This window comes from Anopheles funestus, chromosome 2RL, assembly GCF_943734845.2.
Source record: "Anopheles funestus chromosome 2RL, idAnoFuneDA-416_04, whole genome shotgun sequence".
In the NCBI taxonomy this organism is placed as follows: domain Eukaryota; kingdom Metazoa; phylum Arthropoda; class Insecta; order Diptera; family Culicidae; genus Anopheles; species Anopheles funestus.
In genome coordinates, this window is record NC_064598.1 from 41842395 (window position 1) to 42303165 (window position 460771).

General features: G+C 41.2%; 28 protein-coding genes and 1 long non-coding RNA gene across 52 annotated transcripts; 19 read left to right on the plus strand and 10 right to left on the minus strand.

Annotated features, from left to right (window-relative positions):
* Positions 1 to 12378: 12378 nt before the first annotated feature.
* On the plus strand, positions 12379 to 21520 carry LOC125765884 (A disintegrin and metalloproteinase with thrombospondin motifs 9-like). The gene is made up of 6 exons (XM_049431381.1): positions 12379 to 12524; positions 19548 to 19871; positions 19956 to 20575; positions 20661 to 21225; positions 21299 to 21364; positions 21478 to 21520. Exons 1-6 carry the CDS (start codon positions 12379 to 12381, stop codon positions 21518 to 21520), a joined length of 1764 nt encoding a protein of 587 aa, XP_049287338.1.
* A 1345-nt stretch (positions 21521 to 22865) lies between these two features.
* LOC125763673 (A disintegrin and metalloproteinase with thrombospondin motifs 9-like) lies at positions 22866 to 32460 on the plus strand. Its single transcript, XM_049427031.1, has 7 exons — positions 22866 to 23601; positions 24754 to 24885; positions 25641 to 25856; positions 27218 to 27379; positions 28280 to 28583; positions 28642 to 28991; positions 29088 to 32460. Exons 1-7 carry the CDS (start codon positions 23302 to 23304, stop codon positions 29184 to 29186), a joined length of 1563 nt encoding a protein of 520 aa, XP_049282988.1. The 5' UTR covers positions 22866 to 23301; the 3' UTR covers positions 29187 to 32460.
* A 2173-nt stretch (positions 32461 to 34633) lies between these two features.
* Positions 34634 to 37287, plus strand: LOC125765534 (alpha-tocopherol transfer protein-like). Its single transcript, XM_049430780.1, has 4 exons — positions 34634 to 35990; positions 36069 to 36176; positions 36247 to 36605; positions 36685 to 37287. The coding sequence occupies exons 1-4, from the start codon at positions 35707 to 35709 to the stop codon at positions 36810 to 36812; spliced, it is 879 nt and encodes a 292-aa protein (XP_049286737.1). The 5' UTR covers positions 34634 to 35706; the 3' UTR covers positions 36813 to 37287.
* A 118-nt stretch (positions 37288 to 37405) lies between these two features.
* Positions 37406 to 47106, plus strand: LOC125765531 (putative sodium-dependent multivitamin transporter). 4 transcript variants are annotated; one of them, XM_049430775.1, is made up of 8 exons: positions 37406 to 37709; positions 37955 to 38565; positions 43644 to 43837; positions 44220 to 44441; positions 44528 to 44868; positions 44952 to 45594; positions 45671 to 46087; positions 46260 to 47106. In XM_049430775.1, exons 3-8 carry the CDS (start codon positions 43724 to 43726, stop codon positions 46335 to 46337), a joined length of 1815 nt encoding a protein of 604 aa, XP_049286732.1. In that variant the 5' UTR covers positions 37406 to 37709; positions 37955 to 38565; positions 43644 to 43723; the 3' UTR covers positions 46338 to 47106. The 4 variants fall into 4 exon arrangements, with proteins under 4 accessions (XP_049286732.1, XP_049286733.1, XP_049286731.1 ...); XM_049430776.1 differs by having other exon boundaries at positions 37406 to 37682; XM_049430774.1 differs by having other exon boundaries at positions 37406 to 38565.
* Positions 47107 to 47109: 3 nt separating this feature from the next.
* LOC125765532 (uncharacterized) lies at positions 47110 to 49703 on the minus strand. Of its 2 annotated transcripts, none has more exons than XM_049430778.1 (4): positions 48939 to 49703; positions 47826 to 48837; positions 47612 to 47747; positions 47110 to 47346 (listed from the first exon to the last, which is right to left on the minus strand). In XM_049430778.1, exons 1-4 carry the CDS (start codon positions 49430 to 49432, stop codon positions 47210 to 47212), a joined length of 1779 nt encoding a protein of 592 aa, XP_049286735.1. In that variant the 5' UTR covers positions 49433 to 49703; the 3' UTR covers positions 47110 to 47209. The 2 variants fall into 2 exon arrangements, with proteins under 2 accessions (XP_049286735.1, XP_049286736.1); XM_049430779.1 differs by having other exon boundaries at positions 47604 to 47747.
* Positions 49704 to 52814: 3111 nt separating this feature from the next.
* On the minus strand, positions 52815 to 79235 carry LOC125765535 (uncharacterized). The gene is made up of 4 exons (XR_007418563.1): positions 78888 to 79235; positions 61129 to 61843; positions 58298 to 58677; positions 52815 to 53233 (listed from the first exon to the last, which is right to left on the minus strand). It is a non-coding gene; the product is annotated as an uncharacterized LOC125765535 (long non-coding RNA).
* A 1104-nt stretch (positions 79236 to 80339) lies between these two features.
* Positions 80340 to 88036, plus strand: LOC125761256 (dynactin subunit 1). 5 transcript variants are annotated; one of them, XM_049422210.1, is made up of 10 exons: positions 80340 to 80605; positions 80701 to 80962; positions 81038 to 81156; positions 81384 to 81410; positions 82095 to 82163; positions 82879 to 82953; positions 83589 to 85513; positions 85584 to 85747; positions 85903 to 86621; positions 86702 to 88036. In XM_049422210.1, the coding sequence occupies exons 2-10, from the start codon at positions 80786 to 80788 to the stop codon at positions 87300 to 87302; spliced, it is 3876 nt and encodes a 1291-aa protein (XP_049278167.1). In that variant the 5' UTR covers positions 80340 to 80605; positions 80701 to 80785; the 3' UTR covers positions 87303 to 88036. The 5 variants fall into 5 exon arrangements, with proteins under 5 accessions (XP_049278167.1, XP_049278168.1, XP_049278169.1 ...); XM_049422211.1 differs by lacking the exon at positions 81384 to 81410; XM_049422212.1 differs by lacking the exon at positions 82879 to 82953 and having other exon boundaries at positions 80341 to 80605.
* A 134-nt stretch (positions 88037 to 88170) lies between these two features.
* Positions 88171 to 92991, minus strand: LOC125761266 (endoplasmic reticulum chaperone BiP). 2 transcript variants are annotated; one of them, XM_049422237.1, is made up of 2 exons: positions 92797 to 92991; positions 88171 to 91619 (listed from the first exon to the last, which is right to left on the minus strand). In XM_049422237.1, exon 2 carries the CDS (start codon positions 91607 to 91609, stop codon positions 89627 to 89629), a length of 1983 nt encoding a protein of 660 aa, XP_049278194.1. In that variant the 5' UTR covers positions 91610 to 91619; positions 92797 to 92991; the 3' UTR covers positions 88171 to 89626. The 2 variants fall into 2 exon arrangements, with proteins under 2 accessions (XP_049278194.1, XP_049278195.1); XM_049422238.1 differs by lacking the exon at positions 92797 to 92991 and adding an exon at positions 92237 to 92790.
* Positions 92992 to 93311: 320 nt separating this feature from the next.
* LOC125761322 (mediator of RNA polymerase II transcription subunit 22) lies at positions 93312 to 94027 on the plus strand. Its single transcript, XM_049422328.1, has 2 exons — positions 93312 to 93588; positions 93651 to 94027. Exons 1-2 carry the CDS (start codon positions 93492 to 93494, stop codon positions 93968 to 93970), a joined length of 417 nt encoding a protein of 138 aa, XP_049278285.1. The 5' UTR covers positions 93312 to 93491; the 3' UTR covers positions 93971 to 94027.
* On the minus strand, positions 93962 to 95984 carry LOC125761269 (WD repeat-containing protein 46). The gene is made up of 2 exons (XM_049422242.1): positions 95868 to 95984; positions 93962 to 95803 (listed from the first exon to the last, which is right to left on the minus strand). The coding sequence occupies exons 1-2, from the start codon at positions 95868 to 95870 to the stop codon at positions 94025 to 94027; spliced, it is 1782 nt and encodes a 593-aa protein (XP_049278199.1). The 5' UTR covers positions 95871 to 95984; the 3' UTR covers positions 93962 to 94024.
* Positions 95985 to 96081: 97 nt separating this feature from the next.
* Positions 96082 to 100324, plus strand: LOC125761284 (DNA-binding protein K10). Of its 3 annotated transcripts, none has more exons than XM_049422275.1 (3): positions 96082 to 96166; positions 96413 to 97548; positions 97802 to 100324. In XM_049422275.1, exons 2-3 carry the CDS (start codon positions 96505 to 96507, stop codon positions 98159 to 98161), a joined length of 1404 nt encoding a protein of 467 aa, XP_049278232.1. In that variant the 5' UTR covers positions 96082 to 96166; positions 96413 to 96504; the 3' UTR covers positions 98162 to 100324. The 3 variants fall into 3 exon arrangements, with proteins under 3 accessions (XP_049278232.1, XP_049278231.1, XP_049278233.1); XM_049422274.1 differs by lacking the exon at positions 96082 to 96166 and adding an exon at positions 96231 to 96322; XM_049422276.1 differs by lacking the exon at positions 96082 to 96166 and adding an exon at positions 96242 to 96259.
* A 607-nt stretch (positions 100325 to 100931) lies between these two features.
* LOC125761282 (6-phosphogluconate dehydrogenase, decarboxylating) lies at positions 100932 to 104980 on the plus strand. Its single transcript, XM_049422273.1, has 5 exons — positions 100932 to 101129; positions 102015 to 102123; positions 102762 to 102876; positions 103460 to 103704; positions 103773 to 104980. Exons 1-5 carry the CDS (start codon positions 101119 to 101121, stop codon positions 104739 to 104741), a joined length of 1449 nt encoding a protein of 482 aa, XP_049278230.1. The 5' UTR covers positions 100932 to 101118; the 3' UTR covers positions 104742 to 104980.
* A 356-nt stretch (positions 104981 to 105336) lies between these two features.
* On the plus strand, positions 105337 to 106420 carry LOC125761326 (protein bcn92). Its single transcript, XM_049422331.1, has 3 exons — positions 105337 to 105537; positions 105605 to 105725; positions 106013 to 106420. Exons 1-3 carry the CDS (start codon positions 105449 to 105451, stop codon positions 106064 to 106066), a joined length of 264 nt encoding a protein of 87 aa, XP_049278288.1. The 5' UTR covers positions 105337 to 105448; the 3' UTR covers positions 106067 to 106420.
* Positions 106421 to 106851: 431 nt separating this feature from the next.
* On the minus strand, positions 106852 to 131822 carry LOC125761278 (D-2-hydroxyglutarate dehydrogenase, mitochondrial). Its single transcript, XM_049422267.1, has 5 exons — positions 131375 to 131822; positions 108628 to 109324; positions 108257 to 108555; positions 108007 to 108163; positions 106852 to 107483 (listed from the first exon to the last, which is right to left on the minus strand). Exons 2-5 carry the CDS (start codon positions 109282 to 109284, stop codon positions 107043 to 107045), a joined length of 1554 nt encoding a protein of 517 aa, XP_049278224.1. The 5' UTR covers positions 109285 to 109324; positions 131375 to 131822; the 3' UTR covers positions 106852 to 107042.
* An 11369-nt stretch (positions 131823 to 143191) lies between these two features.
* Positions 143192 to 169541, plus strand: LOC125761254 (polyhomeotic-proximal chromatin protein-like). The gene is made up of 7 exons (XM_049422207.1): positions 143192 to 143670; positions 158872 to 160733; positions 160810 to 161317; positions 161405 to 161585; positions 161659 to 163060; positions 166738 to 167496; positions 167601 to 169541. Exons 1-7 carry the CDS (start codon positions 143633 to 143635, stop codon positions 168524 to 168526), a joined length of 5676 nt encoding a protein of 1891 aa, XP_049278164.1. The 5' UTR covers positions 143192 to 143632; the 3' UTR covers positions 168527 to 169541.
* Positions 169542 to 178180: 8639 nt separating this feature from the next.
* On the plus strand, positions 178181 to 243502 carry LOC125761250 (uncharacterized). Of its 4 annotated transcripts, XM_049422199.1 has the most exons (11): positions 178181 to 178456; positions 180189 to 180466; positions 199117 to 204637; positions 218460 to 218865; positions 228759 to 228956; positions 230841 to 231487; positions 236453 to 237138; positions 237224 to 237572; positions 237673 to 238236; positions 238986 to 239627; positions 239729 to 243502. In XM_049422199.1, exons 3-11 carry the CDS (start codon positions 199208 to 199210, stop codon positions 240260 to 240262), a joined length of 9456 nt encoding a protein of 3151 aa, XP_049278156.1. In that variant the 5' UTR covers positions 178181 to 178456; positions 180189 to 180466; positions 199117 to 199207; the 3' UTR covers positions 240263 to 243502. The 4 variants fall into 4 exon arrangements, with proteins under 4 accessions (XP_049278156.1, XP_049278157.1, XP_049278158.1 ...); XM_049422200.1 differs by having other exon boundaries at positions 178446 to 180466; positions 237724 to 238236; XM_049422201.1 differs by having other exon boundaries at positions 178447 to 180466; positions 231084 to 231487.
* A 683-nt stretch (positions 243503 to 244185) lies between these two features.
* LOC125761288 (uncharacterized) lies at positions 244186 to 249332 on the plus strand. The gene is made up of 3 exons (XM_049422282.1): positions 244186 to 246808; positions 247943 to 249019; positions 249080 to 249332. Exons 1-3 carry the CDS (start codon positions 246791 to 246793, stop codon positions 249233 to 249235), a joined length of 1251 nt encoding a protein of 416 aa, XP_049278239.1. The 5' UTR covers positions 244186 to 246790; the 3' UTR covers positions 249236 to 249332.
* A 1303-nt stretch (positions 249333 to 250635) lies between these two features.
* Positions 250636 to 251402, plus strand: LOC125761320 (uncharacterized). Its single transcript, XM_049422326.1, has one exon. It carries the CDS (start codon positions 250735 to 250737, stop codon positions 251242 to 251244), a length of 510 nt encoding a protein of 169 aa, XP_049278283.1. The 5' UTR covers positions 250636 to 250734; the 3' UTR covers positions 251245 to 251402.
* Positions 251403 to 259141: 7739 nt separating this feature from the next.
* On the plus strand, positions 259142 to 319887 carry LOC125761262 (uncharacterized). 5 transcript variants are annotated; one of them, XM_049422227.1, is made up of 6 exons: positions 259142 to 261721; positions 265793 to 267316; positions 294193 to 294296; positions 312991 to 314281; positions 315962 to 316153; positions 316361 to 316457. In XM_049422227.1, exons 2-5 carry the CDS (start codon positions 266383 to 266385, stop codon positions 316105 to 316107), a joined length of 2475 nt encoding a protein of 824 aa, XP_049278184.1. In that variant the 5' UTR covers positions 259142 to 261721; positions 265793 to 266382; the 3' UTR covers positions 316108 to 316153; positions 316361 to 316457. The 5 variants fall into 5 exon arrangements, with proteins under 5 accessions (XP_049278184.1, XP_049278183.1, XP_049278180.1 ...); XM_049422223.1 differs by lacking the exon at positions 315962 to 316153 and having other exon boundaries at positions 259144 to 259563; positions 261408 to 261721; positions 316361 to 319887; XM_049422222.1 differs by lacking the exon at positions 315962 to 316153 and having other exon boundaries at positions 259144 to 259543; positions 261408 to 261721; positions 316361 to 319887.
* Positions 319888 to 324677: 4790 nt separating this feature from the next.
* On the plus strand, positions 324678 to 370829 carry LOC125761274 (calcium uptake protein 2, mitochondrial). 5 transcript variants are annotated; one of them, XM_049422258.1, is made up of 12 exons: positions 324682 to 324925; positions 362537 to 362675; positions 363090 to 363200; positions 364578 to 364625; positions 364693 to 364775; positions 365476 to 365538; positions 366296 to 366484; positions 367791 to 367868; positions 367945 to 368181; positions 368240 to 368408; positions 368486 to 368643; positions 369724 to 370829. In XM_049422258.1, exons 1-12 carry the CDS (start codon positions 324713 to 324715, stop codon positions 369793 to 369795), a joined length of 1560 nt encoding a protein of 519 aa, XP_049278215.1. In that variant the 5' UTR covers positions 324682 to 324712; the 3' UTR covers positions 369796 to 370829. The 5 variants fall into 5 exon arrangements, with proteins under 5 accessions (XP_049278216.1, XP_049278213.1, XP_049278217.1 ...); XM_049422255.1 differs by lacking the exon at positions 369724 to 370829 and having other exon boundaries at positions 324680 to 324925; positions 368486 to 369161; XM_049422259.1 differs by lacking the exons at positions 366296 to 366484; positions 369724 to 370829 and having other exon boundaries at positions 324678 to 324925; positions 368486 to 369161.
* A 110-nt stretch (positions 370830 to 370939) lies between these two features.
* On the minus strand, positions 370940 to 379609 carry LOC125761275 (zinc finger and SCAN domain-containing protein 25). The gene is made up of 4 exons (XM_049422261.1): positions 378418 to 379609; positions 375713 to 376761; positions 375532 to 375628; positions 370940 to 375450 (listed from the first exon to the last, which is right to left on the minus strand). The coding sequence occupies exons 1-4, from the start codon at positions 378680 to 378682 to the stop codon at positions 375254 to 375256; spliced, it is 1608 nt and encodes a 535-aa protein (XP_049278218.1). The 5' UTR covers positions 378683 to 379609; the 3' UTR covers positions 370940 to 375253.
* Positions 379610 to 379852: 243 nt separating this feature from the next.
* Positions 379853 to 380914, minus strand: LOC125761309 (rRNA methyltransferase 2, mitochondrial). Its single transcript, XM_049422305.1, has 3 exons — positions 380665 to 380914; positions 380402 to 380603; positions 379853 to 380335 (listed from the first exon to the last, which is right to left on the minus strand). The coding sequence occupies exons 1-3, from the start codon at positions 380820 to 380822 to the stop codon at positions 379967 to 379969; spliced, it is 729 nt and encodes a 242-aa protein (XP_049278262.1). The 5' UTR covers positions 380823 to 380914; the 3' UTR covers positions 379853 to 379966.
* A 233-nt stretch (positions 380915 to 381147) lies between these two features.
* Positions 381148 to 388568, plus strand: LOC125761258 (serine/threonine-protein kinase/endoribonuclease IRE1). Its single transcript, XM_049422218.1, has 5 exons — positions 381148 to 381942; positions 382631 to 383198; positions 384295 to 384517; positions 384585 to 386394; positions 386462 to 388568. The coding sequence occupies exons 1-5, from the start codon at positions 381835 to 381837 to the stop codon at positions 387185 to 387187; spliced, it is 3435 nt and encodes a 1144-aa protein (XP_049278175.1). The 5' UTR covers positions 381148 to 381834; the 3' UTR covers positions 387188 to 388568.
* An 858-nt stretch (positions 388569 to 389426) lies between these two features.
* On the plus strand, positions 389427 to 391755 carry LOC125761280 (uridine 5'-monophosphate synthase). The gene is made up of 3 exons (XM_049422269.1): positions 389427 to 389944; positions 390088 to 390370; positions 390474 to 391755. Exons 1-3 carry the CDS (start codon positions 389798 to 389800, stop codon positions 391532 to 391534), a joined length of 1491 nt encoding a protein of 496 aa, XP_049278226.1. The 5' UTR covers positions 389427 to 389797; the 3' UTR covers positions 391535 to 391755.
* Positions 391756 to 392133: 378 nt separating this feature from the next.
* LOC125761295 (uncharacterized) lies at positions 392134 to 394614 on the minus strand. Its single transcript, XM_049422290.1, has 2 exons — positions 393946 to 394614; positions 392134 to 393873 (listed from the first exon to the last, which is right to left on the minus strand). The coding sequence occupies exon 2, from the start codon at positions 393643 to 393645 to the stop codon at positions 392668 to 392670; it is 978 nt and encodes a 325-aa protein (XP_049278247.1). The 5' UTR covers positions 393646 to 393873; positions 393946 to 394614; the 3' UTR covers positions 392134 to 392667.
* Positions 394615 to 394977: 363 nt separating this feature from the next.
* On the minus strand, positions 394978 to 396123 carry LOC125761316 (glutathione S-transferase 4-like). Its single transcript, XM_049422317.1, has 2 exons — positions 395608 to 396123; positions 394978 to 395540 (listed from the first exon to the last, which is right to left on the minus strand). The coding sequence occupies exons 1-2, from the start codon at positions 395737 to 395739 to the stop codon at positions 395025 to 395027; spliced, it is 648 nt and encodes a 215-aa protein (XP_049278274.1). The 5' UTR covers positions 395740 to 396123; the 3' UTR covers positions 394978 to 395024.
* Positions 396124 to 396819: 696 nt separating this feature from the next.
* Positions 396820 to 397549, plus strand: LOC125761315 (glutathione S-transferase D1-like). The gene has a single exon (XM_049422316.1). It carries the CDS (start codon positions 396894 to 396896, stop codon positions 397542 to 397544), a length of 651 nt encoding a protein of 216 aa, XP_049278273.1. The 5' UTR covers positions 396820 to 396893; the 3' UTR covers positions 397545 to 397549.
* Positions 397550 to 397590: 41 nt separating this feature from the next.
* LOC125761303 (glutathione S-transferase 1-like) lies at positions 397591 to 398653 on the plus strand. Its single transcript, XM_049422299.1, has 2 exons — positions 397591 to 397964; positions 398038 to 398653. The coding sequence occupies exons 1-2, from the start codon at positions 397731 to 397733 to the stop codon at positions 398557 to 398559; spliced, it is 756 nt and encodes a 251-aa protein (XP_049278256.1). The 5' UTR covers positions 397591 to 397730; the 3' UTR covers positions 398560 to 398653.
* Positions 398620 to 437008, minus strand: LOC125761264 (uncharacterized). 2 transcript variants are annotated; one of them, XM_049422235.1, is made up of 6 exons: positions 435351 to 437008; positions 401212 to 401571; positions 400616 to 401126; positions 400367 to 400528; positions 399476 to 399792; positions 398620 to 399396 (listed from the first exon to the last, which is right to left on the minus strand). In XM_049422235.1, the coding sequence occupies exons 1-6, from the start codon at positions 435463 to 435465 to the stop codon at positions 398726 to 398728; spliced, it is 2136 nt and encodes a 711-aa protein (XP_049278192.1). In that variant the 5' UTR covers positions 435466 to 437008; the 3' UTR covers positions 398620 to 398725. The 2 variants fall into 2 exon arrangements, with proteins under 2 accessions (XP_049278192.1, XP_049278190.1); XM_049422233.1 differs by lacking the exon at positions 435351 to 437008 and having other exon boundaries at positions 401212 to 402151.
* Positions 437009 to 460771: the final 23763 nt, after the last annotated feature.

A 460771-nucleotide genomic window follows, 5' to 3' on the forward strand; every position in this document is an offset into this window, starting at 1 on the left:
ACGCAGCTGACTCACGGATTGCAAGTTCGATTGCTAACCGGCGCAGGTGTTTTGAAAATCAATCTTGATAACATCGAACCACTTTGTCAATTGTAATGTAATGTTTTGTAAAAATTAAGAAAAATATTATTAAAATCTTTCATTGGATTTCATAGCATAGAATAGAACAAGTTTTTTTTTCTTATTATGAAATATTCATTCAGAAGCTTGCAAACGTTTTTTTTTTCAAAAAAGACAAATGTTTCACATATTTATTTTGTGGCATTTTAAAGTAGTTTATCACATATGTAAAGCATATACATTCAAGAGAACATTAGTACATAAATATTTTACTTAACGAATCAAATTTAGAAAATATAAATTATCGATTTACAAAATATTGATTTGATCAAAACACGTCTGAACTATTGTAAAATATGTTCCTTTACATAAGAATGAGTTAAGTCGTTAGAATTCGTCTTCATTATTTCTCGGAATATTGATTTCAATTTTTCATCATATATTCCAAAAGCCTGAAGCTTTATGAAAATATATTAAAAAAAGGACATTCAATTCAATGTTTTTCGATCATACATTTCGACCTTCCTTTAGAGTACAAGTTTTAGTACACAAAAAATTTACTTTTACACGAGTGTACATAAACCTTAAAACATCCTTCACACCTCCGACGCAACAAGTTTAAGTGCAATCTTCGGGATGTGGTACACTCTTCCAAAAACCATTAAACATACCGACTTGCGACTTGGATAGGGTTGCACTAACAACTTTACATAAATTACAGCTCTGCACATAAAAGAGATCAGGGCGCAAACACAAATCATCGCGAGTCTTCCTACTCACCTTCATCATGTTATGTAAAGTAGCACCCTCAGGCATAAATGACATCGCCCTACGAATGGAGGCTTCAACCTCCCATCAAAACGCTAGCGAACTGCATTGCGCTGAAGATGAAATGCACATAACGAATGGGTACAGAAACACAATTTACCACCCGTCAATGGTTGCATCCTACGCCCTCGTGTATTTAATATTGCACATCGTTTACTAGTTTCGGTTTAACTCGTACGTTTACCGAACCCAGTCCCGTGTGTGACATGGCGACACAATTTCCACGCTTCACAAAAAAAGCTGAACTTTTGGTGACATAGTTTTTTGGCTTAGGGTTAGAAGCAACAAACACCTCCCGTCACGTGAATATGTACATGAATGGTGGCATTGAATAATGATCTTTACCAGAATGGTTCAGAACACAAAACCACAGCACTGTCTAGAACATTGGAACATGGAAAACATTGTTCCTCCAAAATGCTACTTACAAGAACTGCGGGACGAAAGTGAATTTTTGTGAGGTGGGAAAAAACAAGGTGACTATGTTTACACCTCATCTCATGTTGGCAATAACTTCCCTTGAATGACCTACCAATGCCCACTCATTCCGATGGCTCAATAAAATCACTCTTTTACGACTGCACTTTATGTGATATTTTGTGTTATTTATTTTATCGTACTGTTTGTAAACTGTAAGCACTTCCCTTTTTTTTTTGGTTGCTCCTACTTTATAATGTTCGTAATGTGTCCCTTTTTTCCTTCACATCGTTTGCGTGCTTTATGTGAGGTGATCGTGTGTAACATGATGCCAAACCACTACCGCACCCATTTTGCACGAATCGTGTGCGGGTTTTCTTTGGTTTTTATTGTTGTTTTTGTGTATCGTTGTCACAATCGACTTCCAAAACATTGTTCACTATCATTCTCACTCGCGCACATTCATTTCCCACTTCGAATGGTGCTCTTCCGCGACTGAGTCAGACAGCGAACGGGAAAAGAAGTCGACGTCGTGTCTGCAAAATCCAGTAAGCAATACACTCTACGGATGGATGCTGCCGCGATTTCAAGGATGGTTTTGCTGTACTGTTGTTTGATGTGACTGATTTGCATAAAAAAAAATCTCCACCGAAACAAAACCGGCCCAACTTGTTCTCGCTGCCGGAAACTGATCGGTTTTGGAATGAAAAAACGACGGTTATATGTTTAGGATAATATTGAAGCCGCGCATATTGAAATAAATAAACGATACTATTTTATTGATCAATTTCAATCGTAGATAATGATTTCGTTGTGGCACAATTTATGTTTCACGACAGTTGCGACAAAGACCCACCCTTAGTGTTCATCTTCATAAGAACTCACGAAAGAACTTGTGAGACGATTGATAATAAGAGCGTTAAAGTAGCGAAGCATTTCTCATTAGCATAATATTTTTATGTATCAAAAAATGTTATCAAGAATCGTTTAGTGATTAAAAAAACCGGTATTCATTCACCAGTTTTTTTTTCAATCGATGATCGTCGCTTAGCTTTGCATACATTTTCCTCGCTTTACCATTACGTTTGAATCATCCACAGCGATGTGCTAAAATTTCAAATATCTTCGTTTAAGAGAAAAAAAAATCATCACAACTCGTAAAACTTAAAACTAAAACTAATACTCAGATCAAGTGTTATCGGATGGGACAAAATCAAAAGAGCTGAGATTGGTTCCCAAAATTCACAATCACATATATAAAAAAAGCAGATACCATACGATCACAAATAAAATAGTGGGGCCTTCTTACCAGTTAGTCTTGATTTGTCGTAAAAACTTCAGACATAATTTATGTGCGGCATTAGACGATGAGCTATTAAGCCTTAACGAGCGTTAGGAAGCGTTATCGTCAGCTTTTAACGTGTCTCGCGTACCATTGATCCAGATGTAACTAAACGTAGGTTCGATGGTGATTTATGGAGTATATTTGTTAACAAATTTCCTGCTTTTAATTAGCATCGTTCAGCCGTTTGTCTACACTTTCATAATCAATCGATGTCAAGGTAGATCTACTTCATAACATAATATAGATAGGTTTCCTCCTACTCATCCTCTACTCATGATGTTTTGCTTCTCCCTTCGTAAGGATACTGGCATGTTTTCCTTTCTTGACTCACCCTCCAAAACTAGAATCGTGAGAAACGGAAGGTTTACTGCAACACGACTTAAGCGCAAGTGCCGCGTGTTGATCGATACCATATGCTTCGCTAACACGGCAATGCAATTTTTAGCCGTGCTAGCAACATGCTTTCCACCACCTGGGTTTTTGTGTCGATCCCCACAGCAAAATATCCGCGTCGTAAACTATTGTCGATACACACACACCCGGGAATGGATTAATTTATTTCGAACAGATTGCTTTTGCCAGTTTTACAGTATCCGATAGGAAAGTAATTGTTGACCTAGTGGGTTTTTCACATCGAACAGCATGTCTTTGGAGCACCCAGCAAGCAGTCTGCCTGCAAGCATGCTTTAATTAATTTCAACATCGTAAAACAATTGTACGAACGAAAATGCTTTCCGTTCATAGTGAGCTTCCCTCCCTCGGTGCCACACCGCGCCACGATGCCGTTTTGTGTAGCTGCGGCGCTTATCGCAATCGAATATCTTCAACAAAGGTGTTTTACAAGCGTTGTGTTTTTTTTCCTTCCCCATTTTTATTAATACTGTCCCTTTTTGCTTGGTTGGTTGAAAGCTTTTTTTTTGTCTTGTTGCATTCAAACGTGCTACACCAACTAACCGCTGCTGAGGAAAATTACTCCTGTGGGAACGCTAGTACATGCGGCTGATCTGCTAGGGGGTAATGGATTAACTTCTTGTGATTAATTAAACTGTCGATAAGCCGATCTCGTTTCCATTACCCGCCAATGTTGGTTTTAAAAGCCAATCATACCATTTTACAAGACACTGTTGCATGGGACCTGGTAGGAAACAGGTTCGTGTCTTATGCGCGCGCTTGAGTTTTTCGTATGGTGCAGTCAGCTGGTGTCGTAAACAGTGTGTTTACTGCTTGGCAAACATCTTTTTTTTGTATATTTAGTTAGTTTTCTATCTTTTTTTTTATACAATTTGTTTTTAAATTACTATTGGTATATATTTTTATAAATTTTGAAGAAAAAAGGGTCATTGAACATTTGTCTGAAAAGAGATAATTGGGTACTAATTGGATGGAATTGGAGAGAAGCTCTCAGAGCGTTATGTGTTCACAGCGAAGATCATTGAGTGTTCAACAATGTTATCGTATGCTAATAAGAAAAGGATATACTTCCATTCTACCCAGTGATCACGTTGCGATCGTGTATCATGCCTTGCCTGATACACTTACGATAATCGTCGTTCCTGTTACTTGCTGATTTCACTCTATCATTTCAATTACTTCCCAAAATGGCCATTTAATTCTATAAACGCCTGTCAATACCACTTTAGGTCCATTTATACCTTCAACCATTCAACACATTACCTTGCGCCTTCATCCCTTTCGCTCCTCTTGATTTGTCAAGATGGAGTACAGCAATTTGCACGTACACAAAACTGAATCCGTTCAACATGAGACAATGTCCACACAAAATCCGTTCTCCGTGGTGCATCTTAATTATATGCTGCATCAGGTGCTGGACGAGCTGAGCAGAGGAAAACAATGGTTGGGCACATGCATAAGGAGACGTTGACATGAAAAGTCCATTTTCAAGGGCAGCCAAATTGACACACTGCACCATCGGAAAACTGGTGTTGCCAGTCACCCCGGTTAACGTTGCAAAATAACCTTTTTTTTTAAACAAACGTAGATAAAATCTGATCTCGCGAACCTGTGCCTTGTGTTACAACGGATAAATGGTTGAGGTGTGAACATTATTTTCAAAAGAGCTTGCAAATCTTCAACCCATGTTCCGCATTGAGTAGGATGATGTTCAAACATCTTACATCGTTCGACGAACATTTCCAGTATGAGGTCAAACATGTAGGAAGGTTCAACGTATCAGCAAAAAAATCGTTTTAAACATTATAACGTTTCGGTTTAATGTGTTACTAAAACCGACCACAAGAACTCGTTATAAGCTTCAGGTGCGCGTGTGCTATCTTCTGCAATCGACACACGACACCAGTTGGTGTGTTGATGGGCACCATCTGTACAGCAACAGCGACAAGCGTGTGATAGCATGCAAAAAGAAGGTCTTTAAGTTGCGTGGCACATAAATGATAAATTACCATCGGCGCCTCCACACAGCAAATAGTCAGCTTCCTGGATCTGTCTACTTGATCGCCGAGGAACGGCTTGCACTTTTTATCTTTACGACACGAAGACGTGCTCGTGGTACAATCATGTATACCTCCGGCCATCTCTTACACCCCGTTCGATAAGACGCACGTACCAATTAGCTTAATCGCCAATTAAAACCTAATCAATTTCTCCAGCCAGACAAGAAACAACGCAGGCGTGAGCAATGCGTATCAACGACTGTGTTACCAATTAGCGCGATTTATCATAACACCCAGCTAGCCGCCATCACTTCATGTACGGCCTAATCGTTTGACAACGGCCTAAAAACGTAATATTAAAGTGATGTTGGTTTATCTCATCCATAGTGAAAGGGACATTTTCTAATGGTGTCTTGGAAAGCTACATGAACTGAAGGATCATAATTAACATAATATTGTTATTAATATTATCTTTTTTTTTAACTCACTAAACTCAAACAGCCTTTAAATTCTAAATTCATGAAGACGTAGCTGGTTGCGTTTCATCATCACCAATCGTGAGTGATGATCATACCTAACACCTGCATCCGTAGTCATTTTTGTTCGAATTCATCGTCCAATCGATGCACCTACTGACCCAAAGTACTAAACTGCGGGTCTCTATAACAAGGCACAGTTGTGCCGCAGTTGTACGACGGCAGGTGACTAATCGTTTACCTGAACAACTCTTCACTTCGCTTGCGCAACGCATTCATGCCCAAAGCGCGCCACAGGATTCCAAACCCGGGACGCGTTCCAGCGTGGAATGCCTAAAAGCATCGCCGGCACGGTAGACTCCCTGGCGCACAAGCAACGAACCTCAAAGTCACAGTCCGCTACGGTCGCCCTCCGAACCAAACTGATTGACAAGCCGGTTTGGCAAATTGACCGACTGGTTGACAGTGAGTTAGTTGGTACAGTTCGTCCGTACAGGGCGCCTCCACCATTCACCTAACGCCAACGCCACCGGGCAAACAGACGCGGTGTGCAGGTGTGTGCAAGTGACAAAATCAACACGCACTCATAAATATCTATCAAAACGCGCCAGCTGAATGGCTGGAACAAATCGGCACTCCAGTACAGCTGACAACGGTGCACACCGCCATCGTAAGTGGCATCGAACGATCGGCAAATGGTCGCCTTGCTGCACTTCTGGGTGCCTAGCCTCACTGCAGGACGCGCTTCTTGGGGTTTTTTTTTTGTTTTTTTTTTTTGCTTGCTGGCTGGCAAACACTGACCCCACACTCTTTCACTCAACCGACAGCCAACAACAAATTATCTAACAAAATAAGGCGAGCCACAGTCAACGAGACTAATCGTCGGTGACTAGAGCGACGGGCTAGCTTACTTGTTTGGGGGGCGAAAAAAAAGATCAACCAGTGGACAGGTTGTTTGTCTGGCCGGTAAAAGCTATGCTTCTCGCTTGATGTTGTTCCAAATCACCGGGACAGGAGGCGGACAGCTCGTCATAGCATTTAGCTTTTTTTTCTTCTCCTTTTACCAACCACCACTTTTCTACAACCTGATGTTACGCTGGGTGAATAGGTGGAAATGCAAGTGTCGGAGGTGCTAAGCATTAGAAATCATTAATTTGATTAGCATAATATTTTAATTTTAAAGAGTGCCACTTGACTCGTGTTGAGACGCATAAATAGTAAAAAAGGGTGTAAAACAAAGCACGTGTGCGAAAGGAACCCGAGAGGGAGGATAAAGGAGAGCACAAACAAAAGAGGTGAAAAGTAGTAAGCTGTAAAAGGAGTGAAGTAAAGTTGTTATTTTTAACTGTACCACCTTGTTCGAGCCAACAAGCACGTGCTGAAGAGGTCCAACGCAATTGATCGGACAGAACCGTAAGCAAATTGACGTGACTAAGAGGCTGCTAAAAATAAACAATTTGACAGTGTGCGCAAACATCGACTAACGGAGATACATAATTTCCAAGGCTGGAGTTTAGTATTAGTAGCTACAATAATCTCTTAATCGTAATAAATTACGTCAATCAATTTTAATATAATTAATAATTTATAATAATATAAAGTTTATGACTTTTTTATCACAAAACAAATGTTCGTTACACTTTGCCAATTTCACGATTTTAACGTGTTTTCTTATCATTGTTTTTATTTATTTCAGCTGAACGATTACTAAACATAGAACCGATGGATTTTTATTATCATGGTCGACATAGTCGAAAACGGCGCAGCCCCGAACACTTGGCCAACAACGATTACACGCTCGAGGTGCTGGTTGCGGTCGATAATAAAATGCAGCGATACCACGGCAATGATCTCAAATCCTATGTTCTAACGCTGATGTCCATTGTAAGTACCGATTGGAAACGATAGGAACATTCATTCTTGGGGTTGTTCACCCTAAAATTGCGAAGATATTTTTTATAATTTTATAGCAAATGTTGCTATTAGGGAGAAACCATAACTAACTTCGTTACGATACAGCACAGGCTCTGTAACATTTCTAAAAAAAAAATTGATTTTAATGCTTCGTTGCTAACATAAACTCCGACACATTTCCCCTATAATTGTACGACACCGATACTTATCAGCAAAAGCACGCTGCAGCTCTTTACACATCGTGCTACACGCAAAACCAAAAGACGTAGCTTCAATGCATGATCGTGTATCGATCAGTTTTCATGTAGATAATTTATCGCAATCGAAACACGCTGTACCGAGTGGGTAGCAAAAGGTATTTCTTAACCATAGCCTATTCAATTACGCACTGCAGAAGCTTCGGCACAATTTACTACCATGCCAGTCGAGTAAAATCCCTTCAGTTTACGAACAAGAACTTCGAACGAAAGAAAATCCATACCTCCATTGCGCCCTCAGGCCTGACCGTCCGATTCAATACGCCGTCGAAGCATTTGCTTATCGCTCGGAAATTGAATTGTTCTACCGGAATGCGCCACGAACTAAGCGCTACCGCATGTTGCCCGATCCCGTTGCAGAAGCACGCAACAACAGAAAAAAATTCACACACAAAATGGCTCCCTTGCAGCTGCAAGACGCTGTACACTGTTCGATCGTTTTGCCTATCGGAATTGCTTAATCTTGCGCGTCATAAATTATGCTACGGTTATTTGCGGGTGCAATTTGTGGCGAGATGGTGTTTTCTATTTTGTTTTATTAATGTGTTATTTCACTTAGCTCACGATTTGCCGCCGCCGGGTTTACCGGTGTTTACTGCTCGTAACTCGTTGCTCACGTGCACTTTCTACCTTCTGTTTGTGTTCCATCCCCAACCCAGGTTTCCAGTGTGTACGCCGATGCTAGCATAGGGAGTTCAATGAAGATAGCTGTGTCGCATATATCCTACATTCATCACGACCTTAATGCGCAAACCAACGCCATCGAGAAGGGATTAGAAGGTAAGAACCGGTAACGCATCTACAGTTGAACATTATTTTAAACATGTTTTATCATAACTTAACTTTTTTTTTGACATTAACATCTTTCTTTTTGAAACATTTCGGAACTACTCGTCTTACCCATTTGATAGCATTGTTCATCTGAATATTGTTGCCAAATACTAAGCTTTGTAAAACGCAACGAACAACCATAACCAGCATGTTTTACAATGGCGTTGAAACCTTTTGCGCCAATCCACAACCATTGCAACCGCTTTTTTGTTGTTGTTGCGAAACAACGGTTTCCAAGATGAGGCCAGCACGTGGGAGTTTACATCGTGACAACGTCGCAAAAAAATGGTAGAGAACGTGGCAGAACCGCCATGTGAAAACTCTATTACCGGTCCCGATGACAAATGGGACAACTCTCGTAAACATTTGTCTAGACTCCGTTAGAATGTTTATGCTGCATTGCCCAGCATCGGCAGCTGCAGCATACCCGACTGTTCGAATGTCCGATGAACATTTTTTTGATGTTGGTTTGCAAAAATTTATCTTTGCACGCCACTGCGTAAAACAAACTATCCTGCTGGCAGCGAGATCCCTGCGCCGCACCTTTCCCAGTCGGTGGCGTGTGAAAATTTGATCAATGCATCACCCCCGGGTCTGTGCCAAACGATGGTCGGCTCTTTCGGTATTTAGTTGCTCATGTTCACGGCGGAATATTTGTTTGCAGGAAAGCGTGAGTTAATAAAGCGGTTGCGAATGCGTTTGTGTTACCCTGCTGGGGATAACTTAGTAACTAAACAAGCTTGTTGCAAACCTAATCGTCTCCTAGACAGTAATGCTGGCTATACGTTATCGAAGGGATAGTTACTGTGCTGGCAATGACACACACAAAGCGTCGTTTAGTTAATATACTGAACTGCTTGTAACTGCAGCTTGTAATTAATGAAGCTATTATAGTTAATATAATGAATTGACACTTCGGAACATTTTCCAAACTAGCGTTTATTGTTTAGCTGAATGATATACTCATAAGCTGTATCATATTTAGTACAATGTTTTCAAATACAGTGGAGCGCCGATTATCCGGGTATCTTTTTTCCGAAAGTCCCGTTATCCGTCCAGCTCGGAAATGACAGTTCCAAAAGCGAATTGACATATTAACTGCAAAATCAATGATAACAAGAAATAAAAGCCTCGATAGGCAATGATACTATGTGCTCAATTTTGACCAAACAGAGCAGATTTATTTTGCAAACTGCAACTAAGAAAATTAACATCTTCCTTCATTAACATCTTAACAATTAGAAAAAAAGTCCACCTATTAAACACATTAAACACTAATGTTTATCAATAAAAAGAGTTGTGTCTATTATCCGTGATATTCGCTCATCCGACAAGGGCTGAGTTCCGATGAGCACGGATAATGGGCGTTCCACTGTAATACAAAAGCATAAGATGAAACTCAGAAGGAAAGATTTAAAAAAATGAATGAATGAGATTTTTTATATAGAAACACAAAATTGGTGTCTGTATTAGACCTATAAAATGAAAAAAGCCATCAGCGAGTACTACAAAATATTATTACTAGCCAGAACAGTTTAAAGCAATCGGTTCTAAGGCTTTTGAAAAATTCTAGATACCGATTTGCTAAATTTTTTTTTCAAAAGAAGATTTTCGCATTGAACATATGCTTTTTTCATGAATTTACTCTTAAGGTTTCAACTTCTTAATCTACCGGGATACAAACTTAAGATTTTTACCAATTATTCCAATGATTTTAGGATTTGATAAATTGCTGAAAAAATGATTCCATATCAACACCTAAATGAATTACAAGCTAAACAATACGTGATCGTTTAGGCCTGTTTTACGCTACACAAATCATTAGAATTAGAACATAGAAAAAAACAAAATTTAATTAACAATTATTTATTTCCTTTTTCTTAATCCCAGGTGTGTCGGCTTCCGATATGTTGCAAGATTTTTGCCGGTTCAAACAATCGACCAACATCCACCACGACGTTGCGCTACTGCTAACGCGCGAGCAAATCTGTCGCAACCCGGTCGAAAACAACTGCGACACGCTTGGGCTAGCGGAACTTGGTACGATCTGTCGGGAGACGGCATGCGCCATCGTGCAGGATAATGGCCTGTCGGCATCCTTTACCATCGCTCATGAACTCGGCCACGTGTAAGTATCTTTGGGTAGAGCAACTGGTTGGTTTACTTCCTTCTTATTATTTACCCTACGACTTGCCCGATATAAAAAGTTCGCGGAAGAAAGCAAAAAAATACACCGGACAATCCGCCTAACACGAACCAATTACTCATCGCACGTACCCGGGCTAGGTACTGGCCCGCAGTGGATGCGCAGTAATCCGATTTTATGCACGGCATGCACAGATATGGTCAGCAACGAAGATTGCACATTACTTACTTCCTAGACACGGACATGATAAATGGTTTTTGGTTTAAGGCGCATTGCTGAGTGGTTAAACCATTTGCCCAGACTTACCTTCACTCACTGTAAGCTCCCACATTGCTCGTATTAATCAACAGACAACGAACAACAAACAAGAAAGAGAAAAAAAAACACACGGATGAAAAATGATAAATAGGATGCACAATAAAATTTATTAAATACGACACGAATGAGGCTCGCACGGATCGGACCAAGCGCCACAACAGAACAACAGAACCACCATTAAGTTCGCCTACAAATTGGATCGGTCCAGCAGCCCAGTAACCGTGCGCTACCCGTTCCGACACTTAATGCCACAATGACCAATTGTGGTGTGTCGTGCTGATGTTCAAAGTGTTTCGAGACAAATGAATGAATTGCAGCGTCTGGCGGGGTTTACACGATTAGCGGGAACACGTTTTACGGAAGATCAACATTTTATGGCCTTTTGTTCTGCTACTGTCATCCGTTGGGTAGTTTATGAAGGTGAGGTGAAGCTCCTGTACACTTCAAACGGGGCGTTAGTGTCAGCCAGTGCCAGTATCCACAACTGCTCCGTCATCAGACAGAAGCTCGTCATTAATTAAGCGCCGGAGCGTGCGTACATTGTAACACGCGAGTGTTATAAACTCACCGATTTACCCGATCTGGTGATCTTTTTTTGTGTGTCATGATCAAGAGTGGTTCCTAGGCAAAGAGTTTACACAGTGGTGCTTAGGAATATGTGTCAGTTAAATATTAGTAAATAGAGAATAGATAAAATATGATTAACAAAATGTCATATTAATCGATCAGAGTTTTCAATAGCACTGTTATACGACTGTTATACTGTTATAGCAAAGGCAAAAGTGCAGTGCAGCAAACGAAGAACAATAGCAGCATTTAGTACAGCCTTCGTGCTAACAACATCGTACGTGAGAATGGTTACCAATTCTTCTAATATAGCACCCATCCATCATGGTGATGGTATGTCCAATTTGTTCAAAAACAATCTCATCTGTATGCATAATACGACTCCAAAAAGACATGTTCCATATCTACAAAACAGCACCCGATTTGGTAGTACCGCTCCTCACAACAATCAACAAAATGAACGCAACATACTCTTCCTCAGCGACAAAACTAGTCACATTTGTGTCACTTTGCCTCTTGACAACAGTTTGTAATAATTTGGATAGATATGGTATCTTGGTGTAATTTAGCCAAAGGGGAACATGGCAGTGTTGCACAATGTAAATGCTGACGGTAAATTACCCTTCAATGGGTTTTGCAATGTGACCAACCTAGCAACACTATCAACTCCCTGCTCCAAGTTCGGACACGAAACTATTTGAATGATTTTAAACAACGCCTTCATTTGGATTGAAATCGATTTATTGTTCTTTCACTATAATTCACTGTCTGTTTTTCGTTTACCACACTCGCTCTTCACAGATTAGGAATGCCCCACGATGATGACAGCCGGTGTCAGCGATATCGAGGCGATTCGTCCGGAAACAATCGAATCATGTCACGCACGATCGACCATAACACGCATCCCTGGCAGTGGTCCAATTGTTCAAAACAAATTCTGAGCGAATACTTTGAGTAAGTACATTTTTGAACCATTTTAAACCCAAATTGGTTGCATTTTCGCTTCATTTCCATGACGAATTATAAATGTGTCTAAATATTTCCAAAAAGCTAATTAATGTTGTCTTACGACATGTTATTTCTTCAACCATCAACTCCCACGTATGCCTTTATAGACACACTTAAATTATATTAATGCATAAGACTATGCTCCTATCGTTACTTATGTGCATGTATTGTATTATAAATTATTATATCGACAAATTTATTGACGATCAAACGCCACATGCCGTGGGCTATCGCCACCAGGCACGATTGAGTGTCTGTTCATGTTGAACCATTAATCGTTTATCCCACATACGTTGTTGGCTAACCTCACCTAAAAACAGTTTGAAATTTTCTTCACATTTAGGAGTTGGGTTTTCAGAACAACGCCACACGCACTATTACAATTTTTATGCAATCCTCGCGTTGTAGTTCCCTTTCGTTTGACCAAAACTCCACACGCACTTGGCGACGGTTGCGTCAGTCGTAGAAGAAGGATCCAAAAACCTACACACAAAAAACCACGCGTGCTGGGTAGATTTATGATCGTTAGATAATTAATGAAATTAATTTGCTGTTGAAATCGATGACCACCCGGGATCGATTGAAGAAAAAAGCAAATATAACAGCATGATTTTTATCCTTACAACTTCCATTCTCTTTCTGAGACTTGGGAGTAGTGCGCCGCATATAGGAATGTAGCACTAGCTGTTCATTGACTATTCACTTTACGATTCACTATTTAAGAAATGTTACATTGTTACGTTAATGTTGATGATTGATACATACTTAGGCAAATTCAAATTTCTACTTAAACCTTTTTTAGATTCTATTTCAGTTGAACTAGAATGTGACACATACAGAGTTTGCGATTTCAAAGGATACAATAAAAGATTTTTTCCCCCAATTCTTTTCAAATTCGAAGTGAAGAATAGGTAGAGGAAGTTGTGGATATTGCTCCATTTGCACATTTCCTAAACGTTCCAACATGATAGGATACGGTGAGCCTACTTTAGAGAATCGTGCAAGCGAATATGAAATACGAGCAAATTCATATGGAAACTACCAATACGCTAGCGAATCACCCAGAATTGTTATGGAATCGCGTGCCTTTTTTTATAGAAAGTTACATTAACAGGTTGTTTACATATGTGATGATTGAAGAGTTGAGATCTATTTTTGTTAACTAAATTTTAAATATTTTTTCCCAAATTGGGACTACAAATTGTTAGTAACAAAACACAAATAGCTTAATTTTCATCCAATTTTACCTGAAAATTTAAAAAAACCAATCCTGTAGCGAGCAAAGGAACACACGAACACAACAACAACAATCGTATGCATCTGACATTCCATATCAATGGCACGCGATTCTGTACCAACTTTGGGTGATTCGCTAGCATTTTGGGTCTTTTCCGACTTTCATATGCGTTTGCGCGATTCCCTAAAGTGGGCTCTCCGCATTTTATCATTTGCATTTTTCTACAACACATGTGCCATTTGATCAAATTTGGTTATATTTGATTACATTTTGGACAAATTCCTGAAATTCGAGGAAGCACCCCAAATATTACAAACATTGAAATCGAGACTCCCATAAATGCAATTTAAAAAATACTTTATTTATTCTGTACAGATGTAACTTTGCACATAGAAGTTTTGTGCTTACCTGGACCACCCAACGCATTACAAAGATAACAATAAAACACAACGAATACATTGAATAGATCGTTAGCATGAACATACATGAATATTGATCATCTGTGTATCGAAGGGTATGTGTGATTTGTTATTGTGTTTCATTGTAATCATTTGTGACTCGCCCATCATTTACTAAACTCCAGTTCTCTTCTCTTCACACACCTGCACATGTTTGACTTATCGATAAGCTCCTTCAGCAATTTGCTTTCACCAGCATTATGTTGGCCAAAGACAAACGACAATAACCATAGCCCGATCATACGCTTCTTCCTGGGCGGTCAAACATGCACTTTCATGAATACGCAACATAATGTAACCGTGTCGTACGGAGAAGCTTAATATTCTTTACTTTTTTTTGTGTTCCGCCCGTTCAGTGAAAGTCACAAACCGCTCAAGAATGAAGGAAAGGAAATCAATATAATTCTACCCAAAAAAACAAAAGCAGTAACAATGCTTACATTACTTTGCTGGGTGGTCCCGGGATGGTTCGGCCCTATTAAGATTCTGACGAAAGAAAGGTTGCAGAAGCAGCTTGATTTATACCTTTTCTCTTTTGGGGTTCGTTTTACTACAAGCCATTCCAATCTCCAAGTGCATTTTGCCGACCCCAAGCAAAGTGCACTATTGTTGGCCATGCTGACGATACCAATCAAAGTTTACCTTATTCTGTAAGAATATGCCTCGATTTATGAAAAAACAACGACATGATTTATGTTACTTGGAGCCTATTTAAAATTCATGACATCGATTTAGATCGTTGTCAATTGGTCAATTAAAAGAACGTTTCTTTTGCATACTTTTTTTACTTTTTTCGTATGTTGAAGAACATTTTTTAATTTGCTTATGCAATTAATACAATATGATTATTATAGAAATAATAAAGATGGCCAGCGTTGTTTCATTTAAAATATTCAAACTACACACTTTCTCTTAACACGATGTGACAATTAATTTGCGGCATCTCCATCTGAAATATAATATTACAAATAATACATACTTTCCGCCTGCTGAAACACGGCCTCATATTTTACAACTAATCAAATAATTGATCAGCACCGATCAAAACAATCACGGTGCAATCCTTTTACGGCAAAACAGGGAAAACATTCCCCGCATCAAAGCAAAAGGGTAAAACATGTCCCGACACCGGACGCCGACAACCCGCCGAAATTGATTGAAGCGGTTTGTTTTTGCTTCGTTTTTTGCCGCAGGATGAAATATCGGTATGCAATTGCATTCGGTCGGTTGTACGGTGCAATCAACAGATTGCAAATGCAAGAAGCAAAAACAAAGCAAAACATCCTGCTGTGGAATGCTAAAGGCCGGCAGCCCCAAACCAGGAAAGATAAATCACCTTTCCTTACGCAATTCGCAACGTGTTTACCAAAAGATGGCTACGCCGAAACGGACAAAATAGCAGACGGAACACGAAAGGGACACAGAACCGTAAAAAAAGCAAGTCATCTTTATCCAATGAAGATCTTCATCGCGGCAGTTGGCGTGGAAAGAGAGTTTGATTTACGCCCGTACACGGTGTACCTTTCGCACATATTTTTAACACATTAATATGCAGTTCGAGCTTGTGTAAATGGATCTTGCTTTTTTTTCGTTTTATAAACACTTGCCTCCGGAAGGCTTACGGACCAGCATTCAGAACGATGAATGCTGTCACAACGATGAAGTTTCAAATAAAATATAACTCTTTTTTACGTGTCATTTTTGGTTTCCGTGTCTGGTCTCGTTTGATCATTTACAATTGCTCTTACATTTCCGGACAAAGAACAGAAATTCGGATATTCAGACATTAGCGCTACCTTGCGCAAGTGACTCACTTCCACAATACCAAATGTCTTGTTAATTGCGAACAAAATGCATATCAATTATCATAAAAAGGTAGGTGCCGGCGCCCGCCTAAGGGCAACCAGAGTGAGGATTAAATGAACCGATCTTTACGCACCGTGACGGAATGTTTTGGGTCATGTTACCCCCTTTTGATTGTTTCCTTCTTTCATTGCCCGGGTGGGAAGCTGAAGAGTGGGAAAGCTTAGATAAAAAAGGTATTACATCGTGATGACAGATAAAGGTGGTCCTTTCCACCGGTGAAACGATACGTACAATCCGCTTACTGCGCACTGTACGGACGCAGGATTACCTGACGTGAAGAAAAAAAAAGCGTCGTTGAAACGGTTTTTTGTAAGCTTTCTTTCCTTCAACCAGTCGTCGACCCGACCCGAATCGTACTGTGATTTCGGCACGGACACGGAGGGTACAGCAGCGTGCGATGGGTGGGATGTTAAATCCTGCCAAAAATGTTGCTATCATGGCCGCAAAACTGGTCCACATGGCACCACCAAACCCTTATTTTCTTGTATCGTTCACCCAATTAGTGAGCCAAGCTCGTTGACGGTTGGAGGTCAAGCCGAAACATTTCTTCTGCTCGGCACCATCCGATCGCTGCAGTACGATCGCGCATACATGGTCAGACCATCACACTTTGCAGGATTTTTGGACAGTTATTTTAACAACTTTAAAGTGCATCACAAAGCTTGTACCACCCTGGAAGTGCCGGTTCGGAGCTGTCCGTACTCATCGCTCGTGCCTTTATCAACCTGAGCCGAAGCATGTCACGCCTGTCCGTTGTTTCGTATCCCACAGTTAGACTAAATCACGAACTGCAACCACAAAAGTTGCATACAAACGCAACACACATACCATGCTTCGGGTTTTTGGCAAAATAAACCGCTGCCTCATTGTCGGAATACTTTCATCTCAAAGCATAATGCCGGCACGGGTATGGATGGGTAGCTGGTACGCACCATCGCCTCTAGGTTTATGGGGAGGAGAAAAACCAAAAAAAAAGCATCAACTTACATCCCAATTTGGTGCGCTGCTGTTCACGGTGAAAGAGAGATGAAGAGAGGGAGCAAAGGAAAGAGGGTAGAAGCGGTGGAATCAGAACAGTCACGCGGTACTTTTAATTTCCGTGACCATTTTTTTTTGCTTCCGCGCACCTCGAAACAACACTCGAATTAATTTGGCTTATTTTCCAATCCTTCTCATCGTCTAGTACTAGCCTGAGGAAATCGATCGATCCCGAAACCGAGCTCCATATTAGGCTGACCTGGAATGACTTAATCAACCATATTGTAATATGGCCAGATATCCCTCGGGACAATCGGGGACATACTAGTCATTACTGATCAGAGAGTAGTATTTTACACGTTGTTTTTTACTCACATACGATGCAGGGTTTTCGAATTCAAGAGGTAAAATTCGAGCCATTTCTGAAGTCATTTCAAATTTTGAAATGGAATGGACAGAGGTAGTTGTGGAAACCTTTTTTTCTCTTTATGAATCTTGTTCTTTATTAATCTTGATTGATTTTTTTGAATCTGCACAAAGATTTGCAACTGATTTCCAAACATCTACGTCAATTTGCAAAAGTTTGAGTCAGAAGAGAAGAGTCAACAACTAGGTACTTTAAGATTGTTCAGAAATGCCTGCAAATTTACCACCTGTAACTCAAAACTCCTTCTTCTTCTTCTTCTTTTTTTAATCTCTAAAATAAAAAGGTTAGTCTAAAGGTTACATCTCTAAAGTAACGCCTCCCATTTCTGGCTTACTAGACTTATTTTTACCACTTAGCCGGATAGTCAGTCCTTATTGCACGGGGACGGTCCGAATACATGGTGAGATGAATTGATGCGAGGCCAAATATGTAGTTTTTGTTATTAATTTTACTGAATTCAGGATAAGATCCTGACTATACAAACGTTTTGCGAATACTAAAATACATGTGAACAGATTTCGAAAATACAACCCAAACTATGTTCCAATTTAGCATCATTTTATTCCAACGAAAAACCATTTTCTGATATGTGAAAATGTGTAGGAAAATTGATATTTGATATGCTTGTTAACGTTCCGGTGAGTTTACCTTTTTTCTTTCCTTCCTCACACATATGCAAGACGCGTTCATTAATCTTCAGGTCAGCTTCAGGCTTCACGATAGTGGCGAGTCATTTTTCATAGCTCCTTTCGAATGCCACTTGTTGATTATTTCGCGGGGTAATTTTTCATGTTAATTCCTTACGATGTGCAATCAACACTTTCTAATCCTTTCCATAACCGCATAACTCCGGACCGATGTGCGTTTCGCAATATCGTCTATTAAACCGTTTAGCATTCATCGCCTTCGAACCATCTCAGAGGCCCCCATACGACGAGATATCAGCCCTTCACCAGTAGGTAATCTTATCGCTACTTCATCACGTCTTGTCATCTTAGTGTCTCGTCTGGTCAACGGCCTACCACAGTAACACAGCCATGATGACCCACTATCCCTATCCGAGACACAGACACGGTGCGAGAGAGGGAAAAAGATTTAATTTACCGGCCGGCAAGTGTCAACTGCAATTATTTTGCCATGCATTCTTCCCAGCTCACAACCGATTCGAACGCAAAGACACCCTAGGCCTGGTCGAACTGATCGTGATCGTTTGCGGTCAATCACATTTAAACGATTTCCTTCCTCGTGAGTCGCATGCACAATTGGCCAGTCCCCGACCTAGGACACGGCCGTTTTATGTGTCCGGGGCCAGGATGTTTATCGGTTGCACAATCCGCGTCCATAATACCATAAATATTCCAAATCCCAACCCCCCCCCCCCCAAAACACAACCAAGGAGATGTATTTTTATGACCGCAATCAAATATTCGCAATGTCTGCTGGGGCTTGGGAAGGTTTGCTGGGATACATACCGATTACGGTGAGGAACGGCAACAAGATGGCCGTAATAAAATAAAAGGCTGCTCACATCCGTACGGCTCAGAATGATATTACTTTCAGTGATAGTGATCTTGTCCGTTCGAATCCGCATACCAGCACGGTTATTGGTTTTATGACTCGCTACTACTTACAGTTTTGGGGAACGAGCGCCTGTTTCTGCCCAAGAACATCAGAAAATATTATAATATCCATCTTGCTTCTTGTAAATTGCATATTTATCGGTTCTTTCGCTCGTTCTGTATCAATTTAAATATTTGTTCGGTGCGTTGCAACGCACAGTTGCACCGACATATAGCTGCAACGAATGATCAATCGATCAATTCACTCGCGAACTGATCGACAAAGGTCAAAATTAGCATAAAATCGCCACCGTGCAGTATTTTGCATTTTCTGTTTTGCTCTTGTTTTACATACAAAAAACATGGATCCGTTACGCTCATCATACTGATAAGTAATTGTTGTTATATGTTTTTTTTTTGTTTCATTCTACTATCCACGTGCAGAAAAAATCCAGAAAACTGCTTGCTGAACCACCCATCGACGGATCTGATGTCGCCAGATACTACGCTGGCTGGGGAAAAGTTTACCAACAACAAACAGTGCGAGCTGGTGTTCGGCAATGGTTCGAAAATCTGTTCCTACATGCCGACCTGCGCCCGGCTTTGGTGCAGCTGGGAGAATGAAATGTCCGGCTGCAAAACGCAACATATGCCGTGGGCTGATGGAACCGAATGCCAGGAGGGACACTGGTGCCAGAAAGGTCAGTGTGTCCCAATCGATCGGACAGCACTAAAGCCACAGAACGGAGGATGGAGTGGGTGGAGTGCGTAAGTAGCCACTGCAAGGATCTGCCATGCAGGGTTTTCGTAGTATGCAAACTGATCGCACGGTTGTGTTCTTTCTTTCTGCAGCTTCAACGTCTGTTCACGAACTTGTGGTGGAGGTGTTCAGAAACGTACCCGTGAATGCGACTCTCCAAAGCCGAAAAATGGTGGCAAGTTCTGCACGGGATTACGCATTGAGTATCGTGCCTGCAATACAGACGCTTGTCCGAACTCACGGTACAACTTCCGCGAGGAGCAGTGCCACGAGATGGACGGTCAGAACTTTGATGTGCCAACGCTCGAATCGAATGTCCGATGGATCCCAAAGTATGGTACACCGCTGGCAGATCAGTGCAAGTTGTTCTGCCGTGCGCAGAACAAGAGCCTGTACTTCATGCTGCGCGAGAAAGTGATCGACGGTACACCGTGCACGTTTCCGGAGGATAGTTTCGATATGTGCATTAACGGGCAGTGCCGCAAGGCGGGATGCGATTATGTGCTAAATTCCGACTCCAAGCTCGATCAGTGCGGTGTATGCAACGGGAACAATGACACCTGCAAGGAAGTGAAGAGAACGTTTTACTACGGCAATCAAAACAGCGTTTACAAGGTGTCGCCCGACAAATCGATCGAGTTTCATATACAGGATGGTGCCACCAACATTAACATCGCACACACGGGCTACATGAAAGATGCATCCTTTTTGAGTAAGGACTTTTTAGCTCTAAACACCTTGATTTTGAGATGTTGTTAAATGTCCTTATCTACCATTGTTTCCTTCTGTTTCGATAGGTTTGATGAGTGGAAATGAGATCATCTTCAATGACCCAAAACATCCCACACCGCACACAAGCAAACATCGACTGTTTGCCGGAGTGCGGCTAGAGTATACGGTGCACGGGTCTCACGAACGCATTACATCCACCTACGGACGTCCGCTGAAGGAAAAGCTTACCGTACGGCATGTACGCAAAGGGAACAGCGATAAAACATTCAACGGTGAGGTGATGTACAGCTACATGCTGCCGATTCCTTCGCCCTTGGAGGACAGGCTCTCCAATTCGATACATTCACAGCATGAACACGAGCCTTACAAACACACGCATTATACGCACTATCCGCACCACAACGCTAACAGTGTGCAGCGGCTTCAGCACACGGTATTTGCACCCGAGTCACCGTACCGGTGGGAAAATTCCGACTGGATGGATTGTGATCAGCAGTGTACGGGCAGGCGAAGGCGTACATCCATCTGCAAAAACACCAACACATGGCAGGAAGCATCGCCGGATAATTGTAATCAATCGGCCAAACCGCAAGATTCATACGAGCCCTGCAACACGGATTGCAAGTTCGAGTAAGCATTCTCTATTCCCCCTGGCAATGCCAATTGTCAACTCACTGATGGGCTTTACCGTTCCTTCATACAGATGGGAGTCCGGTCCGATCGAGTGTTCGAGTGCCTGTGGCGAAGGATACAAACAGATCGACTATTTGTGCGTCAAATCGTACCCACATCAGAACAAACGCCAGGAATATGTCAATGCGACATTGTGCTCGGGTATTCCAAAACCTATCAGCAAACGTGATCCCCAATCGGCGTGTACAGGCCCGTGCAAGAACGCAACATGGAACTATTCGTCATGGAATAAGGTTACAAGCAAGCTCTACAACATACCGGTTATTATCGAACCCCAACGATGCGGCATTACTTATCGGGTTTTTGTTTCTCTTTTTCTATTTCTTTCTTTCTTCTGCTATTTTGTGTAATGTCTACTACCCGCACTGTCAACCTTCAACACTGGTACCGGCCATGATCTCCACCAACGCTTGGGATATTTCTTGTTCAACGTACTTTCATGTTGTAACGAATCGTTTGATTTTTATGTTTTGTGACGTATCCCGCCATACTTTATATGTACTGTCCCGTCCCGTCTGTCTGTCCATTGGTTCACTGTATATCGTCCTTCCGCGGTGCGTTATCAATGATGTTCTTGGTGTACTACAAAACAGTGCTCCTGCTCTGACGGTACGCAGAATCGTACCGCAACATGTCTCTCCGACCGGAACGGTTTCCCGATCGATGATGAATACTGCGAGGTTAAGGAGCGCAAAATTGTTGTACAATCTTGCGATGCAGATGATCAAGAGTGTGCAAAATGGTTTGCAGGAGAACTCACACCGGTAGCTACACATATTACACTTTATCATCCTACATTTTACGTTCATCCCCTTTTCAGTTCTCTCATAAAAAATTGCCTACCTTCAGGCGTTTTGATTCGAAACAAATAGCGCAAAACCCTAGCAAGATAGGACCGGCGTGTTTTTTTTTTATTATATTTTTGTTTTTTTTTCTTGTAAATATTTCTTCAACCAACCCCAATAGTTGTGTAGTAATGTGTGTGTTTGTGATACATTTTGTTGTTTCTCTTTTTGTTTAGTCTGTTGCATTACTTTTAATGCCACAGATCAGTAAATTGTACTCATAGTTGTATGATTATTTTATTGCCCTTTTGATAATAATTCTGATAATGATAATTGAATTAGTCTTTTTGCATACTCTTGCCAAAGAATTTATATAATGAAAAATCATCAAACTCATACATTGCAATTTGTAGCTTTTGTCAAAATTGATTTTGCTTTTGTGGCAAGAATATTTTAATCACCTTATAAGCATTATATATTTGATGATCATGTAGATAAGCGTTAAATGCATGTGCCTAAAAATGTCTTGCTCATATGATTGTACTTTCCGTTAGAGCGTACGTACAATGATATTTCTATGTTCCCAATTTTATCCTTGCTATTATCCTTCAAACTACCCCACCGCCTGTCCGTCAGTGTTCCGTTACCTGTGGCGAAGGTCAGCGAGCGTACGCGCTACAATGTATGCTAAAAAATGTGAGCGTAAATGCTGCCTTATGTGGTGCCCGTCCAGTGCCTGTCATTTTGAACTGCACCATGCCGCCCTGCGATCAAAAGGTTTGTGTGTTTTTTGTAGCTTCCTTCTAACCATTGCGACCGTTCCTTTCTCTTCCCGCTCATCTTTATGTTACATGTTCGGACTAAATCGTTTGTCGGCTGGTTCTCCCGCAACTTTATGTCGTTAATGAGTTTCTTATGCTTTCATATTTTTTTCTATATGTATTCATGTTATATGTTTATTTGTTTTATCATTGTTTACAATTCGTCTATTTGCTTTTGTTTCAATCGATTCGATTGTTTTGTCAATTTTTCTTTCCTTAATATAATACTGTTTTTATAATTTTCCATCAAATATTTAACTTCTGTTTTTATTGCTCACACCACCGTACAATAACAGAACCACCGAAGTACAGTATTTTCTATAGCATTCGACTCAAAATTCTCCCCATCCTTTATCTATGTATCTTCCCCAAAACAAAAACCGGTGCCAACTATAATTTTGTAGCACATGCCTAACACCCAATACTCATCCTTTCGGAACGACGTACAGCCAAACCAGAGCATGAAAAATGGCAACTACCAACCAAACACGGAAACGAGCCCTGTTCTGCGTGGACAGTGGCGCACCTACAATTATTCCAACTGCAGTGCGGAATGTAAAGGCGGGTTTAAGAAGCGCATGGTTCGCTGCATGTCCAAAAACGATCAGGTGCTGGAGGACCGTTACTGCCCCCATCCAAAACCTGCGACACAGATCAATTGTGCCAACTTTCGCTGTCCCACCTGGACGTTTGGCCAATGGAGCAAGGTAAGTGCATATGATCAGCCGGATAACATTCGGAACATCGCCGTGACCGTGACCATAATGCCACTCATATGTGGAACCAATGTTTTCCGTCCTACGCAAGATCGATGTTTGGAAGGAGTTAGAAGTGAAGGAACATACACTCACACGCACACGTACACCACAATATACAGACGCAATAGACAAACATCTTGTCTGGTAGGAAGTCAATCTACGAAAACATAAATCCTTATAGCGATCAGTCGGAAAATCGTTGGAGTGCTGTAGCGATAAGTTTGGATGCTTACATACGGAAATTGTATCTGCTTAACACTGTGCTTTGCATTTACCGACCGAACTATATGCTATCATATACTTGTATCACATGTAATAATTGATAAAAACAAAATATGCAAATAGCCTTTTAGATGTCCTGTTTTTTTTTCACGTAAAAATCTTGCGACAATTGTTTCCCAGGGCACTGTATATATTACTAGCTATATTTGTTCAAATCAAGCTTTCATCCGGCTTAGGCAATTTTTATAATGTTGCGCTTACAATCACAATCACATTCATTCAATCATACCACACAATTCAACGACATCCTAGAAACACACTATTGAATATAAAGATCAATTGCAAACACCACACATTGCAACATGTTTTTTTTTTTGGTACATGTTTCCTCCTTTCTACGATGAGCATGGTGATGATCCATGATCCATGCAAACCCTACACAACAACACAGGCGAATATCGTAACAATTATATACTCCAACCTTAAGATCGATTGTGATCAGATATCTCAAATGATCTAGTTGCATGCCATATGATTCGTGAAACCTGATTTTTATTAACTTAAATTTCTTATCCATATTATGGTGCATACGGATGCACTTGATAATAAAACACGTCTGGTACCCCTTTTTGGGACATCGTTTTTTATATCCTTCACCAAATCAATCATTTGAATTATACGCTCACTCTGTCCCCAAATTGCATTTTATTTTGTTTTTGGCATATCGTGAAAAGTGCCTCATTAGCAATCCATTTACTTTTTGCATTTCCCCAACAATGTTTACATTGTGTCATTTTCCACACTTGTGCGATCCTTGATCCCTTACCAAACAACCTCACGAGTGGGTCAATCATTTTAAGACTGTGTTTTCTCTTTTAGTGTAATAACGAATGCAAACGCTCCCGTCAGGTCCTGTGCCAGGACCATCGTGGCAATGAAAGCAACCAATGCGCGAAGGAAATGAAACCGCCCGACGAGGAATCGTGTTGTAATTTTAAATGGCGAATTACCGTAAATATCGTTCTGGTGACATTTTGTTCTATTCTTCAATTATTTTTCTTACTATTTTATATTCTATTTTTTTTAAGTTTGTTTGTTTATTTGTTTTTTTTTTTTTGCTTTAGTTTTATGTTTACTATTGTTCTTTTTCGGTCGAAATGATCTTTTATTTAGTTTTGATATATTTTTATTTTAAATATATTTGGTCTAAACTCTCTTTTCTTACTGTATCGTGTTCTATCGATACGGTAACCGATTGGCAAACGGTTTTAACCATCACGTGTTTTCTGATGTACAATTTTTTTTCTCATATCGTCTTTGTAACGATGCGATTGATTCTTTTTTTCTTTCTTGTTTCTCTCTCTCTCTCTCTATTTCTTCCTTTTTTCTTACAATATGTTACACCATATCATCATGGATCGTGTTCTTTTTCTTTTATTTATTTCATACGCATATCAATAACATCGATTACAACAACAAAACATTAAACCAACCCACCCTGCCATTTGCTCTCATCGCTGTGCCAATACGCGATTCATACACAACAACAAAAAACCAACAACAATACCCAACTCTGCATATACATAAATACCGTGTACCGTCCATAACTTCAATGTCAATACTTCAACAACTTCACCACCACCACCACCACTGACTGACGATCCATCTCCTCGCCATCACCATCTGTCGCTGCCAACGCTTATGGTCCGTGTGCTGCCGTGGACGCTCGTCTTTGTCGCGTACCCTCCCATGCATCCCGTGTGCAGTGCTCCGGAACGTGTGATGCTGAGGGACGCCGCAAGCCCAATCTCATCTGCAAGAAGATATTTCCCAAATCGATCGATAATCCGCATCCGTTCAGAACCGGCAAACGTGTTGAGGAGAAGTATTGTACCAATGCAAAAAAACCGTCGCCTATCAAGCAGAAGAAAAAATGTAGCAAACCATGTCCAACCCGCTGGGAGACCTCGCCCTGGTCCAAGGTGTGCTGCGTAACTATGATGTGTTTTGTTTGTTTTTTCTCCACTGCCCAGAACTTCCAACATCCCTCACTGTTGTTGATAAGCTTCCCTTTCTCACTATTCTCCATCAAGCTGTACCCCTTTCAGCCCTTGGAACTTGGAACCCGTCCACCTCTATCTATCGCATTGTAACGTATTAGGTTGAGGAAAAAGAAATTCAGATCTTTTCAGATTTTCAGACAGAAATAATTCGAATTGACAAGCTTGGTAACTTCAAACCCAAGTGGTAACTTCAAATCAAAAGTTAAAGATTGATCGTAAAACTAATCTCAATGATTTTCACGTTATTGATATAAAAAAAAGCTTGATGTTTGAGTGTCACATCACTTAACACCAAAAAACATTATTCAAAAAAGGATAATATTGTGCGAAAACCGCACTGACGAAATCAGGACTAATTATCAGAAATGTTCTAATGTGTTTTTTGGGGGGAGTAAAAGGAAATCATTTATTATGAGTTACTTCCATATGGTCAAAGACTTTTTTTAACCCAAACTCATATTTGATCCAAATCCGATAATACAAAACTTGTTATAAAAAGTCATAAATTTGACACAAAAAATGGATTTCTTATTCATCAGCCTAATACCTATTACGTTTATGAAAAATGATTTTGTTTTGTGTAAAAATGGTTAAAAATTAACCATACGATTTTTTTACAACTAGTTTATCGTGTATAAACCGCGATCTCTGGACGATCTCCAACCAACCAACCAAGCTATCCATGGCAAGCTGAACATGTTCCATTTGCTATATGTTTCCCATTTTAGCTTACCTTACCTTTCCTTTTTTAAATGTACTCTAACTTTAACTCTAACTTTCTTAGCGATTCCATTGCAGTAATTCTCTATCTTTCTAACGATCACATTGTTTTGTCTTCCTACTCGTTTTTATCTGTTCATGTTTCACATCTCTGTGCATATCAACACCCGAAACCAACCAACCCGACCACACACCGTACTCACTGCCATTCTACGTTGTCCGGGATGTTACCAACCAAATGTGGTAAATCGATTGGTCACACTTTACGCAACCCCTACGCCCACCAATTGGCACGCTTGTTATTTGTGCTTTCGGTTCTTTGCCCATCTCACACACCTATCTGTATACCTTCCCATCCCATGTTATGCTCAATCATCCATCAATTGAACGCGTAACACATTGTCCCAAAAAATTTAAAAAAATACTGCACCCCCCCAAAAAAATTTCCCTACGCATTTTCCCACGTTCAAAAAAAAACACATCCTCTCTCGAAACGAAATCTTTTCCCACACACAACGAACCGGCATTGAATCGGCGGTAAACGACACGTGCGTGTGCAGTGTTCGGTTGGGTGCGGTTCCGGCAGAACAGTGCGAAACGTGACCTGCACCGATGGCCGTACGATCTTACCGAAAGCCTGCAACATGACGACGAAACCGCCGAACACGAAGGTCTGCGAAGAATTCAGTGGCTGTCGATGGAAAATAATGAAGTTTGGCAAAGTATGTGTCGATTACATTTAGCTACTTTTCTGAACAAACTGATTTCTAAGTACAGCTTTTGGTAAATTTTATTTCGTTTGAAATATTTTTTCTATTATATATCATAATAAATTATTTCCAAGCAAAAGGAAATATTATTTTCCCTCAGTATAAAGCCCCTGTCAAAGGGAAACGTATACAGAGCGTACATTCGTTGTATGTCCTGAAGAAGGATGAAATCTTGAAGAATTTTAATGTCCTGTGGGTAATTTTGTTTATTTTTTAATTATGTAGTCTCGAAATTTGGTGATCTAAATATACTGCAGATATATCTCATTTGAGAATTGACACCAGAAATTGGATGTCAATGAACGAGCAGGCACGTTGTAACAATCATACACATTCCAAAACAAATTGCTTCCGCTAGTGGTACTAACAACATTCATCCTCATCCTTAGCAGCTGCTTATGAAAGTGTACGCTGGTTTAGGCTGAGGATCAAAAGCCAAGTGCAAGGATGCTTTTGCTTCCTACGTGAAACAAAGCGATTGAAGAGTGCAGCACTGGCTAAATTCATGTAACTGAAACACAGCAAGCGAGATAGACAGGGATCGAATAGACGAATCACGTGCCTCTGCAGCCTCTTCAAAATACTTGAAGATGTATACTACTTCAAGCGATGCTACAAACAACCAACCCATTAAGCTGACTTGTGTACTTCAATTCACAACTCTCTGTTTTCTACCTATCACTGTGTTTGTGTTTGATAAGCAAATTCTGGACAGTCAGATCCGGCAAGGAATGGGTGTAGCACCGGAGCTCACCTTTCTTCCGTGTCTCACTAAACTCTTGCTCTGACGATCACGCACTCACTCACCTACATCTACCTATCTTGCATTCACCCTCCTCATTCGTGTTATAGTGCAACTGTAAGGGTAGGCAGAGTCGCACCGTCAAGTGTTTCGATGAAATGCTGAACACCGAATCGAATCGCTGCTCGGAGAACGAACGTCCTCCGAAGACGATCGCTTGCCAAAAGCCATCGGGATGCCGTACGCCTTCGCGCAATCGACACCATCAGTCGGCCTACAGAAATTGCAAGGATGCTCAGCGTAAGCATCGCATCGATGGCGAATATACGATGAACTTGAATGGGACCAAAACCAAGATTTACTGTCACAAAATGGCGACTAGATCACCGGTGGAATATCTTAGTCTCCCAGCAGGTAAGCATGGAAAAGTCCTCGAACAGACACTCTATTAACTAAGCTCCCTCTTCACTAGGTGCAACGGAAAACTATGCGATCTACATTAAGCGACGAGCGGCTGATGCAAACAGGTGTCAAATGTCACCGCGTGATTGGGAGGATGAAAGCATTAGCTACGGTGCGACACATTATCAAAAGATTCGTATCAATATCAGTACACTCCAGGTGTATACGAACGACTTTGAATTTACCACCAGCTCCGGTACGAAGCAATCGTTCGGTTCCGCTGGTGACTGCTACAGCAATACCGGCCATTGTCCGCAGGGCGACTTTGCCATCAACCTGGAGGGCACCCCGTTTCGCATTAGGCCACGCACCACGTGGGAAACGGCCGGTGTGAATTCCGTGATCAAGTTCCTCGTACCGGTAAGGACCTTAATGACGGCTGCATTAAAATGACGATACAATCGTCTACAACTTCAACTAACACCCGTATATCCTTCTGTGCTTTCTGTTCCGTAGCTTAAAACGCCTTATAAAAAGGTGCGGGCACTTTGTGGCGGCTACTGTGGCAGTTGCTCCGTGTCACGAAATACCAACCTATACCTACAGCTAGCATAGTACACGATCAGCGGGCACTGATCACTAATAAGGAGCTAGTCCGACTCAACCACGAGGACGAGATGTGAAACCCATGACCTTACAGTGTTAGTGTTCAAGGACTGGTGTTTTCAGCGATCACGATCAACCCCGCAAGACTACTTTTGGCTTATTAACATCTACTACTACTACTACTACTACCGGTCTACTCTTAATAGACGTGAATGCGCTAGGTACATTACTAGCGGCATAACACTTCATCTCTTCCCGTCCGTATCGTGAATAGTGTACAATTTTGTTTCTCGATTCGTGTGTTTGTGTAACTGTGTGGACGTGTGTGTTTGTGTGTGTGTGTGCGTGTGTATTTCCACGTTTTCTTCCTAAACGTTAAAAAAAGAAAATCTCGAATTAGTGTAGCCTTCAAAATGTGCCAAAACTGATCAAGAAACTGCTGCAGCAAAACACAAAACACGTAATTGGTCAATGGTCATGGTTTGTGAGACAAGAAGAAGTGCTCATAACGATCGCCGTATTGCCGGATCTTGGGATGTAACCGGAACAACTGACGACTACATGGCGCAGCAACGATCGCGACAGCGAATTTAAGTTCTGTTTTAAGGACCTAGGCTGTCCATTGATTAACGCATGCCGTTAAAAGAGAGTTGATGTTAACGCTAGTACGAATCCACTACAACGGAACGATCGGTTCATTACCGCTTAGCTTATTGGTTAGTTCCATTTCATCATATCCAACGATTTCATGTAACTGTCTGGCTTGTCACTGCCTCGTACTGCTATGCCATACGATAATACGGCCCGTAAGGGTCTTTTTGGCTAAAAATGTGTTGCCGTATATTTTTCCTTTGCCCATTGTCGTATTGTCATACCTCGATTGCTTCGGTGTAGCGGTGCATGCCAAAAAAAAACAACAAAAACATAAAAAAGAAATGAACAAAACATCTCAAAAGTACAAACACTTTGTAGTAGACCCATCCTAAACGTTTCGTTCCTTTCCATTCCTAACTAAATTTATAACATAATGGAAATTGTTATACAAAAGAGAAAAAAACTCAAAAAAAAAGATAAAAAGTTAAAATTGTACAGAAAAATAGAAAGATGAACGAACAACAGATGAAAGTAAGGAAAGCCATTAAAAATTATCTAGCCAACTCGCAATATGTTCGATATTCCGTACAATTAATCTGGAAAATGACATGCAAAACAAAATCGGTTGTAAAAAACGCAAAAAAAAAATCGCATGCAATGTTGTTGGTTTTTTTTTTGTTATTTTTAATTATAATTTAAAATTATCGTGTATTCTGCCAAATGTACAAGCCAGAATCATGTTATATACAAATTTGTGTTTTGTTTCTTAAAATTATCACTGGCTCTGCGAGTTGGCTTGAAACGTACTCCACATGCGAAACACCGAACGAATCGAACCGTTAAGCAATGATACCCGAAAATACTCAATAGTGATAAAAGCAATTCTGTATAATCTAAACCGCTAAAGAAAAAGTAAAAAAAGTAAACCTATCGATGTAAAATGAAAAGAAGAAAAAGGAAACCAACAAAAAAAAGCACTCAACGAGGAAAGAACACAATTCAGTCGTGAAAGCAAACCTAATAGCATGTACAATAAGGCTTTTGCTGCGAACACCGGTGCGGAACTGGACAAATGAATCTCAAATGGCTGATGGCTTTCCGTTCTAGTATTACGAAACCTCACCACCCGCAACCAAACTTTCGAGGACAGTTATGTACATCTTGCTCCATCTTGGCAATAACTTCATACTTACCAAACTGCCCTTACTCTAAAGCTTATTCTAAATTGCGCCGTTCACAGCACGACGTGTGTTTTGTTTGTGTGTGTGTGTGTGTTTGTGTAATAGTAACAAATTAAAGAATTTGTTTTTTTTTCGTTAAAAGGAAGATAATGGATGAAAACTGCCATATTATTGTTAACCGTAGCGTTCCCTTTGTTTTGCTAATATGGAACCCTGCACAAATCGTTCAAGCATCATAAATCGCAGCGCGAGGCGTGAAGTTACGAAATACGAAGCGAACGTGAAATTAACGCACAGATCTGTAGGACGGATCCGCTCGCTTGTAGTAGCTGTTAGGGAAATTATGTGTATTTTTTCTGCTTAATAACGAACTTAAAGTAATTTTCTCTTCTATTATCAAATTAAATAATAGATTTCATAAACAACTACTAATAAGCGCTAGTAAGGTAAATTTTTACGCTCGTTGACTCTTTGTACGTTCGATCGTGCGATCCTTGTCCTTGATGTTGGACATTGTTTTGCGTGTGAAATGAAAGCTTAGTTGCATCACCTTGGGAAGCAAAAACTATTTTTTGATAGTCGCAACGAATGCTGTTTGTGCAAGTATTAACTAAGAAAGGCAAAAATAATAATGATGAAACGGTGACATGCAATAAGGGGGATGTGAAGAATTTCACAACCTACGCTAGAAAACACTCAGACGTGAGAGAGTAACTTGTTATGTGACTTTTACTATGTACGTTGAATTAATCCTATACGGATAAAATGTTTAGAATAGAATTGCGCCAACTAAACCAACCGACCTTATTTATTTACACTGCCACAAAAAAAACACTTAAATAATGCAACACGGAAGAATATTAACTGTAGGACAATACAAACGATCGAAACTACCGGTAAAGCGACGAGCGCACAATAATTTCATCTGTTGTTTCGATAGTGGCGCTTAGGAAATTCTTCTGCAAGAGTGGCTGATGGTGGTTCTTTATGCTGATGCTCTCATTTCTTTTTTTTTTTGTTTCTTCACTTTAACTGTTTCATCTTTTCACTTTACACTATATAATACCACGATACCACTCACACGGTTGAATTTTATAAACCGTGTAAATAAATCAGCAATTACCTTCAACAACAACAACAAAAAACGCGCGTCAGCCGCCAGCAAAAAGGCACTTAAAGTGATAATGGCAGCTAGCATTTTAATTCATTACATCATTATATCAGCTAATAGGTCTTATATTAAACTGCCAACGGAACACACACAACGGTGCACTTTACAAGCCTGCGTTATTGTAATCATGATCGTTTCTCTTGATTATTTGGATAAAACAATTATGTTAGTGCTAGATTTTATTCTACCTGTGTAACTTTGTAATCGTATCATTTGCCACATTATGTATGAACGCATAATAAACAGCGAACGCCTTTAAACTATTTGCCCGCGAAAAGGGAACGTACGATGTATAGTGAACGTACGATGATTTGCAGTATCATCGAACGCTTTTAAATGAACGTTTGTTTTATTGCACCATGTCCGAAAGTCAAAATATTTTATACGTTTACATTGTTGTTCGGTAGGCGGAACAGAAAGTTTAAGATGTTTTACTATTCATAATCGATAGTATGAGTATATCGGATGATGGGAAATTAATTGTTCATATTTTCCAATCCATTCGACCAACTTTCTAAGACCTTCTTTTTCTTCTTTGTCTGTTCATGGTCGAGTACGTCGCGAAGACATGGCTAGGTCTCCAATCCGTTTCCAGGAAACTCGGTCCAAGGCTGCAGTCCCCCATCTACGGCTGCATCCGATCTCCGACAGGTTCGACTCTACCTGATCCAGCCAACGAGTCAACGGATCGCTGACGAGCACCTTCCTGGTGGGGCATGAGTCCGGCATCCTCATCACGTGCCCCAGCCATCGTATCCTTCCGGCTTTGACAACTCGACTCAGGATAACTACACCGCCAAACAGTTTAGCTAGGTCGTGGTTCATTCTCCTTCTCCACACGCCCTGCTCGCACACTGCTCCAAAGATAGTCCTTAGACGTAGAAAGACAGTCCTTAGATTGGCGTTATCCGTTAGCATAGTCCAAGACTCGTACCCGTAGAGGACTACCGGACGTATCAGTTTGCGATATATCATGCATTTCGTGTGTTGTTGGAGTCTTCTAGATCGCAGGAGTTTGTGGAGCCTGTAGTAGACACGATTTCCCTGAACAATGCGCCTTCGGATTTCGCTGCTCATGTTGTTGTCCGAAATTACGATAGTACCAAGGTAGCAGAACTCCTCTACCAGATCGTCGCCGTCAACTGATACTCTGCTCCCGAGTCGGGCTCTATCACGGTCAGAACCTCCGGCAAGCAGGTACTTTGACTTCGTCGCATTGATCCTCTATACAATTCTGTGGGCCTCGCGTTTCTGTCGGGTGTACGCGTTGCACACCGCCGCAGATGTCCGTCCGATGATGTCGATGTCACCGGCGAAGCCGAGAAATTGGACAGAACGGGTGAAAATCGTGCCGCGGATATCGAAACCCGCACTTCGCATGACACCTTCCAGAGCGATGTTAAACAGAAGAGTCAGTCACCTTGCCTCAAATCCCGGTGAGATTCGAACGATTCCGACAACATGTTCGATACTCTCACCTTGCACTGCATCTCGTCCATAGTGGCCTTCAACAGCCGTACCAGCTTCCCTGGAAATCCGCACTGTTTCATGATGTTCCATAATTCGGTCCTAGTTTCATCATTTCAAATTACAAGAGAGCACCTCACAAAAAGGCAATATTAACTACCGTTCGTTTTGCCGCAAGCTACCGGTAAAAACCTTCAAAAATGATTCTTCGACACCAAGAGAACATCCACGGAAAAGGTTACACTCACTTCTATCCTCAAGCGGCCCTTCTAGTGCTCGTATCGTATAAGTTATGCTCTTTTTTCGCATGATCATGTTACTACTGATCATGATGCAAGATCGATAGTGTGAGCATATTGGATGAAGGGGAAATAATCCTTAATCTTTTTCAATTCATTCGACCTATAGTAAAGCATCTCTCTCCTGTTATTTTGGTTGATAAAGCTGGACGTTTTCTAAGGCAAAATCACTCACCCACCATTCAAAACCCATCATCCACCACCCACTCCTGCCAACTAGTGATGGGTAAATCCGACAAAAAAACGGAATCGCCTCCGAATGACTCCATAAATTTTGGAAGCGGCTCCGGAAGGTAGGTGCAGTACTCCAAATTCGGAACCGTCAGGAACCGCACGGAGCCGTCCGGAACCGTCCGGAGCCGCCTAGTCGGCAGCCGGAGCCGTCGGAATCGTCGGAGCCGTCCGGAATCGTCGGAATCGTCCGGAACCGTCCGGAGCCGTCCGGAACCGCCTAGTCGGCAGCCGGAGCCGTCGGAATCGTCGGAGCCGTCCGGAGCCGTCCGGAGCCGTCGGAGCCGCTAGTTGGCAATGATATAACCTAGATTATTGCACTATCAGCAAATTTTATACAATCTGGTAAAAATAAAAAAAAATTAAGCAATCTTTATTTAAAAAAATAAAAAAATAAAGCGCTAGCAATAACTAGCGGCTCCGGACGGCTCCGACGATTCCGGACGGCTCCGGCGATTCCGACGGCTCCGGACGGTTCCGAACGGTTCCGACGATTCCGACGGCTCCGGCTGCCGACTAGGCGGCTCCGGACGGTTCCGGACGGTTCCGGACGGTTCCGGACGATTCCAACGATTCCGGACGGCTCCGGACGGCTCCGGGCGGAATCGTGGTTTTAACCTAGCCGGAATCGGAGCCGGAGTTGCTATGCTCGGAAGCGGTTCGGAGCCGTGGGTGCGATTCCGAGAACCCATCACTACTGCCAACACCTCACCTACTTTTCTCTAGCTTCCTTTCGAGTTCGTGGTTTAACCTTCGTTTATGTCTCTTAATGTTACTTATTTTATCGTTTTCCTTCACTCCTGCTTTATGCTAATGATATGATTTTATTAAAGTAATTGTTACGCATTAGTGTTAGACATATAATATAGAGTAGGGATCATTGTTAAGACATTGTTAAGGCAGATTAAAGAATTAAGTAATAAATAAAAAAAATAAATAATTATCTCCCAGTCTCGCAAAATAAAGATTTCTCTCCCGGTATATTGCAGAGCAAAACAACCCCAAAGATACTTCATCCGACGCGTCCATGTTCACGCTGTAGGTACACTTCATAAGGTTAATGCATAAAGAGCCATGGACGTGCGTCACTAAACGGCTTGCTCTTTTTATACGCAACCATCTTAACCGACGACCACTTTAATCGTCCTTCTAAGTGACATAAAACAAGAAATCTAAATGACTGCTCTAATCACAAACTACCCTGTAGAACATGATCTCACACAGAACGTGTAAAACCATGATGCCAGTCTACGTCTGATGCATGTTGTACTAAAGTTCCCTTTGATGTTTCCATTGCTATTTTATCTCGCCTGACTTATTCCTCCTATCCAATGCGTAAATGCGATCATTCCAAGTCCTTCACGTGTATGTTTGCGTTAATGGATTAGGAAGTCGAACAAAAAAAAAACATTCGCTACAAGTTGAAAATATTCTTAATGGCGTTCTCTTCCACGAACGTGCTGTAATGCTGTTCCACGAATGTGTCCGTATTAGAGAAGATTGCGGTTCCAGTCGACAGCAGTGCTGCAGTGAATGTGGATGTACAACCGTCTCGTATCAGTTCCGTGCCAAACAATCTGCCAACGATGAAATCCATCCAGTTTGCAAACGTTGACGATCAGTATCGAAAGTATGCAGGTGAGCTGCTTGCTTCCGATGTACAAAAATTACGCGAATGGGTCAGCAGTCAACCGCATTTACCACCGGTCACCGAGTTAGAGTTGATCCTATTTCTCCACTCAAACTACTACAATCTGGAAGCGGCACAGCGTACGATCGAGTGCTACTATACCTTCCGATCGAGCTGTAAGAATCTGTTCGGGAACAGAAATCTGGAAACAAGTGCGATACAGATGGCCATGGATGTACTGTAAGTTTGGACACAATGGAACATGAATTGATCAGAATTGGCACGATTTACTGACGCAAAATTACAAATTAATTCCAGAGACCTTGCCATCCTCCCGGAGTTGACGCCCGAAGGTTATAGAGTCATGCTGGCAAAGATCGTTGATCCGGATGCAAGCAAATTTTCTCTCAGCTCATTGCTGACCTTGTAGGTGTTATGAATTACTTATTATTTTTTTATTATGTGTAATTAACTTTTTCCCTCTTGCCTTGTTTAGTGCGATCATGTGTGTGGATATACAACTTTGGGAGGAAGGATGCAACAATGGTTCAATTCTCATCATCGACATGGACGGTATTCACTTAGGCCACCTGCCCAAGCTCGGCATATTTACGCTGAAAGATCTGCTGTACTTCATCCAGGAGGGGCTACCAATACGACTGAAAGGATTACATCTGGTCAACGTGGTACCTTTCATCGATCGCATCATGACCATGATCAGACCGTTCATGAAGAAGGAATTGCTTGAGATCTTTCATTTACACACCAGCATGCAGACACTTTATCCGTATATTCCACAGCATCTCCTGCCGTCCGATTATGGTGGTGTGGCACGGTCACGGAAAATACTAAGAGGTAGGTTGAAGAGAGTAGACGTTTGAGCAGGTGCAATACCGCTGTTATTTTAATTATTCACAATTGCTGTTTTATTTAGATAACTTGTACAACCATACTACCGAATGTGGAGACTTTCTGGCCAATTACGATACGTTAAAGCGCGTGGATGAAAGCAAACGTATTGCCAAACAGCGTACAATGGCTAATTTGTTCGGGTTGTTCTGATCTGCAATTTCTATCTACGCGCTGTTATTAAGCCGTTTTGTTTTTTTGTTTTATTACCTTTACTAAATCTTTTATCAAAAATTTTACTTTTTCGTTTCATATTACCTTTTGGCTTTAGTTTTCATTTTTGTTTGAAGGATTTCTTTTTTAATGTTATTATATTAGATATTATGTTTATCATATATTTTGAGCATTGATAGCGTCGTTTAATAGCGGTTATTCAAAAGAAAGAAATTATTTTCTTATCAGCCCAACAAAACGGTTTGCCGCCAAATCGACACGTTCGCCTGAAGGTATGCAATAAAATGTTATATCGGTGATACCCATAAAAGAAACTCCACTTTTGGTCGGATATGTCTCTGTACAATTTTCTTAAGCATTAAATAACCATCAAGAGCCCTACATCTTTCTATTTGATAAATTCTTAATCCTGTAATAACATTAAATTCTAAATATTAATTAGTTAAATTCCCTTCACGCATTACTTTATGACATACACTGTATGACACACAGCGTTGTAAACATTCCCGATAAACCGTGCCGCTTAAATATTCGTGTTTGTCTTCATCACGAATAAACGGACGAACCTTTGTTATTCGAGACTTCACAGCTGACGGACGCATCGATGTTCGCTAGCACAGTCTCTTGAAGATTTTCCGGCGAGAATTTTCCCACCGCCAGGAAAAGTTGAGTGAATTGTGGTGAAACGATCAGTTAACTGTAGTAACTACATCGTTTTACTGCTGTTAAGTTTATACGTTTTGCGGTTAGTGAGTGAAAGTGGAAAGTGCCGAATTGTGTTCATGTGGAAAGTATGTTTTTTCGGGGTGAAATTTTGATACTCGCGATACACTCTCCGCCTGTGTGCATGTGCGTCTTTCGTCCAGCATTTAATGGGTAGAAATTTGGCCTCAAAAGTGTACGCCTGTGTATACAAACGCGCCCATACCTTGACGGTGTTGACCCTCAACCGCAAGGACGGCGAGTGGTGTTCTGTGTGGTGTAGCTGAGTTAAATTTGTTATTTTTAATTCCCGGTCTTTCGTGCTACTTCGCAATGTTGCACATTTCATTTTTTCGCACATTGCACACGAACTGACAGGTGCAACATCTTGCATGTTTACGAACCGTCTCTTTCCACAGTTAATCACCGGTGCGATAAACAACGGAAACCGTTCGTTTCGTTAGTGGTCAATGTTTTTGGGGCGAGTGGTGTGCGTTAAATTGTGTTGGCTTGTGTCACCCGCCAGCAAGGAATCGGTAAAAACCGTCCAAATTGTGATTAGTAATCGTTTATCAGTGCGTCGTGCGAGTTCGAAGGGCGAACCTGCGCAGTGATTGGGCGAAAGGGAGTGATTGGGTTTTGCTGGGCAGTAGCAATAAACATGCAGTGATTAAAGCAAGAAGAACAAGACCCACCGTCCGTTTCAGTTCGGTTTCGTGAAGCCCAATTCGCGATGGTTGTAATATAGAAGGGTTTTGCTTCTGGTTGCAGTCTGATGTTCATCGCAATGTTTGGCTGTGCGACGGGACCGTTCCAAAGGTCACACCAACAAGAGCAGCGCTAGTCAGTGTGCCCCTCCGCCTAGCGTGGTTTGCTAGTTTGCTCACTGCACGTGTGAGGCAAAAACACCTCAAGACAGTGTAATCAAGACAGTAGTGCATGTGTGTGCGCGGTAACAACTTCAAACGTCATACCAGCGGTGCCTGCTTATATAATTTTGTCCCGTCTACCAAAGAAAAGGGATTTGCATGTAAGTAAACAAAGTAACCACCGTCTCCTTCAACAGCTCTTAACCAGCGTTAACTCACACGGTGGTGTTATTTGGTCAAAATTCGACCCATCTAGTTAACTGTTTTGTGACACGTGACGTCATTCCCTGACAATTTGTTCAATATAGAACAGCAGGCTTGTGTGGTGGAAAAGTGACAATGAAAAGGGGAATCGTATTTCACGGAGCACGCGGTTTATTTCGTCACTCAGCTCAACAACAACAAAAATGCGTTGAGAATTTGGAATGGCTCTCTATTCTCACGCAACCGTTTCTTATCGTTTGCGGGCATGTGTAGCGCCGATAGCTCTTTCTCATTGCAATCAATGAAGCCGGCGCCACGAGCTGTCATATGACAACCTCCCATAACAACGTGTTGTTGCTGCTTGTTGACCCGTCGTACGCGGAGCATGCGTAAATTCAAGGTCGATTTCCGTTCAGTTTACTCTCCTATTTTCAGTTTGATAAGCGATATGGTGGGGTTTTGGCTAGGAAGGAAGAGAGGAATGAAGTAAATAAATGTGTAAACAGTATTTAGACGAGAGTTAGAAGGGCTGGAAAATGTCTGGAAAATTACCTACAAATAAACAGTTACTTCGTCATTTATCGTGCACCATTGAGATAAGGAGTATTTATTTTATTTTATTTTGTTTCGAGATAGTTGTAGCGATTGTTTGCCACCTGAAAGTGTTCTAATTTGTATGAAATTTCCTGAAAAAAAACATTAAACACAACAAAATGGAACATCATGGTCGCTCTTTTCTTCTTTTCAATTTCCTAGACCATAGACAGAACTTAAATTATTCAAAGAATCTTTATTAACACATCGCACTTTGGCAGAGGCAAAATTACATTCTTAGACAGTGATTTATGTTAGCCTGCCGAAATTAACTTCTTCCAAGATTGCTCTTGTTGTGTCATACCACGGAAAGCATCGGTTAAAATAGAAGCCAAACGATCGTGTGAATAAACACGCGCCAAAAACCGTACAACGGCCGAGCGAAATGGTTTGCAACAATGTTGCTAAATTGCCAACAGTATTGTGTCATAGATACGGGCCTGAAGATGATGCTCTTGGCACAGGGGAAACGCACCATTAGACCGGTAGACGGGAGGGAGAATAAAAAGGCAACGTGCTAAAGAATGTGAAAAAATATTTACATGTGTGCCAAATTGGTCGGAAAAAGGAAAGTATACTTTCTGCTTGAGTTGGTTATATACGTAAATGTTTTATAATTATTGTTATATTAGTGAAAGATATGAGTGGATTAAGTGGGTATATACACTAAATAAACAGTTAGTTTTTGAGATATTTTTTCTAATCCAAAAAACTCCTGGATAAGTAGTGTTTTCTATTGAAAAAAGCCACATTTATCAGTACGATTGTTTAAAGCAAAAATGCAGGTGCTTTAAAAATTCGAAGTTTACAGTATTCATTTCGTGTTTTAAAAATAAAAACATTTTATTTTTAAACTTATTTCAACAAATTCGCAAATACATCAATTTATAAATTTTGTTTAATGTCCTTAAAAAAAGCTAAGGCTAAAAGCTAAGATTGGAATATTTATTGAATTTCTTTTTATTTTTTTATTATTTTTTAATCTTTTTTTTATTTAAAGCATTATTTGAGTAAAAAGTTACTTTTTCAACAAATTCGCATTAAAATACATCAATTTATAAATTTTGCTAAATATCCCCAAAAAAAAGCTAAGGCTATAGCCTTAGGAGATTGGCAAATTTGTAGAATTTTTTGGGAAATGTTAACGAGATGAGATTTTTTTTCGAATTAACAGCCATTCTTCTGTTTTAAAAATAATATTTACATTCACAATAATGCTATACAACACGTACGTACTTTAAACGGCACTCGATTTTTCTAAACTTTACAATATTTAACCACATTCAACCGATCTAATTTTTGAATTTGTATTTGTTTACCTGCCAGCAAAAATCGAGCTATACTGGCTAACTAACTAATCCTTAATTAACCACAAGAGATCTAAAAGTTCATGTACTTTTAAAGAAATTCGCTCGATTCACTGTTGATGAAAAAAGCTATTTAAGAGTTCCTGCAGAAGTTGATGAAAAAAGCTATAAAAGACTTCTTACAGATGGAGATAAAACACATGCTAAATCAACAAAAAATCATCTAAAGGTGTTGAACAATATATCATATGTTACCAAACATCATGCCGAGCATAGACTGTCTCTACAAATGCTATTTCTCTTCTTCGGTTAATATTTATACACCGACAAAAGACAATTGAATATTCGGTCGAGATGAAAGTAAATTTATTACAACGATCACGCATTATTTTTCTAATAGTTTTTTTTTTATAAAATTCATTAAACTAAAATTTATATTCATGATTTATTTTATCTCTTTAATGAAAAAATATATGCGCTATTTAAATATAATCGGTATTTAGGTGTGGAAAGATTTTTTTCCCATTTCAATTGTATGAAAAGATGCTCTTTTTTCTATAAAGACTAAAATACTGACATAGAACATGCATACGAATAATGACGTTCGATCCGACTTTTAACGCATTTTGTAAAACCCATTCCCAGCAAATATTGGAGACGTAGTCGTTCTCTTTAAATTAACCACGCCACGTGTAAATTTACTATTCCCGATTCGCACTGCCAAGAACAACAAACGATCTAAGCATTTACTAGTAACCCAAGTTGCTTACAATAACAAGTTACAATTTGCATACGTGTCGCATGCTGCTTCAGCTTTACAGCAAAACAATGTGTGCACAATGTTATTAAAATGTAAGCAAATGTACAATCAAATCGTTTCGTTCATCTAACCTACCGGACCTTTCGATTTCTCCGCTCGGAATCCATTTAGTAGTAATAAGTTTTGTTTCATTGAAACAAGTGTAAACGGCTGCCGATTATCTTCACCGATTGACGGTTAACCACAGCGGAGAACAAAACAAACAATTAAATCGCGTGGCTTTTGTGGCTTCCTTATCCTTGCCATCCTTGTCAGGGAAGCGAGTTGAACGTACGTAGAATAGCAATAGCTCTTCCAATACAACAAAACCGCACAATTATTATATCTGCAAACCACAGTGCATCGGCTTACACGGGTCTATTCATTGGTGGAAGGAGAGAGAGGTGGTCGCTTATCAGCACTAATATTCATCCTGCGGTGTGTCCGTGCGGTACAAATTCGTACAATGCGAAAGATACGCAGATGATCATCATCTTGATGTGCGGTCCCATGTATGATGGGTCTTATCGGTGTGTCATAATGACACTCGATTAGAGGTTTTATAATACGCAGCTTCATCGTGTTGATAGCAACGCAACATACAATGTTGCCACACTTCAAGAGCATCCGTCTAGCGTGTGATCGATCGTTTGTTTTGCTGCTTCCCTAAGCTAGCTCTGGTCGCGTTGGAATTGGGACACAAGGTCAACGTTTCAAACTTCCAATCGACCTATCCCAATTTTCACTGCAAGACACCTTAATTGGGTAAAATGTTGAGGGGAGAATTATGTGCCGAAAAACGATCCAAAGATCAAAGTCTAGCCACTGGACGCATGCTAATTGAGGCAATAACCGAACTCTGGGTCGTCTCCCAGACATTGAGTGTGTTTCACAAGTGGGACAAGTATGGACTGCAGATGAACTGCATCGGCCTCATTTGTAGTTTAAGTGCCTTTAATTGTTCTGAAGATGACATGACAGTGGTCTTCCAAAACACCAACAAGAAACAATAAAGTCACATCCAACATAGATAGCTTGGTTGTTATTTTTTTTTAAACGAAATTTTCTGATTTATTTCGGCAATGAGTTGCATATAAGAAGGGTTTAATTTTCTTTGTGAGTCATAATAAATGACAAGACAATATGATCAGCTGTTGGGTTCGTGTCTTCCCCAGGAGTGGCGTATATCAGTTGTGTCAATTCAAATGAAAGATACGGTAACATCCAGGATTAACTTAATTAGGACTGTTGTAATGACTGTCAATTGCATCTTGTTGAAGTGAGGGTGTGTGTTGGTGTTTAAGCATCTCTTATCTTTTTTATTGTTCAAGAGCACTGATAATTGTTGAAGGCTCAGTTATACCACCATTGAAACTGCACCTTTATCGCAACAGAAAAAGGAACCCGGCATTGTGAAACAGACGGAGAAATCATTTCCAATGCGTACCTTTAGTACACTTTCATCGAAGTCATTAATTACGACAATAAAAACTCAAAGCTCAAAAAATTTCTCTTCATAAAAAACTCCCAGTTCCCTCACCTTCTCTTGATACGCATGGAATGTTTTGGAATGTATAAAACACTAGCGTATCCAGCTGTGGTTCTACTTTCAAAATTAGCCTTCGACACAGTTCCCCTGTGGAAAGGTTCCACATAATAGCTACTTCAAAAAATCCATTACGATGGGGGGGCGTTCCGACGTTACTACCGGGCGCATACACTCTTCGCTTTAATTCCACTCGAAACAACACTAACACGGATCACACAAAAATTGCCGGCTTGCCTGGTTGGTCACCAAACAAAACAAACATTCCATAGGGACACGATCTCGCCGAACTTAGCTCGCGAGACCCATCAACGGTCCCGTCCTGTGGGTGATTTCTTTGAGCACGTGCAATTACTCGAACGATATCTCTGCGTCGCCGTTACACGCCGTTAGCGTGCGCATGTTTGTGTGAGACTGTCGGGTTGCGCTTTCCTCGGATTTCCGTACGGTTAGCATATAATGAGACTGATGGCGTTCGCCGCCTGGCAGTCGTTCAAATCGGAACCGAGCGTGAAGGAGGGCCCGACCAGAGCGCAGAAGAAGTGAACCGCCGGACTAGAATGTGATAAGTTGAGCATTTAACGAAGCGTGGTTGAATCTTAGCGCGAACGCAAAGGAGGTGATAATTAATTTGGCTTGTTGCTTACAAATCGCCAACGAAAGCGCAACAATGTAGCTTACGAATTGCCCACAATTAAGCTGTTAAGCAAACCGTACTTTACCCAAAAAAACCCCGCAGATGAGATTTGCTTTCTAATCAGTGTGTTTGTGTCTTTCCCGCTTTTACAGGTGTCGCAGCCCAGTTTATGGACTAGAGTGGCAGTGTAACGTATGATAATTGATAAGCATCCGACACCATATCAATCATCATGGCTTCATCGTTCGGTGTGTGGGACTATGTTGTGTTCATCGCCATGCTGCTCGTGTCCGCCGGAATCGGAGTGTATTATCGGTTTTCCGGTGGCAAGCAGAAAACAAATACGGTACGTATCACAAAAACAAGGTGAAACAATGTGAAAAGCGAATGAAAATGTGAAACCCGAATCGATGTGGAGCCGAAGTTTGAACACACCGTAAGAAATGTAGATTATAGTTTAATTTTCTAAAATGCAAAACATTTCAAGCACACCCCAAGAGCAGCTAAAACATTTAACAAAAGCAAAAAAAGTGGACCAAACGAAAAAAAAGAACTTCACACTAGCAATTGTACCACCAACAAATTTGAAAGCACATACCTGTGTAGGGCGTACGATCGTGCGATCTTCCACTGGACTTTGGACCCTCGAAACACCGGCGAAACACCCGATACTTATCGCGTTCTCTTTCACATGATTCCCTGCCTTCGGTCGGTCTCTTCCCGCACAGGAGTACCTGCTGGCTGATCGTAACATGTCGATCTGGCCGGTGTCATTCAGCTTGATGGCCAGCTTCATGTCCGCGATCACGCTGTTGGGTGTGTCGAACGAAAACTACCAGTTCGGCACACAGTTCGTGGCCATCAACCTTTCGTACGGGCTTGCCACCCCGATTGCGGCCTACCTTTTCCTGCCAGTATTCTTCCGTCTGCAAGCCTGCAGTGCGTACGAGGTAAGGGAGACGTCCCTAACTGAGCTGATAGTTATTAACGGTTTCTTCTCGAATTTCTCTTCTTTTCGTTTTGCTGCTGCCCTTAGTATCTAGAGAAACGTTTCGGCAAAAAAACACGGCTAGCTGCCTCTTTAGCGTACACACTGCAGATGATTCTGTACATGGGAATTGCGGTTTACGCACCGGCGTTAGCGTTACAGGCCGTTACCGGGCTGGACCAGGCGTATTCGATCCTCGCGATCGGTGGCATCTGCACGTTCTACTCGACGATCGGTGGCATGAAAGCGGTCCTGTTTACCGACGTGTTTCAGTCGGTGCTAATGTTTGCCGCCATTTACGCGGTCATTATTTGTGCCGCCGTAAAAGCCGGCGGACTGGGACCAATATGGGACGCCGCGTCCGAAGGTGGACGGTTGGAAATTTGGAAGTAAGTGTTATTACCATTGCTCTCTGTCATTTCATTATCTTGCGGGGTTTAAACTTTGTGTTTTCTTGTTTATTTGCTTCCAGTTTCGATCCGAACCCAACTACGCGCCATACCTGGTGGACATTGACAATCGGTGGTATGTTTACCTATCTGTCGCTCTATGCCGTCAACCAGACGCAAGTGCAACGGCTTAAAACGGTGAAGAACCTAAAGTCCGCCCAGAAAGCGCTTTGGCTAAACTGGCCCATTCTGTCGCTGCTCAGTCTCAGCACCTCCTTCAGTGGGCTGGCGATCTACTACTTCTATCGAAACTGTGACCCACTGCGGCAGGGCCGCATAAAGGTGCGCGATCAAACTATGCCACTGTTTGTGGTCGATGCTATGGGTGATTTGCCCGGTTTGCCGGGCCTGTTCGTGTCCGGTATCTTCTCCGCCAGTCTATCAACCGTATCGGCGGCCCTTAACTCGTTGGCGGCGGTCACGCTCGAAGACTATCTGAAACCACTGTACCTGAAGGTAAAGCGGAAACCATTGCCCGACCTCCAATCTAGCTTCCCGAGCAAGGTGATGGCGTTCCTGTACGGTGTGATCTGCATTGCAGTAGCGTTTCTCGCACAAAAGATGGGCGGTGTGCTGCAGGCATCGCTCACGATTTTTGGTGTTGTCGGTGGACCACTGTTTGCGCTCTTTACCATGGGGATGTTTACCACACGTGCCAATCAACGGGTAAGTTAACAGGTTCGATCGATACTCTCTTTATCTTTCTTACACATTCCGTTTTGTTTTGTATTGTATATTGCAGGGTGTGATTACGGGACTGCTCGTGGGACTATCATTTTCACTCTGGATAGGCTTTGGACAACCAAGGCCGCCGGTAAAAACGCTCGACTTTTCCGTGGAAGATTGTTCGGACTTCGGGGGCTACAATCAGACGAGCTTACCGCTGGCGATGGCACAGCGAGCCGCAGAACCGCGTGACGATTCCGACTACTTCTACCTTTACCGGGTGTCTTATCTATGGTTTAGCGTGCTCGGGTATCTTGTAACGTTCATCGTTGGTTACGGTACCAGCTTATTATTGCGCTGGCGTGGTGCTCAGGGTACCGAGCGGATCTATCTGGACGAGCAGCAAACCTATATCAATACCGACCTGTTTTCGCCTCCGGTTGCCCGCGCTATGAAGCAGCGAATGGCAAAGATTATCGAGAACGGTGGAGATGTGCGTATGACTTCGCTGGAATGTACGAAATGATGCGAAAACATCCAGCGACCATTCCTATCATTCCCGCTAACCATCCTGCCACGAATACTAATTGCTTCTGTTTTTCTTTCTCGCATCTCTCCTCACTAACGGCCTGCTTCCCGATTTTGGTTTGGTTTTTGCGCCCCAGATTGACGCTTCCGCTAGGCAGCATCCGAGTAGTGTGGACATTTCTACGGCTGCTAAGCAAAGTGCAAATCCACTCTAATGCCAACCAGATTCCAATATTCCCTCGTATCCCACCTACCCCATTATCCAACGGCTGTGGTGGATAAAAGTAATGATCCACTCATCAACAACATAAAAAGCGCACAGTTCATATTCAAAATGTGCCAGCTCTGTATCGCGGCAGCAGCAGCTTTGCGTTTCTTTGCGATCCTTCAGAAGGATCGAGACTTAAACTAAACAGATAAACTGGCACGACGTATAAACCCCGCCACCCGATCAGTTTGGGTGCATGCGTTTTAAGCTGAAAGTGCAACAAAAATTTACAAAGTAATCAAGTCTTCCAGTAGCGCGACGCACTACACCTAAAAAACCAAATAGAACTCAAGAACAAAGTGTGAACAGAGTGTGAGGAAATTGTTGTGTCGTGCTTGTGTGTTTGAATGCGGAATATTTCCAGCAGCTAACGTAAAACAACGACGTGAGACAAATAAATTAGTTAGTAAATTAGACAGCGCGTAACAGTAGCAGAAGGAAAGGTGCAGCCCAAGTAAACGTACTTCATTTTTTGTTTTGTCGATCGTCAGTTTGAGCTGCCGATGCAAAAGTATACATATATGGTAGAGGTCTAATTTATGTACCCGTTTGCATGTGATCGTTTGATGTATATAATAGAGGCAACAGAGTTGCTAGCATAGCGATGTAAAAGCAGGAAAGATCACTAAAGGAAACTAGGCAAGCTAGGCAGTAGTAGTAAAAATAAATCAATATACAGAGATCGACCGTATTTGGTAAGACAACAACAAAACGAACCATTCGTGATTGAAGCTTTATTAAAACCGGTAAGAGAATATTCAGAACAAACTTGTATAATGCACTTGGTGCTCCGGAAACCAGGTCCGACTCTATCACGCGTTAGTGTATACGTGCGTTTAGTGGATTCAGTATTCTTCCCACCATCAGTGCCAGATCTAGCTCGTTATCTAAGATGCAGAACAGAAACGGATAGTTAACGGCAAGCTCGACCGGATTTTTGTAAAGCGATGTAAACCCTGCAAAAGAGAGATAGATCGGTTTGAAAAAGCACACGCATACAGCTGGCAAACGCGCACGGAAACGAATGGCACATCTCCACCAATGGCACAAATGATTAAATAATGCAAAAGATGCCCTATGCAAGCATTATTGGGCGACCCATCGCACCAACGCCCTCATCATTCGGCAGCGCAATTATAGCCATCGGTCATGCAGAAACATACAATGATACAAATGTGCATCGTTGCAGTGGCAATTCGTTGCGTCGTGTTACATAATTACGCTTTAGCTGCTGTAGCGAATGCGTCCGGATGTTAACGTTGATCGATTGTTCGATGTGCTTCGCGTAGACCGACGGATCTTCCGTCATGAGGGAGAAGTCAGCCCGGGACGGTTCAAAGATATCGTTTACACCGAGCTGGGGAAGAAAGCCAACGAAGGAAAGTAGGCCATAAATCGTCATAAATCATCGCACCGCTCGCACAAACAGTCTTACGTTTTGCAGATCGCTCGTTAGAATGATGTTTCCCTTGAGATTAAACTTCGGCACGATCGTTTTCACCCAGGTCGGGCTCATCTGGTCCGTTACTTCTCGCAGGCTCGGTACGTTTTCAGCTATCTGCAGTAACTTCATCACGTTGCCCAGCCCAAACTCGTAGTCCGGTAGTATGATAAGCAGCTTGTAATCGTCAGAATCCAGCTCCAGCTCGATAACGGTCGATTGTAGCTTTTCGATATAGGCATACTTCAAGATCGTATTGTACACCTTGTACGGTACCTTCACGATATCCGTTTCGGTCAGATAGAAGTTATGCTCGATCGTATCATCCAACAGCCGATACGCATCCGGTTGCTGAAGGAAGGGATTTTTGCGTACCGTGTTATCGCCCACAGCGGGAAGGAATGCGGCTGTAGCCAATATTGGTGGGCCACTAGTCGTTACGTCTTGTAGCAGAAAGTTTTGCAAGAAACGTTGATGGCTAATGATATCGATCTCTTCCGGCTGTCGCTTCAAACGAAGCGATCGACGGCGTTGGGATGAGTTTGGATTCCTTCGCTGGAGCAAACGCTGTCCACGTTTGCGCAGATTTCGACGACGTTTTTCACCACCTGTTTCTTCGGTGGCTTCATCGCCTTCCACTGTTGAAGTTTCGGAAGTTTCTTCCGTTGTTTCCGTGATCATAGTGGTTTCATCCACTGGTTCCGATTGCGTAGTAGTACCGGTATCTACGTCGACAGTTTCATCCGTAGTCTCAGCTGGTTCCGTTGTTGTTACTACATCAACCGTACTCTCCGTAATTGACTCATCAGGAGACGGCATCATAGTGGTGGAAGAATCCATCGATTCCGTTGAATTTCCCATTTCCGTCGTTGCATCGCTGGTCGTATCATCCGTTTCCAATTCCGTCATGGTGGACGGCAATGGAGTTGTAGTAGTTGGCATTCGCATTTCGGGTATATTTTCCAAATCGTACCCATAAAACTTAAGTACCGATTCATACTCCGGCCTAATGAACAGTGGAATTGCAATGAAGCACAAACAAAAAATTCGACCAATTTCAAAGTACCCGATCGAACGATCATATCGCACATGCATATCGATACTTACCTTATCGTTATATTTTCACTACTCAAACTAAGCCCATTTAACAGGTTTTCCCTTTGGTAGAAATAACTTCGCAATCTGCGATGAATGTCCCTGTATCCGACACGCAGCACATCCTTATCGTACGGCACTACCAGCTGTTCGTGCAACTCGGCCGCACTCTGTCCAGCCGAACCTTCGTACAACGCAACCAGAATGCTAGCCAAAGCACACGGCGAGAACGCTATATTGTTTCTGTTGCCTTTCGAATGTTGGTGAAGCACACGAAACCCGAGGTGATTTGTCTTGTCGATCATTGCCTCGAGTGGAGTCACCTTTTGAATTCGGATTTCCTGCTGAGTGGGTCCACTTGGGGCCGGCTGTACCGGTGCAGTGTTGTAGCTTTCATCCGTCCCAAAGCTTAAGCTATAGAACTGAGCTTTTACCGTTCTTTGACACAAGATCGCAACCACCGCGATCACGATCGTGGCAATAATCGATTTTTTATACTGCCTCATTCTTAACAGATAGAACGTTTGCGAAACAACTGGAGATCAATGACCACGTTCACGGCATAAAATTATCGTTCGCTCGATTAATCCACCTTAATCACAGCACTAGGTGATCGCCCATTATTACTGCGATTCATCAATCTCACACATCTCGAACAAGTTTTTTATTATGTTAACAAGACGGAACCACACAGCACAACAGACGCTTCGGAACGCCTTCTACAAACGACTAACTTGTTTGGCGCCCAGATGATCTTCTTTTATAATTCATCGCAAAATAAAGAACGACCGAAAAGAATCCCGATGCTCACTGGCTGTGGCTGCCGAAGTAGCCGAGCGCGGAATCCCGCCTTTTTCGTACCATCCGATGGGGAGCGTATTATGTACGAAGACGCGCACCTTTACACGTTCTCATACCTTCCAGATTTCTCTCCGTTTCGTTCCTGTGTCTATGCTCTTCATGGAAGTTGCTTTTGTTGCCACGGCGTTGGAGTGTGTTAAGTCCAGTAGAAAAAGAATCAACAACAACTGAGGCTCGCGACTAAAACTTCACGAATCACATTAAATGTAGGAAGAGAGAATCGATGGTGAGGCTCTTGTCGAAGGATTCGAGGGATTCGTATTGATGGGATTTCGTGGAGTCATTCCATAATACAGTGGGAATTCGACACAGAACACCCTGAAAGAATATCTTTACATTTTCCTTTTGTAATATGTATCGATTAGCAGATAAGGTATTGCCATACACGCGATGGTCATGTGGATAGACAAGTGATAGAAATGATCAAATTTGTTGAATCATTGCAAATCAAGTACTATGTCCCACATTTTACATGACCTACATTTTACCAATCAATAATGTTGTGATACTATGCATGGTAATAATGCAATCATAATGAAATTTCTCAAGGATATTTCTATGAAAAAGGGCTAATGGTGTCATCGTTTAGTGTTTGATCTAAAATATTGAAGGTCGTGGATTTAATTTCCTCTGATCTGAACCCTCTTCAAAAGAACTTTTCTACCCGGCTACGTGGTGAATATTATTGTTTATTTGCATTTGTTTATTGTTGTAGTATAAGAGATTGGACCTTAAAAATTAGAAGCATATTTACTACACATAAAAACACATTGTTGTAATTTTTTACATTACCGGTGTGACATAATCGATCGTTAATCATAGAATTAGTGGAACGCCAATATGGTAATAAACTATCAAAGACTTCTTTTAGAAGCTTAAATGAGATTGTAAGCGACGAACTCCACTGGATAAGCACGCTAAAAAGAACACACACATATGCCATCGTTAGTTCAAGATATCCTAAAGAAGGTAAAGGAGGATGCTCGGCGTCGAGATAAATACAACGAAGTTTTTAGTTCAAATCTCACCTGAACCGGCCTAACGGTAACGCGCTAAAATAAGCTATCAATTGATAGTATTATAACCTAGAATGTTGGATAGCCTTCAAGTTAGCCTTCATGTAGGCCTTCGATTTCAAAACGAATCGCCATGCTAGTTGAACAGTACATTCAAAAGTTACAAGAACCTTTACAATTGATTTATTTTGAGCAGCTTCAATGAAGTGCTAGGACAGGATGTGCTCGTATCAATATGTATTATATATTAACTAGCTTACCCGGCAAATCTAGCTTTGCCCTTAAACATGCGTTTTGTAATTAAAGTTTTCTAGCAAATAGTGTTGGGTCAAGAGCGAACGAGGTACCTTAATCGCTCCGCTCATCTTGTATTGTGCGCGCTCCCGCACAGCCCACGGGAAAAAGAGGTAGCTCCGTACGGAGCGCTACACACAGGAACGATTATGCGACGCGCCCATTAGAAAATTTCACAAGGCCATACCATTTTTTTGAGCAATTTTTTATTGTGATTGTGACAAATGACAAAAAATGTGATATATTTTAATGCGAATTTGTTGCAATTAGTTCCTTTTCGCTCAAATAATGCTTTAAAAGAAGAATAGAATAAAAAATAACAAAAAAATTTAAAAAAAATTAATGCCAATTGGTTGCAATAAGTTTCTTTTCACTCAAATATTGTTTTAAATTGAAAAAAGAATAAAAAAATTGAAAAAAATAAAACAATTATAAAAATTTGAAAATTTCATAAGGCTCATTTTTGCACCAAGTTTTGCCTATAACTCGGTCGGTATCCAACGGATCTCCAATCTTTAACCTGTGGTCGATAGATGGCACCAATGGCTACATTTTCTTCTTGGACAGCCATGCCCTCAGATGTCTGTGCCAGAAGTTATTCGAGGAACCAAGTTCCATACCCTGTTTGAGAAAATATAAAATTTTCTTCATTTTTGCACCAAATTTTGCCTATAACTCGGTCGGTATCCAACAAATCGCCTATCTTTAACCTGTGGTCGATAGATGGCACCAATGGCTACATTTTCTTCTTGGACAGCCATGCCCTTAGATGTCTGTGCCAGAAGTTATTCGAGGAACCAAGTTCCTTACCCTGTTTGAGAAAATGTAAATTTTCCTCATTTTTGCACCAAGTTTTGTCTATAACTCGGTCGGTATCCAACGAATCGCCAATCTTTAACCTGTGGTCGATAGATGGCACCAATGGCTACATTTTCTTCTTGGACAGCCATGCCCTCAGATGTCTGTGCCAGAAGTTATTCGAGGAACCAAGTTCCTTACCCTGTTTGAGAAAATGTAAAATTTTCCTCATTTTTGAGCAATGTAGCAAGAATTTGAAATGTGATATATTTTGATGGGAATTTGTTGCAATAAGTTTCTTTTCACTGAAATAGTGCTTTAAATTAAAAAAAGAATAAAAAATCAGAAAAAAAATTCAAAAAAATTTTACACTCGAAAATTTTATAAGGCTTACCCCTTACGATTTTTTGGGGAAATTTTGCAAAAAAAATTAAATTGTTTTATTTTAATGCCAATGGGTTGCAATGAGTTTCTTTTCACTCTAATAATGCTTGAAATAAAAAAAAGAGTGAAAAATAATAAAAAAATTAAAAAAATTCAAAAAAAATAATGAAATTTTCCTCATTTTTGCACCAAATTTTGCCTATAACTCGGTCGGTATCCAACGGATCGCCAAACTTTAACCTGTGGTCGATAGATGGCACCAATGGCTACATTTTCTTCTTGAATAGCCATGCCCTTAGATGTATGTGCCAGAAGTTATTCGAGGAACCAAGTGCCATACCCTGTTTGAGAAAATGTAAAATTTTCCTCATTTTTGAGCAATGTAGCAAACATTTTAAATGTGATATATTTTGATGGGAATTTGTTGCAATAAGTTTCTTTTCACTGAAATAGTGCTTTAAATTAAAAAAAGAATAAAAAATCAGAAAAAAAATTCAAAAAAATTTTACACTCGAAAATTTTATAAGGCTTACCCCTTACGATTTTTTTGGGAAATTTTGCAAAAAAAAATTAAATTGTTTTATTTTAATGCCAATGGGTTGCAATGAGTTTCTTTTCACTCTAATAATGCTTGAAATAAAAAAAAGACTGAAAAATAATAAAAAAATCAAAAAATTCAAAAAAAATAATGAAAATTTTCCTCATTTTTGCACCAAATTTTGCCTATAACTCGGTCGGTATCCAACGAATCGCTAATCTTTAACCTGTGGTCGATAGATGGCACCAATGGCTACATTTTCTTCTTGGACAGCCATGCCCTCAGATGTCTGTGCCAGAAGTTATTCGAGGAACCAAGTTCCTTACCCTGTTTGAGAAAATGTAAAATTTTCCTCATTTTTGCACCAAGTTTTGCCTATAACTCGGTCGGTATCCAACGGATCGCCAAACTTTAACCTGTGGTCGATAGATGGCACCAATGGCTACATTTTCTTCTTGGACAGCCATGCCCTCAGATGTCTGTGCCAGAAGTTATTCGAGGAACCAAGTTCCTTACCCTGTTTGAGAAAATGTAAAATTTTCCTCATTTTTGAGCAATGTAGCAAGAATTTTAAATGTGATATATTTTGATGGGAATTTGTTGCAATAAGTTTCTTTTCACTTAAATAGTGCTTTAAATTAAAAAAAGAATAAAAAATCAGAAAAAAATTTTCCACTCGAAAATTTCGTAAGGCTTACCCCTTACGATTTTTTTGGGAAATTTTGCAAAAAAAATTAAATTGTTTTATTTTAATGCCAATGGGTTGCAATGAGTTTCTTTTCACTCTAATAATGCTTGAAATAAAAAAAAGAGTGAAAAATAATAAAAAAAATCAAAAAATTCAAAAAAAAGTAATGAAAATTTTCCTCATTTTTGCACCAAATTTTGCCTATAACTCGGTCGGTATCCAACGAATCGTCTATCTTTAACCTGTGGTCGATAGATGGCACCAATGGCTACATTTTCTTCTTGGACAGCCATGCCCTCAGATGTCTGTGCCAGAAGTTATTCGAGGAACCAAGTTCCTTACCCTGTTTGAGAAAATGTAAAATTTTCCTCATTTTTGAGCAATGTAGCAAGAATTTTAAATGTGATATATTTTGATGGGAATTTGTTGCAATAAGTTTCTTTTCACTTAAATAGTGCTTTAAATTAAAAAAAGAATAAAAAATCAGAAAAAAATTTTCCACTCGAAAATTTCGTAAGGCTTACCCCTTACGATTTTTTTTGGGAAATTTTGCAAAAAAAATTAAATTGTTTTATTTTAATGCCAATGGGTTGCAATGAGTTTCTTTTCACTCTAATAATGCTTGAAATAAAAAAAAAGAGTGAAAAATAATAAAAAAAATCAAAAAATTCAAAAAAAAGTAATGAAAATTTTCCTCATTTTTGCACCAAATTTTGCCTATAACTCGGTCGGTATCCAACGAATCGTCTATCTTTAACCTGTGGTCGATAGATGGCACCAATGGCTACATTTTCTTCTTGGACAGCCATGCCCTCAGATGTCTGTGCCAGAAGTTATTCGAGGAACCAAGTTCCTTACCCTGTTTGAGAAAATGTAAAATTTTCCTCATTTTTGCACCAAGTTTTGCCTATAACTCGGTCGGTATCCAACGGATCGCCAAACTTTAACCTGTGGTCGATAGATGGCACCAATGGCTACATTTTCTTCTTGGACAGCCATGCCCTCAGATGTCTGTGCCAGAAGTTATTCGAGGAACCAAGTTCCTTACCCTGTTTGAGAAAATGTAAAATTTTCCTCATTTTTGAGCAATGTAGCAAGAATTTTAAATGTGATATATTTTGATGGGAATTTGTTGCAATAAGTTTCTTTTCACTTAAATAGTGCTTTAAATTAAAAAAAGAATAAAAAATCAGAAAAAAATTTTCCACTCGAAAATTTCGTAAGGCTTACCCCTTACGATTTTTTTGGGAAATTTTGCAAAAAAAATTAAATTGTTTTATTTTAATGCCAATGGGTTGCAATGAGTTTCTTTTCACTCTAATAATGCTTGAAATAAAAAAAAGAGTGAAAAATAATAAAAAAAATCAAAAAATTCAAAAAAAAGTAATGAAAATTTTCCTCATTTTTGCACCAAATTTTGCCTATAACTCGGTCGGTATCCAACGAATCGTCTATCTTTAACCTGTGGTCGATAGATGGCACCAATGGCTACATTTTCTTCTTGGACAGCCATGCCCTCAGATGTCTGTGCCAGAAGTTATTCGAGGAACCAAGTTCCTTACCCTGTTTGAGAAAATGTAAAATTTTCCTCATTTTTGAGCAATGTAGCAAGAATTTTAAATGTGATATATTTTGATGGGAATTTGTTGCAATAAGTTTCTTTTCACTTAAATAGTGCTTTAAATTAAAAAAAGAATAAAAAATCAGAAAAAAATTTTCCACTCGAAAATTTCATAAGGCTTACCCTTTACGATTTTTTTGGGAAATTTTGCAAAAAAAATTAAATTGTTTTATTTTAATGCCAATGGGTTGCAATGAGTTTCTTTTCACTCTAATAATGCTTGAAATAAAAAAAAGAGTGAAAAATAATAAAAAAATCAAAAAATTCAAAAAAAAGTAATGAAAATTTTCCTCATTTTTGCACCAAATTTTGCCTATAACTCGGTCGGTATCCAACGAATCGTCTATCTTTAACCTGTGGTCGATAGATGGCACCAATGGCTACATTTTCTTCTTGGACAGCCATGCCCTCAGATGTCTGTGCCAGAAGTTATTCGAGGAACCAAGTTCCTTACCCTGTTTGAGAAAATGTAAAATTTTCCTCATTTTTGCACCAATTTTTGCCTATAACTCGGTCGGTATCCAACGGATCGCCAAACTTTAACCTGTGGTCGATAGATGGCACCAATGGCTACATTTTCTTCTTGGACAGCCATGCCCTCAGATGTCTGTGCCAGAAGTTATTCGAGGAACCAAGTTCCTTACCCTGTTTGAGAAAATGTAAAATTTTCCTCATTTTTGAGCAATGTAGCAAGAATTTTAAATGTGATATATTTTGATGGGAATTTGTTGCAATAAGTTTCTTTTCACTTAAATAGTGCTTTAAATTAAAAAAAGAATAAAAAATCAGAAAAAAATTTTCCACTCGAAAATTTCATAAGGCTTACCCCTTACGATTTTTTTGGGAAATTTTGCAAAAAAAATTAAATTGTTTTATTTTAATGCCAATGGGTTGCAATGAGTTTCTTTTCACTCTAATAATGCTTGAAATAAAAAAAAAGAGTGAAAAATAATAAAAAAAATCAAAAAATTCAAAAAAAAGTAATGAAAATTTTCCTCATTTTTGCACCAAATTTTGCCTATAACTCGGTCGGTATCCAACGAATCGTCTATCTTTAACCTGTGGTCGATAGATGGCACCAATGGCTACATTTTCTTCTTGGACAGCCATGCCCTCAGATGTCTGTGCCAGAAGTTATTCGAGGAACCAAGTTCCTTACCCTGTTTGAGAAAATGTAAAATTTTCCTCATTTTTGCACCAAGTTTTGCCTATAACTCGGTCGGTATCCAACGGATCGCCAAACTTTAACCTGTGGTCGATAGATGGCACCAATGGCTACATTTTCTTCTTGGACAGCCATGCCCTCAGATGTCTGTGCCAGAAGTTATTCGAGGAACCAAGTTCCTTACCCTGTTTGAGAAAATGTAAAATTTTCCTCATTTTTGAGCAATGTAGCAAGAATTTTAAATGTGATATATTTTGATGGGAATTTGTTGCAATAAGTTTCTTTTCACTTAAATAGTGCTTTAAATTAAAAAAAGAATAAAAAATCAGAAAAAAATTTTCCACTCGAAAATTTCGTAAGGCTTACCCCTTACGATTTTTTTGGGAAATTTTGCAAAAAAAATTAAATTGTTTTATTTTAATGCCAATGGGTTGCAATGAGTTTCTTTTCACTCTAATAATGCTTGAAATAAAAAAAAGAGTGAAAAATAATAAAAAAAATCAAAAAATTCAAAAAAAAGTAATGAAAATTTTCCTCATTTTTGCACCAAATTTTGCCTATAACTCGGTCGGTATCCAACGAATCGTCTATCTTTAACCTGTGGTCGATAGATGGCACCAATGGCTACATTTTCTTCTTGGACAGCCATGCCCTCAGATGTCTGTGCCAGAAGTTATTCGAGGAACCAAGTTCCTTACCCTGTTTGAGAAAATGTAAAATTTTCCTCATTTTTGAGCAATGTAGCAAGAATTTTAAATGTGATATATTTTGATGGGAATTTGTTGCAATAAGTTTCTTTTCACTTAAATAGTGCTTTAAATTAAAAAAAGAATAAAAAATCAGAAAAAAATTTTCCACTCGAAAATTTCATAAGGCTTACCCTTTACGATTTTTTTGGGAAATTTTGCAAAAAAAATTAAATTGTTTTATTTTAATGCCAATGGGTTGCAATGAGTTTCTTTTCACTCTAATAATGCTTGAAATAAAAAAAAGAGTGAAAAATAATAAAAAAATCAAAAAATTCAAAAAAAAGTAATGAAAATTTTCCTCATTTTTGCACCAAATTTTGCCTATAACTCGGTCGGTATCCAACGAATCGTCTATCTTTAACCTGTGGTCGATAGATGGCACCAATGGCTACATTTTCTTCTTGGACAGCCATGCCCTCAGATGTCTGTGCCAGAAGTTATTCGAGGAACCAAGTTCCTTACCCTGTTTGAGAAAATGTAAAATTTTCCTCATTTTTGCACCAATTTTTGCCTATAACTCGGTCGGTATCCAACGGATCGCCAAACTTTAACCTGTGGTCGATAGATGGCACCAATGGCTACATTTTCTTCTTGGACAGCCATGCCCTCAGATGTCTGTGCCAGAAGTTATTCGAGGAACCAAGTTCCTTACCCTGTTTGAGAAAATGTAAAATTTTCCTCATTTTTGAGCAATGTAGCAAGAATTTTAAATGTGATATATTTTGATGGGAATTTGTTGCAATAAGTTTCTTTTCACTTAAATAGTGCTTTAAATTAAAAAAAGAATAAAAAATCAGAAAAAAATTTTCCACTCGAAAATTTCATAAGGCTTACCCCTTACGATTTTTTTGGGAAATTTTGCAAAAAAAATTAAATTGTTTTATTTTAATGCCAATGGGTTGCAATGAGTTTCTTTTCACTCTAATAATGCTTGAAATAAAAAAAAAGAGTGAAAAATAATAAAAAAAATCAAAAAATTCAAAAAAAAGTAATGAAAATTTTCCTCATTTTTGCACCAAATTTTGCCTATAACTCAGTCGGTATCCAACGAATCGTCTATCTTTAACCTGTGGTCGATAGATGGCACCAATGGCTACATTTTCTTCTTGGACAGCCATGCCCTCAGATGTCTGTGCCAGAAGTTATTCGAGGAACCAAGTTCCTTACCCTGTTTGAGAAAATGTAAAATTTTCCTCATTTTTGCACCAAGTTTTGCCTATAACTCGGTCGGTATCCAACGGATCGCCTATCTTTAACCTGTGGTCGATAGATGGCACCAATGGCTACATTTTCTTCTTGGACAGCCATGCTCTCAGATGTCTGTGCCAGAAGTTATTCGAGGAACCAAGTTCCTTACCCTGTTTGAGAAAATGTAAAATTTTCCTCATTTTTGCACCAAGTTTTGCCTATAACTCGGTCGGTATCCAACGGATCGCCAAACTTTAACTTGTGGTCGATAGATGGCACCAATGGCTACATTTTCTTCTTGGACAGCCATGCCCTCAGATGTCTGTGCCAGAAGTTATTCGAGGAACCAAGTTCCTTACCCTGTTTGAGAAAATGTAAAATTTTCCTCATTTTTGCACCAAGTTTTGCCTATAACTCGGTCGGTATCCAACGGATCGCCAAACTTTAACCTGTGGTCGATAGATGGCACCAATGGCTACATTTTCTTCTTGGACAGCCATGCCCTCAGATGTCTGTGCCAGAAGTTATTCGAGGAACCAAGTTCCTTACCCTGTTTGAGAAAATGTAAAATTTTCCTCATTTTTGAGCAATGTAGCAAGAATTTTAAATGTGATATATTTTGATGGGAATTTGTTGCAATAAGTTTCTTTTCACTTAAATAGTGCTTTAAATTAAAAAAAGAATAAAAAATCAGAAAAAAATTTCCACTCGAAAATTTCATAAGGCTTACCCCTTACGATTTTTTTTGGGAAATTTTGCAAAAAAAATTAAATTGTTTTATTTTAATGCCAATGGGTTGCAATGAGTTTCTTTTCACTCTAATAATGCTTGAAATAAAAAAAAGAGTGAAAAATAATAAAAAAAATCAAAAAATTCAAAAAAAAGTAATGAAAATTTTCCTCATTTTTGCACCAAATTTTGCCTATAACTCGGTCGGTATCCAACGAATCGTCTATCTTTAACCTGTGGTCGATAGATGGCACCAATGGCTACATTTTCTTCTTGGACAGCCATGCCCTCAGATGTCTGTGCCAGAAGTTATTCGAGGAACCAAGTTCCTTACCCTGTTTGAGAAAATGTAAAATTTTCCTCATTTTTGAGCAATGTAGCAAGAATTTTAAATGTGATATATTTTGATGGGAATTTGTTGCAATAAGTTTCTTTTCACTTAAATAGTGCTTTAAATTAAAAAAAGAATAAAAAATCAGAAAAAAAATTCAAAAAAAATTTCCACTCGAAAATTTCATAAGGCTTACCCCTTACGATTTTTTTGGGAAATTTTGCAAAAAAAATTAAATTGTTTTATTTTAATGCCAATGGGTTGCAATGAGTTTCTTTTCACTCTAATAATGCTTGAAATAAAAAAAAAAGAGTGAAAAATAATAAAAAAAATCAAAAAATTAAAAAAAAAGTAATGAAAATTTTCCTCATTTTTGCACCAAATTTTGCCTATAACTCGGTCGGTATCCAACGAATCGTCTATCTTTAACCTGTGGTCGATAGATGGCACCAATGGCTACATTTTCTTCTTGGACAGCCATGCCCTCAGATGTCTGTGCCAGAAGTTATTCGAGGAACCAAGTTCCTTACCCTGTTTGAGAAAATGTAAAATTTTCCTCATTTTTGCACCAAGTTTTGCCTATAACTCGGTCGGTATCCAACGGATCGCCAAACTTTAACCTGTGGTCGATAGATGGCACCAATGGCTACATTTTCTTCTTGGACAGCCATGCCCTCAGATGTCTGTGCCAGAAGTTATTCGAGGAACCAAGTTCCTTACCCTGTTTGAGAAAATGTAAAATTTTCCTCATTTTTGAGCAATGTAGCAAGAATTTTAAATGTGATATATTTTGATGGGAATTTGTTGCAATAAGTTTCTTTTCACTTAAATAGTGCTTTAAATTAAAAAAAGAATAAAAAATCAGAAAAAAATTTTCCACTCGAAAATTTCATAAGGCTTACCCCTTACGATTTTTTTGGGAAATTTTGCAAAAAAAATTAAATTGTTTTATTTTAATGCCAATGGGTTGCAATGAGTTTCTTTTCACTCTAATAATGCTTGAAATAAAAAAAAAGAGTGAAAAATAATAAAAAAAATCAAAAAATTCAAAAAAAAGTAATGAAAATTTTCCTCATTTTTGCACCAAATTTTGCCTATAACTCGGTCGGTATCCAACGAATCGTCTATCTTTAACCTGTGGTCGATAGATGGCACCAATGGCTACATTTTCTTCTTGGACAGCCATGCCCTCAGATGTCTGTGCCAGAAGTTATTCGAGGAACCAAGTTCCTTACCCTGTTTGAGAAAATGTAAAATTTTCCTCATTTTTGAGCAATGTAGCAAGAATTTTAAATGTGATATATTTTGATGGGAATTTGTTGCAATAAGTTTCTTTTCACTTAAATAGTGCTTTAAATTAAAAAAAGAATAAAAAATCAGAAAAAAATTTTTCACTCGAAAATTTCATAAGGCTTACCCCTTACGATTTTTTTGGGAAATTTTGCAAAAAAAATTAAATTGTTTTATTTTAATGCCAATGGGTTGCAATGAGTTTCTTTTCACTCTAATAATGCTTGAAATAAAAAAAAAGAGTGAAAAATAATAAAAAAAATCAAAAAATTCAAAAAAAAGTAATGAAAATTTTCCTCATTTTTGCACCAAATTTTGCCTATAACTCGGTCGGTATCCAACGAATCGTCTATCTTTAACCTGTGGTCGATAGATGGCACCAATGGCTACATTTTCTTCTTGGACAGCCATGCCCTCAGATGTCTGTGCCAGAAGTTATTCGAGGAACCAAGTTCCTTACCCTGTTTGAGAAAATGTAAAATTTTCCTCATTTTTGCACCAATTTTTGCCTATAACTCGGTCGGTATCCAACGGATCGCCAAACTTTAACTTGTGGTCGATAGATGGCACCAATGGCTACATTTTCTTCTTGGACAGCCATGCCCTTAGATGTCTGTGCCAGAAGTTATTCGAGGAACCAAGTTCCTTACCCTGTTTGAGAAAATGTAAAATTTTCCTCATTTTTGAGCAATGTAGCAAGAATTTTAAATGTGATATATTTTGATGGGAATTTGTTGCAATAAGTTTCTTTTCACTTAAATAGTGCTTTAAATTAAAAAAAGAATAAAAAATCAGAAAAAAAATTCAAAAAAATTTTCCACTCGAAAATTTCATAAGGCTTACCCCTTACGATTTTTTTGGGAAATTTTGCAAAAAAAATTAAATTGTTTTATTTTAATGCCAATGGGTTGCAATGAGTTTCTTTTCACTCTAATAATGCTTGAAATAAAAAAAAAGAGTGAAAAATAATAAAAAAAATCAAAAAATTCAAAAAAAGTAATGAAAATTTTCCTCATTTTTGCACCAAATTTTGCCTATAACTCGGTCGGTATCCAACGAATCGCCTATCTTTAACCTGTGGTCGATAGATGGCACCAATGGCTACATTTTCTTCTTGGACAGCCATGCCCTCAGATGTCTGTGCCAGAAGTTATTCGAGAAACCAAGTTCCTTACCCTGTTTGAGAAAATGTAAAATTTTCCTCATTTTTGCACCAAATTTTGCCTATAACTCGGTCGGTATCCAACGAATCGCCTATCTTTAACCTGTGGTCGATAGATGGCACCAATGGCTACATTTTCTTCTTGGACAGCCATGCCCTCAGATGTCTGTGCCAGAAGTTATTCGAGGAACCAAGTTCCTTACCCTGTTTGAGAAAATGTAAAATTTTCCTCATTTTTGAGCAATGTAGCAAAAATTTTAAATGTGATATATTTTGATGGGAATTTGTTGCAAAAAGGTTCTTTTCACTTAAATAGTGCTTTAAATTAGAAAAAGAATAAAAAATCAGAAAAAAATTTCAAAAAAATTTTCCACTCGAAAATTTCATATGGCTTACCCCTTACGATTTTTTTGGGAAATTTTGCAAAAAAAATTAAATTGTTTTATTTTAATGCCAATGGGTTGCAATGAGTTTCTTTTCACTCTAATAATGCTTGAAATAAAAAAAAAAGAGTGAAAAATAATAAAAAAATCAAAAAATTCAAAAAAAAGTAATGAAAATTTTCCTCATTTTTGCACCAAATTTTGCCTATAACTCGGTCGGTATCCAACGAATCGCCTATCTTTAACCTGTGGTCGATAGATGGCACCAATGGCTACATTTTCTTCTTGGACAGCCATGCCCTCAGATGTCTGTGCCAGAAGTTATTCGAGGAACCAAATTCCATACCCTGTTTGAGAAAATGTAAAATTTTCCTCATTTTTGAGCAATGTAGAAAAAATTTTAAATGTGATATATTTTGATGGGAATTTGTTGCAAAAAGGTTCTTTTCACTTAAATAGTGCTTTAAATTAAAAAAAGAATAAAAAATCAGAAAAAAATTTCAAAAAAATTTTCCACTCGAAAATTTCATATGGCTTACCCCTTACGATTTTTTTGGGAAATTTTGCAAAAAAAATTAAATTGTTTTATTTTAATGCCAATGGGTTGCAATGAGTTTCTTTTCACTCTAATAATGCTTGAAATAAAAAAAAAGAGTGAAAAATAATAAAAAAATCAAAAAATTCAAAAAAAAGTAATGAAAATTTTCCTCATTTTTGCACCAAATTTTGCCTATAACTCGGTCGGTATCCAACGAATCGTCTATCTTTAACCTGTGGTCGATAGATGGCACCAATGGCTACATTTTCTTCTTGGACAGCCATGCCCTCAGATGTCTGTGCCAGAAGTTATTCGAGGAACCAAGTTCCTTACCCTGTTTGAGAAAATGTAAAATTTTCCTCATTTTTGCACCAAGTTTTGCCTATAACTCGGTCGGTATCCAACGGATCGCCAAACTTTAACCTGTGGTCGATAGATGGCACCAATGGCTACATTTTCTTCTTGGACAGCCATGCCCTCAGATGTCTGTGCCAGAAGTTATTCGAGGAACCAAGTTCCTTACCCTGTTTGAGAAAATGTAAAATTTTCCTCATTTTTGAGCAATGTAGCAAGAATTTGAAATGTGATATATTTTGATGGGAATTTGTTGCAATAAGTTTCTTTTCACTTAAATAGTGCTTTAAATTAAAAAAAGAATAAAAAATCAGAAAAAAATTTTCCACTCGAAAATTTCATAAGGCTTACCCCTTACGATTTTTTTGGGAAATTTTGCAAAAAAAATTAAATTGTTTTATTTTAATGCCAATGGGTTGCAATGAGTTTCTTTTCACTCTAATAATGCTTGAAATAAAAAAAAAGAGTGAAAAATAATAAAAAAAATCAAAAAATTCAAAAAAAAGTAATGAAAATTTTCCTCATTTTTGCACCAAATTTTGCCTATAACTCGGTCGGTATCCAACGAATCGTCTATCTTTAACCTGTGGTCGATAGATGGCACCAATGGCTACATTTTCTTCTTGGACAGCCATGCCCTCAGATGTCTGTGCCAGAAGTTATTCGAGGAACCAAGTTCCTTACCCTGTTTGAGAAAATGTAAAATTTTCCTCATTTTTGAGCAATGTAGCAAGAATTTTAAATGTGATATATTTTGATGGGAATTTGTTGCAATAAGTTTCTTTTCACTTAAATAGTGCTTTAAATTAAAAAAAGAATAAAAAATCAGAAAAAAATTTTTCACTCGAAAATTTCATAAGGCTTACCCCTTACGATTTTTTTGGGAAATTTTGCAAAAAAAATTAAATTGTTTTATTTTAATGCCAATGGGTTGCAATGAGTTTCTTTTCACTCTAATAATGCTTGAAATAAAAAAAAGAGTGAAAAATAATAAAAAAAATCAAAAAATTCAAAAAAAAGTAATGAAAATTTTCCTCATTTTTGCACCAAATTTTGCCTATAACTCGGTCGGTATCCAACGAATCGTCTATCTTTAACCTGTGGTCGATAGATGGCACCAATGTTATTCGAGGAACCAAGTTCCTTACCCTGTTTGAGAAAATGTAAAATTTTCCTCATTTTTGCACCAAATTTTGCCTATAACTCGGTCGGTATCCAACGAATCGCCTATGTTTAACCTGTGGTCGATAGATGGCACCAATGGCTACATTTTCTTCTTGGGCAGCCATGCCCTCAGATGTCTGTGCCAGAAGTTATTCGAGAAACCAAGTTCCTTACCCTGTTTGAGAAAATGTAAAATTTTCCTCATTTTTGCACCAAGTTTTGCCTATAACTCGGTCGGTATCCAACGAATCGCCTATCTTTAACCTGTGGTCGATAGATGGCACCAATGGCTACATTTTCTTCTTGGACAGCCATGCCCTCAGATGTCTGTGCCAGAAGTTATTCGAGGAACCAAATTCCATACCCTGTTTGAGAAAATGTAAAATTTTCCTCATTTTTGAGCAATGTAGAAAAAATTTTAAATGTGATATATTTTGATGGGAATTTGTTGCAAAAAGGTTCTTTTCACTTAAATAGTGCTTTAAATTAAAAAAAGAATAAAAAATCAGAAAAAAATTTCAAAAAAATTTTCCACTCGAAAATTTCATATGGCTTACCCCTTACGATTTTTTTGGGAAATTTTGCAAAAAAAATTAAATTGTTTTATTTTAATGCCAATGGGTTGCAATGAGTTTCTTTTCACTCTAATAATGCTTGAAATAAAAAAAAAGAGTGAAAAATAATAAAAAAATCAAAAAATTCAAAAAAAAGTAATGAAAATTTTCCTCATTTTTGCACCAAATTTTGCCTATAACTCGGTCGGTATCCAACGAATCGTCTATCTTTAACCTGTGGTCGATAGATGGCACCAATGGCTACATTTTCTTCTTGGACAGCCATGCCCTCAGATGTCTGTGCCAGAAGTTATTCGAGGAACCAAGTTCCTTACCCTGTTTGAGAAAATGTAAAATTTTCCTCATTTTTGCACCAAGTTTTGCCTATAACTCGGTCGGTATCCAACGGATCGCCAAACTTTAACCTGTGGTCGATAGATGGCACCAATGGCTACATTTTCTTCTTGGACAGCCATGCCCTCAGATGTCTGTGCCAGAAGTTATTCGAGGAACCAAGTTCCTTACCCTGTTTGAGAAAATGTAAAATTTTCCTCATTTTTGAGCAATGTAGCAAGAATTTTAAATGTGATATATTTTGATGGGAATTTGTTGCAATAAGTTTCTTTTCACTTAAATAGTGCTTTAAATTAAAAAAAGAATAAAAAATCAGAAAAAAATTTTCCACTCGAAAATTTCATAAGGCTTACCCCTTACGATTTTTTTGGGAAATTTTGCAAAAAAAATTAAATTGTTTTATTTTAATGCCAATGGGTTGCAATGAGTTTCTTTTCACTCTAATAATGCTTGAAATAAAAAAAAAGAGTGAAAAATAATAAAAAAAATCAAAAAATTCAAAAAAAAGTAATGAAAATTTTCCTCATTTTTGCACCAAATTTTGCCTATAACTCGGTCGGTATCCAACGAATCGTCTATCTTTAACCTGTGGTCGATAGATGGCACCAATGGCTACATTTTCTTCTTGGACAGCCATGCCCTCAGATGTCTGTGCCAGAAGTTATTCGAGGAACCAAGTTCCTTACCCTGTTTGAGAAAATGTAAAATTTTCCTCATTTTTGAGCAATGTAGCAAGAATTTTAAATGTGATATATTTTGATGGGAATTTGTTGCAATAAGTTTCTTTTCACTTAAATAGTGCTTTAAATTAAAAAAAGAATAAAAAATCAGAAAAAAATTTTTCACTCGAAAATTTCATAAGGCTTACCCCTTACGATTTTTTTGGGAAATTTTGCAAAAAAAATTAAATTGTTTTATTTTAATGCCAATGGGTTGCAATGAGTTTCTTTTCACTCTAATAATGCTTGAAATAAAAAAAAAAGAGTGAAAAATAATAAAAAAAATCAAAAAATTCAAAAAAAAGTAATGAAAATTTTCCTCATTTTTGCACCAAATTTTGCCTATAACTCGGTCGGTATCCAACGAATCGTCTATCTTTAACCTGTGGTCGATAGATGGCACCAATGGCTACATTTTCTTCTTGGACAGCCATGCCCTCAGATGTCTGTGCCAGAAGTTATTCGAGGAACCAAGTTCCTTACCCTGTTTGAGAAAATGTAAAATTTTCCTCATTTTTGCACCAATTTTTGCCTATAACTCGGTCGGTATCCAACGGATCGCCAAACTTTAACTTGTGGTCGATAGATGGCACCAATGGCTACATTTTCTTCTTGGACAGCCATGCCCTTAGATGTCTGTGCCAGAAGTTATTCGAGGAACCAAGTTCCTTACCCTGTTTGAGAAAATGTAAAATTTTCCTCATTTTTGAGCAATGTAGCAAGAATTTTAAATGTGATATATTTTGATGGGAATTTGTTGCAATAAGTTTCTTTTCACTTAAATAGTGCTTTAAATTAAAAAAAGAATAAAAAATCAGAAAAAAAATTCAAAAAAATTTTCCACTCGAAAATTTCATAAGGCTTACCCCTTACGATTTTTTTGGGAAATTTTGCAAAAAAAATTAAATTGTTTTATTTTAATGCCAATGGGTTGCAATGAGTTTCTTTTCACTCTAATAATGCTTGAAATAAAAAAAAAGAGTGAAAAATAATAAAAAAAATTAAAAAATTCAAAAAAAGTAATGAAAATTTTCCTCATTTTTGCACCAAATTTTGCCTATAACTCGGTCGGTATCCAACGAATCGCCTATCTTTAACCTGTGGTCGATAGATGGCACCAATGGCTACATTTTCTTCTTGGACAGCCATGCCCTCAGATGTCTGTGCCAGAAGTTATTCGAGAAACCAAGTTCCTTACCCTGTTTGAGAAAATGTAAAATTTTCCTCATTTTTGCACCAAATTTTGCCTATAACTCGGTCGGTATCCAACGAATCGCCTATCTTTAACCTGTGGTCGATAGATGGCACCAATGGCTACATTTTCTTCTTGGACAGCCATGCCCTCAGATGTCTGTGCCAGAAGTTATTCGAGGAACCAAGTTCCTTACCCTGTTTGAGAAAATGTAAAATTTTCCTCATTTTTGAGCAATGTAGCAAAAATTTTAAATGTGATATATTTTGATGGGAATTTGTTGCAAAAAGGTTATTTTCACTTAAATAGTGCTTTAAATTAGAAAAAGAATAAAAAATCAGAAAAAAATTTCAAAAAAATTTTCCACTCGAAAATTTCATATGGCTTACCCCTTACGATTTTTTTGGGAAATTTTGCAAAAAAAATTAAATTGTTTTATTTTAATGCCAATGGGTTGCAATGAGTTTCTTTTCACTCTAATAATGCTTGAAATAAAAAAAAAAGAGTGAAAAATAATAAAAAAATCAAAAAATTCAAAAAAAAGTAATGAAAATTTTCCTCATTTTTGCACCAAATTTTGCCTATAACTCGGTCGGTATCCAACGAATCGCCTATCTTTAACCTGTGGTCGATAGATGGCACCAATGGCTACATTTTCTTCTTGGACAGCCATGCCCTCAGATGTCTGTGCCAGAAGTTATTCGAGGAACCAAGTTCCTTACCCTGTTTGAGAAAATGTAAAATTTTCCTCATTTTTGAGCAATGTAGCAAGAATTTTAAATGTGATATATTTTGATGGGAATTTGTTGCAATAAGTTTCTTTTCACTTAAATAGTGCTTTAAATTAAAAAAAGAATAAAAAATCAGAAAAAAATTTTTCACTCGAAAATTTCATAAGGCTTACCCCTTACGATTTTTTTGGGAAATTTTGCAAAAAAAATTAAATTGTTTTATTTTAATGCCAATGGGTTGCAATGAGTTTCTTTTCACTCTAATAATGCTTGAAATAAAAAAAAAGAGTGAAAAATAATAAAAAAAATTAAAAAATTCAAAAAAAGTAATGAAAATTTTCCTCATTTTTGCACCAAATTTTGCCTATAACTCGGTCGGTATCCAACGAATCGCCTATCTTTAACCTGTGGTCGATAGATGGCACCAATGGCTACATTTTCTTCTTGGACAGCCATGCCCTCAGATGTCTGTGCCAGAAGTTATTCGAGAAACCAAGTTCCTTACCCTGTTTGAGAAAATGTAAAATTTTCCTCATTTTTGCACCAAATTTTGCCTATAACTCGGTCGGTATCCAACGAATCGCCTATCTTTAACCTGTGGTCGATAGATGGCACCAATGGCTACATTTTCTTCTTGGACAGCCATGCCCTCAGATGTCTGTGCCAGAAGTTATTCGAGGAACCAAGTTCCTTACCCTGTTTGAGAAAATGTAAAATTTTCCTCATTTTTGAGCAATGTAGCAAAAATTTTAAATGTGATATATTTTGATGGGAATTTGTTGCAAAAAGGTTCTTTTCACTTAAATAGTGCTTTAAATTAAAAAAAGAATAAAAAATCTGAAAAAAAATTCAAAAAAATTTTCCACTCGAAAATTTCATATGGCTTACCCCTTACGATTTTTTTGGGAAATTTTGCAAAAAAAATTAAATTGTTTTATTTTAATGCCAATGGGTTGCAATGAGTTTCTTTTCACTCTAATAATGCTTGAAATAAAAAAAAAAGAGTGAAAAATAATAAAAAAATCAAAAAATTCAAAAAAAAGTAATGAAAATTTTCCTCATTTTTGCACCAAATTTTGCCTATAACTCGGTCGGTATCCAACGAATCGCCTATCTTTAACCTGTGGTCGATAGATGGCACCAATGGCTACATTTTCTTCTTGGACAGCCATGCCCTCAGATGTCTGTGCCAGAAGTTATTCGAGGAACCAAGTTCCTTACCCTGTTTGAGAAAATGTAAAATTTTCCTCATTTTTGAGCAATGTAGCAAGAATTTTAAATGTGATATATTTTGATGGGAATTTGTTGCAATAAGTTTCTTTTCACTTAAATAGTGCTTTAAATTAAAAAAAGAATAAAAAATCAGAAAAAAATTTTTCACTCGAAAATTTCATAAGGCTTACCCCTTACGATTTTTTTGGGAAATTTTGCAAAAAAAATTAAATTGTTTTATTTTAATGCCAATGGGTTGCAATGAGTTTCTTTTCACTCTAATAATGCTTGAAATAAAAAAAAAGAGTGAAAAATAATAAAAAAAATTAAAAAATTCAAAAAAAGTAATGAAAATTTTCCTCATTTTTGCACCAAATTTTGCCTATAACTCGGTCGGTATCCAACGAATCGCCTATCTTTAACCTGTGGTCGATAGATGGCACCAATGGCTACATTTTCTTCTTGGACAGCCATGCCCTCAGATGTCTGTGCCAGAAGTTATTCGAGAAACCAAGTTCCTTACCCTGTTTGAGAAAATGTAAAATTTTCCTCATTTTTGCACCAAATTTTGCCTATAACTCGGTCGGTATCCAACGAATCGCCTATCTTTAACCTGTGGTCGATAGATGGCACCAATGGCTACATTTTCTTCTTGGACAGCCATGCCCTCAGATGTCTGTGCCAGAAGTTATTCGAGGAACCAAGTTCCTTACCCTGTTTGAGAAAATGTAAAATTTTCCTCATTTTTGAGCAATGTAGCAAAAATTTTAAATGTGATATATTTTGATGGGAATTTGTTGCAAAAAGGTTCTTTTCACTTAAATAGTGCTTTAAATTAAAAAAAGAATAAAAAATCTGAAAAAAAATTCAAAAAAATTTTCCACTCGAAAATTTCATATGGCTTACCCCTTACGATTTTTTTGGGAAATTTTGCAAAAAAAATTAAATTGTTTTATTTTAATGCCAATGGGTTGCAATGAGTTTCTTTTCACTCTAATAATGCTTGAAATAAAAAAAAAGAGTGAAAAATAATAAAAAAATCAAAAAATTCAAAAAAAAGTAATGAAAATTTTCCTCATTTTTGCACCAAATTTTGCCTATAACTCGGTCGGTATCCAACGAATCGTCTATCTTTAACCTGTGGTCGATAGATGGCACCAATGTTATTCGAGGAACCAAGTTCCTTACCCTGTTTGAGAAAATGTAAAATTTTCCTCATTTTTGCACCAAATTTTGCCTATAACTCGGTCGGTATCCAACGAATCGCCTATGTTTAACCTGTGGTCGATAGATGGCACCAATGGCTACATTTTCTTCTTGGGCAGCCATGCCCTCAGATGTCTGTGCCAGAAGTTATTCGAGAAACCAAGTTCCTTACCCTGTTTGAGAAAATGTAAAATTTTCCTCATTTTTGCACCAAGTTTTGCCTATAACTCGGTCGGTATCCAACGAATCGCCTATCTTTAACCTGTGGTCGATAGATGGCACCAATGGCTACATTTTCTTCTTGGACAGCCATGCCCTCAGATGTCTGTGCCAGAAGTTATTCGAGGAACCAAATTCCATACCCTGTTTGAGAAAATGTAAAATTTTCCTCATTTTTGAGCAATGTAGAAAAAATTTTAAATGTGATATATTTTGATGGGAATTTGTTGCAAAAAGGTTCTTTTCACTTAAATAGTGCTTTAAATTAAAAAAAGAATAAAAAATCAGAAAAAAATTTCAAAAAAATTTTCCACTCGAAAATTTCATATGGCTTACCCCTTACGATTTTTTTGGGAAATTTTGCAAAAAAAATTAAATTGTTTTATTTTAATGCCAATGGGTTGCAATGAGTTTCTTTTCACTCTAATAATGCTTGAAATAAAAAAAAGAGTGAAAAATAATAAAAAAATCAAAAAATTCAAAAAAAAGTAATGAAAATTTTCCTCATTTTTGCACCAAATTTTGCCTATAACTCGGTCGGTATCCAACGAATCGTCTATCTTTAACCTGTGGTCGATAGATGGCACCAATGGCTACATTTTCTTCTTGGACAGCCATGCCCTCAGATGTCTGTGCCAGAAGTTATTCGAGGAACCAAGTTCCTTACCCTGTTTGAGAAAATGTAAAATTTTCCTCATTTTTGCACCAAGTTTTGCCTATAACTCGGTCGGTATCCAACGGATCGCCAAACTTTAACCTGTGGTCGATAGATGGCACCAATGGCTACATTTTCTTCTTGGACAGCCATGCCCTCAGATGTCTGTGCCAGAAGTTATTCGAGGAACCAAGTTCCTTACCCTGTTTGAGAAAATGTAAAATTTTCCTCATTTTTGAGCAATGTAGCAAGAATTTTAAATGTGATATATTTTGATGGGAATTTGTTGCAATAAGTTTCTTTTCACTTAAATAGTGCTTTAAATTAAAAAAGAATAAAAAATCAGAAAAAAAATTCAAAAAAATTTTCCACTCGAAAATTTCATAAGGCTTACCCCTTACGATTTTTTTGGGAAATTTTGCAAAAAAAATTAAATTGTTTTATTTTAATGCCAATGGGTTGCAATGAGTTTCTTTTCACTCTAATAATGCTTGAAATAAAAAAAAAGAGTGAAAAATAATAAAAAAATCAAAAAATTCAAAAAAAATAATGAAAATTTTCCTCATTTTTGCACCAAATTTTGCCTATAACTCGGTCGGTATCCAACGAATCGTCTATCTTTAACCTGTGGTCGATAGATGGCACCAATGGCTACATTTTCTTCTTGGACAGCCATGCCCTCAGATGTCTGTGCCAGAAGTTATTCGAGGAACCAAGTTCCTTACCCTGTTTGAGAAAATGTAAAATTTTCCTCATTTTTGCACCAAGTTTTGCCTATAACTCGGTCGGTATCCAACGGATCGCCAAACTTTAACCTGTGGTCGATAGATGGCACCAATGGCTACATTTTCTTCTTGGACAGCCATGCCCTCAGATGTCTGTGCCAGAAGTTATTCGAGGAACCAAGTTCCTTACCCTGTTTGAGAAAATGTAAAATTTTCCTCATTTTTGAGCAATGTAGCAAGAATTTTAAATGTGATATATTTTGATGGGAATTTGTTGCAATAAGTTTCTTTTCACTTAAATAGTGCTTTAAATTAAAAAAAGAATAAAAAATCAGAAAAAAATTTTCCACTCGAAAATTTCATAAGGCTTACCCCTTACGATTTTTTTGGGAAATTTTGCAAAAAAAATTAAATTGTTTTATTTTAATGCCAATGGGTTGCAATGAGTTTCTTTTCACTCTAATAATGCTTGAAATAAAAAAAAAGAGTGAAAAATAATAAAAAAATCAAAAAATTCAAAAAAAATAATGAAAATTTTCCTCATTTTTGCACCAAATTTTGCCTATAACTCGGTCGGTATCCAACGAATCGCCTATCTTTAACCTGTGGTCGATAGATGACACCAATGGCTACATTTTCTTCTTGGACAGCCATGCCCTCAGATGTCTGTGCCAGAAGTTATTCGAGGAACCAAGTTCCTTACCCTGTTTGAGAAAATGTAAAATTTTCCTCATTTTTGCACCAAGTTTTGCCTATAACTCGGTCGGTATCCAACGGATCGCCAAACTTTAACCTGTGGTCGATAGATGGCACGAATGGCTACATTTTCTTCTTGGACAGCCATGCCCTCAGATGTCTGTGCCAGAAGTTATTCGAGGAACCAAGTTCCTTACCCTGTTTGAGAAAATGTAAAATTTTCCTCATTTTTGCACCAAATTTTGCCTATAACTCGGTCGGTATCCAACGAATCGCCTATCTTTAACCTGTGGTCGATAGATGACACCAATGGCTACATTTTCTTCTTGGACAGCCATGCCCTCAGATGTCTGTGCCAGAAGTTATTCGAGGAACCAAGTTCCTTACCCTGTTTGAGAAAATGTAAAATTTTCCTCATTTTTGCACCAAGTTTTGCCTATAACTCGGTCGGTATCCAACGGATCGCCAAACTTTAACCTGTGGTCGATAGATGGCACGAATGGCTACATTTTCTTCTTGGACAGCCATGCCCTCAGATGTCTGTGCCAGAAGTTATTCGAGGAACCAAGTTCCTTACCCTGTTTGAGAAAATGTAAAATTTTCCTCATTTTTGAGCAATGTAGCAAGAATTTTAAATGTGATATATTTTGATGGGAATTTGTTGCAATAAGTTTCTTTTCACTTAAATAGTGCTTTAAATTAAAAAAGAATAAAAAATCAGAAAAAAAATTCAAAAAAATTTTCCACTCGAAAATTTCATAAGGCTTACCCCTTACGATTTTTTTGGGAAATTTTGCAAAAAAAATTAAATTGTTTTATTTTAATGCCAATGGGTTGCAATGAGTTTCTTTTCACTCTAATAATGCTTGAAATAAAAAAAAAAGAGTGAAAAATAATAAAAAAATCAAAAAATTCAAAAAAAATAATGAAAATTTTCCTCATTTTTGCACCAAATTTTGCCTATAACTCGGTCGGTATCCAACGAATCGTCTATCTTTAACCTGTGGTCGATAGATGGCACCAATGGCTACATTTTCTTCTTGGACAGCCATGCCCTCAGATGTCTGTGCCAGAAGTTATTCGAGGAACCAAGTTCCTTACCCTGTTTGAGAAAATGTAAAATTTTCCTCATTTTTGCACCAAGTTTTGCCTATAACTCGGTCGGTATCCAACGGATCGCCAAACTTTAACCTGTGGTCGATAGATGGCACCAATGGCTACATTTTCTTCTTGGACAGCCATGCCCTCAGATGTCTGTGCCAGAAGTTATTCGAGGAACCAAGTTCCTTACCCTGTTTGAGAAAATATAAATTTTTCCTCATTTTTCTTTTCACTTAAATAGTGCTTTAAATTAAAAAAAGAATAAAAAATCAGAAAAAAATTTCAAAAAAATTTTCCACTCGAAAATTTCATAAGGCTTACCCCTTACGATTTTTTTGGGAAATATTGCAAAAAAAATTAAATTGTTTTATTTTAATGCCAATGGGTTGCAATGAGTTTCTTTTCACTCTAATAATGCTTGAAATAAAAAAAAAGAGTGAAAAATAATAAAAAAATCAAAAAATTCAAAAAAAATAATGAAAATTTTCCTCATTTTTGCACCAAATTTTGCCTATAACTCGGTCGGTATCCAACGAATCGCCTATCTTTAACCTGTGGTCGATAGATGACACCAATGGCTACATTTTCTTCTTGGACAGCCATGCCCTCAGATGTCTGTGCCAGAAGTTATTCGAGGAACCAAGTTCCTTACCCTGTTTGAGAAAATGTAAAATTTTCCTCATTTTTGCACCAAGTTTTGCCTATAACTCGGTCGGTATCCAACGGATCGCCAAACTTTAACCTGTGGTCGATAGATGGCACCAATGGCTACATTTTCTTCTTGGACAGCCATGCCCTCAGATGTCTGTGCCAGAAGTTATTCGAGGAACCAAGTTCCTTACCCTGTTTGAGAAAATGTAAAATTTTCCTCATTTTTGCACCAAATTTTGCCTATAACTCGGTCGGTATCCAACGAATCGCCTATCTTTAACCTGTGGTCGATAGATGGCACCAATGGCTACATTTTCTTCTTGGACAGCCATGCCCTCAGATGTCTGTGCCAGAAGTTATTCGAGGAACCAAGTTCCTTACCCTGTTTGAGAAAATGTAAAATTTTCCTCATTTTTGCACCAATTTTTGCCTATAACTCGGTCGGTATCCAACGGATCGCCAAACTTTAACCTGTGGTCGATAGATGGCACCAATGGCTACATTTTCTTCTTGGACAGCCATGCCCTCAGATGTCTGTGCCAGAAGTTATTCGAGGAACCAAGTTCCTTACCCTGTTTGAGAAAATGTAAAATTTTCCTCATTTTTGAGCAATGTAGCAAGAATTTTAAATGTGATATATTTTGATGGGAATTTGTTGCAATAAGTTTCTTTTCACTTAAATAGTGCTTTAAATTAAAAAAGAATAAAAAATCAGAAAAAAAAATTCAAAAAAATTTTCCACTCGAAAATTTCATAAGGCTTACCCCTTACGATTTTTTTGGGAAATTTTGCAAAAAAAATTAAATTGTTTTATTTTAATGCCAATGGGTTGCAATGAGTTTCTTTTCACTCTAATAATGCTTGAAATAAAAAAAAGAGTGAAAAATAATAAAAAAATCAAAAATTTCAAAAAAAATAATGAAAATTTTCCTCATTTTTGCACCAAATTTTGCCTATAACTCGGTCGGTATCCAACGAATCGCCTATCTTTAACCTGTGGTCGATAGATGACACCAATGGCTACATTTTCTTCTTGGACAGCCATGCCCTCAGATGTCTGTGCCAGAAGTTATTCGAGGAACCAAGTTCCTTACCCTGTTTGAGAAAATGTAAAATTTTCCTCATTTTTGCACCAAGTTTTGCCTATAACTCGGTCGGTATCCAACGGATCGCCAAACTTTAACCTGTGGTCGATAGATGGCACGAATGGCTACATTTTCTTCTTGGACAGCCATGCCCTCAGATGTCTGTGCCAGAAGTTATTCGAGGAACCAAGTTCCTTACCCTGTTTGAGAAAATGTAAAATTTTCCTCATTTTTGAGCAATGTAGCAATAATTTTAAATGTGATATATTTTGATGGGAATTTGTTGCAATAAGTTTCTTTTCACTTAAATAGTGCTTTAAATTAAAAAAAGAATAAAAAATCAGAAAAAAATTTCCACTCGAAAATTTCATAAGGCTTACCCCTTACGATTTTTTTTGGGAAATTTTGCAAAAAAAAATAATTGTTTTATTTTAATGCCAATGGGTTGCAATGAGTTTCTTTTCACTCTAATAATGCTTGAAATAAAAAAAAGAGTGAAAAATAATAAAAAAATCAAAAAATTAAAAAAAAAATAATGAAAATTTTCCTCATTTTTTGCACCAAATTTTGCCTATAACTCGGTCGGTATCCAACGAATCGCCTATCTTTAACCTGTGGTCAATAGATGGCACCAATGGCTACATTTTCTTCTTGGACAGCCATGCCCTCAGATGTCTGTGCCAGAAGTTATTCGAGGAACCAAGTTCCTTACCCTGTTTGAGAAAATGTAAAATTTTCTTCATTTTTGCACCAAGTTTTGCCTATAACTCGGTCGGTATCCAACGGATCGCCAAACTTTAACTTGTGGTCGATAGATGGCACCAATGGCTACATTTTCTTCTTGGACAGCCATGCCCTCAGATGTCTGTGCCAGAAGTTATTCGAGGAACCAAGTTCCTTACCCTGTTTGAGAAAATGTAAAATTTTCCTCATTTTTGAGCAATGTAGCAAAAATTTTAAATGTGATATATTTAGATGGGAATTTGTTGCAATAAGTTTCTTTTCACTTAAATAGTGCTTTAAATTAAAAAAAGAATAAAAAATCAGAAAAATATTTCAAAAAAATTTTCCACTCGAAAATTTCATAAGGCTTACCCCTTACGATTTTTTTGGGAAATTTTGCAAAAAAAATTAAATTGTTTTATTTTAATGCCAATGGGTTGCAATAAGTTTCTTTTCACTCTAATAATGCTTGAAATAAAAAAAAGAGTGAAAAATAATAAAAAATTCAAAACATTCAAAAAAAATAATGAAAATTTTCCTCATTTTTGCACCAAATTTTGCCTATAACTCGGTCGGTATCCAACGGATCGCCAAACTTTAACCTGTGGTCGATAGATGGCACCAATGGCTACATTTTCTTCTTGGACAGCCATGCCCTCAGATGTCTGTGCCAGAAGTTATTCGAGGAACCAAGTTCCTTACCCTGTTTGAGAAAATGTAAAATTTTCCTCATTTTTGAGCAATGTAGCAAAAATTTTAAATGTGATATATTTAGATGGGAATTTGTTGCAATAAGTTTCTTTTCACTTAAATAGTGCTTTAAATTAAAAAAAGAATAAAAAATCAGAAAAATATTTCAAAAAAATTTTCCACTCGAAAATTTCATAAGGCTTACCCCTTACGATTTTTTTGGGAAATTTTGCAAAAAAAAATAATTGTTTTATTTTAATGCCAATGGGTTGCAATGAGTTTCTTTTCACTCTAATAATGCTTGAAATAAAAAAAAGAGTGAAAAATAATAAAAAATTCAAAACATTCAAAAAAAATAATGAAAATTTTCCTCATTTTTGCACCAAATTTTGCCTATAACTCGGTCGGTATCCAACGGATCGCCAAACTTTAACCTGTGGTCGATAGATGGCACCAATGGCTACATTTTCTTCTTGGACAGCCATGCCCTCAGATGTCTGTACCAGAAGTTATTCGAGGAACCAAGTTCCTTACCCTGTTTGAGAAAATGTAAAATTTTCCTCATTTTTGAGCAATGTAGCAAGAATTTTAAATGTGATATATTTTGATGGGAATTTGTTGCAATAAGTTTCTTTTCACTTAAATAGTGCTTTAAATTAAAAAAAGAATAAAAAATCAGAAAAATATTTCAAAAAAATTTTCCACTCGAAAATTTCATAAGGCTTACCCCTTACGATTTTTTTTGGGAAATTTTGCAAAAAAAAATAATTGTTTTATTTTAATGCCAATGGGTTGCAATGAGTTTCTTTTCACTCTAATAATGCTTGAAATAAAAAAAAGAGTGAAAAATAATAAAAAAATCAAAAAATTAAAAAAAAAATAATGAAAATTTTCCTCATTTTTTGCACCAAATTTTGCCTATAACTCGGTCGGTATCCAACGAATCGCCTATCTTTAACCTGTGGTCAATAGATGGCACCAATGGCTACATTTTCTTCTTGGACAGCCATGCCCTCAGATGTCTGTGCCAGAAGTTATTCGAGGAACCAAGTTCCTTACCCTGTTTGAGAAAATGTAAAATTTTCTTCATTTTTGCACCAAGTTTTGCCTATAACTCGGTCGGTATCCAACGGATCGCCAAACTTTAACTTGTGGTCGATAGATGGCACCAATGGCTACATTTTCTTCTTGGACAGCCATGCCCTCAGATGTCTGTGCCAGAAGTTATTCGAGGAACCAAGTTCCTTACCCTGTTTGAGAAAATGTAAAATTTTCCTCATTTTTGAGCAATGTAGCAAAAATTTTAAATGTGATATATTTAGATGGGAATTTGTTGCAATAAGTTTCTTTTCACTTAAATAGTGCTTTAAATTAAAAAAAGAATAAAAAATCAGAAAAATATTTCAAAAAAATTTTCCACTCGAAAATTTCATAAGGCTTACCCCTTACGATTTTTTTGGGAAATTTTGCAAAAAAAATTAAATTGTTTTATTTTAATGCCAATGGGTTGCAATAAGTTTCTTTTCACTCTAATAATGCTTGAAATAAAAAAAAGAGTGAAAAATAATAAAAAATTCAAAACATTCAAAAAAAATAATGAAAATTTTCCTCATTTTTGCACCAAATTTTGCCTATAACTCGGTCGGTATCCAACGGATCGCCAAACTTTAACCTGTGGTCGATAGATGGCACCAATGGCTACATTTTCTTCTTGGACAGCCATGCCCTCAGATGTCTGTACCAGAAGTTATTCGAGGAACCAAGTTCCTTACCCTGTTTGAGAAAATGTAAAATTTTCCTCATTTTTGAGCAATGTAGCAAGAATTTTAAATGTGATATATTTTGATGGGAATTTGTTGCAATAAGTTTCTTTTCACTTAAATAGTGCTTTAAATTAAAAAAAGAATAAAAAATCAGAAAAATATTTCAAAAAAATTTTCCACTCGAAAATGTCATAAGGCTTACCCCTTACGATTTTTTTGGGAAATTTTGCAAAAAAAATTAAATTGTTTTATTTTAATGCCAATGGGTTGCAATAAGTTTCTTTTCACTCTAATAATGCTTGAAATAAAAAAAAGAGTGAAAAATAATAAAAAATTCAAAACATTCAAAAAAAATAATGAAAATTTTCCTCATTTTTGCACCAAATTTTGCCTATAACTCGGTCGGTATCCAACGGATCGCCAAACTTTAACCTGTGGTCGATAGATGGCACCAATGGCTACATTTTCTTCTTGGACAGCCATGCCCTTAGATGTCTGTGCCAGAAGTTATTCGAGGAACCAAGTTCCTTACCCTGTTTGAGAAAATGTAAAATTTTCTTCATTTTTGCACCAAGTTTTGCCTATAACTCGGTCGGTATCCAACGGATCGCCAAACTTTAACTTGTGGTCGATAGATGGCACCAATGGCTACATTTTCTTCTTGGACAGCCATGCCCTCAGATGTCTGTACCAGAAGTTATTCGAGGAACCAAGTTCCTTACCCTGTTTGAGAAAATGTAAAATTTTCCTCATTTTTGAGCAATGTAGGAAGAATTTTAAATGTGATATATTTTGATGGGAATTTGTTGCAATAAGTTTCTTTTCACTTAAATAGTGCTTTAAATTAAAAAAAAGAATAAAAAATCAGAAAAATATTTCAAAAAAATTTTCCACTCGAAAATTTCATAAGGCTTACCCCTTACGATTTTTTTGGGAAATTTTGCAAAAAAAATTAAATTGTTTTATTTTAATGTCAATGGGTTGCAATGAGTTTCTTTTCACTCTAATAATGCTTGAAATAAAAAAAAGAGTGAAAAATAATAAAAAAATCAAAAAATTCAAAAAAAATAATGAAAATTTTCCTCATTTTTGCACCAAGTTTTGCCTATAACTCGGTCGGTATCCAACGAATCGCCAATCTTTAACCTGTGGTCGATAGATGGCACCAATGGCTACATTTTCTTCTTGGACAGCCATGCCCTCAGATGTCTGTGCCAGAAGTTATTCGAGGAACCAAGTTCCTTACCCTGTTTGAGAAAATGTAAAATTTTCCTCATTTTTGAGCAATGTAGCAAGAATTTGAAATGTGATATATTTTAATGCGGATTTGTTGCAATAAATTTCTTTTCATTCAAATAATGCTTTAAATTAAAAAAAGAACAAAAAAATATAAAATAAAAAACATAGTTTCAATTTAAAAATTTCATAAGGATATAGCCTTCCCATTTTTTGGAGGAATTGATCAAAATTTATGAATTTGATATATTTTAATGCGAAAGCGCTTCAATAAGTTTCTTTTCACTCCAATAATGCTTTAAATTAAAGGAAGAACAAAAAAACTAAAAAAAATAAAAAAATACTTTCAATTCGAAAATTTTATAAGGCTATAGCCTTACCATTTTTTTGAACAATTTGAGCAAAATTTATAAATTCGATATAATTTAATGCGAAAGCGTTGCAATAAGTTTCTTGTCACTCTTTAAATCACGCTTTTCACGCTTTAAATTAAAAAAAAATCAATTTGAAAATTTCATAAGGCTTTACCGCGACACGAGAATTGCATATATATAGATATAATATGGATATACACTAAAACGTTATTTTTACTAACGCAATTTCCCGCTTTTGCTCTAGTCGAGGAAGATCTTCATGCATGCACCCGGGGAAGTTATTGGTCGATATATTTTTCCACTGGTGGAAAGATTGCTTCGCGATGTGTCAGACTGCTCGACTCAGCTGTCAGTCGGTGGAATGTCAAATTGCTACGGTGATTTTTTTTCTATTGCCAAAAATTCCTCCTTTACGAGTGCATAGAAAGGTGATCAAAATGTACACAACTATTCTTTATTTATTGTGAACGTAAAACTGCAAAAGTTGTATCACTCAATCACGCTTGCAGAGCAATAGTTGTATCGCGCACAAAACGACAGGTAAATTGTATTTGCTGCTAGCCTGCTTCCACGGACCTGCAGCACCTGTGGTTAAGCAATGGAATCACTGATGTCATCAACGCTGTCCTCCACAGTGAAAGCAGCAACAGCAACAAACTTACCCGGACGTCGAGGCACAACAGGCACGGTAACACCCGAACCACACAATAAGCTTCCGATATGGCCGAAAAGTATCTTAAAATTGGTCAACGAGTCGAGCTGACCGGCAAGGAAGTACGTGGCACGATCGCGTACGTCGGTATGACCTCTTTTGCGGTCGGTAAATGGGTTGGCGTAATATTGGATGAAGCTAAAGGGAAGAACAATGGATCGATAAAAGGACATCAATATTTTTCGGTAACGTTGGCAATCGCCCATAGGAATAAGACGCGTTGCGAAAGTGTTCCACTAATATATCTCCAATCGTTTTAGTGTGAGGAAAACTATGGCATGTTCGTACGGCCAACCCAGCTGGTATTTATCGATGACGCTGGTAATGCAATCGAGGATGCACAAACGCCAGACGAGAAGCCACGGTCCCGATTGAGCAGGTTAGTAGCGAGAGCAGGAATTGCTCACAATCCATGGCTAGGGACGGTTAAATCCATTATACCTAATGCCCATTTGTCAACAATCGAACACATTTGCGTTTCAATCACGCCTTGGAACCATTTTGCCGTCCAGCTTATGGTGCCACCGTACTATCTATCTCTTCCGTCTTTCTCTTCCATCTACATACTCCTGTGTAACTTTTGTCGTTGTTAAAAACGCCCGCTAGTGCTAAGCGTGCAACCGGCAGAGTACCGTAAGTGCTTAACAAACACCAAACAAACAAAAAAAAAAAAAACAAATCACACACCCATTTTTTATTCCTTTTTAAAATGCTGTTTTAAAGCGAAATGCAACATTATTTCTCATCCCCGAACCACCATACCCATTCGTGTAGGTCACCTTTACTTTTAGTACTACATATTCTTAGGCATTTAGTTTCACATTTTGTCCCCCCATTTCGTTCGATGGTTGTTTGCAGAAGACGCTTATAGCTCACCACACGAATGATAGCGCGTATAAAACAGATTCCGTTCTGAATGTTTGTTATGCATTAGCACAGAATTCATCATCGATCGGATGTGTTTGGGTTCGATGAATGGTTTGTTGTAATTAGTACTAGGTGTATTAGATGTTTCGAACACAATGTTTTACTTTCATCTCATTTACGCAATCGGGTAAGACAGCTAAAAGGGGCAGGGGGAGGGCTTTTTGCCGCAAGCCAAAAAATCGAATCGAGAAATTTGCTTCACCCAAAATGGTTCTCATCTCATCATCTAACAAATGTGTCTCCTAAACCATTCCGATACAGCTATTGTTGCGCTGTTGCTGCTGCAATTATCCAAAGCAAAACGCTTTAGCCATAGCGGGTAGCGGGAAGCAATCTAACTAAACTTATTTCTTATGTATTTCAATGCTCTCACGTCATCTGTCGCCTTAGTGCGGGTTCAGTTCGATCACTCGCCTCAATGCCTGGATCGACACAAACGTTTACGGCCAAGCCAACAGCGTAAGTGAACGAAAGTCACAACAAAACCTGTAGTTTTTTTTGCTTATAAATCTTGTAGCGTATATACGTACGCCACACGAAAACCCGCTATCCTTCTAGAGATCCCGTAACAAGCATTATTCATACCATTTTGTGTTAAGTTTTGGTTATCATTAAACTTTTTTCTTTCCTGTAAGCAATGGCTTACAATAAACGTTTATCTTGATATATAAGTTGAGCATTCCAAATTTGTATCAATGTTTGATTTACGTTTGTATTACTGTTCCGCCCGTTAGTAGTTTAGTGATAAACGTAACTAGACTTCCTTAAAGATCCATAATTGCAAAATTTAACCATTATCTTTCTCTTTTTCTTTCATTTGCCCTCTTCTGTAAAACATCTGTACCATCGTCGTAACCTAATTGTAATAATAATAATTCATCCCTGCCCGATGTCGTTTTATCTTGTGCGATGATTCTTGTGTGGACAAACACACACACACACTCACTACTAACAACCTCGATGCGTTCGGGATCGGGATTATATTGGCGCCCCATAACAAATCCAATACAAATCCCACCATATTCGTCCGTTCCCATTCATCACTGACTAACTGATATGTCCGCATCGGCGGAATAAACCATTACGCATACGCCCATCATCCTATTTTGAATCGTCCCTGTGATACGATCGTCCTTTGCATACCTTCTTCTACACCCGACAACAACAACGACAGGGTACGCCGAAAGTCTCCGGTCAAGCAGCCGCAAACGAAGCGTGCCTCCATGACAATGACACTGTCAACATCCAGGTTATTTTTATATCATCCATTTACTTAGCAATAATACTTTTTATTTGTTCGGCCTGTTGCATCATCTCTGTATAGTCACTTAATGTTTCTTCTTGCATCTTTTTTTTAATGCATGATCCTTCCTCACAATCGCACCATACACCATGAAAGGTTCTTCCCGTACAATTTATACGCGACAACAAGCAACAAAAACCCGAAACGCTATTGTTTGTCTGTTTTCATTTGCATCCACAGTTTGTCTGCTATTCGAAATTATTCTTCCTTGTGTTTTATTTTTTTGGCTATGAAATTTCGCTTGCATATCTCGGAAGTGTTTCTCTACAAGAAATTATGCGCACATGTCTCTGGTTGATCTTCTTTTTTTTGTACGAATCCGTTTACTGTTGCTGCACCCTGTGGTTTGTATTTTTTTTTTGGTTCTTCTTGCGATTTTATGCCGTATCACTACGCTTGTTCTGTTGTACAAACCAATGATGTTCCTTATGTAGATATGTAACTTGAGGAGTTTATGTGTCATCACGGCGCTCTATTCCATCTGCAATGTGTCTTCTGTGTTTCGGTGATGCTATTGTGTTTGTAGAAGGTGTTTCAAATCAAAACGCATGGCTTATAAAATTTTCCATTCTCTCATTTAGCTCTAGGATGTCGCTCAACCGAAGCACGAGTTCGCTCGGTTCGAAAACGCAACTAACCTCACCGGGCAGCGAACGGGCATCGGGACAATCGTCCATCCCGACACCGGTATCGTCCATTCCGACGATGGTGAAGCCCGACCGACACGAACCCCTGCAACGATCGCACATGAGCCCACCGGAATCGCTCCAAACCTCCAAGCGTGCATCATTCGTCGAAACCGGCTTTGTGGAAACACTTAAACCACAGTTCACCCCGGGACAGTCGCTCATCTCCCCATCACCAGCTCCAACGCCCGCACCCGGCTCGTCGACCGAGGATCGCATTCACATCCTTCAGTTGCAACAGGAGCTGGAAGAGATGCGAAAGCTCAACAGCGATCTTAGCGAAAAACTGGAAACGCTCAAACAACGCCGAGCGGAAGATCGCGAACGGTTGCGCGAGTTCGACAAGATGAAAACGCAGTACGAGCAGCTGGTGGAGTTTAAAAGCAAAATCATGGACGCTCACTCGCAACTTCAGCGCGAGCTGCAGCGTGCGAAACAGGAAGCCAAGGATGCAATCGAGGCACGAGATTTACACAGCGAAGAAATGTCCGAGCTGGCGGAGAATGTCGAACTGATCACGCTCGACAAGGAGATGGCGGAGGAGAAGGCCGACACGCTAGCGCTCGAGCTTGAAACGGCAAAGGAGCGCATCGAAGAGCTGACATTAGATTTGGAAATTTTGAAAACGGAAATGCAAGAAAAGTTAGGCTCGACCGGTACAGCAGCCGGTGCCGGTGTAATCGGTGGTGACGGTTCAGCCGTTGCTTCAACCTACGAGTTCAAGCAACTGGAGCAACAAAACGCACGCCTACGGGAAACGCTAGTACGCTTACGCGATCTTTCCGCGCACGAAAAGCACGAAATCCAAAAGCTGGAAAAGGAACTGGACACGAAAAAATCGGAAGTTACCGAGCTGCAGCGCACGAAGGAAAAGTTTTCCGCCAAGATTGACGAGCTGGAGGCACAGCTGAGCGATCTACAGGAGCAGGTCGATGCAGCGCTCGGTGCGGAAGAGATGGTCGAGCAGCTAGCCGAAAAGAAGATGGAACTCGAAGACAAGGTAAAATCACTCGAAGAAGAGGTGGCCGAACTGGAAGCGCTCGAGGAAGTACATGAACAGCTGGTCGAAAGTAACCACGAGCTGGAGATGGATATGCGCGAGGAGCTTGACCTGGCGCACGCTGCAAAACGCGAAGCAATGCGTGAAAAAGATGCCGCCCTGGAGACGATCGTTGATCGCGATCAGACGATACTGAAATTCCGCGAACTTGTCCAGCGGCTGAACGAACAGTGTCAGGAGTTGCGCGAACGTTTAAGCCACGAATCGACCAAGCAGCAGCAGCAACAGCAGTCTAAGGATACGGCCCTTATTACTGAAACGATCGACTTCAAGCAAATGTTTGCCGAATCGAAGGCGTTCACGCGTGCGATCGATCTCCAGCTGCGCCAGATCGAGCTGACACAGGCGAACGAACACGTGCGCTACCTGACCGCGTTCATGCCGGATGTGTTCATGGCACGGGGTGGTGATCACGATGCCATTCTTGTGATACTGCTCGTTTCGCGCATCGTCTTCAAGTCCGGCATCATTGTCAGCCAAGCGCGGGAACGGTTTTCCAATGTGCCACAGATGGATCGGGCCGCCATTCTGACAGGGCACGAGGTGGCACAGTTTGGGTTCCGGTCGCGTTTGCTACACCACGTACACAATCTGCAGAGCATTATGCATCAGTTCCTGTTTAGCATGACGGGCTGCAAGGCAGACACGCTGCTCAAGATCGGTGCGGCCCTGCCAGAGATGCAGGCACAAGAAAAGATGGTGGACGAAATTGTCGATCTGCTGAAGGCGAACCAGCTGGATGAAAATTCCTCCACGGATAGTAAGTTCGGAAACGAGGGAAACCCTTCAAGAGCGGGATTAACATATTATGTTTGTTTCATTTCGTTTAGATCTTGAAAAGTGTGTAACATTCTTCAATGCAATGTACGTGGTACTGCTAACTGGAGAGGATCTCGTCAACGAAACGCAAATAGTGCGCGATTGTACTGCATCGATCGGTGCGGCATGTGATTCGATCGCGAATGATTCTACCATCGTTAAGATATTGATTAAGGTTTGTTGGAATTTAAAAGTTTAATTTTAAGGATTTATGGGTGTATTCGATTCAGATTCCTAAATCTAAATGAGTTTTTAAATCGAACGAATGACTTTGAATAGCTATTATGATGATTCATGAATGGTTTGTTTATTGTATTTATTCCACCACAGCCCGGAGATGAAACCAGCGACTCTGGACTGCTTCTGCAGTACATTCTACAGAACGTGGAGAACATACGGCAGCAACTAAAGCTCGTCAAACGTCGCCTGCCGCAGGATGTCGCTATCACCAAGTGCAACCTTTCGATGAACACGCTGCGCAATCTGAAACGCACCGCCGAAGCACTGAACAAGGTGATGAGTGTACTGTTCTACGCTACCCGCCAATGTCTCCAGCTGGTGACGGTGGATCCCGAAACGGAAACGTCCGTACCGCAAGACAAGCTGTGGGAAATCCTTTCGAACGGTTGCGAGAAAGTGTACGAACAGGATGATCTCGGTCCGTCACAAAACGTGCGCAATGTGCTCTCCGCGGCCAGTACTGATATGGGCCAGCTGGCACAGTATCTGCTGGATCATGAGTACGAAATCATTTCGGCAACGAACACCGCCAAACCGGAGGAGAAACCGGTCGCACCGATTATTCTGCGTGCGCAGGCAGTGAAGAAACAGCTGGAAGAAACCAAGACACTGACGGCAACGCTCGAAAACCGTGAGGCGGAAATACGACAGCTGAAGCTGGCCGCTAAGCTGAAGCAGAACGAACTGTCCGAGATGCAGATACGGAAGGATTTGGCCGAGAAGAAGCTGTCCGTGTTGCAGCAGGATCACGAAACGAACACTACGCGGTTGCAGAAACAGTACGACGAAGTGTGCGGCAAGTTGAAACAGTACGTAATCGGAATGCATTTTTTTTATTCGTTTTGATGCTTGATTAATTTTCTAACATTTCTCCATCCAAAAACCCCAGGAAAGAGAAAGAGTTTGAAGAAACGATGGACCACTTGCAGAGTGATATCGATTCATTGGAGAGCGAAAAGAGCAGCTTGCGCGATAAGTTGAAATCGTTCAGCTCGCGTAAGGTGGACCTTAAGACGACGACTGCACTGGATATTTCGGCCAGCTCGCCTTACATCGCCCAGGAATTGTCGCTGCTGAAGCGTGCGTTCAAGGACGAACGAACCGAACGGTTGAAGGTACAGGCGAACGAGTACCGAAAGATCCTTTCCGGGCTGGAACCGTTGCACGTACCGCAGCCAAAGGATGATCGTATCCAGGAGCTGGAACAGAAGATAACGCGCGTCAAGCATGATCTGATCATGTCGCTGGTGAAGGGTGCAGAAATACCGTCCACCCATACGGTGCACGGTAGCGTCTCCAAATCGATCCTCGACCACGAGAATCATCAGAAGCAGCAACAAACGCAGATACGCGCGAAAGCGGAACAGTTGGCATGTGATGTGATGCAGGAATATCTCAACAGAAAACCACACCGTGCGGCTAAGGCCGATTTTGCTTCCTTCCCATCGAATGAACTGTCGGCGGCATTTCGTGTAAACGTGCGGGTGTAAAAGCGATAGTTTTTATTAAGCTTAAAAGTGATTTACTCAGGATTGACGGAGGTTGGCTTAATTCGCTTACTTTTTGGTCAGTTCGAATGCGCGCGCAATGCTCACGGGAAAATCAGTCCTGGATTTTTTTGTTGTTATTCTTATTTATTTGAAAGTTTTGCGAGCTTAGGCGCGTTTCGATGTACGTAATATTGATATAGTCCCATTAAATCAAAACACATTGTGCAGCAACCATGAAAAGACACCGTGCAACTAGTGCTAATCGGTCACGGAAGTCACAATCACTAGCTCTGGTGGTGGGGAAGTTCAAACCGCAACAGACCAGCTGTGTGCCTTCCCTAGCGCACCATAGGACTGACTATTCAGTTATAGGTAAACAATTTAAAGAAAGGCGCAGACCAACATTATAAAACCGAAACAAGTAAAGAAAGCTTTCTTAGTTAGTTTTAGTTTTCTAAGTAAAAGGAGTTAAGCTAAAGCCGATTTGTTTCATTTTTGTGTGTTTGTATTTAGTTAGTTTTCAGTTTTTAAAATCGTGGAAGCTTAAAAATTGTGAATTATTTAACGTGTAGCTTACTTACATTCATAAGGGTCAATCGTGAAGCAGAGCAAAACAGTTGCGCGTAACAAAATTATAATGGAATCCCCCTCTCATGTACACCATTCCTTTCTGCTTCCCTGCTGTGGCAGCAACATGTTAATAAACCCGTCGTGATATGAATACTAACAAAAAAGGGAATTACTTTTTGTATCATAACCATCAACCTGTCCGAAGAAGAATAATCCAATGATCTCTACTCACGGTTAGAGGCTCAATATTTTCTTTCATTCACTCACGATCATCTCACACTCACAACCAAAACGATCATTTTAGTATCATCTTGTTTCTTTTATTTTTCTCTTCCTTACATTAGGTTCAGTCGATGGACGAGAAATAATGAAACGAACTGAAACGGAATTGTAGCACGTCGACGTCTTATGAACAACGTGCCGCGCGATAGGTACACGATATTATCGAAATTAAAGCATCTTGAAATCGCACATGTGTATCCCTTTCTATTCCACCGCAGAGTCCTTAGTTAGGGAATTCCTTTCTCTCACTATCTGGCAGTTAGAGGACAGGCTTTGTTTGTTTTATACATAACAAAATAACAGAAGTATCTCAGGAATGGTAAAAAAAACAAACAAACGAAACAAAGATTCTTTTTTAAGGTAAAACTGATAAGGATTAAAGTCGATTTAAGGATGTTTCCGTGGTTTGCATTCGTTTGCATCATTTCTCGCTCTGGGTAAGGGAACACGAAAAAGGACGGTGCCGAAGATAATAGTGGAGAAGGGGTGGGGGAGAATGTTTTACACCACCCAACATCATATCACCGCCAACACCGTCCTCTTCACGTTCCACCTATTACTGCACACATCTAGTGCACACGAATGGAACGAATTAGAACTAACGTAATAAGAAACACGATCTCTGGTCTCGGTACGAGAATATATATCCTTACGCACACCATCCCTCATATTCTCATCACCCTCGGCCCTATTGACCTATTCCTTTGTTTTACTAACTCGAGCCGCTTCTGGTCTTCTGCTATTGTTGTAAGTATTATATCTTTACGGTTTCTGCACTTCTCTTGCTCAATAAATAATAAAAGTCTGCAAACGATTCATTTTTACCAACACACACACACACACACCTACACTACTACATCATATCTGCTGTTGCTGCACGGACGTAATTGAGAAACAAAAACAAACAAAAAACTAACGAAAAAAAAACCCGCGTAATTCTACCGTGTGCTTTTCTATCTTCTATTTAACTTGAACCACAAACTCTCTGGACATCTTCCGTTTTATATATGTGTGTGTGTATGTGTGGTGTGTTTGTGTATCTTTTTCCTTTTTGTGGGGTGAGTATCACTCATCTAGAAAATAAGATGAGACTCCGAAAATGTAACGTTCCACCAACGCCTTCACGTAACGCACTGCGTCCGGAAAAGTGCGCACACAACTTCACCACTTCCTTCACTGTGACGACAAGAGTTTTGTAATGGAGCGGTCGTTTTGACGACTACTTAGATTGTTTGACATTAATCCTCCCAACGAGGTACACAATGATCTCGCGTATGATCAGCGGGCTTTTCCTCAATGCATAATCACAAAACCATCCCTCCTCCCAAAAAAGGACAATGAGTGAAAGGCGACTTAATTTGCATTTCTCTCCGTCGAATGCTTTGTTTGTTGTTGTTGTTGTTGTTGTATGACATTATGGAAGGTGGCGCCCTTTTCCAAGGGTCGGGAAACAAAAAAACCAAAACATTCACTTACAGCTCATCCTTCAGCTCATCGTCATCGTCTCCGCCGGCCGTCGGTGGTGGAGCACCGCCACTGCTGGCGTACAGCTTGGCAATGATCGGCTGCACAATGTCTTCCAGCTCCTTCTTCTGCTTCTTGTACTCTTCCGCTTCCGTATCCTGGTTTTCGTCCAGCCACTTGATCTTCTCATCGATCGCTTCCTCCATCTTAGCCTTATCGTCGTCCGACACGCTTGCACCAAGCTTATCCTTCGAGCTAAGCTGATTCTTCAAGCTGTACGCGTAGCTTTCCAATTCGTTGCGCGCCTCCACGCGTTCCTTCAGCTTCTTGTCGTCATCGGCAAACCGCTCGGCATCCTTAATCATGCGCTCAATATCGTCCGGCGTCAGACGGTTCTGATCGTTGGTGATGACAATCTTCTCCCGGTTGCCCGTACCCTTATCCTCGGCCGACACTTGCAGAATACCGTTCGCGTCGATTTCGAACGACACTTCGATCTGCGGTATGCCTCGCGGTGCCGGCGGAATGCCGGTCAGATCGAATTTACCGAGCAGATGGTTATCCTTCGTCATCGGACGTTCGCCCTCGTACACCTGGATCGTTACGGTGTGCTGGTTGTCCGATGCGGTCGAGAAGATTTGCGATTTCTTCGTCGGGATGACAGTGTTGCGCGGGATCAGCTTCGTCATCACACCACCGACCGTCTCAATTCCCATGGTCAGTGGATTAACGTCGAGCAGCACGATCGCATCGGTGTCCTGTTCGCCCGAAAGCACGCCAGCCTGTACAGCCGCACCGTAAGCCACGGCTTCGTCCGGATTGATGCCTCGGGAAGGTTCCTTGCCATTGAAGAATTCCTTCACCAGCTGCTGCACCTTGGGGATACGGGTCGATCCACCGACCAGCACGATCTCGTCGACGTCATTCTTCGTCATGTCGGCATCCTCCAGCACCTTGTGCACCGGTTTCATCGTCGAGCGGAACAGATCCATGTTCAGCTCCTCGAACTTGGCACGCGTGAGCGTCTCACTGAAATCGTCACCCTCGAAGAACGATTCAATTTCAATGCGCACCTGATGGCTAGCCGAAAGGGCACGCTTCGCCTTCTCCACCTCACGACGCAGCTTCTGCACAGCACGGTTATCCTTGCGAATGTCCTTGCCCTTCTTCTTCTTGTACATCTTGATGAAGTGATCCATGACGCGCTGATCGAAATCTTCACCGCCCAGATGGGTGTCACCGTTCGTTGCCACCACCTCGAACACACCGTTGTCAATCGTCAACAGCGACACATCGAACGTACCGCCGCCAAGATCGAACACAAGCACATTCTTTTCACCATCCTTCTTGTCCAGACCGTACGCAATGGCGGCCGCGGTCGGTTCGTTAATGATACGCATCACCACCAGCCCAGCGATCGTTCCCGCATCCTTCGTCGCCTGACGCTGGGCATCGTTAAAGTAGGCCGGCACCGTGACGACAGCGTGCGTAACCTTCTTGCCCAGATATGCTTCAGCCGTTTCCTTCATCTTGCCCAGCACCATGGCGGAGATTTCTTCCGGCGCGAACACCTTATCACCCTGGCCGGTCGATACCCGGATGTGCGGTTTCGAGTTCTTTTCAATCACCTTGAACGGCAACAGTTTAATGTCGTGCTGCACAGTATGGTCGGTGAACTCGCGGCCGATCAAACGTTTTGCATCGAACACGGTATTTTCAGGGTTCGTCGTCAGCTGATTTTTGGCGGCATCACCGATGAGACGTTCGCCATCGGCGGTAAATGCCACGTAGGAGGGAGTAATGCGGTTACCTTGATCGTTGGCAATAATTTCTACACGTCCGTTCTTGTACACACCGACGCAGGAGTACGTCGTGCCGAGATCAATACCGACCACCGTGCCGATATCCTTGTCCTTCTCTTTCTTTTCATCCGCCGAACAGGTCATCACGACCAGTGCGACCACAAGGGCCGATAATGTTAATAACTTCATTGTTGTTATACTGTGGATGAGCAAAGAAAAACACACCACAAAGAAAGAACTTAGATTAGCAACCATTGTTTTTAACCAATAAAGTGTAAAAGAAGCAAAATCGGTGCACAATTTCATAGCGTACTAGAAAAATCTCCGAAACACGTGAGAAGATAGTTTAAATGCGCGAAAAGCGATGAATAAATTGCACAGTTGCAAAAATTGAATTAAAAAACACACTGAAGAACTTAGGCCACATGGATAATTCATCCCATGCGCCACATAATCAATCCAACATCCGCCATAAGGCCACGTCAGTTCGAACAGAATCATTGAAGCTGAGCGACCGAAAGTAACAAGTAGGCGGTTTTCATTGAAATGTTAATTCCTGGTGAGTGAGCAAAGGCATGTTGGGCCATTCTATGCTGTTTAATATAAAACTCACGTCATTTTCCTTCGACAAACTCGAATCAAACTCGGAAAACAACCGTTATGTCTGTTGACCTCATTAAGCTAGAAGCAAGCGTATCCCGAGACACCGGTTTAAGCATTACTTAGTTCCACTAGCAGTGTCCACCGAAAGGTGTTTAATATACCGAAACATTTCAGCTTACGCACTAAACGCGAACAATTTCTAGTAAAACTCACTTAATTCCCCGTGAGAGATGACTTTCCTGCAAAAACGATACCCAACTTTCTACACCAACGATTGAAATAGAACTATACCAAAAGCTTCTTCCTATCCCCAAGAGCCAGTCCTGCTCCAATGCAAAAAGAACACGTCAACCTTTCCGTGCGTACTATCTTTCCTTTTCCCGCTTGCTGACTGTTACTGACGAACGGGGATTTCCATCTCAGTCTGAACGTTGTCTCGCTGCGCCCGAGCCATTGAAACGGACGACGGAACGCACGGAAAATGGCCCCCTTGCTGCCATTTTTTGCCGATTCTGCTTCTTTCTACTTTTTCTGTGACACCACGCATTCTAGAATATTCTGTTTCGCCCGGCAACGGCACCGAGTGTCCTGTTTTTTAGGGGGCCACGCACAAAACGATTCAAATCGGTATTATCTGTTCCGGCAATTGGATAACCTACAAAAGCGCACTCTTTTCTCTACCATTATACACCTTCGTGTGTTCGTCGGTTTCATTGCTACCGGCACCTTCTTTATCAATTTTGTTAGCAGCTAGAACGCAACTTTTAACTTACTTTGTGTATTACTTCTTCGGTTTACAATGCACGGAGTTAATCACCAAACTAACGCGACTTTTACACCCTGTAACAACTAGTAATCACAGTTTGCGAGACGTTCAACCAAATTTTCGCTTGTCTTTTCTCTATTGCTGAACTGGAAATGATCGACCTGTGCTACCATTCGCCCAGGCTTTATTGTTCCTAAAGTACACGTCAACCGTAGAGCCGACGGGCTTCACGCACACCATCAAAGCGGCATTGCATGACGTGTTTCGTCAAGCTGGGGAGGGAGGTGATTTTGACATTTTCGTTTCTGAACAGAATTTTCGTTAAAAAACCAAAATATCACATAAAAAATAAAGACAATCTAAAAAAACTTTTCATTAAATGCTTTTTACAAGAAAAGATGCTCTGAATTCAGTTTGTTCCAACCAATTTCTCAGTTTCAAATAGTAATTGTTCAATTCCTTCAATATTTTCCCGTTGTGCCATCTCAACAAGCAGCAGAATTGCCCATGCAGCAAATATTTTGACAGCTTTTCATTCATGGCTTTGTGGTGCTGTTTTATTGCTTTTTTGTAACAAACGTAAACAACTGACGAAACAAAAAGGGTTTTTACCACATCGCATAAAATTGGCGTAGCATTTGGGCACATTGATATTACATCCTTCGAAAAACAGATACACGTTACCGTTGCAAATTATCTAAAATGCAGCGCAACCTAACCCAATCCAAAGAAGCCCTCTTGAAATCCTACAATTCCCGGCTGAAGGAAGACATTCGGAGCATGCGAGAAAATTTCGAGGGTACGTGTTCTTCAATCGTAGCTTTCGTCCATTGGTTGCATTTAGGCGCTTTTTTCTTGCAGAAATAATTCGGCTTGCTAAAGGAGAAAATGATACACAACTATCAAAGATAACGCAATGCGAACAGGACACGTATGAAACCCAAGTTCGGGCGGCAAACATTGTGCGGGCTGGCGAGTCGCTGATGAAACTCGTGTCAGACATTAAACAATACCTCATCCTAAACGATTTCCATTCGGTCAATGAAGCTATCTGCAGCAACTCCACGCTCTACCGTACCACACAAATAGATCGCGACAACAAGTTGATGGCCGTCCGGGACGACATGGCGGCCGATCTGTACGATCTCGAGGAAGAATACTATACGAGCATATACAAGTGAAATGATAGGTTTATTTTCTTTAATAATATATAACACTGCACGATCGATGCGATATTATTGAGTAGCTTTCTTTTTCTTCTTCGTGTTGAAACGATCCAGTACACTTTTCGGTTCCAGTGGAATAAAGTCGGTTGATTCCGTTGTCGCTTCCTCTTCCGCCAACAATTTTTCCTTTATCTCGCGCAACTCATTGGCTGCCTCGCGGAAACGAGCTTCCTTTACGTTGTGTTTAATCTGGACAAGTTTCGCTTTCGACACGCGGTTACGCTTACGTGGTTCAAAGTTTATCCTCGGCGGTTTCATGGTCAATAGCTCCACTTTCCGTTGCAGTCGTGCTTTGGCGGAAGGTACGTCCACCTCATCGATTTGCGTTGGATTAAGAGAAATGAATTCGGCAGGAATCTTCTCGAGCAATTTATGCACCTCTTCTTCACGTCGTTGCGAGCGCGATTGGTAAGGGTTAGCTTCAAACGTGTCGAAGTTTGGTTCGCCCGAGCCTGGAACAATCAATGAGACAAATCCTTTTGACGTTCCTACACCAAGGATGTCCTCGAACGGACAAAATCTGATGCTGGCTATAGAACCATTCGTTCGATGCCTAATGTAAGGTTTCATTTTGTCTGCGTTGGAATTGTTACCCCTGCGGTAAACCTCACACATATCGCCCATCGACAATGCCAACAGTCCTCGTTGGGACAGTTCGATCTCGGAGACAGCCGTATTTGTGTAATAAGTTTCGAGCGGACCTTCCAGTTGCCGTACGTCCCATATTTTTATCTGGCGATCCAATCCTGCCGTTGCCATGTGCAATCCTTTCGGATCGATCGTGATTGCAGTCAACGGTACCGGATGGCACAGCATCTTAGCAAGCGGATCTCGTACCATCGGTGACCACATTGACACTACACCCTTCGAACCACCGATACACGTTACCGCGTTCCAAGGATTGTGTGTCATTGCTGCTATTTTTCCCATTTTGGTATTGTAGTTGCCTACCGATTGGCCTACTGATACGTCCATCCACGAAAGGAAACCATTTTCACCGGCACTGTTCAGCAAAAAATGATAAGGCAGATACTCCAACCGTACGCTTCTATGCATTGTCTTAATGCAATGTAACTCCGTTCCTTTTTGATCATACACATGTACCCAGTTTTTCTGCGCAACAGCGTACATTGTTTGATTCATCAACCACGTAATATCGTGCACGGATTCCAGTACATTCATCTCGCACAACAGCTTCTTTTGCACCCAATCGAATGCTCCGACGTGGCCACGTTTTCCGCCCAGTAGCAAATACCGACCGTTCTTCGTATAACGCGTACGATACGGCCCAAAGTCCAGGGCTAAGTTGAAATGTTTAGTGGCAGTCGTTATGTCCACATTATCCACTATTTCCTTCTGCGTAATATTGGTTGTGAGTTCACCTTCATCCGCCTCAAGATAACCTTCCTCTTCATGCAATAAAATTTCTGCTCGAGCAGCTTGTTGTACAGCAAACTCAATATTGATATCCTTTCGTTTTTCATTGATTTTATGAAATCTTGATTTCACGCCACCCATACGCATGGATTCGCCCCTCGAATGACGCAGCAGGGCGGCCGGATCAATTGGAATATTGAGAGGGGTTTTTTGCTTCGATCTGGTGGATGGTTTTTGGCGGGGAAAATTACGACGATTTCTTTTCCCTAAATCCGGTTGTTTATATTTCGGTTTTGATACCATCTTCTCTTCAATTTTTGGCTCTGGAGGTGCAGAGACTGTCGGTTCCCTGTCTTCTTTTGATGCATTGCTTGCATTTTTCTCGGTGAAATAACGAGGCGTTTTCTTGACCTGAAATCATCAATCAAGGGTTTCACGTATTCAGTATAGCAACATTTAGAGATTTATTAGTTACCATGTTGTATTCGGCAAATTTAAGGGATTCCAATCCTTTTACAATCCACTCAACAGTATACAAACGACACAGCTCTGCAGCATGCTTTCAGTTGTACAATATCAAACGTCAACAATTCACAAACGTCTTGACATTACAGCAAAATAAACATGTCATTTTTTAGTACAACAAAAACTTTTACTTTATTTTACAAAGAAAAGTAGATAAAATAACTAGGTTATTGGACTAACTAAACATTAGTGAATGTCTGTTTGATTTTTTTATTGTTCAATTAAAAAGGGAGGGAATTCAGAAACACGGTAAGCTTCGTTCAGTGGATTGTTATTGGCTATTTCTAGAATTGTCATTAGTTTAGAACAACCATTTGTCAAAAGAAAAAACGCAGATAAAAGGTATCAAAGCAAGCAGGCCATACAATTAAGATTTTCCGGAAAAGAGCAAGGAAGTTTTATTTGGTGAATAGTGAAAATCGGACGATTGTCGCAATAGAAGATCAAACTTACGAAAATATAATAGAGCGGATCAGAAAAATCTAACCTCTGCAGGCAACCCGTTACCGCAGTTATTGGCGTTTACGATCGACAACAACTGGTGGTACCGAGCGAAGGAAAATAGTGCAGGAAAAGCGATGTAAATAATGGTCTCGAACAAGGCCTCGACTAACGAAGGAAACAAACGCATAGGCAATCAAATGGCTAATCGGCAGCGATTCAAACCGGGCATGAACAAACAGTACAACCCAATGGGAAACATGCGAAGCATGAGTGCAATGTTCAACGCTAATCAACTTGGCGATGATCCCGGCTTTGTGGATTTCAATGATGATACAGTTACATCCACCACAAACGGAACGGGTAACAATGTCGGTGGACCAAAACCATCGGTCTCGAATGTATCGGATGGTGTAAACAAAAACCTTTCCTTCGCCAATGGTAATCGACGAATGAATCCCCCAATGAAGCGTCCTATGAAGAATGGAGCACCAGGTATGAGAAATCGCATGAACGGTGGAGCGAACGGAATGTCTAACTGGGGCCATCCAATGCCACCGCCAAATATGTTCCCCGGTCCACCATCGGCCGGTCGGCGTGGTCATATGAATCCACCCCCGATACCACCACCTATTCCGCCAGCTCATTTCCGCAATGGTCCGGGTATGCGCATGAGAGGACCACATAGGTACGGTGCGGGTCATCCTGGCCCAATGTCGCTGTTGTCGATGAACAGACCACTACCTCCTCCAATACCACCGATGCCAGGTCGGTCGATGCCACCACCACCTGGTGGAATGGGTCGAATGATGCCTCCACCTCTACGGCATGGCTTAGATGGACCAATGCGTCGCCATATGAATGGTAATATGCATGCACGTGGTATGGGTGGAAAGATAGGCCCATTTCCACGGAACGGAATGGCACCAAATGGTGGTGCGATAGGTCCGAATGGAAAGCGCACTCGTGCGAAAGCGACACAACACCAGAACAGGGAAGAATACCCGCTGGACAAACCATGGGTCACACAGGATATTAAAGCCGAGCATGATAAGAAAGCGGAGCTCGCGAATCGTCTGAAAGGTCACCGGGATGACGCGCTGTTTGCGCAGTTCAAAGAACAGCGGGATAAGTTCGTTAAAATGTATGAAGCAGCTCGCCTTGAATACATTGGAAAGCACCCGGAACAGGTAAGTTACTCGCCTTATATTATATTATTTATGTTGTTGGTTCTATAAAAAAAGTACTTTTCTGTATGCATTCACTTTTGTGCTTCGATGTGAAGGTTAAATTTTCATTGATAGAGCAGTTTAATTTAGCTGCGAATATATTACAATAGCAAATAGCAGTTGTGAGACGTATAGATTACAAAATAAATTAAACTAGCATATGTATCGATACGCACAAAAATTGAAAACACATTTTACCCACGATTCATTACAGGATGTAGATAAAATATTAACTGCGTCGGCTTGTAAAAAGGCCCGTATCGAAAATGTAGAAAAACCAAACGTTGCTGCTGATAATACCGCTAAAACCGAAGCAACCACCATCAGCAGCGCTCAGGTTACTACCGACGCAACTGTGCTTTCTTCTAATCCTACGGAACCGACGAAATGTGACACGAACGGTAGTACCGTTGGCATCGTCGGTGATACGAATGCATCCCCTACTAATGCTACTACTATCGATACCAATGATACCACTGAAATCACATCTACTTCTGCTAACGAGGAACAATTACCAGCAGAAACAGAGACAAGCCCTATTGCCACTACAATCGAAAGTACCGTTCCCGTTTAGTAAGCCAATGTGTATTTTTTTGTTTTTAGCGAATAGTGCAGATAGATGTTAATGATCCGTTTTTGCGATTCATGGATACAATGCAGCATGGTCCTAGTAAATACATTACTAAAAAACTTATCAAACTCATAATAAAACCGCTTTCCATCTTTGATGATGAATCGCCAAGTATAGCATCATACTGTAGTAGAGTAGTACATGCGGAGTATGTAAGTGAACAGAGCAGAGTTTGTGTTTGATGATCGTTTGCACAATTTTTATTTACTCTTAAACTCGTTAGACTGACAGCAAAAAACCAAACGAAGCATGAAAAATGATCATTGTAATGAAACAGTAATGGTTCAGCAAATTCGTTTTTGTTTCCAGCGTAACTTTACTGCAGAGATAATCTTTTAATCATATATATTGTTATGCGCGTTGCACCGTTTAGCACCAAAACACGAAAACAAGCAACAAATACGAAATCTATTAAACCAACGCCTGTGTGCAATAACAGTATATCGTATAGAATAATAGATCCCACCAAAAAAAAAAAAAACAAAAATGTCTAAGGATTTACAGATGCCAGATGTCTATGAAATTTACTGTAATACAATAGCTAGCTTCAGTTAACCGGAACGTTGCACGCATGCAATATAATCGAGTACTGCTGTATAGATATATCCTTACGACTCTATTACCAAGTAATACGAATTTTAATCAGAAGGAATAGTTACGCTACGTAAAGCGTGGAACAGGCCAGTCTTTAAAGCGACAGTAGTATTCAACGTCGTCGGAATCGCTTGGAAATGGAATTGGAAATTTAAATATGAAAACTCTATCGCACGGTGTGGAAACGGATGTCGATGAAACCGATGTGGAATATTTCCAACTTTCATAGTCTGCTGATTGGTAACGGATTTGTAGTAGTAAATATAATATATCAGCAAAATTACACCGTTCATATACCACTGGTCGTGGTTTTGTAATAAAGGTTGGTGATAAGCGATCGCCAAGTATCGAGATAGTAAAATTTCACGTGCGTACGATATACATGATCATCACCAAACCAACCGCTAGCCAATACATAAGAGAAGTACAGATCCATGTACCCGACTGAACTGAAAACAGAAACTCTGTAGCTCTGTTGTTTATATAATGTTGCTGCTGCTGCTACTACTGCTGCTACATACTATCCTACAATGTACGGTAAATCGTAGCAGCAATAATACGTGTACGGATCATGCATTTCATTCGAACGGTCCATTGACGTGCGCAAAAATCATCACAGAAAGGCTAACGATTTAGTAAAGTTTCATTCACTCATGCAGCAGCTACACGAGACAGCTAAAAACGCGGATTAATAATTCAAATGTTGTAACAATTGATTATTTAAAGATAAACTAATTGGAACCTTAAACGTTGTTTTACATGAAATTTTGATTTAATTTTAAATGAAGACGCATTCGGGCGTGTTTTTCGTACACATGTTTTTATATAAGGTATCGATTTGATTGAAAGAGTGTATATTGGGTCTAAATATGTAATCCTGATGGGATCAGTGGGGTAGGTTTTCAATTTGTTGCAAGCTGTCGTCGGTACAGCCTCGCGTTATAATTTTTGGGTCTTTATCATGTTTCTTACTTGTGTCTATTTGTTTGTCTTACAATTACATACATTGTATTAAATGTGTGTGGAAGATATGGCATTTTAGGGTGAATTAAAATTATAGATTTGATTGGTGGTAAATGCGCAATCATATCATGTTGTTACAGGCTATGTAATACTTGATAAAAAATATCGTATTTTGTATATTCTTTTTTTCATTAAAGAACGATCGTTTTGATAATTTTTTTTCTTTATTATAGGCGTTTTTTATCTCTCGTTTAGTTTATTTTAATTTAGTATAGTTTTCCATCATGTTTTGCACCATGGTCTATATTTATATGGAGAAAACAATATGCACGAAGCCACACACACTGCTGCAGCTGCCTTTTCTCAGGATTGCATTACGTTACTTATTTATGATACATTACTATTATTAAATATCAGACCACAAAGTAATGATGTAAAGTATTTGAACTAACAATTCAGCGTGATATTGTTCTACTAACATCCCTACACATATAATCATCGTTTACGTTGAACATTAAATAAATGGAGTACACTCTACCAACCGATAAATGCTGCTGTTCAGTTCTTGTTAGATTAACATTAGTTCAGCATCCGGAAATGGGTTTTGTTGACGTTGCTAAAATTACGACACGCACTGTACGTAACTCACGTGCTTGCATCCACCTCAAGGACTCATTCCGCGCCAACCGTCGATGCGTTGTCGCGTTTTTTTGCGCCGGTCGCAATGGGCAAGATTCAGTGTATGCGTGCGTACGCGACTTATATCGTACGATTCGCGTTTTTTACGCATGATGCCACTACTACCGCTGTGTTGAATGAAACCGGTGCTGGACAACCACATCTAACAGCACAGTCCACAGTGGAGGAATGTTATGATATTAGCAGCATAATATGATTTGTATCTAAATTATACAGCGCATCAGATGTGGTAAGCTATTGATAATTTGTTGTTTTTTGTTGTGGAATCTAACTTAAAAAATAATGTTGAAATATTTCCTCAAACAAATGATCTTTTTACAGCTATACTTAATAATTTTGCAATACATTTTAGGACATAAGAATTGGAAAATAAACTCAACGCACATTCCATGTGATCCGTAGCAACTTGCGCCCACTGTGCCATGGAACCGCATCGTCTCGGTTCGTCCAAGACCGGTGGACCGATCGAATAGCATTCGGCTGTGTGCACAGTGTATGAAGTAACGTGTGTTCCGTCTGTCGTCTCCTAACTTCATCATCAATTACTAAACGCCTGTTCAACAGTTCCTCGCAAAAGTGCCAACCGAAGTGAAGTCAAAATTAAATCCCTACGCCGTTTACTCTGCACCCTGACATCGTACAAAATGTCCAGCCCGTAAGTTGTAGCAGCGCGCCATGTTCGATTCATGGTCGAGCCCCAGAGGGCACCTTCGCTTGCCCTGTGCAAGTCATCGTTTGACGCGTCGATCTTCCAACACAGCCAGCTGGTACGCACTGTGCTTTCCCTTCACCGTTCTTCCTGGCAATGGTTTGTCTTTTTGGTTGAATTGTTTGCCAAAGTTCTACAGACGAGACACGTTTTGCTAAAGTGTCGGTCCCTTCCCCCGGTGACCCCACAGTAAACAAACACAAGGCTCATTACAGAACCTGTGCGAATCATTGATGATCGACGGAAATTATCCGTTTTCCCATTTCGATGACTTTTGTGACGTATTTTGCCCGGTGGCCTACAGTCGACGGAAGTTGCCTGAATGTTTGTTAAAGGTTTTTTGTTTGCCGTTTTACCGATACTCGATGGAAACAAACAGCATGGTATGTTCATAGAGGCCTTATCTCGCTTCCGTGACAAGTGTCACGGAAACGATTGTGCTTGATGTTAACTTCAGTGGATGGGTTTTTAACGATCAAACGATGCAACAAATTTCGCGCACAGTGATTAGAAAGCGCGCAGCTTTGATATAATTGCACCGCGTTTCTCTCCATAAGAATGATTCATCCATTATAGCGCGATGATCATCTATGCCATGCCTAAGCAAGGTCACCTTAAGCGTGACTACGACAAGCCGCTCAACCATTAGAAAACCTTACGAATGGTAACACAAAATCTAGGGCTAAAACATTGGAAGACGAAAAATTCGTGCGATCAGCGATGATCGTGCGTCCGGTGACCTCTGGCAGTGCACTCGACTGGATTAAGTGCACAATATTAATGAATGATGCCCACAATGCTCTGTTGCGTGTGTTGATTTGTTCTTTCCAGGAAAGCTGATATTGCACTGATCGGTTTGGCCGTGATGGGACAAAATTTGATCCTCAACATGGATTCGAAGGGTTTTGTCGTTTGCGCCTACAATCGTACCGTCGACAAGGTGAGTGTAGAAATTAAAGTTTTTTGGGGAGTTTCAAAAACATCAGCCATGATTGTTACTTTCAACTCGTGGTTGCTTTCGTTGTTTATGCAATAAAAGCTATATACAAGTTATTATGTAATATACACAGTTTTAACTTTCACCGGCACCGGTTTGCTGGATTAACTGAAGCGTACAGGGAGCATGATCTCTTCATTGCATTTCATTGATAATTACGATTATCATTTTATTATATTTTTTATTGTATAACATTCGGCAAGACTTAATATATATTTCATTCGAAGCGAAACTGCAAGGGAGATTAAATCGTTTAAATCGTTCAATACGAGACCCTTTTTGCCAGACCAGAGTAACGTTTAAAACTAAATGTTGAGGCTTTGCTCCGTTGGTGTCCTTCTCATAACTTTGAAATGACCTCACGAGTGTTACTGTGTAGCACAATTTAATGCAAAACGCGCTAGCAGTGACCCTTCACCGCGCGGAAACGATCGACCACCATTGTCGTGGATTAACATAAATGGGTCGATTGCGTTCTCTAGCATTGATCCCGTACGAATAGCACACCTGCAGCTTAGTTTCGTATCTTGATGTATGATGTCCTCTCATTGCATTTTGGGTTTTCACTTTTCTCTTGTTAGGTTACCCATTTTCTGGAGAATGAAGCCAAAGGTACCAACATTATTGGGGCAACCTCGCTGCAAGATATGGTGAACAAGTTGAAGACACCACGCAAGATTATGATGCTAGTTAAAGGTAAGCGGGAGGAAATCAAGCTGTGGGTAGTGACTGACCTCGGGTCAGTAATGTCATTTGTAGGTTGTACTACCAGGTCCATCCGAAATTCGCAACCGAAGAAGTCTATCCAAGCGATAAGCTGCACGCTTAATTTAACGTTGAGTTTTCGCACTGGTTCAAACGGCCCTGTGTTGGTCATCGAAGCGATGGATTGCAGTGCAAGGCGATAAGTGAAAGCTATCTGCTCGGTGTTGACCTTTTTGCTTTAGGCTTGTCTCTCACGCGTTCTTGCTCGTCGATGATGTCCCTGAGCATTGATCTTGAAATCTTATAAAGTGTCGCGGTTAACGAAGCAGGAAACAATCGTACCTTAGGCCGGTAAATAGTGGGAGCTAAAAAGAGACCGATTGTGTACTAGTTAGTGAGATAGAGAGGATCGTACGTTCTAGATCCAAGCGCCATGTGACCTGTTTGTTGGTCGATCAGCACTTTTCGGACCAAAACAATTTTCAATAGCCATAAGTTTAATATTTCCTTTTATTAATTTTATTTAATTAATTAATTTAATTAATTTAAATTAATTTTATATATTCTTTTTTAGCCGGCAGTGCAGTAGATGATTTCATTAACCAACTGCTTCCGCTGATCGAGAAGGGCGATGTGATAATTGATGGAGGTAACTCGGAACACCAGGACTCGGCTCGTCGCTACGAAGAGCTAAAGGCAAAGGGTATTCTGTACGTTGGTTCGGGTGTAAGCGGTGGAGAGGAAGGTGCCCGCTATGGACCATCCCTCATGCCCGGTGGACATCCTGACGCATGGCCCCTAATTAAAGACATCTTCCAGGTATGTAGAGTCTCCGAAGCGAAGTTTGAAAGGCTTTTGGATTATATTTCCCTACTTCCACGTTTTAGGCAATTTGCGCGAAATCGAATGGTGATCCATGCTGCGAATGGGTCGGCGAAGGAGGTGCTGGTCACTTCGTGAAGATGGTCCACAATGGTATCGAGTACGGTGATATGCAGCTTATCTGTGAAGCGTACCATCTGATGTTGGCCCTGGGCATGACGCAGAAGGAGATGGCACAGGAATTCGACGAATGGAACAAGGGCGTGCTGGATTCGTTCCTAATTGAAATCACACGCGACATTCTTAACTACCGTGACGATGAGGGCTATCTGCTGGAACGCATTCGTGATACGGCTGGACAGAAAGGTACGGGCAAGTGGACAGCGATCGCTGCACTCCATCATGGCGTACCGGTTACGTTGATTGGTGAGGCGGTCTTCTCACGCTGCTTGTCCGCACTGAAGGAGGAACGTGCTCGTGCTAGCAAACAACTGGCAGGACCCAGCACGAAAGCGTCCGTGGCTGATCGCAAAAAATTCCTTACCCACATTCGCAACGCACTGTACTGCGCAAAGATCGTATCGTACGCTCAAGGATTTATGCTTCTGCGGGAAGCTGCCAACGAGTACAAGTGGAACCTTAACTACGGTGGTATTGCGCTGATGTGGCGTGGCGGTTGCATCATTCGTAGCGTGTTCCTTGGCAACATTCGTGATGCGTTTGTGCGCAATCCGCAGCTGTCGAATTTGTTGCTGGATGATTTCTTCAAGAAAGCCATGATGGATAACCAGCAGTCATGGCGCGAAGTGGTCAGTCAAGCTGTTCTATGGGGCGTGCCAGTGCCTGCCCTATCGGCTGCACTCGCATTCTTTGACGGGTACCGTTCGGAGCGATTGCCCGCCAACTTGCTGCAGGCTCAGCGTGACTATTTCGGTGCTCACACGTACGAACTGCTGGGTAAAGAGGGCAAGTTTGTTCACACGAACTGGACTGGCAAGGGTGGTAACGTTTCCGCCAGTACCTATTTGGCTTAAGCGAAAACATTTGCTGAACGAGATGGACCGACGATACTTAGTGGCTTTCGTGCGTCAGAAAGCGCTCCATTCCATCATCATAAAATTAAAGCTCTTACCCGTGGACAGTGCGATGTTTGGCATTGTTTGGCTTTGGCTCATCAATTTCGTTGCCCATTCGTATTGGGTGCATCAGTTTATTTATTGTTGATATTTTTGTACTCTGTTTTCCTTGTAATAAAAAAGTGTTGAAACCCGAATACCTATTTTGTAGTCTTGTAATTATGGCATTTGAGAAAAAATATCTAGAAATCAAATCTAGAAGAAATGTGCAACTGTACGTTTGAATATGATGCGCACAGCGCGATCTAGCGGCAATACAAAAAAGTATATTTGAATGAAATAATCAACCCAAAGATAGAATTCATGTTTACGATTGAATGTTTCCGAAATGCAATGTTGGTTTTACTTCTCTTGTTCAATATATTATAGTAAAAGTTCAATAACAACGAATGTAAAATTAAATATTCTCATTTATTTTTGACATAAAGTGTTGTCAAATTTGACACACGTTCAATCAATGTCAAATGTGCGCGCTGGGCCGTACGAAACGGTTTGTTGTGATTTGCTTTGCGTGAAAGACACCGCATATTGTCAACACAAACATTTCACCGCCAGGCGAAAGTTATTCCTGATTTCATTCCACTCTGATAACAATTTTGCCGTGTATGGCCGGACCAGGACACAAGATGAAGGTGCTATCGCTCTATAAACAGTTACTGCGTGCGTCACAGAAGTTTGATTCGTACAACTATCGGTAAGTAGTCGGACGGTGTATGATATCACGTTACCTTGTAATCGATAACGTTCCGTTCATTTTACAGTATGTACGCGCTGCGCCGGATTCGAGATGCATTTAGAGCAAATAAGGCACTGACGGATGGTACCACCATTGCCAGTGAGCTATCGTACGCACAGAAAAATCTCGAAATCATCAAACGACAGGTGAGTGCGATAGGGGAACCAACTTGTTTATCTGCTAGTGTTTGAGGTTAGGGAAGATTTGAGCCGGAAACAATATGATGTAATAATAGTATAATGGGAAATATCTCGAAATATATGTTTCGAGTTCCTGAAGGACGATTATCATTTTGAAAAAATAATTAAACCTTTATACAAAACAACTGGGTGATTGGTTTAGAAGCTTCATATTAATAGTACTTTTTCCTTTCCTTCTTTACATGGTGCTGCGATATAATTGGCTTGTGCTGTCGGTCAACCACATCTTGCAGACCATTGTTGGACAGCTGTATGGAGCACCGGATAAGCTAGTGATAGAGAAATAAATCCATTCGACCTTTAACACACCCGAACCAGACCCCGCTGTATTTCCAGCAACACTCTGGTTAGAAAAAAGGCCAGATAGGTTTAACAATATCAAAGAACCAAAGGCAAACATTCAACCGGAGGGGGGAAAGTGTTGCAAAATTTTGTATTTTGTTCAGAAATGTGTTCGTCGCATTTAAAAAAATATAGCCGTTTTACATCGAAACGATGGTTTAGTTCGAAAGCCATAATCCGTAGCAACAAGAGCGAAGGGACAAATGTAGCAAAAGACACAAAAACCTACAAATACATGTTGTGTAACTAATTACAATCGTTAAATATAGTTGCTTTTGAATATAATGAAATTTAACAAACAGTAAATCGGGTTTCTTAATTTGTACTTAGTAGTAGATAGTTCCCGTAGAGATGTTCTAAGTAATTAATTATAGTTTTTTAGTTGTATGAATAGTTGGATAACGTATATTGGTTAGATATAAGTTTTATTTTATAAAAAATACAAGTTTTTCCCACCAGCAGAGACAACCTTCCTTTAGCAGCTGCAACGGAATGATTTCGGTTTTCGTTAACACGTTGTGCGCAATGTCGGTCCTTAGGGATTGACAGTGAACTTCCCGTTCAAGTCTTTAGTCTCTAGCGACAGACATCGAACGAAAATTTAGCCGGGGTGGTGTGAACTGAATGCGTCTCAAAATAGGTTCGCCAGTAAACGTGTTAAGAACGGCCAGGAATTGATATTACTTCTATTTCTAAGTGATACACGTTTTGAAATTTCTGTAACAAAATATTGATTTCTTTGTACTAGTTTGTACACCATGCTAAGTATATCTTTATTTTACAAACATAATGAAAATTCATTCAAAATATGATAACAACCTGTACACCCATCTATTAAATAGCATCATCAGTCTACAATCGTTTTAAAATTGACACCCTTTTCAGAACAAATGTTTAGCAATTAGCTTATTAAACCATGTTCTACCGCGACTGGTCCGGTGATTCTGGTGGCAACACTTTGTACGGGTTCAGGATACCGTTCGGGTCTAGCAGTTGCTTCATCTGACGCATCAATTTTAGCGGTTCGGACTGTTTCGAGTAGTGTAGGTATTTGCGCTTGAGGAATCCTATCCCATGCTCCGCACTGACGCTTCCCCGCAGCTTAGAAGTGTATTCGTACACGAACGGTTCTAGCAGAGCGTAAATTTCCGGCGTAAAACGGGCACAGGATACGTTGAGATGTAGATTCGAGTCTCCTACATGGCCATAACCGGTAACGTTGATCGCCAGATCACCGACACGCTCTCGCACCGCCAGCACAATATCGTAAAACTGATCCAACGGGAGTGAAATATCGTACTTGAAGCAATACCCATCACTTAACAGACTGTCCGCTATCTGTTCACGAAGCATCCAAATATTCTGCGACAAAAAAAAGTACAAACGCGTGAAGTTATTAAGTCAATATTGCAAAAACTTCAAGCCGCTCGACACCCTATATTTATTAACGGGAAGCACAAAATGGAGAGCGATTGTGTTATCATCTGCGATAAGACACTATCATCTGTCTCGTTATACATTTGGCAAATATTTGCATATGCATACGTCTAGAAAATGGCGTCTATTCTTGGTTGTTATCGATGCTCTCGATAAAAAAGTGCAAATATTTTTATATTTACTGATCTATAATATAGTGTTTAAATTGTTATAGTAGTGACATTAAACAAAAACATGAGCTACATGTTCTTCATTCAATTACAATGATCTAAATAATTAATATTCTAACCCGTTCTTAAATATGAATTTTGTGAGGATAATATTATTAAATTAAATTTATTGTTGAGGCTTTTAAAAGCCTTTATGTATATTAGAGCTTTAGAAAGCTATTTAAATAATTGGTAAATTACAACAAAAAATCAAATTTCGATTTTCACAAAAATAGTACCTTCATCTTGGTGGAATCGTTCGTAACCGTACCATCCTGTACCAGGCCCTGTTCCATCGTTTGTTCCAGGAAGCGCGTAAGCTTCTCCTCGTCATGTCCCGCATCGCTACCGGACGTTTCGATTAGCATGTAGAAGGGATACTTCTCGATCGGTGATCTACGTTGGAGGAGTTATGCATGAAATTCTAAAGTTAATTTCACATTCCGATAGTCTTTTGTGCCTTGAACGTAGCACCAGTCTAGTGCTTACTTTAACTTATGGAATCGAGTGCAACTATCCAACGATGGAGCATCGATCATTTCGCAAGAGGACAATACCTCTCCGAGACCACGTTTTGCGGCGAGGAACGTTCGCTTTACGTCATCGTAACTGTTTAGTCCGAGAAATGCAACGTTAACAGAACGGGAAGCAGTGGGACAAAACATGGACAGACGAGTAATGATGCCGAGAGTACCCTCGGAACCGATGAAGAGATGTTTCAGATGATAGCCCGTATTATCCTTCTTAAAGTTAGACATCAGATCAAGCACGCGTCCTTCAGCCGTTACCTTTTAAACAAATCAAAAATGTAAATTTATGTCCTTTAAAATCAAACACAATTCATCAGAAAACAGCCTTACAGCTTCAACACCAAGGACAGAACCATGCAAATTGCCATATCGCACCAACCGCAAACCACCTGCATTCGTAGATACATTGCCACCGATATGGCAGGAACCTTTGGCACCGAGATCCAGTGGCATAACCAAGCCACGGGCACCGACCTGCTCCTCCAGCGTTGCAAGCACACATCCTGCCTGACACACCACAATACCCGCGTACTCATCGATACGCTCGATCGTGTCCATCAGCTGCAGCGACAGAACGACCTCATCGAACACCGGCACCGAGCCACCAACCAGACCCGTATTTCCACCCTGTGGACATACGGCCAACCGGCGCTCGTTACAGTAACGCATCAGTTCGGCCACTTCGACGGTAGTTTTCGGTTTGAGGACCACCCTACCAAAGCCGCGCACGCTTCGCAAATAGTCGATATTGTAGTTCTGAACTTCGTCCTCCGTTGTTAGCACGCGGCTCGTGCCGGCTCCACCAAGAATGCCACGAAAGATGGCCACATCATCATCGGTTAGCTCAGCGTACGATCCACGCTGGACCGGGTAACGGTCGCATGTGAGTGCCGGCACTTCACGATGGCTCGTGGCAAAGGAACGTAACACCGTTGACGGAAAGGTTCGTTGGAAATGAATGCGTTGTAACGCATAACGCAGTAACATTGCGAATTAGTGTACTAAAAGGAGGAGGTTGGCGTTGATCCTAAACGTGATAAGAAGAAGGTAAAAACATGTGTTAAATTAAATTGGAACATTCTTTTTATGTTAGATGATTAGACGGAATTATAGAAAGGCGAAAGACTTATATGCTCGCTCGGAAATGGAACTTAATTTTTCATCTCGAACGATTTAACACAAACCCTTAGTACTCGCGGGATAGGCTTCCGTTTTCAGGAATAGGGAAAAGGTTCATACTTTTGGCGAATGTTTTGCCTTTTATAAATTCAATACAGTGTGTACTTTATTGCAAACTTTGTCTGTAGTTAATGAAAATCTCTATTCACCAAGCTGTACTTGGTGTTGCGAATGAAGGAACTGTCCAATGTAGGCAAAATAAATACATTTGTAGTTGGAAAATGGCAAATGAAACATCCTTCTTCCGTTTTTGCCTTGCACTTATAGGTTTTTTAGGTTTGCTTTAAGAACGTCCAGGTCGTAGGTAGGCTTATTTTTACCATTTAGCCGAATAGTCAGTCCTTGCTACGGGGAAACGCTCCCAGTGGCGGATTAACCTTTGGCGGAGTGGGCGTCCGCCAGGGACCTCACCGTTTTGCGGGGAATCGTCGGTCTGAGATAGCTGCCCTGTCGGTCTGAAATATATGTATATGCCCCCAAAGTGGCGCCTTCGAATAAATGTCGGAATGTCCCGGCTAGCAGTTTTAAAATTGGTAACCATACATGTAATTGTTAGACATCTGTCCACGACTTCAACCCTCCGTCTTCCCACCTTCCTCCCCCCAACACCTCCCACCTCCGCTCACTTATTCCAGCTTATGCTTAAACGCAGCTGGGATTCAGCACTTTAGAATGTGTCCGTGACCATCGCCCACACAACCTTAGTGTGACATTCCGTACAGTTCAGGAAAGCTATAGCCTCAACTTTTTTTTGGAAATTTAGCAAAATTTATAAATTGATGTATTTTAATTCGAATTTGTTGAAATAAGTTTTTTTTCATTCAAATAATGCTTTCAATAAAAAATAATAAAAAAATAAAAAATTGTATAAATTTGCCAATCTCATAAGGCTGTAGTCTTTTTTTTGAGTATTTTAGCAACATTTATAAATTGATGTATTTTAATGCGAATTTGTTGAAAAAAATTTCTTTTTATAGGCCCAAACTACCATTCCGCTTAGACTCTTAAGAAGCTCTATCCGCCACGATCTGGGAGGGATTTGATATCCGATCCGGCCGTGTAGAACCTGGGCCGTTATCACATACATCCCCAGGCCGTCCTATTTCCTATCTCTGCTGTCGAGGGTAGACCTCGATAATTTTGGAAAAGAATAAACTGGAGTATGGAGCTTTACTGTTCTCGCTGCGAGGTCCTTGGGACACAGCGACTTGGAAGGATTCTAACTTTTCCTGGTTAAAGACACGGGATCTCCAATCGGCCCCTTCGGCAATGGGTTCATCCGCCATTAACTACACATACTATTTGACCAGGTACCGGCAATTGATAAAATAATAAATCTAAACAATAGTTTAGAGTTCGATCAATATATGTAGATAAGGTTAAATGTCACGACGTATCGTGTGGTACTTAGCATAACACGATTGTACTGCAGAATGTTAAAGTACTTTCATTTATAGTATGGTTGGTAAAATAAGAAGAGACTTAAGTTCCAAAAATTGTTCGAAAAATTAGAAAAAAATAATTTAACAATAATCATAAACTACGCTTTCCTTGATAAAAGAGCGATAAATTAAGAAGAATGTTATCATTATATCGAATACAAAGTAAATAAATAAAGAGAAATGCATTTTAATTTTGAATCGCAATTATAATAACAACAACCAAAGAGATGCAAAGAAACATCTTCATCTTTGAAAACGTGTTGTGCTTCATATATATGGCGTCATACATACACAAATCCGCGAATTGATACAAAATTATCGCGAGAAAGCATAATGAATCATGCGAAAAAAACACATTTGGCTGTATAAAACATAAGCAAACGCGGTCACAACGCATTCGCAGAATGCCTGTGGTCCTGTTTTGGCTTTTTGACACATTCCAAGCATTCAAATATGTCGCGATGTTCGTTCTCATTCTGTCACCCTTGCATTTTAATATGCCACCGCGCGGTATGCTGCTCATTAGCGTGTTATCGGCCAAAAAGCATTCCCACCAAGCATGCGCACTGATGCGTAAGATATGCACGCGAGCTCATCATTTGTGCACGAAGTTGCACTCGAAGGCAAGGCGTTGATAAGCAAACCAGCTTCGTGTACGAAAGCTTTATAAATGGATTAAACAAGTTTACGAATTGATGATGCCGAACTTGATCTTTTGAAGCAAATTAGTAAATCAAAGGTTTTTCTTTTTGATTACATTTTTCCAATACGAAGCTTTAGATGTGGAAATGTTATAAAATTTATCATTTTTCTTTTATTGATCTCTTTTTTCACCTAACATATTTCGATCCAGGAATAAAAGTAAACGAAAAAATAAAAAGGAATGATCAAAAGCAATCATAACGTGTTTCGATGCTGCTAGAAAGATTCGCAAAACGATCAATAGGAAGCAAACAGCACAATAATCGAAGAATATAACTTTTTTTCTTCTCTTAACACACGCCGTGTGCCTTTTGCCCATGTTTCATTCCTGTTTGCTGAAAGAGTCCAAAACGTGACCGTGACCGAAAACCGGTTCGTTTTGTTTTGTGCCAACGGGAACAACAAGTGAGGAAAAGAAAGAAAGAGAGAGAGAGACAAAGAGAAATAAGGGAAGAAATGTTGTTAAAAGCATGCAAACCAGAAAACAAACGAATAACGAACCAAAGGAAAAAGAATTTGGTCCACACAAAAAGCAGCAACCATCTTTTAAAGGAATGCGAAAATATGAAATTGGAAATATTTATTTGCTTCAGGCACACCAAATTGATCAAACACCAACGCATTTTCATTTTTGCATGAATCTAAGGATCGCTCACGAACTATGTAACGATCAGAACAGTCATTTCTATCTAATCCAAATTAAACTAAAACTGAAGTGTAATCCAAACTTCCATGCGACTGTTTGAGAGATTGCAGAGAGCTAAGCTGTGGCGGATTAACCTGTGGACGGAGTGGGCGGCATCCATTGTCCTTTGGAAACAACCCCCAACCCTTTCCCGAGTTATTTGTTCTACATGCGACATTCCGTAGACATTCCGCCCCATTGCGTTTATGCTTCAATGGAGCCAATAAGCAGTCCTTGATGAGGCTTTTAGAATAGCTTTAAAATCAGGTTACGGTTCGTTATGATTATTTCGTTTTTAAATACCGGTCCAGAAGAAATTTGGGTATACTTTACGCCACATGAATACATCCCCAAATGCTTGATGTCAAAATATCGTTTGAATTGGCCTACTCCCTAACCAGATTTGACTTCAACTAAGATTTTTCTGTAAACTAATCACTTTTAAACAAATTAAGCCAGCATGATTTTTAAATAATTCGGAAAACTGTCTGGTAATCTTTGTTATACAATTGTGTCAGCTTCTCGTGTGAAAATTATATTTTGATTTATAATATTTTGATATCATGTACTTTTTTTATTGTTGTGACATATAATCTTTCACTATTTGCGTTAGATGTAATATATTTCATTGAACATACAATAGATTGCTGATATAATGGGCCAAATGTAACAAAAAACACTCTATTCGAACATAACTCTTAACCTAATTGTGCTAATTGTGCCGTACATTTTCCAACTTTTTACACACTACGTCTAACAAGCGAAGACAACGCTAATACAACAAGTTATATTACTTTTAAATGATAGTTCTGTGATTCGTGTGCACGGCTGATGTCGTTAGTCTGTTATCCTTTTCTTAATAGATTCAGGAAAATATGCTATGAAATCAAAGAAGGTTTTAATCATTTCAAAAGCTTATCAACCATTTTATGTGCTAATCCATGATATTGAACACACTGTCAGGTTATAAACAATAACCCAAGCACAACAAAAAACTATCATATCCCTTTAGAAGTACATCATAGTCCATACGAAAAAAGATAACTGCTGAAAAGAAATAATTTCCAAACCTAATTATTGCAGCGAATTCTATAAAGCAATTTAAGAAAGTTGGATAATACATCAATTATATTTTTAAATGGTATGTTAATTTACACAATCCATAATGAAGTATTAATTGAAAGCTTTTATTATAACTACTTGGTAGTGGTCGATTGAACAAAACATTCGCCCTGCGATTCTACTTTGGATTCAAATGTACTTTTAATTAAATGTGCAATACTATGTACATAGAATTAGATGACATTATTGCTCGTAGAACTAGATAACAAGAACATTTTGTGGTCGGAAGTATTTTTCAAACCCTAATAATTAACGAATATGAAATACCGCCGTACTTTATACGTATCTGGATAACCTTCTAACTTCTCTTCCAAAAAGAATCTAAATTAAAATTAAAATTAAAACTTCTCTTCAGGTTTCTAACAGGATTCCCCTTAGTGTTGATAAAAGTGTTTAATGTATAATAAAGTAACACTTTCTACAAAACATTTCCTTCCAGTGTTCTTTCTTGAAGGACCGTTAAATGAATTTAAAATATGCATTCCAAATCTAAAGAGTGCTGTGCAAAAATAATGCCTTTTTTGCTTTTAAAACCTGCCTTAATTATTATACAAAATGTTTATCAGATACGGAAAGATGCAAACCTTTCTAAAGGAAGTTGTTGATTATAAAACATAAATGATGGAAGTGATCTACAAACTAAAAGCATCATCAAATAAACAATGAAACTGTTAAAAAAAGCTGCCAATGAAATAAACTGCATTTTTTTCGTTGTAAAGGTTGGCCAGGACGTATTTTAGGTTTATTTGTACCACAAAGCGGGATAGTCAGTCCTTGCTGGTATTTGACACCGGTACTGTCGCGCTGAAGCGGCACCACATACTCCATAGGGAAGCCCAAAGGGCAGTAAGATAAAATAACTTAGCAGAACATTAAAGATTTCAATACAGCCATGAACGAACGAATTCGATTGAGAAAGATTTAAAGACCCAGACAACAAACTGGTAAACTCATTACATTGGTTTGTGAACATTTAACATTTAACATTTTTTAACATTGGTTTATGACTTTCCATATTTATCCAATTTTCTATAATGTTTTAATATTAATATTAGGATAACAGAGAACATCCAAATTTTCCGTAGCAACAACAACATTGTGGTTAAATTAGGGATGAGTCAGTACAACTAACCAGTAACTTGACTTATCAACTATACCACGATGTTTTATAACTCACCGAAATGAACAAAACCTAAAATGTCACTCGAAGCCAGTCTCCCTTTTTCTTCGCCCAATGTCGGACTAGCCATATCTTGAAAGACTTTCTGTGAATTGTACTTTAATATTCCACTTGGTGTCAAAGTGGCTGGAGAATTGCATTCCCAAAACTTATGACTGAAGAGTCATAAGTCTCACAATCCACTGTAGGCAGTAGCAATCAGTGGTGCGTTCAAAAAACAACTTACACCCGTCATCAAGCTACTGCCTGCAACTCGAACATCAGTGGCCATTTTAAACCGAGAACGAACGTTTTCCAAGGAATCATATAGACAGTCGGGGCCGTAGTTTTAGGGGTCCCGAAGAGTGGCAGTTAGGGACTCCAACAATGGCCCCCAAAAGCACAACCCACCAACACCACCACATCAACTCCCCCCCCGCACCCGTACTTTCAAAACTCTACTTCCTCGGATTGGTTACCGGTGTATCAATGCAAAATAGACCTCGGAGCGATCATCTTTAGTTTTGCGGCCCCAATTAGCATTCCGCTTAGGGCCTCAGAGAAACTTAATCCGCCACTGACAGTTGGTGTCAAAGGTGGACTTTTTATTTATTTTCTTACGTGCTAAGGTCAAAGAGAGAGAACAGTAGAAAAAATAACAATTATACAACTACGCTTACGAATGAAGGGATGAGGATTCGTGAAAAAGTGAACGGAAAAGGAAAAAACATATTACAGTCAAACAAGTGATATGAGTTGCTGAAGACTTAAAGCGTTCGTTCATACTGTATCGGGTATGGCAGGATAGGATATACAAGGGAGGTCTATCGCTAAGACGGTGAGATGGCGCATAAAGAGGTTTAGTTGATCGCGGTCGATCTTGGAGGAGACCAGCTAAAGGCGGAGTAATATAAAGTGGATCGGAGGCAAAAGAAAGCTATCTTTGAGATCAACAGATAGCTAAACAATCAGACCCAAAGATTTGTTAGCCTTTTATATGACATGCTAAATATGAACATTGGAAGAGAGCGTTTCATCCAACCACACTTTTAGCCGCCAGTCTGTTTTGTTAGGATTTTTGATACAGATGGCTATATATAATATTGGCAATATAAGTACATTTACACCCTAAATCAGGGATGAGCAACCTTTCAGAGCTTCGGGTCACATTCAAAATCAAAAACAGGTTGGCGGGCCACATTGCAGGATGCATTGATATAATAAAGAATGTAGTAAAGCTGCTTTTATCCGGACTTTCTCGGACTAGATGCATTGCTGTATTTTTGAAAAACGAATTAGGATTAAAAACCTTTTTTTTATTTTTGAGTGTTGTACTAACCGGGTAATTTGCACTTTTAATTCTTAATAGAATTTGATATAAAATTTACTATTGGCTATTCGCGGGCCGCATAAAACCACTTCGAGGTCCGCATGCGGCCCACGGGACCCAGGTTGCTCATGCATGCCTTAAATGAAACATTGGCGCATGAAACAAACAAAGTTAATCTCGCCAAGGAAAAAAGTGCAAAATGAATCAATATTGTAGAACCAAAATTGTAAATATTTGATATTTATTACAAAGCTATACTGTTGTTTTTTTTTTATTTCATTATTTTACAAACAGTTACATAAAAACATTTTGCCTTTTTTGCGTGTATCATGTAAAAAAGAGCAAAATGTGGCAAGTATAATCGCTGAAAATCGCTCCTTACGACGTGTAATTTTTTACGAACGATTTTTGTTATCATAGCAATTATATGGCACACAAACGATTGATAAAAAAGAATCACAAACTTAATGCTGAGGAATAGCAAATTAGGGATATAAATCTCCTTCTAGGCCTAACGACGTTACAGGTTATGCCACAGCCATTTCTGGCTTACTAGATTTATTTTAATCCACGTAGCCTCATAGTCAGTCCTTACGTACGGGGGTGCGGTCCAAATCTAAAATATTTGTTTTATATAATTTTAGGAATTTAAATATTTCAAGTGAATTGGTTAACAAGTCAACATAGTGAACCAACTTGAAAAGTAAAAACATTCTTAAAAAGAAATTAGGTTTTCTTATCGAGTGTAATATGATGGGTAATATTTGCTCAGAAGTTTGAAAATTAGCCATATTTTAGATTGATAAAATCTGAAGTGAATTTAGGTGACAAAAATTAATTAAATTAAAGATAAAAACCTACAAAAAGTACTAAGAAATTGTGGAAAGAACATCTGACGAATTAAACGATCTCCGAGAAATTCTGGGTACTGAATTAATAAACACTGAATACATCCGTTTGATGCTATTAAGGCGATTGATTTGAATTTTTACAAAATATTCCTGAACTTTAAAACTTCGAGTAAATGTGATTTTTTTCAATGGCTGCCTCAAATCTGAACCATCTTTACAGTGGGCAATATTTCAATGTTTCTATAGGTCATAAACAACAACTGTAGCACATCAAACCGGCACGCCATTCAGACGTTTGGAACAGCAAAAATGGCGCCATACGCTTTCGACCTGAACACGGAAATGGTTAACGCTTGCGCCATCGCTATTTAAGCGTCACGGGGAAAGAGTGGGGGAGAAGAACACAGTTGTTGAATGGAGGGAAAAAACGAAAACTATAAGCAAATAAGATATGACGAGAGTAGTTTGAATTTTGAAGAAAAAATAAAGATGGTCCTCGTGTTCAGTTGGTCACGTAGTAGCTTTCTATTTAATCTGATGCATCTTAAATGTTACTCTTAAATTTTAAAAAAGGTAGTAAACTCCAACCGAAGTCATTTCATTGTTAATGATATTCCAATTATACATTCTGCCGCTAGCGAATTTGAATCATTGGGTGATCTTGTCCTTGATGATGTAAATTGAATTAAGCAGATTAAATGCAGATCAACGATCAATAGAGGAGATTTCTGTATCTTTTAACTGTTTTTAAATTAATTTATCCTTTTCAATGCATTTTTTTCTTCTTTGTTTTTGACTATTTTTCTTTACGTTAAACTATGAAATGATTGTTATTATCATTGCAAACGAAGAAACGATCATGCACGACGTACAATACGTTTACAATAAATGATTTTCAACTTGTTTCTGAACTCGGAAACTAAGATTGTGGAAACCTAGCACTAAGGCGCTAAAAATAACGCTTCCATACCACTCAACACTCAGCACAAAAAAACAACAAACCAGCACAAAGAGAGGCGAGGTTTGGTATTCATAAGGCCGCAACGTTCGTGCAAGACGTGCGAAATATTTAACAACAACAAAAAAACCTCCGCGCTCCGATTCCGATGTAAAGAATTGCTGACCTGTTTGCTTTGTACACACGGTGGCAGCTCGCCGAGATCGCGCGCCCCGTGTGCCAGTGTCGGTGCAGTTGCGCATATGTGCCATTTTTGTACGCCCAAGTACCAAGCGAGCAGACGAACAAGCGAGTAACGCTCTCCCGCGTCGGCCACGCGAGTTCTGTTACGCTGCGGCAATGGATGTGTACGAATGTGTTTACCGAGCCGCGGGAATGGAAACTGTGCGAAGCAAATGCGCAATGGCCGCATACCGTCGCCGTTGCGGCAAGCGAACAAATGCAATGCAATTTATCCGATGGGTTGCGCTTCTGAGGACTCCATCGCAAAAGTTATGTGCATTTTTAAACACCTTTTTGTCTATTGTACTTGTTTCCAACCCAACAATTTTTATAGTGGTCATATCCATTTTGAAGTCGATTTGTATACAATCCACGACCTCGCTGGGGGAGGGTATTGGTGGAATAATTCACTGTAATGAAGAAAAATGTTTTACAGCTTTTTTCTCCATTACTCATTCTATTGTCGAAGAGCGACGACCATTAAAAAAAAACAAATAAAAAAATCTAAAAAACGCGCGATTGTATGCTGGTGTGTGTGTGTGTGCGTGTATTGTTTCCGCTTTATAACGGACATGCCACATACACACGCACATAAGTACACATTACGGTAAGGAGGAAGAAACTCACGAAAAAAACACAATGAAGTCTGCGTAAATGAGATAGCAAAAGCATCTAAACCATTTCTTTCGCTCTCTCTCTCTTTAGGTGAACAATTTTGCTGTATATAGCAAACTTTCCCCTGCATTTTACGACGTTTTGCTAATGGTGGGAGATTCCCGTTATATCGCTACAACATGGTCCATAGCCACGCCTTTTGAAATAACTTCGAAATTCTCTCTCTGGTTCGCTCTCGCATGCAGCACGCACGACTGAGCGTTTTCTTCCTTCTCATCTTTCGATGACCGCTGTCGATGTATTGCGTTCCTACATGCGGAACGAATTTGTGCAGGGTAAAAATACCGAATGTAATGTGCGGCCGTTTTCCCGACTGTGAAGAAGTTCGAAACGACCAATACCATTTGCTAGGTGCGCAAGCGTTCACGTACCCTGCAAGCTGGCAGCTAGTGAAGTTCACCAACGCTCTCACATTCACGCACCCCATTCTCGAGGATGCGTTCGCGTACGTGCTGTAGGGCAGAACAGTGCTAACGGTTCGGTGGTGTGAACGAGAGACAAACAAAGGTAAAGCGACATCTCGCTCATTCATACGGAGGAAGAGAAAGAAGAAGACCAAGCGCCAGTGCCAAGCATTCAACCAATTTCGTAAACATCCAATACGCCAGTTCAGTAGCATACACGTCGATACACGGCAACACGAGTTTGCTGGGACAGGTTTACGAACCCGCACGACGATGCCAATCAGCAACGGAAGCTGCTGCCTCAGCACGTAGCGCTCGGTTTTTCGACAAACATTACGGAACGCAAGGTAAGCAACACAGGGGGGGGGGATTATTGGGGGCTTTTTTTTGTCTTATACCCATTAGCATTCAAGCGATAGAAATAGAGCAGGGATGTAGTTTACGCTTTTTTGTTGGATGTTTTGTTTTTTTTTTTTTGCTCAATCGTTTCGATCGTAGCAGTCCATCTGTCAGTTGTCAAATCGTTCCTGCATGGGAGTAAACGAGACAACGTTATCTTTCGCTTACTCAGCGGTAACTGATGTGAGAGTGAAATAGCTACTACTACACTCGGTCGTGTGTACAAAGGCTGGCATTCATTAGATAGAGTGTGTGGAAGAAAACAAGAGGTACCATTTATAATAGCCATCTTCAGCAGAATGCACCCCTTTCTTCCGCTTTCTACCCTGTTTCCTCTTCAACATACACCCAAAAGTGCGCAAGTGCCAGTCAGTAAGCAATGAAAAAACGCGCTTGCTGCCTAAAAAAAACACACACAAGCGTGAGAAAGAGAGCATCGTGAAAAGGTGGGCTCTCGCTTTCGCAAAGGTAAACACACAGCACACTATTACTGCTTGCACACTAACACAGGAACGCGTTGCAAACGTTATGCTCGCGCTCCGTACACGGTAGCAATGCTTAACGCATCTCCCTTGAGCGCGCCTCTACGCAGCGCACCACAGCTGCACACGTCCGCGCCAACATTTATTCGTTCGTCCGTCGCCGGTGTGTTCCCAACCGAGCCCAGCGCGATTTTTCCACTCTGCGCCACAGAGAGCGTGCTTTTCCACCAAGGTGGGGGAGTACAACAGCAGGAAGGGATAGTGTGCGCACGCACGTCAAGTCAGTGTCACGCGGGTGTCTGGCGAGGAGGTTTGGTGCAGTGATGTGGTAGCGACGAAGAAAGTAACCGAAACTAGCGAATGCGAAACGAAGCCGTCTGGTCCCGGGGCGGCCACACACACACACAGTAGGGGACGACGCATCTTTGTCACCGTGTTGTTCGTCCCATCGGATTGGTTGGTAGCGCGGTGTTGATAGTGGAGCGGCTGATAACAAAGGGACCGGTGTAGACGGACAAGCAATGGATGGGAAGTTTGTGATGGAAAAAGACAAACAGAAGGAAAGGGCGAACGTGTACGCACACATCGTTTTTGTGGCAATTTGAATAAGAGAGTGTGTGGTGGCGGTCATTATTAAAATCCTTACTCGCATCAATTGTAACATCGGTCCGTACATGTGCGTGTGCAACTGTGTGTGTATGTGTGTGTTATCATTGCAGAAAAAAAAACAAGATAAGTGAACGCGTGGCGATAGGCCCTTTACACCGCGATATAGTGCAGAATGCAAGAAATGTGAAGCAAAAAAAAACGAAAATCGAGGGCAACTTTTTCATTGTTCAACCGCGAGTAAGAGGAAGAAAACACACACACATACAGCGTGGAAAGCAATTGTTTCCCAGCCGTGCTATAGAAGAAGACGAAGGTAAAAAACCGGACAAGAATACCACGAATCGTGAAGAAACCCGTAGTGTAATAAATGGCAAAAAGCAACGCTTGCCATGTTAATTTTTTTAACCGTCCAAATATCGTGAAACGTGAGTGAGAAAAAACGTCAACATGATGTTTGTGGTGTTGCGATGGAAACGCATCCCATCCACCGCGCAGTGATTCCGTTTGTATCGCCGGAAAGTGTGTGCGTGTGTGTGTGTGCGTATTATTGAGGCTGCACGAAAGTGTGAGTGAAACCATCACCGACCGATCCGTATAGAGTGCTGCTACATCGTGCTAAAGCGCTCTTCGCCAGTAGCTGGCAAAAAATTGCGTTAGTGTTGGTGCAGTTTCGACAAACTCGCTCGCACACTACCATCGCAACGAAGAAAAGTGCGTTTAGGTGCGTTTTTATTGTGTGTGTGTGTGCGCGTGTGTGTGTGTATGTTTCTTACGCTCTGTGATCCGACTGTCGTCGCTTTTGGTTTGCGCTGAAGAGTGTGCGGAAAAGAATACGGAAAGCGTACGAAAGGTTGGTATAATTCGTGCGCCCGTTTGGATTAATGATTTCCCTTACCTTTTTTTGATGTTGAAGTTTGTCGAACAAATAAAAAATTTGTGCGTTGTAGGAACTGTGTCGGTCTTCTAGAAAGTTGAATGATTATTGTTGAATTTTCAAAAATATTTGTAGCTTAATGTGGTTTACACTAAACTTTTTTTTCTAAGTTAAGATTTCTATACAATTTATAATATATTACATGACATCCCTATTCATCAATCTTAGAATTGTTTTTTTTTTATTTTGAAATTACTGATTAAAACCCACTACAGGCAATAACAAAAAAAACTAAGGCAAATACTGAAGGCAGGACGTTAACTTTGCTGTACCATTTGTTATTCCTCAGCAAAAAGAGAAAATGATTAAAAACTTAGAACACAAAAGAAAAAAAAATCACCATTTTTCACTAAAAATACAACATGGAAGATACACCACTTGGGACGATCTTAAGTAAACGAAATTAGAGATTGATCGTAGCTAATGATTAAGAAACGAACATAGAAAAAGGGAAACGAAAACACCATCGATATGTTAACGGGTAATGCGCCTTTCCTGATTGATCCGATCAAGCAACAACATCCTGGCTGCGCAGTGAGGATCGAGATCTTTTCCTTTGCTTCAATTAAATGTCTCCTTCCTTTTTTTCTTTGCTGTTGCTGTTTCCTTCTCTCTTGGTTTCCTTTTTTGTTTTCTTTTTTTGCTGTTCTGCTTCGAATAAGGACCTTTTTCAGATAGACGCCAATGCGACGAGCGCACGATGTTTTACCTTTTGCCACTGTGTTCCGGTATCTTTCCTTTCCCTTCTATCAATTAAAATTAACACGAACACATACACACGTTGCCGTCTGGATATGGTTTCCGAGTTGTGCTTCGAAGAACGAATTAACTCGAGCATCGACACAAACGCAACGCGGATGGTTCAAACATTAGAAACCAGGAACCAGCGGAAGAAAAGGAAATATGTCCTGCCGCCTGTGGGACCTTTAATCATCAATGTCCCTATGCGAGAAAGGCCGTGAGAAAGTACAGGATGGCACATTTGTCTTTGAAATTTGTTGTCTTTTTCTTTCAAATACTGTCGTCAGATGTGTGCTTGATAATAAATGTCATGCCACATGCTGAAGTCTTAACTATTCTAGTGCCCTTCGCCAGCCTATTGGATAGGTTTTCAGCAATTATTGCTTAATGATGAACTCTATAAACTTTAAACAAGTCCTTATAAAAAAAGGGCAGAAGGATATAAACTCTTCATTGAAAATGCGTTTATTGGTCCTATTTATAGACCTTTAGCTGTAAAAAATGTATCAGCAGAAGGCTTCTCCGATTCCATCACTCCACTCATCATATTAAACGCGAGACAACCGAAGCACACACACACACACACACACGCGGGCAGAATTTCTCGTGCCTTTGGGCAACAATTTGATTAATGACAGGTCATTATCGGATCCACGCTCTGCCGTTTTTCCAAACTGCATACGAACACCAGCGTCAATAATAGCGCAAGTCTGACTGACCGCAAATCGCGTCCAAACGTCCAACCGCACATACGCACCGAGAGATTAACGATGGCCGTGATTTAACGATCCTTCTTGTTTGACGCTTCTACGCGGTAGCTACGCGACTATTTGACATGATAATGGCTCGGTGTCGTTGAGTGGGTTACAGGAGCAGGGTTGAAATAACCTGTCAAAATCAGCTGCTACTACGATCGGAGGGGTTTTTGATTTATCGACTACCGGTGTTTGGGATGCGTTGCATTTGGAAGATGATTGACAGGTTGAATGGGTTTTGGACTGATGAATGAAACCACGTGACCAAGATCATGCAGCATCATCCAACACGATCGTTTGACGATTGTGCTCGCTTTTCATGGCGATCTCTTCGTTTGGAATATCTCATTTTATAAATTAATTCTCATCCTCATAAAATGTAAAGCAGTTTTTTAATTCATTTCTACGATGATATAAATGCACACATTTCGCATTTCAGAGGACTCCAAATTTCCAGAGGCTGAAGTCAGGATATTGTGAGTGAAAAGCTTTTTCTTGGTTCATAAAAACAGAAAAGTAAAATTGTAGTAAAATTGGATCTGTTGGAGTTTAGATATGTCTAACATTTATTCTCAAACTGAGGTGAGGATTTTTTAATATTTAGTTGTTGTGGTTGGGTCTTCACATAAATTAAATCTCATTACGATTGCTCCTCCAAACATAGGACAGCTATGAGTAAGCCATCGATAGAGAGGAAAGCAAAATGTTGAAATAGTCCAAAAAAAGGCAAGTTTGTTGTCCAATTCTTGAAGGTAGCGCTTGCTGCTGTTCTGTGGACTTCGTTATATAATTCTCAACTCGATCGGGGAGTTCGTATCGAGGTTCACGCCGCAGCCATGATTGCCAAACACATTGGACATTCCCAAGTACATAAAAACGGTAGACCTCAGGCTATTAAAATGTGAACATCACAAAATGAAATGGATAGTATTTTCTACATACATTCTACGGTATATAAGGAATGTTGCTCGAATCAGGATCCGGGGAGAAAAAATGCAATACATACATGTTGTTTAAAGAAGCAGACGAGTTGTGATTTGTGTTTTCGGTAGAAAGGTAACGGCCTGCTGGCGCCTGTTACTGCCCGGTACTGCGAAACCGTACAACGATTGAAGCCAGTCAAGGTCGTTACACCGACCGGTGACGAGTGCGAAAACGTCACCTCACGCGACAGTTACCATGGCGCGCGTCCGTCCGATCCACCAATGCTCCACGCTTCTCACCTCACCGTTGCTTTGAAAGTCTCGTGCACGGCGAGACAGAACCGTCATCCCGATGAGCACGAATGCAACTACGAACGACCACGGTTGCGTAGTGGCGTATCGGGACGCGGGAACCGCAAACCTTGCACCAGGTACGCCAGTCACTTGTGTGCGCGCCTGTTCTCTCCGTTTTCCCTGGTTTTGCAAATGAACCGGTTTCACACTGATATGGCATATTGGTGAACCATACCGGTGGAACGGACGTGGGTTGAGAGAAGCAGCTTCTTCACCGGTACCGGTATATGCTGGACGCGGTTAGAAAGTGGTCGTAATAGTAATAACAATAATTATCGTCATCATCGGATTGTATAACCTGTACGCCCACTCTGCTTACTCTGTCCCACGAATCCCTACTTGGTGGGATGGGTCGTGTCAGCATCTTTTTCTTACTCGAACCAGGTTACGAATTCTTCTTTTTTTTTTGTTAGACGAATCACTTTGATCAGAACTTCAGCATTAAATCAGTTCTAGCTGCAGGGACTAATGGGTAAAAGATCCTCTTACAAAACGATTTTTTTATGATTTGCAATTTGTTCAATTGATTTGCAAGTTGAAGCTGATTTTTTATATAAAATTTTCATAGAACGGTACATGATACAATTTACTAAAAACATCCTTAGCAAATTTTCGGCTGTATCTGATTGCAGACGAAAAAGTTTTAATTGCAATCAGCAGCATCATTCTGTTGATTGTTGTGCTCATCTCACAGCTTATACATTGAAGTGCTTTTATGTCTATTTTGGTAAGGAATAGGATAATCCACTGACGATTAACTATTCATTGACATTCCATATTAATTATGGATAATGAAAACCTTTGTGAGCTATTTCTGATTTAGATAGTATCATTGTTATTAGCGTCATGAAGGAAATGGTTGTTCAGTTCAGCAATGGTTTCGTATGCTAGAATAAAGTTTATTTTCGTATATTAATTTGAAGTTCTTGTAGAGTTTGGGAAATATTTGAATTAGCTATAATGACATAATACTATGATAAGAAATATCCAAAAATAATTCTGTGGATCAAATGTGCAAACATAACCACAATTTGCCAATAAATTTCGTCTTCCAAACATGTCATTGTGGACATTGTGGATGCATCACTAGTGATGGCTAAACACGACAGGTTCGATATCAAATCCAGTGACTGGACACTTCATCCCCTATATCAAATCCCATCCTTATTGTTTATCTGATATTCCAACTAGTGGTTTATAAAGTCAAGGAAATCTAAAAATGATGGACAGAGAACTTCGTTAAGTTATTAAACAAAGAAAAAAACACATAAAGTTAATTCCTGTCAAGTTATTTCCAATGTTCTTGATTTGGAGGTAGATAACGTATCGCAATAGAAAATTGCGAATCAAACATGACTTCAAAAACATCCAAACTTAGTTAATGAGTTGAATGCGAATTGTATACGAAAAACTCTAGCGCCATAGCTTGAAGATTGTAGGAAAATTTCGCAAAAAAAGGTCTAATGGAGTACTCTGGAGTATCCAAGAGGAGAGCGTATCAAAGTGTTATTAAAGTGTCATCTTTTGTTTGACTTTTGGCCTAGGGTTTGTGGCTGACTCTACCTGACTGACGGTTATCTTTGATTTGTGTAACTCTATAGCTCAATAAATAGTTCTGCGCGTATGAGGGTGCGCACCTGATCCATGTCTGATGAGGAACTCTGGATGAGACACGCACTATCTTCGTAAGATAAATTTGCTGCTACACAAAATATTATCCAACGAATATTAGAAGCACGTTACTCTTTTAACTCGTTGGTTCATGTATCTTTCATTTTTCATTCTTTTAATAAAATCTTTCTACACAACCATCCATCATAGTAAGCTACTTTGCACAACAAGATGGAACCAAATGTTCCGAAAGCATGCGAGGAATGTTTTTGGGAACTCCTTCTTCATTTTGCTCCCCAGAAAAAATAAGGAACAAAGACCCCTTTTTTGAGCCCCATTTCGTTTCTCCCCAAAAAAAAAGACTAGCAGTCCATAAAGAACAGGTACTATATTCCCCCGTAGGTCAGAGCCTTACAGACTCTTTCTAACCTCACCCCTCCCCACAATAACAAAAAGGAAGGGAAAAATCCACTCGACTCCTTCATTTGGAGAAATGAATGGGAACACAACGAGCAGAAGTTTTTTTTTGCGCTGGAAGGTGTAAAGAGAAGAAACACAAAACCGCGTGACTACGGAGATTGGTAGACATCTGGATATTTCTTTCCCACTGGCAAAAAAAAGAACTGCTGGTGTTGCTGTGCGTCTCACGAATTAGGGATGTTCGGGTGCTGCTGCTGTTGCGTCCATCGCGACTCCGCATCGCGTAGAGAGAAATGTGCGAGGGCAACACACACAAAAAAAGCTTCACCAAAAACTCCAGACCGAATTAAAGAGGAACTACCGTAGCAAAACAAAAATGGGGTCTAGTCTCTGAATGTGTGGAGGAACTGGGATGGTAGATTTGTGCGTGTATATGTTTATTTTTAACTATTGTTGACAGTCATTTAATACAATGAATAAAATGGAATGAACGAACAGAAAGGTGCGTAACACAGGGTTCTTTCTTAGTTTTTAAATATAGTAGAAGATGTTGAGATAAAAATAAAAGAAATAAAAAACAAAAATTCAACATCATTGACGTGCTTAATATAATTAAAAAAAAAGAAATAATCATTTCAAAACAGAAATATCGCAACACAATAATGATGGAGTAAAATAAAGGTGTAAAATACAGCTGAACTTGAAAGGACAACAAAATCATTTAAAAAATATGTCAAAATATATAGACCAACAACATATTTTTTAAAAAAATGCTGGTTGCGTGAATCTATCCCCGCTCGTTAAAGATTTGTATAAATTTTCACAATAATCTAAAATCAGCTTAAAGTCGATATACTTAAAAACACTGTCTGCTTTCAGCGCACGTTCCCATTTGCTCAGAACTGCACGAGGCTTGTTAGTGAGACATTTTTTGTGTTTGTTATAAAATCCCCTCCAATACTATGTCCCTTATCCTTATAGTATGTTTCTAGCGATTCCGTGCTTTTGCCGCTTCTACAAACAAGCATCAGATTTACGAGAATGTATAAAGTTTTGGAAATAAATCCACCACCTCCCCCCTTCAAAGATGTTAAAAGTGTGTTGGTACATGTCCCAAGGCTGGGAAGGACTGTTGGGAAATGAATCGAGAGATTTATTATGCTGAACCAAAGACGTCTAATCTCCAAACGTTGCCTCCACTAGCGAAATGAATAAAATATCACGAGAGAAATGGAAAGCTTTTCGACGCACTTGTAAATAGAGTGTCGAAAGAAATTTCTTTTACTTTGCATGGAATTTGAAGCGATTGTGATCAAACAGCTTGATTCTGGATCGGAAATTATGGGAAGAATGGTAGCCACAATTAATCGTTATGATGAGAGCAATAGTAGAAGACATGTACTTCGCTCTGTCTACTACTAGAAATCGTATTTAAAAAACCATAACGAATCAAACAAAAAGGCAAAAGGAAATGGGATTGGTATTTACTAAGCTTGATGTCCTTTTTTCCTCTTCGTTATGCTTACTACTTTACGTTCCATTATGCGTGTGAAACTTTTCCACGAACAGGTGAACAGTAAACTGCACTACACGGAAACACATAATTCATTGCACATATAAAATTCACACCCCCAGACCAGGCGACATGGTCCAACAGCAGCAGACAGTGCCAATCTATACTCCACAAGTCGAAGCACAAACGAAAGACAAAAACGAGGATCTAACGGCGACAACACGAGCGGAGATAAGAGAGATTGAGATTCTTCCCATTCGGTTTCATGAAGAAAAGGGAACAAATTCACATCGCGGTTGGAATTCTCCCCGAAAACCCCCCACAAATGACAAGACAAAATGAAGAGTATATAAAAAAAGAAGAAACGTTCTCTTTCTCCTTAAAATAAGACTCAGGTGGATTCGGCACTTTTCCTCCCCTTTTACGATGGCTTTATTTAGTAATTTCCTTTTGCGGCTGTGAAATTGAGGAAGTGTTTTAAAAGCGAAAAAAAAGAAATAAAAACAATCCACTCACACAAGAAGCTATCTTTTATCATCAGAAAGCAGCAACTGGTGGTAATTGTAATGATGGAAAAGCTCGTGCAAGGAAGAAAAGCCAACCAGAGAGAAAAAAAAAACATGAGCCTATAAATAAGACACTCTGAACACTATCTTGATCTTTTGTTAGTGGATATTTTATGACGTGTCCTTTCGATTGTCTGTAGTGGCCAATCCTACTAGCCCGAAAGGATTAGGAATCCTCCTATCCTAAAATACAGCCTGTCCCCCTCCCACACGTTGTGTCCAATATCCATCCATTCCCCGAAATATATGGATCTTTGTCATTGTTCCATGTTCAGTACGATAAGTGCAAATAAATATCAGTTTCTTTCGAGGTCATTCTATCATTTTGGCAACATTCCAGTTGTGGAGTTTACGTCTGCCAAATGTGAAATGGTTCTCTGGTCTATGTCGGGTTTGTGCTGCCCAAAAGGTCGGCGTCGCTAAATCCTTTTACTTTGGAAAGCAATCCCTGAAGGACACGCATACAAGTCTACATTCTTTACCATCCGTAAATTCCATTGTTACTGATCTCTTTTCTTATTTTCGATAACATCCACAGCATACTATCACTTTCACCGGTATTTTGGTTTACCGAAAGAAATAATGCGTAGCAAAAGAAGGGAGCACGTGCACCGAACTGAATAAAGCATTGAGAGCCTTCCTGGAACGTATCTAAACTATTTTACATTCCATGCGCTCTTTCTGTGTTAGTCCCTGAGAACTGAGACCGATGACCTTTTTCGATGATAGAGTAGCGAAATAGAGGCAAACACAACAAGAAAGCCTTAAAGCCATGTACACCATGTGGACGTTTTGCATTCATTGCTAAAACACTTCTAAGCGCCCCCTACCTCGAAGGGCCCTTGGGTAGGGCGACAAGACAAGGAAGCAGTAGAAAGGTTCAACCATTGGGAAGTGGAGGAAGGTCACAGAAGTGTTTCCTTGTCTCCTCTTGTCTGTCTCTACGTGTTGTTCTATACATTCGAACTCTTTAAATTATTTTGTTTAATTAGGTAATTATTATTCAAACGATTGAAAACATAAAACAGCATAAATCATAGCTGATCGTGGGGTTTTAATTTGATGGTGGTTAATGTCGATCACAAGATATTGTGAATAAATATGATTCCGCTTTTGGGTTGATTATTTTGTATGGATTTGAGTCATCAATCAAAGGTTAAAAATATTAATTTTCTGATATTTATTTTTTCCGTTACAGTTTGTGATGGTGACATCAACGATATCAAGGAGGAAACAGTATACACGTGGTTATCTTCTCAATTTATTTTCTTGTGTGATCGCGATTTATATCTTTCTTGGATTCTAATTGCCTTGGTAAGTCAGATCAAATTAAATTATATAGCCCAAACTATTGATTTTCAGGATATTCTAAGTTAATTATTTACCAATTGTTCTGTGATTTCTCGGATATGTCCGAGATATATCTCTGGCACTTGACGTGACGGATCTAACAGAGCAGGATGCATTAAGTGCATCTCCCGTTGCACTGTGAATATTTAATTTATGCAGCAAACATGGCTACTTTTTGCTCGCCATTAGTTTTAGGCATTTGACGATGCATTTTTCATGCATCATTTTTCATTCTTCCGATGTGCTCATCCCACTCGGTATGAGAGGAAACATGTAAATGGTTGACGTGGTCGTCGCGGTGATGGTAGGTTGATGGCCTATTGCTTTTATATCGAGTGATGACGGATGTAGTGTCCGTACCGGGTAACACACATGATGGTGATGAGCGCGAATATAGCACTGGGAGGAACTGGATCAAGGTTACCAAGGCATAGGATCATATGGTTTCGAGTTGCCCTTTCGTGTGCGTTTGAAGAACTGGGAAGGGTTGAATGAACGAGAGCTGGAGGCATTGATTATCCGGGCCAAAAAGGACGAATAACGAAGGGTGGTGTGTATTGGGAGAAAAATTGATCCCTTCCGCTTTTCGGGGGAAATTCAGACAAGAAAGGGGTTTTTTAATGGACGGTGTGCACTGGGTGTGAAATGGCCAATATTGGAAGGGATAGGGGTTTGAATAGGAGGCCACGTTACTGCGAATTAGGTGAAGTACGCTCAATCCCAAATTGTGTCATTTATCAATCCTCGGTTTAAGATATTTTTTGCTATACACTGCATATCAAAAATTAAAAAAAAATGTTTTGTTTTTCCAACAACTTAATTTTGTTAATCAATTTATCGTTAAATTGTTTAACGTTTTAAAAAATTGACAATTATTTGTACTAAATTATTTTCATTTCATATTTCAATCAAACAATTATCAACTTCGTTGTGGAAACAATCTAAATTATTAAAAAAACACATGAAAATTTCAACTTTCTTTGATGAAGTTGTTCATTGATGAAGATGTCACTTTTCGCTGATGCCGACGGTCGATGCTCTCTACTTTACCCCTGCATCATACAGATTAATGTTTAAAGGTTTTCGATTAACCCATGCTCATCACCAGTGCAAATAAATTAATCAGCTTGAATAAATAAAGTTTGGTTGGAAGAGTAAATGCTGCCCCACACAGGTTAGGATAAAGTTTGTGATGTTTAATTGCCTAACTTTAACCAAACTGAGCTGTCCGCAGTACACAAGTGCGTGCGGTTCCGATCTGGCAACGTTGCACTGTTTTGCCTCCCGGCCGGTAAAAAGATAGCTTGACTTGCTCTCACTCACACGCGCACACATCCATAAACGCACTCTTCGCTTTGTGGTGTGCCGTTCCTCGCAATACCATGATCGTAACCAAGGGTTACACGAGCGAGCAGGTGTGCGTGCTATGATGTTGTTTTTTGCGTGTATTCGCACTTTGACAGTTGTACAGTGTTATGCTGATGTGCCCTTCAAGAATTTTTTGACAATTTCTTTTTCATTCACCCGACGTGCTTGGTCAAGGTCACTTTCCCGCACCGTAGAATATGTGGTTGACAATTACGATTCACATGTTTATGCATTTTAGCAAATCATGACAAAATTACACTTAGGAGGCGATGGAATGAATACATTAATACATCACACTATTGCAATACACACTGTAAACTTACCGGAAGGAATTGGATATACGAAAGATGAATTATCACAGCTGATCAATACGGAAACAAAATAAACCCTAAAAAAAAACTCTGCAACTCGTATGTTGTACGTTCTTCGTTGAATGTTGCTCACGAACTGATTAGTTGTATCAACCAAACAGCACCTCTACGCGGTTTCAATCTATTGCGCGCTCTCTGTTATCATTCGCCGCACGGTACGAATTTTCTGCACACAATAATCACACATATCGCTGCGTCATCGGGAAGCAGAAGGTAAACACCTTAAATTAAAAGGCACCGTTCTGCAATGATTGCTTTGTTTGCCAGTGGGGGTTATTTATGTTTACACTGTTTTTTTTATAGTTGTATCTTATCGCCGCGAGGAAACCGTGTGCTGCTGCGTACTTATGCTACACACAAAACCACCCGCAAACAATGCGTTTGACGTTTATTAACTGATGCTGTCAGATGCTGACGGAACCATACGTCACACTGACAGCATCGCAGTCCGTCATTTGAAAGGTTGCTGTAAGCTGAGCATGTGTGCGTGTTGTGATTGGAAGAGGAAAGAATGTGTATGCGTGTACAGCAGGCGTTGTAAACAAATGGGAAATGGGTAAAAGCAAGACAAACTTTTGCTTTTAATATCTTTAGATTCGTGCGTTATAAAGCTATCACGCGATCTAATCCATATCGCAAAATTTCATTCGAATGTTTCATTTCTTGCTTTGATATTCCATTTCAATGTGGTTCTTCTTGCAACCTCCGATACGTATCGGGTTGCTTTGAAGCATTACTTCACTCACACCAGTGTGTGAAAAAACGACGGCTACCAATCAACACTTGGTATGGTTCCTCCTGCGTACACCGCATTGTTTGTGCTCCTGTTACTTTCTCTCGCCGTTGGTCGAAATACCCAAGCCACAATAGTTCGCTGCTGCCATCTTTTTCGCCATAATCGTCTCCGGTTCACAGTATCGATGCAGGGGTGCGATGGCTTGTTAATAATTTCTCCGTTCAAACCACCATATCGGGTGGTGGCAATGGTGTTGATGGCGAAGCGGTCCCCTATCTGGTCCGGCATTGTGAGGTTCCGAATGGCTTGCTTGCTTGCTTTCCCACTCACAGTTTTCCTTTTCTTTGTTCGCCTTCTCAGCTTCTCGCTGTCTTTGTTGCTCGCACACACATTCCGGCGTTGGAAGATTTTCGCTTCCAATTGAGCAAACGTACTTCTGGCGGGAGTTACTATCTCATAGCTGGTCTCCTGTTACTTTGGCAGCGTTGCTGCCGACGGAACTTTTTTCCGATATTTCGGTTTCAACCACTATGGTACCGGTTCCGTAACGAGTAAGGCACCTTTTTTGCTTTATTTAAATGCTGTCCAACAATTAGGAAAAACAAAAAATATATTTTCCATGATAATGACGCATTGTTCTCGATGGGTTTTGACAAAAAGAACTAGCGCGTGAGACAAAAATCATTGCCCGAACTGATTCCACACCCGACGTTAGTAAGGTTTGTGAGGGTGTAATAGAATTATTTAAAGTATAAATACACTAAAATTTAAGTTTAGACATTATTTCTAATCAGAACTTAGACTTAGACTAACGACACTCACACGACTCCGTGGTATAATCGAACATCTGATGTATCCTTTTTGTGCAGTAATTGTTCCAAAATAGCAGCAAACGCCAAATAAATCCCTTAAAATTAGAAAACTTTTTGTACATCGCTTCATTTTATTTCATCATTCTCGCATGGAAGAAAATGCTCGGAATCAATATAATGCAATTACCATCTCATGTATCTGGTGTAATTTTTTTTGTGTAGAACCAACGAAAGAATAGATGTATCATGTTGGTCCCTCTCTTTATCGCTTATTCGCTCTCTGTCTTTCGTTCTAATACACTGATGATGCAATTGTTCATTTCATTTCATTTTCAAACATTACGAAAATATTGCAAGAAAATACATTAAATTCCAATTTACTTACTTGTAATGTTGTTCCGGCATTTAAACTAGAAAATTTGAATACCACAAAGATTCATATGATACCCAGTTATGTCCTATATTACCGTTTTGTCGATATTTGCTATGAACAGCTTTGTTAAGCTTGTATCTTTTTACCTTTTTAGCTTGTTAAAGTTAACCCATGAACCAAATAAAGCAAAATATACGAACGAATGTAAAGTATGCTTTTTATCGCTTTTCCACTGCTTTATCTGTCGTCAAATAGTTTTATTTAAACTTTTTCCGTAAACAATTTTCCCTTCTCTTGTGTTTCAATAGTTGTGGGCTTAAACAGTAATTCCTTTACTTACTTTATTCTCCCATTTGGAATAACATTTTGTAATGAATTTTGTACAAAATACATCATTCTTTTCGCTGGTATGAGCGAATAAAACATCCATTTCACGTTAGCAAAGAAAGTCGACGGCCGACAGAGCTGGTACTGAGCAGCAGTGGAGGAAACCACAATGCTTTTTTTTGCTGCCGTTGTTACTTTACCAACCATCCCATTAGCACTCTTGGATGCCTTCGACAGTCATTTTTCATCTTGCGCACTCTTTCTCCGCTTCACGGTGAAATCCCAAGGGTAGAAGTGAGCAATACAGCAAAACACCATCCCATTCGCCCTAGGGTTGGAAATGATGTTTTCTTGTGTTTCTTCGCTTCTGCTGCGTACTCTTCCTACAGGCTCACGTAGCTAATGGACTGGGAGGAACAAAAAAAGCCATTATTCGAATACCGTCTCATTCCGATCGCGATGATTCAACTTTGGCTGTGATAAGAGCAGATGGTATTTCTGAGATATTGCATCTCTCTTTTTCTCTTTTCCCTGTGCAATGAAGCCTCGATTGTGCTCTGCCGCCGTCCGAGTGGAAAGGGTAATTGTTTTCTTTTTTCCCTGTCATTCGTGTAGTCTCCCCTCCATAGAAAATGGCCTATCTACGGGGTGGATTGTTAAAAAAATTCCCCTCCAATACATACTGCGATCATTGACGTCACACAAAATCATATAAAATCCCTTTTTTTCGGTAGGAAGGGCAAGCTAGCTATCGTACAAGGGAGATATCCATTCGTTAGAAAGAGAACACTAGCGCTTCTAGCGCTTGCAAGCGTCCATTCGCTTGGTAGGAGAGGGAAGCTGTTTGTGTAGCAGAGCGTGTGTGTGTGTGTTGGTGAGCTGTATGTAAAGGTGTGAGTGGGGTGTTTTATTTCTTTTTCTTTATGTTCTTCAGCGCAACTGCGGTTGCCTCCACCATCGCCAACATGCTACTCGCTGCTGTAAAATCAACATTCAATCAAAAAGCGAGATGGCGTTATACGCACAGCACTATCGGTGTGAAAGAGATACGCGCTTACAAGTGATTTGCTGCCTCTCGCTAAAGTGGTGTCGTTGTTAGTTTTTGTTCTGCTGCAAAGAATAAATTTAGCCGAGCGTGGGTTTTTATGAGTTTTACCATCTTTCATACCTTTACTCATTTGCTGCACAGGCGAATAGTTTTCTGATGATCTCATGCCGAGAGTTGTGGTTTACTTGTTGTAAAGAATGTGCGTGTTTTTCTTTAACCAAAGATCGCTGATACGATCACTTGCTTTGTGTAACGCTTACACTGGAACTCTCAGATTAGAAATTTTGACTGACATTCTTCCTCATAATCACATACATTTTTTGGGATTAACACTAGAACTACCAAGCGTTTAAAGCGTTTTTCGTTTGTGGTTAATTTTTAAACAATTTCGAAGAGTTGGAATATATTTTATTGTTTATTGGAGATCGTACGATCGAATATGTATGTGAAACTCATGTTTCACCTACCTTGGAATTGTTTAACCCTAAAAAATTATGTGATGAAAATGAAGCGTTCCAGTCAAAATGACTGGTCCGGTAGTTCTAGTGTTAAAAAGGGTTTGGTAGTTTGCTGAAGGACTTTTAGATAGCGTTTCTGTAGTAAGAGTTGCAAAAAACGGTGAGACACAATTCAGTTCTTTAAAATTATCTTTAAGGCAATCATCCGTAAAAAACAACCTTGTCACTTAATGTTAAATTTAATCAAATGTTTTGCAATTTGCAACATATTAACATGTTATTGCTTTTCTCTTATTTTTCAGAGTTCTGTGGAGAAACATAACATAAAATTGCTTATCAGGAACGCTTCACGGAAGTTTATTTTCTTTGAGAAAATAAATAGAACAAATGGTAAGTGTCACATGTTTGATAGGAACTAATTATTAATAATCTTAAGCACTCGATCGTGGTTTATTAAAAGAATTGTGATGAATGTTACGTTTTTCAATTTTAAATCTAAAGAACCTGTATTGGTGAATTATCTGCTTTCTGATTAAAAATTTAATGTTGTTCACACATTGTTGTTGATAGTTGTGGTTTGAATGTTGAAGTTGTTATGCCCATAAACAAGTATGATAATAGATCTTTTGATCATTGTATTTTCTTGTTGCATTACAACCTCAAGAGAAGTATGCCATTAAGCAATGGCATGACTTGACTTCATTTATCCATAACGGAATTGGCAGTTCTGTGTGAGGATGGGATTTGACCATGTCCTGCCGTGTGAAGACCGATACACCACTAACCTCGTTGGTTTTTTTTATCGCAATTTTAGATTTTTGAGATCTTTTGACCAAGAAACTTTATTTTTTATGTGTTCCCAATTATATCTCAATAAAGGTATTCTTAAGATACCTGGAAAAGTTCCGATCTAAAATCAACGGTGTACTTACTAGGCAAAGATCTCCTTTGATTTGGAGCAATTTTATGTTTGATACTAATTCTCTTCTATTCTTCGTGTCACTATAACTTTGGAGGTCTTGGTATGTCCAATTCTGGTTTACTTTACTTGTATTTGCCGGTAGTAGCTAGCAGTTAGTCCTGCCTACTGGGGAACAGATCACGCAAGATGGGATTTAATAGCGGTAACAAATTACCAGTGGCACTTACATGACCGGTACACCCGGCAGGTATATCTGCCGGTCATCTTAACAATTCATATAGAGCGAGCATCCCATATTATATTATTTAATACAATTTACCTTTGTGGGGGATATTCCTTCTTCTTGTTGGATTAACGATCTCTGAGGTGATGCCGGTCATTTCTGGCATACTAGATTTATTTTTTCCACGTAGCCGGATAGTCAATCCTTCCTACAAAGGGACGGTCCGGATGAGATTTGAACCCGGTCCTGCCGTGTGGACCGCCGCCGTTTATCACATACGGCCCCGTTCTCCGATATTAACCTTCTTCGAACTTTGAAAAGCCACCTGCTTCCTTATTGTAGTCGGTCAGATAGTTTTATTTTATTCATAATAAAAAGATTTAAATTGCTTATCATCACAGTACACAAAGAACAGATCATGAAAGAGTACAACTCTATACGTGATAAAAAATAAAATACTCCATTTTGTTAGTAAGCAATCTCGAGAAAGGAAAAGTTACGCCACCGGTTTCTTGATTAAAACATTTTTGATGTCGTATTTAAATTTGTTTGCCGCCCTGCTGTACAAAATGGCGTACGTGGCGTTGTTGTTTTATTTCAATGTGTGTTGTTCTTGCTTAGCTTCGAATACAATACAGCGTCCATGGTAGATATTCCTACCTTCCCCTTACCTTTTGACGAAACCGTTCCATTCCATTCTCACCAATCCATTCTTTTCGTTTGTCCCTTTGAAAAAAAACCGAGGGTTCGTTACAATAAGCGATGCAGCGTTTAAATTGAGTGCTTCATATGTATCAGAATTGTAATGGCGGAACACATGGTACGGACAGTTTACGTTCTTTCTACATTACCAATTCTAGTTTCCCAAGGGTGCAGAGTAAGTTCAACACTAACAATTGTTCACGTATCCTGCATAAAATATCCTTCGCATGTGTGTGTGTTTACACGTGAAGAAGAAAGAGAAAACATCCTTCCCCTATTTCATTCATTCATTTTAGTCCGGTTTGTAGAAGAGTTCGGAAAAAAGAATGCAGTATAGGACACGGGACTTCGAAAATGAATACCCTATTCGTACCCCTAGATTCCAGTTGAATTCTTTTGTCGAAAAATGTTGTGTTCAATACGAAGGGTAGAAAGGCTTCACATTTGCGTTCCCTGTTTTGTCGAAGTAGGCTGGGATTTGCCCTTGTTTTTAAGCGCTACTATGATTGAATCATTTGAAGATAAAAAAGAAAGAAAAATATCCTTAAATCAAACAAAACCGTGGAAAGAGAAGATCGCTTGATATGAAGCATGTAAGAACAAGCGTACTCGATCGTTTCTCTCATAAAGCGAATAATCTTTTACATTTTAGAAGGATGTATTCTTGCTTTTGCTAAGGGAAACATCTCTATCGACTAAACAAATTGCTTAGTTTATTGCGGTTTAATCACCGAACCATAAATGCATGTGTGTGTGTGTGTGTTTTTTTTTAAATATTCTGCAGCTTGATCAACACACGAAACAAAGGTACAGTCGTAAGAAAGGCAACAAAAAAAACGATCAGAAGATTAATTTCCGTTTTCCGTTTGCATCAACGTTCGTATTAGGCGCGATCGCCGCGTATATGACCGTGTATAACGTGTGTAGCGAAAAGAGGAACGATAACAGGCAGTAAAAAAATAATCTCTTTTCAAAAGGACAAAGCGGTCAGAGAGCGTAAAACGCTGAAAACGCTTCCATGGTGCGCAGGATGCAGGATCAGGTGACGGGGTGGTGGGATGCCGAAGCAGGTCGGTCCGTGTTTAATGAAGGAAGCAGACACGAAAGAATGACGAAAAAGGCATAAATTATGTTGTCGTCGTTTTCGTGTTGTTCATTTTACTTTTTTCCTCCTTCGCTTATCTCTCTCTCGCGCTGGTTTGTTGCTTCGTCTGATGGTGTGTGTTTTACCCCCAAGGGGTTTGTACTTAAACACCGGGATAGGCAGAATTTGCTGCCTCGAACGGGAATGATTAAAGCAAGGGAACGCTTGGCCGGGCCGGAACGGTTGATGATTTCGAAGTGGAAAATGGCAGAACCGGAGAACCGAAAAGAAGGGTGGAGATCCTTTTCTTCTTTTTTCCTTTAGGGTATTTTTTGTTGGGTGCTTGTTAAATTCCTTCCCTTCTATCCATTATTGTGTACCACCGTGTTTCGCTCGGTTAGCAGGGATACAGGAAGCATTCTACTGGATGTTTGAAAAATGTAATTTGTTTGAATTTATAAATATTAAACTTTCCTGAACTAAAATTTCCTTTGTACATGAGTAACAGAAATGTATCTTATTTGATGTTTAGTCAATTTACCCAGCAATACGGGGTTTGATTTGAACCATTAATATTAATTATTTTATCAATGTAAAATAAGTAATTTAGATTTTTACTTAATTTTGTTTTGTTTTTCTGTTTAAGTTTTGCTTCTATTGAAATTTTAAAGAATACAAAAGAAATAATATCAGGATTCATTGAATGAATTTAAATTGTGTTCATTGGATAAAAGGAATTAATTGTGTTTACCAATGTAGAGCGATTTTTTTCCTGTTGTGGGAGTCTTTGATAGCTTTAGTTAAAAAAAGCTGCACTGGAGCTGTTTTTCTGCTTAATAAATACAGGCGTCCCCCGATCCCCTCGAGATACGACTATTCGCAGATACGACGATTTTGATCATGACAGTTAACAGTTGTTATTTTGCTCAAATTGTCAATTTTTTTAATTTTCACCGGCAAACGCTTAAAAATCATGGTATTCCCTGAATATAAAAATTAAATAGTTGGAATAAACTTATACATTCTCGATAAATATATTTAAACGAAATATTGAACAGATATTGAAAAGATTAATTAATATACTCTTCAAAACGATTTTTAGATTATTTTATTCCTCTAGAATATTTTAATAAAGCTTTCGATTCTCTATGTATGGTTATAAACGATGTATTTTCGACTTACGACGATTTTGATGTAACTCGGAGACGCATGTACTGTGTAATAAAACAACGTGTGAAAATAAAATGGGGTTTACTTTATCAAATTGAATGTTTACTTAAAACAAATTACATGTTTGTTTACATTTTCATTATATAGGAAACATGAGCTTCCCATGTCTTCGAATATTTTCGGATATCTTCGAAAAATCCTCTGTTTTTGAGCATCTCGACGGAACTCGATTTTTTTATGAAATCGATTGTATTGTAGTTTGTATGGAAAGCTAGCAGTATTTGAGCCTCCAAGCGTCAAAATGCATACAAAAAAAACTAGTTCAAAAAAGCATCATATAATATTTGATCATTATTAGTGTATAGTGTTGTATTAAATTTTAACATGAAGAAGTTTAAATTGTGTTAAACTGAAAAAAAAATTACAACATCAAATTCGTTTAAAATATACAAAACAATACCTAAGTTACAGTATCCAAAAAAGTTAAAGAAACGTTTCCACGTCACAGTACCATGTAATGTACCCAAACCCATTACCGTTAACGTTAAACTACCTCAAATTTTGTATTGAGAATATTTTCGCAAGCGAATACAAAAATACAAGAATACGTAAAAAAAATTATAGAAAAATTTCGATATTTTCCATTCTTTTCTGAACAATCCAAACTGTCTATCGTCCATGAAATCAAAAAACTCATACTTTCATTAAACGCATATCCGTACATCGAGTAGAACACTCCCTTTGCCGGTAACGATACCAAACAATGCATGTCGTCGTCAACAGTAGGGTGCGGAGGACACGCAATGACTTAGGTCAAAATGGAACAGATGATAAATTTAGGGAACAACACCGATGGCCAACAGTGTGAGGGAAAAAATCGAAAATGGACATTAATAATAATAATGGCTTACTTGGCCGAGCTGCTGTTGCACACACCCAGGGAAGATCCTGCAGGGATAATAGTTTTCTCAGTGCAGGCGAACCCCGAAGAGCTGTCACGTGGTAGATTGAAGGAAGCACAGAGAATGAAAAATTTCATGGTTGCTTTGATCATGGGTTTTTGTTCTCATGGCTCGCGAGATGTCCAGAACTATCGATTTGTCGATTTTGCGTTGATTGGATTTCGAGAATGCAGACGAGAGCGTTGAAATTAATAATATTTTACTGTTGTTTTTTTTAATAAAAAAGAAAAAATAAACAATAATAGAATTTATTATTTTAATATTTTTTTTAATTTAAAACTTAATTTCAATATTTCAACCATTTCTCTATGTTCTTTACCAAAAAGGCATTATAAAAATGCTCACTCCCATCTATTGGCAAGACAAAAAGAAGTAATATATTTTAAAATTATCAAACTTTTGTACCATTGAACGCCCCCTGTAATCGTCATCTTGTTCTACCACACTTATCGCTTATTAACCCTTGCATGTGTTTGCATACGTTTGATCTTTTCGCGCTGCGTCCAAGGGTTGACGCGGTGTAGAAATCACTGCACATGCGGCAAACGTTTCGCAATTGTACTTTGTTCTTCTTTTTCTAGAAAACGTACCATGCCACAAGGCTAAGGAAAGGAAGCTGCAAGGGTGGATTATTCCCAGTAATCGCTGCTTCCCTTGTATTCTAACGTATTCCTGGAATATTGAGCGTTTCTTCCGTTCCTTCGATAGGCAAACGCATACATAGGCAGCGTTAACAAAAAAAACACATACACCGATGTGTACGTACCTTTGTACAGTGCGTGTTGGACGTCTCTCCCCTTCTCCAGATTGTATAGCGGCGAATGAATGTTGTTTTTTTTTTATTACTTTCCTCATTCCCCTAGAATTAGAATGTTTTCCACCCCACTCCGAGCAGCTTAAAAATAACTGATGGGCTAAATGGGAAACATCGACGCCAGTCGTAATTTCATATTTTTTTCTTCGACTCCGCAATGATAGAGGGAAGTTCTCGAGTACAGGAAATGCTTACTTCTCTTTCTATCCCATTGAAAAGTGTTCATATTGCGCGCCTACTTCCTCTCGTTTGGCTGTGTGCGCTTGCTGAGATAAAACGAGAGAATAGTATTAAGAATGGCAGTTGGAGTAAGTGATAGGGTAAAACAGGGAGGGTTTGACAGGAATGGTGCCACTATTGTTCGCCGTGTTCCCTTTCTCATCCCATCCCTTTTTGAACTCATGCGCAGTCGCCATCGCGCTACGAGAGTCGTAGAGTCGTGGTGGTCCATTTTTATATTTTTTTTCTCTCCCTTTGTTCAATAGCGCCCTGTTGGAGTGGGTCGTTGAAATTACCTTTCCCTTTGCCTCGAGGGCTTCTCCTATTTCGTCTCTGACATCTTTCATTCCATTTCATTCGTTCATATGGCTCGGTGTAGCATTGGGAAAGATACAGCCTACTCTTTCTCGCTACCCATTTCGAAGCTTTTTTTTTCTTTTTGAAGCAACGAACACACACACACACTCGCTCGCTTGCTACATCACGTATACGCATGCGCACAATACATCGTTTGAATGTGTGCGCGAATGGTTGGAAAACGAAAAACGATGGAGGGGACTTATGTAGGATATTTTCTTATTCACACACTTTTTCGTTGACTCTTTTGCCGGGTTTGTGCGCTGATAAGGGTAAAGTAATTCAACATGCATGCCAGAACGAGACGCGAGCAATGGTGTATTTAATTTTACTGGTCCACTGAACTGTGGATATGCAGTGTTATGAGGGTGCGCGCGCACACAATCCAAACCGTTCTTCTTGGCAGTGTGCGTATATGTGTCGTATAATATTTTTTTTTGTTATGTGCGTTGACTTTCTTTTTTTATTGACAACCTTGTGTAATGAACGTGTGGAGAGCCCAATGTGCGATAGCAAAACGTGGAAGAATGCGAAAGAAGCAAAAGACTTGAATAGAAAGGTCTGTTACAGCGTGATACGAAACAAAGAATTGTTGAGTGAGCGAGAGAGCACACTCTCGTCGACTGTAGGTGGGAAAGAGATACCATAGGGGTGGTTGTGTGTTGTGTGTGGGTGCTTGAAAATTTAGTTAACGCTTCAATGGAAAAAGAGAGAGAGAGAAAATACATTCTCACCACCAGCACGTGTGGACTGCACTAACACACATACACCCGTGAGAGAGGGTAAGCGGGCGCGCACATATACACATACACACACCGTTACAGATGTATCCGGGGGTTTCGTCGAAGTAGCGCATTCATAGCAAGTGAAGGCTGGTAAGCACAATGGACGAGCCGAATGAATCAGTCAGTTTGTTTCGTTCCTTGCGGTGTCACGAAATCTTTCGCTCCGTGTGAGACAGCATCGCATTAATGTCGGGTGTCCGGTGTGTTAAACTGTGTTTGTTCTTTTAACTGTGGAGAGGGTTAAATTAGGCAACGCAAATCTCACTGACTGTGGGTCGCTGCTAGTGAATTATCGTCCTTTAGGACGGTTAGTAAAAGCGGGTCAATCTACTATCCGGTGTGTTCGTGCGCGCGCGTGTGAGTGTGTGTCTATGGTAATTGCCATTTCCCTGCCCACTGATTCATACGATCAATGGTATCTTGGACCACCACCCCCAAAAAGGGATCGTCTTTCGGGTTTTGGGTGTTTTGTGTTTCACACTGTGATTAGCGTAGAACTTGATGACTGTCCGTTACTTCGGGCACAACGGTTGTAACGCTGCTACACAACTAATAATCATCGATCATCACACACGCCCCCCAAAAGGATGCGCTAAATTGTGAGCACCGACACAACGGCACACACAGTTCCGCTTGGCCCCGTTCAACTGTCAACAACATTGCACGCATCGAAAAAAAAAACAGGAATAATGCATGAGAGAAATGTCAACCGGTCTCACTCTCGCCCTCATCAGCCGCTTGCTGTGTGAGGATAAGGATACAAAAGGTACCAAAACCTTCCTTCTTCCCTGTTATGTATTGCGATTGCGTTGATGGATATATGCTTCGGGGTGGAACCGTTTACAGCTGCGTGCTTTGTTTCGTTACCGTGCGCTTGATCTTATGCCTTGTGCATTTTATTGTACATTTTATTAAGCATTAAGCTATACTAAACTCATCCGTTGCTTCTGTGTATTTTGAATGTGTTACTGCTCAGTGTGGCGTTTTCGATCATCGTGATCAACTATATCGCATAATTCGCAGTGTGTATGTTTCGGTGTGCGTGTTTTTTTCTATCAAGATCCCCATCCCAGCTGTGTATCACGATGCAATGCGCAAACTGTATCCTAACGAGCTTGTGAGCATCGTGCCGCTTTAGTTTTTCTTCAATTTAACTCCCTCCACCCTTCATCACACCCACCCTGGGACAGGTGCGGTAACCTAAAAAGTCCCACTAAAATGGATCGACCCCGCGGTTCGATGTTTTTTACTAAAAGGTATTTATTGTTTTGTTTTATTTTGTTATTTATATAGTTTAACTTACTTTTGTATGTATTGTATATGCTTTCTTTTACCTTTCCTTACTTTCGATCGATTGTTTTCATCAGTTACGTTTGATTCCGTACATTTTTACGTTTCTTTTACTTTGGTTCTCATTCGTGCCCCGCTATCCCCTTTTTTGACAGCGTCGTCAACGCACACTTGGACCATGCAGTGTTGCGGTGTGTATCTCGCATCTCGTTTTATGTTGTTTTTTTGTCTCTCATCTGTACGTTCTCGTCTAGGGGTATATACTGTCCTGCTCTTAACAATGTAATTTCATGAATTGAAGCATGTTAAAAAAAGGATATTCTATGTATTGAATTTAGCCATTTTTGACATTAGAGAGTTAATTTTTCTGGTGGTTGATGTTGTTATACAAATTGACCAGCCATAAATTATCTTAAGCATTGTTTGAAATCATGTTCGATTCTGTCAGTCAGAACATGCAAGAAAAATACAAATGCTCTGCAGCTATACAGGATCGTATGTGAAGTCCGTGGACCAAGTGCTATAAACCCCCGGTCCCCAAGTCTGTTTGCTTACCTACCACTGCCCCATCCTGTTAAGAGGACACAGCGGGCGTGTTATCTTTACATGTGTGTGTGTGTATGGTTTATGTTCCTACCAATACACTTTCATCTATACTTCTCCTCTTCGAAGCGATGGTTCAGAGCTAGTTCAAGAGGCGAAACCTGATCCCTGTCGGGGATAGATTTTGTAGTTGGATATTTAGGGGTGGGTGATTGGGGTTTGGGAAGGTTGATGAGAAGAGACCGCCAACCAACCCGTCTAACCAGTTTTGTCCCGTGCTCGCTCACACAAAGTAGGGCTTCAATCGTGTATTCCCTCATCCTGTTTGTCTGGGCAACATGTGCATATTTCGCCCAGGCCTTCCATCTCCCTTCTGCGCATAATAAAAAAAACCCTCTCTGTTTGCCGCATAAACGAGTTATTTTTGTTATGCCCTGTGTACAGTATCCGGCGCGTAGTAGGCGACGATGTCGACGAAGAGGCAAAGACCATTTTTATTGCTTTGCTTCCCGTGGATCCTCTCCATAGTGAGCTCTCCCCTAGTGCAGTTCGTGCTGTTTCGTTCGTTCGTTTTGCTATTTTTGCTTCCAATGTTTTTCTGTCTTTCACCGGCAAATATTCGCGATTCAAGATCTCGTCCATTTTTCCGCGACAAGAGGACAACGGAACAAAAAAAAACACATCGACATTCGTTGCTTCATTTCTAACGGTCAAGTTCTGCATTGTCTGGAGGCTCCCCTTTCCGTTGCTTACTCACTCTACTGATTCTCGTTCGTTATTTTTGGAAGAATACTTCTCATTTTTTATGCTTGTGCCCTTCGGGGGTGATGGATTTACAAAGCTGAAGCTGTAGCAGACTTCTTACCGTGTCTCTGTGTGCGTAATGCCTCACACGATGGGCACATGCAAAATCCCCACAGCATAAATGGGGGTAGAAAGTTCGTAAGGGAGAGAGGGAGAGAGAAAGAGAGTGAGAGAGACAAAGCACAAAAGTAAACAGCATGCACGGAAATACCATCTTCCTGCTCCATCTCATCCTACACGCTTCGAAACTGCATGGGGGTCAGAGAGCCGTTCGCTCCACGCTCCAGGAGCTGCTGCTGCCTACCCAAGAAGAAGGCCAGCCAGAAAACCGGTTTCGGACAATGCTGCTGCCTGCTTGTCACTTTATCGCATGTTGGTTGACCTCGTGCCATCGCGATGGTGAAGCCGAACTGCCTTTTTGGCCCAGCGTATGGAGCATGTTTTGGGTGTCTTCAAGTCTTCTGAGAGCGTGCACCTAACTCTCAGCAAGAAGTGCGTTTCTTGCCCCGTTTCTTTAAACGCAGCAAGCCGGGCTGTTTGGATCTGTCAAAGCATCGTTCGGCCTCTATGTTGGCTGCTATGTGAAAGAAGCGTGAGCATAAAACAGAGAAACTCTCTTGCACTTTTCTCACTTTTGTTTTCTGTACCATGGTTGCTTGTATCCGAAGCGCGTGTTACTTCTTCGCACTCGATGCAATCCCCCCCCCCCACCCGGGTTTGTTGTTTATCGAATCGCTGGCGTATGTCAAATTGCACCGGTTGATCCGGCGTTTTTGAAGCATACAGGACAGGATGAGAAGTTAAACCAAACAAGAAGAAAAATAAGAAAAGAATGGAAATCTTTGTTTTGTAGTTTCTCTCTGTTTTTTCGTATCCGAAGCATACAATGTCATGCTGTTGCTTTTTTAACATTGCTGAACCAAAATTTATGATTGCTGGTTCTGATCTAGAACCACATATTTATCCTTACGAACCAAAAACGTGATTAAAATCAGAAAAAATATATTTTTTGTTTCATAGTTTTAAAATTCTTTTCTTATGTTATGGTTTTTGAAAAAAAAGGAAAAAATTTTTCAAATTGTATGGCAAATCACGTTTTGTTACCAAATCTTGTTGTGATTCTTGCATGCTGGAGAGAAAATTTACATCGGGGGAAATAGGACAGTTGACAGACTGGTAAAAACACATGCTACACAACATCAGACATCACACTTGAACGAAAAAAAAAAATATCAGTGATGATGATCGTCATGTCTGTTGGTATTTCTTGTTCACCGATTTCACCGATACTTGTGCAACGATATTAAATGGCAAATAAGAAGAGGTATCTTCCGACATGTGCACAACATTTACGATAGGACTATGAATGAAACAACACAAATGAAATATGATTTGGTTATTTATGTTTTTTTATGTTATTTGCGCAAGAAGAATTAGTGCGAAAGAGATCGCGAAGCATGAAACGATGATTGGAAGCATGTTTCAGCGAGTGCGGAAGAGAGACAGCAAGAGCTTAGCTCGCAAAACATTAGCGGGGGAAAAGAGAAAAGCGAAAGAAAGAGAGAGAGATAGTGATATCTAACGATGGGATGCTGAATCTGTCAGCAGAAAGGAAAAGGGAACGGACAGGGAGAAACAACATGCAAAAGGAGCAAAACAAAACCCGCACAGACGGTGGTCCCCACGCAAAAGGACATCGAACCTTTTTGCAAGCCTCTTTTGAGGGTATGATGGCAGGGTGTTTTTGGGTGTTTTTGCTTCTCCTAGCAGCAGCGAGCAAAGGATCGTTTAAGGTAGACATTGTTCGTGTTTTAGGATATTTTGTGAACAGCAAAGTCATATTAATTGTATGTTTAATTTGCACGCTGTTGTTTGTATTTGATGTGTTTTGTAAATAAATGTAAATAAAAAAATGTAAATAAAAAATCTAAATGTTTTTTATATGTTAAGCATTTTTAAACTTTTGTTTTTAAGTGATAGTGAAACGGCTGCATTGCATTACAAATCTTGCATCCAATTCCTTTAACAAATATTATATTATTATATTATATTATTCTAGAACATAAATGGGAATTGGGATATATTTATAAATGAAAATGGATCCAAAAATCCTTGCAATCCATTGAAAAAATAGAACGGTTTCTATGAAATTTAGCTGCAGATTCGATGTTTGGGGTTGTTAGAAATCTTTATCAAAAAATTATATTTATTCACTTCACATCTTACAGTCCTTACACAAAACTTGTTTCCATTGTTTAAATAAGTTTGTTGATATTTTGAACACTATTGCAAATAGATCTATATTGAAGTTTGAACACTACTTCAAATAGAGCAACAAAATTTATCCATTCATGATAATAAATTTCTCCATGTTTTTGGAACGAATTTGCAAAAAAAAGTTTTGTATAAAAACTCCATTACTAGCCTTACTAACAGGATAATGTATCTTTTTTATTTATTTGGTGGTAAGCATAAAAAACCCACCCTGTCTTCCAAGAGAAGGCAAGACTGTGTCGGAAAGACAGGGAGAGCTATTTCTCCGTTTATAAACCAAGCAAATACTTTCAAATGATAGTTACTAGCTTTCTCCATCGAGCCATTGTGGTGCACACGCTTTTTTTTCGCATTCGTTTGCCGCTAAATGGCACATGCGCCCTTTGCATTCGTTCGCACACTGTCGAAATAGTTACTCGTTCTAATAGCTCCCAAGTACCACCCCATCGAGCCACGAGCTCCCCCCTTTTGTGAATGTGCATGAACCATGTGTTCGGATACGTTTCGATATACGAATTGCTGGTAGGTACATCCATCGAAAGGATGAAGGAGAGAAAAAGTGGGAAATTGCTAAATCCTCTATCCCACCCTTTAAACGCATTATGTGCTTTCTTCTTTCACTATGGTTACGGGATTCGCACACTAAATGCGTGCGTATGTACTACGTCGGCTCTATGTACACAACACTCTAGCCGGTGATGGCCGGGTGGTGGGAGTTGATAGCATAAAAGCATTTTCCTCCCTTTGCGTTTTGCTTTTCTCAGGGTTGCTGTAAGATTTATGAAGCCAACACAAAACTTTGTTCAATAGGTGAACCAAAAAAAAACAGTTTTCTGAAAGTTATGCGAGCGTGTAAAAAGGACGCAGGACAAAATCTCTCCCCGAATGTTGTTAGTGTTGTGGATGTGGAAAGCAATAGGAAAAGTCAAAGGAAGTTAGTTACTGAAAACGGAAATGAAATGCTTTTTTCCCTGTTTTGTTTTGGGGGGAAAACTCCCCCCTTTGGATGAGATAGTGACCAAAGTGGAAAGGATGTAAATTGCATTATTCTTCTCAAGCACACTGGCCGGATAATCTCCCGTTGCACAGACAGTGCACCAGTGTGTGGTGGACTTGATGCTTGAGACGACCATTCCTTGGTGGTAGTGGTTCTAGCTTTCGATGAAAACGAAAGCTGGAAAACCGGAGACTTGGATGCGTCGTTTACGGATGCTCTGTTTAGAAATTGAAATTGGATGAGAGAAAAAAAAAACGAGATCGAGAGTGAGAGATTTTCGAATGAACAGGAGACAAGCAGTTTCTGAAGGATGTTTCTTCATGAAGTTATGGAGTTGTGGAATTGATCGTAGAACTATACCCATGTACCTTATTGACGACTCTCTGATGACGTTGATATTGACGGAGTTCCTCCGTGACGTTGTGGAGCTATCACACAGGGAGAAGGATTTCTTCAACTATTTCATGTTTTAGTACATAATCGAAGTCAGACAGACAATGTCAGGTACATAAGAGTGGCAAACCTATTGATCACGTTTTTTGGGGAAGAAAATCTGAAATCTCTGTCTATCTATTCTTGGAGTTCTTCAAACTAAACTTCGCGTCTTTCTAAGAGGCACCAATGCAATAGTCGATTATTAATTATTTCCCAAACATATTATCATTTCGATCTTTTGTGGTGTTTGCCATACATCCAAAACATTCAAAGAACAACATTAGAAAAACGTAACGTGAGACAGCCCTTTGAAGTCTCCTTTCAAACAAAAAGAGATATCATTTTTATGTAAAATAAATTCTTGCTTAAAAGAGTTCATTTTTCGTGCCGAATGGGACACAGACGGACTTGTGTTTTATTAATCTTGCTCACGTTTTCCAATTTCATCTCGTTTGGAATTTTGTTTTCCATTTTTCCGTATGCTTTCCATTTTATGTCACATCGTGTTATCGTTGATGTTTCATTTCACAAATGGCTGAACATGCGCTTCCGGGTATTGGGAGATCGATGAGCGAATAGTAGTTGAAGAAACGAGGGAAAAGATCATGTCGGTAGGGAGCATAATTAGCATACTAACTTTCGTAACCAAACTCAATTTAGGCATCCTCCAGCAGTCCTTTGTTTGTCAATGTGTAAAAGACAGTTTTGTTCATCCATCTCACCAAGAAAGAGTCGTGGATTTAGTTGGTAAATACATAAAAATCTCTCAAAAAAAGAGGTTAATAAAGCCATTCTCCATAAAAATGAAGCAAAGAAGAAATAGGAAAAGAACGCTGGCCGGAGACCCTTGACGGAGCATTTGTTATTGGTTGCTTTTGTGATGATGTTCGTTCAGAGTGTGAAATCCGATTAAATAAGAGGTGTTTGTGGGCATTTGAGAGTATCATTGGAGATATTGATTATGTTTTCTTCTGTTTTCTGTTCTTTTTAAGTGCGAGAAAAGGTTGACTACCTGTCCAATTGGTTTATTGGTAGAACTAGTTTGGTTGGGTGAATAGTTTCAATGTGGACATTTAAGTCTCTAAAGGTCTTGTGTGTAGCCCCGGATAGATCTCATACTTCTGGACGATCGTACCATTTGTTAGTAACTGTATTTTTTATTACCTTTTCTCGAACTACGTCGAACTCCCGTATTGGCTGAAAGAAGGAAAGAAAAGTTTATAAATTTTGAGTAAATAATCCATTAACAACCAATATGTTCTACAATTTTAAGTGACAGACAAATAATGCTTTTAACGTAAATATTGACATTTTCTTTTTGCTTTTTTACTTCTTTTCTTCATCCGTTGGCATGAGAAAAAGAATAATGGTTTACATTTTGAAAAATATGTGTCGAATGTTGTGTTTTTGCATGGTTTGGTACAGGAAAGAATGTTAACATACATAGACAAAGGCAACAGCCACACGCATGTGCTGGAAAGCAACGTGGATGCTGTCTATCAAACAGTTCAACAATAATTGAAAAACAACAGTAAAAACAAATACCTTTTTTATCATTTTTTTGTTCGTCTTTTATGATTTACTTGACTATTTTTATAACTAAAAATGCCAATGTGTGTTTTATTTGCACTTTAATTGCTGATTAGCGAGAGATAATAGGTAATCAATCACAAAAAAAAACATAAACGTTTAAAGAACCAATCATACTTCCCACACATTTTAGCATCACCAACCGAATAATCGAAGCATGAAGTATGGCCCTTTTCTATCATCGTTTTTTCTTCTTCCTCATGTGTGCAATAAATTGAAAATTCCTGTTTCTATCCATCAATCGAGCAAACTCTTCTTCAGCCCTGCCGATAACACACATTCTACCCTCTCCACCGTCATGTGTTTTAGGGGTGGTTTTTTATGTTGTTCTTGTTTCCCAAAAAATTAGGGAAAAGAGCACCAAAAAAAGGAAAGGCGTTTATGTTCACTTATGGATGATTTCAAAGTAATTTATCAAATTTTTCTCAATCACACACCGAACAAGGATGGGAAAAGAGAAAGAGAGAAAGAGAGGAGAGAGGGAATTCATGCCCATTTTATATCTTCGCGGCACATAAGTGGTCTCTTGAACGCCTCATGATGCACGAATTTTTTCCCTACTTTTATCTATTCGAAGGGATTTTCTCCCCGTCCCCATAACCGTTTATCGTGTGTGCAATTTTTGTGTGAAAATTTGGCACAGAGCAAAAAAAACCATCGCTACCACCCCACGAAGGAAGAAAGTACAGGAAAGCATAAAACTCTTAAAGAGCGTAGGAAAGCGGAGGGAAGAGACCAAGCTATATGGGGTGGGGTGGTAGTAAGGGCATCAGATTGTGCAAAGCTATAAACCGGAAGTAACGCATCATCATCGCAGCTGGCTGGCTCGTCGGTGTGTAGACTCGGCACGCGAATGCAACGAAAATGGGTGAAAAAAACGGGGAACAAACGGAAAGTACAAAACAAATGCCCGCACAAAGTTAGGAAGCGAAAGGGTTCATATGAAAAAACGTAGAAGAAAGAAAGAACCAATAGCATGATGAAAAACGACGATTTCATGTACGCCATCGTAGTGGAAAAAGGGGACTTCCCCTATTCTTCCTCGTCCCTTCTCCTCCTTCAATATGTTCCGATGATCTGTTAAAAGAACATACATCAACATTCTCTGAATGCAACACACGCAAAAAAATGATATGAAAGTAACAGCATTGGCAAATAAAAAAAAAATTAGGAAAAATGCATTTTTCCAACAATTTTCGTTTACCTTCTTTATGAAGGGGGGATTCTGTTGTTTTTTTTATTTGTTTGCATTTTTTTCTGTTTTTTTTGTTGCTGTTAGAAAAGAGAAGGCGTCCCCATGCGTTCTCCCCCTTTTGCGAAACATTCTAAGGGATGAAAAACAGAGAGAGATAGAGAGAGAGAGAGAGAGAGAAAATTCTTCTTAATTTTTGTCTAAACGAATATTTCGGTGTGTGTTTGTTCGAAAACCAGGTTTGTTCGCTACCGTTTTGTATTCGTTGATGTTACCGGGTGGAAAGGAATTAGAGAAAGGGAGGTGTGGGGTGGGATGGCATGCGTGTTTGGTGTATTTTTTTTCGTTGTTGCTTCTATGGCGTCCCGGTGATGGATGTGTCCGAGGAAAATGTGTGCAGATTTCCCGTTGTTTCATTCATTTTACATCCTGCAGCGGGAACTCGGTGAGAACAAGAGAGAAAGAGTATGAAAGAAAGGCCAAACACACACACACATACATGCTACATGTGTGGCGAAGGGACCAAAAAGCTGCAACAGCAAAATCATGCAGCATGCCGCTATTGTCCCGGGGTGGATTTGTTCGTTTGAGTTTTATCTCAGGGGCTCTTGCATTACTACGGGGTAGTTTTTTTTTGAACACAAAAATCAAATACATTCACCAAGAAGAGAGGTTATTTCGCTAGGGGAAACAGAAGAAAGTTAGTCGAAGTAGGCTATTTGGACGCGCGTTTAAAGGGTTGCTATATGTATGTTTTGAAATGTCAAAAAGGACTACGGATAAGATGCAGGGTTCGTCGAGTCTCCATTCTCGAGGTGAAAGCGCCCAGCGTGCCATGGCAGATGCTTTGGCGTTGCGAGGGTAATTATACACCACCCTCTTGACATATTCATCAACACCGTATGTATACAGTGTGACCAGATTGTTTTCCTCGTTATCGGTAGGAAAGCAAAAAATTTATCGGTAGTTGTCGGTATGATCCTAATTCTGTTCGCCTCATGTTCTTTTCAGCTAATACGTGTGAGCGGGGGGGGGGGGGGGGGGGGGGTCGCAGGGTAAATGGAAATGTTGAAATGTTGTGAATTTTGTCGTTCTCAGCGACACAAAAAGAGCCAAACCTTGGGAGAAACATTCAGTGTTTCATTGTCTGTAGACAATTTATTCATGACATTAATGACTTCTTCACCCATATTAAGAAAAATCTGTGATTTTCGGTAGGATTCTTCAAAAATCGGTAGTTTCAGGGTGCTTGTCTGTGAATCGGTAGGCTAATCAAAAATCGGTAGGAATACAGATAAATCGGTAGTTCTGGTCACACTGTATGTATATAGGTGCAATTAAGCGGAATGTTATTTTAAAACTGTACAACTGACCAATGAACAATAAAGTCATCATTCCTTTAATTGCACCTTCCACTGCATGGGTGTAATAGAAAGAGAAAATTAAAAAAAAAATGTGCGAAGAAAACTGCATTCCTGCAAGGTCTCCTATAAACGTTAACTTTCACCATGTCTGCTCGTATGTCCTTAAAGTTTTATTACATGACCAGTTTTATTACACCAACCGTCGTATATCCGCCTTTTGCTGAGTTTCTCTCTTTTAATATCGCATACATATTTGGTAATATCTTAATTTAATAAAAACAGGACACTAGTAAAGGGCGCTGACTGATTGACCTCTCAGGGTCTCCTGGATTCCTGGATTTATTTCCAGTAAATCTGGAATATGTCAAGGTAGATCTGAAATCCTTCCCACTTTTTGGGACTTTTTGTAAGGTGAAATCGATTCTGTTCGTAGTTTCCTCAATTTGTACATTTCGTACAATTCGTGCTTCAGAATCGATTTCAGCTTCCAAAAAGACCCAAAAAGTGGGAAGGATTTCAGATCTACCTGAACATATTTGAGTTCGAGAAATAGCTCCAACTCAAAAACCCTGTTACTTTGATTGCGAAAACCCTGCAAACCTGTAACCCTGTACCGGTAGACTGAATCTGGTACATTTTTTGCATTTTTCGGGAGATTTCTTCTTCTTCTTCTTGGCATAACGACCTCCACGGTCACCACCACGGATTTTACCACGTAGCTGGATAGTCAGTCCTTGCTACGGGAGGACGGTTCGGATGGGATTTGATCCCCGGTCCTGCCGTGTGGAGCCGTGCCGTTTATTACATACACCATCGAGTCACCCCAAGAGATTGGGATCGGGATTCGGGAGATAACCAAATAAATTAAAAAAAAATAAGTATGTGATCACTAGTGGATGTACTATTTGTATTTGTAATGTATTATTTGGTTCTAAGTTACAAATTCCGTATTAGACACGTGTTAGATAAGAAGAGTAGCGATAAGGTTTTACACATAAACGTCAATTAAGTCCTTCTATTTTTTTTGCATTCCCACAAATGTAAATTGTGTCCTGTGCACCAATAACCATTTCGTGTGTGGTATGTTATACCGTTCTATAAATTTAACAACTGCATCCATGCATTCGGAGGTAGTATTTGTGCCCTCGGTTCAGCAAGAGGATGTCTATCGCAAAAGCGATTTACGGTTCTCTCAAAACGGCATCAACGTTCGGGTGGGGCAACCCTTTCCAATTGGTCGATTGTGTCTAAAATTGTTCTCACCCGGAAACCGTAGCATGTGATATTCTACGGAACAGGCATGAAATATAACATGGGTTTGGTACCTTTGCTTCATGCTCGCCGGCCGGTACATTGCGCGCGGTGCCTTAAATGGGTAACGGATGGCCACCACTGAATGATGCTGTCCATTGCCCATTGTTGTTGTCCGATCGTGCATCGTGGTGTGTCTGCTTATTGATGACCAGAAGGTGTTTCGGGCAATTTTACGGCTTTGAAACCAGTTTTCGAATTCGTTCTTCATTGGAAGATGTGCTTCTCCCAGTTCCTTGCGAAGAAGCGTTAGAGAGCAGATTTTTTTTGCACAAGGGACAAGATGAAATCATTGGATCCTCTGACCGAGGATCACAAACAATGAAGTAACATGCACCGTAGTGAGGCTGCTGTAGAGAAGAAAGGCAAGTGAAGAATGGTGCAACTGATGGAGAGGATCAGTCAGTACGAGGGTGTTGCGAAATAAGACCCATGGAAGGTTTCGTTTGCGACGGAATCCTATATCCGTCATGGTCGTAATCTGTTATTGCTGTTCGCTTACACATCGCCACAACACTCGTGCTCTGTACCGTGTCACTCTCAGGCGCGATCTTCAACGATTCATCAGAAAATCATTCCACCCAGGTAGTCATAAATTTAATATTGAAGGTTAATTTGCACCGGTAGGAATCGCCCGCTTAAAGTCCTCCTACTCCAATGATGAGTTCCCCCCAAATGTATTGTGGCCTACAGCACTGGGTAAGATTTTACTGTCCCGAATCGTAGCTGCTGGCCGGCCGGCTTCGTCACCGGTAGAGATATTGCACACGGGCTTGGAGCCTATTTCCATAATTGCAAGGTTTAAGCCAGGAATGCATCGTACTTTTATTGCAGAATGAGATGATGTTTTGTCGTTGCCGAGATGCTTACTGCTGCCGGGCAGATGTGGTGTACGTAAACAATTTTAGTATCTCCAGGGCAAGGCTATGGAGACACAAGGGGTCAGCCATAAGCAATTAACCAGTAACGAAGTGAGAGAACTAAAAACTCGGCTCGATCTTCATACTTCTCGCGGGAGTAAGCTCTCTTTTAGAATCGTATTTCAAACTTCAAACAAAAAAAACCCCAAAAGAAACACACAAATGATGAAGTTTTTTTTACCCTTCATACCTACCAAAAAAAAAAACCGTGAACGAATGTTACAAATCGTTGTCGTTTGATGGTGATGAACTAACTGTGTGGTTGATGTTACTTGCCCGGACATGCTAAAAGTGGAGGTGTAGTAATATCCTTTTTGTGCAGAGGCTGTCTGATACATATGCAACATTCTGTGGAAGTTTGTTTTGTTTTTGTTTCCCATCTCAATCATCGCCAAAGAGTCAATCACAATCGGGAAGTTTGGACTTGGCTGTCACAGGTTTCCAACAAATAGAGGAAACTTTTATTAGGGTTGAAAGATGTGATGATGTTGGACATTGGATAGAGTGGTTTGATGTTGACATCTGGTGCGTGGACGTGTTGTAAGAATAATGTCCGCATGTGTGTTATTTGAGGTATTTTGCTACCTTTAACCCTGAATAATCGGTTTCTTTGAGAAGAACCTTTGATGTACTTAATAAAGGTTATATTTTTGTTTTAGGAACGGCCAGGCCAGACAAATTATCTCAATATACAGTGGTGGTCATTGAAATATGGTCGTCTTTGATTGTATTATGATATATGATTTAATCATATGTTTTTTAATTTGACTTGTTTTATTGACTTAATTGACGCAATTGAAGGCAATTTTATTGACTCAATTTAAATCTAATTAACAACATTGACAATTAACAACAAAATAAAATAATTAATTGCTTCTTTAAAGTTATATTATGAAGGATATTTATTTCCTTGAACTGAATATGTTGAATTGCTCATTTGTCTTTATTTCATTAAGCACCACTGTACCTTTTTAGGTCTTTTGTCAGCTTCTTAGAAGTCCCCTGGACCAAAACACACTCCTCAGTACAACTTCAATTTCCATTTGGGATAAATTCTGGATGTCCACTTTATTGCTTCCCTGCGATTGCCATGAATGCGTCTGGCTTTGTTTTCCAATGTGCTCTTCCCCTCATGTGCTTTAATAAACATAGTGGGAACGGTTCTGGTACGGTTTGCAGCAACGCAGACACTAGAATCAATCATCCTGACCATCGACATGTGTGCACATCTTCGATTCATCGTATGATATACCCATTCTAGAAGTACCCATTTGCTCCACTACGTTCTAGTTGTGGCACACGGTACGACTCTGGTACATGACATTCAAAGATACGCAAATGTTGTGCTAGTGGCAGGTTATGGGATAACGCTTTTTGCGGAATGTTTCCAGCAAACAGGAAAGGTACACATGCTGGGTTTCGTATGTTTAATACACGTAGGCTTTACGAGTGCTGCCGGTCACCATTCGGTGGTTTATTGTGGTAAATCGCTTCTGAACTAGATGGTCCAGGGTTGATTTTGGATCAGTTTTAACTTGTGAAATGAAAGTTTATTATTTTAGTAAAGTACTATTTCACCAACCAAGGAAATTAAGCGTCAATCTTTTGTTGATAAAAAACAACTTTTACTACAATTAAAAAATTAATTTATAGGTTCAAAATGAACCGGACAACTCTGTAAGTTTATCAGATTGTCCTAAGTCCTTTGCATTTGTTGCTCCAAGCCTGGAGGTTTTGCTTTATTATTTTTGGCGAAGGTTTTGTGTTATTTACACACGATATTTGGTACATTTTCCAGTGTAAAGGAACACGTTGTTTGAACTGATATTTGTACTAAATATAATTCATTTGATGGATTTCATCTCACTGTGTTAATAGACGTTCTAATTTATGTTTCACACACTTTATGTTCAACACACTTTTACGTGTGTTGAAAAAAAGAAATGTTTGTTATTTAAATTAAAATTAATCAACATTGTCGTTAACTCATGAAACCACTACACCGGACCCATATTGACTATAAGAAAGAACTAAAGATACAGAAAGCTCATTTTAAGGTCAAAAAGAAAAACGAGCAATAGATTTTAAATCCTTGTCCTCTTCGTCATGATTTTCTACATTTCCTTCCAAACACACGATTGTCCTGTTTCTGTCTGGTACGAATAGGTTAACTTGTCTAGCACGACTAAACGATGCTTATTGTTGTTTCTTTTTAGTACCATTCTATGGACATGAAAATTAAGCAATAAACCAAAATGAACAAAATGTTCCTAGTACGGGTTTGAAGCTAAACGAACTGCAGTCTGGAAAGTTATGTTTGCTTTTCAGTTGTTTGCATCGTTGTGCTTCTGTCTGTCTCTTCCTTAAATCCTGTGGGCTGCTGGAATTTCGAAAGAGATTCACCGTTCGATTGTTACGTTTCCTCTACCCATCTCTCTAACAAAGTGATCAAAAACGATGAACCTGAGGGAAAGGCTTACACAAAACAAAATTTGTTCGACACTTGTATGCTTTCCTCATTTGTCGGTTTTATTTGTGACTAATGAAAGAATTGTCCCGACTTTGTTTACAGTCTATCCAGTATAAAAAATAATAGAATTGAATATGCGTTTCTGGTCGATCCAGAAGTCAATTTTGTTTTCGATTTTCTGCTATTGTTCTTAAAATTCCATCTACCAACCTGTTGAATAGTTATTACTGTGGATTGACAATGCAGACAAACGGAGTAATTCGATTGCTGTACTCCGAAAGCATGTTGTCCAATTAAATTTTCCCCACATCAAGTTCTATGTTTCCATCTTTGCACTTTCCATCAATATTGATGGGTGGTCAAAATGTTTGAGTTATTAAGGTTGGGAATATTCGGTTTTGTTGGAGAGTGGAGGTAATATTCGATTCGATTTAATGCCTTTTAATGGTATTATGATACATTTATATCTGAGCCCTCGATCTGTTATTCTACATATCTTATAGTATAATTATATTTATGCACTCTTTGGTGCTTTCTGAAAGTGCTTCTTCCTCCCGAACATTTCCACCTCGGAACGTAAACGGTTTTGCCAATACATTGAGCACAACACCGATACTGTTATAAGGTTAGCTATTTCTCTTCTCTTTAGTCCTTGATTCCAATCGGGAAACTCTTCGTAAACGTGTGTAGGTCGGAACCGAATGTCTGAAACGTGTTTTCCTACTCGTCTTCACTTGTCCCCTGAACGCACTATGTTCTACTCTGTCCTGTCTAGTGCTACTTCGGGTGGTTAAATATATGGATGCTCCGAATAACTTCGTTTCATTAAAATGAGATGAGCCGCAATCCGATTACGGAATGCTTCCTGTTTTTGCGATAGAAAGGGAAAAAATATTCCTTTCGTTTGAAGGAACTCGTTGGACCAAAGTGCACGAATAACAACGATGTGCATTGGTTATGAATATAAAATAATATTTATATTGATTTTATATTTTGGTTATTGAACTTACTAGTTTTTTTGCTTATTATTATTAGATTCAAAATATCGTAAAGATAATTTCGTCCTTCTCAAACCTGTGTAGGGGTAAGAGGTGGAGCTTATCATCATCAACAACTTCTTGAAGGAACTTTTGTCTATCCCATTGGGTTTTTTGAATCCTTTCAAATGCGATTAAATAACTTTTTTGCATCTACAATGTAAAATGTCCCTTTTGTAAAATGCGTACAACTTACAATTTCTTTTTATTATCTCGTATTTCCTTCACAGATCTGAACACTACGACAATCTTAAAAGGCAGCAGCAGCAAAAGCAACAGCAACAGAATCAATCGCAAAAGCAGCAGCTACTGTTACAAAAGCTACAGCCAATAAAGCCCCAAAATCAAACCACCAACGAAGACAACAGCCTCGTACGGGTTGGGTACGTAAACAGCCCGAGCTCAGGTGCTGCCAGCGGTACAAGACAACAGGTTGTGAGCGACTCGAGTAATACGGCAACCATTGTCACTATAGAACTGCCGTGGAATCCAATTATAAAGGCCGGAGCGCAATCGCCTGCAGCTGCTTGTACGGCACCGAGTGCCCTTTCGCCTCATCAAACGATAACGTCCGTTGGATCGGGTACGGGTGCTGGTAGTGAACCGAACAGTTCTCAGTTGCCAGTGCTACGGTTACAAACCGTACCGTCTTCCCAGTCGACAGGATCGTCTACCCTTCGTACCATCAACGGGACGACAACGATCGTCCTAACGGGTAGTGGAACCGTTCCACCCGCCGATAGTAACGATCGATCGTCGCTGAAGTGTTTGGAAACGCTTGCCGAGAAGGCGGGTATCACGTTTGACGAACCGTACGACTTTCTTCCCGACACGCTGGAGAAATCCCAGAGTCCGGCGCAGGTGGCGCAGCAGGCCCCGGTGCCACTGCAGCTATCGCAAGACCAAATATTCCAGTACCAGCAAATTCAAGCGTACGGTGGCACGATCCAGGTGAAGCAGGAGTACACACCAACACCGACCGGACAGCCCGGTTCGGCCGGTGTTGATCATCAGCAGCAACAGCAGCAACAAATTCAGCAGCAACAGCAGCAACAACAGCAAGCCCAGCAGCAGCAAGCACAGCAGCAACAGATGCAGGTCCTGGCGGAAGCAAGCGGTGTGGCACCGTCCCAAAGCCCACATCATGCCCAAACACTACAGCAGCAGGCCGCCCAACAGCAGCAACAGCAACAACAGCAGCAGTCTGCAGCGGCGGCCGCAGCAGCCCTTAACACCATGTCACCGCTGCAAGCGATGACGACAGGGCAACAGCTATCGTCCACCGATTGGCCTCACGGCCGTATGGTCGTGCAGCAGCCAATCTCGAACGCACAATACCTCCAGCAACTGTACGGCACGCAACCGATTGTATTCCCACCGCTGGGCGGCCAGCAACAGTTTCAACTGATCACGGCTTCCAAACCGTTCCAAGGCACCCCACAAATGCTGACGACGACAACCGGCAAGCAGGTGATTGGGACGACCGGAGCGGGCAATTTTAACGGTCCCTTCACGTTCTTTTCACCCGTCAGTGTGGTCAACTCGCAGCCACAAGCACAAGCGCAAAATTTACTTCCCGCGCTTAGTGCGACCGCTGCACAGTCTGCCGTGGCTGCTGCAACCGGTGCAACTGGCAACAAAGCTGGCTCCACCCACCAGCAGGATATGCAAAAAGCGCTCCAAAACGCTGTCGCCGCAGCCTCAGTTGCCGGAGCCACATCGGGCCAAAAAGTGCAGCTACAGAAGCTTGGGACGGCGACGGGATTAACCGGTGCGGCTGGTACTGCGCAGCAACAGAATTTGGCTGCACTTACACAACAGCAAGCGGCAGCCGCAGCCGGACAGCAATGCGTACAGGTGTCCCAAACACCAATGCAAACAGCACAGCTGCTCAGTCCGCTGCAGCAGCAAGGCCCACAACAGATGCAATTCTCAACCCAGTGGCCCCTGCCGGGGCAGATTTGGTCCACACCGAACGGTCTTGTGGCATCGAATCCGATCATCATACGCGGCACTAATCCGGACGGCACGCCGAATGTGTTCTTTCCGAGTACGCAACAAACGCTTCAGCAAGCGCCACAGACTCATAATCGTAAGTTTTACTGTTTAACGTTGTTTTAAAGAAAATTCGGTTTTAATTATGGTCTTTTTCTACCCTTACTTTTTAGCAACTCTTGCACTGCCCTGCACGATCACTCAATCACCGCAACAGGTTACGCAGCAGCAACAACAAGTGCAACAGCAACAGCAGCAACAATCAGGCGGGCAAGGAAATGTTAATCAAAACACAGGAGCGTCCGTTGGACAGGGCGGACCACTCGGTGCTGCAAACGCTGGAACCGCACAATCCATCGGACCGGGTGGTACATTGCAGACGCAAAAGACGCTCACTGGACCGCTTGGTACGAAGCAAGGCCAAAGGCCCCAGATACTGCCGCAGGGCACATCACCCATTCGTCCGTCCGTGTCAACACAGACGGCCCAAGCGCAACAGAGCCTGCTAAACAAAGCGGGTAACAAGATGCGTACGAAGCAACCGATGGTTCGTCCATCGGCACCGATTATTAAGACGGAGCTAGGAACCGGTACAACGACACCACAAAAGCTTGGCCAAACTACTAGCCAACCGACGACACCTCAGCAGCAACTGCAACAAGTTGTTACTAGTAGTGGAAAGTGAGTACAACCATCCGTCCCTTCGTCGTAACTTAATTAAATACGAGCTTAAGTAAACAAACGAATCAATTTTCTTCTCCTTTTTAGAATGGTGTTAATGAACGCAGGTACTGCACTCAGTCCCGCTGTGCTCAATATGCCCCTTTTGGGCGACAGCAAGCAGCAGCAACAGCAGCAACTACAGCTCCAGCAACACATCAAATCAGCTCAGCAACAACAGCAGCAGCAGCAGCAGACGAACAATCAACACATTTTGCTACAACAGCAGGTACGATACAGCTGTTTAAAAGTTCCAAAGAACCGTTGCTAACTCTTTGCTTCCTTTTCTTTTCCTCCCGTAGGCTATTTATCAACAACAAATGATGCAACAGCAGCACCAACAGCATCAGGCACAGCATCAACAAGCACAGCAACAAGCCGCTGCCCAACAGCAGCAGATACAACAGTTGCAGCAGCAAATTCTCCAACAAGCCGTAGTGGGACAAGCAAATCAAGCGCAGATGCTTACGAATGCGGCACAGCAGGGCCAACTGGTTCAGGCGGCAACGGCTGGTAGTACGCAGCAGGGCAACATTGTGCACCAGCTCGTGTTCCAGCAGGGGCAACCGAATCAACCCGGCATGATGATCAATGTTTCCTCCGACGCTTTGCTGCAACAACAGCAAGTGCAACAAGCACAGCAGCAGCAACAGGCTCAGCAGCAACAACAGCAGCAGCAGGTGCAACAGCAGCAGGCACAACAAAATGCACTTCAAGCACTGGCCAGTCAACAGACGGTTGGTGGTCAGGCTGGAAAGGGTGGTGCAACGGTTGCCACCACCACGCAGATGATTATGGCCACCTCTCTGGGGCAACCCGGTGGTGCTGATCGTACCACTATCGTATCGCAGGGTGGTCAGGCGTTGCAGATCGATCGTAATTTGCTGCCAGTGTCCATCACCAGCATGGCGGGTAATCCGATTGTTGTCACGAGCAATGGTGCCACCATTTCGCCCATCCATCAAACGGCCAATCATGCGAATGCTGCCACAACCAATGTTGTCGCTGCCGGTACACTGCAGTCCACCCAGCAGCATCATTCACAGATTCTGGTTTCCTCGATGCCCAGCTCGGTGCACCAGTCCGGACCGAATCCAATCGTTGCGATGACATCCCTTTCCGCCGCTCCGATGTCAGTTGCGTCGATCATCAGTTCGGGCACGATACCTTCGATTTCATCCGGTGCCATAACGACAACCGCTTCACTCGGACAGCAGCAGGCAACACTGGTGGCGGCATCGACCGGTGCTACTACCAACGCACTGCTTAACGCCGGCAAGGAACAGGACCCGAAAGCAATCAGTGTAGCGATGCATCAGTTGCAGCAGCTTTCGACACCTCAGAAACAGATCCAGCAGCAGCAGCTGCTGGACAATATGAATGCTATTGCTGCGGCGGCCACTAGTAGCATGCTTGTTGGTTCACCCATTGTTGCGGGAAGTGTGGCAGGCATGACCTCCCTTCCTGGCTCACCGGTCACTTCAACGGCGATGAGTATCATGAGCGCGGGAGGCAAGATACCGACCTCAATGGCACAGGGTGGTGGTCTGATGGGTTCACCGCAGGCAACAGTTGGTGGTGTCAAGTTGGGCATGTTCCAAACGCAAGGCAGTCAACAGCTTCAATCTGGAATCATCGGTGCATCGATCGACGGTTCGGGGAAGGAAAAGTTGCCCGCCGCATCTGGCGGTACGGAAGCGAAAGGTAGGTTTGGAAGTAAATATTGGCACACATGCCTTTCGAAAGCTTGCTTTTTCTAGTTGTAAGATAAGAAATGGCTATTTCACGAAGATGCGAGAGTTGGATGTAATTGAAACGGACGTCATAAAGGGATAGGTTTAGGGTCATATTGTCGCACAAGGTAGTGTGAATAATTGTTTCGTAATGTGGGTACGTCAGGTACGTGTTGGAATACTGGTGAATGTATACGACAACGATAGTTTTTGTCTTTGCCAAGGAGAAACGGTGAATCTTTCACATTTATAGGAATGTTTTATTTTCCCGTACCTCATTTTACTGCCCGAGAGCACTATTCTACGCATTAGCTTTTCATGAGCGTTAAGCGTTTCGCTGACTAGGAACCCGCGGGGGATAAATTTCGCACAACCGTTTTCTTCTAATTCGCAAAAACCTCCCCCTCTCTCGAGGGGGCTGGGGTGTATTGGTGTATGAGTTGGTGCTTTGTATTGCGATTTAGTTCACCGTGCGATGAACTCTTTCGGTCTCCGTTCCCGGGGAAAGCTTCCATCGAACGAAATGCGTTCGCATCGCATTAAGTAGAAGGGTACACAACAATCAACCGCCGCTGTGTACGCCAGTGTGTTGGTCCAAGCGGTCTAAAAGCGGCTTTCGAGTGTGAATAATTATTCGCTGTGTCTCCCCTATATTCCACCTTCATTGCGAAAAAAAACGCACACACACACGTGCTAGTCGTGGCAAGCGGATTGATGGGTACGCGTCACAGACAATGAGGAATATATCGTTTCGAAATCATCAACCAATTTCATGTGGAAACTTGGGTTGTCTCGTTGCTATTTAAAATTGCTGGCAATATTCGGGTCTCATGTTTCGTAGTCCGGTAAAATGTTTGCTGCTAATTGTTTTGAACATGCATCAAACAAATTCCGAAATGATCTTCCGATAGAAATAAATCGATAATATAGTTACGATCATGCGATGCCATTTCAAACCGCACGATCAAAAGCGGCTGTAATGAAGAGATTATTCTTCGCATCTCGTGTCAGCGGCATCATTTGTTGTGGCCCGGTTTTTTGGGTGGAGGGTGGGGAGCAATAAAAATGACGAATCTGTTTGGTGTTGGTGGTCGGTCACGCGGATTAGACAAACGTGCAAATGCGAAAACATTGACGATGAAGTGTGTGCGAATTTTGTAAGGGTTTGAGACGGTGGGGTGGATAGAGTCCCCATTAGAAAGGGGAAGGGTGGATGTGCGTTGTCAGCGCACACATTCATAAGCACACAAACACATACACACACACACTCCGGAACGTCAATACCGGTGAGCAGAGTCAGTAAGGGCAAATTTACGCGCGCGTGTGTGTGTGTTAGTTCCGTTTGTTGGCGCTATGTTGAACTTGACATTCGCTGGAATCGGCCAGAGAGCGTCAGTAGTACGCGAGTGGCCAGTGTTGTTTCGTGTCTAGTCGCGTTGTAGTCGGGCAACACATTTTTATCTGTTGTTTTTTTGGTGCATCTTGATTGTTTTGTTTTTTGTTGTTGTGTCTGTTTGATTGGGAAGGATTTAGATAGCAAACCTCGAATATCAGCCGGTGGGTGGTGTGTTATCATTTAGACGAAAAGTGCACAGCACGCCCGGAGACGATTGATAAGCGATAAGAGCGTACACGGGCGCAAAAAGTGTGTTTTGGTTTTTGATTCAGTGTATCCTTTTTGTTGATGGTAACGTGTGCGATTAATTATTAGTTCCGTGGCTTCAACTCCACCGTGTTTTGGCGTGTGCCGATGTTTCAAGGCCACTCTACTACTCCCGTTGTGTGTAGTCGACCGGTCGATGTTGCATCGAATGACACAGTGATCGATATAATATATTGAGCATTAGCGCACAAGGGTGGAAAGGTGTCCCTGCATACGGTGTTTGTGAGGTGGAGTGGAGTGAGTGTTTGTATGTGTGCGTCGCGTGTAATAGTAGGAGCATGGAAAATGTGGTAGTGCATCACGCTACTACTACCATACTACCCATCGTTGCTGTATGCGTGAGTGTTTTGTACATTTTTAAAAGCGAAGGGGGTTGAGTGTTGTGTTGTTTGTGGTGGAGAAAACCCCACCACCACAGCACGTGTCCGTTTGGAAAGGGGGTGGTTCGGGTAGTTTAAAGGGAAAGGAAGATGAATCATGGTAGCATTGCCGCTGACAGTTGATTGCAATTTGCTTCCGAGTTAGGCGCTCTACCCACACCTGCTTTGAATGTGGAGCATTAAGGGTATTTTTTCCTCCATTTTTTTTTTGCAAAACTCAACAACACGAGAAGAGTATGACGTCACGTGTAAAGGTGCATTTTTCTTTCTAGTGTGTAGTAGTAGTTGCATTTGCAGCTGACATTTGGATCGAAGTTTTTGGACGAACGCGCACAGGTGGTGATGAGTGAGTGAGTGAGTGCTATTTAGTGTACTCTTGGTGTGTACACGTGTAGGTGAAATGTTTTGATTTTTTAAAGTATAAAAGTTTTGTGTTTTTGCTACATAAGCTTTCATTCATCACTCGAATTTAGCCTTTCAGCTCAACTTCTTGCTTTTCCGGTGTTGAAGTTTTAATTCTTCACTTAAAAGGCAAATGTACAGGTTTATTGATGTCACATTGACGATGAATTTCTCTTTATTTAACACTGTACTGTTTGCTCTTTAACAGTTTAACAAATACTTTTCGGCATTCGCGAATTCTAGAAATATAATTATCGCATAAGGGCCATCTCTTCACTCTTTTTATGTTTCTCTCGATCTTTCGATTTCTCTCTCCCATGAAGTTTCTCTCCTTCGGGCTCTTATTCTAAAAGCTTGGATGAATGATCGTTCACATTAAATTCACCCAAGGCACAAGTGGTTTTAAACCAGTTATGTCAAAATACTTTTAAAACTCTACGGCGGGATGCGCATACAAAATGTTACATTTAAATTTCTAATTCCATGATCACCGTATTAGTGATAAGTCAATAGATAAAACTATGTTATGTAGAACTAACGGTTTTATGGAGCGAACCACCAAAAAACCGTTGTGTCAACAGTGAGTTTTGATCAAAGTGTTAATTGACCTAAAATCACTTCACTTTCCACAGTGAGCTTTGTGTTGTCCGCGTGTAGCGATTTTGTAGATGATGAAGCTCAGCTCATTTAAATGTTACAAGTAGAGTGAGCAGCACTACTTATGATGGAGGAACTCCGATTTCTCGGGGCATTGTTTGACTGCTTGTGGTCTTGGCTGTCGGATTATCCGTGTAGCTCGAAAACGGTGCATCCAAACGGGATTTGGCATATTTATTGTAAAGCAATCATGGCCAAAAATGAATGGTTCAACAGTGTAAACAAGAAATATATTTTTTTTTGTTAAAACAAAGCTAATAATTCCAATAAATATTTAAGTAAAATAACATCTAAAGCGTAAAGTACACACAAATATCCTTCCTCTAAACTGGATGTACCTATTAGTCGTGTTATTCGCTTATATGATAAGCCCCGAGATCCGATGAGCACGGATAATTGGGGTTTTGAATGAATCAATCAACACCCATAAACTTAGCATCGTTTTATTCAAAATCATTTTAAATCGCGGCTAGAGCTTTATCTTTTAATCGTGTATTTAACAAAATAATTAGTTACTAATTTTGTTTCATATTTCCCTTTGCACAGATTTGGATCAATCAACATCGACTGCTGGTACACTTGCCACGGATAGCGCATCCGATGGCCAAATGAACGGTATCGCTAGTACTCCGATGGATACAACGCCTGCACCCGGTACCGGCACAACGGTGACCAATTCCAACGGATCCACTACCGATGCGTCAACTTCTTTGTCATCGCTCACCTCAACCACGACCGTACCTTCAGTACAGTCTGCCTCAGTATCTCCCACCTCTGTTACAACCGTGAGTAGCGGTGTAACCACAACCCAGAATTCATCAGCGACAGCCACTGCACCAACCACCGGGTCAGCTGATGATGCGTCAAAAGATTTCAATGCAGCAACGTCGACGGTGTCATCGGGTGCTTCTACCACCGCTACCACAACGATGACGACCGGTGCCGCTACATCTACTACTTCGTCATCCCCAATGCCTACGACAGCGATCGCAACGGTTACGGGCACGTCAGCAATACCGGTTAGTAACATTGGCCCCAATGGATTGCTCTCAACGAACGGAAGTGTGTCTACCGCCGGGTCGATTGCAACGTCTTGTGTTACGACTCCATCCACCGGTGGATCGACCGGTGGTTTGCCACCGAAGACAGGCAGTAGCGCAGATAAGGGTGGAATTCCAAAGGCGACAATCAAACCGAATGTGCTGACGCACGTTATCGAGGGGTTCGTGATACAGGAAGCGAATGAACCATTTGCCGTACAGCGGCAAAGATATCCGGAACGGGACAGCTCCGATGAACCACCGAGTAAGTGTACATTGTTTTGAAAAGAGACATATGGATCTCACTCTCACAGTTATCTGCTAAATATTGTTTACTAATCGATCTTTTCTTATCTCGCACTCCCATAGAAAAACGATCTACGAATGATGGAAATAGTCCTCTTTCACCATCGAATCAAACAGGCGATACGGGCAACTGTGAGGTATGCGGCAAGGCGGAAATGCGCAGCAAGATGAAGCGGAAACGATTCTGCAGCGCATCCTGTGCACGTTCAGCCAAGCAAGGCTCTCCGGATCAGATATCATCGTCGGTACAAAATGGTGGAACCGGAGTAGCGATTTCAACAGCACCTCCAACAACACCAACAACGGTAGCAACGACGGTAGATCCTTCGATCGTTGGTTCCATGAACGGTATGCTCGGTACCGCATCCAACCCATCCGGTGTTGTAGTGCCAGGTGTCGATCCTTCACTCGGTGCCCTTCCGCTTGCGGCGCTAGCCGCTTCGCCGATGTTAAATCCTGCCATTGGAGGAGTTCTGCCCAACATTAAGCTGGATTTGGATCAGCAACAGCAGATGCAGGCCGCCGGAGTACTTCAACCGGGTACACTCGCACAACAGCAGCAGCTGTTGCAGCTTCAACAGCAACAGGGTCTACTACAACCGGCGGCGAGCGGTATGGCACAAGGACAACCAACGTCGGCCATGCTGATTGCGGACGTTCCGGCATCACCAGTGACACCAGTGGCAGTAGCGGCTGCTGCTGCGGCCGCTGCCGCTGCTGCTGCCAATAGCGATGAAGGATCCTCCATACTGCGATGGTCGGTACAGGATGTGTACGACTTCATTCGGGGCCTTCCGGGTTGTGCAGATTATGCGGAAGATTTCGTCAACCAAGAGATCGATGGTCAGGCGTTGCTGCTGCTAAAAGAAAACCATCTCGTCAGTACGATGGACATGAAGCTTGGGCCGGCATTAAAAATTGTGGCGAGAGTCAACCTCATGAAGGCAACCGTCGCTCCAACGGAAGGACAACCGCAGCCCGCACCGTAAGCTCTCTTGGGGTGCAATTTTGTTGCATCTTTACAAAAGTGTAAATACAGGTTGTAAAATTAAAAATACGTTAGAGTATTGTTCTTAGCACATGTCAGTAGGGGATAGAGGAGGAATCGTACACAAAAAGAGTCACTGGAGAAAAAGAAGGTATCGTCAGCATAACAAAGATTGGAAAATCAAAACGATTAATTTATTACATCTTTCTTACATATTCGTTCCAACCTATTTTGCTGTACATCTTCCACCATTAATAGAACTGATTAGAATTTTCTGTAAGAAATATTACACACAAGAAATGTAGCCACTAAGCTAGGGTGTCATTGAAATGTTTTAGCATTTAATGTAGCAGCAACGTACGAAATAGAATAGCAGCAATGTCATTAACATTATTTAGATTTCTCTCGGTAAACTGAATTTCAAAGAAAATCTGCATACTATAATGTAAATACCTAGGTAGACTAAAGAACTATACAGATTACTGTATTAATATTATAAAAAGAACCCCAAAAAACGCCCGCTCGTATCATATTTTATAATGATTTGTGTGAAGGAGCTTTCAAAATTACAACTATGTAAAGAAATTTCTTTTTCTTCAGTATGTTACGTTTACGTTGAAACTTGACCAATATGAAAAGCTCTAAATCAAGCAATGAAATTGAAAATGAAACAATTGTGGATAGGAGATTAGAAATCGGTGAACACAAAGCCTTGAGACACAGGCAAACATATTTGCTTTTAGAGCGAATTTTAGCGAGCAAGTGTGCATGTTCATGTTGAGAGAAAGGCAGCAAAGTAGTTCCGCCATTATTTATCACTATTGGGCGATGTAATTTTCTAAACGAAACTACTTCCGTGTAGAAGTAAGGGCGCTTAGCAACGCTTGTAACTGACGTGTGACTGTATAGCGCTAATAAGGAGTAAAAAAGTATATTCTTTTTTGCAAAATGTACATGTTATTTGATAAAGTGGGGGTAAAAATATACATATGCAAGCAAATTTTTAAACAAACTGATCTATCCTTTGTATTATATTAATTCTATCGAAAGAAAATGCTGTTGTGCAATTGTTAGGATCTTGTTCCGCCAAATATGATACAAGAATGATTTATTTATTCTATTTTTTAGACGAAATTGACCGGCATGCTAATAACCGTAAGATCGTCCAGGAGGTAAACATCGAATTTAATCGACCCATTTCTTATGGTACACATACAACTATGTTGTACGAAAACGATCGTGTGTTAGAAGCGCGGTGAAACAACTCAAACGGTGGTTAAACCAAGACTAATTTTCAGACAGGTTATACGGTGTCTGTGGTGGGACTGCAAAACAAATCGTATAATATGAGTTGCTTTCATATGGTCAAACACTTAATTCAGATCACCCCTATCTACAACTGGGCTGTTTGAAGCTAGCAATTGACTAGAAACGGACGAAATTGATCAATTTTGGAATTTTTTTTGCAAATAAGAACCAAGATTTTTATGAGAGAATATTATTATTAGTTATGAATCAATATACAGACCGTCCTCCTCATCACAAAAGATTGACTATCTGGATACGTTTTAAAAATAAATCTAGTAAGCCAGCAATGGCCGGCATGGCTTTATAGATCGTTAAGCCAAGAATTATGAAGCTATCTTCAAAAAGGCAATAATTTATACAACAAAACAGCGCATATTTGACTCATTTCCTTGAACAGTTCTGGCCTGTTTATGAGCCTTTTCATGACAGCGGAGGAAAGTGATATGAACCTTTTCGATTACATGAACCCATTTTTCAAATGCTATAACTTTTGATCGATTTCTGGATCTCTTTTTTATATAACCTGCCGCATAATGTCCTAAATACTCAGTGTGCAGACGCTAACAACGGATTACAATGTATTAAAATTGCCCCAAAATGCTTTGCATTGGCTAAACTATAACGAAACATAGAAGAACATGTTATCCAGAAGAGCTTTTGTGGCAATACAATCTGGGATTCCCAATTTTGGCTTTCTTCTACTTTATATACCCGTAAGCAGGATAGTTAGTGCTGCGTTTTGGAGTACGATCCGGATATGATTCGATGCCGGGTACTGTTGTGTAAGACCGGAACAGTTGCTATCTGTACAACTGGGATGCCCTGGTCTAAGGAGTTATGTATTACTCACAAATTCGACCTGGGCGAATTCCCTTATCTCTCTTTCCGTAATCTTCAAAAGAGTCTAATCGTATCGTATTTCACAAATGGTTCCAAATACAATGAGCTCATGCTAAACAAATCGTTGTTGCACAGTAACACCGTTCAGTTTTGTGACACATAATTCAACGTTCCCAGTACGCACCTGTACGCATTGCTTTAATGTTCCCCCAAACAATGTTACCCATCATCATCTGTGACATATTCGGTTTGAAATGTTTTGCAAAACCAACACTAACTACACCTGGTAATGTTTTCCCGCACGTCCGCACTAATGACCCGTTGATTACGCAAATATTGTACCGGCGGGTTTTTGGTGTCGGTGCCTGGAACGGACAGCAGGCGGGTAGAGAGAGAGAGAGAGTCGTAAACGCCACCGCCGTAACCATTAACATGTGAGAACTGTGTGTTTTTGCTGTGGTAACAAAAACAGCCAGTGATGAACTAAGTCTTCTAGGCTTAAGGTAGCACATCTCCCTAGCATTATGTTCAGGCATGCAACAGGCGAGAGGGTCATCGTAGGGTCACTGCAAAACTATGCCGACCAGCCGACCAAACAGTGCGAAGAAGCAGCGCGGCAAATGAACCTGCTGCTGTGGTGAAGCTTGAAGCCCGTCGAGTCCAAAGACCCTCTTGTCCCCGGGGTTGGTAGGGGTGAGAATTGTGCAACCAGCCGGAACGCAGTGAATCGTTAATGTGTGTGGGGTGCAATCGACACCGACCATAGTTCTGGCTTCTTCGGTAGGATCCGTTGACTGGTGGACATCTTGCGGACGCGAAACAGTGGGACCAAGTTCCAGGCAATCCAAAACCTTGTGGTTGTTCTGGTAATAATTGGTGGTGCGCTAGGGTAAGCCGAAGCACCCGGTGATAGGCACCGGGCAAATATGTCTTGATTAGCATCGAATAGCGAGTCTAAGCTGTAGGAGTTCTGGGAAGATCTGCCTTTCTAATCTCGGTTGGTTTGCCCGGGAGAACCGATAGTGAGAATTTAAAAAAGAAGTGGTCAAAGACTTTATTCTAGTTCGAATCATGAGGTTTTCTAGCGGTAGATTTATTCCAGAAAGTTGTTCAGCAAAAAAAAACAAACAAAACCTTTAAGATCGGAAAAAGGGACTTCAAACATGACCCATTCAAACATGCCTTGTTTAACGAATCCTTTTTCGACCAAAAAAAAAAAAGGTCCATAATGCAGCAGCAATCTCAAGGCATGGGATTTAGCAAGTTCGCTTGCTCACAAACCCTATCCTTCACCAATTTAAACGATCACTAATCGTGTGACTTACAAATATTGCTGAAATCCGACAACCGTTTCCAAGCGAGCGGCTGTTAAACGATTCCTTTTTCCGTTGTTCCCAGTGGACGCTGCCGTTGGCTGTGTGAGAATCAGTGCCACAGTTCGTTAATTTGTAGCACTTTCTGTTTTAGGACTTTGGGACTGCAAACGGATGCTAACGGACGGGGGGGTGTTTTTTGGGGCCTGAAAATTGGCACTAAAACAAGTGCCTTCAGGATTGAACGCGTCGTACCCGATAGGAAGCGGACATTTATTTCCTTCCCTTCGTTTTGCGGTTTTTGTGGTACCAGCAAGGGATCACGTACGATTTGTGGAACCTTTTGTTGTTTTTTTTTTGCATGCGGGGAGAAAACTGAAACCCAACACGTGGTGTTTTCGTGGAGGGTAAAGGAAGGAGACCGGGATGCGTTCGTTCGGCCGGGTAGTTCCTGTGTGAATTTGTCCAAATCTTAAATCCCATGCCGAGATTGTAGCCGGCTTGAATGGTGTGCTTTTTTGTTTAAGAACAACTCTCCCTGCCATGGGGGTGGGAGAATTTTTCTGCCTGGTTTCGTGTTTCTACGGGATGCGATTGAACGCAGCATGAGATGATTGATTGCTCGGGATGATAAGTGTCCAGCAGTTGGTCGGAAGACACGAGCCATTTCTTGCACCCCAAAAAAAAGTAGATCAATGACCCCCCCCCGGGGGGAGGTGGGTGTAGTGCATACATGAAACCACCGAATGTGGTAAAAATATGCAGAAAGTTGTCCGGAACTTGACGAGGGTAGATGAGGAAACGTATATTGAAGATGGATTGTGTGAGGTGCCTTTGTTTTGCGCATGAAGTGAATAATTTCTACGAATACAAAACACTAGGTTTTGTACGTAATCATCTAGTATAGTAAAATCATAGATGATTACGATTTTGGGTATTTCTTTGGAGACTACTGTTATCTTGTATTTAGTTATATTTCTAAAACAAGACGCTGCAGATATTTATCCGGGAGGTATTGAAGAATCTTTCATAGTTCTGGTAGCAGCATTTTACAATGCTTTATCAGTTGTACCAACATGTCCTTGCACAACAACGTGTAAGGACACTGAATGCTTCATAAGCTTAGACTATGAACACTTAATGATATGGTTATATCCTTCAACATTACTGAGATGAAGGTTTGGTAGACGATAGCTTTAGGTTCAGTCCAATGTGTGACTCCACTCTCGTCTGAACCACACTGCTTTCCTCACACAAATCTGTTTGTTCAGCTATGGATCCCTCAAGTCACAAATAACCTTTGTGATCTAAAGGTAAACCTAGACTAAAAAAGGTTTTTCTTCTAAGCTTAATGTCCTACTAGTTTATGACTGACATTTTTGGCCTTTTTTACCATGTAGACCAATAGTTAGTCTTAGAAAGTAAACATGTGGAAAGGTTCTCGTATGGCATTTGCACCGATCCTGTCTTAGGATATTTTACACAACAAATATATTGGATATCTTTAAAAAATACATAATAATACAATACCATGAAGTGAGGAGGAAAAAAAGGTTATAAGGATATTTATAATCTATAGCGGAAATCATAACAATGCATTATTAGAAACTTTGTATCCGGTGGGATTAATTAGGCGTTGTTTATTATGAGTTCTTGAATCCCGACAATACTCCGTTAAAGGATTAATACAAATCAAGCATTAGCATTGGAGTATAAAAGGTCTCCATTATACGCAAAAGTATAACAAGGCCGTTTTGCTTCATGGTTTCGGATTTTTTAAACTCTCCTTATTTATTTTCATTTCTAGTTTTACAAATAGGATTGATAAGAAATAATTAATAGGATCGTTGCAAAACCCAAAAAGAGGACACAATTTGTAAGCTGCCACAGTGATGATAGACTATTGCAGCCAACATTTCGAAATGTAAAATTTCTTTTATTTTTATATACTGATAATTATTCAATAAAAAAAAATTTAAAGTTTACGTTTTGTCTAACATTTTGAATTTTAAATATTCGCTGGTACTATAGCAAAATAATATTATTTATTACTTTATTTTTTATTTGTATATAATTTTTACGGCAAATATTAATTAAATACGGCCATAATGTCAGCCTCGAAAGGTTGAAATGAGTCCAATTTTCACAAGGCATTTCCTCCTTGTACTTTGCCTTATCCCGGGCATACTCGGTTTATAGCTAAATAACCTTTCTCTCTCTCTCTTGTTGGCTTTAACGACCTCTAAGGTCACGCCAACCATTTCTGGCTTACTAGAGTTATTTTGACAGCGATAGTCAGCCCTTAAGCCCTTAACAATTGTTACGGGGGAGCGGTCCAGATGAGATTTGATCCCCTGTCCTGCCGTGCGGAACTGGCGCCATTTAACATATTCTCCACCGGGTCGCTCCGGGGTAGCTAAATAATGTTATACATAATTTTGAAATCAATATAAAAAAAACAAACAAAACCTGTTTAACCTGGAGTCAAATTTATCACTGTATTATCAAACGGTGTAATGAAGAATATCCATAACATGTTGCAATGAAACATGTTAAAGCTTTGGAATGCAACAAACTTGTGCTTGAAAGGTACATCCATCGATTAATATCCCACGAATATGCCCCACCAGCAACATTTCCGTAGGTATATTAAAAATGAATTAAAAACAACTTTAATAATCCTGACATTTGATGGACGTTGGCATGCTGTTCGGTATCATCATGTTCCATATTTGAATGTGTACAAAAAAAATCCCGCACATTTTTACATACACACACATAGAACACGGGTGCATTATTGAACAATTGGGAACGGATCGTGTTTGCATTCCGGTCAGTATTCTCCCAGTACCAGTCAGTGAAATGCACCACAGGCCTAAAACGTGACCGTGCACTACTGAACTGCTGGAGAAAGCATTGGATGGTTGATGTATCGTTAAATATACAGGATTGTGTGTCAAGAGTCTGGTCAAGTACTAATGCATGAACGGACGGGGATGTTGTTGCGATGCCTAAAGCATGTTTATGTTGCTGTACTGGATAAGTTAAAATTACGCACTTTTTTTTGCTGCAAAACAACAAACACAAAAAAACGCACCGTCCATGGGTATGAAGCTCAGTAATGGATCTGGTACAGGATCACGTTTTTATTTCACTTTTGGGTCGTAAAATGTTCGTGTGCAGTCGTTGTGGTTTATTTTCGGTGCCCGGATTGCGTGCCACAAGAGGAGCTGAACATGTAAACATGGCTTAAAACTCAATTATGCTGGCGAGACAGATTCGTCGAATGGGGAGAGAGGGAAGGAGTTCAAATTCGCACGCTTAATGAGCCGGGTGCCTGGTCGAAAGAACGGCGATGAACGATAGTGCACACTATCAACTACACCTCTGAGACTCAGAGATCGAGATTTCGATTCCGTTCGTTTGTGCTATTCTTCTGCTTAAATATCAAACAAAACAGCGCCAAAAAAAAAACCTGTTGAACGGCTGTATGTTGATTAGGATCTTGTACTCACTTGCTCATGCTGTGAATGGTGAGAAAACATTGAAAACCGAAAACTGCTAGCATTAGAGGCCTGGCGACGTGATTATTGAGGCTTTCGGTTTAGAGGAAACAAACATAAAACCCGCGCACAACGAACGCGGTTTAATGTTTCTATGGTTTGGTTTGTCAAATTTTCACATCATTCTGTACAATTCGTCAAAACGATGATACCCTTGAGAAGGTGGTGACGGCTAAACCCATCAGAGTGCCCGCGGAAGGTCTAACAATAATTGTTGGTTTTACACAAAATGCACACCACCACCAACCCGGGTGGGAGGTCAGTTTTAATACCTGGGGGCTAGTGATGCTTGCCCAGCGTTGTTTAAATGTAAAAATAATAATTATTTTTCGCTTTACCAAGGGAAATGTGTGCGTGTTCTCTGCTTTGTGGCGAATGAAGAAGAAAACCCATTGGAACGATGCTGTTTACACCCACTCAAAAAAAAAAATACTGCGATCTTTGGCGAGATTACCCTAACAGCAAAAAAAAAAGAAGATAAAACTAAAAACTGTCTTATCTGTTGCAGCGGCACAGATAGCAAGCAGTGAAAGCGTTGTGAATGATGGCAAACGGATTTAAAATTTATTCCAATAACACATTTTTCTGTCTTTCTTCCGTGTGCAGATCTGGGGGGCGATAAATTTCAGTTTAAAGAATTATGAGCTTTCACTCCGACATGACAGTTTACAGTGCTTTTCTCCCTGCCGTTGGTTGAGTTTTTACGTTGCTTTACGCGTTTGATACGGATTTATAGCAAATATTACCTTTTAAAGGTGTTCAGTTCCGTACCGTTAAAATTGTTGTTCCACAAGAATGTTTGTACGGTTGCTTTAAAAATGTACAATACGTGAGCAAGTTTTAAAAAAAAACATCGATCAAATAAGATTTCAAATCAAGTTAAATTATTAAAAGTAGAAATAGAAAATTATTCGATAAATAATGGAAAACAAACATCACAAAGAACAATCCTAATATGTACAAGTAAATTTCAAATTTTTTTTTACAAAAAAAAAAACTTTTTATTATGCAAAATAATTACGTAATTCTTAATCAAGATATTGTTGAACCGAAACTTAAAAATTTTTATCATCTTTCTGAAAAATTAACAAATTTAGTATAAAACATTTTTTTGTCTTTGAAGCCCAAGAACATATCGAGCCATTTTTTTTATTTTCACGCCTAAAATGAGGCATTTTGCGATAACTTGTTACTTGTTTTCGCGTTCTGCGTTGATCGAAACAAGTAATAGTCGAATGGTGCCGAGGCTAAGTTCTAAGGCCGGCGAGGTAGAATTGCTTATACGTAATTTTCGAATGAAGCTGAAATTACCAAAGTTTCTAATAATTAAATGATAAAAAAATCCAACGTCTAACTGCTTTTTCAAATGACGCTATAATTTTGGTTGTCCGTTTTGAACAAAAACAATTATGAAAAAGATTGATCTCATTTCACACTGGCACGATCACCTGAATAGCGGTTCTTTTGTCCAGATCGGAAGTGATGATGCTACTGTGACATTACCTCGAATGGCCACCCAGAAGAAGATGAGTGTGTGGAATGGAACGTAAAATCAACGGTTAGAAGGTTTTTTGTTTTTGAAGGGATGAAACGGAGAACGTACAATCTATTAAGAACTGCGATCGTCGGGGTTGAAAAGCGCATTAAGAGAGAGAGACGGTAGAGACGGAAAGAGAGGGTGAGAGGGAAAGAAAGATACAGCCAAAAAAATGCGCCCCTAGCGGAGTGTCAAGTGCACGCTAGATGGGGTCAGGTGCTGCAGGTTGAAAGAACCCACCCTACTAGAGCACAGTAACAACGATCACTAGTTGCCGGTGAATGGTGGTGGTTGGTGCATGTTTATATTGAAATTACAGTGCAAACACATAAACTCACAAATCTAGGAAGGAAGGGGGTGTAAAGTGAGGTATGAAAAAAAAACAAAACAAAACTGCATATGTTGCTAACATTATCATGCTAACAGATAGTGGAAGGCAAAGAAAGGGAAGTTGGTGTGGAAGTTGGGCATAATAAAGATCACAACGCATGTAATGTATACGAGCTCGTTTGTCGAGCATGAACGCAGTAGTACGCAAGTACCAAATAAACGAAGAAGCAAAAGTGTAATGGAAGAAAGTGTATGAGGATAAGAAAGAAATAAGAAATTTGATGATGTGATGTAAATAACACGATGAAGCAGAACGGATCGGAAGGAAAAGATAAGAACGGTAGAAGGAAAAGCTAAAAACAGAACAGTAAAAGTAAGCGAGAAAAAAAAACGATGAGTTGCGAAAGAAGAGAAAACCTCTGCTGAAGTAGAAGGGAGTGAGAAAACGGAAAAATAAGTTAGAAAAGAAAATAAGATAAGAAAAAGTAGAAGAAGAGAAAGAGAAAAAGAGAGAGAGAGAGGGAGAGAGAAAGAGAGAGAGAGAAAGAGAATGCGAAAAGCAAACGAAGGTGATGGAGGAGAAAGAGAGCAAAACGAAAAACAAACGCCGCCGGAACAGCAACGAACCCCCATTACACAAGGCGCAGACGTAAGATTCGAATGCAAGAGGGCTTTACAGGGGGGGGTTCGCGCAACGTTTTTAGCCCACGACGGACGGGCGACAAAGGGCATAGGGCGCTGTCTGGGTAAGGTGGGAAGGGGAATTAAAAACACAGAGACAGAGACGCACCAAAAGCAAGCAACAACAGCCACTTGCGCACACACCGAAGCGTATTGTTTTTAGCAGGCGCATGAGAAGGAAACGAATGAAGCGGCGTAGCCTCTTGTTGGGGCATGTTTGGGCCCGGTACATTCGACCGTCAGTTTCAAATCAACACTGTTCCGAGGCAGTTCAGAAAGACGCACCCAGCGTGCTTGTCCGCGAATCTGTTACGTTGTCCGAGTGTGGTGTACGTTCGGTGTGTGTGACCAGAGTTTAGGTGGGAAAATTTATGGCAAAGCTGTCGCAGGTGTCGGTGAATTTTAGTGGCGCAGGTTAAAGGTTAATAGTGGGGGAATGGAAGTGTTATTTAGCTGCTTAATTGACCATCCACTGCCAAGTGAAGAGCTGCATTAATACAAAATCAATCAACGACGTCTAGTGTCTTACCCTTAAGAGCGTTACTATGGTAACGCATCATTTCTTGGATGAAAGTGCATGGTGTTACAGCGTTCAGGATTCTCATTGCTGTTGGGCAGTGATTTCTTAATTACCTTCAAGAGGCGAAAGAAAAGAAGCTTTGTTTTTTGTTTCAGCTCTCCGGATGTGTGTGTGTGTGTCTGTAGGAAGCCGTGCTACAAACGGAAGGAAATAATAGTTGAGTGCATTTCGGAATATCTAACGCGTGTGTGCGCATCTTGCTCAAAGTTGTTTGAAGGGAGAGTTTTTAAGCTATGCCATAACGGTGGGCAGTTGTATCGTATCGCTTTGTAAGGATTCCGGACCCTTTTTGGTTCGTTACGTTTTCTTACCATGTTCGTGCATGCATGCAGGAAGAATTCACCTGTGCCCAACAGACGTACCTCTCATCCTCTTTCTAACCTCAATAATTTTTGTTCTTCCCCCGGTTGGGTTCCACGTTGGTAACTGCTGGAAGTTTTGAATTGTTTATCGCCTCCCCGCGTTTGCATCCCTTTCCCTAAACTTACCCAATATCCTTCCTTTAGTCACACTGCCCTTTGAGTCTTCCACAAAATTCGGAGGGTTCGTTGCTTTCCGCTAGTTTTGCAAGCGAGAATGGGCGTGAAGTTTGTTTACGAATGGTGAGGTTGTACCGTGTCAGGATACGGCAACACACCCGCAATAGTAAACGATGCGTTGCCGTAGTAACTGTCAAATGTCAAAACGACACCGGCGGTTCAACAACGATACCCCGTTGGGATAATAACCACCTTTGGGAAAAATAGTTCGTTACGATTCTTCAGTAGCGTACAAATCGTTTAGCATTCCGCATTCGCAATCGAAGTGTGTGCGGGCTGTGTTCGATCGTGTCAGATTTACGGTTGATTCGGGATTGCTGGTTCTTCCTGAACGGATTCTCAAGCGCTCAAGGATAACCGAGCCGCATGCAGGATGGTGTTTCTTGTATTACTATGCTTTGCGCTGTTTAGTGCCGTGTTGATTTACATCATCTTTTCGTTCGGTATATGGGTTTGTTGTGAATAGTTTGCCGAAAGGTGATGTGGAGATGTGTGGAAGAAATAAATCAAACGCAACAAACGGCATCAACCTCTGCCAGGCAATACCCCGCCAGATGATGCGCTAATGAGGTACGAAGCAAATCCAGTGATCGAATTCATACGCTGATCGAGTGTGGTAAAGGAAAAAGTATAAGATCAAGTAAGAACGCATCCCCGGCACACAGTGTATATCCAGGAAGCTCCGATGATCTGAGCAGTGACGGGAGAGGAGTAAAATTCGTTGAGCTGTGTGGCCTGCCTTCATGGGCATCTTCATTGGGAGATAACGAGTAAACTGGCCAGTTGGTGCTGTGGCTATTTCTACACTTTCGTAGCTGAACCTTACGTGCAATTTTGTTAATAATCGAAGAAAAGAAGTGTTTCGGGTGCGAGCATACACGATCGATGAAGAGGAGTGCATAACAGATTGGAAGAAAATCTTGCGATTTGGCTAGAAGATATGTTTAATGCGTTTAATTTATGATGTTATAGTACCACCACATGTGCTGTGAGCTGTCAATGATCTCTTGCTCTTGTTAGGGGAGATTAGATTTAACTTGTTTAGCCACTGAAGTGACACGGTACAGCGAAATTGTTGAAGAGTGAGTGAATTTTTGGAAAATAATGTTTTGTTATGATATTGAAGAAGATCGTGTAACAAAAGTTAGTGACAGAATAACTAAAAAAGAGTGTAAATCATTAAAAGAAACAATGATGATATCATCCATTATCGAGCAGAAATAATTAAATTGAAACAACTTCAAAAAAAGGTAAGCAACTGAAGCGTATATTTTATCTTTCTGTCTTTTTCTATTAAATGAAATGTTTTCTTCTGCGTCTAGTTCTCTTGAAGTAATTGAATTATTTGTTTTTTTTGTATTGTTAAATTCGTTACCAGTCATTAGGCTAACAATCTGATTCATAGTTTATAGCTGTACTGCATCGAAACACACGCACACACCCCTTTTGCTGTGTGATTATGACAGCATAAACAAAGCTATTTGCCTGTCTGCTTAGTTACAAACGCCCCTAATGGTCGTGAATAATCGATCAGGCATTAATATATACTTACTACAGATATGTTACGTGGTATAAACTATTTCGTTTTCCCCTCTTCCTTCCGGAGGTATCTCTTCGGGGTATAAAAGCTGCGTCAATTGATTTACAATGAGTTCCGTATGCTTTGCCGGTCACGAAAATGTTCTCTTCCTTTGTCCCCTGTTTGACGGAAGAATATGCATGAACGATGTTCTACCATTCCTGTCACAGATACTCCCTCTTTGCCAAGGAATTTATAGTCCTTTCATGCGGAAAGCTATCAAACTGTGTCCCCCTCTTGCCACGGATACAGCAAGTTGTAGCTAGCTAAGGGTAGAATGGTAAGAAATGGCACAGTTTTTGGGTGGAAAAATATGAACAGGAAAGGTTTACAACTTTTTTGACATGGTTTGTTAAGTCTGGTGACCTGAAGCATGCAGCAATTGGTGTGTGTGTGTTTTTTTTTTCTTGGTTTGTTGTGGTTTGTTGGTTTGTTTGATATGATAGGGAGTAAGTTTTGGGAAAGTTTTTTCTTCTTCTTTCCTATACCCAAAAGGATTCACCAGCGAATCCTTTCGCTTTGTATTTATTTGATGATGTCGCGTGAAGAAAGCGCACAAAACCTTCTTCGGTTTTTTTTTTTGGGTAATTTCTTGCCTTGTACCAATTACGCTTGCCTTGCGTGTTGAGATGCTATCCGTCGAGAAGGAGAGTAAAGTTTTTATTTTTAGCCAAAAAGTTTTTCTTTTAACCAAAACCAGAAAATAAAACAAAAACGGTAGACACTTTTGACATGACACGAAACGAGGGAAAATTATTATACTTGTATGAATTTTGTATGAGAAAATATTGTTTGTCTTATTTTGTATATGTTATTTCCTTACTCTTATTCTATTTTTTATTATTATACTTATGAATTTTGTAAGAGAAAATATTGTTTGTTTTATGGTGTATTATTTTCTTATTCTCTGGAGATAAAAATTTATTTCAGTATAAATGATTCACTTCATTTCATTCATTTAGAAAATGAATTCTTTTACCAAAAAAGCATCACATTACAGAGACATACATCTGCAGGAGGTTATGCATTAAAATTAAGTGAAATTATTTCTGCACCACTTATTAAACATTGAGAAATACAGCTGGTAGTAATAATTGTACCCCTAGCGAGCGTAAATGGCATTTAAAGCGTAATGCGTAGCGTTAAAGCGAGCGTAAATGGCATTCTACAATTTAAGAAAACAAAAATTGAAATAACCTTAATGTACGTTTTGTTTCTACACTTGCAAACCGTACACCCATGCCAATGTTCAATAAAATGGTAATTGCTTGCAGTTCGTTAGTCTGCTGTTTTTTTTTTTGCTTTTTCTTTCGACAATAAATGATTTCGCCTTCTTTAAACTGTTTCGAACAGGCTCCTTCAGCACCTCCAATAGCCACATGTTACGGGGGCGTGAAAAGTTTTTTGGCCCATTTTAATTGTCCATCATCCAATGGCATTCTGTTTTTTGGGGAGCCTTCGAGGCGTATGATTGTGTTTTTTTGTCTTTCTTTTTGATGGACATTAATTTTCAACACAGAATTTCTCTATGTAAGCGTTACGGGTTTTTCGCAAGGATTTTGGGTACTTTGCTCGAGAATGTACATATAAACACTTGTTCATAAAAAGTGGATTTAGAGGGAAAGGTTCTTCGGACCATCAATCCCAACGAGCACAATAAAGTCATAGCCGCTAAGTAAACAGTTTGAAATTGAAACGAGCGAAGAGAACTATTAGAGACGAAAACAGTGGAATTCGTCTCATCGCATTGAAATGCTTCAATTTGCAACAATTACGTGCTAGAGCGGTCCACTTGAAGCTGGAACTGGTTGCTAATTGCTCACTTTCCCGTTGAGTTTCAATTTTCCGTCCGCATCAGACGCCCCTTCGGTTCATTTGCTTGTGCGTCTTTCTTGGCTCTCTCTCTCTCTCTCCCTATCTCAACCATCAACTCCCTCAAATTGACAACCATCAATGCGTGGGAGGTCGTTTTTTCTTTAAAACTTCTTTATGTAAAGAGATGTCAGAAGAAATGAATCTAAATCCAGAACATTATGGTAAGGTGATTATTTTACGATTGACTAACCGCAGAAGCTGCTATTAAAATATTCGCACAAGAATCTGTTTGAAACATGACTCATGCAGTAGATAAAAAGTAGCTCACTAACACGGTACCTATCGTGTGATTCATTTATCGTAAGTCAGTTCAAGCAAAACTCCCTACTTCCTGTCATAAAAAACATGTACAGAAGGGTATGTAATGGCGTGTCACAAATTATGCACATATTTACTCAAAAATGAAATAGGGACAGGATAGCATTTGATATTTAAAAAAACAATTGTTACATCATGATTTATTAGAGGTTTAGAGCACGTATACAGGGGTGGCCCGGTGGTATATCTGAAAAACGGCACCGGCCCACACGACAGGACTGGGGATCAAATCCCATCCAGACCGTCTCCCGTAGCAAGGACTGACTATCCGGCTATGCGGCAAAAAAAGTTTTGTAAGTCCGAAATGACAGGCATGCCCTTAAAGGAGACAAAGAGAGACACAGAGAGAGAGAGAGAGAGAGAGAGAGAGAGAGAGAGAGAGAGAGAGAAAGCACGTAAATAAACAGAAAAGTTTTAGAAAATTATTACAGCACAAACAACAGAAAAATTTTAGAAAACTTATGATAAAAGTGTTGGTAATCATGTACAAGAATAGTTTTTATTTTATTCGTTTTAGTGTTACTGTTGTGATCCAAAGATGTCAGTTAATTTGAATATATTAAACTCAGTTTTACTGCATTTCATGCAGTATTTCGTATTTAAGATACAGACATATATTAAGTTTTTTTTTCATTAACTTTCCGTAGATAACTGACGTAACTCGTATAATCTTTTTGGATCCAACGAATTTCTATTTGAGTGTGCTTATACTTTCGTCTGGCAGTCTGGCAATGTGTATGGTCCCTGAGTTTAAATTGAAACTGTTTTTTTTGTACTATTCTATCTGACGAATGACGACCCGTCTGTATATGTACATTAGAACTGTCTGTTGTCTACTTGCTTTATTCCTGTCTGCTAGTCAAAAGCCGTCAAGTGTATGGCAATATTCAAAAGATAACCAGCAGCCAACATTTGATTGAGAATGTGAAGAGGGCATCATGAGTGACCACCGTCTAGCATTCTAGCCCCCGTGGCATTTTCCCAACCCAACTGCATTCACCCCTCCTCCACCCACCCAGGATGCCGGCACGATATTGCAACATCGCAATTTTATGTTGCACACTTTAGTACAGCCGTAGTGCCGTGCGGTCACTTCCACGAACGACGGAGCCCTTTAATTTTTCTCACGTGAAAAAACGCACTCGTGCATCACCTTCGCATGGGAATAGTTTTGCAGAAGCGCAAAAAGACAAAACCAAACCGAAAGAGAATTGGTGTGCGTGTGTCCGGTCTTAGTTTGCGGTTTTTGCAGCTCGTCCGTCCGTTCATGGATGAGTTCTTTCCTGTGTACGGTTATTTGCCTTACATGGTTTCCGCTCCGGATGGAACGGGGAAACAGGAATTTAAAGCACCTCAGAACATTCCATCGACTGCTTGTTCAACGTGTAATACGTGTCGCGCGTCTGGTACGAGATTTTAAAGCATTCTGTTTGAGGATTAAAGTCCCTTTGGTGTGTGTTTGTGTTTTGTGGAATAGATAGTGTTCAAGAGCCGTGCGAAGTGGCATTTGCCAATTTTGTGGCAAGGAAATGACGTCACAAATGACATTGAGGGTTTCTTCCGTGATGGTGAAAAAGTTTTTCCCGCTCTCTCGACATTCCTCTTTTGGATGGTTGGCTAATTGGTTCGGGTGGGAAAATTGCAGTCTGCTGAGAACCAACGCTAGTGGAGATATCGAATCAGGCAAGGGTTCATTCATAAAAGTTTTTCCACTGTCGATTCGAAAGTCGCTCGGTTCTTGGTTGTGGAAACGTACAGCAAGGCATGAGGGGTAGAAAGACTTAAATCATTAGTTAGAAAAAATGTTCTATATTTTGCTAGCGCGCACGACATAAAGATGGCAATTATCATTAACTCAAAAGCAAAATACAGTTGCGGATTCTTTGACCGGTGTGGGACAGTTGTGCAAAAATGAATCGGTATACACTCATTTCATAATGAGTGGTTTAGAGTTTTCTTTTGCCTCCTACAAGCTAGTACTTATGAGAAAGAAAAATTATATTATTTATATATTATTGTTGTCTCATAGATTCAATCTTTTTGTCTACTTTTAAAGTAAAAGAAAGCAAAAAAACCATTTAACGATAGGAGAAAAAAATGAGGAGACAGATGAGATCCGTCGCTCAAGGACATAATTTTTGCTTTCCATGAGGAAAAGCAATCGCCAAAGAGTGCTAAAAAAAAAATGTTTCCTGTGTGCCCGGTAGCCACCCTAACCGGCTCATCCTTTCCAGACCATATACAGCGGCTGGCGCAATTGTGTATTATCATAATCTTCCTCAGATAATCGCCATCACTGTCGTTGACAGGCGCACCATGCTGAAGGCAGCAATATCTTTTCTCACTTCTTACTTCCGTTTCCGAAGGCGACAGTAAGCTGGATTTTTTGTTTTGTGTTTTTGTTCCTTTCCTGTACGAAACCCCTTTTTGCCTGCAGTTTGTACTTTTCCGCGCTCCAGTTTCCGGTCACTTTTGTCGCGAGCTTTGACGCTTAAGTCTCCCCGACCGTTTGTGGCCAGTGTGGTGTTTGATTTTTGTAATGAAAAACACCACCACAGCCCTCCAAGAGTTTTGGTAGGCCGATTGCTCCCGCTCCCCTGGGGTGTTGGGAAAAAAAGCTCTTTTCTCTTTTCGACAGCTTACATTCGCAACATTGTTAAACATATTTACACTGTCGATCAGATAACCGATGTTTTATAGGATCGAGTTTTTTTTGTGCACATTCTTCGTTGAGTTAATTTTGTACCTCTCGGTTGCCTTTGTTATCGCCAAACGAACTGCCAGCTGATCATGTTTAGATGGGTTGTGCTTTTGCTTTTTTTCTTGCTCTTTACTCTTGCGGAGCTTCCATTTAGGGGTTTTTGTTTCGGGCTTTTTTCTTTCTTTTCTTCCGATGATTACGTTGTGTGCAGTGTGTGGCGCTACGATGCAAAAATATTGTACCTATTTTCCCAGCATCATCGCCGGTTCCTGGTTATGCTAATGAGCCTCTCGAAGCTCTCGAAGCCATTAGGGCGCTTCTCGGGCGATTTTTGCTCCAAGCCGTCCGCATCCGCTCTTTGCGGTCCTTCGCTGGGGAGGGTTTTTTTTGTGGAAGAAAAAAGCTTCGACAGTCCGTCTCACCTATAATGGTTGCCGGTTCCGATTCATTTTCCGGCTTGCTTGCGGCCGGTTAGAAATGGTGTACTAAACACACAAGAAGGGGGCAAAAAAATTGTTTGAATGACGAAACGGGATGATGAAGATGATGATGCTAATGCTGATGTTTGATGCTGTTAGTAGTTGGAAGAAGCGGGTTTTTATTTGTTAAAGTTGTGTGTACGGTTTCACTTACTTATTCCATTTCTAAGCCATTGGTGGAGTTTTTTACGAATGTTGATTTTGACCCGTTTCGCGGCTCAAACTCGATGGCGTGCAGGAACCTGACCTAGTTGCTTAAAATGCGCCACATTTTTCTCTATATGGGGTAGTAGTGGGTGAAATAAAATTCAGATTTGAAGGGAAAAATCAAATCAATGTAACACACACGCACAGTGCGTACTGATTAAATCAATTGAAACGTAAATGTAAGTCGTTGCTCAGATTTGGACCATCATTAGCGGGCATTTTTTAAACGTTTCTGGAAGCATTAGCAGTTTGTTATTTAAATGGCCTTATATAAGCCTGCATGCAAATTAAAAGCAAATAAATGCAATGCACCGACAAATAATGAAGTTACGTTCCAACGAGTAAACTTAGCACCAAATGTAAATTTGTAGTTCGTTTTTCTGGACTTCTGGAATTTCTAGTAGAGATGGGAACTCTGGGGCGGAATTATGAATCTAGTCCGTTTCCGGAGTCGAAGAACCGGAAGCGACTCCACAAAAATCTGGTTTTAACTCCGAAGTCAACTCCGTATAATTTCAGAATATCTCCGGATTTTACTCCGTGATCAACTCCGTATTACTCCAGATTCGAAGCTGACTGTTAATTTCGACATTGTGTCCGAAGTCGACATCGCAATAAACGGAATTTTTCTTATAATTTCGTCATATTTTGTGATGTTTTTTCACATTTTTTCGTATTGTTTTTTAAAGATTTCCATAAATATTTGAATAAATTGTTTGGGTTATTTTTAGAATTCCACAGTTTTCTTCAATGTTTCGATTATGTTTTTTTACATTTTTCGTTGGTATTGTTCGTAGTTTTCAATTGATGTTGGTATTGAATAGCTGTGTTCCAAAAAGCTCCATCATCATTTCTAACATTTTTTATGAGTTTAGAATAGTTTGTATTCCTTAGTTTAGTTAGTTCTCGCTGTATCATCTTGTTATTATCCTCTAAATTTAGGAACGGGAACGGGATAATTGGAAGACGACCCCGGAATGTCCTCCTGGAGTTGGAATACTCCGATTCTGGATAAAATTGGATTTTTTTCTTCACTACTTTTCCTAGCACTTGACGAAAGCTTTTAGTGGAAAACCGATATCATATAGAATTTCAGTAGTTTGAATTTAAATATACGCCACATGGTTGTCAATTAATTTTTTGAAAAATTTTGTATCGCAAGTAGTAGATGATACTGCAAATCTAAGTACAATTTTAATGAATCAAGTCGGTTAACTCGATTTTTATCGCAATAGAGAGAGACTTCAAAATCTGAAATCTATGTTTTTCCCATACTCTTCAATGTGTATAATTTCTCTAAAAACACTCCCTGGTCAATATTTGAGGGAAATTGCAATTGAATTGAGGAACACAAAAATACAAGGTGATCTTCATTTAAAGCTTTATCATGTAATACATACTAGAAAACATATGATTTTTTGTTGTTGTTGAAAAAATTGATCCTACCGATAACAAATAAACAAACAAATAAAACAATTAACTATGAATGAAATATCCGTATTGTTCGAATGCACCCATTATCGATTGGATTACAGAAAAGGAGTATTGAAAATATTGACACAATTAAAATTAAACTCAATTATGTTTCATTTCGCTGCGAGGGCATTTTCCACGCGAACGGTAGAAGCGGACGAGCACAAAAGATTGATCTGATTGATGTTTCCAATAGTTCGGCACAAATCGGCACAAATCGAATCGCGAACCATTTATTTGCACGTTTTATAAATGTGAGGAAAGAACTGACAAATTCTGTGTTCCGTGCTGAACACTAATGAGTGCTTCGCAACACAAATAGCAAGTGTTTTGCTGTATGCATAGGACGGATACAGATGGAACCAGCGCTTGTTGGAGCATGAAATTTGCTATGATTGACTTCCTGATTGAATGCTGTTTTGCAAGAATGTTTTAAATGAAGTGTTGAAGTGATGACCATTTCCATTGGCGCTTTAAATTAAATGCAGAATTGTACTGACGATTTCCTAGACAGGTAGAATTACCTTATAGTAAGTGAGATTAAAGATGAAAATTTTTATCATCCTTATCCAAAAATTTTAATACAAAACAATAAATCGCTCTTCGGTGCATCTTCTTTACCCAGTTTCAAATGTTTTGGCACTGGACCCTAGTCATAAGCTTTTCGCCCCCCCCCCCCCTTACTGATCCGGAAAAGGTTTTGCGTGGCATCGAGCTGCGTAAGATGTTACGGCTATTCCGTACGGTGTTTCTGGTGGTGAACGCTTTTTTTCTCTTCTTGTTTTGCTCTCTGCCTCCAATTAATATCATTTCCCATCTTCAAGTTTTTCCTCATACTAACCGACGGTATGTGGGAAGCAAAACGAAGCGGGAACCCGAACTACACGTCGGGTGATGGCAAAAAGTGATCTCTTAGCGCTGATGAATGTTTTAAAAGCGGATTGAAGTAAAAAACTGCAAGCAAAGAGAAAAAAATAGGAAAAACAAAAGAAAAATGACACGACACGGCCGCGTGGTAAGAATTCACGCGCTGGTGTTGCGGAGGGTTGACGACTATAGGCCGAGCGTAAAATTTCTCCATGATTTATGGATTTTCTCACACATTAATTATATAATGTTTTTTTTTGTTTTTGCTTCTCTTCTTTACGATTGTGCTGCGGGTATAAATGTTCCATCTTTTCCATCGCTACTTACCACCGTGAAGATAGCTTTCTTCTCTAAAAATCTTCGTTCGTTTTGCTGCGACGGGAATGGAGTTGGAAAATTGGCGTGAAAAATAAGATGTCGTGAGGGTGCCAGCCAATGGTCGCTGTTCCCCATGAGTTTGGGAACGATAGACGACCAGAATGCATTTTCCTTTTCAGCAGCAAGACATTCGTTCACCTACATCGCACCTGACAATAGTTATCGAGAGTATCTCGTGGTACCTTGATTCGCTCAATCTCCATCCATCTCTTACCGTGATCTTCGTTCGTCAGCTTCTGTGTGATTATACATCCAGCCAGGTACACTTTTCTCCGGAATTGGGTTTAATTCTGGGAGGGCGTATGTATAATAAGCTAGCATGCCCACTTCTATCATGCTGTGAGGTCAACTGTTTGGCCTAAATCAGGGCTACGGTATGGGGTATGAGAGTGTGAATTCGTAGCTTAGTGTTACTTTTGAACCAAATGTTCTTCAACACAGCTTTCCCTATTGTGTAACTGGATTTCGTATTTCTAGTGCGTATTGTGTGTATGGCACTTGTTCTCGAAAAAAGTTTTGTTAGAAAAGCTACCGCTGGGTATGGTATATTTTTTTTCTTCTTCTCCCTCAGCGATCATTCCATCGAAAAAAAAATGATTGATCTGAATTTGAGTTGGTAACATAATACAGACTTTCGGTACACCTGGAAACTGGAAATGCACCTCCGCAAAACACACATGTGGATTATTACGTTTTCATTTCAAACATTTCGCCCTTGATGTGTCTGTTTGCGTTAAGACCGTACTTGATAAAGCTATTTGAAGCAGAGTGCATGTACCGGTTTGCGACGCCAACGGGCACGCAACGCAACACGGGGCCCGTTTCGTAACATGAATGTGTGGCAAGAAACCTTTTTCGGTTGCTGCTGCTTATCAACGTAGAAAACATATGTCTAGATGTGTTATTTTTTTATCTATTCAATTAATATTATTAATTTCATTCTTCATAGATACAACATAATCAGTTTTAGAGTACTGATTGTTTAAAAAATTTGAGAATTTTTTCCGGCTTTTTCATGAAAAATTAAAATAATAAAAATACACTTTTTATGAAATTTATTATTGTAGATTATTCAAATGAATCTATGCAACAATGTACGGTCATTTTGTATAAGTGTTAGGAGGAAAAACATGTTTCATATTTGTTTATGCTTGTGCTCTTTGATTTGGTTTGAAGTTTAGATGTTCTTTAGCTAAAAACTAGTTTTGATTGTGAAACTGTGTCAGAAAAACTAAAATGTTTTGTGGTTTAATTTTTTTGTGTTTAGAAATACAACTGTTTCAAATATTCGGTTTAGAATACTTGTACGAAAAAGTACACACAGCACAAAAAGTATTTAGAAATTAAAAATAATAACGATTTTATATGTCTTCTTTGGAGTGTAGTATAATAAGTCGAATTTGCAATACCTACTGGCCTTCTGTGTAAAGCCATCGGAATGGAAGCATTTTAATATTTTAATATTTAAAAAAAAAAATATTTTAATATTTTAATATTAAAAAAAAAAGAATTTTAGATTGAAAATTTCACAGTAATTTTTCTACAATTTAGTTGCATAAACCTTCTGAAGTGAATTGTGTAAAGAAGATCGGATACACATTTGAGCTAACATGGATTATTGGTGTTTTTTCTTAAGTTTTCATGCAAAACTTAAAATCCTAAATCCATACTTGACACATACTTAACAGCATTATCTTGATGTTAATATTATAAGATAAACTTCAAACAAAAGACAGAAGAAAAAATAATCAAATCTTAAAGCTAAAATGAAGAAATATATGAACAACAGATTCATTCTTAATTCTTAATTTAACTGATATGTTGTAGAGTACGAACTCCAAATATATTAAAACATGACCCAGCTCTTCGAAATTATGTATTAAGTAACTAATTACATTAGTAGTAGAAGTAGTAGTAGTAGTGGTAGTAGTGGTAGTAGTGCATATTTATTGATAGTATTTGATTAACAATTTAGTATTTACTATTGGTACCGCTCTTTAGACCTGAACTCAATATGTTGGAGAACAGCGCGCATTAAGAATTTTAGTGTGTTTTGATGCAGTTTAGTGAAGTGTAGTAGTGAAAAATTGAAAAAAAACTCCCTCTTTTATGCTTTTTGGGCATGTTTGGCTTACTAGACTTATTTCTACCACGTAGTCGGATAGTCAGTCCTTGCTACGGGGGGACGGTCCGGATGGGATTTGCCCTCCGGTTAAAAAAACTCTTAGATTTATTACTTATATTTTTTTAATTACTTATAACTATCTTACATCCTAAGTTCTTAATCCTATTTAATAAACCTAACTATAGACAAATACGTCTAATGGCACCGTAAAGATTTATATGTCTCGAGAAATTCTTTAACTTTCAGCATTCCGGTAATCTTATGAATATCATATGTACTGTGCCATGGGGGCAGGTTAAGAATTCTTTTTAATATTCTGTTCTGAAAAATTAGCAGTTTTTTAAAGCGAATATTAGCACAACCTGCCTAAACTTGCGCAGAATGAAGTATTGATGATCTAATAACAGTTCTATACAACAATAATTTGTTTTTCAAATCTAGCTTAGAGTTCCCATTTATGCGACTATATAGCGTGTGAATAATTTTTGAACCGATTAGGATTTTTCCTTTCACATATTTCTTATAGGTTAACCTGTTGTCTAGAAATACACAAGATACTTAACATCAACTTTCCAAGGAATATCCAAATCACCTATCTTAAGCATTGTCTCTGGGAGCCTTGCAGTACTCGTACACCGGCTGAAGAATATGGCTTCACATTTCATATTCTGATCAATTTTTCATTTCAAGTTTCTGCAAAAAATTTCATACGTTTTGATTTCATCATTTAGATTTTTTATAATTATTTAATCCAGTTTATAATTGGATTCTTGTCGGAGCTACTCATAGCAAAATCAACTGGACGGCATAGGATGGAAACACGAGCGCGATAAAAGATTTAGAAGAAAGTATTGTAATCAAAATGGTTGTAAAATCGATTAAGCGATCCGAAAAAAGTGAGAAGCAAATTTGGTATTTAATTTCCCTTTTTATCTCAACACACTTTTTCATAGCACAGACGTTACTAATGATCGTTTAATGAAGTGTGGAAGTGTCGGAAAAGGTATTTTTTGACACCTGGGTACACTTTGCTTTGGAACTTTTTTTCCAAAAAAGGAAAAGCTTCACCAAAGTTGTAAACTTGTCCTTAATTATCTGCACAAAAACCGATGAGTGTTGTAGTATGAGTGGGGAAATTCGAATCCACGATGGTGTGTACTTCATATAAATTAGTTATTAAAGCACAACACCGCTGTTGATTAGACGCTTCATCAGATTCGATGATGTAATGGCCATGTTGGGAAGGCAATGGTTTCTTAAAGCATTCATAACTAGCGAAATGTGCAGTGTATGAGGTGAGAAAATTATGATGCGTCTTCGCGCCCTGTCCGACAGTCCGATCTTTTTTCAGGTGAGGACGAAAACACAATTTTCCTCATCATAATCATAACGAATCATTTTACACTGGTTGCGCATTGCACGCTCGTTGTATGCTTGTCTGCCTACAATGGAAAGGTCGCGCGTGGAAAGTGTGCCTTTTATTTGATTTTCCTCACAACCGAAGCGCCCACGGATATTGCAACGGCACTGATTGATGTGTGAAGGAAGAGGCAAGCATCTTCTGGTTGTGTAAGCAAGCTTGCCCGTTGATTTGGTATTTTTTAAAGGGCTGATCATTATCTGACGCTCATTGGCTATCCCACTTCATCAGCGAATCGGGTGAAATCTTCACAACGAACGCTTTTCCGGTAAAGGTAAACATTAAAACGTAAGGTTTATCTGCTGCATGTCGTGAAACTCTCGATCATTGGGTTTCGATTGGTGAAGTGGAATGGTAAGAAACTACTTTGAAGGTTGCGAAAATTCGTCTTTCCGTTTCGAATCGAAACATCTTTTACGACGAAAAGCCTTCATTTGTCCGGAGGCTGAAACCGTGAAGAAAGACGTTTGTTTGTAAAAAAAAGTGTAAATAAAAGTTAAGCGACGAACCCGGGGAAAGTTTACCTTGTGATCCATCGTACTACAAACAATTTTATCGACTTTTGAGTTGGATTCGATTGTGTTAGTTATTTTATTTCAACTAATCAGGATTTGTTAATATGAAAGCAAACATATGTTTATTTTAAAATCATAAAATATAAAAAGGTTGTTTTCCAAAAAAAATTAAAAATGAAAAGAAGCGACATTTTAAGAAGAAAACCAATGTAGTCAAAACTTCGCTATACAACTTACGTGTATACCTCCAGTTGAAGAATCGCTGCTTGAACATACAACGACATACTGCTTTTTCTTAGTTGGTAGCGTGGGAATGTGCAGTCTTGCAGAACGTGCGCATCGGAAGTACGCTGGCACCCACAACACACATGCAGGTTGTGATAAGCGAACCGTTAAGCTAGCGCAAAGGTGTCTGCTTTATTCCTTTGCTACCCCCCGAACGAGCTAGTAACAATGTGACGCAACGTTGCATTAGTTAATGTAACATTTATGGAAAATTATGTACCCTTCGGGATGTGTTTTTTTTTCTTGTGGTAATAATTGCAAAACGGGGAAAATTTGTATGTTGGATTATACCTTTGTCAGGGTGCAAAAGTGGAGCAAATGGGAAGGTATTCATTATTTTCTCTTTACATTGATTTGTAAGTAATTGAAGTAAATTGAAAAAATCTCTTCGAATATACAATATTGATGTTGAACAAAAGAAGTAAAAAAATGAACTTTTTTCCTAAAATGTAGTTTTTCAAATTTTGTTTTCATATAAAACTCGCTATTAAATAAAATATTAGACAATACGACTAAAACTGCAGTCCATATGATAAGACCGATGTTATATAGCACCTGCATGGATGGTTGATATAGCAGGAAAAGCTAACAACAGATGTAAACAAGTGCAAAACAAAAAAAAACGGTAACAATGCACATATAAAAAGTAATGCACATTCAATGGTGTTTCTCAGGCAAAACCCCAAAAGCCAAAAGATAAGACAGGCTTCGTTTGTACTGCACACAACCAACTGTTGAAGCAAGTATGGGAAATATCACGAACACGATGGGAAACGTGGTGCTGAATTTAAACCATTCGAACGTAAACATGGAAAAACATGAAATGAAAAACGAACGAAGAGAAGAATGATCGGTACGGTTTGGAACAGGAAAATCCCACCCGGGAAGAGATGAGGTTGTTATTTATTTGTTATTATTGGATTGTGCGGGAGAGTTTTATGTAAGCGGTTTATCATCCAGCGTTGATCTATGCTTGCGGTAATGATCCATATGTTCAGCGAACATAGCGCACGGGACTGATGGAATGATGAGCACGGGGCATGAGCTTTTTTGAATGGTTGAAAGTATATGTACACTTTTCGAAACCTTGTGTGTATGAAAACGGGTGAACTTTTTTGGTTTGCTCGTTTGATTTTATTTTTCATTTTATTGGTCGCACTGTGATGAGTTCTGTTTAAGTAAGAGGAATAAAAAGCAGCCCTGGCAATGAAGCTGGAAAAAGCTACAAAGAGTCAAAAGGGCCGTGTGCGAAAGTTGCATGTTTATTTCCATAATGACTGTTTGTTAAACTTTGCCGAAACGAAATGGGCATGTAACTGGTAACCGACTCGTTTGGCCGTTTTTATTCCAGGCACATATTTTTGCCTTACACAGTGTGTGGTTTAAGGCAAAAATATTTGGTGAAGTAAATTGTTTTGCCCACCGAAACTGGTGCGTTATGTTTGTTAAGTTTTACTTTAGAAACATTGCATTAAAAAATTTTATTCGTAAGATTTTGATTATAATTTTTAAGGGTCAAGGTTTGCAGTTAAAAAATATTAAATTGTAATTTTCCTTCGTTTACGATTTGCGGATACCATGATGAGCAGGTTACCCTGACGAGAGACAGATGTTGGAAATGAAGTTTATGAATAAAACATTGGTACGACATGTTTCGGAATATTTAAAAAACGAAAAAAACACAAACACGAGCTCGTCTAAGAAGGAGGCCAGCTTCCAGCATCCTTGTCGCAAACGTTCCTGTGTGGAGGGTTCACAAAGCCATAAAAGTAACCAGCAATTACTAACCACAGCAGGGTTGTAGAAGCGGGGGGCCCCTGAAGCGAAAGAGCAAAACTTTATGCAAATTAATTTGGGTAGAATCATTGCATACGGTGGGTGAAATGGAATCTCAGAACCAAACTCCAAACCTGGGGAAGCTTTCTGTGGCAAACGACACCCAAGGTTTATACTTCTTTTTTTCTGCAAGTTTCTTTCGTCTTCAACATTGAACAGGTCGTGACGAAATAGTTGAGGGTTACGATTTTCCACAACCTTGAGTTTTCAGACTCAAGTGTGTGTGTGTGTGAGAGTGATAGCGAGTCATTGACCATGCACGTGTGGTAGAGTTTTGTGGAATGAAAGCCCCAACTAACATATGATTGAATTACTCCTTCCTAGCCTCAAGGAGTTGGATGTGAATGATCGAATTATACGTGACTTGATTGATAAGGGTAATGATATAAATTTGTCACCTTTCTTCTAGTATTGAAGCATTTTCAACGTATGCAATTTTATTTAAAAAAAAATTTAGGACATTTTTTAATTTACGTAAAGATGCCTTTTATTAAATTTAATTAAGTTGATTTTAACCACAAATTCCACTGTTCAATATTGTAAAAGTTTATTTAGGTTAATTTAAATTCTGGTAACGAGATAACTGATAGAGCAGAATTATATTCAACTTTCCCGTTTTCCCGAGCAGATGAACTACGAACTCGTTCAATATTTACCAAGCCTGTTTAAGCGTATGTGCTCGGCTTAACAATTGTAGCTGGAAATTTGAATCATTCGTCGGATTATACCGGTTCGTACACCATCACAGCTCGGCTCGGCAACTATCAAGTGCTTTACTTACTGTCTGTTAGTTGGTACGAATTTCCGCACCGGATTTTCTGCGCCCAGATTTTCCATCGGGGAAGCGCAGGGACACCGTTGAACTGTTGATAGTTGAAAAGTTAATTTGAATACACGCGGCCGGTGTACGGCTGGAGGTGCAATTTAAATTTTTAATTAAACGAGGACATTCCAACCCACGGAATGATTCGCACATTGGAACCATTCCATTTGGACTGGCTTTGTGTCGGGTTTTTGGTTGCGTAGAGTTGTTTTAGGACTCCGATAAGATGGTGAAGGTTCGTCCTTCGCGCTTTGCCGATTTGTTGCAGGGATTTACCTTCGGATCTCTGCCCGGTAACTGCTGTGCAGGTGATTGTGATGCGAAAATTAACCTCTTGACTGGAAGATTATCATTATCACGGTTAAAATACAGTTCCCCCGGGGGGGCCGGGCCGGACAAATTAAGCATCGTGAAGAGCTTGAACGTTTAATGGTTTCAGATAGCGTTTTGATAGGCTATGAAATAAGTTTTAAGGTAGTCCTGCGCTCGGGGAGGACGAGCTACGCTGGTAGCTACGGTGGTCGTGGATAACTTTGAAGGTAACAGCGTTTGAACGCGGTGGTAGATTGCCAAAGTTCGTGGCAAACTCATTCTCAATATCAAGGTCGTGAGGGCAGCAAGACAGAGCGGGCTGGTCTGTTTTGATTCCATTAGTTAGGCAAGCATGGCTAGGAAACGTAGCACAAAAACACATTGCAGACGTGAATGTTCTGCAGGGTATTATGATGTACAGTAGATGATTCGTGCTGTTTTTCTGCGATGAAAACATCTTTTAAGATATCAAATATAAAGAATCCTGTCTGAGCGGCTGTCTGTCTTGTAATTTTTGCGAATTTTTGTTGAGCCTTCCACGAAAATGAAGATATTTTTTGTGTCCTTCTTTTTGTATTAATTAAAGTAAATGTTGATTATTAGAAGTAATACCCTAAATTTATTTATTCATTGATTAAATTTGTTCAGAAGTCTCCTTTCAGAAATATACTTTTCTGTATTAGCTACACAAACTTTTTGGGCAAATTATCATTCTTCATTCGTTTTATTCTTCAAATTCAAATGTAAATGTCAATTATACCTTTATCACATTTACCGTTGATTTTAATTGGTATTTGTTCTACCGGCACACTGTTATCTTTGTTAAACTTTGCTTTGTTCGTCCTTTATTGTAGAACTGCTTTCTTTTCTCACCATCACACATGGTGAGCTGCTGCTACCGAATCCTTTCATTGGAAGAATCTAATTTAATAAAAGTCCAGATTCACAAACAAAATCTAAATCTCGCTCACACACACATACACATATCGGTTTTTTGTAACATCCCTAATGCACACTAACGTAAACCGGTGGGAAAAATCAAGATAAGAATAAAAAAACGTAAATGCCCTCCATTGCTCTTTTGGTGCAGTTTGACGAACTTTTGCTCCCTTTCCACTGTCCTAGTCGGGCGTGTAGTGAGCGACACGGGCTATGTCGTCCTGGGTCAAGGATTTGTCGATTGTGCATTGTTTTCTGGCACACGGAGCAGCTGGGCGGTAATATCGCTGAGGCTGGTATGATGATAACGTGAGGTGGATTGACCTCATCTCCCAGCGCTGTAAGGATGGTGTGTTAAAATGATGATGCCAAGAATGAGCTTACGGTCGTTGGTCCCGTTTGGTAGTGGCAGAATCCCTATCTTCGAAGCACCGTACGAGCGCACAGCAGCGAAGGTCATAGTGTAGATTGGAGAAAGGTGTAAAATTTCATTAGATCGACTAAAGTCAGTGTCCCTGTGAAGATTGTACGAGCACACGACCGGGACTCCATTGCTTTTGCCACGAAGAATTTGAACTTTCTTTTTTTGTCATGCAATGATTCCTTTTTGGCGTGGAGCTTGCATACTGACGTGCCACGGTTTTTATGCTCCAAATCACGTTGCCATATTCTTTGTGCTTTGTCCTACCAGCAGCTGCAGGGCGTCAAGATTAGTAGGTTAACTTATGTCGAACTGCAGAGTTCATGGTTAAAGTAAAACGCTGAGAAAGGATCAATCTTTTTCTTTTTTCTTTAAATATATTTTTGAGTATGTGAAAAAAAAGGATCTGGACTTTTGTTCACTATTCTGCAATGCGACGCAGACAGAAATATACGATATAACCACACCTTGCGGTGAAACAGCTAGGTCAAGATCAGGACGTTCACTTTTGCACGTGAACGGTAACGTTGGGGCTACAGCTTACAGTTCAATAATCGTGCTATTGAACCAAGGCACCATTAAGGGAAATTTTGTGAGCTTTTTGACCGATTGCGAATGGGTTTGGAGTGTTCCCAGCGCAGAAGAATTTAGATACGTGTTTGTTTGTGGTTTGTGGTATGAATATTAATTTTTCACCTGTCGTTTATGTTCAAGTTCGTTCAGAGCAAGTTTGGGTTTTTATTACGGTGAATTCGTCATCGTAAAATTGTAATGACTGACCGCTTGCTATCTTTATCAATGAGTTAAAAAAATGTTTCTCTTAAAATGTTAACGTTGGTGTTCTTGATGAAGCTATGTTATTTATGGCTCAACATTTTATAATTCTTAAAAGCCTAATTGAACATATTTACTCGTTATCTCATTCTCCAATTGAGAAAGTTTCTGCTAACTAGTGAATATTTTTGAACATTCTTTAGCGTGGTGCAATGGTAGAAATTGAAAAATGTAATGCAAAAGTTAGTCGAACGTTTCAGACACGGAATCCTCAAACTTGTTTACCCTTCTTTTTTCCATACTCTGTAACTTTCTACCGAGGTGGAAATAACTTCTGGTATAGTAGCGAGATAAAGAAAATGACATATTTTCTTTCTTACACCGATGAAGTAAACTTTGCAGCAAGTCGTCTCCAAAACTCTAGGGTCGATAAAGGGTAGCGTTTGGTCGCTGTGGAACAAATAATAATAAACGAAATCATCTAAAGAGATTACAGAAGCATCAGCATCGTAATGTTTATACTCTTTTTTAACATCTCGTCCCTTTGTTTTACTTTTTGCGATATCATTTCAGCTGCGCAGTTTGTGTGGTACAGTTCAAAAACCAAAGACGAAAACCTTTACCGCACGATTCGGGCTGACGGGAAAGGGATGTAACGAAAACGATGGAAACGATCAAAAGTCTGTTGCTACAAACGTCACCCGGTGCCGGTACTACTATCAGCACGAAGTCGGATTATGCGGTACCACACAGGAAAGCAATTCAGGATCCTTTCGGAAGTCCTGCCCACGCAGCGCTTGGACCCATGCTGTCACCGATCGTGTCGGCAGTTAGCAGTATTTGTGAATCAGATGATATTTCCAACCAAGCTGTGATAGACGACGCTAGCATGACACTGGTCGAGACGCACAAAGAAGAATCGTGCATGATGCGTACTGCGGGTAGCACAGCAGATTTCATCCATCCAAAACTATCGAAACTTAAGCAGCCGCCGGTCATTGTGGGGATGGCCGTAAAACGAAGTTTGCGAAAGCCTCCGGAAATAATAACGTCGAGAGCGGGCGAATTGACGAAAGAACCGACACTTAAATCGAGTACGTTAGAGCAGTGGCATAAGGATATTTTTGAAACACCGCCGCTGGCATTGGAATATGATGATCTGGTAATGGAGCAGCCGGAAGAAGCTTTTGTGAGGCACAGCGTTGATGGTGCAAACAATAAGACAAACGAGCACATAAAATTATTGGAAGTTAGTAATCAAGAGCAATGCGAAGCGGTGGTAGCTGTGGTACGTAATGCTGAAGATAATAGTCCGAAAGCAAGTGGCAGTGACAACGATTTGATCGATTTGATCGATTTCAGCAGTGATCAAGAGGAAGCTATGAGTGTTTCAAGCGAAGCTAAAGTACAGGAAAAGTTAATGAAAGTGGCACAAGCTGCTTTGCTTGCGACTAAAACTGAACCCGTGATTTGTACTGGTCGAGTGAAAAAGGTGACATTTCTGTTAGACGATGATCCATTTCGAAATTGCGACAGCGATAACGATTCAGATATCGTGAAGGATCCTCATGGTGAGCGAGATCTGCCAGATAGCGAGGAAGAGGAAGATGAAACGGTGCGAATTGATGGAGAGGCACTAGATATCGATACCAAGAGCTTTAGCGTCCGGTGCGGGGCATCTGTCGATGAAAGTGATCCTACCATCAATGGCAGGAAGGCAACGCTAAAGCACCATCCTCACTTCCAGCTTCGTAATGAAATATCAACAGAGACTAGGCAAACAGATGACAATGTTTTCCATCCGGTGGGCGATGCAAGGGGAAACGAATGGCATGCTGTCAATGGTAGGAAGAGTACTGCTGAGAGTAGTCACGTTGACAGCGAAGCTGGTGGAAGATGGAGTCCCCAACGGATACTGGAGATGACGGACGTGACTGAAGCATCGGAGAACGGGTGGTCGGAAACGGAAATGGTTCAGCGCGCATGCTCCTCTCCATTACATGCCGAGAGTGAGAGTCATCGCCATCATCAGCGGCATCATCAGCGGTATGAGCGTGAGGAGAATTCAACCATTGCCATCGGTCCCGTAGCCGTGTCAGCAAATTCCGATGGTGGAGCAGTCACGCAGAGAATCGACGAAACTCTCGCGTGCACTTTCCGACCGTCGGGTATGGCTAGACGTGCGGCACGGGACCAGCGTGCGGATGTTTGCCTGGCGAACGCATGCGCCGGAACCGAATCGATCAACGGCGAACGGCGAAGGAAACACCAACACCAGGGCAGCACAGTGAAACACGACCCTCACGACGGTAGGCCGGGAGCCAAAGGACGGCCCAAGGCAGCCCCCGTGCTGCTGGATGATGGTGGTAGTAGTGACGAGCGCTCGGTAGTAGCGTTGAGTAATGTGAAGCTCTCCTCAGCACCGATCGATGAACGGCACCAGCACGCTGGTAGTGACATTGAGGTTTGTTGCATCGATGGACGTGAATTGAAGGAACGCGAACGAAAGATTCAGCGTGAATCGACACCAGCCAGCCATCGGACGTGTACAGAATTGGACCGGACACTTCCTGCTCCTTCGGCAGAGCGGAGCTACACGGGTGAGCGTGAGAGAATCGATGAACGATGTTACGTCGATGACGGTAACGAGGCAAAACAGCGACCAGCAAGTGACTTCACTTGCGAGCATGGTAGTCTGTTACGAGGATTAGAGTACGTCAGTACCAGCAGCTTTCCGACGGCTGTTGGTCCTAACGGTGAGGACGAAGAAGGAAAAGGGCGGTACAAAGGCCTAGGGCAGCAGCAGCAGCATCAGCAGCTACAGCTGACCCCAAACGGTACCGTTGCACGCACGGTACAAACCTGCACGACCGAGTGTGAAGAAAAATCTACCCAAGTGTCAGCGAAGGGACACACGCGAACGGCAGGACCGCTGTCCTCGGATAGTGAGAGTGAAAATTATTACGGCACCTGCTCGCCACCGACAGTCGAACGGTCCGACCACCAGAACTGTGCGAATCATCGCAGTTTTCATCCGGAAGGGAGGGAGTGTCCTTCCTGCACGCAGACCGATCCTGCATCATCATCCGTGCTGGTGGAGGTAACGCTCAGTGCGCACATCTGTGTTCACCAGCAGCAGGTTCCGTTTTCTTTCCGTGAAGCGGGCAGTAACTCTTGCCACTGCAGTGAAAACTCGCGAGTGCTTAGGGACAGTGCAACCAACACCCAGGGGGAAGATTCGGACGGTGGTGCTTCCGTCGCGTCTGAGGGTGCACGGGCGGAGGGTATACAGTCGCGGACAGGGCACCGTAACAACCCGTCCAGTGCGGACAGTGGTATTATTATTATCGACGATGACGTCGATGGTGCAACGGTGGACGACGGAACATATCCGTGTCGGTCACGGGCAGACGACGAACGAGGTAGCGTGAACATTGTGAAAGGTCCTGGCGTGCGAACGGACCACCATCAGAACACACAAACGGAACCATTCGATGTGAACTTTATTGACAGTGAAATCCGTCCCCAAGGATCATTACCGGACCACCACATCGTCCTACCAGCGAATCTCAGCCAGGAGCAAGTTCTCGAAGGTGCGAGAGTGAGTGAACGCGTGCAAAGTGAACCGAGAAGCGAATGTCCCACCACAGTTTCCGTACCGTTGGAAGGATACCTTGCGCAGGACAACACAGACGCAGGCGGAGCAACTGAGGCGAACGAAAATTCCAGCAGTACCAGTGGGGTTGAGTGTTTTGAGGCCAGTCAACGCCTGAAGCGGCTGGAGGAGCGTTTCCGTGGATTTGCATATACGAAAAAGTTTTTCCGTGAGTCATATTCCCACGGCTTATCAGAACTCGGTGCAAGAGATTCGCCCCAGTACGGTGGAGCATCACAATCGGTGGGGGGATCTTTGCCCTCGTTGCTAGTGTGCGCAGGCCATCCTGACGCTCGTTCATCGTCGACGGACTATGCCAACACCAATACTTTTGCAGCAGGTTCTCCATCGTTGCGCCCGTCCGCGGAAGATGACGCGAGAGGTTACGGTGGTAGCGATGCGAACGTGACGCTCTTGCGTTCACCAACACAACGCAACCGGAGAGGATTATTGTCGTTCGTGTCGACATCGTCATTGGGATCATCATCGCCATCATCAGCACGGGGTTTTGAAGCTGTAACAGCAGCAGCAGCATCCTCAGCGTCCGCAGCATCCGAAAGAAGTGAACGAAAGCCTGGCAGAAGTAGCCGCGGTAGCAGTAGTACGCTGCTGGCGTCTAGGAAAACATCCTCGCTCAATTGTTTACAGCAGGACGCGACACGGGACGAGGATGATACGGAAAGCTATCTGCTGAGTAACAGAAAAAACCATAACAATAATCGGTCTTCACGCGACGCAACCTTCCAACCAACGCCATCTCTCAACCGTACGCCGAGAGCATCCTGGACGAGACCTATCCTACCACCGCTCTCCTCATCGCTGCTATCACTTTCGGCGTCATCGTTACTTTCGCTATCCTGCCTGGATCTCGAGCGTCAGAATAGACAAAGAACAGCGAGCCAAGTGTCGTCCTCCAAGAATCAGGAAACGGAGATTGTCGCCGAGGGTAAACGGCAAGATAAGAATAATAACGGCCCTGGGGAAGAAAACGGGTTGTCGAAGGCTGTCTCATTACCCTCGTTACTTTCGCCGGCAGTGCATCAGCAAAGCGCGGACGAGTATCTCGGCGCTGCTAGCACTAAAGCAAGCCCAGTTAACTCCAGCCAAACAGTAGCACCCGTAAACCCGAACCAATTGCGGTATCAGCGGCAACCACGTGCCGTTGAGGAATTGCGACGAAATACCGACACACCGGAGAGCAGTGGTGCTGAGTCGGAAGAAATCTGTAAAATCTTTCCCGGCGGAAAGGCCCGCATTGATGACCCGCTCGAGGTGGTAGAGACGGTAATTGTCGGTGGATCTACCGAGGAAGAGGATAACGACGACGACGAGGAGGAGGAAGAAGAGGACGACGAGGAAGATATAACCGGGGACCATATTGTGCTCGGTGCGGTTGGTGAGGACATTCTCAACAACAATCACAGCGCCTATCTCGGCAGCGAAGTAGACGAAGAGGCTCAGCAGGACGAGTTTGTTCAGCTCGAGAAGCTGCTTGCAGCGGATCCGCATACGAACTGCGAGTTCGACACGCGCCATCTGCAGGACTACGAACCGGAAGTGTATCGGATAAAATATTGCTACGATGAGCTCGAGGAGGAGCTAGAGGAGCAGCAAGAGCAGGAGGCGGCCAACGATCTGCTGGTAGTGTTGCGTGGAACTCGTCCACTACCCGTGGGTCCTCCACCGGCGGTGCCTCCTCCGCCACCGCCTCCACCAAAAGCGGTAAGAGTGTCGGTCGGTGAGCCAAAGGGCAGTGTAATCTATTCGACTCCACGGTTCAGTGCAGTTGTACCAGCGGGAGGGCAGTGCAGTGTACCCAACAATCGGGCGCTAGTGAGTGGAAGTGTGAAGGAAGCATATTCCGGCGCGTGTGGTGCAGTGTTGCCCTCCGAGTCAGCCAAAATTGCTGACGACGATAGGGAAAGTGCAATAAAACAAACCACACCGAGCGGTGTGGTGGTGGCATTGGGCAAACACAAGTGTCCCACCAGTGTTGTTAGTGGTTCCAGTATTAGTATTACTGCGAGTGAAGTTAGTGATCGTGATATACCGCCTCCACCGCCACCACCGAAAGCGCGACGCTTAGGAGCGCTCGGCTACGACGGTTGTGGGTGTGTGATCGAGGCGATCCCACTTTATCGTAGCGAATCGGAAGCATTTGCTACGGGTGGCGACGCGATGCGTGAAACGGCGACCGGAACCCTACGCGGGTTGCTGAAGAAACCAAATCGGCCACCACCGGTGCGTAAGAACCGGGTGGTATTCGACGAGACGCGTAATGAATTCTTCGAAGCGGATTACATCATACTCATACGGGAGGATTGTCCGTACGATGAGGAGGACGAGGAACCATGCACCTGCGGTGAACACGAGCTCGTTCGAATATGTTGTGACGAAGGCTGTAACTGTGGCTACACGGACGATGGACGTACGCCACCGGTAAGTGTCATGTGTCCTTTGTGAGCAGCAAACAGAAACAATTTCCAAGCCCAATTTCGATGCATCACTGAACGGAGAGAATCACATTGTTTTTGTTCGCAATGAACGTCCAGGCCCTATTGCTTGTAAATAGAAAAGACTTAAACCAGGATTCAAATCACTTTGGTTGGGATACATATTTGTGATAGAATTGCTTAACTTTAAAATAACCTGGAGCTGAAATATTTTACATTAGTCTCAAGATTTTGTGGTTCGATAATATTTTGTTTATATTAGAGGCTTTTTATTTCAATTACAGTAAAGGTTTTAAACCTTGGGTAAAGTTCTAAAAGCATAGATCAAAATATCTTTTAAAATACTCATGGAATGAGCTTTTAAAGTGTACCAATGCGTGAAATTTGGTGCTTGAATTTAAACAATGTGTTGAAATTACAGAGGATGTTGTATGTTTCATTTGACTCCTATCCTATATAAATGAAATTATTCAGTTATTCATCATACCAGGCTGGTGAGGCTGTTTTCCTTTTTATTTTAATAATAACATTTTTAATAAAACATTAATACACTTGCTGGAAATTGAATAAAACTTTCTAAAATCATCATTCCTATGTGAACGAAATTTTAAACTTTTATGAGAAATTGGACATTTGAAATCCTCATTTGATTACGATGTGGGAATTTTTGCCACAAATTGACCTAAGTCGATTTTTTGATTACTGGCCGCAGAGCATAGTCGTTGCGTACCCTTTGATTGTCTGTAATGCTAAGTAAGCTAATATTGTTACTAGTTGTTTTAGCTTTTGTAGTATGTTATCGAATTTATAGTATTACTAACCCTACGATTACTAAGACAAGCAATCGCAAACGGATTTCCAAAGATCTTAGTTCTCAAGGAAATTTTTGAAAAATGTTCAAAATTTTTTCGACTATTCACAAGCACCAACAATATACTTAGTTTAAATGCAACTACGACTTAAAGTTATACTTTTGCCAGGATAGTATACGATGGATCGTTTTCGACGAAGAGCCACAGCGCAGTATTTTGTCGATCACTGAGTTAAGCTTTATACTCGTTATATAAAATTAGAAAGCGATTGTAAAACATCAATCGACAAACAATAAAATGTTTTATTTAATGAAAATTCCAACGGCTCGAAAGGAGTTGTATTTGTGCTTTAGAAATACAAGAGCTCGAACAAAAAACAAAACAGTACAAACGTTTCTTCCATAGAATGCATTCATCAGCAATTTCTCTATAGCAGAGCACTAGAGCTGCTTTGTTGTGCAACATGTCGATGGGGGAAAAGTAGCACCTGTTGTTTAAAAATAACGAAATACAGCAGCATTTTTCGCATTGTTCTCTCTTCAAAAAAAGAACACTGCAAGTGAGTAGTACTTCAGTGCCATACAGATGGATCGAAATTTGGAAGGATCAAGTGTGGGATGACCTTGGTGCTCGTGACCTCGTTTCCATTCTCGGAATCAAAGAAAGCTCCTTGCTCCTTGGAACGATGACGGTTCGTTTGATGAAGAAGAAACGATTCTGCTGTTCGTGTTTGGATGCCTTTATCCATTTGCTTTGCGATCCCTTCCAGCGGTCGTCGCCGTAGGAAAACGAGGCCACGACACGATGGCAAGAAGACCGCCTGCGCAGCACCCCGATGGGCATGGGGTGATGGGCAGAACGAAAATACAAGCATATATACACCGGGGATAGCGTGAAGGTGGTACACGCCTCGTTGCTGCACTGGGTCCGTTCATTTTCTCATTTATTTCGCAACAACACCTTGACAATTGATTCGTCTTGGTCGTTTTTTGCCACCGTTGAGTCGATGAAATATCTTCACCAAGATACCTCTTGAAGGGACGTAAGGTGTAATGGGGTTAGGCAGGTGACAAAAGGATCCCAATGAACCATCGGTTTGCTACAAGCTCTGTGTGTATTGTAACATCCCAAGACCGCCTTGCTCATCAGTACCCAAATTATCATCCATGAGGGATGAGAAGACGAAGATGTGGATGTCCCTTGATGAACACATTCTGATGTTTCAGTACTGTGACGAAACGCAAGATTCTGGGCAGGATGTTCTTCTTGTACCGAGTAATAACAATTACCGACAAACGTTCCCGGTTCTTGGTGGTTTGACATCTGTGCGGTACAGTTTCATTCGGTCGAATGATGTTCTTCACGAACGTTACAGTTGATGAGTTTCTTTGACGTCATTCATTTACCAAGGGAATACAGTGTTCTACACCCTGAGGAGTGTAAGAAGGAATAGGTAAAGGTTTAGTGGAAGTACACGGTCTTGTTCTTGGGACTTTACCCGATGATATGGCACGTTCTATACACGCACCTCACAATTCAGTAGCGCGCTGATGATCATGGCGAATGACAAACGATTCGCCTGCGGATTTTCGATTTTCTTCCCACTAACAATCAACGACTCTTCAGACAGTAGACGAGTAGTAGTTTTCGGTTGACCTCGGGGTGTCTTGGCTGTGGTTCGATGCCACAAGTTTGTTGTTCCAATTACGCTCGGTGAACGTACTTTCAGCGTGTTTTTGGTACCAACGGCGATAGATTAAAATGAGACGATAGGACGAGAAATGGTTTGTCATTGAAAAACAGAGCACAGAAAACAAGCTTCTCAAGGTCGATAACTCGAGCGATGGTTAAACTTTGCTGTAGAGAGGGTCAAAAATAGGTTCACCAGGTTTGGGGAGTAGTCATTCGTTGAATAAGGGTTCACGAAACAACAAAACGATTGGAAGACATGTTGGCAAGGGAGAGATGAGTTGAGGTGAAATGAAATATAGTAAATGTTTTTTTTCTTGGGACTGATAAAAAGGTCAGCAACTTGTTTGAGATGGGGTAGGGCATAGGAAGATGGAAAATTTTGTTGTTATACATGCAATTTGGGAATTTGATTTATGGAATATTACGACCAACCAACGCGGTACGGTACGGAGAATATTTCTTTCTAATGGATAGTAGTTTGTATAAAGTTGGTCCCATTGTTTCTCCAAATAAATATGTGGGCGAACCAATTGCTTTTTCCTTTCATAAATATGAAGGACAAAATTTGCGCTTTCTTTAATAAGTTATTTTTTTATTTGATTGCAAACAGCAGTAGTTTGCTACTGGTATTCCTTCATAACACTAAACAGGACGGACTGTTCCGTGTCGTTAATTTCGTTCGGTCTTCAATGAACCACTCACGTCAGAAACTGCACACCAATGAGCAAATAACGCACGTGGGCTTTTAATGCTCCGGGGCTCGAGAATTTATATTTAGTGCGTAGCTCGTAAATCCAATAAATCAACCGCCGGTTCAGCCTATTCCAGCACGGTCGATTGTTTGTGAGCGTAGGACATTAGGGAGGCGTATTCCATTTGCATGAAGTATAATTCAATGGCACTTTAACCTAACGAGCTTTTATGTATATACTGCTAAGCATTGTGTGTTTGGTTGTTTGGTCAAAAACGAAAAAAAAGGTGACGTTGTGCTATTTTGAGGCAGGAGTCTTAAGAAACCCGATTGATATGTCGTCTTGTTTGGTGTATTGGTGTTTCACAAACATTCAAGTTGGGTTTCTTTCTCACTGAGTGAGTCTTTGCTAAGGTTCATTGAAGTCTCATGACTGTGGTAGATTCAGCGGCACTACTAGTGCTTACTACGTATCATCACCATCGTATCGGTTGTTCATTTCATGAAAGGTCACATTATGGTCCTGCATTCAATTTGTTCTTCGCCTTGAATAGGAGGCACCTGTATTGGCATACTGCAGGATCTTCCTTTTTTGGCAATGCACTGTCAGAAAAATAAATCTAATTATTTGGACGGCCGCTTTAGAACCCTTTTTCTAGCCGATGGTACCCTTAAGGCCTTTTATCCCGATCACGAAGAAAGATGTGTGCGGACATTCTGCTGCAGAATGCAGGAAAATGTTCTTTACCACACGGATCCTTTACCAAGACTCATAGTCGTTTGTGTGTATGTGTGTGTGTGTGCAGTGCTGTTGTCGCAAATTGGAATTGGGACATGTTTATTGAATTCGGCCTGCCAATAGCACGGTCTACCATGGTAACGGTGTTTGAACGTAAAAAAAGATGGTAACCCCACCCACCCATACCGTACGAAAAACCGCAGCCCAGCTAGACACGATGGAGCCGCCTGGTGCTTGATTGCTATCTTTTTGGCTGCGTCCGTTGTGGCGTTGTGAGTAAGCGCAGCGTGTGTTTCCATTCTTTGTCGCTTGTACCTGATCGATTTATTCCTTTATTTCATATGCCCAAGAGACCACCAGTACAACGATGTGGTAAATTCACTTGCTATGGTAAGCAAACATATGCAGTGGGTATCCTAGGCGCATACATGAAACATGGAAATAAACGTGGAACAAATCGAACAATTCAACATGCAGCCACTTTCGAAGCGAAATGTTTGGGAATTGGTAAAGCAATGAAATCACCATTTATCGTGAAGCATTTTTCACCGTCATGTTCACGTTGTCGAACCTACGGTTCTGTTTGTCCCTTATGGGGGAGGAAAATGCTGCGACGCGTTGATGCTCACGGTTCAACACATCTCTATGCCCTTTTTTCTCTAACGCTTCGGATGATATGGGAGGTCCTTCATAGTGTTTATTTCCCTAGGTATAGCTACTAAGCCAAAACGGAAACCTAGAGATCCATCTAGAAAGTGGCTCCGAACGCCTTCGACATAATGGCTAGTCGCCTTGTCAGCATAAATGAATGTTTTCGCCATTGATGTATAGGAGCGATCGGTACGGAAATGGAACCTTTCATACGAAGAGTTTATAAGCCGACTCATTTGGTTGTTGCAGAAGGCAATAGTTGTCTCAAGTTTTGACAAACATTTTATTTTGTTTTTGTGATAGCGAAATTTATCTCTCACCACGGTGGCCATAAAAACTGCTTAGTTCACTTCCACTTCGTTGTGGTTCCATCCGCATGCTTGCTCGTTCTGCATGTTGAATTTTCTGCTGCCAAAATGGAACTTCTTGGTGAAAAATGAAAAAGAAAAAATACAACCAAAAACATACCGAAAAATGTTTGGCAACTCGCTGTCGCCATAACCATGCGAATCGATCCTGTTTTCGGTGTGGTTGTTTTGTCTAGTATTTCATGTTTTTTTTCTTCCGTCATAGAAAGGAAACGAAAATCAATATGCTTTTTTCCAGAATGTTCACACCCTCTGCTTTATCCGTTTATGTACAACACTCGGAGGATCTTTCGCAATAACTCGCTTTGCTATGCTGTTTCGCGAGTTTTTTTGTGTAGTTCTGCTTTCATTCGACGTAAAGAAAGTACGGAGTGTTGTACAGTGCACCCACAACATCGTTACACTATTTCTCCAATGGGAACACTTATTACCCAGGTGCCGTGCTGGGAGCATTTTGTTGTAGGAAATAAATTTGGGGGAAAAAATACTGCCTTTCGAACCAGAAATCTGTATCGGTATGTAGTCGACAGACGATTTTTTTTGGCCATATCGCGTTCTGTCAGTTCACTGCCCTCGGGTAAAGTGCATTGTCGTACGGGAAAGCTCGGAAGAGTTCAGTTGAAAACACTAAACCAAACACACACACACAGACAGGTGCAAAGCGGACAGGAGATAACAGTTGGCAAAGGTACAAAATGGTATTTATGGCGAAATACGGTGCATTTTTTTTGTTTGGTTAAAACTTTGGCAACGTTGTGCTGTAGGACAGCTGGTTGTAATTGATATTTTCTACAAAACTGGTTGATTGATAAATGGAATGTGATCCATCCGGGATATGGAAGCTTAAGGGAAATGTTGAAATTTCATTATTTATACACGTTCGAGTGGTATGTCTATATTTTTCAATGTAAATAAATCGATCGGATTGTTGGCTTAAAAATATAATAGAATTGATGTAATGGTTTGAGCTAAGTTATTGAGAAGCGCTATTGTGCGGTATGAAAATAGTATGAAAATATTTTTATAAATTTTAAAAATGTTTTACTTTTTCTGGTATTTAAATCTTTTGTAGATTTATTATTTTAGCGTAAAAAATAAATCTTGTGCACAGATGTCGACATGGGGAAATTGAAGATCATCATAGTCACGTACATTGAAAAACAAAATTTGAGAAAAGCTGTACTGATGCCAATAATAATATTATATTAAAATCCAGAAACGCCACTTTTATTAATTTATTGTAATAAAAAGCCAGATAGTAGATGAGTCATATTTTTTCTCTGGTTAGGATTTTAATGCTTTGTAGTATCGGAGATATTTAATGTATCGTCGAATACGTCATAATATGTTCTTGCTTTGCTCGATTTAAAACAATGTGTTTTTCATGGTAAGAATACCGGAGAAGCTTACATATTTACACTTGACATCGTTATTTGACTTCCACCACCCAGTCGTTTCACAGTAAGCATAAATGACACACATTCTCGTATCAAATTTGCGCTATCGTTAGCTTTTTGTCACCAAGGTAAAACCTTGCCAAGCACATACCGTTGGATGTGCTTCCCTTAAAGGATTTTCTTCATTTTTCTTCCTTTGTGTTTATGTATGTTTGAGTAGCTAGACTAGGAGACTGACTGGTGACGCAAACAACATAAAAAAGGTTGGGCAAATTCGTCCCGTTTATTTAGTCGACCGAATTATTTCCCATTCAGCCTCCGCTTTATGGTTTGCTCTTTTTGGCCGGCAGGACCGTTTATTGCCAAACAACATCCAGGAATATGACGGAACGCAGTGCAAGTCCATTTGACCTGGACAGGGGAACACATACGGTAGATTTTTGTTTTTGCCACCTCTTTGTTAACCATCGTGAGTTAAAACGGCGAACATACTGCTTCCCGTTTCATAATACGGCAAACGCGTTTAAATGTGGCCACTTTGTGCACAGTGGATTGCATAGGTATGGTGCGAGTTAGCAAGAAGCTGCCAGCTGTAGGATTAAACCACGCTGCTGACACCGTCCGAGCGGACGATAAAGATGAGGATGAGTGAGGGTGGTTGCTCTAAGATCCCTCGGAAATGGTGCTGTAACTGGGTCAAACTGCTGAACGTTTTAGCCGTTCGTCCTTGCTTTGGTGGTCGCTTTTTTTACGATGCCAAACTGCAAAAAGGACACCATCTGCTACAGCAAAGTGTAAGTGAAGGTTTTCGCTGCACGTCCCTGTGGCAGAGGGATGGAAATAACACGCAAAGTTATGACTCATGACCCACCGGGCGGGATCGGTAGCTTATGCCTCCATGCAGCATTCCGTGACTTTGTAATCCCACAATGAATTCGGGAATAACCTGGGGATCGGTTGTGTTCTCCAAAAAAAAAAAACTTTTTAAAAATTAAGAATGTAAACATTATTGTAGATCATAATGGAATGCAGATTGTTTTTTCTTTTGTTTCACAGCAACATGCTGTTTTCCTTATCTGTATGCTATTTAACAGCAACAGTTTAACGACAACGATTATGTTTATGTTAGTAAGCGTTATTAAAATTGAACATTTTTTCTACGGTTAGTTGAATAACACTTTAAAGAATATGTTGATTTACTTGCTTTATCTGTTATGCTTCCTATTTAATTTCTTAGCTGATGCTTTTCCTATTTTTTTAACAGCTTTTGCTTGTTTTGTGATAGTGTATAATCGCATTAAAAAATTCAGCAACAATTAATTAATGGATTAATTGTTGGAGAATGTTTTGTGAACTATTTGTTTGTTATTCGGGATTTTATTTCCGGTTGCATTCATCTGTCTAACCGAAAAGATTACTATTTGGATGACATTGCTAGGCATTACAACATTTCAGAGATTCTTTAAAATTTAATAGAAGGTAGCGTTGCCGTCTAGCGACATTTCAATAGACATTTAAACCTCAAATTCAAAAAATCAAACCTAGTCAAAGTTTATGGATCGGTAAACTACTAGTGAAAGATATCTTAAATTTTTATACTAATCATTAATACTGTTAGAGATAAATAAAATTTGTCATAAGTTGTCCAACCATTCAAACATTTATCTTTCTTCTGTCTTTTTGAGCTCTTTAACTATTGTTAGTCTTAGCCCGGAGTTGTGTCACTAGAATTTTCAAAAGCTGGATAATTGCCTTGCAGCAAAGCCTTTGCATTATTCCAACAAACCCTTAAAAAAGTTTTTATTCATTATTACCGCGATGGTTTCTGCTCTTCCTTTCGCAACCAGGTGAGCATGAGGCGTAAATAGGTTAATGAGCGGATTCCATAGACTAGAACGTAGAAAACTGAGTCACATCCTATTCCTCGGAGGCATCCCAGACATGAGTAGATCGTACTCAAACTCAACATTTTGTGCTGGTGTGCGCCAACTGCATGATATGGTCGTGCGGCTCTTGTACATTTTACTACTGGAAAAAAGTTCTTCCGACAAATTTGTGGCCTTAGAGAGGCCGATATCATAGTGCCGTGATAAATTGATGTGAGATAAAGTGGTTGCAGGTAGAATTATAAAGTCTTGCGCAAAAGCTTTTAATCTTCATCGTAAGCTTAATTGCTGTGTCGGAATATAGCTGCAAGGATGTTAAAATTTGGAAATAATAAACATAATGTGCGGTTCATAACTCTTAGATAGTTAGAAATCCAGCAAACTTGTGAAGATTAAAAAAAGCCTATTAATTGAGAATTTTTCACTCAGTGTTACTTTACCAATTTTATTCTCGCTAAATATCTACATGAGTTTAGAGATGGTATCAACGATTGTGTTGTGTTTACCTTGGCAAAGTTCCGAGCGGTATGCTGAAAATAGATGTGCCACTTACACTCGAACAAAACCGGCAGTAATATAATCTTAGCTGGAGGCTATGGCACCATCTGTGGGATTGCACACGGTGTCCTGATATTCATAAACACCCAAAACCACCCAAAAACCAGCCTCCAGTGTGAGCGAATACCGGTCGGCGAGGATGATCTCCGGTTTGAGAATATGCTGAACGGAGCGGCACTTTCATCAACAAGGGAGAGATTTGAAGCGAATGTGTGCTATTTTGGGTACCATAGCGGTCCTTTGCATCGTCCTATCGCAGGTGAAAATGGATGTGACTTTTTGTCACCTTTACATGTGGATTTAGGTGGTAAAGTAGACACATGAGGTAAAGTAATGGAGTTTCCAGGAGATAACTGCTATCGTATGTTTGTGGGCGTAGTGTTGATAGGCTTTCGTTTTTGTGCGATTTATGCTACGGGCAAATGGAATAGAATGAAGTTTTTTTTTGTACACAAGAAAAATGGTTGAGGTGCCGAGGAAGATGTTAAGTATTTATTCCTGGAAAAAGTGAGGTTGGTTCGGTTGTTTTTGTTTCCAATGCTAATGGTAGTCAAAAATGGTTTTATTGTTTGTGTGTCTTCAGTGTATCAAATATCCTGAACATCAGAAGATATGTTGAAGCTTTAAAACAAATATAAAAAATAATTGTTAATATGTTCTTCAATGAACAGCAGCATTTGTAGGCTGCTGCGTAGATGTTGATGTTGAAGCAAAGGTTACCACCTCGAGTAAACATATGGCGCAAGGTAAAACGTTCGACGTTTCTTTATCGACCGACACTTTTCTTCACATTTCGCTCCTATGTGGGGACCTTGTCAAAACTTTCTGGGACAATGATTCATGTGCGTCTTTTCAATATCGCTTTGGCAAACCTTAAACTGTCGCGAAGCAGCACAGAATATTTACACAGGACATGTGGTTTGATTTTGTACTGCAATATTGAAAGTCGACGCAACGACACCAATCCAAAGATGTTTGACCTTTTTACCAAGTTGACAACGGTTGACACGAATAAATTGACGGTATACTCAGCGACATAACCTTCGCACACATGGTGGCAAACCGGCTCGGGGTGAGTTCGTTGATGAAATTTTCGATCCTGCTGCTTTCTGACATGGCGGAAATGAAGTGAAATTTTTGAATGTTGTCTCTTGCTACCGTTTGCCAGTTTTGTGTTCCGTTTCATAAGGATGAAAATTTCTATGGAAAAATCTCAAATATACGGAAATGTTATGAAGATTTTTTCGACGTGGGTTGGATGATTTTTTAGACCAAAGAATCTATAATGTGCGATCCTTTGCAAATCGATATAGTATAATCAATCTTAAAGTTTTTATTTTCTTTTTTCTTAGTAAGTTTGTTTACAATATTACAAGGTTATAAAAAGATTTAAAAAAAGAGTAATTGAATATTGCCGCAAAAATATCAATTTACTTGAAGTTTCTTGAAGAACTTAAAATTGTTTTGCCCGCCAAATAATGACATAACTGTGGCCACCGTTCGTGTCAAATACTTCCAGCAGCAAAACTTCATCCGAATATAGACCAAAATCTTTTAATCTTTGAATAATTTGATCATGTACTCTGTTTCTGCTTGTTTTTGAAGGTCACGAAACGAACCAGTATTTGCAGCGGTTAAAGCTCAGCTTAACATTCTGAATGGCCTGATGAAAGGGCAAGCTCATTTCCATAGAAAGCACGAATGAGATTCCCGGCAATGGTTGTTGTTGGTTTGTGTGGGCAGGTTATTGAAAGCACCAAGCAATCGAAAAGAAAGCAATCCATTCGAGCGGTGGAAGCTTTCGTTCAAAAATTAGGTAGAGGCACTTTTGGGAAAATGTTCATTTTTGCACGCCTTCGGGATGATTTAGGGGTCAGGCTTTGGAATTAGGTTGATTTGATGATCGTATTGGTGGAAAGTTTTTGTCTGCACACTTCCACGAAGGTAGCGTAAAACATGCATTTTCATGAAGTTTTAAAGAGCAAATGCTATGAAAGAAATTTGAATAACATAACATAACAACACAGAGATTTGTTGATCAAACGTCTTGTTGAACACGATGCTGAACATACTCCTTGCTTTACCCCATCCGGGAAGTTTCAAGAACAAGTTGACTTACAGGGAAAAGCTTCTTATTGTGATGTTAATTAATAGTAGCGGAGGTAAAAGTTTTGACTGAACATCATATTGGACATTTAATTAATCGTTCGTTACAAGTTAATAGCCTAAGCCTAAGTTAGTGTTAACATTGCCATAGAAGTAAGATAACAACTTTCATTAAAGAAGACATTATTACACCTGGTTCTGGTGCACAGTTTTTGCAAGAATTAAACTTCCAGTGTTTAATATCTCCCCAAAAATTTACGGAAAACAATTCTTGTTTCCAATGTAGATACTTCCACCGCTTTAGTTGCTTTCTACTGAATGGGATATTGTAGCTTGACGTTTCCACTTAATTTTCATTGTTCCACTTATTGTAGTTATTAAATCATAACGAATGAGAACAATCTTTCAACGACGTGATTACGGGAGATTGTTTCGATGGGAAAGAATGAACAGATAAAGTGAAAACTGAAGAGATTTGCTAGATTTTGACTTCATTTTCGATTACATTCTTCCAACTATTGGATCGTTTCGACAAGAGCTTTGTCGTTCAATTATCCTCCAACCAAGAACTTCCCGCTTTACCTGCAGGTACTCCACAGGCTTTCTGGCACGTTTTATGTCACCTTTCTTTAGGATTTCTGATGGAATGGAGCTTTTTCATTCATCGTATGGTTTCGTTGACTTAGTCTAGGTTGACTTTTCTCCCTTTGCTGGTTTGTATGGTGGTAAAAATAGTCCTATCACGGGGCAATGGTTATACCCTTCATCTTCTTGTGCCACTTCATATGGAGCAGCACGGGTGGAGCCAAAAAAAAGAACGTCTCGTCGCGTAAGTTCCTGGAAGGGGAAAGATCCTAGCCTGAGCAACCATTTGTTAGCAAGCCGCGTTACGATAGGCTCCATTCGAAAGGCATACCGTATCAATGGCCAGGCACTGAAACGAAAGGATCCTTACAGCAGCGGTTTGCATGAAACCGCTTCAGACGAACCGCAAACACAACGGGTCGCACATAAATACATATATGAGGCATAATACGGCACACACACTAAAGGTAGAACGGGAAGCTTCCAGAACGTCTTCTACATCTCCACAGGGATAGACGTTTTTGGACGTGAAGCTCTTTCGGGGGCAAGTGCTGTAACGTCTACTTGTGCTCGGTGCTGGATAACAATAGCATGCCAAAGTACTCGGAGGGTTGACGATGATGGTGGGCCGAACGGGTTCACGTTAGTATAATGCTTTAGTTCGAAAACGAGGCATTGTTGCTAAACGTGCCACCGACCCTGGACGGAATGCCGGGAGCGTAAATAGTGGTAAAGTATTTTCAGGGGCATCTAAGACACATTATCATTCTTGAGAAAGTTGACGACCGGTAGATGGAAAAGTGTGACAAAAGGATGTAAAATATCTTATCCTAATACACGGTGGAGGGTTATGCGTTCAAAGTCAACAGCTCTATGCGGTCGCCATGCGCTTTTTGGACGGAGTCACCGGCACGATTAGCCGCGGGGGCCATTATGTTAGATGGTTTCAATATTTTCATAGGTTAAACATGCTTTTGGTTTAGGTTAGGAATGATTTTGTCCATTGAGGTTTAACCCTGGATTATGTTGGTATGTTGCTATTTATAGAAGCAATGGGCTGAGAGGGTAATATGTAAGCCTTAAAGAAGTCTTCGGGTTTATTATTATCTGTTTAGCTTCAATGAATGAGCAGTTGCGAATTAATTTATATAGTGCGTGACATTGGTACAGAGCGAAACTGCAAAAGATGTGATTAGGTATATGATCTCACATAGGAATGTATTTTTCTATAGATAACAAGCTTCCTTCTAACGAGGTCTGTGAAATGTAGCTTGCAATCAAATAAAATCTTCGACAAGATTTCGCTATGAGATATTAAAAGCTATAATAGAAAATGGTGAGGCACAATAGATGAAAACCTTGCAAGAGGGCCCAACTAAAGGGAAAAATGGTCAGATATTTCAGAATCCTGAAGTCAGATATTTCAGTCAAATAAGTCTTAACTAATAGAACTTCTCGAATCCTCAAAAAATCCTTGAGTTTATCGTTTTTATTCTTCAAGGAAATAGATGTAAATTCATCTCCTCAGTCGAGACCTTTTCCGACAGAAGTGCCAATGCCTTTCACATACCGTATGATATTTGCTGATCCGGTTTCGATTGCATCCGTCTGCGTGAATAGATGATATTTTATTCAGCTGAATTGTAATGGAACTCTGCTCTCCATACAGAACTGGTTCTGCCGTAGCTATCGCTTTCTATTATTTACGTACGATGAAAAAAAAAATGGAACGAATCTTCGTGAAGGTATGCGGAACTGGAAGTCACCGCATTGCATGTTTGCTTAGCTTTTCGACATGAAATTTGCTACCTTCCTGGTGGAATTTTCAAATCGGCTGTGATTTATCGCATGACAAGTTGTAAGCTATTTATCGAAAGTCTTACAGTTTCGTCTATAGACGTATTTTGCCTGGGAGTGGCCCGTTCCGGGCATCGATTCCGGCCCATAACAAAAGACAAGCGGTAGACAGGCCAAAAAGAAAAAAAAAGGGGAGCGAGATAGCAATTCAAAGAAAGCAACAATTCAATCTTCCGGCCGAACAATTACACGCTTCGTCAGTCTACTCTACCGTCGTCGATTGTTGCGTTTCGCGCTAAGAAAAATTGATTGGCAGATTGAGTGAACTAACGATCCATACTGCACCTTGATTGGAAATTGTACATGCACACGAATAAGTAATGTGTGATCGATTCACAACAAAAAACAGAGGAAAGGGCTTGGAACATTGTAATGTGAAGGACATACCTTCATACAACGGAAGAAAAATGCTCGATACCCACACAATACTAACATTGTTTCGTTCTGTCGCTTTTCCCTTTCGCAGAGTCCGAAGTTTGCTCCTCCGATCGAGTTTGTCGACCAGGCCACGCTGAGCCCCCCGGAGGGCTACAAAGACGGCAGTGGACTGCTTGACAATGCACTCGGTGGAGCACTCGGTGGGCATGTCTTCGGTGCACAACATATTCAGCAGCTCCAGGTTATCCAGCGGCTACAGCAGCAACGGGCTGCCATGTTGGCAGCCAGAGCTGCTGCTGGCCAGCAGGGACAACAAACGGGCACCGCAGGCCAAGGCCAGGCTGGTTCCCAAACCGTCTCCACTAGTCAACAACAGCAGCAACAGCAACAGCAGCAACAGCAGCAGCAGCAACAACAGCAAGTCCAGCAAACTGCTGTATGCACAGAATGTGCCGAATGTGCGGAATGTGCTGCCAAACAAATGCATGATGAAGGTGAGTTCTCTTGATGCTTAAATGATTTCTTTAGGTTCTTGAGAGGTGCATTTCGTCACTGATTTTGAATCAACTAACTATAAAAATTCATGTAAGCTCAAATCGTTCATCATTCAGCATTTGTTGATTGTTATATTTCATGTTTAATCTTCTTATTTTTAAATTTAGTCATTTGCCACGAAAGACGTAGATCGGTTGTTAGATATAAATCGATTTCTACTTCATGAAAGGAAAGGTTTCTTTGACCTTTACCGGTGTCAGGGTGTTTTGGATGCTAACGCTCCCTACTACGAAACTGAGGACCTATTTTCGTCAAACATTAAACGTCGGATCCATTAACAGCTTCAGGAAATGGACAATATTGTGGATGATTTTCTACCTTCTACCTTGACAGCTGTAACTTGACGATTCCATTTTGCTGCCCCGTAGTGGTTCCTTTCGATCGGTGGAAGATGAGAACTATTCAATTTCTACAATTCCCTTCGCAACAGGGAGGTGCTTCCGTGAATGAATGAAGCTCATTTATTGTGCTAATTCTGTTGTATCTAATAATATCGCCAACCTTAGACCGCTCGGATCGTTTCTACTATCTGAGCTGGAGGATGTGTGAGGCTTTCGCGATACACATATTGACAAGAGAACTAATTTGTTCCATTATCTCTGAGTCTATAACAGTGCGACTGATGGTTGGAATGGAATGTGCCGGAACTTATTACACAATGAATTTCACGGAACAGGAAGGATGGTTTAGTTGGCGTAAATATTCATGACACGGTCGGTTGGACGAGTTGACCATCTATTCCTGTTTCGGTTGTTTTGTGATGAGATTTGTTAGTCGTTTTTTTTTTTATAAATACAAAACTAGAGCTTTGGATGTTAGTTCATGATGTAAGCTTTGATGTACAACTGCAGGATGTTGTCACGATGGCCGGAAGTAAACAACCTGAGCGATGCAACAAGTTCTTAACGTCCAATCGTTCACTCACCTTGTTCTGATCCATCGAAAGGTTCCCAGCGGAAATTGGAGTTTCAATGCGCTACCTTCCGTTTCGCTTCCGGTTATGTGCACGTGGTCGATCGAAGGGAAGTTCAAACTATCGTCGAATCGTAAAGCGGAAAGGGATAGGATGAGCTTTCGTGAACCGTGACCTACGAGTCCCCCTCGACTAGAGGCCCCTTTCGTGCAGTCGGAACCGCTCTCCGTCACGCGTGACTGCAGCTTTTGCTAAGCTTATGAGGGCACACAGCCACATCGCGATATAGAGTTTCACCCATCCTAGGCATGGGTAGGTGATAGTTGGATCCTCGGCAGCAAATTACCACCATGCCGGGTAAATAGGCTCCGCATCATGTTTGCGCACGGCAAGCCCGAATGGCATTTCCCCTTTTTGTCAGGCGAAAAACGTTAGGAGGAAATGGTCGGGTGGATGAATATATCGGGTACACCGTGGGCGGAAGCACGGTTCGATAGTTGTTGCAGGCATTTGACATTTATCGCCAACCGTAACACAACACTCCCGGTACTCCAAATGCTCGTACCACCCTCGCTGTTCATCGCCAATTATTAAGCGCAAAGCTTTCGTTGATTGTGCGTTATCTGGAACAAGGGACGCAAAGGGAGCGTCGGCCGCACCCTCGGAAAAGCAGGGGAACAAAATGTGAGCCCCATTTTGGGGTGGGTTGTGACAAATCCGGGAAATATGTGTAGCATTCCTAAGTCAACCCGCGTTGGCAAGATGTTCGTCTTTAATGAGCTTCACCCAATTGCTGTCCAAGAATGATATTGATATATTTCGGTCTGCGCTAGTGAGAAGGGCCTAAGATGCCTCAGGAGACACGAAATTAGTAACGCATGAAGTTACATATTTGTCGTTTGTTTGGCGAAATTCTGCACTGATGATGTTTGCGTTAGCGACTGTTCAATAGTTTAGTGGAGATATATCTTCATCAGCATTGGCTAGACAATCACAAATCATTTAACCTTTGGTTTGTTGTGAAAGATGGGAATTTAAGCATTTTATAGTAAACTGCGAAAACTTCTACACAACGTAAGTACAAACACAGCGATTGTAAAAGGTGCAATTTGAACAAGTGTTGTAGTAGTGCGCTTCAATCCGGTTCAATAAGTTCAAAAGCACAGTTTCCAATGTATCCTGACAGCAAATATCCAGCGGCACAACTCCTGCCGTCTGTCAGCAACTCCAGAAAGCAAGGATTATGTGAAAAGGTCTCGTTTTTTCATTTCCTCATTCCCATTGCATGGTTGAACTTTGCAAAAGGTTATGCAATGGAAACTGTTTGAACATAATTTCCAGAAAATTATACTAGTTCACAGGAAATGCGGTTTGCGAACATTGTTTTTTTTTTTAGTCGATTAGTTTGCAGTTGTTGAATGTTTGCTCACGTGTGGATTTATTAATTAGAAAAGTTTATTTTGTGTTCAGTTTTTCAAGCTTCTTTCTGGGCTTAATTACGTCTAAGGTCTCACCGGCATTCATGGTTAACTAGACATGTTTTACCACGAAACGCGGAAAGTCAGTCATTGCTACGGCGAGACACGATCGGGATGGGATTTGATCCCCGGTCCTGTCCTGTGGAACTGGCGCCGTTTACTACATACACTACTGGGCCGCCCTCAGCTGCTTAAATAAATTAAAGCAGTTTCAAGCTTAAATAAATTTAATAATTTTAACATGTAATGAAAGGAAGTTGTGAAGAGTAATGGTATCATATATTTAAGAATTAATAGGACAAAGCAAAAAAAACCAATTGTTGATTGTAAAGTATTACTTATATAACCAGGAACATGATTTCCACTTATTAAGCCGAAAACAAGTTTCAAGTTTCTTTTGAAGAAAATCGAAGAAAAACATTTTGTTGTTGGAAAAGACTTTCCACACGCGACTCATGTTTTGCGAAAGCATCAAACCTGTACTTGTTTAAAGTTTTGTAATTCGATGCTTTTCGTTGTTGCCTAATCACAGTCTGAACCCCATCTAAGGCTTCACACTCTAGTAAGAATAGTTTCCGCATACATGCTGTGCATTGTCTAGTTCTGTAGGAAAAGATATTAGTGTTGGACCGAAATTTTTCCAGTGTAATAAACTATTAACATACCAGCTTTAGTTTTATGTTTTCAAGCTATTTAAGTTTGCAATATGTTTGCATCGTTTCATCGATCAAAACATTCCGGAAGTCGAGCTGTTCGGGCAAATGAATGAACCTCCGTTGTATGTTTTTGTCTTGCACGCTGGCCGTGGGTCGTTCTGGTCATTGCATTTCTCCTGCATCAAACCGGTGCCGGTCGAACGTGGTGGAACCACACAAAGGAGTGGTTTATTTATGCTACACTATGTTTAGATACATACAGGGCGGGGACTACATAGGCCGGGTGGGAACGCGTGTTCCACATATAAATATTATTTCTGTTTGTCTCATGTTATGCTTTGATTTCGTTTATGCTACACCAACCGGGTTCGTAGAAGTTTGGGGAGGGGGTGTCGGATGGTCGGATGACGGATCCGACCGTGTCATGTGGTTTCGATAAATAGAAAGAAAACTGGAGCTGGGAGTTGGTACGATCAGGCAGACATTAAATGCGGCTCGAGTAAGCGGTTTTGTTTTTGCCTCGTACTCGTTCTCGCGGTCATCCAAAATTTCCCTGTCAGGAAAAAAAGGGAGAACCCTTATTGTGCTCCGACTGTTTAGCGAGAGTCCGCGCGTTCACGGTGCGTTCCATCACGGTCAGCAGCCATCCGGCAGCAGTCGGTTCAATTTATTCCGCAAAGTTAACCGATCGCGATTGGACGCAATCAATTTTGGCTAGTGCTAGTGAGACACTGTTATACAGGTTCGAACTATCTACCGGACGAGCTGGTGGTGAATAACGAAGTTTGTTAGGAGCAGTGATTATTCAGAACTAGCGACGACAGAGTTATGTCCCCAAAAAGGGGACAAATCATTTCTAACATTCGTTTGAGCTCTGGTGGATTTTTTGCATTTGCAGAAACATCCTTAAATTCAGTGGGCGAAAAATCAATTTCCGGTTGTGTGACTCTCGGTGTATGACAGTAAAAGCAGCCTTAATCAACGAAAACCAACTCATGTCCCTTATGCCCGAAAATTATTGTGAAATAATAATCAAGTGCCATCAGAGCAGTAGGTGGTGCGCAAAATGTGAAAACGAGAGGAAAATTGGTGACAAATTGGGGAATGAAATTAATTGGTGTTGCGTGTTTCGTAGGGTCCGTGCGTTGCTGTTTATAAAGTTCTCTTTTTTTCGTTTGACTCTACCGTCCTTTACCGAACATTCTGCAACAGGAAAGTGAGGGTGAGCGAAAAGCCGTTTTTCATCGCCGCGCAAGATATCACGCAACTGTAAAGGTTCGTGTGCGTGTGTGTGGCTGGAAAGTGAATGATTTTTGTCCACCAAGGCACAAGTGAAATAAAAATAAACTTACACCATTACGCGAAACCATTCCCATCGGAACCGGCTCACACAATGCGGTGGCGATAAGAGTTGAGGTACTGATTTGTTGAGCTTTACACTTATCGTTCCGCCGCCGTTACGATGTGTTTATGGCTTGAGGACTGAAAGATGGTGAGATGGTTGGTTTCTTTTTTTTTTGGTTTGCGACCAACCCAGATTGTTCATTAATTCTGTGAGCAGCATACCGGAGTGTACAGTGTAATAAATGAGTGGCCCTAAAGAGGACGAAGAAACCACACGCTCAAATAATGATTCGTATATCCCAAAGGGTTAATTTAGGTGCTTTTCTATGTTTGCTCGGGTGAGGCTGGGTACTTTTGGGACACCGTCTGTATGTGATGTCGAATAAATTAGACAACAAAGTCGAAAGTCAGTTTTTGTTGCTTTCGGTACTCGGATATTGTCGGATATTCAATTATGTTAAGAGAAGTGAAGAAATTTAAAGCAAAATAATAAAGAAAGTGTATAGAGAAACAAAACAGTATATATAAAATAAGACAGCAAAGGATACATTCTTAGGTGGAAAAATGAACTTGTTACGATTGCACACGTGTCCATCGTTACTGTCCTTTGGATCGCGAACTCTTAAGGAGCCGTTCAGCACTACCAGCAATGAAGGTAAAACGTCTTAGAAATTGTCACTGATATATCTTCCATAGTTTTCCAGCTAAATTGCTGTAACTGAACGAGAGCTTGAGATTTAGCAATTACAAATAACAAATCCTGGCCCAAGATTTCTAGCGTGCTGCAAATATGCCACAGAAAATATGGCACACTTCACCATTCTTATGGTACCATCAAATGTAATTACGCCATTCTGCCTAATGTCCTTTCCGCTGGTACCATTTCGTGGCGCTTTGGTACTGATCGCAATGGATTCGAGTAATTTCGACAACCGAGAGCTGCTCGGATGGTTTTAACTTCTTCGGGGACTTGTGCTAACGGGAGGCTTGTGCCGCTCAAATGCTTTACGTAAGACATTCAAAACAGTGGGAGTTTCTTTAGTGTAAAAAAACATGGATTAAAGCTCCAAAAATAGGAAATATTCTCCATCTTGTCGCAGGGTGTAAATTATGACGGCGCCAGTACGAAAACTCGATAAAAGAGCTTTATCGACAGTTTAATAGGCTTTTCGAACGTTTCACTTTACAGTGCCAGCTGTTGAGCTGGTTGATTTGGGTTTTCCAATGTACCGTGACAGTTGACGTTACATTGATTTGAAATTTGCAAACGATGTTTGAAACATTGATTGATCTCAGTGTTTCTCAAATGATTTTTTTTCTTGAGGAATAATTTTCATACTTAAACAAAGGCTTTAAAAGTTGGATCATTTCTCATATAAGTTTCGTTGAGGATTTTGAAAGTAACCATAAAGTAGGTAAACGATAAATTGTTGCGATAGTTACGAAAAACCCTTCGAGGGTATCCTGTGTCGGGGAATTTCTCGCCCAAGAATGTCTACAATGTTGGATCGGTACGATGTTTAACCATGTGCCTAATAGACATCCAATTACGAAGAAAGAAGTTGGGATGGTACTTTCTACATCGCTTACGACCACAAACCAACAGCGGTGAAATTGTCAATTGACCGGCATTCGGGAAGCTGTTCGTAGTACAAGTGGAAGTTAATCGCTTGTTTTGGGCATGTAATAGAATGTTTTTGGGTGTGGTAAAAGTGATTCTCCGGTAATCGATTCATGGTACGATTGCCGTTCGTTTTGTGTGCTAATGTTGTATATTCTCAACACCGCTCAGTATGTTTCGATTTTATTCGGAACGCTACACAGTCGTTCGGGTGCGCTTTCGCTACGAATGTGTGTTGGAGTAGGTTTCTGAGAACGTGGATAAAATCCTGACAAGTGCTTCCAATATATTGGATGTTCACGCTAATGTACTTTAACATTTCGTGCAACTTTTTGTAGTTTTTTGCCAATGTAGAAAAAAAGACTACAACTTCATATGTTCTTTGTAAGTTGATCGACTCAACTATTAGGATTTTTAATTAAAAAGGTTTTAGTAATAACTTATGCGTGTGGTGATGTCATTGAAAAATTGAGTGAAAGCGTGAATCGGTTAACTCTGATAAAGCATGTGAAAATTGAATTGATTCGAAGAAATGGCAATCAATCCTATTACCAACTAAATAAGCGAAGGCTTCAACCTAGAACTTGGCGAAACTTTGATCGTGATGGTAATTGATTCCGTGAATCCGCTGAGTACCGTCATGTTGGTTTAAATGTTAAGTACAATTTCATCGCCGAAGAGCAAACATTAGGGTGGATAATAAACGGGTTCTTCCAACCAACACGCGAATGGACACCTACTTCATTCGGTATACTTTTTTCATACAGCTATATGACGTGGAAGTAGCAATCCGACTTCCTACAAACAGTAAGAATACGTCGAAAAGGTAAAGGCAAGCAGCGTTTTCCATTTTTCTCTCTCGCCACTCGTGATGGATGAGTCGAGTTTTGCCAGCATTCTATTAATCTCAATCATGGGAACGCTCCTTCCACGACAATAGGTACTGAGGTTCAATTCTCCACCAGGAAGGTTTGATGAACTATAAACTTGACCGAAGCCACCCTTGTGCGCTGGTGAGAAGTGCAGATCAGTGTCGTGTGTGAGCTACGAAGAAACCCCGGTTTCGCCCTTAAGCTCAACCTTTCTGGAACGTTTCTAGGTACGAAAGGACAATGCTAGTAGCGCAAGAGCAAATTTGTTCTGCAGTAAGACGTTGCAGACGATTCATTGAATTTATGATGGCAGATAACAGTGGGTGGGAGTCATTTGTTGATAATTGTGGAAAATCTGGCCCGACATGAGAGCGACGGTGCTTTAGACGTGGTAATGAAATGTAAGTTCAACCACCGGAACGTTCTTATGCTGTCTTCATCATCAGCGATAGATGCTTGGGAACGAAAGCTTTTAGTGATGGAGGATTGTAAAAAAACTTACCGGTTGAGTAATTTTTCCCATGCGATAGAGCGAATTTATAAGCACGAAACTCGATGTCGCAGGCTGAGTGTAAAATGTTCTGACATATTTTCTGCGAACAGTCTTGCTGCTAAAATACCGACATATTTCCAACACTCAGCTTTGCTATAAAAAAAAGAAAAAAAAATGTTTAAGCTTTTTAATTTTTCAAAGAAAAAAGAAGAAATATAAAGAATTTGTAAAATTTTGTCTAACTATTTACGTTTACAGTGCTGCGAATGTTTACAATCAATTTTCAAATTCCTGATACTTTATTACATGCGACAAAATTAATGACGTTCTCGGAACCCATCAACAATGTATGTACGTAGGCCATTGTATAACTATAACGGGGATGTAATGCGTACCGAAACTTTGCGCTTTCTGATGCGCAAATTGAATTTATCGCACAAAATTCAGAACAATTGTGCAAATTGGAACAATGAGACCACACCCGAATCGGGGTGCAGAAATCGGATGGTTAGATTAATGAGTTATTCAATTGCAATATATTTGCATTTCAGTAGCTCCACAGTTTCTGACTCTTCTGTGCGACTATTTTCGTGGAAATGCATCTATTTGTGCCTGGTATATTCACCCTATCGGTTGGTGTCATATTGAATTCCTGGAATTGTTGGTGTCTTTATCGCTGCATCTTTTTTCAGCCCCTATCGCACTTGTGTGCCGTTCTATTGCATTCGGAATATTCAAAGCTTTTTACTTTTTTTTTTGAGATGTAATGAAATCGCTTAAATGAAATGGACCCAGTCTAAATTGCATATTGGTGCAAATATTGAAGTAAATGTTCTTGGAAATGTGTGTCTAGATTTCATTCGCCTCTTTATCAGGACTGCAAAGCTATCCTCTGGATATTTTTTTCTCAGAAATAAAACAATTTTAAATTGGTTTAAACACATTCTCATGTTTGTTAACTACAGTTTCCAGTTCACTCTAAATTCTTAAAAGTGACACGGTTAGTGTTATCTACATTTTTTAAACGTTACGTTGACTTGTGACGCTGTTTCGGGATTAAATGGATGCCATTTTTCCAATCATCCACCGCTAGTTTGTGGGTTTTGTGAAATCGGTTGTGGTTTATGGATGTTAGTTAGTGGAAAGGAATGATTAAATATTCTGCTCATTGCATTAGGGTGTGAGAGGCTTTTAAATAGATTTATGGGTCCGTTGGGTAATTTGGCTAAGTCTCTCGGTACCAAGTGTTGGCAACTGTATCGAACATAAAGTATCATTTGGATGATAGCCTTCGGTCGCTAAGGAAATCGGTACCGTATGGTAATATATTATTCGTCCATATTTTTTTTGTTTGAGTACCGAATTATAAGCGCAAGTTTTCATGCGGCTTGTAAGATGATTTTCTCACCGTCGGGGGACCACGGTGCGACAAAACATCGCACATCCCAATACCGTTGTTTTAGCGTCATCGACAGCCAGCATTATCATCCCATTCGGTTATGGCTATAGCTTCGCGGTTGGTTTCTCTTTCGGTAACATTTTTGTGGCACGGTAAGCAGGCTCAATTCTTGAATCGTGACAAGAATTAGGTCGTGCTGACCAACAGAAGCGCTACAGAAGCAACAGCGCACACTGGATGACTGGAATAATCATTCACCGGTTTTACGAGATCCGTAGCCGATACATTATAAGCCGTCCTTGCTGCGTGAATCGCATAAATGCACAAGTCACGCCAGAACGCGGGTGCGTGCGTGTTTGGAATGTTATTTGTCACGATGGCAGTTTTAGGGAGGGTTTTATTTTTGTTGTTGCTGTTGTGAGTTTCCAATTCGCGTGTTACACACACACACACACACAAAAAAGGTTAAAATTGGTTCGTTACTTGTTGTGTTTTTTTAACCACAATTTTCTCACGCATTTTACCCACAATATATCCGCCTCAATAAGTGGTGCTCGATTTATTCATATCCGATGTCAACATGTGGTAAGATTAGTGTCTTTATAATAATTTAACCTTAATAGTAAGTGAATCTACGTCAGTAAAGTGTTCTGAATTTACTTTTTCAATGAAAAATATCTTAGTTTATAGCAAATAAACTAGTCAACTTTATAGTAAATAAACTACTTCAACTGTTTAGTAAATAGCTACTTGTTTTAAGGAATTTAATAAGCACAATTAAAATTATGACTTTATGGAACTTTACTTATTTGAAATTTTATTCAAGCTTCATTTCTTTAATGAAAAATTGAAAGATATGTGAAGTGTATTTTAAACAGTTATTTAATTTTACCGTTACAATTTTATTAGATTAATTCGCAGAATATGTTAAGTAAGAATATATTTTAAAAACATTATGGAAATATATTTTACGGAATTATGGAATATGCAAAACATTACGCAATAAAAGTAAGTTTTGATGCCACAATTTTAATCGTGTAATTTTCATCTTTCTAGAATGTGACTCCCAATGTTCGGACGACATTTCACCAATGCTGGAGGCACCGCTGCCACCTCATGCTACACTTCCAATCGCACTGGTACCCCTAACCAAGTCATCGCCAGAACGACGCGTTACGCAAAAGGAGATTATAGCTGGGGAGGAAAGGCCTAAGTTCCTTACCATCAAACAGGTGCAGGATTCGGGTTCGCAAGGTAGGACACGAAGTGGATGATTATTGTCGGCTGCCTTTCAATTTTTCAGTTCCGTTTCGTTCAATTATAAGTATATGATTTCAATTTGTGAGAATGTGCGCTCAAAATGATTATAGCATCACAACCGATATTAGAATGTGTTTGAAATGCTCTGTTGCTGCCTGCAGTACGTTCTAATGTATGATAAAAATGTTCGATTTGTTTTCTTAATTTTATAAACTTAAAAATTCTGATTCAAACATGATAATGTTCTGGTTTCAAGTAAAGTTTCCATTATTCTCGAAAGTAATATTTTAATGACGCATTTTCTATTTCTATCACTTTATAGTTTATTGTTAGTTTTTTTACTATTTTTCAATATAAAAATATCTCTCACACACACTTTACATTTTTACTAAAACACATCACGTTCGTTACTGGTGGGAACACTGCAATGCAAATGCAATAAAATTTTCATTTGAACACTGTCACATACATACACACACCCACACGCTCAATCTCACGCTCGAAAGGAAATCGCATTGAACCGTTCGTCACCTCCACCGTGTACCGTTTCACCAAACATTCACCATCATCACCTGGCAGCGAAATATTGGACAAAACGCAGGGGAAAGAAAAAACAAATTCAATCTAATACCATTTCAATCCTGGCACGTCACCAAATCTCTGCTGGAGTATGCAACACCAACATCTCATGATGGGTGCATGGATATATGTTTGTTTGTACTTTTTTTTTCATGAAAACACTTTTAACAAATTGGACGCGATGCATATTTTTCTTCTTTTTTTTATTGTTGAAGTTTAACTTTTTCAACCATGCAAATGTTCTTGTAAGCTAATGGGTTGTACATTTTTTTTGCACGAAAGTGCATGTTTAAAGAAGCATTATGCGCAGCGATTTCAATCATGGATATTTAAAGTTGTTTAATTTATACTGATATAATCGAGTTATGTTAACCAATCGGAGATAAAAAAAAAGCAAAAATAATAATTGAAGGTTTCTAGAAATATTTTTTTATACAATTGGAAATAGTTCGTGTATGAAGCCATCGATGGAGGCGCATGGTTATTACTAAAGGAGTACTTTGGTGAAGGCTGAAACACATTGAAACTTGTCTAAAAATTTCTCATCTCATCTAGATTATCACTGATGCAACAACGAATACTGGTATTGCGCTAATTAGAGACTGGTTGTAGGATGATTATATATAGTAGTTTCACTTGCACGTTTCGTTTGACGGTAGCGTAGTATATGCCTTCAGCAGCGAATGAACTTTTTGGCCATGTACCCAACACAGTGGTGAATACCGGCACATACAGTAGTGCAATAAGTTTGTAAAAAAGCACTTGATTACTGATTACGTTGCAGAATTGGTAAAATGGTAAATAAAACATGTTCAATTTTATAGATTAATTTAAAACATAAAAAGCTAAACTGTTCAACCGGATAATTGCTACTGTATCTTTTTATTCGTGAGTTTTTTTTTTCGTTGTAAATAGTCAGCTCTACTCCGAACCACCACTCGTTGGGCACCACTCTTTTTTAACTCACGTTTGCATATGAAACACTTAGTACTTCACGTGTGTTCTATGCCGCAAATCGTAAGCAAACAATGCAATACAAAATATGCTGCATATCCTTTCGTTTGCAAAAAGCTCTTTGCTATTACTTTCTTTCTCTCTGGTGTGTTGAACATTTGTTGACGCAAAGGCACTATCGACCATTTTGCAAAGAGCAAGGTGAATGAAATGAAACTAATGAAGTACACGTTTGTTTTTGAATTTTGCTCACCCCGTCCCCCATTTGGTACGCCCGGTGCCTTCGAATACCGATTACCACGGGTTCGATTGTTTGTGCCGACCCCCTCCCGGGTGGGGTGAAAGACGGTGACGGTAAGGGAGGTGGCGACGGTACAACGGTATCCCAAACTCCCCAGCGCTACATCGTGGAAACAATTACGATGACCACGGTGACCGAGCGACGGATCGTGCAAAAGGATGAGTCGCTGCCGACGCTGCCAGAAACTGCTCCGGCCAGTATCGGAGCGAAGGCCGGTTCGCCGGTGGTTAGCTCCACACCCACAATTATGCCTTCCTTATCCACCACGCTTTCACCTATCGTTCCAGCAGGCAACGAAGGTGGTTCCACCGCTGTACCGACGGTGGCAGGAAGTGCTAGCACCACACAGTCCTCCCTAGCAGCTAGCCATGACTACCGATTGCTTCAGCAGCAGCAGCAACAGCAGCAGCAGAAGGGTATGCGTACGGGACAGACCGGTGGGGAAGGAAGTGCCTCGCAGCAACAAACAGCGACGAGTGGTGGCGCGGGCCAGTACGAACCGGCCAAACATAAGCCGTTAAGTACGGCGCAGGCGATAAGTGGTATCCTTAAGGGAGGTAAACTGTGGAAAAATGAACAGCAGCATCATCCGCACCAGCAGCACACTCAACAGCAGCACCAGCAGCAGCAACAGCAGCAACAGCAGCAGCATCAGCAGCACCAGGCACACCAGCAGCAGTCAACCGTTCAGGTGAGCTAATTTTCAACATCGCCGGTAGGCTTTGAGCGTGCAGATTAATTTAAATTAATGCCACCGTTCAGGGGATGGTGAGCGCGCGTATTATGCTGCACGGTGGGCATTTTCGTGGGTTTGTTGGGATAAAACTAGCTGTTTTCAAATATAAGATTATGAATGTAATTATTTGTTATCCAGCAATGACCGTTTTTAAACGAGCTTTATTGTCATATACTTCATCATTGTTTCAAAGTAAACGTTATAGCATTGTTAAGTAAGTTCCAATAACTTTTAAACAAAAAGTGGTTTGTTTGTTTTCGCTTTATGTGTAGCTTTGCGAGCTATGGTTAATAGTGAATGGAAAAGAAATGGTTTCACCTTATAAATGTCTTCGTTTATAATGGTTTTATTTCTAAAAATATATAAAGTTAGTTAGCAAAACATAACATTTATGCAATAGGTAATAGTAACAAAAGGTTTTTAAATATCATAGTCAACAGGATTAGCATAAAAAGTGTTTTGAAAATATTAATTTATTTCTTCTAATAACTTAATTGGCTCTAACTGATTGGAAGGATAGTTTTAGCCATTCAATTACAGTGGAGCGCCGATTATCCGGGTATCTTTTATCCGGCTGTTGCATTATCCGTGCAGCGCGGAAATGACAGTTCCAAAGGCGAGTGACATATTAGCTGCAAACCGGTGATGACAAGAAAGAAAAGCCTCAATAGGCAATTTACTCAAGTTCGATCAAATAGAACAGATTTATTTTTCAAAGCGCACCTAAGAATTTTAACATTTAGCTTTAGGAAAAAATCCACCCATTACACACTAAACACTAATATTTATCAATAAAAAATGTGATATTCGCTTATCCGCTGGGGGCTGATCCGATGAGCACGGATAATCGGCGTTCTACTGTACTTTCAACCGGACAATTATGGAGTAGTTATTTTCTTGATAATATTTAAATAGTTATGTCAAACTGTAGCATGGTTTCTTTAAAAAAAATATAAATCAATTTTTCTCAACGCCACTTATTTGACCTTATATTTAACATACAAATATTATATTTTTTTCATAAAATCACGTCGTTGTTTCTGTAACAGTTAATTTTTTTTCTGTATTTTTGTCATCATTGTGAATACAATGTAATTCTCTTTTCCTATTAGAATAGCTATTGCTCATGTTAATAAATTTCTCATAAAAAAACATTTAATTTAAAAAAATAGCCTGATAGCTTTTTGAAACATCGATTGATAAAAAATGAGGAAAATTGTATATCTTCTACGTTCAACTTCTAGTTAATATAAAGTACTAGATAGAACCCTAACAAGATTTCGATTCTTCCCGGTTTTATCCTTTCAAATGCCCGGTGTGCATTGATATGCGGGTTAATGGTTTATATCAAATTGGGTTTTTACAGAACAAAATGCTATCATTAACGTTTAGCCGTTAAACATTAATGGTACAAGTTAAATGCGATTTGTGTTGAAACTGATGGTGTTTTGTTGCGCAGCAACTTGTCTTCGTGTGGCGCCCGTAAGTGCGGCACAAAATATTTTTAAACTCCGATAGTATAAAGCATGTAACTCTCCTATCGCCATTCATGCCATCGCCATACACTGGCTATAAGAATGGCAGTAATATCCACCATCCCAAGTGCCTTTGATGGGATTAAGCGCACACGTCAAATTTCATTTTAGTCAAATTGCCAATATGCCACGTTTGGTGGCGCCAGTTTTGAAACCTTTACACCAAGCTTTACCATTCTAGGTGTTTTTTTTGTTGTTGTTTTGTTTTGAGGTCTTTTTTGCCTAACATTCATTGGTATGGTTCCACACGGCCGAAACCTCGTATCGGAAGAGGCTCAAAGTGCCCCCGAAGGATTTAGTGGTGTGTTGGGTTCTCACCCAAAAAGGTATCCAACCCAAGGCTTTCGTATGGGGCTGCCCTCTCTCGTGTATTCGGTGTATTATTTCATCATTTTTTACATCCAGTGCCGGGTCCTGTTGTAGAATGTAATTTATTACTCCCCGCGTCACGACGAAGGACATTGAGAAAGGAATGATGTAACCGGGTAAAGCAGATTCCCCGAGGGGAGGGGAACCGGCCGGGGAACGGGAAAGCGTGTGGAGTGTTGGCGCGAATGTCGACTAACGTACCGGTAATAAATCAAGTATTTTTGCCATTTCCCTCGGGTGGGCTGGAACAGAATGGTGCAGACGAGAGTTTCGAGATTGAAGTTGGTGTGCGAAGGTTTTTTTTTCTTTTTCGTTTGGTTCACCACTGACAGTGGAAACTAATCGGGAAGCTTCGGGATTTCTTTTTCTGACTGCACTGAGCTCCCGCATTGTACACGCTTTAATTTATGATGAAAGCAAATCTGGCTACCACTTTTGTGGCAATAACGGTCTTTGCTTTTTTCGCCCAATCCATTTTTATTTTGTTTAATAATTTTCTAACAATTACCCGATTGGTAGCGTCGTGGTGGGTTGCTTACTGAAATACGTACCATGGATATAATCATCGTAAAGTAACAAAGCTCACAATTTCTCTAGACCACAGACAAAAAAAATTGTACCAACGATCAAAATGATGGTGAGAAAAGTTTTCCAGTGGGCGGAATACGTGACCCAGTTCTCTTGACAAGGACGAACATCGTCGGATTGAATCATAAAAGGACGAAAAACGAAAAGTAATGAGTAATAGCAAAAGAGAGAGAGAAAGAGAGAAGAAATACTGGCTAGAATCGGCTTCGGTGATGGTATAATGCTTTGAAACATCCTTTTGTTGATAGAGGAGCTGTAAAAGTTTTCTTTGTCAAGGACAGAAAGACAACAATATTTTAGCGTTGTCCTGCCCGGAACATTGGACCCCTTCTTCCTTATGCTTCCTTTTCTGTGCAATTCGATTAAAACTAATGGAGCAAGGTTGTGTAATGATGCAGCTGATGGAATGAGCTGTAACAAAGTATGATAAAACTACATTGGAATTGGAAGATGTTTAAAAATTAATTTGTATTCATTATAGATTCTTTATTACATATTACTGCTGCAGAATTGAAGAAATTAATGGAACTGTAACGTAATAAAGATTGTTGTTTTGCTAGATAAGGTAAAAAAAAACATTTCCAAAATCCTTCAAAATCAGGTCTTGCAAACTAAAAAAATATCTTGAATGAATAAGGTTTTAATAATTCCATTACACCATTAGAGCTTGCAAATTGAGAATCTGAACAACGGTGGATGTTTTCCAACCGGCGAAGAAAGCGCACACAAATCGTGTATTTGCCGGAGGGTTCTTTATGTTAATCCATAATACAATTTAATGGTTTTGCATCGTTCTTTGCTAGAATCTCGAAACCCTCAAACGATGCGAAGGGAAACAAAGAAAATACAAACTCGAGATTCAAGGCCCTGTATTTAAATTCTTTCAGTTGAAATCGTTTTAACAGCTTAACATTCTTGCACATAAATTATTATTTTCTGTAGCACGATTTATAAACTTTTAATTACCCTACTCACTCGTTGGCAAAATTAAAAGAAAAGAAATATTTGACAAGCTGCATCTTAATTTTCATTAAGTTTTTCATTTTCATGCATCATCTTAAATGCACAGCTTTAAGGAAACCGTTTCATAAGTTTTCGCACGATAAGACAAACATTCATATTTTAAAGATGATGTAAGCGATAATAATCAAAAGGTGGGACTGGCAGTTTTTTTTTATTGTGTGGGACAGATAAAATAGAAAAATACACACGGCAGAGAAAATCCAGCGGAAAGGATAATATGAGAGTAATATGAATTTTTCATCCCGTCAAATAGCGGTTTTATTAGCCCTGGGGAACGTGCTTAGACTGCAAATGCGCCAATATTTATTATGATGGTATCGATTATTTCAACCCGCTTACAACTGCCGGTCGCTTCCGACCGACTCTTTCAACCTTGGTATCCTTGTCGATGAAAAAGAATTTTATGTTCCATTAACTGCTACTACCGTCGCCGGATAAGTACCGTTTTGAAGTAAGGAAAGCTCGAAATTCTTACTTTATCGTGAGTACTTTGCAGTGGGCGATAAGAGTGGAAAGCGTTTTGAAAAGATGAGTATCTCTTCCGTTATTGTGGTTGGGCTATGTTTATACACGATTTTCACTTTCACCATCGATGGATTGTACGTATTTTCTTTTTTTTTGCGGTCACTATGAGGAACAATTTCACGGTTTTTTAATGTTTTTTTTTTTGTATTTTTGATTTTTTTTCAATCACACTTCTCAAGTATGATTGTATATAAAAGCTTCAACTGAGAGACAGTAAGTAAAGCAAACGATGTTAAACTTCCACTCCAGCAATTTAAATATCAAACATTCATAATGAGTTGGTGGAACAGGGGGAAGGAGTTTATACATGACTTTTTTGTTCTACCCGTACACGAACTTCACATCGTATTGTGCAACAGGAATGGTGTGAATAATTAATGATTTACGATTTAAAAATAATCAATACACAGAACAAGACCATTTACTGTGTGACATGGTAAATTGACAGCTCTCATTTCCGAAGATGTCGGCATTCAAATCGCACGAGGAAGGTTATTGATGGTGCCGGCAATAGTACCCTACTCACGCTGGTTTATTTATAGAAGGATGGAAATGCAATATATGCGGTAGTTTCTATGTACTTCCAAAAATAAACTATTCCGAAATGAGGCTTACAATCGTTATCATTAATTCTAGTAGTAGTTTTCAATTTTTAAATCAATTTATGTATAAATAAATTCCAAATGGGAAAAGCTTTCGGCGTATAATTTAAAAATAAAACTCGTATAAATTATTACCTCAAGCAATTACCGATAAAAAAGTAGACACGTTCGGTGTTGGTTTTCTACGAAGAGTTAACATTTTAATTGATGCTGGATATTTGCTATTTGTTGATGACATATTTTTTAATAACAAAATGGTTTCTTCGAATACTCAACAGAACGACGATTCGACGGCAGTGACATCGGACGAAGAAACGAGCTCAAAGCGTTCGGTGCGATTCAACGAAGAGTCAACGATCCGTGAGGCATGCTGCGACGGGGAAGTGCAGTCCGGGTTGGGCGAAGGTGAAATGGGCACCTGTCGCGCCATTAACTACATGTCCGACACACTCAAGCGCCATTCGTCCGGATTGTTCCACAACGCTTTGCGGCCCAACTCCGCCGTACGGCAGCTCTTTCCTAGCAGCGCCATTCAACCACTGCTGACGACGGCCATTTCCGGGGCGGGCCCTACAACACCAAACACGTCGGTTTCGTCATCGGGCACGGCCTCAACTGCTCCGCTAAACACGCAGACAACAACCACAAACACGGCACCCGGTACAGGTGTGTGTCCTGCTGTTACGATGAACGTTGGACATGCGACCGTGTTGACGCAGGAAGCGCTGAAAGCGTTCGACGACTCGAAAAAGACAGCTTCGATGCCACCGGGCCTGGTACATCAGCACAGTCTCACAAGCAATTCGGGTAGCATGAGCAATATACCGAACAGTGCGACGGCGGCTTTAGCAATGTCGGCCACCGCCGGTACGGTGGTGACTGGCAGTCCAGGAGAATCGGACACGATTCGGCGTTCGATCGAACGAAACGCTTTGCGAAGGTCTCTGATTAAGTATGAACCAAAGTACGTGTGAGAGTGGGGAAAAAAGATAGCACGAACACGTGATTTGATACATTTTGATTAATGTTTTCTCATTGTTTTGCAATAGGAAAAAGATCCCGGTGAAGGATGTTACATCTCTGGAGGAGCGTATCCGGCAGCTAACGTGCGACATCGATGATCCGATCGATGAGACGGGTGGAGGCGAGGGCAGTGATCAGGCGGGCGACGGCGATCTCAGTGAAATGGAACGCCGCGACAGCCCGGCAGGTGAGGAGAATCCACAGCAGCCGAAATATCTGCCCGATAAAAGCTTCTCGCCCAGCTCGTCCGCTTCAAGCTCGAGCAGCGGTTCGAATGGTTCAACCTACAAGAAGATCACCGATCTGTTCCATCGCGATCGACGGCAGGAGAAGATACCGGAGGCAGACGAAAACCCGATTGTGATCATACCGCAGGTAAGGAGTCGTTGAGCCTTCGCTCGACGGCGCGAAAGCATCGACCGTGGAGACACGGAGCTAAACATCATTAACTGTTTGTTCCATATTTCCTTGGCAGGACTGCCGTTGCCCGGCGGGTCCGGACATTGGAATGGGTGTTCAAATTCAGGGTGCACACACGCAGATACATCAGCCTCCCCAGCAGCGGCATGTTGATTCGCGACGTCAGTTCCTTTCCACGCTCGCTCCCCTAACGGCTTGTGTCGCAGGACAGCGTGACGATCTGTCGTACTACACGCTAGCCCATCCGGGTGACCGTAGCTCGATGGCCAGCTCGCAAAGCACGGAGTACAGCATCGGAGATATTGATGCGGCACTGCACGATGACGATGGTAAGAAGGTGGCACCGGATGTGATTGCCGGTACGCCCGGTCAGGAGTCGGACGAGCTGGCCGCCTTCGTGCAGCAGGAAGGTGCGCGTACCGAGCGTTTGAAGAAGCGGTACAGTGCTGAAACGTCGACTTCAGCACCAGCCTCCGGTGCGGGTTCGGATGACGATGAGCAGAATGATTATGGCTTCAACTCTCGACCCTCGGTGCGTGGTATAAAGCCGCGTTTTGGTTCAACGAACGAAATTTTGCAACAAATGCAAGCACAACTCGCTGCACCAACACCACCGCAGGTAGGATTGCTACTAGAAGGTTTAAACTTTGATTCGATTGTAGTTCCCTTTAAATTGTTCTTATTATCTTCTTGGTTAGGAGTCGTTACAATGGTCTCCAAATTTGTCCGTTGAGATGTTGCGTTATTTCGCTTGGCACATCTCATGAGATCCTGAATAGTTAGAGTTTTTACGAGGCCGTAACGAATAGAGTTACTTCTGTAAAAAACTTGGGAGTAAAGCTGAATGCAACACTCTCTCCATAGTGGGATTGTAATACAAAAGTCCAAGAAAACTTTGGAAGTAATTGTTAGGCTATCGTCAGGACTCAGAGATCATCAGAAATCAAAGAATTCGCTCGTGTAGCAGTCCGTTGCTTCTTGACAGGATATCAATAGACCCTTTTATCCTATCTGATGTCGGATTCTTGAGATAGACTCCATATATGCTAGAGATTTCCACATTTAGTCTAGCGGTCATGTCTCCTTACACGTGATCTCAATGTCGCTTGCCTCCCTTGTACATCCTGTAATATCCTATTTAATTCGAACGAATTCACAGAAAGACAAAACGTGATTTAATTTTTATAAACTAAATAACTTTATTTCTTACTTCCGCACTTGAAGATCGCTGTTTTTTTACTTCTCCAAAGTGCTCTCTACTAAGTATGCAAGTTAATTTTTCGTGATATTCATCTGGCAAACAAACGATTTAAATATTAAATACCACAAACTTAACTGTGATCTTGTACCACCCTTGTTTCTTCATAGACCAAATCTCAATCGACTACCGTTCCCGCACAAACGCAACCGATTCAATCGAATACGTTGCCACGGCCAAGTATGCATGTGGCGGCAGCTAAGCAGCAAATCACCACACACCAACATACCGCCTCGTGGAGCTACTATCCGGCCGTCGATCCAGCCACACAAGCGAAGGGAGTCGCCCATCAACCTCAACCGGCTGCAGCAGGTGCGGTACAGCAAACTGCAAGTAGCGCAGTCGCTCCTGCAAATCAAACCAACATGCTGGCTGCCGTCGATCCGCACGGCAATTACTACCACATACCGGTGCAGACGCGGCACAGCTATCACGGCCAGGAAGCAATCTATCAGAACTGCGCGAACCTGCCGCTGGGTGTGCAGGCAAGCGCCGTACAGGTGCAGTCACATCAGATACACACGCAACACCAGGCCGTACACACGGCACATCACATTCACCAAATGACTGATACGGCGACGTACGGCAAGTTTGCCCGTAGTCCAACGCGTCGACCCGAATCGCCACCACCGTTGCGCAACTACCATCAGACGATGGTGCTGATCCCGTACAATGCTGAAACGTATCATCGATACACGGCCCAGGAGCAGGAGAACTATCGACGACAGCACAACATCGTCGAGTACCAGCAGGTAATACTATCCAGTAGTACTGATCTGATATAGGCTTGCAAAAGTTGATACAAGCGAATCCGCATAGTAATTCTTCAATATTTTTGTATCGTCTTCGACAGGTCACTCAACAAACGATTCGAGTTCCGGTCGGTTATCCACTGCCCGGTATGCAATTGCACGTAGTGGCGGCCGGTGCACGGGCAGGTCTTCCACCACACTATTCCACACTACCCCGGTTGGGAACAAACACGGCCCCAGTTAATGCGGCTACGGGGACGGGACCATCATCACAGACGGCAGCACCACCGCCACCGCAAGGCAAACCACCCGCCTACTCGCAATATCCGTCCGATGGTAAACCGGGCGTTAAATTCACGGAAAGAGGTGCCCCTGAAGGTGCGGCCAGCGTACAACCATCAGATGCGAGCCAACTTCTCTCCCCAACTGGGCAAGGCCATGGTCCACCGGGAATGCCGGCAAATCTAGCGAGCTCTGCCACTACTACTGCCGGAACTACGGCCGCCGTTGTATCGTCGGGAGTGAGCGGTCAGGGCACGGGTGGTGGTGTAGTGTCCACCCAGACAGGTGGTGGTAACATGCCGAACGCACCGCAGCAAACCCAGGGGGCTGTATTTTATGCCATGAACGTTTGACAGGGTGATTAGATAAAGGTGACAATACGGCTCGAGCGGGGAGAGTTGGAGTTGAACGGAGGGTGTGCGGGCATGCAGCGGGAACAGGAAACGATTGAAACGGATGATAACGAACAAGTGACGAACAAACCATTGGCCAGCTATCACTCTACTGGAGCTGCCCTATAATGGACGATCAACACCATACAACGATGTATTACCAAAAAAAAAAACAAAAGGTTCGTTGCTTAGCAGAAAGCATTTAAATCTTTCGTATGGCAACGTAAGAGATGCAGCAATGAATGGCAATTATAGGTGTGCGTGTGTTTTGTTGTGAAAAGCGATTTGCTACGTCCAATATCAGAAACCGTGCAAATTTTTGTGCAAATCTCGTGCGTGAAAACTTCGTGCGTTGTGCGTTTGTATGGTTCACATACAGAGAACAAACGAATAAGAATGCGTGTACATACAGTGTTGCGGGAGTATGTGTTTTTGAAATTAATCGCATTACGTTTGGTGGCATCTGTTTCTTATACTTCTGCTGTAAGATATCGTTATTCTACCGCGGCGTTACACTAGTAGTGTACTTCACGGTGGTGAAGTGATGCGATGCTTCGGTTTGGATTCGGTTTCATACTTTCAACACTAATAGCTAGGCGCTATCGATGATCGGTGTACGATAAAGTCACCTTCTCCTTCTCACTCCTTCACATTAAACCACCACCATTCGCCACTCCGCTCACCGCCTAAAAAAGGCTAACGCATATGATCGATTCGATTCATCAGCACTCATCGGCACTGATACACGCAAAACGGGTCTGTTGTGCGTAAAGGATTAAGGGTGATGGAGTAAATGATTATTGCGATGTTTTTGAAACACTCACCACACACGATAGAGCTGTTTTCCTCTTAGTCGCGTACATCCTGTTCCACTGTATGAATGTACCCTATCACCTTCTAGCCATGGATGTATCGAGTAGATAGAGCTGTGGAGTATAGAGAATGAAATGAGAGCTAGTTAATATGCTAACCCAAGAATGCTCAATGCCGACTGTTTGGTGGGTGTTTTTGAACGAATGAAGCTAAAAATCGGTAAAGGAACGGGGAGAAATAATTTATCTCAAACAGGGGGTAGCATTGTGTAAATAGGATAGGAATGTAAAGGATCGAATGTATAATAATTTCGATCGAATAATAATTTTTAAATAGCCAGTTTACGTTTGTTTTCACACCATTTCCGCGTGTGAGGCCGGGTTGTTGAAAATCTGTCTGCTGATCAGTTGATTGGAGTTTTGGAATGAAGTTGTTTCGATGATGATAATGTAAAGAAACGAAAATACATTTTGAAGCTCAAATTTAGTGCACTCCTGCCTAATAGAAGGGAGTGAGAGCATTATAGCAGGACAAAATAAATCATCCATAACAAACACATTTGAACAAGAGAAAGGCTGAAGATACGCTAAAAGACATGGGCATGAAAATGGGCCGATACTATTTAATGGAAGCTCTTTAATTATTTAACTAGTGCCAAAGGATGCATAGACCAACCATTTTTTTTTTTTTTATAAATGATTTTTTGTTTTTTGTACTCTTAGTTTACGAAAAGAAAATTGTCATATTTGACAGTTTAGTAAGTTTTAACATCCTTACATGCTATGCTGGTGAAACGGGTGTGTTAAATTATACGTTTTTTGCACTATTTCACTAAGCCATGCACACAATGTATACACGTAAAGTCGAGTAGCCGATAAGTATATTGTTAAATTGCACCAAAGATGCTCTATCCAAACACTCTCTCACATTTACACCCAAAAAAAATACACACACACACGTCAAGTAGAAAGGAGATAATATTAAACTTCACCATCTATCGATACACTTACATGCACGAGCTTTCTGGTCCGCATCGGTCGCGGCAACAATGTTCACATTGTTGTCTGTGTGGAAGCGGACAAAAAATCACAAAAGTCTTCGGTTTCGTTAATGTCCCTATTGAATTTGAGTAGTTGTATGATATGTAAGAGTTTACGCTTTAGGTTTACCAATTGCTTCTTTGCTCGATTCTGGCTACATAGCCTGTTGCACACAATTGTTTCGGTTTGTGCAACTGTGAAGTGATCGCTACACGTTTGCAAAGCACGAGTACGATCGAGCATGAGATGAGATGAGCTAGCGTTTTTATATGGGAGGTTCTGGAAAATGCAAATAAATCATTCCACATGCATCGATACAACAAGCATCATTCATTCGCCGACAAAGCATATAATCTAAACAGGCGGGAGGAATTAATTAGATAAGAAAGCGTTTGTAAATCGCACAAAAACAGAGAAAAAAAACCGAGAACATTCAATAGAACATGTAAAAGACAAGAAAAATCAATCTTGTAGAGTAACAAAGGCAAACAAAAGAAGAAAAAAACAATAAAAAAGCAAAGAAGAAACAGTAGATACACACAACTACTAAAGAGAGTATAAATAAAAACACATAATAACAGTGCAAGTGCATGACAAATTGTAGATGTAGAATTGTACTTAGAGAACAGAAATTTTTTGTTTTTGTTTTCCTTTTTGCAAAAAAAAACACAACAAAATGTAGCGTTCCAACTATGAAAGCAAGCATGGAATGCTTACAGAGCAAAACATCCCGTTTAGGGATGTTAATAAGTAGAGAAAGGACACGAGAAAAAAAACTAGGAACAAAACCAATAGCTTTAGTTCAGAAGGTTAGTAATACATAGTAGCGAATGAAGGTGAATGAAGGTTCAACAGTAAGCAAACGGTTAGGATGGAAACAAAGTTTGCTCTCATTAGCGTGGGTGATAGATCCAAAAGGGGTAAGTAAGTGTAATGAGATAAAATTAGAACAACAAAATAGTGTAGCGTAAAACCAAAAAACCAATATAAAGTCAAACCAACCAGACATGCAAATACATAACCATCTTACCCAAGGTATATATATACACACACACACAAGCAAACAGACAAAAAAACAAACGAGCAAACCACATATATAAACTCAAGTATATATGAAAGAATATAAATATATATTTAAAGTATTGCATTCAGGATGGGCAAGTTTGGGTTGTAATTGAGTAGAAGTTAAGCGCAGCGAAAGTGTTTGGAACGCTCGTAGAAAAGCACATTTGTGTAACAAAAGCAAAGCGCAAAACAAGCAAGCAGAACAAAATGGCCTCAAGGGAAGTGTTGCAAAATGCAAACGCTACAAGCTAAAGAAATGTGCATTTCAACAAAAAAAATAAAAAGTACACAAAATGAAACAAAAGCGAACAAATTGATCAAAGTGTCCGATCAAGTAGTAATAGGAAGTGCTGTAAGAAAAACCAAAGGATCGAGCAAAGGAATGAAAGAGCAAAAACAAAAGCAAGAGGAAAAAGAAGCGAACAAATGTTGATAGGAAAGTATGGAGCGATTTATGCAATGTGCGATGTGTTTTGGATTTAGAATTCAAAAGGAATTATAAGATCGTTTTAAGAAAGCGTCTCTGAGAAATGAGACCACTTACATTCCCCGTTGATTGTTACAAAGTGTGTAAAGAACGTAAACGTGTTTTTTTCTGGGTTGAAACTTTGAAATTTAGATCAAGACAGTGCAGCCGTCAGTCGATGAATGAGAAAAACTGTACCGGTCCGAATTGTGCGGGGCGCCGCTATGGGTGAGGTTTAAAACGGGACGGCAACACACACAAAAAAAACCTACAGGGACATGACAGTTTGTAACAGCCCCCGGGCCATGTGGGAGTTTTACGAAAACTATCACTGAGCGAACAAGCAAAACGAAGTTAATCGAGATTGAGAAGTGAATGGTGATAAAGCATGCCGCAAGTCATGTCGCAGAACAATTTTGATTGGATTGGTGCCGAGGAAAAAGGGGAAAAAAGACACCGGAATAAAGATGCGTTAATCTTCGGTTGAAATAATTGTCACAAAACAAATAAGCAAGGTTTGTTTCAATTTCACTTGATCTTTTTTTCCCTCTTTAAAGGAAGTTTTAGGTCCGAAAATCGATAAACTGTTATATTTCAACGTTTGGGTTCATTGTTATTTAAATTTATTTCACAGATTTCAACTCTCGAATATGTTTTTGAGGTCAAGGCAGTGTAGCTTTTTTTAAGTCTACGACGGCTCAACAATCCACCCACATCGGTGTGGAACGATGGTAAAGAAAGAAAGAAAAAAAAATCAAACAAAAACCGATCATCGGTTTGGTAATTTGCTTGAAGCGTATCCGGGCATTAATCGGCAAAACGTCATCACTGTTTGCCGTTGTCAAGATGATCGTCACACGAGCTATGTGAAGATGTCAACTTTCTGCAATTGGGCTTTCCAGGCGAGGCAACAGAGCAACACATTGATTGACTGCCGATAAGCTAAACATCCGACTATAGGTGAGTATGTTAACGAAAGATGTAAACATAAATCTATTTTAAACATTTATATTACTGCTATACGTAAACGGAGCGCAAAGATCAAAGCACAGGTATTGCTGGAATAATATTTTGATTTGAAGGGTATTTTTAATTATTTGAAACTTGAAAAGCCTAACTGTAGTAGAATATAAGGGTCTACATCATGGCGAAATTTCCGATCGAAAACGTATGACATGAATGAACTTAGTTCTTCAGAACAGCCACATTTGACATAATATTACTTCGATATCAAGGATATTAAGAAATGACGATGGAGTACATTGAGCCAATAAATGCGTGTCCGGACAAATCCAGATCAAGCTTGGAAGAGAATACTGTAAAATACTTAAAATACTCAATTAAAGATATTTTGTAATCGATGGTTTGGGACAAGGAATCTTGCTTGCTTCTTTAAAACGGAGTTTAGTTAAGTTATTCAAACTTTTTTTAGAAATTATAATGGTTTTTCTGGATCTTTCCTAAAAATTTGCGGACGATTTTGGATGACTACAATGATGCAATGATGCCACAATGTAAGAGAGACTCTCTCTTCAGTGATTTCCTTATCCGAGTTTCTATAAAGTGATGCCGGTGCCGAATATTCAATATATGCGACGTCGCAACGTTTGTACATCTAATGTCTAAGGCATGACATAACTAAGCAGATAGTTTGCAATAAAAAACTGCAAAAGGCTATTGAATTTTTAGAGTTCTAAAATCGTATCGTGTGTAACGGTGGGAAATGTCCTGTGGTACTCTACTCAGAGGCCTCTGTAACTTACTCTTATGTTGCTCTAATATGTTCGCAATAATTGTATTATCTTTACCATTTTTTTTAAGTACTTTTACCTTTCAAAAATGTTTTTGCAGTTGTTAGAAAAGCCAAAAAAAAATAATTTTAACTTTAGCAGAAAATATCACGCATTTCATTTAATGAGCAATTAAAAGAATATTAAATTAATCACATGCGTCAACTCTGTTACCATATGACCCAATTTCCCAGTGACCTTCCTTCCAGTTTTTTGTTTAAGTTGGTCACTCTCCTTGCGAGTGTCTTTTAAGGAAGTAGCCACGTTTTATGTAGCTGTTGCTCCTGTTCTTCAAGCAAAAAAATGGCAACGACGGCTCAAAACCACCACCACCAAGATAGTATAATCTCACCAAGTTCCACAATTGTGTGGGAAGATGGTGCTAGGTGACGTCATCGTTGTCACCCAAAAAAATGTGCTACGGCCGGGAAGCAACTGAACGGGTCCACCCGATAGGGTACCGAGACAGAGGTGGTCCGAACCTTCATCAACACGGATAACGGGTTTGTGAGTAAGTGTTTGGCAGTGTTTGGCTTTCGGCGCTACGCCTCCGCACATCTGCCTTTCTCTCAGTACACGCACAGTTCACAGCAACGGTCAGTTTTGGCAAACGATTATGAAATCCGTTTGTATGGCGGGAACTTTAGCTGTTACCTCATCAGGCAAACGTGAGACAAACGAACCAGCTGGAGCTGGAGCTTTGTAGGGAAACTTGCTCCACCTAGCCCGATGACGATGACGACGACTAGCTGCTGAGGATAGGAAGGAACTTGGTTTCGTATTCATTTTGGCGACGAGATTTGCAAAACCATCCCCGGTGCGGCGTTCGTTTTTAGAGACCAAAAACGTGTAAACAATTGCTCGGTTCCACGGTTCGGTTCAATGGGGGGAAGTCTTCGGCACACTTTTTGGCACTTATGAATGGAAGCCAGTGGGCAGACAGCGTGCGGAGTGGGAATCTCAGTTGCAGATGTCCCATTTCTTTCACTTTCTTTCAGTCACGATCAACCGTTCTCTGTTGCTCGTTATGCGAGAAAGACTCTATTCAAAGGGTGGACGCAGTGTCCAACGCAATTTGATCGTATTTCTCCCAAGTCAAAGGGTCTTTAAGGCAAAGGAGTGATCTGCGAAAGACAGTTTTACTCCGTGTGCCGAGCAGTTCGGAACGATCGCGAATCATTGTGTTTAGTGTGTGGAAAAATAGATTAAATCATAGTTTGTCGTTATTTGCCAAGTGTTGTTATGGTAGTGTAAAGTTACAATGGTAGTTCTATTCGACGGATAGACTATCGAACTCAAACGGTACAATTGTAAGATGGAGCTCTCTCGCATGGTTAGTGATATTTATTAAGTGCAAAATCATTTAGTGTAAAATAATATTAGGCTACTTTAAAAAACCCTTGTGTACTTATCGAATGCTTACTGTGACATCACTCAGTGATCTCTTTGTTCCGTCAGCTCTAAAGAAAGGAGTTGTGCTATCGTATTTAAAGTTTAAATCTCAAAATAAGATATATACGCATGATAGCTTTTGTGAAGCTACAGCAGAATGTAAAGTGTTTCTGTCAGTTCCATACACGTCAACCCGTCATCATCAGTACGTTATATAATGAATCATTAAAATATGTTAATTTAAAAAAAAAAAAATAAAAATAAAATAAAATAAAATAAAATAATGCTTTCAAAAAGTGAAAAATATAAAATTTAGCTGACGAAATGAATTCTAATAATCATTTTATTGTTTAATATTTTATAAAGATTCAACAGATATGAAAAAAAAATCAATAGAAACTTTAATAAACTATCCTTACCAAACGATCGTAAAATGTTTACTATCAAAGATATCATGCAGGATAAATTTATGTTTATGACAATATCGTATTATTATAGCAAATCTGAGAGGTTGATTAGTGATCTTATTAGTTCATTTGCAACATATCATTTAATTGATCATTTAAAATTTTATTAGCCAATGAATAATGGTTATCCTGAATGTTCGAATGTTTTTTTGTGCTGCGTAAGAGCATTCCGTATTATGACTTATTTTTATCACATAGACGGATAGTCAGTCCATGCTACGAGGAACGGTCCGGATGAGATTTGATACCCGATCCTCTCGTGTGGAAACGGCGCCGTAGATCAACACCCCAAATGTTTTATTGATAAAAATATGCAAATTGCAGGGTTGATCGTATAATTTTTACCAGTGAATTGAATGTTTTATTTCCGTAAAGATTTATTCAACAGCCAAGAAAAAAAGTCTCGAAGATCATCAATAAAGTTCATTAACGTGTGTGCGTTTATCCATTAAACGTTGATCGTGAGAATAAAACTTTCATAATCATGTAATTTGAATTCATTCCTGCGATCTTTGTGATGCAAATTTACTATTTACTGTTATTTTAGTTAAGCTATTAGAACGATTTTAACTGGTTAATAATAATTTTAAAAAATATTTCCATTTCAGTTATCCAGATTGATAGTGTTTGGTTGTTTCGTTCATCTGTCCGTGTCCCTACCATTTTCATTTCCCGACGGTAGTAGAAGCCTTTCCTCCTCCAGCACTTCCACAGCAAATCGGCGCCAGGAAGCATTTGAAGGGCGAAGCATTCGTGGCAACGATGGCACATCCAGCAAGAATCATCCAGGAAGATTTCCCGACATTTACAGCCGTTACCAGGTGCATGAGAGCGATCCTGATCCACCTGGTGTAAGACCAACGGTGGGTCCATTTCTTACACGTCCCGGATCGATCACTCCTCCTCCGCCACGGTACACGACGAGATCGGATCGCCCAAATGCAGCCTACAATCGTTTGCCGCCAGCGAAGAATGACGAACCGATTCAGGCCGAACCGGCCACAGACTATGACGATGGGGACGATGATGATGTGGGCGAGGAAGGGGAACAACCGGACAAACCGGTGAATGCAGCAACGGTTCCGATCGGTGGTGGTGGCGGCGGTGGCGTTCCCTCCAACACGGTGAACAATCTGTTTTATGGTTTCAACGACAAGTTTGGAGGTTTAGCGGGTGGACTCACGTCGCTGTTCGGCGAAAATAGACACAAGTTCAAGTACAAGCGACGAAAACCGGGACAACCCTGCATTCCCTACAGCTTATTCCACAAGCTCAAGTATGGCCGCGATCTGCAGGGGAATCCGGTCGATCCAAAAACACTTCTACCGCACCTAAACTTTGTCTTGGCAGACGTAAACTATTACGCACCAAGCAATAACTACGGTGGTGGTGATCATGCATCAGATACCGGAACTGGTGGCGCTGTGTTTAACAACCATTATTACGACGCAGTTGGTGGATATCCTTGCCAGGGCATATCGTTTGGTGGTGGATCGCCACATAAACCATTCAAACCACATCGACCACACGGTGGCCCGCTCGGATTCTTCGGCCAGGGTGGTCTGTTCGATTGGGTATCGTCAGCGGATCAGGTACAAGGCGACGAAGGTGTCGGTGGAACTGATGGAACGAGTGGCAATCGACCAACGGTGGTGTTTAATCTGAACGATGCAATTGACACAGTGGTAAGTGTGTGACGTTACACTCGTGCTTTACCCTTCATCTAATGTCCACAATCATTGTAGGCTACCAACTGGAAACCGGGTGAAAGTTTTCAAATGATGATGGGAGTCATAGCGAACTTTATCACACAGGTCGCTGGCGGAGCGGCAGCACCGGTGGCGGACGCGGCGTCCGATGTGCGTAAAATAAATCGCGAATTTTTCAGTCTTTTCGGTTGAAAGGAAATTGTTACTGTTAATTGTTGTTTATTTGTGTAGAAATAAAAATAAATAAAATACCATGACAGAAGGAGAAATAAATAAAAATTTGATTCCAAGTGTGTCTATTTTGTTTTTTGTTCCATCGAATGCGGTACAAATGGAGATTTATTGGTTGGAATGACAGAAGTTGAGATTTCACTATTCTTAATTAGCATTCGATTAATGCAATTGGATGATAAAATAATAATAAATAAAATTATGTCATAAAACAAGAGACATTTTAATTTAAAATTAAATTTGAAATTAAATTCCAAACGTTTAATTCGAACAAATGTTCGAAAATGTTGGTTCGTGTCTTCGACAATCCAATAGATGGCGCTACTATATTTCTCATGTATATTTCGTTCAATTTAAACTACCGTTGAGCTCGTTGCAAATAAAACGTTTCATTACGACATTATTATGCAAAAGATTTACTCAACAAAATACTACTTAACTTAGCTTAACTAAATAAATAGTATAAAGTTACAAAAGAATGCAGTATTTTTTACATACACGCTCAAACACAATTATTCACATCTATAAACATAAACGAATTTTAGTTTTATTTTACTGGCTTTTGGCTGCTATTAGCACCTGGGCCACTAACTGGCCGGTTTATGCGAAAAACGGCACCGGTTCCACACGAATGAAACGGGTATCAATTCCCATCCAGACCCATCTCCTACGTAGGAAAGGCTGAATATCCAGCTAAATGGTGAAAATAAGTGTAGTAAGCCAGAAATGGCCAGCATGATCTAATGGGTCGTTGTTAAGCCAAGAAAGAGAGACAGAAAGTGTTAATAAAAATAAGTAATTTCTTTGTGAGCACTAAAGCAGTGTTGAGCTGATTGTAAAAAATGACCTGTTTTATATTTAAATATCTACATAATATAGGTTTAAATAGCTACATTTATATAGGTTGTTTTAAAAAATGAAAATAATAGAACATCGCATTTATTTTCATCTTTTTATAAAATGGACATACATTTAAAATAAGTGCAATATTTTGTAAACTAATATAAAGTAATTATTTCATTTCTCCACACGCTCTGTAACCACCAACTTGGCATTTCATTGAGCGGTGAAATAAATTTTTGGGACGTGTTTTGCTAGTTTTATATAGGTTTATTTTGAAAGGCTATGATGCCTGTACATGTAACTAACTAAAAACAAAAAAGGCGTACTGCACTTCCACCGCTGGTGGAAGCGAACACACTTCCCGCGCTAGACGGCAAAGTGTCAATAAAACGTGCTACGCGGTGCTAAACCAACAGCCATGCAGGTTTCACCGTACCTGTCCGTGGTTCAATGTCAATGTCCACCCGGTTGGGTGGGCTCACTCGAGCTAGCAAACGTTTCACTTCCGATTCCGCTGTGCGCCGGCGTGTCGTAGAAAGTGAGTGTTCGAGGAAACGGTGACTAGACGAACTAAGTAGCTTAGACTATCCGATTGTGGTAACTGTCGTAGTTTCACAATGTCCGCGTCTAGATGTTCTAATCAACCCACGTCACAACATTGGACAGCACTGTTACGGTTGCTGGTGGTTCTCGTTAGCCTTCCAACTCCCGGGCAAGTGTTGCTTACCGAAGCCAGCGTATCCTGCAATGCCATTGCACGGTGGCCCGCACTGGATTATAAATCGGACCGTGCATTCTACCCACTGATGGTGTCGTTCTCGCGCTATCCATTCCACGATGTGTACGAAGCGAATCCGGGAATTTTACCATCAACCAAACACACGGTAATGGCTGCTGCGGTTCCCATCGGCGGTCGGCCAGGATTGCCAAAAGCACGTAAAAATTTCTTCACGACGAACGTTGACCAACAGCAACGGAACTGGCGACATCATAATAGTCACTTTAAAGTACCGACCAAGAGCGTGTGTCAAGGTTTGTTGTATTTGCCGCAGCAGATGCAAGTGTCCGGTCGCCGAATGTTACCGCTGAAGATGCGCAAACTATTGAAGTACTGTGGGTTTATTTAACTTCCATGGGATGATCGTTTGGTGGATTGTGGTGTTGTAAATATTGTGTAGACGTAAGCAATAAAAATATTACTATTTGTATGTTTTGATTTTGTAAATGCGTTAAATTTGTTTCTATATTTCTTAATATTACTTAGATATTATTTATATTAAAGAGTTTAGTAAATTGGTAATGATGTTCACTTCTGGAACCTTTCTCTCTCTTCTCTCTCTCTCTCATTCTCTTGTTGACTTAACGAACTGTAAGGTCACGCCTTACACGCCGATTTCTGGCTTATTAGACTTATTTTTACCAGGCAGCCGGATAGTCAGTCCTTGCTATGGGATTTGATCTCCGGTCCTGCCGTGTGGAGCCGGACTCTTACTATCAATATAATTGGAAGATCTTCGGCTATCGGCTATCAGTACAATTTCGTTACCCAGCAGTGGGGAGAGACCGATTGTAAAAAATCATCCAATGATGGAGAAAACAAGATCATGCCACTCTGGTTTGTTCTTACATTTTCAGTACTTAATCTTTGTCAGGCACTCTTTCAGGATCTTCGGCTAAGATTCGCCTTGATTGTATCGAAGAAGTGAAGAGGCCTCTTGCTACGTCTTACCACCATCACTCTTTAACTAGTCTACAACAGTTTCCTAGAATACCTTCATTAGTTAAATTCTACTATTCTACTATTAAATACTACTATTCTATCTAAAATTCTTCTTAAACTCTACTATCTTGTACTGCAGTTGTCAAGTTCTCCGTACGTTCTCTTAAGTTCTCTAATCTAGAGTCCTTTAAATCGCTCATAACTTTTGTCTGCCATTCCTGATTTGTCCTTGTGGGCGTTCTAGGAAGACTTCGTGGAATTGCTATTTCGATGTCAATTTCATGACGCAACTATTTAAATGTATTAAATACGCATGTATTTAAATTGCACCATAATAGTCCACGCTAATTTCTCGTTATGTTGTAACCTGTATGCTTCACTAAAAAAATGTTCTAATAATTGTGGAGAATTTTTAAAGACCGATAAAAGAGTGGGTGGGTATATTCCAGTAGAAGCTAATCATGTCGCATACAGTGAATGAGACTGATATCCAGCCGCTTTTGTGGAAGTATACGCAGTAAGTATAAGTAAAAAGTACGCAACAAGTAATAGTTTAAACAATTCATTATATTATATTAACAACATCCAGACATACGTCACTGCACATTCATTCCAAAGTGGCCATAATTGCCGTGTTCCGTGTTCCATTTACCCGGCAATATCCTCACAGAACGGTAGACTAAGTTCAGGTTCTCTAGATCTCTTTGCCGCTCCTACGTTTTCGCCCGGGAAAGGCGCAGCAAACAAATCCCAGAAGGTCCGGATCGATGCGTCTTCATCCTTCGCCGACGCTACCAAACCAGGGTCGCGCAGAGTAAAGAAATCGGCAATATTGCCCAATATGTTAGGTCCTTGCCCTTCCGGACCTGTACTAGAAACAATACCATCAGAGTCGCCGTTACCGAAGATGTTATTAAAAAAATTTCCCCACGGTGCACTGGCGGCCGGTGCAGCACTCGCTACAATGCCATCGTTCGACGGTCCACTGTTAGCAACGAGTGGCCCGTTCCCGGGTCGGCGTGGTACATTTAACGGACGCGATCTTGCACGTCCAAGAGGATTGCACAGCCGTCGACATTCGGCACAGTTGATCGGTGGTGGAGGAGGCGGAGGCGGCGATGGTGTGGCCAGTGGAGCGGCTACCATGCCAGGCGAGGAACGATCACTTTTGGTACGGCGTGGGCGTCCCGCTCTCTGCCGCCTGTTGGCAACCGTTGTTGGGGCGAGCGTAGTCGTTGTGGGCTGCACCCGCTGGCGGATGGAAGAGATCGCATTCTTGATCGCATCAATTGGCCTTGCTTGCGGTTTGTTTTGCATGCGACGCCGCACATCTTGACGCTGGCGGCGACGATCGGTCACATTGTCGGTCGGTTTCACTCCACCAAAAGGATCCGTCATCCGAGGATTGTTTCGATCGAACACCAAATTTCTCACGGCGCGGACAATTGATTCGTGCGGACTGCGGAGTGTAAGGGAGTGGAGTTTGTGTGCGGGGTAAGCAAAAGAGGGCCAGTCATCGGGTCGATCGAGCATCGGGAAGAGAAGAGAGAGAGAGAGGGGGAGAAAAAAAAGAAACAAATCATTAGTTTGGTTTTGTGTAAGAAATGGCACTTCCGTCATCCGTCATCCGGACAACGTTAGCCACATTTATTCTAGCATTAATTGGAAAAGGCACAGAACACATTCATTCACTTTCTCCCCGGGGATTGGTATACACAAAATGGAACGCTTAATCTAACGCTACGCGCGATGCTGGGTATGTGTTGTTGCTGTAAGAGGGGAGGAACTGGCACAGGTCACACGAACAACGAGACGAGAGAAGAGGGCACATTGATGTCGGATGAAGGGGGCCGGTTTACAGCAGTCTATTACAGCATAGTGAACGGTCTAAATATTCGTCCCAACCGATTAAAACGATAACGTTGCACTGAAAAAATGAGTTAGGAGTTAGGAGGTTATGTTAAAACACACAGCCCATGCGTGGTCTTCCGGTGTAACACAGCTACGGATTCATACTTCCTCTTGCCAGCGAAACCAGCGGGTTATCGGCTTTGTCCGCTTGCTGATCGTCCGATGCGTTGGTTTTGCGGGAACGTTTGCTATTGCCGGCCCACGACTTCGGGATGCATTTGACGATTTTGGTGGGGCAGGTGGGTGGGTGGGCCGAATTCGGGGCAGACGTGGATGCGGATTCATACGTCGAGGGTGGCTGAACGATCAGCTGTTTGCTACTGCCAACGATCGGTTCATTCGCAGTAGCAGGAGCAGCAGCAGCAGGTGCGTATGCTACGGTGTATGAAGGTTTCTCCGGCACTATGATAACTGGGGTCCCCGCCCCTTTACCGGATGCACAGGACGTGCTACAGTACTCGCGGACCTTCTGCAGGATGTAGCTGTCCATGTCCGTTGGTACAGTACCGTCTACGGACCGTACAGATCCAATATGTGCTCCCCCATCATAGTTATCCGGGAGCCGGAATGAACCGATGTTGATCACAGGCTTTCCTACGTCGTTGCCAGCTTCCGCTGGTTTCGGTGCCGGAGATGAAACGTGTTTGTCCGGTTTGCGTCTTCGCTGTGCTCGGTTGGATAGCCGATTGAGTCGTCGTTTGCGTTGTGGAGTGTCGGAATCGGCACCATCTTCGGAACTACGCCGAAGATGCAATCGTTGCGGTTCCTCCAGAAGACGCCCGTTAGCCATCCGGTAGAGGACACGTCCCACATCCTGATGGTAGTATTCGATTATTTCGTTCGAATCGTAGTCGTCCTGTACGGTTGGGTCCGATGTGGTTGTGGTTGGTAGTTCCGGCATGCTAACCATCTTTCTACGCCCGTTTCTATCGGCTTGTCGTTCACGGAATGCACTTAGCCGTTTTGAGAGACCTTTCCAGAGTGAGTTTTTGGAGTTGGTTGGTTTGCTACTGCTTTTAGGTTCTTCACGATGTTGGACAACCAAAGGAGGTAGTGAAGCTACCACACTATCTTCCAGATCGAGCTCGTTACCAAACGGAACAAGTCTTGGTTCAAGTTCCTCCTCTAACAGATGTTCTGGAGCGCGTGGTGTCGTGGAAGTAGTAGTGAGGCGTAGCTCATCTACGTAGAAATTGGAACAAATTGGATCATCACACTCCAGCTCATTGTCCTTCTCTTCTTCCGTATTCTTTTCTTGTTCTACATATTCTCTTTCGGACTCTATCTCCGGACTCTCCGAAGTCATTACTGTTGGTGCTATCAACGGGAACTCTTCCGGTGTCCTTCTCTCGATCACCTTTTCTGCCGTGATCGCTTTTCGACGACGACCCACATTCAGATCCCGGCGACGCCATTCCGACTTCGTACGTCGTCTATGCAGCCAACGCTGTGGTAGAGATCCTTCGCCCTCCGCACCCTCCTCCTTCTCCTCGCCCGTCGTTCGACCCGTGCGCCCACCCTCGAGCCCTTCAACCATACGCTTTGCCATCGATCGTAACCTATCGCCGTTGGCCGTAGTTGCCGTCGGTGCACAGGGTGAAAGGCAATGAAAGTAGAAAAAGTTATAATTGAGTGGAATGGCTTGGTTGTATGGTGCGGTTCCATTGCCAGGCAGCTGGTATGAGGTTAGTTCGAACGGTATCTTCCGCTCTCGGCCCGTTTCATCTACAAACTGAACACTTACGATCGTGCCCAGCTCGGGAAGAAACGTACCGGGCAACGGTGCGACATAAGCCGTCGAATTCGTGGCAGGTTCTTCGTCCGCGTTAGTGGTTCGCGGTCCACCCACTATCGCGAGTTCCTTCGTACGAAGATATTGCTTCATCTCAGCTTCAATTTTTGAGCCCGATTTAGGCGGTTTATCGGTAATCGCCTGCTTTATCTCCTCACGTAACCCTACTGTTTTACTATCGAGTGGCTTCCGTGCGTCTGCACTTACGACCGGTTCCTGTTTTTTCGGACGCCTAAACAAACGACCCATAATCGTCTGGAACGGTCCAACCGGACGTCTGTTGGATGCTACCTTTACATCCTTATCCTGTGCACTTCCCACTACTTCCCCAATTGCTTCCACGTAGTCCGCCGGACAGGGTCCGGTGGAATCGTGTTCTGTGTCTGCATACCTGTTTGCTCGCTGTGCTCGATCACGTCCCATCTTCGCTAGTCGCTCGTTCTTGCTTCGTACCAGCTGTCGCCTACTGACGGACTGTCGGTAAACTGTCGGCGTGGCAGGATCTACCACCGGGGGGGCCAGCTCCAACGGGATGGGATGGTCCGGGGATGAATGTGCAGGTGCGGTACTATCTAAAGCCTAAAAACCGGCGCCTGTTAATTGGGAAGTTGACTATGAAACAGCGCGCCTCGACCACATCAGCTGTAGTGCCGGCACTAACCTGAGCATCCGGTTCCTGTCCTTCCGTCGAGGACATTTCGCCCATCGATGAGCGCCGGTAGCGTCCATGGTGTCCGTACGTGGGTTCGTAATCATCACCATCATCATCATCGCCACCATGATAGCTATGGCCATGGCCGCCATGACCACCATGACCGTGGTGTCCGTAGCTATCATGCTTGCCGTAACCATGATGTCCGTATCCACCCCCATGGCCACCCTTCTTGTGGTGGTAATGATGATGCGTGTGAATTACGAACTTGTGTTTCTTGTGCTTATGCTTGAAATGACGGAACTGGGCACCTCCTTCTTCGTTTTCCTCGCCCTCCTCCGCCGCACGGCCAAAGTTGCCTTCCTCGTTCAACTCTCCCTCAAATCCCATGACGCGTGACTGCATTCCCGGACCCATATCGATCTCAACTGGATGTGGACTATCGTGAACCATCTCACGCATCTCCGGTGCGTGCATTTCGTGCGCTGGCATCACATCCATGTGGGTTTGTTGCTGTGGTGCCGCTTGCGATCCTTCTTCGCCCGACGCTTCGCCTGCGTTGGGGTTTTCTGCACGCACAAAACCGAATCGGCCCACCGGCATCGGTTTCATCATTACCGGTCGAAACATGTTGCCCATTTTTTTGTAATAACGATAAGCTTGGACACCTCCATCCAGCACCACCAGTGCAACCAACAACGACATAAACCAGCGATTGACGAACAACTACAATGGAGGAAGAGTGAAAAAAAGTCATAAGAAACGGTTGCTTGTGACTTGTGAGCACCGAAAAAGCAGAACAAAAACATCCACTAACCATTTTGTGATTCTATTTGTCTAATCACCACTATCACAGCTTGCCCAGCACAGGCGATCACTTGCTTTTTAAGCCCTGCTTCTTTCAGGCTTTACTAGAACTACACTTCGCGTACCACTTCTCGATTGTTGGCACATTCGCAACTGATGCTCCAATCCTGTCGCAAAGTACCTTTTAAGTACGGCACCAGCCGGGCCCAAATGTGACACTTTGCAGAGGTCACGTTGGTGCTGAGTAAGGAATCTGGACCTTGTGACCTTCGCGTAAGGCCAGTTCTCTTGTTTGAAAATAAAGCCAACTCACCAACGGTAAAATGGGTAGGCTCGTGCGCAGTATGGACCGGTTGAAGGTTTTGTTTGTGTCTTAAGCCGTAATGCTTTAGTGAGCTGTTTTTTTTTAAAGACGCTTTTCGGGGAGACGAAGCTGTTGTGTTGAGTTGTTTCTGGAGTCTAAATTCTGATACACTTGTAACACTTGTACACTTATGAGGAGGACATGGGAGTCTATGCGGAAAAGTGTACGTTGGAGCCCTGATCGTTAAGAATTAGGAAAAGAAAAGGAAGAATAGCAAAATAAATACATATAAGCCCAAATAATTGTTTGCGCATGATCTTTAATTGAAGGAACTTAAAAAAAGGAATGAATGTATAATGAAATTTGTAGTTAATTTTGTCATAACTATCATATCCAGCTTATTACTTGTATATTAGTGTTATTTTCTGTGAGCAAAACTAGTATTTAAACTACACAAGAACAAAATATTTATTTAAACCTGTTTCGTGCATTCGGTGCAACAAATTTTGTTGAAAAATCGAAAAAGATCGTTGTGGAAGCAATGGTGAGACGAAAAGAAAGTGCAATCTTCATGCGTGAGCTATTTGGTGGAAAATGAGTTCTTTGATTCATAATGTTGCATATGGTAACTCACGGTGTTCATAAGACAAAAAAATGGGTGAAAGCTATATTTTTTGTAAAGAAAATAAAGCAAATCATAGCAAAACATGAGGAAACATTAACAGTAATGTAAAATAATTTTGTACATAAATAAAAACATCTATTTATTTATTCATTTTTTGTAAAACATTAACTTTTTTTTGTGAATTTGTGGTCACTCAATCGTTTCCAACAGAGCACGGCCTAAGCGTAACACTTCGTGTAACGTTCGGATATTCGTTCGCTGCTTGAGCAACTCGTGAAGATGCCGTACGCTTTGTGTTCATTCCATGCATTTCGTTCAAAGAAAGATTTAGGCATCCAAATCATTAGACTGGAAACCATCAGTCGAGTTGGATGCGTGGACGTCCATAGAAGCAATCGAGCGCGTTTGAACTATCGTCACTATTTTGGATTTTTCTAGTCTGTTTAACGTTAAAGGTAACGTTTAACGTTTTGACAAACATGTTTAACGTCATTCAAAAATGAGAAAAAAACAGTTCTGTTTTTAAACTCCAATAACGATTAGAAAATTTTTATTTCATAAGCACTTAATCTTTATTTAAAATGTGATGCTTTACAGCAAATACGAGTTGCCAAGACCGTTAGTTTAAAACTTAGAGATTTATTTGGCCGAACACAGTAATTTCTTTTTGAAGTGCATCAGGAATAATGAAGATCCTTTTCCTTTAAAACTAGATTTTTTTTGCTAGAATTATTTAAACTTAAACAAGAATTACTTAAAACAACATGACATGAAGAATGAAGAAGACATTGAAATGAGAATGTGATATAGAGTCTTATAGGGACTTGGATTCCAAAGGAATTCTTTCGTCTCTAACCATGCGATCCAGCGATGAGGAAATGCGTGAGATGCTGGGAGTGAATTCAAATACCGTGTGAGCTCTTTCAGTGAAAGATAAATTATAACACACTATGGACCCACATCACGGACGCACAATAAAAGAAAGATCTTAAAAATTAACAAAAAATAATTTAATTTCAGTTCTAATAACTGTTACACTTTTTTGCTTCTATAAAAAAAAACGTTTACAAATTAACTATAAATTTGTTTACACAATATTGGCTACTAAATGTTGGATCTTAATTTCACAAACACATTTTTAACTAATATGATAAAAAATAATATAATAATATAATATAATTATTAATATAAATGAAACATTTGCTTTACCGTAATAAAAAGGTTACCAATTAAAGGGTACAGGGCTGCCAGAATAGTAGAGCACAACCTAAGCATCCCCCTCGTGAGATCTTCGTGCACCCTTCGGTTTGTACAGTTCATCCCGCAACGGGGTTAAAAATGAAGTTGCGTACCGTTCATTCCGTTCATTTCATTCAACGAAAGTCGTGAACGTTCGAATTACTACACTCGACATCATCAGCCGAGCTGGATGCGTGCGTGCAGTTGGTGGGCCGTACAGCGAGCCAGTTTTCGAACAACAACCGTCACCGCATCATCGGTCGCGATCGGTACTTTCGTGTCCGCTTGTTTCAGTTTGTGTTCTCGCGACAACTTTTCCACCACGGCACGGGTGGATGCCTGCGCCTTACGAAAAGGTGTGCTCATCATTGTGTCGGTGTATCGGGTGTTTTTGGCGTAAATGTTTTATGTTTTTTTTTGCGTAAAGATAAGTTTATCTCCCTGTCGCCCCTGGCATACAGAAACCGGGTGTCGGTTTTCGCGCGTTCGATTCTTTTTCTCCATTCCCACGGTTCCAGTGATTTTTCAGTGCCGGATGATGTTGAACGTTTTATCAGAACCGAACCGAGGATGGGTGGTTGTTGAGCCGTTGTTTCGCCTAGACAGTGTTTGGAGAAAAAGTTAAATGAAGTGAAAAGTAGCCTAAAGTTTGAATTACAACGTGCTGCAGTCCAGTTAATTTCCTAGGCGGTGAATTAATTAGTGGTTGCACCCGGCATGGCAACAGTTCGTTGGCTTCCTTAGATTTGAAATAGCCAAATCGTGGTTGTAATAATACGTGATCGGAACGCGTTCGATGCTAAATTGCTTTCATCTTCGATTCCATTTTCCTTTCCGGGCATCTTCTCACGTTTCGTGACTGGCAAGGTGAATTCTGTGGCAAAAATTGTGAATGAAAGACGTACCGAAGTATGCGTGTTTGTGTGAGAGGATCGAGGTCAAACTATCGCTACCGGACGATCGTTTCAATTCGGTTGATCTGTGTGTTCAAAGCAGAGGATCATCACACGTCCGATCGTCGCTGTGCTAAAGATGGGAGTGAAAGGGTGGAATCTGGAATCATAAAAAAGTGCGAATCTTCCAAATACCGGTCGTTTTACGGCGATGTTTTAGAGAGCTACTTTCTTAATGCTTTACCGATTGTTCCGTGCGTGACCTCGAAAAGCAGAGGACGGACCGGAGATACGCAAGGAACAGGCTATGTTATATGTATTAACCAGCGAATGTCAGCAAAAAACTACAGCCTCCAATCGTTCGTCCGCGGTTTGTTATGTAAAACAGATGATTCTGCTAAAGCCAGTGCTTAACACACACACACACACACCACGGTTTGGCACGGGCCCTAGACACAAGCACTGATGCACAGGTTTCCGCGTCCGCGACCAACATTTACCACGACCGTACGAGTTAAAGTGTAACGAAAGAGCAGAAAGAAAAAAAAAGCCACGAAAAACATAGCAAAAATAGAGGATTCACAGTTTTCGCGCAAAATTCACTTTTTCGCGATCTGCGCGCCGAGACAAGATCGACAGACAGCCCCACCAGCGGAGTGTGTACACCGTACGCGAAACGTGCGCGATGTACGCGCACGCCCGAACTTTGGCTCATTAAAAACCGATTGGATATATTTTCGAAATTAGTGTCGGTTCGGTTGTGGTTTCCGCCGGCTTCTCTGCTAGCCGTGGGATTCTGTCTTTTTTTTTGCAAACCTCGGCAAACTAATTGTTCCTGTGTGTTACTTTTTGTTTCATTCATCAATCGAGCATTCCTGTCACTTAGAGACTCGGGTCGAGCATATGACAAATATGCTCCCCTTTTTTCCCCTTTCGTGACAGTAAAACATTGTAAGAAAATGGCGTTTAATTGTTACTGCAATTTATTGAACCAGGAAGAATGGTTTTGTAGAACGAGATTTTTTAATGAAGAATTAAATAGTCACACCTTGTTTTTAGTAGCATTACATAAAACACCCTCGTAATGATCTTATCACTTATCATTTTTTTCTGGCGTTTTTTATGGTCTTGTTGCTGCTAGGGAACGTTCCTTTCTTCGGTACTTTGGTGTACCCGTAAGCCTAGATTCGGCACAATCATGGTGATACACAGTTTGATGCCAAAAAAAACGGAACAATTGAAGTGAAGTTGCAGGTGGAGAGATAAATAAAAGCAAAGCAATATCAGTTTAAGAAGGAAAATAAATTCTCTATTAATTGTGATCGGTGTTTGTTATTCTGTTCATAGATGGTGCAATAAAAAATTTACCGAATATTAAATCGAAAAAAAAGTGTTGTAAACTAAGCGTTGCAAGGGGATGTGATGGGTAATTATGGTAACAAAAGTGAAATAAATAGGGAAACAAAGTGAAGTTAAAAATTTCGTACTAAATTTGTGAAACAAAAAATAAAGTTTTGGAAAACCGTGTATAAAAGAAGAAAACATCAAAATCCCAAGTTGTTGTTAAAAAAAGTGCATAAACGAACGGTGAATTGGTTCTACGATTGTGGTCTTGTAATCAGCGTTATCTCAACAGTGGAAGCGAAACGAGCGAATCAAAGGTAAAGTGTGACTGAAAACGTGATTTTTTGGGGGCAATGTTTAGCTTCACGTAAAGTGTTCGTTGCAGTAATTAGTGTGTTGAATTAAAAGCCATTAATGGAAATTAATCGTCAAATCGTAAAATAATCAAATGCAAAGATATAATTAAAATGCAATAACAAAATTGTGTGTGAAAGATCGTTTACCGATCGGTATGGTAAAACGGAGATGCCATCACGTAATACCGTACTACAAGAGGCGTGAAATGCGCCCCTCCATTTTTTTTGTTTCGTTTACATGAGTGCAGTGCGACTAATTTTAACACGCACCCACCAAAGGGAATACACATCTTGGAACTTTTTTAAAGGATTGTACAATTGACTTCCACACAACAGCTCGTCAGAAACGGGATTATTAAGCCGTACAAGAACCACACGAAACAGGTCCGGGCGTACGCGTGACATGCGTTACCCTTTTGTCCGTGTTGTCCCCATCCGACAGAAAAAAATGGGAGAAATGTGTACCCAAAGTTTTTTGGCAGGTTTTCCTTTCGGTTCTTCCCCAATTTTCTGTCCATTCGACGAGTGTCTTTTGGTGCAAATCTTGCTTTTCTGTTGTTTGTTGCGATCATTCTTCGTATCTTTCTGCTGAGACTCGCAGTTCAGCTCAATTCAGGTAACCATTTCGTTTTGGTGGCTGATTTTGTTGGGTAAACTTCGTTGTGCGCGAGCCAATGTGAGATTTTCTCTTTTCTTTCGTTTTGCTGTGGTTTCTTTAGATTCGTTTGAAACTTACTCATGTACATTAAAAGCAAATGAACACCACTCCTTTGGAGCGGCGCCCCAAAAACGAAGTTCGGAGTTACGGATGCATTCTGATAAAGGGAAGAGGAAAAGACCCAGACGCAGTACCATTTGTTGCGACATGAAGACACTTTTACATTTCACTGGTGGCATGTTTTCCGCATCTTCACATCTTAACGTAACGTTTCCGGCTGCATGTTTGTGACCACTTCCTTCAACATTTTTTCATTGTTGGGTTGTCCACACGGCATCAGTTCCAGAACTTTAGAGACAACTTCCAGAGATGTCCAGGATGGCGTGCAGAGATCGAAAAGGCACTGCTTTGCACTGACAATGCTTTTACTGGAAAACGCTGTCTATGTTCGCTGTCCTAGCAGTTGTACATGCGAGTTCGACTTATTAGGTTTGACAGTTTTGTTGGGATTTCTTTTCAATTGCTATAAGGGTACGATTTTTTTGGCAAAAGTACTCCGTAATGGCGTTTTGTTAGAGTGTTATATGGACTGAGGGGATGTTTGAAACTGGTGGTAATAGCTTAAGAAAATAATGGAATCATAGTTCCAAGTTTATCCCTTTAACGAATTGAACCATAATTGAAGTAACAATTTATTCATTCCACTAGGAAGTGAGTAAGAATTAAATCTGTGCCATCTCGACGCATCCCTTGACACAAGTTTAAGCTGACATCATTCTGTCAAATATTGCTCGGCAGCTCATTTTCATCTAAATGCTTTGGCTCTTGGCCCCTCGACACGCGGTTCGTTCGCAACAATTATGCAATCGAGCGAAAAGTTTGCCGTTGCAGGCGTCTCATCCTATCAGACGCATTGGTAATGTAGAAAATACAGGGAAATAAACGAACGGGACAGAGTGATAGCGAGAGAGAAAGAGTGAAAAACACTTGACAAGAATTTAAATGTCAATTACGTTTGCAAAACGTTCGGTGTGTCTGGTTCGGTGCGGAACACATCCGGTGAAAGGTGAGATGGGTTCAGACCGATTTCTTAATGAATCTTTTTGCTAAACACGAACAAAACATTAATATCGATTACGATCCAGAAATAGATCTTCCATTTAAAGTCTATAATATGCCAAAAATAAACGATTTTTGCACGATCTTGCGTTGGCACGCAATCACATAAACAGCATCAATTAACGCCTAGCCATTCGGAAAGTTATTTCCCCATCAACAAGTGCTGATTGTCGGAGGAATTTGTTTCACTTACCATTGGGGTATGTGTTTAAAGTCTCTTCGTCGTGAAACGCCGAACAATTTCGACACACAATTGTGGGTAGGGGGTGACGCATAATGTTAAATAAGAGCCCAAATTAAGTCGTACAGTCGAATATTTCGTAGACTGTTTTTTATTTACAAAAGTGCAGGTTTTTTTTCCTCTCCTGTACATCAAGATAACGAATAGCGAAGTGCTTGTTTTAAAAGAACAAATCTGCAGTGAAGTCGATTTGGAATTTATCCATAAACAGCGAGCGAGAGGTAAAGAGACAGACAAACAGAGATAAATCTAGAGGTTCCTGTCTGTTACGGATGATGGATCGTCAAGAAGTCTTATAAGCAGTAACGGTGGACCAGAATTGGGAACGTGTAGATATCCGCGGTAGAAGTGAAAGAGTGCACGGAACTGCCAGCAAAGTGTGGAAGTCCGATGGACCAACACGTGTGTCAATGGAAGCCCAAACGCACAGGTACATCGCGTTGACAAGCGCAGCTGATAACGATAGCGAAACAGATGCTGGTGTGCGTGTGTTAGTTTAAAAATGTCTATCACCAACAGGCAAGTGCACGCGCAAATTTAAGTGACATTTCTGCGAGCGGCACCGCGCAAGCAATACACGCGGTACATGGCGATAAATGAAAATGTATATTAACGTGCCAATGACCTCTCTCTTGCTCACGCTCGTGCGATGCAGTACCGCGTCTCTCGGCGTGGCAAAGACGAGCCAATTTACATTACCCTTCGTACAACTCTTGACCACGTGATCCTTGCTCACAAATTTTTGGTGAACGATCGCTGCCTATGGTCCACATTTAATCATGTCCCTTTAATCGCCGATGATCCTTTCTCACAGCGAGTGATGCTGTGACACGGCGTAAAAAATCTCACACAACAAGAGCAAGCGGTTTGCGGTGCGGATCGAATACGTACGTCATGCACTAAATTATCGGACGACAGCGCCACCATTATCCGTTGATGGTAATGAAAATGGCGATCTCGCTACTTATCTGCGCACACCACAACGCCGGTAGGCAGGTAGATTACGATCGGGGTGATTAATTTAAATTGTAGCCTTTCGAGACATGCTTCTTGTGTTGTTTGGCGGTGGCGAACAATGAAGCGAATCGTGTATTATATTGGGGAAAGCAGCATCTTACCTATAGGAGAAAGTATTAACCATCAGGAATTTGTTCTCTGTTAGTTTGGGTTTTTTTTTATTGGATGGTGTTTGAATAGAGTAGCTTTTATTTGTTTTTGTTTTGTGGTAGGCGTTAAAAATAAAACTACGGTAAAACATTCCCAAGCAGTAGATTCCAGATTCCATTCCATTTTTTTCTGAATTGATCTCGAAAAAGAGAAATTTCTGCGATTTAAAAATATCGTAAAATATTATGGAAGAAAAGAAAGAGATTTGCATGAGTGCGGTAATCATTCATAAAGGATCTTTTTTAAGGGATGTTTCTGAGCTGATTACATTTTTTATCAATCAATTTTGTGCTCCCACCAGCCGTCAAACTGGATTGGGTTGTTCGGCTTTTGTGGAATTGTTTAGCATTTTAATTTCGTGTTTCCGCCCAACTTTACAAGTTGTTATTTGCATGTAAAGAGATATGGACGAGTCACCGTTTCAGTAAGCCTTTTAACGCCCATCTTCCTCTCCCAACATCCCATTGTCCCTTACTACAAGATACAGGGTGGGTAGTACAATATCTTGGATCAAACTTTGATAATACACTCCAACATCTTTTGCAAAATCTAAAGCATCAAAACCGATCGCGACCGATCGCGATCTCCGATAGTCCATTTCTCTACATGATTGTTTGGAATTTCTACGTTTTGGCCTTACACAGGAACACATACACACACACATCCCCCGTGTGGATGTTTTATTCATACCGATCGTAACAACAATATGCAGATTGCCATCGTTCTCCATTAGCATAGTTTATTTGATTTTCTGCCACAATACCATCCCCTTAGTCGCTCTAGTCGACTGATCTTTTCTCTATCCTTTACACGTGTTTTTTTTTTCTTTCTCTCTGTCCATTTTCAGTGCTTTTCTCTCGGTGTGTGTCCACTGGCAAACACAACAACATCTAGTGGTGATAGGAAGCTTGTGCCACAGCATCACCACGCGCTAATGCTGACGTGCGTCTGCACGATGTGCTATGGCCGGTAGGATTGGGTCCGACCGTAACCATACACTCCCGCCGCGGTACGGCTTTAGGAGGCGGTGGCAGCAAGCGGTACGGCGTGTACGACAACATTCCGTGCGTGCGTGCGTTCCGTGCGTCCCGGAGGCACACGGCAGCTGCTGCTGCACCCGCCACACACGTTGAAGGCCGCCCGAAGGATGATGGGACGCGGTCTGGCAGCGCACGGGACGTATGTAGTGTGCTGCGGGCAGTGTAATGTGCAGGTGCATCTAGAACTGGGCCACGCACTGGCCAGTTCCTTCCGACGTGCCATTGTTGCAAGTGTTGAAGTGAATTCCGTGCGTGCTTGCTAGATCCTTACGTTGCAAATTTGCTCAGTGTTCCCGTGTGTCTCTGTGTGCGTCCGTGTCGGTGTCGGTGAGACGCATCTATGTGAGTGTGTGCAGGTGCCCGTGGACGTCGCTCCACGAGAGGCCGGTGAAGGTTCATGCTCAGTGGCAGGATTCGTCGGAGGGCCCTGGCCCTGCTGGGCGCCCTCCTGTTGGTGATCCTCGTCTGGCCTCCCTGCTGCGCCACCATGCCGAAACCGTTGCCGGTTGTTCCGCCGACCGCTCCCTGGGACATAGTGCCACCGACCCGACCCCATCCAGCGGCCGCCGTACTACCGGTACCGCTGCAACCGTGGACGAATGGGGTGGGTACGTTGACGGCTAAACGGCAGCACGTCCCGCTCGGACTCGGCAGTGAACGGCAGCAACAGGGCCAGGAACAGCAGCAGCAGCAGCAGCAGGAACCAGCAGAATCGGAGAGTCGGAAGAGCCGGCGAGTCAGTGAGTTTTATCGCTTGTTGCGTGCCCTCAGTCCGATCGCCCAACCGACACCAACAGTTGAACCGTACGAACGAAGACAGAGTGCAGTGAGTGCAGTGCAGTTAAATTTACCGTCGCGCGAAAATAGCGCCGTACGCGACGCGCGTGATTATTTAATAGAACCGATCGATAAAAATAAGTCCCAATCGAGTGTGCTCGATCCCTCCGCGCAGGATAACGCGCCCGTCCGTGCAAACGCCAAGTTCGATGACACGGATCCATCGTCTGTGCTGGTACGAAGTAGACGCGAGGCAGCGTCCGCCAATCCTCACCGTCACCAGCATCAGGTTGGGTCCGTTGGTCCACAGAACGGGACGGGTGTGTGGCATGGGCGACGAGGTGGCGGTGGCCGACATCATCATCCTCATCAACAGCAGCAGCAGCAGCATCACCGAAACAATGAATCGAATCTCGAGCGGAACGAACGTTCTGCCAACCTGTCGCATATAACCGGTGCGACACGCAAGATCCAGCTGTTCATCAAGAACCGCTACATACAGCTGCTGCCCGACGGTACCGTCAACGGCACGTACGATGATCTCAGCGACTACAGTGAGTATCCTTTCACCGGACGACCGGAATGTAGGAGAAAAAACATTGCCATTTCGGAGCATTGTTGAAATATTATACCTTTTTCAGGCAGTCAGCTTAGAACCGCTTGTATCGTTCGATCGTGCGCTAATTTAAGCAGAAGCGATTTTGAACTTTTTGAAACCATTGCCAACTCTGGACATAAAGGTGGGGTAAACCGATTTAAAATATTCCAATATCAGCGACACGATGAAAATAATATTTTTTAAGCTTGTTTACAAACATTCATATCTTTGTATATGTATTTTAAATAAGCTGATGATCTTTGATGAATTGTATATTTTTTGGCAAATTTTTATCCATTTCGAAATGAATTCCGAATGCGTTCACTGTCTACAGACACGATATTCGACACAAGAAACGAATGAGACAAGAAACTCCTATCGCCGCTTTTTGTGGTATTTGTCACGAACAGGTTTCATTTCGCCTTTTTTATGCACAATCGAGCGATCGTGGATTGAGGTTATTTTTAAAATATTTTCATATTTATCCAATAAATCGAATAACTAACGAATGGGAATGATAGATTAGCGAGCGACCGTTAGATCGCTCGGCGAAAAGTTCAACGTACGAAATTAAAGACGGCTTGCGATTTTCGCGACTTAATTAAATTTGCAATTTCGTGAAATGGATCCCATAATTTGGATGATAGTCTATATTCTGGAGAGTTAGATGGTGAGGAGCTTTCCAATGTCTGCTACTGATATGGTGAAAGGTATCATCAATCTTACTGTTGATGATGTTAAGTGACATCAGCGGGGTGGAAATCAAATCAATTATCCAATCATCAACATCGTGGAAAGAAGGGTTTGTTGAGCGAACAGCTCGTTTGTGCTATTGCTAGCTATTATAGCTGTCAAAGCGATGAGGATATTTTATTTTATTCAGAAAAAGTTTGTTAACACCCAAATCAACATCAGCCTCCGCGAAGCTCATTAGCTTGACGTAGGGGATCGTTCGTGATCATCTGTTGGAGATGAGACGAAGGTAACATGACACATCAGAAAGCTTCTTTTTGGCTACATCCATGGCATCGTACCAGTGTGCTGTCTTTTAGTTGCACAAGGCACGCACGGCATAAAGATATATTGCAAGCAGAATTAGCCACAACACCTCCACGAGGTTGTGGGACCGATCGTTGTGATGCGCATTACCAGGAATATTGGATGGAATTTCTCGCACTGAGACGTGCCTAAAGACCTAAACCGTTGAACTCTTCCAGTCATATATAGCAGCATAGTTTCGAGTGGTCAGAGTCGCTGGGAAGTTGTTAATTTCTACACCCTTGCTAACTGTGACTGATTTTCACCTGGCTGTGAAATGGGGTTACAGGCGTGAACTATCATGAAAGGCACTCTTTCAATACTGTCCCAAAACATTTCAAACTTCACTTGTGCCTATGTTTGTATCACCAGTTTAAAAATGAAGGTATACAACAACAAAAAAAAACACATACTGTTTTTTTACAAAATCCTCACTTCATGTGTGTTTTGTTTCGTTAACGGTTCCAAACGGTTGCTTCGTGTTTCCGTAAATCCGTAATGCTACACCCATAGTACGGGGTAGCAGCCGATTTAATGATTTACAAAACGTGCAGCATTCTACACGCCACGATTTGTAAATGAATCATACAAACAACAGCGATTCGACACGATCGGCAACGATCGATTGCGTTTCGGGCGGTTGTGAATTAAATCAGCTTCAAATGACAGTCGGCCGGTGACTGATTTGAGCTTGTCGATTGACATGTTTCGTTTGCATACTAATTAGCAAAAAACTGGAACATCAATAAAACCTCGAGCTGGAACGCACTATATGCTAACGGAACGGGTGGTGGGAAGTATGGATGTGCTCGATTACCTATTTGCTTGGCGAAGGTGTGGCGATGTTGCTGCATTGTGAAATTTTGTGGGGAAATAGGAACATCAGGGCGCCATTTTTGTTAGCACTTTTCCTGAGTTTTGTTGTTTCTTTCGGGATCTTTTATTACAAAGAGTTGGAAAAACCCAGATCAAGTTAAAAATACAGAGATGACTCTTCCAAACAGCAATCAACAACATCTTCACTATGATTGGATCGGTTCTTCACGTGATTTATGGTCACCGATCGACATAATCAATTACTTGACAATTCGAATGCTTACCGGTTTGTATCGGAGGACTTTAGTTATTTGAGTGATTTTATTGAAGCCTTCATCCAAAACAGTCGAGAAATGAAGAATTCTATATATTTTTTGTAAAAGAGAATCCCCATAAAAATGTCCCACCGGGGAGTTATTTTAGGAAGTCTACTGCCGAATGAATGGTTGTAAATCTGTTTGGCCTTGGATGGATTCACCATTCGGATTCGGAGCGATTTATTTTGATTTATGGATTTGTCGTTTGAGAACTTTTTCTAAAACTCTTCGACCCACCATGTAGAATCTTTTCTCGGAAACTTTCACTAAATCACACAAAACCTTGAGCGAACCTTGAGCACCTGAAGTCCGATTGAAAAGCTTCAAAGATTACTGTTGTTCCCTTCATCCAGACACACCTTTACGGTGAAACCTGTTCGACCCAGTGTGATATTTTGGGGTTTCATTTAGTATCCCAGCTTCCTGCCGGTGTTTGCACACACGATCACGATGTTTCGTTTGCAGTTATCGTTTCTAAATCATCAAACGGCCAGAAGAAAAAAAAGTTTAGACACCAAATAGCCTCAATAATTTGGCCCTTCAACATCGATGTCCGGTATCGATTGAGAATGCATTTTCCAGCGGTCCGGTTTACCGTTGGATAATCCACGGGAGAGACCCAGCATCACATCCAACAGTGATCTGGGACTGTGATTTCTCGTGACACGCGTCAGGAATGTGGCACGAAACTTGTTTCCTTACCAGTGACAGTCGGTGGTTTGGGTGAGAAGATGTAAACATTATTTCACACCCGCAAGGTCTCAAACACCGCTTTTTGGGATGATTTTATCCCTCCGATAAGCTGTGCTCAAGGGATGCTTTCTTGTATGCCTATGTCGGTGAAGCATTAGTACCTCTTCATGCGGCGATAGTTGGACAGCCGCAGATGGTGGATAGATTATTGCATCCCGCTGTCAACGAGTGGCAAACCAAGCACTGCAACCCGTTGATTGTTCACTTTGAGTGATGGAGGCAAATTTACCCAATATCTCTGATGTTTGCAGTACAATGCTCATTCGATAATTGATCGATGCTGGAAAGGTTGAGCTTTGGAGCTACATCCACTTAAAGGCATGCGAGTGAAAATGGGTCTAAAAAGTGGAGAACTGATGGTCCCTTTCTAATGGCTGACATCTTGTCTGTGTCACTTTTGGAGATGGTATGAATAAGCTGTGTGCGGAAAGATCGTGGAAGGGTATTTTTTGTTAACTCTAAATCAGAAAATTTACTTCTCTTTGTAGAAGACTTCATGCTTTATCCAATTAAAACTCCATTCTTACGGTGCAACAGAACAGCTGTGCAAAAACAAGATCGACACCATATTTATGTAAAAGGGGGAAAATTCGAGTCTTTATTTCAGGATATTTCGTTTTGAAATTCACAAGGAGACTGACTGCCGTTCTATTCGTAGCTCCTTTTATACTGTTTTTTCGTCACGGATAGCCTTACAGGGCTGTCAAACCTAATTCTTACATTTATGTCAACGACCTGTATGGGAAAGAATGTAGAAGCTTAACCACAAAACGCATATAACGTTAAGATAAACACAAAACATGTATTTTGAAAAATACACACAAAAAAAAACAAAACCAAATCTTGTCGCTGAACCATGGTTGCTAAACAATGTTAATTGAGCGGCTTGTAAATTCTCTCGTTTTGCGAAATTCCAATGTTCCATTCCATCGCAGATTTTGTCATGCTATTTTTGTTGTGCTTTGTTTTTTTTTGCATTTGTTTTCTCCATTTCCCTATCTAAACGCTATGTTGATTTTATGCCGCTTGCAATCAATTTCGCAACTCATTTGCAAGACGGCATCCTCTTGGAAGTAGGCTTTTGTGTATATTCTTATAAATTAATATTTAAATGTTATGATAAAAGCTTTTTAATGGCTCATCTTCTGGAGTTCGTGAAGAAACCTATGTTGTAGAAGATTCTGACTAATATTGAAACCAATTGCTATAAAATAAAATTAGAACTCCGTGCGCTCTTCTTAGAACTAAACTTTGTAGAAACATCTTCAAAGGGCATACCAAAAGCGCGCACCGTTACAATGTATGGCGAAGCATACGCGTGACCAATAAGTGAGAAATGAAACACACTAAAAACGGACCAAGAATCTTCCCTAATGGAGTCGCCAATGATAGAATGCATTTGTTCGTGCATCAGACATTCTTTTTGTGTTTTTTTCTGTCTTCTCTCTCCCATTCACCCTTCATCGATCAATCCGGCATGAGTGTAGTCTAACAAATTGAAGCACTGGCTCCACTTTCAAAGCATATGACACCGCCTGATGCCGATTGGCAGCCGGTATACTTCACTCAACCTGCCGCAGTACCAACTCCTCTCGCTCGGAGACGGAGACCGATGGGACGCGACAGCATAATGCAATGTCGAATGGAGACGTAGGCAGCGTGCGTCCATTGCCTGCATATGCTCTAGTGCCCTGTACCATGTGTGAATGACAATGTCGGCACACCAACGTCACCTACCCGCGATCGTAGCTGAAGCCGATCGGAAAAGCAATTGCGATGTGAGCGGTGAGTATGTCCGGACTCGGCGTTGTGCAAAATGCAAAATATCTACGCGAAAAAATGGTGCGGTAGGTCAGTTGCATCGTCGTGTTGCAGTCACGGCTAAGTCTGCAGCCGGTCCGGAGTCGGGTGCATCAGCGGACGAAACATTTTGTTGCCTTCGTTTTGCAACACATGCGTCTGCGTGAGCGCGTTTGTTTGTGTGCTTATTTTTCACACTTCCCATTCACATGGTCACGGTTCCTTTGCCGCTCGTTCACGCAACCGCTTGAACGGATGGAACGGTTCCAGCGGGGAAACTTCCGATCGTCAACCGTTGCAAATTTCATCCATCACATGCCGGCGGCAAATGGGTGGCGGGGTGTGTTTGTTTGGGTTTCCCCACTTCTTCGTTCCGACCCGTGTCTGGTACCACCCGTCCCCACACGGTTGTTTGTTCTACAAATATAAGATTCGTCCTCACGGTTCTTCGATGAGACGCAAAGTATGTTTTTCCTATTTACGGGAAGCGGTACCGGCTTCGTTAGGATGCACCATTTTTTTTTCTTCTTTCGAATAAAGCTTGAGCTGGTTCAGGCAACTGTGAGAAACTGTTTAAGCGTATAATGGTGATGCGTTGAATTTGCAATGGGAGGAAATGATTCGAGTAGATGAATAAAACATCTCGAGGAATAGAGGGTGATTGGTGAAGGAGTTTGAAGAGGAACTTCAAGTTATTAATGGCCCTGTAGTGGTAGCGCTAGGTTACCGGGGGTAAAGGAATCTTAGGGAGAATTGTAAACAATCACTCAATTTCTGGAACACTGAGCATGGTAGCCATAATGTCGCCGACAGTACTTCATGAAAATACTGGATAATAATGTAAGAGCAGCTTAAACGCTATCTAATCATCAGAATTAGTAATGATCATGAGTTAACAAGTTATCAAGAGCCTAGATTTTTGTAGAACAGAAGAAAACTGTTGAGGTAAAATTGAAGTAAAATAAAGTTTTAAACTACATTTTTTTTAAATATCTTTTCAATTAACATTTTGTGGACACCTTGGCAATAAAAAGACTGATTGATGGATTCAAACAGGTATAAAAAACAGTTATCAGTTTTGATAACCTCATATTATTCTACGTTGTCTCTCTTAGTGGGACTTTGGGGGATGTTTTAATCCTTGGTTCTCTGGACTTTGCTAACTTTGGACATTGAATTTAAATTCCGATTTGAAAGATGTCCAGAATAAAGTCTCATCAATTCACATTTAGCACTTATCTCTAGCTTGACATGTTATGATATAGGACATATTAACTCTAAGGTATATGTATTGATGCTGATTCCACATTTAGGATAATTTTACATGAAGTATGATCCTACCTGATACTTCTTGTTTCTTCCTTAATTTTTTTGGAGGTCCTGTAATAACCTTACCATGAATTGATTTGCACTTTTCGAGGTTTCTATTGGAATTACAAAGTAACTCTATTGGAAATGCCGTTCATAAATACTTAGGCAAACAAATGTGTGCGTAATATTATTAGGAGAATTTGTAGGCTCCTAGGCTCCTAGTGCTCAGTTGTGTTGCTTTAGAATGTACTATTTAATAGAGAAAATTGGTTTTATCTGCATTAAATTAATAAGAATTCAAATGGCTATGGAAGAACACCAGTACGAAGCCCAGAACTCTCTACACAACTCATCCTAAACGTTTACCACTATTTATACGGAACCACGCTGCTAGAGGCACACGAAATTAGATCAGTCACAATCTTGTTGCCGTATGATGCTCTTCCACCGTCGTGACAGTTTTATCCCCTTCCGGTGTGTATCGCACACCCTCCACGCGCCTGCAAACGATGCTGATTTATGACTTCCGCATAATTTACTAATAGAGAATCCGGTACAATCATGCCCAGGAATCGGAACGGTATCCCTGTTCGATGACACACATTACCACCGTCTGGCGGGTGACCGCCATCGGAACCGCGTGCGATTGTTTAGGTAAATTGTGCGTACCGTTGTATATGAGCATTTGACCGGTCAAGCACATTCGTTGGCACATGGTACTGGCCGGCAACATAACTCTCGTCACTAACCACAGCAGCAGTAGACGTAAGTGCGTCTGCGGTCAATGTCCTCTTTCTTCCTCGCTGTGCCGAATCGAGTTTCGGGTGATTTTGATTACGGTGTTGGTGTGCGTCTTGCTACTCGTGCCGCTTATTAGTATGCTGACTTTCGATGGCCGATATCGACACGCTAGTATACGGATGTTTTTTTTTTTTGGTGTTTTGATAGACCCACCCACTAGGGTGGTAATGCAAATTTGGTAGTTGGGTTCAAAGTTCACTAGGTTAACCGAACCGCAATGGTTGTTATCTTCCTCTATTAGTCTACCACATTATGCAAAACATATTAGCTAGAAGGCTTGTAACTATCCGACATAAGGAGAGCAATTTTTCCTAGTTTCGCGTGACTTTATTAACTTTAATGTGGGTCAAAAGACACGGAATTTAAGCGCATCTGAGGCGTGGTTTACTCTTCTTTACGTGCCATTAGCTTTAATATTTGTTTTATCGCACTGCCTACATAAAACAGTCATTAAATAGACACGTGTGCAGTGGCTTGCATACTTTACGCTTGGATTTTCTTATGCTCAATATCAGAACCGTGAAATGGCCTAAAATTTTTAGCAATATTTTAGCAAAATCTTATGAGTTTCAATCTTCAATCTTTTTTCAATCTTTTGAAATGAAAGCAACGAAAACCATTTAAAAAACAAACAAAAATTTGTTGATAAAACTCAAACGTGATATTAAAATGTGCATAAAACAAAGGAATACACACGCTAGATACACAAAATTGATATGAATTCCAATGCCATGTATCGTCTTTTTATACGTGGCCGTCAATCATATTAAAAACCGGAATATGTTGCACATCAAACACTCTTAACCCACGACTAGGCCACCAGGCGCACACTTCCATGATCGTGATGCTAGCTTTCTCATAGGTCTCCTAATTATGCGAATTGCCCCACGGGTGGTACTACGTTTTTGGTAATGCGATCTCTTAGCATCACCCTTCATCGGACGTTGGGTTTGGTTGGCTAGCGGAATGTGGCCACGCCACTACAGACCAGGCATTCATCGTCTACTCTCACGTGCATAGCAAGTGCAAGCGATGAGAATGATGATTTTATGAGGCCAGTTTACAGGAAGCACAACTGGAATCTAATTCGCTCCACATCTCCGAAAGACTCGCTCCTGGTAGAATGCATTGATTTTGGGCGTGTTTTTTCCATCTCACCCGAGACTATGACCTCCAAGGGATGTGTATGAACTGGTTAATAGATTTCGATTGATTTACGATCGTGCAGTGCATAAAGCTGGTGCCTGAGGTGGCTATTAACAGTGAATGTTACAGATCGTAAAGCTTTTGCGTTTGAGAAGCTGATTGTGTTGACTACCAAAACGGTGAGGAACGGTATGTTTCGTTGTTTAGTAAAAAAGCGTTACGATCGCAACCGGTTGACCGTAATCCGTGGTTCCCTTATTAGCGATCAGCTTTCTTATCGTTCACTTCATTCGCCACTCATTAAGGTGAACGATTGAGACGCGTGAAGTTACGTTGAAGGTGGACATGAGGAAACATAAAAAAATATCAAGCATACAGGCATAAGAAATAGATGGTGAGATAGATTTCAGTTTTCCAGAGATTCGATATAACCTAGACGAAACAGTAACTTCCGACTAAAGACTTCGGAACTCTGGGCTGAAGGTGATAATAGCTCTCCCCATACAATGTTCCATTCCCAAGTGAGAAAAAAAACGGAACGGGTGTAACCGTATCCGAATCTAATCTACCAAGATAATACAAACCTGTCAAATACCGTAACACCCGGCCGTCCGTATTGGGGGTGCATCGGTAAGTTGACACTTTCGTTGTGAGAAGTGTCAATGAAGTGAAGAGTTCTACTTGATTCTTGAACAAAAGACCCATTTGTTAGCATCATTTTGGGTGGAACCGGGGACTATTGGGTTGATCCCCACCCAAGATGTTACGGTCTTGTAGAAGGCTGTGAAACTTTTTCGTAAGGTTAAGTGGGGTTAGCTCTGAAGTTGTTTGCGTGTGGTCTACTGAACGATGCATCTGCATAATGTGTGTGCTATTAGAGCTTCCCTCTTCAGATCGGGTGGTATCTGACCGAACCAGGGGTGTACAGATGAGAAATCTTCTTCTTGAACGCATCTTACAATTGGGAGGGAAAACATGAGCAAAGTGCTTCGCTCACGGAGAAAGTGTTTGCTAATGCAATCTTTGCAATACTTGGCTAACGACAATATATCACACGTTTTTGAGTGGTTCTTAAGCATGGATTACGATGGGATTAAATGTGATAAAATATATGATGTTGAGTACGAGTGCACTATCAATATGCTGAACGGCATGCACGAAACCCACAAAAAAGCCGGGAACAAATATGTAAGTGAAAACGTTTCCAACACCTTACACATGATGGAAAACATTTGCGAGAAATCCGACAGCTTTTCGTCTCTGTGTTAAAACTTAAAAACAATGCCGAAAGACGAGATTCCAGCCACCAAAAACGAAAGACTTAAGAGTGTAGCGACACAAAGCAATCCAATCCAGTGTTCAAACTATTTTCAACTCACTCAACAACAGCTGAAACCTGATGGTCTCAAAGCTGTCCCTTTTTGTTGTTTCTCATTACGTTCATTCCCTCATTCCAACTCGGTTGCAAAGGCATGGAAATCGTACGGCCAGAAGCATGCGTAACGAAAAAAATATGTAAATAAACATACACGGGAATGTATTGGATCGACTGCGGGTAATCAGTGCGGGCATGTGCTACCAATTTTAGTCCAAATACATAAACGCAATTCATTCACAACCCAAGGCCTTTGCAGATACAGCCCGGCAGCGCATGCTCCTCGATCTACAGCTGACCGGGAAGGTCTTAAAGACGAAAGGTATTCTAGTGGAAAAACGGGCGGAACAAAGTAGCAAAGAAGAGCCTTCCTATACCCGGAAAGTTGGAAAGTGAAACCCGTTGAAGTTGGTACGATTTTTTGAAATCATAACGACGAATCGACGAGGATCGATTTAAATTCCACTACTCAAAAACCGGACTGAACGGCGCGAACGGATATCGACGCTATGAGTACCCAATAGTGATGGGCAAATTATAAATTTTGACGGAGTCGACTCCGCTAGAGTCGGAGTCGGAATGACTCCAGCAGAAGTGAGCTGGGGGCGGTGGATCCAGTCCATCAATTTTCAATTTACCCAAGACTAGTCGGACTCGATCGGACTCATCTAGACCCATCCGGACTCCTCCGGAATCGATCGGATCCATTCGGACTCGATCGAACTCGAAGTCAACCGGACTCGACCGGACTCGGCGGAATCAATTTTTCATACGCGGAGTCCGAGTGGATCCACCATTCCACTTCAGATTTCCCATCGCTAGTAACTAAGTGTGAGTGGTTATCAAATCGATCGAACTTCGATCGCAAGGAAACGATTGTACGACGTGGTTTGATTTTTTTTACATTTCGAACATCCTGTCAAGAATGCGAATTGTCTGCGAGTGCATTTGAAAAATCGATTAAGATGCTTGGATGATGTTCGGAAATGTGTCTCCAGATGAGGGTACGGGGAGTTTATTGGCATTTGCATATGCTTTCTTTAACCGGTCTTGGTGATCTCGTTCGTCGGAAGCTGCAAAACGATCGCTTTAAGAACTTGTCTTCAAGTCTTTAAGCGGTAGCTTCCATTTCATTTCGTTTCGCTTCAATATCCCTTGTGGCTGGACGTATGATGGTACAAGCCGAACGACTTGAAGCTACCGAACGCACCTAAAGCGCCTAGTAATGGAGACATTGAGATAACACAAAGATATGACTCAATAATCGTTTGCGGGTCGGAATTTTACCGACCGTACTAACGACAACGATACTGCAGTGGATTATCACGCGATGAAAACTCTCGGTTGTAGCTGCGTGTACGGTTGACAAACATGAGCAGCGTACAAAGAAAAGCGTTTGTGAAATGCCGGCTACAATCGGGGACGGATTAACCCGTACCTGTATGAAAATATTCAATGTATAAAGAGTGCATCACGAAATTCGTAAACAAATGTGGCCTTTGTCGGTTGCGATCGTTTTGCAACTTTGTTGCAGCCGCAAGTTCTTGCCTTTTTCTGCACAAGGAACACCCTCGTACGATCATCACCATTTAAAAATGCAACCTTGCACCATTAGCGCTCATTAGTCGGGTCGAATAATGCATATGCATCAGCTGTGTATCCTAATTGGTACTGGTGAAGCCAGGGGACAGTGCAGACGCGTCCCGTACACGAATCCAATAAAACTAGAAACCATTCTCGATCGTCCATCTGTGATGTGCGTGTTCACCCTGCGTTTTTTTTTCAACTGATCGTTTACGTTATTCATCAGTGATCCAGTTGAATGGTTATTAATTATTTGATACAGTTAATTTCCTGCCGTTCCTACCGAGGCGTCCATATTTGGGACTCTGGAGGAAACTTACCGGTTTCGTTCGGATCTTGTCACACGTCCGCAAGCGTACTGTAAGCTGGCGATCGTTTACAGTTTTAATTACCGTCCGTAAAACTCGATTGTCTCGCGTAAAAATCAATAACTAATTTGACAGATATTGATCGTCCGCGTGTTACCGGGAAGTGACAGAATGAGAGAGAAAAAAAGAAACCATCCCATCGTTTGGTTGCTAATCTCTTTGCCTATCGCGCCATCTGGTGAGCTGGGTTGTTCTGTTTTACCTGCATCAGAGCCTTAAGATAACCTTGGAGACCGGACGCAACCAGCAGCGATCGGATGACACGAATGATGCTCGATTTATTCACACGTTCAACCGGTCTGCACCTGCTCGCGATCACGATCTTACAACGACTGCGAAAGCTTCATCTGCATAAAGTTACACTTCGTGAGACCAAACTTTGCACCTTCTAACGAAAGGAACAAGCTGTAAGTACACGATTCCGGAACCGTTCTGGGAGTAACGTTCACCCAAAGTCACACCTAATTACCCCATGGGCAACAACAAAAAAATGCAAAAGTTAAACGACATCCATGCAAACATCGAATGCAAGGTGTAACCACTCGTTCCCACTAATGGTGACTTCTTCACCTTTACATTGTTGCAAATGAAGTCTTCACTACGCATTACTACCGTCAGTCAAATTGCCTGTACACATCGGCCCACTGTTTACCGGTAATGTATTAGCTTTCGAGATTCGTTTGCACCGTCTGCGAGATTCCTTTCGGGATTCCACGTTTCCACGTTTGCAAACCGCTCGTCGTAATGTACGATTAGTATCATATTCTTTTTGAAATATTATTATCCATGTTCAACCAGCAGCCAGGGGGGCAGCTAGTATGCAAAAAGACACTCCGTGTATGGCGGCAGGATGTCCGAAGGTACAGTAATGTGACTGCATCCAGCAGCTGGTTTCAATCTTCGTACGAGCTTCGTTTACTGACGGAGCCAAACCAGACAGAAAATGTGGTGCGAACGAATAGTGGCCGGTGGTTACGTTTTCCATCAAATGGCACTTGGAAGCAGTGACGTGTGGTGGGGTAACAAAGGAGAAAAGAAAAATAATTATTATCGCACATTAACCTAGAATTATTGCACACGTGGTGATGCGCAACGTTTTGTTGATTGAAATTGATAGGTATATATTGGGATTATGGATTGGATTAAGGATTAAAGATTTTTTTTTAATATTTAGAAAATGTCTATTTGATAAGAAATTAGAATTTGGTATGTAAAATGTATAACGGTTTCATATATCTAACATTTGATCAATACAAAAATCAGGTCGTTGAATGCTACAGTTCATAACATAACTATACAAGCATTTTTTTATTATTAAAATCCAGTGTGAGAAGATACATTGAAATTATGTTGTACAAATTAAGTTCAAAAGAATAAAAAAATATGCTTGCCTCCTAAACCGTAGTATTGATGCATCTTCAATGAGATTTTATTCGGTATTTTCTTAACAAAAACGTCAACTTAACGTGGGGTTTTTAAAAAGAAAAAAATCATCTTAATACACGTGACTTAAATATTAAAATGATCCTAAAATAAAAGGAGCCTCTAAAGCGATTTTATAAAAAATTCTAAAATATTTTTAGTTTAATATATTTAACTCTAATATTTGAACGGTAGTGATCACCTATATTTTATTATTCGTTCAAAAATATACGTTCAGAGCCTTCACAGTAGTTAAGAGATTACAAAAATTTTAAATGGATTGTAATATTGTTTCGTTAACAACACAAATATTCAAGGATTAAGAGTAAATATCAAGGGTAAATATTTAAAGACTAATATTTTAAATCTTATTAATAAATAATTTCCAACATTTTTTTTCAATTTTCTCATTTAATTTTTGCCCTAAAATAAAAAAACAGTGTTATTATAGTTATGCTGCACACTGTAGTTGTAAGATTTATCTCATAATTAATAAGTCGGCATTTCATCTTTATGTCGCTCATTAGCAAATGTTCGCTTGTTCATGGTGGAGGTTTTGTTTATGATATGAACATAATTCGCATGTTTCTTCATCAGATGCGCCATCAAATGTAAGCTTCACAGCAAGCTTCCCGATGTTAATCAGCAACAGAACAGAAAAAAGCCTTCGAAAGGCTACAAAATATCAAAACCCATTCGTTGTGCTATAAATTTGCCAATCGAGTCGTGCTACGAAACGTGATCTGACGTGAGCTTACCTTAAAACAGGTGATGAAAGAGTAGAATTATGACTGCCAAACCACTAGACACAGGCAGGCAGCTATAATTCACTTTCATCGCACTCTCCATCAATCGGGTCATGCGCGCAAAACGTTTGATTTGGACGAGTCAGGCAAATGGACATTTCTTGCGATGGACGCTGCTGTACGATCGGAATCGCGACCGGTTTTCCCCGGTTCGGCTGTAAGTAGGTACATTCTTCCCGTGACGTAATCGAGCGAAAGGATCTGAGAGGCAGTAATGTTTATCTTGTTTCGTTTGTTTTTGTTTGGTAAAATTTGGTTTGGCCTTCAGCTTAGACTGCCGTGCGATAGTGCACGGATAAGCTGAAGAAGTCATTCACCCTTTCGGAGCCCATGAGTTGGATGGATCGATTCGAACATTTTTATGGCTGTTTCAGATAAACTGGAAAAAAGGAAATCCCACCACCGAGTGCCCGGATTTATCTGTAACGGTATTCGTGTTCCAATCATCAATGTTCCCATTCTCACTCTGTTTTCGTTTGTGGTGTATAAAAAGTCCGTTTCGTTGTGTTACAAACTTATGTATTATGGCAAAGTGAAGGTTTGCTGCTGGTTCTCAAAATGCTTGAAGGACACATTTCGGTGAAGATAGCGATGTTTGGTGCGAGACCACCAATGAAGAATTCTATCGATTTAAATCATTTTTAAAGGTGGCAGCAAATGGCACATACTTTAAAATGTTGAAAATGAGAAATTTGCTATAAATATAATATTATAATAACCTACAATTTCATTAAGATAATACCACTATTTAGACGGCTATTCAATTTCATTCGCAATCGTAGCAAAGCTTCCATTTTAGCACATAATTCTAGTGGTTTGATTAGAATCGATCGTTTGCTGATTTTTCCCCAAAAACGGGTATCGCACTCCATTAATATCGTCAACCCATCGCTTCGCATCCCATCAAAAGACTCCGGCAAATAATCATACCTCATCTCGTCGGATCAAAGTGAAACTTAATTATACGTTCCATTAACTTCTGTGGATGCGAGCAGTCACAATAATAATAATAATAATGATAATAAGGGCGCGTCCAGAACATTACTGAATGGCTTCCGAGAAGTGCATCAAACGTTCCTCTGAATGCGATGATTTCCCTTCACATAAATGGTCACACCTTCTGTCAGGGGAAAAGGTGATCGATATTTAGTTCCTCTAACCGTAGGGAGAAATGTTAGAACAGATCAGAAATAAGGGAGAAAAAAAACTCTCATATTACCAGGACATGCGGGATCGAAACATGTAACCTTGTGCGAAATGTGCGTCATGCAAGAGAGCATAACTACAAAAGAGCAATGCACAACTAGCGGCAGTAACTTTAGACAAACATTTACAAAAAAAAAAAAAACAAATCCACCGGGTGTCCATTTTTGTTGAGGTTTTCGTATCGGCAAATCGCCACAAAGTGCAAATCGGCAGCTGAGTGCATCGCAGCTGCTGTCCTTTCGGCGGAAATATGGGGATGAATTACGAGATGTCTCATAACCGATGAGATTGATGTAATAAGCAAAAAATCCTAAAGGTAGCTCCAAAACCTCATAAAAACATCACCAATAACTCAGAACAGTTGAAAATTGAGACTTTTATTTGATGAGATAAGATGAGATGTAACTGTCACTCCGCAGCCCAAACGTCAAACAGGGCTGATCCTTGTGGTTTTTGGTTGAAAGTTGATCTAGCCTATAAGATCATTCGTTACAAACCAGGAGTTAAGATGGAACATTGTTGGTCGCTTCTAGGTAGGTACGTAAATCTTCAAGCAATTGGCATTTCAGTCGCGCTTATCGTTATTATTAACCAGACTTCAGTTCCGTGATTCACCCACTCCCTACCTGCTTGGTATTTATTTTTCTCTAGCAAATTTGTCATCTTTCTCGCAGCAATTCACAAATAGCGATCCAAAGGCAAGATCCACTGCCGACCCGGACGCCTGTCAACGGGTCGTCAATCATGCGCTACGAAGCATTCGATGGCGCTGCGAAGTGCGGACCTTCCTGGTCGCGTCTGGTCACGCGGCATCACTTCCTGGCCGGTTGTCTTCGACACACTCTCCGCAACCGGGGGTGAAAGTAAACGCACACGCATGTTGCGAATGTACCCTTCACAGACACTTCGGAGCGGTTGCGTACCAACCAATCGGGGACATTACGCCTTGTGTGAGGTGTTTTTCTTCGACGCAACTGCTTCAACTGAAGCGATCATTTTTGTCTCGAAATTTTCCGAATGGTCATCGAACTCAACATTTGTTGGGTGCGTGAAAATGCTCGAAAAGACGCAGAATATTCCTTGCGAAACTTTCCGCACGCATAGCTTCTGTGGCAAGTGAACGGAAGGAAGTAAGACGGGAGGCACACTGGTAAGCCCTGTGGTGAGAACCCGAAAATATCTTCCTTCAATCCAGTCGGTATAGAGTGATGTTATCCGTACCCGTCGACACCCTTACATGGGGATCGCCAAGACGCATATTACACAATACGGTAAGTGCATCGTTCTTATCGCATTACGACAATCGTTTTCACCGTAAGCGATATCAACCGAGCCGAACGAATGGTAATCGGAAATCTATTGAGTTTGCCTTTGTGGCCACTCCACATTCCGTGACTTTCGCAAAGGAATCAATTTGTGGTTTTGCTGGTGCGTAAAAAAATGTTCCCCTGCTTTGTTTTGTCCATCATGCGATACCATGCAGCGGCCATTTCCACAAGGAGTGAAACCGGGTCCGATCCGATGCTTTGCGTTTTCCACATCCTCTTATTCGCTAACGGAGTTTTGCGTTCGCTTCCTTCATAGGTTGAACGTTAGTTGCGTTTCGTTCCCCTAAATATTGAATGTTGCGTTAGTGTTTGGGAAGGGAAATGAAAGGACAGATGGAAGAATAACTCACAAACACAAATAGAATGTTTTCCCCGATTTGTTATAGGAGTGCATAATGTGATCTAAAATCATGAGGAAGTGTGTAAAAATGGTTGGGAAATTAGCATACATTCGCAATACTTTGGGGGGTTGGTTGGGATCGATGATTTGCTGCATTTAATAGACCCTTAATTTGATAAGGTTTACGAAATTAAAGCATCTTATCAACAGGGCGTCATATTTATTAATCTGGCCTACTTATCGGCTTAGGAGTTTTATTTTATTATGAAGAAATTCAATATCTTAGGCCCTTCTACCTTAATAAAAAAAATCAATATCCCAATATCAACATCTTGAGGATGTCGTGAGTATTTTTGAAAATATCTGACATATAAAATATGTTCACAATAAACCACGAAAAATCTTGGAAAAATGTTTACAAACACCCCAAAACATATGTTTTTTTGTAATACTTGCTATCTTTTCCAATCAACTCTATCCAACTGACAGGTAGATATGCAAAATTTGCATACAAATTTACATATCTGCCATGTTTAGTTTCGGGTTGCTTAGGTCGGTCACGCGGCTACCATCCACATTCATCACATTCACGTCCATTTCTCCGTGTGGGTGTAGCTATAATGTTGCTATAATTTCACCCCAAAACATCATTCATTATCACCTAAACGATTCACCCGTTTTGGGGCTGGTTTGGGGTTTGATTGCACAGCAGGAAACCATGGGATTCTCACATTTCTCCAGAATGTAACGCCTTAACCAAGCTGGTTGGACATCCTCGGTTTGCGTACCAAGGGCGCTTCCGATTACTACGACCCTATAAGCTATCATAATCCGTGGACGTGTTGCCTGCTTAAAATTCATCCACCTATTGATTGGTGGGCATCGAATATTTTGTTCCCCTTCCTATCTCTAAACCGGGCTGATTCACGGTTCCGGGGTAGACCTCGAACGACGCAAATGCTAGCCGCTTCTGGTGACTTCTGCGATCGGTTCGACCGTGCATCGAAAGTGCATGTTAAACGATATCCGTCCATTGTGTCGCCCATTAAAGGCCCCATCCGTTGGGGGTTGACCCGCGACCGTGGGGATTTATCTTGCGAGTTAATTACCTATGTAAATTGGTCGATTAGTTGCTTAAACCGTTACTATTGAACTATCGGGATGGGAATATACAGGAAGAACGGAAGAAGTAAATCTGGAGCAGTCCCGTTTAGTTGGCCATTTGAAGTTTGTGTCTGTGTGTGTGTGTGATGATATTTGGGGAAAGTGGGCGCCTTGCTTTAAACACTATTCTACTCCCTAACCTTGGTCGGTGTCAAAAGCATCGGTTAGCGGCGAGCTCTGACATGATATCAGACGGTGATACCGTAAGCTTGGCTTGACCACGGACCATCCTTCTTCGCTACTTCACGCATCATTATCAAAATAGACAAAATCCACAATTTTATTGCTTCTCAGATTATCGGAGCTACTTTGTACGGAGCGGATCTTTACGACTACTAAAAGGCAAACAGAAGAAAGTTTAAGATTTTCTCAAAATTATCAAAAACACACACGTGATGCTTTTCCTATTAGTCATAAAAATCTTTATCAGTGATGGTTACCCTTCGACATGAGTTCGGCGATATTGATTTCACATTTTTGTTTTAATGACAAACTATTATTGGTTGATGCCGGTGGTCGTGTGCCCGAGAGAAATACTTAGCTACGGTTTTATACACGATGAATAAATTTGTTTTTTATATGTTAATGTTGTTTTATTTGGTACTTAAATTGGAAACATTTGCAATAATAAATTTTATGTATAAAAAACATTCATCCAGGTTAAAAAGTAAAATATTTTGTTTAAACTTTTAACTCTAAAAAATGTTGCGTTTTTAATTTACCAATTTACTGTTTACAAATTGAGGAATTCGAAAGTTTTTTTTGGCGATTATTTCTTTAAGTTTTTTTTGGGCAAATTATTTTTAATTGTGTCTAGGTTCTTCGAATTACTGCCCTTTCGTTGGCACGTACCGAAAAAAGCATATATTAGCAACAGGTAAATATTAAATGTTGTGACACACATATTTTAATGCTTTATGACCGTAATCTAAGCATTGTTTGCATGAGTCAGTAATTATTACCGTCTGCGAAGCGACCCTTTTATGGTTGGTTGAGTGCCACTCGAGCGCCGGTATGCCCTTTGAATGCGTTTGTGTGTGCAATCATTTCAACCCTTTTTTATTCTTATAGCCATGTCATACTGTATCGCATGTCGCCCGTACAGTTGTGTGGGATGATAATTGAGAACATAGGTGGATTATCTCGCTCAGTCAATATTTAGCAACATAATCCGACGATAAGCGTGTGGCAGCGGTGAAAGTGCAGTTTGCTTTAGTACATTGTTATGGTATGTTCTGTTCAAAATTGTGTTTCATGTGTAAAGAAAATGTTTAAATACACCACAAAAACAATAGTGTACAGAGAATTTAATGTAGCTTGATTCATCCTATAAAAACGTATCTTAATGTCAACCAATTTCTCAAACTTTATTTGTCAATTTAATTTCAAAACAATTACCATTAAATTCCTTTTGATTTCGACTGACTGTACTGACTATCTAATTGTATTTTGCGATAGCAACTATAAAACATGTAAAAGGTTAATTACGCTTGAAGTAATACGAGTACAATCACATGTTGTATGTTCTTTTTTGTCTTTTTAAACAGTTGATCTGCATAATTCAAACACTTGTCTCCCATTGCAGCAACAATAACGTGTCGATACACAATATTTATTGGGTCACGCAAAGTGGCTTTTTTCTTTCGCTTTAATAGGTAAACATTCGCATATCAGCTGGTGAACCGTTCGAACAGTGCAAAGCGGTGATTTAAACAGCAAACCACCAATGTTTAGCGAAAAAACCAGGAAAGCCACTTTGGCTATGGCTTTCTGTTTCGGTTAATGGTCACGGTAACGGTATTTTTACTTAAAAATTCCATTTTTTTTAGCGAAAAACCTGGATTACGTCTTACCCAGCCCACATCAGAAAGTGTTCTTGAACCTGTTTTATTAACTCATTCTTTGCTTTCTTTTTGCTTGCTTACTCTCACCAGTGGTGCTGATGGTCGTGATATTTGATTAATCTTTTTTGTTTTATGTTTTACACTCGTTTTTAAGGAGCAGACTACACACTTTTAGTGTTTTGTTTGTATCTTTCTGTTAACTTTGTGTATATTTAGCTAAGAATATCAATGAGGTGTAGTGATTTTTATCCATCTTTTTACACAAAATGTTTGTGTTTGTTGCATAAAAAATTAAGGAAATTATTTGTATTTTGTTCTATTTTGTTGTTTTAAATACAAAACATTACATTCCTGTTCACCGAGAGCAATTTATTATAGCTTCACTGTTTATGTAAATGTAGCATGTACTCCCGCTCGCTATTCAAACTGTCATTCTTTCAACATTCGAACACGAATTGCTCACACGAACATTGCTCATATATCCTTCGGCAATTTGGGCTGTACGCAACCGGACATTCAAGAATTCAGCTAAACGAGTAGTTTCGTTTCGAGAGCGAAACCCCAAAAACAAAAACGATGAAATTTCGCCGATCGTCGAAAGGTTTTCTTTTGCGTCTTTTTGTGCGTCAGGTGCTTAACCGTGAAGGGCGGCAAACTTCAATTACATCCCCGTAGAGCATGTACTGACAGTTGTAAAATTTATGGCAACCGGAGAAAACGAACCAGCAAGAAGTCACCAGATATATTTTTCAACCGATGAAACACTATCACTACAGTTGTTTTTTCGTGCTTTTTGTATGTTTGTTTATGATTTTGATTAATTAAAATATTTTTTTGTATTTAGTGCAAATAAATAATATTAGTTTCAAAACTAGTAAAATGTGGATTTATGTTTTCAAAAGGTAGATTGAATCGCAAAACATATATTGAGGATAATTATAATAAATCGTTTTAAAATTTACCAGGTTTATCTCCTCAAGATGTTGTAGTAATATAGCTTACCTGAAACGAAAACAGAGAACAACAGAATTATTTTTTTAATTTTCACACGTTTACATGACGTCACGTTATTTTACGTAAATATGTTTTTGAAAAATGGAAGTTGTCAAGAGATTTTGCGCAATGGAAGACGCCATGATCGCAACAGCAACAAAGACTGTGACTTTGAAATATTTAAAAGATTTTAGCGCCGTATCGGATGCATCAAGAAACTTTTTGAGATTTTAAATTAAATTATCCAGTTATTTGAAATAATCCTAGTCCTGTTTGCTATTTGCATACATTAAAACGTATCCAAAGATTAAAACTAAGAGTTCTCAAGAATGTCAAAACATCAATTATTCGAAATTTGTATTTGTATTTTATGTAATGTAATGTGCAATGTCTGTCATGTATTGTATCAATTTGTTATCATATCTTCAAGATAATTTCTGATGTCTGATGTGCCATAATAATTTTTAAATTAATTTTCTAGTAAAAACTGCAAAAATTATTTATTGCGTTTATCATATCCGCTATAGAACTAAAAGACATAATTTTAAATTAAAAACAAACGATACCCGCCGAGAATTGGCCCAAAAAACTCCAACATGCGCAACATGTACAAACACGTGCAGTTGAGATTCTCGCACGACGCAGCAGGATTCCTTTCCGAGGATCCGCAACCCGACCGCAACCGGCTGGTTGGAAAATTCCAACGTCGCGCCAATTTCACTTATCACGATCATGAAATCTTGCTTTCAAGGGTAATCACGACCAATTACGCATGTGGCCGGAGTACTTCACTGAGGCATGAGGTATGGCATCGATGTCGCTCAGAGATATTCAAGCGCCATCTAAAAAGTGAAATGATGTTTTTTTTTGGTTTGTTTGAATTTTTTTGAAAAATACCTTACTTGGTAAGGTGTTCATCCAAGGGAAGTTTTTTTAAGACCAAATTGCCATTGGCCCCGTTGGCGACAAAATCCATGATCCCCACCGATCAGCTGCGTCAGCCTGTCCAAGTCCGGCCGGGAATCAACGATGACCGTGAAGAGTTTACGAGTTAAGGTTAAGGTTATGTCCTGCTAAGCCAATTGAACGCCATGCCCTCGCATGTTTGGTCATGTACCATCACCGTCTCCACCCGTAAGCAATTGTTCGACACAACATGGTTTCCAGTTTTTTGTTGCCAAAAAATCTCGTTTGGCAAACGAGCGAAGAAGAATCGTTCGTAAAACTGGTTCCCCTTTCTTTGGCTGGCAAATTGGCTAAATTGGTCAAGTGCGCCACAACCTCAAGACACCCGTACGAGCTTGTTGGGATGTTGTCGAAGATGTTCGCTTATGGCTTTTATTGAATCGAGCCTACCGTATGCAGACTTATTTTTCATACGCATTAGCATATCTTTATGTTGCTCCAAGTGCACAACTTAGTACCCGTCTGCCGAGATCTGTTTTCGATACTGTCGCCTAAGGTGATGAACGCATCTTCATATTTATCTCCGTCCTTCTACTGGTAAGATACTTTGCACATCATCAACGAAAGGCGGCACTCGTTATGTTTGACGATCAAGCAATGTTTCAGAGATCATAAAAGAAGCAAAAATCTCCTAAAAAAAGTATTTGGATTTTCTCACTCCTGATAGGCATCGATCGAAGCTGGTCCAATCGATCACATCTCATCTTACTTACCTTCCGATCTTTCTTAATCGATCTGAACGCGTAATAAGCGCTTACCTGGGGTAGCTCTGTTTATTTTGCCATCCATTAATGTATGCGTTCGGTCATGGACAATTAGTGAGAAAATCCACAACGTGCGGTAAAGGGTAAATGATATGTAATTTAGAAAATTATTCCTTGCTCACTTCGAAACGGGAAGATCAATGGGCGTACTCAGTTTGCCGGTGGAAAGTGCCAGTAAGTGGAAAACTGATACTTTTAAACCAATGCATAACATGCAATATTCCGTTAGTTAACACACCAGTATTAAGTAATTAAAGCGATCAAAATGGATCTGATTGGAAAAAGGAGAAGAATTTCAAAAATAAACTTCATGCCATTTTGGGTACTTTTTATGCTTCTGCAAATATCTCTTACCGTCGCGTTGGTTCGGAACAATTCATGTCAAAATTGACGTTAAATAATTATCATTTGCTTCACATCATGGAGTGCGCAGAAATTATATTCATTTAGCAGCCTTTACTGGGCGGTGACCCAGTGTAAATTGTGGTGTATAGTAAAGGATGTCCGATGCCTTGAGGTATTGAGATGAATTGAGTTTTTAACTCGTGAAAGCGTTTCTCACCATTTACCTGGGCTAGCTTTGCCAAAATGATTTTGTCACCATGCAATGAAGCATCCTCTTGCGGAGTTCCTACACTATCTCCTCACGTTGTAGACCAAGTGTCGTTTTACGCAAGCCTCTCCCAAGGTTCGATGATTTATGGTTGGAAAAGACACGTTGCCTTCATGCCTTCGCTGCAGAGTTGCTACTTGGTTTGTCGTTCCTTTTCGCCTTACATTGCCGATCGTACTGTAATTACTCATGGTAAGTACACTCGGTGACTTCACTACCGTGTTGGCACCATTCGGCTCTGGTGAGGTCAGGTGCTGCTGTGCCGACTCAACCGAATCCGAACTGCAACAATGTATTGCCACCCCGAGGATGGTGCGAAACTGAGCGATAAGCGTAGCATCTAATGATTCTCAGCTCGATGAAGTGCGAAAGTTCAGTGAAATGTTCAACTGATAGCAGCTAGCTGACCGACATGCGTTTCCAGGAAATGATTTTGTGTAGGTTATGGCATAAATAACTCGGACCTGGAGCGCCACAAGGGAGGTTCGATCAATTTAGTAAAAGAATGTTTTTTTTTTTGGAATCCAGTAAACAGCTTTCCCTGCAGCTGTCTAAATTATTACAAGCAATCGATTAAGGATTTCATTTACAATGCTCCGCAACAGGACCAAAAAACGGAACACAACTGCATCAGTAAGTGCCGCATGTACGAACCTCTGTACTTTCTGAGCGTGAAGTAAGACATTTGCCATAATTGCATAATATCGATACGCTTCGTTGTTGCGGCCCGTTCCTTTCTCAAGTTTCGCTCAGTAAACGAAAACTGTTTAAATACTTAAACGGCACCGGTTTACGCCGGTAAAAGCGGCATCAATTTACGAACGGCTTGTTTGGGCATTCTGTTCTTGTCTTAATGCCCCACAGGGGCAAACTTTTGTTTTTGTTCTTAAGTGAGGTTTTTAGTTGCATGGTCATCATCATCACCATTTTGACGGAAATATCGACATCGGCAATCGTGACTTTTGGATTAAGAGCTTATTAAAGAGCCCTTTTTATAATAGCAACCTTCAGCATCGTCGATTGCAGCGCCTTATGTTTCGCTCCATATTATGCTGCATACGCAACGATACCGGGGAGGTTTAGTCTCCTTTTTAAACTACGCCCACCAGCGTGATACGATCTTTGACATTGTGCATGTGATTTTTCACATTTTTCACAAGGTAATATTTTTAACTTCCAAATCAGATATCGTATACCGGTTGGAGAATTGACAGTTAAAAATGGAAAAGTTATGGTAGTAATTCGATACATTTGTCAGATATTCCAGTACGTGGTGATTATTTCCTTTTCGAAGGTTTTTTTTCAAAACCTTAAAGCTCGAATAATGTAAAAGAACATTAAAAGGAGCAATCGTTCCACACGCATGGTAGCATCGATTAACACTCTAATTATGATGTTTCCGTTAGCGGACCAAAAAACGAAGGAAAACTCCTTTACTTGGAGCAAAATAACGAACTCACCCTTCAACCCAGAGAAGCAAAGGATTCCGAATTTTGGAATTAATTTATCGTGCGCATTGTAATGTGTGTGGTTGGAATGAATGAAAATATCAGCATCACGCCAAGAGTCTGATTAATCATGATGTGATTTTAAACTTAAAAAAAAGTAGAAGCCATATGAAAGTGTGTCGAGAAAAATAAAAGTCCCCAACCGGCTTGATCGAGATCGATTGGTTCACGACAGGCGACACATGATTCGAGCGAACATGAAACAACCCGGAATAAGTTCACCGATCGAGATGAAATGACCATGCAATTTAGTAATTTATCAATTTGCAGACATTTTAAATGGTGTGCGTGTGTAAGAATGTTTTTTTTTTGGGGTTTTTTTAAGTCACGTGAGCTGTATATCGATACAGCTCACGCGTGTATGTCCAAATTATTCGTAATGATGCAAAAACGATTAATGTGCGCATACATTAACGCAAACGGGTTTCGAAGATAAAAAATTATTTGACGCAAAACTTCATAATGTGATACGCTTTATGAGTATATTTTTGAACGAGAGTTGATTGAAAGGGTTTCAAATATGACACTAAAGACTGTAAGAGAACAAAAACAAAATCGTAAAGAGATTAACAACCGACACGGAATGTGACTTCAGCTTTAATGATCATTAATATGAACATTCTTCGCATACATGTTTTGGATTTCGCGATCGCACTTATTTCCAATCAATTAATGGCAATTAGTTTCTCAGACTGATCAATCAAAGAATTCACTGCAAAAATGTGACCGTTTCGTTCGCCTTACCATTATGCTTTTCGATCATGCTAGGAGTAGTGATGGGTAATGAATCGGAGTAATCCGACTCCGAGATACTCCGGAGTAACTCCGGAATTATTACCGAACGGAGGAATCCACTTAGCTGCGCCCGGCCACTAACCGAATTTGAACCCGGAGTTAAAATCGGATATTTCTCCGAAGTTAACTCCGGAGTGTTCAGGTACCAACTCCGGAGTAGTTCGGAGTCCACTTTGAAGTAATTAGGCCGGAGATACTCTGGATTAAACCGGAGTAATAACTCCGAAGTTATGGAGTTATTCCGGAGTTATTCAGGAGTTATTCCGATGTTACTCCGGAGGTAAATTCGGATTAATCGGGCGTAATTACTTCGGAGTATGCTCCGGTATTTATACGTCGGAGTCGGAGTGGATTCATGAATCCATTCCGGAGTTCCCACCACTAGCCTAGGATGTGGCACACGTCGTAGATGGCGCAGGCGCCTTGACGTCAGCCTATATATTCTATTGCTGGCAATTAAAACTTGTCGCAGTGCATGTGGTGACTATTGAGATAAGCCAAAACATTGGAATGTCTAAGATATTGATTGATTTCTTCTATTGCATGTTTGCGTGCGTGTTTCATCGATCATCAATTTAAATCAACACACGATCTCCTTGCAATGGACGAAAATATTGCCGGGTATAACAAATTTCATGTACATAATATAAGCTGTACAATTAGTTCAATAAATTATCGTTTAACTAGCTAATTATGATTGATAATAGCCACCGATCACCGGTTGAAAGTAACGTAAGTTATCGCTAAACGATATTAAATTACATTAATTTCCCATGCCTCGAGGGAGTGTCTTGGATAAAATCTGCTTTTATTTGCAATCACACCAAACCAATTCAACACCCAGCCGTGTATTAATTCCATCAATCATTCAGTAGTTCCCCATTCCTCAAGTGCAGACGGATTGCGCAATCGGCAACCGAAAGTCGCGTGTGCAAGACTGCTTGCGACTTAAAATGCATTTTTTTTGGTTTGTTTGCTTTGTACATTCACACGATAAGAATTGATGATGGCATGAGAATGTGGAGCAAAACGTGAAGAAGAACAGTAAAGAAAACAAAAGATTTAAACGTACATCAGACAGTGTGTACAAAAATCCGTCCAATGACACTGACAAGTGGTGGAGAACTTGACCTACCTTAAGTCGCCACAAATTCGCTGACTTGCATCGGTGTACATCGGGGGTTTAGATTTCTGTTTTTTTTCATTGCGGCCATCCATATCTCGCAAGCGCATTTTTGTTTCCGCTCCACGCCCGCTGATGCAACGTCATTGGGGGATTGCGCGTCATTCAGGGAATAACTCAAACACACACAGTCGTCGTCTAAAGTGGAAGACGACTGTGCACAATTTGCACCGTAGCGTGAGAACGTGCCGTCTAGCAGGTACCCCTTGTTTGATGACTCTGCATCAAAGCTATCTCCGGGGAGGCTATCGTTTTCAGTAGCAAAGTGCAGTTGCAGCAGGGGTTTTGCTACGGGACACACCGGTGCGCTGATAACACACGTCACCGTTTGGTGTTAACTGTCATTTCGTTGACACCTGACTTAAAGCTTCTGCACGCGTCTTGCGTCTTTAAGCAATTTAAGCTAGCTAAAAAGCATCTTTTAAGAGTTAGAATGGTACATAGTTGCTTCACTGAAGTGTTCTTTCAAGCTTCTGACATATCTAAAGCATCCGGGATTAAATGAAACAGCTTCACGAGAGCATCCAGCTGTCAGCTTTCGGGTTTAAGCTAATAATCTTTCTCTATTCTCCTATCCGTTTATCATTGCAGCGATTCTACAGCGGACAACCGTCGGGATAGGACAGATCAAAATTCAAGCCGTTGCGACGTGTCTGTTCCTCTGCATGGACACCTGCGGTAGCGTCTACGGTTCGGTAAGTACAGTACGGGATGACGCCGATCACAACGGTCGGCTTCATTATCATACCGGTTCTGGTATCGATTAGACGTTCATTAGGTAAAGTGCGGCGCTACATGTAGCTAATGATACAAACTGCCGATACCTGAGGGGTAACCCTTGTATAACGCATAAGCTTGTCTTGATATAATGGGCATAAGGGACACGTTCATACATACAGCGCGCAGCAGAACTATTTGGATATCGAGTTTCTTGCGATTTATTCGAAATTCTGAGGAGATCTGAGGAGAAAATAACTGATTTTTGAACACAGAACATATACAGAATCCATTTCTATTCGTTGACTTCTATCGATCTCCTCGTTTATATATATGTTCCCTCAGGATTTTAAGTATATTGCAAAAAATTAAGTGTACATATAGTTATGTTACACACTGTACCTGAAATACTGACAAAAGTGTATCTCACCCTTCGAATTTCTAACGCAAACTCTCGGCGGATTTTGTCCCCTAATGCAAGATCTTAGTGTTTTTAAGGAACTCTCTGGATTTTTTCCTTATTCACTCTTGAAATGTAAGAAATACGCACTTGAGCAGCATTCAATTAATTCCACCTGGCAACACTCAAGGTATTTTTGTTGTATACAACTGTCCTCACGTTCCAGGCGCCACCAATGAATTTTATGTGCGCTTGTGTGAGTGTGTACATTCAATTCCAACGTATTCGATTGTTCTCAGGTCTAGAGATCAATCGACCGCTTATCTTCGATCTAAATATTTGATCAAACCTTTTCTTTTTGTTGCTCCCTCCACCAAACACTGTTTATGAGCCTATCGCCATCATTTGAAGGTATTTAAAGGGATTTGATATTGTTCGGAAAATGGAGCCTCAACCTTCCGGACTCTCCTGCCGCCCTGGATGAGCTGGGAAAGGTTTTGTAAGAGAAAAAGGATTTAATTTATGTCCACCGCCACTGCCCACACGTCCATCCTGACTATTAGAAATCAATAAACCTTGGTGACGCCTTGGTGACCCCCAGACATTACGCCCATCGGTTTGGAAAGTCCTGTAAGAGCACGCAGCATCACGCTGCGGGAGAATACAGAAAAAGCGACATTCCAGATTTTGTTTTCTTCTCTCTGGACATCCACGTGTTCTCCCCTACCCCGCCAGGGATCCTGCTGCAAGTTGTTCCTGGGAATTGGTATCAACTTTGTACAAAGTTCCTGATGAAGTCCTACCCATGCTTAACGCCACGCTGCTGCCCTGCTCAAGAGATTCTTGCTGAAGCGTGTTTTAATTTCGGATAATGGCCCAAAAGGACCCATCCACCACCGGGTCCGGCATTCACACAGGATCGGACCGGTTCCTTTCGGTTCGGTTGCGTGCTGCTTCTCTTTATCTTTGGACGAGATTTCCCATACCCCTGGCTTGGGTGACAAAAGAAAGCCGGCCGGCCGGCCGGTTGATTATTCGGTACACAACGGTTACACTTCAATGCATTGGATGGACTTTTGTTTTTTCCTTTTTTCACTGCTTCTAAATTTTCGCACACCACCAGGACACGATGTTTAACCTATCGAAAGGTCAGTGACCTATTCCAGGAAAGTTCACGTTACCGGCAGCAAGAGCAGTAGGCTTTTTAATTCCATCCGTATTTTTTGTGACCTAGCACAACTCCCTGCCGTGCTTTAGAGTACTTTTTTATGTTATATTTTGCTGCCCTTGACAGCTTATTTCGGTTCCCCGTGGTAGGGATGCTTCATCCAGTTATGGTGGATTGAATTTTTAATTTACAAACTTTTGTTATACCGCTGTTCCTTTCGGTGGATTGAAAACGTTGGCCAAATTACTTTTGCACTCCTAGTGTCATTTCTTCTAGTCCCCAACATATTTAAAAATGCATGTTAGCGTTGAAATCTCTTTGAAAAAATAGGCATTTTTAATACACTTACGTACTTTCCACAAAGATTACTCTCAAGCTGGATTTCTACAGCTTTCATAGTGAATGAGTCGTTGTGCGACTTGCATAAGTAGTTGCAAGGGTTTCGGAACGTTTAGCTGATCGTTTGGGAAACTCGTTGCAACAATGCATGTTACCTTGTTGAGAATTAAATAACTTGTACACTGTAATTGAACATCTGCTTGAAAACAGAATTGGAAGAAAGTGTTGAAGAAGATATGTCTTTTCACAGCATGACTCGGTGTTAGTTGCCTGATCATGTAACACATTCCACCTATTGAACATCGATTAACTTCCGCGTGTATGCTTTTGTTTGTCAATTTTCACACAACACTACCACCGAATAGCTGACAGCTTACCGCCTAATGCCCTAAAATGGGACAATAATGGTAGGATGGCAACGCTGTAGCCCTATTATTTGGGGCGTCAGAAAAGTTGAACCAAGAAAGTGAAAGTTGCTACTTCGCATACTTCGAACTATTGTGCTGACCTATAACGATCTTTTAAGGCCCATCAGTGGACGTTACGGTACGCAATGCGTGGCTGACAAATTGCCACAATTTCGGACTCGATTTATACGTCCATAGTTTCGGTCCGAAGATTCATCCATCTTAATAAAAACATCCCGCCTGTCGGTTGCGGCACGCGCGTCAAGACAACTCAACATGATTGGTACATTTTTTTAAGGTTGTTTCGTGTTCTCACCTTCCACGCCAAAGCCGTGTGATAAATCTGTCAATGCAAATGTGACAATAAGGGGACAAACTTGACTTACTTCCGAGTTGGGGGCAGATCTCCAACTCTGTAAAGTAAACCAAATCGGACACGGACATATATTCTACCAAAGACCCTTATCAACGAATGGAACCGAAATCCGGCAAGCCCTTGAATGGGAATAAATTACTGCAACTGTATGCAGCGTGTCAATAAAAGAAAACAGTGAAAGAGGGTTGCACCATCGTTTTTTTGTGATGGTACGAGACATGTACAGTTTTATGGATTCAATTAAGCGGATACAAATATCACACGCTAAATGATTTGTAGCACTCCAGTTGACCGATCTGTAACGGTAATCATAAACATCCATGAACGTTGACATTGTGTAGCACGGAGATTGTTGGGAAAATATGTGTTTATTAACTTTCCCCTTCGGCAGTGTTTTGTGTCATTTAATTCTTGCCTAAAACACAAACACAAAAAGATAAATAAATACATTTCTTCAACATCCCTGAGGAATTCTTACGCGAAGGATGGGTTAAGAACCTCCAAGAACTTGAACGGGAAGAGATTAAATTTGTAACTTTTATTGCACAACTAATTAAGCTGATTGCATATGCGTGTTATTTCCATTTACTTCGCATAAAACGCATAAAAACATCATCAATTCGCTATGCTCGACGATCGGTCGCAACGGTATCCGAAAGTACCCGAAACAGTTATGACAGTCGCTTAATTTAAACAATTCTCTACTGATGAGGACAATGCCGTCCACCACACCAAAGTGCATTTGGTGGAACGAATGGCGACTGGCGAACGTCCGGAACTCAGCCAAAAGACTCTGTCACTCTGAATTAGTGTTCAGACGGAACACTGCGCCCGGCCAGCTAGTAAGGGGTTGATATTTTTCCCCGCTCTAATCGGGCATCCGTATCACACCCGGATTGGCTTCTTCGACTTTCTCTAAACTTTCGCTTTCAACAACGGCACGGGGAATGGATCGCCAGGTTCGGAGACGCATCTCCTCGTAGTCGTAACAAACTGATGGGCATGGTACGATGATTAGAATATTAATCTTCAGATGAACCATATCAGTGGCCGGGTACGGTGGTGGTCTATGCATTTCGATGAATAATGCCTAGAATGCCTAGGGTTGGACGGTTTTGCTGTCGACCGGTGCCGAAGGGTGACAATTTTTTGATTCGGCGCACCCTCAAATGATGATTGACAACTTGTATGCGCTTAGTACGGTTTGTCTAGCGTTCTGACACTGGCGCAGAGTTCATTCGCATTCTGTTAGAAAACACCCGGGGAACAAGTGCAATAACCGGACAGTGAAGTTAGTGTCATGTCTAGCGTAGAATTTCCGTGTAGCAGAAGCAGTTTGATTGAAATTGATATCTTTATGAGAGTGCATTATGCCGCCCAAAAGTGTAGGGAGCTTCTACGACCGGACAGTGTTCCAGCGTTCCTGGGAATCTTAGTTTTATCTTTCGTTCCCCGTCCATACAAGGCGCATGCCACGTGAACGCCACTTCACGAAAAAAAACTGAAATCAATTAAAAGCGTGCCTCTTCGAATACCGTTTAATGAAATTGACTTTGAGCTTTGCCGTTGATTAGCGTGACTAATGCGTGACTAAGTCCTGGAACGGTCGATGCATATGTTTATCGATTCTTCAAATGCTCTTCTTGCACTTCCTAGAGCCTTTAGAATGGAAATTCTTAATGGAAGGAACGAAGTATCGAGCTCTTTTTTGGTAGCTTAAAGGAAATGAAGCAAAAATAATCATTTTATAGGACAGGTTGTGATGATTTGTTGGGTGAATACTGTTTTTCTCAGGAACAGTGTAAAAACTGTTCTTATGCTCTGTTTCCCAAGACATCAAATGAACAATCGCCGTATTTTCAGCACTAAATGTCCCGTTACCGTGGAATGAGAAACACATTTTATGATCGATATGTTAAGCCCCTTTCACTTTGACCATAAAAATATATGATTGTGGCAGAAAGTCTTGCCGATCGTACGTATGATACTGATGTACGTTAAAACGATCACATTGGAGTTTTGTTTTATTAGTTAACGTAACTTCATTTCATTAACGTATATTTTTGTTATTCGTTTGGTTCAACCACATTGTTGATATTGATGAGTTAATTTTGAGGAAATGCCAAAACAATAATTCAGTGTATTAACTCTCATATGACATATATACGCAATTGACGAACAGCTTCAGCACTAATCATAATGCTAATTGAAGCGTACAATACAAAACCAGACCTTCGGGAGGACGATTGCATCGAATGTGCACTTCCTGCACTAAGAAACAAGTGTTAATATTATTGATTAACATCATTAACCCGATAAAGCACTCTCTCTCCCAGTTCAACTTGTGTGACATTCTAGCACTTTCGAGTGCCGCTGCACACTGCCGCACCTTCGAACAGCCATGTCACGGCCGTTAGTTCTGTCATTTTGTCGCTTTTCTCCTTTCTTTAAAAAAAACCCGATCAACCGTTCTTCAATCACCCTTTTGCCGGCCATCCATGCGTACAGGACGAACGGTCAACCAAAGGCCGCCAGACCTTGAGACCAAGGGTTCACACCCTGGATCGGTTCCGTTTTCTCTTTCTTCGAAATATTTGACAAAACTGTTAACGGTCGCGTGAAAGGAGCGAGAGCAAAGGAATACCACAACAACGCCCCGGTTCGGGGCTCTTACTGTAATCGATATCAATTATGACAATCGAACCAGTTTCCGTAGCAGACAGCCTCCAGAATGCCTTCCAACGGGCGCTGAAAGTAGACGCACGCAGAACAGTAAGAAAGGACTGCCGCGTACGGATGGTGCCTGATAAATGACAAGACCCTCAGCTAAGATAACGAGTGTCTGGTGGACTGGTTGAAATATACTGCCTTTTTCTGTACGTTATTCAGTTTTTTTTGCTGAGAAATCTCAGCGAGATGAGCTAAAAATGTGCCACGTACTTACAACTGAAACAAAATGCGATGCATATTTTAAGTGCTTATCACAATACCTGGACCTCAAGGAAGTAGTTGAAAGCAATCCGAGCCAAACGCGCTTTAGCGTCGGTTGCATCTTCAACCGCAACCTTTGCGTGTGGCTGTTCTGGAAGACCAGTCACCAAATCATCGGTTATTAATCTTGTCATATGAACATCCAACCCGGACAGAACACGCGGGGGAAAATGGGATTGCCTGATCGAACGACCTTTCTCTCTCTCCCGCCGAGAATTCTTTAGAAAGCACTTCTTGGATGCCCTCAACAGAAGGTATAGAATTAATGAGAAATCAAACCAAATGAAGTCCATTACGCTCATTAGGGAAACTATTACATCTATCAGCTTTCACACTGCAGCATCCAATCGAACACGTGAGTGGCATTCTTAGCTTCATGCATCCGATACATTGTTCTGGCATCCCTGAGGATTTGATTGAACGTTCTGTGATCGAGAGGCGTACCATGCACTTCAAGGCGATTGATGGGACGTTACTCAAAAACCCACTCGCGACTGTGACATGTCCATCGATTGGAATCGAACGCGACAACCAACACGGATTTAATTAAGCATAAGATTGAGATAAACGTATCGAGTGTTGACGCCTTCGCACGGATGATTCTTCCCTGCTTCAATGTTTGGCTTCACACCCTTACCCACCCTCAACCACTCTGCGTTGTAAGCGCATCACGCTGTTGGAGTTTTGGACAGCTGCTAAATTAATTTTCGGATGCATGTTCCACAGCACCGTGCGATCGTACGATTGAAAGCGACACGAGAAGAATTTGTCACCCGCAGGAGTTTCCGAAACTCGGTGGATGGGGATGATGGTGCGTGAATACTGAATATGCTCTTGTGTCCAACTTGGACTTGGACTTGAAAATTGCTTTCGATCAGCTGGACAGCTGGAAGAAGCGAAATAGTGGGGAATACGGCGCAACTCTTCAACTAGCGGTGACAGTCCAGAAAGACGAATGCTTTCGGCGGAAAACCTGAGCGCCGCCTGCACAAATTAATCATGCCGTTTGATCAAATCGATCCCCCACGAAAAGGGGGACGATGAGAATGCCATGGGATACAGGCGTCAAAATGCCAAAGATCTTCACATCTTCAGTTCGGACGATGTAGGGTTTCGGTTGTATGGTTAGGACCTGAAATGGTGATCCATCCTGAAGAAGCACATTAATCTTCCGTTAATTAAGTGGTGAGATGCTTCTATAGATGCACACGGGCATGCGAAATGGTTCACCTAACAAGGTAGTACGATGCACTCCGTTATATTCCAGGAAGCGAAGACAGATTTCGTCTAGACGAGATTGGTGGCAGTCATGATGCGCCACATCATAAGGTCTTTGTTAAATATTTTAAATCTAAATCAAGGCTAGATTTAGAAGAACCGCCAACTTCATTCTTCTCATGTCACAGACAGAATGTACTGGCAAACTTGTGAAGTGCGTAAATCTTAAAGATATCGCGCCACTTGAAATGATATCTCCCGAAGGTGGACAAACACGACGACAGCCCAATTAATTTAAGACAATCGAATGGCCTCTCTTACATGTCGTGACAGTTGATGTCTTAACTGTGTCGGAATGGCAAAAATAAAATTCACGCACGACGTCTGTCCACCCAATATCACTCAATTATTTATCACGCCATTTGCCTCTCACCACAAACCGTGCTCATGTGGCAAGCGTCCTACGTCGTGCTTCACGATACAATAAATGCCACACGCACTTCAATCATTCGGGATCCGTATCATGTTGCTCTAGGCTGAAGATAGTGTCTTTGCTGCTCATGCAAATTCTTTTTTTTGCCATCGCTTCATACGAACAAGAAATGTGTTTTGATAAATTAGCCAAAGACGTGAATGTTGATTGTCTTTTGTTTTTTTCGGCTTTTTCGCTAAGTCAGTTTTATTATCCCCGTAAATTTTAATCCATTCAAGACACTTTTTCTTTGCCATTTACCAAAGTAAACTCTTTCCATTACAATGTATTGGGATAGAAAATTTCGTATTTTTTCTTTCCCGTATTATGATACAATACCAAGGTTTGTTTATTTGTTGTGAATCGTCACAACATATTTCGGAGGGTGGCAGTTTTCTCATTTCCACACCCTTGTCCGAAGCCACTGTCGAGACGTTTCCTACTGAGAAGAAAATTGTGTTGATCTTCGCCTCAACAACACGATCAGACAAGGAACGGTTTGTTTGTTTTTCTTTTGGTCAAAAAAATGTCCAAAAAAACCAAGAAAGAACGCGCTGGCTCTTGCGCCCAAGGTGTAACTATCCAACGTATATCTCCTCACAATGCTTATTCCACCATAGAAATGCACTCAACGATGCAACTCGGTGGTAAGTCGGAGGAACACACCATACTTAAAGGAGCAGGATCTAAACAATCCGAACATGTGTTTGACATTGGTTCGAACCGCAATCCACCCGACCATCGAATGGCGTTGCTTACCCCCGAAAAGTGTGTAATTGAAATTCTGAAGGGATCGAGTGTACTGTGACCCTTCGGCTACACGCGCTCATACGTACGTACCGCACCACGGAAATGTTGTGGTGGAAAAGTGGAAAAGTTGATATGTTAATTTTGTTAGCCCTCCGTTTGCTTTCCAACAACCAAACCGCCCGGTCGCATGACCTCGGCGTTAGCAGAAAAAGGGTCGTCGCTTTTTTGTGTGTGTGTGTGTGTTGATGTACAAATACGCGCTCTCGTGTTGACTCCCATTGTGGTTTAGGAGGCTTAGAGAAACGACCATCACCCGTGGAGTGGTTATCGTGGCCCCTAATCGCAAATGTACGCCGAGTGGCAATGGATTTATTTGGGTTTTAAATACGTGTAATCCTATTTTAATCCAGTTTTAATGATGCGCTTCATGTGTCGGTGTGGTAGTGTGGTTGAGGATGTTGTTGCCCGCACACCCGTCTCGACACAATCGTTCCATTCAGTTCCGGCATTTTGTCATTTTTTGTGTGTATTTTTTTTGGGGAGAAAAGTTTTCTAATTTATAGCATTCTTATGTTCACTTTGTTCCTTCGCATGTTTTTCGTGAGTGTTGGGTGTGTTCTCCTTTAGTCAACGCATTAACGCATCACTTTTCACGATGAAGTTGGGAGTTTTTGATCAATGTTAGAGAGCTCAACCAAAATCATCGTGAGATACATTAGGCTCCAGGGCCTTCTTCTTTGCTTTCTTACTTGCTGCAACTACATCTACAATATGGTACCGATGAAAAACGATTTTTCATTTTTGCATCAACAAACGATCGTAACCCAAATCATCACCTAATTTAACGCCCAAATTGGACAACATTTCATTTGTTAGCCATGCCGAAGTTCATCAAATTCGATACGCCTTGGCAAGAGGGCATGGATATTTTACATCAGAAGTCACCAAGTTTTTAAAGCATCATTAAAATTCAATTTCATTTTATCCCATCTTCATTTGTAACGTCCCGGACCGAGTTTGCTTGGAACCGTGTCCCGAAAAAAAAAATATTCGACAGGCGCCATCGGTGGCCATCGGTTGTGGTGCAACAATGCCTGCCGGAGAAGCTAGAATCGATAAATCATTCTGCAGGCTTAGGTTTGGTTGTTTTTTATTGCATTGTTCTTTGGTCGACCTCGTCGAACTTGGTTAGCCTCGGTTAACCTCAAAAAACGAATCGGGGCCCAACGGTTTGGCGGTTTGGATGCAAATGATTTGATAAAGATTTGTCGTCCGGGTAAAGGGATATTGCGTGAGGGAAGAGCAATCCCGTTTCCCATTCTCAGTTGCATTCTTTTCTATTGAAACAAGTGAATAAAAAAAAAACAAACCATCATAGCATCATCGAGGGAGAGAGGGTTAAAAAATGTCTAAACGAAACGCCTAGCATAATTAACAGCATTCGATGTCCTCCCGGAACCCATGCCGTGCTGGAACAAATTCTGAAGGAGTGCCCGATTTCATCCGATCTCCGGTCCTCGGTGTCTCGTGGCCCTGGGAAATATCGCATGCAACGCGTTCCAGCAGAAGTCATAAATTATATCGGAGTTTTTTTTGTTAAACTGTTTACATTTTATTCGTTCTAGGTCGTAGCTTTCAAATGAAAGATGCCACCGGTTTGAGACAGCCGTTTGGAATGTTTGCTTTTGAAAGATTTAATTTTTACTATGCTTCTTGGCGTTTGATAAAATATAATGACTTAATTCAGGACATAAAAGGCAGATAGTTATCACTCTGTTTGGGAAATGTGAAGAAATGCATCGAATTAGATAAGACACAGATCCGATCTTTTGCGATGATAATTGAGCTGTATCTCAAAGAAATCTTATTACAGTGGAGCGTCGATTATCCGAGCACCTTTTATCCGCCTGTCCCATAATCCGTGCAGCACGAAAATGACAGTTCTGAAGGCGAATTGACATATTAAATGCAAAACCGATGATGGTAATAATTAAAAACCTCAATAGCGAATGATACAATTTGATCAAATTCGGGCCGCTTTGAGTAGAATAGCTACAGCTGAGCTGCCAATTTCGGAATCTCTCGGGAGGGCCTAGCGGGCCGCGGGCCGTAGTTTGGAGAACCCTGCTATACACTAATATTTATCAATAAAAATAATAGTGCCTATTATCCGTAATATTCGCTTATCCGGCAAGGGCTGAGTCCCGATGAGCACGGATAATCAGCGTTCTACTGTATTACTCCCGATAATTTATAGAATACATGTTCTTGGAAGTGTCTAACGTTGAAAGTATCTAAATTAACCTCCAAATTAATTTCTCCTTCCGCAAAATACGATCAAATATCAATTCGGCGTTTTTTTTTATTTTTCGTGAATCGCACCCCAATGATTGTTTTCCCTGAGAAGAATGATGTTATTTTTTCGCATTCGAATTCCACACTTTGCACACCTCGGCTCGGTTAATGACCTTTTTCGTTTTTTGCTAATACGCAGTACAATGCAGATTCGGCACCGATAATTTTCGATTTTCCCAAGTGCTGCGCGCACATTTTCTTCGCACTGCGTAAAGCTAAATTTTTCGCAAATTCCAACCCAACATCCGTTTGGTACGAAAAATGCAAAAGAAGAAAAAAAACAGGCCAAACGGTTTAGTCACGCGCAAGATAAACATGCGTGCATTGCGTAAGTAGCTATGGTTTTATTTCTTCGTGTTACGTTGAAAGCATTATTTGCACATTTCTCGAACATAGGGAAACCAAAAATGGAATCCCAACTTTTTTTTTGTTCATTTCAATGAGGTCAAACAAATCGTTTGTTCTTACCAGACCTAGTGACCAGCCCACGATGGCTCGCAGCCGTTCGTCTACACGCACCAGACATTGAACTTGAATTTACACCACGCAACACTTTGTCAAGTGGTCGTCCCTTTTTCTTCCGTCCATCTTTTTTTGCATAAGTGTTTTTTTTTCTTAATATTTCCACATTCAGCAAAGACACCACATCCCATTTGATCGGTCATGTTTTTTTGTTTCCTTTTCGCACAACACAGTGTTACTTACATCCGTTTGATCCCGGGACCCGTAAGTACGCAAACAGGGACACGCGCATCAGTACATAATTCTTAACCGAACGACCCGGCACGGCAGGCTTCTGAGAATGAATGTATTTTTAAACCCACTGAAAGATCATGCCCTCCTCACCTGTCCTGATACGGACGACACTTCTTGTACGCAGCACTTACTGACGTTCTGGTCCGAGTGTACAGAGCATTGGCAATAAAGTTGGCGCTACTAATTGCTAATGGTCACCAGTAGCGAGGAAGAAAACGTGAGAAAAATTCTGTTTTTTTTCTGTCTGTACGAAATACTAAATCCAACAAGAAGGCTAAGAGACAGTGGAATGAGATAAACAAACATCTGCTCTATTCTATTTGAAACAGTTGGCGATTCGAATCCAAACAAACTGTCAATGTGATATTTCAATTCTAATTGTAGTTTAGCCGAAGATCGAACGTATTCGAGTGATTTCCGTAATTTACTTTCCAAAGTGAGCTAAATAAATAAATGCTATACACAAGGACACTGGGAGTTGTACGATCGGGCAAAAGAAAAATCCAAGAATCTTTTTTTGTAATGACGAATAGATATCAAATTTAGCTAAGTTATCCAATTCTTCCCACTAAGTGCACTAAATTTATACATTCCATCAAAACAAAGTCCTTCTCTGAATCGGTTCGGTTGTTTATGAGATCTTCTCACTTTTAGTCAGTGAGTTGACCATGAGAGCACCTTCTTCAATATGAAAGGGATCCATTCACATTCTTGACCTTTCCAAGCCGCTGATGCATACTTCCACACTGTACAGCAAGACATGGAAGGATTTATGATTTCACTTCACTGCTTTATGACCGACCGATGGATTGGAGTTTTCACTTTGCATCTCCATCCGCTTTGGGTTTTGCGACCACCAAATAACCGGCGTATTATGGGTCGTAAAAGAAAATATGAGGAAAAAAGTGGCAATGGAGGAAGGAGAGGAAGGGAAGGGAAAGTGGGGGGGGGGGCAAGGAAACCCCTCGAACGCACAAATATCGACGACAAACGCACCGGGTTGTAGAGAATGGTCCACGTTTTGCATACGCAATCTCTACGCACGCCGGTTCCGTGCCGGTCATTGACCCCCGGAGGGGGATGCTTTTGCAGAAGATTCCGGTACCATTAGTGGAATGTGCGGTTTTACGTTCACGTTGTAAAATTGGTTTTCTTGAGCGTTTATTCTCTCAAGTGAACTACACCGTTGTTTGGTCGAATATTGACAGTTTTATTACAAATCTTTTTCGGTTTAATTATGGTCAGAAAATTAATGGCGGCACGAGTTTCATCTTGAACTTTTGTTTGCACAGTTGAACTACGATCAACATAATGCGGTTATGAGACGATCATAACTAAACGATACAGTGGGAAAAACGACGGTAACGTGGAGCCGGCCACCACATAGCAAACACCACGAATCGATTGGTCTATCCCGAAAATAATCCATCGACAGCGGTGTTTCGGTTTTCGGTCCAACGCGTTCACTATTTTTGACCGAAGCCAAAAACCCCGAACTGTCTAGGGGGATGTCTTTTAAACGGCACCGAAAGACACTTACTCATCGACCGGTGCACTGACCGTGTTCGAATGGTTTCCTATGTATTACAGCAGTGTAATGCGAACAGGTATGTCAGCTCACGTTTTCGGAGCTGCCGTTGCACTTGACTGTCGGTTATGCGTGCGAAATATTTCTATTCTTGCCTATAATGGAACCCCTAGAGGGATGATGTCTTTGAAAATAAGTTTCTGTCTTACATATGGAGAAAATGTTCCTTTCATTTTGAGCATGAACAGATTTATTTAAGGAAACATTTATTCTTCTCCAATTCTTGGGATAATGCAAAGTACAAAGAGGAAATGCCTTGTAAAAATTGTACACACTTTTGAGGGCTAAATGCCGACTTAATTAGAGATAAATAAATGAATAAATCGATTCTTTTTCTAAAGAAATCGCAATGCCAAAACAAAAGGTAAAATATGTTTGAAATTATGCAAAGATATTAATATTACTCCAGTGCGACATTAGTTCGAAATATTGTCTTTTATGCAACAAAGTGTTTGGTGCGTAAGGCAAGTAAAGCATAACAAGAAATACAATGTATGGGTTCAACAAAAAACGGAAATCTTCAACAAGATTTTTTTCATATGTATTTTAAACGTAAGCTCATCAGGTAACTTTTGATGGATCAAAAGTTTTGGTATGGCATCGATTGGAAACTTCAAGGATTTGTAGAATTTTCTTACAAATATAAACTAATTTAAATCGCGATTTTTATTTGCCGTTTGATATGATGTAATTAGATTCGTTTTGTAGCATTAATGAAGTTTCTCCTAACATCGCACACTTTCGCACACATTCAACAGTATCTGACAAATTTACGGTAGTATTATATTTTAAATAACCGCGGCTCTTTTAGCGGATGCCCTAGAGCGCATATCTGCGGTGAAAATATTCCCAATAAACAAGAACTAAGAGAGATGACACCTTTATTTACATTCACCTTCCAAACACCGATTCGAATAAGCATTGATAGTCTTCTACCAACCAATGATAAACAAAAGACACAATGCTCGTAAATTAGCATCTAAGTCACTTCACTAGCTGCTTAACCAGTTTTCTATCGCGCTAGCAAAATGTAAAAGGCGCGTAACCATTTCACCGGTCATTTACATGCTATGTTTCGCTAACCGTTAGCAAAATTTGTTAGTCAAATGTGGTTTTTTGGGGTTCTGAATTTAGTTGCTATAAATATATTACTGTTTTGATAAGATGTACTGCGTGAGTCAACCATAATTTTTGCAAAAGCCGTATGGTAAACGTTGTCCTATATGAAATAGAATAAATTCGCTGATGTTTGTCTGTGATATAGAATAGCTTGAAAGGTACGATTTTCGCCATTGCTTAGTTTGAATTTTGTTTTTAACAATTCCGTCATGTGAAGGGCTAAATATCCAGGAATAGGAGAATCGTGTCACGGAGATCCTTTGGATACAGCGTAGACAAGCCATAACCAGTGGCTTTTGTAGCCTTAAATAAGACAAATCAGGAGCTAAAGTCTCATCACAAAATCTCAACCATTGATGCATATTCCGTTAAACGATCAAATCTTAATCCGAACGTTTACACTGTCACCCACGGTACTAACATAAAAGTGTTTATAAATAATGCTGATATCGTGTAGTTTCGATAATGTATTCAAAATGGATTACAATTCAAAATTTTTAAAACATTTTGACCTAATCGTACACATCATAACATAAACTTTTGATCCCATTGACTTTCACTCGATGCAATCTGTATGGGCTGTTCGAGCCCTAAATCCTCTTACGTGACGATAGGATTTCCAGCTGAAGTATCGAGTTATACGACAGCTTCCCTGCAGTATAACACCGTTGCATAACCATGCCTAATTGATTGGTCAGCTTCACGCACTGCAGTTGATAAGCTTTTCGGGTTGGTCGTATCGATGCAATCTTCCAACGAGGAGTTTCAAATTTCCTTGCACTCCAAACGAGTTTAAACGGCATCAATCAACAGCCTTTGACCGAAGCCCTTAGCATTTGTGGTCGATTGTAGAGGTGGTAATATTAGGGTTTTTGTTTTTGACATCATTTCTGGCCTTGAATGTTTTAAATAGTTATAACAAGTTCGAATACTCGCCTATGAACTACAGAGCAACCGACGGATACTCATTTCTAGGCTGCATTAATCAACTTCAAAGTTCAGTGGTTACTTTCTCTGAAAAAAGTAAGAAAAAGCGTTCGATAAACTAAGAAAGAAAATGTCGAAAAGCAACACAAAAACCCTTTAGGACCGTTCCAAAATTGCGAACAAAAAAGGCTGCACATCTTAATCACGCTATCGATCTGTCTTTCCGTTGTTGCGAACCAAACAAAGGAGCAAAAAAAATACAAATGCATCTTCATTGGGTTGTGCTTGATATGGCATTTTCGTTTTTTTTTAGCTTTTCCTTCTGTTCGGGTTGTGATTTATTCGATGGGTGAACTCAAAAAAAAACATCTTCATTTAAATTTAAAAGCGGAAGTCACACTTCTTTACACGCAAGAGAAAGGTGTAGGGAGGAAATCTTTTTTCATCGAAACGCATTCATATTTGGGTTAACCTGATTGCTTCGTTAAAGCTGTTCCCATTGAAATGGGAAGAGAAAATAAAAAGCAGGAGAAGAGGATAAAAAACCACTTCCTATTGGTGAACAAACAAATAAAAAAACGCTATTTTTCCCCAATTCTTGCGATCATTTTAAAGGGTATAAAATGGTGAATGTAGTACTACGAATACTAAACAGCATCACGTAAAATCAGAGCAAAACAATCAAATGGGTGAATGATCAGTTGATTATTTATGATGCAATTTTTTGCTTCCCGGTATTTGGTTGAAGCTGTCATAACTGGTCGATCGACAGATAATACTTTGCATCATAGTAATAAAAAAGTGCAATCGTACCTTCCACCATCAAGACAAGATTCTTCATCACAACCCAGCAAGACATTCGCCACAACGCATCAATTGCAATGTGCCGAATGCAAAACAAACCATTCCCTAGTTGGGCAGCACCAATGCTTCTGGGCTTTGCATCGTTCTAGCACCGCAAAGCAGTTAAGCCACTTAGCAGCGAGAAAAAGCATAGCAATAAATAAGCATAAATGAGTGTAATTTATTCCCATCGCAACTGGTTCTGGCCGTTCATGCCTATGTCTTCATTATGCTTTCCGAAAAAAGGGGAACGTTTACCGCAGAGATGGTTCTCCGAGTTGAGTTCTGTCCACTACTACACGATGCAGCATCATTTTAACCAACGATCACTCGGTTATGAATGGCTTCATCGGTGGAATACGGTGGCAAGCTTAAACGGGCTCCGGTGCGTTGGACAGTCAGCCAGTGCAGACTGGGTGGCCAGAACGAAATAAAAAAAATTGTGTCCATTCGATGGGACCCGATACCATCTGTCAATCGTACCATCTCCAATCGGGTCCAGCATCTACCCTCGTTGTCTCTCGTTAGTATATGTCGCTCTCTCGATCATTTCACGCCTGATTGACTTCTGCCCGAAGTCACAACCACCGTGTCCCAGAGTTGAAGTGTGGCTAGTCAATCCTTTTCATGCATTTTCTCTTACCAACTAGCTGATCATCAATCACTACATTCTGCAACATCGAGAATGTATTCTAGAATGGCACGGTACGGACGCTCCTCAAATATGGACCAACCACCAGCAGGGGAATAACCAATTTGTAGTCCATAACCGTCCACCGTCTGTACGAGCAAGTCAAATAAAAACAAATGCAATTAAATTAAGTCATAAAACTTGCTGCAACGAATGCTACCGGGTCGGTACGAGCGAAAGGGGGGGATCTGCAAAGGTGTACAGGCTGATGTATGGACAAGCTAATTGCCTTGCGTACGAGGTTGCTTTATTTGCCTAGTGCCGCCACCGGAGCAACGGTAGCAGCTTCCGTCGAAAGTGAAATCCCTTCGACCGAGAAGGAGTACGGACGGAATCTTGTGTTACGCATTTACGACGAGACCACCGGCTGCATAACATGCTCGTCAGAACCGGTGACGATGACCTCGCGTATCGCTGGTACTAGCGAGAATGGTGGACCTGCCGCGAAGAAATTGTTTCGATCATGCTTTACTAGATAATGATTGATTGATGTTTTTATTTGCTCGTATACTTTATCTTTATCTCATCCACTAGAGCGATCCAGCCTTATCGCTCTATTTTCCAGACGATCACGAAACTATGAGCTTCCAAATTGGAAAAAAAATTAATAGACACAATTCTATTAATGATCTCAGCTTTGTCAAAAAGACAGCATTCACGAGTTGGTTTAAATGTGTGAAAAATATGTTAGGCTCCTGAATAGCTTGACACCGATCTAAGATATTCACACATGATAACGTCCTTCACGGAGACCGACCACACTTAAGGACCTCCTCACAAAATCATCCATTAAGACATGCGATTTGTAAGCAATTTTATCATGATCTTTAGATGTGTACAATCATCTGATATTTTCACACCAAGTGTCATCAAAGGTCCTGGTAAACTTTTATTTCAAGTAAAAAAAATAATTCCAAAGTTTTGTCTTACTTCGACTCTTCTAAAAAAGGATATCGAAGATGTAAGAAAAGAGATAAAAGGAGAACCAGAAAGGAGAAACAGTGAACGGTGGACAACGATCCATTGCCACTCACCATGACGACCCTTTTTTGTGTGGCGTTAACGACATCGATGTCCCAATATTGATTGTTAATAATACTTTCCTTTGATCGTCTCGTTAACTTCGACCGTCCGGATTGCTTTACCCCTTTATCAACCTGTCCAATAAACATTCAAATTTTATTACTTTCCCAATGATACTGTGGTTCCCGCCAAGCACTGTTTATACGTCTACAGAGCCGCGGATCCTACACCTAGAATAACCTCAGATGCTTCTTCTCTGTCTCTTTCGTAAGCTTGCAGGACACCAACCGGTGATCCTTCCAACACCTGTGCGCTACGGGACATTGGAATTGTGATGATTTGTACTGTTGTGTGGTTTCCTTCACATTGGTTTTCCCTTGTTTTGTTGGAATCATCCCATGACGGTGGCTTCTGTCTCTGGGAGAATCGAAAACTATCGCCTTAGACTAAAAAACACACGGGATAGTTAGAAACACTCGCAATCCATTGACATACCCCGGAACGAGTGCAACATTCGATTTTTTTCTTGAGAACAAATTTCTCCGTTGTTTGGTTTGGCAGCAGCCTCAGGTTCGAATTCTCGGAAGGTCGTCTACGATATTATGGGACACCAAGAGGGAAGTCGCCGCGCACTGTCTGAGTACAAGAAACGATCGTAACGAGCGTTCTCCTGCACGCCATGCACTTGTCATATCACACTGTCGGTACCGCTTGTGCCTTAGCCACGATCAACACTTGACCAAAATGGGGGGTAGATTGAATTTCACCGACAGTAAACATCCCGGAAGAATATCATTTAGCGGCGACACTCGTTCACATGGCGAACGCGACGGACATGTCTTCAACTCTTGCTCCACACCATACTTCCACACGGTTTCAAACGCAATTATGTATTCTAATTAATTCGTATCCCCGCGAAATGATGCGAATGATTAAAACGGTGTCAACGCTGCAATGTGCAACGATAGCAACTGGCTTGTACGGTTGTCAACTGCTTCGTGTGCTCCATATTAAGACATTAAGCCGATAGCGTTAACTCGATTATCTTGCCTCAACAAAATTGCCTGAAAGTATGGATGGTTCTACAAAGCGTTTGCTATGCTTCGATGTGGATAATTACACTTCTAAGCCCCGACTAACATGGTAGCAAATGTTTGCTGGCGCCGCACTTTACACCAAATTAAGATGTAGTACAAGTCTCTTGATTAAAGTCATCATTTCTCTTCTCTTGAATTTTCCCCCATTGCAGAAAGAGTTCACCGACGATTGCATCTTCAACGAGCAGATGGAGCAGCATCACTACAACACGTATTCGTCCACACAACACTCGAATGCGCGTCGAACGCTTTACCTGGCGCTCAATAAAACGGGCCAACCACGCAAAATTCAGATCCCAGTCAACCGTACACTAGGCAAGTTGGCCACCTACACCAAGGCGCTCACCCAAACGGTGGCCCACGATCGGGTGGAGCAGCTCATCTCGCGTCTGTTCGGTGCCGATCACGTTCGACATGGGTTGAACCAGCTGTGCGAAACCGGGCAACCCTTGGTTGAGTTGACGGCAAAGGAAATGCGTCCCAGACCGGTCTGTGGTCCGCAGGCTGGAACGGCGAAAGGGGTAGCAACCGCCACATCGGCGGGTAGTGGTGGTAGTGGAGCGGGTGGTGGTAAGAAGAACAATCAGCCAAATGCTTCTGGTAAAGACGAGAAGGATGGGCTGCGACAGAAGAAGAAGAAAAAGCGACGGAAATGTCGTGAGGATGAGGTGCCGGGAGAGCACTGCTTCCGACCGGGTGGCCCGGGCACAGGCGTAGGTGGTACAAATAGTGGTAAGAAGAAGGCAGGCCCCAACCAGGGACAGCCCCGGGGCAGTAGTAGTATTAGTAGCGATAGTGGCAGTATCAGCCCTAGCAGTAGCAATAGTTCCGTAGGTAGCAGTAGCGCAGGCACCAACCAGTCAGCCATTCTCAGCAATGTCACCAGCAGCAGCAGCAGTAGTAGTATTAGCAACAGCAGCAGTGCAAATAGTCTAATAGCAAGTATTAGCAACGGTGGGCCCAACCGTTCGGGTCAACCGTACGCCCAACTCACAGCAACACCAAATACCCGGAAGCCGAAACCAACGAAAAAGCTCCCAGCGGGTTCGCGAAACGGAACGCAACCACCGAACGGCCCAAGTCGGAAACCGAAAAAACCTAACCAACAACAATCGCAACCCCAAACGATCAACGGAAAGCGTAACGGCAGCGGTGGCAATCACACCAAACCTGGTGGTCCAACCAAGACCAGGCTGGTGGGTGCGAGTATAGTGACCAGCAGGTTGAGCCATCCCAAGCCGGCCTCGTTGACGGTCGCGCGAACAGTACGACCAACGGTACCGTTTCCATTAGCAACAGCCCGACCCACCACCAAACCGACCACGATCAGCAACGATCTTCAGGATACCTCGCAACAGTCCGATTCCGATGCCGAGCTCGATATGGACGATGTGCTGCAACCGTCTGGCGAGCTCGTGGACGAGCTGGACGAGCTCGACGAAGGTAATCTTACACATCCTGGTCATGCACTCAACTTTGTGGAGGAGGAAGATTTAGATGATATGGATTTTTGAGGGTACATACCGTATTTGGCGTAAACATATATAGTGTCTTGCATTAGTTTTGGTTTTTTTTTGTGAAACATATATACACGTACAGCTCGTACAACTTGTGCTCGAGTAAACACAACACCTGCAACAGTGCTGCAAACAAACAAAGAAGCGAAAAACACATTTAAATCGTTAGTATATTAACCAAAAACTTATCAAACAAAACAAAAACCCGTGCTATGTGGATGAAGGATGGTAGTAGCGTTGGATGGATAGTAAACAAACGAGTAAACAAGCAACTCATGCCACCAATTCTGCATGCTCTTGAATTGAAACTGACAGATCGTGACGGTCACCAAAACTACTAAGCTAAGAAAGTATCATTACTACTATGCAAGCAACTTCGTAACACAAATCAAACACTACTCTAATTGACACTTGTTTTCTTATCTCTTATTCTATAGCGAAATTACTCTCAGTTGAAATTCTTGTGATTCTTGATGTTTATTATTTCTTTCACTACCTTTTTTTGCAAAACGAACGCGATGAATCTTTGTTTTTTCTTCTTCTTCTGTCTCTTTTCCTTGTATTTTGGGCTTCTCGTTTTCCGATCATAGATATAGAGCATTTCGCTTTTGATTTAATCACCTCAAAAAAGGAGATTCCCCTGTAATCCCCACCTCCAATAACGCAACACGCTCGAGAACATCATCTTCCTCATGTTTTTTTTGTTTCGCGCCAGTACGCAAATGATCGCATTTGATCTTCCAGCTACATATTGCCACTAACGCATGTCACTGACAAAGTCCCGATATTGCTTAGCCGGAAGTTTTAAGTGAAAACAGCACGAGTTCCATCCGGTCTTTCATTGATGACTGGTTAGTGCATTGTTGTTTATACTACTCTGCACGTTAGATGTTTGAACAAAAACAAGGGTTTAATACCGCCAAAACTGTCGTGTAGCATGTGTTTAAGTCCAGTTTATCATTCTTGTTTCGAAGCATGCCGTTGTCTTTTTTGTGTATCTAATTCTTGGATTAAGCATGTCCTAATATGTTTAAGTATGACTGCTCATTGTAAAATGAAAAGACCTTACATTACGTATGCATTAACAAAAGTGAACTAACTTTGAATTAATTAAATCCTACGTTTATTGCATCTTCCAAAAAAATCCTCGACGTCCTGCCGTAGTATCAACATCTTTGCTAGGGCCAATGGAAAGATGAATGTCTATAATATCTTCAGTATTTTTGAGGCCTTGGTGATTAGTTGTCTAATTCATTTCTGACATAAAATAGTTGGTACAGGTCCTCTGTTCAAGATTCTAAGGAATATCCTTATCTCCATATGAGTGTTGAGAACTTTCAACATTTTTCTTCGTTTTTAGAAAAGAGATTATATTATAAATTCTATATCCCTTATATACAGAAGATCAGCAAAACGTCTTACGATGTCCAAGATCTTCGTTCCGGTGTGGAGCTTTTACTATGACTAAAGTTGAATTCAATGGGACAGAATCGTCAAAATCAAGCCACTTTCATGTTAATGCATATGCTATCATTAGGATCTTTCCGTAGAATCGTTGTCGTGTGTCTGCATGTATGTAATGTTTTGTAGTAATGTTTGATTTCAGCCACAGCAGCATGTCTAAAACAACATCACACTGCTAAAACGATGCTTCAAATGGGACGAAATCGTAAAACGACTGTAACCTGCACGTTAGCCAACCAACAGCAGCAGCATGGCGACCGCACTAGGAGTAAAGGACCTTCCGGATAGCATGGCATGTCCCGTTCCTCTTGAATGTTTGCCGAATGGTCCAAAGGTGGTTGATAATGTGTGATTTGTGCATGTATTTTCCTGTTGTGTCTATGTCCAGTAGCATCTTATCAACATAGATTTGTTTGTGTAATGTACTGTAACCGTACCATCGTGTGTATGTGTGTCCATTTGTGCGTGGGATATGAGCGTCGCGCGCTAATTCGAAACCTTCCTGTTCTTCTTCTTCTATTCCGCTGTTTCTTTCTTTCAGTTCCAGGATCTCCCACAGCTTCCTCCTGGCACGAATTGCTCCCCACCAGCTCGGTATCCGAGCAGCGCAGCCGCTACAAAGCGTTATCCTGCTGTAGTTTCCTTAGCCTAAGCACCCTCATTGTGTACGGTGCCACTGTGCATTTGCTCTATCTATGATCGGCGATCGAAGAGATGTTGCACTACCGCTAGCACCCTGTGTGACACGAACCAAAATGCACGAAGCGCGACTAAAATTAATCCCAACAGCAAGCAAACAGTGATCGATAGTTTCGGAGGTGGAATCGGTTGATGCAACGGTTGATCACGGTTAATTGAATCAATTGGCAGTAAAAGAAGTAAGGTGAATGCGTAAAGGGGTAGTATAAAATCTCATTCAAACACGGTGACGAACCATAGATTAACGGTCGAGACTGATTTTTATTGTTTTTTCTCCAATTCTTGGCGGTAGCGTCCGTTCAAAGTTCAATTCCTTCATTGATTTGTGAAACGCTTTGCGGTTGCTTTGCTGAATGTTTTAAGTCCCATTAAACAAAACTGTTTGGAGCTACATGTCTAACGCTAACCATTCGTTTGAATTTCCACCTTTCGCAGCTTACATCCATGTTTCCACAGCACTAACGTTGGCAAATTAACATTTACAGTGAACTATTGCAGATGTACGTCCAGTCAGATCAATTTCCCTGAAAACCACACAGACACATCACACAGCAAGGACCAATAAAATAGATCATAGGTTATTTGTTTCTGGTTCTGAAATGCTTCCATGACGTCTATAACTGTAGCTTACTATTTAAACATATTCTAAGGAGTCCTCAGTAGAGGAGTCCGTTGCTGCTGCAGAAGTAATTCATCTGTCTGGCGTTCATAGAAGTTCCGGTTCTATGCGGTACTGCTTGTACATAGTTAGTGTATAAGTGAGGTTAAAGTATTGCAAAGTTCTTCACCAGTCATCTAATACGCTCGATAAGTACCAATGCCTTTACCGGTGTCCCAAATTTTATTTATGTCTTCGTTGTAAATGTTGATAGAATTTCGATTTTTTCAAAAGAGAGAGAGAGAGAGAGTTGAAAAAAACACGTTTAGAATCTGTGCTTTATTTGTTTGTAACAAGGCAGATGCTGTGTATATTGGAGCTGCAAATCTAGCTACAAAGATTTGATACACAAAATCGTAGAATTTCAGTTCGTACAGCAGAACACCGTAACGGAACGGATCTGATTCTAGGTAATATCTATAGAGAACCGTATACTAACCCTTTGATCCAGGAATCCAGGAAAGATGATACCTGCAGATATTTCAACACAGCGTAGGCAATCGTTATCCAGACATCAAGAGCCTTTTGCAATCAAGTTTAGCTTTCAGACAAATGTTTCCGAATACAGTTCCGATAAGCTGATACTTATCCGATAAGCTGAACCGTAGACGTAAAAATACTCAACACAAAAGCAACATCTTGTACGAGATCTAACTCAGGAGTTCAGAATTCGAACAACACTTACTAGACAATTAAGCTAATGATGCGCGAGACTACCTGTAGACACCTTGTAAAGGTTAGAGCCCGCACCCAACACTAACCAGACGCTACCGCATCTGAACGAATAGGGGTAAACGCAACAGCGAGCCATCCCATGGGGCAGCTCCGGATTGTGACGAGTCGATCGTTCGATTCTATGTTGAAAATCCATGCACATCTGCCCCGTATACGAACGAGCAGGAGTAAAACACAAGTAATACCAAATAGTGCAAGTCTTAGTAGAGCGTAGTTTTGGTAAGATTTAGCGTTAAAAGCCTGACCTCGTTCTCACACAGCAAACGATAGACAATAATAGAATATTTTCAGGATCCAACGCTTCAAGCCTTAACTTCGTAACATAATCGAGAAAAAAAAACAAAATTGCAAAAATAAATACGAATAGTTGACTGCCTCTATGCCGATTATTTTAACTCTCAAGAACCATATACCCATAACTGTTTAATAGTCACGTCTGAAATGGTAATCGATCTTTTAAGGAGACGATACCTAAAATCGAGCATATTATTTATTGATAAAAGCTGTAATACTGTTGCTTCAGCAAACTGCCAATAGAAACAGCCATGAACTTTCTGGGTTTCTGGGGTCACTTCACGTGTACAACCCCTGCGTTCCTGCTACTGCGAAATCGTATTTTTTCTTTAATACATTACATTGAATTCTTCTAGTCATTAATAACTTATTTAGTTATGCTAAAACCCATTACCCATCCGTGTGTGAGGTAATCAGAACGATCTTGTGATTGTGCTTTACTTTTAATCGATGAATAGGGGATTTTTTTCGAAATTTTTAACCCACTGACGTCTCTCGAAATAAACCTTAAAAACCTCAACACAGCTTGAATCGCTTAATGCATTAATCACATAGGTAGTTAAAAACAAAACACAGTAAATGTTTATAAATGTACGCACATTTTGGTTGCGTTATGTCACTCTTTGTTAAGGAGAGAAGGAATAGGTGAAGTTTCATGCTGCTTAAATGAAAGCGGGCGAGTAAGTCAATGCCTAACAGTATCGAAGAACTGAGTGCCATAAAATATTGTAGAAAAAGAGAATGTAAAAAGCATTAGCGTTACTCAAGCAATAGCATTTGAAGTCAACATCCATGAAGCCTAAAGTTATTGTTTAACATGAAACATCAAAACTTTAATAATATTTTTCAAAAATCTCATTCGAATTATGTTATTTTTTCATTGTACTGTTTTTTTAACATCGTTCAACGGCAAATGAATTTTATTTTTCATGCATTATTTGCATCGTAAAGACCAAAACCATGGATGGAACGCTTGATCAAAAACTATTTGCTTGGCGTGAAGTAAATGCTACCACGTGAGAGAGAGTCGGCTCATTTATAAATGACGCATTCGGCCACACACGCAATATCATAGATCGTTCTTTAATTACATCACAAAGTAGCATAGCACATTGTACAGAACAGCTTTGCAAAACGAACCTGAACGAACGTAAAGTATCATGCATTGGAATTGACTTAAAAGACGAATATGAGCAAGGTTTTAGCATGAAGTAACCATAACATAAGTCACTTTTCCCAGTGAAAAAGAAATAATTTGAAAATAACGAAAAATGTACTACGAAAATGTGCGAAATGGATTTCAGCAGTAAAAAAATAAATTGTGTATTTGTAAATAGTAGAAATTAAAAAAAAGGTCAGAACACACACAAAACAAAACAAAAAACCTTAAACAAAAGCAACGAATATTAAACGTTACAAAGTAAGTGGACAAACATTAAGAAAAAGTAAGAAAATCATAAAAAACGCTAAATCTAGTAATTGTGCTTATAAAACCATGTGAAAGTAAACAAAGCATGTAAACAAAACTAATTGTCTATGTAAGCGAAACATGAAAAACGCAGAAACAAATTAAACATAAGACACACAGTCTAAACTACGCTGATATTGTACAATAGGCAAACACAATGTTAAAGTGGAATGATAATGCTATACAAAATATACGAAATCTAGTAGAAAACAAGCATTTTGTCTTTGCTTTGGTTTTTTTTAGATTAATGAATGGTGATTTTCTATTTCAATCGGTAAGTAATCTGAGTTTCTCTCCCTTGCAGTAATTATAGCAAACAGCTTGCTAAACATAGCTTAAAAGCCATTCGTAAAAAATTATCAAAACTAGTTTTTGCTGGTCGTATCTGTTCTATTGAATTTGTTTTAATCTTTCAACGAGCATTCCTAGCTGCTGCTATGTACCTTGCAGCTTTGTCCTTAGATGTCACATTCAGAATCGAAGCTCTACCAGCTGGCATGTCTTAGCGAATGATAAATTATCATTGATTTTTTTTAAATATACAAAACTATTGAAGGCAAGCTTAGGGACAACATTGTTGAACCTTGAGAAAGATTTTTGTATACTTAGCGAATATATGTGGTTTAGTCACCAAAATGGGCAAAAGCTAATTAGATTATTTCCATACGTTAATATGTGATTTGATGTCAACTCAACATACAGGCAAATAATTACATTTCAAGGTGACGTAAAAGTGTTCTACTAAATCATATCGACACAAGACTACAACTATAAAATTTTCATTTACAATTCCAATTTCGAAGAGTTGGACTTCGTACTAATGTTTGTTAGAGTACGTATTATTGAATCATCATTTCAATTAATATTTTGTCCTTAATCCGGAAATTAAAATGAAAACCCGGAATTGGAGTACTTAGATGATGTACATTATGTTTTATGTTATTTTTTTTATTATAATTTATAAGTTATAGTACTCAAATGATTTTTGATGAAATGCCAGTGGTTACTCCAAATTCGGTTTATTACAACACACCGAAGAAAGGCGTGTGACATCGTCCATTTGTGTCATTTTGTACTTTAAGAAAAACATTAATATAAAAAAAATTCTCCACAATATATACGGTAACTTTCTTTTAAAAACGCCCAATAATGACCGTTTTTCATTCGAGTTTTCTAAATGTGTATCTTCCTTTAACATTGCCATTTTGCACAACCTATGTGACCGTTCTTCCGGCTTTCACGATCACGGCTTCTGCTAAAAATTCAAATTTAAAAAAAGCTGCTTATAAAAAAAGGCAAAAAAGAAAATTGCTAATCATGACGTCATGTGGGATTTTCTGCGTACCATCCTAAAACGTGTTCTGTGATGATAGCCATTCGTTCATCATCACGTGTGCCCGATGCTCTCTCGCATAATCTTGTCATTTCGCTACAATTCGCTGACAATGCGTCGTGTATGTTAAAGGTGCTGTTTTTTTCTTGCTTTTTGCTTACCCCGTTTCTGCAAGCTTTCGATTCGCAACAGCAAAATAAAACTGGCAGCGCACACAAAAAAAAACAAAAACGAACCACTGCGCAACGCGTGGAAACAGCCACCCTTGGGTGAGGAATCCATGGTGGAGCTGCCGTTTGGCACGTAGACCACTGCTACCAACCGGTACTATTGCAAACGCACACATACGTGCGAATATCGCACACATACGCACAAACACACCGGTGCGAGTTTCGCGATGCCGACCAAGATCGCGAAATACTACCGGAGTAATCAATTCCGAATAGCAACCCTCTCGATTGGCAAGGGTTTGAAGAAGAAGAAAGAAAAAAGTCAGCCACTGTTTACCATAACGCATTGAAGGCGGGTTCCGAGGGTTGCGAATCGTGGCACAAAGCGTAACTAAGAAAAGGAAGAACAGGATGTGTTAAGTCGCTACGACACAAATAACACTAGCTAACCAATCAATCAACGTAACACGGCACAGCATCCAATGCCACATTTCCGCCATTTCCATCTCTCGAACATGTTGTTTGTGAATAGTACTGCAAAAAAAACATATACAATTCGTAGGCTGATCAAATACGCATTCCGAAACGTTTCATCAGGTAGCAGTTATTAGCTCAAAAAATGTTATTTTCCAAGAAAACTACCAAACCCTTGTTAATGTTTGGACAACACAAAAACACGCTTTCCCTACTATTTGGAAGGCTTATGGGAGAAATGGCGCAAACTGAAAAGAAGAGCTAAGTTTGCTTAGAATTTTGCGCCACTATGACGTGTAGTGATTATCACGCGTTCGATGCAGACGTCGACGACATCGTCGACGTAGTTGCGATTTGCGTGACGTTCGCGTAACCTACTGACGAACGGTGGCTTACCTTCGTACGAACTAACACATACACTATCTCTTCTATCTAGCGGAGCAGCTTTAGGAACTGAAGCGAAGCGGACGAACGGAACACACCAAGGTTTTGCGGAGAGCGCGTGCGCCAGTGGGTGTTATCAGCTTGTTGCGAAAAGCACATGGCACCGACCAAATCGGACCTACTAGAAGGAGAAACCACCAGGAACTTGAGAATGTTGGGGAGAATGATCAAAAACACCGGTCGGCGACATCACTGGTTAGACCGGTGAATTTTAATAATTTTATCACAACTTTTTCCCGTTAGAAAGATGAGTTAAAAAAAAATATCTCCAGTTAAGAATATCACATTTCGAATGACTAACACATTAACGCGAACGGGACAATACAATGTCTCATATCACTCCATACGTGGATGACGCTTTTTTGCCACAAATAGCCTTACGGTCGTTTTCAATTAAACTACCGTCGAACCTGATAGCGGAACCTACGGTTGTACACAACACTTTGAGATTAGACGCTGATTTATGTTCGGAAGATTAAAACAGCCCTGTGCGTATGCTTGCCTGTTTTGGAAACAATCGATTATGAATTGATGGCGGTTAGTTATGCGCCACTAAGCCATCGCTGATAAGAAAATGATTGCCCGTTCTTGTGTTTATTGTTTTGATTATTTTTAATTAATTATCTCGACAACTAGAAATCTATTTCTGGCGTGTGTTTGAATTAGTCGCGTTGTTGCCAAAAATAAAAAAATATGAATAGTTTCATAAACGCTAACGAATGTTTCCGAAATCCAAAAAAAAAGGGTGTACGGCTTAAATGAATACGATGACCTTTTCCTTAATGTCTCCACGAAACACCAAAACCCCAACCTGTCGAACAAGTGATCTATGGAATCCTAGAGAGAAAATCGTCCAATTTGTCGTTGGGTTTTTTTTTGCTGCCCAGGACTTCTAGAAATGACGCTACAAATGTTTGCTCAAGATACCCCAAGGTGAGAAATAATTTATCTTTCAGCAATCAATTAGTACGAGCGAGGGAATCATGTCCATGTTTCCGTTTCTATTTTATCTTCTTTCGTTTAAATCTTTCGATTTGTGGTATGTTTATTGGCAAGCATTTAGCATGAGGTTCCGCACGTTCTAAATCGATGACAGATTTATCGTCTCATCCCGTAACGTTTTTTTTTTTGCAAAAATCCGATAGCCGTACAGCTTGTACATTTGTGTTACTGATCGCTAACATTTGTGATAGCGAATCCTCGATCGCACTGGAGTTGATCATAAATCATAAGTTGTGGGTGATTGTTTGTTTTCGTTCTCTTGTGTTCAATGGTTTCGATAAAACTGGAACGACTCATCCATTACCTACAGAAATCCCAGTTCCCTGTTCTACTCTTTCAATCCAATAGATTACGACTTCTATAACGACTTTCCGCCAAGAGTCCTGAAGATGCAGCAAGCATGTGATCATTTATTATTCCCATGCCATAAGATCTTCGATGAATTTGCATCTTGAAAGATAATCGACAATTCTCTTGATCATGCTACGTGTACAACCAGTACTGAACCTTATGCGACGGTTTTTCATTCCAAGCCGGTGATCAGTGGAGACTCCATCAACCGAACAACTTTCAGTGACAGACCCTGATGACGAGAGTTGTAAAACTCGCTCCTAACGCGATAAGCTAAGTAATAGTTAATTACTTATGCCGATTATGATAAACCGATACAACGTCGAGCAATTAATACTAATTACGTCGGCACCATGGCGTGAAACCGATCCGAAGCAACTCATCTGGTTGTGTACGAAAGCGTTCCTCCGAGTACCAGTTCGGTGTGTTTACTCTGTTTTGGATTCAGTCAAGGATAAGCTAAACAGGCTTAATCCTGAAGTGCCGAAGTAAAAAGTGTGTGCTCCAGTTTTAACTATGTATTGCTCGATGTTCCTCGATGTCCAAATGCATGCATAAGCAACCGAAGCAAACAGGAAAAATATACTCGGAAGAAATGTGAGAGAAATTAATTTATTGAATTTTGATAAAGTCAATCGCACGCAAATAGGTGATCATTTTTCAATGGGAAATACTTGCTGTGGCTGTGGCGTCTGGAGCGAGCTGGTTTTGTAACCGGTAAAGAGTGTTACTTTGTAACAGCTAGGCAATCGCTTGACGCAGTTGGAACACTCGCCAAACACCAAACGCAAATCAGTAGCAGCGGAAGTATAATGGTACTGCTACTGTGCCATCACACTTCGTTGGAGGGCCGGCCAATGGGGTTATCGATGAATGATGTATTTGCCTCTGTTGAATAATAGTACCAACCATTCAATCTGAAGGGTCAGCCTAACGCATTACTTAATCCGCATCGCTTTTTAGGTTCAGTAATTTTCAAACATTATTTTTTTAAATTATATTTACGATTTATGTTCTTCAGATGTTTGAATCAGGGGTCGGTTTTCAACTTTTGAAGATTTACTATGATTTTTGACGCGAAAAGCAGAAATCACATTTCGCGAAACACTTCGAGCAACCGTTCGATTTGAATTGCTCCGTTGAGTATTGATCTAGTGGTATAAACGCAACCATCGCGTTTGACAGCCACAATGAAAAAATGTAAACAAATCGCACAATCGCCTAATGACTTTTCGCAATAGAAACAAAAAAAAACGGGATGAAAAATGGCGATGTACACAAACCGAATTGTGCGCTGCTCGAAATCGAATCCATTTTTCTCGGTGTTATCGCGTAATTTCGGTATTAGTTCCAGTGCCCGCAAATGGTACCAACACCCGACCGTACGGTACATATTTTTGGTGAGTGGTGGCTTGCTCGCGTTCACAGCAGCAACGTATCGAAATCGTCCGAAGGTCTATGCGCTCCAGCTGCGAAAGGTAAGTTCGAGTCTGCCGGAATGTGTCGTGTGGTCAAGTTCAATGTTGTTCCGGAATCGTTTCTTATCAGTCCGTCAAATGCTCCGTACAATCGTCACTCGGCGCTGTGCGTAAACGCAGTGGAAATAGTGTGCCTTAAGTGTAGTGTTGGTGCAAAAGATATGTGTTTTGTTGAACCAACTCGTGACAACCGTCGCTGAATCATCGTGGGAAAGGTCGCGTACGTGTTATCATTTTTTGCAAAATAGTGTATTTCCAGGGCACTTTGCTGCATATTCCATTTGGGAAAAGTTTATTAGAAGAAGTGTGTTGCGGCTACCGGTTGAAAATTTTCAATCCCGTTCGTTCTATTTTTGGTATTTTGTGTAGTTTTTTTTTCTCCGACCTTTCGTACTCAACTGGGAGCGAACGTGTGAGTGTTGTTAGTGTGCGTGAAATAAGCGTCGGTGAGTGGGTGTCAAACGAGTGCGGCACGGAGAGAGAAATTTTAGCACAGCAGGCTCTCAGTTGGGATTTGTACTAAAACCATCTGTTTACAGTGTGTTAATGTAGGTCAGGGTCAATTATGTTTGGGTTTTGAATGTAAAGTGCTAGGAATGCAACTTACGTGCAGGTCATTGAACTATGCAATTCCAATAGTTCGGTTGTTTTTGTTACGTGAAGTACTTCTAGGTATCTTCATTCAACAATTTTTACGGATGTAGGAAATTTTGGGCTAATACGTTTTATGTAAAATTAGAACAACCTCTTCTAATAATATTGATTTTTGTGGTTAAGCAACTCTACGGTGAATGATGCATCACTTTTATATACGAATTATAAAAAGAATTAAAAAAAAAATCTCTTTTTAGGTGGCAAAAAAATTTCTTCCAAAAATATATGAGTGTAAGGCAAAATGAAAGATTTTAAAGAAATATCAAGTTATCTTTCTTTATTTAAACTGCGTATATTGTCTTATCTTTTGCCTTTGTCAATATACGCAACTAAGCATTCGCATTGGTATTGTTTCGCAAGAAGAGTGCGATTTGCTAATGCCCGTTGTCAATATTAAGGCTACCTTTGTACTCTGTGTTTGCAAAAACTCGAAAAATCTACTTCAAATACATACAAACACCTTGCCCTAATGTATGTTTTAGAAGAACTCGTGCGATAAGATACTCGATTATGACTATAAACACCGTGTAAGCGGAATACTGCTTATCAGTCAGTGAACCTGAATGGGTGTAGCGTAAGTTAGACAAATGGTAGGTGTATTTAGAATGAATTGAAACATCAAACGCATTCCTTAAGTTCGTCTCGCATAACAATAATTTAGTGTAAATATACAGCAAAAAAGTTCGTAAATGCAGAGAATCAAATAAACTATTCTGGACGATCAATTTTATCTGCAAATCATGATCAATTCTGATCTACATAGGGAATGCTAGTATCCACAATGTAATTGGATATCTTCGATACAGTATCTGTCTGGCAAATCTCAATTTGCAAAATATTTCTCGTTTAATATTTCGCAAGATATAATCTTCACACCAGTTTCCTCATCGTTGTTGATTCTTATCAGTAAGCTAGACTCATATATCGACGTCTCAACAGTAGCCCAATGTCACATTACACCGATCTTATTGGACTAAATCTGGAGGTAAGATCTTAGTTTCTTTTAATACCTCCTCGTTTAACAGTAATTCCAGTTTCTTCTGCAATATTTACGATCCAAACAGCAGACACCTGTCCAGTGGGTTTCGAAATTAGCTTCCAACATTACGAGGTATCGTCCGTACCATGTTCCGTCTAACAGTTCGGAACGGAACGGCATATCCCCTTGGGCGAAAATCTCATCCCCTACATAGAAAGGCATTATCCTTTTTAAAACGCTCAACAAGTAAAACACATTTGTTCCTTCATTTGACAGTGGAAAAGAGCCCAATCACCGTGCAGAACTTAAACGAGTAGCAAAGGACAACCGGTTGCTCGCAATGGAGTGTTTGAGCTGCTGTTTCCGCAACATGACATTGCAACAAACGCGTGAACGGAAACCGAGAACGAGAGTGACAAATTTCTGACATGGTCGCTTCCTCTCGTTTCGCTTGTTATGCCTTAAAGCTGAACCCTCTTGTAAACGACTTAATCCACCTAATTAAACCGGTTGACAGCCGAGGATCAATCATGCTACTTTTCTCACAGTTTCCATTGTACCCCCTGCGTGTATCCTTCAGTTGGTACCGACAAAAAAAACTCATCGTATCTCGATACGGTTCTGTTCTCGTTTGTTACGAGCCAATGGCAAGAATAACCTGCAACCACTACGCGCTTAGTGATCGATCCCTCTTTCAACGATCGCTGATAGTTGCGATCAACGCAATCACAACAATAACCCCCGAAGAGAACCGAAGAGTGTGGTTTGCAGGATTTGTTAAGTTTCACCGAATGTCGGTAAGGAAAAAGGGACGAAAAGGAGCACAAGTGCATCAATGCAACGGCGTGTTGTCGTTCCGACCGCTGGAGTGGGCTGGGACTTTTGACTAATTGTCACGATTTCTCAACTGTCAAAACGAATGTATAATGTAGAGCTACTGTTATTGGAAAGTGGCTGCGGCTAGAGACTTTCGGAGGTTTGAGAGACTCGTATCCGACAGTTTCGACATGTACTGACGTGTGATTTAGCCAAGAATTCGTCGCTATTTTACTTATTTTCAAACAAAGTTTTATTATTATTATTATTATTATTATTATTATTAATATTTTTACGTTTTATACGTTGAACATTATTACTTTTCTTTAACATTGTTTAAATATGTTTATGATATAAATTATATCAACATTTAAAAGACACTTTAAGAGTTGTGGTTTTTCCTATGACAAATACCTCATGTGTTAATGATTTCTACCTTTATATTCATGACGTTTAGCTACTTCCAACAGGATGTGCGGAATTTACTGGGATTTTCCAGTAGTCTCCATAATTGTTGAAGCAATAACGCACAATAGAATATCAATAACTTTTCCTGTTTGTCGTGAAATTTCGCATTGAGATGCTTTGCATCATAATTGGAACTTCCCGCAGCTAGGGACATCATGGATGATTCAGAATATTCGTAATTTCCAACTTATACTCCAATGTACCTAATACAAGAAAATATAACAATTTTTAAATGATGTAAGCAATTATTATTTTTGAAAATTGGTTTGTAAAATATTTTTAAGAGCTTTGAGATTGTTCCGGGTTTAGATCGTACATTTGCGCAACTTTAAAACTGGTTTGTCAAGGCTTTTCAAAAAACGTGACGAAATCACTTCAAAAACTATCCGACAGGCGATTTTACAGTGGTGTGTTATAAAATATGTTTACCTTCCAGCGTGTATCTCTTGCGCCGGTTTTGTTCGAACATTCCACAGAACGTTTTGCAGCATCTGATTTACAATTCCACAGGCCGGGCAATTATGATTGAATGATAGAAAAGTTTATTTTCTACGACAACCATTAATTACCGGTAGAGCGTAAGCAGGTTTTACGGGATGTGGACTTTGGCCATGGTTTACCATCGTTCACGTCTTACAGCATGGAAGCATATCGAAGACAAGCGGTTTGTGAGTGAGTTGTGTTGGGTTTTATAAAGCTGCTTTTTGCTAATGATTTAACTTTATCCCTTGACACATGTGCAAGATTGCTTTCTAGATTGGGAGCTGTTTTTTTATTATTTTTTATTCTTCTCCATTTGTACTTGGTGGGTGATCTTCATTTGTAATACTTCACTCAAGAGGGCTATCTTGAGTTTCAACTTCAATTCTAGAAATTTTTAGTTGGACCTGCTGGAAACTAAACCTCAGATATTCTGCACAACGTGTTTCACTATAATGATTGGTGTTGAAATCGTGAGCAAATATAGTTTTATAATGGACAGCACGGGAAACGCCCTTTAATCCAACAAACATGATAGCAGTCAGTGAATAAATCAGTTAAATGATTGAGGTTAGTCGACACAAAGATAATTAAATTTGTTATTAACTAGGAGTAATCTTTGTTATGAATGCGTCTAAAATAAACGAACAAAGGACTAAGGAAATTGTAAACCATAATATAATATTAATAATAGCAAGATAAATTGAGAAACACTGGAACGGTTATATGCGATTTTAAAAATTTTGACAAGTTGATAAAAAATCAGTATTTGAAAAAAAAGATGAACTGCAAAATTGTATAAATGTTCACCTATATATGTTTATAAATAAAATAAATAAATTATATTAAAATGAAAATTAAAAAAAAAACATATATTGGTTCGCTCTCTCTCTCTCTCTTGTTGGATTTAATCACCTCTACGGTCACGCCTGCCATTTCTGGCTTATTAGACTTATTTTTACTGCGTAGCCAGATAGTCACTCATTGCTACGGTAGGACGGTCCGGATGGGATTTGATTCCCGGTCCTGCCGTGTGGACAGACGCTGTTTATCACATGCACCACCACATAAATGCCAATTACGCTATCGTGTGATTTAAACTAAGTAATTGAGTAGTCGCCACAGAAATATCAAATAATGATTATTTACCCCTAATGATTCAATCAACGCCTTCACAGTTTTATTTGCCACTAGAAAAAGGGCATCATTTGCGAAACTCGCGATGCAGATAGTAATGCATTACCTTCGCCGTCTACTGAACTAGTCTTGAAACTATTATACACCGCTCCGAGCGCCTTTTATTCACCGTTGGCCCCTTTTACACAATTTTGTTAGAAAGGTGACAGCAATTTTTCTCCAAGCAGTAAGTGAAACGGATAGTAGGAGGAGTCGACTGGCGTCCGGGAAATTGCCAGGCGTTGGGAAAATGAAACCTCCCATTTGCAATGCAACTCGTAAACGGTGCACGATCGTTATCGCAGACATTCTTTGATCGTAGCGATCGGTTATGGTGGTTGAGCAGCTCGAAGCTAAATTTCTCAAAGTCGTTTGCAAATACACCAGTGAAAAAGATTTACGGTGATTAGAAGGAAGTACAACAGAGAAATTGCGAATCTTGGGGCGTCTCGCATTTGACACTCTTTACGCGGAACTATATTCATATGGTGTGATTAAGGTCCCTTAAGGTATGATCTGTACAGCTTAGGTACGTAGTTGTGTCATGCAAATCTGGCGCACACTTTTCGAAGCCAAGAGGCGGCACCCCATCTCCTTATCGGAGATGACATTTGAAACTATTCAATTAAAACCTATTCTTGCTAGCTTGGAAACACCTTCCATATTAATCTAATTGAAGTTGAATATTTTCAACATCTTTTGGAGTTGCAGAACTAATAGTATTGGTAATATCTTTTGATTAGACATATAGGTTCTCGGCAGTGTATGAGGTTATTGAACCGAAACAGAATGCTTCTTCCTGGACAATGTCTACGGGAGTTGAAATACCGTTGGTCAGTTTAATTACAGTATCTAGAACGCCACCCACCAATCAACACACCGTCTCGTACCCGGTTCAATATTGTGCAGAAGCAGGATGCTGTGCTTCTGAATGCTTCTAAAATCGGCCACCACTATCATCGATGAAGTGAACGCAATCGCATACAGCGGCATACTCCCAAAGGCCCTGTACCGCTGACAACTGTTTTCATCAACTAGGTAATTTATGGAAACCATTCCTGATGCCGCCAAACTACCACGGCTACTAAAGACGGAGAAGCAGAGATCGAAATCGCGCTGGGCAATTTATTGATCGCTCTCAATCACTTTCAATTGGGTGCGTTTGTGGGTGACCGGCGTGCGTTCACGGTTGTCTGTACACGTTAGCGGGTACAGTGTGGTTTAACTTAAGGGCTGGAGAAAAAGCGAAACGATATGAAGATATTAAAAGTGCTTGACGATGATTTATGCTAGCTGCCATACAACAAGGCATACATATTTTGGAATCCATCCGATAGTCACATCACCCGCAACCTGCGAACTCTACTTGACGCGATGAAGTATCTGGAGCACATTAGGTTTCCCTGTCGTTGATTTCATCATTACCGAGATTATGTTGTTGTGATGATCGTTTTAACGTGTCGGTGTAAAAACACCTCGTAAATTACAACACTGATGATCGACGATGGTATCTTCGGGCATTGATTAGTTTCCGCCTGCTGTACATTGGACGTTTTGGATTTGAGCTGACGTTCATGACGTTCGAAGGAAAACATTTGCTTCATATAGGAGATCGCTGATAAATTGTTGCAAAAGGAAGTTGTTAGCACACTGGCCATCTGTTCATTTTTTGTTATCAAAAAATGATTACATTAATCTCTATGAACCTTGGTTTTTACTTTTTACATGATGTGATTTGCGATCTATATTTTAACAATCTGTCGAGATTGTTCAAGCTTGTATCATGAGGTCTTATGACATGGATTTTGGGGATAGCCCACGAAAACTTCTTTGATCGTGTTCTGAAATGAGTTGATGAGTCACTGTCTCCTCTTGGCTTAACGATCTTAGAGAGATCATGCCGGCCATATCTGGCATACTAGAATAAGTCTAGTTACCAGATAGCCGGATAGTCAATACTTGCTACGAGGAGACGGTCCAGATAGGATTTGATGCTTCGTCCTGTCGTATGGAACCGGCGCCGTTTATCACATACATCACCGGGCTGCCTGAAGAGTAAATAGTTTAATTAGCGAGTAAAAACTAGCCAAAGTTTGTTTTACCCTTCGGGGATAGTGTCATAATTGAGGAGTAAGTAATTCTCCGAGAGTAAGTGGAGTTGTCACACAAGTTGCAACTCATCCCTTTTTCTCCTCTCTAGAGGTGTCAGAGTATTAGCATGATGTACCTACAATTTCTGCTGCAATACAACATGCATGCAACGATGAATGACCAAGCAGCCAATGTACCATAAATTTTATAATAAATGATTTCTTGCCTTTCGCCTCTTTAGTATCCCACATCCAAACATCCACCTCTATCCGAACAGGATCATATGCTCCTGAATAAAAGCATCATGTAAAGGTGCCGCTGGAAGTCATACGAGATTGCAGTCTTAAAACAAACCACCACGTTGCCCACTTCGAAGATTCCTGCCGGGTTACAATGAAAGTAGAAACGCTGCGTGCAAACGCGAGTACCTGCCCAACATTCTCTACGCAGCACGAAACCATCAGCGAAAGGTCAGAAGAGGATTTCCCGCCTTGAAAGCCTACTTCTGCTTGCCCGACATGCCTTCGCAATGGTTGGCGGCATAACCTTCCTGTCAGATGATAAATCATATCAATGCGCTCGCATGGATCGCACAACTAACCGGTTGCGTATTATTAAATTGCCTCCTCCTCAAAGCTATTGCAGTCAACGGTCCGATCCACCCGCGCCTAGAAACGGTGGTGTCTACGTGCGAAATTGCTCGTAGGCTCGCGAAATGCTTGACGAGATACTTTTTTTTCTTCTTTGCATAATCGTGCCTGAGCGGTTGATTTTTAAAACGCTAGAAATGGTTGAAGCTAGTGTTGCAAACTCTATTGCCCAAAATTCCATAGCTTCTGGTACATTAGCACGTAAGCAGAGCGTTTTCTCATGTCGAGCTTCGAGTGGAAAGTGGAAGCATGTATGAATAATATTTTTTTTAATATTTGTTGAATATTTGTTCAATAATGGTTTAAATTAAATTACTGAGCATGCCTTGTTTCTAACATTCCAGATTGTTTGGGCAAATTTGCTCAAAACTTCAAAACCCAAAACTTCCATCAGCTCTACCTCCACAAGTCTTTTTAAATTTCAGGGTCATGGTCAAGGCAACTGGACGAAAACCGTACTGCATATCTCTTCCTTTTATGGTGCGATCAGCGAAAAAATTTACAAAAAAGACTCATGTTTCCTCACATAACAGAACCTACGCAATCACTTTTCTTCGCTTTCGGGCAACATGTCCGGTTGGTGAGAAGCAAGAACTGTGCTCCAAATAAAACTTGGTGTAAAATGAAATCAAAACCATTTCCAAAAAAAAAGAAACCACCAAATAGCTTGGATTTTCGCGGGTGGTTGTCGCCGTTCCAGATCGGTCCTGAAACCGGACCAATAAAATTGTATCACCATCATCGTGCAGATTGGTCAATAAAAGTGCAAGTTTTATACCCTTCTCTCTACGACCATCAGTTGGCTCTTTTCGTATTGCGATCATTCGGTTTTTTTTAATTGTTAAACACACGTCATCTGCATCAGCGCAACCTGCACTCGCGTACCAGCAGAGAAAGGCAATCCGGATTGTGCGAACGAAACTAACTTAAAAACGTATTCGTGAGTCACAAATCTTAATGTGATAAATCGGAAAGCTTTAATGCAGCTACAAAACGGAACGTGATGGTTACTGGATTATTTTCTTAAAGTTCAGGTTTCACTTATGATACGTAATGGATTCATGAATGCGTGTTAGTTAAAACCTCTACCGAATAAGATAAAAAAAAACTACGAAAAGGAAGATATTCTGGAGGAAGTTGTTCTTAGGCAACAGTAATGCAATTTTGATCGACACTGATTTGAGGGTGGCTGCGTGATATGCGACTTCGACAGCTTTATGTTGCAGACTGATCTGACCAACTAAACGGCAGGGCAAATGGTTTAGATCTTACTTCACCAAGTATGCACCCGAGGGCAGGTCACGACTTCCGTCAATCTCTCTTTGGAAATCGGACGTCAATGACACGGACACAGAACGCGTACCGCACGAAACTGTGTGGAGCTTTCCGTAACCAGCAAAAGGATTACTGTTGACTGATCAATCTCCAATCCCAAAATACACCTTCCATTCCAAATGTAGCAAAAGGTGAAGCAAAAAGCGAGAGAGAGAGAGAGAGAGAGAGAGAGAGAGAGAGCACACAACCTTGAACCTGGGACAAGTTTTTCAGCATCTGACATCTAACAAAATCTAGATGTACGTGCAGGTTACGAATCTCGCAATGCTGCTGGGTGGACAAACAGAGAAATGGAGATACATTTCAGTGATTCATGAACAACAGACACGCATCGCAATGATAGAGGGACATTCCAAAGGTTGCAACTGCTGCATGCAAGCCGTCCTCCAGGGGGAGTGGAAGATGTAGAGATGTATTGGACCTATGCCGCGGTTGGAATTATCAATTAGATCTAGTTTTGGACAAGTCGAGTGGGCATTTTCCAGTTTCCTTCGAAGATGCGCAACCACGCGCTCATGCTGGTTAAGATTACTGTGTGGTAAAGAATTTCTATAGAAATTTCCTGAAGAGTGATGCAGATTGCTTTCACTTTGTGGAATAATATTGCTTCTTTTCACAAGAAAATCTCTTATATCCTACTCGAATGCTTTTTTTCTTACTCGATGTTACTTAATAGTACTTTAAGTAGCTTTAAAATCGTTACCTTCTAATTGCACAAAATTAAATAAATTATTGCAAATAGATTCTTAAAATGGTTTTATAGATAAACGCTTCTGGTATTCTACATTACTTAAAATTTATGTCAACATAACAAATACCGAAGACGGCTTGCCGCCATAACTCGTGTGTCATCGCCACTAAAAATCATCGCAACACATTCCGCTCCTATGCGCTATCTAAACTGTCAAGCTTAATTTAACTTTTCTATAAAATAAAGCACACATCAAAATGGCTCAATCTGTGCCGAAGTAACAGGAGAATAAAAAAAGTTCCTTGGTTTAAAGTTACTGCCGGCTTTATCAAGAATCAAACGTTTTGCGCGTGGGCAGAATTGTGGATGTGCGTTGAAGTTGGATGGGAGACACTTTTAAACCGCCCCGATCGTTATTTTATTCGAACGAAGATCACATCTAAAATGGACACTACTTTCACGCTTGGTGTATACATGTTTTCCGCTTTGATGATATCTCTGCGTTCCCTCGTCGTATATTCGTCCGATGCGTTCCCGAAACTTTGGCGGTGCGTCGTTACTTATAAGCGGTTTTTGATGGAAGCAAATTTCTTTCGTGGCAAAACATCAATAATCAACGTCCATCAAATGTGGATAGTGTTTGTGGTGGTGGTGTTCTCATTTGTTGCTTCACCATTACCCGATTCACCATTCTCTCGTGTCAATGAAACTGCATGTGCATTGTCGTTCTTGCACCATGGAAAATAATTTGGGGTAGTTAAAATATGCCTTTCGTATGGTTCGGTTTCAATTCGGCTGCTCAATGTCGCCAACATTTTGATGGTCTAACTAGTACAATAAAACATTCGCTAAATGGGAAATTTATTGAAAGTTAATGATTCACTTGCTGTGCCGTGTGTCAGAATGTCTTGACGTCAAATACTTCAGGAACACTCTCCGAAAGTGAACGAACTTGTAACCCGAAATGGTGACAGAGACTCCCCAACGGGAAGTCTCTGTCGGCGAATCTGTTCGATAAATGTAAACAAAATTGATGTAGAATGGTTTGATCATACTTTTGTTGATAGTTTTAAGATGATTGGTTAGTCGTAAAATAAAGCAATACTTTGATCTTTATTGTGTGACACAATGTTCCACGATTGTAGTGAGCATTTTATGGTCGCAAGTAAAAATCGGTGATCTTCATTGATTGAAGACATAAAAATTGTGCTGAACTGAGCACGAAATTCGAAGTCAATGACATCGAAGATACATGTAGAGAAAATATGTTCTCAAAAATTATTTACTTTGTAATGCTCTTTTGCGCTGATACTCACGATATAACGTGGATGCTCATTAAATCTTCGTCAAATTTACATTAATTATCGCAGGTGTTGAAACAAATTTACGAAAAACAAAACCACAGGATATCGTAAGATTTTAATGAAGTAAATCATAGCTAATGGAACTGATTTGGTAGCATTGGTTCTCTGCCGGATCCCTTACTAGCCAACTCCAATCATCTTTTCCCAAGTTTTTATCCAGTTTTTTTTCAAGATGGTTCTAGTATTTAAAAATAATCAAAATCTAAAATGAGGCTCGTGGCTTCATATTTATGGCTGTCGGTTTCCGCTTTTTCGTTCGATCGTATTCTGTAAAGCGAAGTCTTTAAGAACTATTTGAATTTCTTATGCCCGCAGGCACACTTTTCGGAACAAGAAAAAGAACCTAAAACCTGATTGGAACCGAATGGTAGGGGTAACTAAATATTTATTTATGTTCATGGTATGGTTTCTCCTTAGCGCCTCCGTTGTTAATCATGACGGTGAACTTTTTTATTGGAAACTGTGTTAAAGCTTTTGTTGTTTAGAAGATTAGAATAATTAAAGGCTCATGGAGTAAGATTTTGGATTTGGAAAATTTGTTTTATTTTAAGAAGTAGGAGTTTAAAAATTTGTATAAAAACTGGCCAAAGAATCCATAATATCATCAGCAACTTTGTATCCAAGGTTAACAATATTAAATGAAACATATTTAACAACGGATAGGAAAGCAATCGATGCGGCGGTCAGCATCCTAAAATGATCTGATTATCTTAATCCATTTCACTGGATAACAACCTCCAACATGCACTTTGTAATTCTCTATCTCCTGATTTTTCGTTTACACCTCGATCAACTGCGCTCACTTCATTTCTCGCTCCATCTGTGTATCGTAGGAAGCTTCAGAAAATATACTTAAGCGTTGTCGAAAAATCTATTGGTAAGTAGAGGAGAAAAAGGCAACACTATGGCTATGGCCTACGATCTTACACGCCCCAAGCAGATACGGAAATCAATAAATACACAGTGAGTCCAACATTTAACCTTTCGTTTTATTTGCTTTTAGGCAACCATGCATGATCGTACAGATTTTCCTGCCTGGTGTCGGAAAGCCTGCTGCATTAAGTGTGTCGGCACGGATCACCTTTGCATCGTTGGCGCCATACGGAAATCCATAACACGGAAATGAGAGAGAGATGGAACGGACTACAAACGTGTCGATTGTCGATTCTTTTTATCCGACCGACAGGGGGGTTGAAGGTTAATGGTGTAGGTGTTATTGTTTATGTGCAACTCATCCCATCGCTATTAGTCGTGAGGACCTGGAGGGTTTGCTAATATTGGTTAGCTTTTAGATTTATCCCTTCGATTGCAAAAATCTTGATTGGGTTTAAATGAAAATTGAAAAGATTTACCGATAATAAAATTAATAACTATTAATTATTTAGCAACTTTTTGTTTAGTATTTGCTTCGGAGCTAGAACCTGTCACACTAGTTAGATTGTTAATTAATAGCCTAAAATCGAAATAAAAAAAAGTAGGGATGAGAATACTCACTCTTTTCAGAGAGTTGAAACAGAGTGAAAGAGTGGTTATAAGGATTTGAAACTTTTACTCACTCTTTTGAGAGTCATAAATTCCTCAAGAGTCATTACAGTAAAGAGTCATAACTCTAAACTGATCTTTCAATGACTCGTTGGCGTTTTTACTCATTCAATCTCGCTGCCGTCTAATGGCTTACTCCTTAGTGTTTTTACTCACTCACTCTCTGTGCCGACTAATGACTCACTCTTTTGCCTTTGAGTGAGTAAGTGTTTTGTAACTATTTTTGGATTTAAAGCACTCTATTGCAGTGATTAGGTTTTTAATTCACTGCAATTTCGTGTGAAGCTAATTTATTTGAATGTAACTATTCGAAATTTTGTATTTCATGACTGGCAGTAACAAAACAAATGTTACAATTTATGAAACATAATTTATTTTTGGGTTACTCAGTCTTACTCAGTCTGCACATCTATTTTCAGAAGTCATAATCCACACGAAATTTTAAATCAAACTGTTCATTACTAAATAAATATGCTACCCATCAGTGTAACGAACTCACTAGCTTCTTTATTTCCCCAATCCTTTCCATTTGTAAATATTCGCATCGATTGCACACATGCGATATAATTAATCAATTGCTCACGCGATCGCTGCCTTTTGTCATTTTTGTGACTTGTAACATTTCTCGACCACCCCACGCAAAGGATTATTTAATGAATTCAATAAAAGCGCCTACCATTACAAACGCTTGCCCCTTTCGTTACTCCTGATCAGATCAGAATTTTGAAACAGCTTCTTGTACGGTAAAACCAGGGCATCAAACGATTCCCGAAAGTGCACGCCTCCCAGGTCATCTTATTATACCGAAACGGGTTTGATTGTTCGCTGTTTGTGTATATGGATTATTAGTGGTAATAAATTTTCCTTCTAACCAAATTCTGGTTTGCTTCGTTTTATTAACCGTTAAAAAATCCTTCATCGGGTATGAAGAAAGAAAATGCCACAAATCATCCGCGAATCCTAATGCATTATAATGTATATCTTCCGAAATCGCTGAAGATACACAATACAAATTTTGTGAAACGTACCGAACTGTACCGATGGGATCGTACGGCCCCCAAAAAAGCTCCAAAGCGGAACAGCACTACTCACAGTATAATTTGTTATGATCCGTCGATATCGATCCACGATTCGGGCTGATCGGGTCTTCCGTTGGTGACCGGACGAATCAATTGAGTTGTATTAGGTGTAAAGTAGGTGGAACGAAACGTGAACGCGACTGTTGGCACGATTTATTTTATTCTTGTAGTTTTTTCCCCAATCCAAGATCATTGGGTTCAAGATTAGACAGTTTGAGAGCACGACGACCACCCGAAAAAGATCAAGCAGATATACCGCTTGTTGTTGGGGATCATTGGTGATCGATTAGGGGAAATGATAACTCAATTAATTAGATTTAATTAAAGGTCCTGTGATTGCCGCAGTAAGTGTATGAAAATGCAAAACGGTATCATGAGTTTAGTATAATAAAGATACTCAAAAAAACCGGAGATGAGTCTTCCGTTTGTCAGTTTCTTGGAAGCTAGACATTTCCTAGAATGTGGCTTACAATCTCCACCAACAGGAACAACCCGTTTCATGCGTTCATGAAGCGGTCTATCGATTTTTGAGATCACAAAATGATGATTTATGATCAAAAAGGAAAGCATCAGATGCTGTGGAGTACCTGTATTTCTTATAAACTTGTTACTTTATCAAACGATCAAGAGACGATGTTTGATAGATGACAAGTTGGAACCAGACTGAGAGCATGAGTTATTTGATTAATTTTTAAAATTGTAATAAAAAGTTATACTATTTCTGTACATTAAAAATAGACACCCATTAGTAAAGGTATCTCATTTTGTGCTAACCCTAATGTGCAATCTTTACCTTGGGCGGTGTTATATTGGAAAATTTAATTTAACCGCCAACAAGCGGCACACGCCACAAGTTGAAAGAATCGGTTAAACATAGCTGGCAGCTAACAGTGGACGTAGGTACCTCCTCTCAGATACGGCTTTTACCCTGCTGGCAGCAGGATTTGCATGTAGACCAAGCAAGGCCGTTGATTTAATCTTGAAAAAAGTGTGCCTACCAACCGTCCCATGATGCTTTACGAATCGAAGTCGAAACTATCGCTTTTAAAAGCTTAATGGATAGAAAAAAAGACGTTTATTTATTAGTGGTCAACCATTTGCCTGGCGAACAAGTTGACTAGCTGCGGGCAGTACTGTGTAAAGCCACTTTCGAACTTTACAAATGTGAAATAATAAATTTCAACTCCACAACCAGCTAAGGCATGGTCGCAATAGGAAAGGCACAGTGCTTTATCTGTCGATTGATTCAAAGTGTTTTCGTGGACACGTGGTTGCCATAAGCTTAAATTCAATTATGGTTTCCTTTATTAATAATACTCACGCCAATCTAAATAGGAGAAAACGACTTGAGGCAATTTTTACCCATTCCGCTTCTGAATATTTAACTCGAATCGATTCAAATTCTCGCAAAACACATCCCAACGAGGGCATAGAAGATATCTTAAGTTGCGGATTAACAAAAAAACGAGATCAAACTACATCAAACCACTAGGATCATCGAAAATTTTCCCTAAAGCTCTGTTATGTTACGCCAGAATCAAGAGACCACCAAAAACGCTCGAAGACTCACCTATCGTATCACAATGTTAAGCTTACCGGACTTGGTTCCACTATCCCCAAGACACAATGTATAACGTCTATGGGTGTTTAGAGAAAATCTCGAACTCCTCACCAGGCATAAGAGTCTGTTTGGTTGTGTTTAACCGGATCGAGTCTCCATACACCCGTACGCCCGAGATGATATTGCGGATCGGCATCTTGCAAAGCCGACACATGCGCGAGCGTGTCTGTGATGATCAATAATTTACGCTAATTTATGCTGTCATAATTGTTACGATCCGCATAAATAGTATGATCAGGCACAGTAGTTGCCAATGGTGTTGGGGTAAGCGGATCGCTACGTAAGGGATCGAAATGGAATGTATTGGGAATAGATTTCGTATCATCTGGTTGAAGGAAGAAGAAGGAGCAGGAATGTCCACGGAAGCCCTGTACGATCCTCCCCTATAGCCCTTCGAGATGAGTTACAACCATCTTAAAATATTTTGATCGTGTAGCAAGAGGTGTGGCAAAAATGGAATGGAATGTGTCTTACAGATAGTTAAATATGACACCTTGACGCGAGAAACCGCTAATTTGCGTTAACGTTTGTTTAAATTATAAAAACAAAACTTTTCTCTATTCACGATTGCGTCGCACGTTCGCTGACGTGCTAGTCGTTTCGAATTAAAGATTATCAAAAACTCATTGAAATCTTCACATGTGCGTTATCCGAATATTGGCAAAAACGTAGTACAGTTGGGGACGGACTGATACCGGTTAATCGATTTCCACGGATAATAGTTAAAGGACTATTACACGTCACTTATATAAAGTGGAACGCCTATTATCCGTGCCGATCGGGACTCGGGCCCTGCCGGATAATCGAATATAACAGATAATAGGCCCAATTCTTTTTATTGAAAAATATTAGTGTTTAGTGTGTAATGGGTGGATTTTTTTTCTAAAGTTAATTGTTAATATTCTTTGGTGCACTTTGCAAAATAGATCTGTTCTATTTGGTCGAATTTGAGCAAATTGTATCATTTTCTATTGAAGCTTTTTCTGCAATCACCAGTTTGCAGTTAATATGTCAATTCGCCTTTGGAACTGTCATTCCCGAGTTGCACGGATAATGGGGCAGCCGGATAAAAGGTATCCGGATAATCGGCGTTCAACTGTATCTAGATAAAGCTTATATAGTATCTATCTACTGCGGGGCGGATCGGTGGTGCATCTGATAAACGGCGCCAGTCCACACGGCCGCACCGGGTTCAAATCCCATCCGGACCGTCCCCCCGTAGCAAGGACTGACTACCCGGCTACGTGGTAAAAATAAGTCTAGTAATCCAGAAATGGCCGGCGTGACCTGTAAGGTCGTTAAAGCCAAGAAGAAGTATCTATCTACTACACTATATCACTGTATATAGCAACACTTAATTTTTTTTCCAAAAATTCAACACTTGGTCGTCCTATTCCAGAAACTTATTTGAGATACTGGACCGGTACTGTCTTTTGAGTAAACTTATTACTTCCTTGTCCATTAGTTGGATTATGCTAGTTACATTTGGCGGATGAAATTTGGCCAAAAACATGCCAACTGTGTTCAAAACTGATTCTGCTGGATGTGACGGAGCGTTATCCAACTATAAAATGGCTCTCTATGGTAGTCCTTTTGATGCCAAAAATGACTACGTAGCAAAAAATTAATCATCAACAATTAATATTTTGTTTAGAATATAAAATCATTTCAAATATATCATTTGACACAACAAATAATTTTAACCAATCTATCAATTTTCGGCGCACGATCAATCCGCCCGCCATTTTAACCGACCCCGGATAATCGACGTTCTACTGTACGATCTGTTTAGAATAGTTTTGGTATTAACTATTTGAACGTTCAAGAAACTCCTGCCAATGGCTGATTGATTATAGTGTATCAATTAATTAACTGTTGTCATTTTTGTAATGCAACTAATTACTAACCAAACACCGAAACTGTCATCCAAAACATGTTCTTGGACTGTCTCAATTTTCTCGTACTAACTCAACCTGTTCTCATTTCTGTTCTCGTTACAGGTACGTAATTACTTCACAAGATGATCACCAAACCCGTTTACCTTAGAGCACAAATTTCAACTTCAGACGATGAGATCGGCAAACTGTTCATCGATCCCATGAAACGGGGCCCGGTTTTAACATAAATGAAACGCGCATCGAAACCTGAGCAGCAGAATTATGGCATCCCGGTATGCCACCGCGAAGTGACCAATAATTAGATGCCGTGTTGGGTTCCCCCTTTCTAAGATACCGACACGCATTCGGGAAAAACACACCGTTCGCGTGTCCCGGCGATGAGTTGGCCAGGCTGGGGACGAGAGATAGTATTCTTTGCCAAAAGAGATCAAATTTCTCTCATGTTTCCACATCCGCGCGACACTCGCTATAACTTATGGTTGCTTCTGAGCCGTTCTGTTACCACGGGTGGTGGTCATCTATTCGGGTTCCAGCGCAGTATATGTTTTTTTTACCGTGGCACAGAAACAAACGTTGGAAGTCTGCAATGGAAGCGAACGGTTCCCACACCCACTGTCCGGGGTTATGCACTGCGAGTTACTGTTGGGTGGAGAGTGTGTGTGTGTGGAAAGGAACATCGTCTGATTAATAAACACGATCAAAGATTTATTAGCTCGGTCTTTCCGATTCATGTCTTGCGAAGAATCGGTACAGAAATTCACTTAGATCAGAGACGTAAGAAACAGCACACGAAACATCGATACATCTTTTTTCCCAAACATAAACAGATCGCAACAATTTCCCGAATAGACAGAGTGACAATTCTAAAAAGGCCAAGCCCAGGATGTTTTTAAATGTTATTCCCTCGTTCACATCAATATATTCGGGAGTTCACAGGTTCCCGTCTAATATTGATTATAGAATGGTATCAGGGGAAAAAACATCAGACATGCATTTGATTTCAATATTGAGATTAATTTAATTCGTATGAAAATACCTTGGTTTTCATTTCCGGTTTGAATTGCTAATAATATTTCGTATCTCGATATTCCCATAAATTCAAAAACCAAATACATTGTCCATGTTTGAATTTTTAAAATTGTGTTATTTGTCCTAATTTGCGTGTAATTTGGAACGATTGGCTATAAATACGGTTGGAATCATGAGCCAAAGACCTTGAAAAATATTTTAAAGGTTATATCTTTAAAGCGTTGTGAGTATCCATGTCCATTGGTCTAGAGGAGGAATGTCCTTTTGGTTAATATATCCATATTAGGATACTTAGTAGACACGTCTCATGAATGTCTTTAATTTAATCCATAATGTTTTAACTAATTTCACGTCTATTTCATATGGTATAGCTAGTTCCAGATTAAAGATTAGGAGAGAAGTTTCGATTTTTTCTGTATTGTTTCAAGGATTCCGCCCCAAAAATGTATTAAGTTGCCGATACAAATCTGTTCGTTGCAACTGTTTCAGTTCCCTTTTCTAGGTCAAAACATTGACCTTTGCCTGCACTAGAACTGAAAATGTATTTTGAACACAGAATAGTACTTTGCGACCGATAAGAATTTAGCGTGCAAACGTTTTCGCTGTGCCGCGATTTTAAACTCCCAGGTAACCGAAAGGGCCAGTTGGTCGCGTGTCTAATTTGAATATCTCAATCTCTAGCAACACTTCTCACTTTTCAACATAGTGCGCCTAGTAGTTGTTGGTATCGATTGTTGTTACGGTGTTGCGATAATGTGATAATTACTGTTTGTTAAGAGGTGTTCAATTAAAGTAAACGCAATTGAACCCCCTTGTACCTTGTGGTCGGCTCGTGCTTGGACTCCTAATGAGGATATATAGTTAGATAGGCGTCCCATTGAGATATTGATACTGTTCACTCGAGAGCGCGCCGCCTGTCCGCTTGTTCACGGAGGAAGCATGGTGACCGGTTTACCAACGGAGGTATTTCTGTTCCAGCGGCCTTTAATCTTACTTTCATGCCGGATTGTTATCAAGATATCAGCATACGCAAGTGCTGAAATGTTTGAAGAATGGTTTTCAGCACCCAAAGGCCGTTGTGCGTGTCGCGTAAAATAACCAGAGAGTCAGACAACCTTTCTGTCACCTGTCATCGGAACGGAACTGGAGCAATTTGAAACCGGAGACAAACGGCTAACGAGCCGTGCCACCGGGTCCGCGGCAAACGGGTTCGTGTAATACATGTTTTGCTAATTTAAAAGTCAATTAATTATGATCCGATTATGTCGTTTCAGCAAAAGAGCTCGTATTGCTTGTCTCTTTTTAACGGCAAGGAGTTCCTTTCGACAACCATTTTGTTGAACTGCTTTATAAACTGTGTTGGAAAATGATACGTTTAATAGAATCCTAATTATTGAGCGTCGAAATGTTTCGGGTAGGTTCTCTTAAAATTTTAAGTTCAACAGTTTGGAGATAAATGTCCAATACTTAGGATCAAACTGATCGCGGATTTCGAGTATCCATTTTATCTAATCTTTGAAATGGAAACCTTTTGTTGACGTCAATCAAATATTGCTAACGAAATATTTCTTCCTTGACACACACACGCTTATAACTAAGTCAATGCTGAAGGGCTGATCTAATTCAATACTGATCAATCGACCCAGAATGGTACGGAAGTGTGAAACACAACGAAGAGAAGAAAGAAAAAAACATGCCCCACTAAACCAGTTTCCGTTCGAATATTCGGGACATGTACCGCGGGCGCGTACATTTATCAATTCATCACCCACCGATCTAAGCGGCCGTGTCCGTGAACTTGTGCAGCAAGCTAGCACCACATTACTCAAAGTTTTCATATCGTTCAATGGGTGCATCGTGATGCCGGAAATCTCTTCACACATGCTAAAAAACCCAAAGCTCCCCAACTGAAAAAAGAAAGATAAATGAAGTCTAGACTTTGTCGATCAAGCGATATTGAGATAAATCACTTGCATCCGTGCATCAAATGTTTTTTTTTGAGAGGATAAAAAAGAGAAACAAAAACATAAGATCATGTCAAATTGTGTGTGCTTCGTGCTTGATTTTTTCCTTCTTCTGAACTATTCAAATTAACGTTTACGCACAATCATTCGGGCCTGCAATGCGTCAAATGGTGTCTACGGAAAAAAACACTTCTCAAAAATCCTTTTCAATCTTAACTTCGATATCCACCGCATCGTGTCCAATACAGTCGACATCGATATGTACAAGAACAGATTTATGATATTGGTTGAAATATGTAAACCAAAAAACAGCAAGGTAAAGAGAAAAAATCAAACTACAACAAGGTAACGAGCTCAGCAAACATCACTCGCTTGCGCTTTCGTACAGTCTCAGGCAGTTTTGAAGGAGAATTCGATAACCATTTCAACTTATTGAGTTGTTTACGATGGTCCATATTTTAATTGGCCAACGAAATCACCATTAGTGTGCGGGGGGTTGTCACACAAAACCTTACATTCAGTTCCTGCGATCATCTGTCCGAATGTTTTGAAAGGGCTTTTTTTGGGGGCAGAATGTATAAAACTCGTGTTGACAGGACAGTTCAGCAATGTCCCGTATTGGATACGATAACACAAACTGGGGACGTCCTCCACGTTTCAAGTGAAGATTGGTGGTCAGTCATTTGGTAGGTTTGAAATGAACGATCGATGAGCAATTTTCGAGCTCGACCACCACCGGAGTAATACATTTCGATGTTCTTTACTAACGATTATAAACGTTTAGATGTTTCCACTGTTCCAGCTACTGCTGTAAAGTTGAGCAAATTTAAAACGTTTCTGATTTTAAACGTCGTACTACGCATACAACGTCAAACAAGAAAGCCATTTCGAAGGTAGGGAGGATCTTGGGAGAGCCCGTGCGTCTTGGCTAAAATTCGTGGAAGCGTGTGTGCTTCTCCGGCCATTTGGAGAATACAGAAATGTGTAATTTGTATGCTTATAAACATCCATAAATTAACGACCTTTATCGCAATTTCGGTCGTCGGGATTGCTTTCGAAGTCGATCCACTTTTGGAGCGGTTTCTCTAATTCAGCAAGACGCTCGGTATTAGTTTGCGTGTTGTTATTTAGCTTGACAGATCGTGGAAATTTGTGTAATCGAGAAAAAAGACAAACCACTGATCAAGTACCGAAAATTAGCGCCTGTTTTGGCTGATTATTATGCAAAGAAACTTCCGCCGCAAGTGAATGCGCACTGCTCACTTACACCCTCGGGGTGGCGGATCTTCAGCAAACGAATAGCTGAAAAAGCATAAAACTGGGCGTTCGATATATTCACACATCGTTAAGCGAATCATTGCAATCTTTTCTGAAGGTGCGAAAAAAAAGGTTCACGAGCGTCTTGCAACGCATCTTTCGTACGGACGTAAGCATGGACCGTTGCGCTCAACTACAGCAAACCGTGAACTCTTCCAGCATGCGTAAAGCTTCATTTTCTAAGCAATTTTTTTTTTATCTGGTACACTTCCTAAGGACAGCTCCGATGTATAGGAAGATAAATGAGCAGTAGCAGCACCTACATGGGGAGGAAGTGCCCAATCGCTTCTGATGTCTCAATCAGAGTTAGATCGCGATACTGTATAGAATGGGCGTCAAAGGTTTTGCACCGACCGATGAGGCGCATCTTCTTCTAATGCCATCGATGGTTGTAGTTTAGCGAAAGCTGCAGGGCACCAGCGACCGTTTCCATCTTATTTCGCTGTTGCGCGTGCTTCTGGCAGGTTTCGATGTCTTCGTCGAACTGTCTCACGATCCCGCTCTCCGTGTATTCCTGGCACACGAAACTGCACCACGAAAGGATACCTTCCTACTCATTGGTTTATTTAATGATTTTTGCAGCAGCACAACATCAATATGAAGGAGCCCTTCTAACCATTAGACCCCAGGGAACGAAAAACACGAACACGGGCCAGGCTTTGCTTACGATCGTTTGGGAGGGTTGATGTTTTACGATACACCGCCATCGGCGCATCATCAACATCGTGCTCATTTGCTGGACAAAAAGGCGTGCTTGAGCGTTCGCAACATGAAATTCGCACTGTTTTCCGTAAGGAGAATATCGTTAGACGTTTCGGATGTTTTGCTTTCCTACCATCATGTAAGGAAAGCTTGTGCGAGATAAAACTCTCGGTTAACACATTATGCGATATGAAGGAGCGTTTTTTTGCATCCGTTGCATTCGGGCCCTTTTGAACAGCAGGTCGCCACAGTATGTCTGACAGCTTTGGCAAAACAAGCGGCAGGGCATGAGATCAATAAAATAAATATTTTGATAATAACATATATTACAGTTGTTGTGGATGAAAAATGGCTCGTAAAATGGTTGTTGATTTGCATGTGTTCTTATTCCTCTTCTTGCCTTGATTGAATCGTATTCACATTAAATTGGTGAAAAAGACTTAAGGATTCTACTCGATGGACAACTTGCAATAGATAGTTTTAATGCTAGCTGTTGGATTGGATTCTTTTATTACTAATTTTTGATTTAAGTTGTTTTTTTTAGTTTAGAAGTATCAAAATTGGTGAAGATTTCTTTAAAATTACTACCCCAAAAAATAAGAATCCCTTCTGTATTGAACACAGTTTTAAGATATAGAAAAATATATTTTAAAATAGATATTTAAATCCTCCGCCAAATTAAATCCCACATGTGGTGCTAGCCTGAACATCAAAGAATTTATCCTATTTCGGATCATCACACCCTTTGGCTGACAATGTTTGTTTACAATTTCTATAAAACAAAGCATTACCTACCAATGGCAGGGCAAAACATACTTTCTCATGCATTATTTACGCTAAATGTATCGAGAAATGGGAAATTCCACTCGTCCCGCCCCATTCCTTGCGCCCTTCCCGCTTCCTTTTGTAACGGCTACAACATGTCTGTGGAAAAGTGTCATACTTTCATTCCCCAATGCGTTGGAATGCATTACTCAATGTGCGCACTCGAAGGTTCATAATTATCCCATGGTTGATATGTTGGTGCCGGAGGGCGTGAAAAGTGCGTTAATTTGAAATAGGAACTCCGGTACGACGGCACGCAACGAACAGTTGCGGGTGCAGTATTTTAACCGACTTTCGTCATAAGAAGCACACACGTTACTGTGCCGTGAGGGTGCCTCAGGACATGACGGAAGACTTGAAAGCGGCCACGGCATAATGTGAGGGTGTAAATGAGTTTAAAATCGAATAATTACCTACCTAACGCTAGGGATGCTATTGGAATCGCCGAGCATTCGGTTATGTTCGCTTTTATGTTTTCTTGAATGTTTTACTTTACCTAAGGGTATGATGGTACGTCACATACTGCTTAACATGCTTCTAAGTGTGAGTTCATTGCCTGGGGAGAACTATCTTTCTCCCTCGCGTCTACCAATCAAGGTTTCTGGTGTTTGGGTTTTATGGAATTTGAAGATACAGACAATCTTCTATTCCCCCATTACACTCGGGAAACCATATGACAGGGTTCTCAAATCATCGACGTTACAGGATAGGCGTTTGAGGACAAGATCAGGTCTCCGTGCAAGAAGACAATGGCATTAGCAACAACAAAAAAGCAACAAACATTCCGAAAAGGCGTTGATGTAGAACCATTGCACCAGCCGGGAAAGGTTCCAGCAACTTCCAGCAATGTGGCACATAAATAACAACGCGTGTTCTGTGCCCTATTTGCAGCAGGGTCGTGGCCTGTTACAATGTATGTCACCGAAGCGAAGGACAGCGATCGACATACAAACCCAACTTGTGAAGAATGATCACTTTACAGAGTTATACGGCCTTGGTAGGCAGGTCAAATTTCCCGCACAGTAAGGGACCACGAGATCCCTGGTCTATGTATAGGAATTTGCGTAATCTTCCTACTAGCCACTTGTGTCCCGAAACGGAAGCAGCTCATTTGTTTGTCCGACCGTCTAGTGGACCCGCCCGCTTGTACTTTGCGTTGTAACGAGCCGAGAGAAAGGCAAAGAAAGGAAAACGAATTGATCTAATGCTTGATTCCGAACGTACTGTGACGTACAAATGAGGCCCACGTCCCAACAAGGTTTGACATTTGACATACGAGAAAAGGAAGACCCCAAATGAGGCATCGAAGGGTCGATCTTGTATCGAAAACTGAAGCGAATAGCGTCATGGGAATCGCAAACGAGATGGTGCAACGATCGTCGGGTTCGTTGCGAAGCCATCCGTCAGGTGTGGCGTCAGTCAGAGCTGATGGTGACGATACGGAAATGATAGATTTATGGTGCATAGTGTGATAAATTGGAAACCACCGGAGATTTATTCGTGTTCGAGTTCGATAGGTGAAAACCCGTCTGATAAAACTGTTGCGCTCATCCAAATCGTGGGCTGGTTAGAATGATGTAGAACAAACAAAAATTGGGAGCGGAACAACAAAACGACAGCTTGTACATAGAATTGAGTAATAAATCCTGAACATATGCTTTGTAGTGGGTGTTTTTTTTAATTGGTTTTGTTTTTTATTTATAGAAAATTAAGATTTAAAGCTTTATTATATGTCAAGAAGAAATTCTACTACTGTTGTATACTGTTAAGCTTTGCTGAACTTCAAACAGATCTGGACGTCACATGACAGGAAAGATATCAAATCTCATTCGGACTAGTTCCTTCGTATGTCAAGGCCAAAAAGAAGAACAAGCTCACTACAAGCAATGGCGGATCAAGCTCCTTGGAGACCCTAGGCGGAATAGTTCTTGGGGGACCCCTATCAGGCAAAACTCTGCCATATACATTGCTTCTAATAAAAATTTCAATTCCGATATTTCTGATTGAATTTGGTTTACTTACCTTACCCGTGTAAACGATGGTTTGTACGCAGGACACTTTACTTTCATGAACCACAGGAAGGCATTCACTTCGGAAGACAAAACTACTTCTTCGCGGCCCCTTTGCTTTTACACACTGGCATTTTTTTCACATACACATATTTAAAACACAACACTCGCCTGCCTCATTTTAAAATGGCCACATTTTAAAATACACAAATTAACGCAATAATTGACAAATAGACATATTTTTTTCATTAAAAATCAACCAACACTTATATTTTTTTTCTTTGCACAAAGGCACACACTTCAACGCACTTTGGCACAATTATAACGACCACATTTTAAAATAAACTAATTCAAATAAGCTCATTGCGCAATAGACATCTACACAATAGACACTTTTTTCACCAAACAACAACCAACATTGGCATTTTCTTTCTTTAACATACGCACTTTAAATACACATACATACACATATTTAAAACACAACACTTGGTCACATTTTAAAATACACAAATTAACGCAATAATTGACAAATAGACATAACTTTTTTTCACTAAAAAAAACAACCAACACTTCCATTTTTTTCTTTGCACAAAGGCACACACTTCAACGCATTCTGGCACATTTATAACACCATATTTGCGTAAAATGGGCACATTTTCAAATACACAAATTCACGCAATAAGCAATAAGCTCATAGAACAATAGACATCGAACAAAATAGACATTTTTTCACGAGAGAACAACCAATACTTGGATTTTTTTTGTGCACAAAGGATGGGAGCCACTTTGCACAACATGTACCGAAACTATTTTTTTACTAATGCCAAATTTTATGAACTTGCCGAAGCTAGCTAGCATCTTGCTACGAACACCACACGCTTTTGACAAATCTCGTCTTCACTGCACAAACACAAATGTAAATAATTTGTAAGCTTAGTACATGCATAGTACACGCACTAATTTTTGATTTCCTTACACTCACACACCTATCCTTCGGCGTTAGCGTACAGCAATCTGCGCTGACCACCATGCTAACTTCATCGTTGGATGAAGAACACACGACCGTACATTGCCTACACAGGGAGCAAATCTCGTTATCTCGCTTAACCACGCTCAACACGATACCGTTAGTTCCAAAATGCATTGTTGATTGAAATGTCAAAAGAGTTCATAACGAGGCAAACGCACTATCACAATACACCTACACAAAGCCTCTTTCACTTTGCTTAAACCAAGCCGACGCTGGCAAACAATTTGAACACGTGCAACGCAAATTTTCACTGTTTAACATCACATCAGGAAGCGAATTGATATACTTTTGAAGTATTAACCATTATTTGTATCCTCAAAGAAAGGATATCACTTTTTAGCACAAAAAAGCAACTCTTGCAAAATGGTGTACATATGTACCGAGAGCTTTTTTTTCATTACTCTAATTTGTCGCTGTCCGATCGCTACTGATCACAATTTGTCCTTATCTCACGATCATTATCTCTTCGGCTTCGTTATCACGACACACCTACACAACTATACTCGGCGAAGCTCAAGCCCGATCTATCGTATCTTTCGCATCTTTCTCTTTCACACACACTTCGCTGCTTGTTGAGAGACGAATGAAACAAGCCTCGTTAAAAAAACAATTTAACTTTTCGCTCCTTTCGATCAAATCCGTTCTTACATTTATTGCATGAAAAATGTTGGCATATAAACATTTTTTAATTACATAAAATATCATTGTTGTGATAAGTAGCAAAACGTTTTAAAGATGCGCCACTGACTACAAGTACAATCCTGCCTGAAGGTACAAAGTGATGAAGAGATTTTTGCTTCAACATCAACTTTATATAACCTCTTTTTGATACTTGTTGAAGCAAAAATCTTTCTTTTTTGTTATTGTTGCTCAATCTTGTTTAATAAAGCAAAATATTTAATACTTGAAAAGTCCCCTTTTAACTGCTTATTTTGTACATCGTTCTAATTTGTGACACGCACAACACAGCCCTATATGTCTGATGGCGGAAGACTACATAACAGGATTAAAATATATTGTGGTTATCTGCTACGGGGTTGCTCCTTGGTTTAGCAAAACGTTTTATCAAAACATTTGATTGTTTTAACCATGTTTTTCTCTCAATCTTTTACGCATCTCGATTTGGCAGATGGCTTGTTAGGCTAGCTGATTCACCATTTGAAAGACCTAAGGAGAAAAAGCCGTTGGCGTATATTACAGAGAAAGATTAATCTAAGGCACAAGTGGAAGTTTTTCCCTGGAGGAAAACAGATTAATTTCCAAACCAAAAAGCCGCAGGGAACCGTGCCGTACAGGAGAATGTTTAACGATGAGTGGGTAGCCAAGGTGTGAACACTGGTCACACACATTACGCGAATTGTTTAGGTAGCCTCCTCACGGTGTGCCCATTCCTGTTGACCATTTGAGCGAGGGCTGGGCTAATTAAGCACAGCATCGTAATTGAGTTGTCAAAATATTTCAACCATCCTCGTGTACGTCCAGGCGCAATGTTTCTCAGACGATGAGTACCGAAAACGATGGTTGATCTTGTTTCGGAACTCGTAGTAAGTGGAGAATTTGCGCTGTAAAAAGAAAAGCAAATCAAAGACGGAACGCTTCCTTTCGTTTCGAGTAAGAATCGAGATAAATAAAATTTCAAAACCTCATCAGAATGCAGCGGGCCAAATGTGGTAACCGCAAGCTGCAACCTGTCACTACACTGCTTCTGCTTCATGTATTATGCAGGAAATGATAGAGATATATTTATCGTAAAGAAAGAGAGAATAAAAACGCATAAAAAAGAAATTGTAAAATATCGACTCTGAATGGCAAAGGATGTATATGTAGCCTCACTTTCCAAACACGAGGCAAACGCATGATGAAGATGGTATGGTTCTGTGCCGCTGTTCAAAAAATATATACCCATGCCAATGACGACCTATGTAAGTTTGCAAAAATCTCACACACAGACGCATGTGAAACCCTTTTTTTGATTAATTTCACTCATTATTTGACTCACAACACTTGTCCATGCCGCACCACATCCCAGCCACACTGACAAGTTGATGTATGAGCTCATAACGAATGTTAATTTCCTCTTGCCAGATCGCCACTTTGCCTGTTTCTTTCGACACGATCCACGTTTCCGGAGGTTCGCGATAGCATCAAACCATCCCAATCCGCGTGCTTGTGTGTGGACCAAAAGGAACAGGCTAGGTGTAAAAAAATCACATCAAGCAAAAGGCTGAAAATCCTTTCATGGATTCCATGCTGAAGTGTTAGACTTGCAAGATACCTATCATATTGCGTTTAATAGATCCCCGTGGCATCAGAGTTCTCGACAGGAGAAGCTGTACATTCATTTACAATGGTTAGAGGCGTATGTAGATCATTTGTACGATCATCATGAATGCCCCAGGAACGTGTCAAAAGGTTGTTGGTGCGAGAGTGCTAGAGCAAAAAGGTGGTCTGAAATGTTCACGATCTAGTCAGAATTAATTTACCGGGTGCCTGCCGTCAATGTGAAAGTGCAAAAGGAAGCCTGCAAACAATCTGCGCTGTCGTGTAATTGAAAATTCCTTGAGAACCGTGCATTACCCCGATTGCCTGCTCATAAGAATAAACGTACAAACAAAGTTATGATGTGAATAATCCGGTTTTTTTTTATAATTTCTACACCAAAAGCTTCGTTTTCCGTGTATAAATCAAAGATAAAAGTTTATCAGAACCTGCACATATTGGACGGTGGAAATCTTCTATGGAATATTTTTATTTCCCTTCACTTTCTGTCCTCTTTCGTGTATTGAATGGTACTGCCGTTTTGCATCGAACATTACTTTTGCTATAGTTTTGTGAACAGAATACGGCAGTTCACGATCAAAGCCGTGAAATTAATCTTCAGCATTAGTGAAAGTGATAAATCATATTGTGATGTATGCGAAAATGCGTCTGCATTATGCAGTTTTTCTTTTGCATCTTAGTCGTTATGTTGACTCAATTTCAATTTCAATTAGGACCAATAAATTTTAAAATAAATGATATTGCCTAAAACCAGCATTATACAGTTTATCCACAAGATTCGGATTGTACGGAAACCGGTTTGATGACTAATGTAGTGAATCGAAAAGGATTGCTTCATTTTATTTGATTTCATTAGTCCTTCACGGAACGGTAATTCGTTGGGCATTTAAATTTAATTGCAATAATTGTACAACATGCGTAACAAACTGCACAAATGTATGATTTGTTAATGATTTAAAGAGTCGCAATAGAATAATTAATGTGCAAAAGATTATTTTGATTTATTATTTCCTTTCTTCGTTTACGATATGCTGGTGATTAAATTGTTTGCATTAAGTTTAATAGTTGACTAAATATCTGATACATCCATGTTGAGCATCGAATCCCACAAGAGGTGGAGTCCGTCATTAGAAGGATTTTTCTTATCCTAGTATAATTTTAATTCCTCATTTAATATAAAAGGCATCATCTAGTAAAGTGAAGCGCCAAGAAGGATGAGACATTTTTATAATATATAGATAAAAAAATATAGATTTATTTCAATTTTACTTGACAAAGTTTCATGATCATTATCTGTAAACTGATCTTAAGTTGATTGCAAAAAAAAATCTCCAATGTATACACCTTTACCCCTGAATATCTTCTTGATACAGACGCCTCTAGAATAGGTGAATGGTACAGCTTTTCCAAAAATAAATAAACTATATCATTCAGCTTACCATTTTTGCAGATATCTGCAGAGGCAGATGAACAAACGGCCTCCTGGCGTGTCGGTTTATAGCATATGAGTCGGTTTTCGCAATGGTAATAAAAAATGCAATTCAAGAAATACTGCAAACTATCATTTTTGTGACCATTAAAAACATGTGGTCTTTCTTCCGGTGGAATGGAATCGTTCGATATTTCTGTTGAACTTGAACTTCATATCAGATTGTGAGAAAACATTGTGACGGGCTGGTGGTGTGGCATGCAATCGCATAATTTGCAAGTCTCACATTTGCAAACACTTGTTTCATCACTAGTCATTTTCGCACATAAATTGTTCTCTACTTCTCATACAGCTCTTAGGAAAAAGAAAACATGTAAGTCTCTTGGTCGCGAATTTCACTTTCGCTAATGGATAAATGTTATTTGTCACATTTTTTCCAGCAAACATGTGCCAAAAAATAGCAACGAAACTAGCGAAATTGAGGACTAGAACTGAATGTTCTCTTCTGTCTGTCAACTAGATGTGTTGTCTGGTAACGTTAGTCACGCGTTCTTCATTTGGTGACAGTTTCAATGTCATGCGAAAAGGAAAATTCGTCTATACAGAAGAAGATGAGAGGTTTATTGGAACTATCCATAACTTCCTGTCTGGTCGCAAGGTTTGACTAGATGATAACTACCCTGATGACATTTTTAGATGACAACTCATTCTTTAAATTAATGAATAGTTTTTTCATGCCGCTATACTCGTTTGATTGATAGCTTGTTAAGCAAATTTGGAGTAGCGTTTATTGAAGATAAAAAATAAATTGCACGAATTCGCAAATTGAATAGAAAAAGAAAAAATACAAACAAAACAAATGTTCTCTATAGATGCGGTGTGGTGATCATGCTTAGCCAAGGATTAGTTGTAGTTTATCGTGCGCAGCTGCCATTTCTGAGGTTCTTTTATGGTTCAGTGATCTTTTTTTCGTTTTTTTTTGGAAAGACTCATGCGAAACGTGAGAAAAATGTCAAGGTCACTGGGCGTGAACAGTCAGGAGGACGATGTATAATAATTTAGCAATTTAATATTTTACATAAGTTATCAACAAGACACATTTGCTGTACATGAAATGGTAACAAAATTAATAATTCTTAAATTTAAACTATAAACTATTTAAATGCATAGATATATGAACCATTAAAATTTATTAATATACAAATGATTACACTACCATGTCATGTGTATAATATCGTGTTTATAGGAATATGATAAACCAATATGCCAATATCGCCAAACGGATAAAGATCGTCTGGTTATCTTCCTAGAAACCAGAGCTCAGCCTTAAAAGGCACGTACCAATATTCTATTTTAAGCACTATGAATGAAGTAAATCAAAAGATGCACAAATTAAATCGTCTTATTGATGGTTTGCTATGTTAATGGTCCGTGTTCTTTTATCCTTTCCATTTGAAACCAATCCAAAATGATAGATTGCACAAAGGTGATCAACTCGTGATTCAAAATTTCTCAAAAAGGTCCCTTAAACTGTGCATCCCGAAAAGGGATATACCCACCAATGCCACCCAGCTAAGTTTTCATCCCAAAAATTCCAGTGGATTTATGCGACGTGAAGTGCATAACTTCTTCCAGCAAAACGAATAGCAAGCAATTTCAAATGATGGATGACCAACCACCAACAACCGACCGTCCAAGTGGTGGTAGAACCCTTCATACGAGTGTCGGCTTCGGTACAGTCGCTTCAGATCGTCGTATATGCCACCCATATGCCGCTACCTGGAAGGAAGGAACATCGATCCTGCCAAAACGGAAAGGATCGTGTGAGTTCAGGAGACACCAACATGTTAGAAAGATGACATGTAAGCGAAAGGATAGATCTACAGACGGAAATCGGCGCTTAAAACATAAATCAGCAATTCGTCTGTACAACTCTCAAGGGAAGGGGTGGCGGTATTGTCGCTGTGACAATCTGGATACATACGGATCCCTTTCACACTCATAAATAATCGATAATGTAAAGTCTACTTATCACGCGTTGCCTATCTCTCACGAACAGCCAGCGGTAATTCAATACACCAAGGTACTACCTAACTGCTGAAGCTCCATTAACGAGATCCATTAAAAGCCCGAACGAAACAATTGAAGGTCACGAAAAGTGAATAAAAATCCTATTTCCGTACAGCCTCGCTTGGGCTGCTCAACGCATTCGTAACGCCATCGGGAGTCGATCGGTAATGTGGAGGGCGTTAAGTACATCGGCCACAACATCGTCGGTGCACTATAGTGGCACTATCTAATCGCGGGTTGCCGAAACATCGTCTTTCCCTTTTATGCACCAAACCTCGCAGAGTGTGGCCATTAATTACGAGTCTTTGTTCTCGTTGTTCCTTTGGTTCGGCAAAAATTAAGAGATCCTCGCCGGGATCTCTCGTTGTTGGACTTGTGTATTTTAAAAACAAATATTTTAACGCTGTCATAACACGCAACTAAAGTGAGCCTATTTGGATGATATTTATGACGTGCCAACCGACACACAGGGATGCGTGTGCGCACGCTCTGGAACCTGAAGCACCGAAGAAGGACTCCGTTTTTGGTTAGGCAGGAGCGAAACGAAATCGTTTTCGGGAAACTGATGTTTCGGACGATTAAGCAAGCCGTAGGCTTAACGCAAGGAGCACCAAATGAGCCGTTTCAAATGGGCTAATTGTGAAATCTCTTAACAGCTATTACCAGCAATTACATCAAATGCTTAAGATTTGGAAAAAATATCTTCACATACCATGCTATTAACTTGTATATGTCCTAAATGACAAAAAATCCAACACACGATAAACGGTACGACAATACTGCTGCTGATGATGATAAAGTGTGCTAATGATAGCAATTAATTTAAACACCCTTGATTATATCTGCGCGGGTCAAACATTCGAAGATACGATCGTGCGATGGTAGAGAATGAGATTGAAACCATAACGCTAATAACGCCCGTCGCAGGAAGCATTGATTAGGAAATCAAAGGGAGAAATCGGTACGGTGGATGGGCCGGAACCATTATGATTATGGCAATTAATTTATGTTTTATTGATATTTTGTCACCGTACCGAAGTATCATCTCGAGACCGGAAATTGAAAGAATAAAAATCACAAATAAGCTACAAACTGAGCAAAATTGAATTGGGGAGAGGTTAAAGTAAACCAAAATAAAAAAGGGACAAAGACATGATAATGAAAAACATTATCTAAATGGATGCAATCCAATATCAATGCAGTCAGATGTATTTTTACGACTTGGTGGTAAGCGATTGCGTGGGTTGATCAAACAGATCCCGTGTGAGGATCCCGAGGACAACATCAGGTATTCTTGTGCCGTTTTACGATCATTTTAAATATTCCGTTTCCCGTTTGTGTTTGTTTTGGAGCACAGTCAAGCAGAAATTATCGAACCTGTGCACGGGTTATCGAAGTCGTACTCATGGTTCGAATCGTCATAAGTAATAAACCCTGTAGCGAACGATATAACTGATGCCATCAATATGAAATACCAGTGAGCTAAACAGACATGGAGGAAAAAACCAATCGAAATTGAACACGTTTACGATCCTGTTCGATAGGATTCATTTTTTGGTCCAGTCAGTGTCCAATTCCTTCGTTTAGGTCTACAATGGATACATTGGGCACATCCGACATTAATTTTGTAATTATTGTCTTTTTTTAACTTTTGGTAAAGATCATTTAAGCGTACAAACATATTTTGATTGACCATCAATTTCGAGCATGGAACATGGAATAAAACAGCAGGATATTTCTTGGAACATCAACACTATTTATTAGCTTTAGCGTTGATCAAAGCTCTTGCATTAATTGCTAATGCTTTGAACTCTCAATAGTAATTAAGTCTCATCGATTTAATGATTAAACGGTATCAAAAATGCTCGGTTAATCAATTGCGAAAAAGTACGTATAATTGTCTCATCAGCGAGAATTCATCGATTTTAAGCTTTTTGTCATTATTATGGTTTAAACAAACATTGTTTTTCCTGTGAAGGAAGATTTCTTAGACTAGATATTTTCTCTTTATTACTAAAATTAATAGACTAAATATTTATTACTATAATTTTATTTACTTTTATAATCGATTTGATGCAAGGAAAATTCACTGGATTTCTCATTACCGTTCCTCTCATATATCACTACCAAACATGTTAAATATAGCCATCGTTAGCCGTCCTTATTTACTTGCCATTCGTTTAATTCTTGAATCATATAAATGTTTACAATATGATTTATGAGACAGAATAAAGTGAAAGTGATACACGCAATATCATCTGATCGCTATCCCGATTCAACTTGGTGAAGAACTTGTGTAGGATTTAAACATTTTCAAACGAGACGGAAAGTTGTGACTATGGGAAAAAATGAATCCAGAAAAAAGGCAACGTAAAAGTCGCACCAAAGTTGGTCTTGTTCATGTCACGCCAAGGTCCTGCAAACGGTTGTCGATTTAACAACTTTATTCAAGGCTTTTCCCATACAAACTATGCATAAATATCCATAACATGGATCCACCGTACCAAGTCCATTTATTTTACAAATAACACATTCCACATCGTAGATGAAGCATCTCCATTAAATGATTCTCCAAGCATAAGAATGAATTTCGTTTTGATCTACAGTATGTTCGTCTTCGTGCTCTGTTCAATCGCAAACCGAACGGTTCGCTCTGTATACAACGCAGCAACATTTTCCCGACCGTCGATCGGAACTTTAAATTTAATAACCGTTTAATAAACATTAATTATTTTTACGCTCCTTTGTACACGACATAAAGTGTTTGCACAGAGCGGGATCTACATCTTCTTTGCACGCGATCTCCCATGCTCGTTATTCTGGGCATGGTAAGATGGTTTATTTATTGACATTGTTACACTTTTAATGGCATTATTAAGTGTAATGTAAACTTTTGATTTCAATGAAGCGTGTGAGGCACGTAATTCAGCCTCTGCAGAAGTGTGGGTTACACTTGGCAAATATGTTTCCCTCTCGATGAGGAAATATCTCGTAGGAAAAAGACATATATTTTACGGTTGATAAATAAATACACGAAGAAGTGTGGTACCATTATAAAATATGATCGTTGTTTTTGATCGCTACAATCAAGACTAAACAATTCTGCAAAAGTTCAACGTATGGTAATAAATCACGTGCATAACCGTGCAGAGGTATCGGTTAATTAATGCTTACCCGTAAATGGTGTAACTTTTGGGATGAAGTTTGAAGCCTAATTGCATTATCTGATCAATGTCCATAATTGTCCGGTGGTTTGGATCGAAGATTTGTTTCGAACGTTAAAAATAACTTAATACAATGGACATAAATCTGTATCCTAGCGTAAGTTTGGTCTGATTCTTTGCCTTCCAAAAAAAGAATGCGTTCAATATTGTCCAGCAAACTCTAAGTAACTTAGCTACTCCGCCAGTCATCATGTCATCGTTTTCGGACGGAACATATCTATTTCCCTCCTACAGTTCTATGTCGAAAAAAGTTGCCCGCCGGTGGTAGAAATGTTAGCGGGCAGACACATAAATTTCACTATGTTAATTAGCAGTCCCATAGCCATAGAAATGCCTTTTAATACAATACTATCTTGACCATATATTTTGCAGCAAAATTGTGAGGACAAGTCGGTAAGCTGGAATACCGCTTCTTGTCTGGGTTTATCGCTTTTTATTTTTTGGGGAAACTTTTCAGATGGAGGAATCTTCTTTAAACAAACAATTGATATGCACGAATTTCGCCCAGCAGACCTCCCATGTCAAATATTTCTCATATCTTGAAAATGTCTATAAGTTAAAAGGTCTTATAGACATAATATGAATTAACTAGACATATAACTGCAAACTATTGCAAACAAACACCACAGTATCTGAGTGAAAAATACAAAAATCGTAAAGACATTCGTTGTACATCGCATCCTTTCATTGTATGTTGGATTTCGCGAAGGCGTCGAAACATGGAACGGCCCACATCAAGTACAATAAACATATAGCACTGATTAAATCTACAACGAATCAAAGATAGATTGGACAATGGAATGTTTCTGAAGACATTCTGAAATAGAATAAAAAAAGCCTTTCAAGAATGAACTCAAGGTATGCCTTAACACCACCAACAAATGCGATCTTTTCCGGTAGATGATCACGTCACAGACCTTTGCGAATGTCATTGTGATTGTCATTAAGTCGGTGCATACCTACCAAATTAGCCGTTCTAGATCCGTGCACTATCTGGTATGGATAATTTCTACAGTTACAGACACACTTCCAATCACTGATTACATGTTGTGATTGCCATTTTTATGTCGTCCTATTCGCTGTAGGTGTTAACATGAATGGAACTCTAGTAAACGGATTTTTTGTTGGTAAGGAAACGATCTTTCATCGTAAAGAGATTCTGTACTGTAAGCACGCCATAATATACTGTGTTACTCTTTCTGCTACGATGGTTTGAGTAGGAGTAGCAACTAAAGCTTTGTACGTATATTATTCTATATTTTTCTGTGAAGTAACATTGCTTCAATATATGTACAAATGGTGAACAAATTGTGAAGATATGTATAAGTTAGTATAGTATGTATAGTAATAAGTTAAAATGTAATTCGTACATGTTCAATAGTGATTAATCTCTTATTCAATTTCTATTTAAAAAAAAACACAAAATAAAATTGTTGTCATTGTTTTATTGCACTATCTATATACAAAAAAAACATTTTGAAAATATCTATACGAAATATCTTCACTGATGACTCAATTTAAACAAGATTATATGTTCATCTTAAATCATTCATAATATTTTAATCCACTTCATCGAGCACGTGATCTTTTAGCAACGCCAGAAAATAGACTAAACCATTTCTGGTAACTATTCGGTAATCGTGATGAAAACACTGTTCACGTGACGTCTTTTAAATGTACATCCACCGACATGACTTCAAAAGGCCCATAAAACACTCTCAAGAGGGGTGAGGTGCAAAAAAGAAAAACACGAAATCAGTGCAACAAATCCTCGTGACATTGGTACGATGCCGATACCGTGTAAAGGCGTGCGGAAAATAAATGTGTGCAAAAATGCACGTAAGCCAGCGTGAACGTTTGCATGCAGGGTCCGGAGTGCAAGTTGTAGAGCATCGCCGGAATTTGCATCGATCATACGGTGAGGTAGCTATGGGGCAAGTGGCTAGAATAGATTGCATCCCTTACCTCGATCATATGATCGCGATGCACCCGCGATGCACATCATATGATGATAGTTAGTAAGCGTGAGTCAGTAACGTAATGCAATAAACATAAGCCGAACGATGAAGGGAAACAAACGATGCCCAGAATGTCCCACATGGTGTTGAGTGTTTTGCGGAAGGTTAGGGTCGTTCTGTCAAGGGTATATTGCGCTCGGTCGGAAGTATGTACTATGCATTGCTGAATGACTTTAGTCACGTAGGACTTGTCACGTCACTGCTATTACCCACCAGGATGCATCAATAAAAGGAAGCTAGCTAGATTATGGACATCCTTTAACATTTTTGGCACGATCCTCTTCAATACTGTCTGGTGGGAATTTCCCTGATTGATTCGCTGATTAATCATGATCGATGAATGGTAGCTGAACTAGGGATTCACTATTGGTTGCGACTCCACAGGTTTCATTCAGAAACTCAATCCATTGATCACGGTTACTCGTTACAAGAAATAAACAAATCCTTTTCATTCAACATACCAGCACGAAATGTCCCACTAACCTCTAATGTCCATCGAATCCGTTTTCGCCGGTCGAGAAGAAACTTATTTGGCCATCGTCTGAGTTGGCGCCAAGCGTGTTTTCCATAGCTCCATTTCATGCGTACGATGCGTCTTCCAGAGCGTAAGATTTATTGCCAACCTTGGCCACCGATGCACCTTCCCAAAGAGGCGTTTCAGAGATGTAAACATGTCGAGTGGTCGACGTTTGGCGCCTGTAAACAGTTCACTAGGAACAGACATAGAAAACGACAGCAACTGATCACCGCCACGATTTGTACGCAGTGCAATAAAATTTAAACAAACCTTACCCAAGCGTGTGCACACGTCTGCACGTGAAGCTGTACTCCTTCTAATACTTGTACTCTGTTCATTTCTCTATTCCACAGGATGAAATTGCGGACAAGGCCATTAAGCTTACGGCTCGTGAGCGACGCTTCATCAAGTTTGCCTCGGTCGAGTTCGATGGACAGATTTACATGACGCCGCAAGACTTTCTGGAGTCGGTTGTCGAACAGGAGCCACGCCGTACGTACCATGCATGCGATCCTGTACAATCCACTGCCTTTCTCTTTTTTTCCAGCGAGTCTTCTCCATGCGCTTTAGAACTGTGCCGAAAAAGGGTTTCCCAGCAAAAGAAAAAAAAACGAAGATTAGACAAGCGCCAAAGCGGTTCCGCCGAAAAGGTCGAGAAATTCAACCTCACAACTGCTCAGTTGCAAAACATTGAGCCGGTAGGACAACAACAGCGCCCAAAAAAATGCGTGGGTTATATTTGCCTATCGGAATGCAATAATATCAGAAGGTCGCTCCGTCCTCGAACATGAAGTCCTTTTAATTATGGGAACACGTTTCTCCAAACCCGATTTACATTACGCCTTTACCCACGGCCGTTACTCATACTCACATCTCTCTTCTCTTTGCACCACTTGCATTTTGCAGCGCGGCTCAAAAGGAAGTCATTAACGCATGGCGAGATTCAGCAGCTGAAAGATTATACGCCACCGTTGAAGCACGGTTCGTCGCAGCTTTTCCGCAGCCTTCGCGACAAAGGTAAGTTGGCAGGCTTCTGGGCAGTTCCACTAGCTGGGCGGCAGCAACTTCGACGCTACTTGCAGTCAACCACAAATGGTTCGCCGGTCCGTACGATTAGGACAGACACCCTTGACGGTGTCGTCATCACAAAAGTATCGGAACGCTTTAAGATAATACACGTTCGGCTGGAAGTGGCTAATGTAAACGGGCGGATTATCGCCAAACAAAATTGTAACAGAATAGCGTGGCGGTTTGAAAGTTGCTGTAGAATTTTACTTTTGTGGAGTTTGAGGATACGCTCTTTGGTAATGATTTGCTCAAATATTAGTAAATCTTAATTTTTAAATTTTGGGTTTTGTGAGAAGTTTAAACTTGGGTTTAGTTTCTTTTTTTCTCAAGCATTTATTCAAATTAAAAAAAAGGCACAAACGATATTCTATACCACACAAGACGACATGCCCGCAAAAAAGGTATCATAACTAATGAGTTCTTTAACCCTCGGTAAGCTAATCGTAAGTGAAACGGGCATCCTGATCAAACAGATCCAACATTCACAGGAGCCAACCTGTCACATCCTCGCGTATCTTTATCACGACAACAGCTGTCTGCTGGTTCGAGGTTCCATCTTGCTAGAGTGGATTACCATAATAATCGGAACACTCGAAACACGCGGCACGACGTTCGGTTCGGAACGCACTGGTACCATTAAGTGGACAGTTCTTCCGAATCCGAATCCCGTACTTTGTTCCCATTTAGGGATCGTTGGGTTGTGTCATGCCTGGTTCACGCCCGATAGTGTCGCTAAAATACTGGACCCGATCCATACTTCTTCCCACATGACAAACCAAGTGTTACAGACTAATTCTGTTTTACAAAAAGCTTTGTCGCTTTATCGTTAACTTTTAAAAATAATTTATCGAGGGCAGAAACATCACTACACGAAGCGGCTGCAGGTTCCGAAATCGTGGTGCTTCCGAGATAGCTTGGTTGGGGATTTTGTTCGTCTGGGTAACCTGATTGCGGCACAACTCTTTACTCGTCCGGATCCGAATGTTGAACAATCGGATTAAGCATTGGTTATTGCAGAAGTATTAACTTAAACTGGCACGGTGGTGTTAAGCAGCGACCCGGACGGTAGTTTGTACTCACGAAGATTAGCGATGGGATTTGTCTGTGCAGTCGCGGACGATTTTGCCGGTTAGAATGGCTGAAAACAAATTAATCATTCCAGATTTGCCCATAAAGCGCTGCTAATAATTATTGTTTAGTTCCATTTGTAATTCTCAGTTATCTTGTTAGAAATAAATTTTTATAACGACCCGATCGTGTCTTCCTAAAGAATGATCTCTACTGCGCTTAATTAACAAACACGTGTATCTTGATTTATCTTTCCAGGCATAATTTCGTACACCGAATATCTGTTTCTTCTTTCCGTACTTACAAGTAAGTAAAGGTTATTTTTGATCTAAAACATCAAACCACATTAACTTCACTAATCTTATTCTTATAGAACCTCACTCTGGTTTCCGCATTGCCTTCAATATGTTCGATACGGACGGAAATCAACGAGTGGACAAGGATGAGTTTCTTGTGGTGAGTGTTTTTCCTTCATCTCAACAAAAAAAACCAGATAAATATCATTGCAGCTCCTTTATTAGACGATTTTCTTTTCAACGAATGGAGAAGTGGACCAAAAACAGGGGGACAAAATATTTTACTTGAGAAATACCATGCAGCTGCTCGAAAATACAATACGTTCTGCTACTTCCACCTAGATGGCGCTAGTGTATTTCGAAGGTTTTGAAAAATGTTTCTTCATTCGGAATTCCATACCCAAATGAAGCTATTGTGTGCATCGTTTCCTTCATCTTATTTCAACTGTTTTTTTTTCTATTTAGTACTTTCTATTGTTTTATTTTTATTATTTAATTCACTCTTTCCGTTCACCTTCCCTTTACTCTATATTTATGTATGGCACCCGTCGTTTTGCTCGTTCCGTCTGTTGTGTTCTCTATTGTGGTATGAAATTAAACACGAACTGAAAATGGCCACCCAAAAACGGCCCATATATGCATCACACTTGTTTCTGCACGTTTGCCTACCGCGCTCCTTGCCGGAACACGTAAAACATTTGCGCGCCCGAAATGTTTGCTCCAACTCACATCACCCGTTTGGCGACCAACCCAAAACCCGCTCTGTTGTCCTGGTGCACCGAACCGAACTATACACTCATCCCAAAAAACACATACACCCAAAAACCTAAATGTTGGACGTTACGTGGGCCGTGGCGCAGATTCGTCAGCTGCTCGGAGGATCGCTAAAGGATCGTGATCTAGATGAGGCCACGCGTAAAGCTGTGAGATTTCTTTGTTATTCTATTGTATCTAATACCTGTGGTGAACCTTTCTAATTCCTCATTCCATCTTTTCCTGTTATTTTATGTTTCCCTTCAATGAACAAGCATATTGTTCAAAGTTTGCGCATAGATTCAACAAACGTAACGTAGTTTGCTTTATCTGTTTCATTAAAGAAAGCTCGTGTTTTAATCTGAATTTGCACTGTTTGCCTATCAAAATAAGTCAATGTATTTATGTCATTGCTTAACAAAAAATCTCTATGTTGTGCTCATTGTATAAATCCAATGTCGAATCAAACACACTTTCAAGCACAAGACACAAAATCTAGCAAATAATAGTTACATACTTAAACATATTCAAACTTTCCCATTTTCTTCCAAACACTGATAAAAATTACTGATCTTCTCTCTTATGTACTAAACGAAACCGTTGCGTGTATAATACAACTCTGTGTGTGTTTACAGCACTTCTAGATGGCTCCCTTTAATGCAATAAATTTTGTTTGTTTATTTTTTTTTTCTTCCACAACTACTTCTCTACGCCACTCTGTTCGATGTTTATGAAATTGCGGAATGATGCAAAATTCGTACCCAATTTGTGCACTATTCTGTATAACAATTTCTTGCTCTCTATAAAATCTCGACACGTCTGACACATTCAACACGGTTCCGGCCACTATACTGCACATACCATGCATGTGCTAACTTGCATCACACACAAACAATTGTCACTTAAACCGAATTGTCGCCGGTATAGCTGCTGCATCTTGTGTCGACCAGTGCGCAAGCGAGATTTTTACTGAAAAACTATCACGATCGAAAGTCGCAAACTACTGTCGCGGAACAGCGCAAACCTGGTCAAACGGTCGCTGCGAGCGGCACTGATAAAGATGTTGATGAGGGAGAAACAAAAACGCCACCGGTCAAGGGTATCACGGCACGATTAGTAAGTTTTTCAAAATGTGTTTTTTTTTGTTTTTGATTCTGTTTGCCTTGTTTTGGTTTTGCCTTAATTTAAATTTTTTTAATTTGGTATTGAACTTAAAATTTTGGGTTTTCCTTTTTTTTCGATTTAAGTTCTTTTTTTATTTTGGTAATATCGGCTTAACCTGATGTATAGTGTGATATATTGTATTTATCTTCTATCGTCTATGTACAAACAAATAAGGCTCAACTGTTACAATTTTGTAAAATTTTCTTTAAACAAAGTCCCACTAAATTGTTTAATACCGTGTGCCCCCCATTGTGTACTACTGGAGTGCGTGTGAATCCTCTAATGTTGTAATGTGTAAAATAGTTTAAAATTTAAAAAAAACTTTTGTACAAAGTTTCCTCCCTTATCTAACTGTGTGCCAAAGGATAAACCCAAATTATAAATGTAGGTGGATTTATGTACAGAAAATTACTAATCGGAAACAATGAAACAACTTTCAAAAAGTAACATAACTCCGGTACTGATTGCATGAGTACTGTGCATGCGAAGAGTGCGATAAGCTCCGGTGTAAATGTGCATCGCTAGTGTGTTGACAAGGGTTGATGTGTTCCATATGATAAAAGGGATAACTGGTATCTACAGTGTTGCAACATTTTGATCTAAATTTTAAAGATATACTTTACAATTCCTTTTACATTCCTTCCTTTCTTACGTATCTGTTCTTTACTTTATTTTTAAATGACTATTTAATGCTTGTTTTTGTTTTCGGGATCTCGACGATCTCGCCTCATTATTATGTTGTTCGATCAATATCTGCCCTCGTTCGTTGATCTGTTGTTAACTGTTGGTCGTGAAATGTCTGTCCGTTGTCGCTGTTTCCGCTCTTGTTTTCCGTGGGTAATGTAAAGCTGTGTGGTATAGCGATCGGATTCCCAAACGAATCCCCATTAGTCTGTGTAGCATCCGTCGATATTGGTAATCCGTCCCTGGGTAATGGTGGAACGAAAAACATATTGTACAAAATCCTCATCGGTGGTATGCGAGCCCCGTGTATGCCGAATGGTGGACGATGTCCATTGCCGGTTATTGTGCTGTAACCTGTGCGTGCACGTGTACTCATTTACATCCAAACGTAATCCGTAGAAGCTCACAATGTGTATAGTGTTTTTGGGACTAAACAATCAACATGCTCCTTCTGATTTGGTGCGCCATTTCCTGCGTACATTATGGCATGACTGACTGTCATTATTTTTTATTTTTATTTTCATCGCTTACACTTGCCCCCTACCGCAATTGTTGTCGATAATTGTGCCAATAGATGGAGAAAATTTTCAGCTTCGCCTGGAAGGGAAAGCGAGGAATTGAAAGTAAGGAAGGCGAAGAACCGGGAGAGCATGTAAGTTTTACCTTCGAACGAGATTACATAGTTGAGATAGTTGACTTTTTCTGTTTTTGTCTTTCCAATTTCCAAGGATGACTACGTAGACGATGAACAAGGTCTGCAGCGAAAGCATAAAGTCGATACAACGCTGCAGATACACTTCTTCGGCAAGAAGGGTGACAAGGATCTGCAGTACGACGGGTTTTACAATTTCATGAAGAACCTCCAGACCGAGGTACTTGAGCTGGAATTTTGTGAATTTTCAAAGGGCCACGAACGCATCTCGGAGGTGGATTTTGCAAAGATCTTGCTCCGCTATACCTATCTGGTAGGAGATCGATCGAATCGCTGTGTCAAATCCGAATTAAACATTGGTGACGTTTTAGGATACCGACGAGTACGACAACTATCTGGACCGTCTACTGGACAGAGAGGCCAAAGAAAAGGGCGTATCGTTCGACGAGTTCCGACAGTTCTGTCAGTTTCTTAACAATCTGGATGATTTCTCGATCGCGATGCGTATGTATACGCTTGCCGATCAACCGATTTCAAAAGGTAAGCGATATGAAACCGATTATAACTGCTTATCAATCAAATTTCATGTAATCTCTCTGTATCCGCTCCCAACGCAGATGAATTTTCCCGTGCGGTTAAAATATGCACCGGTTCCGAACTGAACTCGCACCTCATCGACACCGTGTTTGCGATCTTCGACGAGGACGGTGATGGGTTACTGTCGTACAAGGAATTCATCGCCATCATGAAGGATCGCGTACACCGCGGATTCAAAGTAAGTCACTACGAGCACGTCGTCGAAGACTATCTGGATGATATCGAGAAGGGTACGGTCTATGCGGATAACTTTCGGCAGCTGCTCAAAATGCGCTCGCGGGCCTGCCGAAGGTTGCGCCGATACCTGATCTACTTTTACTATCATCCGGACCATGGGCACAGTGATAGCACGCGACACTATCGCTAGTTATTAGTAGTAGGCAATGTGTATAGATTAAGCTTTTCCCATCCCGCGCAATGTAACGCTCGCGAACGGTGAGTTGTGTTGTGTACATTACCTAGCCCATACCTTCTAATACGGTTGGTCAGACTAATGTTTTAACCTTACTCTATTAATGTTCTGTTTGTTAGGCTTAAGATAGATTGTAACAAAATAGTGCCTATCGTACTTATGCTTTAACAGCTGTTTTTTTTTCTTTACTCTTCTTTTCAAATCGCGTCTGTGCCTTTGTTATATAGAAGCAATATTTTTATGCTAATAAACCCCATAGTCTAAATTGCGCATTTTTCTGTTTACGTTCACGTTTGAAGTCCTTTGTCCCATCTTTGTGTGGTTGAAAGATTGTTATTATCCTTTAACATTAATTCATTTGCATAATATTAGTGGTATTCCGTGTCGTTTGAATGTATCATCGGTGCTCTATCCTGTACAAAAGAATGCACGAACACGAATGATTATTATAATTCGTCGAAACCATCATTCCATATCACAATGTTACATTCGTTTGTTTGCAATTGCATATTCGTGTTCGTTTGCATCACCACACTTCGAAAACCGTGAGTAAATACATCATGATTTCAGGTAAGTTTCTTACATATTGTTTGTTGTTAAACCTAATATTCCTTTCACGTAATAAATTATCCCTTTTTATATTCTTCATGTGCAACAATATTCATATATGTATGTGTATATAATAAGTATTATTAAACATTTGTAAATAAATGTAAAAATAAATTGCAGGTTCAATAAATAAAAGAAAAATCGCGAAAATTTCATATGTGTACTAAAGCTTATTTCGCAATATATGTAAAACATAAAAGTCGAAGAAACTAATTGAATTATTCTCTCTCTTTTTAGTCGAACGTCAAATCGGAAGGATGGGAAGCATTCAAACATTGCCTAAAGCAGGAAATGAAACAAAACGTCTAAAAGGCCACTTTGCACAACCAACTTTGCTTCTACTATCTGCCCTTACAATCGACGTTTGCTGCCGATGTTATCTTCTCTCCTCTCGTAGGCAGTGTAGCTAATTGTTTTATGAAAATGTTAAGCATTTTAAAGTAATTTATTTAGTTAGGTGCCAATCACTAACCTACTCGATAATGTTTTCTACACCTTAAACCTCTACTCTACGCTTACGAACAAAGTCGCCCTGCTTAGTGCCATAATGGGTATAAAAGAAACACTACTGTCCGATCTCTTCCCGATGTGTTGTTGTTTCTGTTGTGAGAAGCATATTTACATTCATAAACGGACACACATTGTTTAGAAAATGGTGTGCACTTGTTACTTAGTAAATAGCGCAACATTTGTTTAGCACCTTTGGGAGTACGTTTTATCTGTTATTTGTTGGTCACGTGTTTCGCTAATCGTTTGCGCTTCAAAGCCAGCAACATAAAAAGGCTTTTTGTTGATGTTGATTCTCTAGTTCGGTACATATCGATGCTTCAAAAGCACACACACACTCGAAATCGATAGAACAATGCTATGATGGCTCTTAAGTAATGTTGAAAACATACTTTATAAATTAAAAATTATTCTTATTTAAAAAAAACAAGCAAATGTGTGCTCATGTACTTTCGTTCTGCTTTTATACGTATAATTTCTTGCCCTCGTGCACAATTGCTATACTTGCCAGGATAACGTTTGATAAGTTGTCCAACACATACTTAAACTATTGCTAAGCACGATCGGTTTAATAAAATGCGCCAAATTATGTATCGTTTAAATGAAAAAAAAAAACAACACAATTTTAACGAGCATACCGAGAGAATGGAAAGTATTATCCAAAACCAACTAATTAACATTATTCATCAAACACTCGTCTGAAGCAATTGTTTACACTAATTAGTACGAACAAAATGCAAAACACTTAAAATCCTCCTTACGATCAATGATAAGCACTGTGTTCTGGCAAATTGTGTTGTATTGAGCGAAAAATAAATCTAAGCACGAATTGAGAAGCTGCCTAAGAACGAATTATTATACATATGTATATCCGAAAGCGAAGTGAAGAAAAATGTGATATTAAATACAATTCAAAACGAAAGAAATAAACGAACGTAACAAACGGTTAAGAAAAGCACAAATGTATTTTACGTTAGTTTTCTTCCGTTTATCGTTTATCCGTCATTTTGTTTTTTCCTTCTTCTTGTTTGTTCCTGCACATTACGGTTACGGTGCATGTGTTTGTATGTACTGGGTACAATAATTACAGTATTTGATAAATTAGTAAAAACGTTCAAAATATCTTTCCTTTGTTTTTTGCTTTTTTGCTGTCTCTGTTGTCTTACACATGGCTTACAACATTATGTTTGTCGCTCTCGCTCTCTCTATATATACGCTTTTGTGTTGTGTATGTGTCTTATGGACATTTGTTTTAGTATACTCCGATCGTCCGTTCGATTCGTTTCGTTTTACGAGTAAAAATTTATTGTAATGTACCCGGCACCACCCACACACCATCATTGAATTCCATTTGCAAAACAATAAATGTAATACTACGGTAAACGGTAGAACGATAGTAGTGTGTTTTGCATTTGTGCATTTGTGCAAAATTACATTTTTTTTTTCGTTTATCGATACAAACGGAGGGTGTGTTTATTTAGTTTAAAATCTTTACATCTCTTTCCTGTTTGCTTGACGAGGATGTCTGATATTTTAGTGTTAATGCATAGAGTACATATAGAACCGTGTATCCGTGTTTTGTGAGGGGATATATTTCATTTGATTATTTTGATTTTTATCTTCCATTTTAGTTCGGGTTTTGTCGTGTGCCGAAAACGAACTCTGGTACGCAAAGCGTGTATGAAAAGCGAATAAATTAAAAACAGAACAGTGTAGTACAGGATATAAGACGTCTGACTGACGTCTACACCCGTGACTAGAAAACAATACATGCACAGTACATTTTCCTTCCGCATTGATACCATCATATATATCATATTCATGTGTATTTAGCATTTGTCTGTGTGTGTGTTTTTTTTTAACAAGCCTCCACATTAGAGAAAAAAAATTCACCCCACCACAGGAGACCAAATTGTAAAACTTATTTTTACTTCGGTAGACGCCTATCAAAATATAGTATTAAATATTACATAGTATTAGTATTAGTATATTATTATCGTTATTGTATATGGTGTAATACGCGCCTCTCACCCACACGCTTGCCGATTGTTTCGTTCGAATAATGCTCATTAAAAAACGTACTAATAAATAGGCATAAATACGCGCATCTCCGCATCCCGGACTTAACGTTAATTTTAGTATATTTCTATTCGCGAAGACGCTACGAAGCATTGCCGATTGATTGATGTTTTCGTGTTTTCATCCACTATCGAAGTCTTTTGATAAAGTTAATACGTAGGGGTTTTTTCCTTTTGTTTGTCCACGTGGACGTACATGCGCACACACACACACGTGCACACGTGATAAAAATATTGCAACGTAAAGCGAAACACAAATCACATGAAAGGAACCATTTCCAAAACGAAGCTATGCTTGCGGATAATATTTTGTTTTACACTCTTTCTTGTGTGATGCCTTGTTCATGCCACACGCCATCATCTCTTAAAGCGGTACAAAACACAATTATTAACTAATAGAGAATAATTGTCTTTTAACTAAATTTTACCATTACTAGGTCAAACATTTGCATTGCATTATTGCACAGATCTGGTTTGCGTTATTTTTTGTTGTTGCTGTATGGCAAAAATTTTAATGGTTTTCTAGTTGAATCACAATCAAGTTAGGTACTACTACCACCGTGGATTCGTTTGATTGAAAAAACAAAAAAAAAACGCTACGCTTTGAAGCAGCATTTTCACACACAGCACACGATCCCGCTGCGTATATAAGACGTATCTCGACCTCGATTGTTAAGCCTATATATCTAGTTGTATCTTTAGTATTACTCTTTAGCATCGTATATACTGTGTTTCATTATATTTAGTTACATCCCGTTTAAAAATCACCACCATGTACTACCCCTCATGTTACTGAATTAAGCACGCTTAAGCACGCATTTTAGGGACCGCCTCAACTGCCGGTTCACACCACTGACTAGAACTCTACTGTATTGTTTCAACATTCAACACGGAAACTATGTACTATATCTCTTTTCCAGGACCATCATATCGTTCAGCACTCGCCTGCGTTCATTCTCGCGCTTCTTGCATTAATTTTTAGGAGTTATGGTGCAGCACATCATTGCGTAAATCTCTATTGCATTCAACAGTCAGAAACTACTACCGACTGGTAACAGTGATAAAATAATTTGCAACTTTCAGAAAAAAAGAGGAAGATGTTCCTATGTTCCAGCCTGCGGACGTATCTATGACATGAGAGATGTGTGTTTTTTTGGTTTTTTGTTCATTTAACTTGTTTCCGTTTTGTACTTTGGATTCAGATACAACATGACGGTTGTTACGCTGTGTGTGTGTTGGGTTTCTATTACGTTGCTGGAAAGTTTTTAATATACCGGCGGCAACCGGATGCCCTTCTAAGTTAGATCTGGACTTGTTTGTAATGGGTATGCTGCTTTTAATTAAATTAACTTCCATTTAAGCGGTTTTTTTTTCAATTACCTTTGCCCACAACGGCGTTTCTTTTCGCGTACCTTTCAACTCTAAAATTTACTGTCCTTCCCAATACTATCTGGATCAAACTCTTTCTTTCCCTACTGCGTACACATAATCGTTATATGGTGACAATTTATAGTGCGAATTATGTGTTCTTTGTTAGTGTGCAACTGATTCCCACCATTTTGTCACAATGCAATTCCATTCCAATATCGAATACAAAATATATATTTATACCTCCAATATATATATATGTAGATGCAATATATATATAGATATAGTTGCCTTTCATTAGACATGAATATATACTTTGACTCTGTTAGCTTCTTTAGCGAGTTTATCATCTGTTCGAAAATAAACAAAATACTGTTACTCCCTTCCCATCGCATTAAAGTCTCGTGCGTCCATTTAAACTTCGATTATCATCTGTATTTGTATGCGTTCTCTCCCTGATAGTGTATGCTTTGTCCGCTATGTAAGCAGCATTGTTGTACCGTTTGCCAATATCTTTTCGTTTTGTTCTTGTTGTTAGTGGTTGTTTTCGTTCTGTGCCCTTCATTAACGGCATCACCACCAAGTGCTCCTTTCCTTTTTTTTTTTGTACAGCAACTTAAATGATTATTACTTGTTTGCCGTACCAAACTGCACAAACTCGATTACGACTTTGAAGAAAATGAAGACATAAAACATCGTTCATTCTCCTACACGCTTATTTAACACCACTTACAAACATTCAATACGCAAAAATGCCACACAATGATTTTAAAATTATTGCTGCTTCTTTTAGGCTCGAGTTCAACCTGCCTTGCACCTGTGCAGGAGGCGTTACTCGTGTTCAGAACTTTGTGTTGCATGTAGAATTCCGAAAGCAATGTATCTTGTTCTCGTTCGCGACCATGTTTTGTAGGTTGTTTATTTGCTACAAAATTAGCATCACCTTTACTACATGGAATGCGAGGTTCGTAAAACTTGTGCAAATGATTCCCAGAACAGTTTAGTTCGTTCAGTTTTTTTTTGGTTGGGGATCATTTTTCTTGTGTTTTAATTTGGAAATTGTTGTCCAGTCTAACACACCTGTGACTAGTAAACGTGCAAAAAATTTAGTTTTGTTTCCTCATAAAATAATCAGCTGTACCAGTCATACGAATTCAAAATATTATCTCATGAAATGTGTTTTGCAACCTGATACGGAAGAAAACACATTAGAAAAGATTTCATTTTGAAATAGTACTTGGTAGGTAAAAGGTTAATGACTTCTGGGCAAGGTTTTATAGTGATCATTCCTCGATTATATGCACGATAGATTGTTAAGCACTGATGTCGAAGAAATAATAGTTGGGCAAATATAAAAATATAGTAATGAATACAAATAATTACAGCGTTTAAGAAACTGTGGAGAAAAACAGATTGCACACAAAATCTCCAGGAAGATTGAATTGGCACTACTTTGTAAGCAGCATTAATTTCCCAGCGATAATGGTAAAATATCTTGAAATAATTAAAACTATGGAGGTGTATGTGATAAACGACGCTGGTTCCACACGACAGGACCGGCTGTCAAATCCCATCCGGACTGTCCCCCAAGGACCGACTATCCGGGTACGTGGTAAAAATAAGTCTAGTAAGCCAGAAATGGCCGGCATGACCTTAAAGGCCAATGAAATGAAAGAGAGAATTGGAATTATACACAAACTGTGTTCATAAGATTGACCTGCAATTTGTCTTCACCATCAACCATGACTATCAGTGCAATATCATCGTTTTGGATGAGGAACTCACACACCTTACCAGAAGTCTTTGTACGACCCTCAGGAGGCCGTTACCGGTGCACCTTGCATGTTGGTAGCCATCAGTGAACCCGCCAAGGTGCTGTTGTTTTGGGCAGCAGTAACATTCGCCGAACCACTGCCACTTCCAGTACCATTCGAAGCGGACATTTCAGATTTTACACGCCGTGCTATATGAGAACGCGTGTGCTTACGGAGATGATCCTTGCGGTAGAATCCTGAAACAAAACATATAGCGTAAGATTAAGGTGATCGTTTGGATAAAATATTTGAACCACATAAAACAAAACAAAACCCACCTTTACCACATTCACCACAAATGTGCTTCTTCTCTCCCGTATGTATAACGATGTGAAGTGTTAACTGTTCCTTGCGTTTGAAGGATTTAAGACAAATCTATAAAAATAATGAAAACCAGATTATTAATCAATTTAATTTTGCAACAAACAACATGCAAAGCAGCACGATATCGCAACTTACGCTGCAAATATGTGGACGATCGGGAATGTGCGACAGTTTGTGGCGTGTGAGATGATCCTTTCGCTTTAGCGCTGCGTTACAGATGTCACACACGAAACGGCGTTCGACCGCGTGCGAGATAACATGCTGCTCGATCAACCCTCGCTCCGGGTATGCCATTTGGCACTCGGGACAACAGAACAGTGGCGATCCATCGAGTGCCTTCGTTTCCCGTATCTGGCCCGGTTTCGGGCGTGGTTTCTTCTCCTTCGGTGGTTTACGTTTCTTTTGCTTTTTCGTTTTAGTTTTGCCCGTACCGGTTCCCGTGGCCGGTGTAGACCCTACGCCGTTCGCTTCCTCTCCGTTGGCACCGGTTCCACCGTTTAGCGTACTGCTGCTTGAATTGTGCGCATCGGAACTGACCACAGTTTGGCCCGCACCATTTGTCATACTGTTTGCGTGCTGCTGTTGATTCACAAACCCATTGTCCGTGTGATGACTAGCGTTTGCAGCGTGTTGTTGCTGCTGCTGCTGATGATGTTGCATCAGATGCTGATGATTTAAGCCAAGGCTTGCAGCAGCTGCACTGACCGCCACATTACCGAGAGCTAGATTTAGATTGGAACCATTTTTCAGGTTTAGTAAATCTTTTTGCACATTGAATGCGTTCGTTTCCACACCAATCAAACCGCTGAGCGGCCCGGGAGAGTTTAGGCCAGAACCAGCGACGGATCCACTGTTTGGTTCTTTTTTTATCGTTTCGGAATACTTTAGCAGATGTTGTATGGATATTGGTAGTGTGGCCGACAGCAGGTGTGAAGAATAATCGACCGTATTCGATGGGTTGGTTAGCGTTTGCCAGGATTGGTTAACGTTTTGTAGGATTTGTTGGTTGATCATATCGTCTCGATCCACCTTCAATACGTTGCCTCCCTTGGTGACCTTTGTTTGGTGATCGTTGCCCATCGAGGCAGTTCCATTGCCGAACGTGTGATCGTTGGTAGTTTGTTGATTTGCACCACCGTAAGGATGTGACATGTTTTGCCCGTAAGACATCGGTGTATTGACCACTAAAAAAAAGCAAAAAAAAATATGTTACTACATTTCAAAACTATGCTCAATATAAAAATAATATATATAGCAATAATAGCTTGTAACCTATCTAGAAAGTAGAGATGAGAATAACGACTCTTTTCAGTGAGTCAACTCAGAGTGAATGAGTCGTTATTAGGAGTCAGCTCGTTTAACGACTCATTTCGGAGTCATAAAAAACCCGGCAAAAACGTGCGAGTTAAGGTTCGTTCATTTTACTCACTCATGAGTGTAAACATGTAGCCGTGGTGAGTCGAGTTGTTAAAAGAGTAAATACGTGAGTTGAAACGAAAATGAGTTGAAACAAAAATGAGTTGAAACAAAAATGAGTTGAAACAAAAACGAGTTGAAACGAAACGTTTGATACACATGAGTTGAAACGCAATACATGTGTACAATACCCTAACTAGCCAAATGAATATACTTCTCGCTCTGTCTAACTATCATACATGCATAAGCGAACAAGCGGGCTAGTCTGATCGGCATTGACATGAAACGGGATACTTTTAGGATATTTATTATCCTACTCACTCATGAGTATATACTTTTCGTTTCAACTCGTTTTTTGTTTCAACTCATTTTTGTTTCAACTCATTTTCGTTTCAACTCATTTTTGTTTCAACTCATTTTCGTTTCAACTCATTTTTGTTTCAACTCAATTTTGTTTCAACTCATTTTCGTTTCAACTCACGTTTTCACTCTTTTAGCAACTCGACTCACCACGGCTACATGTTTACACTCATGAGTAAGTAAGTGAAAAAAGAGTCGCTAAAACTCATCGTGAGGAGTGAACGAAACTCGTTCACTACATCGTTTCAACTCACTATCTCACTCTTACTCACTTTGCACATCTCTACTAGAAAGACATACAGTTAGTAACAAAAAAACGTTAGATCTTGTAATTAGAGATAGTAAAAGGTTTATCTTTGTGATTAATTGCATTTATCTTTTATCCAATTAGAGCTGCTTGTTCTAAAATTAATTGCACAAATCTAGTTCGTAAACATTTATCCATGCTAAGCTCGTAGCTCACTGTATTTATCCCCTTTTGATTAAATCCCCTCGAAATATGTTGCTTTTCATTCCAGACGCGCATGCAATACGAGTCCATTCCAATGGCAGCAGTGCGCTCCATCTCCATTCTTGATGTGTCTCGTGTTCCGGCGGCCGGCGTTTACATGCTGCAGCAGCATACTCTTTACCAAGCAAACCAAACAACCATTATGCTGTCTCGCGCACACACTGCTCGCCGTACATTGCTTTACGCCTTCCCCATGAATATGTTGTAAATGTTTCATCCCCCTACATACATCCGCTACGGCACACACAGTCGCATGTCTGCAAAGCACACAATGCACACTGGCGATGTATATGTGTTGAGTCGGTCTAGCACTAACACTACGGCAGCGCTTGCTAGTGTCAAATGGAAAAGAAAATACAGCCTGCCGCTCTTCTGCTAATCATCATCCAAACCCCGCGTTACGGATTGTTTTGTCCGATTAAACGATAATGCTGCGTGTAGAGAAAATCAACAACTTCCACCAAAAAGTTCTAGATCTAAATTGCTATTTACAAACATTGCAAAAGGTCGATCTTTATCCCGAATGTGTTATCCCAAACATTGTAAAACTTACTTGAGGTAGTGTTCTGATTGAAATGGTTTCCATTCGTAGCACCATGATATCGGTTCAGGTCTTGCTGTTGGCCAATATTGCTGCCTGCCGTCGCTACTCCACCAACCCCATTACCGGTGGCTGCACCCAGTCCGACTCCATTAGTGGCGGCAGCCGTCCCATTTCCGGGACTGTTGGTGCTGGTAAACGCACCATCATTGCTGCCAAATTTGGCCGCAAATTGATGTATACCCGAAAACGGTCCACCAAATGCTGAGAAATTCATCACGAGTTACAAGCCGTTTCGGGGTATGCACTTTGCTTACTTTCTCGTCTTTCCTCCTGCCGGGTGGATGGACAATCGGTCCGAGCAAATGATAGCTGCTCCGTAACAATAGCGCACACACAGCTAGCACTACACACACGCACACACGTAGTAGCACAGCGTAATGGCGTCCATAAAGGACGGGGGTGTCCAGTAGTAGCTGCACACAGAAGCGAGCGTTTTCCCGTAGATGTTTTTTCAATTTTTCACTTTTCTTCCCGTGGGGGGAAAATTTCGGAAAATTATTTGTCACCAGCAAAATGCTCACATCGACTCCAACTGCCGGCTCTGTGTGTGGGGAGAATTACGGCGTTTTCTGCGTATATCGTCGAATGGGAAAACCAATGGCAACGAAACAAAACGCGATTGACGCGTTACAGCACATCCAAAATAAACCGCACACACAAACACACTACACCCGTCTGTTTCGGTAATTTCAGCACAATAACAGCAGAAAATCTAGCGGTTGCACCAAATGTGTCCACTTCCGAGCGTATTGAATGCGAATGGCGTCACACGCGCGCACACATTTTCACATCTATACTTTTCATCGTTCTGCACTTTCTGTCTTTCTGCATCGGCGACTAATGTTGATACGATTGCTCTGAATTGCATCAAGTGTCGTTACGAGTAGTGTAGAAAAGCTTTATTTCAATTTCCATCGCTGGGGACGCAAAACCCCAACAAAAACCAGCACTGTACTAGGGTGGAATCAGAATGGAGACCGCAGCGAATGTCTGTCAGGAAATGACTGCTAGATATATGGGGGAAAACTAACAAGAGCGCCGTATACACATGCAACCGAAAACTTATGCGACGCGATACGCGCATCGCCTACTGTGTGAAGTTTACAATGTTGTCACATACACTTGCGCGTGCAGCAGCATCGACAGTCAGCTCGCCGTCTTTGGTGGGCGCCTCCATTCCCACTCTCCATCGACGACGGCTGCATACAAGCAAAGCGGCTTTTTTTTCTATTGGAGGGGAAAATGGGGTTCGAATCGCGTGGAAATCTCCATCCTCTACGATGCGCTTGTGCTCTTGTTTACCAATGGATATGCACAGCAGTAGGGGCGCGTTCTACACATGTGTATTAGCACGAATTGTTGTTTGAATACTTTACGAATAGTATTAAATTTGAATTGAATATTTTTATTTCTTTACAGTAAAAAAATGTCTTTCGTACTCACTATATGACTGGGGCGTGTTTAAGATTGTAACAACTATTTCATTTGTTTTCACTTATCACCTCTCTATGCCTACAAAGCCACGAGCTAGAATGAAATTCTCCGCAGAATCATCACGACTCGCCCTTGGTTTCACTCGTTTCACCGTTTGGTAGTACTCCAGTATACTTTTCTCCAGCTTCGGTACATCCCCATTGTCCCACACCTTCATCAGCAAGGATGCATTCGGTGTGGACATTAGTATCGCAAAGCGTAGGACAGAGTAACACAAGGTCGTTATATTTTCCTGATCTAATGCCCGTATGCCGGATGCATTCGGGGCCATATCGGACAGAACACAATCAACCCGTCGATCACCGAGACTGGTTCGAATTTTGTCCTGTGTTTCCTTGCGCAAGAAGTCACTATTGCCGAACAGAATCGCATGCTACGGAAGGTAATGGATGATTAGTTTTGAAATGAAGGAATAATGACGCGCATTGTCTTTTCTTACCTCTATAGGATATATTTGGAGAAGATCTACACCAACAACCTTGCCTTTCGGTTTACCAGCTATTCCACCGTCGGCATTTGCATGCTTTACAGCGATCTGCGTCCAGGAACCGGGTGCCGCTCCACAATCTATCACGGTATGGCCTGGTTTGATAAGACCATATTTCTGGTCTACTTCAAGCAGTTTGAACGCACTTCGGCACCTGCAGAAATGTACAATCATTAAGAACGTTTCAATCCATATAACAATCCGCCGGTTCCTACCTATAGTTCATCATTTTTGCTCGCTCCACGTACGGGTCCCGCAGCTGCCTGGTAAGCCATTCTTGAGAGCTTTTGCTTTTACCTTTTAAATTGCTAGGCACAACTTTCGCGAATGTTTTAGCAGCTCCGCCAAAAGTGCTCAAATTTCGAGCCAACATATCAGCATCGGATGGAAAACAATCGGAACATTACAAAACAATAACTGCCACCCCGCTGTAAATCAAATGTCAAACAAAACATTACACCGGGCAGTGATGCCAAACTGATACTTTTTCTACCGTAGTTATTTTTACACACGAAATTCCTTTGCACAAAAGGACGATTACATTACAGAAGGGACTATTTATAAACGATTTTAACCTGTACAAAATACAAAAATATGATCTTTGTAAAACTGAAATCAGATTTCGAAAATTAAGCGAAAACCTTCCGACGAATCGAAGTGTAACCAAGAACTCGTAAGTGTAAACGGTCTCATCTGCGTCAACAAATCCAGAACCAGGAATGTCAGCCAACAAAACAGTGAACCAACTCAAAGCATATGATTCTGGCGTAGTTGTACAATTCTGTCGCAAGCCTTGAACGACGCAGTAACTCTTTGAACATGGAATAAGCACATCATACAGACGATATATTCGTAATGTGTCTCACAAATTAGTGGAAGCTGTGCGTGCGGGTGTGTTAAGATATGGCACGACTGCAAAACATTTTCTGTGCGGGATGATGCAATGTGGCAAAGCCGACCCAAAACAACATACAGTGCATTCGCGAAAATTCTATTGTGCGTTATGAATTGGTGCAATGCGTGCGAGTGGGCTGTCGGGGAATACCAGTGAAAAAAAACAGGTTGAAAATAATGAGACAAACAACGACATGTCTCGATCGTAATTCAGTTTCCGCTCGTGAAAGATTTGAGCATAGTTTACAGTGATGTAGTGTTTTGATATGTATATAAATGTGGTGTTATATTAGTTTGCTTTATTTCCCAACTACTCCTACCACGGCAGTCTGTTTTCATTCTACAACGCCGGGAAAAGTAACAAAGCATACCGTCGAATGAAGGCCATCCGTCGCGCGCTGAACTCAGCATAAATATCTAGTTTATGAAAGTGATAAACAATTTCTTAGTAGTGAATAAATCTAACCGCAAAACAAAACAAACATATCACCATGAAGTTTGCCAAGGTGCCAATGTTTGTACTGCTACTAGTGGTGGCAGCACGCGGATCTGCATCCGACGCAAAAATTGCGTCTCCGTCATCGGTATCTCAGCAGCAGGTAAGATGGCTACGACTGGGTATTTCCTACGCGTTGCTAGATAACCGCAACCAGCAACACCAGCAGTTACTAGATTATTCCTTTTGCAATGTACTACCACAAATTGCTTAGCTGGCAATCACCGACGCACATTGATTTGAAAAATAAAATAAAGATTCTTCTGCAATTAAATATTATGCGCAAGAGATGATTAAATTAGTGCCACGATTGCATAGTAACTACATAATGGAATCGTCGAATGAGTGATTCAGACATCGTTAGCATTATAAAAGCTTGACTGGAAAAAGTCAGAAAGTAGAGTACCCATTCGTTTGCCAACAAAGCTGTGCCAACAACACCTGTGTAAATTCGTATACCGGCACACGGCATGTGTTTTCGCTCTTATACAATTGGTACAGTTACTGGCGCATAAAATTGTGTTCTAGAATAATAATTATAATGCTATCTGGATGCATGTTGTAAATGGGTTTTAAATCACTCGCAGAGCAGAGCTAATGAAAAAAAAACAGTGTAACGAAGCAACATGTATGATGAGTTCACGCATACTTAGATTAAAATCTACACTATGGGGCAAGGTCAAAAATTACAGCGTAGGCTGATCTTTCCATTTCATCGATAATACTCCTCTTTGCATTGGATCGTGGCAAGTGTTTTTGAAACCCTTTTTTTTCTTTACTTTAATTTTCAGGACTGCACAGCCGTTGCAAAGGATGAAGAAACGATGCTTGTGTTTTCTACCCTCGGCGGAGGATTGACCGCAATTGATCCGCTGACGGGTGAAACACGTTGGTCGATCGCAGACGAACCGGCAATCCGTGTACCAACACCGTCCGATACGACCGCGCACTATCTGCCCGATCCTCGGGATGGCAGTCTGTATCGCATGAACGGATTGGAGGGAGGATTAAAAAAGCTTCCGTACACGATCCCGCAACTAGTTGCCAGTGCACCGTGCCGGTCAAGCGATGGCATTTTGTACTCGGGCAAGAAGAGTGACGTTTGGTTTTTGATCGATCCAAAGACGGGACAGCGTGAGAAAGTGCTCGGATTTGGTGGGGAACCCCCACAGCCGCCCAAAGATGCAGGCCCGGACTCGATCGGTTGGGCTACGTCCCGGGCCGTATATTTGGGCCGTACACAATATACCGTCATGATGTACGATAGTCTCGCAACCGATCGGAACAGCAAACCGTGGAATGTAACGTTCTTCGATTATTCGGCCCACTCTATGGCACCGGAGCTAACGAATGAGTATGGTGAGTAGACTTAGCGAGTATTCGGTAAAGTTCTCGAAAGCAAACGCAAATACCAATTCCAAATTATCGGACGATAACGCCCCATTCATACCTTCGAAATTTTAAGCTGCCACAAGGGCTCGTCTTATCAGGTCGCGTTCTCGAATTTTGTTTTTATTGCCCATGATGCTATGTCCGGATCTTTGAGTGTGAAAAAAACGCTACCACGCGAGCATAAGCCACGCGTCAAGCGGTCAATGCGTGTTGAATTATCCCTCGGCATGGTCGGCATAGATGAGCTTGTGTTGAACTAGTGATAATCGTATGATTGTGTGCTGTTTTCAATACTAAACGTGTCACAAATATATCAACACTGTTCTAGAAACAGTTTTGTTCTACTTTTACAACAGTCACCATCACACTTTGTTCGACTTGGAACCATGTGGGGTTCTTTTTTTTTATCAATTACTTATGGCCCGGTAGGGGTGGAAATATTCTCATAATGAATTTTAGATTGCTCTATTATCGATCTTTTGGGGCGTACACTTTTATCCTGCTTGTCATTTATCGCTTTTGTAGTGTATTGAAAGATCTTACAATTTTTGTGGTCTTCCCAATATGTTTTGCTTGTTTTTTTCTTCATATATTGAAATCATAATTATAATTTCTTTTGTTTTGAATGTAGTTACATGAATCTGAATCTATATGCAACCTTGAATTTCCTATTTTTTAAATTAATGATAATAAATATTCACATCCAAAATACAAGAAAAAATGTATTAATTATTCATTACTTTTCTTCTTCATTTTTGTTTAACGATTTATGTGGTATAGATCTGATTTTATCGGCCAATAAGGGGAAAGGTGTAATTATTAATTATAAATATTAAATAAGATTTCATCCACTACCTTCGGTGTATTACACCGAACACTTTGTATAACTTGAGGTTTTGTGACTGTTCTATTGCGGTATTTTTTGTTATTTAGAAAAAAATGTTTTTATTCATTTATTAAACACCTCACTTTAAACCAAGAGATCAACTTTAGTTTTGTGGTTTATAAATTATTAATAAATAGTTATTTATTTGTGACTTTTGACTTTTTTTACATTTTGTAGAGTTTCTGCATCTTACCAGCAGTTCATCGGGATTAACGACTACGTTTGAGCGAAACAAAGGGACTCCAATGTGGCAAAAAGATCTTTCCAGTCCAGTAGTGGCCGTGTTTCTTCTCGGCTCGGAAGGACTGCTCAGTGTACCTTTTCAGACCGTTTCGGACGAGGTGCTGCAGGATTTAAACGAACGGGCAAAGGGTGGCAACTTTGACAACGTGAAACTATTGTAAGTGGCGCACGTGTGTTGATCAGTGAACTAACTCTGCTAATTGATATTTTTTCTGCGCTTTTAGTGAAACCGTTTACATTGGGGAAGCTGGTAACAATCTCTACGCAATACCCTCGATGGTGGACAAAAATACTGCAACACTACCTTCGGAACCGTCCATCAATTTGCTGGGCGGACCATTGAAGGGTTCACGATCATCGTCGTACAGTGGTAGCGATCGAGACGATGCTTCTGGGCGGGAGCTCATTGCAAAAGCTTCACGCCTTGATGGCAAAAATGAAAACATCATAATACTGGGACACTATCAAACACCTAAAACGGACGATCGGCTAAAGCTTGACATCGCACCGAGCGGTCCAGCAACGGTGGGGAAAGATTTCTGGAAACATCACGAGCTTTCCACCATGCTGGTTGGTGGTCCGGCTGGTGTTGATTTACCGAGCGTGCCCAAAAACACGCATACGATTGGCGTTCAGACAGACGGTCCGGCAGAACCGGAGCATGCATACGGAGATGCGAATGAAACCAGCTCGACGAAGCTACAAGGCAGCACCGATCTTATTCGAGCATTGTTCGGTCGGCTGTACATGGATACGAAATTGTGGCTTGAAGCGCAACCCAACAAATTGCCCACCATATTGATGATCGCACTGTTCGGTACGGTTATCTTTGGATTTTGGTATTTTAATCTGCAAATGAAAGCGCTAAAGGAGCAAAGTCAAGGAGGATCGCAAACGAGCAATTCGAACCGTAGCGGATCGAATGGAAGTGGTGGAAGTGGTAGCGGCAGCTACAGTGAACCGATCGATTACGGCGATGGTGAGATGCGGGTTGGCAAGATTAACTTCAATACGCAGAATGTGCTGGGCAAAGGATGTGAGGGAACGTTTGTGTTTCGGGGAATGTTTGAGAAGCGCGAGGTAGCGGTGAAGCGAATATTGCCAGGATGCTTTACGCTAGCCGATCGTGAAGTGACGCTGTTGCGGGAGAGTGACGCACACGAAAATGTGGTGCGTTACTTCTGCACCGAGCAGGATCGACAGTTCCGCTACATCGCGGTAGAGCTGTGTGCCGCTACACTGCAAGACTACGTGGATGGGAAAGAGCCGTCCACGGTGAGTTCGTTGCGTGAAAAGATCTCCGCACTGGACATTCTCCGACAGGCCACAAGCGGTTTGATGCATTTGCATTCGCTCAACATTGTGCACCGGGACATAAAGCCGCAGAACATTTTGCTGTCCCTGCCCGACTACAAGCAACGCGTCCGGGCAATGATATCGGATTTTGGGCTGTGCAAAAAGCTCAACTATGGGAAGGCAAGTTTCTCCCGCCGGTCCGGTGTGACCGGTACGGATGGATGGATCGCACCAGAGATGCAGCGTGGCCAACGTGCAACAACGTCGGTGGATATATTTTCACTTGGCTGTGTGTTTTACTACGTGCTTTCGGATGGTTTTCATCCGTTTGGTGATAATTTGAAACGGCAGGCAAACATCCTGTCCAACGAGTACGATCTCAGCATGTTACGGAGGGAAAATACGCAACCCGATTGCCGCACGATACTGGCAGAAGAAATTGTCAGCGATATGATACACGTTGAACCGGGCCAAAGACCGGCCGCAAAAGCGGTGGCTAATCATCCACTGTTTTGGAGCAATGCGCGCGTTCTCGCTTTCCTGCAGGATGTGAGCGATCGGGTAGAAAAACTCGATGTCATGAACGAACCGTTACGATCGCTGGAGAAAAACGCACGGTTTATTGTGCGCGAAGATTGGAGCACCTATTTGGATGTGGAAATTACGGCCGATTTGAGGAAATTCCGCGGCTACCAGGGTTACAGTGTGCGAGATCTTTTGCGTGCACTTAGAAATAAGGTATGATTTCGCAAATGTTACGGCACCTCGAATGATTTTCATTAAAGTTTCTCTTTTGCTTTTCTAGAAACATCACTACTACGAACTGACGCCATCGATGCAGCGTGCGTTGGGGAAAATACCGCAACAATTCACACAGTACTGGATAAGCCGATTTCCGCGCCTTCTTTCGCATAGTTACCATGCGCTGGCGGATTGTTCACGGGAACCAATATTTAAACATTACTACAATAACGATGAAGATGCCGAGCATGCGAGTGGTAGTGTACCTTCCCAGCCGAACGGATATCAATTTTCCAAACCGTCCTATTTCCATACGGAAAACAATGATAATTACGAGCTAATCCGGTACTATGAAGCAGCACAGCTAATGAAAAATAGCACGAAAAGCCCAAAGCGAAGACCTACCGGAGCAGATGGACCCGAGGCATCCACACCGGAACGGAAGCCAGGGATGGGAGGAGGACCAAACAAGCGTGGAACGTACAATTTTGGTAAATCGAGTGGCGGAGGTTTCATAACACGCCAAACGGGCGTGCGAGAGAATACAGAGTCCACCACATACGGGATGGACGATCAACGATCGTCGGTTGTAACGAATGGCATCACGAGTGAAGGGAGAGAAACGATTAGCGTAGAAGGTAATGGTAATCAGCGGAGACGCAACACCCCCGGCAGTGGTGGTGATAATCATACAGTCAACCAAACTAATATAAAACGGCGCGATGTGCAAACGAAGGTGACGTGGAAATTAGACTCCATAGCATCGGACAAGGAGAAGAGCAATGAGTAAGGTTACCCGTTCTTGGTCAAGCTGTATCAGCAACGATCTTTGCATTCCATTTTATTATTTTATTAAGTTGTTTTTTTATAGTGGAGATTATCTTTACACTAATTAACATTTATTATCACCAAGTGCAGGAAAGTGAAACATAGATTTGTTTTATACAATCTCAAATGTGTATTACTATTGGTTCATGGGTTGAAATTTTCGGTCATAATTGGTTTTGAATGTTATCATTTTTAACGGTTTAATTCTTCATAAATTCATTTAAAAGCTCAACATTAAAACTAGTTGTTAACGTTGTTCAAATTTCTAATTTCAATTTCAAAACCAATAAGATAGTGTTAAAATTCAGAATCATTAGTTACTGTGACAAATGTATAAATTTGTTGTTTTTCCTTTCAAAAATATTGAAGAGAAAAGAGTTCAACCCACAAACCAGTAGCTTTACGCATTTGAAATAGAATAAAACACATATATCGTTCATGCATCTGTTTTTGATGAAGTTCTGGCACTTGAGAAAAATAAATGCAAATTAGTGTATTACAAGAATAATTTCTAAACTTAACGTTGAACGATTTTGATGATATTTTTTTTCAATTATGTGCTTTGCTGTCCATGCAATAATGGTACGATTTAAGATGTGCTTTGCTTGTTTTCATTGATTTATTAATTTGTTTGATATGTTCAATTAAGATGTTGGTCTCTATCAAGTTTTATTTTTGTTATCATAATGCAAGTACTAGCATTAGAAATACGGCATCAGTCAATAAGCACACCGTTACCGTTTAAAATGTTTTTGTGGCATGTGGCAACAATCTTCATCTGATCATCTTTTTATTGGACCATTTGATTGCGCCTGTGCGATAAGAAATGAACAACGATTGATCAATTGCACATTTCTATCAAGTTTGCTTGAATTTTGATATCGCATTTTCGTAACAAGCTACCTTTTATACGTTATATATTGCTCGTGCTCGAGTTGGGAAACCAACGTACACAGTCCGGGGTATCGAATTAGTTAAAGGAATGACGACATCTTAAGCATACTTTAAACACGCATTACTACTTAGTCTGTGATATCGTGTGGTAGCGTTTAAGTCAGTTAGGTAATAGAATGCACATCTGCTTCACATAACTTGTATATAGTGATCCAATTTTTGTACTGATTAGAAAAGCACGATAACACTAGTAGGGAAAATATACATGTCCCACAAGTGTTGCACTTGTCGACACTTGTGGTTATTAGCTAGGTTAAAGCGCATATGCAAGCAATATGCAATTTAACGTGACGTCAACTTGTCATGAGGATCGAAACTGCACAACGGAGGCAGCTTTTTCCTGTTGAGATAAAATAAAGCGCATTCGCTTTTGGGGTAATTCCAATGTATTGTCGTTTAACGAATTGAAAGAAAATGTCTCAAATTGAATCTTCTGTTGGATTTTCTTTGGAAGTTCTTTAAGGAAAATAAGTTAATCAAATTAGTTAAATCATTATGTTACATTGGTGCAACAAAAAACTAAATTATTTTTCATTTAATATCAGAAATTCTGTAATTGTAATGCATTACGGTTTAGAATGTGACAACTATCTACGCAATACTTTGCTCCAGATTAACATAGCACGTTCGTATGTTTGAATAACGCCTGTTTTATTTACACGATATGCCAGTTAGCAGACGGCTGGCTCGTGTTTTTTCCACGTGCACGCTTTTCGAACCGTTCAGCTAGGCGTGTGCGTGAAGTACGCAAAATGTACGCAACACCCAGCTCACCAAGCTGATCCAATTCGAAAAGATTCCGATCGTAGCTACGATGTACTGGGCAAGAAATCTTTATTTTCTCGCAGCATAAAATTTGGAGGCTCAATCCTTACTATCATTACTAACACGTTATATGTGTAATATTTAAGATTTTCCTTCGTTGTTGCTTGTTATGTTCGCTTGGCACTGAACAAAGCATATGTTGAAGATGCTATGAATTAAGTTCTAGTTGGAAGCTTGTGTTTCGTTGGTTGGGCTGTGTCAGGGTAGTCAAATGCAATTTAAAACTACCTGCAGAAAAAAATGTTTTTGATGAAAAAAGGCTTTAAGGCTCCTCTGTATAGATGGATTGATCGTTCTACAGTCGCTGCAATGTTTCCAGTTTACCTGAAACAAACTGGCAATTTTGAGATGGCTGTTGACAAAATCCAGGTACGGGCAATTGCTTAGACAGTCCTGGTCACGCTATGGAAATCCCTGTGGAATTGTAGATTCCGGTTTCTCACTGCATTCATTCTGCTGTTGTCCGTACGTCAGTCAACCGGTTATTGTCTGTCACACAAAACCTGCAAAATAAACAATTAAAAGCATTGAACACAAAAAAAGTTTTGTGTTTGCTGTTTCTGATTCGTTGCTGATAACGATCATTCGCGTTGGTAGAAGGGGTAACGTGGAATACCAAGTGCCGGCATTTAGAATAGCCTCCAATCCCATCACCATTCTTCCAGTGGGACGCATCCCCCTTGAAGTGTAATAAAGTGCTGTTCCATCATTCGTGTAAACCACGTGCTATTTAGTGTGCAGTCATTAACAACAGGCATAATTACTAGCAGAAAGTGTTAAATAAAGCAACAAAATGGTGTGTGCTTCGAAATTGAAAGATCTGGCATTAAAGCTGTTCGAAATCAATGCATTCAAGTTTGGTGACTTCAAAATGAAGGTGGGCATCAACTCGCCGGTATACTTCGATTTGCGGGTAATCGTAAGCCACCCGGATGTGATGGTAAGTTGAAGAGGAGGAGCAGGAGGAGGTCACGGTTCAACTATCCTAGGTTGAATGCGGTTCAAGGTTAACGCTTGGGCTTGGCGTGTTCTAGTCAGAAGAGCCTCACTTAAAGCTAATATTTTCCATATTTTTACTCACAGGACACTCTAGCGGATTTGTTGCAGGAGTTCATTGTGGATAGCAAGCTGAACTCCTCTGGGACACATTTGTGTGGCGTACCCTACACAGCACTACCGGTGGCAACGCTTATTTCAATTAAGGCCAATAAACCGATGCTGATACGTCGTAAGGAGGCAAAAAAATATGGCACCAAAAAGTTGATCGAGGGCAAATTCAATGCTGGTGACAAGTGTCTCATCATTGAAGATGTGGTGACGTCCGGGTCGAGCATCTTGGAAACCGTCGAAGATCTCCGTTCGGAGGGTAAGTGTGTGTACGGTTAATTTCAAAACAAAACGTGCCTGAAAGCATGTGTAATTGAATAAACAATTCCTCTCTTTAATCATCCCGTTCTCTCTCTTTGTAGGATTGATCGTAACCGATGCGATTGTGGTGGTCGATCGTGAACAGGGTGGTGCACAGAACACGGAAGAGCGTGGCGTCCGTATGCACTCGCTGTACACGCTGTCCTATCTGCTGCAAACCATGCTGGAAGCGAAACGTATCGAGGAGAGTACGGTGAAGGCGGTCGCCAAGTATATCGAGGCGTGCCAAATCCGTAGTGATGGTTCGTTCATCAAGAATGGTACTACGGTTGTGAACGATCTGAGCCGCACTAGGATGAGCTTCGAGGCACGGACAGATCTGGCCAAGTGTCCCCTAGCGAAGGAGCTATTTAAGCTGATGGCAACGAAAAAAACCATGCTCTGTCTAGCAGCGGATCTGACCAGCAGTGAGGAAATTCTTAACCTTGCTGATGCGGTCGGCCCGTACATATGTGTGCTGAAAACCCACTGTGACATTATAGCGGACTTTAGCGAGCAGTTCGTACGATCGTTGCAGTCGCTCGCACGGCAGCACAACTTTCTGCTAATGGAGGATCGCAAATTTGCTGACATTGGTAATACGGTCGCACAGCAGTACGTTGGCGGGCTGTACCGAATCGCTGACTGGGCCGATTTGGTTACCGTACACGCATTGCCGGGCCAAGGCATACTGAAGGGTTTGAAGTCGGCTATCAATGCGGATCGACCGCTTGCATCGCGCGCTGTCTTTCTGCTTGCCGAAATGAGTACCGACGGTGCACTGACGGACGAAAAGTATTCGACGGCAACGGTTAAGATGGCCACCGAGATGGATACCGATTTTGTGGCAGGTATCGTTTGTCAAAGTAAGGATCTGGTTGCATCGCCCGGTTTGCTACAGCTTACGCCGGGTGTTAAACTGCAGGAAGGTGTTGATGGACTCGGTCAACTGTACGATAGCCCGGAACGGGTGGTCAAGGAACGCGGTGCTGATGTGTGCGTCGTTGGGCGTGGGATTATATCGTCGAAAACGCCCTCGGAAACTGCCCGAATCTATCGCGATCGATTGTGGGAGGCTTACCAGGAGCGGATTGGGGTGGAAAAGAATGGTGCCGCGAATTGACGATTTACTAAAATCGGGCCAATACGGTCGAAACATTCAACTGATATCCTGAAGAGTTTTACAATAGCAATAGTGATGAAGATTATAAGTACATCCCGGATACAACCACTTACGAAAAGACAACGAAGATCGATTTATCATTTGAAACCCATTGTGATATGTTTGAAATATTTCTTTATTGAACAAAATACACCATGCCTTTATTATGTACAGAAAATCAATTAAAAGGGACCTATTCTTTTGGATCGTTCTCATTGTGATTCTAAGGTTTCATTTCGTCGATTTCGGGTGCTGTTTGTTCGCTATATAAGATTTCGTTTTTTTTTTGCACATCATTAAAATTCGTCTCTGTTAATTGATTCTGAGTTGTAATAAGTTTTCTATCTTATCTTAATTTTACACATATTACACTTTACAAACCAACCCTCTATAACGAGTTCAATACGCTCTAGTATTTCATAGTAGTCGCTATGCTAGACTTAATTCCACTTAATTCAAAAGATTGGTGAAATAATCCGGTCCACATCGAAATAATGCTCATACAATATGCATCTTTATTTTGTGCGGATTTATTTATCAACCTGACTAAAAAAAAAGAAGAAAATATACTTTCTTATCCCAATCTTGATCGTTGTAATGCACTAATTTTCGTGAAGGTCTAAAATTGTTATTGGAGCGGTTATTGGGTGGTGTAAATGGCGCCGGCCCACACGGTAGGACTGGGGATCGAATCTCATCCGGACCGTCTCCCCGTAGCATGAACTGACTATCCTGCTACGTGGTAAAATAAGTCTAAGCAAAAAACAAATTTTTTATCGTTTTAATATTAATCGAAAAAGAGAAACAGCATTTGTAGAATTACTCCATCATCTGGATAATGGGCACTAATATATGAGAAAACATTCCCAACTCTAAACTGTTGACTAAAATAATGGATATTAGAAACGATTGATTCTCTGGCGTTGATCAGAGCAACTACACAGCATTCGTCATGAGGTGATTGACTTCACTTCCGATCTTCATCTATCCTTGTTGATCTCTGGTAAAACTAAATTTGCCACTGCGACTTGAAAGAAAAATCTTAAAATATTGCTTAAAACTGTAACCTGCTAACGATAAATGTAAGAAGAAATTTACTCATGATTCTTCTTTTTCTCGCGATCTTTACTGCTTTCCTGATCAGTTTTGCCGTTTTTCTTGTCCAGAGCAAGCTGACGTAGAATACCGCGATTCATAATGTTCAATATCTCCATCTGCGTTTCATAGTATAAGTAATCGTCCTTAATGCTACCCATCTGTGATCCCACAAAGTTGCCTAAACTACTGTGACGCTCGCTTGTGGTCGCGGAGCTAGGCATCAGCTCATTACCGGGGAACGAATTTACGGTCTTCAATTCCATCAATGTTGCAGATTGCTCCGAAGATTGATCTTGCTCAGCTACAGGTGAGTGCGATCTTTCTATGTGATCGTTACGTACGATTTGGGAGGTTCGACTGATCTTACGATCCTCTCTATCTTCGTACCGGGATTCCCGCTTTTTTGCCAAAGAGCTTGACGGTATGATTGGCTTCAATTCGACCGTTTTGATGTCCTTCATATCGACCGAATTGATTTCGTAATGAACCTCCGTCTCGTACTCCAGCTCGTCCGTGGAATTTTCGTAATCGAGATTGTTCGGTGACTCAGACGTCCCGTTGCGTACGATCGATACTTTAAAGGAGCTGTTATCGTCGGGCTCTGACTTCCACGAGTCCATATCCCCCATGCCTGGATTAGGATCAAAGGAACGATGTTTGATGTGGTTCTGCAGAAAACTTAGTCCCTGGTACCACCAGACCGTAGGATGGTACACCGATCCATTCAGCGTGTGACGGCGTGCTTTTGTCAATTCCTGCCCAAACTGGGTCCGTAAGGTTTGTATTTTCCGCACCACATCCTTCATCGTTGTATCCGGTCGCAAGTGCTGCACTTTGTCTACGATTTCCACCAGTGCCTTTCCGCGGACGGTTTTGTTGTAATAGCGCGGATGGCGCATGTCGTACAGTACCGGATGCTTCTTGTACGCCTGTATCAATACTTCGGTCGAATCACGCTTCCACTCCACGGACATGGCGATACGTTAAAGGGTTGGTTTTAGATTTCAAACTGACGCTGATACCTTTTGCTCTATTGAAGCTGCACTTGCAGTACTGTGCACCAGTGATTCGGTTCCGCAGCGTAAAATAATAACTTGCACCGAACACGGATTGTACACAAAACGGACCAAATGTGACGCTGCAAGCTGTCAATGCCGAGCAATGTTGCCTTGTATGCTGGATGTATGGATATGGCAACCGATCTATTGAAGAATAAATTATACACACCTGATTAATGCTTTTAAAGGTCTTTTTTCAATGTTGTGTGTTATTACTTGTGAAGATTAATCGTAGAATTAAGCACAAAAGTAGGATAGAGTTATGTTGCTCACCGATAAACAACAAATTACCAGCGCATCACTTTTTCGAGAAACTCACACCTTCCCCTCTAAATGACGCTTGTCAACAGTTCACCACTACATGCGCACAACTTGTACCGAACAATCGTTGTACACAAAACAGGGTGGCTCACATTATGCTGCCAGCATCGTATTCTTTCTGTAGAGCAGGGTGCTTACAGACTAGGTGGGAGTACAACGACCAGCGCTTTGGCAAGGTATATAATATTAATTTGACGAAATTTTTTGAAGTAGTAGTACAATTTGAGCTGTTGCAATATTTTGAAAATTGTATATGGTTTGTTAATTTTTGTTTTGTTTCTTGAATAAGATATTCAGCTTTTGAAACTATATGCGCCAGAAGTATCGTTGGAATGTAGTTTGTTTGGAAAATTAAAAAAATAATAATCCTTCACTTTCTATATCAAAACTCTAACTTACAAGATGGGATCGGGTTCAATTCATATACTAGCAAAAACTACAAGTGTACCATAACTTTGTGAAAAAACAGTTGAACAAAAATCTGACATGGTTTTATGTCAAAGATACAAATTTTCTAAATATATTCCGTTTTAAATTTGATGCTTTGAACATTTGTACCACACAAGCCATTTATTGTGTTCATTTATAGTTTATTGAAATTTTTGTTTCAACTATAATTTTTTCATACAATTTACGGTAGCACAACACTTGGAGCTAGCGCAGCAAAAGGTATATCGACCCGATGAAGATTCAAATGACTTTGTTCGACAAAATGTTTATATGCAGTGTTATAGTCATTGTGGTTAAACTAATATTTTACGAATACGTTATATTAGTTATTATATTAGTATAACTAATATTTTACGTATTTTACGTTCAGTATTGCAGCAGCGGAATGTTTTTAAAAACTTTTTTTTTTAATTTTCTCCCACACTGAGGCTAATGTTGTCATCAGCATAACTGTTGGTCTTGAAACATAAATATACATTTTCTTTAGAACCATTTTCCCATGGTTACAACTTTGTGGATTTTATTTAGTACTCCAAATCTAGAGCATGAGCTGCAATGTATTTTTTGGTGCCTTCTCTAATCTCCTTGTGAAAGTCATCATAATCCGAAAATTCTGCCGACACTTTCTTAACCCAACCTCTAATGCCAGGATAACGTTCCAGGTCGTACTTTAACCATTCGAGTGTAGTGATGCTGCCAAGCACAAATATATCCGCAAGCGTTAGATGATCAGCAGCAATAAACGATCGTTCAGTGACGAACTGTTCCGTAAGATCGAGAGCAGCCTGTAGTTTTCCCTGAACCTTCTCAGGCACCTTCTTTTCGTCAATTTTAGCATCAATACAGGCAAGCACGTTTTTGTAGAGTGTTCCAATGTCGAAAAATAGACGCTGGTTAACGACCGATCGTACTTTTGGATCTTTCGGGTACAGCTTGTCATCTTTGCCATAATTTTCCACTAGGTAGATGGCAATTGCGTACGACTCCCAGATCACATGTCCATCGTCCACGAATGTTGGGATCGTATGTTGCGGATTGAGCTGAATCGATAATCATAAGCTTAATGGTTCAGCATTACAATTACATGTACGCGGTCCTCACGCTTACCTTCGTCAGTGCAGCTACATCAGCAGCATCGTCGAGGTCCGATCGTTTAACGTTAAGCGAAATCCCCAACTTTTTTGCTACAAGCAGCACATTCTGGCACGGCGGTGAAATGATGTCACTGTAGAGTTCCATGTTCCAAAATACTTGCGAAGACGCTAAACCTGCAACCAACTGAATGATACTGGACCGGCTGGTTTAGCATTTTATAGGAAGAAATTTTGGAAATGACGACAGATTAGCAGTCATTTCACTACTACTTCGTAACGTTGTGTAATGGTCCTATCTTTGTGGCTGTGAAATCATTCATGAGTGCAGGTCTAGCGCATATTCTGGCCAGCACTGATTGAGTGCTAAAGTGGTTGTGCGGAATGACGAGGACGGCGGAGAGGGGTACAAACAAAACGGCTGTGAAGTCATTACCGCGGAATATGCGTAGATAACGTTGCCACTGATTGATTTTGATTCGGCACTGCCGGAAATTGAACTAAGTCCAGCAGATTGTTGTTAGAAAAAAGGGCAACTTAGCGATAGAAGAGAAGCTACGAAAATGATATTTTTTATTTTAATTTTTGGCAGCTGAAAATGATTTTGATGCCTATTTGGTTAGGTTTACTTTTGGTATGTACCCTTGCAGTTGTGTAATTTATTTATTTAGTTGCTTTTATTCATTTAGATTGCAGTTAGAATCCTTTCAATGTTATTATTTTCTTTTCGTGATCGTGAATTTGGAGATTGCATACATTTAGGCGCTAAAAGTAAAAAACGATCTTTATAGTTCAAGACGCCAAAACAAATTGTTTCTTGTTGTTAATGCTAGCTTTTACATAAAAAACCGCTCAACTCTTCCTTGAATTCTAAAACACGAACGTGAAATTCTATATCGCTAAACTTAACCATAGTTAAAAATAATACAGAAAGACAATATCGAACCCATTAAAAAGAAATTTGATCAACTGTATTTTGTATAATTCCCTTTTGCAATCAAATATATTTATTCTTCTACTACTACTAATACCTTTCCTGCTTCATCCAATTCTAATCGTCTGGAGATAATCTATAATTGCTTCTACAGTGAGAGTGATAGAAATGTTCCACACACTGTACCTTGGTGAACCTGTATCTGTATCTCCCGAAATTGCATGCCATACAACCCTAATAAAGGTAGCATTTTACAAGCCCTACAATAATCCATCATTCTCTCCATACCGAACGCTCTGGTGGCTGGTATGTATAAATAAACCATCTCCTGTCTCACTGTGGTTCGGTTTTATATCAGTCGGCAAGAGATGGATTTGTACTACAACATTCTATCACCACCGTCGCGTGCCATACTGCTGCTTGGCGAAGCACTGCATCTGCAGTTTAACCTGATCAGCTTGGACGTACACAGGAAGGACTACGTGAACGAGGAGTTTAAGAAGATCAATCCACAGCACACGGTCCCGGTACTAGTCGTCGATGGTGTGGCTATCTGTGAACCGGGTGCTATACTGATCTACCTAGCCGAACAGTACGCACCGGCAGGAAGCACTTACTATCCACCCGATCCGTTACGTCGAGCGATCGTAAACCAACGGTTACTGTTTGAGTGTGGAACGCTCTACAAGTGTATCTTCGTGTACTACAGCCCGATCGTGCTGGATCGTGCCGTGCCAGTGGAAACGGATCGTCAAAAGCTGGATGAAACGGTAGCCATATTGAACGGAATTCTCCAACACAGTGCATTTGTAGCGGGCGATTGTTTGACCGTCGCCGATTACTCGCTAGTCTGTACCGTATCCATGTTGGTACTGCTGAAGTTCGAGCTAGCACCATATGCAGCCGTTCGACGGTGGTACGAGCGGTGTAAGGAGGTGATTGCCGGGTATACCGAGCTAACGCAGCGTGCTGTTTCGATGTTTCAAAAATGGATGGAGCAGGAAAATAGCAAAGTCTAATCCCTGCAAAAGCATACACACCGTCGCTGGTGAGAAATTCCGCACTGAGATATACAGACTTCGGAGGTGTTTATTTTATCAGTTTTGCTACCCGCCGCATACATAATCGATATCGTCGTGTCATCGTGGTGTAAATCCTGTTGTGATAAGATTTCGGACAGAACGCAACCGTCGGCAAGCGTTTTGATGCGCCCGGCATCGCGCAGTCGTGCTGCGTGCTTAACTGTTGGACGTGTAACGGTCCAGTTTGCTGTTCAGCGTGTGAGAAAAGCGTTTGTGAAGAAGATGGACTTTTACTACCATCCTGCCTCGCCCTACTGCCGATCAGTGATGCTGGTCGCGAAAGCGCTCAAGCTAAATCTGAACATGCTGTACATTGATATCATGAAGGATGAACAGCTGCGACCCAGCTTTAGTGCGGTAGGTAGTGTTTAAGAGTCTGCTCTTCGGCTCGTCTCTTCTATAGCCTTCACAACAAATTTCCTCTCCACAGCTCAACCCGTTCCATTGTGTCCCAACGCTGGTGGATAATGATTTGACACTGTGGGAGTCACGTGCCATACTGGTATATCTCGTCGATAAGTACGGGCGTACCAATAGTCGACTCTACCCGAAGGATGCACAAACCCGAGCCCTCATTAATCAACGATTGTTCTTCGACCATGGTACGCTTAGTACACGGCTGGAGGATTACTACTATCCGCTGTACTTCGAAGGTGCCCCGGCTGGAGGTGAAAAGCTCGAAAAGCTTGAGGAAGCACTCAGTTTATTGAACGGATTTCTCACCACAAATCCGTATGCGGCTGGACCAAACATGACGCTGGCCGATTACAGCTTAGTGGCGACAGTTTCTTCCCTCGAGGTGGTGCAGTACGATCTTAGCAAGTATCCGGCCATTGCGGCTTGGTACGAAGCCTGCAAGGCAACGATTGTCGACTATCAGGAGATCAACGAGGCTGGCTTGCAGCAATACCGTCAATACTTCGAATCGGGTTTAAATCCCGTTGCTTATTAACGACGATGATGACGAATGCAAATGTTTTCGGATATTTTTTAATACGCCTCGTTTTGGATGTACAAGCAGGGAGTTGAATTTTGTTTTCTTCTCTCGATAGGATGATGTTCATGATGTTTTTTTGTTTGCTTCAATTTGTGTCCTTTGTGTACAATTGGTAATTGGTTTAACAGCTAATTTTCTTACAACCTAGAATAACACAGATAAACGTTGCTAACAATAAATAGGTATAGTGCGACTGTACATGCGTGGCCGTTGAGCCGACGGTGCCCGGTTTTACCGAGGCCGGTTCGTGTTTGGAATTAGTCTTATACGGGGGATAGATGTTGCCACCGGCAGCTCCACCGCTACTACTGCTACCGTCACTAGTGCTACCGCCTCGGCTACCATCGTTATTACCGATGCGTCCGGTAGTAACGCTGGACGGTGGAGCGGGCGTCGAGTTGGGCACCGCGGACGGTGAGGAACTTTGGTGGAAGTGATTACCATTGGTGCCAGCGAGGATGCCCGTATGCCCGCCGGCACCACCACCACTACCACCATTCGTCAGGCCCGGACGTTGGGTTGGCTGGGGCACGTCCGAGTACTTGTGGGTGGGCCGGCCCGGTGACTTGAATACCTCGGGCTGCGTACAATGGGCCACCTTGTTCAGCTCCATGCCGAACCGGTGCGGATTGACGTCTCGCTGGCAGTGTTCACCTGCCTCCTTGATGAAGATCTGCCGCTCGGAGAGCATCGTGCCGACGAAACATTCGTACGTACCAACGTCCCGTCGCTGGGTGTACGTGTACACAATGTTCCGATGTGTCCACTGGCCAAGGCAGCGATATTCGCGTTCTGTGGAGAGATAGAAAAAAAAACAAAAATCCATTAGCCCCATTCTAAACACCAGTAGCATTTTTCGCCGAGTACATACCTTCGTACACTTCGTTCATGTAATCGCAAGCCGAGATTTGATAGTACATAATGTCCTGTGACTCACACTCGGACGACAGCTTCGCGCACAGACCTTCGTCGTCCGGAATAATGCCCGAAAATTCGCCAATAATGGGACACGGCGATACGATATCATTGCTATCCAGCCGACCCTGCGTTAACCATCCTTCATCGTTGAAGTAGAAATCGTTACAAATCGTGGCGGTGTAGTTGGCCGATTGGCGGTTGCTTATCTGAAACTCGAACACATTCGTATCGCGCCGTTCGATTTTTAAACACTGGTACATCTCCTCGCCACTAAAGTAACCGAAGACAGCAAAAAGAAAAGCAGCAACACAAAAAAAAAGGTTAGCGGATTAGAAATGTGTTCGGTTGCGTTTGTTTGTGGCGAAAAACTCATTTACCGCCAAGGTAAGCTAAGCGAGCGAATAAAAGGGTGCGAAACGATCGTGTACTTTCACTACTGGTGGCACTAGTTAAAGGAAAATGTCGGAAATGAGGCAAGGGGGAAACGAGGTGGTAATTTGATGCTACTCTTTTTTTGTTTTGTTTGGTATTTGTTACTACTAAGCAACAACATCACAAAACGGCATCCTGCATCACCATGAATTGATGGCGATGCGTTCAATGGGAAGTTAATGGAGTTTTGGAAAGGAAAACAACAACAACAGCAAAAAAGGGAACGTAAAACAAAGTTCGGTGTATGTTTGGGGGGAATACCCATCCACACGGCATGAAATAATGAAGCATCTATTTTGATAATTAATTTAGTTTCGCAACCGCGTTAACCTCGGCGGGTAATTTTTCCACAGCCTTCCAACGGGCTAACTCTGGGCCGGGAATGGGTGAACGAGTGAGTGAAAATAATTACCATTGCGTTTGGCTGTAGACGATGTACTTGTTGGAGTCGTGGTTGGTGTAGTTCTTGACGCACTTCATCGTGTACGTCTTGAAGGTGTTGTGGTCTTTGTAGATCAGTTGGTTCTGATTGACGATCACATGCTCCCAGCGTCCGATTAGCCAGCTAGGAAAGCTGCAACGAATATCCCCAAAAAACGATTGATTAGTATAACTGTAAGCCACACCAGTTGTTGGTGAATGCGAGTTCAGTTTGACCTACCTGCAGTATTGTGTGACCGGTCCGAACTCGAGTGGAATCGGGCGCAACGTTAGCACCTCGTGATGATACTCACTCCCAATGCCATTGCCGTTAGTGTATCGCGAGTTTGGATGACGCACATACTGGCGCTCGATCGCCCGGCAGGTCGAGTCGCGGCTGAACGAGATCTCGATCTCACCCGTCTTCGGGTTTTCCGTGTAGGTGGCGCAACGATACTTGGGTCCTAGGCGCGACTCATTGCCCGTACTGAGCAGTGCGAGATAGTTCCGATTACCGAAGCCACGCCAGTGTCCCAAACATTCGAACGTTACCTCCCGATCGGGGAAGGCACAGTTGCGGAAGCGCAAATTTAACGCTGACCCGGACGGGCAGTTATCCACCTCCGACTCGACCGAATCACATTCGATGCCATCCGTAGTATCGCTGCTATCGACACTGTACGTCATCCGGTAACGGCCATGGATGGGACAGTACTCCTGCCGTACCTCAGCACCATCCCATTCGTGGAATTCTGGACGGACAAGAAAGGAAAGAAACCAGGGACTCTAATTAACCATTCTGCTCAACCCGATCGGGCATCTGACGAAGATACTTACTGTATAGGATGATCTCGGTATTCTTTGCCTCGTTAAGCAAATCCTCGTCCGTCAGACAGGAGGCGAGCGCTTTCTCCTCGTTCGTGTGACACTTGGAGAGGTAATCTTTATCGGCCGCCAGCACCCGGAGTACGTTCTTCGAGACGAGCTTAAGGTGAAAGCAGCGGTAACAGCTTGCCTCCTCCGAACCGGTCATCAGGATCACGTTGTTATCCCGCCGCTTGTGACACATGCCCCACAGTGGGATCGCATTCTCCGTAATGTTGATGCGGCTATACCTGACCGCACCCTCCGGTGTGACCGTGTTCTGGGTAATGTAACCACCCTGGAACTCGAACGGGAAGTAACAAGAAGCGTCACCTGCAGGTGAGAAAAGAAATCGTGGAAAAATTAGTTCATCAGTTCGTTGTACCAGAGTTCGTGTCTTTGTTGGATGGATGGCATGGTAATTCTTCGGTAAATGCTGACGAGTACACTCGTCTCCACTGGGATCAACGGTGTGGAACGGAACGAAATGCATCTGATGAAATTGTAACTTCTTCCCTGTTAGGGGAGTTGGATGTACGGCACAAACGGGTGTTGTGAACAGGTGCTCAACCGTTTAAGCAGTACGGCATGTCGTTGAGTCGGTGGCTTACCGGAAGCTGGTAAGCGAAACGTAACGAGAATGGTGGGAAACAACAACAAAAAAACCCCAAGCCATCTTTTGGATGCCAATTTCATGGTCTACGACGTCGTCACCACTTTTCGAGCGCATGTTGCCCATGAAACGATCATTCCCATTTGAAGGGCAATTGCCGAAGTACGGTGAGCCTTACTGGATGGCAATTAGAGCGCTCGATATGCGCGTCAACTGCGACCAGGTTGATGAAGGGAAAAACGGGAACGATCGTCTCTGTTTGTGGTGCAACGAAATGGAAAGCATCGGCCGGTTGCACTTGCACACACACACCCGGCTGGAAGATGCAAAACCGAACTGCAACGTTAGTGCCTTTCTACCGCCCAGCTTAATCACCATCATCACCAGGGCGGTGTACTAATGCAGCAAAGCTAAGCTTCGAACGCGCTCGTTACTTTCCCAGCGCGATCTTAACCGTCCAACCGTAGCGTAGCGGGTGAATGGCTAGCGATCATCGTTCGATTGCGAGCCTCCTGCTCGGTGGCAAACACGCTCAATAGGCTAGCGACCATCCGGACATTCGACAGAAACGCTTACTAACGGTGCTAAAACGCCGCCTAAGCCTCTAAGCTTATTCCCGGTTAGGAATCACTAACGGTACCCGATGCGCTCGGACTAGCAACGCCTGCGAAAAACGGTGGGGTAAGTAAATTCGCGTCCCGATGCGTTCGCGATCACCACGGCCTAACGGTGCCACGAAAGTAAGAGGGGTTGCATACGGATGCAACCGGCTTAATTAAATCAACTTTACGGGGCAGAACCGCGAACGAAGCCATTTATCCGTTGACAAGATCTGCTCAAATGGTAATGGGGTTTCGGGTTGGCGGAAGGTCGGGTAAGCGAAGTTGCTCAACGAAACGAATATTCCGAACGGATGGTCCGGATCGAAATCGAGTTTAGCTGCAATTGCAGACGGTGAAGGTGTGCTTGTACATCTATTTTTTGTTGTTGTTCCAGTACTTCGATTAATTAGATTCCACCCGTGGACGATCGTAACTACGAGAGTAGAGGGTTGAACTGTGTTATTATTGTGTTTTTCTTACCCGTTCTCTGTCTCTAAATGCTGTCATTAGCGAGGAGGAGAGAGCAAAAAAAAAAAAGATGAACGGTTCAAGATGAACTACTTAATTTTTCCTTCGTTCTTTACATAACGTACACTAAGGGTGGGTGAGTGCATGGTCGAGCTTGAACTGTGCGCCGTGAGCGTGAGAATAGGTTTTGTGATCGAATAAAAAAGCTTGTCCCATTGAGCCCCGCAGGAAGGACAGTCTCTCGGACCGCTTGGGTTCGGTGGTAGAGTTTAGTTATTATGGATTCGTCACACAGAGCGATCTCTAGCAATAAGGTTTACGGTTCGGTGAGTTATTGATTGGTTTTTTCATCCGTTATACCGGCACACGGAGTTGTGAAGGAATGTCGAATGCATTAGACTTCCCGCGCGCACCAGAGCGGATTTAGTTTAAATCAATTCAATAATTCCCGACACCAAACTAGAACTCCCACCTATCCGATCAGGCAAACTGATCCATTGTACAGTTGCCCATCGAAGACCCATCCGGGAAACGACCCGTACTCCCGTCGTCCACATCATCATCCCGATAGCCCGTACCGATCCGATGACTAATGCTTTCGCCTCGCCAATTATTGGGTCTGTAACGCGTGGAGGTCCGCATGAATATGGCGAAACAATAATTCACCTCGTACACCGTTCATACGCGGAAGATGCCGTTTTGCCGAACCGTTGGCTGGCGCATCGTGTGGGTCTGGTGTGGCGATGTATACACACCTTCGCCTTGTCACGTGGTGATGGCTTTTGCGTAGGCGTGATCAACTCTCAGCCGCGTGTGTACATGATCGCGAAGAAAACCGCGACGGAAAGAATTGGATGGGTGGGCAGCGCAATGTAACGACGTTTTAATAAACAAGCCCATTCTCGGCGATGCATTCACTCCGAACCGGTACGAGGCTTTTGCTTGCTTTTATCCGAATAGCTGATATGGAAAGACATTTTGTTTTCCCTTCCACCCGGGCTTTGTTGTCTTTCCAAGAGATGGAAGAGATGGAAGACCGTGGAATGGGAAGCCCACCAGAATGAGATCGTGGCCGTGTCCCTTCGAGCGACCGGGCCGGTGGAATTTCTTGCGTAGGCGCTCGTCGAGCCCGGCTGGCACCAAGACCGACATCAAGACCGGCGTAAAAGGAACGAAACAGTCGGAAGGAGACCGGAAAGATTATGTGGACTGTGAAGGGTCTCCAAACCGAGACCTTGTTTGTCTTCCGAGAAATGCGCTCGCTCCGCACCGAAAGCTCGCTTGCGCACCATGGGAACCGGTGGTCGCTGCATTTCGGTGCCCGGTAGATGGTTCATAATATGAGCTTGATCGGAGCGGGATCGGAGAAAGCAGGGGAGGAAAGTAAAACATGGCCCCGGCCGTTTGTTGTGTGCACTCTGCATACGATCAGTGTCGCGCGATAAGCCGCCAAAAGGGACGCACACGTAAAATAGCAAACGACAAGCGGCCAACGGAGCAGTTTAACCGTACATGGCCGGGCGCAATGGGATCGATCAGCGTATGATAAAGCCGCATCGAAAATGGTGAAGCGTTCGGGTTTGTTGGATAAAGACACGGCTGGTGGTCTCGATGCCACGGTCAACTGGATGGACGAATGATCAGGACGATAAATTAGCGGTTGTCGATTGCACCCGAAGGAAAGCATTCCCGAGCTGCAGTAAAGTGTCACATTCTCCATAAAGGGTTGTTGGTAAGCGCACACGACACGTGGCGCACCTTCACCCTTAAAGCATGTACAAGATGGGCCCACGTGATCGAATTCGTGGGCCTTTTCAAATAACTCTAGCACAAAAACAGCTTGCGCTGTTCTTTTCCGTGTATTACCCGTCGTCTAGCTGGACAAAGCTTTTTGACCGTTTGGGCACGCAACCACAATGTGTCCTCCTAGCAGAGTCAAGTGATTGTTGTTGCCGGAGCTTTCACACGCCGGAAGCGCCGTTACTCATTGACATATTTTATGGGTTTTGCAGAATTCGCGGATCGTCGCTTCCCATCATTAGCCGAGCTGAGAACTGAATTAATTTCCGGCAATATCCGGACGCTCGACATTCCCGAAAGGAATACGATCGGATGACCGCGAGCGCGCTCGCACATCCATATCGCGGTGAGAAATTTGGGCGAAAGGGCAAACAGAGATTGAAAGCCACTTCGTCTCGAATGTGGTTTTTGTGTTTCTGGCTGTGTGTGTGTGCGCGCAAACTCAGAAACAGAGAGCAAAAGCTGGAAGCCCAACAAGCTTGATGCCGTGGTTGGGCTAGCAGGTTGGTTGATTAACCCAAAATATATGGAAGAAAAATCGTTCGGTTCGCGCTCAAAATTTATCCATTTTGGTGCCCTTTCTTTTTTGTTTTGGCGGGGTTGATTTGTTGTTGTTGTTTGGTCGTTTGTTTCCCACTTTCCAAGGGTTCGCTGGATGGCTGCCGGGCACCGACACCAGAGGAAGTCACTATAACGGTGCAAAAATTGGTGAGCAAAAGATCAGCGGACGCCCGGAAAAACATCACCTAATGGGTGCCACGAGCGTTACACCGTTGGCACTGACCTGGCCATTCCCCAGCCTATCCCAGCCTTTTCCTCCTGATCGTGCCCCGAATAATTGGCACATTGAATTCCGAAGGGCGATTAGGATGGAATAGGAAAAATGTGCCGTGAAAAGAAAAAAAAAACAGATCCAACGTCCGAGTCTAATTCCTCCAATTAGACTTCCATTTTGTGTGAATGTTTTGATTTTGGCGAAATAATAGAGAAAATGGAGAATAGTTAACCGGAGATATTTGAAACGGGCTAGAGAGATTGTGTTTAGTGCCAAAAAATGGTTTAGTTTTCATGAACAGATTTTTTATCATTTTAATTTATAATACAGTATTTCATTCACAAGAATTAAAGACTGTTTTTTTTTAAATTAATTCTATCTTGAATCAATCCCCTTTCACAGTACCACCTGCAGTCTGCTATAAAATCAATTATTGGCAAAACATGTCTTGTGGCGCTCTACTGCCTCAACTTCAGCGCCAACGTTCTTATAACAGGAAGTAGACACAATAAACATTTTAAAAACCACAAAACAAACGATCTCGGAATTCGGTACCGGTGTTGTTTGAGGGTAGCCGCCGTTATGCCGCCGTTGAACCGCAGGAAAGCAGGATGAATGTTAACTTAAAAAAAAAACTTCCCTCCGATCAGCGGCCGATGCGTGCGGTGCACAAATTGTTTCACTTGGTTGGTGGTCTACCGTATCGCGCGAGTCACCACAACCTAGCGAAGGATAGATCGGCGATCAAGTGGAAAATGATCAACGGTTTCAGTGTGGCTGCTTTTTTTTTGGGTTTGATTCTTGAACCTCCCGTGACTGATTGGTGGTAGTCGGTGAAGGAAAAAAAAAACACAAAAATCGTGAGCCCAACTGTCGCGATCAATCGTTAGTTTGAAAACAAAAAAGGGGAAAAAAATCGATCAGTAAGACAACAAACCTGAGAAGACAAATGAGAAAATTAACCAATCATTCAGATGCTGTTTATTATTGTTATTATTTGTTTGTTTTCTTTTGTTTTTCGTTGGTTTACTTCTGATTTAACACGATAGGGAAAGCTTCCTTTGCTACGAGGGGAAAAAGAGGTGTTGATGGGATTTTCCCAAACTGACCCCGTTTTTTGCAGGGTCGCATTCCCCCTCGTTCGCTCGTATCGGTTGGCTTTTTTTTCGTTTCAACTTGCGGTAGTAGTGTGGAAAAAGGTTCTCAACACGCTTCTCATCCAAAAGTCGTCACCGGCGTGTTGCACCCGGGTGAAAAGTGGATCGCCGCCAGGGTGTTAAATGCAGTCGGGCCTTTTGCTTTGTTTTCTCGCTTAATACATCGCTCGTTATGGCGCATTCAAACACCAGTGTGGTACCGTGCCCTACCAATGTGGGGTGGTGGTTTTTTTATGATTATGTCTTTCACTACAGGATGGATTTGTGTTATTTTTATTCGGTGGCACCGCACCGCGGAAGACTTTACAGTTGGGAGAAAAGGTTTTCCCCACATTCGTTCACTACCGCACTAAACACATCTCGGTGGAAATGGTGGAACAGTTGAGTGGAGGAGGATGGGGAGAGAGAGAGAGAGAGAAGACAATCCACCGAGGGACACTGTCAAGGTGTCCGTGAAAAGCTCGGGAAATTGTTTGGAACGATAGCTCCGCCAAACACTCCCAGCAAGCAAACGATTGGAATGTGGAGCTAAAGACTGACAAGATACTGTAACGCGGCAACGCGGAAAGCAAAAAAAGAATAAAATAACAAAACATATTCACTCACAGAGAAACAACCCTCAATGGGACAAAGTAGCAAATAAATACATCACCATCAGTAGCAGAACATCATCAACATTTGCCATCTTACCCGAACAGTTGGGAAGGGTGAGTTGGACACAACTTTTTGCCGTACCTCCTCCCCTTTTTGCCATCCCCTACCCCTCACCCACACACACACAAACGCACACTTCGCACCGGAGAAGAAAGAGGTTCTTTTTCACTTCGGCACCCATCTGGCACCTCATCAGACATGAGGAAGATGATGATGCGCGCTGCAAAAGCTGAAATCGCATCCATCAAGTGCAGTGCCACCGTTTCGTGCGAACGCCGCACAAGCTTAAATGGTGGTAAGCTCGCTTTGCGGATAATGTTCGCACCGTAAGCGCAATGAGCGCAAGATGTACAAATAATGCTGCACTTTAAATGTATCTCGGATGGAAATTGGAACCGGCTTCCTTCTCATGGGAACGGTGGGTTTTAGTTTTTTTGTTGTTGTTAATTTTTTTTGTTACCACACCAAAGTCGGCACCAAAGCGGAGAAGGTTGACAATAAATCATAAATTTCCCGTGCATAATAAAGCAAAAAGGAAGGGGTAGTTTTTTTTTGCTGTAAGTCGTGGCTGTTGGCTCTGATGAGACATTAGTGCAATCTGTTTTTAAAGATAGCTTCCATAAATATGTTCGCGAAAGATGTTTGGATACAGCTGCAAAACGGAACGCGGTGCACGGATCGTAAAAGTAAGCGTTAAAACCGGACTGTAACCAACAAAAATTATGCATCTCAATTGTTGTTGTTTTTGTCACCGGAGCAATAAATGGAGGTTCCGTTTGTTTAACAAAAAGAAGAAGAAAAAAACACCATCCCAACACAAAATGGGAACAACCAAACAGTTCGATCCAGTTTTGTCGAAACTACCAGTCGGAACCGGAACCGTTTACAATCCGATTTGCAGGGAACTAACTTTATGCGGCCGGAATGCTAGCTGCCGTACCGCAGCTGCCGATGTTGTTCTGCTCTGTTTGCTATCTCGGGGGGCCGGAGCACTATTAGCGCAATTTTTGCTAGACATCTTCTCGGCCGCGATCAAGCGGCGCAACATCTTCATTGCAGTGGTTTGATCATAATCGTTTGAAAGAAAAGAAAAAAAAAATACACACACACACACACACACACACACACACGCGTAAAAACTGAAACTCATCCTCGAACGTGGGCTGCATTCCTGTTTGTGTTTGTTAGTGGTGGCCTCTTTCGGGGTGGGTGCCATGTTTTGTTTAACCATAGCGGTTGCATCGGTACAGCGGTACAGCACTTTACGATCCCTTCCCGAGTTACGAGTGCGGGTTGGTTCCATTCAATGTTTTCTACCACCATTTCGTTGCCCTGTATGCTTACTACTCAATCAAATTCCAATCCCTCCAGCCGACGGGAGAGTTTCATTCATGAAGAGACCAAAAAAAAAACCTTGAAGAAGAACGATTCTCCATAATATGGAGGTGGCAACGAAACAATTCGAAACGGTCGATGAAAAAGGACGACGAACTTGGTTTTTGAGGAGATCAAGTGAATTGATCTTAAGAGCAAAAGAAGGCATTTGTATGGAGATGGTAAAAAGTAGACGGAGAAGGAAATGCATATCAAAGTCGATAATCTGTTCTGTGTGCATTTCTGTTTCTTCGCATATCGTCTTCCGCATTTGTGATCTTTCTTTGCGTTGTTCGGTATGGATCGGTATCCTTCGCAAGTCATCCCGAAACATTCGCAGGTAAGCGAAAGCATTTTCACAACATATTAGACCAGGGAAGGCCTTCCGGGTTTCGGGAACGAATTTCTGAGGGCTTTCCGTCTTTTGATGTGGTGGAAAAGAAAAAAAATAAAGAAACGTTTTTGTTTTCTCTGGTGCGTCTAGGTGCCCTAATAGCATCATCATTCGATATCATGCCGGAAGTTTTCGTTTCTATAACGATGCTACATTAAAGAGAGAGAGAGCGAGAGAACGCGAAAAAGCTAACGACTCCATCCTGGAAAGCCACTTAGATTTTTCGGTCTCGGCATCGTAATGGAGTAATGTTTGGTAAATGCTAGAATAATATCTCAATTTTCGGTCCACCCTGTAACACTACCATCCCCGTGTTGCCCCGTTTGACCGCCGGACAATGAACGGCGTTTAGCCGGCGTTGTACCTGGCGCAGAAAACTACGGCCAGAATCGAAAAAAACCCCTCACGAAACGACCGCAATTAACGTCCAGGAAGCCGAACCAGGCAAGAATGGGAAGTTAGTCCCGTGTTCTACGACAGGGGAAGAAATGTGATCGTAAAATGTGACCCACCCAAGGACCGTGGAGGAACGCTTACTCGGGGTGATTTGAAATAAATAATAAAAAATGCCGCCCGTTTGGTCTGATGCGACGCACCAAAACCCGGTAATTAGATCGATCGAGAGCCCTTGGTGTCAACCCGCAGGTAGGTCAACTACGTGCGGGGGGACACACGATCGTATCCACGGAATCGCTCAAGTACCTGGGGGTCGAGCTCTGCCGCAAACAGCACCACGGTCGGCATTTGGAGAAGGTTTGCAGCAAGGCATCACGTATCACGAATGTCTTGACCGCTCTGATGCCGAATAAGTGTGGCCCAAAAAGCAGCAGAAGGAGACCCTTGGTTAACGTTGGGAATAGCATTGTCCGTTACGCGGCACCATCGTGGGGACGGACGCTTCTTCAGAAGGACGTTCACCGGACCACGGTTCAGAGGACGCACCGCACAGGAGTTCTTCGAGTGGCCAGTGCCTTCCAAACGGTCTCCTACGATGCCGCTTGCGTGGTCGCAAGCACTATCCCGTTAGTCCTTCTCCTAGAGGAGGACATCCGCTGCCACGACGAAAAGGTAGCGAGGGGAAGTCCAGGACCAGACATACGAAAGCGGCAAAGGGAAGAGACCATGGGACGCTGGCAACAACAATGGACAGCCGGAGCGGGGCAGCCGAGATCGCCGGGGATGAAGACGAGGAGAATTATCCCGGACATTATGTCCTGGGTAAATCGCAAGCACGGAGAAATTGATTTTTATCTCTCTCAACTCTTTACAGGGCATGGGTTTCTCCGGAGCTACTTCGTCGAAAAAGGCATCCTCGACGGCTCGCCAAACTGCCCGGTGTGTGAACACCAAGTGGAAGATGTCGACCACGTAATGTTCCACTGTCCACGGTTTGCTCGAACCCAACACGAGATGCAGCAGCAGAGCCACACCCGCTTGACGATAGAAAATCTTGCAGCGGAAATGTGTGCCAACAGCAACACATGGGAAGCAGTCCGGACCGCCGCAAGGACCATCTTCAGAAACCTCCAAGTGAGATGGAATGAGGAAAGTCCACCTACGGCCAGACGGAGACGACAACAACGCCGGCGGAACACGGAACAAACGGGACAGCAACAGCTACCGCCGTAACCGCACCAAAGGATGACGACAACGGAAGCAGCAGCAGCAGCAACGAGTAACCAGAGCAGCAGCAGGAGCTAGACCCCACCGGAAGTAGCGGCTACGGACGGGCGGAATTAAGCAGCAGCAGCGGAAGGAAGGCACGAAGCAGCAGCAGCAGCTGAGACAACTAGGACGGATGACGCAGTAGCAGCATTGGAAAGCAGCAGCGCGTCAACAGGATGGGTGCATCGCACAAACGTTCCTGCATGGAGTACTACGCACATCAAGCGCATCGGCAGGGTTCGGATCAGGTCGAGGAGTGGTTTAGTTAGGGTCCCATCGGCTGCCGGGTCCGCTTCTCGGGCCCAGCGTCACGATGAATCCCACATAACCCATCTCGGAGGGATTGGTTTGTAGCCGCAAGCCGCCTTTCGAGGTGGGTACCTTTTGAAGGTTCCCTCCCCGTTAACAAAAAAAAAAAAAAAAAAAAAAAAAAAAAAAAAAAAAAAAAAAAAAGAGCCCTTGGTGTCCGGTTTGGAAAACAAAAGAACGGCGGTGGAATTGTTTTTTTCTTTCCTTTCTTTTGGGACTAAGTGCCCGCGGGAGACGGGAAGAATAACCTGTTGCCTGTTACAGTCGATTAAAGGATGCATACCGGTGAGGTCGAGAGTCTAATAATGATGAACGAAACGAATGCGAACATCTCGATGTCTCTGTTGGTTGGTGGTGTGTGGCACTGAAAGTGAATTTGGAACTTTTTTTCTGTTCTGCAAAAAAGGAAGCACAAAATTCGAATGATTGTGTGTGTGTGTCTCGGTAAGGGGGAGAGAAAATAAGAAGTCCCACTATAATTATCGGTTTGTGGATGTGGTAGAAAGGTGCCGAAAGAATTGGAAATAGGTTCTCCAATGATTGTAGAACCACCAGGAGATGGAAAATAGCAGGGGAAACGTTAGCAAGGTGTAGACCTCATCGTCTCATTTTGCAACCTGATGTTTGAGTTTGTGTGTGTGTCCATGTCACTGGCTAGCATTATTACTTCGTTCTACCAATTATCGTGCCCTCGGTGAGTCGGATGCGGCAAACCGCTGAGCCCACCCAAGACAACGAATATAAACCGTTTCCGAAAACGCTTTTCGATCGCGATCGCATGCAGGAGTTGTTCATCATCCGACCGGAAACAGAACTGCATACCATCGTTAATGAGCCGAACTTTATGGCCGACCATTGGAAGAGGTTATAGTTCGTTGCTTCCTGCTTTACGCATCTGAGGTTCCGGTGGCTTTCTGCTGTGTTAGGGCTGAGGGTTTTGGTTTTCTTCCATTCTTAACCAGTGTTTGAAGTATATCGCATTTCGAGGACAGCACATTTCGTTCTCTCTATCAACTTTGTTATTTCCTTTTTTTTTTGTTACTCCACTGTGCTATCCAACTCGTTCACTGAACTCCACCGATTGCCGAACAAAACAAAACCCCCTTACATTTATTGATGGTTCATCAGTTTTCAAGACTGAAGGAAGCGCCCGAAAAATGCAATCAAATGCTGGGTTTCGGTTGTTGTTTGCAAATTTACGCCACTTTACAAGTTCGCTGAGTGAGGGAGAATGTTTCGAATTTTATTTTTTCGTGTGTTGTTGCAATTTGTATGTGTTTGTGTGATATTTTCCACAATTATGCTTCAGAAAGCATATCAAAACCATTTGGCCTATTTCCAATGGGTTTCTCGTGGTAACATGAACAAATGATGTAAAAAAAATCAACCAAAAATGCTACCCTTTTTTACCAAGGCTCGATTCGATGAAGTGGCCGATTGGAGGTCGTTGTTGGTGTTGTGGTGTAAAAGTTTTTCCTTTTTTTTGTGTATAAATTTCATTTAAAATGCACCAGCCAAGCAAATGGTTTTGGGGGTAATCGAGCAGATTTGGACAGAACGGGGGAGTTTTTTTTTGCCAAATTGGACAGGGAAAAAATGGATAAAATAATGCAAAACCGTGCACGTAAGCAAGTGCCATTTTTCACGTGATTTGGTAAATCGTGTTGAGTAAAGGGTGCTGTGGGCGATTGTTTCTTGTTTTTTTTGTTCATTCGTTGTTTCCTCTTTTTGATGCCGTCCGTTGCTTTGCGATGAATGAATCGCGGTTTGGATTGGGTTGGTGTTTTCTGTTTTCGTTTCTTTTTGCAACTCCCATGCCTTCATGGAGTTGTAATTATTTTTGATTTTTGTGTGTGTGCAGTTCTGGTCTTACTTTCGGTATCATAAAGTTGCCAGCGTGTGTATAGATCAATAGTCGAGACGTAAAAGAAGACAAAAAAACAACAACAGCAACAACAATCAGTCCCGAACTTCCATTAAAATTGCCTCTAATCAAGCAATCAAGTGGCAAGTGTTGTACCTAGTTTACCAACCCCTATGGATCGTGCTGGATTCATTTCCAGTGCCGTTCGCAGCGGTAGTATGACGGTAGGGACGGGGGACCTTCCGCAGACTTTCAGCGGTAGTTAAGAATTTAATGAAATCTTGTGTCTTGTGTTTTGTGCGATTTACGATGCGATTTCCGAGCGTCCGAGTACGCTCTAAAGAGCTTGTGTGTTTCCTCTTTTCGTTTAATTCTTTCAATTTTACAAACCACCAGATATCTATCCCATCTAGGTGATGCTCCTCCAGTTGATCGTCAGCGTAAAGAGATCAAAATCAAATCATTCAGCTAAAAGTATGCTAGTATGCTGTTAATTGGATGCGGCTACCCAAGGTGGAGCTGTAGCGTAGCGGAGGAAGTTAACAAGGAGGAAATGGAAGGTGAAAAGGAGAAAGAAATAATTTAAACCACAACAACATAAAACATACACTGGGTGGTGTTGCTCCTCTTCCTGACACACACACACTCACACATGAACAGAAATTTACGTTATTCAGGTCGTCGTTCGGGAAATTACTCACTTTCCGCAGTTTCCCGCTGGAGTGCGCATCCATTTTCGGGTAGATCATCCAATTTCCGAGCGAATCTAATGCCGTCGATGTACCAGAGTATTGCCCAGGTTTTATATTCCACTAAATCACTTCTTCTCTTCAGTCTGGTGTGACTTTCTCCAAAAAGCCATCATATAGGAAACCGATGTCTGTTAGAGAGCTCACAATACTTCCCCTTAGGGCGAATGGATCCTGCGTATTGCGATCGTTCGATCAAAACGCTCACCTTTTGCTGCAGCCATGATCAGCAGCTTAGCAAGTAAGTGAGTGAGGAAAGGGTGGGATTTAGTGTTCCAAAACTTGCGCGAACGAGTTTAAACAATTGATCGCGGTGGATCGCGATGAAATAGCAAAAAAGCAATAGCCAAAAAAAAAAATTGACACAAAACAAATCCATCTCCACCGTGGAAATTCTGAAGGTACTCTGGAACATGTTTGGCAATTTTTTTTTTTCAATTCCCCAAAAACCGTTTTCGTAAAGGCGTTGGCGAATCGAGAGCTGTCGCGACTGGAGCGTTTGTCATTTCTTGCCTTTTGGTAAGACTTCCTAAAGTAAATCCAATTGTCATGTAGCGGTCGCTAGCGGCTAGAAGAAGGTAAGCCGAAAATCCTCCGAGCAAAACCCACTCGGGATTTGGCCGTTCCCATAGGCGCGCAAGGAAGCGAACGGTACGTATGAAAATAGAAGAAGAAGGGGAAAAAAAGAACTCATAACACTCCAAAAGCACAACAATATAAAAGCCCCGAAAGCCTCGTCGAAGGCTTGTTCGTTCGACGAATAAATGTTTATTGTGATACGATTAATTTTAATTTGATGTTAGATTTAAGTGAGCAGATTAGAATCATCAATCACGCCAGTCGAAAGTGTCGAGCCGTGGTCGCTCTTACTCGGATCGGATCCCGGGGCACAACCAAAAGCCGTCCGGCACGACGATATCTCGTTTGCTCTTTTTCCCTTCCCCCGCCTCAGTGTTTGCCATCCCTTTGGTTACGATTGCAGGGAAAGCGGTACTCTCAAGCATCCCGAACTACGGTGACTGAGGACTCAACGCGCAAGATTTAATCAGAAACGGGGTTAGGTTATGTTGGTTGTTGACTATTGCCGGGCAGTGTACTATTGCGAGCGCCGAATATGGACCGAGCGAGTTCGAGGTTCGGTACGGGGGCCCTCGTGAGCAATTGTGCGAATCGACACTTGCGATCGCGACAATCCACCCATACACGGATCGGGTTGGCACCCTGCAGAGAGTTGTGGAGAGTTGATAAAGGTAGAGCAAAAACACAGCGCGTATCGTTCGATACGTTGCAACGCGCTGTCCGGTGTCCATGTTTAGGCATCGACATACGGCCCCGTCCGAGTTCGGAATTCGTTGAAGAAAGTGGACCAACACAGCGTTCCACACGGTGTCTGGAGTGGGCATGCTCCCGTAAATAGCAGCTGCATCGCAATGCTCCGAAAATCAATATCCGGCTAAGATGGTCTTGCGCGAGTGCTTCATTAGCGGGCTTCTCCGTGGGCTAATGGAGCTGCCGAGGGAACAATTAAACCATCCAACATTTCATGTTCGTTCGTTGCGTGCCTTTCAAGGCGGAAGCCGAACCACACGGTTCGAAAGGAAATCCATATCCACATTCCACACCACCACGGATCCCATCATCCCCATCCAGGATCCCGCGGTCCCGGTGGATTGTGGGATTGAAACCTTTTACAGCTGCTTTGGTTCGTTTGGTTGGTGCGTGTTTTTTTTCTACTTCTCTCCATTTCCTCCGATCGGTTTCGGTCGGTTTCGTGCTAGATTTCTTACGAAATAATTACGACAGAGTGGCGTGCGCAAGGTGGTGGAGGAAAGGCTGGAGCGGAGTGTGGAGTGAAATGCAGGGATTTGGGTATTCTATTGCCTAAACCACATAATTTTCGACGTTTCGAGCGGCCTCTACATCCTCATCATCATCAGCATCATCATCGATCGTACTGGTGCGCTGGACTGCGGGTTTTTTTCTTCTTGGACGAGCCAACAGTACCCCAAGTGATGGCGAACGCGTGAGGAATCGCCGAGAAGGCCACTTATGATTTGGAAGATGATTTGTGGCGCTTGTGCTGAAAGCTCATCTGCGGCTGGCTAGTTAGGTGCAGATCACCACCAACCACTGCCGGCCGGCCACCGTTGTTACCGGGGTGATCCTTTTTAATTCTTGCTTTGCGTCTTCGTTCGGGCCCATCCAGTTCGCAAAACATTCACCATTCCCTAAATTGGATTGGAACTCATGGGTGGAAATTGCGCCTCAGCTGGAGCAACCAGATCGACGCGACAAGGTCAACAATCGGTCGGGTTCGTCGCTATCATCTGTGCAAATCGTTCCCTTAATCGGTTCTCTGCTATTTCCTTGCATGTGTCGTCAATTCGAATTCGCTCAAATGTGAGCTTCCGCTCACGATTCTATTGCCACATTCATCGATGAAGACATCGCGATGGTTGAATTAAAAGCGAACTTGATTTGGTGGTTCAATAACTTATGTGACTCACATGACGCACGGCTTAATTCGGTGCCGCGGCAAGACGCGTCGGAAACGTCGAACCAAACTTAAGACACCGTTTAGAGCTTACCGATCGATCTTTGGTTGTTCGACGTCGTCTACGAGTGCTCCGTTTCGGCTGTATCGGTGTGTTTTCTATTCTTTCTTTCCCTACCCCTACCCTTATCCTTTTGCGCTGTGGCCCCGTTTGTACCCGTTGTTTGCCATGCTGTACCACATGTACCAACACCGAAACGACGGATTGTGGCCATCTTTACCAATGCCGCTGTTGTTGTTGTTGCTGCTGCTGTGTACGATCGATCGATCGATGCGTTGAAAATGGCCGATCAAGCCACGGGAAAAGGGGGATTTTGAAATATTTTTTAATTATATGCTTCGATAGACATTAATAGAATTAAATGGTAAGCGCATGTATTTCCGTGCAACGTTGCCTCGCCACAACACGACGTGACTAATCCTGGCTTTTCCTCCCCGTGTGTTTCCGTGGTCTCCGCAGAAGAAGGAGAAGCATACAGACTGCTTCCCATTTGCCAATGGATCGAACTAAACCCGATCCCGTTCTTCGATTCCTTACCTTTGCGAAGGCTTTGCTGCTTTCGGTTGTTGCTTTTTTTCTGTTATTCACCGAAGATGAAGCTGAGTGGGCCTTTCTTTCAACGTACGATCCAGCAAGTCACAATTCTAAAGCCCTCCCGGTTTCGGTGCTTGGTTTGAGGTTGGTTGCCTTCATCGCATTCCAGTCTCACTGCCATCCGAAAACGATCGGGAAACAATCGCTCTCGGCCTCTGGGGTGTACACGTGTGTTGTGAATGGAGGATGAAACAACGTGCGCTTCCTGTGGCGTTTCCGTGGCCTAGGGCAAAGCTACGCCGGGTCCTCGTCTAGTTGAATTCGGCTCCGGATAAGATTAGATGAGCTTACGTGTGTATGTGTGTTTGTTTTGCGCACCGAAGCATAACTCCGGTCCAAGAATGGAGTCAAAAACAAATGCTTTCTTTTCGCTTTACCATTGCACACACGGCTCCGGTCTGTAGCGACTATGGCTTCTACACTGGCTGACGAATAGTATACAAACGTGCGAAAGAAATGCCGCCCCAATGTGTAGCTCGTGTAACGGGCGTCCCACATGGTTCCATTCACTAGCAGGGAAATGATCAGCAGAGCAAAAAAAGGCCGGCGAAGGTGGTCGACGAAACTATGCTTGAATGCTGTTGCTGTTAATATGTTACATTTCGACCGCCATATCGAACCCCACTTCACTGGACGAATCTCACGGCAAGTATGTTCGGGGCCGGGAGTCACCATTTACGCTCTCACCCCGTGATGCGATCTGCAATACTTCAGCGCATTCAAATCGTTGGTTGACTGGGTTGGAATGTCTTTCCCCTTGGAACAGCCCCGGATGGAAAACAGCACAACCTGATACCAGGCCGGAGCAAACCAAGGTTGGTGGATCTGTGGGTGGGTGTTGGTACATGTTTATTTATCGTTTTTACTCGCAAAACGGCTTGTTGCCGCATCGGGCCATTGGGCGCTCTACTTTTTGTTTTGTTTTTTTTTCATTTTATTACTTCCCAACGCTGCTTCAAAAGCTGCTCGAGAAACAGAGGTTAAGCCAATGCCGCCAAACGATCGAGCCTGCGGGAGAAAAGCGGACCGGTGTATTTAAAGTAGCATTTCGAATGCTAAAATTCTAAGCATATTCACATCTTTCTACAAATAGTGTAATTGCATGCGGGATTTCTTAGAGCTTTCTAAACGGCACGGAAAAATGGCCGATGGAATGCTGCAGATGCTGCCACTTGGTTGATATCACAGTGTCGCTCTCTTTCTCTTACACACCTTGGTCGATTGGAACGCTTTTATAGCATGTGAATCAGATATGACCCATGTTTGGGCTGGTTTCTGCTTTGTTGGAGCAAAACCACAATCCCGGCAAGTGATGTTGTTTTTTTTGTGTTGTTCGTGTGTCTCTCTCTTTTTTTTCTTCTATTATCACGTTTTTTTTGTTTGCCTCTTGCTTTCCTTGCACCACCCCTCCCCAAAACCCCATCGCTCCGGTGAGAGTTCTCGTTCGCCCTATTCAAAATTGCTACGATCGTCGCGCGCGTAAGATGCAGTTGAAGATTTATTTATCATCTCATTCCCGGCCAAAGTTTCGCTTGTTTGCTGTGTGTGTGTCGGATATCTTCACCTGAAGCGGTGGGCGCGTGGTACCCAAACGCCGAACAGGTTCTCTTAACCGATAATAACATTTTACGAGCGCCAATGTCCCGCTCGGTCCCGGCCAGAATCTTAACCTCACGAAGTAGTGTGAGATGAACAGAAAGAGAGCGCAAAAAATCCTGCAGGTTTGCTGGATGGCGAAATGCTGGAGTCCGGTGATCTAAGTAGCCGATTTACAGGGCCATTCTCGGTTTTATCCTACTTGTTTCATCATTTTCCGCATTAAGGTAGACTTTCGCGTCGGTTTCCCCCCGGTTGTCTCGTACTACACACGGACACTTAGCATGGGTTTAATTTTTATGCTCCGGAAGCACAGCGAGTGCACAAGATTAACGACTAGCCACGCAACAAGGCCGCTCGGACGGCAGCTCGGGAAGGGCTGACAGGTTCAGTTTTATGGAGGTACCATTTTGCCCGCAGTACCCGTAGTGGCCCTGATTAACCGAACAATGTCAGGTGCCGATCCCAACGCAACCAACGGAGGTTTAACGCATTAATGATCGTAGTCCGGTTAGACTGTTTTGCAAAAAAAAACCCACACTCGGACAGCCTCCACAGTCCACCCGAAGGGAACCGGACGGAAACATAAAACTATATATTCTGTAAGAGAAGCTGTTTTTTTTTGCTGTTGATGCCGTTGCTGCTGAATCGCTTGGTTCTGTGGTTCTGCGTGCGTGCCCTTGTGGCTTTATATTGCCGGTGTAGCAGCTTTTCCGATCCTCCTCGTTCTGATTTTCTTACACTAGGTTTTTGTACGGTGAGGATGGGTAAACTGTATGCAGAAAATTCAAAACCCAAACGGGTGACAGTATTTCGCAAGCATTGAGGATAAACACGAACATGCGAATTTGCTTGCGAAAATTAAGTCTCTCCCTTTCTCGCAAATCCAGATTGGATGTAACGAGGGGCATGAATGTTCGGTTTCGTGTTACCGTACCGTCGAAGCTGTTCCGTATTAAATTACCCCTATTGCCTAGCCCCCTGTTGGAGGTCGGTATCGTCTTCGCTAAGCGGGTATGTATCCCTCGACGGTGAAGTAACGAAGCTATCCCTTACCGCAGCATCTCCTGTTTTGTTTGAGGTTTATTCGCTCAGTTGGTGCTCGGTTTGGCAACTAAAACTCGAGTTGCGGATGGTTTAAAAATAAAAATGATGCGTCTTAGTTTCACCGGCGATTGCCGGATGTCGTCCTTTTGCCGGGCGGTCTATCTGAGCTTGAGGACATACACCACCACCAAACCGTACCCTCCCCAAAAACGCTAGCCGAAAAAGCCCCAAGCTGCTGACAACCAACACTTTGACATTTGCAAGTGCTCTCCAACGCTCGCCATCCGAACACTACACCAGCGTCGGCATGAAGTGTCAGCTTGGGATGGTAACGGTCCGGAGCAAATATGGGAAGCTATTGGGGACGGCAGTTCGACGAGACATTACCGAAAAGCACCAAACGTATGGCACACCAAGGAATACAACATAACGATCAGCAAAAGAAAAAAAAATCATCTTCCAGACGCTGACGCCACCGAGCGACCCGAGATGATGATATTGTTATTTGGTTCTCCAAATTCTTTCGATGCTCCTATTTTTTCCCGGGTGCCCTGCTGCTGCTGCTGCTGCTCAAGGACCACTTGAACAGCGCGCTGGCGCGTAGGAGCTTTTTCAAAAGACTTTTACGGCAACTTTTCTGATGACGCGTAGGCGCGAGACGAGTAGACGAAGCAGAACCACATTCCGGTAATGTTCCGTGGCCCGGGGGCACCGAGCGAAGCGGTTATAGATCGGGAATGTGAATGGGACAACAGAAAAAAAAGAACTTCTCAGCTAATGGCGATGGTAACGAATTTGTAATCAATCTTTCAATCATTGCTTCATCGACCCTTGAGGGTGGAGTTGGAGAAGGATTTTAATTTAAAACGCCCTCACTTTGTGCCTTCACCACCTTCAGTCGGATTTGGTCTTAGAGGAAATGTTAAAAGGATTGAAATAAAAGGCATCGTTGTGTGATGGGTTGATCGCGATTTTCTTTGTCGTAAGCTTTTCCAGTTTTAATGAAACGCGTTCACAAATGTCAACGGCTTCGAAGGGAGCTTGAAAGGCAACGGATGTAAGTGAATGCAAAAAAAGAAAGAAAACAAAATATCACAAAAAATAAAGGAGCTATGGACACAATAAAAACAAAAAAAACCTTAACCGGAAGCTGGTATCGAATGAACCCAACCAGGAAGGTTTGATTTATCGCCAAAAGGACTCCGAAAGGACCTTTCCGTACGGAGGAGACAAAATTCCCTGAGCTTATGCTTTGGTTCTACTGTTTCAACCAGAGCCGCAGAAAAAGGGCAGAAACACTGGGAAAATCGACCACAAGAATGTTGGTCATCAAAAATATGCTCAAAGGAGACAATACTGGGAAGCACAGTACACGAACCTGAAGGGTATATTGGTGGCCCTTTTTTTTGCTGTCGGATCCGTACGAAATGAAGACTGGGGCATCAAGTATCCGGTTTCATATTTGATCGGAAGCCATCATCGGACCCGACGCTTGGATGAAGGGATTTTGTTTTTTAAACTATATACATATATAATAAATATGTTCTTCCTCAGTGCTGTGCTTCATTCGCAAGCAGGACGGCTCATTTAGAAGTACCTAATCGGAACAGGGTCGTTGAGGGTGTGCAAATATTTAATAGGGGTTCATTTAAACTTGATTTGATGCTCTGGTTGTAACATGAGCCCATTGTAGCTTGTTCCCTAATTCCCAACGGTCCAAGATACACACATTCAAACGAACCGGTGCTGTTCGAATGTAGAGCTTGGAAAGTGTGTCCTTCCCAGGAGATAACACCCTCGAGGGACCACGATAGCAAAACCTGCGGCGGAGATTTTTATCTACCGTACTTGTTACAATATTTGCCCAAGGTTGATCGGCAACCCGCCTTCGAAACATCAAACCCCAACATTGACATCTGTCTGTGCGGACGCAGTGAGAAAGCACCGAGACTGGCGGGCGGCATCGTAATCGGAATGCGACCGGTCCCGGTTACGTGGGCGAGCGCTTTATCTTAAACAACCGTAATGGGAAAAATTCCTCCTTTATTGTGTTTACCTTTGTCTTTTTGGTATTATTCGTGTAGTTTCTTCACCTTGCCTTGAGTTTTGCTAATGGGAACTACTTACCCATCCGCGTGGTTTCCCGCGCGCCCCGCTCGAAAGAGGTGAATGCTCGGATTTTGGGGTTTGTATGTTGTGACGTTTTAAGCTTTAAGAAATGTCATAAATTTCGTAGCGGCCGCGTGTGAACCGCCAAAGGAACCACTCCCGTTTGCTAAGGTAAGAAGCGTACCCAAAAAATAAAGACAGAAACACAGTCATTGCTTACCCATTGTAAGCTTTTTTTTTGAGCGGTAAAATAATCACCCTCCAAACTGTTGGTGGACTTCGGAACGGGTCGGTGCGATGTTGGCTCGAAAACTGCAACCAACCGGTCCATGAACCTAAACCGCCACCAGCCAGAAGGTGTGTAACGCACTACCCGCTGCGAGCATCACGGAACAAGGCAGCACAGCGGGACACCTCAATTGGATTGTGACTTCGATGATCTCGACGTTCGACAAAGTAAAGCAAACAACTGGAAGCTCACTCAATGCGGCGTGAGTTTTTGATCGCGCAGGTTTTGCAAGCACGCGTACGATCATCGTTGATCGACAGTAATCGTATGCAAAGTACCCCGATCTGCACAATGTTAGCTGAAGGACTCCGGTTCATATATACCGAGCTAGTTGCGGGGTATGGAAAAGGGCACGAGAGAGAGAGTGACGACTTTCGGGATGGGAATGTCTTCATTGCTGGTGTCTCCAGTGTTCTTTTCAGCAGGACAGCGAAAGATGTTACGAAGAGAGCTGTTTGCTGTCCGTTCATGGGAACAGAAAAAAAAGGAAAACACATCTTCACCCCGAAGCGAAGCATCCGCCTGATGACGGCAAAAATGCCCAGTAAGCTTGTCTTCCTGTCCCGGGGGGTTTGCGCAACTATCATTAGGCCACATTTTGTACACTGGTACGCTTTTGCAACGGGGTCTTCTTTCATTAGCGGGACTCGCTCGGCGAAGCACCAGCAACCGATGCTCGATGTTGCGATCAAAACGGAGATGAGAAACACAGCAGCCCTCGGTCTGCCCATCCAGAACCATGTAAATTAGTGCACGGGAAGCACCCGTTCACCTGGATCATCACCCTGATCGAATTTGCCGTAGCTGGCCGACGGGAGATTCCCACAGGCATCGTCATTACTGTGGCGATGCGTCAATTTGGTGGCCGAGCTCGGTTTGCTGGTCAGCTGCTGGGTACCATCGCATATCGGTCTCCTAATTGATGAACCCGTCAGCCATTGCGCGGGCTAAGTCGTCCGGGAGCTAGCAATAGCGGAGGCTTCCAGTTTCTCTACTGCTTGCACATGGCCTACATTTCCTCCCGGTCCCGATGGGGGTAAATCTCGCGAGAATCGATTGTTCGCTGGACAAGCGGATTTGAGCCATAAATTAGCGCTAGTTGGCTGGAAGGTGTTGTACCAAAAGCCTTTGGGGAATGAATTTGAGCTCCATTTAGAGTAGCCAACTTGAAAAGTGATTAATTTTTTAAGACACTCGACCGGATGCGACGACTTGCGCAAAGTCTCCTGTGGTAAAGACTTGCAGAACTCAAAAATAAATCTCTCCACCAAAAAGCCATCTTTATACATCTCTCGGTGAGTTGTTTCGTTACGCACGATCGAGCGGAGAAAAACGTTGTCCATTTCCCGGACTTGTTCCAGCAGCTGAGTTATACCTCGTACCACAATAGATGCGGTTTTTGCTGTTGTATTTGCTGCGGTCACAAACAAAATCTTACCCTTTTGTCGTTTAGTTTTCTGAAGGGCGTCGCTTGCCGTGGCCCTTATACATCTTTGGTATTTGCGCACGCTAAACTTCAACCAACTTTGGTTCGATCAAAGTCAAAACCACATCAATCCAGAAGCCGAAGATGATGAAGTATCGACGCTGGTATTGGGAAACCGTCGATGAGACGCGCCAAGAACTCAGTCCAGGAAGGAAGTCATAATTTCATACCTCACCCGTCCGACTCCGACGGTGCGCTGCATACGTGTCGCAGCGATTTATTTCTGAGCAGCTCCAAAAGATCGTCATCGTGAAGGAACAGATCCACATCGCTCGATCGTGTGAGTGTGCTGTACGTTTTTGGTGGTTTTTTGTTTAGTTTATGGTTCTCTGTTTGCTTTCTCACTCTTTTCTGCTTCCCGTTGCTGGGAATCCAATATTCAGGGTCAAATATTCGATTTTTATGAGCTCAATCAAGCGATCATAAAAGCAATAATGCGAAGTAGGTAAACATGTCCGATTGCATCTTCTCCTGCCGATGGCGTTTGTCCGCTGGTACGGCAGGTTAGATTTTTTCGATCCGATTACCACCCGTCGGTGGCGAGATTGATGAGACCGGAAAGTAGCGACCCTAGATGCTTCCATGTTTGGCTTTGTTTGATGTTTTGAAGCATTTTTTTCCTCTCTTTCTCTGAAGCTGCGCTCGTCTATTCATTGCCTGGGCCACTCTAGTTGGCCACTTTTATGGCAGCGCTAGCCATCCTCTCCATCCCCGGGGCGTGTGACAGTTGCGATTTGATGATGGGGTTTCACCTTTCGTTCGCTTTCACCGCGATCAGCAGCATCAGATCGGTGATATGCAGCCCGCTGCCGGCTAGCACGGCAGGTGAACGATAAACGTCGATCGCCTTCGGGCAGAATGATCGATACGGGGCAAAGCATAAATATCAAGCGCACAGAATTGACGCGATCGGCAGGCATCGAAATTATAGCCTCCCCAGTTTTTGCTCATTTCTCGCAAAAGGGTAAACACACCTTAGCGCGAGGTTTATCGCGAAATGGGGAGCAAAACATAAAACGTAAGGCGACAGCCGATTGGCACTCATTTGCACTCATGATGACGAGGCAACTTCCCGTTCTATTTGCGCTTTTCGGTTGCAGCCGGTGCACGGCGACAGCCAATGGTTGCGTTTATGCGATGGTTGCTTGCATGATTGGCATGCACGCGAAGTGCTCGTAGCACTTGCCGTGCCGCCAATCGCAAAAAGCAACATTTAGAACGCATAAAAAAACGCCAGCATCGGGTGGCTTTGAGCATGGGCGCTTCTTCATCAGAGGCGCCCGGTGTCGGGATTACATCTGGCCAGGACTAACAAGCTCGCCCGGTTACGAGACGATCTGATGGTGAACAAAAAAAGAACCGACACAACGTACATATCGCCAAATCAACCCCATCTGATTGCTTGCTCCGAGCACCAGCGTTCGGTTGTGCCCGTGAAACGGAAGCTTGCAGGAATCGCTCGCAGAATCTTCATCGTCCGTCCACTGCGTGCAAGCTACGGGCACGCACACAAACCGTACGTATCGGACCTTCACCGATGGAAAGGAAACGACAACTGGACCGCAAAATATGTTGCCCAAGATCGAAAGCAAACTGGAGAAACGGTAAGCAAAATGAATAGCACTATCAGCCGGGTTTGGTCCCGGCTCAAACACACGGCAAGCTGTCCGCAGCATCCGGCGACGAATGTCCGATTGGGGTGGTAAGGTATAAAATTCGACATGAGGCATACCAATGGGGCCCAACGCAAAACCCGTAAGCGAGTGAGCAAGAAGAAAAGATCGAGTGAATATTATTATGATAATTAGGTTCCAGCAGCCACCCAACCGGTCGAACCGAACGCAGCCGCACCTCGACTCCGTCTTTTGTTGCCGATCTTCTTTTGCTCACCACGGCTTTTTGTGTGTGTGTGTGTGTGTTGGAACCGCATCAAGAGCCCAGCACTCCGCATGTATCCTTTACTACTTTGCTTTAATAACAGTAATTATGGTTCCGAAATTTTTATATTCATACTCATCGAAGTGGTTTTGGGAAGTTTGGCGTGTTTTGGGTCGTTGGTTAGATGATGGGTTTTCTTACTTCTTTCCCCACACCGATGGCATGGTGCTGTTAGGTATGCTCTCCTTTTCGATTTTGCTCTCCTGTTTGAATCACATTCCCTGGCCGGGGTTTTTTTTTTGTTTTGTTTTGGTGGAATAGTTTTTTTTTGTTTTCGAGTTTTGCTTCATGTTCCATCCGTGCCAGGCATCAGTGGAGTTTGCTCGAGTTCGTAGAATTCATCACCGAACCAATTCATCTGTTTCAGGTGATTCAAATGGTATAACTTTTGTGAGTGGAATAAAACCAGCTCGAGAAAAAAAGTCATTTCTGCAGGAATCGGTGTGGAATAATATTTGCTATGATGCGGCGTGTTGTGTCCTGGAACACATTCTGTGCACGAACTAAGCGCTACCACGTTTCCAATTTTATGTTAGTAACGGTGATGTTCAGTGTAGTACGCGCCATCTTTCCTCTTCTCATTCCATTCTCTCAATTGATCGAGTTTTCAGCGCAAAAAAAACACACACACAAATTAAATGTCGCTTGGTGTTTCGTTTTTGTTATTTATCCCTTTTCTTCACCACTTTCCCCCTTCCACGCTCGTTCAACTCCTTGATTGTTCTTGTGTGTAAGGTTGTGGTTCTACCTAATGTTGGGCATGACGGTCACGAGCGATGTTCACAGGTTACAAGGGTCGCGGAAAAATGGCACACGACGCATTTACTAAAAGCATTGACCACAAAATGTAGTTTCTACCTTGCTGCACACGGGATCCTTTTTGCCACTGGCACCTGTGCTAGCGTTCCTGTGTTTTAAAATTTCGCGAGATGTGCGAGCGTACCACAAGAACCCCCGGCCACGATATATACGCAATACTCTGTGCTCGATTTATTCATATATTGAAAATCCGTTCACCGAGACGCGTTCGGACCAATGCAGCTGTCGCGGTCAAGATCCTTTCCTTTTCCTGCGTGTGTGTGTGTGTGTGTGGAGTAGAATTTGAAGTCGCGTGGAACACACGGCAACACGAGAAATTCCATTCCGACGAGAACCATTGCCAACCGAACAGGGCCAGGACTGGTGTCCCTGTCCTCTGGTGTGGCAGGAGTTGGCAAAATTGGAATGTTATTAATTGCCCTGCCGTGTGGGACGCCCGGCGGGCAAGGAAGCGTTCGCATTGCGGGCCAATGACCACACGACAGATGGAGGCTCCACAGCTACAGGCACAGAAGACGCACCGGTCGTTAATATTCTTCCATCGCCACCATATGCGTCTTTCCGAGCGTCTTCGCGCACTTCCTTTTGCCGCTGAGGAAAGGGCCCACCGGAGTTTACCCGGTGCGAAGATACACCGAACCAGATAAGGTTCGGAATTGATTACAGGAAATCAAATTTCGATGTTTCTCGCTCATTCGCTCTCACTCGGGAGGGTTGTTTTTTTTTGGACCAAATTCACATAATTTCGTACCCCCGGGGGATGCTTTTTTTCTTTCTTACTTGGACTTGCCACTCGCCATCCTAAATAAAGCGAGAACCACAAAATGCGACTCTCTGCATTGAACAGGTTACGATGCAACCTGTTCGCCCCGGATCGGTGTATGTCGGTTTAGGGGTCCTGCTCGATCGCTGTCTCCACCTGAAAGTGGAGCACATATTTTAAGGGACAGTCGTGTGTTTCACCATCCAAAGCGTGGAAGCAACACGATGAGAACAGGTACGAAAGGTCAATCAATAATTAGTGAAAGGTGTTACCGAATTTCCTTGGAGCTTGCACCGAATCTTGACCATCTCGTACCGGCTTGAGGGAAACGAAAACAAACAGCTAGCGAACGCACCCGTTTTCACCTTCCATGTGTAGCGTAAAGTGTAGCGAACGAAAGGAAATGGAACGAAACAACGATGTGATGTGCACGCCATACGCCATGGTTTCCCATTTCCGGCACTTGGACGTACAAATTGGCGCAACGTTTGCATTGGTTGTAACAATAATTGGGACCGCTGCATACGTCAGTCATCTGTAACGATATGTTTTTGCAGAGGCCCCTCCGTCCGCCTGTTTTAAACGACACTTTTAAAACTGTGCGCCTAATCACCCCCGGGGGTACATCCCATTTGCTTTCGCGTTCCATTATTGTAACGCTTTGCCATGGGTCTGTTGTGTGCTCCACAGCTTTATAATTAAGCTTCTCACACTTTAATTTCTTCGGCTGCCTGCGATTGCTGTTTCGCAAATGGTCCTGTCCACTGGTTCCACTTTTTCCACTGGTTTTGCACACTAAACACCAAGTGTAGCTGTGCGCTGTGATGCATGTGTGGTTTTGCAAAGTTTATGCACGTGCGAACCGACCGGCTCGTGTGCAGCTGTGCAGCAATGCGTTTTTCCTCTCAGTTTTGTTTTCGGTGTCCAAAGTGCATTTCCAGCAATAGAAAGGTACGGTGAAACAAAAAAAGAAATGAAAAAAAAAACACAATAGTCATGCATATCGCGACCACGGCAGAGTTTAGCGTGAAGCATCCCCGTTTGTAATGGAATGGAATTTTCGAAGTGGAGGTAAAAAAAAGAGACACAAATGGAAAACAGGGCGGAATGATATTTATGATGCTTTTGAATTCGTAACAAATGAAAGCCTCTTTACGATCTTGTTTTTAAATTAAAACTCTTTGTCTCTGCGCTACAAACAGTAGAAAATAGCTCAGCGTACAATGAATTGATTAGGCACAATAAACCAGTTGCACATAAACGGCAGTGCAATGGTAAATGATTTCGAATCGATTTGTCAACGGTTACCCACGTACCTTCGCTTCATTTTGCGATCATAAATAATAAACCCGTTCCGGTAAGAGGTGGAAAAATGTTCTCATCTTTTGCCTAGTTTTCGCCACCTTTTTACACCATGCACCATGCCAACGATAAGGGCACCGGTGGTTAAGCCGGACAGAAGGTAAATTCATCCTCCAGGTTCCGGAGTGAAACCGTGGTAAACCAATTTGCAACGAGCCGCGGACCACTTGCACCCCGGCGACAAGTGATGTTTTCATCCAGCATTGCGAGACCGTAACCGCATTCTTCGGCACTTCGGGAGCAAAATGGATAAGATTGATTAACCGGACTCATCCATCAAAAGGGGCAGAGCGTGTTAGAACCCAATGTCGAGGTTTTTAGGTGCAAGATGAACCTTCGCTAGAGTGGTGTAATTTGCGTATGAAATTAAATCGTATTTCAATTCCAATTTGTGCGCACACTTTAATAGGTGCACACCGTTCTATATTTATCCACGCTTTTCTACATCGACCGACCGATAGCTCCACGGATACACATACACACCCTGGAGCAACGAAATTCCGCATCGAAATCTCCGCAATCGTACCGGACCGATTTGTGGTAATTTTCCATTTCCGATTGTTCTTTTTTTTCTCCTCGTTTTGGTTTTTGTTTCGCAACTGCCGGAAACCGATTTATGGGTTGAAAATGGCCACAGGCCAGCACAGCATGTGCGCCCGTTAGGAGAGGCCATATTTGCGCACATATGCATATGGCTACCACGGGCATAAGTTGCTTGAACCCTACGGAAGATCGGAAGATTGATTTACGAGCCCGAACGGAAGTCGACGGTTTTTAGCACCCGAAAAATGTTTCCTCCGATTTCGGTGGTGGATCGTTCTCGATTGATCGATAACGATTAAATGATGTACAGTGTGAATAAAATGGTGAATCGATCGGGGGCGTTCGAGGCATAATTACCACCAACTGTTCCTTTCGTAAGGATCGTATCAGTTGAACGTTTCGGCAGGGGTTCTTCAATATCACACAATAATGATCGCATTACCGATGGAAGTTCTCTACCGGAAGCCAACAGCATGTGTCCGGGTGGGGGAAGGCTCGCTTATCCGTGGCAGGGCATGTGCAAAAGGGAAATTAAAATTCCTTTTCCTTTTCGCTTCCGACCTGTCCGTCGTAAAAATCGTTGACGACGGCACAGGGATCACTTTCATTCAGGTGACAGATTGAGCGCGCAGGCGCGTGTCCTCGGTGTTTGTGTTTTCCATTTACGCCGAAGGATGTATGGTGCCGGTGCAAAGAATCTGATACCCAATACCGAGCGGTTGATATTGATTCGAACGTCCAGACGGTTAGAGTTTGGAATGACATTTTAATTGCCGGCGCACCGACAACCGTCAGCTGGTCATGCCGGACGCCTGATCCTGGTGCTTTCCGTTTCGTTTGTATGTTTTCGTTACGGGCGCCGAATGCCGAACCCTTGGGCCCGACAGCACAGGTCGGCTTCCGCTGACGCACTGGCTGGGTGGCATCTGGCGCTTACGAACACCGATCGACGAACCGACCGACCGTAGGTAATCTCATCGCAACCGGTCCGCGGGACCACACGCGGATGACGTTGAAGGTGATCGGTTTTCATTTGTCGGCTTCTGATAACCATATGGCAGGGTGGAGTAGAGAACAAAATAAAAAACCTGCAGCTCGGCGATCGTCCCCGAATAGCTGTGGAGGGTAACTAAACCCTTGATGAAGATGGTGGTTTTGTTTTTTAATGAAAGACCTTGTTAAAGACATGGCTCGTAAGGGAATCAGTTATTTTTAATAATAATTTAGTTGATTTAATTGTAAATAAAATTCATCTCGGAAGTAAAATATTTTAACTAATTTAAATAATGAAGTAGGTTTAGGAAATTCCACATCTTGCTATACAAAGCCATCGGCGTCAGTTCCCATCCGTGCGGTACATATTGAGGGTTAATTGTTAGAAAACGCTGTAGATAAAGCAGAAGGAAGCGCTCAATCGAACCGCGAACCGGATCGACCGAATCGTATCAAACCGAAACCGACCGAGCCGCGGAAGAAAAGAATGTTCGGGGGTGCATTTTTTAATCGGTTATGGCTCCTCGGTTCAGCGCGCCCTCGATTTATGGAGCCTCCCTTTAATAGAATGGAACGTGAGATTCCCCGTCCAGTTGGAGTGTCCACTTCGGTAGGTTTCCTAATCTCGTTCCGTTTTTTTGTTCCCATGTGAATCCCGGCCGCACACTCGGTTCAATCAATCTCGCGCGAACACCGCAACTAATGTGCGCCTCCGTATCCCGGACGACGATGATGATGGCGTTGGGTGATGATGGTGATGATGCATCATCACCATCGGGACCTGCGCATGATCAGTCGGGCCATCGCGTATCGCGCGTATCATTAAGTCGCACCCGAATTATCCACAGCCACCTTGGCATCGCGGGAGCGTTTCAAGGTTGGCTCTGGTAGAGTTTTTGGGGACTACATCGCCCAAGTGTGCCTAATTCAGTTACCACCGCATCAGACTTTTTGGGCGAGGTGATCGGGCGAGGTTTCGAGTGACGGTGGCAAATTATCGTTATTTAGAAGCGCGCGAGAGAGAGAGGGAGTACAACAAAAAAGCCCTTTTGTCGAAAGGCAAGTTTACCGAAAAATTCCAAAGTGGACTCGCGCTCATGGGACAAGTACGTCCGCTAAACCCTGCTGAGCGAACCGTCCTTTATTCGGTAATGACCGTGCGCCCGGGAGCAGCTTCCAAACGGTCCCGACGAGATCAGGAACAAGTGGCAGACCGGCGCATAAGCGCATCGGACACATTCCAGCAAAAAAAAAAAAACAGAAAAGCAATGAGCAGCAGCTCCCATTAGCAGCTGAATTGGTTTTTTATTCGCCAGTTGGGTAGTGGTGGCGCAAACATAAAGGGTAAATGTTGAGAAAAAAAATCCAGAAAAAAGCTAAATGCGTTCCCTATGCCACCCGTCATAATGGTGTGCTGAAATCGACCCCCGAAAAGCTGAACCACCCCTGAGACGAATCCGAATCCACCATCTTTTGCACCGCTCTGGACAGATCGGATGTAATCCGCATTTTCGTCCGGTAGGTGAAGAATGAAATAATAAGCGAAATTAATCGTAATGATATTTAATAACAGTAATACGCTTCGCCTAAAAGCTTCGCCAACAAAAAGCTTCTTGAGAATGCAGGGAAAAAAGAGAAAAATCACACACACAATAATAGTACCAACAAAAAAAAAACACCCCATCCGAAATGGAAAGACCAAATCGGAGAGAGAAAAAAGCAACAAATCCCCGTTTCTAGCTCTATGGCTTTTGGGTTTTATTCCGTTTGCGCAATGTTCAGATTGAAGGGAAGAAACATAAAATCACGCCATGATCGGTATGTGTGTGCCGGGGCCAAGCTTTTGAAGATGAGTAGCGGATAAAATTTGGAACCGGCCTGGGAGTGGGTGAGTGGGGTGGAAATGACACACACACACACACACACACACGTGAACAAAACAGCGACGACAAAATCTTAAACCGCGACAAAACACGCAAACACACGATCATGATCGCGTCTTTTTTTTTTTTGCTCGTTTCGGTGCTGTGATTCTCGGCCTGGGCGCTGAGGTATCATTTGGACGTTCCGACTACTGTTGTTGGTGCCGCAGGGCAGTGTTTTCTTCTGAAGCTGTCACCGTAGAAAAGTGGGACCGATCGAACGCGCACGTAATTGTCACCTGCACGAAACAATAGTCACCTTGCGCGGAGATTGCGACGGAAGCCCAACATTATCTGCCGTTTTGTTGTGTTGTGTTTGTGGCGTTTCTTTCGTGGCACACTGATCTAGCACGCGCTGGATGGTCGCTTTTGCAATCATTAGCGGGCATGCGATATAATCCTACTGAGGGAAGGTAAGAGGGACGGGAGGGTGGGGAGGCGGAGGGTTAAGAAAAAGCAGATCGAAAGAAAATTGTTGAAGAAAGAAAACCTGTAGAGGTTTTTTCCCCCCGCTGGAGTTTTTCTTTAATTCGAGAATGGAATGTGCGGCAGCGATTGTTTTGAGTTTTGGAGGTATGTTTTTGTCATTCCTTCACTCCCAATCTTCCCATTGCCCCTTCCGAAACACCTTTACGTCGGGGGGAAAAATCCGGGTGATTTCATTTCTAATAATGGTTCCGCGTCGTTGACTTCGTGCAATGATACTGCCCTCGCTTGGCAGTACCGGCCTGGGCACGCAAGAACAACCCCGAACGATAATAAGCGAAGAAAAGGCCAGCACAAAACACCACAAACGCACCCGAAATGAGCATTGTGGTGAGTGTTTTTTTTATTCTTGTTGGTTCGAACATTCGGTTGTTAGGGGCACACAGTTTTCAAACTCACGCCACCTCCCCCCTTTTAATCCACCGGAGTCTGCTGGAGTTGGATTAACGAGCGAGCGAATGTCGCAATCGAATCTACCAACGGCAAACGAGTACCTCGTGGCTGAGCTTGATGCTTTTGACACCTACGCGCCGCCGTCGAGTACGCAATCGCAACGATCGAGTCTGCGTGTCTTGGGTGCACTGCACCACCCTCTCGAGCCGTACGACTCGCAACACCCCCCCTCGGAGACGATCTTGGTTTCGGTGATCGCCAATTCTCGATCCGGGTGGGAACGATTCCGGCTTTAGCTTCATACTCGCTAGCGGGATCGCTCGGATCTTGATCCCGTGCAGCTTGGAGTGTGTTTAACCTTCTCTCCTTCTCTCCTTCCTCCTTTCGCCTCCCAACCCCCTCCGCCATTTGCGAATTTTGCACCCACGAGCGGTGGCTCGTTACGCTTGGCATTAGCGAGGCGTTGTCTTGCGCCCCATTGGTGTGGCGTGTGATAAATGAGCTCGATCGTTCGAAAGCTTGTCGCGCCTGCCGCGAAGTGCCGCGTGGGTTTTCTTCACTGAAACGGGCGACATCCTACAGGTCCTTGCGGGATTACGGACACGATAACACGGCAAAAACGCACACAGCAACAAAAAAAAGATACCAACTTGTACGAGATCTTTCGCGACCGGCACAAGGTGCGCATTGTCGTGGCCGCTTTTGGCGTTGGAGATGCATTATTATAGTTTCTTTTCATTTTTTATTTGTTTGTTTGGTTTTAGTATCATCAATAGCAACGAAAAAAAAGCAACGAACAATCTTCCAAAATGCGACCGACTGTTTGCATTCCTGTTCTCGGGTGGGAACGCACCGATTGCCGGTGCGTGGTTTTGACTTTTGTCTCGCCATTTCGCGATCGAACCGCATTGTCGCAAGGATGACATTCTCCAACAACATTTGGAGAAAAAAAACACCCAACCTCGTACATTTCGTCGGTGCGTGGGAATGAATTCTTTCTACCATTTTTGTGTGGCCGCGCGCGCGTGTGTGTGTAGGTTTTATTTTTATCTTCTTATTCCATTTCTTCATCAATTCCAGTTCCTTGTCTTGCACTCCTGATCGCTTTAGCCGACCTCCGCCAGTTATGCGGAGGCGTTTGGAAAGACGAAAGAGTAGGGAAAAAAGCAAACAAACAAACATCAACCATGATGTCTTCTAATGCTTTTGCGTTATTCACTTCTTTGCACGGTGAGATTCCATTTTTTGCCCGATCCATGCAAAAACCGATGTGGTTTGGGGCGAGCGAAAGCACCATTTTGCCCTGAAGGTGAACTACTTTCGGTGCAACGTGTCGCAACGGGTATTGAATTTACATATCGGCTCAATCGGTTCAATGGGCTGCTAGGCGCGTGAATCACATCAACATGATGCTTGGGGATACGAGTTCTAGGGTGTAGCTTTTTAATTGATTGAAAGCATCCGTACGATAATGGTACAGGAAATTGCTTACGGGGAACGTTACGCGACGAAAAGCAAGAGTCGTAGTGACGACACTGGTGTTAATTGATTTAAGCGTCAGAACTTAAATTAATTCAGGTACTACTTAATTATAACCAAGAGGAATATTATATTGAATCAGTTGTACAATGAGCGTTTAAAGAAACCTTTTAAAATTATTATAAAATAACCTCTTATGTGATCGATTGTACTAAAACTCAATGTCTCTAGCAAACTGAAACACTTTGTTAACTTAATGCATCATGTGGATCGGAACCGGAAAAGCGGTTCTATTGTTCATCACCACCATATCGAAGGATCGAATTCCAGCCTCGGTGGCAATTGAATTAGAAACGCGGTTCGTTCTCATTCGGCTTCGAAAGGAAGCGGCTCTTCGAGTAGGGTTTCCGTGGCTTTTGATATTTTGCTACACCGCCCCAAACATACATTAGCATGTACCCTTCCTGTACCGGCACCTTCCGTACTCTCTCTTCCGTGCTCGATTTTCCGATACGCCCAACGCACAGACAGCATCAAGACAGCAAGCGGTGCGTTAAACGGTATGTCAAACATATGATTAGATTAGCTTTCTCAGCGCACCGGTGGAATGTGTATTTCCCTTTTGATGTTGTCTTTCCACCCCACTAAGATGCCCCCAGCTCTCAGAAAAAAAACCCTCCACCAGGTGAAGCTTTCGAGCGTACAGGTGCTAAATGGTGGCGGCTGCAAAACGTCATAACTGGCTCACGCGTGAGTGAACGATATTTGGCCACGATCGTAAAACTGGGGGATCGTTTTTTTTTCGTTACTCCCCTAACCCCTAGCGTACGAAGGAGATACAACATACGGCCCGTACCTTTGCTCGCACGCAAGAAGTAGGATGAATGCGAGTGCAGCATGAATCATGTGAGAGCACTACTGTGAGCAAGTCATCACGCTGACGAAACTCGGCGACTGGAATTCCACCGCGTGCAGGCTGATGATTAGTATCACAAGGTATTTGGGATGAGAGTTTCATGTGTTTTTTTTGCCTTCACCCGGTTAGGGGGGTTGATTCTCGCGTGCACTCGTTGAAAAGGCTGCCTGGTTGGCCGTTTTGGGGGGAATTGGAAGAGCTACAAGCTCCAAGACACGCGGTGCATTATGCATATTGAATGCATGAGATGACGGCACGAGATTACGCGGCACTGCCTTGAGGGATGTAGCGAGAGAGTTGATATGATCGCTGCTGGCAGCGGAAATGGATGATTTGTGTAGCCCCTTGCCTTGGGTGGACCGGAAGCAAAACACTGGTGATCAATGGGCGATACTTACATGAACGCACGGTGAAGCTGGCCGCGGCTAGCAGTATCAGTGGCAGCATCTGCGATACCGGCAGCTCCCACATTGAGAAGCCCCACGATCGTCGATTCCGTGCCATCGTCAGCATCTTCGAGTGAGTGAGCTGTGTAATGCGGGTGTGCGCGGGTTTTGAGTCGCGTTTTATCGCACGCAGCACCGAATAGTTCAGTTTGTCCGCAGCACGCACCGCGGCACGTTTTGCTCGTACGTTGACTATGTTTCGTTTTTAGATTTTGCCGAAACCGGTGGCGTGGAGTGCCCAACACCGGGCACTAGCGCTTCCGTGGCGCTGTGTACCGCCGGCAAGCTTTTGTTTTAATGAGCTTTTCACAATTTTTATGGCTGCACGCCATTCACCGCACTGCTCGTCGCTGGTGCGCCTACGGTTTCGGGCGAAACGGATGGAAACGCGGTACACATTCGAAATTCCGACTCCGCTCCGATACAAGACGGTCGAAACGATTGAGCACGACGCGGACGGGGAGGGAGGTGGGGAAAAATGAGACGAGGGTAGATACCCCTTGGCGGAATGGGGAACAAAAACACGGTCGGCGGAAATGCACCCCGCAACCGCCGAAAAGCCTACAACGGCAAACTGGTGTAGACTGCAAAAGGCAATCCCGTCGAACAATTGACTTTTCTAATCCATAAATTAAGGAAATCTCATTAAATGATACATTTTCGTATTCCGTACTGGGGTTTGTTGTTTTGTTACCGCGGCGTGTTCCGTAGCAAGACGGAGAAGAATGCTAGGAAGTGGGCAAAGTTTAACGTCGCTTTGAAGTTTGCGATAGAACTCGGATAAGGAAGGCGACCGTTTCCGGCCGTACACACTGCGCACAAACGGTATGATAACCTTGCTGATTGAATGATTTTCAATTAAATCTTTCACCCTACACGCACATACACACACCCTAAGCACTCGCAAAACACTACAGCTTCAAAAGCACTGCTGCACTGTGTACGTCGAGATCACTGGTAAACTCCCGGAGGTATAGATTCACGTACGTTCAAGTACACGTTTCGCGATCACTACGCCGGAGCACGCAGTTTTCCGAAATGAGTAAGCAACGCGATGAATGAAACGAACCCCGTTGCTTGCGATCAAGAATGAATGAAGTGTACGAACACTAGCAAACGCTGGCGGTCACTACTGATGACGAAGATCAATACACGATGAGGCGAGATGTGAAGTTGCGCACGCGCAAATTGCACGATCGACGATCGGCAAAAATCGTTGAGCGTGTTTGGTTAGGTAGTCGCGAATCCGCGTACGCAATGTCTGACCGTCTTCGACGACGTGTTTCTTCGAACTGGTTGCCGATGCCGGGTCGGATCTGCTGCTGTGGCTCCGCTAGTGCTTCAGGGAGGTCGGGCTGCAGGTTTGGCGTGGTTCTTTTTTTTTATTACCTTTTTCCCGTATCTGCATGCACTCTTCTTCGTCTCGGCCAGTGGAGGGCAACCTGTTGCTACGGGAAGATGTTTGGTATGATGTTGAAATAAAGTTGAACTAAATCCAACTTCACTGTTTGAGTGTGTATTATGTTTAACCAAAATTGTTTCATAATCTGGAAGTTTTCAATTTTTTTATTTAATATGAGAATATCTTTCTTTTTTGGTATTGTAACTGAAATATACGAAAATTATAGCCTTTTTCTCTTTTTTTTTACTAGTAACTAAGTGATCGTTCTTGTGCGATCAGTTTTATTTAAATTTTCTTCAACTTCACTTACCAAATATTTGTTCTTAAATATACATCGGGTCGAATTGCTTAAAATGATTGGAGACTTAAACTAGGATTCAATTCTCATTTTTTGGGAGTCATTTCCTTCTCCGAACCACAAAATGTCACCTTATCCTGGGTGTAGCCGAATTTTTACAATCTTTTAAAGAGATAAATTTCCTTATTTCCTTTATTTATGTATTTATTTCCTTCAAATAAACCTATTGATGTGTAGTTATGAGAATAGTCGATAGCAATGAACGTACGATTAATATGTTCATTTATTGGGAAAAATTGGTGATTGCATATCTTGTGATTCAGTCGATAAGCCGTCGTACAAAAGTTCGTTCTATCAGAAAAAAACATCAAATTGAGTTGACTCTCTGGCTGTATGTTTAAAAGAGTCGTTTAACTACGGAGGTACAGTCGAAGACCAAGGAAAAACTTTTGTTCCAGTTTTCCGTCACTTGTATTTCTTTGCAGCAGAAGAGCCAGTCTTTGAAGTAGTCTCGTCATGTGAAAGATCTCTTCAAGTACTGAGGTGATTGGTACGAAAAATCTTTCATCTTCTGTATCTCTTTGGTTAGATCACAGATATTTGTCTGATTACGATAAAGTATTGTAAAATTCCTATTTCAATATGCAGCATATAGAATGAAATTTATGCTACAAATACGTGGTTTGCCTACCACTGGTCACCGTAAGGCTTTTCTCGGTTCTCTCACTCTCTCTGTTGCTTTTATGCTCACCATGGTTTTTGTTGTGCCTGGTAGTGCCTATTTCCTTTTGGTTGATGTTTCTGGGGTGTTTCTTTTCGCCCGTTTCCCTTTCTTCCGTTCCGTTCGGAGCATGAACGAACCGGAATGCGTGTGCGGCCGTTACCGATGGGCCCGGGACCGGACGGTACGGTCGCAACGGACGGGGCAACTAATGAATGAAAGGTATTTTGAACTTTCCTACCGCACAGTTTACACCACCGGATGTTGCGAGTTGATCTTGAATTTGAGTATTGCGTTGCGAACTTCTAGAACAGATCAAATGCTATCTCCGTTCGGTTTTGCATTTATCTTTACCTAATATTTAAGCAGCGATAAAAAAAGACATTTTTAAAAGTATTTTTAATAAAACAGATAAACTGGACAAACTGTGTTCGAATGCTGCTCTTGAGCACGGTTTCAAAGAGCCAACGGTTAGCATGTTGTTGTTTATTTTTTTTTTTGTGCGTTCCTTTTGGCTCTCGCATGTGCAGCTGAGCTTTCCGTCTGAGGGCCGAAACCCTTAACTTATGCTGACGCAGTGGTAGTGTTCCGTTCCGACCATCACCCCGCCATCTCCGCCCAGGGTCGTCGAGGGGTTTATGTTCCATTCATTCATTCATACCTTACCACACACGTGATACGCAAGCACATACACTTGCACACACGCGCATTCACGCACACACACTTAACAGTCAGCATGCACCATGCATGGACCGGTTGTGTTGCTGACGGGCAGGTTGTTGATGATGCCGGGTGCTGGAATGTACGATGGAAGGCACTCGGACCACAGCCGTATCGCCGTATCGAGCGATTAACGATCGGGCAGGATTAGTCAAACTCATCTAAATGGAATTAGAATGGTACGTCATGTGTTTCGGAATCTAACTGGTCGTCGAAAGTCACCGGCTGGTTGCCAGTGCCAGATTTTGTTTTTGGAGTTTGTATTTACCCTCATCAGTGCTTAGTCAAATCGGACAGCAATAATCCGCTGAAAACATATTCATGAAATCATGGGCACACGGCATAGCTTGGGAAAGTGACCATTATCTCCGGTGAGCTCACTCCTCCATTTCGGTAAAGATACAATTGATTTGAATTGCGACGACTATTAATGATTGTCTGTTTTAAGAGATTATCCCATCGGATCGGGTGCATTAGCAATAGGGGGGTGGTTTTTTTTGGATAAGGAAAGCCATACCGATGGGTGGATTTAAGATCAACAAGTGTGGGCTTGAAGTATTTTATTGTCGTAAAACAATTTTATATAATTTAATTCTAAAAGAACTTAAAACACGGTACTTCTTTACACGTTTTAACGACTAATAAAGCAATTTTCTTCACACGCGCGTTCTTCTTCGCAAAGCTTTTCATGCGATTATTTCTATGCTGCTGATCAAATTTCACTTGTCGCACAATAGCTAACGAGAGAGGTTCAATTTCCCGCTAGCGCATATTGTTCACACGTACATGGCGCAGTTAGCGTATTAAAAAGCACTACACGAAATTAAATACCAGAAGGCATGCTGAAGGAAGCAAATGCTACCAAGCATAAATAGCATTGGTACGCTCTATTCCGGAACGGTCACATTAACGTCCACCAAGCGGCGTAAGAGAATAAATGAAAAGAAAATCTCTCTACATGCCGTGGTTCGTTCTGGTTCAGCTTCCCGGGTTTTGTCCCATCCGGCACGACGGAAGAACTCTCTCCTGCAAACACACACATACGCACACTCATCCACACCCACACCCAGATTCCCCGTCCCGGGTAGATGTAAGAGATGTGTTTTCGTTTTCGTCTCTTCCATTTCCTGGTAATGGACGGATCCTAATGTTGTTTCCCATGTTTTGCAACCTGCTGTGCCGGTGCGCTTTTAACGATCGGAAGAAGAAGGTCCGGAAGGTGGACGACGAAGGTCGAGCTTCCCGAACACGCTCGGAAGATGTGTCTCGGGATGTGCTTTACCGTGGATGTGTGTTATTTGCTTCGCTTTGCGGGCTATACCACCTATTATACCTTCGGATGTCAGAAAAGGGATGAAACAACTAGCTCACCAAGCAAAGGGCAGGTACTCGAATGGAACGTATCTTGAAGAACAAGGCGCGAAACACACAATAAAAAAAGAGAGAGAAACGAAATAAATCAAGAGGTAATCATCGTTAGAATAACATAAAACCCAGGCGACGCATCTCTGTTCGCGCCAATGTTCTAGGAGCTTGTAAACATCGACGAAGAAAAGCGCTTTCTTAGGGCGGAAGTTGAACGCAGCACCGTGGGTATGCAAATTGCATCACCATCTTCTGGTGTGCGCGATCGTGTCCCGGCCACGATGATGAGTCGACACCGGCAAAACCAGCAACTGTGGCCGCAACAGTTCGCCGCACCTTTTCCGATTTCGCGTTCGCGCTCGACTGACGCCGGTTGATTGATTTTGCGTTGAGTAAAAATCAACATCGTCTCAACGGTTTCGAATACCACGCAACCGCGGTGACGATTGGCGTATTTTTTCCCTGCCGACTGTAGTTCCTCTTGAGCCGACATTTAAGGCACTCGCGGGAGGCTTTTCTTACGAGTACTCTTAGCGATGTACGTTTATGGTTTGGGGGTTTTGTTGAACGGCTTGGAAATGGATGGCTTTTTGGTCGTAAGGGGCAATAGTGTTGACTTCACTTTGCTAGCTTTGCACACTAGCTTCGCGATCGCACTAATGCGAGGGAAGCTTGAGCGGGGCAAGCAAATATATGTTTATGTCCTCTGGAGGTTTGAAACGCACTTCCTGTCCTGGGGTCGGGAGTGTTACTGTTTTTTTTTTGTTTCGTTGCACGTTCTACTTTGGAACCCATTTCTTATCTCACTAGCCCGGCCTTTCCGGCCGGACCGTATGCTTCGGCAACCACTTCCAAGGTTTTTTTGTCGTGCTCGGTTGGAGGGCAGGTTGACGCAAGATTAGATAAACGTTCCTTCAGTGCAGTGCCAGTACCTTGCCGGGGTGAGTGTTGTCGAGGTCAGGTTGATATTCTCTGTGCGCGCTTGTCAATTTCTAGCGTCCCTTCTCATAGCGGGGGATGGGGTTGAGTTCAAGGAATTCGATCAATTAATGTTAAGTGGCTTGACTCCAAACCGGGCACAGCGGTGACAAACCAATCGGAATGCGACCGGTCTTCGGACAGACTGAGACAGGTTCGCCTAAGCGAAAAGATTTGCCAAAATGAAGAAGGTTGCCTCGAAGGAACTCGGACTGTGCGCGGAATCGCCTGCAAAGAACATGGACGCCAGCAAACTGGAAGCGTGAAATGCACTCGTCGCTTAGGTGCAAAATATGCATCCATGCATCCCCCAAACCTCCCCCCCCCCACCCCGGGGCAAGATGGGCAAGGGTAAGGGTGTTTTATTTTCATTTAATGTTTGCCTGTTCTTTTCTACACTGCTCCGGTTCCGATGGCAACAAGAAACGGAAACCACACACCGAGAAATCGAATCTCGGCTAAACTATCACATTCCGTGCATCACCACCTTGTCTCGCGAAATGGCTTCACCGGCAATGGCCCCGCACTGGAAGAGTGCACAAAGGGGAGGAGAGTAGAATTGAGTGATTTTCTTCGTTACCGAGGACCCGATAGAAGAACCGGACCATTTATTAGTTCATCGTGCAACGTGTCGCATCTACACACACGGGGGGTTATGTTTGGGGGGAGACCGGACAAACACTGATGACTCTATACGGTCGTTGCGAGTGAGGCCGCGCGCAACGGTTGGTCTAGAACAACGTGTTTAAGCTTACGTTTTGCAGGTCTTCTTTGAGCTTAGATCTGGTTGTGATGATGTTGGTTTTTTCTTGCCTCGTTTTTTGTTGGAGGAATTCGGAGAAGAAATTGTTCCACTCTACCTTTTGGCTTTCTGTTTCGCAGTCACAATCACCAACCGACGTACAGTGATGAACGATGTGAGGAGCATTGATGCGAGGAATGCAATTAATGTCTTTATTTGCAATTCCAATGCTGTGTTATGTACTTTGCGTTTGCAGTATGAACGGAGTACGGCTTTGTTGTATTTAATAAATATGCATTGATAGTTCATCTAGAACATCAACTCTTTGCACTAGAAGCAACTCCTTTTCTCAAGAAGTCTCTCGTCGTTGGAATCCATCCTGTTTTTTTTGAAGATTAAGGATACCACATCTTTTTCCACGAACGGACATGAAACCAAATTTATCCACCACTGTATTCGATTCTTGACCAACAAGTACGTGTGGCGTTCTGTGTCGAAGCTCCATCGAATCCTGTATGTGACCCCCGAGAGGGGGGGCGGGAGGGGGGGAAGAACAAAGAACAACCAAAAGAGGAACACCATAGAGTGCCACAGAAGCATAAATGACGCGTACAGCATAACCCTGAAACATTACCCTCCCCAACCCCCCCCAACAAATGTTCAGACACGGACCACTAGAAAAGGGTCAGCCGAAAAACGACTGATGATGATGATGATGATGATGATCTTCACCATTTAAGGTTGTCATCGAGGTCCGTGGGGTCGCTCCGCTTCGCCCTACCGCGAAGCCAAAGTTCGGTTGGCTGAGGATTTTAATTGTTTTTGCCCTCCTACATTCTCGGCATGTTTAGGCGACGGGAGTTTGAAACCCATGCTTACCCCGGCAACGACTTGCGACTGGTCTATTCTCTAGCAGCTTGGCATCGGGTAGTGTTGGGATGGGAATTGGTAAAAGAGGATTATTGGCTGTTGGCTATTGGTTATTTCGTACTTATCTGTCTGATCTGTTGTTGTGCCGAGGGTATGTTGTGTGTGTATGTGTTTAGGGGTTAGTTTTTATTTGTTCCTTTTTTTATCTCCATCGGTGCGGCAGCTCATCCGGTACGGTAAGTTTCGATTCACTTCCCAACTAGAACAAGTTAATCAATACCCAATGGTCCAAACGTCCGACCGGTCGGCTTGTGCAGCAGCTGAGCGGATCGGGTGTCGGTACAGAGTTTGCTAAATAATGCTGCTTGTTTTGTAATCAGTTCATTATAAGCATCTTAGGCGGTAAAGAACGATCGACTTACGTGCGGTACCGAAAAAAAGGTGACCAGTGAACCCGGCTTACGGTGGCTTGTTGATCAAACATTGGCAAAGGGTTACCGAGCGGCTTTAGCTGGTAGCTTTTCCCGTGCCAGATCGAGCGTTTCGCATGATTGCATTGCACAAGCCCGGTACCGTCCAGTTCGGTGGCACTATTACACTGCCCCTTCGGACGTTACATTGGTGGTCGATATGTTGTCGGTGGAGACCGTCAGTCAGTCAACATCCTGACGTACGCTGACACGGATTCGGGTGAGAACTAATGATCTGAGCCTACCGCGAGCAGCAACGCAAACAAACCTTCGCTGGTCACGGCTGAATTGGTCGCCCGAAGAGCTGGACAGGAGAGCCGGATACCGATACCGAGCGTTATTTAATCAGTAATGGAGACAAACACAAATACCGCACCACTTGTGTAGACTCCGGAACCACACTTTAACGTTGTCCTTCTGGCATCCTGGACAGGTAACGGGCACACACAGACAGAGGGCATCCGGGCTCGTTCCGTAGCCCTTCCCTTCACGATCAATTGGTGTTATTTTTTAATTTTCATATTTTCTGTTTGTTTATCCGAACCCCGGCAGCAGCGTTCCATTGTTTGAGATGATGGCGTTCGTATTCCTTCACCGTGCAAAGGGGATGAGAATGCAGCTGAGTCTGCAGCCAAACCTGCACCGGTGGGCTTTAGTCGGGGGTATTTTTTTTTTTGAGGACGTAAAGGAAAAAGCTTTAACAAAGGGAAGTGCTAAAGAGATTAATATGAAAGTAAAAACGAATACCGAACACTACCACCAGCAACAAAGCAAAGAAACATCTCAACAACGGGGCACTGTAGACTCTGGACCGGGCAGGACAATACGCGGCGGACAGGCGTTTTGAGTGGTTGGGAGAAAATGCACGCATACACGTACCTAAGAACGACTGTGCCATCGGGTCGTTTATCTGTCGAAAATTCGGCGAAAATGGTCCTCGTATCTATTGTGATGCTGCGAGGGTATCGGTTTGAGGTGTTCAGGGAGTTATGTTTCTTTGCGCTGTTCCGGCGCGCTCTGTGTATTTTGCTGCAGTGGTGACGGACAAAACTTTGTAGTGAAGTGAAATTCATGAGAACCCATGCTCTCGAACATAAAATAACGCACGTTATGTTGTGTTTTTTTTAATGTTCCTTTTTCAAATTTTGTGTGCATTTTGCAACAAAAAATAAAAAAAACACAATTCCCGGCCGAGGATAAACTGAAGAAGCCCAAGAATGCGCTGTTGTCTGGGGATGGGACATTTTCAGACGCGGATGGTGAGCTAATTTTAACACAAATCACGTACTTAGAAGGAGGAAAAAGTGAGTGAGACTATGTTTTTTTTTATTTTGCAGACGAACAAAGAAGTTGACATGTCGGAACTATCCCTCCGAAGTGTTTTCGAATTGAATATGTCTACGATATGATGATATCATGTGTGTGATTCGATCGTTTCGTATTGAGTTACTGGCCAGGTGGTTTTATTTATGCCTTACATTCAAAACATTTTAAAATGGCTTTTTTAAGGAGATAAAATGATTGTTAAAAAATGTTAGCTTATTGTTTATTTTTCATTATGCCCATTAAAATAGTCAAAAAAAAAACAAAATAGACTTTCCGTTTTCTGGAAAGGTGATAAAACACATTTTGCTAATGATGTTGGCAATATTAAACTGAAATTATTTCAAGAGATAATCCTATAAGTAAGATCAATATATGTATGTGACTCGCGTGATGGAAAGTGAAAAAAATAAAAATTAATGGGTACGATCACAGACCAAATATTGCTCATAAACATGTATTAATATTATTAGTCTTTCGCGATTGAGACATTTCCCAGAAATCACGACGAATGTTGAGTTTTATCGACGATTGGATTATAGACCGTAAAGCAAAACCGGAAACACTCATATTCCCCAAACAAAGCCTTTACGCAAACGTTCCCAATCGGTTTAGGACGAACGTGTCTTATCGCCACCAAATATCTTCCATTTTCCATCCGCAAACCGCTGGAGAACGGTGATTTCAAGTTTGCTTGTTAATCCTTCATACTGGAAAAAAGGGGAATTCCTTTTTCTTCTGTATTGTCACACCCGAAACCCCAAGTGATTGTCGATTGTCGAAGGATGCTGATGAGGAAGAAAAATGTCATCGGGAAGAAAATAGAAACAATTCACGCAACAATGCGGGCGTGTGGAATAAAATACGAGAATAACATAATCCATCTCGTACGGAATAAGGCCCGGCCGTTCGTGGATTTGAAGGAATTCCCAGTCCCGAGAAAAGCTTGTTCTTGTGCGGCGCCCGAATTTCTCGATTTTGTTCCGTGGTTTGCTACTGCACCAGGCGACAAACCCGGTTGAAGGTTGGATATTTTTATTTTTGGGAATTTTATCACGACTGCTCGATCGAACCGAAGTGCGTCGAAAGTGCAACGCGACCGGCACGGACGTAGACGTGATTCATCATCACACCTAGCTGTACAACCCGACCACAGCTACTGGCGGAGCAAACAGAGCGTACAGCATTGTGATGGGTACGATTTCTTATTATCAGTGTACCGATCAGTGTGGCCCTCAGTGGCCGGAATTGTAGAGCCAGATCCACTGAGGTATCATCTAGGGTACAGGACCGGGCCCGGAGTTGCCAGTATGCTGATCGTTATTGTTCCACGCAGACAGACAGAGAGTCCATTTTATGAGCCTTGCGGCACGTTGCGACACTGTTGCGGCGGAACGGTACGTGCCCCTCGACAATGTCACCGGAATAATGATGGACGAAGGAAGTGCCAACGGTCCCGGGCTGAATGATCGGTGCGATGGAACGAACTGTTTCCAAATTGAATCACACACCTATGCGCGCCCCAGGACACAGACGCCTGTTGAGAATGTGGCTGCACTGTTTTCTTTCTTTTTTTTTATATTTCATTCCCTGTTGTGCTAGACACCCCACAAACAAGCAAAGAAGCGGGAAGAGAACAAGCGAAAACTTCAAAAACTCAGGTATTTTGTGCGTGGGTGGATGAGACACGTTTTCAAACATTCGGAACAATAAAAGGATCACGCTTGAATGGGACTGTTCGGATTTGAGTGAATTCTCTCTTTACCATTTTCGGGCGAACGACCCCCAAACAACCGCGTGACGTACAGATTCCGTTCAAGCACTCTTGGGACGAGCAAAAATGTACATTTCCAGCAAAGGTTTTAATGTCGTGCCGTATCGATTCCTTTGCCTGATGCGGTTTTTCTTTCCAGCTTACGTCGGCGACATTCGGTACCCATGAGGAACAGCAGTGAAATTCCGTCACAGGTAACGCAATGAATACATTATCCAATTTTGGGACGGTAATTAGATGGAATTTGATCGTGAGAGGGTGGCTCAGGCTGGGATCGTTTTGCCAGATTCTGGCTCCGTGCGGGTTCTGGGAAGATTGGGCAGTCCCAGCATCGGATCTGCGTCATTAGGTGGTCGATCTACGGTTTTTGTCCACGGACCGTACGGCAATTACATGCTTCTGGAGCATGCTTTCGGCGGTGTGCGGTGTGTGTTCTTGCGTCCACAACGGCACTACGGTGGCTAATTCTTGTGTAGTACGTGCTTTCTCGCGCTTCTCGCTTCCGGGGTTTCACTAGCTTAGCTTCATTTTCTTCGTACTACACCCGATCGTCCTAGAGCATCGATCGGTGGGAAAAGCGTCCGCCGGTGTTCCCTTTCTTCGTTTGCTTCAGCATGCCTGACTGTCTGACGAGCGTGAAAGACAGCCACCGAAATGACCAGGTTTTTGGAACATTGGAAAACCCTCACCTCACACACACGCGCACGATGGTGGTGAAGCGATTGAAGCGAGACGTAAAATTTGGGCCCCGTTCCGGTGGGTGCAAAATCTGCGTACAGTCACCGAATTATTACCACCACCTTAGTTCTTGCTCTACCGCGATCAAGCAGAATCAAGCGTGGACGGTACTTCCTTCCAAATCATCGTCTTGACGTAGAAAACGCGCAGGGGCAGGATAATTGGTGCCGGGCCTTTGAAGAACATTGACGACCGATCTAGCGATCTAGGGGACAGCAATTACGTGGCGATTACTGTGTCGCACGAGGGAGGATGCATCGGCGGTTTGGTGCTTATCGCCGTTCCATCACGGTACCGGCGCGTTCCGGATGTGGTATGAAGGATAATTAAAATAATTTGAAGGATGTAGAGGAGTTTTGTCAACGTAATTTGGTCGCACGCGTTGTGCTCCCGAAACAGGTGGGAAAAATGAAGAAATTATATAGTTTATCTTGATATAACTCCTAGAAATAGTTGGAGCTGTGCTACGAGTCATAAAGTGGAGTAGATTCATGATATGTAATGAAATTATTTGTAATCACATTGGTGAGGTTTAGCTTCGTTGTTACAATGTGAGCCATGTTTTTAAAGTTTGCTTCTTTTTGAATGATTAAGATCAAATAACAACAAAAAACTCAAGCGATTGTTATGGCACTTTGACGACAAAATGAAACACAAAGTTAGAAGCAAGGTGGTTGCTCTGTAGTTCACTGTTGTACATTGTTTAATTAAAGGTCATATTAGCTATAAAGTGTTATCTCAATATTCATAAAACTTTTTAAGCTGGCTATAAGTTAGCGAATTAGCAATGTCTCATACAGAAAAAAAACGCCTGAAAAAACGTAAAGTATAATGCGATGACAAGAGTAGGATTGGAATACAGATCTTTGGGAAATGGTAGGCAGGACAACAGCTTATCTAGTTCGCCATAGCCTATAGTGTCTTTAAAGATCCTGAATTTTGAGGTTTTCAGAAAGATCCTAGTCATTAATTACAGTTAAGTATAAAAACCTTCCATATGGGTCAGACAGACATTCATACAGACATTCGTCACTCAATAACACGAAAATACGTAAAACATTAGTCAAAAATGAACGAATTGCAATAACTCAGCTGCCAAATAGTGTTGCACGTCTTATTGAAAACATTGATTTAAATATTTATTATGAAGTTGTCAGTCCAATTCTAGAACTTGCAGGTGTTTTGTAGATTCGTGAATGTATTGCGGCTAGAGTTAATTGAATTTATCGTCTTTCATGGTCTCGTGTATCTGTATGTCCTTCTTATTAGTTGTATGATTTATTTAATGCATATAACATTACTTTTGTGACTGACAATTACTAACAATTTCAAAAAGCATATAAAAACAAGATTGAACAAGTTGAAACACAAAATAAACAAATATTTAAACTTTCGCTCTAGAAATTTTACAACTCTTTTGAGAAACCGCTATAGTCTTTCAACAATAACGGCCTAATCCAATGCATGAGAGAATTTAGGAATTGTTCATTTATCGACTCCATTCTTCAAACTCCTCACTACGAGTGCTGCGAAAATGTTTATGTGCACGTTTTTGTGCGCGCTTGATCGCATCTCTTGGGTAGTCAAATCTTAGATCTACACGGTCGATAAACGAAATCCTAAAGGTGGGGAGCAAACGGAACAAACCAGGCCAGTAAACAGTTCGAGCAGGACCGAAGTTGGAGGATATAAAGTTTGATCCCTCGTAACTGCCCCATCATAAAACTCACCCAAAAAACATGTACCTCGAAAAAACATGGCCGATGGATGGATGCAGAGACAGAAAGCTCCGAAACACCGAGATGCATTGCGGTTGAATGTGGGATGTCTTTGAGGAGCGCTGAGGTAGCGCTGGAACAGCGGCAACGGGCCGAAAACGCTCCAAATTAGTCTATTCCGTCGTTTAGAATAGAGATGAACGTGTACACACGTTAGCCCTTCGTTTGGCCGGTTTGGTGTAGGTATGTGCCTTCAGATGGCTGCTGCCGCAGTACGTGTGTTTGTAGATTGGGCCGCTACTTTTGGGTGGGAATTCCGTTCTCCGTTAGTTGTGTTTACCGGTCCCTCATGGGAGACGTCAGTTCTGGGAAGATGGGCTGGGAGGGAGTTGGACCAAAAATTGAAACATCATTCCCGTTCCTGTCCATGCTGTAGACAGCGTGGAGCGGCACGTATGAGCTTCCCTCGATGGATCGCGGTAGGAATTATGGAACGGAACCGCAAGTTGTGCAGGGAAGTTGGTCCGCTCTCCTAAATGAAGTCGTTTGTAGTTTTAACAAATAATTAAACAGAACAACCGCGGATCGACAGATACCGCTGGTTGCGATAGGATCGGTTTGGTAAATGCGCTGGACCCGTAAGACATCAGTCATGTCTCGCCCTCACGCACCGACGGCGCGTAAGACAGGCTGTGGCAACAAACCGTACGTCATCGGGTTGGTGAAAAAAGTTATTTACACAGAACGTTTAGTGCTCATTATTTCGACAACTGCTGAAAGCGGCCGGACAACCGGCTCAAGAGGCTACCAAAAACTTGAACGAATGGTCTGAAGAGGCCGGGAGTTCTAGTGGTTTCGAGCGCGTGTACTGGGTCGCACCGCAGCATCCGATCCGCAGCCAGAGTGATTATTAGCTCCTGCCAGCCAGCAGAGGTGATCATCAGCGCGATCGTACACGGCCGTATCGGTAGTGTCATGGGAAAGTCAAACAATCTGCTACCGACCTGTACCGGTCGGAAGGGAAACATTCGCCGGGTGTCGGTGTTGATTGATTTAATCATCTGGTAGCGAGTGGTTTGCTGCTACCACCCGAAGCGGAAGTGACCTCTCCACCAAGGCACTTCACTTCGCGAAGATCGCAAAATTGCGCAATGAACGCGCATTTCAGCAGCGAACACACAGCCGCCCGATGATGATGTTTAATGATAAAATTGTTTGCCTTTGCCTACGTTTTATAGCTTCTCCTACGTCCTGTGCCACTTGCTCCCACTTGTCTCCCACCCAGCCCGTCCGCCTCATTTCGTTCCCGAAAAGCTACGATTTCCTTCATCGCACGTTGCAGGGTCCAACGTTTTTGTGGGGGGGGGGAGCCTTAATTTCTAAGCTTTTAGATGAGAAAATTACGTGCCCGTTGGGCTGACCGATTAGAAGCGCACAGGAAGCGCATGGAAGAGGTTCTTTTTGCGGCAGATTCCTACGCAACCATTTCAGCGGGAGCGCCTGCCAGCTTACGCCTCCGCAAACACAGTTTTCCAGTTTTACGCTCGCGTGGTGCAGAAACCGCGAGGCAACAATCGAAAAGAAGCCGTGACGTGTGTTCACCATTCACGTTCGCAGCGAGAGGAAACGAATAATTTTGTGCATTGTTAGACGGGGTTTTCATGTTTGCTTTGAGTGCAGCATTTTTCTTGATTTTCATTTCAAACCATCTTAAAATTGCCATTCTACCCACCCGTTGCGCCACACGCCACGTTGTCCACGCACAAGGGGTGTGCGCACTTCGATCAGCATTGGCGATCGCAGGCTCAAGACGGGCAGCATGAGTTGGTTGGAAAAATTGAAGGTGTTTTTAATCGTCCAAGGAAGCGTCAGTTTCCTCTATCGGGCATTCCTTTAACGCACGTTTTCCTGCCAAGCTGGCAAAGTGGCTTCGACCGAGCGTGGCAAACGCTTTCCCATCGTTGTGCGGGTAGTTCCGTTTCTCGAAATGATGTAGAATTGAATCCATCCGGGAGTTTCACAACTGTAGGCATGCTATTGGACTCGTGGAATGTTTTGCTGCCGAATGGTGTGGAATCAAGGGATATTTGGTCCCCCCGGTTTTCTATTCCAAAACAGCTCTACCCGTTGGAACCAAAGGAAAATAGGCAGATCCTTTAAGTTGCGTGCTAGTTGATGAAAGGACAATAGAATGGTATAGTGGCACCGGAATAATGACGGCATAATGGTTGCTAATTATACTACAATTTTGAGGGCATGTTTCGGTTGTACACGCTCAATGATCGATTCCCATTGCTGCCTGTGGTACGGTGGGCTTACAAGAGGCACGCCCGTGTTACCCGCGGTGGTGTGTTATTATTTGTTTAGCTGACTTTCGGTTCGGTATTATTTCGGTTTTTCTGATTGTTTGCTAAACACTCCGGCCGTGGTACACGATGAAACCAAGGGGTTAAATTTGAATGCGTGCTCCTGCGGTGAAGTGTACCGCCGTTACGGCTGTACCGGTTTGCCCGGCGAATAAGTGTCCTCCCTCGTGTGCGGCAAAACAGCTGCGAAATTTGTTTTACCAAATGGAGTGTTGAGTTATTGTGCGGGAATTTTGAATGATGATTTTATTTTGTCCGACCCATTGACTTCGCGTGTGGAACAAACAGGAACGGGGTTTCTTTGAATGAAATGTTGAACAAAACATGTGGCTATGAGTTTTGACGTTAGCCGGCACGTTAGGCGAGCGAATGCGGCGACAGGCCTTTCATTCGAAGGTATTAAGAACATTATGCTAAACAGTAAACCGTTTGATTGAGACGATAGCTTGCAAATAATTCTGTATGATGTTTCATGATACACTTCTCGTAATTCATGAGGATCGAATGGACGACCACTACAAAAAATATCAAAATTAAATACAGCCATTTTGATAATCATTAATATTCTTTAACAAACAGTTGTAAAAGTTTAAGCCAGGAGTTAAGAATAAATTTTTTGAAACGTAATAAAACGAAAAAAACTTTTTTGAAGAAATATATTACAATGAAAAGAAACAATTAAAAAAACATATTTAATGATAAAACAAAAAAAAATGAAACACATGAACAAAGAAAATAGTCTTTATTTAGTTGATGTGTATTAAGAAAAAAAAACTTAGCATAAAACTTAGAAAATATTTCGAAATAGTGTTGTATTATTTATATATTTTTATCTTTTAATTAATAAAAAATTTTAGAATAATTAATAAATATTTTTTTTATTGTATTCTCCTTTAAAAATATTTTTAACACCAGAACCACCAAGCGTTGTTGTGGTGAATTTTTAAAATTTTTCCAGAAGTGTTGAAATTTACTGTATTGTTTATAGGAGATCTTATCACAGAATAGATAAATAATATCCATGTTTCAACTACCTTAGGATTGTTTTATCCCATAAAATAATGTGGTCGAAATGAGGCTTTCCAGTCAAAATGGCTTGTCCGATATTTAGTTCTAGTGTTAAAATTCAATTAAATTAGCATTTAAAATTATTTTGAATACTGCTTTGAATCATTTGCATTTTGTTAGTACTTTCTCAGGCAATCTGATCTGATTTTTTTCTATGTAAAACATAAAAACAGTAGTTGACAATTTTAAAAAAGTAGTAAAATGATGAATTTCCTCTGATAAGTAATTACTTATAAAATATGTTTTTCCATAGTTTTGAAAATTTTGAAATCAAACGGAAAATCATTTTTCTTTATCACTACGGTTTGTTCAATAACTCCTGCATGTATGCAAAGGATATAGTTATAGCAACGGAACAAATCTGCTTATATAGAACCTCTTGAACTTGCTGGTAAGGATAGTTTTCAGCGGTTCACTTTAATCTCCATAAACCCTCTTCTGGTTCATTAGTGACCTGTTAAATACCCAATGCATAATACATCATATTGCTATTCGAAACGACGGATCCCAAAACATATCCCAAAAGCATTAATCTTATGTACCTATTGCTTAAATTGATCGGTACGGTGTGTGATAGGAACAGTTTATAATTATTCAACCATACATAAGATTAAAAGTTTCCAAAATGCAAAACAGTTTCTTTCGATGGGTAGTTTTGGGGCAATGTTTTTCTATAACGATACCATGTACGACATAATTGGCCGATTTCGTACAACATGCACCATCAATAAACGGTACAAAGGAATATTCATATTCATCCCCGCGACCGTCAGGGGATCGAATTCGACTGTCAGGTCTATTGATTTGCGCTTAGCAGCGCGACTTTGGTTCGCATGCATTAGCATAGTAATATTTTCGATTAATCTTTCCTCTACTGGTTGCGATTTCAACGCACCACTCGATACACCGATGTCGAGTCGGTCGAGAGCATAATTGGTGGTGCGAAAATAATTAACATTCAACCGCAACGGATGTGTCGGACGGACGGGAACGTCACAAACGTGGGGAAGTAGAAACAAATCGGCGTTTAATCGTTCGGCCCAGTGTGTGCCCGCAGGGCGGCCTCCATCTTGAGCTCCACCGAAAGTGGCCCGAATCCGGTGGAAGCTCTTTCCATAATTTCATTTCGAACTGCTCGCCCTTCTCGTCCATCGTTAATGAAGCAAAATCAATTCTGCATCTGGTTCGCTGCTCCGACTTGGTGGATAAGCGAAGAAGCGAGACGAGGCGTCTTCATAATTGGGCTGCGCAATGGTCAAAAACGCCACCCTAAATAAAGGAAAAAATGAAATGAAAAGAAAAACAAAACAACCCTACCGTCCTTTGAAGCCACGGTGAAAACGTGGGCAATCGAATGTTGCAATTCCAGTTCGGGGGGTTTTCGGGCGAATTTGATTGAATATCCATTCGAACGGCGTACATGGTTTCGCGGCGTGTAGAAAATGTAGAAACTTATTAAATCCGGCCCATCCCCATTGTCAAATTTTGCTCCTAATTTATGTGCAACCCAGCCGACCGAACACGGCCGGTAGATATTTCGGTATAATTTTGTGGCGATATAGTTTGTTTCTGTTGCTGCTTCGCGCTGTCTTTGCCATTTTCCAACCACGGCAGTGATGGCCGTTTGAGCAAACCTAACTCCGCTGAACCGGGTGCATCGCTGGCTTGATGCAAGCATTGTTTTTATGTGTTTTGTTTTGATGTTTTGTTTGGTGTTTTGCTTCAACATGGTTTCGTTGCATTGTGAGTTGGAAACAACGCTGAAACTCTTTAGCGCTGAACAAGTGGACGATCCTATAGACTAGCTCATCAGTTTTGGGATGCTGTTGCTCTAACGAGGCTAAATAGCCGAAAGAAGTTTTCGGTGGTGAATCCTTTCGGAGCAAACGAAAGCAATTATGTGAAAATGAGGCAAGAAACAAGGATGCAACAAATCACATAAAAAAACACAATTTTGAAGGAGAAATAAAACAAATCATACCACATTTTGTGGTTGAAATGAACAGCGCATCTAATCGCTTTCGGTCAGTGATTTAGAGTGAACATGGATCTTGGAAGATTTGGAAACCATTGCTTTACTCGTGTTGTTTTAAGATGAATGCTGAAATCGTATGAGGTTTTGATTTGTTATTTGAAGCATTCAAGGATGAAGTAAAAGTTAGTTTCAGTTATTAAAAAATAGATTGAATTTTATTGTTGCAGCTCCGTGCATAGATTTAAACTAAAATATATAAAGGCAGAAAAATCTTTAAAAAATTTCCATAAATTCCACATTGTTCACTATTCTTCGTTCCAAATCATGAAGAGGCACAATTTTTGAATGACAGCTTAACATAAATCTTACCCTTTTCGTTTCATCCTCCTATCGAAGGCGCAGCTCGATTGCTAACGACAGGAATCTCATTTCGCGACAGACAACCGAAACACCGAACGAGTCAAAATAGTGCATCGAATGATTGCAAACGAGCAAACAAACGAACGACAAAAACTGGTGAAAAGATGGACAGAAAAACTTCAGGGACACCGACAAAAAAAAACCCCAACACCAACTCCCGAACATACGGATCCAGGTACCCACCATGGAAGACGGACTGATCCCCAATACCCAATCGAAATGTTGGTCGACGTGCCAAAACAAAGTCAATTCTCGTCAGCATCCTCGCCGAAAATCCTGGTACGTCAAATGGGACGATGGTGGCTTGGAAGGAACTCCTTCCTTCCAAGCGCTAATTCGCAAATCTTCACGATCAACACGGACTCGGTATAGCTTTGTGTGTGCATGTAGGTAGAAGGTTCTCGTGTGTTTCATCTTGTGAGCCGCTGTTTTGTCGTCAGCCGGTAGGCGAAGAATAAACCCCCCTAAACGACGACGACGACGACCGGATGGACGGCAGCACATTCTCACCGAGTGGTCAATGTGGACCTGCTGCCGGATGGTTGGAATCGATGGGGCACCCTCCAAAAAAAACTCTCGGTTTGCTCTGGTTCAAGGGGGGACGATAGCATAAAAATCCACATTTTATACCCCGGCTTCGAACGAATCGATTATAATTGGATTTCTTTGCTTTTGTGCGGATGTCTGGTCGCCCGCCGGTCGTTCGGAGGTTTCGCGTGTTCCCGCGATAATCACGCTGCCTGGTGTTGTGCTTGGTCACAAAAGAACGAAACACGGTGAGAACGGATGTCGGGCTAACGGATGCGAACGTTAAGTGGCCGTGTAAAGTATACACTTTGAAGCGAAAATGTAATGGATTTGTTAGATAATGATGTTGTTATCAGGAGCTTATATGGAACTGTTTGCACGCTTTAGCGTAATGAAACAATAATCAATATTAGGATAGTAAAGTTCAAGGATGCATTTTATTATTTTCAGATTTAATTGCAAAAGATATTAAATAAAAGCTCTTAAAAAAGCTCTAAATATTACTTAAAGGTTTATTTAAAAGCCACGTGTTTGTGTCGATGTGGCTTTAACACATCATTAGCATAGATTGAGTAGATACTTTCGCTTGACAACACAACAACACAGCATATAAAAATGCACACAGTCCGCAACAGAATATCACATCCAAACTTGTGATCATTCGATCTGAATAAAGAAGGAACAGGCGCATTTAAACTTCAAGCGAATCTCCTGCAGAATGTGAGAAACGGGCGAACGAAAATAAACCAAACAGAAACCCGACCAGAAATCACCATCAGGACCACCACCACCCTGTTCCGAGGGCCGGTGAGAGATGAAAATCGCGAGCATATGTTTATATTATGCTGGCAGCCCGGACGAATTCCCTGGATCGTTCGGTCGCTCGTCAAGCGGAAGCTGTCTGGTTGCTCGATCGCGATACATACGCTTTACAATCTTGCCTTTTTGATTGCCGGTACGCCAGGATCGAATCGGTTGATTATGGCGGGACGTGACGAACGGAAGAAAAGAATGCGAAAATTGAAAGGCGCAACAGCCACACACACACACGGATGGCGAAAAATCGCATCAATCCAATTGGCTGCAGCTGCAAGTGGCGGTTCTGCGATGCGATGGAACGCGTCATCGTCGTCGCTGATGTCGTACGTTTCGTCATCGGCATGATTATATGGAGCTTCGTTATCGGTGTGCTGGTGGTGGGACGGTTGACGGGTTCGGTTGATGTTGAAGTTGATCCTTTCCCGATTACGGTGCATTTGGTCGGCATCGATAGCAAACCGAGCCATCCATTGCCGATCGGTGGATAAAATAATGAAATGGATCTGCAAATTCACTTCAATCTTTCGGAAGCGCAGAAACAAGCGCGAAAACGCAAGTGCTGACTGTAGCATAATTTCGCATCCACAAATAGTTTTACTCGATGTGGTTTGCCTTCATTTTGAGAACATGGTAAATGAGATTACACTTTGAAGCGTTTAATAAGGAAAAGGAAAAAAAAAACACACACACCAGGGCAAAATGGAATCCGTTTTTTTTTCAATTGGCTTTTATCGGAATTTGAAATTCTAACTTTTTCCATCTTCGAGTATTTGCTATTGATTTTCTAGCCAAAATAAAACTTTTTCTCTGTTCGACTGGAGTTGTGTTTTATCATTTGAACGAAATCTTTAGCACCCTTTTTTTAAACTCATTCTTTAAGAGCAGGTTTCGTTTGTCTTTACTCAGTTTGGAAACACATTATGTGTGGTAAAAAAGGAAATAAGAAATATCTACTCACAACACCCTTCGGCAAGAAATGCACACTGAAATGTGGGGCCAAATTGAGAAAAAAAACCCCATACGAAAAAACCACTCCAATAGGTGCTAAATAACGATAGACGATGCCAGAAGGAATACACTTTGAGCTGTTACTTGTTTTTCACTAACAGAAAAATAAAGTTCATCGATGTATCCGACGAATGCATACACCTTGCAGGATGGCCGCTAGAGTGTAGAACACTTGGTGTGAATAGTAAAAGGAAAAAATTGAAAAAGTTTTCCACTAAATTGTTTTCGGCCGTTACGTATGGGTGTGCTTTTCATTTGGTGTATCATAGGAATGCATTCTTTATCCCCCCGCCGTCCTGTAGGTCCTCTGTACCGGAAGCGAAGTCAATCCAGGACCGTTTGTAGGGAGTAGGAAACGTGGAAACATCTGGCATGCTGTTATAAGGATTGTTGTTTTTTTTATTCAAACAGGGAAGACAGTAGAGAAGATGTGAGTGTAGGTGTGTTTGCAAAAGAGCAGAGAGGAAAATTCCCAAACCTATCTGAAGGAACCACTCGTCGAGGTCGATTAAAATATTGTGCTCGCGGGCACGTAAACGGAACCGTGCTGGTTGTACTTGTTTTACCAAGACGCTATGCCCGGAACCCTTTCCGAGTGTCGGTTGAAGCCAAATTAAACCCGACTAACACGTGGGTCAGACGAATGCGACCAGTTCCGACCGAAGGGAAAATGAAGAAAGAAAAAAACCGCCCTTCAGGAATTTGTTTGTGAGGCAAAAAAAAACTCAAACTCACCGATCCTGGAACCCTTTTTGGTGTGGAGTTGAGTTTGGAGCAGCTGGAACCGTGAACCCTTCATTGACTGATGCAACAGCAAAAACCCACACACGAGATGCAGTTCCTTGTCCGTGTTTTTTTTTTGGCGCTCAAGATGCAGACGAAACCCAGAGCTAACGTCTGTTGTCTTTCCTCTCCCGGTTTAAACCCCATTCTTATCATCCTATATCTTAACGGAGCAAAAGTTTCATTATTTATTTTCTTTGATTTTGCTGTTTCGCGTACTTCGGTGATTCTGGGATGGGAGAAGATGAACGTAGGGTCCGGGTGCGAAGGGCGTTGCATTCGGAAGGTATAATTTTCGTGTGGTACCCATATCTTTGTGTATGTGTATGTACATGGTCCTACCATTGGAATCTACCCTGGGGGGACCGGAGGCTTGATTAAAACACCACAGCAAAAAAAAAGCTTCAAACTCGTTGGAAAGCGAAAACGAATGGCAATTGAATGTTTTGGGGTCGTTTCCGAACTCCGTTTGATGTCCACTGTTTTTCGCGCAATGGCGCAGTGCAAAGGAGCTTCCAAAAACTTGGGATACGAGGAAAAATGGCAATCCAAAGCTAAACGATACATTGTCCATCCGGATGCACATTCATCAAGAAGATGTCTGGTAAGATTGGGAGAAGAAATAGGGGGCTTTGCATTATTCCAGTCCGATCTTCGCTGCCCGTCGTACGGACAGTGGAGAACAAGGGCAAACCAATCGGAACGCTGTCGTTCGTCGATCGTTTTGGTCCAGATCAGGCCGGCTTCTGATCGGTAGGAATTTTTCCGTTTGGAATATATCAAACCATGTCACAGCCACAACACCGAACAAACGGTGCAACAGTGCATCGATATTGGCAAACCAAACTGACGGACCCGATCGGTTTCGAAGGACGATCCAACCGCATCCGAGGTGATGGATCAACGGTGGTGATGGATTAATGCGAACCTGCCGTTGACATTTGAAAGTCAAATAGCAGAGGGACAGTGGAAATTTCGGCGAACGCAAAAATGCTTTCCCAAAATGCGGGTCGGTGTCGGTCAAAGGAATTGCAAAACGAAGGTGGAGTTTTAATTGACAATATTTTTCGGCACTGGGTGCATTGTTTCGTTGGCTGGTCGGTTTGTGCATTGTAGCGGATTTGGATGGATGTTTGATCGTTTGCCGTCTGCCAGCTGCCCGGATGTCAATCAGTGTGATAATCCGGCAAACGGTCAGCAAATATGTTTATTTAATGAAACGTCTATTCAATGCGTATTGGAAACAATTGGAGTAGGATTTTGGAATACATTTGTGGGATGCATTTTCCCAAGGATTCAATAATATTTCATTTGCATTAAGTGCATCAGATAGCACCTTGCATCCTGTTTGCAAGGAAGCATATTTTATATCAATTGTTCACAATGGAAGATTCTGGAAGGAATAGTTGGAAATTTATTATAGAATATATTATAAGGATATTTTTATATATTACAGTACAAGAATAAAAGTAAAAAATAAAAAAAATAGTTGGAAAAATCAACATTTAAAGAAAATCATCCTAACTACAATCCAAATATCCAGATAATTTTTTTTCTCTCTCTTATCCCTATTATACATGAACTCATATAGGCTTAGGTAAGGGTAAATTAAATTAAGTTAGGAAGAATTAATATTAAGTTGGGTATAGGTAGTACTTAAATTTAGGTAGTATTAAAAATATAGTATTTTTTCTTTTTCGCGCTCATTGAATTTATCTTAGATCAACTCTAAAGATAAGTCGCCAACACAATCATATAAAAACCTTGTAAAGCATACGTGCTGGGTCTTGTGAAAGCAAAACTGTATTATAAAACATAACATCAGAAATAAAATTAATAATAATAAATAATATCCAGATAAAGATACAGATTAGATACCCAGTTTTGTCGTGTAGAGATTAGTGATGGGATCTCCGGAGTGAAATTATGAATCCACTCCGACTTCAGAGTTGGAAAACCGGATTCGACTCCCAAATACCTCGGTGTCAACTTCAACGTCGGAATCAACTCTGGATCCAACTCGCGTATTTCACCGAAGTCAAAGCCGGAGTTGAATACGATATCGACTCCAATTTCCGGATTCCGGATAAATGCTGACTTTTCCAACAGTTTACCAAACGGATTTTCAAACTAGTGTTCAAATAAGTTTTCCCAGTTTTACTGAAATTTCTTGTAATTTTCCTCATATTTTGTTGCATTTTTTTTGTGGCAATGTTTTTTAATAGTTTTTAAAAGTTTTAAAATAGTTTTTCTTTTTTTTTTAGGATTAACAGTCTTCGTAGTTTTCTCCTAGTTTGGTTTTCCACAATTTTTGTTGGTATTTTTCATAGTTTTCAATTGGTATTGGAATTGAGTATCAATGTTTTGAAAGCTCCGTTGTTATCGATGATTGTATTTGAATCATACTAAATTGCATAACATAAATAAAAAATGAAATTTCTTCATACATACACCATTCATACATCATAAAACGTTTACAACGTTTACAGCGTTTTAAAATAGTTCGCATTCCTAACACATGTTTTTAATTGATCTAGTAGAAGTTGTAGTCATCATAGTCTTCAATGAATTAGAGCTTTTCTGTGGCTCACAAGGCCAATTACCCAACAGATATTCCCCAGAGAAATTCTGATACGCGCAGGTAGTGAATCATCTTACTGCGAGATGATGTTATTAGTAAATATATTTGTATGAGCTATGACTAGTGAATGTAGGTATATAAGCTAGTTTAAAGAGCTAGATACCATTTACTGCAGTTTCTTTAAACAGATTAGTCATGAATGGAGGAAACAAAGAGGTTTTTTTATTAACCATATTACAATCATTATACATACTGGAGTTTAACGGACTAGTATATAGTCATTGTTCTGAAATTTTGAGACGTATAACACATTATACCCAGCTGTAGGTTATTCGTAAAGGTAGGGAAAGCAACATAATATAGCTAATAAAAAGACAAGTTAAACAACAACACCTGCTCAATTACTTAAAGCATTGTAAAGGGGGAAACCTCTTATTTTTACGAAACTAACCATTTCCGGGATGACATCACGCACCGGAAATGTTTTGCAAATGTGCCACAAAACTCTCCCGTGTGCAGAGTGTCAAACTCAACCATCGCGCACATGTGCATCCGTTTGATGTTTTCTAGTGCCACTTGTAACAGTACCATTGTTCGGCAACAGTTTCCCATTTTTTTGCAGGATTTTTAAAACAACTTCGTAAGTAATTGATACATGCTTATTACATGGTGCATTTCACCGTCTCGAAAGCGTGAAGTTCGTTAG

Coding starts and splice junctions, on each gene's coding strand:
- LOC125765884 (XM_049431381.1), top strand. CDS start 12,379: ATGCCCCACGATGATGACAGCCGGTGTCAGCGATATCGAGGCGATTCG. Junction 19,872..19,955: donor GGATGGAGTGGGTGGAGTGC/GTAAGTAGCCAC, acceptor TTCTTTCTGCAG/CTTCAACGTCTGTTCACGAA. Junction 20,576..20,660: donor GAAAGATGCATCCTTTTTGA/GTAAGGACTTTT, acceptor CTGTTTCGATAG/GTTTGATGAGTGGAAATGAG.
- LOC125763673 (XM_049427031.1), top strand. CDS start 23,302: ATGCCTAACACCCAATACTCATCCTTTCGGAACGACGTACAGCCAAAC. Junction 27,380..28,279: donor AAATAATGAAGTTTGGCAAA/GTATGTGTCGAT, acceptor TTCGTGTTATAG/TGCAACTGTAAGGGTAGGCA. Junction 28,992..29,087: donor TGATCAAGTTCCTCGTACCG/GTAAGGACCTTA, acceptor TCTGTTCCGTAG/CTTAAAACGCCTTATAAAAA.
- LOC125765534 (XM_049430780.1), top strand. CDS start 35,707: ATGAAATCCATCCAGTTTGCAAACGTTGACGATCAGTATCGAAAGTAT. Junction 35,991..36,068: donor CAGATGGCCATGGATGTACT/GTAAGTTTGGAC, acceptor AATTAATTCCAG/AGACCTTGCCATCCTCCCGG. Junction 36,606..36,684: donor GTCACGGAAAATACTAAGAG/GTAGGTTGAAGA, acceptor TGTTTTATTTAG/ATAACTTGTACAACCATACT.
- LOC125765531 (XM_049430774.1), top strand. CDS start 43,724: ATGGCTTCATCGTTCGGTGTGTGGGACTATGTTGTGTTCATCGCCATG. Junction 44,442..44,527: donor AAGCCTGCAGTGCGTACGAG/GTAAGGGAGACG, acceptor TGCTGCCCTTAG/TATCTAGAGAAACGTTTCGG. Junction 46,088..46,259: donor TTATCGAGAACGGTGGAGAT/GTGCGTATGACT, acceptor TTTGCGCCCCAG/ATTGACGCTTCCGCTAGGCA.
- LOC125765532 (XM_049430778.1), bottom strand. CDS start 49,432: ATGAGGCAGTATAAAAAATCGATTATTGCCACGATCGTGATCGCGGTG. Junction 47,748..47,825: donor TAACGAGCGATCTGCAAAAC/GTAAGACTGTTT, acceptor TTTCTTCCCCAG/CTCGGTGTAAACGATATCTT. Junction 47,347..47,611: donor TTCGCTACAGCAGCTAAAGC/GTAATTATGTAA, acceptor TCTCTTTTGCAG/GGTTTACATCGCTTTACAAA.
- LOC125761256 (XM_049422210.1), top strand. CDS start 80,786: ATGGCCGAAAAGTATCTTAAAATTGGTCAACGAGTCGAGCTGACCGGC. Junction 81,157..81,383: donor CCACGGTCCCGATTGAGCAG/GTTAGTAGCGAG, acceptor AACGCCCGCTAG/TGCTAAGCGTGCAACCGGCA. Junction 86,622..86,701: donor GTGTGCGGCAAGTTGAAACA/GTACGTAATCGG, acceptor CAAAAACCCCAG/GAAAGAGAAAGAGTTTGAAG.
- LOC125761266 (XM_049422237.1), bottom strand. CDS start 91,609: ATGAAGTTATTAACATTATCGGCCCTTGTGGTCGCACTGGTCGTGATG.
- LOC125761322 (XM_049422328.1), top strand. CDS start 93,492: ATGCAGCGCAACCTAACCCAATCCAAAGAAGCCCTCTTGAAATCCTAC. Junction 93,589..93,650: donor CATGCGAGAAAATTTCGAGG/GTACGTGTTCTT, acceptor TTTTTCTTGCAG/AAATAATTCGGCTTGCTAAA.
- LOC125761284 (XM_049422275.1), top strand. CDS start 96,505: ATGGTCTCGAACAAGGCCTCGACTAACGAAGGAAACAAACGCATAGGC. Junction 97,549..97,801: donor TTGGAAAGCACCCGGAACAG/GTAAGTTACTCG, acceptor GATTCATTACAG/GATGTAGATAAAATATTAAC.
- LOC125761282 (XM_049422273.1), top strand. Junction 102,124..102,761: donor ACAATCGTACCGTCGACAAG/GTGAGTGTAGAA, acceptor TTCTCTTGTTAG/GTTACCCATTTTCTGGAGAA. Junction 103,705..103,772: donor TAATTAAAGACATCTTCCAG/GTATGTAGAGTC, acceptor TCCACGTTTTAG/GCAATTTGCGCGAAATCGAA.
- LOC125761326 (XM_049422331.1), top strand. CDS start 105,449: ATGGCCGGACCAGGACACAAGATGAAGGTGCTATCGCTCTATAAACAG. Junction 105,538..105,604: donor TTTGATTCGTACAACTATCG/GTAAGTAGTCGG, acceptor TTCATTTTACAG/TATGTACGCGCTGCGCCGGA. Junction 105,726..106,012: donor TCGAAATCATCAAACGACAG/GTGAGTGCGATA, acceptor CACATCTTGCAG/ACCATTGTTGGACAGCTGTA.
- LOC125761278 (XM_049422267.1), bottom strand. CDS start 109,284: ATGTTACTGCGTTATGCGTTACAACGCATTCATTTCCAACGAACCTTT. Junction 108,164..108,256: donor ACTCGATTCCATAAGTTAAA/GTAAGCACTAGA, acceptor CCTCCAACGTAG/ATCACCGATCGAGAAGTATC. Junction 107,484..108,006: donor ACGATTCCACCAAGATGAAG/GTACTATTTTTG, acceptor TTTTTGTCGCAG/AATATTTGGATGCTTCGTGA.
- LOC125761254 (XM_049422207.1), top strand. CDS start 143,633: ATGGATCGACCCCGCGGTTCGATGTTTTTTACTAAAAG. Junction 161,586..161,658: donor ACATTTTGCTACAACAGCAG/GTACGATACAGC, acceptor TTCCTCCCGTAG/GCTATTTATCAACAACAAAT. Junction 167,497..167,600: donor CAGCTCCGATGAACCACCGA/GTAAGTGTACAT, acceptor GCACTCCCATAG/AAAAACGATCTACGAATGAT.
- LOC125761250 (XM_049422199.1), top strand. CDS start 199,208: ATGGAAACGATCAAAAGTCTGTTGCTACAAACGTCACCCGGTGCCGGT. Junction 231,488..236,452: donor AGCAGCAGTCAACCGTTCAG/GTGAGCTAATTT, acceptor AATACTCAACAG/AACGACGATTCGACGGCAGT. Junction 239,628..239,728: donor ACATCGTCGAGTACCAGCAG/GTAATACTATCC, acceptor CGTCTTCGACAG/GTCACTCAACAAACGATTCG.
- LOC125761288 (XM_049422282.1), top strand. Junction 249,020..249,079: donor ACGATGCAATTGACACAGTG/GTAAGTGTGTGA, acceptor CAATCATTGTAG/GCTACCAACTGGAAACCGGG.
- LOC125761320 (XM_049422326.1), top strand. CDS start 250,735: ATGTCCGCGTCTAGATGTTCTAATCAACCCACGTCACAACATTGGACA.
- LOC125761262 (XM_049422223.1), top strand. CDS start 266,383: ATGCTCAGTGGCAGGATTCGTCGGAGGGCCCTGGCCCTGCTGGGCGCC. Junction 294,297..312,990: donor GCGGTAGCGTCTACGGTTCG/GTAAGTACAGTA, acceptor CCCCCATTGCAG/AAAGAGTTCACCGACGATTG. Junction 314,282..316,360: donor GCTGGACGAGCTCGACGAAG/GTAATCTTACAC, acceptor TCTTTCTTTCAG/TTCCAGGATCTCCCACAGCT.
- LOC125761274 (XM_049422255.1), top strand. CDS start 324,713: ATGGCGATGTACACAAACCGAATTGTGCGCTGCTCGAAATCGAATCCA. Junction 324,926..362,536: donor ATGCGCTCCAGCTGCGAAAG/GTAAGTTCGAGT, acceptor TCTATTCCACAG/GATGAAATTGCGGACAAGGC. Junction 368,409..368,485: donor CGATCAACCGATTTCAAAAG/GTAAGCGATATG, acceptor CTCCCAACGCAG/ATGAATTTTCCCGTGCGGTT.
- LOC125761275 (XM_049422261.1), bottom strand. CDS start 378,682: ATGAATTTCTCAGCATTTGGTGGACCGTTTTCGGGTATACATCAATTT. Junction 376,762..378,417: donor CAATCAGAACACTACCTCAA/GTAAGTTTTACA, acceptor GCTTTTTTTTAG/TGGTCAATACACCGATGTCT. Junction 375,451..375,531: donor TTGTGGTGAATGTGGTAAAG/GTGGGTTTTGTT, acceptor GTTTTGTTTCAG/GATTCTACCGCAAGGATCAT.
- LOC125761309 (XM_049422305.1), bottom strand. CDS start 380,822: ATGTTGGCTCGAAATTTGAGCACTTTTGGCGGAGCTGCTAAAACATTC. Junction 380,604..380,664: donor GCAAAAATGATGAACTATAG/GTAGGAACCGGC, acceptor ACATTTCTGCAG/GTGCCGAAGTGCGTTCAAAC. Junction 380,336..380,401: donor TCCAAATATATCCTATAGAG/GTAAGAAAAGAC, acceptor TACCTTCCGTAG/CATGCGATTCTGTTCGGCAA.
- LOC125761258 (XM_049422218.1), top strand. CDS start 381,835: ATGAAGTTTGCCAAGGTGCCAATGTTTGTACTGCTACTAGTGGTGGCA. Junction 384,518..384,584: donor TTTGACAACGTGAAACTATT/GTAAGTGGCGCA, acceptor CTGCGCTTTTAG/TGAAACCGTTTACATTGGGG. Junction 386,395..386,461: donor TGCGTGCACTTAGAAATAAG/GTATGATTTCGC, acceptor TTGCTTTTCTAG/AAACATCACTACTACGAACT.
- LOC125761280 (XM_049422269.1), top strand. CDS start 389,798: ATGGTGTGTGCTTCGAAATTGAAAGATCTGGCATTAAAGCTGTTCGAA. Junction 389,945..390,087: donor TAAGCCACCCGGATGTGATG/GTAAGTTGAAGA, acceptor TTTTACTCACAG/GACACTCTAGCGGATTTGTT. Junction 390,371..390,473: donor CGAAGATCTCCGTTCGGAGG/GTAAGTGTGTGT, acceptor CTCTCTTTGTAG/GATTGATCGTAACCGATGCG.
- LOC125761295 (XM_049422290.1), bottom strand. CDS start 393,645: ATGTCCGTGGAGTGGAAGCGTGATTCGACCGAAGTATTGATACAGGCG.
- LOC125761316 (XM_049422317.1), bottom strand. CDS start 395,739: ATGGAACTCTACAGTGACATCATTTCACCGCCGTGCCAGAATGTGCTG. Junction 395,541..395,607: donor ATGTAGCTGCACTGACGAAG/GTAAGCGTGAGG, acceptor TTATCGATTCAG/CTCAATCCGCAACATACGAT.
- LOC125761315 (XM_049422316.1), top strand. CDS start 396,894: ATGGATTTGTACTACAACATTCTATCACCACCGTCGCGTGCCATACTG.
- LOC125761303 (XM_049422299.1), top strand. CDS start 397,731: ATGCGCCCGGCATCGCGCAGTCGTGCTGCGTGCTTAACTGTTGGACGT. Junction 397,965..398,037: donor TGCGACCCAGCTTTAGTGCG/GTAGGTAGTGTT, acceptor TCCTCTCCACAG/CTCAACCCGTTCCATTGTGT.
- LOC125761264 (XM_049422233.1), bottom strand. CDS start 401,731: ATGCATTTCGTTCCGTTCCACACCGTTGATCCCAGTGGAGACGAGTGT. Junction 401,127..401,211: donor TACCGAGATCATCCTATACA/GTAAGTATCTTC, acceptor TTGTCCGTCCAG/AATTCCACGAATGGGATGGT. Junction 399,793..400,366: donor GTCTACAGCCAAACGCAATG/GTAATTATTTTC, acceptor CGGTTACTTTAG/TGGCGAGGAGATGTACCAGT.